This window comes from Anabrus simplex, chromosome 8, assembly GCF_040414725.1.
Source record: "Anabrus simplex isolate iqAnaSimp1 chromosome 8, ASM4041472v1, whole genome shotgun sequence".
NCBI lineage: Eukaryota > Metazoa > Arthropoda > Insecta > Orthoptera > Tettigoniidae > Anabrus > Anabrus simplex.
The window spans coordinates 44171431-44659017 of NC_090272.1; the positions used below are offsets into that span (position 1 = coordinate 44171431).

The window sequence follows — 487587 nt, forward strand, 5'->3', positions numbered from 1 at the left end:
ACCATGTAAGTTGGACCCGTGGCGTTCCTGATCCGGAATGCCTTTTTCGCCGGGATGCCTTCTGCGTTGAGCTCGGAGATGATTGTGTCTTCAAAAATAGAGGGGTCGACGCCGCGAATGACGCAACTAAGGAGGATTTAGCGTGGTGGGGGAGGTGGAGTTTTGAGAGATGGCTGTGGGAGGGGTTGAAGGGGGTTGTTGGATCCGAGACGTTGAACGCCGATGGCCGTGGTGAGAAGGTTGGCAGCAGTGTCTCCGTTGACCTGGACGATGACTCCATTTGTAGTTTTGCGGATATCAGCTACGTCTTCTCGGCGCATGTTGTAGCATAATAGGGTGGAGAAAATGGCGTGGGGTGAATGGAAGTCAGAGGAAGGACTAGTAAGTAAGAAAGAATGAGTTCCTGCTGGGGCGGGTTGGAGGAAACGGGAGCGAGTGATAGGGCGTCGAGTACCGGAAACAGCGGAGAAAGTAAGCTGGGGAAAATTGGAAGTGGGGGTGGCAGTAGTGGTTGGAGGAGGAATAGCCTGAACGGAGGTGTCCGTGGGTAGGGATGGATCAGTTCGTGCCACTGCTGATGCGTGTTGTTGGACTCGTTCCTCGGGTGCTGGAGAACTTGGTGGCAGACTCGAAAATTGAAACTGAAAGTTGGAGGCATTCCATTGTGGAGCTGGCGTCGTTGGGATGAATCCGACCTGGTAACCTGGCGCTGCAAAACTCGACATGACCGCCGAGTGGTAGGCGAATGCGGCTGATGGGCTGAGATCCGAGATGGTGGTAGTGGTGGTACTAGTAGTAGTAGTATAATTGGACAGTTCGGCCGCCTCCACCTCCACTGGCTCCCAGGGGCCCCTCCTCCACCTCCGCACGGGTGGCCTTACCAGGGGCCTCCTCCTCCACCTCCGCAAGGGGGGGCCTTCCCAGGGGCCCGTGCCTCCTCCTCCTCCCGGGAGGCCTTCCCAGGGGCCTGCTCCTCCTCCCGCGGGAAATTTGAATTGGTAAACAAAGCCACGTGCTTTTTGACAGCTATCATCTATAACAACGCATCGCTAACCTCAGTACTGCCATCTTGACGGGCCTAAACCTTAGTGGTACCAACTTAACCTAACTAGCGCGAGATTTGAATCGGTAAACAAATCCACGTGCTTTTTGACAGCCACGTGCTTTTTGACAGACAACAACGTATCGCAAACCTCAGTACTACTATCTTGACGGGCCTAAACTTTAGTGGTACCAACTTAACCTAACTAGCGCGAGATTTGAATCGGTAAACAAAGCCACGTGCAGCTGTCATCCGCCATCTTTAATCAAGAGAGCACCGTGCTGCCCTCTTGCAAGTAATTTCGTCAGCTGTCATCCGCCATCTTTAATCTACAGAGCACTGTGCCGCTCTCTTTATGGCTACTACCTTAAGCACGTAGTAGCGGGCAATTTGAAAAGTTCCGTCAGCTGTCATCAACCATCTTTAATCAAGAGAGCACAGTGCTGCACTCTACAGCTAGTTACCTTTGAAATGTGGCGGTGGCAAATTCCACGTGCTCTTGTTTGGAAACAAACCCACATGCTTTTTGGACAGCTGTCATCCGCCATCTTTAATCAGGAGAGCGCCGTGCTGCACTCTTCAGCTACTTACCTTTGAAATGTGGTGGCCACAAATTCCACGTGCTCTTGTTTGGAAACAAATCCACGTGCTTTTTTGACAGCTGTCATCCGCCATCTTTAATCAAGAGAGCACAGTGCTGCACTCTTTAGTTGAATTGTGGTGGTGGCAAATTCCACATTCTCTTGTTTGGAAACAAACTCACATGCTTTTTGTCATCTACTATCTTTATTCAAGAGAGCACCGTGCTGCCCTCTTTAGTTGGAATGTGGTGGCGGCAAATTCGAAGTGCTTTACAAACTCACGTGCTTTTTTGACAGCTACCATCAGCCATCTTTAATCAAGAGAGGACCGTGCTGCCCTCTTTAGCTACATACCTTTAACATGTGGTGGCGGCAAATTCGAAGTGCTTTACAAACTCACGTACTTTCTTGACAGCAGTCATCTTTAATCAACAGAGCACCGTGCTGCTATCATGCGAGCAATTTGGTCACCTGTCATCCGCCATCTTTAAACTACAGAACACCGTGCTTCCCTCATGTGGGCAATTTCGTAAGCTGTCATCCGCCATCTTTAATCTACAGAGCACCGTGCTGCTATCATGCGGGCAATTTCGTCAGCTGTCATCCGCCATCTTTAAACTACAGAACACCGTGCTGCCCTCATGCAGGCAATTTCGTTATCTGTCATCCGCCATCTTTAAACTAGAGAACACCGTGCTGCCCTCATGCGGACAATTTCGTCAGCTGTCATCCGCCATCTTTAATCAACAGAGCACCGTGCTGCTATCATGCGGGTAATTTCGTTAGCTGTCATCCGCCATCTTTAATCTACAGAGCACCGTGCTGCTATCATGCGGGCAATTTCGTCAGCTGTCATCCGCCATCTTTAAACTACAGAACACCATGCTGCCCTCATGCAGGCAATTTCGTTATCTGTCATCCGCCATCTTTAATCAACAGAGCGCCATGGTGCTATCATGCGGGCAATTTCGTCAGCTGTCATCCGCCATCTTTAAACTACAGAACACCGTGCTGCCCTCATGCAGGCAATTTCGTTAGCTGTCATCCGCCATCTTTAATCAACAGAGCGCCATGGTGCTATCATGCGGGCAATTTCGTCAGCTGTCATCCGCCATCTTTAAACTACAGAACACCGTGCTGCCCTCATGCAGGCAATTTCGTTAGCTGTCATCCGCCATCTTTAATCAACAGAGCGCCATGCTGCTATCATGCGAGCAATTTCGTCAGCTGTCATCCGCCATCTTTAAACTACAGAACACCGTGCTTCCCTCATGTGGGCAATTTCGTAAGCTGTCATCCGCCATCTTTAATCTTCAGAGCACCGTGCTGCTATCATGCGGGCAATTTCGTCAGCTGTCATCCGCCATCTTTAAACTACAGAACACCGTGCTGCCCTCATGCAGGCAATTTCGTTAGCTGTCATCCGCCATCTTTAAACTAGAGAACACCGTGCTGCCCTCATGCGGACAATTTCGTCAGCTGTCATCCGCCATCTTTAATCAACAGAGCACCGTGCTGCTATCATGCGGGTAATTTCGTTAGCTGTCGTCCGCCATCTTTAATCTACAGAGCACCGTGCTGCTATCATGCGGGCAATTTCGTCAGATGCCATCCGCCATCTTTAAACTACAGAACACCGTGCTGCCCTCATGCAGGCAATTTCGTTAGCTGTCATCCGCCATCTTTAATCAACAGAGCGCCATGGTGCTATCATGCGGGCAATTTCGTCAGCTGTCATCCGCCATCGTTAAACTAGTGAACACCGTGCTGCCATCATGCGGACAGTTTTGTCTGCTGTCATCCGCCATCTTTAATCAGCAGAGCACCGTGTTGCTATCATGCGGGTAATTTCGTTAGCTGTCATCCGCCATCTTTAATATACAGAGCACCGTGCCGCACTCTTGCGAGCAATTTCGTCAGCTGTCATCCGCCATCTTTAATCAAGAGAGCGCAGTCCCGCAATCTTTCGTTGAAATGCGGTGGCGGCAAATTCCACATCCGCCATCTTTAATCTACCGAGCACCGTCCTGCTCAGTCAAGGCATAGCTTTATCGAACATACAACGCGATCTTATGCATAAGACAGCGCACGTATCGCGTAACTGCAGTGATGCATGTTCAGACTTGAACACACATCCTGCTGTTAGAAAACCTATTACAACTAGAATCGCATACAATAATTCCATGGTTGAACACAGCATTGCATAACTAGAATCAAACACTGTTCAGAAAAAATTATCTTCTCAACATACAGTACTTACTGAGCTGGTCTTCCTGCTCTGTGATTGTAAAACATAACAAGACTAGAATCGAACACTGCACTCGATGTTGTTAACCTTAAGTTGTGATCAGAACATTAATTGATGTGTTCAAAACACTAGATAAGTGATCAAGACTAGAATAGAACACGATACGACATGTTTGAGAATACCATTATACATATCGCGTAACTGCAGTGATGTATGTTTAGACTTGAACACATACTGCTGTTTAAAACCTATTACAACTAGAATCGCATACTATAGTTCGATGTTGTAGAACACAGCATTGCAAGACTAGAATCAAGCACTGTTAAGAAAAACAAAAAATTCTCTTCTCAACATACTTACTGAGCTGCGCTTCCTGCTCTGTCAAGGTACATCTCTATCGAACATGCATTGCAAAAGTAAGATTGTAAAACATAACAAGACTAGAATCGAACACTGCACTCGTTGTTGTTAACTTCAACATGTGATTAGAACATTAAATCAGGTTAAAACATAGCAAGACTAGAATCGAACTCTTCCTGCTCTGTCAAGGTACATCTCTATCGAACATGCATTGCAAAAGCAAGATTGTAAAACATAACAAGACTAGAATCGAACACTGCACTCGATGTTGTTAACTTCAACATGTGATTAGAACATTAAATCAGATTAAAACATAGCAAGACTAGAATCGAACACTGCACTCGATGTTGTTAACCTTAACATGTAATCAGAACATTCATTGATGTGTTCAAAACACTAGATAAGTTTTTTTGTTTTTTTTGCTAGGGGCTTTACGTCGCACCGACACAGATAGGTCTTATGGCGACGATGGGATAGGAAAGGACTAGGAGTTGGAAGGAAGCGGCCGTGGCCTTAATTAAGGTACAGCCCCAGCATTTGCCTGGTGTGAAAATGGGAAACCACGGAAAACCATTTTCAGGGCTGCCGATAGTAGGATTCGAACCTACTATCTCCCGGATGCAAGCTCACAGCCGCGCGCCTCTACGCGCACGGCCAACTCGCCCGGTACTAGATAAGTGATCGACTAGATTCGAACACTGTACTCGATACAACATGTATTTAGAACATGTTAGGGGATACCTTTGTTCTAAGAAAATCAGATTGAAACATAACAAGACTAGAATCGAACACTGCACTCGATGTTGTTAACTTCAACATGTCATCAGAACATTAATTGATGTGTTCGGATCACTAAATAAGTGATCAAAACTAGAATCGAACACTGTACTCGATACAACATATGATTAGAACATCGATTGATGTGTTTAGAACATGTCTGGGGGTACACCTTTGTTCTAAGAAAAAAAAATAAGACTACAGTTCTGAACAGCTTGCGCAAGATAGCAACTCTTATAACTTCCTTTACCTTTACTTACTCTGCCAAGGTACATCTTTATCGAACATGCATTGCAAAAGCAAGAGTGTGCAAGTTTAGACTTGAACACATACTACCGTTCAGAAACATATATACATACTATAGTTCGATGTTGTAGAACACAGCATTGCAAGACTAGAATCAAGCACTGTTTAGAAAAAAATATCTTCTCAACATACTTACTGTGTTAGACGATAGCACACTTACGAATTTAATCAACACCTTCTTTCTTGCTCTTATTCTTCTTCGAGAGGAAGGAGTAGGAGGAGAAGGTAAAACCTAATCTAAAATAAAAGAATATGCCAATTCTACAGTATTTTTTACATCTTGTATGTACTAGTTTTATCATGAATGATTTTACTTGTAGTGATGTTTGCGTACTTTTCCCTTCTCGATGTAATTATTGTATGTACATGCTTTATCTTACAATTAATAATGCAAATCTTGTATGTATGAGTTTTAGTTGATGTTATGCTGTAGTGAACAATGTTATAACTAAAAACCGCGCGATACAAAACTTAGACTGTTTGATAGTAAATCAATTAACTAATTAAATCAATCAGTTTTTAACCTTGCGACTCGAGAGAAGGGCATTAAGTAACACCTTTATCGAATGATATCTGCAAGAGTGCTTTTACTTCGTTAGGTATGGAACATTCATCTCTCTATCTGCTTTTTTAAATTTACGACAATATCTAACTTCTATAGGTAAAAACTTGTTTTTTCCGAACTCGCGATCATGTCTGACCTGTACAGGTTAAAACTTGGTTTCTTCCGAACATCACAACTTTCGCCTAATCTCTATTGATAAATGGTTGTTCTCTTTTCAGATGTTCTACCTGCTCGCAGTGTAACGAAACGTTTGCAAGACGTGACATCCTTGCACGTCATATAAAATCTAAACATCGAGTAGCATCCGATACGTTTCCCTGCGAGCAGTGCAACGTAGCCTTTACAAGACGAGACAGACTCACGCGTCATATAAAATCAAAAACATCAGGCATCTACTATGTTATTCTACGAGCAGTGTAGTGTAACAAAGGGAAGACAGGATAGCCTCACGCGCTACATAAAATCAAAAATCATCAGGTATCTACTATGTTATTCTGCGAGCAGTGTAGTGTAACATTCGAAAGACAATATCTTAAAGCTGCTGCAATAGAACGACATTTTAACTAAAGAGTGTAAGTTAGCTAAAGTTGTTGCATTTTAACAACGGTAGGGGTATAGATGTATGTTTGTATTAAAATTGTATGTGCATATAATTAATATGTAGAAATACTTCGAAGTGCTTAGTGTAATTTATGCATTAAGTGCTTTGCAAGGTGTAACAGGTGTAGTTTCCTAATTTATTACGCATCAACAAAACTAATAACACAAAATTTGTTCCCTATTCCGCGATATATAATGCAAATAGAACGTTGATTTAGTTCTTCTATTTCTAAATCGGTTAGCACACTAAATCTATTAGGTAAAAAACTTGAAAGTCTTTGCAGACGCATAAAGTCCTTTCACCAAATTTCGTTTTTTATCTTCGTAGTGAAATCACTTTAAATTGCTCATTTAGCGGTATACTTGTCAGCGGCTTGGTAGTTAGAGTTGAAATATGACCTATCTGGTTAATCTCCTCCATGGTTTTTCTACAAAAGCGGAATACTATTTTTTAGATTTTAAAAAACAATGTAAACATATAAGATCAATTAAAAAAGAACGAAACATACCTTAAAAATATTCACGTCGTAGACTGCAAACTGTTACTCGGATAAATAAAATGTGCACGTTCAAGCCTGTAACTCGATTAAATGTCGACGATAACTCTTGATGTACCTAGAAAAGAACAATAATATATGAATGTAGCGTTAGCACTTGCATAGCACATAGTGATGATCGGATATGAAAGGGCTACAAAAGTTACTTCGTTTGTTAACAGCTAACCTAGCTATCTTTAACTCAAAGACCTTTATTGTCTATCGTAAAAGCAAATGTAATAATAGGATACCAAAAGGACAAGTCAGCTAGCGTAGAGTTGCGATGTTTAGAAGAAACCAAGTTTCAACCTATTGAGGACAGATATTGTTGTGAGTTTAAAGTTACAAGATTAACCTCTTCCTTGTCTACGCCTTCTAATCCTCCTATCCTAGAATGCTAAAAACGGAAGAAACTAAGTTTCAACCTGTAGAGGTCAGACGAAGTTATGAGATTAACCTCTTCCTTCTCTACACCTTCTAATCCTCCTATCGTAAAATGCTAAAAACAATGAAGGTTATACAAGTTACTTGGCTGCCGTGAGTTTTGAAAAGTAGACAGAGAGGGATGAATTTTCTATACCTAACAAAGTAGAAGCACTCTTGTTGTTAAAACTATAGTAACTCAATATCCTTCCCTCGAGTCGCAAAGAAAAAACGAAAATTCAATTAACAATAGTCAACCAGCATGAAAGATTGAAGAGAACAACTGTTTATCAATAGAGATTAGCCTAAAGTTGCAATGTTCGGAAGAAACCAAGTTTCAACCTATAGAGGTCAGACATTGTCGTGAGATTTGAAAAGCATACAGAGAGAGATGAATGTCCTATACCTAACAAAGTAGAAGTACTCTTGTTGTTAAAACTGTAGTAACTCAATATATTTCCTTCGAGTCGCAAAGAAAAAACGAAAATTCAATTACTAACGATCAACCAGCATGGAGGATTGAAGAGAACAACTATTTATCAATAGAGATTAGCCTAAAGTTGCAATGTTTGGAAGAAACCAAGTTTCAACCTATAGAGGTCAGACATTGTCGTGAGATTTGAAAAGCATACAGAGAGAGATGAATGTCCTATACCTAACAAAGTAGAAGTACTCTTGTTGTTAAAACTGTAGTAACTCAATATCCTTCCTTCGAGTCGCAAAGAAAAAACGAAAATTCAATTACTAACGATCAACCAGCATGGAGGATTGAAGAGAACAACTATTTATCAATAGAGATTAGCCTAAAGTTGCAATGTTCGGAAGAAACCAAGTTTCAACCTATAGAGGTCAGACATTGTCGTGAGTTTTGAAAAGCAGACACAGAGAGATGAATGTTCTATACCTAACAAAGTAGAAGCACTCTTGTTGTTAAAACTATAGTAACTCAATGTCCTTCCCTCGAGTCGCAAAGAAGAAACGAAAATTCAATTCATAACGATCAACCAGCATGAAGGGTTGAAGAGAACAACTATTTATCAATAGAGATTAGCTTAAAGTTGCAATGTTCGGATGAAACAAAGTTTCAACCTATAGAGGTCAGACATTGTCGTGAGTTTTTAGAAGCAGGCAGAGAGAGATGAATGTTCTATACCTAACAAAGTAGAAGCACTCTTGTTCTTAAGTCAGCTAGCCTAGAGTTGCGATGGTTAGAATAAACCGAGTTTCAACCTATAGAGGTCAGATATTGTTGTGAGTTTGAAGTTACAAGATTAACCTCTTCCTTGTCTACGCTTTGTAATCCTCCTATCGTAAAATGCTAAAAAGAAACCAAGTTTCAACCTATAGCGGTCAGACATTGTTGTGAGTTCGAAGTTACAAGATTAACCTCTTCCCTGTCTACGCTTTCTAGTCCTCCTATCGTAAAATGCTAAAAACAATGAAGGTTATAAAAGTTACTTGGTTTGTTAACAGCTAACCTAGCTATCTTTAACTCAAAGACCTTTATCGCCTAGCGTAAAAGCAAATGTAATAATAGGATATGAAGGGACAAGTCAGCTAGCCTAGAGTTGCGATGTTTAGAAGAAACCAAGTTTCAACCTATAGAGGTCAGGCATTGTTCTGATTTTGAAGTTAAGAGATTAACCTCTTCCTTGTCTACACCTTCTAATCCTTCTATCGTAAAATGCTAAAACAATAAAGGTTATAAAAGTTACTTCGTTTGTTAACAGCTAACCTAGCTATCTTTAACTCAAAGGCCTTTATCGCCTAGCGTAAAAGCAAATGTAATAATAGGATATAAAAGAACAAGTCAGCTAGCTTATAGATGCAATGTTTAGAAGAAAGCAAGTTTCAACCTATAGAGGTCAGACATTGAGTTTGAAGTTACAATATTAACCTCTTTCTTGTCTACGTCTTCCAATCCTCCTATCGTAAAATGCTAAAAACAATGAAGGTTGCAAAAGTTACTTGGTTTGTTAACAGCTAACCTAGCTATCTTTAACTCAAAGACCTTTATTCAAACACTGACTAACAGTTTAGGCTTACCTTAAGTTGAAGGCTGTGAACTGGAGAATAATACTTTCAGCAGACAGTGATTTTCTAAAAAAGCAAAGAAAAAAGAAATCGTAAATAATAATAATAATAATAATAATAATAATAATAATAATAATAATAATAATAATAATAATCGAGGAATTAATCTTACCTTCTGTTTTTACTACTAGACGGTAGGTGAGCAAGTAAAGGATACGCACACAATAAACACACACAGAGAACTGTGAAGAGCGCTTGACACAGGCTGCACTGAGTAAATATGCAGCTTGTTACTAAGCAGATATCGGGAATTGCAGACATCAGCAGTACAGTTAGAACGAAATGTTTATGCAACAAGAGTTCTCCCGACTCCCTTACGACGAGTTCTGCAGGCTGACGTATTTAAGCACTAAGCCGGGATCGAAACTGCTGTTGATGCCGAGGTGTCAGAATTTAAGAGTTCTGCAGCGGATCGAACCTAGGAAAGTTAGCGCGCGATCCTCGACCTCTGAACTTAAACTGGGGTACTAAGCTAAGCAAAAAGCTTCCATCTACGGTATCCCTTACCTGTAGGTAAACAGAATGAGCTAGGCTAAGAAGTGATCCTCAAGGGCACTGAGCTAAGATCACATCTACGATATCCCCTGTCTGTACTTAGCAGGATGCTCAGCTAAGCAAAAAGCCGACATCTACGGTATTCCTTACCTTAGGTACTTAAAGGTACTGAGCTAAGATCACATCTACGGTATCCCCTGCCTGTAAGGGTGCTAGCTAAGGAAAAAAGCCGACATCTACGGTATTCCATGCCTCTAGGTACTTAAAGGTATTGAGCTAAGACCGCATCCGGCTAGATCATGTAATTACACGTTGCGACGATCGCGCAGGTCCCTCGCCTAGCATTTGCTATTTTTACGGCTTCCGACAGTAGGGGTTCGAACCCGCTATCTCCCGAAGTAGCGAGAATGATTGCGGGTACAAGAGTGTTGAGGGTGATTCATCTGTCAGATGGAGGCGATCCTACTGTTGCATATTACATTCTCAGACAGTTTCGAATAACAAGAGGGTGTGCAAAAAGCCAGCATTAAATAACGGCATATAACGCTGTTGATGGGGACGTTAAACCTTGTGCAGACTCCTTCGAAAATGATAGTGAGTACAAGATGTTGATGGTGATTCATCTGTCGGATGGAGGTGATAAGCTATTTGCAGGCTTCTTCAGTAGGAGTAGGCTATGTCCCGGCACCCGGTTTTACCCTCTCCCTACTGTTGTATATTACATTCTTAGGCAGTTTCGAATAACCAGAGGGTGTCTAAAAAGCCTGCATTAAATAAGGGCATATAACGCTGTTGATGGGGACGTTAAACCTTGTGCAGGCTCCTTCGAAATTACCATTACAAGATGTTGATGGTAATTCATCTGTCGGATGGAGGCGATAAGCTATATGCAGACTTCTTCGGTAGGAGTAGGCTATGTGCCGGCACCGGGTTTTACCCTCTCCCTACTGTCGTATATTACATTCTTAGGCAGTGACCTGCCACTTCTGAATCTTAACAGACTAAAATCACGCCATCCAACTCTGCGTGATGCCTCTAACATGGATGCTAAAGATTTTAAATCTCTTGATGAGTGGAAAAGTAGATGGGAAGCAGCAACGGATGTGCGCCTTCATACCTTCTTCTCAGGTCCCAGACTTCCAAGTGGATCCCACCTACCACGCAAGACCTGGACTGCCCTGAATAGAATCAGAACAGGACATGGTCGGTGCAGAGCCGCTCTCCATAAGTGGAAAAAGCTACCTAACCCAGACTGTGACTGCGGAGCTCCACACCAGACTGTTCGTCATATCGTCAGGGAATGTAGGATTCGAGCCTATCACGGTGATGAGGATGACTTCCTGCTGCTAACTCCGGATGCTGCACGCTGGATCGAAGAATTAGACATTCAATTGTGAAGCACAAGTTGCTTTGTTTCTCAGCTGTAAATATGTATATATGTATATTACTGATTATGTCTGTATAAGCCATACGCTAAATAAATAATAATAATAATTAGGCAGTTTCGAATAACCAGAGGGTGTGCAAAAAGCCAGCATTAAGTAAGGGTATATAACGCTGTTGATGGGGACGTTAAACCTTGTACAGGCTCCTTCAACAGGAGTAGCCTATGTGCCAGCACCGTGCAGGCTCTTTCGATAGGAGCAGGCTATGTGCTGGCACAAGGTTATGCACGCAGTGTCCTCGCTGAAGGTTACTACAGCCGGAAGACTAGCGTACAATTTCAGTCAACGCATGCATTCCTCACCTCACTCTGACTGACTGCACTGACATAACTTCAAAGACAGTGTTCCAAGCAGCGGAACAAAAATCGAACAACAAATGATGTAACCCGGTGTGAGCACATAGCCTGTTCCTAAAGCTTAACACTGTAAATGTTAGGAGCTCCTGTTTTACAGCTAGATGCGGTTCCTAACGTAACAGGACCGGGATTAAAATATGTTTTACAGCCGAGTGCCCCCTCCTGACGCAAGATTTTAAATCGCAAGAATCTGTTTTACGGCTGGATGACCAGGATTTAGGCAGTTACCCTTCCTGATGTGATAAGAATAGAATTTATTTTTTACAAAAGTATGTTAGGTGCAAGTTATGCTAAGCAAACAATCAATATCCTACGCAAGCTGTTCAGAACTGTAGTCTTGTTTTCTCTTACAACGAAGGTGCACCCCAAACACATCAATCGATGTTCTGATCATATGTTGTATCGAGTACAGTGTTAGATTTTATTCTTAAATACTTCTTTTGTAATATAATCCTCAAGTATTCGATAAAGCTATACCTTGACAGAGCAGGGAAAAGGAGGTTATAACAATCGCTATCTTACGCAAGCCGTTCAGAACTGTAGTCTTATTATTTTTCTTTCTTTCTCTTAGAACAAAGGCATTCGTTGACATGTTCTTTTAAACTGTCCACCACCACAAAGAGTGCGGCACGGTGCTCTGTAGATTAAAGATGGCGGATGACAGCTAACGAAATTACCCGCATGATAGCAGCACGGTGCTCTGTTGATGAAAGATGGCGGATGACAGCTGACGAAATTGTCCGCATGAGGGCAGCACGGTGTTCTATAGTTTAAAGATGACGGATGACAGCTAACGAAATTGCCTGCATGAGGGCAGCACGGTGTTCTGTAGTTTAAAGATGGCGGATGACAACTGACGAAATTGCCCGCATGATAGCAGCACGGTGCTCTGTAGATTAAAGATGGCGGATGACAGCTGACGAAATTGCCCGCATGAGGGCAGCACGGTGTTTTGTAGTTTAAATATGGCGGATGACAGGTAACGAAATTGCTCGCATGATAGCAGCACGGTGCTCTGTTGATTAAAGATGACTGCTGTCAAAAAAGCACGTGAGTTTGTAAAGCACTTCGAATTTGCCGCCACCACATGTTAAAGGTATGTAGCTAAAGAGGGCAGCACGGTCGTCTCTTGATTAAAGATGGCGGATGGTAGCTGTCAAAAAAGCACGTGAGTTTGTAAAGCACTTCGAATTTGCCGCCACCACATTTCAACTAAAGAGTGCAGCACGGCGCTCTCTTGAATAAAGATAGTAGATGACAAAAAGCATGTGAGTTTGTTTCCAAACAAGAGAATGTGGAATTTGCCACCACCACATTTCAACTAAAGAGTGCAGCACTGTGCTCTCTTGATTAAAGATGGCGGATGACAGCTGTCGAAAAAGCACGTGGATTTGTTTCCAAACAAGAGCACGTGGAATTTGCCGCCACCACATTTCAAAGGTAAGTAGCTGAAGAGTGCAGTACGGTGCTCCCTTGATTAAAGATGGCAGATGACAGCTGTCCATAAAGCATGTGGGTTTGTTTCCAAACAAGAGCACGTGGAATTTGCCGCCACCACATTTCAAAGGTAACTAGCTGTAGAGTGCAGCACTGTGCTCTCTTGATTAAAGATGGTTGATGACAGCTAACGGAACTTTTCAAATTGCCCGCTACTACGTGCTTAAGGTAGTAGCCATAAAGAGAGCGGCACGGTGCTCTGTAGATTAAAGATGGCGGATGACAGCTGACGAAATTACTTGCAAGAGGGCAGCACTGTGCTCTCTTGATTAAAGATGGGGGATGACAGCTGCACGTGGCTTTGTTTACCGATTCAAATCTCGCGCTAGTTAGGTTAAGTTGGTACCACTAAGGTTTAGGCCCGTCAAGATGGCAGTACTGAGGTTAGCGATGCGTTGTTATCGATGATAGCTGTCAAAAAGCACGTGGCTTTGTTTACAAATCAAATTTCCCGCGGGAGGAGGAGCAGGCCCCTGGGAAGGCCTCCCGGGAGGAGGAGGAGGCACGGGCCCCTGGGAAGGCCCCCCCTTGCGGAGGTGGAGGAGGAGGCCCCTGGTAAGGCCACCCGTGCGGAGGTGGAGGAGGGGCGCCTGGGAGCCAGTGGAGGTGGAGGCGGCCGAACTGTCCAATTATACTACTAGTAGTGGCCGTTGTAGTAGTCGAACTGTGAGGAGAAAATGGAAACATGGTGTGCACGTATGTTCCAGTAGACTGGCAGGACAATGTAGGCACCCTGGGTGGTGTGGTAGTTCCTGGCGATGGGCTCGTCCTGAGGTGAAGCCTCCCCGATTTTCCTTGTCCACCTGTTCAGTTCACTTTTTCAATAGGGAATGCCCTGCGTGCCTGACTTGCGGTGATTGAAAACCGTTGGCCGGCGAAGGATCGAGCGCATGCGAGGAATGCCATTCTTGCGCAACCATCTGCTGCAACTACTAGTGTGTGCTGTCACTGCAATAAAATCTGTGCATCCAGAATCGGACTGTTCAGCCATCTGAGACGACATAATTTATATGTCCAAATGACATTGTATTTATATACTACGTATTCGTTGACGAATAAATGCCTATGATGATGATGATGATGATGATGATGATGATGATGACGCTGTAATAGAAGGCCTGGACAAGCTGACACATTTCTAGGCGAACAAAGTAGTTCAGGCAATGGCCGCTTGGATCGCGTTTATGTTCTGTTGTTCTCATGTTCTGTCTATATCCTTATATTGAAGATTCATACAATAACGCGAAATAATACATATATGCGATATAAATATATAAAACAACTTAGAACACACTACACTTCATATATTACTTTCATTTAGCACTTGATTATCACACAAGAATAAAGAATAGGGAAAAAGGCCTAAATAGAAGTACTCACACGATTTTTCCCCTATTTCTATAATTTCAACACTTTTCTGCTCAGAGGCTTGCTCTTGAATTTGTTTAATAAATCACAGTCTTTAGTCACTTTCTTTGCATTAGTATCAAGTACAGGCCTGAAAAATTTTGTAAGTATAACGTATATGATGTGTGCTTGATCACAGTCGCGGCACTGAAACGTCTCTTTAAACTTTGGAGCGGTAAGGAATTTCAGCTTCCGGACAAGGTTACGTTTTCCGAGATATCCTAACGCCCGCATTGTAAATATTAATACATTTTTAAGAAGACGAATTAGCGCCGGCACTTTGTCGGGGAGCAGAATTCCCCTCACTGTACTTACACTGTAATCTGATTTGACAAAGTGCAAGCTACATATTCCGGAGTTATCATTAGGAACCCAAAGAGATCCTTTTCTGCTGCCCTGTCGAGAAATAACAAGCCTCCATTTGTCCCCTAAACTCGGATCTTTAGGAAAAAGATGAAAATTTATATTTGTGTATATTTCTTTGCTGTGTCAGATGTGCAGATAGGCACGCAACAATAAACCACCTTAACCTACAGAATGGAAAGAGAAACTTGACGGTAATTGAACACAGGGGCTCTGAAATTTGGATCGTGGGGTGGCGACCACGGGGCCCTTAGCTGAGCCCTGGCATTTTTTCCACTTACTTGTGCCAGGCTCCTCACTTTCATCTATCCTATCCGACCTTCCTTGGTCAACTCTGGTTCTTTGCCGACACCGACACTGTTAGGTTTCCAAGGGCTAGGGAGTCTTTCATTTTCACGCCCTTTGTGGTCCTTGTATTCCTCTGGCCGATACTTTCATTTTTCGGTGTCTGGTCCTTTCCAGTTTCTCTCTCTGATTAGTGTTATATAGAGGATGGTTCCTCTTAAAACAATAATCACCACCACCACCTTCACGGTAATTTGGAACCACATAACTAAACAAATGTTAAGTGCATGTCAGCAACCATCCATATATTGCAAATCGTGAGACCAAATAAATTAGAAAACGACAAAACTCTTCATATTTCATGTTAGATAAGGCCTTTCCTTATAAAACGAAGTTTAATATGTTATTTCTTCTCATAAAACATGTTGCACTAACACGTACACATAAAATTCGCGCCAAACAACAGAACATAACCGCGAATCTAGCGGTGGAAAAGAGAAAAACTATTACCCCGTTTTTAATGCAAGAAATTGGTTCTCTGTCCAGGCCTTCTACTAGGAGTGTTTAAGAACCTTGTACTAGGAGGCTTTGCATTGAAAGAATAGATGTTGTCTAACAAGCGTCTCGGTTATAACCAAGACTACCAAGACCGACTAGCTAGAATACGAAAGAATACGATTCCTTTTGCGTTTTACTGTGAATGATTTCAGGTTTAGTTACTCAGAAAACCGAGGCAGTGTTTTTATAGTCCACGTTAATAATGATTATGGAACGATTTCAGGTTGTTATACAAAAATCAGACTGTTATTTGTCCACGTTTACAATTATAATACGTAACCTTTAGTTTGACCTAATATTGGGGCGATGATCTAGCTGTTAGGCCCCTTTAAACAACACACTTATCATCATCATAATCATCATTTCAAGCTGTGTTAGCAGATAAAATGAGGATTAGGGGTGTGGGTTTACTCATTTTTTATGAAGGATTCTATGAAAGCAATGATAATTGATTTGCATTTAGGACTGTCTATACTTAAAGGAATATATGTCGGTGCTTTCAATATTCACATTTACAATTACATAACATGTAGTTTTGTGCAAGTTATTAGACTTTTCTAGCTTGGTTAGCAGAAAGAACGAAGATTAGGGCTGTTCTTTTATGTGTTGTAATATCATTGATGAATTAGGAAGAATTCTGTCAAGTCATTGTTCATTGATCTGAACCGTTGCCTCTGCACTTAGTGCTGTAGCCCAGTTGGCCTATCATTTTACCCAGTCTTTTCTTCAATGATTTCAAAAGAACTTGCAAATCTAACAAACATTTCCTTTGATTAATTGATCCAATCCCTAATTCCTTTTTCTATAAATAAATATTTGCCCTAATTTGTCCTCTCGAATTCCAACTTTACCTTCATACTAGCTGATGTACCCGTGCTTCGCTACGGGATTCTCAGAAAGACTGACTTTGTGGGTTTCCTAACTGAAGTCAACATACGTCATTACAAATACGTCATTAGGAATGTAGCGATTAAAAGAAATGTTATCACACAAAATACTCGATCAAATGAAAAACTGCACTATTTCTCACTTTTAACGAACAGTACTACGATGCCGATCTAACAGCCCAAAGTTCCAGATCCAGAATGACCAGGTGTCAGGCAGCCGTGAAAACTTCTCTGCCATTATTCCGTTAAATACCTAAACTTCTCATTCCAATCACTGCCTCAGAGTAGGGATTGAATAGCTCGAATGCTATGATGAACCAATGTGTTACGTACCAATAGTATCAGAAAATTTATGAACCAGAGGAATGGCATGCTAAAGAAGAAAGATACCTAACTCCCCAGCTACTTCCCGCCAATATTTAGGCAGACTGTTACACTTGTACGACTGGGCGAGTTGGCCGTGTGGTTAGGGGCGTGCAGCTGTAAGCTTGCATCCGGGAGATAGTGGATTCGAACCCTGTTGTCGGCAGCCTTGAAGATGTTATTCCGTGGATTCCCATTTTCACACCAGGCAAATTCTGGGACTGTACCTTAATTAAGGGAAAACCCGCTTCCTTCACACTCATAGCCCTTTCCTATCCCATCGTCGCCATAAGACCTAACTGTGGCGGTGCGACGTAAGGCTAATTTAAAAAAATACTCAGTACGCAGCAGTAACCCTATCTATCGGAGATGAGTGGTAACAGAAGAAAAAGCACATCACAACAAACTTTGATCAATATAATGGTATTGTTGATCAATTTTATGAGCTTTCTATATTATAGTTCTTCACATTTAGTTTTTCGACTCTGTGATATTAGGAGTAGTATAATAGGCGGATTCGGCGGCCTCCTCCTCCTCCCGCGGGAAATTTGAATTTTGGCGGGAAATTTGAATTTTGGCGCGAGATTTGAATTTGTAAACAGAGCCACGTGCTTTTTGACAGCTGTCATCGACAACAACGCATCGCTAACCTCACTGCTGCCATCTTGACGGACCTAAACCTCAGTGGTACCAACTTAACCTAACTAGCGCGAGATTTGAATTGGTAAACAAAGCCACGTGTTTTTTGACAGTCACGTGCTTTTTGACAGACAACAACGCATCGCTAACCTCACTGCTGCCATCTTGACGGGCCTAAACCTCAGTAGTACCAACTTAACCTCACAAGCGCGAGATTTGAATCGGTAAACAAATCCACGTGTTTTTTGACAGCTGTCATCCGCCATCTTTAAACTACAGAGCACCGTGCTGCTCTTTTTATCGCAGTAGCTGCAAATTCGTCACCTGTCATCCGCAGTGCTGCCATCTTAACGGGCCTAAACCTTAGTGCTACCAACTTAACCTCACTAGCGTGAGATTTGAATCGGTAAACAAAGCCGCGGCAATTTAAAATTGTATCCAGCAGCCATATTTAATCAACAGATCACAGTGCTGCTATCTTAGAACAAAGGTATCCCCTGACATGTTGTATCGAGTACAGTGTTCGGTTCTACTTGTTTAGTGATCTGAACACATCAATTAATGTTCTGATCACATGTTGAGGTTAACAATATCGAGTGCAGTGTTCGATTCAAGTCTTGTTATGTTTCAATTTGATCTTCTTAGAACAAAGTTATCCCCTGACGTGTTGTATTGAGTACCGTGTTCAATTCTGGTTGTTTAGTGATCTGAACACATCAATCAATGTTCTGAATCACTTATGTAGTGTTCTGATCACATGTTAAGGTTAACGATATCGAGTGCAGTGTTCAATTCTAGTCTTGTTATGTTTCAATCTGATCTTCTTAGAACAAAGGTAACATGTTGTACAGCGTTCGATTCTAGTCTTGATCACTTATGTAGTGTTCTGAACACACCAGACAATGTTTTAATCACATGTTGAAGTTAACGACATCGAGTACAGTGTTCGATTCAAGTCTTGTTATGTTTCTTTCGTAATCCGCAAGTCTAAACATGCATAATAATGTTATTGCTGCACACTCTTGCCTTCGCGATGCGTGTTCGATAAAGCTATGCCTTGACAGATGAGGTGGAGGCGGAGGTGGTAGGGGGGGAGGAGGAGGAGAAAGAGCAGGAGGTAGAGGAGGTGTCGTATAGTCTCCTTCAAGATAGTAGATGAGAGGTTAGGTTAGCGAATGCACTAATGTTTAATGATGATAGCTAACGGAATTTCAAATTATCCGTCACCACAATTCAAAGGGATAGCAGCACGGTGCTCTGTTGATTAAAGATGGCATCTAGATAGAATTTCAAATTATCCGCCACCACATGTTAAATGTGTGTAGCTAAAGATAGCAGTACGATGCTTTGTTGATTAAAGATGGCAGATGACAGTAGACGGAATTACCTGCAAGAAACCAGCACGGTTCTCTCATGATTAAAGATGGCGGATGTCAGCTGTCAAAAAAGCATGTAGATTTTAAATTTCCCACCACCGCCACCACGATAAGGTTTAGTACCGTAAAGATAGCAGCACTGAGGTAAGCGATGCAAGATGGCAGATAACAGCTGACGGAATTTTTCAAATTATCCACTACCACATGTTAAATGTATGTACCTAAAGAGTGCAGCACGATGCTCTGTTGATTAAAGATGACAACTTGTCAAATAGAATTTTTAAAATTGCCGCCACCACATTTCAAAGGTAAGTAGGTAAAGAGGGCAGCACGATGCTCGGTAGATTAAAGATGGCAGCTTGTCAAATAGAATTGTTCAAATTGCCCTCCTCAAAGGTATGTAGCTAAAGAGGGCAGCACGGTGCTCTGTAGATTAAAGATGGCTGCTGTTTTCCCGCTACTACGATAAAGATAGCAGCACTGTGATCTGTTGATTAAAGATGGCTGCTGGATACAATTTTAAATTGCCGCCACCACATTTCAAAGGTATCTAGCTAAAGGGTGCAGCACTGTGCTCTCTTGATTGAAGAGGGCAGCACGGTGCTCTCTAGATAAAAGATGGCGGATGACAGCTGTCAAGAAAGCACGTAGCTTTGTTTCCAAACAAGAGAACGTGGAATTTGCCGCCACCACATTTCAAAGGTAAGTAGCTAAAGAGGGCAGCACTGTGCTCTCTTGATTAAAGATGGCGGATGACAGCTGTCAGAAAGAAATCACGTGAGTTTGTTTCCCAAACAAGAGCACGTAGAATTTGCCACCGCCACAAAGAGGGCAGCACGGTCCTCTCTGGATTAAAGATGGCGGATGACAGCTGTCAAAAAATTCACGTGGCTTTGTTTACCGATTCAAATCTCACGCTAGTGAGGTTAAGTTGGTAGCACTAAGGTTTAGGCCCGTTAAGATGGCAGCACTGCGGATGACAGGTGATGAATTTGCAGCTACTGCGATAAAGAGGGTAGCACGGTGCTCTGTAGTTTAAAGATGGCGGATGACAGCTGTCAAAAAACACGTGGATTTGTTTACCGATTCAAATCTCGCGCTTGTGAGGTTAAGTTGGTACTACTGAGGTTTAGGCCCGTCAAGATGGCAGCAGTGAGGTTAGCGATGCGTTGTTGTCTGTCAAAAAACACGTGGCTTTGTTTACCAATTCAAATCTCGCGCTAGTTAGGTTAAGTTGGTACCACTGAGTTTTAGGCCCGTCAAGATTGCAGTAGTGAGGTTAGCGATGCGTTGTTGTCGATGACAGCTGTCAAAAAGCAAGTGGCTTTGTTTACAAATTCAAATCTCGCGCCAAAATTCCAATTCCCGGCCAAAATTCCAATTTTCCGCGGGAGGAGGAGAAGGCCGCCGAATCCGCCTATTATACTACTATTAGGGCGTCTTATAAAATTATTTATAGCGTAGAATATAGTCCCTCATTATCCGTCTTTACATACCGATTTTCATTGAAACCTGTTTACCCATTTTCTCGTGACTCGGTGCTGATAAGGACTTAGTAACAGAAATCCAAATTCAGCGCTGATAAGGACTAAGTAACAGAAATCCAAATTCATGAATATCTCTGATCATAGCCGGCATGGTAACAATGTATGACATAAATAATCGGAAATATAATACTACACAACTTATAGTATTTATCGATACGACCACCAACAACATGATTATTTGTGATTTAAATTTTAGGCCTACCCCTAAACTACCATTTCATTCAGCGTGAATAAAATTATTTATGGTCCAGAATTTAGCGACTTATTCCCCGATTTTGCATACAGATTTTGATTAAGATAGGATAACTAATAACATAAATATTTGAAAATTCCATTGTAGGCCTTCCCTTAAACTGTCATTTTTCTCAGCGTGAATACAATTGTTTAAGGCCTAGATTGTAGTGACTTATTCCTCGACTTCTCCTACCAATTTTCATTCAGATACGACCATTAATAACAAATATTTGAGAATTACATTTTTACGCCTTCCCCTAAACCACCATTTCCGTCAGCGTGAATAAAATTATTTATGGCCTAGATTGTAGCGACTTATTACCCGACTTTGTGTACCGATTTCCATTAAATTCTCTTCAGCCGTTTTCTCGTGATGCGTGTACAGACAGACAGACAGACAGACAGACAGACAGACAGACAGACAGACAGACAGACAGACAGACAGACAGACAGACAGACAGACAGACAGACAGACAGACATTACGGAAAAGTAAAAAGTGCATTTTCTTGTTACTGTGGACATGACCGATACAGAAATACCATCCTTTTTAAATTCTGAGCAATGTACAGACGAAACTCTTATTTTATATATATATATAGATTGTAATTACCCAACCTTTAAAGGCACCACTCAAGCTTATTCGTCTACTAATGCCATTACACATCAGGATCAACCTATGGGAAGAGACTTACAGTTACGGTACAAATTTATGATAGAACATAATGGAGGTGGTTGTGCATGTGTGGTGCACGCATGCATGACATTTATACAAGTGAATTATGTTGATATTCAGATTGCAGTACATTACAGAATCTTATATTAAAATACAGAAGAACAATATGATCAAGATTAACAGTTTTACAGCGAATGGTATGTTCATTTTCCAACTTTCGAGGCTTCTTAGAAAATGGTATTCACGAGATCTGTTGGTTTATTGTCAGTTTCTGTTTATTTTCTTTTACAAAATATCCATTTAAGGGGGTTTCTACCCTCCCGGTAAACCCGAGCCCCCCTCTCACCCAGCTATGCCCATGTAAAACACTATCTGTCCTCTGACAGCTCAGAGCATCCCGCTTAGTTGAGCATCTCGTCTCCTTATTCCCAGGTCTTCTTCTTTACAACATTTTCGAAAAACAACTGCCTACTTTGTCGGAAATCACCCAGAAGAAATTATGCTGCTTTCCATTGTATCTTCTCCAGTTCTTGTATCGAGTAATCCTGGTGGGAATCTCACACACTAAAACCATCCTCTGATTGGGGGTCTTACCAGAGACTTACTGTATATGCCCTCTGGTTTATCTCCTTATAACAACCCTTAAATTCCCCACATAACAATATGAAGAGATGTGTAACCTTTAATGTACTGTCTCATTAATGAATGAAGATCTTTCCTTATATTAACACCTAGACTGTGGTCCCCATGAGGTACTATCACCTGATCAACACAGTAATTAAATCTGGGAGGACTTTCCTCTTCGTTGAAATTACAACCTGACTTTTCATCCCATTTATCATACCCTTGTCTGCTGTCCGTCTCACAACATCGTTGAACTCTGTTTGTAGTCGCTTACAATCCTGTAACTTGTTTAATATATACAGTATAACATCATTTTTTTTGCTTTAAGTCGCACCGACACAGATAGGTCTTACAGCCCCAGCATTTGCCTGGTGTAAAAATGCGAAACCACGGAAAACCATCTTCAGGGCTGCCCACAGTGGAATTCGAACCCACTATTTCCTGGATTCAAGCTCACAGGCACGCGCTACCAACCGCATGGCCAACTCGCCGGGTGGTAATTATTATTAATATTCCAGTTACATGTCTTGAAAATGCCATCAGTATATATGTATATATATCAGGTGTATCTTAACCTCTCTTGTTAGGTACCCGGTAAGTAGCGCAAAACAGTATTGGGATCTGAACACAAGGGTTTAGTCTCCGGGTAATATCAACAAAATTGTAAGCTTCTGTAAGTCTCTAGAGTCAAAATCTATAAGCTCTAAAGTTCAAATAAAAAATTGAGTGTTCCAGATATTAAAAAACGGACAGCGCGTTACGCGTCAGCACAGGCACCATCTTGTTTCAATTTCAGCTCCAAGCTCCCTTAAGTCGCTTTCGAACGTTACGCCGCCTACAAATTAAGCATATATATTAAGCCTATCTCCCTGCTCTTGTGCCGCCATCTTGCTCCGAGTTCAGCTCCAAGCCCCTGAGGGTGTCTTTCAACATGAAGCCCCTATGAATAGTAAGTCATACACCATCTCCCTAGTCCTATTCGTTCAACGTGTGGCCGCTAAGATCATGTAGGGAAGGGCTTCCGGTTAGGTTAATGTCTGGTCAGCTTAAGGTTAAGCCTGCACAGTTAGCTAGGGAGAGGGAAGGGCAACCGGTTAGGTTTACGCCTGGTCAGCGTAACGTTAAGCCTGGACTTTTTGTACGGTTAGACCTGGTATCGGAACTTAAATTCTGTTAAGGTAAGCTTGCATTGTTTTTACGGTTAGCCTGGGAGGTAGGCTCAGCTACGAGCCCCAAAGATGCCTCCTAAATGTTACATCCCCTATGAATAAAGTACATGTACTAAGCCTTAAACCATCTCCCTAGTTCCATATGCAGCCACCATCTTGTTCCTAGTTCAGTTCTGAGCCCCCGAAGTCACCTTCCGATATTACGCCCCTATGTGTAAAGCAAACGTATTGAGCCTTATAGCCGCCATCTTGTTCAAAGTTCAGCTCCAAGCTCCCTTAAGTCACTTTCCAATGGTACGCAACTATGAATTAAGTATATGCATTAAGTCTTATAGCCGCCATCTTGTTCCAAGTTCAGCTCCAAGCTCGCTTAAATCGCTTTCCAATTTTACGCCTCCTAGGAATAAAGAATATGTATTAAGTCTTATAACCGCCATCTTGTTCCAAGTTCAGCTCCAAGTTCACTTAAATCGCTTTCCAATGTTACGCCTCCTATGAAGAAAGCATACATATTAAGCATTACAGTTGCCGTCTTCTTCCAAGTTCTGCTCAAAGTCCTCGGGGGGTTAAGTTCGGTTAACACGTGGTCAGAGTAGCGTTAGGCCTGCAGTTAGCCAGGGTATCGTATTTGAAGTCTGTTAGGTTAAGCTAGCAATCTTATGCGGTTAGGATGGTTGTTGAACTTTGGGTCTCTTAGGTTAGGTAAGCTTATACTCTTAGGCTTCGAATTAAGGTCTGTAGGGTTAACGCCCTTAGGCCTGCAGTCGAACCCGAGGTCTGTAAAGTTGAGCCTGGACACGTAGCCAGCGTAAGGTCATGTGAGGTTACGAGCGCGCTGTTAGCTAGGATCCCGCATCGCGCTGCTACGTCACTCACCGGATAAGGCCTCGTCGAGTTGTCACCGGATTTCTGATGCCGCCGAACCCATGACTTACAGTATACCACACAGGGAAAAGCACTTCGAGGATGGCTGAGGTAGGAATCGAACTCTCTTCTACTTAGTTGACCTCCCGAGGCTGAGTGGAAGATGGTATGAATGATGGTGAATGAAATTGGATAAGGAGGTGGAAGGCCAGTACCAGGTCGACCAAGGGTAACCACCGCACAGCAGGACCGATATCTGGCCTTAACCGCCCGACGAAATCGGAGTGCATCTGCAAGACAATTGTCGGCGGAGCTTGCAGCCATCTCAGGGATTGCCGTTTCCCGGCAAATTGTGTATCGGAGGCTCAGAACAGCAGGGCTGTTTGCCCGACGTCCAGCGGTGTGCGACCCGCTCAGTCCAACACAGAGACGGGCCTGTTTACTGTGGAGCCATCAACATCGAAACTGGACCATGAATGAATGGAGGCATGTGCTCTTCACAGATGAATTCCGCTTCAATTTGCAGTATGATTCCCGTCGCACATTAATCTGGAGAGAACCGGCTAGCCGATAGAACCACAGGAAAATCGTGGAACGGGACCAGTATGGTGGTGGTGGCGTCATGGCGTGCAGCGACATCAATGTTGAATCGTCGTACGGACGTGCACATCCTCATGGGTGGTCCGAGGAACACTGTTAACGCTCGGAGATACAGCGATGAGGTACTGAGACCACATGCTCTACTTTTCATAGGTGCAGTTGATCCAGACTTCCTCTTAATAGACGATAATGCCCGACTGCACCACGCTGCTCTGGTGGATGAATTCCAGGCTGGGGAAGACATTCATCGTATGGACTGGCCAGCGAGGTGTGCGGATATGAATCCTATAGAACAAGCCTGAGATGCATTGAGGAGGCGAATTGTATCCCGTCAGCTCCCACCAATGACCCTCCAAGACCTTCGCATTGTCCTTTCGGAGGAATGGGGTCGACTGCCACACGAGCTCTTGGACCATCTGTGAAGCATGGTGTGAAGCATGTGTGGCCGTTAGGGGTAACCATACACCTTATTAACATCATATTTTGTTCTGGAAGACATTGCCAAGTTTTGCTAGTTGTTGTCACAGGTGTACCTTAGCTATCAGAACCTTTCTGACACTGTTTTTAGACAACTTCTGTGACATATAGTGTTTGATTCAGTTTCCGTTTGTTCTGCGATCCGTCTGACATTCCTATCAGGTGGTATGGCCTCGTTTAATGATTATGCTTAACTTTTGGACACTAGTGTACTAATTGCTCCCCTGAAAGCGAAGGCGGGTCTCCTATACGGCGATGCGGTCTCTCAGGTCGGGATATTTGTTGCAGTGAAGGAGATGCTCAGAGAAGGTGAGGCGGTTGGCGGCCGTGACCTATGCTAGGAACTGTCCCGGCATTCGCCTTAGTTCAGGAGAATGGAAAACCACGGAAAACATTCTCAGGACAGCCGACGGTAGGAACCAGCCGTAATGTCCAGCCCTTCCCCGTCTCCCGAATACAGAGGCGTAGAGCCACGGTAGAGCCGTGACCGTCCCTCCTCTGTTCGGTTGCCCGGTTGGAGTACAGAGCTGTTGGACCACGGACCATCCGTGGCCACTTGGGCCCAAGAACTAGTCTGCATCTACCGACGATCTACTAAATCCCACTGTCCGAACAGATCGCATAACCTCCACTTAGCGGTAAGGTACGTTATCAACGGGTTTATCGGAAAGTCAGCTGCTCCTTTACCTTCTAGAAAACAAATTCTGCGCTGTTTGTTGTTTATATTTTGTGTCGATCTGGAAATAGGATATTAGTGATGTCAGTAAGTCAGATAGTATGTATGCGTCCATTTCATGGTCAGTACGCCTGTTCTGTCTACCTCTGTGGTGTAGTGGTTAGTATGATTATCTGCCACCCCGGGTCTGCCACGAAATTTGAAAAGTGGTACGAGGAATGGAACGGGATCCACTCGACCTCGAGTGGTCAACTGTGTAGAGGAGGGTTCGATTCCCACCTCAGCCACCCTCGAAGTGGTTTTCTGTGGTTTCCCCATTTCTTCTCCATGCAATTACCGCTATGGTACTTAATTTAAGGCCACGGCCGCTTCCTTGCATATATCTCTTCCGATCTTCCCGTTCCCCCACAAGGCCCCTGTTCAGCAGTTGAGGCCGCTTGGGTGAAGTACTGGACCAAATGTCTCACGTTCCAGGACACTGTCCTTTACTTGGTAGCAGGGGCGGTTTCTCCATAAGGTTGCAGGTTTGCGCTACCCCCGTTAAATTTTTATGTTTATTTTAGGTAAAGTTTTATCATTTGGATTACTCAACTACTGTATTTTCATTCAACAAGACAAACCTTTCAAGAGCTTGAAATAGCAAATATTGACTACAGGGTACTTTACAAGCCGCTACTCTTAGATGTTCACTGCAGGAGCCGACAAGTTTGCAGCGGGAAGTCAACCTGAGGTAGGCTGAAACTTGGTTTGCTCGAGGGGTGCGCGGGGCTGCTAGAAGTGTGCTTTTAGGCTGCTAGAGGGGTGCGCGGGGAGAGGAAAAGATAGGCGTGGCTTCTTATACATTGCTTAAATGGAGGTTTATCAAACTGGCTCCTCCTACCACGGCCGACTGGATCCCTCGCTGCGCTAAGGAGCTACCTAGAGCGACGCATCAAATCGGCCGTGCTCCTACGTAACCAACTACTAGCGAAGTCGCTAGAGACCGTTGCTGCTCAATGTGAGATTCTGTTATAGAACAGGAGTGTCATCTAGCGACACTGGATGGAAGTTCATCTGCTGGATCACGGCCGGTTGGATCCCTCGCTGCGCTCCGTAAGGAGCTAGCTAGAGCTATTCGTCCTGGCTAGAGCGATGCATCAAGTCGGCCGTGGCTGGATATATAACTAATGTCTCTAAATTTGATAATAAACACCGCCATTTCTTTCAGTATAGTCGTGAGCTTTGTTATGTGCGTACAAACTAAGTAGCTTATTGATTTCATTGTGTAAACATTCGTGTCAGCACGTGTGTTTTTATCAGTTAGTGGTATTTTGCCAGATCATGAATTCGGTGCAGTCTTTAATGTCTAGCCCGTTTCCGCAACGGACTGCCAAGGAACAATCCGAGGTGAAACGAATGGGAAGGCCCACGCGACGTTTAATTTCGAAACCAGATACATTACAAAAGGATATTTTTTCAATACCTGAATTAGGCTACCTCAAAGTGTTTCATTTCAGTACGGTAAAAGAGTTTTTAAATGAAAAAATGTTAATGCGTTATAGTAATATTCCTGAAAATAGAAATGTAGAAATGTAAAATGTTTGTTTTATTTTTAATAATAAAAAAGTATTGTTGATGTATCTAGATTTGAAAATTAGCCTGTAATCATATTATATCATTGGTAACAATTGTGCACCACTGAACTTTTAAACCACCAGCCGCCACTGCTTGGTAGAGATGGGATCCCTCGCTGAGTTCAAGCGAAAAACCAACCCTGGAGGGTAAAAGTATTAAATGATAATAAATGGACACATGCCGATCAGTTGGATGCAGTTTTAAGCGACACATGCAGAATTATTACAAGTTATTTGAAATGCACTCCATTCGAATGTCTTTATCACCTTCCAGGAATAGTACCACCCCGTGTTCGTAGAGAAATACCTGCGAATAAGGAAAGACAAAAAGTGGAGCAGGAAAGAACCGCACCCGCAACGACTGAAGTCAAGGAAGAGTTTTCTTCAAACATTGAAGGTGCCGGTACTCAGCATCAGATCCACTGCTGAAAAAGCCGTGTTGCAACTATAGAGGAATAAGACCTCCCTCCTTCCTTGTTAAAAGCTAGTTTCTGAAATTTTACCCCCTGGTCATGCAAATAAGCTAATATCAAGTGTGGGCAGATGTAGAATTAATTATGTACGATGGCGCTACATGGTATTCAGTGTGATAGTGGAGAAGACCAGTCTGTTCAGCATATGCTTCAATGTCTACACTGCCCAGCTTCTGTACAGAAGATTATCTTTACCAGGCCATAGGAAATGCATTGGAAGTGACCTAGTTTTGGTCAAAAATTATATAAACTGTGTTAATGGTATGCTTCTGATACGAGAAAACACATATATGATCAATACTGTAAAAGTTCACCCTGATTGGTGGGCCTCAAATGTGGCGGTTTCTTCGAAGTTAGCTAGAGGCCAAATTTTGTGCGGTTGGATGTTCATTAAATAAGGGGAGTCAAATGAAAACGGGTCACCTGCCAAAATATATGGTAGTAATCGACAGAACAGTTACGATATTTATTTAGCTGGGTGACGAGATGGTCAATCTCATTCTTGAAAGAAAATTTGTGGCCAATCACACATGCCATCGTCCGATGCAACCCGATGTTCACGAATGTCCTTCTTCGGCTCGACCACTATGAAGTCATGTTGTGGAAACTTAGGTGCGCCATAAAGTCAAAACGACCAGCATTATCCCACTCTCACACTGCAAACTCTGTGAGAAATACACTTCAGGGATTTGCGTGGGAAGCTCTTTCAACAATCCCCTTGCTGCCCAGATCTCTCCCCTTGCTATTTTCACATCTTTTTTGGAGCTGAAGAAAGACATTCGGGAGGTGGATGTCGGTGTTGCTTTCGATGGCGAATGATGGACACTACAGGCTTCGCTAATGAACCTACTGTACACTTTTGAAGTATGGATGTACACAAAACTTTCAGGAACCCATGGATAGTCCACGCCACCAACGAGGGGCTTCTACAACAAGGCAAGATAGAGAAGGGAGACGTGGATGTAAGTGACAAGTAAACTCGAGTAATGAGCCCCAAACACGATCAAACAATTTACGCAACAAAGGGTTTGTGCAACGTCTTATTTGCGCAAAGTTTGGTACATACACGTTGCAATGGTTTGTGCAAACCTCAGTTCATTTTTGAGGAGGAGAGTATGTCCAACACAGAAGCTGCTTGCGCCGCGATAGTTATTCCTTGCTTGGCGGGAAAGTAAACAACAAAGCGAAAAACAAAGCAGAGAATATGGATGCAAGAATGGTTGAAGAAGACGAGTGACTTCAGTCATTACCGTTTAGCAGCAGAGGTAAAAATAAATTCCGCAGTAGACTACAAAAACTATCTTCGAATAGATGTAGATACGTTTGGTGAGCTGCTATAAATGATCACACTTTTCTTTGAAAAATGTAGTACAGTGACGAGGGAACCAATATCGGCAGAACAGAGATTACTAGCCACCTTGAGATACCGTACCTTCCTATTTTTATATACCTCACACTTTACTTTCCACAGTTCAGGCAAGTCGCGATAAATCTCGCCAGAATTCTTTATTAAGTTTTTTGTTGACGCCATACTAAACCAGATGCTTTTACGTCGCACCGACACAGATACGTCTTCTGGCGACTATGAGACAGGAAAGGGCGAAGAGTGGGAAGGAAGTGGCCGTGGCTTTAATTAGGGTACACCCTGGTGTGAACATGGGAAACCACGAAAAACCATCTTCTGGACTGCCGACAGTGGGGTTCGAACATACTATCTCCCGAATACTGGATAATGACTGCTCTTAAGTGACTTCAGCTATCCAGCTCGGTGACGCCATACTAAACAGGACTCAGGTAGATGTAGGAAAGCGTCTTCACACGGCCAACTGTCGTCAAACACTGAGAGTGTTGCGCATATTATTTCGATCTCTCGCGGTTTGTTTCAGACAGTTGTACAACTAGTCAATCAGAATGTTTGTGCAAAAAGCCTTTGTTGTGCAAACTGCTTGATCCTGTATGGGTATCTAACTCGTATTCGGAAACTGTACCAACTCGAGTAGACCAGACAGAAGAGTGAGAGACCTTCGCAACGTTCCGTGAAAGAGGTGAGTGAGGGAAGTGCAAATTCTTGTTTATTCACAGGGTTTACTCGATTTTCCTTTGAGGTATGCAAACAAAGCAATCGTATTCGCAGTATTCAAATAGCAATATGGAATTTTCTACCAGAAATCGCAACCATGACAGATTAAGATTGGCTCACACTTGCAAAAAAGTCTTAATTCTTCTCAAACTTATAACAAATAATAGTCTAACACTTTGTATTTATTATTATTTAATCAGTCTACCGCCCAGGATTGGTTTCTCCTCGGGCTCAGCGAGGGGTCCCGCCTCTACCGCCTCAAGGGCAATGTCCTGGAGCGTGAGATATTTGGTCTGGGATGCAACAGGAAAGGAGGACCAGCACATCGCCCAGGCGGCCTCACTTGCTCTGATGAAGAGGGGCTTTGTGGGGGATGGGAAAATTGGATGAGATAGAGAAGGAAGAGGGAAGGAAGTGGCCGTGACCTTAAATTGGGTACCATCCCGCAATCTGCCTGAAGAAGAAGTGGAAAACCATGGAAAACCACTTCTTGGGCGGCTGAGGTGGGAATCGAACTTCCCTCTATTCAGTCGACCTCCCGAGGCTGAGTGGATCCCGTTCCAGCCCTAGTACATCTTTTCAAATTTCGTGGCAGAGCCTGGAATCGAACATGGGCCTCCGCGGGTGGCAGCTAATCACAATAACCACTACACCTCAAAGACGGACTGAGAAGTCCCTACATTTGTAAAAAATAAAGTTAATAACTGTTCTATGTTGTGGTTAAGAATCAATCGATCCCAATCAATCATAAAGTAGGGAAGTTTTTAGAAATGACTTAAAGGTGGGAAAGATGAAGATAAAGTTGGAATTCAAGGGGAAAAATTGGAGCAAACATTCGTTTGTAGGAAGAGGATTTAGAAATTGAAATAATTTACCCAGGGAAATGTTCAATAAATTACCAAACTACTTCGAAATTATTGAAAACTACACTAGTTCCAAAAGTTAAGCATAATCACTAAACGACTAAACGAGGCCATACCGCCTGATAGCAATGTCAGACGGATTGTTGAACAAACGGCAGCTGACTCACACACCATGTCACGCTTCGCAGCGACATGGCATGCTCTCTATCAGATGGTCCAAGAGCTCTTCCTCTGAAAGGGCAATGCGAAGGTCTTGGAGGGTCCTTGGTGGTGGCTGATGGGATGCAATTCGCCTCCCCAATGCATCCCAGGCATGTTCTATAGGATTCAGATCCGCAGACCTCGCTGGCCAGTCCATGCGATGAATATCTTCCCCAGCCAGAAATTCATCCACCAGAGCAACGCGACGCAGTCGGGAATTATCGTCCATTAAGAGGAAGTCTGGACCAACCGCACCTCTGAAGGGTCCAACATGTGGTCTCAGTATCTCATCCCTGTATCTCCGAATGTTAACAGTGTTCTTCGGACCACCGATGAAGATGCGCAGGTCCGTACGTCCATTCAACATGAAGCCGCCCTACACCATGACGCCACCACCACCATACTTGTCCCGTTCCACGATGTTCCTGTGGTTCTATCGGCTACCCGGTTCTTTCCAGATTAATGTGCGACGGGAATCGTTCTGCAAACTGAAGCGGGATTCATCTGTGAAGAGCACATGCCTCCATTTACTCATGGTCCAGTTTCGATGTTGATGGCTCCACAGTAAAGGGGTCCGTCTCTGTTCTAGTGCTGGAGTGAGCGGGTCGCACACCGCTGGACGTCGGGCAAACAGCCCTGTTGTTCTGAGCCTCCGGTACACAGTCTGTCGGGAAAAAGCAACCCCTCAGACGGTTGCAAGCTCCGCCGACAATTGTCTCGCAGGCGCACTCCGATTTCGTCGGGCGGTTAAGGCCAGATATCGGTCCCGCTGTGGGGTGGTTACCCTTGGTCGACCTGGTACTGGCCTACAACTAACATCTCCTATGTCTCGAAATCATCTCCAAAGCCTGGAAATGACACTTTGTGGCACATTCAAGAATACGGCGACGTCGGTCTGTGTCTGGCCTGCTTCCAGGCAGCCGAGTATTTTGCCCTATAAAACGGGGTCCATATGGCGTCGTTGTGCCATTATGTCGTCACGTTCACCACGAGGCTACACTCCGCACACTATAACAGGGCAAACACGACTGGGGGAATATGGGCCGCAGGCACTGGCTGTGTTTACCTTGCGGTTACGCCGCTAGTCAAAGCAGGGAACACTCCTTCCCTATACGGAGCGAACAGGTAAGGTTGGTAGGTGTATATGTCGTGTGATTTTCGGTCTATTTCCTGCTGCCCTTCTTACTCGTAACTTACGCTTAACTTTTGGACACTAGTGTAGGTAATCAACAGATAGGGTTTCTGCTACTTGAGCAACTGCCGAAAATGCAGATCATGGTGATTGATTGATTGATTGATTGATTGATTGATTGATTGATTGATTGATTGATTGATTGATTGATTGATTGATTGATTGATTGATTGATTGATTGATTGATTGATTGATTGATTGATTGATTGATGAAGAACAGTAAAAACTCAACTGCACCCGGGGCTATTGTTATCTTTTACATAACTCTCAAGCGAGCAAGCGATTTCTTCACTCGAGTTTCAGTAAAATGTCACTCGAATACATGTTTGAAACGACTTAAACGAGTTGAAATATTCGACTCGTCCTATTACTACACCTTAATACATGATGGTCGCCGAACTTCTGTCAGGAGATGGTACCGGAAGAGGAAGACTCTCACCGATCCATAACTTTGTTTTACTTATTTACGGGCTGGAAAAGTTGAAAAAAGTTGAAAAATGCTATATAACTCATGCAAGATATCATATCAAATCACATTTAACTCGATAGACTCTGGCTTTTGGGCTTATGCCGTTTAAAGAAAACAAGGTGAAAATCTTTACGTTTCGCAGAGAACTTTGCTCTGCGTCTTCAGAAGAAAATCTCGACTGTTCACGAGGAAGACTTCGCCAAGGATCGTGTCTGTAAGTACGGCCCGTGAAAGCATCAATGGTAACACATTTAACTTTTATTTCCATTTCTATGTCGGTGGGGTAGAACATATCCACAGTATCCCCTGCCTGTCGTAACAGGCGACTAAGGGCTCAAATTGGGAGCGTGGCTTAGCGGCCACGGAGCTCTTAGCTGAGTCCTGACATTGATTCCACTTACCTTTTTTTTTTACAAGTTGCTTTACGTCGCACCGACCCAGGTAAGTCTTATGGCAACGATGGGACGGGAAAGGGCTAGGAGTGGGAAGGAAGCGGCCATGGCCTTAATTAAGGTACAGCCTTAATTTTTCCTGGTGTGAAAATGGGAAACGACGGAAAACCATCTTGAGGGCTGCCGACAGTCGGATTCGAACCCACTATCTCCCGAATACTGGATACTGCCACTTACTTGTGCCAGGCTCTTTACTTCCATCTATCCTATCCCACTTCCCTTGGTCAACTCTTATTCTTTTCCGACCCCGACGTTATTAGAATATTCGAAGCCTAGGGAGCGTTTCATTTTCACGCCCTTCGTGGCCCTTGTCTTTCTTTGGCCGATACCTTCATGTTGCGAAGTTTTGGACCCCTCCCATTTATTCCCTCTGATTAGTGTAAATAAGTGATGGTTGCCTAGTTATACTTCCTCTTAAAACAATAATCACCACCACCAACGTTGAGGGCTGTCGCACAGCTGGCAGAGAACTTGATAAAGAAATGTATCCAACATTTTGGTTGATAGTTGATAGTTGTTTCCAGTCCCTAATTCCTCTTCATATAAACGAATATTTGCTCCAACTTGTCCCCTTGAATTTCAGCTTTATCTTCATATTATGATGTTGGGCACTGGATACTACACCATTATGTGCAATGGAGGCCATCCTACGTCTTCCCCCCTTACATTTATATGTTAAGGAAATAGCGGGAATGAGTGCCTACCGCCTCTGGTCACTCGGAGGATGGTCCTTCAAGAATCCGAATAGAGGTCATGCCTCTATTCTCACAAGGCTTCACCAGACCTGCCCTACGACAATGCTGATCGGGGACCTGATGAAGCCTAGTTTTAATTTGAATTATAAATTCACAGTGGTGATACCCACAAGGGAGGAGTGGGCCGCGGATGCTGGGGCCCGTCTTAGGTCTGGGGGCTGTACATGGTACACAGATGGCTCGCGGACAGAGACGGGTACAGGCGCCGGGGTCTGGGGGCCTAAGACAAGGCTCCCCCTACCTATGGGTAAATACGCTATTGTTTTCCAGGCCGAAGTATATGCAATACTAGCCTGTGCTGTATATATATGGAACATGCCTGGACACAGAAGATGCATCACTATTTGCAGCGATAGCCAGGCAGCGTTAAAAGCACTATGTGCAGTTAAAACAACATCAAAAATGGTATGGGAATGCCAAAGGATGTTAGATCAGCTGTGTGAACTTAGCTCAGTTACCCTATTATGGGTCCCTGGGCACACAGGTATCAGTGGAAATGAAGAAGCTGACAAACTAGCGAAACAAGGCTCAAAAGGTCCTTTCATAGGACCATAGCCCTTCCTGGGAGTGTCACTCGGAAGCGTGAAACTGGTAATATCCCAGTGGACAAACCAGTCTCACTTAGACATTTGGAAGAGGTTAACTATAGCAAGGCAGGCACGTGAACTTATCAAAGGGCCTAGCCAAAGTTATAAAAAGGTCCTGATAAATTTGAATAGGACCAGAATGCGAATGGTAGTTGGACTGTTGACAGGCCACAATACCTTACAGAGACACCTACACATCATGAAAATCAGTCAGGATCCGATGTGTAGAAGATGCGGTAGGGAGGAGGAGACCTCCACGCATGTGTTATGTCAGTGCGAGGCTCTTGCAAGCACTAGACATCGATACCTTGGCTCACATTTCGTGAGACTGGAAGACATCATGAATGCCAACATCCGGACACTGGTATCCTTTATAGGAGTACTAGGGCTGGACTAGGCAAACCCGTTTAAGGGACACAAAGGGTCTTCACAGACCTACGTGTGGAGTCCTGCGAAGGCAGGGTTCACCCATTCTTTATCTATCTATCTATTATGAAGTTTCGTACTTATTAAAGTTCCGTTCAAGCTTATTCGGCTACTAATGTTAATCCTCGTCATCTTAGTCGAGCAACTCGTCTTCTTGTTCCCAAGTCTTCGCGGTAGAAAGTTTGCAACATTTTGTCGGACATCATCCACAACAAATCGTGCTGCTTTCTTTTCCACTTTTTCTAGTTTTCATATCATTAATCCTGGTGTATGTCCCATACACTGGAATCATACTCTAATTGGGGTCATACCAGAGACGTATACGTCCTCTCCTTTACATCCTTACTACAAGCCCTAAATACTAGTGTTGGCTACTGAATGCATGATTCGAAGCAGTGTATCGATTCATTCAAGTGTCCGATTGAATCGATTCACAGGAACGGCGAGCTCACGGCACACGATTCAACTTACTCCCAGCGGACAGTGCTGAGTGGCGCAGTCACTGGACGTTGACGGGGAGCCGAGCTTCCGCTACAGCGAGACAGTCAATCATGGCACATCGAAAGAATCGTGAACGAGCACGACTCAGTGAGACACAAGATACACACGGCTCCTTATCGGCACACTGGACACTGGCGGAGAGCCGAGCTTTCGCTGCAGCGAGACATACAGTGAACCATGGCACACCGAAAGAATCGTGAACGAGCTCGGCTCAGTGAGACACAAGATACACACGGCTCCTTATCGGCACACTGGACACGCGGAGAGCCGAGCTTCCGCTGCAGCGAGACATACAGTGAGCCATAGTACACTGAAAGAATCGTATGCTATAATGGACTCTCGAGCTCAGCTCATTTGAAAATAATACCCAATTGCATTCACTGTCCTCTTCTTACAGGGAGGTTTAAATAATAGATGGATTTATTTGCAGTGTTAGAAAGGTAGTCAAAACATAATTCTGAAGTAGCTAGTAAGTAGGTAGGCTATTAGGTTATACTATTTATCAGTTTAATGAATCTTAGTGTTATAACTTAGTTGACATTTGACAATTAAACTCGACTCTAGCCTGCCCTATGACTATAAGTCATGCTCATGACCACTCAAAATACCTGTTTTATATTGGGAAGAACGGCTCAGTGTTCTCTCAGTTCATATGTCACATCGTTGCACAAGATTTCAATCATATGTGGACATTAAGTGAGCCGACTGACGCATTAACTTAATCAACAGTATGTTGAATCAGAAAACCAGCGGGCTACTGTACATCTCGGGCAGCCTATAAAAAATATGACGATTTAAAAAAATCCTCAGCTGATAGAAAAATACATATTTTCAAAAATGACTGAGCGAGTTGGACGTGCGGTTAGTATCGCGTAGCTATGCGCTTGCATTCGGGGGATGGTGGGTTCGAATCCCACCGTCGGCAGCCGTTAAGATAGTTTTCCGTAGTTTCCCCATTTTCACACCAGAATTAAGGCCATGGCTGCTACCTTCCTAATCCTAACCTTTCCCACCCTGCGTCGCCGGAAACCTTCGATGTATTAGAGTGACTAGCATTTTTTTCTAAGAAAGGAGTTCATAGTATGAAGACCAGATGGCAACTGCGAGCACTGAATGCTGTTGCTACTGTCTTACCAGCACATACTACACAGATGCAGTAGGAGCGGTGACTAATGTGCCGTGAATCGGATCACTGTATCGATTCGGTAACGTGAACGGAATCAAATGAATCGATTCAGTAAAATGAATCGAATGTCCTATCACTACTAAATACCATCATAATCACATAAAGAGATCTGTAAACTGTATTTACAGCATCATTTAATGTGATTACTCCAATGAAAAATGAAATGCCGTATGGATTTTAGTGCCGAGGTATCCCAGGACGGGTTCGGCTCGCCAGGTGCAGGTCTTTCTATTTGACTCCTGTAGGCGACCTGCGCGTCGTGATGAGGATGAAATGATGATGAAGACAACACATACACCCAGCCCCCGTGCTATTGGAATTAACCCATTAAAGTTTAAAATCCCCGACCCGGCCAGGAATCGAACCCGGGATCCTCTGAACCGAAGGCCAGTACGCTGACCGTTCAGCCAACGAGTCGGATACTCCAATGAAGATCTTCCCTTATATCACACCACAGTAATTAAAACTGACAGGTGTTCTCCTCTTAGTGAGTTCAACATCCTAATGTTTCTCCCCGTTTACCATCACACCATTGTCAATTGTCCATCTCATAACATTTCCAGCTCAGTGATTTTCGGTTCAGAGGGCTCCGAATTCGATTCCCGACCTGATCGGATATTTTAATCTTGGCCCTTGGCTCGTAGACTGGGTGTCTGTACTGTCCCTAACATCCCTGTAAATCGAGCTCGATAGCTGCAGTCGCTTAAGTGCGACCAGTATCCAGTAATCGGGAGATAGTGGGTTCGAGCCCCACTGTCGGCAGCCCTGAAGATGGTTTTCCGTGGTTTCCCATTTTCACACCAGGCAAATACCGGGGCTGTACCTTAATTAAGGCCACGGCCGCTTCCTTCCAATTCCTAGGCCTTCCCTACCCTATCGTCGCCATAAGACATATCTGTGTCGGTGCGACGTAAAGCAAATTTAAAAAAAATCATCCCTGTATCACTTTGTAACACGATCCCTGTCTGGATTCACGTCTTTACTTCCCTCTATCTTGGGTGTAGGTCTGTGTCCTCTGTCCTCGATCATCGAGCTGGTTATCATCCTAAAAAAAGCCTTCCTCATCTCGGATTCCAGTTCTTCACTCATATCATTTGTGTACATAAGAAAACATAAAGGTCCAATAGCACTTCTTCTCCTACTCTGATTCTCTGAGTTGTATTTTCTAGAAATCTAGCCACCCATTCAACCACCCCTTTGTCTAGTCGAATAGCTCTAATTTTTCATCACTAATCCCCCATGATCCACCCTATCAAAAGACTTCGTTAGGTCAATAGCGATACAGTCCATTTTACTTCCTGAATTTAAAATAACTGCTATATCTTGCTGCATTCCTACAACTGGAATTGCTTTCTATCAAATAAGAAATAATATTTCCCAGAGCTTACAAACAACACGTGTGAAGTTGACTGGCATGTACTTATCGCGTTTATATTTATCACCCTTTCCTTTGTACACTGGGAGTATCGTATTCAGTTAAAGACTTTTATTCAAAACATCTACGGCTCACACTTGGCACCTTACATAGAAAAATTCCTTGCACGGCAAACCGACACAACTTACGGTATTAGCTATGAAGCCACGACTTGTTACCGAGAATACACCACGCTTAGATGCTATTCATCATATATTATAAACTGTTGATTACCGAAGCCGTGGCTTTCAAAAAAGTTATTTTGATATCATCAGGAAACATAAGTCTGTCTTCGCAAAAGGATATCCCCTAACTGAAGCACAAACATTTCTCAAATCAGCAGATTTAATCTTACTAATCCAGTTACCTATTTATTTCACGATCTTTCAGGACAGCCTATCAAAAGAGGATTCTACATCGGAGAGCTGCAGAAAACAAAACATCCGAATCACTATTTAATACAACGTGTTATTCGTTGCCGTGGTAATGAACTACAATTCAAATGGCTTGGTTTTAACAACACCTTCAATTCGTGGATTAATGAAGAAGGATGTACTTTAAAACGTGTGTTGAATTTTCTTATTTTTTCTAGAACCTCTACCTCTCCTGTCTACTATTGTACAAACTTGTTAGTTGACATTAATACTACCAGTTAAGATTGCGTAAACTCGTTAGGCAACATCACTACTGCTAGTTAAGTTAGACAAGGGACAAGTAAAAAATTATCAGGCAACAGAAGCACTATATTTTATAAATCTTATTTATTTCAGTGTATGTGTAAAATTTCTTCTTTCATCAAAGTAGATATTTCTCTGCTGTTATAGTCTTTTAAGACCTAAACCCAGCAACAGTTACCCTTTCATTGCACCGCAACAACAAGTGCTGCTATCTCCTCAGCAACTGTAGCATTAGGTAAAGTCACAAGCTGCATAACTTTACGAAGCAGATTTTCATCAGCTACACGTCTAAGTTCAGGTTTGGTTTGTCGATAAGCAATGTCATGCTCTTTGCAGGCAGCATCTAACATATTAATAACAGGATCACCGCGTGCCAAACGGACGTCAAGTCGAGTTCTAGGGCCACAGTACTGGTAAGTATGCAGATGAAGATCAAAAGAAAGATCATTCACCTTACTGATGGGTCCATGCCCCGCATGCTCCCTCACCTTTCTCCCAGCACATTTCTTCACCTTTTTCTGCGACAGCTTGCTTACTCTTTTCGCAACCATGTTAAATGTTTATAAGAGAGTCAATTCGTTAGTTTTAGGTCCGTGATACAGTTTAATGAATTGACATCTACGGCACTGTCTTACTAAATGTATCTTAGCTAAACTCAGTTGTTCATGGAATAAACTACACGTTTGAAGCTCTGACAAAACAGGAATTTGAGTCACGAGGCACCTTATCCCTGATCATCTTTACAGCATTCGCACCTACATTGACCAAAATCGCCTTTGGTAATGCATTCAATTCTTCCTCAGTAAAAGTGTTTAGTTCCTTTTTGCAAGCATGAAACTTTACGATTGCCTTTTCAACTGCGATACACATAGTATCAGATAGAAATGGCATGATGTCTTTACTCTACAAATGTTTCTTTCTCACTGTCAACATTTGAACACTGCACTTTACATATGTAGCTCACTTCCCGGCATGCAATTCCACACAACCAATCAAAGCTTATACACACATGACGTAAAGACTGTTTCCGCATTTCCGCACTATGCTCCTTCAGAAAAGCTTTTAATGATGGAAATCCTAATTCATGCATATCGTAAATTTCACATGTTGATGGTAGATATTCGCGCAGCCATTCCTTATTTTCATAACCCTCAACAAACACTAGATGTGCTATTGAGAAATGAGCGTTCAAGGTCATAGCTAGAAAGCGATATGGAATTCCCTTTTGTCCCACCGGTCCTAAATGATTTTTCACCCATTGAGTCTGCCTTTTATCTTCATCCGCTTGCAAGCAGTAAGGAAAGGGTGAGCTAACTAAACTCACGACTTTTGGTGCTCACAAGACAGTGCAGTCCAACACAGTACCTCTTTGAACACAATTTTGTTTCCGTTTATTTTAAAGAATTTAACATCAACCATCAATGTCCTGTCATGATAAAATACAAAGCTAGCAACGCTCTGTTACAGTATCTTATCGCCTAAGTAAAAACAATGTCCACTCATAGCATATATATAAAAACCTGAATTTACATGAGAGAGAGAGAGAGAGAGAGAGAGAGAGAGAGAGAGCAAGACAGCGAAGAAGTCTAAAAATGCATATCCATAACCACGCGATCACTGCGTGTCAAAAACAGCGTGGCCTCATTATGTTACATGCTCAGCCCAGTTAGGATAAGCTAGCACTTTCATGCGGTTTGTCCGGGTATCGAACTTAAATTCCTTTAAGTTAAGCTTACACTACTTTTTCGGTTAGCCTGGGAGTTTAGGTTCAGCTTCGAGCGCCAAGGATGCTTCCTAATTGTTACACCCCCTATGAATAAAGTACATATTGAACCCATGACCTTTGTGCCCTAAGAACATTATGCATAATGTAACAATTAAATTAAAAGTTGGATTCTTGATAGCATGGATTTGACACGTGACGAGGGGGTGATTACCTTCGGTCCCACGCTCTGGGGTATGTGACGTCAACCACACGTGTCGACGGCGGAAGAATCTCAAGTCATTTTTATGAACTATTTCAAAGCGCGTGTACACGGCGTGACCACGCCAAGACAAAAAATATATAGTGCCTATCAAAGGAGGTCAATCATCTCACAAATCGAACCCGTAAAATTTTTAAATGTCCATGAACACTACCGCCAGAAATGTAGCAAGCATGTAGTCACTTTCAAAACTCTTGAAATTACAGTTTAGGTAAGTCAGAAAATTTATAAAATTTTTCTTGGCGGCAAAGGGAGAGATCCGAAGAGAGGGGGTAACTGCTATAAATATGAAGGGACGCCATGACGAAGCTTCCTTCTCCGGCATTTGTGATACAAAGCGGACGAAAAATTGTTGAGCTGCTCTGCGAAATCAAACCAACGAAAGTAGACTGAGTTCAACTGCAGATTTTAGCCATTGCGGCTAAGTCTTGACTCCATGAGGAGATAGTTTTCTTGAGTGAAATAACTGTACCAGATAGGACGGTCAAAGTACTGAAATATTCTAATGTGATTAAGTAATTCGTGTGCGGGAATAATTATAATCCATCGTGTGCGCTCCGCAAACAAGTGAAGGGTATTTCTTTTTTTTATGCTTTATTCCAGGAAACCTGAAGAAACATAATGAGATGTACAGCCATGAATGTAAAGATGGCTAAATAAAATGCCAGGGTCACAGGTGAGCCCTAAGACGAATACTGGCGTGACGACATGAGGTAGGTGGCTTTCCATCTTACTACCTCTTATATCTCGTCTCGTGATTTCTAAAAGTGTATTTGCATGGGGATATACGACGCAGTGGTCGCCCTACTAAGTTTTGTAAATGTGAGAGTACGACTAAAAGAGTCATTTGTTTTATTTCCCACTTGGATAAAATTTTGAAGTCTTGCGAGTGTCGTATAATGTTCTAAAAGTTATTGAATAGGGTTCTGAAGTGATATCACGTCCAATGTAGATCGTCATCCGTGTGAGTGTACTGCCTATATTTTGTGATGTCAAATTAAGAAGTTCATTCGACGTAAAATTCTTCTGTCTGCAATTTGACGTTAATAATAATAATCCATGGTCACTCATTTTCAATCGAGCGGAAGCGCGCTGTCGGATGAGAACCTAGGGTGAGGAATTTGGTCACGGAGAGAAACGTTTTTATTTAATGCCCATTTTTAAACTGTGTCTGACTGACAATAAAAGATCTAGTAGAATGTTTCAGTCATTTCTCGTAAAAATCAAGTTATTAAATACGATATCATTTATGCGAAGTTATTCATGATTAATGCATTGTGCGATATTAGACGTTGGGATTTCTAGTGGGGATTTTATTCCAGTTCTTTGTCGATGATAATTGTGGAGCTGGGAAACAGAGGTTAGTTTTGTGAATCAGGTTGGACCTGTCATTGAAGCCGGGACACGGAAGCCCGAGGAATGTTTTATATGAGTTGAGATGAGATGTGCGAATCAGGTTAGAGTCCTGTCATTTGAAGCCGGGATATGATAGTCCGAGGAATATTTTATAATGTTGGGAATGGAAAGAAATTCATAGAAATCCATAGCGGTATCAATTGCCGACGCGTATAATTAGTGTGGGCATCTTGAAGCATAATCTGTGCATTTTGTTGGTTAGAATATCGTATTTGTTTAATTATGTCGGCAGAGTTTAAAGGGAGCATTTTGAGAAGTCAGTCAGGTAGAACGAACCGGGTGGTTTATGTAACTGCCAAGCGAGCATGGGGTGAGGGACCTCAGCTATGATAGCGGGAAAGGAGTGGACTTGAGATTGTACTGTAATTCTCGGCCAGGGGATACGTTAAAATGCTGGATTTAGTTGAAAATTCATAGCCGGTAATGATCTAAGTATTGTGAAATACTGTAATTGAGGACGTAATGAACATTTGAAACCATGAACTTTGAGTATAAGGAACAGAGTAACCAAATTTAGGGTTGTCCAAAATATAGAGCGATGGTCGTGATTGATCGGTTTGTCTGTGAGGGGTGTGCAAAATTCATAATGGTAATGACGAGATATGACATCGTAATTATATGGCGAGTTGTTTGGTTTGTACGTAGATTATTATGATATCCAAGTGTTAATAACGGTTAGGACTAGATTAGATTTTTAAGCATGATATCACGAGATAGGATATATGTAGCTGGACATGAATTATGTAAAATTCTTTTCCAGCCAGATAAACATCGCAATATTGAAGTCACATCACCGCTGCGTAGAAATTTGTGAAGAAACCAGAGTCCGCGGAGATAAAATTTGTTGATCTTTAACATTTCGTTAAATCATTTAAATTTATTTAATTATTAAATTCAGTGAAACCGCGTTTTGAAATAACTTTAATCAAGCGAATAACTTGGAGATGCATTCTGGAAATTTTAGTTTGTTTCTGGGGAATATTAACATGTAAAGTAACGATTAAGGGGACATATCCGAAGGAAATGGATTTTACTGCCACAAAGTTTGTGAGCATTGCTATTGTTGTAATTATTGAACTTTGATTGATTGAGCAGTGAATGTGCTGGGGATAAGTAAAGTGGAACTTTTGTCATCAACCGATGAAACTTAATTGTGTTTAGCCTTCAGCCTAGAAACTTGGATGGTCAGGGGGTCATCAACCTCTGTGACTTAGATTAGGGCCATTTGCCATTGTAGCATCATTTCCTTGCGGTCATCATCCACAATGACTTTAAAGTAACTTAGAAGAGTAGATGTCGGTCCATGACATAGACGCAGGTCACATCGATTCAATTAAGGGTCCATGCCGTAGAACCACTGTGTGGCACACACCGATTGGACGGCCTTAATTATACTCAGAGTCCAGAGTTCGTGTTACGAGGGCTGGACCATAACGAATCACTATGATGGTACATGTGGTCTCACATGGAAGCCGAATTTAAGGATTTCCAGACTTTCCTTTCTTAAATGATTAATAATTGGGACAATGGTTTCTAGTAAGAATGCCCATCAGGCAATTACGTTAAAGTCTCACACCAGTGTTCTGACATTTATGTAAAAATGATTGTGGTGTCCAGTGGACACAATTGACTTCTATGATACCATTGACATGCTTCAGAATTTTCCTGAATAAATAGGAATCTTTTAAACAGACCTTTCATTCCGGTAGATAGATTAGAATTAATGAACCCTACCTTTACCTCAGCAAGTGACGAAGAACCCGAAACGACCCAAGAGACAGATCTCATGAACTTTGCTGATAGGTAAGGAAGGTAGGTATCCCTCAATATGGACCTAAAGGGTTCAATATATTGTGACCTATCAATAATGTGGATATATATTTAGAAATCAATGTATGGGAAGAAGACATGTTTCGAGCTTCTTTGTCTGTATGGAAGAGAGGTTGCATCATACTGCGCAACATACGCGACTGGGTGGCGCCGAAGTCAAGAGTTTCATGGATTAAAAAACCCCAAAGTGAGAGCGTAAGACAAGGAAAGACAAGGAAGGAAAAAATATTCGGATAACTCCGCCCCAAAAACTAATGCCGGATCACAGTAGTGCCAACGTGAGAGTGTGATTTTCGACGATTATTTTGTAGAACGTCGCCTAAATGATATGAAGGAAAGATGTCATGTCAAAATTGAGAATATTATATAGTCAACAAAATTATAAGTATGCTTAAAACAGCATTGTGAGTGAAATTAATCCGCCAAGGATGATGTAATCGGCAGTAGCGTGCCCACGCTAGCAGAGAACCCAAACGCCCAATGGGGATTCCCAGGGATACACCTGATTTTTGATCGCGGACAATAATTAATGTGCCGCTCGATTTGGTTTCCGCATCATAGCAAATGATATTGATCGATAGGCCACACAAACAATCGCATCGCCAATAATGTAGGACTTGTAGAACGTGAGAAATAGAAATTGTAGTGGGGACCGCTCCTCAACTCATCTCTGATAGGGCAGAAATGATAAAAGGACCCGCCTGTGAGGGCAGAAAGACATTTGACGTGAAGATTTCGAGGCAGTCACATGGCCGGCGAGTGTTCTGACTTGGCCTGTGTTCGGATGTGAACTGCGCAAGTTATCGGTAATTCGGTAATAAAGATTCTATAGAAGTGCATAGATAAGTACGGAAACATTGTAAACAGTGGTGAAAGTTTGATTCACGGGACGATAGCGACGTATTGGTAATGTCATTAGACTGTGTCGTCAACTCATGCCGCGAGATTGTGACGTGACAATGCGCCGTGGTTCGGGAGAGAGAAACAGCTTTCCAGACAGTGCCATGTACTAGAGACGAAGCCCATAGTGGTGATCGCGAACAAGCTGTTGAGATAGTGTGGATAGACATGCGAATTGAGAAGGGATAAGTTCCATGTACAATTATAGTACTATAATTTGAAGTGTAAACAGTGTTCGTATCATAATGTCGAGATAGATTTTTGTCGGCAGAAATACAGAAACTGCGACAGTGTCTCGAACGTAGGAATCCACCATATTCTTTTTGGGTCGCAAAAACTGTAGCAGTGAACATACCACAGTTTGACGTTAAGTAACTTTGCGTAAATAAACTAAGTGGTAGAATTAGCTATTTCATAAATGGACCATGCAGAAACTATGCTAGTGAAAGTATGAGTCACTTACCGTGAAGGAGCATTCCATAATCTGTGAAAAGACTATTACATTTTGAGAATTGTTAGTATTGACGCGAAATTAACTGTGACGAGAGAAGGATTAACAGTGAACGTGGTGTTGTTTAGTCTCTTTCCAGTGCTTACGAACCAAAGATCATGAAGACATCCAGAGTGGACGCAAGACGATGGGAACCAACGGTCTGCAACGTCATCATGGAGTAAACAACGTAAAGAGCCCCTCGAGGCTCGAACGATAGACAAGCCAACATGACGTCAAGAACGTTAATTTGAGATATTTGTGAATGCGGGTTATTCCTCTTTTTGTAAATATGTGGATAATTATTTATACATCGAGTTGAGTCTCTTAGGTTAAGCTAATACTCTTAGGCTTCGGACTACGGTCTGTACGATTAACGCCCTTAAGCCTGAGGTTGAACCCGAGGTCTGTAAGGTTAAACCAGGACACGTAGCCAGCGTAAGGTCATGTGAGGTTACGAGCGCGCTCTTAGCTAGGATTCCGCAACACGCTGCGACGTCACTCACCGGATCACGCCTCGTCGAGTTGATACCGGATTCTGGATGTCACCGAAGCAGTGACATACTACTTCCGTGGTTTCTCTACATTTTCTCCTGGCAATTACCGAAATGGAACCTAACTTAAGGCCACGGCCGGTTCCTTCCCTCTTCCTTGTCTATCCCTTCCAATCTTCCCATCCCCTCAGAAGGCCCTTGTTCAGCACAGCAGATGACGCTTCCTGGGCAAGGTACTGGTCCTCATCCCAGATGTATCCCCTGACCCAAAGTTTCACCCTCCAGGGCACTGCCCAACAGCTGGGATCCCCGCTGTTTCTGAGGGAAAATCCACTCAATGTTGGAAGCATCCTAGGGATATAAGCTACGAATTTTAAGTAAATACATACAATCATGTATGAGAATATATTCTTTATTTACTCCTAAAAATTACCACTCTTCTCTTAATCATCGTTATCCGGTCGAATATATTAGCAGTTTGCCTTTTTCTACCACTGCGAGCGTTAATGTGAATCAATGCAGAGTTTCACTTAAGCCCTTATAACTACATTCAGTGTGGACATTTTTCAAAAATCAAAAAAACGCCTGAGGGTATTGAACCATGGAACACATTACAGAAAGAATTATGTAAATAAGTTAATTTGGCAAGGATTTGAATAAAAAAGAAAACGAGTAAAGAAACAAGCGATTTTAAGGATGTTTTTCAAGAACTGCATTTAGGCCGGAAATGATTTTCGAAATTTGTTTTTGTTAGTTTGATAGATCTCTCCAAGACTCACAATTTGAAACCTTTCCTGGCCCATTATCCCTTCAACGTTCGGTACAATTGAGGAGATTGCTTAATTTTACGTTTTCCAAGTATGAGGACCCTTACTTTGTCTGCTAAGAAATGTTATCAACATTAAATCCAACGTTGGACGGTAAACAGATTAAGAGAGTAAGACAGAAAGGAAATAGATCAGGTAAGAAGGTAAGCATACAGAGAAGGCGCATTATTTTAACATGGATATGTTTTTGGGCTGGGGGCCAATCTGGAATTAGCGGAAGGAGTTTGGCGTCGACAAAAATCCGACACCGTAACTAGGCAACTAGTCATATCGATGGAAGAACGACGCCATTTTGGTGGACGGAAGGACATGTTTTGGGAAGATGTTGATATTGGACTATTAGACCTATAAAGAGAGGCTGAAAACAAAGCAATGGCGAATAATTTTAACGGGGAAAGCATTAATAACAATTCTGAACACTGCGGAAGGAAGAAAAATTACTATTATTTCGATTTATCAGAACTTTTTATCTCCCCTGTGGGTGGAGTGAAAGGATGCATTCATTAGCTGTACCCCCTGCATGTAGTAAGAGGCAACTAACAGGGGAACATCCAAAGAATCTGTACTCGCTCTCTCGTCTTCTAAGCCCCAAACCAAATCCATGATTCTACTGCCCGGTTTCTGGAACGTGAGATATCGAAGCTATAGCAGTATCGAATGATTAACTTGTGATTTGGCGTTGCACAAACATCGGATACACCTATCAGTTCGATAAATCGCCTGCTAACTTAGAACAAGACCGACTACAATATATCAGACCGTAATATCAAAACCAAGATGGTGGACATCGTGGGCGCAGTAGCTGCCGACTGATGAAGGTTAGGGTAGCACGCAATAACTTCATTTCGACGATAAACTAACTCACGATTTTCGGAGTTGTCGGAATTTAGTGCCGCAGGAGTTGTTTTACCAGCCAGTAAATTTACCGACACGAGGCTGACGTATTTGAGCACCTTTAAATACTACCGGACTGAGCCGGGATCAAACCCATCAAGTTGGGGGCAGAAGGCCAGAGCTTCAACCGTCTGAGCCACTCAGCCCGACGTCACATTAAATTACTTGTGTCGATACCACTGAAAGAGCTACACAATATCTGGTTCAATCCGCCAGAAATTACGAAAAGATCACGTACGTATTTTGCAAACGGTGGTAATTTAACATGATGAATGTAATATCTAGGGAAAATCACTGTTGCACCTATGAAAACGCTTCGCGAACAAGTACTCATCACATATAATCAACTAGAATCACACATATTCTGCTAGAATAGATGGACAGCCCCACAGCAAAAGGGAACAACAAGATGATTATTTCGAAATTTCACTTAGTCAAATAACGTTTTCTCTTAGATTACACTTTGCCGGATAGATGGAAATACATTATAAAACTGTTAAAATGATATTTATAACATCATTTTGAATGTTTAAAAATAATTTATGCGAGATTCCTCAATTTATTCGCTCTCATAAGAACTATGAAACATAACGTGTTGCCTTAGTTTCGAAGTGGTGGACAATTTCTAATGTTCAGCACTCGATGAAAATGAAGCACACCCGAAATGATTATGCCAGCCCAATGAACATCCCGGTGATGTTAGCCTTCCTCACTGAAAACTCTTAAATCATATGTTGACATATGATATAGTAGCACTTCGAACCATGATGGAAAACTTTGCAATGAAGCGTTCAGACACTAAGGATATAATAGGATTTTCTCCATTGAAGAACATGAGTAAAACAACTCTATTGACTCTAAACAATGATGAACCTACATGGACGGGCTTCAATTTGGTGTAGACTGTTTGATAACAGATATCCACAGCAAGAATCGGAAGGTATTGGTACAATAAAACCTCTGAGTTACAAACGAAGCTAATCCCTGCAAGTCCCCCCTGTGGTTGGGGCGGTAGAATAACACCCACGGTATCCCCTGCTTGTCGTAAGAGGCGACGAAAAGGGGCCCCAGGGGCTCTGAACTTTGGAGCATGGGTTGGCGACCACGGGCCTCTCAGCTGAGTCCTGGCATTGCTTCCACTTACTTGTGCCAGGCTGCTCACTTTCATCTATCCTATCCGATCTCCCTTGGTCAACACTTGTTCTCTTTAGACCCCGACGGTATTATGTATGGAATCCTAGGGAGTCTTCCATTTTCATGCCCTTCGTGGCACTTGTCTTCCTTCGGCCGATACCTTCATTTTTCGAAGTGTCGGACCCCTTCCATTCTTTCTCTCTGATTCGTGTTATATAGAGGATGGTTCCCTAGTTGTACAAAACAATAATCACCACCACCATCATACCTGCAAGTCACTATTTCTTCTGTATAACAGTGTACAGATTGCTCCATCTGTCACACTATAAGTTTTGTTATACACCAAGATCTAGCCAAATGTTCCCGCGGGCAAGCACAGATTCTTTCAAAATACAATTGCATCTAAATCACACGATACTTTGAAGCACATAGACACTGAAGGAACATCACCATATCAATTATCATCCTTCTAAATGAATTGCTTTTTCGAGAAATACGAATAGGTCCACCATTTAGAATTAAAAAAAAAAAAGCTTTCCCTAATCTCAGACTTACTCTCAGATGACATTGCACACTATTGTTTTGTAGAAATATTCACGATGTATGTTCCTAATCCACTTCTCCCTTAATGTTTCATTCCTTAGCGAACTTAAGAATAGATGTATGAGAGGCATTGCCATAGTTCGATTTAAATCCGGTTCACAACACGATCAAAACAAACATATGCTCACATGACTGCGTATAATTGCAGATCCTAGTGATCACTGACCCATATAAATACACTCACACGCTTATATTCTACATAGAAACTAATACTTATCGTCAACTTACATGAAATTACTCCGACTGAATAAGAAAATAAAAACGAATAGGCTCACCATTATCGGTTGGAAAGAGATCTTCCCTAACCACAAATTTTGGTTACACACATAGGCTACGATAGTTTGGTCTTTGACTTCCAAATTTTCCCGGTGAATATTCCTTATCCATTTCTCCTGCAGAGATGAAGTAGCATTACGGTCTGATATATTGTAGGCGGTCATACATCCTACTATCGTTTGGAAGTAAAATGGCGCCTTCGTGGGCGAACGTTTGAGACATGAGGTTGGTTCATATCTATGTTTACATTGTGTTAAGAAGTGTTATTTTGACCCAGTCATTGAAGTATAAAGATCTATAACAGTTTATTAGTATGGTGTATTGTTAGGCATGTATATGATGGTATTTTTAGTGTATAATAGTGTTTATATTGCCGTGCTGTAACATTTGACAAAATGGGTCGGTCCTGCTGCGTTCGTGGTTGTAGATCGAATTACACCGTTGAGGATACTTCAACTTTTAAAGTCTCTAAAGGCAGATCTTTACATGGGAAATTGATAATGAATATTCATCGGGAAAATTTCAAAGTCAAAGACCAAACTGTTGGATGTATAAAACCAAACTTTGTGATTAAGGAAGATCTCTTACCAACCGAAAATGGTGAACCTATAATTTTTGTTGCTTTCTTATTCAGTCGATGTAATTTCATGAAATTTGATGATAAATACTGTATTAGTTTCTTTGTAGAATATAAGTGCGTGAGTGTATTCATATCAGCCAGTGATCCCTTAGGATCTGTAATTAAATGCAGTAATGTGAGAATGCGTTTGTTTTGATCGTGTTGTGAACCGGATTTAAATCTAACTATAGCAATGCTTCCCATGCAACTGTCCTTAAGTTTTCTAAAGAATAAAACATCAAGAGAGAAGTGGAAGAATATACATCGTGAATATTTCGACAAAACAGTAGTGTGCATATATCATCTTAGTAAAAGTCTCAGGTTAGGGAAGACATTTTTCTCATTCTAAACGGTGAACCTATTCGTATTCCTCGAAGAAACAATTCTATAATTGATATGGTGATGTTCCGTTTGTGTCTATGTGCTTCACAGTGTAGCGTGATTTAGATGCAACTGTATTTTGCAAAAATCTGTGCTTGCCTGCGGAAATGTTTGGCCGGATCTTGGAGTATAACAAAACTTATAGTGTGACAAATGGAGCAAACTGTGCACTGTTACATACAAAAAATAGTGACTTGCAGGGCTTAGCTGCGTTTGTAACGCAGGGGTCAATCAATCACTACTGCTCTGCATTTAGGACAGTCCCCGAGGTGGCAGATTCCCTATCTGTTGTTTTCCGAGTCTTTTTAAAATGATAATAACCTTCCGATTCATGCTGTGGATATCTTTTATCAAGCAGTCTACACCAAATTGAAGCTCGTCCATGTAGATTAAAGACATCAATGTTTAGAGTCAATAGAGTTTTTATACTTACGTTCTTCAATGGGGAAAATCCTGTTATATCATTAGTGTCTGAACGTTTCATTACTAAGTTTACCATCATTGTTAGAAGTGCTGCTATACCATATGTCAACATATGTTTCAAAAGTTTCCATTAAATAAGGCTTAACATCACCAGGGCCGTTCACTGGGCTGACGTAATCATTTCGGGTGTACTTCCCTTTCATTGAGTGCTGAACATTAGGAATTGTCCACCACTTCGAAACTAAGGCAACACGTTATGTTTCATAGTTCTCATGAGAGTGAATAAATTGAGGAATTTCGCACCTTAAATTAATTTTGCACATTCAAAATGATATTATTAATATCATAAGCCATACGTCGCAGCCCTCAGATGTTAACCTCGAGAAGAGGTATATTTATTTACCAACAGTTCGTTACTACAGTGAGAAATACCAGCTAGAGGAAATCGACATGGTAGGTCTGATGATTGGAGCTAGGGGAACGATTCCCGTTTTTGCCGCTATTTTCTGGAAACAGATGTCTCTGCCAGTTACAACGTTACGGGAGATTGCCATCCTAGCCTTAAGAGGTTCACTGATAATTCTAAGAAATCATTGTTACAGATAGTTATCTTCAATATTTCTCAAGTATATCTATTTCCCTTCTAAAAATAAATGTAAAAGTATACTTTGTCGCAAGACAGCCTATGCATGAGGGGAAGTATTTCATAAAATAAAATAAAATATGATTTCTATCTATCCAACAAAGTAAAATCTAAGAGAGTACGTTATTTGAACAAGTGAAATTTCTAAATAATCAGCTTCTTGTTCTTTTGGTGTGGGACTTCCCATCTATTCTAGTGGAATAGATGTGATTCTATTTTATTATAAGTTATGTGATGCGAAGTTGTTCGCAAAGCGTTTTCATAAGAGCATTATGTTACATTTATCCTGGTAAATTACCGCCGTTGACAAAATATATAAGTGATATTTTCGTAATATCTGGCGGATTGAACCAGATATTGTGCAGCACTATCAGTGGTGTCAACGAAAGTAATTTAATGTGACGCCAGGCTGAGTGGCTCAGACGGTTGAAGCTCTGGCTTTCTGTCCCCAACTTGGTGGGTTTCACCCAGGCTCAGTCCGGTGGTGTCCGACTCGTTGGATGAACGGTCAGCGTACTGGCCTTCGGTTCAGAGGGTCGCGGGTTCGATTCCCGGCTGGGTCGGGGATTTTAACCTTAATTGGTTAATTCCAATGGCACGGGGGCTGGGTGTATGTGCTGTCTCCATCATCATTTCATCCTCATCACGACGCGCAGGTCACCTACGGGTGTCGAACAGAAAGACCTGCACCTGGCGAGCCGAACTTGTCTTCAGACACTCCCGGCACTAAAAGCCATACGCCATTTCATTTCATTTCAGTCCGGTGGTATTTGAAAGTGCTCAAATACGTCAGCCTCTTGTCGGTAGATTTGCTGGCATGTAAAAGAAATCTTGCGGGACTAAATTCCGGCATTTCCGAAAACCGTGAACAGTAATTAGTGGGGCGTAAAATCATCATTATTATTATTATTATTATTATTATTATTATTATTATTATTATTATTATTATGCGACGGTTTATCGTCGATATGATGTTATTACGTGCTACCTTAACCTTCATCAGTCGGCAACTACTGCGCCCACGACGTCCGCCATTTTGGTTTCGATATTACGGTCTGATATACATTGTAGCAAGACCAACTACAATTACATCAGACCGTAATGCAGAAAAAACACGGCGGACATCGGCGTGCGATATGAGAGGTTGAGGGAAAGGTTATGCATGTTTATTCCGAGTCACCTAAAGAAAATATCACAAGTCGAACCTCATGAAATGCAACTCACTAACTCAAAATATGAATAATTAAACACCATAAGTAGCGTTATCGTGCATTGTAAGTCTAAATGAAATTTCAGAGGGGAAAAAATGAAGGGAGAATTATTGTATAAACATCAGATTGAAACAGAGTATAAAAATATTTCACATATGAATCTCCGGTCAGCAAATACGATCTATAGATGTCAACAAAGTACATTATTAACCTTACATGAAATACAATGTAACACCACCATTAAACACACCCCATTATGTAAAACACGCAAACAAATTTCCCCAACAAAATTTCAACCTACAAAATCCACCTGTATTGTTGAGTAGGTACAACTGATATTTGTATGATAAACTTGACCATCTAAAGCACTCGTCACCTTAAAACTCGTCAGAATTGATGGCATAATTGTATTTTATATAAAAAAAGAATATAGGCATAATTCTCACGTTAACTCACGGGAAATGGGGTTAGGTTTAGTTTACGCATGTTCACTGTAAAACGTTGAAAATTAATTAAGTTACATCATTCTTGCACCACCGTTTAAGATTAATTTAGTCTCTAAATCATAAATCTTGGTCATGATTTTCCGGATCTTTCTGCGACTGATTTAATTTTCTTTGTAGTAAGGTACGTTGGCTGATAGGGTAAATGCTAGGATAGGCATCATTAGTTTTAACTTCGGAAGTTTGCGCGGCACTGGAATTAGATCACCACCTTCTATAGGTATATGTCTTCCCTCAGAATACATTTGATTTCAAAAATGATAAAATCATTAATGCACACAACATTATTAGTCTTATGATTCGTTTCGAAGTTTTCCTTACGAATGCTCTTAACCCAATTTTGCCTTAATACCAGCTCTATTGGAAACGGGAACACTGAGCTCTTACTTACATCCAGGCACACAGCACATTGAACTATAAACATATTGCATAGGTAAATAAAAATAAAGAAAGTACTTTCGGAGAAGAACATGAGAATCAAAATTAACCTAATCACCACCGACATTGTTGGAATAAATAAGCTCTTTGAGAACAAACAGCTTCTTACGGCACTGAAAGAGGATCTATAATCTTCTTAAGACCATAAATAAATATCATGTACGATTAATAATATTAGAATTTCCATAAATATTTGGTAACAACACGGCTTACACAAATCAAAACAAACGCATGCTAGCACTCCAGCTGCCGCCATTATGAACAGTTTCGATAGGTCGGTTAAGGTCTGAGATATTGTAGTTGGTCTTGATTGTAGTCGTTCTTGCTTAGAGAGCCCTGAGAAGCATGCGCAGTACTTCAGTATCGGCAGCAGTTGTTCGTTAAAATTTTCTCTGGCTTTCTCATCTTCTTCCGACGAAGAAAGTTGTCGAAATGGTCAGCATTCTAGAACGACCACGATTATATCATCGTCGACCAAATGTTCTAATGAAGTATAATGAAACTCAATTCAAAGACAGATTCAGGCTAAACAAATATACTGTCATACGTTTGGTTGAGGTTATAGGAGACAATTTTCGTCCTGTGACGAATAATTTTCAACTGTCCCCTGTTGATCAAATGTTAATTACGATACCCTTTAATACTACCACAGTCTAATATACACAGTCGCGAAGCTCCTTAGTAATGAAATGGAATCCTGTTGTCAGGCGGAACGACACTAGCGCTCGTAGCGGCCAGCAAGCTCTAACTGTCCGGAACAATTCTCTACCCAACAGTTGAATGCACTTTCCCACGTAAATTATAAACTGTAACCACCTCGACAACTATATTAATCGTACATTTTAATAAAATACGTTGATACACTAGACTACAGCGTGGTAATAATACCGAAGGAAAACAACAATAGTTTATTTTCGAAGGAACAGCTTATCATACCACTGTAATTAAGGTCTTATCCATTTTCGAAATCCTATTATTGAACTGAATTTGGTAATTTCACATACATCATAAAAATAGTAATGAACTATAAAACAATTCAAATAATATTCAAACATCTCAGGAACCTAAATGGCTGGATTTTGAGCTTTTTTGTTTTATGACACTGAAAACTTTCATTGCAAAATATCACGAGGTAATCTAATCTTAGTTTCACAAATAATTTCAACACTAATGACTTAGTACCTTCACAGCATTAATGTGGAAATTCAGGTGTTAACATTAGGGAATTAATAGTATACTACATCGAAGTTAGTGAGCATGCAGCCCATGTTCTCTCGGCTCCTCTGACAAACGCGCAAGTGGCTGGGCGGCTTATCAGCTTACATTTCGGAGATAGTGGGTTCGAACTCCACTGTCGCCAGCCCTGAAGATGGGTTTCCGTGGTTTCCCATTGTCAAAACAGTCTGTACCTTAATTAAGGCCATGGTTTCTTCCTTCTCGCTCCAAGCCCTTCCCTATCCCACTGTTGCCAAAGACCTATCTGAGGCGGTGCAACGTATGACTGTGTGTTGTGCTCCTTTGAGACGGGCTAATCATCTCTTATCAATAACTTTCGGTTCGAAGAAATCTGCGGAGATTCCATACTAATTTCTTCTTCTCTGCTGACATAAACTGGCTGTCTCCAAAATGACTGGAACATAACGTGATGTTATTGTACAAATAGTTCACATTTTTCTTCAATAATTCATCCCCCCTACTATTTACAAGCAATTTTCTTGCCTTTCTTCCTTTCTTAATCCGTTTACCCTCCAGGGTTGGTTTTTCCTTCGGACTGAGTGAGGGATCCCATCTGTACCGCCTCTAGGGCAGTGGCCTGGAGCGTGAGACTTTGGTTTGGGCGATAAAACTAGGGAGGAGGGCCAGTAGCTCGCCCAGGCGGCCTCACCAGCTATGCTGAAGAAGGGCCTTGTGGGGGATGGAAAGATTGGAAGGGATAGACAAGGGAGATGGAAGGAAGCGACCGTGGCCTTAACTTACGTACCATCCCGGCATTTGTCGGGACAAGTGGGAAACCACGGAAAACGACTTCGAAGATGGCTGAGGTGGGAATCGAACTCCCTTCTACTCAGTTAACCTCTCGAGGATGAGTGGACCGCGTTCCAGCCCTCGTACCACTTTTCAAATTTCGTGGTAGAGCCGGGAATCAAACCCGTGCCTCCGGGTGGTGGTAGCTAATCACATTAACCACTACACAGAGGCGACAAGCAATTTTCTACACATTGAAAATCAAAACACCGCTACGTGTTAGAGGTTACGGTTGTATTAAAACGTTATTTAAGTTCATATCATTGGATGGATTTCACTACGAGTTACATTCCTGAATCAGTGATGAACGAAATGCCTACTTATCTGAAGTTAATTTCTGAATCTTCACAATATTGTTCTCTTATCCGAAAATTTAAACAGTAATTAAGGCTTTAATGTTCAGGATCTTTAGATAGCCTAAAGAATGATAGCTCTGGTGTCTTCTTGTAACTGAGCAATTTATTGCGCCACACACACCTCCTTTCGTACATACCATGTCAATTTAATAGTAAACCGATCATCTATAATGTAATTACCTCACGCTTACCTCGCAAAACGTATACAACTTACACATCCCAGAAGACCGGCAGCTTGCTGGCCACGTGGAGCGCTGCAGTCGCATGGATGAAAAAAATAAGCCGAGCTCCGCGACTGTGTATATTAGACTGTGATACTACTTGAGTCTTATCATATTTGTATCTGTGACTGCATTCGTCTCTATAAAAGCACTGGTACGAGGAACTGAGTATAACAAATAATTACATATTTATCATAGTACGCCTACTGAGGCCTACTTGCAGTGGCAGTGAGCATATATTTTTACAGCAGGATTGCCTTTAATTAACGATATTACGTTACAAGGAACTAAAAGGTTATGTGTGTTATTTATCCTATCTTTATCGTTATACTGTGTTCAAACAATGTTCATATTTTTAAAAAACAGGGTATAGATACAGTATATTTACACGGCACAGTGCAATCTGGATCACGCGTGACATGTGCTGCCGGTGTGCATATTTCATTAGAAATCCTCAAAAATGTCAAATTCTTCTGACTGTCCTTAATCACTGCGAAATTGACACCCACGCCTGCAAGAATTAGTCGAATATCGACTTCTCACTGCATGGTAAAGAGGTTACAAGAAGAACTGTATGGGAAGCTCAAATAGGGAGGCCTAAGAATCACCGCCATCTAGCACCACGCGTGACGTCACGCAAAGCCGAACATAGCCGACTCCGTTCCGACCCGGAACAGTCTCTTACTGTAGCTCCCGACAGGGGCCAGCGGCTTCGCGCGCACTGGGACTCATTAATGTAATAATTTCATTGGGACTCGCATAAATATAATAATTTCAAAAAATACTTAAATATGCACTTTTATTGTAGTACTCATGATGACATGAGATCATCCCCAGTTGTAATTATTAAAAGTAACTTGAAGTATATTTTAAAATTCGAAGTTCTATTTCTTTTCAGAAATATAAATACAAAGTACACAATAAATTAAATATCACTTTGTCAGGAACATAATGCTGAACTTCAGAGAGATAAGAATATACCATAAAATAATTTTATTCAGGACTGTTCTTTTAGTTCTGTGCTTTTAATCAGAATCCTTGGAAAATTCTCTGAAAATAAAGAATATTCACCGCTACAAAAAATATTTTCATGACAGCAAACGATACGTTTAAAATTCAGTGTAACTTTATGATTGAAGTAAAACGGAGATTCGTTTAGATACCAGTTCTCAATAAGTAATTCAACTGTACATAGATAATATTATACACAATTTTATTCATGAACAGCTAGTTATCTACCTAGGAATTACGTCTTTAGTTAATCTCCGTTTCAACCCGAACTTCGTAATTATCTCTGTTTTTGTTTATATCTCCATGACAAGTGAGAAGGTGGTAGTCATTGTTGTTTTAAGAGAAAATACAACTGGGCAACCACCAACGCTTAACAAACTGATTACAGGAAGAGGTCCGACACTTCGACAAATGAATGAATCGGCTAAAGAAAGACAAGGGTCACACAGGGCGTGAAAATGAAAGACTCTCTTCGCAGATCTAATACCGCAGGGGTCGGAAATGATAGGTTGGATAGGACTGAAGAAAACGTGGAGCCTGGTACAACTAAGTGGAAGCGATGCCAGGACTCGGCTAAAGACCAACCCACGCTCCCAAATTGAAAGCTCCAGGGACCTCTTTTAGTCGCCTCTTACGACAAGCAGGGGATACCGTGGATATATTCTACAGACCCCGCAACCTCAGAGGGTATCGCGCGAGTTGGCCGTGCGGTTAGGGGCGCGCAGCTGTAAGCTTGCATCCGGGAGATAGTGGGTTCGAACCCCAATGTCGGCAGCCCTGAAGATGGTTTTCCGAGGTTTCCCATTTTCACACCAGGCAAATGCTGGGGCTGTACCTTAATTAAGGCCACGGCCACTTCCTTCCCATCGTCGCCATAAGACCTATCTATGTCGGTGTGGCGTAAAGCAAGTTGTAAACAAATCTCAGAGGGCTCCATGAAAGCAGTTATATATTACGAACAATAAGCCTACACAGTACTTCAGTGAAACTTTTAAAGATTTCTAGATTAGATACTAATTCTGAATTTTTAAAATTAATGTGCATAGCTATAACAAATACAAATGTTTATTTAACACATATTACTCTACGCTGCTATTAGCTCCGTAGCTTATGGCCAGCGTGAAGACCTCCATTTCAGAGCGTCATAGGTTCGATTCCCGGCCGGGTCGCTTTTAACTGCGTCTAGTTAAATTAACTCGGGGACTGGATATTTTCTTTTTTTCCTAGTGGTTTAACGTCGCATTGACGCATTTTCAGAGCTGCCGACGGTGGGATTCAAACCCATAATTTGCCGCATGCAAGCTAACAGCTGCGCGACCCTAACCGCATGGCCAACTAACTCAGTACTTGTAATATTGAATACATCCCTCCACATATATTTGGTGTTAAGAAGGGCATCCGATTGTAAAGCAGGCTCCAACTGTGCTGCACTGTCAGCACCCGATTTCACAAGGATGTGGGAAAAACGGAAGAAGAATAGGAAAATTCCATGGCACTATTGCTTTTCTATTTCATCTGTTATAGCTGTGCACATTATTTTTAAAAATTCAGAATTGTTTGTTTGTTTGTTTGTTGGTTGTTTAAAGGGGCCTAACAGCTAGGTCATCGGCCAAATTCAGAATTAGTATCCAATTTAGAAATCTTTAATATTAAAGTTTCACTGAAGTACTGTATAGGCTTATTGTAGGTAATATATAACGGCTTTCATGGGGCCCTCTGAGGTTGCGGAGTCCGTAGAAAATAATATCCACGGTATCCCCTGCTTGCCGTAAGAGGCGGCTAAAAGGGCTCCCAGGGGCTTTCATCTTGGGAGCTTGGGTTGGCGACCACGAGGCCCTTAGCTGAGTCCTGGCATTGCTTCCACTTAGTAGTGCCAGGCTCCACACTTTCATCAGTCCTGTCCAATCTCTCTTGGACAACTGTCGTTCATTTCCGACCCCGGCGGTATTAGATCTGAGAATGCTACGGAGTCTTTCATTTTCACACTCTTTGTGACCCTTGTCTTTCTTTGGCCGATACCTTCATTTGTCGAAGTGTCGGACCTCTTTCTGTAATCAGTGTTATGCGTTGATGGTTGCCCAGTTGTATTTTCTCCTAAAGCAATACTTACTACCACCTTCTCACTGTCATGGAGATAAAAATAGAAATAGGGATAATTACGAGGTTTGGGTTGAAACGGAGATTAAATAAAGACATAATTTCTAGGGAAATAACTAGCTATTCACGAATAAAAACTGTGTATATTTTCTTTGTACAATTTTATTATTTATTGAAAACTGGTAACTAACCGAATCTTCGTTTTACTTTAATAATAAAGTTACACCGCATTTTAAACATATCGTTTGCTGTCATGAAAATATTTTTATAACAGTGAATAAATATTCTTTGTTTACAGAGAGTTTTCCAAGGATTCTGTCTGAAGACACAAATCTAACAGAACAGTTCTGAATAAAATTATTTTATGGTATATTCCTATCCCGCTGAAGTTCATCATTATGTTTCTGACAAAGTGATATTTAATTTATTGTGTACTTTGTAATTATATTTCTGAAAAGAAATGGAACTTCGAATTTTAAAATATACTTTAAGTTATTTTCAACAATTTTCAATAATTATTACTACTGGGGATGGTCTCATGTCATCATGCGTACTACAGTGAAAGTGTATATTTCAGTATTTTCTTAAATGACATTCATGCGAGTCTCATTGCGCGCGCAACCGCTGGCCTTTATCGGGTGCTGGAGTAAGATACTGTTTGGGGTCGGAGCTGAGTCGGCTATGTTCGGCTTTGCGTGACGTCACCCGTGGTGCTAGATGGCGGTGAATCTTAGGCCTCCCAATACAATAGAACAAAGCCGTGCAAGGCGTAGCATCCAGTGTGTATTTATGAAGCTTGATCAGCGAGCCAATTAGCTGCTATTACGCTGTGCAACGCAGCGAAGACTTATCGAGTGGACGACTGTAACAAATCAATCGCTATCGGACAGATATCCCACCATTCCAGAAACCGGTCATACGTCTTTCCGTGTAGAGGAGAAATGTACATTTTGTGTAATTATCTACCTACGTTTAATTAGACACATTATTTTATGGTCTAATACACAAAAAAATTGTTACAATGGCCCTGTCTTTGATTAATATAATTGAAGGCAATAGACAGATAATACGGACTGCTGCCTTCAGTAGAAGTTGCTGTACAATTTGCTTTACATTGCACCGAAAAATATGTCTTATTGCGACCATGGGATAGGAGTAGGAAGGAAGCGGCCGTGGCCTTAATTGAGGTACAGCTCCAGCATTTGCCTGGTGAGAAAATGGGAAACCAATCAAAACCATCTTCAGGGCTGCCGACAGTGGGGTTCGAGCCCACAAATTCCCGAATGTAATCTGATAGCTGCGCAATCATTTACTCGGTAGATAGAACTAATATTTACAGAGATATCTGGAAGTTTCTGATAAATGTAATAATGCCAAACAGTTCCGTTTTTATCAGTCATAAAGAGTACAGTAAAAGTGCAAAGTATGTTCTAAAACAATATGTGCTGAGTCAGCATTTTCCCACGAGGTAATTGACCCCTAGTAATGTACCTATGGGGGTTCATCCCCGAGTTCAATGACCTATTGGTGAAGTTAAGACGCGAAATAACGTCACAATCTTGCGAACGAGAGCAAGTCTAACCTCACAGGCTCCATTGGAGGGGCCTAAATGATCAGGGAATGATCTGGAATGCTTTTGACCCCTAGACGAGGTTATGACTTCATACCATTACGTACGAGGGCAATGCTAACTTCACTGGACAAACTGGAGTGTTTTCGACCGCTAGGTGAGGTTATGACGTCATACCTTCACGTACAAGGGCAATGCAAACTTCACGCGGCAGTTTGGAGGAGCCGAATCGTTGGTCCCCATTTAGAGCCGAATCGCAAAAGTCACGGATACCTATGGAGGAGACGAATAGATCGGGCGTCCATGGAGGAGCCACAAATCGGTTAGGTGACCTGCAGGTCATAATGACGTCTTAACTTAACCTTGAGCACGAACGCTAACCTAACCTCACACAGACACTTTATCGACTCCCTTTAGAGGAGTCCAATCAGTTATGTGACTGGTAGTTGAGGTTATGACGTCATCATGACTTGTTAACCTAACCTCAATACGAGGAACGCTACCTCAACCTCAGACAGGCTATTTACGGGTTCCCCTTGGAGGAGCCGAACTAGTGAGGTGACCTGCAGGTGTGGTTAACACGTATGTCAACATAGCCGTGGCCAGGAACGGTAACCTAACCTCTCACAGGCTCTTTATCGTCTTCCCTTGGAGGAGTGACGGAGTTGTGACGTAATAAGCGCGGACGATTTAAAAATGTATGCTTATCTTTGCATAATTGAACGCGCAGGCCTTCTCCTGACAGAGATGTGACGTCACACCTTGGCCACGAACGGTAACCTAACCTCACACAGGCTCTTTGCCGTCTCTCCTTGGAGGAGTCATGGAGCTGTGACTAATAAGCGCGGGCCATTTAAAAATGCATGCTTATCTTTACATAACCGAACGCACAGGTCTTCTCCTGACAGAGCTGTGACGTCACAGCGTGGATGATTTGAAATGCGGACTGCTTGCTAAGGGTGCATGATGTTATAATCTAACGAATGTTGATTCCTTGTCCCATTTCTCTACGGTGTCGGGTTTGTGGTGAGATGAATCTGTCAGGATAGATTTTTTATCAGCAAATCACAATCAACAGCGTTATAAGCCCTCACTCCAAATGAGGACTGTGTAGAGGATTGGTATTTAATTGAGGCTTTTTGGCACACAATCTAGTAATTATAAATTTTATATCACTACCTCCCTCACCCTGCCAGGCTGAGTGACTCAGACGGTTGAGCCGTTGGCTTTCCGTCGCAAACTTTGCAGGTTCGATCCTGGCTCAGTTGTGTGTGTAGGGGGGGGGGGAGGGTAGACACATCAGCGCACTCCCGTGGCGTCTTCGTTGGTTATTGACGAAATTCGTGAGTTGCTGTAAACAAATGACTATCGGATCTCGCTAGAGACATCAGTGCGCTCTCGAGGAGACTTCGTTAGCTACTGTAATCAAAGACTATCAGATCCCGCTAGAGACATAACAGTGCACTCTCGTAGCGACTTCGGGAGTTACTGGAAACAAATGACTTTTAGATCCCGCTAGAGACATAGCAGGGGGAATATCTAGTGCGGATGTGCGAATGTACATCAGGTTGAGGTACACTCTGACGGCGAGTTTGCAAGTTGCTGTAAAAGGAATATTCAGGCACTCTGTTAGCCGTGGGAAAAAGTAAGTTTTTAGGGGACGCTATCAATCTAAAGAAATGACAAGCAGTTCTCCATCCTTCGAATAGGTGTCGCATGCATGTATGCATGACGGATGACATAGGCGCTAATTTTAAACTTTTGTATGTATGTGTTTAGAAACAAGGGGATACTGTGCGGTCGACATCGAAAAGAACAAGAGATGACTAAGAGATGTTGGATAGGAGCGTGGTAAGAGACGAAATACGGTTGAGGTAAAAAGAGAACTAGAAGTTCTTCAGACTATATTTTCATAAAAATAAAATGGCAACGACTAGAAAAACTTTTGATAGGTCTGAGGAGGCAAAGGGAATGAAATAAGTAGACCATTTTAAATTTAATGGAATATTTATTGTGTAATTATTTTCAAAACTTAACAAACTACTACCGGTTATACTACAGTATTTGTTATGCTGCCGAAAAGTTTGCTGTACTCCGCAACATCTTACTGTGAGGAGGTAGCATGCTTCCCAAATTGTAATGTTCCCTGCAACATTCAAATAGAACAAAATATTCATTGTATTTACAAAATATGCTATGCATGTTATACTTCGCAATTAAGTTGATGCAGTTCTTACCTTGATATCATCCATGTGTTTAGATCCTTTCAGAATCATTATCAGGTACTGTAAAGAAGGGGAGATGTCCATGCATACACTGTCTACTGTTTACAGTCTTCGGAGTAGGTCGATCCCAATCGATATGATTTTCAACTCGATCCTTGTAATGTCGTCGACATTGTCTGCATGCAGCTAATCGATATTGTCTGCATGCAGCTAATCGATTGACATCTTACTGTGGAGAGGTAGGATGTCATGAAAAAGAATCTACGAAAGGAGCAGCGTAATAAAAAAACTGTTGGTAAACACTGAATCAGATATTTTGGCATCTGATATAAGATTCTATGTTTATAGATCATCCCAATAGCCTTATTTACTTGAGTGAGGTAAATAAGATGTAGCGTATTAGTTTCACTGGTAGGCGAACACGATGCGTATTCACAGTTTTGTTTGTTATCAGTACGATTGTCTGTAACCGTGTAGTCTATTTCTTCTTTCCGTTCCATAGTGTACGGTGTGGAAGCACACACTAATGATCATGATCAAGGACTATCCTTATATATAGTCTTGTAACAATATTCGTTAGTGGATGGTAAGTGATATCACTCATAGGAATAACAAGACAATAGGCTGCTGTGTCAGCAGGAATATTTTCAGATATTTCAAATTCTAAATGAATATCGACAGGAGATTCTTTTGTAGATTCCTCATGATAATATCAGTCTATAACTACAATCGGTGCTTTATTTTTAAATTCTTCAGGCGAACATAGCGGATGATCTTTCTGATAATACGATGATTGGAAATTACAATACATGCCATAGAGCAACCCGAATTTATTTTTCTCAAAATTAATGTCCATCCTTTCGCAGGGATACGTAATTCAGTTGAGATGTAGTCTAATATGTCTAGTGATCAGTGATCAAACTGTCAGATATATTTTTATGGTTGAATTTACGATGGGTTTGAAATCCACAAGTACAAAAGCTTTTCAGTAAATCGTGACGTTTTAACAGCCCAGCTATGCTTGTTTGTAGGTGGTAGCACAGGATACTCATGCAGCTTTCAAGTTCGAAAACGTATAGGTAATGGCGTATCATTTTCGACAATATTGAGCAATAGAAGTTTTTCTTGATCAGATAATGTCACATGTGAATTCTCCACAATATACGGTGAAGAGTAGTTTTCTAGTCTACTGGCGTTTCTGTTGCTTTAAGAGAATTGCAGTCACTGCGATCTTGCTTTGCGTTGATTATAATATGCCTGAAATCATCAGCTCAGCCGAGAATGTGTTGTAGTTATAACATATCAGAAAAAGTACCGTCCTGATTAATCATCCAGTTGTTATTAAGCCTTCGGACACCATCCTGCCATCCGTAAGAGATTACTTTCTTCATCACCATAAGAAGGGTAGAGAGTCATTGCTCTTGTAATACAAACATTCTTTGATCTATCTATTTCCACATTATTTACTTCATAACGCGCTTCAGAAGAGAGAAAGGCTAGACTATGGTTGTTCAGTTGAGATGTGCTTGGTTCACTTCCATCTGCCTTATCTAGGCGTCCTTCAATACCGAGGTAGCTTTCGTGCGGAAGGGTGGATACATCTTGCTGATTAATGATAAAGCGAATTTCATCATTATTGGGTCCAAACGTAAAAGATTGATAAGAATGAAGCTCACTTCGTACTACACCTTCATGAGTTTCTACTGTGTTCATAAAGTCTAGCATTTCTTCCATTATGTTGAAGTAGCATATAACCGAAATCTAGGAGAATCTACTTATGGTCATCTGTTAACTCGTGTCTTCGCAAACATGTAATATGTCTTCTGAATGCACACTGTGTTTATATATTTTTTCACATTGGTTTAAGATGAAGTTTGTAAGCTACGTACCTGTGTCGATTTGAATGAATAAGCTGATTATGTTTATTCTCGAGCTTAAGTGTGATATTACTAATATGTTTTACAGACACAGGATGATAAAGAACTACTGACGGTTTCTCACGAATAGTATAACCACTTTCCTTTATAGTAATAAAGTCGTGCAGGATGTGTTAAGTTTGTTCATTACTATACAAGTCTGTAATAATATTACAAGTGATGTTTACGTGATGATCATCGAAGTGTGTTATAGGTTGATCAGAGTTATAACGTACGTTCGGTATGAACTCTCTTGGTAAAAATCCAAGGAATGGTCCAATCAAATCAGGTTGTGATTTGAAGTCAATCTTAAACGATGACTCAATAACACAATTATGTGTGATGTGGCTTACAGTAATTGTATGTATGTTCAGTCTTCAGCCCTAAGGCTGGTTGGATCCTCAACAGTTCTGCCATCAGCTGTCATAGATGGCTTAGGCATCACTGAAGAGGCGTACTAGGGAAATGAGGAGTGAGGTAGTTTCCCGTTGCTTTCCTCACCGAGCCAAAAGTTGCTATTACATATCAGTCCGCCAAGCCCACTGAAATGCATGCACCAACCGACCCTATGAGCAACGTTTTCACACAATTCGTAGCAGGGACTGGTTTCACAAGGAATGGCATAACTAGCATTGCTCATACCTCAGTCACTTTCATATTGTCAAAGCCAAGGATAAGACAAAGACAGATCAGTGAAAGTAACAAAATTGCTCTTGCCCATACCAGAAGACGTAATGCACTGTAAATACTAGGTCCTGCCAGCAAAGGCATTTACAGTAATTGAGTACTTGTAATTATGATTACTAAATCTCTCTTCTCTAAACTGTTCAATTCAATTAACGTAGTTATGAATATCGTCTACTGAATAACTGCCCGATAGTAACGTAGCACATCCTCATCGTAATAGAACTTGTTTACGCCATCACGCACATTATAGATTTTATTGTAGCTTTCAAACGACACAAGTTCAAGACTATGCGGCTGATGACCAAGTTCGAACGGTGGATTAAAGGAGAGGACTGTTTCAGGTCCTTCTCCGCATGCAGCGAACGTTCTTACACCGTTGGTCATCACGTGCACACTGATGCACTTTGTCTACTGTCTGGGTTTGATACAAGAACATAAGGCATAATCGGCCGCACATGCGCGTATTGAAATTTTGCGCACGGTTTTTATTATAAACAATGTCTGCACTACTTCCTAAATAACGTATGAGCAAAAATGGAGGAGGTAAGTCTCCATACCTACCGAAATACCATACTTTAGATTTACGATTTGCGTAGGCAACATAATGAGTTCCATGTTCGCGACTGTTGTCTAAGTTAATTACAGCACTCTCGCGTTCACGTGGGAATGCTGGTAGTTGATCGCGCATATACAAACAGCGAAAATAATAAATTCCTAGTTGTTTAGTAAACGTAAATACTTCTTTGTGGGTTAGAGCTCGATGTGGCAGTGCATTCAGTAGACATTTTTTGATAATATGTAGATGCCAAGCTCTTCTATATATGGCGCTAGCTTCATGTGTACGACTTTGCCTCGTAATGCAATTGCCTCCATTGTCTTGTTATGACTTTCACTCTCTTTCCACTGTTGCTTCGATTCTTCTACAGCCTTAACAGTTCTTGCTACAGCACTAGCACTACCTATCAAATACCCTAAAGCTGCTACTCCAGCAAACAGCGCAGGAAGAAATCCTCCTCGTTTTGGTACAGGAATAATTCGTGCACGTTTACAAAACATTGCTCTACACTTTGAAGAAATTCTCGCTCTTGCTGCGCGTAGTGCGTTAATAAAGGCTACTTTCGGATTGTATTCTCCTCGAGTAGATTTTCGTGCAGCCTTTACAACTTCTTTACATCCAACAGTTTTCGTTTTCTTCTTCTTAACGTTTGGATATCGTTATTTCACCATTCCCTACATGATTTCACTCGTCAAGAGCGATTTATCGACAGTTACTTATTATTTCATTTGATGTTGTTGTGTGAGTCATCAATCCATAGGCTGGTGTAATGCAGCTCTCCATACCACCCAATCATCTGGTAACCTATTCATTTCTACGTAACTACTGCATCCTACATCTACTTTAATCTGCTTGTCATATTCATACCTTGGTCTACCCCTACCGTTCTCACCGCCTACACCTCCTTCAGAAACCAACTGAACAAGTCCTGCGGGACTTAGAATGTATCCTATCATTCTATTCTTCTCGTCAAATTTAGCCAAATCGATCTCCTCTCGCCAATTGGATTCAATATACCTTCATTCGTGTTTCAATTTATCCATCTCACCTTCAGAATTCTTCTGTAACACCACATTTCAAAATCTTCTATTCTCTTTCACTCTGAGCTAGTTATCGTCCATGTTTCACTTCCATACAAAGCCGCGCTCCAGATGGAAGTCTTCAGAAACATATTTCTAATTCCTTTATCAATGTTTGAAGTGAGCAAATTTCTTTTCTTATGAAAGCTCTTCCTTACTTGTGCTAGTCTGCATTTTATGCCCTCCATCGTTAGTTATTTTAATACCCAAGTAACGATATTCATCTACTTCCTTTAAGACTTCGTTTCCTAATCTAATATTTCCTGCATCTCCTGCCTTCATTCGACTGCACTCCAGTACTTTTGTTTTGGACTTATTTATTTTCATCTTGTACTCCTTACCCAAGAATTCGCCCATACCATTCAGCAGTTCTCGAGATCTTCTACAGTCTCAAATAGAATAACATTATCATCGGCAAATCTCGAGGTTTTGATTTCCTCTCCTTGGATTCTGATTCCCTTTCCAAATTCCTCTTTGATTTCTTTTACTGCATGTTCTATGTAAATATAGGTAAGGACGGGGACAAACTGCAGCCTTGCCTCACTCCTTTCTCGATTGCTACTTGTTTTTCAAAGCCCTCGATTCTTATCACTACAGACTGATTTTTATACAGATTGTAGATAATTCTTCGTTCCCGGTATCTGATCTCAATCACCTTCAGAATCTTAAATAGCTTGGACCAATCAACGTTATCGAATGCGTTTTCTAGATCTATGAATGCCATATACGTGGGCTTGTCCTTGTTAATTCGATCCTCTAAGATCAGACGTAAAGTCAGGATTGCTTCACGTGTTCCTACATTTTTTCTGAAGCCAAATCTTCTCCCAACTCAGCTTCAGCTAGTCTTTCCATTCTTCTGTAAAAATACGTATTAAAATTGCAGGCATAAGTGCTCTCATACGTAAGAGTATGACGTTATAACCTCACCTGGCGGTCGAAAACACTCCAGTTTGGCCACTGAGGTTAGCATTGCCCTCGTATTTATGGGTATGACATCATTTCCTCACCTAGGGGTCAAAAGCACCCCAGATCATTAACTGACCAAGTAGTCCCCTCCAATGGAGTCTGTGAGGTTAGGGTTGCTTTCGCGCGCGAGGTTATGCCGTGATTCCGCGTCTTAACCTCACCGGGAGGTCACTGAATCTGGGAACGAACATCCATAGGTACACTACTATGGGTCAAAACCCCCATAAGTACACTACTAGGGGCCAATGACCTCGTGGGGAAAGAGTGACCCGAGCACCCATTGTTTTAGACAATATTTTGCCCTTTTACTAGAAGGTAAGTGCACAAAACATAGAAGATTCGAAATTCTACAACATTTTAAAACTGTAACTTTTTCCATACGGCTAATGTTAACGGAGAACTTTCCTGTTTTGTTTTCTGTGCCACAGCACTCTCCTGATATCTCTGAACTTACATAGTTTTAAGGAATTCTGTCAAACAGTTTTCCCTCGATGTTCACATAAGCATGCAAACAGACAAACCAAAATTAAACTGAAAACACTTCCGACTTTGTGTCCCTACTCCGAGTTGATTAAAACGAAGTATGAGGCAGAAATTTTAAGTGTACAAGCAAACATGTAATTTTATTTTTATAGATGATTTAGTAACTGGGTGCTTTAGTGTTCAAGTAGATGTGAAAACACAACCCCTTGGTCCCGTTTCTTAATACGGGCTTGGGGATGGGGGAGATAATATTTTATGGCATATCTTTACGCCAGGGTGACCTTCCTGGCGCCAGCCTCAGTTGAGGAGCTAATAAACATGAAATGAATGATAGTGAATGAAACTGAGTAAGGAGGTGAATGAAATCGGTTGTGGCCTATGAACAGGAACTGTCCCCGCACTTGCCTGAAAGTGAAAATGTGAAACGACTGAAAACCATTCTCAGGACAGCCGACAGTACAGTTCGAACCCATGCTTTGCTTCATAGCCAACTCCCAGAACTTCTAGACTAGGATGGGAGAGAAGGAAAATATTTGGTGGGCAAAATAAAACTGGTCCGGAAAATATTTACAATAGGACTGACCCGGGATTGACCTTGTTAGGTTATTTATTTATTTCGTATGGCAAAACAAGAATACACTATAAATACATATTTCTTAAATATGTATGTAATTTACAGGTCAACATTCAAAACGTAATGTCCAGACTTTTCAGCCAGTCCACTGCTTCTGTAGAGGCACTATGTATTCGTGAACAGATCCATTGAATCCTCTTTTTGGGCAGTCCATAACAACGTGCTGGATAGTCTGAGGCACATTATCACAGTCGCAGAATGGGTCTTCAGATTTTCCCCACTTGTGAAACCAGAATTTACACCTTCCATGGTTTGTCCTGATTCTGTTTAGAGATGACCATTCCCTTCTCGGTAAGTTGAAACCAGAAGGAGCTCTACAAGGATGGTGGATTAAACCCAGGTGGTCAGGATTTGAAGAGGTCCATTCTTCACGCCAGATCTCATCAGCATCAAAATGTGTTTCCATGAGCTTCTCGCCCAACTTCCATGATGGGTTTCTGGACTTTAATCTCTTTGGTTTCTGAGGATTGCAGTCCTGATGTAAGGGCAGTTGAGGATTACAGCGGCATTTCTGCCATTCTCTTACCGTTCTCTTCGTATGTGAGGGGGATGGATGTTGGATAAAACAGGTAACCATTTTAGGGGTGTCGATTTGATGGTGCCTGATATTATCCTCATGGTGTCATTCAGTTGTGTATCAACTTTTGAAGTATATGCACTGTTAAACCACACAGGGCAGCAGTATTCTGCAACTGGATAGATCAAGGCAAGAGTTGATGTCCGTAGTACTGTCGCGTTTGCACCCTATCCTGTTCCACTGAGCTTGTGAAATATGTTGTTCCTTGTTTTTATCTTAGCTGCAGTGTTAGAGAGGTGTTGCTTGTATGAAAGTGTCCGATCTGTTGTGACGCCCAGATACTTTGAATATGGGTTATACTTAAGTTTTTGGCCTTTGAATTCGACTTGAGGTGCATAGTTGTCTTTTTGGTTGTCTTGGTGAAAGCAGCTCACTTCAGTTTTGTTCAAGTTAGGTTTGAGTAGCCATGTACTGAAATATTTGTTCAGGTTATGGAGATCCTTGGTGAGTGTAGTTTCTGCTGTTTTGAAGTCACTCGATTGGGCAGGCAGAGCTATGTCATGTGCATATATGATTTTCCTGGGAGTAGTTTCTCGAAGATCTGCAGTATAGATAATGAACAGTAGAGGAGCAAGAACTGAGCCTTTGGGTAAACCATCGTTTAGTATATAGGGCTTACTCTTATTGCCGTTTAAATGTATTTCGAACGCTCTATTGCATAACATGTTGTTCAGCAGTGTTGCACGGTTCTTACAAGGAATGATCTTCAAGAATTTCAAAATCACCCCTTGTCGCCATACCGTGACATAAGCTGATGTCAAGTCCACAAAAACAACGATGGTCTTCTTCTGTCTTGAAATCCGTTCTCAATGTGGCTGGTGAGTGCCAAGACCTGGTCACAGCAGCTTCGGTTAGGTCGGAATCCTGCTTGTTTAGTCGGTATATGTTGGTTGAGGTTCTGGTGTAAATCATTCTTTCCATTAACTTGTAGCAAATACTTAAGAGTGCTATTGGCCTATAATCTTTAGGACTATCTCCACTTTTCCCGGGCTTTAGAATGACAACTATTTTAGTTCTCTTAAGCAAGGATGGAAGCCTACCACTTCTTAAGATGTCATTAAAGAACATAATTAACCAGTGTAGAGTTCTAGGTCCACAATTTATCAGGAATTCTGGATATATCCCATCCACTCCTGCTGCTTTGCCTGGTTTTATTTCTTTTAGAGTTGTTGAGATTTCTGCAGTTGTGAATTCTTCTGAGAACTGGGGGCTTGATTCAGTCGAGGATATCCTAGTTTTTAGCTCTTTCTTGAGTTTTTGATTCATCTTTATTGAAATTTTCTGGTATTTTGGATAGTTTGATGATTCTTTTAGCTACATCTACTAGAGATACCTCTGAGCTCATATTAATATATTTGGGAGTACAACTTCCAAATTTTCTAAGAATAGTCCATGCTTTTCTGCTTGAGTGTTGGAAATTCATGCTTGCTGTCATTGAGTTCCATTTATCTTTTCTGGCAGAATCTAGGCATTGCAATAGTTCATCAGCGACTTCTGTTCTGTTGCTGATTTGGTATTCTTCGTAAAGCTCATCACATCTTCTATTCCATCCGGGAATATATATTATCTTCTAAATCCTCTGGGAATGTGTTTCTTTGCCATGGAGCATGTTAAACGAACAAATCGCTTATAGTTGTCCAGTTTGGGTGGAATCCACTGGATATTGTGATCCATCTCATTTGTAAACGCATCGCAGTTTGCTCTTTCAAAATTCCAGCGAGGTACAGGGGTTGATCTTATTATTGGGACTTCAATGCCAATTTTTAGAATAATTGGTCTATGCTGACTTCGGGGAAAATTGTTCAGTACTTTCCTATTGCACTGTAAAGGTCATCCGTGCTCGTCCCTTGAAACAATACAGAGGTCTGTGGTGGTGTCCTACTTCCATCTTTCTGAGTAAAAGGAGCCTCTCTCTTTTGCATCGTACACAAGAAAAACATCTTCTGTTTCAGACCATTCTAACACACCAAGAACATCTGAATTAGTATCTCCATACCCCCACGAAGTACTCCTACTGTTGAAATCTCCCATGATGGCTGCCGGATGATTTACATTCTTGATGGCTTCATTACACCAAGGTTGAGATGGTGGTTTGTAAATGTTTACGTCCGTAGGTATAACCTTAAATTACCCTACACGTGTCTCCCGGATGGTGATAAGTAAGCAACGAAACTGGCTGCTTGACCTTAAGCACTGCTTGACGGATATCCCAGCAAATAGAGGATACTTTCAACTTCGACTATAATGACGGAAAATTATTCCAATCAAAACGGCTCTTTTTAGAGCCAAACAAAGGACATAGGGCCCACTTTGAAGGTCCTACAACTGAATGTTGAGGGTATAAGCCGATCCAAAAGTGACTACCTCTTCACACTGCTTAACGACAACCATGTAGATGTCGTACCCTTGTTAATGAACAACACGGAAGATGCTGGAAATGCCTTCATCTGAAGAAATGAAAAACTGAGGATCCAAAACTCCTGACTCCACATCACTCAGAAACCAACGGCAGAACTCAACACGCGAATGTTCGTCTGTACGCTTTAACGCACACAACACACTCAGTGTCCAAAAGTCACGGGAAGGAGTGTCCCATTAGAAAATGTACCGTGTATGACCCCTGAGCGTTTCGGCTAGTCTGCGGCGTCACAGACACCATTGTCATGAGGATGCCAACACGTCGCGAGTTAACAGACTTTGAACGGCGCATTTGTCATAGCATTGCGGGCAGTACACGCGTATTCGGGTTTCCGAGATCAACAGTGTCGAGATTGGATGTTTGAACGGACATAACGTCGCCTCCACAGAACCGTACTGGACGTTCGACGGACTACTGTGAGTCAGATCACCGCCCAGTTGAATGTTGGGAGCCAGGAACCCATTTCTACCAAGACTGTAAGGAGGCAACTGCACCGCATAGACTTCACCAGCCGACGACCAACTCGTGTCCCTTTGTTAACACCTCGGCGCAGTGCTCAGCGACGTTCATGGGCCCGCGAACATCGGCAACAGACCATGGAACAGTGGCGGCGTGTGGTTTGATCCGATGAATCCCGGTTCCAGTTGTATCCAGCTGATGGGCGCGTGAGAGTGTGGCGTATGCCCCATGGAACTATGGGCCCTGGGTTTCAACACGGTTGTGTTCAAGTGGAAGGTGGCTCAGTTCTGGTCTGGGTGGCGTTCTCATGGTCGCAATTAGACCCTATTGTCCGGCTGCAGGGAACGCTGACAGGTGCACCTTATGTGGACAATCTTTACTACTATCTGCATCACTTTCTGGCCTTAGAGTACCCTGATGGAGATGCCATATTTCAGTTGGACAATGTGCCATGCCACCGGTCTGTGGTGGCACGCAGGTGGTTGGAGGAGGACTCCAGTGAAGTTAAGACCATGGATTGGCCTTCCAGATCCCCCGATATTAATCCAATCGAGCATTCATGGGATGCTGTCGATGCTAGAGTGCGCTCCATGAACCCCGCACCAACTACAAAGAACCAATTGTGGGTAGCAATGCAAGATGGGTGGATAAAGCTCCCTCCAGAATGATTCCAATACCTTGTAGAGTCGATGCGTCGCCGTATTGCTGCAGTTTTGGAGGGCTCGCGGAGGAGTAACTCGTTATTAACATGGCATTCAGTGATTTCCCATGACTTTTGGCCACTCAATGTAGTCAATTTGTTGTAAGGATAGAGATGTAGGACCTTTTTGATGTTTCTACACGACGACCTCTAAATTCTCACTTGCACAGATAAACTGCGTTGATATTTCGTCGGACTTCGTTCCAGCAATGTTTTCTGGTGTTCGAACTCTGTTCGAATCAAGATTTTTATTCACTACAGAGCCTGTTTAACGCCGTTTTGCGACTTAGTTTTGCAGTGCAGACTTTGCTGGAGGTTTTGCCAAAATACTTCGTCTTAAACTTTTGCGCAAATAGTTCCGCACAGATTTTCGACGAATCGTGTTGCGCCTAACACTCAACAATGAAGACGCGCTGTTTTGTCGTGAGCACCATTTTGTGTTGCATTCAACTGGTCACTGCACACGTCTGCTCCTCTCACTCACACGTAATGGCATAGAGACGTACTCGGGAGATGCGCACGTGAAGACATGCGACAGCAACCGATCGGTGCATCGAAATAAGGGTTTCCAGCATTTCCTGTGATAGGCAGTTCTCCTGTTCATTAACAAGGGTCTTATAAATATTTTCCGGGCCAGTCTTATTTTGCCCAGCCTGTAGAAATCTATCATAGGAATCAGAGGAAGTCAGAATGTTTCTTACCTTTTCAGAGTTCACGCCACTAGATTGGGGTCTCCGGACTGTTTCTGATTTTCGATCTCATTTGGAGCTTTAAAGTTGTTATCATTTTCTGTATACTACTAATAATAAGAGAGATACAAAGTAATGGAATTAAACTGTAATTATATTGTGCATAACTAAAGTACATGCTAAAGACGTAACTGAATCATATTAAAATCCCTAAAATTTAATGTGACAACGTTAATGTTGCCAAAACTAAAAATCTAATTTTCTAAATTAAACGAACAAGGCAATATGGTTATCATAGAAACCATGGGCAGTATATCAAACCATGAATTTACTTACGTCCTCTGGTGGAAGATATTGTACGTAATCTGTCATAATCTTCATCATCCTCCTCCTCATCATCTTCTTCTTTCTTCTCATTCTCCCGATCGTCTTCGTTATTATCAGTATCGCAGTCGCTATCATATTTGTTATATTTGTCATCTTTTCTGCTTTCTGATTTTTTGCAATGATCTCTGCGATATCTTTTACGATATCTCCTGTAGGTGATCATGTTCTTACTTCTGTTCCCAGAACCAAACATTTTACCAACGAAGTTATAAATTACATTATTACTTGCCTCTCTTCCTTTTTCAGGATCATCGCTGTGAATTAGCGAGGAGCTACTTCTGACATGGGTACTCTTACAACTCTCACTCTCCTTTAAATCCTCGAATGACGACTTCTGGTCACTCTCACAAGCACTGGTAGATCTCTTGCCATTACATGGAATACAAGTGTCCGCTTTCGGTCTGGATTGTTTCAGTTTTAACTGGCTCATTTCCGCTACTTTATTTGTAAATGCACTGAAAGCTTTATGAATAAAATTTGAATTGGGGACTTTCGCATCCATTTTCTTAGCGTTTTCTAGATCATCATCATCATCATCATCACCACCTTCCTTAAACGCTGTTTGGAATAAATGAGAAGTTTGGTATATTTCGTCCTGTTTTTCTTCCATTGTCCTAGTAGAAGAACATCTAGAATCACAGTAGGTTTCATCGTCAATGCTTTCTATAGTTGTTGAGCTGTGTTCGGATATGTTACGTTCAGATATATCCCTTATCAATTGAGAAAAAGGTTTCTGTTCTTTTCTAGGTTCACTACTGGTACACTTCATTTTGGCAACAGGCATTTCATGATTATCAAGTTGATATCGGACAGATTTTTTTAATTTTCCACTCAGATTGAGAACATTTTTTGAACTATGCATTTTCCTTAGTGGTTCATCACTGTTTACTTTACTCGCTGAAAAATCCTCATCAAGTACATCTTCAACGATAACTGATGATTCTATATCTGTATTAATTGCTAATTCACTTTCGCTGTCTATTGCTAATTTCGAATTCTGATTCTGTTCGCCAAATAATGAATTATTACTTGATTCTTTAGCTAATTTTTCTTTTCTCTCTTTTACACATTCAAAGTACATGTTCAGGAAGACAGAGAAGATTTCCGGATCGAGATATGAGTGGCTTTGCCTAGGGATGGAAACAGAAAGTGTGTAATCAGAAACAAGCATCAGTGGGGTACCTAGAATATCTTCAGGAGGGTATCAGTTTTACGGGGGAATTGAAATGCTCTAATTCACTAAATAAACAGAAAATAGAACAGCAAGTAAAACTTTATAAACAGTTGTACAGAACTTAATATTACGCTAGTATTAGAACTTTACACCGAAATTTGATACTTTTTCGAACTGTTTCTAACTTGAGGAATTTCGTATGTGAAATAATTTTTTGAAATACTCCACTGAGTGAGAGAAAAATATAATTAACCGGCTAAGATACCATTTACAATTTCTTTTCGTGAAGTACTTCTAAAAATCTTTCGCAAAACATAATAATAATAATAATAATAATAATAATAATAATAATAATAATAATAATAATGGTAATAATAAGGATGGTACTCTCGCCGAGATCTGGAAGCTCCAAGATGAAAACATCACCAAAAAATCCATAAGGTTATCACAGAGATTTGGGTCACAGAAAAAGTGCCAGAGGAATGGAAATGTGCATTAATCCATACATTATATAAAAAGGGTGATAAATCAGATCCAAATAATTACAGAGGTATTTCGCTAGTACCAGTTGCGTACAAAATTTTCTCTAAGGTGATATTAAACAGGCTAGAACCACAAGCAGACCCACAAATAGGGGAATACCAGGCAGGCTTCAGAAAAGGGAGATCATGTATCGAACAGATCTGGAACTTGAGAACACTTTTGAAAGTCAGACAAACAAGAAACACTGTAGTTACCATTGTGGGCTTTAAAAAAGCGTACGACTTTATAGACAGACACTCTTTGACGTCCTTGAAGAATATGGCATTGGCAGAAAAACCAGAGCACTTATAAAACAGACGCTTACAGCGCCACCTCCAAGATCAACTTCATAGGAGAAATTTCGGAATCCTTCCAGATACACACAGGTGTCCGACAAGGAGACAGGCTCTCACCAGTCTTGTTCAACATGGTGTTAGACAAAATTATCAAGCAGTGGGAGGAACAAGTTAAAGGGATACAGCTGGGAACAACACTTGAAACAAAAACCATCATTAAATGCCTGGCATTTGCTGATGCCATAGCCATACTCAGCAATAATACACAGGAGCAAAGGAAGCACGGGAACGCTTGCATGAACTAGCTGCCAAAACAGGTCTACAGATATCTTACGAGAAGACCCAATACATGGAACGACATAATAACAATGTGAACACCATGCATACTGTATATGAATCCGTAAAAAAGATAAAAATGTCATGATATTCCGTATTGAACTGTATCACAATTCAATTTAAATAATAAATAAGGTAGTTCAACCTATTCAACACAAATAAATAAGAAATGTATTGTTACATTCCTATTTAATTATAAGCGGAAGCGGTACCAGTTTCGACTCCAATCCGGGTCATCATCAGCCGAATAAAACGCGAAAACAATGCATAGGTAAGGAAGATATTAAAGAACGAGTCCCCACAAAAACAGTTGAAGAGGTAATATAAGACAACGGGGATAGGCACTGTAAAATCTGGAAGAAGTAGAAGGTAAGTCACTTATAAGAAGCAAGGCGGAATCTTCTGAACAGCAGCACAGCTCACGCAAAGTTCAGCACTGTCTCAAAATGTTTACGAGAAGCGGAGAACAGTTGAGTGAGCCAACTTGCATACACTATCAGGCGCGAAGTCACAACACAATCCAACAAATATGAAGAATTGTTTTTTACGTCTACTGTTCTAAAGAATCTACAAGATCCTATTTACATATTTCAATTTTGTTGAATTGTATTATATATATATATATATATATATATATATATATATATGTGTGTGTGTGTGTGTGTGTGTGTGTTTTCGCGACCGAAGCGATTATAGACTGGATCATTAAGGTATTCACTGAGTTCCGTCGGCGTTTGAAGGCACAGTGCCGGACGTTGAATATATCGCGCTGATCTTCGCGAGCTGGCAATTTACTTCAATCGAGCAACTCGTCTTCGACTCCTGTACGATTTTGTTGGATTGTGTTGTGACTTCGCACCTGTATGCAAGCTGGCTCACTCAACTGTTCTCCGCTTCTCGTAAACTTTTTGAGACAGTGCCGAAATTTGCGTGTGTTGTGCTGCTGTTCAGAAGATTGCGCCTTGCTTCTTATAAGTGACTTACCTTCTACTTCTTCTAGATTTTACAGTGCCTATCCCCGTTGTCTTATATTGCCTCTTCAACTGTTTTTGTGGGGACTCGTTCTTTAATATCTTCCTTACCTATGCATTGTTTTCGCGTTTTATTCGGCTGATGATGACCCGGATTGGAGTCGAAACTGTACCGCTTCCGCTTATAATTAAATAGGAATGTAACAATACATTTCTTATTTATTTGTGTTGAATAGGTTGAACTGCCTTATTTATTATTTCAATTTAATTCCGTAAAACGAGTCGAAAAATTTAAATATTTAGGGGAATACATACAAATAGGAGGATCAAACAAGGCGTCTAACATAGAACGAACGGAAAAACTCCAGAAAGCATACAAACACACATGGTCACATTATAATAAGAAAAGCATATCAAGACAGGCCAAACTTAGACACTACAACTCAGTCGTATTAGCGCAAGCATTGTATGCGTCGGAAATGACCACAATTGGAGCATCATGCATCATAGAGACAGAAAAAGTAGAACGTAAAATTCTCAGAAAATTATTTGGACCAATTCACAAAGATGGCATATGGATGATACGACCTACCGAAGAGCTGTACCAGCACTCTGACAGACTCACAGGCATGGTCAGGAAACGCAGACTAACTTTCTATGGGCACATACAGAGAATGGACAACAACAGACTTGCCAAGAAAATCTTTGATGCAGTAAACAGTTCAAGCAAGAAAACAAATTGGTATCAGGAAATAGAGGAAGACTTAAGGCAGGTGAGGATCAACAGGCAAACGATATGAGACAGAAAAGAAATCAGAAACAAAATTAGGAATACAAAATTTATAGTAAATGAGAAGAAGAAGACAGGAACATTGCGGACAGAACAGAGGAAACAGGAGCACAGCCAAAGGATGAAGAGATTTTGGGAAGTTATTATTACGTGTGGCCTCCGGAGAAGCCTAGTGCAGGTCTTTCGAGTTGACACCTTATGGGCGACCTGCGTGTCTGTGAGGATGGGGCCCTATTTATGATGAATTATAATGCTGAAGATAGCACACATATTCAAATCAAATCAAAATCTCTTTATTTGCAAATGAGGTGTCTACCTCGATGGCAAATGGTACACTAAAATACATTATTGTCAAGCACTAAATTTTAGATTAACAAGAGAAGAAAATTTTCCTAGAATACAATATTATTCAATTATTTACGCTAACAATGTTTTCTATTAAACACACAGCTCATCCTTAATACATTTATATTGTTTACAAAATTCTACTTATAATATCTCCTGTACTTGCAAATATAGTCAACTTATATACAGTATGTGGAATTACTTCAAATAATACTATACAACTGGTATAAGATTAAAATTTACATTGCATTTATTTACTTATTTATATTTTACCCGTTTTGGAACCTAAGTAGCATAACGACCTGCTGCGTCTTAACCAGAGCCCCCTTTTGCCACCACTTTTTAGAGTTCCTGAAGGGCCTTTACAGCTACCGTAGCGGTCCCAGGGCCCTCGAAGTCCCCACTGTACTTCACCCCTACAGGCAGTCTCTACTTTGACTGTCCAAACTCCTTAGACCAGAGGATGGAATTAATTTATTCATACACATTTTTTACTTACAATGACCCGCACTGGTCGAATGCCCTCTAATATTTCATTGCTTTTCTCTGTTGCTGGTTATTCTCTTCTTGAATATCTGTACAGATTTTGGAAAAGGATCAAACACTACCCCTGGTAAATTGTTCCATTCCTCCACGCCCTTCCCAATGAATGAAAATTTACCCCAATCGCTTCTGCTAAAATTCCTTCTAATTTTATACTTGTGATCAGTCCTGCCGACATAATTATTTTCCAACTGAAGCCTCTCACGGATATCTCCCCATATTTTTTCTCCTATATAGGCTCTATATAATCCTATAAGTCTAGTTTTGTCCCTTCTCTTACTTAAAGTTTCCCACCCAAGTTCCTTTAACATTTCTGATACACTACTCCACTACTCTTTCTCTTGAAATCTGCTGTCACAAATATTGCTGCTTTCTTCTGCGCACTGTCTATTTCTTTTATTAGGTATTCTTGGTGAGGATCCCAAACACTGTTTGCATATTCCAATAATGGACGAACTATATTTAAGTAACTTTTTTCTTTTAATTCTTTGTTGCGTCCTTTAAGTAGCCTCATTATGACATGTAACGATCTGTATGCTTTCCCAACAATGTCATCAACATGAACCTTCCAGTGCAAATTACCTTCAAATCTCACATCTAAGTATTTGCACTTGGCATCTTTAGGGATAACTACCTCATCCAAAGTATATTCAAATTCAGTTTTAACCCTTTGACCGCCAGCCTCATACGTGGTGTCCATGTCCTATACCGCCAAGGCCTAATGAGCACTTTTTACCTTACAGTAAATTATTCGTAATAACTTCTGTTCAATTCATGTAAATTGGATGGGCATTTTTTTGTTTCCTTCGTGCATTTTATTGATGTAAATTAATGCACCTTTATTTTTAAAACTTTTTTTATTTTACCGGGCGAGTTGGCCGTGCGCGTAGAGGCGCGCGGCTGTGAGCTTGCATCCGGGAGATAGTAGGTTCAAATCCCTCTATCGGCAGCCCTGAAAATGGTTTTCCGTGGTTTCCCATTTTCACGCCAGGCAAATGCTGGGGCTGTACCTTAATTAAGGCCACGGCCGCTTCCTTCCAACTCCTAGGCCTTTCCTATCCCTTCGTCGCCATAAGACCTATCTGTGTCGGTGCGACGTAAAGCCCCTAGCAAAAAAAAAACCTTTTATTTTATGAAGTGATGATTCAAATAAATATTTCCTTTCTTTGAAAAAAATATTTCATGATCAAAAACCGGTAAGAAAAAAATATTTTTACTATCAAAAGCTCCATTATTTTAGAGAGGTGGTGTTTCCTATGCTATATATAAATTGATAGAGCCTTATGTACAATATTACAGTTACAATATTTTTATTATTATTACATTAACGTGAAATTTTCTAATCTTGCATTATATGCAAATGCTGAAGTTCCTAGTTCGTTTTAAGCAAAAAATTTCTACTAATGTATATTTCACACATACGTAACGATCAAAAATTCACATTTTGCCTTAAAAATATGATATAAGAAATTATTTACTAATATTTACACATGTTTATGACGTGCTCTACCAAATGTGCTTAGGGAGGCTCAAGGGGTGTACACTCTTCTTACACTGACTACAAATGTATCTGGTCTTTATTCCATTTACCACCTTGACTAGTACTACTCTTTCTGAATACGAAACAGTTACGTTCCTTTTTTTCGGTAAAATAGTAAGGGGGTCGTTACCCGCCCGCGGGAGATGAATTGCCGCTTGGCCACCAAGCCACTCGGCAGCAAGTTCCTCAACTAAACTTGTTGTATATAGTCTTATTTAATCCAAAACTAGTCCAAAACATGTATTATACATTATTAAAACGAATAAATAACTTGGAAAGTACTTTTTTCCGGAACGTTTTTAGACTGAACCTCGAACGTCCGATCAATCGGACGTTGGCGGTCAAAGGGTTAAAGCTCCTGTTTGTAAATGTTGTAACAGTTGATTTGCCTTCAATAACCTTCATATTATTTTCTTCAACCCATTGTTGGATATTCTCAAGGTCAATTTAAATTCTGAACAATCCTGAATATTATTTATTTCCCTATAAACAATTATGTCATCTGCATACAATCGGATTTTTGATGTTATATTATTCCCTAAATCATTTGCGTGTATTAAAAAAAGTAACGGACAGATTATACTACCCTGTGCAATTCCCTTCCAAACTTTCTCTTTCCGCGATACATTATTTTCTACTTTGACTTTCTGAACCCTTGAATTTAGAAATGTTTTTATCCAACGTGTAACCCTTACGTCCAATCCTATTCCCTCCAATTTCTTTAGTATTATTCCATGTTCCACTCTATCAAAGGCTTTGGAAAGATCTATGGCTATGCAATCTAACTGGCCTCCTGAATCCAATTGGTCTGATATGTCCTGCTGAAATCCCACCAGTTGTGCCTCACAAAAAAATTCTTTCTAAATCCATACTGGCTCGTCATGAACCAATTTTTATCATCACATATCCCTCTGATGTACTCTGATCCAGTATTTTACAAACAATACTGATCAGGCTGATTGATCTGTAGTTTTCTGGTTTCCCTTTCCTTTATAAATTGGTATTATTATAGATTCCTTCCATTCCTTTAGTATTACACTATTATTTATGACATAGTCAAAGATACATTATAAATAAGGCACTATGTACCACCCCATTGTCTTTAATACCTCCCCAGTAATTTGAACACTTCCTACTGCTTTTCCTTGCTGAAGCAGCTGGATTTCTCTGAAAATATCTTCATTTGTGAATGAGAAGCTTCTTGTTTCCCTATGTGTCTCTCTGTTTCAGTTTCCAACTCCTGACATTCTTCTACTGAATGTCTGCATTCCCTACTAAATAGGTTTGCTTTCTCAGTATATGTTAAAGAGTGTTCACTCCCTTCTCCCACCATTGTAGGAATTTGGATTCCTTTCCCATTTTGATTCCTGATATATGAATACAGCCTTTTCCATTTCCCTTTGTGGTCATTACCCTCTTGAAGTATGCCATTCATATAATTCTCTTTTGCTTCCTTTTTCACTCAATTCAGTTCCCTCATTAGCCGTTTTCTAGTTTATCTACTCTCCCTACCCTCTTTGATTTTCCTGTTTACTATTCTACATTTTCTTTTTAATTTACGCATTTCCCTTGTATAATAAACAAGGTCTGAGGACATTTTACCCTTCCTAACAGGTACAAATCTCTTCTCTCCTTCCCAAATTATTCCTTTAAATGTAGCCCAAAGTGTATCCACATTACTCCCTTCACTTATCCAACAACTGAATTGTGATTTAAGATAAGTACCAAATTCATCAACTTTAGTTTTTCTGTACAATTTCTTGTCTTGTGTGACCTTCTCATTAAGCCTTATTGGTACCAGTCCTACATCCATTACTACAGCCTTATGGTCACCTATTCCTTCAATTACCTCTGTTTTATCAACAATTTCCCATGGTTTAACCAAGAATACATCTACTAAGTTATCGAGACGAGTCGGTTCTTGTGCTACTTGTGTATATCCTCCCTCCCAAATTAACTTATTTTCCAGTTTCTGTTCATGGGCTTCACTTGCAGCTCCATTCCATTCAACTCCAGGCAAGTTTAGATCTTCCCAATTATTACCATATCATTATTATTGTTTCTGTGAGTATAATCTATTATTTTCTCAAATATTTCCCTGTCCCTCTCCTCTCTTCCAGGCCTATATGTTCCTATAATTCCCACCTCCTTCATATTATCACAAACTAAGTTTATCCCTAATATTTCATCCCTTTCATCGTTAAACCATTCATGTGAACAATAACTTTCCTTCACCAGAATAAACACCTCCCCCCTCCCGTTTTATCTCCTCGGTCTCTACGATAGACTGTATACCCTTCTGGAAATACTTCTGTATTACCCACCCCTTCTCTCAACCACGATGCCACTCCTATCACATCAGTCTCATAAGATTCCATCAATGTATTGAATTTTAATTGTTTATTTACTACACTCTGACAGTTTACCAAGAGCAATCTCAGACCCCCTTCCTCCCTAAAACTTGATTGTTGCACTTGGGTAACTTGAAATTCCTTACTTTCCTGAGTTTCATTTTCTAGTTGACTGAGCCATCTTGAAGTACAGCTGGCTCTTTCTACTAGTTTTCCTGGTCAGTATTATAACTCAAGGGAGTTGTCTTTTTACAGTACATATCTTAAGATTAGTAAAATCTAGATCAATATTTGCTATCTTTCGTTTACCTGAATTGTTTAGATGAAGGCTATGCTTTGTGTAACAGTGTCTCTCGAAATTGCTGCATTCAATTACCTGGGTATTACGAAAATGTTTACAAATTTTAACCATATCTGAATTAATTTTGTCCACTGCAATGTTCACACACGAGTCTCTAATCAAGTCATGCCTGTGGGACACGTTCACTACAAAGATGTTAGGGTGAGTCAGCTTACCTAGTGTACATTTAAGTTCAGGAATGACATTCTTGGCGTCGTTGTGATCGACGTCGTTCGTCCCGCCGATGATCACTACTGCATCACGACTTCCGAGATTTCTTGCTGCCTGCTCCGTGTTTTCCAATACCTTCTTGATTGGGGCCCCAGGATAGATGACGGCCGATGCTGAAATATCTTCATTGTTCATTTTCTTCGCAATTCCCCTCGTCTGGCTATCATCAAATATAAGAATGTTCGACACTTTCGCCGGTGCACTGTGTGGGATTTTAGGCCTAATTTTGCCGCTTCCCGTAACGGAGTTTGCGCTATACGTTTGTCTGCTTCCCATACGGATAAGTCCTTGCGTATCTCTTACTTCCCTCAGGGCTGAAAATCTATTTTTGGTATCAATTACAAAGTTGTCCTTATTTACCTGTACACCTCCTAGAATCTGAAGCAACTTGACTCCACGCGCTAGAATTCACGGAGCCACTCGTGTTCTGAGTGTTTACTGGTACCGGTACTTTCGATTCCAGTAAACGTACCTTAGTAGTATAATGGGAGAGTTCGGGCGCCTCCTCCTCCTCCCGCCGCCGCCCGCGGGAAATTTGAATTTTGGCGCGAGATTTGAATTTGTAAACAAAGCCACGTGCTTTTTGACAGCTGTCATCGACAACAACGCAACGCTAACCTCACTGCTGCCATCTTGACGGGCCTAAACCTCACTAGTGCCAACTTAACCTAACTAGCATGAGGTAAACAAAGCCACGTGTTTTCTGACAGCCACGTGCTTTTTGACAGACAACAACGCATCGCTAACCTCAGTACTGCCATCTTGACGGGCCTAACCTTAGTGGTACCAACTTAACCTCACTAGCATGAGGTAAACAAAGCCACGTGCTTTTCGACAGATTTGTAAACAAAGCCACGTGCTTTTTGACAGACAACAACGCATCGCTAACCTCAGTACTGCCATCTTGACGGGCCTAAACCTTAGTGATACCAACTTAACCTCACTAGCATGAGGTAAACAAAGCCACGTGTTTTTGACAGCCACGTGCCTTTTTGACAGCTGTCATCCGCCATCTTTAATCCAGAGAGCACCGTGCTGCCCTCTTTATCGTAGTAGATGTAAATTCATCACCTGACATCGGCAGTGCCGCCATCTTGACGGGTCTAAACCTTAGTGCTACCAACTTAACCTCACTAGCGCGAGATAAACAAATCCACGTGCAGCTGTCATCCACCACCTTTGAGCATCGTGCTGCCCTCTTTAGCTACTTACCTTTGAAATGTGGTACGTCACAGCTGTCATCCGCCATCTTGCATCCGAAACCTCAGTGCTGCACTCTATGTGGTGACGGCAAATTCCACGTTCTCTTGTTTGGAAACAAAGCCACGTGCAGCTGTCATCCGCCATCTTTAATCACCGTGCTGCCCTCTTTAGCTACTTACCTTTGACAGTTGTCATCCGCCATCTTGCATCGCAAACCTCAGTGCTGCGCTCTATGTAGTGGCGGCAAATTCTACGTGCTCTTGTTTGGAAACAAATTCACGTGCTATTTTTCTGACAGCTGTCATCCGCCATCTTTAATCCATAGAGCACCGTGCTGCCCTCTTTAGCTACTTACCTTTGAAATATGGTACGTCACAGCTGTCATCCGCCATCTTTAATCCAGAGAGAACAGTGCTGCAATCTATGTGGTGGCGGTAAATTCCACGTGCTCTACAAATCAACATGCTTTTTTGACAGCTGTCAACCGCCATCTTTAATCACCGTGCTGCCATCTATGTGGTGGCGGTAAATTCCACATGCTTTACAAACTTATATGCTTTTCTGACAGCTGTCATCCGCCATCTTTAATCTAGAGAGAACAGTGCTGCCCTCTATGTGGTGGCGGTAAATTCCACGTGCTCTTGTTTGGTAAACATAGCCACGTGCTTTTTTGACAGCTGTCATCCGCCATCTTTGAGCACCGTGCTGCGGGCAATTTCATCACCTATCACCCGCCTTTTTGACAGCCGTCATCCACCATCTTTAATCAACAGAGCACAGTGCTGCACTCTATGTGGTGGCGGCAATTTGAAAAAATCTATGTGCTCTTGTTGGGAAACAAAGCCACGTGCTTTTTTGACAGCTGTCATCCGCCATCTTTAATGCAGAGAGAACAGTGCTGCACTCTATGTGGTGGCGGTAAATTCTATGCGCTTTACAAACCTATGCGCTTTTCTGACAGCTGTCATCCGCCATCTTTGAGAACAGTGCCGCCCTCTATGTGGTGACGGCAAATTCCACGTGCTCTACAAAGCCATGTGCAGCTGTCATCCGCCATCTTTAATCACCGTGCTGCCGGGTGACGGCAAATTCCACGTGCTCTTGTTTTTAGAAACAAAGCCATGTGCTTTTTTCACAGCTGTCATCCGCCATCTTGCATCACAAACCTCGGTGCTACACTCTATGTGGTGGCGGCAAATTCTACGTGCTCTTGTTTGGAAACAAAGCTTTTAATCCAGAGAGAACAGTGCTGCCCCGGTGGCGAGAACAGTGCTGCAATCTTTAGTTTGAAATGTGGTGACAGCAAATTCTACGTGCTCTTGTTTGGAAACAAAGCCATGTGCTTTTTTTGACAGCTGTCATCCACCATCTTTAATCAACAGAGCACCATGCTGCTATCATGCGGGTAATTTCGTCATCTTTAATCCGCAGAACACCGTGCTGCCCTCTTTATGGCTACTACCTTAAGCACGTAGTAGCGGGCAATTTGAAAAGTTCTGTTAGCTATCATCCGCCATCTTTGAGCACCGTGCTACCCTCTTTAGCTAGATACCTTTGAAATGTGGTGGTGAAAAATTTTACGCGCTCTTGTTTGGAAACAAACTCACGTGCTTTTTTGACAGCCATCATCCGCCATCTTTAAGCAACAGAGTACAGTGCTGCCCTCTTTGTTGTAGCGGTAAATTCCACGTGCTCTTGTTTGGAAGCAAAGCCATGTGCTTTTTGACAGGTGTCATCTGCCATCTTTAACCAACAGAGCACTATGCTGCTATCATGCAGGCAATTTCGTTAGCTGTCATCTGCCATCTTTTAATGAACAGAGCACCGTGCTGCCCTATGCGAGGCAATTTCGTCGGCTGTTATCCGCTCGCATACCCGCAGTGACACATGTTTAGACTTGAACACACACATACTACTGTTCAAAACTTATTACAACTTGAACTGCATACTAGTGTTCGATGTTGCAGAACACAGCATTGCGAGACTAGAATCAAGCACTGTTTAGAAAAACAAAAAATTCTCTTCTCAACATACTTACTGAGCTGCTCTTCCTGCTCAGTGAAGGTACATTAGAATCGAACACTGCACTTGATGTTAACTTCAACATGTGATTAGAACATTAAATCAGGTTCAAACATAGCAGGACTAGAATCGAACTCTTCCTACTCTTTCAAGGTACACCTCTATCGAACATGCATTGCAAAAAACAAGATTGTAAAACATAACAAGACTAGAATCAAACACTGCACTCGATGTTGTTAACTTCAACATGTGATTAGAATATGAAATGAGATTAAAACATAGCAAGACTAGAATCGAACATTGCACTCGATGTTGTTAACCTTAACATGTAGTCAGAACATTAATTGATGTGCTCAAAACACTAGATAAGTGATCAAGACTAGAATCGAACACTGCACTCGATGTCGTTAACCTTAACATGTGATCAGAACATTAATTGATGTGTATAACTTCCTTTACCTTTACTTACTCTGTCAAGGTACATCTTTATCGAACATGCATCGCAAAGCGAGAGTGTGCAAGTTTAGACTTGAATACATACCACTGTTCAAAAAACATATATACACATACTATAGTGCGATGTTGTAGTACACTATATTACAAGACTAGAATCAAGCATAGTTTAGGAAAAAAATCTCTTCTCAACATACTTACTGTGCTAGACGATAACATACTTACGAATTTAATCAACATCTTCTTTCTTGCTCTTATTCTTCTTCGAGAGGAAGGAGTAGGAGGAGAAGGTAATACCTAATCTAAAATAAAAGAATATGCCAATTCTACAGTATTTATTCACATCTTGTATGTACTAGTTTTATCATGAATGATTTTACTTGTAGTGATGTTTGCATACTTTTGCTTTCTCGATGTAATTCTTGTATGTACATGCTTTTACGCATCAGTAAAACTAATAATACAAGATTTGTTCTCTATGCCGTGATATATAATGAAAATAGAACGTTGATTTAGTTCTTCTATTTCTAAATCAGTTAGCACGCTAAATCTATTAGGTAAAAAAACTTGAAAGTCTTCGCAGACACATAAAATCCTTTCTCCAAATTTCGTTTTTAATCTTCGTAGTGAAATTACTTTAAATTGCTCATTTAGCGGTAGACTTGTTAACGGCTTGGTAGTTGGAGTTGAAATATGACCTAGCTGGTTAATCTTCTCCATGGTTTTTCTAAAAAGAATAAATATATAAATGTAGCGTTAGCACTTGCATCACACATAGTAATAATAGGATATAAAAGGGTAAGTGTGCTAGCCTAGAGTTACGATGTTCGGAAGAAAGCAAGTTTCAACCTATAGAGGTCAGACATGGCTGTGAGTTTGACATTATAAGATTAACCTCTTCTACAGCATGAAAGATTGAAGAGAATAACTATTTATCTATAGACTAAAGTTGCTATGTTCGGAAGAAAGCAAGTTTCAACCTATAGAGGTCAGACATGGCTGTGAGTTTGAAATTATAAGATTAACCTCTTCTACAGCATGAAAGATTGAAGAGAATAACTATTTATCTATAGACTAAAGTTGCTATGTTCGGAAGAAACCAAGTTTGAACCTGTACAGGTCAGACATTGCTGTGAGTTTGAAATTATAAGATTAACTTCATCTACAGCATGAAAGATTGAAAGAGAACAACTATTTATCAATAGACTAAAGTTGCTATGTTCGGAAGAAACCAAGTTTGAACCTGTACAGGTTAGACATTGCTGTGAGTTTGAAACTATAAGATTAACCTCTTCTACAGCATGAAAGATTGAAGAGAACAACTATTTATCATTAGACTAATGTTACGACGTTCAGGAGAAACCAAGTTTCAACCTATAGAGATTAGACATTTAAAGAAAATAACTATTTATCAATAGACTAAAGTTACAGTGTTCAGAAGAAACCAAGTTCCAACCTATAGAGGTTAGACATTGCTGTAAGTTTGAAATTATAAGATTAACCTCTTCTATGGCGTGAGGATTGAAGAGAATAACTATTTACCAATAGACTAAAGTTACGATGTTCAGAAGAAACCAAGTTTGAACCTGTACAGGTCAGACATTGCTGTGAGTTTGAAATTATAAGATTAACCTCATCTACAGCATGAAAGATTGAAAGAGAACAACTATTTATCAATAGACTAAAGTTGCTATGTTCGGAAGAAACCAAGTTTGAACCTGTACAGGTTAGACATTGCTGTGAGTTTGAAACTATAAGATTAACCTCTTCTACAGCATGAAAGATAGAAGAGAACAACTATTTATCATTAGACTAATGTTACGACGTTCAGGAGAAACCAAGTTTCAACCTATAGAGATTAGACATTGCTGTAAGATTGAAATTATAAGATTAACCTCTTCTATGGCATGAGGATTGAAGAGAATAACTACTTACCAATAGACTAAAGTTACGGTGTTCGGAAGAAACCAAGTTTCAACCTGTACAGGTCAGACATTGCTGTAAGTTTGAAATTATAAGATTAACCTCTTCTATGGCATGAGGATTGAAGAGAATAACTATTTACTAATAGACTAAAGTTACGATGTTCAGAAGAAACCAAGTTTGAACCTGTACAGGTCAGACATTGCTGTGAGTTTGAAATTATAAGATTATCCTCTTCTATGGCACGCAGATTAAAGAAAATAACTATTTATCAATAGACTAAAGTTACGGTGTTCGGAAGAAACCAAGTTCCAACCTATAGAGGTTAGACATTGCTGTAAGTTTGAAATTATAAGATTAACCTCTTCTATGGCATGAGGATTGAAGAGAATAACTGTTTACCAATAGACTAAAGTTACGATGTTCAGAAGAAACCAAGTTTGAACCTGTACAGGTTAGACATTGCTGTGAGTTTGAAATTATAAGATTATCCCCTTCTATGGCATGCAGATTAAAGAAAATAACTATTCTATCAATAGACTAAAGTTACGGTGTTCGGAAGAAACCAAGTTCTAACCTATAGAGGTTAGACATTGCTGTAAGTTTGAAATTATAAGATTAACCTCTTCTATGGCATGAGGATTGAAGAGAATAACTATTTACCAATAGACTAAACTTACGATGTTCAGAAGAAACCAAGTTTGAATCTGTACAGGTCAGACATTGCTGTGAGTTTGAAATTATAAGATTATCCCCTTCTATGGCATGCAGATTAAAGAAAATAACTATTCTATCAATAGACTAAAGTTACGGTGTTCGGAAGAAACCAAGTTCTAACCTATAGAGGTTAGACATTGCTGTAAGTTTGAAATTATAAGATTAACCTCTTCTATGGCATGAGGATTGAAGAGAATAACTATTTACCAATAGACTAAACTTACGATGTTCAGAAGAAACCAAGTTTGAATCTGTACAGGTCAGACATTGCTGTGAGTTTGAAATTATAAGATTATCCTCTTCTATGGCATGCAGATTAAAGAAAATCCACGTCTATAGTATGAGGATTGAAGAGAACAACTATTTATCAATAGACTAAAGTTACGATGTTCGGAAGAAACCAAGTTTCAACCCGTTGAGGTCAGACATAGCTATGTGTGCGTGTTTGAAATTATACCACGTCTATAGCGTGAGGATTAAAGAGAACAACTATTTATCAATACTCTAAAGTTACGGAAGAAACCAAGTTTCAGCCCGTTGAGGGTAGACATAGCTATACCTCGTCTATAGTATGCAAGAACAACTATTTATCAATAGACTAAAGTTACGATGTTCGGAAGAAACCAAGTTTCAGCCCGTTGAGGGTAGACATAGCTATATACACATGTTTGAAATTATACCACGTCTATAGCGTGAGGATTAAAGAGAACAACTATTTATCAATACTCTAAAGTTACAGAAGAAACCAAGTTTCAGCCTGTTGAGGGCAGACATAGCTATGTGTGCGCGTGTTTGAAATTATACCACGTCTATAGCACGAGGATTAAAGAGAACAACTATTTATCAATAGACTAAAGTTATGATGTTTTAGAAGAAACCAAGTATCAACCCGTTGAGGTCAGACATAGCTATGTGTACGTGTTTGAAATTATACCACGTCTATAGCATGATGATTGAAGAGAACAACTATTTATCAATAGACTAAAGTTACGATGTTCAGAAGAAACCAGCTTTCAACCCGTTGAGGTCAGACATAGCTATACCTCGTCTATAGTATGCAAGAACAACTATTTATCAATAGACTAAAGTTACAATGTTTTAGAAGAAACCAATTTTCAGCCTGTTGAGGGCAGACATAGCTATGTGCGCGTGTTTGAAATTATACCACGTCTACAGTATGCGGGTTGAAGAGAACAACTATTTATCAATACTCTAAAGTTACAGAAGAAACCAAGTTTCAGCCTGTTGAGGGCAGACATAGCTATGTGTGCGCGTGTTTGAAATTATACCACGTCTATAGCACGAGGATTAAAGAGAACAACTATTTATCAATAGACTAAAGTTATGATGTTTTAGAAGAAACCAAGTATCAACCCGTTGAGGTCAGACATAGCTATGTGTACGTGTTTGAAATTATACCACGTCTATAGCGCGAGGATTAAAGAGAACAACTATTTATCAATAGACTAAACTTATGATGTTTTAGAAGAAACCAAGTTTCAACCCGTTGAGGTCAGACATAGCTATGTGTACGTGTTTGAAATTATACCACGTCTATAGTATGCGGGTTGAAGATAACTATTTATCAATTGCTTAAAGTTATGATGTTTTAGAAGAAACCAAGTTTCAACCTGTTGAGGGCAGACATAGCTATGTACGTACCCCGCGTGAGGATTAAAGAGAACAACTATTTATCAATAGACTAAAGTTACGATGTTTTAGAAGAAACCAAGTTTCAACGAATAGAAGTCAGACGTACCTTAAAATCTTCGCGCTGCAAACTGTTACTCGGATGTATAAAATGCGTGCGTTCAAGCCTGAAACTCGAATAATAATATTCTGGTCGTACCTAAAAAAAAAGAAGAAACATATATGAATGTAGTGTAGGATGCATCATCTAACCTAATTATCTTTACAACTCAAAGTTCGAAAACATACCTTTAAAAAATGCACGTGCTGCAGACTGTTACTCGGATGAATAAAATTGTGTACTTTCGAACGGTACCTAAAAAAGAATAAACATATATGAATGTAGATGTCTAGCGTAGAAGTTGCTTTGCAAATAAAAAAAGTAACTAACAGTTCTACCTTACCTTAAGATAAAGGCTGAAGAATAATATTCACAGCAGACGGGAGATGTGTGTGTACGTAATAAACGCATACAGAGAACTGTAAGCACTTCGCGCAGACTGCAGCGGCTAAATATTCTGCTTGTTACCAAGCGGATGTGAAAAAATCGCTGACAAACTGCGGGTACAGTCGGAACGAATGCAACAAGAGCTCCCACCTATAGTCCTGCAGGCTGACGTATTCGAACCTCCTGTTGATGCCGAGGTGTCAGAATTTAAGAGTTCGAGCCTTGGAAAGTTAGCGTGTGATCCTCGACTTCTCGAGGGTACATACGTGGTATTCCTTACCTGTAGGTATTGAGCTAAAGCTAGATCATGTAATGACGATCGCGCAGGCCCCCTCGCCTAGCATTTACGGCTTCTAGTTCGAACCCGCTATCCCCGAAGTAGCGAGAATGATTGGAGAGTGTTGAGGGTGATTCATTCGTCGGATGGAGGCGTTAAGCTATGTGCAGGCTTCTTCTAGTCGGGGTACGCGATTCAAATCCTAGCAACTTATACCGTCGGGAAGGGCATCCGGCTAGATCATGCAATGACGATCGCGCAGGTCCCTCGCCTAACATTTACGGCTTCCAGTTCGAACCCGCTATCTTCCGAAGTAGCGAGAATGATTGAAGTGTGTTGAGGGTGATTCATTCGTCGGATGGAGGCGTTAAGCTATGTGCAGGCTTCTCCTAGTCGGGGTACGCGATTCAAATCCTGGCAACTTATACCGTCGGGAAGGGCATCTAGCTAGATCATGTTATGACGATCGCACAGGTCCCTCGCCTAACATTTACGGCTTCCAGTTCGAACCCGCTATCTTCCGAAGTAGCGAGAATGATTGAAGAGTGTTTGAGGGTGATTCATTTGTCGGATGGAGGTGTTAAGCTGGCTTCTTCGGTAGGAGTAGGCTATGTCGGGATATCGATTTAAAATCCTAGTCATTAGGGGCAACCGGTCGTATAAAACTATGGTGTGAGGACGTTAAACCTTGTGCAGACTCCCTCGAAAATGATTTTTTGAGTACAAGACTTGACGGTGATTCATTTGTCGGATGGAGGCAATAAGCCTTGTGCAGGCTTCTTCAGAGGGAGTAGGCTATGTGTCGGTACCGGGATATCTAGTTATAAAACCCGCTACAACAAATTTATCGCGTATACTGCGATTTAAAATCCTAGTCAGGAAGGGCAGCCGGTCGTAAAACTATGGTGTGAGGCGGGGTGTGCAAAAAAGCCAGCATTAAGTAAGGGCTGTTGATAGGAGGCGTTAAACCATGTGCAGGCTCCTTCACCAGGAGAAGCCTACATGCCGGTACCGTGCAGGTTCTTTCGATAGGAGTAGGCACTGTGTGTGTTTTAACCTCTCCGTACAATCATGATATTTTACGTTAGGAACTTACATAGGCTAAATGCTACACATTCCGTGGCAGAGCCAGGAATCGAACTCGGACCTCCGAGGGTAGCAGCTAACTACTACACCACAGAGGAGGACTATTTCAGAATATTTTACAACCTTAATTAGTACTGTGTTTTAAGAGCTTACATGGGACTCAGCTAAGAAGACGTTCGCGAGTTACAAGCACGCAGTGTCCTCGTTCAAGGTCGAGCCGGAAGATACGTGTTAATTTCAGCTAACACACGCATTCCACACAACTCGCTCAGAATGACTGTGCCGATGCTTCAAGGACTGTAGAACAAATCTATAGCCTACAGTATGCATGCCTCTCACCCGGTAGTCTCGGGTTCGATTCTCTTGGGAATAAAAATGTGTTTAAATCACATGAATTTGTTGAGTTATCCTTCCTGATGCAAAACTAGCAGTATCTAACCTCATACACTATAGTTTTCAACCGGTTGCCCCTTCCTGGCAACTCGGATTAAGAATCTGTTTTACAACGTCTAACACGGGGAATCGGGGATTTACAGCTGGATGGACTTCTTAGATTTTAAATCACGAACCATTGTTTTACGGCCGGATGCCCTTCCTGACGCAAAACTAAGATTTTTAAATCACAAGAATTTGTTTTAAGACTAGTCGCCCTTCCTGATGCAAAACTGGCAGTATCTAGCCTCTCACGTCATACACTATTGTTTCGACCGGTTGCCGTTCCTGACAACTCGGATTAAGAATCTGTTTTACAACTTCTAACACGAGAATCGGGGATTTACAGCTTAAAGATGGCAGATGACAGCTGTCAGAAAAGCATATAGGTTTGTAAAGCACGTAGAATTTGCCGCCACCACATAGAGTGTAGCACCGAGGTTTGTGATGCAAGATGGCGGATGACAGCTGTCAAAAAAGCACATGGCTTTGTTTCTAAAAACAAGAGCACGTGGAATTTGCCGTCACCCGGCAGCACGGTGATTAAAGATGGCGGATGACAGCTGCACATGGCTTTGTAGAGCACGTGGAATTTGCCGTCACCACATAGAGGGCGGCACTGTTCTCAAAGATGGCGGATGACAGCTGTCAGAAAAGCGCATAGGTTTGTAAAGCGCATAGAATTTACCGCCACCACATAGAGTGCAGCACTGTTCTCTCTGGATTAAAGATGGCGGATGACAGCTGACGAAATTGCCCGCAGCATAGTGCTCTGTTGGTTAAAGATGGCGGATGACAGCTGTCAAAAAAGCACGTGGCTTTGTTTCCCAACAAGAGCACATAGATTTTTTCAAATTGCCTCCACCACATAGAGTGCAGCACTGTGCTCTGTTGATTAAAGATGGTGGATGACGGCTGTCAAAAAGGCGGGTGATAGGTGATGAAATTGCCCGCAGCACGGTGCTCAAAGATGGCGGATGACAGCTGTCAAAAAAGCACGTGGCTATGTTTACCAAACAAGAGCACGTGGAATTTACCGCCACCACATAGAGGGCAGCACTGTTCTCTCTAGATTAAAGATGGCGGATGACAGCTGTCAGAAAAGCATATAAGTTTGTAAAGCATGTGGAATTTACCGCCACCACATAGATGGCAGCACGGTGATTAAAGATGGCGGTTGACAGCTGTCAAAAAAGCATGTTGATTTGTAGAGCACGTGGAATTTACCGCCACCACATAGATTGCAGCACTGTTCTCTCTGGATTAAAGATGGCGGATGACAGCTGTGACGTACCATATTTCAAAGGTAAGTAGCTAAAGAGGGCAGCACGGTGCTCTATGGATTAAAGATGGCGGATGACAGCTGTCAGAAAAATAGCACGTGAATTTGTTTCCAAACAAGAGCACGTAGAATTTGCCGCCACTACATAGAGCGCAGCACTGAGGTTTGCGATGCAAGATGGCGGATGACAACTGTCAAAGGTAAGTAGCTAAAGAGGGCAGCACGGTGATTAAAGATGGCGGATGACAGCTGCACGTGGCTTTGTTTCCAAACAAGAGAACGTGGAATTTGCCGTCACCACATAGAGTGCAGCACTGAGGTTTCGGATGCAAGATGGCGGATGACAGCTGTGACGTACCACATTTCAAAGGTAAGTAGCTAAAGAGGGCAGCACGATGCTCAAAGGTGGTGGATGACAGCTGCACGTGGATTTGTTTATCTCGCGCTAGTGAGGTTAAGTTGGTAGCACTAAGGTTTAGACCCGTCAAGATGGCGGCACTGCCGATGTCAGGTGATGAATTTACATCTACTACGATAAAGAGGGCAGCACGGTGCTCTCTGGATTAAAGATGGCGGATGACAGCTGTCAAAAAGGCACGTGGCTGTCAAAAACACGTGGCTTTGTTTACCTCATGCTAGTGAGGTTAAGTTGGTATCACTAAGGTTTAGGCCCGTCAAGATGGCAGTACTGAGGTTAGCGATGCGTTGTTGTCTGTCAAAAAGCACGTGGCTTTGTTTACAAATCTGTCGAAAAGCACGTGGCTGTCAAAAAGCACGTGGCTTTGTTTACCTCATGCTAGTGAGGTTAAGTTGGTACCACTAAGGTTAGGCCCGTCAAGATGGCAGTACTGAGGTTAGCGATGCGTTGTTGTCTGTCAAAAAGCACGTGGCTGTCAGAAAACACGTGGCTTTGTTTACCTCATGCTAGTTAGGTTAAGTTGGCACTAGTGAGGTTTAGGCCCGTCAAGATGGCAGCAGTGAGGTTAGCGTTGCGTTGTTGTCGATGACAGCTGTCAAAAAGCACGTGGCTTTGTTTACAAATTCAAATCTCGCGCCAAAATTCAAATTTCCCGCCAAAATTCAAATTTCCCGCGGGCGGCGGCGGAGGAGGCGGCGGGAAGAGGAGGAGGCGCCCGAACTCTCCCATTATACTACTTACCTTCTCCTTTAAAATCTCATACTCCGCTTTTAATGCTTGTAAATCCTGTTGCAACAAAGAGAGAATTACAAGTACGGTACATTATCATTACCTCCACCCTCCAAGGAATGAGATGGCAGCGATTCATTGACCGTTGTAGGCCTAGGTTTGTTACCGCTATTCAAATTGCACTCGCCACAGCTCACACAGGTCCAAGTATCTTCATTTTTAGCAAAACCAGCACTACATATACACTCAAAATGGTACCAATTAAACACTTTTCACACTGATACCATTCTTCACTCGCTTCTTCTTTACACCACACTTATTCCCGATTATTTCGCAAGAGAACCGGGAGCTTTATTCACTTACATCCTTCGCTGACGCCATCTTAACCCTCCACAATTAACCAGGGAGGGTTGAAATCTCCAACCCGACCGGGAATCGAATCCGGGACCACTTGGACCAAATGCGACTATGCTAATCAATTAATCATCGTGCTGGACATAAAAGAAATCATCATAAGTATGAATCTGACCACCTGTAGAAATCTAGAGATCAGCACTACTATATTTTAACACGGACACTGGCAGTGTACTCGGTCATTTCCCTGAATTTTAATACATTATCACACAAAAGCGAATCATAGTAAATACCTGATTTTTGTATCATTTGAAGTTATCAGCCACCCACAATGAAGATGTTAACCAGGAAGTACACATCTAAAGTGTAGAACTAGTCTTATGAAAAATATAAAACATAAAAAATGTATGGAGAAAACTTTTACATTCAAGTTATACCAATAAGCCTGTTGATACAGTAAAAATGAATAATTTAATGTGGCTGATTAAGCCACAAATAAACACAATTACATTTGAAATACAAAATTTGCCTATTTAGGAACAGTGTTTTTGGTATAGTAGCCCCGGAAACATTGGGCTATGCACAGTCCAACTTTGCACTTTTTGCAATTCCATCTACTTTCTTTTCGCAGTACAGGTGAATCATCGGCCTGCGTCTCTTCGTCTACACGAAAAAATAAACCAAAATTTCTATCGTTTGTATTCAGAGTAAAATAAAGCAGCTAAAAACTTGCATTTGAAAGTGACGTAACAAATTAAAATCATGTCCGAACTATCACTATCTTGATATGCTATATGGTTCGTAAAAAGAGTCTTCCTCATTGTCATCTTTTTCTGAACCCGCTTCTGCCCATGAAATATCCAAGATACAAATATCATTGAGCCGGTATAAGGACATGTTTGTACTGTCACACTGCTGACAGCGCTAAATATATGGCGCGCTCAGCACCCGGCGCATAGATTGCTTCGGCAGAGGTAACGCCAAAGGAAAACTACCTTTTTTATCGTTTCAGTTTGAACTTTCTGATAACTGCTGCATTCTAGTGGACACTAAATAAACTATTAACTCCAAGCAAGGGATGGGAATCGTATAGGATATGTACAGCTGCCTATAAATATGCGCGAAAATCACGCCCGTATGGTATACGGGTGCCGTCCATAACGAGGAAAGCAGTGCACCCGTATCCTGTACGGGTATAGTGTTGAAAGTGTTAAATTTATGTTTATATTTTTAGAAGTTCGCCATTTTCTCGTCAAGGAAATAGACTTGGATCTCTGTGGAAACCTAGTGTTCATTCCACTGTTTGCAGTAGGCATGTTAAGGACTCAGATTATAGTGTAGGCACAGCACTAAAAATCCTATTTCCGAACGTCATTCTATCCGTATTTCAAGATTTTCCCAGACATAAACAAACACAGTCACATACAAGAAGAACACATAAGAGGAAGGCTATGTAAGTGGGAAATGAAGCTAAACCCTACTAGAAAAATGAACTTCATGCGGAGCTAACATCATCTAGAGCCAGTGAAGAAATGACCCTCCACCTCTAACAATCAGTGAACCATTATATAAAAGCACAGGCATAGACTAGGGGCTGCTTGGCCGAGGTGGTAAAGGTGTGCTCGGTTCGCCCGGAAGGACGTGGGTTCGAATCCCCGTCAGGAAGTCATAAAATTTAAGAAACGAGATTTCCACTTCCGGAGGTGCACAAGGCCCCGAGGTTCACTCAGCCTACACCAAAAATGAGTACCAGGTTAATTCCTGGGGGAAAAGGCAGCCGGATTTAGAGCTAACCACTCTACCCCATCAAGTGCCGAGGTTACGGATAGTGGAAGCCTTTACCTTCCTTCATGGCCTGTACGGAGATGATATGCCTTTACATGCATAGACTGCAGTGTTTTGAAAAGAAAATATGAAAATCCACAGCCTGTTTCCGGTCATTCGACCGGGTCAGGAATGGAATGAATGAAGGCCCCATCTAGCGGCGAGAATAGGAACTGTGCCGGCTGCCGAAGCCTGTCGCACTCCTCTGGGGCAATGATTAATGAATGACAGATGAAATTAAAACATATTGGAGAGTGTTTCTGGAATGAAAGATGACAGGGAAAACCGGAGTACCCGGAGAAAACCTGTCCTACCTCTGCTTTGTCCAGCACAAATCTCACATGGAGTGACCGGGATTTGAACCACGGGACCCAACTGTGAGAAGCCGGCGTGCTGCCGCCTGAGCCAGGGAGACCCTTTAAACTGAAACTATATTGCACTAAAATAGGTTCTCTCAACACTAATCAGAAGGAAAATAAAGAGAGTTTCGACAATTCAAAGAATGAAGGTATCGGCAAAAGAAAGGGAAGGTCACCGAAGGACGTGAAGGCCTTGCAAGTAGGATGACCAGACGACCTCATTTATTCGGATATGTCCTCCTTTTTAGGCCATTGTCCGGGGTCCGAGTGGATTATTAAAAAAAAAAAAGAAATGTCCTTCTTTTTAATGAATCTACTTATTTTGGTGTAATCTGTCTTACTACTTCGTGTTTACAAGTATTCTTCAGTACGCTATGGCATCATTGATATCGTATCGATATATAGAAATGGAATATCCTGTACTGAGATAATAGACGCTATTTACCACTCTATATTCCGCATGCTTTTCTCTGAGTAATACCCCATCAGAATACTGGTATGTGTGACAGCTGACAACGTGACAAGAGATAGGAGATAACTGAGATATAAAGGAAGCCTGTTTTGTTGTAAATGGATGGCACTGAAAGTGAAAAATGCATTCTGTATTTGCAAGCTAAGCCTAAATCCTTTCAAATTGATGATGTGAAATATTTTGATTAGCTCTGCAATTCCAAACAATTCCTGAATGAAATTAGTAATGACCCTGACTTTAGTAAGTTACCTTGTAGTCAGAAATGGGTAAAGTACTTAAATTCATGTAAGTAGTTCAGCATTGAATCAAGGTGTAGTAAAGCTGATGCAGTGAGCTCGCAGTTGCGGTCAACAGTACCGGTATTCTGTAAGAAGAAAGTCAGCTCCCAGGCGAAACTATCTTTACATCGGTCTGTTTTCATACCAACTTTGCTTTATGGGAGCAAAGGCTTGATGGACTCAGGATATCTTATTCATAAGTTAGAAGTAACAGACATGAGAGTAGCGAGAATGATTGCTGGTAAAAACAAGTGGGAACAATGGCAGGAGGGTACTTGGAATGAGGAAATAGAGGCTAATTTAGGAATGAACTCGATGGATGAGTCTGTACGCATAAACCTGCTTTGGTGGTGGGGTCATGTGAGGCGAATGGAGGAGGATAGGTTACCTAGGGGAATAATGGACTCTGTTTTGGAGGGTAAGAGACCAAGACGACGATGGTTAGACTTAGTTTCTAATGATTTAAAGATAAAAGGTATAGAACTAAATGAGGCCACAACACTAGTTGCAAATAGAGGTTTGTGGCGATGTTTAGTAAATTCACAGAGGCTTGAAGACTGAACGCTGAAAGGCATAACAGTCTATAATGATAATGCATGCATGTATGTATGGATGGATGTATAAACTAAATGTATGTATGTATGTATGTATGTATGTATAAACTATATGGCCAACATCATTAAAAATAAGCTAAACAAATACTATGAGAACAATCTGGGAGAGGAACAATTCGGCTTTAGAAAGGATAATATTGCTGCGATGGCTATTTCAAAACGAAAATCCTTCTAGAAAAACATAGGTAATTTAATGTAGTAACATGCATTGCCTTTGTGAACTTCAAAACATATTTTGACAAAGTAAACCGCAATACCTTACTTAATATTTAAATATCTGATCACACCTCATAACAGATGGTACAGAACATAAGTACAAACCCCATGGTGCAACAGACCCAAAGGGCCATGGCCTACCAAGCGACCGCTGCTCAGCACGAAGGCCTGCATATTACGAGGTAACATGTGGTCAGCACGACAAATCCTCTCAGCCGTCACTCTTGGCTGTCTAGACCGGGGCCGCCATCTCACTGTCAGGTAGCTCCTCTACTGTAATCACGAAGGCAGAGTGGACCTCGAACCAGCCCTCAGACCCAGGTAAAAATCCCTGACCTGGCTGGGAATCAAACCCGGAGCCTCCAGGTAAGAGGCAGGCACGCTAGCCCTACACCATGAGGTCTGCAACTTTTACAAACATAACCTGATTTCCGTAAAGGTCAATAATAAATTATCAGAGTGGAAAACAATAAGCACAGGAGTAAGGCAGGGTTGCAGTCTTTCCCATCTCCTGTTCATAATCTATACGAATGCTCTCATACGTGAATTTAGAGAAATAAGACATGGTTCCATCCGCATTAACAGAAATCTGCAGCTGGACACAATATTATTTGCAGACGACTTAATGCTGGTCGCCACCTCAGAAGATGATTTACAGCAGCCCTGTCCAACGCGGCACCCGTGGGCGCCATGGCGCCCGAGGTGCCTTTTTATGGCGCCCTTCGCAATTAATTTCCAAATCAAATTTTACTTAATATGTGAAAACAATACTTTTGCATTTTAATAAATATTCTCACTCTTCTCTTAAAAATACCGTCCTCAAAGTCAGGAAATTTGTTATATCCGTACCTCCAAATTCACAAAGAGCTTTGAGTAAGCCATAAATGTGATCTAGGCCTAACTGACTCGCAATTAGTGAAGAGGTAGAAGAAAGGTTCAGAAAGAGAGCTTTTCGACATGTAAGTCGTTGCGACAAAGGGAAATCCTCCACAAAACTCTCACTGTGGGAGGGTGGGGGTGGGGGTGGGGGGGGGCTAGCGCCATGTATAAGGCCCTCTCTACTCACGGAGCCAAATATAGCCGCATATTTATTCTGCCAAACAGAACCGCTTCCTTATGATTCACTTGACTGCAATGCCATAAACTACCTACCATGACAGAGTTTCACCAGGACGACAATGGGACACCCAGTTTGCCCACAAAGTAACTTTAATCCCAACAAACTGTGCCGTAAACAATGAATAAACGATTTATGAAAGTCTTGCAATCGGAATGTTCCCAGTTCCTAGCTTTCAGGCGAACATTCAGTATTACTTGTGAGCTTATGCAGGACTTATGGAATACGTTTTGAGTGCGTTGTGTTGTGATAAGTTGTACATTCAACATGTTTCGTGTGCTTTTTTCCATTACTATTTAAACTTTAAATTATTCAGTTTATAATCAGTTACATTTCATTAAATATAACTCTTCTTAACATTGCTAAAAGGCAAAGAAATTATAACTTTAACAGTGAATGGGAAGTGAAAGACCTAAAATCTAAATTAGCATTGCAACAACGTGCGTTTAAGAAGCCAGTTCAGCAAACGCGTAACGTGACAATAGCTTCTTACAAAGTTTGTTACGTCCTAGCTAAAAGGAAAAAAAAGCTTTCAGTGATGGGGAAGTAGTGAAAGAAGCTATGCTAAATGCCGCTGAATCTCTGTTCGAATCTCACAAAGATAAATATGAATTGATATCTTTAATCAAAGGACTTCATTTGTCTCACCAAACTGTTTCTAGGCGGGTTGAACGAATTTCTAATAATATGGAATCTCAATTACATCAGGATTTGAAATCGTGTGAACATTTTTCACTCCAGTTTGATGAAAGTGCTGATATGTCTGACACTGCTGAGTTGTGTGTATTTGCTAGAATGGTTTTAATGATTTTACAGTAAATGAAGAATTTGCCAAGCTATTGCCACTTCATGGACGTACTAGGGGAGAAGACATATTTAATGCTTTCGTTAAATTCACCAAAGAGAGTAACTTACCACTGTCAAAGCTAGTCGCTATAACAACAGATGGGGCACCGTCTATGACTGGTAGAAATAATGGATTTCTTTCTCCTTGCGCTAAGGATGAATCATTTCCAAAATTTCTTTCTTATCATTGTATTATTCACCAAGAAGCTTCTATGCGCAAAGGTTTTAAAGTTCGATCATGTCATGAAAATGTTATCTCATGTCGTGAATTATATAAGATCGTCATCGATTGTTCAGAAATATTTTATGTATGTCAGATTCGGAGTATGGTGACGTCATCCTTCATGCAGACGTAAGGTGGCTTAGGAGGGGGAAAACACTCGAACGGTTCTGCTGCATGTTGGATGAGATAGGAGACTTTATGAAATCATCTCCTGGGAAATATTATCACGAACTTGATGATATATCTTGGCTAAGTGAATTAGCATACTTGACAGATATCACCTCAAAATTAAATGAGTTAAATCTCGAATTGCAAGGAAAAGATCATAATATTTCAGGTATGATAAATATTGTCAATCTCGAATTGCGAGGAAAATATCATAATATTTCAGGTATGATAAATATTGTCAATGCATTTGAAAAGAAACTTAAGGTATGGATTGTCCATTTAAATAGAAATTCCCTTTCACATTTTCCAAATTTGAAATCTATGGCAGATACAGTAAATGGCGGCAAGCGTGATTTTTCATCTCTTGCTAAACATCTTGAAACTCTTGGGTCCGAATTTGGTAGCATATTTAGCCAGTTTTCAATGCTTGAGCCAGTGATCATGTTTGTCAAAAATCCCTTCGCTTCTGTTGACGTTTGTTAGCTTGGAGGGAGGGTGTGTAAAATATTCGAAAATTATAATCCTGAAGAATTAGAAATGGAAATTTTAAGCCTTCAGTCAGACCTTTCTTTGAAATCCTCCTACGCAACATGAGGCAATTTCTGGACTCTGGTGGACGGTAAAAAATATCCCATTACCCGCAGTGTTGCCCTGAAGATGCAATCTTGTTTTACTTCAACCCATCTTTGTGAAGTCGCGTTTTCGACTATGAACATAATAAAAAAACAAATACCGATCCTGCCTGACAGACTCACACCTGAATGACGCGTTAAGAGCAGCCTGTTCCAGTTACACACCAGACTTTCCTCAACTTGCAGCGAGCATGCAGTGCCAGATTTCACATTAATTATGCAAGTAAATATATTTTCATATAATTTTTAATTCTAGATTTATTATTATTATTATTATTATTATTATTATTATTATTATTATTATTATTTAGTCGTTGTAGTACCGATAACAGTGGTCGAATTAGTGGAATCGTACCTGGCGCCCGCATACCCTTAGTTACCATGTGAATGTGCTCGCGTAGAAACGAACGTTGGACAGCCCTGATTTACAGCATTCAATGTATAACCTAAACCTATTCTTAGGATAGTATTCAATGGAAATATCCCCTGAGAAAAATAAGATAATGACTTTCTGTGGCAAGGAACCAGTAAGAAGCATTAAATAATATTTTGAAAGAGTAAAGTAAGAGTAAATGATATTAAATATCTTGGCAACAAGCTGCATTTCTTTGAAGAACTGGACATACTCGAGAAAATCTTCAAATTCAACAGATGTTTGGGAATCATCAACAAAGTGTTTAGACCTTCATTAGTGTTACGGGGTTACCCGTGGAATGGAGAGGTGAAAGAAGGTGCGGGCTGGAATGGGTCTAACTACAAAGATGAGATATTGATTAAAATTGCATTAAAGGTTATATTTTCAAAAATAGCAAAACAATTTTCACATAAAATTTCAGATTTTAACAAATAACAACAAGTCAAATCAGGTACAATACCAGGAAAGCCAAGAGTTAGAGATATTTTAACAATCTGGGCCACAAGCCCTAATTTTTACAATTTCTGATCACTCAGCTCACAACCACATATTACCAAAGGGCAGAAATCCCCTCATTACATGGAGCACTTGCTCCCACATAGCAATGTCTGGCCCCCTAGAGGCCCATATCCAAATACAAGAAAGAGCTGTCCCGCTCTCAATTTTTCAAGCCCATCAAAGGCCACAACCGACCTTACAATCAACTGCCCTCAAGACACACTTACAAAAAAACAGGGGTATCTTGTACCCAACCTAACGGGCCTTAGTAGAAAAATAATAGGTTAAGTTAATGGCCCGCAACACCAAGTAGAATGGAGACGTGTACTTGCACTCATACATGAAATCTTTCAAAACCTAAGAGGCACTAGGCCGATGAACCAGGGGCTATTCCCAAACTATGGAGGTGACTCGTATAAGAAAATTTAATACATTAATGAAGAAAAAGTTACCAAAACGTAGTCACCTCAAGGCAAAAATGAACGGGAGCTCGAAAGGGTAAAGCACTCTCTATCCCCGATTTACAGTTAAAGATATATGAAGTTTTACAAAAGTGACGACAATTTACATGTTTGAAGATAGGTTACATAATAAAGATTTCGGACCCTCCCCGCGGGTTAAACTGCTGAGCTAGCAAGAAATAAAGATGGTTAAGTGGCCATTACCTTGTTGAAGAGCTGCTGCCGGATGAAAGAGGCGCTTCCCGCCTCCTGCTACACTTCCATACACTAGGCTAGATGTTGTTCGAGTGGCGGAGAGCCAGGAAAATCAGCAGTTTTTATACTCTCGGGGAAGATTCGAGACCTATCAAGAATAATTAAGACACACCCACAGTCGTTTATTGGGTAGCTTACAATTACACATCCAAATCGAAGAAGAAAGACACGATTGGTCAAAAAATTAATTACAGAAATTATGGATTGGCTAAATTCAAAACTGGCGGAAAGAAAATATTGATATTGCCAACCCACAAATGAAAGAACGAACTTTAGTAAAGAACAAACTTATGAATACAAAATTTCTTCAAATAAAGTTCTTCCACTTCGCACCAGGGTGCATGGTCATAGTTTTTTGTAGAGACATCTATCAGAGACTGTCCACACTTCTTGATCAATAGAAAACAAAACAAGTTGAACTCCACACAGTACTGACAACTTCGTAATCACAAAATTTACGGTAGTGACATCTTCCGAGAAAACTTATGAGTTGATACAGTTGTTAAAGTTCAGAGTTTTTCCTGTAGAGTAGTACTTTAAGGCGGAAAATGTAAATGTGCGGCGTAGAGGTGTACCAGCCGGTACAGACCTCCCCTCCCCCAAATGTCCTTCCATGGGGTGACACAGAAGAAGTTTTTTTTAACAAAATTTAATCATCAGTTGAAGAAAATTTCTGCTTTCTTGCAAACAAATAGTGGGAGAATATGGAGGAGACATTAAGAATTTCCAAAGTTTTGTAGAAGAATTTTGAAGAACAAAAAATTCTTGAGAGTCTCCTTTTTTGAAGTAGATAGTTAGGAGTTAGTTGAACTCCGGCTTGAGAATGTCTTTGTGGCCTTAGAATGTCCACTACACGATGAAAATTTTGACGGCATGGTCTGCCGCCGCTGCCGGTATCCGGTCGAGGTCACCCGGACCCCTCAAGTACCCTGAGATACCTCTCTCCCGCACTATGAGAGGGGTAGTCGTGGTGAAGGACGCCGCAGATGCGAAGTTTGTTTACAGTCCCCAGATAAGGTTGCGGTTGGTGCGCCGCACTTCAGCCTGTGCCGGGAGATAGCCTCCGGCGCGCCGTACACAGAAGGACATCACGGGAGTGGAGTGGGCCCTTACCCCCACCGCGGTGGTGGTAAGGCGACGAACGGCTGCGGGGCACGGAAACAGTAAGATCTCGGCGGCAGAATTGTTGTTGGTGATTTCTTATTTTAGGGTACAATCTTGTTGGAGAGGCAGAGGGGCCAGCGGCGTGGAAAATTTTATTTGCCACTGATATGGTTTATCAGGAGACGGGAACTTGGTAATGGCCGCCAGGAAAAGGACAGCAGAATAACCAGAGGGGAGGATCGTACATCAAAGACTATTTCTATAACAATTAAAATAAATTGGGACAGAAGGCCTCTAAAACAAAATATAACCATCACACTGTTGCAAAACGTAGATAGCAAATTGACAATGACATTACACAGGTGTCACCTGAGACAGCTGTACCCTAAGGATCCTCTCGGTGGCTGGATTGCTCACTAATAATGTAACCGGAGTAAGGAAATCTAAAATGATGCACGGCCCATGAAATCTGGGGACAAGCTTGCCCGCGGGAACAAAGTTCTTGATCATTACTTGGTCTCCTACTTTTAGATTGGTGGGCCTCCGTCCATGATCATATCTTTCCCTAACCTTCTCATGAGAAATTTTAAGATTGGCCTTAGCCTTCTTCCATAGATCTCTAATATTATCAGGATCTATTGTCTCAGGCAGAATATCACTAAGAGACCAAAGGTTAGAGAGCGGCGTGTAGGGCACAAACTTAAACATCAATGACGCTGGAGTGAATTTATGATAATCATGAACCGCCGAATTCAAAGCGAAGGCCAACCAATGCAGGGATGTATCCCACCTGGAGTGATCATCATGATGACAGGCAATAAGAGCCGATCTCAGATTACGATTGACCCGTTCAGCCAGAGATGGTTAAGGATAGTACGCGGATGTTGTTACATGTGAGATGGATAGATCAAAACAGAATTTACGGAAGAGATTGGAGGTAAAGGCTTTAGCATTATCAGAAACAATATATTGACACGGACCAAAAGAAGCAAAGATGGTATTTAAACAAGAAATGCTGGACTGAGCGGTAGCCAGCTTAGTCGGAAACAACCAGGAAAATCTTGTGAAACCATCTACACACACAAGGATGAATTTGTTGGCATTCCCCTTTTATTGGGGGAAGGGTCCTACGTAGTCGATATAGAGGCGTTCCATGGGGCGCGACGCTTGATGAGAATACAATAGCCCTTGCTTAGTTGACATAGTAGGTTTACTAAGCAAACAAGATTTACAAGCCTTTACCAATTCACGAATTTCACCGTCCATACCTTTCCAAATGAACATCTCTCTGATCTTTTCTCGGGTTTTGAAGATGCCTAAATGCCCCCCCCCCCTAGTGGAGTCTCATGGTAATACTTGAAGATCATAGGTACAAGAACAGCTGGAACTACAACTTTCATTTTCTTATCATGCCGCGACGGGCAACATAAAACACCATTCCTTAATATATAAGGGACGACATGTTTCCCAGAAGAAAGGGTTTCCATAATAGGGGCCAGCGTCGGATCTTCACGTTGATATTTTTCAATATCCCTAAACAACATGGGAGCATCAGTTAGAATGGCATTTACACCAAGAGATATGGACTCGGGAAGTGAAGAACAGTCTCCCTGTTCAGAGTTCTCTACGTCATTAGAAAACATACGGCTTAGTCCGTCTGCCACAACATTTTCAGACCCTCTTATAAGCCTAACATGGAATTGGAAGGCAGAAATTCTGATGGCCCAACGGGCTATACGACCGGTACGACGAGGCCTAGCTAGGACCCAACTTAACGCTTGGTTGTCTGTTTCCAAGTCGAACTTGACGTGTTCCAGATAAAGGCGGAACTTCTCTAGCGCAAATAAGACTGCCAAACCTTCAAGTTCATAGATAGAACACTTGGCTTCCTGAGCCGATAGAGTCCTAGATGCATAGGCGATGGGTCGCCTCCCAAGTTCAGTCACTTGAAGAAGGACTGCAACCAACGCCGACGACGACGCGTCGGTTTGGACAATGAATTTCTTCGAGAAATCAGGCATAGCAAGGACAGGGGCGTTACAAAGAGCTAGTTTGAGGTCTTCGAAAGCGGCTTGTTGAGAAGGTCCTCACTTGAATTTGACGCCTTTCCTACGAAGTGAGTTCAAGGGCGCCGCTCTGTTAGCGAAGTTAGGAATAAATTTCCTGAAGAAATTCACCATACCAATGAATCTGGCAATACCTTTGATGTCCTTGGGAGGTTTGAAATCACGGATGGCCTGTGTTCTAGAATAATCCACTGCGACACCATCGGGCGACACGATATGCCCTAGAAATGACATGAATGGCTTAGCGAAAGCGACCTTAGATAGCTTCACCGTTAACCCTGCCTTACGAAGGCGATTAAGTACCTCTTTCAGATGATCTAGATGTTCTTCAAAGGTCTCTGAAAATACGACATCGTCAAGATAATGGTATAAGTATTCGAATTTGATGTTGGAGAAGACCCTATCTAGTAGTCTCGTAAGCACAGCTGCTCCCGTGGGGAGTCCGAAAGGCACGCGGTTGTACTCATACAAGTTCCAATCCGTGGCAAAAGCTGTCAGATGTTTGGATTCTTCGGCTAGAGGGATCTGATTATACGCCTGATTAAGGTCTAAGATTTTGAAGAACTTAGCTTTTCGAAACCATGAAAAACAATAGTGAAGGTCGGGAAGGGGCACAGATTGTAACACCACCTTCCGATTTAAAGCCCTATAGTCAATCATAGGCCTGAAGCCACTCTGGGGTTTCGGCACTAAGAAAATAGGCGATGAATATGCCGACTTAGAGGGCCGACTTATATCGTCTTTCAGCATCTGATCTATGATCTCCTTCAGAGCCTTCATTTTAGGTGGAAATAACCTATAAGGTGTAAATCGAACAGGAATCGAATCCGTAACTTCAATCTTGTATTCGATAAGGTCAGTAAAACCAAGAGTATCAGAGAAAACATCTGAAAACGACTGACACAGCTTACGAATACTCTCAGCCTGCTCCTCAGGTAGATCTAAGGTCTAACAACATCTCATCCTGGGTAGGCGAAATAGATGAACATGACACAGAATTACATTTTAGTAAGGGGATTTTGAAATTACTAGCAAATTTGAAAGTGCACGACTTGCTCTGAGTGTCGAGCACAAGACCGGTGTGAGACATGAAGTCCGCTCCTAATATGATGGGGCAAGACAAATGCTTAGCCACAAACAAATATACTTTCCAAGTGAATTTCGAAATGCGAATTTTGGCATGTAGCGAACCTAAAATTTCTAATGGAGAGGAGTTTGCCGAAACGCATTGAACCGAAGACGAACAATAATCAGGAAATTTACAGGCAGACTGTAATTTAGAGTACCATTCAGACGAAATAATTGAGCAAACACTGCCTGAGTCTAATAGAGCGGTGACGGGTTCATTATTTAATTCGATTTTGAGAAATGGTACAGGTGCGGGGGAATCCGCCGCAATCCTAAGACATTCTTTGGGGCATTCAAATGTGGAGTTGGAAGACTTCCTACCATGTTCCGAGCCTGAGATTTCGGATGGTTTACTTGGGGCTCAGCCTTGAAAAGATGAGTTTTCCGACTCAGCCGAAGCCACTAATCACTTTGGTTATTGGTGGAAGTTGCACCTGAAGTTGAGCAGGAGGGGGTGCTATTAGTATTAGGGCAATTCTTGGCTATGTGGGAAAACGAGCCGCATTTAAAACAGCGTTGGGATGACCCTGCTCCATTCCTTGTTCCACTTGATTTAACCAAGGGACACTTGTTCCGGAGATGATCTGCCGACCCACACGCATAACATTTGCGAGCAATGACAGTTCGGCGAGGTGGAGGCCGAAAATTACTTAAAGACGGAGGGGGCTCCTTCGCGACACGTAATGTGTCAGCATACCTAACACCTTCGGCTGAGACAGCCATAGCCTCTAACTCGGCAAAATTTTGCGGACGCGCCGCGAAACAAAAATATGACCTGTATGATGGTGAAATTCCTTCCACAATGGCCTGTACAATTTGATCTTCAGGGAAATGTAGAGCAAATACCCTAGTATAAAATTTAATGTCTTGGATGAAGTCGGCAGGATTTTCATCCAGTCGCTGTACTCTATAATAATACTTTTGAATTAGAGATGACCTAGCTCGAGCCGGAATGAAGTTAGCTAACAGGTGGGCATGGAAGTCTTCTATAGAGGATTGATCAGCTATGGCTCTTACTATTTTGTCTGAAAGGACACCGATGGCATAGGGATAAATAATCTGAAGAACTTGACATGGGGAAAGAGAAAAGACAAGGGCGTGAACCTGGAACTCGACAAAAAGTCTTAAAAATTAAATGACATCACTGGTAGAGTTAACGAAAAACTTGGAAATACCCCTAAGCAACATCGCTAATGGATGAGGCAAACTACTGAACCCGGGTGACATGGTAGGTAAAGGCGTAAGGGGCGGAGAAGCTGCTTCAGAGGGTGCATTAATCAACACAAATGGTGGTATTGAGGTACGAAGCTCACATTCATTTTCTAATGAGGCAGAACTTTGTTGAGTTGCCACGGATTTTCTACCTTCTTCACCCTTGGACGAATCCTCCTCGCTAGCTACGTTTACCACGGCGGGCTGGTCGGTTTTGGGAGTAGCGGATCCAGATAACAATTGACCAACTTCACTGGATATTTTAGAAAGATGTTCAACAAGAGCACTAGCCTCCTTACCCTGAAGTTCATTTAAGAGACAATAGATCGCTAACTCTATTGGAGAAATGGTACAATCTAGCCTGTACTCTTTTGAGTTGATTTGGAGATGGATCACTCACTTCAAAAAACTAACTACGGATGCTAGCACAGTAGTTTTGTCAGTGATAGTGCATCATCAATATCTTTCTTTCCCAATGTTGGGATACAAATTGGTAACTCTAATGACTCCTTCAGTTTGTTTGTGTCTACCGCAACCGTGCCTCCAGATTGAACATCTGTAATGGTTAATTTATAAATCAATTCCTACTTGCGCAAATAGCCGGGATGGAGACTTCGCGAGGGCCGGACATGATGACCAAAACTTGACAAATTTAGAAATTTGGAAAAGAAAATTCCAGCAACTGAGAAAATTGTTAGAGTGCAAATTCAATTCAATGTTTAGCCGTCAAAGGGGGCTTAAATGAGATCCATTCAACCACGCTCTGCTACCACTTGTTATGGGGTTACCCGTGGAATGCAGAGGTGAAAGAAGGTGCGGGCTGGAATGGGTCTAACTACCAAGATGAGATATTGATTAAAATTGCATTAAAGGTTATATTTTCAAAAATAGCAAAACAATTTTCACATAAAGTTTCAGATTTTAACAAGTAACAACAAGTCAAATCAGGTACAATACCAGGAAAGCCAAGAGTTAGAGATATTTTAACAATCTGGGCCACAAGCCCTAATTTTTACAATTTCTGAGCACTCAGCTCACAACCACATATTACCAAAGGGCAGAAATCCCCTCATTACATGGAGCACTTGCTCCCACCTAGCACTGTCAGGCCCCCTAGAGGCACATATCCAAATACAAGAAAGAGCTGACCCGCTCTCAATTTTTCAAGTCTATCAAAGGCCACAACCGACCTTACTATTAACTGCCCTCAAGGCACACTTACAAAGAAACAGGGGTATCTTGTACCCAACCTAACGGGCCTTAGTAGAAAAATAATAGGTTAAGTTAATGGCCCGCAACACCAAGTAGAATGGAGACGTGTACTTGCACTCATACATGAAATCTTTTAAAACCTAAGAGGCACTAGGCCGATGAACCAGGGGCTATTCCCAAACTATGGAGGTGACTCGTATAAGAAAATTTAATACATTAATGAAGAAAAAGTTACCAAAACGTAGCCGTATAATATGGAAATAGATAAATTTTCTTTATGTATGTGAAAATTAGAATATAGAAGTCTAAATTCAGACTCTCAAAATAGTTTCGTCCTCTTTTTGCATCTGGTCACTCTACTTGCAAGGCTAATACCGTCGGGGTCGAAAGAGAACAAGAGTTGACTAAAGGACGTCCAATGGGAAGGATGATAATGAGGAGCCCAGTACAAGTGGAAACAATGCTTAACTCAGCTAAGGATCCCATGGTTGCCAACCCACTGTCTCATTTTGAAGGTGCTTGGATTCCCTTTCAGTTTCATCTCACAGGAGATGCTGTGGATGTATTCTACCCCCCTCCACTCCACCCATAGAGAGTTAAGAAACAATACAGTATCAAATGATAATTTTTAAAAAAGAAGAAAAATATGATGTTCTACTGGCTAAGAATAGATTTTTGTTAAGAAGGAAGCCATATTTTTTCAGTTCTGACTCAGCTAATACATCTTTCAATATATTTAGTCTGTCGAAACGCTAATTATAATACATACGGTACTGTATAACACAATAACATACCTGTAAAAAATTATCACACTAATAAACAAAGAATGATATGTTTTGTTCTACATGAACATCCTCAGATTAAACTGTGCACATATACTGTACGTAGGCCTACAATATTGTTTACGTTGCATAAACTTGTCAGTCGTTGTGAACTGGTGATGTTATGAACAAGTGACACAAAATTATGAATATAGAAGCTCTCTATTGTCACCTTTCTAACTTTGAGAAAGTTTTCTGTACTTATCTTAAGCTGCTAACTGTCAATTACCTTTAGCAATTCTCTTTGAACTGAAGCCAGTTCCCTTGCTCCAGTCAAGGTTTGCTATGTAGGGAGTCGAAGGGAAGGCGGTAGGGAATAACTCTGCTCAGTGGAGAGAAGAGGGGAACTGTTACTTGGTTACACTGTGTTTGTTCTAATACGTATTAGTGAGAAAATGCATGATAATGATTTCAAATTCAAATGGGAAACTGAATTAATGTAAGACATTATTTTTAGTGATGAATAATAACCCACTAAGATGTCTTGAGTAACAAGAACACTGCCTAAATTCAAAGAATTTAGCACAGATAAAAATAACTAACATCCAAACATTTAGCATCAGATTAGTCTTTTGTGGAATTCATTAAATGCTAATGAAAACATTGTGAAAAGCTGTTCCAAGAATTAATTTAGTACTGTGAAAAGAGGGAATATTTCAAATGTGATCGCTGAGGTTGGTTTGGTTGGCTTTTTTGGAATGTGAATTTCTATTGCTTCTTAAGAGTTTAATTATTTGCTTTTATTTTCAATGTGTAAAATTTTTAGATCTGCGTTGATGTCTGTGAAATTGTGTGATCTGTCATGTACAAGGTCTCTCTTATAAAACCAGATGAAACGCACAGTGTTTGTACTCTGCGCTACTGCAGCAGCCTCAGCACAACTTACGTCGCGCGGCCGCCCTGCTTTGAATGTGTATACAATCTTGTACGAAATCTTACCATATAAAAGATGCTGGAAATGTCATCCTTCATAATGAAGGACTTCATAAACACCATTTGGATTTTCTGCACACCAACAGCGGGAGTTATGACTGTTCACATGACCGTTACAATGAAAGTAGGCCTCATCCGAAAATAACACAAGCTGTGGGTCAAATAAATGATCATTCAATGATACAAGATACCACTCACAGTATCTCACTCTTGTGGCTGGATCAGCAGGTTTTAAACAATGGGCCTGTGTGCAGAAAAAACCTAAACCCCTACTCGTTGTGCTAATTTTGTGAGTGATTTATTCAGTGACCGTTCAAGATTCACACCAATGTCATCTAGCTTTCCCTCCATTAAAACTGTCTGTGTGCACACATGTTTTTTATTGAGCACTGAGCCGGTAGTTTCAAATTTATTTACAGTTACGTGAATCTGTGCTCGTGAAGGTGGCACTTCACCAGGAAATTGCTGAACAAATGCATCGCGTCCCCATCAAGCCGCCTCGTACTTAAAATAACTTTTACGTACGAAAATACGGTGTTGCTATGTCTCACCATGTTAACAGCTGCATTTCAGATTGGCTGTTGATGATAGGTCGAACACATACAGGCTCCTTGCAAGGTCAACCACTCGGCGTGAGCCTCCGTATTGCTGCACAAGTCTCAGAGAGTAAAAATGCTGGTGTACAGTCTGGGTTTAATAGAAAGACGCTGTACATGCTCTCCAAAGTCTGAATGCAATTGTATTTAACTGCATGTTCGTATTCTTTGTACCTGGTGTAAAATTTACATTTTGTTTGGCTTATACAAGGTGTAGCAATAAGGTAGGGCCAAACTTTCAGGATATATGTTATATGGACATGGATCCGAAAATGCTTATTTTTATGTTAAAACTCATTATCTACAACTGGAGATAGCACATTAATCATGGGAAACACACAGGAATGGAATGTACCAACAAACCACATGAAACTCTTTCTTACAAACTGCAATATATCACATCAAGTAACTGTAACTACCAAACTTCTACATGCAACAGCAAGCAACCTGAAGCAATAGGCAATGTACAAAGAAACCGAAAATGACAATCTACATGTCATGTGAAAGCATTATGTACTAATAACCATAGAACTTCAGAATTCCAGTGTTGTTAAGTTTATTTTGATAAATGAGTGTATTTTCTTTACTCTTTGGTTACGACCACATTTGCTCTCTACTTGTTTGTACTACGACGATATAGCTATGCTTGGGAGGAACAGAAAGTACCTGCTAGAGAACTACACAGTTCTGGAAAGAGAAGCGGCTATTTTGGGCTTGGTCATAAGTAAGGAGAAAACAAAATATATGATCAACACCAGAAATAAAACCAGCTGAAGAGGGACAGAGCAGTTTGAAGGGTTTGAAAGAGTAAATCAGTTCAAGTATTTGGGAGGAATAATCACGGAAGATAATGTAATACCAGTAGAGATTAAGGCAAGAAGAGCGACAGGCAACAGATGCTATTATAGTTTCCGTAACTTGTTGCAAATCGTCAAACATCTCAAGGCAGCTGAAGTTGACAGTGTACAGAATGATTATAAAACCTGTAGTTATGTATGGATCGGAAATATGGACAACTACACAACAAATTAGAAATACTTTGGATGCATGGGAACGAAAAGTGTTGAGGGAGATATATGGTGTAGGGTGGCTAGAGATTTAGGACCAACAAAGAGCTGTATGAACTCTATAAGAATCCGTCAATCACTGCAGATATAAAGATTAGAAGATTATGGTGGTTGGTACATGTGCAGCGAATGGAGGAACAGCAAGTGCCAAGGAAGGTGTTAGTCACCAAGCCTGAGAGAAGGCGTTCAGTGGGAGGACCAAGATTATGACGGCTGGACGATGTAGAGGCGGACTTGAGAAGACTAGGAATACGGAACTGAAGAAGGCTGGCCGCTTCGAGAGACAACTGGAGGAGACAAGTGATCGACAAGGCCCAGGTCCTTCAAGGACTGTAGCGCTGGATAAGTAAGTAAGTAAAAGTGTTTGTGCTACACATTACTTAAAAGCACGTTATTTCAAAATATACAGGACCATTAATGAAAAGTGGGACAACAGGTGTCAGGGTTTAACGTCCCACTACCACGTCAAAGTTTTCGGCGACGTAAGGATGGAAAAGGGCTAGGACTGGAAAGAGGTCATGGTCTTAACCTTTTCACTGCCGAGTTTTGATGATCAGCTGAACCCTCTGGGATAGATATTTTTTTAAAGGAAGAAGCACCTTTACAGATAAAGCGTTATTGATACTATTAATGGAATGCATATGGTTCCCTTCGCCCCGCAGCCCAATATGGGGTCGGGGATGAAGTGAGATTATTTTTTAAGCATATTTTAATGGCCGGATGCCCTTCCTGATGTAAACCTCAGTTGAGAAGATAATGAATATGAAATGAATGATGGTGAATAAAACTGGGTACACCGAGCTCGATAGCTGCAGTCGCTTAAGTGCGGCCAGTATCCAGTATTCGGGAGATAGTAGGTTCGATCTCTACTGTCGGCAGCTCTGAAAATGGTTTTCTGTGGTTTCCCATTTTCACACCAGGCAAATGCTGGGGCTGTACCTTAATTAAGGCCACGGCCGCTTCCTTCTCACTCCTAGCCCTTTCCTGTCCCATCGTTGCCGTAAGACTTATCTGTGTCAGTGCAACGTAAAAAAACTAGCAAAAAAAAAAAAAACACCAAAAAAACCTGGGTACGGAAGTGGAAGGAATCGGCTGTGGCTTATGAATAGGAACTCTTCCGGCATTTGCCTGGGAATGCAAAAGGAAAACCAAAACGAAAACCATTCTCAGGACAGCTGACGGTGGGGTTCGAACCCACTCGCCTGCCAAGTGAAAAGCTTGGCTCCATAGCTGTAACATGTTAACACGCAAGGCTACTCCACTCAGTGATATTATTACTGAAATATAACATAAAATTGTTGATCTAAGAACTGATATTATCAAAATCATTAACATTTGGGGAAAAAAGAATTTATCCAAGGAGGGAGTGACAATTCTGCATGAGATTAATCATTACTACTTTGTCTCGCACTTTCTTGTAGATCAGTATCGCCCTCTAAATATTCTCTGTCTTCATTATCAAAATATAGCTCTCCAGAATCACTATTTATGGGGAAACATTGAACTTCTTCGTCAACAAGAGTTGAATGTATACTTCAAGACGCCATGATGGCTACATGTTAACGGGAAATATGTTCCACTCCAATGAAGCTGAAATAACATCAGATCACTTTCAAAACACGCAAAATGGAGTGGTATATCTGCCATACAGAACTTCTTTGAGCATTTACATGGAATTTCAAAGCATGACGCTATATCCCATTCATATATGAGATCAGTGAAGTACACACTGCACCAAAATGTATATATATGGGTTTGGCATTGAATGGGTTAATTAAGGTTCAGCCCCAAGCATTTGCCTGATGTGAAAATGGGAAACCACATGAAAACCACCTTCAGGGACCCCGATGGTAGGATTCAAACCCAAATGCAAGCTCACAGCTATGCCACTTTAACCACACAGCCAAGTTGCTCATCATGGAGTTATAAAAAACCCACCTCAACCAGGGAAGCAAAATAATTAACAGACAAAGACTGCCTCCTTCGATATGTGGAAAAGTCAAACCGTCAAGCTTCGTTGGAAGCCATGGCTGCAGACTTTTGACCGGCATCTGGAACTGATGCCAGTACTTGTACCACTCGTTGGGAGGTGTTTGCATTTGGATATGATGGGCAAGCTACAGCACATAAACCAAGAATCACTAAACTGAATGCTCACTGTCAATTAAACTTGTGCAAAACATGTCGTCTATGGACTCGAGAACAATGGAAGAGCATCAAGTGGGGTGGTGAATCATGGTATACGTTTTTGCAGTCTGATGGACATGTGCAACATGGTGGAAGAGGCATTACGGTGTGACACCATAGCAGGTCCAGTTAAGCCAGTATCTATGGGTGTCGGGTTATTAATGGCAATATAATGTACCTACAAAGTCAAAATAATAAAATACTGATGATTTCTGTACATAAAACTGAGTTTTAATTTTCTTTCTTTCTGTGAAATGTCTGCTTGCTAATTGTGAGGAAATCTATACCACTCTGAAATTCGGATGCCATGTAGCTGAATAGCATAGAACCAGTCTTCTTATAAGTCAACTTATATCTCAATTTGTTGCAACTATCTATGCACCTATGAATAAGCAACATAACAACTGATAACATTTTAAAGATAGGATTAGAAATGTTTGGGAACTAACTCATAATCATAAATGAGCCATAACATGCATAATAACACTTTCCTTTGGCAAACATTTTAATCCTCTCTAGGAACTGCCCAAAATAGTTATAAGTAAGATTGAGGTGTCATGTCATATGGCATAAAAGATGGAAATATTATCATGATAAATAATGAATCATCCTGAACTAATGAAGATAGAGAAATATACCTTTGTTTGGTCCACAGGCTGCTTTCCATGAATGTGGTTAATTTTTTTGGGAGAGGATAGGAAATTCCTGAGGGAGGTCCAGTCTGCCATGCCACCTCAGTTAAACAGGACTTCATACTATCAGTAAACTGGTTCGTCACAAGGGAATTGAGAGGCACTGGAGACAGCAGTAATGACTCGTCTGCAATTAAGTTACTATAGTCAGCTTTCAAAGTACATTACAAATAAATGTTTAATAAGATGAACTGCCTATCTGAATACATCTGTACATATTGCAAAGACTACAACATGATATTCCTACTGGATAGGCAAGAAGAACTGCACAATAGTTCTTCATATATAGATTATCAACAAATTTGTACATAAAGCACATGAGACGAAATGTTACTAGCACAATGAGGCAATGCTTCACAACTAGCATACCATTTTACCTGTTTTTTAAATTATAAATCGTAGAAGGTAAAAAATAAAATGTACACTTAAGTTCACCATTCCTGTCAGTGAGGTCAGCAGAATACATGCATGGTATCTCCTGTCTGTCGTAAGGGGCAACTAAAAGAGGAACCCCAGGCGTTCTCAGTCTGGGATCTGAGTCTGGCATTCTTTTCACTTTCTTATATCTGGCTCCTCACGTTCATCTTCCCTGTTGGACTTCCCTTGGTCAACTCCTGTTCTCTTCCAACTCTGACAGTATCAAGATTGTTAGGCCAACAATTTCTTCCATTTTCATGCTCTTCGTGACTCTTCACTTTTTTTTTTTGCTGAAACCTTCATTCTTCATTCATCTTTCCACAGATTAGTGTTTAAAACAGGATGGTTGTCCATTTGTACTATGAGTACTTCTTGTTTGTCCAACCCTTGTACCATTTCTCTATGGGGTCGGGTATGAGGTGAGATGAATCTGTCGCCAACCTCATCAGAGGAGTTAATGAGATGAAATGAATGACGTGATATATGATAGTAGGAAGGGAAAGGGTGGAACTCGGTGCCGGCACATAGCCTACTCCTGTCGAATAGCACCAAGTGGTCTGCTGAAGGCTTAACGTCCCATCCGATGGACAAATCACCATCAACAGTGCCATATGCCATCACTGCAATTGAGCACTGTGGAAAGGTTTGGAATTTAATGCAAGATTTTGGCAAGCAATCTAGTGATTAGAAATTGTATACCACCACCTTCCCTACCCTGCTGGCCAACATTCTAATGGTGACAATTTTTCACCCAACGGGACTCGAACTGGAAAACCATGGTGTCAGACTGTTTAGACTTCAATGCCTTAACAATCATGGCCACCAGGTGGGCTATTCATTTGTACTACTTCTAAAAACAATAACACCATCACCACCAATGTAAGTTCATTGATTTCACTGAGGACAAAGAAATTAGTTTGCTGGAGTGTCGTCTTCTACCAGGAATATGGCCATCTTTAGCAACAGTAGCTCAGTTATCATGGCCTCAACTACCAGGTTGCAGATCTTCTGAAGTGGTGCTATTTAAGCAGTCTGCATACTAACTTCAATGTTTTGATCGTACTGTACTGCCATCTAGCAGTGAAGGTGGAAGTCTTCTGGACAGCTTCTAAGACCGAGCAGTTCACTTTTTCTGGTAAAAACTGGGAATGCCACTGGATATTTGTAACGTGCGAATGATTACGGCATGAGGAACGAAATGCGACAATCTCCACCAGGATCAAACCTTGAGATCAAAAGTCGAATACCATGATCAACTGGGGCAGTACATGAAGTAATTAAATGCTCTGTACACTTTTATCATCACTACATAATGGACATAACACTCAAGAATGTAAAAGAGAATTATTATGAACTGTGAAAATAATGACACATAAAGGGAAGGTAATTAAAAAATTATTTCAAAAGGAAAATATCAAACTGTCTTGACAGCTGTAAGTGTTCTGATGTAGCAATTTTACAGTCTGAAATTTTGCTGCTGTCAAGTGAGTGATTAGAAGAAAATTCATGTGCTCCACAACACAGTGTTACCTCAGTGTATTACTTACTTTTTGACTGGCTGGATTTTATTACAATTTTCATCCTTTTTTTATTACCCACGTTTCATTTGATATAGCCTGTATATAGACATTTTTGGACATCTTATAAAGAAAACTTCAGTATCAGCTATGGAATCTTAACACAAGAACAACAACATTCAGATAGTTATTACTAAATATTGAAAAAGCATGGCCTCAGCTACCATGTGCCAATAAATGTGTCATCGGGCAGATCTCTTACTGTACGAAATGGAGTGCTGAATGAACTTACAGTATATCCGTTGTTATGTGCATGACTTCAGTTTGGCTGGTACTCTTCGGTAGTTCAGAGTACCAGGATTTTCCATACATTTTAGAGGGTGGTGGTATGTTCCAGTCAATATGGACATTATTTTGTGGTGAAATAAAATGGCCTGTGGTATTATAAAAACTTCAGTGTAGTGACTCTTTCAGACTTATTAATTTATAAAAATACACATTTAACACTAACTATATAAAAAAGACATAGACTTCACACTTTATGTCCAAAGTACATATACAGTACATAGCGATCTCAACATCTTCAGTGCACTGTCACAATATTTGAATATGCTAAGAACTGTTAACATTTTTGGTGTGGAAAACCAAACACACTGATTGGCTGTACTGATCTGCCCAGTTACCAAGTTCTACTCTTCAAAACTTTATCTATTTAGCACTGTCACCCAGGTGGCAAATTTCCTATCAGCTGTTTACCTGGTCTTTCCTTAAATGTTTTCAAAGAAGTTGGAAATTTATCGAACACCTCCCTTTGTAAATTATTCCAGTCCGTAATTCCCCTTCCTACAAATGAATATGCCCCAATTTGTCCTGCAACTTCATTCACTTGCATATAAAATTGAATATGGAAATTCTGCTTTAAAATTCCTTTCAGCAAATAAATTTGTTGCACGTTACACATGTCATCTTCATTTATTGAATACCTCAGTATGTTTGGAAGGTTTGGAAATTGCTTGGAACAATTCCTGTGCTGGGTCTTCCAACAACACATTTTTCTTCTTTTTCTCTCATCTTGGAGTTGCTCAGGTAAAGAAGAACTCTTATCACCCAGAATTAGCTTATCAACTAAATGTAATTCTCCAACTAGAGCAGTAATTCTTGGGACAACTTTGTGAGCAGTTGGATATTACCTTACCTCAAGGAAAGTAATGAGGGAGGCAGTTTGGAAAACATGTTCTTTTACAAATGCAGCTTCAAATAAAATTGCCTTCTTCTCAATCCTTGATATACTATGGAAATATCTTACAGCACTGTTGGAATTATCCAACTGTGAGAAGTACTCCACTAGTCCAGAAAATAATGCTTTGAGAAATGAACCGCAACATGTCATCACAGGAAAAAATTCAACAGATTTTGCCCCACCATTATATTTCTTCCAGAGAAAACAGATGTATCGATGCCTACGTTTCCTTGTGTTTTTAAATGCTTCTTTGTCATTGAAATGCATTTGTTGAGGCTGGACTGATAATCCGGTACTAGTTTAAAAATAAAGTCTAACTTACGAGCCTAACATAGTACACAAATAGCATGTCTGAAAACCACCCCTTCAGAGTGTTTACTTATGGGCTGTCGGTCTGTTGTGATGCCAATGATATTTTCATATGGTACAGGAAACTTACTTATAGTGTTCACCAAAGCCTGGGAATATGGCACTGGGATGAAGCAGAACTTGAGGGTAGAAGATGAAAAGGGATTATAAAAGCTGCTTCACCTTTCCTATTCGTTCTTCATCGCACTGTATAATTATCTTTCTATTTATCACAGCTTTTTTCAACTCATTTTCACACTCCTCTTTAACTGCAGGTCATCAGTTCCTTTAATACACAAACTGTCAGTAAAGTTATAACACTATATTATAATAATTGGTAAGTTGATTAGATTAAGAGAAAAATACCATTGGAGTTTCTAACTAATATGGTTTTCAACAAAAATCCAGTGAATTTTACCAAGTGCAAGAAAGGATTTAATAAATTTAATCAGACTATAATTAAAAAGTGATGGTTCTCCCTGAATTTAGATAAGGTTTATGAACTTATCTCAGCTGAAAGTAGTTTAAGATATTAACTTTCAATGTATTTGCTGATCCAGGTTCTTTTTTTTTTTTTTTTTTTTTAATAATATTTGCTTTACGTTGCACCAACATAGATAGGTCTTATAGCGACGATAGGATAGGAAAGGCAAAGAACTGGGAAGGAAGCGGCTGTGGCCATAATTAAGATACAGCCTGGTGTGAAAATGGGAAACCACAGAAGACCATCTTCAGGGCTACCGACAGTGGGGTTCGAACGTATTACCTCCCGGATGCAAGCTCACAGCTGCGCGTCCCTAACTGCACGGCCAACTCGCCCGGTGATCCAGGCTCTTGGATGGTCCAATTTTTCAAGTGCAACATTTGCCTCCATAAAAGCCTTGGTGGTATTAATTGCAAAATCCGTAAGCTCTTATTTGCAATTACTACCCAGCTTCAATATTTTAGGCACATCTATCAAATTTACATTTGATATATTTGTTGTTTTGACACCCCGTTAGGCCTGTTCATTTTCCATTTCCTTTTTTAATTATATTTTTATTTTTTTATGTACTTCGTTATGTTTCATATGTTTTTCACAGGTATCCTTCTATCAGTTGATTCCTCATATTGCAGTATTTGCATATCAATACTCTGCATCAAAAACGTAAAATCCTTTGTGTTTGTATTCTTCATATAATTATAATTATAATCGTATGGCCTCAGTTACTATGTGCAAGCATTTTAATTCGATGCCATCTGGCTGCTTGCTCGTCAATTAATATGTTCCGTTTCACCCTAGGCCTACTAGATGGCAGTCTAAACCAAATCTCTCTTGAGCGTGCATGACTGAGTTTTAATTAATTTTGTCGGGTAAACACCAAATATGTTACAAGAGAACTTTTACATATGGACATCATACAACGTGGAGCATCAAAGGACTTTCTTCCGCCCTTCAAAAATCCAACTACCTCTGCCGGGTTTGAATCCTGTATCTTGGGATCCGGAGGCCGACATTCTACCGATGATCCACAGAGGGAGCTATTCTTCATATATTTGTTATTATTTGTTGTAATTTTCATTTAAAAAATAAAACCATGAATGTCAATAACCAACGCCAGACTGCCATGCTGATGTCGCTATTCAAGCGACATGATTGTACAGTGCTCTGCTCCCATGGCATTTAAGAGAACTGGAGTCGCAAACATAAGAATGAGGAACTAGTTTTGATGGTTTTTCTATTATTTCCTTATTCTGCAGCATTTTGCATTCAACACCTCCTCAAAACTGATACTTATATAAGTTAGACCTACATAATCTTAAATACTTCTCTTATTACAAATGTCACGGATATCGTTACTACCAAAAAGTAAGGTTCAAACTCATGCATATTCTGTTGATTTTTTTCCTTTTCATTTCTTGGTTTAGTTTGTCTCAATAGTCCCAGACACACCTGTCATTTTCATTTTGTGATTTTGTTTATGCAGTATTCTTGTTTATACCAGACAGGCTTGCATGTCTCAAAAAAACACACACACGCACGCACACACACACAATTTAGATAAAGGCATCTGCAGTCAGGATTATTGCAGTGTCAATAAGCCTTCAGCTCAACAAATAAAATTGGGTTTCCTGTCAGAAATGATATTTTAGTGAAACAAGCAGCATACCTCATGTGAACACAAGTGGAAAATACTGAAATATCAAGTGATTACCAGTAGTTCATAGGTTTGTTACAACAAGAACGGGAACAGTTTGCAAACTGGCTGACGCATGCGCAGTATGGAAAGAGCGTTCCAACAAACTTCAAACTCAAACGCGGACTCAGTTGTTACAACAGGCTATGGACCGTTCCTGAACCGGTTTGCGGACTGGCAAAGCAGTTCGTGCTCCAGAACAAGTACTGTTTGTCAGAGACATGCGCAGTACACCAAAATAAGTGTGAGCTGTGCATTGTGGTCCATAGCTGTCACTTGGTGAAGCGTGAACAGCTGACCGGTATCATCTGGCGCAAGCAGACGACACGTTACACGTACAATTAAATAGAAGTACGGCGTTGTTATACAATTATACAGTAAAAGTTATACAGTTAAAAAGTCACATTTGACTACACACTAATAAAGTAAGAGGCACGAGATAAAAACGAGAATGATGCATGATGATTTTGAAGCCGGTTCCTGGAGCCACTAGCTCACTGGGAGATTCTATAACCAATAAATAAATAAATAAATAAATAAATAAATTTAAAAAAAAATTGTAATGATTATCTTATGAACTTGGAGTTCAGTAAAGATGATCTAGAGATATATTACAATATCCCAAAGGCGAAAAATGAAGATTATTTAGGCAAGTAATTATATATTTTTTTACTTGTTTGCAATTATGTATGTTTAAGTGATATTTATTTTCACTACATGTACGAGTAACTCATAATTTAGTAACCAAAATTCTCTCTCTCTCTCGCTCTCCGCCTATAGAAGAAACAGTACCTCGCTATGACAATGAAACGTTCAAGGAGCATTTTTGCGTCAGTAGGGAGATAATGGAAAATATTGCAGAACGGTATGAAGGAAGTGACCGTACAAACATCAGTCTGGTCGATATGGAAAACTTTCTACACTGAGTCAGGTTTGTCTGCAGCTGCTGTGATAATAATAATAATAATAATAATAATAATAATAATAATAATAATAATAATAATAATAATAATAATAATAATAATAATAATAATAATTGTTAAGTGGTGCTTTTCCAATAAAGGTTCAAATTTTCCTGTGGTTTATTGGGCATCAGACTGCAAGTTTCTGGTATGTTGCAGATCAGTTTGACATTTCTTTGAGCTCTCTACATAGAATTGTCAAACGATTGACTGTCTTCATTAGCAACTTATTTGCACAAGTATCACTTGGCCTACAGAAGATGAGAAAGTAAATATTGAGCAACATTTCAGGGAAAGTGGATTTCCAGGTGTCATTGGCGCCATAGGTGGCTGTCATCAAATACAGTCGAGACAATACGCGACACTTACGGATTTAGCCTTGTTAAAATGGGAGACAATTCAACGGTGGCGCTCCTAGTGACTTGACCTGAAAAGTCATGCTAAATTCAAATATCAATGGAAATGCATATACGAAAATGGATAAATAAATTACGTCTAGAAAGGAAGTATTATTAAGATATTAACTTCAAAGTTGCTAAAGCAATTCTGGATAAATGAATGAAGAATTATTTAAAAGGTTTTATTTAAAGACTGAAATTAGACATATAAACAAGATGTGAAATGCACTGCTGTGAAATGGGTTGATCTTTCAATTATGCATTACATTTTTTTTGCTTTAGCATTCCTGCCTGAACTTTTACGGTTAGATTTGTCTTTTTTTCTCATTTAAAAAACATTGTAACATCACATTAAGACACTTGTCAATACAAATATCGGCACATTCCTTACACACATGAAGCAATGAATTAACATTTAAAAGCTGGATAATTTTCCTCTTAACATGAAACCTACTAACAGAAAGAAAATCTATAACATCCCAGCTTTAATCTGAGAAGAGGGATAAAAGAAAGAAAAGTATGAAAATGTTGTCGATAGTGATGCTTTGAGGAATATTCACGTACAATTAGTGTAAAAATATAACATACCCTTGGCTGTATAGTTGAAGATTTTTAAAGTCGCTGGCCTGGAAATGATCTGAACAGATCTTATAATTCTTATATAAGCGTAACGTCCCTTCTTTCTTGTACACCTTATCCAAATCACTTCTGTGACATTTCAAAACCCACAGATCACACCTACAACACATCGGTATTGAAGGTTAACTGCTGCACTATACAAGAAAATATGCGTATTATATTTTAAGCCTGTTAAAATATGGGTCGAGCAGGTCAGAAGATTATGAAGTACTATAAAAATCTCTTTGTCACTGGAAGAATATATACGCAAACACAATATGTCTTACATTTTCTTGTCACGAGGATAGTGCAAGAAACACCGTGCATTCTTCTCTACTTCATAGTTACTGCAACCAAACACTGCACATACCTTTCCCCTCATGTTGAGAGGAGTTATCAAGGAATAATACACGCTACTATTTAATTATGTCAACTCACTGAAAACGCATAAATAACACCAAAAACTTCATACACAAATACACGTGCTCTTATGGCAGAATCAGTAGTTCTCAGGTCTACCCGCTAGAGAGAGCTCTAATAGCTGTCCCTCGATATCTCGCTGAGTGTCGCGTATTGTCTCTACTGTATTTGCTGTCATACTGAAATTGATAAGCCTGCAAATGATCCTGACTCTTACATAAATAGAAGAGGACAGTATTCCATACAAGTATATCTTATTTATCAACATACGTCTTCATAGTAAACCACTGTTATTATTAATGAATTAATGAGTTAATGAATGTTTGTGACCAAAGGTAAAAAAATTTGGATGTTTTTCTGAGTATTTTTTAAAATGCTATTTGTTCAGGGCATTGACCCATGTGGATCTTTTGCCCCTACTGGCACCATATTGTATGAACCTGCGTGTAATTGGAATGGCAATGGCGGTAGTGTGGAATGTTCTGTGTGAGGAAAGGAAGATTAAGGATGCCACAAAGGACGTCATTACAATTTAAAAACCCTGACCCGGCCGGGAATCAAACCCAGGGCTGCCGAGTGGCAGGTGGACGCGTTGCCTCCTACACCGCGGGGCCGGACTAGCAGAGTATTTAGAAGTTCACCTGTTGGCAATAATTTAGAAGACAAAAATGTGATCAGTATTTTGTTTCAGGTGACATAGTTATCCTCTGAAGAGAACCATCTACATCATCGGTTTTTACGCTGCCAGTACTTGTGGTAGAATTATAAATTCACGTAATTCTGGAATGAATTATTGTTTTGGAAACAGGTCCATTAGTCTATAATCTTATTAGTTGAATCATTTTATTGCCAATTACCTTCCATTGAGTAGGCCTAACAAGTTGTTTAGCAGAGATGTTAAAACTGAAATAATTGATAAGGAGATTCAATCTATTCAATACAAAAGAATAAGAAATGTAGTGAATTACATTCCTATTTAATAATAAGTAGAAATGGTACCGGTTTTGATCCTAGTCCAGGTCATCATCAGCCGATTAAAACATGAAAAACAATGCATAGGAAAAGGAAATGAAAGATCAAGTACAGTCCGGATCAGTAGAAGAGGCGATATAAAAATGAACGGGGCTAGACACTGTAAAACTCAGAAGAAGTAAATTTTTAACTTTAGCAGAGATGAACAAGAACAACTGTTTGTTTATCCTCAAACAGGAATCTCCCGTGTAATTGTGAACGCATGCGCATTGTAGTTTTTCTTGACCGTTCACGAACCGTTCCAACAGACTGCTGTTTCCCAATGAGTACATAGCTTGCGGATGCGCTTATATCAGTTCATGAATCAATACCAAACCGTACGCAAATTGCTTGTTGGAACAAACCTCATATTTTCCAACTAAACACCTGGTTATATACATCTGCCACTGACCCACAGAGCGAGCTACTGTTTAGTAAATTACTGTAAATATTTTTTCTTCTTTTTGGCCAGCTTTTCAAATTTGTAGAATCACAGATAGGTTTTCAATAGGGAGCTCATATTTTCAAGAATATTTTTTCACCAATTCTTATAAATTTTAGGGCAGATGCAATATACTGTAGGTAATTTTTAATGTCTGTTGCAAGATTTACAAACTTTTCAGCTGCAAAATAACACAAATTTTAGTTGTTGTACAATTTTTTCACAAATTTTTACATTATTTGCAATCTTTTTATGCATTTTTATGCATTTCACCACTCTTTTAGTGATTTTGGACAAATTCTGCAATGAAACCTGCAATATATCCCAGAACATTATCCACCAATTAATCATGCAGAAAAAATCAAAGTATTTCAATATCATTATTCAACCCTCTACCCTTCCAGCCTTCGATATTGGGCACCGGCAATAATCCCAGGGTGGCTATACGGGTGATCCCAGAGATATCTTCGAGTAGAAATAATTAAACTTAAATTACTAAACAGGGAAAAAAAAAAAGGAAACGAATGAGAACCTTTGTTGCAAACAAATTTATTGAAAAATAAGCTTCGGCAAAGTAAATAAAAGTATACCAGAAATAAATTAAAAATGAATACCACTTCACTATAAAAATTTGTCACTCATGCACTAGGTCAACTAAAACCCTTAATAATTGATTAATATTACAACATCGCTTTGATCCACTTAATCTTTGCTTCAATTAAGCACTAATGCTTTATACACTGACTGACAGAACAAATGCAACACCAAGAAGGAGTGGTTCGAAAGGGATGAAAGTTGGGGGAAAAACAGAGACGGCACGGACGAATAATTGATGTTTATTTCAAACCGATATGCAGGTTACACAATGCGCACGGCATTGACTCAGTAGGATGTAGGACCACCGCGAGCGGCGATGCACGCAGAAACACGTCGAGGTACAGAGTCAATAAGAGTGCGGATGGTGTCCTGAGGGATGGTTCTCCATTCTCTGTCAACCATTTGCCACAGTTGGTCGTCCGTACGAGGCTGGGGCAGAGTTTGCAAACGGCGTCCAATGAGATCCCACACGTGTTCGATTGGTGAGAGATCCGGAGAGTACGCTGGCCACGGAAGCATCTGTACACCTCGTAGAGCCTGTTGGGAGATGCGAGCAGTGTGTGGGCGGGCATTATCCTGCTGAAACAGAGCATTGGGCAGCTCCTGAAGGTACGGGAGTGCCACCGGCCGCAGCACATGCTGCACGTAGCGGTGGGCATTTAACGTGCCTTGAATACGCACTAGAGGTGATGTGGAATCATACGCAGTAGCGCCCCAAACCATGATGCCGCGTTGTCTAGCGGTAGGGCGCTCCACAGTTACTGCCGGATTTGACCTTTCTCCACGCCAACGCCACACTCGTCTGCGGTGACTATCACTGACAGAACAGAAGCGCGACTCATCGGAGAACACGACGTTCCGCCATTCCCTCATCCAAGTCGCTCTAGCCCGGCACCATGCCAGGCGTGCACGTCTATGCTGTGGAGTCAATGGTAGTCTTCTGAGCGGACGCCGGGAGTGCAGGCCTCCTTCAACCAATTGACGGGAAATTGTTCTGGTCGATATTGGAACAGCCAGGGTGTCTTGCACATGCTGAAGAATGGCGGTTGACGTGGCGTGCGGAGCTGCCACCGCCTGGCGGCGGATGCGCCGATCCTCGCATGCTGACGTCACTCGGGCTGCGCCTGGACCCCTCGCACGTGCCACATGTCCCTGCGCCAACCATCTTCGCCACAGGCGCTGCACCGTGGACACATCCCTATGGGTATCGGCTGCGATTTGACGAAGCGACCAACCTGCCCTTCTCAGCCCGATCACCATACCCCTCGTAAAGTCGTCTGTCTGCTGGAAATGCCTCCGTTGATGGCGGCCTGGCATTCTTAGCTATACACGTGTCCTGTGGCACACGACAACACGTTCTACAATGACTGTCAGCTGAGAAATCACGGTACGAAGTGGGCCATTCGCCAACGCCGTGTCCCATTTATCGTTCGCTACGTGCGCAGCACAGCGGCGCATTTCACATCATGAGCATACCTCAGTGACGTCAGTCTACCCTGCAATTGGCATAAAGTTCTGACCACTCCTTCTTGGTGTTGCATTTGCTCTGTCAGTCAGTGTATGTTGAATTAAACAAGTCGGCCTAATTACAAGCTAATCCAATTCCACTCATAAAATTATTAACATAAAAACAACAATCTTCTTTCATAAACTCCAAATCGAGATAAATGCATATTGAGTGGTTGAAATGATTTACAAACCTTAATAAATTTATATTGACAACTTCGTTACAACAAGATACTGTCGACGTCAACTTAATTAGTTCATTCCTTTAATTACCACCTATTGGGTTTTGTTATTATTAATTTATTAACATTTTTCCAAATATAATTGACCTGTGTTATCTACATCAACTTCATTTGAGTGTCATTTCAATCCAAAATACACTGACTGACAGAGCAAATGCAACACCAAGAAGGAGTGGTCAGAACTTTATGCCAATTGCAGGGTAGACTGACGTCACTGAGGTATGCTCATGATGTGAAATGCGCCGCTGTGCTGCGCACGTAGCGAACGATAAATGGGACACGGCGTTGGCGAATGGCCCACTTCGTACCGTGATTTCTCAGCCGACAGTCATTGTAGAACGTGCTGTCGTGTGCCACAGGACACGTGTATAGCTAAGAATGCCAGGCCGTCGTCAACGGAGGCATTTCCAGCAGACAGACGACTTTACGAGGGGTATGGTGATCGGGCTGAGAAGGGCAGGTTGGTCGCTTCGTCAAATCGCAGCCGATACCCATAGGGATGTGTCCATGGTGCAGCGCCTGTGGCGAAGATGGTTGGCGCAGGGACATGTGGCACGTGCGAGGGGTCCAGGCGCAGCCCGAGTGACGTCAGCATGCGAACGCGAGGATCGGCGCATCCGCCGCCAAGCGGTGGCAGCCCCGCACGCCACGTCAACCGCCATTCTTCAGCATGTGCAAGACACCCTGGCTGTTCCAATATCGACCAGAACAATTTCCCGTCGATTGGTTGAAGGAGGCCTGCACTCCCGGCGTCCACTCAGAAGACTACCATTGACTCCACAGCATAGACGTGCATGCCTGGCATGGTGCCGGGCTAGAGCGACTTGGATGAGGGAATGGCGGAACGTCGTGTTCTCCGATGAGTCGCGCTTCTGTTCTGTCAGTGATAGTCACCGCAGACGAGTGTGGCGTCGGCGTGGAGAAAGGTCAAATCCGGCAGTAACTGTGGAGCGCCCTACCGCTAGACAATGCGGCATCATGGTTTGGGGCACTACTGCGTATGATTCCACGTCACCTCTAGTGCGTATTCAAGGCACGTTAAATGCCCACCGCTACGTGCAGCATGTGCTGCGGCCGGTGGCACTCCCGTACCTTCAGGGGCTGCCCAATGCTCTGTTTCAGCAGGATAATGCCCGCCCACACACTGCTCGCATCTCCCAACAGGCTCTACGAGGTGTACAGATGCTTCCGTGGCCAGCGTACTCTCCGGATCTCTCACCAATCGAACACGTGTGGGATCTCATTGGACGCCGTTTGCAAACTCTGCCCCAGCCTCGTACGGACGACCAACTCTGGCAAATGGTTGACAGAGAATGGAGAACCATCCCTCAGGACACCATCTGCACTCTTATTGACTCTGTACCTCGACGTGTTTCTGCGTGCATCGCCGCTCGCGGTGGTCCTACATCCTACTGAGTCGATGCCATGCGCATTGTGTAACCTGCATATCGGTTTGAAATAAACATCAATTATTCGTCCGTGCCGTCTCTGTTTTTTCCCCAACTTTCATCCCTTTCGAACCACTCTTCCTTGGTGTTGCATTGTCACTGTCAGTCAGTGTATAATTACATTTCTTCTGTACATAAATTGTTTATTCGATATTAAATCATTATCTTTCTCTCGAGGCTTCATATCTCCCATCTACAAACAACTAACATGAAACAAATCCGGATCGACGAGTACATCAGACACAAATACTATGGAATATCACTTGATTTTAATTGAGAAATATTAACTCCACATATGCATAATCAGCTGTTTATATTTCACACAAATAAACACAAACCTGTAGTGAAGGGCCCTACAACTAACACAAAGTCCTCCAAAAGCTTACTGTATATCTACACTGAGTCTACAGCAATGGGACAGAACCCCTGCTTCAAACATGACAATCACATGAAATTAAATCCACAAATCAAAAATCATTACAACCACAAATCAGAATTTGCAATGCCAAAACTATACAGTACACAAATTCACATAAACAACAAATAAATTCATCCATCAGGAAATCCCAAGTCCATTGACCTGGTCGAGAGTCGAAGTAACGACCATCAAGATGTGACATTACAGTGACCTGAAAATCCCTACCTTTAATTAGAGTATTACAAATGATATTAAATCTTTAAATCTCTATGTGCTGTTACCTAACTAGTCAATCTGAATGAAATAATAAATGACATTTTAACTATCATTTGATGACCCTATTTCAACAGGGTTTATTCTTTAACACGAAAGGCAGTGGAGAAATCTTGGAACTTGAGTCCATTTATTTCCTTCGTGCCATCAGCAAATATATCTGTCAACACACCAATATCTTAGTGTCCTCAGCAATTCATATAATTCCTCTCAAATCGTACTCCACATAACTTAGCCTTCAATGGGCTTATAATCTCAATTGTTTCTTTGCATTCTACATTTCAAATACACAATGCCTACGTTATTCATCAAGAACACTAAATCTCTTTATCTTCAATATTCTTAATGGTATCTCGTTCCATATTACCATTGGTTCACTGCCTCTCACTAGCATTTTGAGTGTTAAAGTACCTTATCTCAACGAACCTCGAAAATAAACTACAGGGTGAAGTATATAAAAATATATAAAATAACTCACAGCACATATCATTATCTTGACAAAATCAAGTCACTTATCGATGAACAAAACTCTAAATATTCACTGTAATGTCCATAGATGGTCGCTGGTTCATATCCGCAGCACAATATCAATGAACTTTCTCAAAGACTATGAATACTCATGCAACATGCCACAATACAATTAACATGCCGCAATAACTACTAAAAAAAATGTACTCAATGCCATCTATCCTGAACACTCTCTCTCTCTCTCTCTCTCTCTCTCTCGCTCGCTTGCTCGCACAGTATCATTTCAGAAGGTCAATACCACATGCTTATATCATTTCAGAAGATCGTATAACACAACACACGCTTATGAAAATATTTTAAAGATCACAATAACATTAACACACGCAGATCAGTATACAAAATACTCACTCCCCCAAGGCATTAGTACTATAAATTAACTACCTAACTCTAACTGACCCTTGCTACATTTAAAATCAAAAATGAAACTTCATCATCACATGCAAAAATTATTATTTACAAATTTACCTTATTTGCTGATCATGCATATGTGAATCAAATAAACTCAAATGTAGTCATCTTGGTCCAGTTTCGTTCCATGTTCAGCCACACACCATTCCGACCATCAAGTCGGCCCACTGACACGGCACTCACACCATCATGACAGTGACTTTACCGTCTGTGAAAATTCTCCTCTTGAGGTCCATGTTCTTGACACACTTTATGTATGGCACAAACGTACACACATTGTCCGCACACATTTGATACACTGAATATACAAAGAAAAATACAAGTTAATTATATTACAAATTATACACAAAAATACAATCTTCTCACTCGCGTACAATTCCCGTAACAATTAATTAGAATTACATCTCGACAAGAATCCATAATTCCATGATAAGCTGCACTTCAACGCGTCCTGCTATTTCATTTATAACTACATTTGCTGCTACTTGGTGAACAGCTTTATCGCTACTCAATACTTAAAATCTATGACAATTTGAATATCTAGTCCCTTATGGGAATAACCCCTATGGATAAGGTTTTACATTAGCCAGTTCTTATTCATTAAGCCAAGAAATGCTCAGATCCATGTTTCTCTGATAACGATCACCATACACTTCCGTACCATCCCGAAGTTAAAAGAGTAGTGAGTGTCTGCTTCACCGCTTGGCGTCCTTCCGTCCGCTTCCCTGGGGAAATCCCCTGACTAATTTCATCATATCCTGCTCCCAGTATCCACATATTTAAATTAAAAGGTTTGCCAGGATATTTCAATTTCATTTTTCTACTCATGTAAAAGTCTCATTAATCTTTGATAATATCTTCTTGTGGATTTGAGGTAATATCGCAGCGCGTTCATATTGTGTCCCTGCTACTGCATCACTTCTTTTCCCGTGCACTATCTTGTGATTCACTGGTTCGAAAATCCTGCCAACTTAATTTTCGATATCTCTGTTGCCTAAGTCTCACACTTCGAGTGGAAGATTCCGTTGCCTTCTTTCTTATGCAAAATCTACCGACTTCGACACGTGCGCTATTGGACTTATAAATTTAGCAAGCTGGATTACAACATGCATCCTGCTTCCCATACAGACTTTGCCTTAGTTATGACAATTATAAGCCAATGACATGAACCAATTGGGTTCATTATATTTATATATGCCCTGTCTGCCCAGATCCATCTCTGGTGAGAGACAGTATGCAGACTGTATTGTCTTTCCTGGTATGCGGTTGATCAAGTTAATTACTTTTATTTTTCTGTCCGTCTGTCTCAGTCTCATCCTTGGCTGTGACAATATGAAAGTGACTGAGGTGTGAGCACTGCTAGTAACACCATTCTTTATATAGCCAGTCCCTGTGATAAATGGTGTGAAAGTGTTGCTTGTAGAATCAGTTGGTGTATGCATTTCAGATTGATTAGTACCAGCAACTTCTGGCCCAAGGAGGAAACTATCAAACTCATTTCCCTAGTACACCTCTTCAGTGACAGCTAGGCTACTTATGACAGCTGATGGTGGAGATGTTCTGCCCAGCTTCAGGCTAAGAACTCAACATATTAGATATGCTCTTTGCTAAAAGGGTTCATTTCTGAGTAGACTTGTTTGTGTGGAAAAGTGAATTTCCTAGAATTCTTGGGCACATCCATTAACCATTATTAGTATTGTTATCACTATAAGGCTTATTTAACAACTTTATTTATCACTTGTCTTTTACTGCTTCTTTTTAATCATTCATTCATTTCTGTACCCGGTCAGCACTTCCAAAAAACTGCAGCTGCGATTGCCTTCTTATTTCATCTAAAAACATCTTGTGATGTGCTTGGGTTGTCCAAGATGGGACAGATAAGTAGATGGCTTGTGTCTTGCTCAGCACCACATTCACACGAGGTGTGTCTGCGTTTGCTGGAAGGATACCCCATTTCCCCAGGTTGTATTGAGAGATGCCCACTCTTAAGCAATTGAGGGACTTACATACAGGGTAAGGTAAGTCAGCGCCAGGAACTAGTTCTTCCTTTGGTGACATATTTGTGGGCAGTGAGCTCCTCCATCTGTTAAGACGAGATGAGTTGTCTTTGGTGGGTTTTTTTTTAGTACCCACCAGGAATGAAGCACTTTATTCGCAACTTTCTAATGTTCTAGTTTTCAGTAGTGTTCGGGCAGTAGGCTTGGGAAGCTAGCAGCTATGGCCTTCATGAAGGTAAGGATTGGCATTTGCAAGATATGAAATTGGGAAACAAAGGGAAAACATCCTCACATTCAAACCCACCATCACCTTAATGCAAGCTCATTACATATCAGATCTGTACTGCATAGCCAATTTACTTGATTAAGTTGGTATTTTACTTAAGTTTCTTTAGGTTGAGAAGAGAAAGGTCATTAATATTTGGATTCATTTGGTCTCTCTTTAGTTTTCAACAGTAAGTAATACCTTCTTATTTGGTGATCCCACATCCATGTATATACCTTTTTTTTTGCTATTTGTTTTACATCTCACCGACACAGACAGGTCTTATGGCGACGATGGGATAGGAAAGACCTAGGAATGGAAAGGAAGTGGCCGTGGCCTTAAGGTACAGCCCCAGCATTTCATATAACTTCACATGAATTGTTTATTCCACCTATTCAATACTTTATATTATTTGCAATGCATATATTTATATTACAATGAGTCACTAGGGACTAGTTTTGATCCTACTTGGGGTCATCATCAGCCTTAATTAAGTGCACATTTTTTGTCGAATGTCCTAAAACAATTCTTCTTCTTCTTCTTCTTCGTTTTGCCTCATGACTGAGGCGTCATGACTATCATAATATTCAGCCATCTAGCCGATGAACCATACTCCGCCATTTTTCCCTATCTAAAGCTTAGAGTGTGGTTGTTCTCAGAGAACTCTGTAGGGGGCCGTTCACCATGTCAATCCATCGCGTTGGTACTCGTCCTCGTTGTCTGGTTCCCTGGACTTTGCCCTCAACAATCAGCTTTTCAGCTTTTGAAGACTACCATCTCGGAGCATTATATGTCCAAAGTAGCGTACGATCCGCTGAGAGACCTTACACGATACACAAACTTTTATCTGAAGTTGGTTCAGGATTGATGTATTCGTGCGATGAGCTGTCCAAGGAATCCTTAACATTTTCCTCCAGCACATTTCAAAGCTTTCTATCCGTTCACGATCACGTTTAAGGATGGTCCACATCTCTGCGCCATACAAGAAGACTGAGAAGACTAGAGATGCAACGAGCTTCTTTTTCGTATTGATGGTGATGTTATTATCTTTCCAGATCTTCCTCAGACGGATCAATGCTACCTTTGCTATTTCAATTCTTCGCTTTATTTCATCTTTGGAACCACCAGAATTGGATAGTAAGGAGTCTAGATATACATACTGATGTACAACTTCACACCCTCCAATCTGTTTGATATGTGGACTGTTGTTGTTCTTACGATCAACAATCATGACTTTGGTTTTCTGCCGATTTAGGCGTAATTCAATTTCTAGGCTTGCTTCCTCTTCTCTCTTGATCAACTCTGTCAACTCCTCTTCAGATGATGCTATCAAGGTGGTGTCATCAGCAAATCTCAAGTTGTTGATCTTGCATCCCCATGCAAACCCATGTCTTCCAAAATTTTCCAAAGATGGTTCCATTTGACAGTATCGAAGGCCTTTTCTATGATTTGTCTTAGGCTTAAGATCTGTTCTCGAGTGCCTTTTAAAAACTAGTAATATGAGCTATAGGGTAGGTACAGTGCAATAACATTCGTTATATGTGGTTAGATACATGAAATGTTACATGAATATTAAAATATTTTGTGACACAGATTCATTTTTTTTTTCTTTTCAGAATTTACGCCCACATTGGAGCACTTAAATCAGACTACAACAAATTTGTCTTCCTTTTCTTCTCCCAAAAAGTCTTGAGTCTGGTTGACCTGGCTGCCCTCTCCGCATCCGTTATAACATATTGTTTCCTCTGTGCAGCGGTCAGAGGAAGCCTGATGCATTTATTCTTCAAAATACTTTTCTCGCCTCTGTTTTCTATGGTTTTCATGGTAATATTCAACTCCTCCAAATCACTTTGAACTTCTTTAAACCAATTGTTTTTTAATTTACTATTCCAAAAGTAATTAAATAATTGTTTTAAAACTCTGTTATCACTTAGTCAAAATATATGACAAAAAAGGCAATTCTTCTTTTTCTCATCATGTCTGTGATGGACTCACTTTCCCGATAGATAACCTCATTCGGCAACAATCTCCACTGTCCATCCACCTGATGTTTCTTGTTTATGATCGTCCTGAGTATCCTTCGATCAACTCGTAAGCGTTCTGTTGTTGACCTAGTATTGAGTTTAAATAATGTTTCACAAGCATAAGTTGCTTCTGGTTTAATAACAGAGTTATAATGCCTAAATTTAGCATTAATCGAAAGACATTTCTTTTTGTATGTAGGCCAAGTTATCCGTTGTGCCTGCTTCAGTTTATATATTCTGCTCTCTATTGATGGTTTTTCATTGCAATTCCAAGTGAGATTTTCATCCAAATATTTAAATGTACTTACAATTTCAATTCGTTTATTATTATTTAATAATAGCTCTGAATTTAGAGTTCTGAAAGTAGGCATTATTTTTGTTTTATCATACGAAATTTGCAATCCAACTTTTTTCGCTACATTTGCAAGTTCTTTCAATTGAACTTTAGCCTCTTCGAAACCATTTGCCAGTATCGCAAGATCATCCGTGAATGCCAAGCAATTTAGTTTGATATTTTTTCCAATTTTGACTTTTGGAGGACATACCTTAGTCCACTCTCACATGACCTTTTCCAATACACAACTGAACAATAATGGCGAAAGTCCATCTCCCTGGCGGAGGCCTGTTGTAATTGCAAATGATTTAGATAACTCATTTCTGAATCTAACTTTAGATTGAGTATTCTTAAGAGTCATACCAATCAGGCTAATAAGTTTGGAATGTAGACCAAATTCCTGAAGGACATTCAACAGTGATTCACGATGTATACTATCATACGCCTTTTGAAAATCAACAAACGTAATAACTAAATTTTTGTTTCTAGATCTATGATGTTTCATAATCCATTTTAAACTGATGATTTGGTCAGGGCAGCTTCTTCCTGGACGAAATCCACCTTGATATTCCCCTAGTTCACAGTCAAGATGTCCCTGTATTCTGTTATAGATAATCTTAGATAAAATATTATATGTAATGTCCAATAATGATACTCCCCGATAATTATTTGGATCAGATCTATCGCCCTTTTTATGCAATGGTTGAATTATTGCCATATTCCACTCTTCAGGCATTGCAGCAGTATTCCAAATATCTATAAGATGTTTATGTAGATTATGAACGGTTTGGTCATTAGCATTCTTCCATACCTCTGCGACGATTTGGTTCTCTCCCGGTGCTTTATAATTTTTAAGGGAATCAATTGCTGCTCGTACTTCATTATAAACGGGCGGTGTAACCTTTTCTAAAGGTATCCTATTTTTTGGATGTGTGTCATATTACAGATATTCTGAAGGTTCCTCACTGTTAAGTAAGTTCTCAAAGTATCTAGCTAAAATTTCCTCATTATCTTGATTAGTATGTGCCTGTTTTCCATTAGTATCTCTCATTAGGAGTGTTGGGGGAGTATAATTTGTTTGGTATTGCCGAAATGTTTTATAGTAATCTCTTGTCTTATGTTGAGTAAATGCTTCGTCAATAGAGTGTAACATCTCCGTGTGATAATTTCTCTTAACCCTTCGGATGATTTTAGCCGTATATCGTCTAGCAGTAACAAGTTCTTCGCGTGACTGTTCTGTTTTCCGTTGTTGATCAATCAACCATGCCTTGTGTCGGTGTTGAATCGCTGCCTCGCACTCCTCATTCCACCAAGCATGTTTTTTCCTCTTTTTAACGGGAGCGTTTTCCTCAGCAATGGTTTTTAGCTTGTTAATTACCGTTCCCAAATCATCACTTAGATAGGTTTTAGATTGTTCATAATATAATTTATTATTAATGAGATAGCTAGGGTGATATGTTTTCTTCCTATTACATTTGGAGAGAATGCGTTTCTTTTTTGGAGTTAATTTTATTTTAATTTTGGACAAATAATGATCTGAATCTACGTCCACTCCACGGAGGACCCTCACATTGTAAATTTCCTTATGATAGTTCTTATCCATAGCTACATGATCAATTTGGAACTCCCCTAATTTAACATTAGGGCACTTCCAAGTCATCAGTTTATGTGGTCGTCGTTTGAATCGTGTGGTTTCCAAAAGTAGCCCATGATCAATACAAAGATTGATCAATCTCTGACCATTCCTGTTAGTTAGATGATGAGCTGGCCACTTACCTACATCACGAAACCTCTTCTCACGGCCTATTTTAGCATTGAAATCGCCAAGCATGATTTTAATATGGTTATCGGAAATGGATGATAATAGTTGGTCTAGTTCTTCCCGAAATTTGTCTGTGTCTTCCCTGTTGGTCCTGTTTTTTTCATTCATTGGAGCATGAACGTTTATCAATGTGTACGTTTTATTCTCTACTTTGATTGTCATCAATGTCGTTTGGGGGGAGGTGGAAGAAAAATCTTCAATTGAATCTAAGATACTAGTATGAACCAAAAAGCCGACTCCAAACTGAGGAACACTCTTTAGTACAGATTCATTATATTAAAAGTATACATTTTCATTAAAATGTCCGAGTTCAAATGTTGTCAGTGAGTTCTGTGAATTGTAGTTCAACTGTACTTTGCATCAATTTTACGACAGTGCTTGAAATATTACATGAACATTAAAATATTGCATTATGATAAAAGTACAGAATTTCGTTAACAGTCCGAGTACAATATCAAGATGTTTTTAGTAAGTTCTGTAGCTTGTTTGCACTTTGCAATAGCTGAGTGAAATTTTATTTTTACAACACTGGCGCAGAGGGTAATAGATAATTTGCTTAAAGTCCAAGTGGTAATGTAGCTTGCAGACTGGATATAAACAAGTCCTTGAAAGTCTTACAGAATTGCAAGAAAGCTCTGCATACGGTGGACACTACCAGCCAAGCTGTACACACTGCCGCGCAAGGTTCCATCTGTTTCCGCTATGGACTGAGAGTTCCATCCATTCAATCCACAATTCATGTGAAATTAAATTATATGTAATTTCAGTTCAATACAGAACCAAAAATGAAATTTATAACCCTTGATGAGCCCCAGCATTTGCCTGGTGTGAAAATGGGAAACCACAGAAAACCATCTTCAGGGCTGCCGACAGTGGGGTTCGAACCTACTATCTCCCGGATGCAAGCTCACAGCTGCGCGCTCCTAACCGCACGGCCAACTCGCCCGGTCTTCCATAATTCAGTGTCCTAGAAGTGTGATAAAAACCACTGCAAGATTTGTTTTTACAAATTATGATAATTGGTTGCACATCACTCAGAAGCTCATTAAAATTTGTGTAATTTTTACTGATATACTCTCCACACAATTTAATTGTACACAGAGGATTTTGATCCAGTTCCAGAAACCTACTCATATCAATCATTCATTTACACATTCAATAACATCTAAGTTGGATTCCATGCGTTTCCTGATGCTCAAACAAATAAATTAAGATAAATATATTTTAGAGCTTTATCAGAGAAGGGAGGCTATGAAGTAACAAACACAAAGGACAGATGACAGGGAGCTTTCTCTGATAAACGAACAAGTAAAAAAAAATTTAAACATTTCCCATCTCTGAATGCATCTCTAGTTGAGTCAATACTACATTAGTACCAAGAATATCTACATTTACCCTCAAATATGGGTGTACCAAACAACTCAATTTTTGCTTTAGTGACCACAACAGCAGTCAAAGCAATTATACTGACACCATTGTCCAAAGAATTTTCAGAACTGAGAAGCAGAAGATATGTTATTGTTGATTGCTACCTTGGAATGTGATCTTCATTCTATTTGTCACTTGTCATTTCGGGCTGAAAGCTCCCACAAAGGAGCAACAGAGAAGAGTCAAACCTGACCCAAGTCCAACTTCACATGCACTCATAGGATGGCTTAGACCAGGTATTACCATAGGTACACTATGACTTGAAACAAGATACAACCCTCCATATTTTACTTGTGTACAAAAACCAGAGTGGAGAGAGTTAAGCTCAGAATAATGACTATTCAAATCTTGGATCTTGAATAGCAGGGATTTCTCATGCTCAGCTATGAAAGCTGACAGGTTCTCTTAATATTTATCCTGTGTTCTCACATCACTTTCAGGTGCCCATACTGAGCCTTCTCCAGAAATGTCGGCGACCTTCCAATAGCATAATGACTGCTATTCATTCCCATTTAGTACTTGTCTTCATTTCTCAATTTATGTATTTTTTTCTTCATTTCTATTTTAGTATTTTTTAACATTCTTTTTGTAGCTTATATGAAATTTTCATTTGTCTGTCTGTTAGGTCATCAGGCCAGAGGCTGGTTGGATCCTCAAACAGCACCACCACCAAAGGTTATGCGATTATAAGGAAACCCCTAAATCCAATGGCAGCACCAAAATGAGGCATACTACGCAAGATGAGGAGTGATGAGGTAGTTTGTCATTGCTTTCCTTACTGGGTCAGAAAGTACTATTGCAGCATGACTGACCCTATGAGCAGCACCTTTCATAACACTCAGATGCACTAGTCATGCTCCACTACCCATACCCCAGCAACTTCCATACTGTCACAGCCATGGATGTTGACTGGGACTTCGGTGGAAGCTACACTTTACTCTGGCCTGTGCCAAGAGATGGATGCAAAAGTACTGTATCCATCAAGAAATGACAGCAGGCAGAATTTTCATTTCTGCACTGTTTATTCTGTATTGGAAGCAATTCTCTATTGTATATTATTCATTGTATTCTTTCATTATCCAATATCTCTGTGGCTTAATATGTAACATAGTGTAAATAAAAACTTCCACCCCATATCTTCACTTGTACATAGTTATTGCCGTAATTTTAATTTACCTTGGTTGTACAATGGATGTTAGTAATAGTCTTTCCACAAGAGCATGCAAGGTACGATATGCTTCAATGGTAGACCATCAGAAGTATACCCTATGAATAGCAGGGTTAAGCTGAGTTGTGGACTGGTTCCTCTGCTCTCTTAGTACGTTGTTCTCCCTGTTCCTAAAGTATCATTTTGGAGATAAGGCCGTGGAAGTATATTTATTTTGATACCAGAGCAAATAATAATCTGTTCAAAACTGCTGGCCTTCGAGTCAAAGCCAAAGTGAATATGGTATTCATATGTGAACTGCTACATACCGAAGGTGATGTCGAGTTAAGCCCTACAGAAGTTCAGCTTGAACAGGCATTGTATGTCTGTAGAGAGTTCAGTCTCTCTATCTACGTATCTACATTCAGAAAACTAATGTTATGGTGCAGAATGCTAATACATCTCCACCTATTCCCACACTCTCAATGAAATGAATAGCTTCTCTTACCTGGTATACATTCTATTGAGTATTTAATTTCCTGATCTTGAGATTACCAACAAAATTGTTAAATCAACAGGTGTTATGCCTAAAATGAAGAAGAGAGGGAGAAATATGGACTAATGACAGAGAAAATCAAACTTCAGGTCAGCCTAGGGCATAAGCAAACTTCTCTACAGCAATGAGACTTGACTTTGATACTCTTACCAGACATCAGATGAGAATGAACAATTTTCATCACCGCTGTTTAAGGAACAATTTTCATCACCGCTGTTTAAGGAGGATCTTCCAGATTTCATGGAGGCACAGAGTGCCCAATACTGAAATCTTACATACTGCATGTTTCTCAGGTATGCAGAACTTACTCAGGCACAGGTGGCTCAGAAGGCCAAGTCGTATCAGGCATGTGGATCTTTAACAAATGCCAAAAGTTCTGCTTTATGGAAAAATACTCAAGAGTCCAAGGCAGTTTGAAGACCATACCTAAGTCTTAAAGATGTCTGCAAGAAACTCTAAATGCTGGCTGGCATAAATCCTAGAAGTTTAAAGAGAATTGCTAACATCAAGGATTCCTGAGATGTGTTGTACGAAACAAGGGTTTAGACGGCTGTCACACAGGGGCGGCTTTTCAGGTGTAGTAGGTGAAGTGCCACTTCACCATTTATTCTTACCAGAATGATTTTTTTTAAACATTTAGTTTTCTTATGACATTTGTTGGTCTTACGGAAAGAAAATGCTTGTTTGTACCAAGAGCTCGCATCACTTGATGAGAACCAGGGGAACTAACGAAAGCGCCAGCTGTCGGCCACAGTACGGGGCGCGAGATTGAATGAAGACGAGAGATTCCGCAGCTGGCTCAACCTCCCAAGTGCTTCCTCGTACCGCTTGGCCTTGGCGGTTGCCATGACAACCATGACGTCACCCGCGTACTTTACTCATAGTGAAATGTGCAAGTGAAGTTGAGGGAAGATCGGAATGTTTCGTCTTCCCTGCATCATCCTGTGTGAAGTACAAGTATTTATGCATCGTGGTTCATTTGTAGTGTTGTGCTATTTCATTTAAACATGCATCCTGTTTATGACAGTGTGTATTTTATTAGAAACACCATTTTTACGTTGGAGAAACGAAGATCAGAATGAAGTTCTACATTTTGGTTGCCCTACTGAATCACTGCAAATTTGTGCTACAAAAGAAGTAAAACATTCCGGTAAATCTTACAGTCTTAGTTTCAAATGATTGTGGTTTAAGGAATTTCCATAGTTGCGCTCCTCTCCAGCTCTACAGAAGTTGTTTTGTTGGCCCTGCTTGCTTTTTAGCATATGGAATAAAGAAGGATTTTCAGCCCTTTTGAACATAACACGTTCTTTACATAAGCACTCAGACTCTCCAGAACATATAAAATGCCAGCCAGATTTGAAGACTTTGGAAAGAAACCAAAATACGATCTCTGATACCCTGAAGAAAAATGCTAGACTGTATATCGTACAGTTCAATGAAAATGTACGTTTAAATAGGCTTTTCCTTCAGTTGGTAATTGATGCAGTGCTCTATTTAAGTAAGCAAAAACTAGCTTTTAGTGGTCATGACGAAACATTAAATTCAATAAATCGTGGTAATTTTAAGGTATTGTTAACATTGCTGTTATTAAGGGGCCCTGCAGAAATACAAAAGCAGTATTCTAAGATAAAAAGTGCGTTTAGTGGTGAATCAAAGAGTATTCAAAATGAGTTAATTGAGTGCATTTCAGAATACATCGATGATTTCGTAAAAACAGAATTGACGAGTGCTGATTTTTTTCTGTTCAGGTGGACAATACGGCAGATATCACACGGGTGTCTCAGTGTTCTGTAATTGTGAGGTTTGTTAATGTTGACGGGGCTATAGTGGAACGTTTCTTAGGTTTCCATGATGTAAGTGCTGGAAGACCCTCAGATGCTTTGTTTGTTTTATTGGACAAAATTTTGGGACCATTCAATTACGAGCACAAATTAGTAGGACAGTGTTACGATGATGATACGTGATGTCTGGCCATTTGAATGGACCCCAGAGAAAGATGAAAGAGAAAGCTCCTCTTGCAGTATTTGTACACTGTTTGGTGCACCAATTAAATTTGGTCTTGTAACAGAGTTGTAAAACAATACGAAAGTGTCATATATATTTTTTTCATCAATTTCTGGAATACCATCCTTTTTCCATCACTTAGCTAAGAGAACTTACACCATTTCTGCTGTATCGGGGCCACGCATTCCAACTGTGACTCCTGTCCGCTGGAGCTCGAACTCAAAATTATTGAGTGTAATTGTAGATGACTGGGGAAAACTGAAATAAGTTTTTGAAAATATAGTTACTAGTGAAGAGTCCGGTGACAAATGTATTCTACTTGCCAGAGGCTTTCTTCAGGACATGAACAGTTTTGAATTAACTTTTCTGGCAGTAGGGTTTCATGACATTTTTTGTTTAACTGATATTCTCTATGATATTTTGCAAAAGAAGTCATTGGATGTGAGCTATTGTATATCAAAAATAAGAACAACATGTGATCTTCTGAGAAACAAGAGGACCGATGAACATTTTCTAATTATATTTGAAAAGGCCTCCCTGGCTCAGACGGCAGAGCGTCGGCCTCTCACCGCTGGATACCATGGCTCAAATCCCGGTCACTCCATGTGAGATCTGTGCTGGACAAAGTGGAGGCGGGACAGGTTTTTTTCCGGGTACTCTGGTTTTCTCTGTCATCTTTCATTCCAGCAACACTCTCCATTCTCATTTCATAGCATCTATCATTCATTAATAAATCACTTTGGGAGTGGCGACCCCATCGTACTAACAGCCTATATCTGCTTCAGTCATTACATCCCTGACCCGGTCAATGACTGGAAAACAGGTTGTAGGTTTTTTTCATTTGAAAAGGCCAGCAAAATGGTGGATATGCGCCAAACCCGTGAGTATAGCACCCTTACTCAGGACAAATGTGTTCAGATGTATCGAGTTTTATATTTTGAAATTTTGGATAACATTTTGATGGAAATTGATGAGAGATTTCACGATTGTGAAAAAATTAAATTTGTTTGCTTAGTCGATAACACAAAATTTGAAGAATACAACATGTGCTTTCCTTCTAGCGCTCTTGAAAATGTGCAAAATTTCTTTGGATCTGTGTTTCCGAAGATGCATTGCTTAAGAAACTAACTCTCTATATTGTATGCCGATGAAAATGTACAGACGTTTCTACTGAAAAGATGTTCCAAATGTTTCACGGAGATAAAGGTATTTTTACGGACGCTTATAAATTGTTCTCCCTTATTTTGTCCATCTCATCTACTACTCCATCAGTGGAAAGAAGCTTTTCTTCCCTAAAACGTATAAAAACATACCTTAGAAATGCCATTTCAGAAGAGAGACTTTCTTATTTGGGTAATATTGCTATTCAGAACGAACTACTTCTGCAGTTAAAGAACAAACAACCATTCTATGAAGACATTACTGACAAGTTTGAAGCTTTAAAGGACTGGAGGATCGACTTGATGTGCAAAAATTAGGCGAGTTCAATTATTAAAAAAACAATTTAAATATATATTTTCTTTACTACTATAACCTTTTCGATTTCTTTTTTTTTTTTGCTAGTTGTTTTTTACGTCGCACCGACACAGATAGGTCTTACGGCGACGATGGGACAGGAAAGGGCTAGGAGTGGGAAGGAAGAGGCCGTGGCCTTAATTAAGGTACAGCCCCAGCATTTGCCTGGTGTGAAAATGGGAAACCACGGAAAACCATTTTCAGGGCTGCCGACAGTGGGGTTCAAACCTACTATCTCCCGAATACTGGATACTGGCCGCACGTAAGCGACTGCAGCTATTTTCGATTTCTAGCGTCAGTAAACAGCTGTGCGTCGTAAATGAAAACATAACAAAATGTCCAGCTCTTCCAGAAGGTGCCGCACTTGCATAATTGTTAGTCTCCCAGTCAGATCTTATCTCTACTTTACATTGTAGAGCAAAGGCAGCCACAGGGTTGCCGCGCTGTGACGTTACACAGCACTCCAGTCAGTATACATTTTTGGTCACATGCTGGACCCTCCGCCAGTCACACGTACGAGTACAAAACAACCAAAAACAACACATAGTTCCTAAATCTGTCGCTCGAAACCGAACGGGTTATTCCTCTTCACCATACTTTACAGCCACGAGCCGCCACTGCTGTCACAACAAGGAGCAACAAGCCTATAGTGAAGAGATCAGAGAACTTCATGTGCCATTACTGTGCAAGGGACTGTCACTCAAGAGACAAGTCTATATGGTCCGACACTGTGGTTAGCTGGTTCGAGTCCTGTTGGTCGAAAAAATGTTCACCATCAGGGCAGGGTAGGAGAGGTGGTGGTATACATTTCTAATCACAAGATTGTGTGCCAAAAGCCTGTATTAAATTCCAAAACTCTTCGCAATGCTCATATGAAGTGAGAGCATATGACGCTGTTGATGGTGATTAATTCGTCGGACGGAGATGTAAAGCCTTGAGCACACCCCTTGGTGCTATTCGAAAGGAGCTGCCAGCACTGGGTTTCATCCTCTTCCTTCCTACTACCATCTATCACCTCATTTATTTCGTCTCAATTAACTCTTCTGTTAAAGATGACATCAGGAAGGGCATCCGGTCATAAAAAATCACTACAAATATTTTTCTTATTTCATATACAACCCCATACCAAAACAGGACAGGGGTTGGAAACACATACTGTCACTCGAGAGTGGGTCTTTTCAGCCAACGTAAGAAATGAAAAAACTGAACCAGTGTGCTACATTGTTGTCCTTTGAAGATAAATAGCTGTCTATCTATCTTATTTTCATACAATAATATTCAGATATTAGGGGGATCGAACAGAGAGACAATATAAAAATACTAAAAAAATAACTTTTATTGTACAAATGGAAATGAACATCAAATTAATTCTTAAAGTGGTACTTCATTAGAAAAATCGAGAATAGATAAAGGATTAGTTTACATTCAGGTACAAGCAAACGACAAAGAATATGAAGAATTTTTTTTGAAATGTTACCAGCGTCAATACAGATTTTCCTTCCAGAGCCAAATTTCTTCACTGAGCAAACAACATAGAATATGTGAAGAAATATTTTTGAAATATTACCAGTGTCAATACTGATTTTCCAGAGCCAAATTTCTTCACTGAAATTTATGCCAATACATTGACTCTGTTTTTAAAAATATACCTTTCCAAAAGTACAAGTCTTATGACAATGACAACCATGTTCAGGATAATTCAAACATTTCCGAGGTTGCTTAAACTTACTAAAAGTTTAAAATAATTTTTTCAATAAGAATCTGCTATGAACAATATGGTGAACATCTGTGATGTCATCAGTTAAATTCTAAAATTGCATGTTAATACATACTATCATTTCTTTCTATACAATACTTCCAACAGCAAACATTTATTATTGTTATATTTAAATAAATTAATCACAATATACTTCACAGAGAGGGATTACTATCTGATGGCACAAAACCTTAGTTGTGTACTAAATGAGTTTTGCATGCAGACAACGCTATGTGCTGCAGCGTAAATGAGAGGGGAGGATTATTCACTTAACTAGTTGCTATGAAAGTGTTCACATCAACTCCTGGTTAACTGAATGCCCTCATCTGAGCTTCTCATTCTGCTGTCCGCAGACCGGCTGGCAACTGCGTTAGTGTGATAAGTCTTCATTTTGCTCTGAGTAGCACAGCATTAGTTATCCCCTCCACTACCTTCCTTCCCCTTCTAGCTCGTGGCTTGGTCCAGGTTTGTACCATCAGCTAGTAATCGCACTCTACTGGGCAAGTAAAATGCATATTTCATCAGAATGGGGATTAGTGAAAATAAATGAGAGGAATTAGTACAAAAGTTGCCATTAATCAAGAATCCAAAATAAACATCTGTCTTTGAGAAAAATATAAGTGTGAAGTACCTCACTTAACATTTTTTTTAAAATCTCAAATTACAAAACTCCACAGCAGAAACATTACTGATGTTTTTATATAAAATGTCACACTGTCCGGATTCTGTCTCCACAAAGTAACAGGAAAAGGTATTGAAGACATAAAAAGGACTAACGAAAATGATCTTTACAACTTGTGACAAATTACAGCCCATTCTTTTGTTTATCCCCCGTTAGTGACCCCTGGTTCACTGGAATGTTTGAAACATCATCCAAAAAATTGCAGGCGCAGTACATTCACGCACCTTCTTGCAACAGCTGTGCCAACATCTGCTTTATTCATCATTCTGGAAGTTCTTAACAATTTCGGTCTAAGAGACTGTCATTAAACTGTACTGTATGCATTTGTTGTACTATTACAATTTAGCAAAGTAACATACTAAACTTAGTGTTTTTCGTGATTGGTTCTATTTTTTACTTGTTAATTAACAAGTAGAAATCAAGCAAAAGTAAGCTTGACACATTAGGATTTTTTTAATTTCTAGAATTTTTGATGTGTTACCTTTATGAACATGGCTAACAAGTCAAGATAATTTTTTTATTTTGTGTTCTAGACAGAGTATGAGAACCTGCAAATTTGTATAATTCAGTTTTCTTACATATTACCCTAAAAATTAAACAAATAAAAATGTCAGTCAGAGAGACTGGTCACCAAGGTAGAAACTAAACATCACATCACTAATGGAGGGTTAATGAAGTACAGTTCAAGTCATAATTAAACTTTTCAGTTTTGACTTCATTAATATATCATTTTGAAGTTTATCAGTCTATCAAAACTTTGAATTTATATGATGATGATGATGATAATAATAATAATAATAATAATAATAATAATAATAATAATAATAATAATAATAATAATAATAATAATAATAATAATAATAATAATAACAACAACAACAATAATCTGTGTTTTCCATTATTTAATATACAAAACACCACAGGCATGTTGTATGCAAAAAATTCACTGTGATTTCACTCTTAGTCACCATTCCAGCCAGTTCTAAAATATTATATCTACTGTCTATTAGCCCATTAACAAGCATGACATTTCACTATTAAGTTGAAAGAAGGTATACGATGGTTCAACCTTTCAATACTATTAAAATAAGAAATGTAAGTTTTACATTCCCACAAATCTTTAAGCCCATATAATGGAAGGCTTTTCATTTTGCTTAGTTAGCATAATTATTTAGAGGTAAGAATTTCGTAGTGTTCTGTAGTGAAGTGAGATCACTATTATGCTAACCAAGCAAAACGAAAAGCCTTCCATTATATGGTCTTAAAGATTAAGTAGGAATGTAAAACTTACATTTCTTATTTTAGTAGTATTGAAAGGTTGAACCATCATATATCTTCTATGAACTTAATAGTAATCTCACTTCAATACGGAGCACAACGAAATTCTTATCTTTTAATAAGCATGACATCTGCATGACAGCATAAACAAATGAGTTACACAAATTAGAGCAATGGGGCATTACATATCAATTGCTATCAATAGGAAAAACAAATTACAATTGCAATGCTGAATCAATTATAAGCTGATTAACAAAAACAATAATGTCGTGAGGTTACCATTTCTTCAACTAATATCAATTTTAAGAGACAGAAGAGTGCCAGAACTTTGCCATGAAATGAGATTCTATAATGAATAAAAAAATAATCACACATCTCTCTCATTTTAAAAGTCCTCTGAGTGCCACCCGACTGAGCTGGTAGATGATCTCATGACCATGAAAAAGAGGTGAGTATCTAACTAGCTGAACTACACAGTCAGGTTATAGATACTGGTCCTGATAAAACTCTTGAACAGAGAGGTGCCAGTGGATATTTACTCATGAAAGATACCTGAACAGTGGCATCGCATAAAGAAGTTGCCAGCTTACTTATTCTACACATGTATTACAGAATGCCTGGTGGAAAGGTATGATGAGCAAAGCATACAGGGTTAGATTCTGTGTGTGTGTGTGTGTGTATGTGCGCGTGCACGTAGAGAAACTTCTCCTTACGGGCACTCCACAAAAGACAGAGATTAAGTGCCAGTAATTTACCAACACCAGGCTAACGTATTTGAGCATGTTCAAATACCATCGGACTGAGCCAGGATCGAACCTGCCAAGTTGGGGTCAGAAGGGCAGCGCCTCAACCGCCTGAGCCACTCAGCCCGGCAAAAAAGAAAAAGATGTAATTAAAAAAAAAACACCACCTTTCTTCAGCTTATCCCAGCTGTTTCTGGATTTCCTGGAGCCACCCAGGCTCATTTAATTTTGGCTGGGTGCCAAGTGATCTTTGAGATGTAAATCTCAACCCGGTATTCAAACCTTAACCTTCAGGATGGGGGGGGGGGGGAGGGGGGGCTGTCCTAAGCCATTGAGCTAATTACGCTGACCCCCTTTTCAGACTGTAACCCCGAAAACCAAATTTAAAAAACTTACCAGGCAGGGGAGAAATTGACGAAATTTGCAATTATCGTAGTGATGCTGGAGTAAATAGTGCAAAATGCAGCTGATAAACAAGCCTGACCAACTTTTTTTTTTAATGGGAACTTCATATCGTTTTATTGTACATTAGTTGTGAGTTAAAACAGTAAACTTTAAATAATGCATAATAATGTTATTGTTTTTAAATTCTGCTAACTACTTTCGATGGTTTTCGGGGATGCCAAGGTGCTGAATATGTTATAGACGTAAAAACTGGTCATTGGAATCTCTTATTTTCTTGACATGGCATAAGCCCAAAAGTCTGTATCATGTCTATAAAGTAAACTTGTTTCTTCATCCTGAGGTGGTGCAGCTCTTTTTTTTTAGACAGGCTCCCAGTGGAAGGGAGTTGCATGTACCATTTTTACCGCAAATCAACCTTCCTGCCATTCTGGCAATACAGTACCAGGAATCGAACTCAGGCTTCCGAGAATGGCAGCTAATCGTGCTAACCATTACACTGGCGGACATTCTTAACCACAAAACACAGACACATATATGTGACTGATGCGAGCTTGCAATGCACAGGTCGGACACGAAACTATTCATCTATTTGTGCGACGTCATCAGAGCTGCAGTAGGCCTACGCTACGGAGGCGGACATTTCTTAACTATGAAATACAGATGTACCGCATGACTTGGACGTGTTTTCATTGCGTGGGTCGTACAGAGTAAACTATTCACAGATTTGTGTCTTGTCATCAGAGCTGCATAAGGCTTGTACGAACTTTGAAGCGGAATCGTTGTTCTTCTCTGACGATTTATCGTGGGGGGGTCTTGTATGCGAGATTTATTTTTTTCATTTTCTTCGTCTTGAAAAGCCAAGATGAGTAAATATGGTAAAACTGTCTTCTGTACTGGATCCAATGTCTTCCTTCCTAACAGTTTCCAGCCCTGTGAGACAAAACTGCAGTAGGTTTGGATCGACATACATATGAGAAAAATCCTTTTGTGTTATAAACATGGGGAGAAACAAGCATCGATCAGCACTCGCTGATCAGCATCTTAAAAACCTACTGCTTCTGGCACCATCATCTGCAAACCCCAACAATGAAGACCTGTTAAGCAAGACAGACATCGAAAAGCCTCTCTTAGAACTAAGCTTGTTTTGTTTCATGTCAGTGTGGCATATGTTATTTAATATGATGCAGAGGAAAGTCCACAGATGATCATGTTGGTAGATGGCACGCATTCAAGGCCATACAAAGACCAGCCACTAGAAAAGAAAGAAAAAACACATTTCTTAATAAAGCTAACAACAAAGTGCCTTCAATATCCCGAAAAACAACATAGTTCTCTCCGACAAAACATCTCCTGTATGTTATAATTACACTTCATATTAGGATCATCAGACTAAAATGAGTATGAATCACTAGGAGAATTATATGGGCCATTCATAGACATAAGAGAAACTTAAATCCTTAATTACCTTCTTTTTCTCTTTTATATTTCGAATTCTATTCATATGGATGCAATAAAAGGCCAGTTAGGGCTAGAAATATAACTTGCAATCTACTATTCTAATTAAAAATTCATGACTCAATTAACTAAAATTTAGCAGCTTATGAGATCTTATATCAGAATTTCTGTACCAAATGCCCCATAAATGGATTTTAAAATGACACAGAATAATATACATACATTAACAGGTAATCAACCTGAATACTTACCAAACAGCTGTTAATTTGATCATATTGTGATTCATTTTAGAATGTTAACAGGATAACATATAACAAAATAATTTACCATAAGAAAAAATTCAAGTTCATACACATGAATACCATTCTCTTGCTCTGGAACAAATAGCCAAAGTCCAACTATTAAAACAATGTTCCCTGAGGTGTGTTGTGGAATCACTTAAAAGTATGGTGGACAATGCTCTAAATAGACAAAGGTTTCATTTCAAAACAATATTAAGAGGTAACCATAAATATTATCAGTTACATCCTAGAACCAGTTTTCCAACACCTATTCATATCTTGACAACTGTATGGGAAATGAGTGTCAAATCATGTCATACAGAGATAATAATAATAATAATAATAATAATAATAATAATAATAATAATAATAATAATAATAATAATAATAATAATAATAATAATAATAATAATTATTATTATTATTATTATTTTGTGTGGCTATTTCTAGCCAAGTGCAGCCCTTGTAAAGGCAGACCCTCTGATGAGGGTGGGCAGCATCTACCATGTGTAGGTAAATGTGCGTTATTGTGGTGAAGGATAGTGTTGTGTGTGGTGTGTGAGTTGCAGGGATGTTGGGGACAGCACAAACACCCAGGCCCCGAGCCAAGGGACTTAACCATTTAAGTTTAAAATCTCCGACCCGGCTGGGAATCGAACTTGGGACCCCTGCGACCAAAGGCCAGCACACTAACAATTTAGCCATGGAGCCGGACATACAGAGATAGCAATGTGAAAACGAACACAATGCTCAATAACTGATCAGGGTAGGAAGAGGGAAAAACAGAAAGAGGAAACAGAAAGAAACATTAAAACACGTCATCTTCAAATAGACAGGCTCTCTCTTCATCAGTCTCAGTTGTTCTACATCCATCTCTTCTCGGGCCCTGACAAGCTCTTTTTGCTTCTCAGCGTCATCAGGAGGGTGGGCATCAACACTCACCAAGGGAAACTTTTGACAGATCTTCAGTCTTGATACAAAAAGTATCAACACCTACCAAGGGAAACTTTTGACAGATCTTCAGTCTTGATAAAAAAAAGTGTAAAGCCAGGTATCAGTCATATCATCATATAATCATACCTATTTACTAATCTTTCCGCCTTTTCTCTTTCACTGAGTGTCCATGAATACCTCAGGAGCTACTCACCATTTCTCTACTGATGAAGGCTATATCAAAAGTTTTCTTTTCCATGATTACCATCAACTATGACCATACATCGCGAAACTTCCTGGTCTCCACATAGGGCTAAATCAAATTAACAGCAGAATTTGTTCTCATCCCATAGTATTTTTGTGCTTATCTTTGTCCTGTCCTCCTTGAGTTCTTGTTTTTGAATTATATTTGAATATTTGTTTGTTCCTGTTTCAGTGCATATACAGTATACAGCCATTTGAGTTTCGTTTCTCTTTCTGTGTGATTTGTGCCTTCTATCACCTCTCATCTTCTATTCTTTCTCCCTTTTCTCTTTCGTTCTGCGTTTATAAATCTTCCATATAAAGAAACATTTCTCATAGAGCATTGGCACTGCCGGTGGTTCCAAGTAGTCTACGCAGTGACCTCCACGGTATGCACTAGCCATGCATCTTGGTAGGTGTGCTATTTATCAACTGATGAGCCCAACTTAGCACACTGAGGCGAAACACTGGCAACCAGGAATGAGTTAGCTGAAAATTTCATAATGTTCGATAACGGACCAACTACACTGGTATTTTTTCCTACATGAGTGCGGAGGCTACCCTCCAGATGAAGTTGGGAGCTGGTAAGTTTATAGGGGCTGACAAGATATAGAATTTAACACAATCCAGTCTAAGTGCGAGCATAACCTGCAACGGCAGAAATTATGTTCTGGTCTAAGTGTGAGCATAGCTAGCAGAAGGCTTTGGAAGGATAATAACATCCATTTTTGTGAAGATTTTTTTAGTCTGTCAAAACTAATGCATGATTAATTAAAATTTAAAAATACCTGAAAAAGATATTTTCAAATTCTGTTTTATTAATCCTGCATTACTTTTGATAGAGTGAAAAACTTCACAACAACAGATTAACTAAGGCGAAACAGAAAAGAACTGGCTTCCACTATTAACATGCAAGAGGTCACATCCGTTTTAGAACACGAGAGGTCGCGCAAAGGCAAAATTGCTCACGCTTAATATTTTAATGAGCTGCTATTTTCCTCTGGCGGTAAATGCTCTGATACCGGGCGAGTTGGCCGTGCGCGTAGAGGCGCGCGGCTGTGAGCTTGCATCCGGGAGATAGTAGGTTCGAATCCCACTATCGGCAGCCCTGAAAATGGTTTTCCGTGGTTTCCCATTTTCACACCAGGCAAATGCTGGGGCTGTACCTTAATTAAGGCCACGGCCGCTTCCTTCCAACTCCTTGTCCTTTCCTATCCCATCGTCGCCATAAGACCTATCTGTGTCGGTGCGACATAAAGCCCTTAGCAAAAAAAAAAAAAATGCTCTGATAAAAATATAAATATGTATCCTATTTAACTGCTTTTCAACTAGTACTAACATAATTACCCAGTAACAATATTTTCTCAATGTAAGAATATTAATTTTTTTGCAACATCTAGTAAACTTAGGTGAGTTTTTAAAGAACGCGAGAGGTCGCGCATGAACAATTTGCCTCAACGTTTGCATTTTTACATTTCAATAAATGATTCGGTCACACTTCAAGATAAAACTACAGCACCACACTTCACTGAAAGCCACCATAAACCTCATGAACTTTACTTGGAAATGCAGTCACGTAAGTATGCACTATGCAAGGGGTCGCATGAAGGCAATGTGCTGCGGCAGATGCGAGAGTGAAAGAAAACGTAAACTACTCTGGAACGCAGCAGGCAATACACTGACGATAATCAACGTCAGGCGAGAGAGAGAGGGGGAGGGGGGGGAGGGATGAAACGAGAGCCCTAAGCCCTACAGTGGCTAGCAATGAAATTATTAACAAATATTTAAAAAGGGCAGCAAACTGCTGCGGTTGCAACCTCTTGCATGTTAAAACACTGTATATGATTCCAAGAAGCTTTAGTCAAGCCAAGTCAATGTTCTGCGACATTTTCAAGGATTTCCATCTTAGGAGATTATCTCCAACATTGCTCTGACATGGCAGTACGACATGGAGATGTGTTACACAGGGGGGCATTTATGCAATGGTAGAGGTTTGATATTAAAAATAACTTGTTCTACCCTATTTATGCCAAAATTTGTTTGGTTTTTGCAACAAAAATATGTATAACACCCACTGAGTGATATTTCTGTTTTAATGAAGACACAATTATTTTTTTAAATTAGGAGAATAACCAGCGCAAGTTGTGTTTAACATTTATATACCAAATTAATAAAGAAAGGCAACCCAATCTAATGTTAAACAAGCTCACAAATAACTTTAATGGTTGCCAAAGAAAACTGCTTGAAATACATCAATAATCCCTGATCCCTAGACCACAAAGATTGGTGGATATTTTACAGTCCAGACCAGAATGTGTTAAAAGAAGAAAGCCATATTAATTCATACTGATCCATCAAATTTAAATAAACAACCAATTTCATATCCAGCTTTAGAGTAAAATAATATATTATTATTGGTCCACCTTTTCAATACAAAATGAAAATTACATAGGGACTAGTTTCGACCTAGTAATAGGTCATCAACAGCCTGAAGTAAATTAATCCAGCTTTAGATAAAGATAATACATTCCATTTGAAAACTGGTGTGTAATAGGAATACTGTTTGGAGGTAGGGGTGCTGTGCCGCTGTTGACATGGAAACATACTGTATGAAAAGCCTCAGATTGTCTTAAACTTTTCTAAATGACATCTCCTTAAATCTTATTAAGGATTCACTAAACAATCTCCACCACTATTCGTATTTCACAAGATAGCGAGTCAATCCTGAACTAAACTATGCAAAGTGATAATCAACAATGCAAGTAATTGTATTCTTGTTTCAGGACCTCCGTGGTCACTTAGGCTAATACCTCTCTTGGACAATATATCATCATCATTGTACAGTTCCAGTTTCCTGGGTACTGTTAACGAGCCTCTTCCAGTTCATATACAACTTGTCATGGAGAACATCGACTGTCCATCCTCTGGTAACTAGATCAACCTTGATCATGACCTTAAATCAGGTTTTAGGTCTTCCTGCATGTCTTTTCCCCTCCACCTGTCTTTCCAAATTTATTCTGGCTGTTCTTGTAGGCTCCATCCTAATCACATGCCCGTTCCACCGTAGTCTGGATGTGCCGATTCGGTCTAATAGCGATGTCTTTATCCCGCCTTCTTTCCTCACCTCCTCATTTCTTAATTTGTCCATCTTGGTCTTCTGGATGGTGGATCTAAAGGAATTTCATCTCTGATGCTTGCAGTCTTGATGAATCTCTCTTTATGATGATGCTCACTTCAATACCATAGGTCAATATTGGTATGAAATAGCTGTTAAACATCATCAGTTTGGCCAGTTTTGGAATCATTTCATCCCATAAAAGTGTTCTTACTTGTTGGTAGAATTCTGATCCCTACAATGTCTTTACATTATAATATTGAAGAAACATTAAAACCATACGAGTCCTTCAATATTCTATCTTAAAGATTTTAATTTTAAAATATGGAAGTACTGTAGAATCTTCAAGGTCTCGTGGATAGACCACATCACCAATGAGGTGGTACTCTGCAGAGACAGGAAATCGTGTGAAGTCTTAACACTCGCAAAACACAAGCAAGCAGCCTATTTCTGTAGTGACAAACAGATAGAAGGGAAATGATGATCTGGGCGAAAAAGATTATCCTGGATGCGGAACCTCCAATAGCGGTTCAACATCCACAACATGGTACCTCTGACATAAGAAACTCAAAATAGGAAAACTTAATCCACGATGGTCAGCAGCCTTCTGTGGGGAAAAAAATATCTTTCTTTTTTTCTTCCTATTTTGCTTTACATTGCACCAACACAGATATGTCTTGTGGCGACGATGGGAAAGGAAAAGCTAGAAGTGGGAAGGAAGCAGACGTGGCCTTAATTAAGGTATAGAACCCTGACCGCATGACACTTGCTAGGTAGAAACAACATCAGAAGAGGAGGAGAAGGAATAAGAAGAATTTAAAAATGTTATTATATATGTTTATATGAAATGTTTGCAATCTAATGGTGTCTATGTGCTACAGTTAATTGAATGGCTGCTTAGAATAATGTAAGTCACCTTCTGACAACATTTTCACTAGAAAGGTATCATATTACATGCCTTGTTCTTCATGCAAATATATCCATGCACTAGTTTGCTGTATTGCTTATATCTTGTTTTCTTATTCATCAATATGCAAGAATATAGGTATGAAATAATTTTGATGAGTGCTTCATGAAAAAAATGACTTACAATATTATTCTAGGCAGCCCTTCAATTAATATATTCTTGTTTTTGCTAGTTGCTTTACGTCGCACCGACACAGATAGGTCTTACAGCGACGATGGGATAGGAAAGGGCTAGGAGAGGGAAGGAAGCGGCCATGGCCTTAATTAAGGTACAGCCCCAGCATTTGCCTGGTGTGAAAATGGGAAACCATGGAAAACCATCTTGAGGACTGCCGACAGTGGGGTTCGAACCCACTATCTCCCAGATGCAAGCTCACAGCTGCGCGCCCCTAACCGCACAGCCAACTCGCCCGGTCAATTACTATTTAATATGTTGATTTTGGGTTAAAGATTTCGAAGAATTAAATTTTTTAAACTCTAAGTTAATTGAAGCCTGTAGCAATCGTAATAAAAGTGTTTCTATGTAATGTAGATGCTATTCGTTAAGTCATATTTTGAATTTTATAGGTCATATTTAGGTCATAAATGCATACATATTTCATACATTTTTAGGTCATAGAAATCCGCCCCCTAGTGATCACATTACGGCTTGTTCAACACACCAGTAGCTGACTTAGCCCTCTTTAGAAACTCGGAACTAAATTTTTGCTCAAAGCACTTGCCTTGCTGAACTGATTTCAAGGTTAAAAGTTTCTCCAAAGTTTGTTCAGACAGCAAGGACCTGAACTGTGTTTTTGTCTTTGTGACTCTGCTAAAAATCCTTTCATATTCTGCATTGCTATGTGGAATCGATAAAATAGCAAGCATTACCTTAGAGAGTCTGTCATATTTAAGTACACCATCAGCTGATTTCATCTGACCTACCAATGCCCATTGAACATCAATTCTTCCTTTTGCCAGGTCTGTTTCTTTGAGCTGAAAGTTACAGAACTGGGAGTGCAGAATAACAGTTTCTTTATCCAAATATTCCATTTCACTAGTCAAAATGTTTGGACACTTGTAAATGAAAAATCTAAGGCTAGAAAATGATGCCTTACTTATAGCAGAACTATTTGCAACTTCTGCATTAATTAAAACTTCAGCTTCACACGAACAGAAATACTTTTTAACGGACTTAAAGAATATGCACTTTTCCTCAGACTTCAAGGTGTTCACTAAAACAAACGCAGAGTTTGCAGAGTTCCCTATCATCAGATCACAAACATCCTTTTGATTTGCTGGAGTATGATAATCTACATTAAGGAGAGAGGAGGAGCTTTTAATAACGTGTGGTTTCACAAACCTTGCCATCACATTCTTCAACAGTTCCTCCAAAACTGATCTCAATAAGTGGATGTGCGGCATACTTAACTGAAGAGCTATGTTTGGATTCTTAAAGATCTCCATAAAACTTAACATAAAAAGGCAAACAGATATGTAAATTTGATGAAAAAAGCATGAACAGTTGTTCTTCATGTGGCAATGCATGGCTCTTAGTGTCATCAGTAGTTTCATTTTTTTTTTTGTGAAACTGATGACTGGGTTTTCCTTTAACTGAGGAGTGAGATGAAATGTTATGACAATCCTTCACCTTTTCAGACACACAAGACACATCTGCATTTAAACTGTGCTTAGGAATTTTGTAAGTCTTCAAAGTTCCCATCTGAGAATCTTCACTCACAATTTCGCTCCTGAATAAAGTAACCAAAGGGTCCCACTGCAGCAAAATCCTATCTAAACACCTTCTTAGTGATAACCATCGAGTAGGCGCATGATTCAGAATTTTCCTGATCTCTGTGTTGTGTAAAGTCTGAAATTCTTTCCTCTTTGCACTCCTTTCCAGGTAATAAAATATATCAATTATACTTTCATCTACATTTATGGCCAAGCACGCCGCACCCTTCTCTGCAGCAAGATTAATTAGGTGACAAGAGCAGCCTACGATGATTATGTTACTATTTTCCCACTTCAAACATCCTGCCACACCATTCTTTAATCCTACCATTACTGAAGCACCAAGAGCTAGGCAGTTATTTACTGGAGTGCAGAATTCCAGAAAAGTTGAGAGCAAAAGATTGGCAATGATAGCTCCAGTAGCGTCCCCTTCTAAATTAGGCACAGAGTGTAGACAACTCTGAATTTCATTGAGTTCAGGCCTATAAAAATGTTACAACAATGGGATATATCTTCAAGTCGCTTTTATTGCTACCATCAGTAGCAACAGAAAAGGCATTCACCTGCAAATGTGATACAATTTTTGCCCTTTCTTCCATGCACATTTCTGAAATGATAGTCGCTGTTTTCGTTCTAGCACACCGGTATCATTTAGCGATTTCCGAATCAGGAAACATTTTGTGAGGTCCCGCGTGATCGGCACAATTTACAGGCAGGTTATGTTCTACTATAAATAATGTAAATAACGCCTCGGCATTCGTCACAAGATTTACATCTTGGTTTTTACACGAAAAGTTCAGTTTCTGATTTCTTTCTACACACTGGACACTCTCCTTATGTTTTTTGTTTGTATATGCTTGAGTACATCGCACTTCCTGGCATGCGCAACTGAAAAATCACACCTATATATAGTAGAGGATTGTGAACGTTGGGCCCTTTCTGGATTCACTCAAACATGGGAACTCTTCCCTATGAGCACTTAAACACTGCATCATATTTCTTTTTTGACATTTTGGCCAAAACAAATATTAAGAAACACGAGCACTTCTGCAGATCTTGGCCCGGGTAGAACGACTATGCTGTGCTACTTCTGAGGTTAGGTTACTCCAAAGAGAATGTTACTCGCTTGCAAAGAGAATGACTGTATTATAGACCAAAGAGGAGCACATGACTGGCCATTGTGCCCCGTACTGCCATCTGGTATCATTATTAGAACTACTATCGACCAGCCATACTCAGCCATATATTGATAGAACGAGGAAATCCACGGGAGTTAAAAATAATAAGAAAATTACTGATACCGCTCTGAAAATCGGGAGATTGGTCCCGGCGATCGGGAGGAACGATGAAAAATCGACAGTCTCCCGCTCAAATCGGGAGACTTGGGACGTCTGAACAAGGAAGCAGAACCTGATTATATTGTCTCAGGGGAGAAAAGTGATTCGATCGTAAAAATTTCACGTAACGTAATCATGGGTGACTTGATGATATGCTGAATCGGTGATATTTTAAGGAGGACTGGTAAAATGGCAAAGTGTTATCCGGGAAAGAAAGCAGAACAGCTACCTCAGCAGGTTGAAAGAGTGGAAGATAGTGACAACGTGCAAGTGTTAGTGCTTCATGTAGGGACCAATGATCTTAGAAGAAAGGTGTCAGTAGACTATTTAATGGGAGAGGTATATGAACTGGCGAGTGCAACTAAGAAAAAGTTTAAGATTGTGAAGATCATATTTAGTGGCGCAGTGCGAAGGAAGGATGTACCTTTATGGCTGGTGAAGGCTCTGAACGACTGGATGGACTTGATGTGTCAGCAGCTGGACTTGTTGTACATGGAGATGGATTTCCGAATAGGAGACTGGGATTTTGCGCGGGACGGACTGCCGTTTTACCAGTGGACGGACGTGATTCAGATGTGAGCACTAAGACAATGCAGCGATCTCTAAAAATTCACTGTTACAACAGTTCAGCTCAGATTATTTTCAATTGTTTAAAATAGAGACTCAAAAGAATGTAGTTTACCTTCATTAATTTCATATTTACTTTATAGTAAGTGAGATTGAATCAAGGTGCAGTAAAGCTAATGCAGTGAGTTCGTAGTTGCGATCAACACTGTTCTGTAAGAAGGAAGTCAGCTCCCGGATGAAACTCGCTTGACATCGGTCTGTTTTCAGACCAACTTTGCTTTACGGGAGCGGAAGTTGGGTGGACTTAGGATATCTTATTCATAAGTTAGAAGTAATAGACATGAAAGTAGCGAGAATGATTGCTGGTACAAACTGGTGGGAACAATGGCAGGAGGGTACTCGGGATGAGGAGATAAAGGTAAGTTAGGAATGAACTTTATGGATGAAGCTGTACGCATAAACTGGCTTCAGTGGCGGGGGCATGTGAGGCGAATGGGGGAGGAGAGGTTACCTAGGAGAATATTGGACTCTGTTATGGAGGGTAAGAAATAGAGGGAGACTAATACGACGATGGTTAGACTCAGTTTCTAACGATTTAACGATAAGAGGTATAGAACTAAACGAGGCCACAGGACTAGTTGTAAATAAAGGATTGTGGCAACATTTAGTAAATTCACAGAGGCTTGCAGACTGAACGCTTAAAGGCATAACGGTCTAATGTATGTATGTATGTATGTATGTATGCATGTATGTAGACCTTCCACATTTTGTTCAGAATGAAAGTGACGTTCTAGTATTTGCTGGGTTTGTTTCACAATGCAATGAAAACTAGTTCACGACAAAAGAGAGCGTATAATAGGGTGTGTTTTGTTGTCCACTATTTGGCCGCACGCATCATGCCGTCCCATTTGTTATATTATGCGTCCACTCTCACTTTGTGCAGTTCTGTCTGGTGTAGTGCTGTTATCGTCTGATTAACTTCTCTTTAATTCAAACTGCATCGTGCCATGCTTCTGCACCACGCAATATCGTATTTGAAAGTGACAATTTACAAACTTCATCATATAGATCCGCATTGAACACAGTTTAAATAAAAACTAACACTAGTTCTTCATTTAAAAGTGACAGCGAGTCAAGTAATTAGGAGTCGTAAGAGGTTTCAAGGCGTTGAAGGAATTATAGGAATTCTCACCAGATGATGTCAATCATATCAGTGAAGAGATGGCAATTTACAATATCGATCTACAATAGGAAACATCCTGCAATGAAACATACATCCGCTAGACTGCAGCAGAAATTTAAGCCTATATGCTCTTCAGCGGAAAGTGGCCACACTTTTTCAAATACTTTAGAACAAAAAAGAAAAAAAAGAAACACGGATTTGGACAAGGAAGGCAGAGATCTTCACCTTCAGAGATATACCATTTCCATTTCGACAACTTTAAAACTTTACAAGCTATAATAAAATGAAGTGGGACCTACAAGTGTCTAAAGCACGCATGGAGGTCAGCAGCATGTGAAGAAAAGGAGGTCTATATGACGTATGGATGTTGGCATGAAGGGGATAGTGGACTGACATAGAACCCAGTGCAGATAAATTCTGGATGTTTCTACTTAAATACTGGCAAGTTTCGCAAAAAAAAAAAAAAGGATAAGCAGTTTTTGCATTTATTCAATCCAAACAAATACAGACAAAAACCTTTCAAAAATGATATATCGCTCCACAACATGTATACTATCAACCTTCTAGAAATCGCAAAAAAAAAAAAAATTCTTTTTTTGGCTAGTGGCTTTACGTTGCACCGACAGACAGGTCTTATCCCTTTCAGACCTGAAAGAAAACTGGCGGTGTGAATTTTTGTTTGTATGTCAAAAACTGACTAAAATGCTCTTAAATACATATATTTTAAGTTTATTTTACAAAATAAAAATAAAAATCTGAGAAAAAGCATCCACACAATTGTGCGTGTCAGGACTAAATTCACTACTTACAAAAATGAAAAATTACCTCAATGCATGTGAATATACATATGAACATGTTCGAATGTTCTATTTTACAGTGGGGAATAATTTAAAACAATTAAATCTTCGTTCAAACACAAGTAAATATTACATTTTCTACACTGAGGACGAGTTTTGCTTTTACTGCCCTTTTGGCAGCAGCACCCTGTCGTCGGATCTGAAAGAAAACTGTAGGTGTGAATTTTCGTTTGTACATCAAAAAATTACTAAAATGCTCTCAAATACATGTTTTTACAGTTTATTTTACAAAATGAGAACTTTCAGCTAAAAAAACAGAACCCACACAATTGTGTGTGTGTGTCACTACTTACAAAAAATAAAAAAATAAGAAAATTCAGCTCAGTACATGTGAATATACACATGTACATGATCAAATGTTCTATTTCACAGTGTGGAACAATGTATTTTAAACAATTAAAATCTTATACATTACATTTCTCACGTAGAGTACGAGTTCTGATTGCACAATCTTTTGGTGGCAGCACCCAGCACTCTTGCGTGCATTGCCTGCAGGGAAACCTAGCCCGCACACTTGTGCGTATCAACATTCAAAACCCATTGGTATCACGTACGATGTTGTAAGTTCACAATTTACGTTCGCTAAACAATTTACACACTTCATTGATTATATTCTGATATTCAGTAGAGCTTCTAGATTAATATGAATGCAATAAATAAATACTTATTTTTGGCATTACTGCTTCCCGCCATCTTGCCGATGAATTGTATTTTTAAACTCTTCTTCCTGCCCCCTGGTGGTCAAGCACTAAATAAAAACAACTGAAGTACATACTACGTGTCCCGCACAAGCACTGCAGTCTGGGCTAGCGCCAAGAAAACATCAAATAAGCTCAAAGATAAATAAAATACGAACCCACACAATTGTGCGTACACGGTCTGAAAGGGTTATGTCGACGATGGGATAGGAAAGGGCTACAAGTGGGAAGAAAGCGGCCGTGACCTTAATTAAGGTGCCTGGTGTGAAAATGGGAAACCACAGAAAACCATCTTCAGGGTTGCCGACAGTGGGATTCGAACCCACTATCTCCCGGATGCAAGCTCACAGCTGCGTGTCCCTAACAGCACGGCCAACTCGCCCGGTCAAAAAAAAAATATATATACAGACAGCTACTATATTCTTATTTTATTAATTTTATTAGTAAGATGGAGGCCCAGTTTTGTAATACATAAATCACATCATTTAGGCACCGATTTACAGATGGCAGAATATAACTCTCGATGTTCATAACTAGTTGCAAATGAATTTTTGGGGGAAAGTGACTCGTAACCCAATATGTATAACGTTGTGGTGAATCAGATTACATAATTAGATTCTGTTCTGTAAGAAGTGTCCTAATGAAGTGGGTAACACACTTGTCCAGGCAGAGGGACAAATGTTTGAGACCCTAGGAGCTGCATCAGATTTTCAGAACTTTAAACTTGTATCTGGCTTGCTTGCTCTCTCTTGAGAAATTACCAATCAAGCTTCTCACATTTATTGTTCTTCCTGGTTGTAAAGTAAGGTTCTACTCTTGTAACACTTACTGCACTATAATAATCCTTAAATTAAAAAAACCACAATGTATTGCTTATACTTACAATGCAATTCCTGACCACTTTCCACCATGTTCTGAAGGACTGATCCAAGAAAGCAATGGCACTTAATATACATCTCTGCCATACTGCTAAGTCTGGCTTCTGAAATTCCATTTACTCCCGTCATCCAAATCTCATGCAAACTCAAAGCGACACCCAGCAGCTGTAGAAAATAGTAAAAACAAATTCTAATACTAAATCCACAGCTAATTGTTGATCACTAAAGGTTAAAGAACTGCAACATAAAGGAACAGTACCTGCAGGATGGCCGACTTGATGACACTTCTTGCCAGAGGTTGCAAGCAGTGAGTGTACACCATTCGAACGTAATTGTTATGTTCTGAAAAATGTAATCAAATTCAAACAATTTAAGTACCAGTAAAATATACTATATATGAGTTTTAAATCAGAATATTTAAGCAATATCTATGCACTAAAGTAATAGCCTCCAGACTTTCACCAATATTTATAAACATCTCTTCCATGAGATTCAGACTTTCTCAACATTCCCGTTCTCAGCATAAAACATTTCTGTGATTCCTTCAAATATGTCCCCCTAACCTTCTTTACAGACAGTAATGAGAGACACAAGCTTAACATATCAGCAGGGACCTCAGAAAGTGGTGAATAAAGTGCTTCTCTATTGGGGGAAAAATACTTAAAGGGCAATTTTTTTTTAAAGACAAGAAGGTGTAAAATAATAAATAAAGCCATTAAATAAGCGAAGGTAATTTTAATTTTTAATTCATTATAAAGTAAATATAAGTTTATGTAGCAATTTAATACACTAATAACCTGTGAACTTGCATCCGGGAGAACCACACTGTCGGCAGCCCTGACAATGGTTTTCCGTGGTTCACCATTTTCACACCAGGCAAATTACCTTAATTAAGGCCACGACTGCTTCCTTCACACTCCTAGGTCTTTCCTATCCCATCGTTGGCAAAAGACCTATTAGTGTCGGTGCGACGTAAAGCAGATGTTCAGATGTTGAAATCATAGAAAAATAACGTTTGTAATACCTGAAGTAGCAGAGAGGAGAGATCCATTTTCAATGCTAGCAGGGACCCACCAATCTGCCCCTAGATGTACGTTTTCTTAAATGGAAGAATTAAAATGGAGACTGTGTAAATCAGATATTTGAGACCATTTTCTATGTTGCTACTGGCCGGCTTGGGTCAGTGTCTTTCCGACAGAACTCGCATAACACATTCCACAAGGCAGTGAAAATAAGAAAACCATGCAATTTCAAATTGTCATGGCGTGCGCCCGTGACCTTACATTTTGTCACACCTTAGCAGGACTCCAGGGGATGCTGGAGGCATGTTGGCCACCTCACCTGGAGGCTTGCACCCCCAGATCCCCTTTGCTTGCCCCCACCCCAATGGTCTTGTCACTAGCCAATGGTTTGTCCAGATTGATATTTTATAGCTGTAAACTATCTCTCATCATCTTCTGTGTTATTCAGTAGCCATGTATAAAGGTGACATCGGCTAGCCTGTGAGCTCATCAGATTCGCCACCATGTTGCATCTATAACCTATACTTCATGAACCAGGTATGAAGTTTCAGAGCTTTATCAGTGGCAACAGATTGTGTCATGCCATGGTGGATGATAAGAGTGGCCTGGTACATCATTTTCAAGATCAAAATAATAATGTTGTGTTTTGCTACTACATAATTCACCAAATCGCAGTAAAGTGTCTCCTGAGTTGTCTGATGTTACAAGTACAGTCACTCATATGGTTAATACAGTATTTTATGTGAGAGATCAGAGTCAACCTCCTCAAGGAGCTCGGGGCCATGCACACAAATCTTTTGCTTCACAACAATGTTTGCTGGCTTAGCAAAGGAAACAGGCTTTCCAGACTCTTTGAACTGAAAGAGAAAATCAGAAGTTCTCTCGACGGGTGTGATGTTCAAGACAGTGACGAGAAACGTGAATTAATCAACTTCCACAAGGAAAAAGAAACAATTCAGCAGGTTGCTTTCTTGAATGACTTTTTAACTACTTAATCTTATCACTAATTCGCAAGGATCAGGAAAATGTGTACATGAACAGCATGGTGTGGTACAACTCTTTTGAGCTAACTAGGTCTCTTTAGACATGATATAGGCTTTTGGGCTTATGTCATGTCAAGAAAATAAGGTGAAATTCTTTATGTTTCGCAGAGAACTATGCTCTGCGTCATCAGAAGAAAATCTTGACTGTCCTCGAGAGAGGCTTCTAAAACAATGAGCTTTGAATTTAGACATTACCCAATAGAAGTGGAAATGGTGCGTTCCTTCATCACCGGACGGCTCCTCAGATGCAGTACAGCGCTAGCATTCAAAGCGGTAGCTGACAGAACCATCATAATCAGTCTGAGAGGGTCACATAACATAACAGGCGTACGCACATATGAAGGTATGACATTGATACAAGTCTGGAATGATAAGGAAAGTACAAATTTGGAAAACACAGGAACGAAATAACAATAGTGAAGGGACAGGGAAGGGGACTACCTACGTAAATCTTTAATGGCTGGAAACCAGGTATTACTTAATTGATAGCCAGTGTCCCTGTCGAAATTGTTATGATTTCTACGTATTTCCATAGCTTCCCGTAAAATCCTGGACCTGTAGTGTCTTGTGTGAGTAAGAGATTGAGCATTTTGGAACATTTCATCATGACCCGATGATAGAGCGAGCTCAGCTATTGCTGATTTGTTTGGCTGGTTGAGACGAATATTACATTCATGTTCCTTCATACAAGTACCAATGGACCGGCACGTTTGGCCAATGTATACCTTACCACGAGTACAGGGAATTTTGTATATCCTAGGATGTAAAAGTGGGGACAATTTGTCCTTGGTTTTACCCAGACTGTGAGCAATTTTAGTGATGGTGCCAAACACTGTTCTTATATTGTGTTTGCGGAGGACCTTGGCAATTTGATCTGTGGTGTTATGAATGTAAGGCAGGTAGGCAGTTCCCTTCACTTCTTTGAGCTTTGCTTGGTCATTTCTCTGGGATGCAGGGCTCTATGAATCTGCAAATTACTGTAACCATTACCCTTGAACGTGACTTTGAGTGTGTCCATCTCCACCTGGATGTTTGATGATTCACAAATTCGTCCTTGTTTTTGTACTGGATGGTGGTGAGAATCTGCATGAAGATAGCGATTTGTGTGGGTAGGCTTATGATAGACGGTATGTCCCAAGGAGCCGTCCGATTTCTTTCTTACTAGAACATACAAGAAAGGAAGGCATCAGTCCGACTCCATCTCCATAGTGAATTTAATTGAAGGATATTGCTGATATAGGTGGTTTAGAAATAGATGAAGTTTCTCAGGACCTTCTGTCCAGACCACAAATCTATCATCAACATACCTCCACCATATCATGGGTTTCACGGGCGCCGAAGCAATAGCCTCCTCCTCAAAATGCTCCATAAAGAAATTAGCCACTACGGGTGAAAGTGGACTTCCCATAGCCACTTCATCCATCTGTTCATAAAAATTCCCACCCCACAAGAAATAGCTGGACGTCATGCAGTGGTATAATAGCTTAGTAGTGTCCTCAAGGAACAGGTGTTCAATGAGAGACATGACCAAGTCAATCGGCACTTTAGTGAACAAGGAGGACACATCGAAACTCACCAAAAGTGCATTAGGTTGAAGGGTTATGGTTGAAAGCTTGTTGACAAAATACTGAGAGTCCCTGACATGTGATTCAGTACGTCCTATGTGTGGCTGAAGCAATTTGCTTAGGTATTTAGCCATAGCATTCGTAGGAGAACCTATCGCACTAACAATAGGTCTGAAGGGAACATCTTTTTTATGGATCTTAGGAAGTCCATATAATCTAGGTGGCATAACGCCCCCCCCCCCCCCCGGGACAGATGGTTAGCCTCCTCTTTTGGAAGTGAAGATTGCCTTAAGAGCTTCACGGTGGCGGACACACGAGTGGTAGGGTTACATGAGCTTAGTCTGCAAACAGGCTGTGACAATATGGCCAAGATCTTATTCTTATACTCGTCAGTGTCCAAAACCACTGTCGCATTACCCTTTTTATCTAAGAACTGAAGGAGGAAAGAATTAATTTTCCCATATTTCGTTTATTATCTTGTAACAAAAACTTATTGCAAAAACTGTCACACTTCTTGTACCAACTAAAGAGAGAATGTGATGAACGATTCTCGCAGTTCAACAAATTGGAAGACTTTTTCAGGTTGTGATGAAACCCTTTTTCAGGACCCTCAGGGAGAATGGTGTACTAGAGCAACCACAATGTGGAACTTTGACAAGGCAGAATTACAGATGGAAATGCAACAGCTGAAGATGACAGAAGAAAGAGCAGAGAAAGTTGATGTGTTGTTCTGGCTCTCTCAAGAGAAAATCATACCCTAACTTGTGCAAGATTTCTAAATATGTGCTGATAATCCTACGGTCCACATGTGTTTGACAAGTGTGTGAAAGTATGATTTTCACATCCAGAATAACTCATGAATACTCGAGGGACAACTTAATCATTGCTCCACCTATTTTATTCTATAACTGTTAGACTCTTCCATCTGCCGAAACTAACTTTGAGTAAATAAATGTTTAAACCAAACTTGTATTTAAATTGTTTCTTTTGCAAAAGTAATACTGTTACAGTATGTTTTCTCTTTCAGGCAGTTTATAAATGTACTTACTCAAAGTTAGTTTTGGCAAATGGAAGAGCCTAACAGTTCTAAATTAACCCATTCCCGTGCAATGATGAAATTTCCGTCATGAGTCTTCGGTCCGCACTTATATGATGATGGAAATATCTGTCATACTGCGGAAGTTATTAATCATTGCCGTGGATGTACAATGTACCTTAGAGATGTTTATTGTTGTATGCTTCCATTCCCGCTTTTCACAGCCTGACTGACTGTTATTTCATTATCAAATAAGTTACCACAGTTTGTCATGTCACTTGGCGTAGAACATAAACAAAACATCATGGTTAACTCATACGATGTTGAACGTGATAAGATCGCACATTTTTAGAGGACAGTGACTACGTGACACATTGTCTGAGCTAAGTGATGGTGAATTATCTTCAGCGAATGCTAGTGAAAGTTCAAGTGAATTAGAGAGTGATATTAAAGAATTTGCATCAATTGGTAATGAGCTTAACCTCCAAAATTGGAACTGGTCAGTGGCGGACAATCTTATGAAAAATGGTGAACTGAATGCTTGCGTAAGATGAAGACTGGGTGAGAATCCAGGAAAGGTTGGCATTTTGGGTGAGTTTCCACCTCAAGAATTCTGGGAACTTGTTACAAACGAAACAAATGCTTATGCTGCTAAGGTACTTCATGAAATTGATAATAACCCTAAAAAAACCAAAACTTATGATGAAGAAAAGTGGTTTCCTGTTACAATTGATGAACTGAAGGCTTAAATGTCTGTGTATTTTGATGTCCCAGACTAAATAAAGCCTTCAGTTCAAGAAAATTGGACCAAGAAGCAGGTTCTTTTGCTACTGGCTTTACGTCGCACCGACACAGATATGTCTTATGGCAACGATGGGATAGGAAAGGCTTAGGAGTTGGAAGGAAGCCGGCCGTGGCCTTAAGTAAGGTACAGCCCCAGCATTTGCCTCGTGTGAAAATCGGAAACCACAAGAGGCAGGTTCAACGAACGCCATTTTTTTCTGAAGTGATGCCTCATAGTCAGTTGAGGAGCGTACCTAGATTTTTACATTTTGCTCCAGATTCTCCACAGAACACCAGTGATAAACTCAGGAAAGTCAGGCCAGTATTACAGCTATTGTTGGACAAATTTCAAAGGATGTATATATACCTGGGAAAGAAATCTGTATCGATGAAAGCCTAATGAAGTTTCGAGGGTGGTTGTCCTTTGTTCAATTCAATCCTTCAAAACGGGCACATTTTGGCTTCAAATTCTATAAGGTTTGTTGTCCTGAAACTGGATACTGCTGGAATTTCAAGATATATGTTGGAAAGGAAGGTGAGAATGTTGCTGGGGCAGGCGATGGCTGGAAATTGCCATGTAGTGAGAAAGTTGTGCTTGAACTTTGTAATGAGCTGCTTGTACATATAATTTAATTGACAAAGTTTTAATCCACCTACTCAATACTATACAATAATTGTAATGCCTATGTATACATTACAATGTATTAGGGGACTAGTTTTGACCCTGTGTGGGTCATCATCAGTCTAAATAAGGTATACTTTTTATTTGTTGATATCCAGGAACAATATTTTGTCGTAAATTGAAAAAAAGTAATCAAAAGTAAAATGTGTAATGTGATAACATGTATATAAAATGGTGAAATGCATGAAATGTTATGTGAGATAAAATTATATCGTGGTACTGATCCATAGATAGTGGAATGTTCAAGTTTACATATTGCAGTGAGACTATAAATATAGTACCACACGGATTATTTACAATAATGGTTGAAATATTGCACTTTATATACACATTAAAATTGCCTAGTAATAAGGTACAAAATGCCGGTCTGAATATAAAGTCCAGATGCTTCTAGTGAATTCTATCGTTCCATTACGTCTTCTGTCAAATACTGAATATATATTATGTACAACATTGGCGCAGAGGGTATATTTCTTGCTTACAGTCCAGTATTTATGATTCAGAAAATGTGACGCAGGCTGAATATAAGTGACTTCTTATCATACAAAGAGTTCTGCATATGATGGGCGGTGAAATTCCCAATCCAAGATGGAACCAATGGAACCTTGTGCAGCAATGTGATCGACCTGACCAGGTATGATAAGAAGTCGCTTATATTCAGCCTGCATACATTTTCTGAATCATAAATACTGGACTTTAAGCAAAATAGATACCCTCTGCACCAATGTTGTACATTACATATATTCAATATTTGACAGAAGATGTAATGGAACGATAGGACTCACTAGAAGCATCTGGACTTTATATACAGACTGGCATTTTATACCTTATTACTAGGCAATTTTAATGTATATATAAAGTTCAATATTTCAACCATTATTGTAAATAATCAGTGTGGTACTACATTTATAGTCTGACTGCGATATGTAAACTTGAACATGTCAGTATCTATTGATCAGTACCACGATATAATTTTATCTCACATAACATTTCATGCATTTCACCATTTTATATACATGTTATCACATTACACATTTTGCTTTTGATTAATGTTATCAATTTACGACAAAATATTGTTCCTGGATATCAACAAATAAAATGTGTACCTTATTTAGGCTGATGATTACTCACACAGGGTCGAAACTAGTCCCCTAATACATTGTAATGTATACATAGGCATTACAATTATTGTATAGTACTGAGTAGGTGGATTAAAACTTTGTCAGTTAAATTATATGTACTCTTAATACAATATGGAACCAATAATGAAATTCATAACCTTGGATGAGCTGCTTGGATTAGGACGTACTATTTATGTGGACAACTGGTACAGTTCTTCAATGCTTTTCAGTGAACTACTTGTGCATAACACCAATGCTGTTGGAACTGTAGGTAAAAACTGAAAATTCATGCCACCACACTTTGCAAGAACAAAACTAAAGAGAGAGGAGATGATTTTTGCTTCAGCAAAAATGAGTTGATAAAAGGTATGTCCATTTCTTGTCAAAAGAGCATGAAAAACTAGATTTTGTTGAGACCACAAACAAGAGGGAAACTTAACCTAAAACCAAATATGGCTGTGGGTTACAATTTTGGAATGGGTGGTGTTGATGCACATGATCAATGTCTTGCTTCATACCCACTAATGAGACGGTATGCCAAAGGGTATAAAAAGATATATTTCTATGTGGTTGATATGTCAATGTTGAATGCTAGTGTTATTTATCACATGCTGAATCCCAGCAAGAAGAGAAGTTTCTCAAGCTTCAGGACTGACATTGCAGAGCAACTTTTGGAACAGGTTGTTCTGCCTGATCACCAGACCAGGGGCAGGCCAAGTGCTGCAAGCGTACCCCTAATATTGCAAGCTAAACATTGGGGGCATTTCCCTGTGAAAACAGAATCCACTGCAAACAAGAAGAGCCCATCCAGAAGGTGCAAGGTTTGCTATGACAGTCACCGAAAAAATCCCCAGGGAAGGAATAGAGATGAATCCCGCAATGAATGCGTTAAGTGCAAGGTAGCTTTGCATACTGATGACTGCTTTAAGCTCTATCACACCGTGTTGAACTACTGTCATGTGTAGTTCTGTATACTGTTGAGATAATTTGTTACAAGTATAGTGATAGTTTTCAATGTAAATGAAATTGCAATGCATGGCCAGTTTATTCTCTGAAAAATTGCACCTGAATGGGTTAACTGAGTCAAACTTAAAAGAGACAGCTTCCATCTATTTTAGTTATTAGCTGGAATGGTGGGGAAAGTTCACATTTAGGATTAAGTTTGGAATCAGACATGCTGTTACAGACATTGTAGTACTTCCCCAAGCATGTGGAACAAGGTTGGCATGGGATACGTGCAATGTCTGAAGTAAATAAAGTAATTATTCCTTCAGATGGAATATTCAATACTTAAATACTGAATGGTGAAAAATATATAATATTCCATATAAAGGAATAATTATTTTATTATAATTCAATACACAACCAACACAGTATTCAGCAAATGTAATGCATGGAGTGTTTGAACGTGTCTGACAATCAAAGAGGCAGCGTGTTCAGGCATGCATTCAGACGCATGGTTGATATTTTGAGCACATCTTGTGTTAGAATGCAGCATCCTTGCTGAACACCAACATGGTGATAGATACTCAAAGTTAGATGTGCCAGGTAAGGCTATTATCCATACTATGATTGACCGTAGGGCATATGTTCATAGAGATTTTTTGAGTTTCTTTGGGGTGCACTATCCACTCCCTTATTACTTCCCGCATGTTTGGGAGCACCCTGTATAAAGAGGTAACAATATGAAAGAGAACACATAACAGGATGAACACAATGACAGGTCAGTGAGATGAGGTGGCAATAAATAATGTGTAGAATATTATATAACTTCTCACTGATCATTTATTCTCACAATCAACCAGCTGACTATTATACTCTCATTCATGTGCTCATATAATTCCTTTCACTCACTCACTCACTCACTCACTCACTCACTCACTCACACATTAAAATTTAAATAATACATCTCTTTATGCACAATTGAAATTTAGATAACCTATCCTACCTTTGCTTGGTCCAAGATAGACATTCAAATGCATAAAACAAAATCTAATTCAGGATGTAGTGACAGATGACAACTTTTATCCAATGAATAATATGAGGAAGCTCAATTATGTATGACACTGTCCCCGTGGTGGCCATGATTGTTAAGGCGTCAAGTCTATATGGTCCGACGACGTGGTTAGCCGGTTTGAGCCCCACTGGTCGAAAAAGATTTCACCATCCGAATGTTGATTGGTAGGATAGGAGAGTTATGATAGTATACAATTTCTAATCACTGGATTGCATACCAAAAGTCTGGATTCAATTCCAAACCTCCCCATAGTGTTCATACGGAATGAGGTCATATGGCATTGATGGTGATTCGTCCATCAAATGGGGATGTTAAGCCTTGAGTAGACCCTTTGGCGTTATTTGACAGGAGCAGGCCATGTGGTGACATCTGGTTTCACCCTCTCCTTATAAAATCATTTCACACCCAGATGTACAGGTCGCCCATGGGCGTAAAACAGAAAGACCTGCACCAGGAGAGCCAAACACTCCTGACTCTATAAGCTATATCATAAATTATAAAAAAGAAACCACTTCTAAATGGAATGTGAAATACAAGCACAAATAGGCTCACTGTGTTAGTCCGCAATCTCGCTGCTAACCGGGAAGAAAAACTGAACATTACCGAGGCTAATGGCTTGCTCCCCAATCTAATAAATCAAGTGATCATAAATATGTCTCTCGGTCATGGCCATCCATCAACGGTTGCTAATTTCAAATGACCACCAGCCATAAGACAGCCTGGTTGTTAGGTAACAATGTCTGGCCATCCACCCATACCTTACATCACAGCCTGCACAGTTGCTGAAGTTAGTTACACTTCCGCCAAACATTTTGTGACGCTAACTACCATAAAAGTTTCAGATGATTCCCAGCCAGAAGACATATTTATGTCACTTAGTAGAAAGAGAAACCATGACGTGCTATATGTACTGTACTGAGATAAAAATAATAATAATGCTGCAACATCTTACCTTCGACTAATGTGTCTAGATCCTTGGCTTTCTCTATGCCCCGTTCAAGTTCTAGACTCAATGAGTGAAGGACTTGACCCATAAGGTAAGTATGGACACTGCCCACAGAGTGTAGTAGCCAGAAACGTAGGAACTTCAGTAGATTAATTTTCCTTGAGAAAACAGCCTCAGAGCTGCAACTCACTCGTTCAGTCTCTAAGTCTAGGAAGATAATTAAGCAAAGAAAATGTTTGTCAAACTCGAGATGAAACAAACATGCAATTTATAAGAATTAAGAGTGCAAAGTTAGTTAAAAACAAAGCAATGAATTAAATAAAGAATTTCTTTTTGTGTTTCTTTTAGTTCAAAGTTCATTTTAAGCACTCTTACAGCTATATTTAATTAAAACATGTGCCATAGTATACGCACTGAATTAGTCGTAATTCTACAGAGTTGCTGAATGTTAGAAGGGTTTTAAAACGCTCCTGTTAACCAATCACTCGGCATTGTTAAGTTTTTAATTTTTTCTTTTTGGTGCATTGGATAAATTTGGCAAATTTGGTTATTCATAAATAACAAGTAAGCAAGATTATCGTTTTGTTACCATAATCATCACCACGGGACCTCAAGTTTATAAAGAAATCCAAACCACAAGGGTGTGACTTTTCATATTGATACTCCCCCATGCAGTGGCTAGATTCGCACAGTTTTATATTAGACTACTGCCTGGGGTAGTGGCTATCTTTCTAATGACAAAGATAGCGACTATCTGTATGTAAACACCTGGGATAGTATTAGCTGCAGTACTAGCCCTAAGTGTTTGAGGCAGGATAGTGGATATGAAGGCAGCTGTTCGCTATCCCACTGTGCAACCCCCACCACAATATTTTCACTGTGCTGCACGTTCTGTTGCATACCAGCCCAGTGTAAAAAGCAGATGGAGAGCATTATGGACAAATGGTCTGTGCCCTGATGCAGTAGTTAAATTCAGCCTTGCTTACAGCAACACCTCTGGGCCCAAATAATTTTAATAATAATGTTATTTGCTTTACGTCCCACTAACTACGCTTTAACGGTTTTCGGAGACGCCGAGGTGCCGGAATTTAGTCCCGCAGGAGTTCTTTTACGTGCCAGTAAATCTACCGACACGAGGCTGACGTATTTGACCACCTTGAAATACCACCGGACTGAGCCAGGATCGAACCTGCCAAGTTGGGGTCAGAAGGCCAGCGCCTTAACCGTCTGAGCCACTCAGCCCGGCCAAAATAATTTTGCACCCCGTTCCTTTAACTTGGTACGACAAAATTGCAATTACTATTATTTTTATATAACGAATAAACTAATACAGTAGAATGCCTCCAAGGTAAAGGTAAAATATCAAACATTAATACCATTAAATAACAATCACAATAATAATAATTCAACACAGAGAGCATACGCTTGTCAACTCTGCACAACTGGCTACCCCTATCTTAAACATTAACATGTAATCACAATGAGAGTTTAAATTCTTATTAACCGCTCATTTCCATGCTTCCAATCATTGAAGCCAGTTGTTGCCAATTGGGATGTCCCTCCAAAACGTTTACAAGGAGTATGCGGTTGTCTTTAGGTGGCGTTGATTCGCCGCCCGTTTGAATAAGTTGCAGTCAGAAGTCATCTTGATACCCGTATGCAGAACCAAGGGGGCTGTGTTACAACATTGTGGTGGTATTTATAATATTACAACAGACAGCTTTCGCATACATGGAATGGAAATTCCGTTATATTGGGAGCTTCGGCTTAAATATACTACGAAAGTGTGTGCATTCAAAAAACTTGTTTTCAAACTATTAGAGCTTTGCCACCTTGGTCCCAGGCTAAATACGGCTCTGGAATTATGGCAGGAGAAGCTAGTTGGAGCAAAAAGGATGTCCCGTTTCTCCCTGACAACTTCTAGCAAAGCTTTCTTTCCCATGATCAAAACTTTAAAACTACCGGTACCACAATTATACTGTCAAGTTCGCAGCAAAAAATAAAGCATTAAAATCATGGAGTATTATACAGTTTGCCCGTGGAATAAACTTGATCGGATCACTCATCCACAAAGACTCTTCACTTTGCAAAGAAACTGAAAAGTAACACCTAGATCACGGTGAAACAGAAAGACTTTGCACTTTGCAAAGTTGAAAAGTTGCAGAGTTCGTGGAACAGGCCCCATGGCACATCAATGGCTCCACATTCACTGTTTCATTGATGCTATGCCCTTTGTGTTTATACAGCTGCTCTCCTTTTCTTAAGATAGTGTGGTAAATGCTGTTTTTCTTCTTTTCTATTTTGCTTTACGTCGCAGCGACACAGATAGGTTTTATGGCGACGATGGGACGGGAAAGGCCTAGGAATGGGAAGGAAGCGGCCATGGCCTTAATTAACCCTCTTAGTGCCAGGCCCGGGTGCTCACAGTATGCCAAGAGTGCCAGACAGATTTAGAGAATTTTGCAGGTTCTCACTCTCTGGACTAAATAGTTCACAAATGTTATAACTATGACTTGAAATTTTTATTGAATGTTAACAACAATACACTCTTACTGCTGAACTAAATTAAAACACTAAAATGCCCTTGGGTATTTTGAAAAAAAATATTTTCCAAACAATTTTCAAACACCAAAATTTAAAAATCAGAAACAAAACAGAAAAAACAGAAAATTTAACTCAACAATATATATTGATGACTATTTTGCAATGTCCTATTTCAGATGAACAAACATGTAAAGATTCACATTTTTATCTTGAGTATTTTAAGAGTTATGTACAGTGGTATCGTAATATACAATTGGCATGGCCAACAATGGGATCGAACCTGGCACATGGGTTGTAGTCTGGATAACCAGATGTTGATAGATTATCATTGTTCACAAGATGAAAGAATCTTAAGATCAATTGAAATCTGTTACTTGAGAACATATTTCCAAACTATGGAATATAACGGGAGTATTTTTTATCCAATAAGAAAATATGCTCGGTCTTCTAGCTATACCCATTTCCAACAAAACAGGAATGAAAGCCTTCATTTCAATCAATGTAACCGGGCGCCATTGCTGTGGTCTGGCATGTGGTGACAAGACATGATTTCTCATATCGGTTTGTCTCTGTAGTTACGAGGTTCCATAACTGAGCCGTGAAAAATAAAATAAAAATATGCTATAGGTTTGCGTCTGACGAAATCACGTGAGGGTTGGTATTTTGCATCTTGACCTAATTGAATTTCACGGAAAACATGAAATTTTTGCTGTTGGTATTGTTACAGCCATCATCATCAGTAATGTCACTCAGACGATCATTACCACTTTCGATGTTTACACTTGGACAATGAGCATGTGGTTGAGTGTTTACAGAAAACTCGCCGTTATCACTCCAAATAACACTTTCACTTCCCCCTTCCTCACTTGTTGGGGGAGTGAATTCCTTATCTGAGCCTTCATCATCCCCTTCTTTACTAAAAATTATTAAGATATACAGCCAGTTCGTCATCGTTAACAAAATAACTTCTCCCGCTAGTCGCCATTTTACACACGCGGCATGGAGATCATACGTCGTAGATGAACAAAGACTTTGGAAATTCAGTGCATGATAACGAATGAATTTACGCACTATCTAGCGACGTAGTTAAAATCTAATGACAATTCTCTATGGACTGGACACATAAAATGTTGCAATCTAACGGCCCAAGTTGTACAAACTCGTATAGAATTGCGCGCTATCCAAACAACGATATATCGTGGTTGGCACTTTACGCGTAGATACGAAACAATGCTATATCGTTGTCTGGCTCTCTATGGGTTAAGGTACATCCCCAGCATTTGCCTGGTGTGAAAATGGGAAACCACGGAAAACCATCTTCAGGTGCGTGGCAAATGGACTAGCTACAACGCACAGTGCCTACCCCTAATAGGGAACTAGCTTAATATAAACCAGCCTTAACCCATTCCAATCTGGGTCTGAACATCCCTAACAAACGTGCTGGACTGGGCATTTTTAAGGATTTAAAAAAAATTATCATAGTACCTATAAGAGATATTTGCAAGATTCTTTTTCTTTATGCTTGTTTGAGCATCTAGCAATGAAAAATGTTGTTTTTGTTTCACGTCAGATATCACTTGCAATTTTAAAATTGTTTATGTATTATACCATGTTTACATTAATAAGAAATTAAAATGAAGGCCCACCTATTCAATATGATGTCAAATCACTTATACAATCATAATGAATGATATTGAACAGGTGGACTTCCATTTAAATTTCTTATTAATGTGAATGTTTGTCAATACGGATCATGATGGAGTTTATATCGTACGATTATACCATGTTTCGCGAATGAAAAAGAAGTCTGATGGATTACTAAGTAAGTATAGGCTTCTAAAATACTATTATACTAGAGGACCTGTGCTGCTCTGCAGCATTCATTATAAATAGGTCAGATAGCTCTTCTTGATATGCCTGTCGTAATCATGTTGTTTTGCCCGCCCTTTTCAATGATTTTATGAACATTTAATAAGAAGCACATTGCGGTATGCCAACAGTTCTTAGTCAGAATCAATCCATTCTGACATCATATCGTCTGCTTGGTAAAAATCTATCCATATACAGTAGTCTCGCTAATCCAAACTAACTGGGACCGGAGTCTGTTCGGATTACGAAAATTTTGGATTAACCGGAACATATTTTCTAATAATAATGTTATTGTATTTTCGTCCCGCTAACTACTTTTACGGTTTCCGGAGACGCCTAAGTGCTGGGATTTTCTCCCGCAGGAGATTTTTTACATGCCAGTAAATCTACTTACACGAGGCTGACGTATTTGAGCACCTTCAAATACCACAGGACTGAGGCAGGATCGAACCTGTCAAGTTGGGGTCAGACAGCCAGCGCCTCAACAGTCTGAGGAAAATACAGTAGTTTCTACAATACAGTAGATACTGTAATTTGAAAAGTCCATTCTTTAGCAGTTACATTAATAAAATACTGTATAAAATTACAGTAAGTTAAGTACCCGTAGAGGAGAAAACGACAATGAAAATGACATTAGCGAGTGGATGGAAGCTGACTGTCATAAATTACAAACAGATCAAGAAATTGTAGATATGGTGCAGAATGAATCTGGAGTTGATGAGGAACAGAGTGACGACAAAGATCACAATGAACAACTAGTGTCACATTCAGATGCCGAGGCAGCCTTAGAACTTGCCGTACACTACGTCGAGCAACACTCCACTGCTACGCCCACTGATGTGATGTTTATGAGACGCTGGTTTAACACTGCATCTTCGGGTAGGTTCCAATCACTACGGCAAAAGAAACTAACGGACTTTGTAAAGATAAACGACCAGTGATTGATGGTTTATGATGTGTACATTAAGTTTATATGTTTACATTAAGTTATTCTAGTAAAATATGACTAATAAAATGCAAGTAAATCTTCATTCTATAATATGTTTTTTCATTTCAATAAGGAGAATTAAAAAAAAAAAAATTAATATTTCAGTTCGGATTACCCGGACTTCCGGATTAACGGGACTCTAGTGCACTTGCTTTTTTTAATCCTGCAGTTCTTGATGTAAAGCTTGGTATAGTGTTGTAGATGGAAATGGTATTTTTATCTGGACATCTTCTATATAAAACGGTTGTCTTGTGAGCTCATACGTTAGTCACGTTTCTTGCTAGGCAGAGAACTTTTTAAAGATACATGGCCTTCGCTCTTTCTAGTGTAGCTAGGTTATCCTTCGATAGGTGTTCCCAGATAATGTCTAAGGCGTATGTCATGATGGGGTCTGTTTGTACGTAGACCTTTTCCTTTTAGCAGCATGTAAGTTATTAGGAATGCTTTGCCATCTGTTGAATATATTTGGAAACTGGGAGAGTTTAAAGAATCAAAGAGTATCTAGCAGGAATTAGTATTCTTCAGTGATCAGAGGAAGCGTACATTCCCAGGTAGTAATCAAACATGGCTGCATGCAATGACATTACTAAGGATAATAATGAAAGTGTTAGTCGCTTAGCAACGTGCTAAGTACAGAATGTATTGTGGGTTAGGGTAAGCCTTTGCCTGCAATTACTGGAGTGATCGTTTAATGATTTGATTTTATGATTACTCAAAATCAATAAGGCAACACAATTTTACCACCAGGTAAGACACCTGCTGTGGGATGAGCAAATACCCATGAAAACAAAAATGACATTGTACAAGTCCTATTATACACCAATTCTTACATACAGTCTCGAAACCACAACACTGACCAATAGAGATAATTCCAAACTTCAGGCAGCTGAAATGAAATTCCTACGCACTATGATCCAGAAAACCAGGAAAGACAAGATTAGGAATGAGAAAATTAGAGAAGAAGTAGGAATAGATGATTCTCTCCTTAATAAGATTCAGATATCAAGACTGAAGTGGTTTGGTCACATGAAGAGGATGCCAGTAAACAGAACTGCAAGGAAGGAATTTGACAGAAAGGTAGAAGGAAGACGACCCGTGGGAAGGCCACGAAGGAAATGGATAGATTTAGTTAACAGCGATGTACTGCTGAGAGGTGATGATTGGGACAAGTTGGTGGAGGAAGAATGGTACAAGGACAGGATGAGATGGAGGAGGCTCATATACCACACCCGGGAAACTGGAGATGGTTTAAGATGATGATGATGATGATGATGATGATGATTACTCAAAAGTTGGCTGAACTTGGGATATCTATCTCATGATTCACAGGCAGGAAATTCTGGAGAGAATAAAACAAAAATGCAGCATATCGGTCCAGTAGAATGGACAGACGGTTTTGCCAAAGCTGTTTTTGATGATGCTTGTTGCTTAAAGGGGCCTAACATCTAAGGTCATCGGCCCAAGCCTGTTTTTTAGTAGACTCTTAATACATAGATTTACCCTATTTTGATAATGTAAAATGTGCACTGAAATTTCAAAACAAGAACAATAATGTAAATGGGAGCTCTTATTAAATTATGTATATAAATTTTTATGTGACGATAGTGGCTCGGAAGGCGGTGTTAGTGAAGATACACAGAGCAATGATAATATTGAAGGTATGGAATTATAACTTCATGCACAAATAGAAATATTATTGACATCCAAATATACATTTGAAACAACTTATATTTCATTATGATTGGAATTTGTTTTACAGCTTACCACAGGTTCCCACGCACTTCATATTTGCGTGAATATGTATGAATGTCTACATATTAGTTAAGTTTTTTCTAGATATGAGGGATTAGGATTACATAAAATATCTAAAATATCACTTTCATGAATCATTTGTTTGCCACGAGAAGCCATGTTTTAGAGCACATTGCGTGACAACATCTACTAACGCACACTCGTCAAAAATATTGTAAATTCTCTGGCAGACGGATATTACTGCCATCTGTTGAGATGCTCTCATAACTAAATTATGAAGAAACATGATGTATCCACCAGAATGCGTGCATAGCTGGTTCTTGATTATTAGTGAATTGTCAAACCTTACTACGGGCTATGCTTGCAGTTAGACTGGAACGTGTTAAGAAGCCAGCGGCATCATTACTCGTATCATGGCTGCAAGCAAGCAAGCAAGCAAGCAAGCAAGCAAGCAACATTCTTTCTTTCTTTTTCTTGATCTGCATTATATGCAACACATTTAATATCTGAAATTTTCATAGGTTTACTTCTTGTTTCTTAGAGGTTGCTATGCTATGCACTTGTGATAAACAATGTTTTTTAATTCACTTGCAGAATCCAAATGGCACTTTTTCCCTTTATAACTATGCATATATTACATTAAACATGTAGAAACATTCATTACTGTTATGTATTATCAACTACTTTCAAGGAAAGCTTAGACCTTGACTCAGGGCTTAACTGTAAGCAGAAGCTTACAAATAAAGTAAAGAATATTTTGCCTCCTGCTATTGAATTTCAAAATTTCTTTATGATTGAGAAAACAAGAATGGCAAATTGAAATTAATAGAAGTCTGTTATAGCGAGAATTTGTAATGGTGAAAAATGTACTCACTATAGCGGATTGTCGTTGCATCAGATTTTTTTTAAATTCAGGAAAAACCCTGTACACATTAAAATAGGTACGAAACGGTACAGTTTGTTTGAAACTTAAATTTTTGTGGATGATACCCACACCACAGCTTACTTGTTTGTTATTTTTCCAAATCCAATACTACGTGAAAGTGTATGTTTAATTTAATTCTGAAAAAATTTATAGTATCAATCCAAAGGCTTCTGTGGCAAACACTTCAGTTTTCTTCTTCAAACAGCGTCATCTAACCTAACCTTATATGTATCACAAAAACATTTCAAACACATGTAGAGAAATGATAACCTCCTCGCTAAAAATTTACATGGGAATAGATTTCCAAAATTTAACTAGGTGCAAGAAAATATAAACTATCCTCTGAAATCGGTGATGCATACCTGCCAACGTTACAAAACCAAAAATCAGGAGATTTTGATATGAAAATCAGGAAAAATCAGGAGAAATCAGGAGATACAATTGATCAAAACTGCTTATTCTACATGTCTTGCACAATACAGTACTACAATATATTTATAATACTTATTATCTCAAAGCCCGATTGTAGCTATACGAGGCTACAAGGCTAAAAATTACACATCTCTATTCCCTCAAGGAAAGTATGTGAGTGAGATGATCGGTCCCTGATAAGCCTGCTGAAAATAGTATGAACGCATGTGTGAATCAGTCATGCACTTAGATGCCATTAGGCTACTTAGCAAATGCATAGATTAATATATTGCACCAAGTGCCCGTGCGATTATGCAAAGCACAATGCAATTTGGATCAAATAACTAGCTGATGAACCCATGCTTCGCTACGGAATTCTCAGAAAGACTGTCCTTATAGTTTTCCCAACTAAAGTCCACATAGGTCATTACAATGACGCCAGTATGAATGTTGCGATAAAAAGCAATGTTGTCATATGAAATATTCGATAAAATGGAAACAGCACATTTTCTCACTTTTAGCGAAATGTACTACGGTGTCGATCTAACAGTTCAAAAGTATCAGAGCTAGAATGACCAGGCTGCAGACAGCCGCGAATACTCCTGTGTAATTATTCTGTTTAAGTGTGCACACTGCTCATTCCAATCACTGCCTCAGAGTAGGGACTCACTAGCTGGAATACTATGCTGATTCAGTGTGTTACGTACCAGTAGTATCACAAAATTTATGAACCAGAGGAATGGCATGCTAAAGGAGAGAGATCTAACTCCCCACTCCCCAGCTACTTCCCACAAATATTCAGGCAGGCTCTTATACTCAATACGCAGCAGTAATCGTATCTATCGGAGATAAATGGCAGCAGAATACACAAAGCACATCACAACAAACAATGGTCAATGTAATGTTATTACTGATCAATTTTATGAGCTTTCTATATTGGAGGCCTTCACACTTAGTTTTCTTCCAAATCTGTGATTGAGAGCATCTAATGTCAAGTGAATACTCCTTTCTTTCATGACAATCTCTTGTGTTGTTTAAGCAATTGTTCTTTCATTACTTTTTTCTCATTCTTATAATTATCTTCACAATTTAATCACCATCACCACCAATATTATTGTAGTCGGTATGGTAAAACTTAATAACACATAAATAATCGGAAATTGTATTCTCTGTAACTTTTGTTACCGGTATGTAGTACTTTTCAATATGACCAGTAAGATAGGTAATTAAAAATTAAATTTTTGGCACCTTCCCCTAAACTACCATTTTGAGCGGAGTGAATAAAATTATTTATAGCGTAGACTGTAGTTCCTTATTCAGCGACTTTACATAAAATTCTGTTCACCCATTTTCACGTTCCCCGGCGCTGATATGGACTTAGCAAAAAAATCCGAATCCATGAATATCTCCATCATCATAGCCGGTACGGTAAAAATGTATAAGACGTAAATGATAAGAAATTTTATAATATATAATTTTAGTTATCTAGTATTTATCGATAGGGCCAATAATAACATAAATATTTGAGAATTAAATTTTAGGCCTTCCCCTAAACTACCATTTCACTCAGCGTGAATAAAATTATTTATGGCCTAGATTGTAGCGACTTTTTCCCCGACGTTATATACCGAATTTCATTAAATTCTCTTCAGCCGTTTTCTCGTGATGAGCGTGCGTACGCACGTACGTACAGACAGACAGACAGACAGACAGACAAATTACGGAAAATTAAAATGTGCATATCCCCTTGTTACTATGGATGGTCGCGACCGGTACACAAATATAATTCTTTTTAAATTCCGAGCAATGTACGGACAAAACTCTTGTTTTGTTTATATTGAGATAAATAAAAATGAGTCTCAATTGTCTCCAAATGGCTCGTAAAGTCTCTAGAAAAGTCACTAGTAGTTATAGTAGTTATTGAAATTCTGTCACTAAATTACTAAGAAACTCAATATCTAGCGACGAGTCTCTAGAATCGACCAAAGAGAATGGAATCGACTAGACTGATGTTAACAAACACCAACATAGAACGCGAGAACGAGAGATTGACAATCGATACACGCGTCGCGATATAAAGGTTTCAATAAACATCGTACATTCGCGAACATTTCTCGCATTCATAAACGTCGATGTTTCGTTTGAAAGTGGCCAATGAGTGAAGGACTTCCGGCCACTGGCGTAAAAAAGCTGAAACGGCGGGATTTGAAAATAAATGTTTGAAGTTCACCAAAAAATAAGCTAAATTCGGGAGAAATAATAGAATAATCGGGAGGCGGGAAAAACTGTCGAAAATCGGGAGTCTCCCGCCTAAATCGGGAAAGTTGGCAGGTATGGTGATGTTTTCTGCCATATCTTGAGGTGTATCACATTCTTCCTTAATTTCAGTATATAACATTAAAGTTAAGAAATCGTTTACTTCAGCCTTTCGAGTTAACAAGTCCTATTGGCCATGTTATTTACAAATTTATTATGAAGACGTGTTTTCCTCTTTCATTTTGAATTTACTTTAGAGAAAAGCAGTTGACGGATATTACTAATTGACTCCAACATCGCCTTCGAATGTCGACGAGAGAGCTCACAAATGCACATAGCAAGAAAATTATACCATACCTTAATCAATTGCATTTTGTGGCCAACTTTTCAGTTTTCTTATTCAAACAGCATCACCTAACCTAATTTAACCGTACTATATCTATGATGAAAACATACTTCAAGCGCCATAAATTTACGTGATATTAGCCTTTCCGAAATTTAATCAGACGTGAGAAAATATAAACTAACCTCTGATATCAATGATGCATTCTGCCATATCTTGAGGTGTATCCATTCTTACTTAACTTCAGTATTTAGCATTAAAATTAAGCAATCGTTTATTCAGCTTTTGTTTTTAATGAGTTAACAACTGTTATCGCACAAGTTATTTACACATTTATTACTAAAACACGTTCTCTTTCATTTCAAATTTTCTTTACGGAACAGATAATGGACTTACTAATAAAATTACTAATAGAATCCAACATCGCCTTTGAATATTGACGAGAGAGCTCGCTAGTGGACATAGCGAGGAAATTATTTCAAGGGTGATCGATTGCATGTAAAATAATCGCTGGAATGCATAAACATGGGTAACGGAAAAAATCGTGCACGCATAATCACTCTTAATAACGGATGCGTCAGTGATAGGGCTCTCACTGTAACCGAAGGATAATACACAGTTTAACACAGGAATTTTGAAGGGACAGACAAAAACTGTCGTTATAATGGGGTTCTTGTTATATACCGTACTCGCTATAGCGGACTTCTACTGTATACAGAGTGAACTTTAATAAAACCGACAAACTGCAGGGACTTATTCTTGACTGGAAATGGAGGGAAAAATGTCCTATGAACATGTGTCCGGAAATGCATCATTGCGACGGAAGACAGCATTGACGAAATTTTCTCTGACTACTTGCAGTGCGTTTCTTCTGTTGCACACAGCGTACTGTCGGAAGCAGAATGGTCCGGTATTCACGTCAGGAACAAGCCGAGATGGTGTTTGTGATATAGATGTTGATTTCCATAGGAAATCAGAAATATTTGTTCCGAATGAGTAAATTTATAATACCAATATAAATGGTCCGTTATTGGAGATTATAAATATTATAAATAAATATTCATTGGTATTATGGTGTTTGTGTACGGCCAAGCCAATGGAAATGGTCGAGAGGCAGCACGGCTATACCAAAACAAGTACCCACGCAGACACCAACTGCACCACAAAACGTTTAAAGCCATTTTTGGGCGTTTGCATTATAAATATTATAAATAAATGTCCAATAATGGACCATTTATATTGGTATTATAAATTTACTCATTCGGAACTAATATTTCTGATTTCCTATGGAAATCAACATCTATATCATCTGATGGCCAAGCAGGCATCAATTTTTGGTAGTGAGACAAAGTCTCTCATAGTGCATTGGCACTGCCGGTGGCTACAATTAGCCTAAGCAGTGGCCTCCATGGTATGCACTAGCCATGCGTCTTGGTAGGTGTGCTAGGTACCAACTGATGAGCCCAGCTTAGCACACGGGGGCAAAACGCTAGCAACCAGGAATGAGTTAGCTGGAATATTTATAATGTCCAATAACGGACCATTTATATTGGTATTATGGTGTTTGTGTACAGCCAAGTCAATGGAAATGGTCGAGAGGCAGCACGGCTATACCATAACAAGTATCCACGCAGACACCAACCGCCCACACAACGTTTCAAGCCATTTTTGGGCGTTTGTGTGATCATGGGTCCTTTCACACAGCCGAATGTGCAGGGAGGCAGGGGACTGTGCGTACACCAGATCTGGAGGAACAGGTTCTACAGGACACTGAGATGAACCCTAGTACAAGCTCCAGACAAGTGGCCCCCCCAACATGGTGTAAGCCAGACTACGATTATGTGAATCCTGCATGACAACCACTATTATCCCTATCACCTGCAATGAGTGCAAGGATTATCAGCAGCGGATTTCCCTCTACGGGAAGGATTTTGTCGATGGTTTTTGCACCAGGCTATTACAGTTACGGGATTTCTGTCGTCAATCATCTTTACCGATGAAGCAACCTATACCAGAAATGGCATCGTCAATCTGCATAATCGTCATCTGTGGGCTACAGAAAATCCCTGGGGAATGGTTGAAGCGTCTCACCAGTATCGTTCAGCAGCAATGTTTGGGCAGGGATTCTTGGCGACCACATACCTGGACCAGTTATTATTCCACAACGCCTCAATGGAGGAACGTACATGGACTTCCTGCAGAATACTCTGCCTGAATTGCTTGAGAATGTGCCTTTGGCTATAAGACAGGTTATGCAGTTTCTGCATGATGGAGCATCACCCCACTTCCACATTACAGTTCGCCAACACCTCGACAACATCTTCCCCAGGCGCTGGATAGGACGCGGAGGCCCTGTTGCATGGCCTCCTAGATCACCAGACTTAAACCCCCTGGATTTTAACCTCTGGGGACATCTAAAAAGCGTTGTGTATGCTGAACCAGTTCCTGATGTGCAAACCCTTCAACAGCGTGTTCACGACGCCTGTGACGCTATTCGGCGAGAGGTCGGAACGTGCGAAAGAGTGAGGCAATCCATGATACGTCTGAATGCATGCAATGCAGCCCACGGAGGCCACTTTGAACATCTGCTGCGACGTGGATGCGATTCAGCTATGTACTGTGTTCCGGGGCTATTTGTTGTCGTTGCATGCACACCGTCCATTTCCGGACACGTTCGTAGGACATTTTTTCCTTCATTTCCGGTTAGGAATCAGTCCCTGCAGTTTGTCGGTTTTATTAAAGTTCACCCTGTATATATATCTTTATAATACCGACTAGTTGACTAATTAATTAAAATTTTAATCTGAATTTAGTGAAAAGAATTCTTTTTCCCTACATTACTGCCTGCCAAGCTTAACTTAATTATAAAAATAGACTAAAAGAATTCTTTTGATTTGATAGTTCAACTTAAACCAATGACTTTATAAAAAGGAATACAATTAACTTACCTGAAAAACGTAACTGCTGAAGGGCCCACAGAGCCCACTTCACTTTAAGGAGAAACTGGAATACAGCATTATAGTACTTCATGTTCGTTGGGCTTAAAATAAGGGTTAAGGGCCATGATGCCTGGAAAATGTTATGTCATTTTAGAACAGACACCAATAACTTATAACATTTACTTCATTTTAGTACAATATTTCAAAAATTAAGTTCATGAATCGTGAGAAATACCAATCCTTTTCTGAGTTTCATGCATCTTAATGTTCACAGTTCTTCCATTTCATATTTTTACTTGTCACAAAAAAGATTATGTGAAACAATTCTGCTATAAAATCTGTAGGTTTTTTTTTGCTAGTGGCTTTACGTCGCATTAACGTTTTATGGTGACGATGGGATAGGAAAGGCCTAGGAGTTGGAAGGAAGCTGCCACGGCCTTAATTAAGGTACAGCCCCAGCATTTGCCTGGTGTAAAAATGGGAAACCACGGAAAACCATCTTCAGGGCTGCTGACAGTGGGATTCGAACCCACTATCTCCCGGATGCAAGCTCACAGTCGCGCGCCTCTAACCGCACAGACAACTCGGCCGGTAAATCTGTTAAGTACCAGTTGTCAAGCAAATCTGGACACTTTGGAATGTAAGCTGTGGGAAAAGGTGATGTTACAGACTTATCTAAGGGAGTGTATATAGTTAACCTTTACCCCTCACCTGTCAGAAGCACCCTGGCATTAATGATTTTTCCTTTCTGGTCATGTATTGGGCAAGCACTAACTTTATACTGAATCATCAAAAACTCATTTTTTGTCTCTGCCCTGACAACATATCCAATTCTATACTCTTCTGTCAGCTTTTGGTTGAGCAAGGAACTTTGTAAAATCTTAGTATTATTAGACAAGCAGTAGTAAAACTATTATTCAGTCAGCAGTGCAGTTCAGTCAGCTGCATGAACAGATCACACGTTAGTAAACAAACACAGCTGAACACTGAATTTGTTTGCATCTACAGGGTAAATGCCAGTGTGAGAAAATACCAAGACACCTTTCTCAACTGTGACCACTTGCTTGAAAGCCTTGTTGAATAATGGTGCCAGATCATAACAAGTCATTTTTTCATGGGAATGCAGTCTCAGATGTACATCACATTCTCGATTAAAGGCAGCCTTTAACACACTAAAGAAGATGACATCAAGTGGCTGGAGTTGGTGTGATGTGTGAGGAGGGATTGTTGCAATCACAATTCCGTTTTCTTTGCAGTAATTGTATGGGGCAAATGTTGTATAAATAGTACAGTTGTCCATTATAAGAAGTATTAGGTCCTATTGATTGTTTTGCAAATTTCAGGAAATAGTTAAGCCAAATAGATCTTCATTTATCCAACTACAGGGTCTCTGTTATAAACCCAGACCGAGCACACGGTATTCGTACTCTGCACTACAGCAGCTGCCTCAGCCCAACTTACGTCGCGCGTGGCTGCCCTGCTTTAAGCGTGTATACAATCTTATATGAAATCTTACCTTATAAAAGATGCTGGAAGTGTCGTCCTTCATAAACACCATTAGGATTGTCTCCACACCAACAGCGAGAGTTAGGACTGTTCACATGACCGTTAAGATGAAATTGGCCTTGTCCGTAAAGAACACAAGCTGCAGGTCGAAAAAACAATCCTTCAATGATGCAAGATACCACTCACAATATCTTATTTTTGTGGCTGGATCAGCAGGTTTTAAACAATGGGTACATGTAAACCTGTACGGTCTGATGTGTAACAGCTTTGTAGCTCTGTGTGCAGAAGAAATGGAAACCCCTACTTGTAGTATGAAGGCTTTCACGGCCGGTGTCAATATAATAAAAATCTTCTGGGCTATTATGCCGTGGTCCACTCCTCTCGTTTCTACCAAACATTTCGACTACTGCTGCGGTAGTCATCTTCTGTGGCGTCGTGTCGATACGCTCTCCTGTATCGCGCTGGCGACTGCAAAAGTTGTTTGGGAAGCAGCTGTATTTATATGTAAGTGTGCGGCCTTCAATTGGTTCGCGCCGTGCAATCCGACATATGATTGGATATCTGAAAGCACGACCTCCGATTGGGTCGCGTCGAACAGTCTGCCGTCTGATTGGATCTCGGAGTGCACGACCTCCGATTGGGTCGTGCCAGGCAATGGATCCTCTGGTTGGTTGACTGTGATGTCCCTGATCTTAGTTAGCTTCGGTCGTACGTTACATAAAGGGGTGTACCAGGACTTGGCGCGAACCAATTGGAGGCCGCACACTTGCATATAAATACAGCTGCTTCCCAAACAACTTTCGCAGTCGCCAGCGCGATACAGAAGAGCGTATCGACACGACACCACAGAAGATAACTACCGCAGCAGTAGTCGAAACGTTTAGTAGAAACGAGAGGAGTGGACCACGGCATAATAGCCCGCAAGATTTTTATTATATTGACACCGGCCGCGAAAGCCTTCATACTTTAATGACCCACCTCTACGAGGAGGATATTTATCGTTTAAGTCGTCAATTAGAAACGCTTCGCAAGAAGAAATCACATTTACTGTGCTTTCTTACATTCTTACTCCGCTGCCGCGACACCTGTGTTATTTCACAATTTCTACGACAGAAGAGACTTTTTTCAACCCCTTCGGCACACAGAATTTATAACAGAACGGAACAAGCTCTTCTTAGGGAACGTATTCATTTTACTCGTAAAGAACTGGCCCTTAATGATGAACGGCTTTTATCATTACATTTGACGACAGGCAACTCGATGCACTGGAGTGACTGGGACTGAATGGACAGGATTACTTACACCACCATGGAATGACTGGCAGAAGTGTCAATACTCGCCTGACGGAGCATAAAAGGAACTGTCGCTTGGGGCAATACGACAAATCAGCAGTAGTGGAGCATGCACTGCTTGACGGAAAGCATGAGATCCGTTACGAGGATACTGACATACTGGTCACAACATCCCATTTTCACGCACGTCTCTACAGGGAAGCAATCGAAATACACAAACATCCGGATAACTTTAATAGAAAGGAGGAAGGACTGAAACTCAGCAAGTCCTGGTACACCCCTTTATATAACGTACGACCGAAGCTAACTAAGATCAGGGACATCACAGTCAACCAACCAGAGGATCCATTGCCTGCCACGACCCAATCGGAGGTCGTGCACTCTGAGATCCAATCAGACGGCAGACTGCTCGACGCGATCCAATCGGAGGTCGTGCTTTCCGATATCCAACCAGATGTCGGATTACACGGCGCGAACGAATTGGAGGCCACACACGTACATATAAATACAGCTGCTTCCCAAACAACTTTTGCAGTCGCCAGCACGATACAGGAGAGCGTATCGACACGACGCCACAGAAGATGACTACCGCAGCAGTAGTCGAAACGTTTGGTAGAAACGAGAGGAGTGGACCACGGCATAATAGCCCGGAAGATTTTTATTATACCCCTACTTGTGCTAATTTTGTGAGTGATATATTTGGTGACCGTTCAAGACTCACATCAAAGTCATCTAGCTTTTCCTCTGTTAAAACTGTTTATGTGCGTGCATGTTTTTTATTGAGCACTGAGCCCGTAGTTTCAAATTTATTTACAATTATGTGAAGCTGTGCTCATGAAGGTGGCACTTCACCAGGAAATTGCTGAACAAATGGATCGCGTTCCCATCGAGACGACTCGTACTTACAGCTGCATGGGTCTCAGAGTAGAAACGCTGCTGGACGGTCTGGGTTTATAAGAAAGACCCCACATTCTTGCTGCAGTGATAGACACTTCCTTTCGGATTACCTCTCCCTAACACAAGTCAGTTCTGTCCCTTGGGAAATTAAAATTGGAGTTTTAAACTGCCAGTAGCACTAACTAGACAGCAAACTGTAACACTTTTTCCATGATCCCAAATTGTGGTAGCCCCAACTTATTTCTGGCCATTGGGTCCCAGGATACAACCTGGATTTTGCACTGTTTAGATACAAGTCTCACCCATATTAAATGTTCTATACCTTCAAATTTGTGCTTTTCCATTACAGCATCTACGTTAGAAAAGAACTGTTTAAATTGTTTGTTAACTGGTTTGTTAAATGTGCTGATTCGGCTGATACTAGTAGTTTCAGGAATCCTGAGGCTCAACTCAGGATTTCTATGGAGAAAAAATTAAAGTCAATCTATGCCTGCTAATTTTAAGAATTTACCAGTACTTGTTTAACTTCTGCATATTCAAATACTACCTTGCATAGTTCTAGATGAGATATTCCATAAAACATCTTTGCCATGAACAGTATGTGATTCTTTATTTCCACTTTTTGTTCCTTTGTGAAAGCAGGATTACTAGCCAGCTCAGCACATTCAGATTTCCCTGACTTAAACTGTTAGGAATGGCTGCAGGAGTAAGGAGAGACTGAAGGAACTTACTAGGAAATTGAATTTAGCAACAAAAAATAAAAGTGTACTAAGAATAACATGATGGCGGACATAACTGGCAGCCATACGATTTTTAGGAAGCAATGAAAGGATATGTATAGATACTTTAAGGCAGGAACAGGTTCCAGGAAGGACATTCCAGGGATCATTAATGAACAAGAGGATTGTGTATGTGAGAACTTGCAGTAAGCAGAATGACTCACTCATTGGTAGTAAAGGTAGTTGGATGAAGGATAATGTCGAGAGAAAGGAGGCAGCTAATACTGGCAAACTACTGAAATTTACCTATGATAATAAAGATATTTACAAAAAGATACAAAAGTTGAAAGGTAGAAAAGCAGTTGGGGTTGATAATATTTCCAAAGATATATTAAAAGCAATGGGTTGGGATATAGTGCCAAATCTGAAATACTTATTTGATGACTGTTAGCATGAAGGAGCGACACCAAATGAATGGAACATTGCAATAGTCACCCCAGTGTACAAGGGGAAAGGTGATAAACATAAAGCGGATAATTACAGGCCAGTCAGCTTAATGTGGTGTTTGTAAACAATGGGAAAGCACTATTTCTGATTATATTAGACACATTTGCATAATTTCTAACTGGTTTGATAGAAGGCAGTTCGGGTTTAGGAAAGGTTATTCCAGTGCAACTCAACTTACAGGATTCCAGCAAGATATAGCAGACATTTTACACATAGGAGATCAAATGGACTGAAATGCTACTGAGCTATCCAAGGCTTTTGAAAGGGTAGATCAAGGAAGTTTGCTGACAAAAATGAGGGTAATTGGACTAGATAAAATAATGGTTGAATGGAAGGCTAAATCTCACACACACACACACACACGCACACGCACACGCGCGCAAAGAACTGAAATCACTGATAAGGGTACTTGCGGATGATGTTATACTGTATAGAATAGTAAATAAATTACAGGATTGTGAGTGATTACAAAAGCCTAGACAATGTTGTGAAATGTACAGCAGATAATGGTATGATGGTAAACGAGATGAAAAGTCAGGTAAGTTTCACCATGAGGAAAAGTCCTCTCAGTTTTAATTACTGTGTTGATGGGGTGATAGTACCTCATGGGGATCACGATTAAATACCTAGGTAATCACATTAACAGGGTTGTAAAGCAAGGTTACAGGTCTCTTCACACGGTTTTGAGGGTACTTAAGCGTTGTAGTAAGGACGTAAAGGAGAGGGCATATAAGTCACTAGTAAAATTCCAATTAGAGTATGGTTCCAGTGTACAGAACCCACATCAAGACATGGTTCCAGTGTATGGGACCCACACCACGATTACTTGATAAGAGAACTGGAAAAGATCCAAAGATAAGCAGCACAGTTTAGTCTGGGTGATTTCCGACAAACGAGTAGTGTTAAGAACTAGTATTAGGTTTAATGGTCCACACAATCGATGTTAAAATATGTTATACATCCTTTGGTACATGTTTTGTCTAATTTAAGACTTCCTCAGCCATAACGTCTCATAACTAATTATGTTTATCCTCAATGAACACGAAATTCAGAGGATGATAAATATGAAGCCCAAGTTACCTACGGCTAGAGCGATGCCTAAAATCTATAAAGTAGGAATACCTGTCAGATCTATTATTAATTGCAAGAACAGTCCTACGTAGAAAATCTGCAAATTTATACACAAATTTCTTTCTAACAACTATAAGTTTCATAACAAATCAATAAGGAATTCAGTAGATTTTTGTAATAGTTTGGAAATTTCAAACTTTTGCCACATCATTACTTATGTTCATATGACTTAACTAATATGTATGCAAATATTCCAGCCAGTAAAACAACAGATATTAGAATGAATTTAACTAGTCAAGGTCAAGTGGGAAAATTAGAAATTGAACAATTCATGAAAATTCTGGAGTTTGTCACAAAAAACAATTATGTTACATTCAACAACACTATTTATAGGCAAGAGGGATTACCAATGGGAGCTCCAACCTCTGGTATCCTGGCCAATATTTATTTAGACCATTTAGAACACCACAAAATAACTGGACATATTCAAGGTTTGGACTTTTGGACACGATTCGTGGATGATACTTTTGTAATAATAGATAAACGTTATAAAAATAGTAACAATAGTTTACAATTTTTAAATTCATTAGATGAGAAAATCAAATTTACAGTTGAAAAAGAGAAGGATAATGCTTTAAATTTCTTGTATGTGACCGTGAAGAGGGAACCCAGTAAATTCTCTTAAAAAGTATATAGAAAGGATACATTTACTCTGGTGACCATTAAAAATGATTCTTTACATCCTGGGAGTCATAAGAGGGCTGCTTATTTTAGTATGGTTTATTGAGCCTTCAATTTGCTTTTATCTCATACGGAAAGAAATAAAGAATTATGTTTTATACAGAAGATAGCCAACAAGAATGGGTACTATTAATAAAATTACACGTAAAGTATAACGAAAGAACAACATAAGACTAAATCTTAAGAATTAAAAGTACGCTACTTTTGCGTTTACAAACCCAGGGATTTTCTAAATCACAAAATTACTGTATTTACTTGTGTACCAGACCCCCTCGCATATTAGACCTCCCTTGGCTTTTTTGGGACAAAGAAAATGAAAAATATAAATCTTGTATACAAGACCCCCCAACGTAATTCATCAGAGAAGTACAATGATTCCGCTTCGAAGTGGGGGTTTATTTTGTGTTTTGATAGACTGAAAAACTTAAATGTTAAATTTAGAGAGAGCTGTATAGAAATCTCCTCTAGTATATGGACCTTTTTCATCTTCTATATAAACACCAGTGTCAGAAAGCCTTTCATATATGGATTAAAATTAAGTTCACATAAAGAGACCACCATAGGGTCCACGGCAGTTGTTTATGATGGTACAGAGATTGGGCAGTCAAAGATAATCCCATAACATAACGTCAATGGCCATAACACCAGCAGCTCCAAGTACTGAACGCATGGTTGACCAAAAAACGGTCAGCTACTCTATTTACTAGATCAGGGCAGTGGGCAATGAAGTTTAAACATTACAATTTTAATAATAAAATAAAAATAAAAAGAAATGACTTATTACTTACCTGATACTTTAAAGATAATTCATCCATGGAATCTAGAACACTGGACAAATGACCTTCTCCTTCGCCTACAACGACAGAAAACTTGGAACTGTATTCTGGGTAGCGGAGGTCTACGCAATCTTCTAACTGAACAGTAAGAGCACTGGATTGTGCCCACAAAACTTCATGTTCGACCTAAGAGAAAACAAAATAATTGATAATTAGTACACACACCAGCCACCAATATTTGTCAAATCGCTGTCCCGTTTTTCTACGGGGTCGGGTACGAGGCGAGATGAATCTGTTGAGGCGGGTTTTTATGACCGGATGCCCTTCCTGATGTCAACCTCATCAGATGAGTTAATGTAACGAAATTAATCGACATGATATTTGTTGGTAGGAAGGGAGAGAGTGAAACCCGATGCCGGCACATAGCCTACTCCTGTTAAGGAGCACCAAGCGGCCTGCTCAAGGCTTACTGTTCCCATCTGACAGACGAATCACCCTTAACAGCGTCATAAGCCCTCACTCAATGCGCACTGTGGAGAAGTTTGGAATTTAATCAGGCTTTTGGCATGCAATCAAGTGATTAGAAATTTTATACCACCACCTCCCCTACCCTGCCGGTCAACATTCTGATGGTGAACATTTTTTCGACCAACGGGACTCGAACCAGCTAACCACAGTGTCAGACTATTTAGACTTCAACGTCTTAATGATCATGGCCATCAGGCACACACCAGCCACCAATAAACAGTTTCACCACCATATAAAGTATTTACCGAGGAAGATTGAGGTGTTTGAAATATTAATCAGTAGCCAAAGGTAGCTGAGCAATGGCAATTTTTAGTTACAGACGTCCAACGAAAAACGGCCATTCAGCACTTGCTTGGCTCACGTTGCCTAAACCATCAATAACAGATTCCAAGTATATGTGGAAGAATTGTTGAACAAAAAAGTTTTAAAAAAGGTTTGTGACAGTACATATCAATCTGTAAAAGTTAGCCCTTAAAAAGCCTTTGCTTTTTTGGGTGTATTATAGTTTGCAGTAGGAGAAATCAACCTTAAAATGAGAAAGCATATTTTGAGATTAATCTAACCCTTGTATTTTTTATTTTTATTTTTTCACTTCAGTAACCTTATTAAAGAAAAAGGCCTTCACAGTATATAATTTGGATAAATGAAGACTGCCATGCCAAAACCTTGTAAATCCCATTTTTTCACGAGAAACAAAACATTGTTTTCAACAAAACACAAATTGTAGAACATCATGAAAATCACTTCTTAACTCTTTTTTATAACACCACAATGAAATATGTTATGTTTAAAGGTTCCACCTTTTCAATACAGTACAATTCTGTTGTGCAAAACTATGTCGCAACATATTTACGGTACTGGTTTCGACACATTCTTAGTGTCATCATCAGCCAATCTGATAAAGCGAGCAAGAAAACAAATTAATACGACAATATACACACAGGTACAAGAACATATATTGAGTATTCCACTTAAAAGAAAGTTATAGATATAAAATAGGCAACAAAGTTAAAACCATGAAACTTATAGTTGTTAACAACGTAATATTCTTCATTAGTCTTGAAGTGAAGATTAAAGTCACTCATTCTAATGCAGAGTTTTTGATTAAGTGTAAGTTAAGAAATTGAATGACATCTTAAAATCTTGATGATTGTCTTGCTGTAAATTACATCTCAAAGGAGAGAAGAAACTGTATAGTGTTGTTGTTTAGTAGAGCCTTCTGAGTTTTTGTTGTTACGGCACATCAAGAGGTGGAAATATGTATACATGAAGGTCCTTTTGATATTGTATAGGACCAAGGTTTCTCAGTCCGATGCGGAGAGTGAAGCCTAAGGAAAGAAGGCCTAATTAAGTATGCAAAAAGACATAAAAAAGCAAGAAAAACAAAGGGGGAAAGAAAGTAAAGAAGGACTTTCTATGATATGAGGCTCACCTTGTTCTGCGTGCCGTGAAGCTTGAGTATGGAGAGGAAATGAAAGATGGAGTGTGTGTGGAAGCAGGGACGGAGCTAAGGCAGGAGTAGGGGGAAGAGGAGAGGGAACTAGGGAATAGTGATGAGGGAAAGAGGTTCAAGGTGGATCGGGGAGGGGGCGATGCAGTGGGGTCAAATAGAGCGAGAAGGTATTGTGTATGGCATTAAAGATTGAGCCCTGACTTGAAAACTTGATGTTTTTGAAAACCATAATGAGAACGTCAAATAGGATGTTGGATTTCTCTGATATCTCATTTAAGTTTAAATTGGGGTTAAAAAACGGATGAAGATATATATCGTCGTTGCCAGGACAAAACCTCCTATGTGATAATATTTTCTGAGATATACTGACCCGCAGCACTAGGGAATTCGATCCTGGCCCTTATTTCTAATCCCGGGATTGCGGGATTACACTCACTCAGTCCCGGGATCCCGGGATTGAACGTTACAAATAAATAATAAGAAAATCTTACAGAAATCAGCTGTTTAATCAGCAAATCAAAATTTAGACAAAATCAAACATATTTTACGGTATACACCCAGCTAATCTAATCACTCTAACGAATCAGACTTAGTTTAACCAGATTTAAGATCACTCAGTCTCTATGTTAAAATTATTCTTTTCCAAGAATCAGTGATATCTCTTTTAAACTTAGATAAATTAAAAAAACCTTATGTAACAAACTATGCAAATAAACTTTGGAAATTTACAACAATCTCTCTGAACATAGACTAAATAGACGACTTTCATGTATCATAATAAGTAGGTAGAAAGTTTCTTAGCAAAAAGTATTTAAAAATAACATTAATCAGTCACATTTCACATTTCTCATAAATATAAAGAAAACTAATTTAATAGGAACATTCTAATTTGAATTGCGAAAATATGATCTGAGAAATAACACGTCCAGTGTCTCATCACTGAGCCTGCTTCTCAATTTGTTGCACATATATGCAGCTACTGAGAAAGTGCATTTAGATTCGGTGGAAGTTGGAGGAATCGTTAGTAAATACCTATAAGCCTGCTCTAGGTTATAGCTCCGAGTAGAATTAGAAGACTCGTACAGACTCATTTCCTTCTTATCAATTCTGGAAAATTCATTTTCATTTAATGCTTGAGGAGACATAATTTTCATGCTGTTTTCATGCGTCTTTTGAAAATAAGAACCACTTTGCAAACATTTTTATTACATCCTTCATGTTCTGGTCATTCGTCAAATCCGGGCAATTTTCTCATTCTTCAAGGTCTAATCATGATTCAAGATCGTCGTCATCATCATCATCTGAGTCTACATCGTGGAGCTCAGTGGACTCATTTTCTGAATCCGGTATACAGGGTATACTTTCTTTATAAAGTATATCGCAAACGGCTAAGCGAATGCCATGAGCAAAACATATTGGTGCTCTGCATTGACAAGTTTTCCGACTTTGAGCATGACATTTGGACCGTCGGTTACAATTGCAGCGATTTCGCTGTCCAGTAAAATATCGAATTGAGAAAGGTGCTCTTTCAAAACATCAACACATGTTTCTGCCTTCAAAGATGCATCGATACGAATAAGGCCTAAACTCCAAAACTTTTCTCAGAATGAATATTTACGTTCATGTACCTTTTGTTAGCAAGTCGATGTCCATTCATCAAAGCTCAAACTAAAGCACTGACCTTCAGTTTTTAAAACAGTTAATTCAGCTTTTATATGGTTTCTAATTCTGTAGCTGTAATTGATCACACAGTTACGAACTGTTGAAGCAGCTTTCAGTAAATCTGAATATCTTTTTCATAATAATAACGCTCTCAAATCTATGGAGGTTACAAAGACACTAAAAGGAAAGCCATCTAAGGCCGTCATTCATGCTAAAACGTCGTCTACAGTAACAATGATGACAATCCCGAAAAACCTGGGATCCGGAAAACTTAATACTGAAAACCACGGGATTGTAAAGCAGTCGGGATCTCGGGATCGAATCCTCTACGCAGCACATACAATACGAAGAGCGAGAATGACTTGACAATATTCACATAATATTGCACCTTAGATGACAGAAACTTACTGGCCAAAGTTCTAAGCTAAAATATTTCACATAGAAGGTTTTGTCCCAGCAGCGATGATATAACAGTTTTCAGTGGCATTACTGGAATCAAGAAGGGGCCCTTTGCTTAAATTCTTGAGAATTTCTATGTCTTTGTCTATATTAACAAAACTATGTTTTAAATCGTGCATATGTTGCCCCACAGTTGAAAACCTATTGCACTTTATCGCGTTAACATGTTCCAAATATCTGATTTTAAAGTTACGCCCAGTCTGTCCTATGTGAGAAGAGTTACAGCTATTGCATTTAAAATCTGTAGATACCTGACCATGAAAAGACGTTAGTTTTATTCACTGAAATGGAATTATGAACCACCTCTGAATTCCTATTGTTGGTTTGAAAGGAAATCTTAGTATTATGTTTCTTGAAGATGTTAGCGGTACTATAGACGTTTTCATTACAGGTGAAAGTAGAATAATCGGCAGGGCTGGCATTTTCTCTTAATAGTGTTGTTTTTGGTTGGTGTTTAAATTTATTAATTATTCGTTCTATAAGAGAGTTATTGTAGCCATTGAATCTAGTGATGGACCAGATATTTAATTCTTTATTTAAGTCTTATTTGGACATTGGTATCTTGAAAGTGTGGATGAACGAACTGTTGTAAGTAGCACATTTATGTGTTTGTGGGTGTGATGAATCCTGGCTGATTGTGGTTGCTGTTTGTGTGGGTTTTCTATATATCTTATACGATAATGAGGTTGAAAGCATGCTTACCATTAGTTATAAAAAATTGAGTGATTTGTTGGATTCAGATTCAAGGGTGAATTTGATATGGGGATCAATATTGTTGAAATTAGTAAGGGTGGAAGGTGCATTAACGGTTCGGTCGACACGTTGGTAATTCTTGGTAATCTCTAATGACATTTTAGGACTGTGACCTGATTTATTATCCCCTTCCTTCATGACTGGAGTGTGTGTTTATTGCGAGTTACACAACATTTTATTATTGTATGCATCCGTAATATTTTATGATTTCCATCCAAAATGCTGAGACAAGGGTTCTATTCGATACTTTTTCTTACATTTTTTCCGCTAAAATATCTATAACGAATTACCGGCCCCCACTGTTAGAGGAAGATGATTTACGGGTCATGATAAACGAAATGTTGGAATTTAGTGGGGAGAATTGTGATATTAGTGAAGTAAGTTCTGCTGAAGGGGAATTCATAAGTGACAGGAAATTACTTGGAGTAAGTACTGCAGGCTCGAATATACAGGGTTTGGGCGTAGCTGATGCGAATGTTCAGCAGTCGCAAAAGACACAACACATGTTCGATTCCAGTTGAAGTAGCAATCATGACAATGACAGTTGTGACGATAATACTGATTACAATCCAACCATTGCAAGTTCTTCATCAACTTATACTAAAAATGGACAAAGAAATTCCCGCTTTGATCCAAATTTCCATCACGATGTAAAGAGAGTGTTTTTAGGGAAAACAAAACTGAGCGAAATATTTTAATTACTTTTTCATGACGAGATATGCCAGAACATAGCTGAACAGACAAAAGATGCCGAGCAGGAAATCACACATAAAACCCAGTTTAGTAAGACGAAAGGAAGGAATCGAGATCAAGACCGTTTCCGAACAAATAAAGATGAAATAAAGCTTCTTATGGCCATACTGTTGCTGCAGGGGATTGTACAGAAACCTAAATTAGGACACTATTTCTCGCAATCGCTTGTTCACTACGCTTATTTTCTATGAGCTGATGACACAGAAGAGATTTTTTCTCGCCAGATTGAGTGGTCTGGCCAACCTCCTGACCCCAACTTGGCAGGTTCGATTCTAGCTCAGACCGGTGGTATTTGAAGGTGCTCAAATACATCGGCCTCTTGTAAGCAGATTTACTGGCATGCAAAAGAACTCCTGCAGGACTAAATTCCGGCACCTCAGTGTCTCCGAAAACCGTAAAAGTTGTTAATGGGACTTGAAGCCAATTACATTATTATTATTATTATTATTATTATTATTATTATTAGATTTTCCTCCACAGCTTTATATCTCTGAGAATGAGGTGAGTAACGCACAACTTCCTCCAAAAATATTCGAGATAAATCCAGTATTTGACCACCTGTTAGCAAAATTTCCGGAAGCTTATAATCGTGATGGCAAAATGTCAACTGATGAGAACCTCTTGCTATGGAAAGGGTGGCTAGGGTGAAAAGTTTACATAACAAGAAAACGATCGCGTTTCGGAATGGAATTATATAAATTATGCGAAGGCGAGAAGGTTATATAACATGACCTACTTCCGTGTGTATCATAATGAACAGCTGTAAAAGACATAAAACTGTAAAGACTGTAAATACTGTAAATATTACCTGTATTGTAGTATAATATAGTCCATTTATGTCACTTAGTAATTGTAGGGAGGCTATATAAACTTGATCCCTCGAAAGCGCTAACCAACATAACAGAAAATTTCATGAGTATTATAATTTATTCCATTACACAATTTTTAAGTATATGTAAATTTTGTAAATCTACAATTCACATATAGAGAAACATTTATATCCAGGCAGAGATTGATAGTAAACAGCCTAAAATATTCAGGTGAAAGTTGCTGTATAAACAAAAACCAGAGCTTTGCTGTTAGGAAGAAGCAATCTCGACACCACAGTGTGAAAGCACTTCCTACGTTTTTGCACAAAGTATTGAAAAATAAAAATAATAGAAGTTTTCATGAATTAAATACATTATATTCAAGTAAATATTTCTCTTTTGGCCTTCAATAGTTCATTTTAGTCTAAGATTGTTTTTAATCAAGTAAATAAATATTTTCTTCAATCAGGGAAATTGCTCCCCACCTGAGAGTGAGCTAGTGTGAACCGAGCTCCCCGCTTAAGGGGTTAAGATTTCCTTTCGAACCAACAATAGGAATTTGGAAGTGGTACATAATTGCACTCCAGTAAATAAAACTGACGTCTTTTCAAGGTCAGCCGTCTACAGATTTAAATTCAATAGCTGTAACTCTTCTTACGTAGGACAGACTGGACGTAATTTTAAAATCAGGTATTTTGAACACGTTAATGCGAAAAAATACAATAGGTTCTCAGCTGTGGGGCACCATATGCATGATTTAAAACACAGTTTCATTAATATAGACCTAGACATAGAAATTCTCAAAAATTTAAGCAAAGACCCCCTTCTTGATGGCACTGAAAACTGTTATATACATCTTGATGAGTTTTTTAACCCCAATTTAAACTTAAATGACATATCAGGGAAATCCAACACCCTCTTTGACGTTCTCATTTTGGTTTTCAAAAACATCAATACCTTCTCGCGCTATTTGCCCCCCACCACAGCCCCCTCCCCAATCCACCTTGAACAACTTCCCTTCATCACTAATCCATAGTTCCCTCTCCCCTTCCCTCTACTCCTGCCTTAGCTCCGTCGTTGCTTCCGCACACGCTCCGACTCTCAGTTCCTCTCCATACGTCAAGCTTCGTGGCACACAGAACAAGGCGAGCCTCTTTTTTTCCTTCCTTTCCTTCTTTTCCCTTTTGTTTTTATTGCCTCTTTACGTATTTTGCATATTTAATTAGGCCTCCTTCTTTCTTTAGGCTTCACGCTCCGGATCGGACTGAGAAACCTTGGTCCTATACAATATCAAAAAGAGCTTCATGTATCTATCTTTCCACCTCTTGATGTGCCGGAACAACAAAAGCTCAGAAGGCTCTACTAAACAACAACGCTATCCAGTTTCTTCTCTCTTTTGAGATGTAATTTACAACAAGACAATCATCAAGATTTTAAAATGTTATTCAATTTTTTTAACTTACACTTAATAGAAAACTCAGCATTAGAATGAGTGACTTTAATCTTCACATCAAGATTAATCAAGAATATTATGTTGTTAACCCATTACAACTATAAGTTTCATGTTTTTAAACGTTGTTGCCTATTTTATATCTAGAACTTTCTTTTAAGTGGAATACTTGATATATGTTCTGTATATTGTCGTATTTATTTTGTTTTCTTGCTCGCTTTATTAGATTGGCTGATGATGAAACTAAGAATGTGTCGAAACCGGTACCGTAATAAATATGCTGTGACATAGTTTTGCGCAACAGAATTGTATTGAAAAGGTGGAACCTTTAAACTTACCATATTGCATTGTGATTCCCAATTCAATACGGAACAATCATGAAGTTCTTAACTTTTTATATTAAATGAAATAAGTTTCATAATGATAGATCTGTATTGAACTGTGATTACAATAGAGTAAATATTAAATTAATACATTAATTTACTCTATTGTAACTTTTTATAATACAGCAATCACAGCAAGTCCTAAAATCAGTCATTTTTGGTGATATTTGAAGCCATTTCATATCAGTGTCGACTCAGTTAATTCACAACAGTTAGGTTCTTCGGTCTGTCAAAACTAATCTATGAGTAAATAAATTTCTACCTGAAAAAGAAAACATAGGATAACAGAATTATAGCTGAAAAAGAAGAAACCAAATTAAAAACTGAATCCATTAATGAGGAAACACTGTTGGAGGACTTCATTCAGATAAGTTCCAAATTTCAATGCCAGACAATGATAAATCGCTGTTTGAACAGCGCACCTTACTATATGCATTTAGCATGATTATGAATGGCAGATGGCAATATCTTAAGTTTTGTTTCGATAGAGTAAAGAACGTAGTTTCTAATTTTATCACTATGCAGCTCATTTGTTCATTGATACTTATGCACATTAGATTTCTGAATCTCATGTGTTTCTCTGGTCATGTGATGATTGGCAGTTACGTGACAGTAATTACCTACTGAACTATCGAACAGATACTTCTTAAATTTTCCGTGTTTATTCAGTTGGATGGCTGCATTGCAGAGGGATTACCTCATTTTATATGTACTTTAATTTTGAATTATTTTATTATTTTAATGCTGTTTTTGAAACTTGACCTGTTTTCAAACTGTTCAGAAATTTTTTAAACAATATAATTTGAAACTTAACGGTATTGTAATCATTGTCAGTAAGTATAAACCATCTTCAACATTTGTTTCTTACATACCACTTAGTCGACCAGGTCATCTCGTTTCTCTCAAATCTTCCCAGCCCAAACTTTGCAACATTTTTGTAACGCTACAAATCCTGGAGAACACAATGGCCGTGGCACACCAGAAAAAGCAACGTGCCTGTCTCCACCAAGGCAGGTTGACCTACACCGGCACATTAATGCTTCAATCATTGGCCGAAGAACAGCCAATCAGCAACCATCCCTCCAGCATGGCGGACCAATAGGCGAGCAGCGCACCGTAGCCTGCACTATATAATGAGGTGGAATTATGACACCACTCCATTCCACTACAAGCTTTGCAGCTGTGGAAGTCAGTGGGCAGATGGAACCTTCGATAATGTCGAATGCAGTCCTTGGTGAAAGATCGGGACCATCAAATGCTCCTGGGCCATGGTTTACAAGCTTGAAAAATACAGACATGATTTGTAACACCGGCTGTGAAAGCTTCAACTGCTATACAAAGGTTATGCAGAAAGTTTTTAGCAGTGCGTAAACCATAATTCTGAGGACAATGGGATTATTTTCATTTGAAAGAGCGATGTTTTTTGACCTTGGAACATTTGCGCACTACCCCTCCTAGCGGTAGTTCCTCCACAGCGAGGGAAGAAAGCACAGGCAGTGCTGAGTCAGACACGGTGCAAGATGAATCTGTCGCGCTGCGATTTTCGAGTAATGATTTTTTATGATTATAAAAAGAAATTAAGTGCCGAAGAATGCCATTCTTCTTTGCTGCGCATTTTTTGTGAGACTGCCCCTTCTAGAGCCACAGTTGGAAATTGGTTTCACGAGTTTTCAAGGGGTCAGCAGTCAATTGAAGATGAACCTCATCCCGGTCGCCCAGCAACAGCTGTGACTCAAGAAAACATTGATGCTGTGAGGGAAATGATCAAAGCAGATCCACATCTTACATTCTGTGACATTGAAGGGACCTTAAATATTGGGTCAAGAGCAGTGCAGACCATTGTTCACTATCATTTAGGCCTTCCCAAGAGATGTGCCCATTGGGTGCCACATTCCCTGACAGAAAGCCAAAAGGAGGAGAGAATGGACTGGTGTCATTTCATGCTAGAATAATTCAGTGGAGGGCAGTCTGAAGACATGTACAATATCGTCACAGGTGATGAAACATGGGTCTACCATTATGACCCTGAAACGAAGAGAGAGTCTTCTGTGTGATGCTTTCCAGAGGAAGAACCACCCACAAAAGTTCGACGAAGTCGGAGTTCCAGAAAGAAGATGGTGGCAACTTTTTTTTTTACAAAAATTGGGCATCTCACCTCTGTGACCTTGGACACACGTTGTATAGTCAATGCTACATGGTATGTGAATGACCGTCTTCCCAAAGTCTTCGCCACTTGGAGGTCACAGCACCCAAAGTCCAAGAGTGGGCACCTTTGCTGCATCACGACAATGCATCTGCACACAGGGCTGCCAGAACAATGGACTTTTTAGAAAGGGAAAAAGTGCGAGTGTTACCTCATCCGCCCTATTCACCTGACCTGGCCCCATGTCACTTCTTTCTGTTCCTTAAGACCAAGGAAAAAATACGTGGGCAGCGGTTTTCGTCAGATGAAGAGGCCATTGCAGCGTACGAGAGTGCACTAAGTGACATCCCGAAAGAAGCTTGGACTGAAACGTTTTCTAAGTGGTTTCAGAGAATGGAAAAATGTATATGTGCTAATGGAGAGTATTTTGAAAAGTTGTAGTTGTTTTGCAAATAAATTTTTTTTCTCACACTCTGCTAAAAACGTTCGGCATAGCCCTCGTATGCTACTCTTTTGTTGGAAATCATCCAGAACAAATTGAGCTCCATTTCTTTGGATTTTTTCCAGTACTCGAATCAAGTAATCCTGGAGAGGGTCCCATACACTGGAACAATACTCTAGTTGGTGGGGTCTTAACCAGAGACTTACATGCCCTCTCCTTTACATCCTTACTCTAACCCCTCAATACCCTCATAACCATGTGCAGAGATATGTACCCTTTATTTACAATCCTGTTTATGTGATTACCCCAATGAAGATCTTTCCTTATGAACATTGAATTTTCACGACCGCATTGTAATCGAAACAGACTTTCAACCTATTAGGTCGTGTTACGTACATTGAGTACGTGTTGAAGAGATGTTAAGTACAGAACAAAACTGGCCAACCAGACACCAGAGGGATCCGAACCCACAACCTCCCGATTTCGCATCGGTTCGGATCCCACTGGTGTCTGGTTGGCCAGTTTTGTTCTGTACTTAACATCTCTTCAACATGTACTCAATGTACGTAACACGATCTAATAGGTTAAAGTCGGTTTCCATCTTTCCTTATATTAACACCTACGTACTTACAGCAATCCCCATAAGTAACTTCTACCCCATTACCACAGTAATTAAAACTGAGAGGACTTCTCCTATTAGTGAAACTCTCTCAACCTGACTTTCAACCCCGTTTATCATCATACCATTGCCTGATGTCCATCTCACAGCATTGTCAAGGTATCTTTGCAGTTGCTCACAATCTTGTAACTTATTTATTGCTCTATACAGTATATCATCATCTGCAAAAAGGCTTACCTCTGATTCCAATTCTTTACTCATGTAATTTATATATATAAGGAAATATAAAGGTCCAATAACACTGCCTTGAGGAATTCCCCCCTTAATGATTACAGGATCAGATAATGCTTCACCTACTCTAATTATCTGAGTTCTATTTTTGGAAATATAGCCACCCATTCAGTAACTCTCTTGTCCCATCCCACTGCACTAATTTTTGCCAGTAGTCTCCCATGATCTACCCTACCAAATGCCTTAGACAGGCCAATTGCGACACAGTCCATTTGACCTCCTGGATCTAATACAGATAAAATGTATTATTATTATTATTATTATTATTATTATTATTATTACTAGAGCCCGGAAGTTAGACAAAATACCTTCTTTTTACTGGGTTGATGTACGAAAGAGTTAAATATAAACTTCTTTTGGCGTATTTGGAAAATCGACAAACTTGACTATATCGGTCCTTAATTGGTCGCTATTGACTCGTAGTAATAATAATAATGTACAACGGGTGATTGTTTAGTCCACCCTGTTAATATAATATTAATATTTTGAATTATTTATACATACATGTTTCGGGAGCCTTAACTTCCTTCATCAGTGTATTTACATCAAAATCAACCTTATCCAAATCTCAAGATACATTATCATATCATATTAACATTAAGCATTGTCCTGTATAACATCAACTCTGGACCAACATATGTACACTTTGCCTTTTTTATAATAATGCCTATTGTAACCTAACATGTAAGACATGGAACATATTTAAAAACACTCTTGAACAGTTCACTCATTCCTCCTATCCTTTACACTCTTACAATGTGTAACATCACCCTGGATGGATCCATTAGCTGAGTCAGACACTGATAAAATGATACTTGTCACTGCTGTATTGTTGCTGCCACTAGGTATCTACCATCTGGACGCTAAGATGGTAGAAGAAAAGCCTTACATCTGATCTGTTAGTGCAAGACGAATAATTGGGCCTATTTTTTTTCCGAGACTACAGTAAATGCGGTGTGTGATTTTTACTTGTGGGGTAAACTGAAAGAAAATTTGTATCGAACAAATCCTCACACATTGGAGGAACTGAAAGAGAACATTACGAAGGCAGAACTAACTCGCATCAGCCAGAATGTGGTTACCAGATACAATGCCTGTATAACCCAGGAAGGACGACACTTCCAGCATCTTTATAAGGTAAGATTTTATATAAGATTGTATACACGCTTAAAGTAGGGCGGCTGCTACCTGAGTTCGGCTGAGACAGCTGCCATAGCGCAAAGTACAAACAACGTGAGCTCGGTCTGGGTTTAAATGAGATACATAAATCAAGTGATATATTCACAACGTGTAAATCTATTGAGAATATAATTCCCCTTAAATACAATTCTTTATCTGTTTCTATACTACTATCAAACAGGGAATGCGGCTGGACGAAGGTCAGGTTGACTCGCGCGCGCATACGGGATTAGGATCAACCAGACTCTCACTCCATTAGTCACCCAGTGGACTGCAGTTGATCAAACATTGATTTATTTTATTTGACATTTTATCTTTAAGTTTTTAATATAGGCTATAGCAATTCTACACAACATAAGAAGAAAAGTGATACCAAACAATCTATAATTTAGATATTATTTTGCATTTTTCAAAATATGAATTACTAGCAGTTACTTGCAGCTTCACTCATGTGGATTTCATAATTTGATAAAAGTAATAATTTCTCGGTACTTTACTAAGACATTATCTGAAAATCCCAAAAGTATAAAATCTCACCAAAAACCTGAGTTTCATTTACCCCAGAAGCTCTTTGTAAACCACGTTTGTGCTATTGCCTTTTGGGGCTAAGATGACCATCGACATAGAACTGTACATGTGTGAAACAGTCTTCTCTCAAGTCGAAACTAACAAAAAAAAAAATACAGGTTTTATTATTTTTAAAGGAGATTCCAAATACCAATTGTCATGTCTATAACATCTTTAGTTTGAGATATATGTATCCTAAAAAAAAATATTAAAAAAAACTCCCCTTTCACCCCCCCCCCCCATTCCCTCCCCAAAGGAGATTCCAAATACCAATTTTTCACGTCTATAACCTTCAGTTTTTGAGATATATGTATCCCCATAAAAGGAATTCCATTTTTTCACTTCCTTTCACCCCCCCCCCCCATTAAGTGAATTTTCTGAAAACAAAAATAAGAGTTTCTTTATTTATAAAGGAGCTTCCAAATACCAATAATCACAAATGTAACATCTTTAGTTTTTGAGATATATGTATCCTCATAAAAATAATTCAACTCTTTTTGCACTCCACCCCCTAAAGTTGATTTCCCTTAAAAAATGTGTGCTATATTTTTAAGGGTGATTCCAAATACCAAGAGTTTCTTTATTTATAAAGGAGCTTCCAAATACCAATAATCACAAATGTAACATCTTTAGTTTTTGAGATATATGTATCCTCATAAAAATAATTCAACTCTTTTTGCATTCCACCCCCTAAAGTTGATTTCCCTTAAAAAAATGTGTGCTATATTTTTAAGGGTGATTCCAAATACCAATTTTCATTGTTGCAACATCTTTAGTTTTTGAAATATAAGTATCCTCATACAAATAATTCAACTAATTTTTCAATACTTTCACCCCCCCAAAAGTAGATTTTCCGAAAACAAAATTATATATTTCTTTATTTTTAAAGGAGACTCCAAATACCAATTTTCACGCCTGTATCTTCAGATTTTGAGCTATCAATACTGTAATAAAAAGAATCCAACTTCCTTTACAGTCCTTTTTAACCCCTTAAGTGGATTTTCCAAAAAACAAATTTTCTGTGTTATTTACTTTTACAGGAGATTCCAAATACCAATTATCACATCTGTAACATGTTAAGTTTCTGAGATATACTGCAGATATAGTTGTTTTAAAAATCTCCTCCGCACCCCCCCCCCCCCTTTTCACTCTTGTTCACCCCCATTAATTGGATTTTCCAAAAACAAAAAATACACGTTTCTTTATTTTTACAGGAGATTCCAAATACCAATTTTTACGTCTGTAAGTTGTAAGTTTGGGATATAGATATACTCATTTAAACAATTCATTCCCCTTTTCACCTCCTTCAGCAATGGAACATCCAAAAAATCCTCCACTCTAATATAAATGTATCCCCAAAATTTCATTTCTTTATGTCCAGTAGTTTTGGCTCGGCGATGATGAATCAGTCAGTCAGTCAGTCAGTCAGTCAGTCAGTCAGTCAGTCAGTCAGGACATGTTATTTTATATCTATATATATAAAATAAGAGTTTTGTCTTACATTGCTCAAAATTTAAAAATAATGGTATTTCTGTATCGATCGTGTCCATAGTAACAAGGAAATGCACTTTTTAATTTTCCGTAATTTCTGTCTGTCTGTCTGTCTGTCTGTCTGTCTGTCTGTCTGTCTGTCTGTATGTACACGGATCTCAAGAGAACGGCTGAAGAGAATTGAATAAAAATCGGTATGTAAAGTCTGGGAATAAGTCGCTAGAATCTAGGTCATAAATAATCTTATTCACGCGGAGAGAAATGGTAGTTTAGGGGAAGGCCTAAAATTTAATTCTCAAATATATATCTTACTAGCAAGATACCCGTGCTTCGCTACGGTATTATACTGAAATTTATAATTGAATGCTTATTGTTTTATATTATAATCCGCCAAAATTAGCGATCTGACTTGTTTCCTGAGAGAATCTGCCAAAATTGACGATCTGACTCGTTTTATAATAGATTATGGCAAGTTTCCTCCCATTTTTCAATCTTTCTTTCCAGCAATCGATTTCGTACTTCCCGAGCTAGGTCCAGGTATTCCACCCAGTCAGTTAGGTCCCTAAATTTTGCCATCTTTTCCTATAAGCATTTTTAATATGGATCAAATCCTTCAGGAGATCCGGCGTGGTGTCGTCTTGGGTGCCTTGGCGGTACTGAACCCGCGGCCGGACTGCATTCTTAGTCATTACCCGTCCAGGACCGGTTTCCAGCGCGGTCCGCACATTTGACGATGGTCCAGAACATTATTATTATTATTATTATTATTATTATTATTATTATTATTATCATTATAAGATGTTCTGGACCCCACAGCAAGATTCAAGACCGTTACTTGGCGGTAAATTACATCTGCTGCCATTGTCATTGTTGACAATGTGACCAGTACCATAAAATTTTTAAAAGAGATAATTTTCAATTTTCAGGTCTGTAATATCTTCAGTTTCTGAGATATAAGTACCGGTATCCTGATTAAAGGCATTTAATCCCTTTTTCACCCTCTTTCACCCCTCCTATAGGGATTTTATGAAAACAAAAAAATACGCATTTCCTTTTTTTTTTTTTTTTAAAAGAAGATTCTAAATACCAATTTTTACATCTGTAAACTTTTAAAGTTTTGAGATATAGATACACCTTTTCAATACAAAAATGTTATAGTTTATTTATAACATATATTTGCACTTGGAACTAGTTTCGACGCTGTTTGGCGTCATCATCAGCCAAAATGTGGGAAATAGGCTAGCATGTAGGCATTTATATTACATAAGGCGTTACATTAAACAATACACATCTTACAAGGAGATAAAAACAGGGACGAATATAGAAACAAATGAATCGTTGAGAAAGCAAAAGTTATACATATTAAAAATAACCTTAACCACACATCTTGCAGTGCGAAAATATTCGTCTTGAATGATTCCTGAATACAAAACACACGCGCACACATTTCTGAAGAGCCAGCATGCAGGAAAAAGTAAAGTGAAACCTTAAGAGTTCTTCTGAGAAGAGTTCATCATTTTTTCTATGTTCCGACTAACTAATGAAGTCTCCCTTGAGTTCCTGATAAACATACACAACAGGAAATTCTCCTTCACTCTCAACAATAGCTATAAAGACCAACGGTAAATTTCATTTTAAATATTGTGCAGAGACGTGAAAGCATGATCTTGAAACATGATATAACTTCTTCATTTAACCCAATTTTTTACACAAGGTGTGACATTAAACAATACACATCATACGAGGAGATAAAAACAGGGACGAATGTAGAAACAAATGCATCGTTGAGAAAGCAAAAGTTATACATATTAAAAATAAGCTTAACCACACATCTTGCAGTGCGAAAATATTTGCCTTGAATGATTCCTGAATACAAAACGCACGCGCACACACTTCTGAAGAGCCAGCAGGCAGGAAAAAATAAGGTGAAACCTTAAGAGTTCTTCTGAGAAGAGTTCATCATTTTATGAACTCTTCTCAGAAGAACTCTTAAGGTTTCACTTTACTTTTTCCTGCATGCTGGCTCTTCAGAAATGTGTGCGCGTGTGTTTTGTATTCAGGAATCATTCAAGACGAATATTTTCGCACTGCAAGATGTGTGGTTAAGGTTATTTTTAATATGTATAACTTTTGCTTTCTCAACGATTCATTTGTTTCTATATTCGTCCCTGTTTTTATCTCCTTGTAAGATGTGTATTGTTTAATGTAACGCCTTATGTAATATAAATGCCTACATGCTAGCCTATTTCCCACATTTTGGCTGATGATGACGCCAAACAGCGTCGAAACTAGTTCCAAGTGCAAATATATGTTATAGATAAACTATAACATTTTTGTATTGAAAAGGTGGACCCTTTTAAGTTTTCCTATCTTCCATTCTCAGTTCAATACGGACAAAAATGAAATTCTTAGATTTAAATATAGATACACTCATTTTAAAATTTCACCCCCCCCCCCCATTTCACACCCTTAGCGACGGAATATCCAAAAATCCTCTCTTAACGAGCACCAACATCTAAATATGAATATATCCCCAAAATGCCATTTCTTTATGTGCAGTAGTTTGGGCTCGGCGATGATGAATCAGTCAGTCAGGACATTTTATATATATAGATAAACTAGCTGATGTACCCGTGCTTTGCTACGGGATTCTCAGAAAGACTGACTTTGTGGTTTTCCTAACTGAAATTCCATAGGTCATTAAAAAACCTAAGTATGAATGTAGCGATTAAAAGCAATGCTATCATATAAAATACTCGATCAAATGGAAAGCCGCACGTTTTATCACTTTTAACGAACAGTGCTGCGGTTAGATTGCGGTGCCAATCTAATAGTCCAAACTTACAGAGCTGGGATGACCAGGCCGCAGATTGCCATGAACACTCATCTGCCATTATTCCGCTAAATATGCACACTGTTCATTCCAATCAGTGCCTCAGAGTAGGGATTGAATAGCCCGAATGCTACGATGATCCAGTGTGTAACGTACCAGTAGTATCCGAAAATTTATAAACCAGGGGAATGGCATGCTAAAGAAGAAAGTTACCTAACTCCCCAGCTACTTCCCATCAATATTCAGGTAGGCTGTTACACTCTGTACGACTGGGCGAGTTGACCGCGTGGTTAGCGGTGCGCAGCTGTGAGCTTGCATCCGAGAGATAGTGAATTCGAACCCCATTGTCGGCAGCGCTGAAGATGGTATTCCGTGGTTTCCCACTTTCACACCAGTCAAATGCTGGGCCTGTACCTTAATTAAGGCCTAAGGCACTCCTAGCCCTTTCCTATTCCATCGTCGCCATAAAACCTATCTATGTTGGTGCGACGTAAATCAAATAAAAAATACTCTGTACGCAGCAGTAATCCTATCTACCGGAGATGAGGGGCAACAGAAGACACAAAGCACATCACGACAAACAATGGTCAATGTAATGTTATTGTTGATCAATGTTATGAGCTTTCTATATTGTAGGCCTTCACATTTAGTTTTCTTTCGACTCTGTGATTTGTAAAATATTTTATGCCGTAAACTGTAGTTTCTTATTCTCCAACTTTACATACCGATTTTCATTAAATACTGTTTACCCATTTTCTCGTAACTCGGCGCTGATATGAACTTAGTAACAAAAATCCAAATTCATGAATATCTTTGTGATCATAGCCAGTACGGTAACAATGTATAAGACATGAATAATAGGAAATTTAATACTATATAACCTTAGTAATGTAGCATTCATCGATTACACCTCTAATAAGAAATATTTGAGAATTAGATTTTAGGCCTTCCCCTAAACTACCATTTCACTCAGCGTGAATAAAATAATTTACAGCCTAGACTATAGCGACTTATTTCCTGACTTTGCATACCAATTTTCATCAAGATATGACTACTAATAACAACAATATTTGAGAATTAAATTTTAGGCCTTCCCCTAAACTACCATTTTTCTCAGCGTGAATACAATTATTGATAGCCTAGATTGTAGCAACTTATTCCCCAACTTTGCATACCCATTTTCTTTAAAATATGACCACTAATAACAAATAGTTGAGAATTCAATTTTAGGCCTTCCCCTAAACTACCATTTCACTCAGCGTGAGTAAAATGATTTATAGCCTAGATTGTAGAGGCTCATCCCCCGACTTCACATACCGATTTTCATTAAATTCTCTTCAACCGTTTTCTCGTGATGTGTGTATGTACATACATACATACAGACAGAAATTACGAAAAAGTAAAAAGTGCATTTTCTTGTTACTATGGACGTGACCGATACAGAAATACCATTATTTTCAGATTCTGAGCAATGTACAGACAAAACTCTTATTTTATATATATAGATTAGTGGGTCCCACCTTAATGAAAATCGGTATCCAAAATCGGGGAATAAGTCGCTAGAATCTAGATCATAAATAATCTTATTCGCGCTGAGAGAAATGGTAGTTTAGGGGGAGGGCTAAAATTTAATTCTCAAATATTTATGTTATTAGTCGTCCTATCTTAATGTTTAGAGAATACAACAAGATACTAACCAATCCTGATCTCCCTATCCATAAAGATGTTAACGTCAGATTCAGTCGCCTCAAATCAAGATCTCCTCCTATTCAAACAGCACAGGAACTTGTTAGGAGGGATTTCAATCCAAAAACTGATTGGCAACAAGAGTGGAACAGCGTAGCTCCGATTCAATGGCAGACACTGTTCAATTATAAGAATCTTCCAGCTGGCTTTGATTTGCCCCGCAAGACATGGGTAGCCCTCAACAGAGTATGTACTAACCACGGGAGGTGTGGGTCAATGTTGTTTAAATGGGGTATGAGATCATCTCCAGCCTGTAACTGTGGTGCAGTTAAGCAGACCATCAACCATATTGTCTCCAAATGCATTGAAATGGCATTTGCTGGATCCACCCAGGACTTTGTGTTGGCTTCTTCTGAGGCCATACAATGGCTAGAGAACTTAGATCTAACTCTTTGAACCCCTTTGCTTGCACGATTGTTTTCAATGTTATGTGTTTATCTTGTAATTATGTATATAATATTTTGAGCTGTGTATTTAATCTTTGTATTGTTTTGTGTACATTACCATACGCTAATAATAATAATAACAATAATAATAATGAAAACCGGTATGCAAGGTCAGGAAATAAGTCGCTACAATCTAGGCCATAAATAAGTTTATTCACGCTGAGTGAAATGGTAGTTTAGGGGAAGGCCTAAAATTTAATTCTCAAATATTATGTTATTAACGGTCCTATCGACAAATACTACATAACTAAAGTTATATAGTATTAAATTTCCGATCATTTATGTCTTATAAATTTTTACCGTACTGGCTATGATAGCAGAGATATTCATGAATTTGGATTTTTGTTGCTAAGCCCGTATCACAATAATCACTTGATATATCCACCTATTCAATACAATTTTAATGCTATTATTGAATTACAACATATTAAATTTTACAGGACCAGTTTCAATGCGTACTTGAGTCATCTTCAGCTGTTATCGGAAAATAGGCAACCATATATATAAGATTCATGACATATCTTAAAATGCTTGGTATGAAAACCCATTAAATCTAATTAAAAACCTTGACACATTAAAAACGATTATGACCAGTAAAAGACTTGCGAGTCAGTTATATAATAAAAAGTTCATTAGTTTGAATGATATCCTTATGAGCAAACAGTTGTAGAGTCCTTAAATTTGTGCGATTGATAAAATGTTCTGTTTCATTCCACTACAGTGTGTATACTGCAGAACCATCTTTAAAGTCGTGAAGGTTTGCCATATGGAATTTTCTGGATAAAATCTTCTATGTCCTAGGCCTATGAGGTGGAAACATTTAAGTGGCTTCTTAAGATGTTTGTAAAACCTATGTTTCTTAGTTCAATGCGGAACCTCAAACTGCCGTTGGATGATCCTATTGCTAGCACTGCACTATGAACAATGAGACAGCTCTGAACATGTGTGCATAATCGGACGGTGCTAGGGAGGGGGAGTAGGGGCGGGCCGAGACAGTGCATGAGGGCCGAGCGTGTGGAAAGAGTCTGGTAGGTGTGGACTGCGAAACGAATATTGGAAGAACTTGTTGTGTATTATACGTAAAATTAAATTCTTGTTTGGGATTTGAACATTTTTGAAAAATGTTATCAGGAAGCTGAAGAGAATTTTCGGAGTTTCAGATATATCATTAAGATTGAGATTAGCGTTAAAATATTGGTCTATATGAATGTAACATAATTCTGTAGCGTCCAGCAATGGTCCTTTGCTCAAAGTCTCTAATATTTGAATGTCATGTTGCAAGTTTGTAAAATTATGTCTTAGATCATGGATATGTTGTCTCACAGCGGAGAATCTATTGTATTTTACTGCATTAACGTGTTCAGCGTATCTGATCTTAAAGTTGCGCCCAGTTTGCTCTAGATAGGCGCTGCCACAGTCATTGCATTGGAATCTATAAACACCTGACTTAAGATAAGGGTTGGATTTATTTACAGTAGCTGCATTGTGTAAAACTTTGGTGCTCTTGTTATCAGTACGAAAAGAAATCTTAACATTATTCTTTTTGAATATATTGGTGACTCTGTGAATGTTGTTATTAAATGTAAAAGTTGAATAGGAATTATGACTTGGTTTATCTTTGGTGAGCGTGGTTTGCGGACAATGTTTAATCTTATTGATTATGCTTTCGATAAAAGAGGCCTTGTAGCCATTAGCGTAGGATATGTTGCGAATAGTATTCAACTCCTTGTTTAAATCAGCTTTAGGCATTGGGATTCTAAAAGCACCGTCTACTAGGCTGAAGTACGTAGCTCTTTTATGAGCTTGTGGGTGTGTTGAATCATGCCTTATGGTGACGCTAGTCTGTGTTGGCTTCCTGTAGCTGTTGAAAGAAAAAGTAGGAGGCTGTCTCTTAATAGTTAAATCCAAAAAGTTAATTGATTCCTCCTTTTCAGCTTCCAAGGTAAACTTGATGTGCGGGTCTATGTCATTGAGTTTACTTAAGGTGGTCTTTGCATCTATTATCTGCTCATCTAGAACTACGAATACATCGTCCACATACCTAGACCAATGGTGTATATTGCTGAACGTGTTCCCTTTATCTATCGCGGAATCCTCCAAAAAATCCAAATAAATTTTTGCAAGAATCCCCGAGGCCGGAGACCCCATGGATAGCCCATTTTGTCTGTAAATTGTATTATCAAAAATAAAGTAATTGTTAATTAACAACTTTAATAAATTCACAAAGTCCTGTATCTCTAGTTCGCTAGTGACTAAGTTTTTAAATTCTTATGAATGATCGGTATTAACTTACTGGTATTAATACTATTAATGTTGACCACATCAAACGAATGTACTGTGTGGTAGGGTCGTAGTTCGAAATCGCTCAGTTTATTAACTAATTCAATAGTATTCTTAATTGATTTATTAGCCCTAAATCTGTAATGCTGTTTGAGGAATTTCTGAATAAACTGTGCTACTTTGTACAAAGGACTTGGTCTGTAGTTTATTATTGGTCGAATGGGGACTCCGGCCTAGTGGATTTTTGGAAGTGCTTTAGCTGTTGGTAACCCCGGGTTCATGTTAATCAATTTGGTTTTTTCTTGTTCCATAAATAGAAAAAATGCTTTCTTTAATGTTTGTTATAATTGTTTTTGAAGTAGCTGTGTTGGATCTTTTTTGGACACTGTGAGGGTCTTATCATCGAAAAATATTTTGGTTTTTTGAATGTAATCGGCCTTATGCATAATTACTGTCGTATTACCTTTATCAGCTTTGGTTACGGTAAGTTCTTCATCTTTAATCTTCTTCTTAAGATCTATAAGATCTAAGATTTGTTTTCTTTCGGTAAAAGGAGCTTCTGCCGTAATGCCAGTTCTATTATTGTTTGTGATAAAAAATTTCTGTGATTGTCCTTTTACATCTGTCCTAACATCATCCTGCAAATCCTGTGGCATTTTACGAATTGCGACTTCAGATTCTGTCACTAATTTAGAGGCTATATTGGCCAAATTAACATTAGGCCAATTGTGTTTGGGCTCTTTAGACAGAATACTCTTTTCCTCGTCATTTAAATCAATTTTAGACAAGTTAACCAAAGGAGTATGGAATTGATCCATTGATCTGTCATTAGGATTATGCCTAGGGTTTTTAGAGGGGGATATGCTGGCATTTACTTCGTTATGCAACATGTTGAGTTTTTTCTCTAATGTTGTCTGTTTGATGTTAAGTAAATTGGTAAGTTTATTTTGAACTTGAGCTTGAAAAAGGTTCCATTGAGTCTACGTATGTAAACTCGTGGCCTTGAGGTGAGCCTCATATAATTTCTGGTTTAAAAAGGATTTTTTCTTATGAAGAAACTTTAATTCATTCTTTAACCATAACTTTTTAATTTTTAAATGAACATTACTTTGATGTTTAAGAACCTTATGTTTTCTGAAAAAACTCCTCAGAAATTTGGGGGTCAAATTCTGTGAAATACATTGTTTTATAAATTTTATGTCTTTGCCTATTTTTCCTACTTTGACTCTTAAGCCCACATATTGGTAGGCTGCGGTTTTTGCTTGGTAAGCTGCTTCAGTTAATGTAAGAAATGTCATTTTTCCGTATTGAACCAAGAACCGTATCAGCGCCGAGTCACGAGAAAATGGGTAAACAGAATTTAATGAAAATCGCTATGTAGAGTCGGGGAATAAGGAACTACAGTCTACTTATATTTAATTTAGTAAGACGCCCGAATATTACAGAGTCGAAAGAAAACAAAATGTGAAGGCCTACAATACAGAAAGCTCATAACATTGATCAACAATAACATTACATTGACCATTGTTTGTTGTGATGGTGCTTTGTGTCTCTGTTGCCACTTATCTCCGATAGATCGGATTACTGCTGTATAGCGATTTCTTTCTTTTTTTAAATTTGCTTTACGTCGCACCAACACACATGGAACTCATGGCGACGATGGAATAGGAAAGGGCTAAGAGTGGGAAGGAAGTGGTCCTGGCCCAAATTACAGCACAGCCCCAGCATTTGCCTGGCATGAAAATGAGAGAACACGGAAAACGATCTTCAGGGCTGTCGACAGTGGGGTTCGAACCCACTATCTCCCGGATGCAAGCTCACAACGGCACGCCCCTAACCGTACGGAGTATAACAGCCTGTCTGAATATTGGCGGGAAGTAGCTGGGGAGTCAGATAACTTTCTTCTTTAGCATGGCGTTCCTCTGGTTCATAAATTTTCTGATACTACTGTATTGGATGTAACAAACTGGTTCATCATAGCATTCGAGCTATTCAATCCCTACTCTGAAGCAATGTTTGGAATGAACAGTGTGCATATTTAACGGAATAATGGCAGAGGTGTGTTCACAGCTGTCCATGGCCTGGTCATTCCAGCTCTGAAACTTCGGACTCTTAGATTGGCACCGTAGTACTGTTCGTTAAAAGTGAGAAAATGTGCGGTTTTTCATTTCATAGAGTATTTTATATGATAAAATTGCTTTTAATTGCTACTTTCCTGCTGAAGTTTTTGTAATGGCCTAAGTTGACTTCAGTTAGCAAAACCACAATGTTAGTTTTTCTGAGAATCCCGTAGCGAAGCACGGGTACATCAGCTAGTAATGTATGTAGATTATAAATTTTGAGTTGATTCTTACCCAAAATTTGCAATTTTATATTGACTGGCATCATTAAAATGGCATGAACTAATATATACTGTATTAACTATTTTCAGATAAAATTATAAGAAGTTGTAAATTTCTCTTCCTCATCCCATCCCAACCTTTATGTAACTTAACAAAGGTCTTTAAATGGCAAAGCCCTCAATACTGGAAAAATGCAAGATTACTGGGGTTTAACCAGTGATAGAAAAGGGATGAGGGAAGTACATCAAGGCATTTCTCCAATTATAGGTCCAGCTATTATTGTCCCTCGCACCCACATTCCTGCGCCAGTATTCTAATTTCTTCTCACACCACTCCTTTTGTCTAGGCCACCATAGCTGAGCTGATAACAGCACAGCTTTTCTGACAATGCAGAGTTGGATTTTCCCAGTTTCTGAAGGAAAGAAGGTAGGACAGAAAGGGATAATCATTTCTCTGTAATAGGAGAAATAAGCATTTAGTCTGCTGCTGAAGTTGTTAAAAGTATTTTAGGTGTTAGTGTATACTGTAAGATTTCTATGATGCCAAAATTGAGTATGCCTATATCGCTAAGTATTAAACTACACAGACACCAGTGGCGAGCTTTTCGGGTAGGCTAGGTATTCGGTGCCTACTCAGCAAAGGAATAAATTGAACCTAATTAAATTTCTATGAAAAGTAACATTAATTAATAAAATCCTCAAATAATTTTTGCCAGATTCAATGGACGTTGAAATTTTAATTTTAATTTCGTTTTGGCCAGTGTTAAGTGCCAATTTTGCATGAGTGTTTTCAACTGCGCGGTCCACAAAATAAACTGTCCATGTAGACAGTTACAGAGACCCTCCCACTCGTCTATGAAGTTGTGAGCTGTGCTCCTTCCTCTTTGGTGCTGTAGGTGCCGCATTAGGACCCCGCAATGAGCATAGTGTTCCCCTCCATGGCCAGTACATTGTCTGGCGTATGCGCAAATGTATGCACTGTGATTTGCGTAGGTAGCAGCTTACCATAAGACATTCCCTGGTAGGCGCTATTGGAAGCGCTTTTGGTGGCAAACTGACTGTGGTTATATTTATTTCAACAGGGTGAAGAATAATTATGTCTATATTGCTGGATTATGACAGAATATCCTTGTAGCATATCACTGACAAATTTTTTTACAAATATTTCGGCTCTCGTTCAGTTAGTGAAAAAAGTGACATTGTAACATAAGCTGGTGCATACACCATGATTCGTGTACGTAGCAGCTTGCCGTTTGGCATTAAAAATTAAATAATTGAAGTTCAACCAATTCAATATATAAAAGAAAGAAATGTAGTAATTACATTCTTATTTAAATGGGACCGGTTTCGACCCTAGTCCAGGTCATCGTCAGCCGTAAAAACAAGTAGGTGAAATCACACAATGTTTATGAATATTGGAGAAATGGGTCAGTTTCACACTCTGTCAGGCACAAAGTCACCGCAGCGCATGACCTTGAATGTGCCGCGCTGATCACCGGGAACTGGCGGTTTGCGTCTACAAATCTATTCGTCTGCGACTTCAAGTTTATTTATAATCTTCATATATTATTTGATAGTGTTGTGACTTTGTGCCTGACAGAGTGTGAAACTGACCCATTTCTCCAATATTCATAAACATTGTGTGATTTCGCCTACTTGTTTTTACGGCTGACGATGACCTGGACTAGGGTCGAAACCGGTCCCATTTTAAATAAGAATGTAATTACTACATTTCTTTCTTTTATGTATTGAATTGGTTGAACTTCAATTATTTAATTTTTAATGTTAATAATTTCAATACGGAACAATGAAATTTTTATCTTTAAATGCCGTTTGGCAGGTGATACTGGAAGAGTCTTTGGTGGTGAAGTGACTGTGGTTATAGTGTTCATTTCAAGTGAGTGAAAAAATTAGGGTCTATATGGCTGCATTATGACAGAAAATTGTTGCATAATTGAAGACATTTAAAAAAAAAGCCTTTTGGTTCTCAATCATTTTGAGAAAAGCGTGACATTATATCAGTGGGAAGACCAGTGCCGGTGATTCCAAAATTAACATTTCTTCATAAGGAAAAGGGTAAAGAACATTTACGTCATTTTAATGTGAATCAATATGAGAAAACTAATTGGCTAGCTGGAAGTTGTCATTTTAATAAATTATTTTGCTAGCCAAGCTTATTATTTTGTAATGAACAAACTGTTTGGAACAAGGAAGGTTATGGTAATTTAAATAATCTCAGTAATGCCACTGCCAAACGCGAACGATCGCAAAGTCATTTACGTTCGTTTGTTCAACTTATGTGCTTTGGAAGTGTTCGCATTGATACCAAAATGGATCAACAATTGAAAGCTGATGTGGTGCGTCACAATGAAATGGTCAAGAAGAACAGAGAAATATTGAAGTGCCTAATCAACACAACATGCTTCTTATCCACATCGAATTGCAGCTCAGAAGACACGACGAAATTGAAGGTTCATTCAACAAAGGTAATTATGTAGAACTTTTACATTTTTTGAGCAGCTATGACACTACTCTTAGAGAACATATAGAGTCTTTATCAACTTTTAATGGCACATCGAACAGGATCCAAAATGACTTAATTGGTGCTATCAGTAGCATGTTGATGGAAACCATAAGGAATGAGATTTCCATGGCCCAGCATGTAGCAATTGTTTTAGATGAAACTTCCAATATCAACAACTAATCACAACTGTCCACAACCCTCAGATATGTTCATCACCAGACAGCCCAGGTTCAAGAAACGTTTATTTCCTTCGTTGACGTGAGTGCAGGTAGATCCGCTAATGGCTTACTTAATCAATGTAATGGACATAGTGACTTCCTATAACATCAGAGAAAAATTGGCTGCCCAGACATACGACTGTGATGGCTGGTGAACTAAATGGACTAAAAAGCTAAGTTCAAGAAATGTACCCTACAGCTCTCTTTATTTACTGTTTCAGTCACGTTCTAAATCTAGTCTTATCTCAGTTAGCTATGAGTATTAAGGAGTGCCGTATCTTTTTCCAAACTCTCAATGGACTAAGTAGTTTCTGCTCTAAGTCTACGAAACGTACTCATGCTCTTACTGAATATTCGAACTAAAAAAACCCACAAAATGCACCAACAAGATGGAGTTTCTCTTCCAGAGTCGTAAATGTTGTCAAAGAGAACCATGAATTGCTGGTGGACTTCTTTGAGAGTGTACTAGACAAATCAGACTGGGAAAATGGAACTGTAGCCCTTGCATGTGGATATTTGTCTTTTGATTCAGAATTTCAGACCAAATTCCTTCTTTATGTTTTATCAAACATCTATTCATATACTGACATTCTATATAACATTCTTTAGACAAAGCATTTGGACATTCTGTATTGTGCAGAAAAGGTGAACGAAAGTGTATTATTCAGAATGAAAGAAAGAATTTGAAGCAGTGTGGAATGTTTGTGATGGTGTCGAATACGAAGAAGTAGTGCTACAAAAGAGAAAACCCCTGGACAGTGATGAAATGATGAAATGAAATATTGAATATATTTTGAAATAATAGGCAATGAGACAAGTCACATTGCAGACAGGATTGAAAACATGCCCCAGCTGGAATTTCTTTAAGTACTTGATCCAACCGAATTTGAAGTGTACAAATTCCTGCTCTAGATGCACTGAAAATGAAACACAATTCAATGTTTGATATTGTTCGACTCAAAAATGATCGTATATTCCATGGGAGAGTTTTATGGCAAATACCCTCACGAACTTGCAACACATTAAAAATCAGAGCAACTCCACACGGTATTTGCTGAATTATATAAATTGACATTACTTATTTTGACCATACCAAGCACAACTGCATCAGCCAAAAGATCATTTTCTGCTCTTAAACGGATCAAATCATTCCTCCTAAGGACAACAAAGATTGAGCATCCTTGCACTTTTTTTTAAATTTTAAATTTTTAAAATTTTAAAATTTCGTGTGGCTAGTTCTAGCCAGGTGCAGACCCTCCGATGAAGGTGGGTGGCATCCTGCCATGTGTAGGTAACTGTGTGTTATTGTTGTGGAGGATAGTGTTACATGTGGTGGAGGATAGTGTTACATGTGGTGTGTGAGTTGCAGGGATGTTGGGGACAGCACGAACACCCAGCCCCCGAGCCAATGGAATTAACCAATGAAGGTTAAAACCCCGACCCGGCCGGGAATCGAATCCGGGACCCTCTGAACCAAAGGCCAGTACGCTGACCATTCAGGCAACGAGTTGGACATCCTTGCACTGATGTCCATTGAGAAGAAAAAGTTGGGGGAAATAAAAAATCACCAACATTCTACAGCGATGTCATTGAGAACGAAGAATGGAGTTCTCCCTCAAGTAAAGAAGGTAATTGTTTATTTCACTGATTTGCTATCAAAATCGACATGGCCCTGGTTTGATGTCAGAAGCCATATATTTTATTCAGGGCCCAGATTTTTAGGTGGCATAAACCTTCACTTTAGGTTTCTTGTATTCTTAAAATAGGTTATTTTAGGTTTTGCCTCCAGGATCAATACAGGCAGAAATAATTTTCTGTTTTTGTAGTTCTGCAAAATTTATTTATGTACTTATATCACAAAAGTTTACATTGTCATATTCACATTCATAAAAAAAAAAAATTTTTAATTTAAAAAACCCAGAGAATACACTTTACTGTTTCCTTTTGTAAGTTTTTTTTTTGGCATGCCGTAAATAACAACGTACACACCCAAATTGTCTGCGTAAATGATTTCCTTCACGTAACACATTACTGTATGACGAAAAAGTTCTTTCAACGGAAAATGACGGCATTGGAGCGTAGTACATAGATGCTAATGCAGCAGGTTGTAGGGTTAATTTTCCTGAATACTTTTCTCCCTGTAATACTGAATTGATGACTTTCATATCTTCAAAACCAGGATTGCGTTGAAGAATCTTCTGCCGCTTTGAAGAACATACCACTTCCAATGGCCCAGAAACATTGCCAATGATATCCAGGTAATCTTTGAATGCAAGGTTGCACTTTCCAACTGGAGAATAGCTTCTGGCATAAAACAAAAATGCTTCTTAATATATACTAGGGAAGCGACGAGGATCAGGCACTCGAGCGATTTCTTGGCCTTGGCAATTCAGGAAGCTTCTGTTTCGTCCAAGTCATTGACGACATTTTAAATTCCTTCTTGGTGATAAGCATAGTAAACAGCAGCAGACAGCCATGTTCCCCGGCAGGTAAGTATCAGCACAGGTGGAAGAGGTGTTGTTGGTAGTTTCTCACTGAACAAATGTATACATGTTGAGGCTTTTAAGAAAACTTTCTTGACTGAAGAAACCACGGTGCTTCTAATCTCCTCCGTGGGCCAAGCACGTAATGTGTAGTATGCTCGGGTAGAAGGACTGTAGAACTTGCCCTGCCTTCAACATGCAGGCAGCACTGTCTGTCACTAACAAAAGGAACTTACTATCTTGATTCTCTGCTGGCCACAACATGCGTAAAGCATTTCTCACTGCGCAGGCTATTGTGCTGTTGTTACTTTGTTCTATTCATCGACAGAATACCAAATATAGTGATCACCTATATCTTCTCTTATTTCATCTAATGTCTTCTGGTAAACAGGATGCAAATAATGTTCTCATGGTCAGGTTACTTAGCACGTTCCATGGGACATTTGCAGACACCAATGCTTAATACAAGAGAAAGTTAAAGTTATCTTCAGGCCTGCCAACTGTGGAAGAAATAAACATTTGCTTACTGTTGCTGCGAGACTTATTTATCCTCGTTATGCTAGCCATGTGAGCAGCTGCAGATTTATGCTTCTCAAGATGGGATTTCTGCTCACATTTAACCTGAAATGAATCCAAATCCTAAGTACTCTTCAGTAAGCGGGCTAGGGAATTGCAATGCAGGTTTTAGATCAGTTACGGGAAACTTACTTCTTTGGAACATGCCTGACAGAAGACTACTCGACCATCTGTAGTAAGTATCCACCTGTAGCAAGCCATTTTCTCAATAAGTGTGATCTAGGCATTGTTTGGCTATACAACAATTACGGTTAGAAAATACTGCAGGAACCATTCACCACACACTCTGCCAGCTGTACTCTCTGTGGACGACTGGAAGCAAAACTGTTTACATTCCTCCTGACCTTCCATCAGATGCATCAAGGAGCCACCAGATGTCACATGTGCAGTGGGAAGTATGGGACGTGCTGCATTTAACGTTAGTAACCTGAACTCTCTCCGTCCTACAGCTTGTAATCGTGGTGGAAATAATTTTATAATGCAGGGAAATAACATTCTTTATCTGAAGAAGGTAAAACAGCTATTTAGGTAATTTTAGGTGTCAACCCCTCATTTAGGTTTTCTTAGGTGCAATGACATTCACATATTCTGCTCCAGGAAGTGTGAAACGAACAAATATATTGAAATTCGTGAATTAAATAGAGAGGAAAAAAATAGGTTAAAACCTAAAAATCTAGGCCCTAATTATAATATATTACCAATGTATTCAAGATATTGTAAGGGACTGATGGAGTATTACGTAAATTTTTACAGATCAAACTTAGCCTTTTCTGTTGGCGAGTGGGAAGAAAGAACAGAGCAATGCTTATTAACGACAGACAAAACTGAAAATGTCCAATTATTAAACAAAGAATGGAAAACTGATCAACACTTTGATATAATTTTAATGGTTTTCATTTATTTTTCAATTGTGTTTACTGTTATTCTTTTAATACCTATACATTTCTACTTCCGAGTGGACTATGAAATTAAATACAATAGAAGTCCGTTATAGCGAGAATTCATAACAGCGAAAAATTTATTCGTTATAGCGGACTCTTGTTTTACCCAATTTTTTGTAAAAGTCAGGGGAAAACCCATCCACATTAAAAAATTGGTATGAAACGGCAATCGGTTTATTCAAAACTTGCATTTTCGCGGATGATATCCACGCTATCCACACTCATTTTCATTTTTTGAAATCCGAAACTGTGTGAAAGTGTATGTTTAATTTCAATCTGAAAAAACTGTAGTATCAGTCCAAAGGCCACTCTGGCAAACGTTTCAGTTTTCTTCTTCAGACAGTGTCACCTAACCTAACCGTATAAGCATCATGAAAACCTTTCAAGCGCATATAGAGAAATTATAACCACCTTGCTACGAATTTACACGGGAATATTCCAAAATTTAACTAGACGCAAGAAAATGTAAACTAACCTCTGAAATCAGTGATGCACTCTGCCATATCTTGAGGCGTGTTGCATTCTTACTTAATTTCAGCGTAGAGTATTAAAATTAAGTGATCGTTTACTTAGCATTTATTTCCAATGAGTTCACAACTGCTATCAATCACGTTATTTACGTATTTGTTATGAAAACATGTTCTCTTCTTTTTTTCTTTACAGAACAGCAGTCAGCGGGTATTACTAATAAACTCCGACATCGCCTTTGAATGTCTACGAGAGAGCTCGCAAGTACACATAGCGAGAAAACAATACCAAAGGTCGCACTTTGTGGCAAATGCTTCAGCTTACTTATTCAAACAGAGTCATCTAGCCTAACTTAACTGCGTATATACCTGAAAACATATCATACCAATATAAATGGTCCGTTATTGGACATTATAAATTTTCCAGCTAACTCATTCTTGGTTGCCAGCGCATGATATGTTTTCTATATCGTGAAAACATATCAAGCGCCAGTAGAAAAGTGATAACCTTGCAAGTGATAAACAGAACCTCATTTGGCAATCTTAAAAAACGTTGGAATATTTTTCCTAGCATTCCAATAATTATGAACTGTGGTCAAACCACACTGCAAATTACTGTGTAGTTGCCTTGTCATTACTGCAATCATCAACCAATGGCAAAAATAATATGATGCACATTGGTGCCAGACATTTTGTATCCTTTCTCCCCAAACTGCTACCTTGTAAATATGTATTATAAGCTTGTAATTTCCCAACTGTTCAATAAAATAACATCAATATTAATGTGTAGTTGCCCTGTCAGACTGTAATCGTCAACAAAAAGCAGTAATTATTGTTATGAACATTGGTCCCAGACACTTTGTACCCTTTCTCCCCAAACTGCTTCCATGTAAATATATATGTATAAGCTTTATAATTTCCTAAGATTTTCTAACAGAGTAGCGTCAATGATTCTTCGGACCACCACAGCTGGACACTGCTAAAATACCCTGTGGTTTTACGCATTGGTGCCGACTGCTGTATCTGTAAATAAGTTAATATAACCCCTTTTAACTCCATATATGAATGAACATTGTTTCTTAATGAAATTTAGTAACAGTTACCAACATTTCTGAGAATGCAACGTCAATACTTCATGTGGACCACTGCTGCTCGACACTGTCAAATACCCTGTGGTCTTACCTATTAGTGCAAGCCACTTATCTTTCCCTCAGACGGCCCCATGTTAATATGTTAAGTCATCCTTTGTAGGACATACCCTAACATTTTGACGCTGTTTTCCTTCACAACTGGTAATTTACAGCCAACAACTGATATATTGGTATCTATATAATCAATGAACATTGTTTTTCTCTTGACTATCAATACTGTAATACAATAATATCCCACTAATATGTCAATATTAAATCTTAGTATTTACAATTTAATTACAAATCAGGTACCTGATTTATGGCTTGAGGTAGTACTATGACTGATGATGCCTTCGAAGAAGGGCGAAACATGTCTCATATGGAAATAAAGATAAATTCCTAAATGTTTAAAATTTCTAACGTATTGAATAGGTGACATAATAAACTATTTAGCATCCCACAGTGATAACTTTCTCGATAAATATTTACATGGAAATAGCCTTAAGAGTATTAAAATTAAGCAATCGTTTACTTAGCCTTTATTTCTAATGGGTTAACAACTGCTATCGATCATGTTATTTACATATTTATTACGAAAACATGTTGTCCTCTTTCATTTCTAATCTTCTTTATGGAACGGCAGTCGACGGGTATTACTAATCAACTCTGACATCGCCTTCAAATTCACATAATAATAGCTTTTCCGAAATTTAATCCAACGTGAGAAAATATAAACTAACCTCTGAAATCAATGATGCACTCTGCCATATCTTGAGGTGTACCCCATTCTTACTTAACTGCAGTATTTAGCATTAAAATTAAGAGAACGTTTACTTCAGCCTTTATTTTTAACAAGTTAACAACTGCTGTCAGACATGTTATTTACACACTTATTACAAAAACATGTTCTCCTCTTTCATTTTAATTTTCTTTACAGGACAGCAGTCAACGGGTATTACGAATCAATTCCGACATCGCCTTCGAATGGCGATAAGAGCGCTTCCTAGAGGACATAGCGAGGAAACGATACTGAAGATTATCGATCGCATGCAATATCATGGCTGCGTGCATAAATATTGGTACCGGAATAAATCGTGCATGCTTAATCGCTCGTAATAACGGATGTGTCAGTGTTGAGGCTCTCGCTGTAACCAAAGGAAAATACGCAGTTTAATATGCCTTCGCTGGCAGGGCCTACTGTTTACACTGCACTATGTCTTCTGGTATGGGCTAGAGCAATTTCGTTAGTTTCATTGATCTGTCTCTGCTTTCCTTGGCTTTGACAAAATGAAAGTGGCTGAGGTATGAGTGATGCTAGTAATGTCATTCCTTATGCAGTCAGTCCCTGCTATGAATGGTGTGAAAATGTTGCTCATAGGGTTTCGTGCATGCATTTCAGTGGGCTTGGCAGACTGATATGTAATAGCAACTTCTGGCTCGGCGAGGAAAGCAACGGGAAACTACCTCACTCCTCATTTCTCTAGTACGCCTCTTCAGTGATGCATAGGCCATCTAGGGCAGCTGATGGTGGAGCTGTTGAGGATCCAACAAGCCTTCGGGCTGAGGACTAAACATACATACAATGTAGGAATTTTTAAGGGACAGAAAAAGTCTGACGTTATAACGGGGTTCTCATTATATGCCGTACTCGCTATAGCGGACTTCTACTGTATTGAAACCAGTCATTTTGGCCAGTGATGTAACGTAAAGAAATTAGACAAATCTTACGTAAGCGCAACAGGTTCAGGGGACCAAAGGCTTATTCTTGCTTACAGTACAAGGAGGGGTGGGTGAGTTTATAAAATACTACAAATATGCTTAGGTAATACTTGAATGGTCGCTAAGTAGCATGGAAACATGAAGAACCTACCCTGTTGCAGAAAGCACTGCACGCCACTGATGGATATGTCTGTTAATTCGGTTCGGACACACTTTCTACTGATGGTTCTATCCGCAAAATATGTGAAAAATCTATTAACCATGAAGAAAGGTACTTTATAATTCAACATTCTGCAACAGCCAAACATACATATGGGATTTCTAAAATTGCTGGACAGAAGACCTTTCTGATATCAACAGCGGTTACCACGTCCAGCAGACAATCTCAGTTTTCTCTGAATCTCTGCACAGGTTTCTTAGATTCGGGAATACCTTTCTGGAAACTGGAAAACCAGCCCCTCAGAATGTTTATGCAGAAGTATACTAATGAAAATGTTCTGTCAGAATCTACACTCAGAAAAACTTATTTGACTGTCTGTTGTGAAGAAACCCTGCAGAGGATTCATACTGGAATGTTGGGAAAGAAAATCTGGATCTCCATTGACAAAACTACAGATGCAATGGGACATTACATGGCCAACGCCATCATCGGAACTATGGAAGCAATGCAAATTGACCCCTCCATGTTTCTTCTGACAACGAAAGAGATGGAGAGAGGAAATGGTCCCAATGTCGCACAGCTATTTACAAATTCCTCAATGCTACTCTGCCCACAAGAAATATGACATGATGATGACCTGCTTTTTGTCACAGATGCGGCACCTTACATGAAAAAAAAAGCCGTTTAAGTATTGAAAGTCCTTTTCCTGAAAATGCTCCACCTTACATGTCTAGCGCACGGGTTGCACAGAATCGCCGAAGAAGTTTGTATCCACATAGCGACAAGTTGATTTTGAACACTAAGAAAATCTTCCTAAAATAGCCCTCTTGAATCCTAAGACACCAGACCTTAGACCCTATATTTACCATGAGATAACTGATGGAAAAACAGTGGGAATATGGAAAAGATCTGGTGCTGGTATTCTTTGATTGATCAATCAATTCCTTGATTGGAGGATACAAGGCGTAAAAGACAGCAGGATCCAGGTGAGCCAAGGAAATTGAAGACATCATAAGGGGATGTCAAGTCTTGAAAAAAGTGGTATATTTAAAACAAAAGTGTAATTAGTTAATTTTTACCTCCTCAAAGATGTGGGAGCAGAATTGGTGCATGATATCTCCAGCCTCCATAAGATATACAGCTCGTATCACTGTTAAATGTGCTGCCAAATGGTACTCTTCGAGGAGAATATTCTTGACAAGAAGACAGGCTACTTCGTGTCTCTTGTCAATGAGTTCCACCAGAACACGTTCCATCACAGGCCCAATTGGAAGATCAGTCTGGGAAAGATAGCCTGATAAACTGTGGGAAGAAAAATATATTTTATAAAGGAAATCATTTTTAACAGAAGGATATGCAAATTCTACTCCTCAGTACAAAGCTAACATACAGTCACCAGCATACTCTTTGTTCAGGATTCTATTCCAAGACAGTTCCATATATAGATAACATTTGAATTTGATAAATATGTTTAATGTGTGGAAGGATCCGCAAATGGTGATTGATGATGATTTATGTGGGAAAATTCTGGGTCATACCATATCACAAACAAATCTAGACCTATTTTCCACCACACTGTCTCTAATTTAGAAAATCTTTTTTCTCAATATAAATAAATGCATTTACAGCAGTCAATGATCAGGTACAGACATTTTACATTTTAAACACAATTCATAAATTAAAGTTTATGTACACAGTTCAGTCAAAGATATTAGTCTAGTTGGGGTGTGGTATCCGTCACAATATCAGTAAACTAACACTAATAAAAAAATTTTAGTTAACATCAAGAGACTCTCAGTTTACTTAATTTTTAATATACCGGGTGTACACACAAGTAATATCGAGTTACAAGTGGTTAGTATGGCTATTTAACCAAACTTAGCCATCTGTTTCCTAGATCGGATGAGAGATCAACTGTAAAAGATTGTATTGCATGCAGCAAATTGTGGTTTCCTCACTCTGTCGCTTGACAGCACAATGTGTAGATTACCAGTTAAAGATGACAGCTCCCAAGTGTAAAGCCTTCTGTGTACTGCAGTTTGCGAAGTGTAATTCGGTAGTTACAATTCAGTGTCAGTTTTGGCAACAGTATGGATGTGATCCTCCACCTGACAACATTCAGTGGTGGTATAAACAGTTCCAGATGATGGGATGCCTGTGTAAAGGAAAGAGCCTGAAGCAACCTCGAACATCAGCCAAGATGGTCGAACGTGTCAGAGCAACCGTCATGCGCATTCCTAGCAAATCTGTGTGACAGGCCGGTCGTGAAGTAGCATTGCCGAACATGACAATGTGGAGAGTGGTAAGAAAGCAAATAAACGTTACAGGCCCTACAGCCTGCAGACCGTGAGGCATGCGTTACCTTTTGCATGGAAATGCAGAAAGGGATGGAAGGTGATGAAAGTTTCCTTAACCATGTAATCTTCCATGATGAATCAACATTTCACCTCAGTGGTGGTGATGGTAATTTTTGTTTTAAGAGGAAGTACAACGAGGTAATCATCCTTTCCAAACAAATTAGTGGAAAAGAAATTAAAAAAAAAAAAAAAATTACTAAAGAAAGAAATTTGAAAACGCAGCACAAAATAAAACAAAAAGGTATTGAATTCGGCCAAAAAATTACTAACGAATCAAAAGGGAACCTGTGTTCCCGGAGTAAAAGTACACTTGTAATTTATATACACTTGAATAATCCACTGTCGCACATAAAGCGGATGACGAGATCAGCAGTAGTCGCATCATCAGCTAGTATGCGTTTGAGCGTTTCCTGCAGGCCGAGGGTCCGTCTTAGGCCAGAGGAATCGGTGCACTCTGTGAGGATGTAGGCCATGGTGAAGTCGGCACCACAAGAACACACTGAGGGTCTTCCCTCTTTAGGAGATAAGAGTACGTAGACCGTAAATGACCCATCCTCAGCTTACACAATACTATGGCCTCTCTCCGTGAAGGTCGGAAAGAGGACCGCCACATGGTTGTTGTCTTCCTAATTGATCTCAACTTGTTGGGAGTTCGGATAGCTAGCCACACCGAATCCCAGGACGTCAAGATGGTTCGACGTAGCTGAGAACAAATATCCTTAGCAGGTCCCTTGACAGGTCTTGGAGGTAAAAGTACCGCTTCATTTGCAGCTTGGAAGCCACACGAAAGTGATTCTGGTACCAGCATCACTTAACCTGGCTAGAATGTCACGAATCTGCTGCACCAGTGGGTGTTACAAGAAACAGGTTTCAATAGACTGCAGAGAGCTCAACGAATCGGTACGCATAAGAAAGTGGCTTTTTTCGTCACCCAGTGCAAACTGCAGAGGTTGTAAGATGGCGTAAAGCTCTGCAGTATACATGCTACATACACTAGGAAGCGAGATCCCCGTGCTCATATCATGAATGACGAAAGAGCAACCAACATTAACTCCGATTTTAGAACCATCTGTGAAGATATGTCTCGCGGCCTGATATTGGTGAACGAAGTCCTGGAAATACCTCTGATAAACGGAGGAATCCGTGTTCACCTTGGGTCCATGGAGTAGATTTAGACATATATCCGGTCGCGGAACCAACCACGGAGGTACCTCGCTAAAAGTTTGTTTAAGACAACCACAGATATCGATATTCAAATCACGACATAGGCTATCAAGAAGTTAGTATAAATAACCACCTAATCGATACTTTATTATTGCCTCAGGCAAAATTGAATATAACTTAACATTTACAGGACATGTTTCGACCACTTAGTGGTCCTCTTCAGCTGTATAAAGAAAGAATTGAGAAGAAAAAAAAAACATTAGGACAATTAGCACAAATAATAAAAGTTCTTTGGAGACTCCTTTGTTAAAAAATGGTCATCAGATCAGGACATCTTGCCTCTCGTTCTTGTTTGGAAAACATGTTTATTCTGCGCTGTCTAGAGGGTCTGTCTTTGAGCGCAACCTGGTGAAGTAATGATGTGACACAGTCTGACAGTCCATGCAAACAGACCCTCTAGACAGCGCAGAATAAACATCTTTTCCAAACAAGAACGAGAGGCAAGATGTCCTGATCTGATGACCTCCATTTTTTAACAAAGGAGTCTCCAAAGAACTTTTATTATTTGTGCTTATTGGCTTAATGTTTTTTTTTTCCTTCTCAATTCTTTCTTTATACAGCTGAAGAGGACCACTAAGTGGTCGAAACATGTCCTGTAAGTGTTAATTTAGATTCAATTTTGCCTGAGGCAATAATAAAGTATCGATTAAGTGGTTATTTATACTAACTTCTTGATTATACTCATCGATACGGTCATGAAATGGACAACTTGTAATACAGGCTATCAATTCGAAAACCAACTGGCCGTGTGGCCTGCAGTCGGATTTGGTACCTCTAGTGGTATTGGGTACAAAAGATGCATTGATAGCCTGGATGTAGCGGCATTTCACGAATTTTGGCAGCGTACGTGAGGAGTAAATGCCGCCTCCTCTCACAGATGTTTTTCTTGTATTAAAAAAAATTGTATAGCGAGAAACTTCTAATTACTCTCTGACTCAAAAGACGCTTACAGACACTTGAAGTGCACCTGCGCTATGATTTGAGTTATTGATATGTGATTTACTGTTTCTACATTGGTTGTTCCCCCTCCTGTTCCTTCCCCTTCCCTTCTCAAGCGTAGTGTTGGTGGATGGTTGTGTCCAGCATTTGTCTCTCATTATTTATTTGTCGCTCTACCAGAACATCTACTTTGGGGTTCCTTTCGAACCCAAGGCTGCTGGGCTGCGAACTTCGGAGCATAAGTCGTGAGTAAATGTTGCACGTGTATACTGAGTGAAAGGTTAATGCATGTGGCCGCGAATGGGTGTGTAACTGGGTAATAGTTGTGCTTCTGTGTGTGCTGTGCTGTGTGGATGTGCCAGGTTTGTACCCCAGGGGCCTGTGGCCAGTTGAAGGCCGTTTCTTTTTCGTAATATGTATTTCTTTAATGTTACATTCTAGTACTACCTGTATTTGTTTTGTATTACCTGTGGGTAATTGATCTTCTGTTGTATGTACGAGGCCAATAGAAGTTTATTGGTTTACTATCGAAAGGGTGCTTCAGTTATGATATTGTAAATATTTTGTTACCTTTGAATAAATGACTGGTGAATTTACGGATGGAAAACTCCCTAACCTCGGTCCGCATCGCTTCCCCTCTGGGTATGTTCCTTTTTTTCCTACGCCCTAATGCTGGCACCTTCTCAGGTGACAGCGTTATTGCACGGTTTTCATCAGTAAATTCAATCTTGTCTATTATTCTTTCATATTTAAAGGAGCAAATATGACTGATCCTAGTAAAGATGCACAAGGGTCTATTGGACCTGTTAATGATGATAAGATACGCGAATGTTTCGGTCTCAAATTGCTACGAACCGAGGAGCTGGGATATGAACCGAGTATTAGGGGAGTTTCTCCTGCTGGCACATTAGGCGATACCATTAGATTACTTCGTTCCTCGTTAAGTAACCCTGTTAGTTTATTGGGCTGTCAACCTTCCATGGTTATAGAAAGTGCGTTAGGTCGTATCAGGGTTTCTCTGTCTCAAGCAGAGTCTACGTTGGACAAGTTTAGTCAAGGTCAAGGTGATGTTACACGAAAGCAGATTTGTCGTATTAAAGCTCACCTGCTTCATTACAGGAACCGTGTGCCTGATCTCCAGGTATTATTTGGTAATAGTATGGGTGATGATGTGAAAACCTTATTAGTTTTGTGGTCTGCTAAAATTGAGTCGCTTCTGAGGATGGGATATAGTTTGTCTTCTGTCTCCATTGAAAATAAACCTGCTGAAGTTGCTGAAGTTACTGAACAGTGGATTTCGCAACCACCGCCTGTTCACCCCGTTTCATCCGGCGGTGATGATTCATATACGACAGAGAATATTTCTACAGTCGTTAATTTCACAAAGCTACCACATCCGCAGCAATTACTTATTAAAGGGATGAAATCTTATTCTATAGACTCTATCGAACAAGTTATTGAGTTCTTGCACACTTTAATTGAATTTCTCGAGCACAGTGCTGTATATGGTGTCAAAGATGATCTGATTTTTCAAATCATTTATCCGCATGCTTCTGGAAACTTAGCCAGTTGCATAGCTGTGGCTATGTCTGAATGTGATTGTCTTGGGGATTTCCATGCGAAACTATTACGTGAATGTATTCCTACCAGAGCACTATCATCTCTAGTGCAGCGACATTTCTTTTCAGTACAATGAAGTAATGAATCATTCTCAGAGTATGTTAGGGACATTAAAATGTTTTTGATAGTTTTCCGCTTGAAATATTCAGAAGGTGAGATTGTGAGTTCTATTGTTGAAGGTCTGACGCCCGAGTATAGGTCTTACTTGCCGTTTTCATCAAGGCCTAATTCTTTCCTTGAGCTAGAAAACGCTTGCATTGCTGCAGAAGGAGTGAAGTATACGGACTCCCTCCGTAATATCGATAGACCATCATCTAGTAGCGCTTGTTCCTGTTTCGCCTTCTGTAGACAAAACACAACGTTGTTTTCTGTGTAAATCGGATTATCATCTACGAAATGCTTGTCCTCGGCGGCAGCTGTCTAACGTATCTATGATCTTCGTATCCGTATTGACGAACTACACAATTAGAAATAGGAAAGGACTTCCACCTTATCAATACTCATTTATTGCACTTATGCTACAGTACCAGTTTCGACCCCCTACATAGTGTCATCTTCCGCTGAACAATACATTCACATATAGATCATGAAGCTATGATTGAGATTACATTGTCTGGGGAATGTCATGTGATAAATATTTGGTCACGTCCAAATGGGGCATGTCAAAACGGGAACAGGCGTGTATGTCACTATGTGTGACAATGCAATTACATGTCTATAATGATATGCTTTAGGTCTTAAAATTAGTTTATAAAACACTATCTCCACTTAAAACTAACTTATAAGTATATAAGATAAAACAATATATGTAAGAACACTTCATACACATGAAAGTTCGTGTCTTGCGTGTTGTTCAGTTGGTTGGTTGACTTGTGTATTCACAGATAATAGCAGCTCCTAAACACGAATACAGACAAGAGGGAGGTCGCCACCAACAACTTATATTCACCAAATTTAAAATTCAAGACACTACAATCCACTTCAAAATTCATTAAAAATACATCAACAGCTGAGCTACAACAATACTTGACCATCCTACAACTTGATTTTCACTACGAACATATATGATATATACTTAGTCAAACAGAACATCTTCGAGAATTGTTTACGAAACCAAACAACGTAAACATAGATGTACAAGAACCCGACAAGGGAACCTGAAGAAAGAACTTTGCAAAGCATGAACTTTTAAATTTAACAAGTGTTTTTTACAAACATGTTTTTAATATTTTAATGTGTTTGAACTCACCAAGCGTTTTATATACATGTTTCATGTGTTTAATATATATGTATAATTTGTTTTAAGTTTAGTTAAGCTTTTCACTGCCATATTGGTCTTAGACACACTTTTATCCCCATATAGTCATGAACAATATGTCGAATATATCTAATCCACAACCCCATTAGACATCTGGATGCTCGAATGAACAACAACATCTTTGTGACACATACCAATGCCAAATGGTTGTAAAATTGTAATGTATCAGCTGATGATGACTGTAAAGTTGAAACCGGTACTGATGTGAATCTGTTTCATAATAAATAGTCTTGATCCTCCTGTGGGTGGGGGCGGTAGAATAACACCCACGATATCCCCTGCCTGTCGTAAGAGTCGACTAAAAAGGGCCCCACGAGCCCTGAACTTTGGAGCGTGGGTTGGCGACCACGGGGCCCTTAGCTGAGTCCTGGTATTGCTTCCACTTACTTGTGCCAGGCTCCTCACTTTCATCTATCCTATCCGACCTCTCTTGGTCAACTCTTGTTCTTTTCTGACCCCTACGCTATTAGGTTTGCGAGGGCTAGGGAGTCTTTCATTTTCACGCCCTTCGTGGCCCTTGTATTCCTATGGCCGATATCTTCATTTTTCGAAGTGTCGGATCCCTTCCATTTTTTTCCACTCCACAAATTCATCATTCATCAATCCATATTTCATTAATCATCCTTCCAGATCACATCTGGAATGGTAAACCCTGACTACGGTCAGAAACATTGATCATTGATCAGATAATCAGCCAAATATGATTAGTCTTCTCATGAATAAATCCACCGGTTTGGACATACAAAATCAGCAGGTCCAAACAAAGGCACCACTCGGATACGGTGGGGTGTCACGTAGAAGATCAAGGCAAGTTGGAGCACCTGGAAGCCCAACAGATGACATGCAGACACATCAGGTTAAGAGAAGACAAATTCAATAAACCAGGACAATTTTCATTTTTTGCAATATTAAATAATTCAATCATGAAAGTTGGCAAGTTAAAACATTTAACAGATGTATTGGACCAGCATAAGATAGTAATAACAGCTCTTCAAGAATTGCATAATACAGATCAGGACCCATTAGAATCAGGAGGATGTCGCCTTTACAAAGGTCCTCCAGGAAAAAGAGTGATGAAGAATGTTCCTCAATTTGGAGTAGGATTCTTGGTCCATAAAAGCATATTAGATTCAATTGAAGTTTTTTCTTCGACCTCCCCAAGAATGGCACTCCTAACAGTTAAAGTAGAGAATAAAACACACACATTGATAAATGTCCATGCCCCAACGAAGGACAAAAATAACAAAGAAAAGGAAGAAACAGAAAAATTTTGGGAAGAATTGGACCAGTTGATATCAGGTATCTCTGACACACATATTAAAATTTTACTTGGTGACTTTAATGCTAAAATAGGAAAAGATAAACGATTTCGTACAGTAGTGGGTAAATGGCCAGTGCATAAATATACAAATAAAAATGGTAAAAGATTAACTGATCTTTGTATAGATCGTGGATTAATTTTGGAATCTACAAGGTTTAAAAGAAGACCACACAAACTAATGACTTGGAAATGCCCTAATATTAAATTGGGGGAGTTCCAGATTGACCATGTGGCCATGGACAAGAATAATCACAACAAAATTTATAATGTGAAAGTACTGTGTGGGGTAAACATAGATTCAGATCACTATATTTCCAAGATTAAAATAAAATTAACGCCAAAAAAGAACAAAATATCCAAATCCAATAGGAGGAAGAAGTATGACCCTAGTTGTTTAATTAATAATAAACTGTATTTTGAAAGGTCTAAAACTCCTCTAAGCGACAATTTGGGGACGGTAATTGAAAAATTAAAAACCATAGCTGAAGAAATTGCTCCTGTTAAAAAATGAAAGAAACATGCTTGGTGGAATGTGGAGTGTGACACAGCGATTCAAAACAGGCAAAAAGCATGGATGAATGACCAACTAAAGAGAACAGAAAAGTCCCGCGAAGAACTGAATAATGCTAGAAAACAAACAGCCAAAGACATCAGAAGGGTTAAGAGAAATTATCACAAAGAATCATTAAATGCCATAGATGAAGCATTCATACAACATAAGACGAGGGATTTTTATAAAATGTTTCGACAATACCAATCAAACTATACTCCACTAACACTTATGATGAGAAATACAAATGGAAAACTGGCACATAGTAACCAAGAGAATGCAGAAATTTTAGCTCAATACTTTCAAGAATTACTTAATAGCGAAGAACCAACACAATACCTAGAGTATGACCTTCATTCAAAAAATAAAACACCATTAGAAAAGGTTATACCACCAGATTACAAAGAAGTGTTGAAAGCCATCGATTCACTTAAAAATGACAAAGCTTCAGGGGAGAATCAACTAACTGCAGAAATATGGAAGAATGCTATTACACAAACCATTCAGAATTTACATAAATACCTCATAGTCATTTGGAATACTGAAAAAATGCCCGAAGAGTGGAATATGGCAATAATACACCCTTTACATAAAAAAGGTGATAGATCAGATCCCAACAATTATCAGGGGATATCATTGCTGGATATCACTTACAAAATTTTTTCAAAGTTATTATACATGAGAATTCAAGAACAACTTGACTGTGAACTAGGAGAATACCAAGGAGGCTTTCGTCCAGGGAGAAGTTGTCCAGATCAAATTATTAGTTTAAAGTGGATTATGCATCATAGGGTTAGAAACAAAAAGTTAGTTATCACTTTTGTTGATTTTAAAAAGGCGTATGATAGTATCCATCGTGAGTCATTATTGAATATCCTAAAAGAATTTGGTTTACATCCAAAACTTATTCGCCTAATTGGAATTACCCTTAAGAACACTAAATCTGAAGTCAGATTTAGAAATGAACTCTCAAAGCAATTTTACATTAATACTGGACTTCGGCAGGGAGATGGACTCTCACCATTATTGTTTAATTGTGTGTTGGAAAATATCATGCGGGAATGGAATAAGATGTGTCAACCTAACATCAAGATTGGCAGAAAAATAAGACAATTGTTTAGCATTCGCTGATGATCTTGCACTACTTGCTAATGATATGGAAGAAGCTAAATTGCAAATAGAAGAACTTGATAACATAGCCAGAAAAGTTGGATTGCAAATTTCATATGAAAAAACAGAAATAATGCCAACCTTCCCTGTTACAGCACCAACCTTTACCTTAGCCAATACCAAACAAATTAAAATTGTGAATAAGTTTAAATATCTTGGTGAAATTATAACTTGGAACACCAATGAAAAATCATCAATAGAAAGCAGAACATTTAAGTTTAAAAAAAAAGCACAACGAATTACATGGCCAACGTACAAGAAAAAATCTCTTTCAATAAATGCTAAACTTCAACATTACTGTTCCGTCATTAAACTTGAAGCGACTTACGCTTGAGAAACACTATTTAAATTGAACACCAAAGCAACAACTGATACACTGCAAAAGGTTGACAGAAGGATACTCAGAACAATCATTAATAAAAAACATCAGGTGGATGGACAATGGAGATTACTGCCTAATGCAGTGGTTTATAAGGAAAGTGAATCTATAACAGATACGATGAGAAAAAGAAGAATTGTCTTTTTCTGCCATCTTTCTAGATTAAATGATAATAGGATAATAAAATCTAGAATAGAACAGGCCAGGAGGCAATTTTTTAGCATGAAACAGCTATTTACAAAATCGGACCTAAGTGTGCAATTAAGAATGCGAATGATTCGGTGCTATGTATTCTCCATTTTTCTCTTTGGATGTGAAAGCTGGACCCTTGACCAAAATCTAGAAAAAAGAATTGATGCTTTTGAAATGTATGTATATCGCCGCCTACTCCGAATACCGTGGGTGCTGAAAATTTCAAATGACAAAGTCCTTCATCGCATGAAGAAACAAAAAGAACTATTACTTACTGTTAAATAAAGAAAAACCCAATATCTAGGGCACATTATGAGAGGCGAGAAGTACCAGCTATTACAACTCATCATTGAATGTAAAATACAGGGGAAAAGGTCTGTTGGCAGGAGGAAGAATTCATGGCTGAAGGACATCCGAAGATGGCACAACTGCACTTCAGAAGATGCTTTCCATGCTGCAACATCACGTCCAGAGCTGGCTATGTGGACCGCCAACCTCTGCTAGGAGAAGGCGCCTCAAGAAGAAGAAAACAAAAAATAATTGGTTTAAAGAAGTTCAGAATGATTTAGAAGAGCTGAATATTACAATGAAGCAAATTGAAAATAGAGAAGAAAAAAGGATTCTCAAGAACAAACAAATGAGACTGTCATTAAAAACTGTACAACACAAACAATATGTCATATCTGATGAAGAAAGGGCAGCCAGGTCAGCCAGAATGAAGAGGTTTTGGGAAAGGAAGAAGATTGTGCAAGCTAAATTTTCAGTTAATTCTTTGTTAACAAATGTATTTGGGTTTGATTTAAGTGCTCCAATGTGGGCATAAACTATGTAAATAAATAAATAGTATTGATAGGTGGAACACCTTTCTTTTCTATATACATGCATCCAATCAATATGGAAATGAAACTTATAAATAATGATGGTCTCCCATTCTACATCAGGTTGGTTGGATCATCTGAGACATCAGGTTGGTTGGACAGTCCGTTGCACACTCATCTCCAAGATCTAGCAGCACATAATGACGGACTTCATTCTTGCGCTAAGTTGAACGGAATATAAATGTGGTATGCTGAAGTTCATATTGACGTCTTCAATATTTCAAGTTTATTCGTGTTTTTCTATATGTCTGTTGGTAATTATGACTGCTTTCAACTACGTTACATGAAGTTTGCTACTGCTCAAATACCAGTTCTGCTTTAAATCGACAGAGAATTCAGATTATCTTTCGCTTTTCTGACGTTCTTTCTCTGTTAATCTCCTTTCTTCTTGAAATTCTCTTCTTGTATTTATTCGGCAATCTTTCGCTTCATCAGCGATCAGTATTCCGGTCCTTATCTGACCACTTGCCTTGCCTGCTAAGTCCTTCTCTCCTTATTTTAAATTGTACTACTGTTCTTTTGTTATGAATACGTAATATCTTGCTATATTTTCCTTTTTCAACAGTTATTTGCAGACTATCTTATCCGTATTTAGCCAATTTCGTTGTGATCCTCCGCAGATGATGTCTGCATCAAGCATTCAATCTTTGCAGTTAGTTGTGATAATAATATACCGGTACATATTTTATCTTGTTTTTTCCAAACATTTCAATGTTCTTATCTTCCACCGCCTTCTTGATTATGCTCTACTTCTCCGAGTTCGGCCCCCTGTGAACTTCCGAATCACAGTTTGCTTTGCATAAATACCGTCTTGCGTGGTCCATTGATCTACTCTGACACCATTTTATAATGCGGCAGAAAATGCAATGTCACAACGGTACGCAACTTACCTTTATACTGCTGTGATGAGCTTATGTTGTGCTCAGCTCGACAGCTCCAGGAAGGGTACACTAATGTGTACATTCAGTTTAAACAGTTACATTTTTAACTACAAGGTTGGGTTTTCATTTTGAAGGTTACACCTATGTATGGAAGACTGTCTTAAGGGAACCTGGATGTGAAAAATTCATCAAAAAATCATATTTTGATTTTTCACTTCTGTGTACAGACTGAGTTTTCCTGAATTCACAGATATATAGTATGTATGGGGTAGCACAACAAAAGTGTATTTAAAAAAAAATTTGGTGGAGCCCATGCGAATCCCTCTCATCTGTCATATGTTGTTACAAGTTTAACACCTAGTTCTAATCTTGTACAAAAAAAACTGTGGCCAATGGAAAGCAATATATGCACAAACAATTCCCCACCTATGAGGTTTTCTAGGCTATTAAACCAATCTCACCAAAACAAGGATGAAAGTGAATTTGGAGCTGGAAAATTTTAAAGCAGTTAAAGGTGAGTTGAACATCACGAAGTGTCTGTTTTGAGCTTCACCAAAAGTGATATTTTCCATTTTTAGGTTCAGTTTTCTCTGGAACTGTACGACCTTGTGCAACAAAACTCAGCACTCTTCTTTAAAACCCTAATGGCTACAATAAAGACTTAGGCCTATAAAAGTTATAATTTTCCCAAAAATATTAGTTACATGGTTCTCACCCTCCCCAACTTCTTGAAGGAAAATATATTTTTTGAGAACCTATTTTAATAAGGTACAATAAATATTTGGATACAATTGCAAGTCTTTATTTCAGGTAACAGTGTTATTAACATGCATAAGAAGAATTATGGCTGATAAATTAATGTCTTCTTTCAAAATTTTATCTCAAGTTGATGCAGAAATCTGAATTTCCAAATTTAAATTCTTACTCCTCTGATTCTGACTGATGAACTATGGGAGATATACTGTTCATAGTACACGTGGATATTGTCCTAAATAGTATTGAAATGTGAGCAATCTGTTGATGGCAAATTCGTGCATGTAACCTTCCTGTATTTTTATTACTACTGTAATCAACTTACTTTCCTGTACTTTGACATATTAACTACCACTTATGTCATTGTCTCATTTTAGGAGGAGAGAACACAAGAGATTTTCCAAAACAGGAAAGGATTTTTTTTTCCATGAATGTTCAGACTCTGTGTGATCCTGACTTAAAGATCACTGGACATTATTGCTCAATGGCCTGGTTCAACACATGATTCTACTATATTGAACAATTCTGTTCTAAGAGCTTGATTTTTTTTCTATTTGCTTTATGTCGCACCGACACAGATAGGTCTTATGGTGACGATGGGACAGGAAAGGCCTAGGAGTGGGAAGGAAGCGGCCATGGCCTTAATTAAGGTACAGCCCCAGCATTTGCCTGGTGTTAAAATGGGAAACCACGGAAAACCATCTTCAGGGCTGCTGACAGTGGGGTTCAAACCCAGTACCTCCCGGATGCAAGCTCACAGCTGCGCGACCCTAACCGCACGGCCAACTCACCTGGTAGAGCTCGATTTGAGAGCGGTATTATCGATGATGGTAGTCTAATCATTGCAGACAGCGGCTACCCAAATAGGCCATATTTAATAACGCCACTAGCTGCACCCGATTCACCTGAAGAACAATTGTTTAACAAATCACACATTCGAACCAGAAACTGTGTAGAAAGAAGTTACTGTATATGGAAAAAAAAATTCCCAATACTCTCTGCAGGCATACGACTTCACTATAACAAAGTTCAGAGTATAGTGGTAGCAACAGCTGTACTACACAATATATGCTGCCTTAATAATGACATGAACTTACCAGTGTTGGAGCCAGATATTGAAAATTCAGTTCATGTTGTGAATAATGTACCTAATACTATGGAAACTCAGAATTTCAATAACTCTGTAAGAAATGCAATTATTCATGACCATTTCAAAAATTTCAGATAAATTCAAGGTTAAAAATATTTTATTGTCAAGAACGTAATGTATGCATATACTTCACAAATACAAAAAATACCAGAGATTTTTAAAAATATTTTTATCTCTAATTTCAACTTCTCCTTCACTAAATTGTGTTCATCTTCATGTTGTTTCATTTTCAGTTCATGACTCTTCAGTATCAAATCATGTTGTTCATTCATTTGTTTTATTTTTAATTGGTGTTCTTTCTGAAGAAGAGTGGTTTGTAACTGGATAAGTTCCAACTTTGCTTCTGCCAGTCGATCCCATTTTTCACTGGTCATTAATCGTCCAGTAGAGTCTTTGACTTTACCTGCAAGTATAACATCACACGTTAAAAAAATACTGTTAATTTTACCAGTAGGTAATGTGCATTACTACATCATATGAGAAAATCTTGGCTGGCAAATTGTGTGGAAGCACAAACTGGAACATAGTTTTCTGTGTTTTGCATTTAATCATTAACAGTTTAAATAAATATACCTGTGTTTTTCTTAGTTGGAGTCTTGTAATTTGTCTTTTTGACATCAGGTGATGTTGTCATACCTAGAAAATAAATGTTTTTCATCATCTTTCAGAATTTACTTCAGTGCTTTACAAACATTCATTCCCACATACTTAACCCATTGAGCCCTGCATATTTGTTGGATTGAAACTGCATTGGCACTGGGATTATTTTGGAGGAAATATAGTGTCACTTGATATCATGAGAAATTTCTTACTTACAAGACCATTAAAGATTTAAATATACATGAAAACAAAAGGCTTTCATACCACAAACTACAGAACAAGGAATACTGTAAAACATATTATTTTATTAGCATCACGGGACCGTACTCAGTCCGCTTGCTGAGCTGTAACACAGTCTTCTCTTTGCACTTCCTCTTCGATTTCCCCATCTATTTGTTCTTCAGGAGCGTTGCTCACACTAGTACTAATATTACTACTAATTTCACTGCAAAAATTCATTCCTAATCATCATTACGTCCTAAAAGGGGTTATATATCGGTAAGTATCAGTTCTATACTGGCAGCCATCTTGTTTACAAGCGAATCTCAAAGCTAGAGATAGCCCACTTCAAACTAATATTACCAAGCACACTATCGATATATATTAGCAAAGAGCATATAACATTGCAAAGAAAGAGTCCCTACACAAATCACAAATGCAACTTACTCTGCCATCTCTTGAGGAAAAGTTGAATTACGTGGTAAAATGAGACAACGGAACAGTTCCGTGGTCCGGCGTTTGGTCCACAGAGACGAAGCACGGAACGGTTCCGTGGCTCGGGCCCAATGAGTTAAATATGAATTTTAAGCCAGTAAACATTATCATGTTCATTATCAGCTTATCATACATTCCCATATGCCTACCATTTTTGAAGAAATAGGTAGGAATATAAATTTAGTTTGTCATGAGGTGTGTGAATTATTACATGAAACCCAAACAAACCTAATGGTAGAAATAAGTAAGCCATTCTTAAAATCCATGGGACTTAAGAATACAGCATATTTCTGAGTAATTATTCACCTAATATGCTGTAACTATGAAAGAGTATAATATTTAACATTCATACATGTTCTTGTTTATTTAAGTGGTCATGACAAAAAACTAAAAACTGATCTTTATCTATCAGAGAAATAAGCATGCTAACAGTATGTACAGACTCACCACAAACAGTAGGTTAAGAAAATAAATCATTCCTATCATCATCATCATCATCATCATCATCATCCACTACAAATCTCAGTTCTTCTGATATTGGTTGCCTCAACATAGCTGGCACATATTTACTCCAGTCAATGCTGGGAGTTCCTAAAATAATGAATAATTATGAAAATGCATCCAACAAATTTTAAATATTTCACAGACTGCTATATGTTTCAAGTATAAATATATATATATATATTTTACATATTTCTAATAAACAATTAAAATGCATCATCTGGGTCATTGTGAACAGCACAATGATATGGGTTGCCTCAACATTGATAGCACAGTTAGAAAAAAAAAAAAGCCCTTTACAGACGTAATTCTGAAAACTGGTAAGAGTACCAGTACTACAAATTTCAAGCAATTAATTTTAATTTTTTTAAATTAAAATTTTAATAATGCATTCCTGTACAATATTACATCTCCCATTACCTATACCTTTAATATGTTCATGACAAATAAAACATTCCCTCTGTGCATTTAATTCATTTACAGAACAATTACTGACCTGATAAGCTGCTGTCTTTCCCAGTGTTACAACATTCTGCATTAACATTACCACTGGAACCTGAAATATTAATGTATGAATTAGAGCAGCACAGTGAATAACATTTAGCTTTTTAAATATTCAGACAAATTATATTTATTTACCACCATAACCCAATGAATCTCAAGTATGAACCAGAAACTATATACGAAAGACTGCCAGTCTATGAAAAAGAAGATTCAAGTAAGGTAAGATAGGGTGAAGTGAAATCACCAACTGTTTCAAAATTTTCTTTCTTTCTTAATCCGTTTACCCGCCAGGGTTGGTATTTCACTCGGACTCCGCAAGGGATCCCGCCTCTACCCCTTTAAGGGCAGTGTCCTGGAGCATGATACTTTGGGTCTGGCGATACAACTGGGGAGGAGAACCAGTGCCTTGCTCAGGCGGCCTGACCTGCTAAGCTGAACAGGGGCCTGGTAGAGGGATGGGAAGATCGGAGGGGATAGGCAAGGAAGAGAGTAGGAAGCGGCCGTAGCCATCCCGGCACTTGCCTGGAGGAGAAGTGGGAAACCACGGAAACCACTTCGAGGATGGCTGAGGTGACAGCTAATGGCGCTTCGGGACCACTACACCACAGAGGCAGACTTTTTTGAAATCATTTCAGAAAAAACTATGTAAAGAACTGACAGGGAATCTGCCACCTGGGCAACAGCCCTAACTGCAGATCAGTGGTGAATAAACGAAATTACTTCCTAGGTTGGAGTATATGATAATTGTATATTACAACAAACCAATCAGCAATGATCCAGTTAGGAAAAGACACACACCATGTAAGATGAAATACAGCTGCAGTAATTTTTGTGAAGGAATCATTAACATACAAGACAGAAAAATGGGATAAAATTATATAAATGTACAGGAAACTAGAATTTAAAAAACCATCGAAGCATATATCAGGGATTAAACTTCCCACCCATCCCTATGAAAGAAATGAATGAAGCCTCTTACACAGCAAACAGAACAAAATAAATTCCTCGCCATGAGATCTATCTGTGTCGGTGCGATGTAAAGCAAATTGTAAAAACAGAAAAACAGTTACTGACCTGACACACAGCTATCTTTCTCATTGTAGCTGCAACCAGCAATAGTAATATCACTCGAATCTGAAATTAACAGAGAAATATGGACAATATTTCAATAGTATCGAGCCACTTAATCCAATGCATTAACTTCCATTTAACATGCAATAGTCTACCCTATATAATATTTTACAAAATGAAAGAAAATGCAATATATGCCTACTTACTCTGCACTACATTAATGTTGGCACAGTCATAAACTGAAACAAACCCATCAATTTGAACCCCAATTAACTCTTTCAGTTCTTCGTCGACTGGTGTTATTAGCGATGGCTTACATGGACCACCACCTGTACCACGAAGAGCACATTTTTTTGTCCGCATACTTCTTTTTTGTAATTTTTCATGTTTTCATACTTCTTTTTTAGCACATTAGCACCTCTATGCACTGCACCACCCCTGGCATTAAATGTATCTGCAATTTTGTTACACATTTGAGCTTTCCTATTCCATAATAATTTATCTGATTGTTTGTATTCTATTATACGCTTATAATTCGTTACAATCTCAAATAAAATGCAAACTTCTTGCGAAATGAAGTTCTCTGTACGCTTATTGAAATCACATTTTTGCTCATATTTTAAAGTAAAATTTATCTTGGCTGATAAATGATGTATAACCTATAAATCAATCAAACATAGGCTACGGATGTAAACAAAGATGAGAATTGAATCATTGTGCATGCGCAACCATTACCAACTTCGGAGATGTTCAGCTTAGTAAAGCTGCACATGGTGCCCCTACTGTGAAACTTGTAGTGTTTAAGCCAAAGCGTAAGCCTTGCTTAAGCGGCATGCGTGGCTTACTAAAGCTTTGGCTTAAACTCAAACTGTGAAACCGGGCCTCAATTATGTGCCTAACCTCGTATCCAAAGTTTTCTGCTGCACTCCTGTCCCCACTTAGTTTTTCTCCTACGATGTTTAATTCTCGAATGCCATGTCTGTCCTTAAATCTCTGTAGCCAACCATTGAATGCTGGTGAGGACCCTGAGAACTCCATCTTTTCGTGAAAAATTTGTGCCTGCCCTGTTATCATAGGACCACGAATAGGTACACCTTTGCCTCTCTTTTGCTGAAACCATGTGAATAACGCAGCATCCAGTTGAGTTCTTTTAAAGATGATGCTTTCATTTTCTTTTAGCAAGTCCATGCGAACTGTCAGAACTTCCCAAAAACTGCAACACTTTGTCTTTATTCTTCATTAGGTCCCACAATATTGTTACACCCACATTGAACTCTGATGCTAAATTTGAGACTAGTTCACCATTCTTTAACTGTTCGATTATATTAACTTTATATTGTATGGTTAAAACTACACGTATTCTTTTTACAGCAGATTTCGATCTCAACATTTCTTGGCTGTTAGAACAGAAAATAAATGTTCTTCTTTATAAGTCACTCTCACATTTCCTGTCTTTGCACTACAGTACAGAATGTAGCCTACCTGTCTATTAATAGCGGAGGTTGACTATGACGGACTGCTAGGCTGGTTTCCGATTCCTGTGCAATGTGAAATATTTATGATGCAGTAGCCTGTGGTGAAAATAATCAACCTTGACAGAATGATATGAAAGATCTATGTATGGTGCTCGGAGATGTTACACGCTACCAAATAAGTTGTAGGTATCATTCTGAAGTAGAAATGACCAGCATACTGTAATCTACACTCCATGGGCTGGGAGAGGGAACATTTCAGTACATTATTCGTCAAGAATGGAATGGATAATAAAGTTTGTGACTGTTGAATTTGAATAGCATCCCTCTTCTTTTGTAACAGTTAAAAAAGTTTGATAATTTTACACAACATAAAATTACGTAGTAAAAGAATGTATGAAGTCATGTCTCCAATGTCTAAAGTAGTTACTGCACGTTATGATCGTGGACTCAGGAGTCAGAGTGTCAATGTACAGTCGCTCCAAAACAGAATACTGCATCAAAAACTGGGCTGAGTGGCTCAGACGGTTCAGGCGATGGTCTTGTGACCCCAACTTGGCAGGTTCGATCCGAGCTCAGTCTGGTGGTATTTGAAGGTGCTCAAATACATCAGCCTCGTGTCGGTAGATTTTGCTAGCACATAAAAGAACTCCTGTGAGACAAAAATTCTGGCACCTCGGCGTCTCAGAAAACCATCAAAGTTAGTGGGACGTAAAACCAATAACATTATTATTATTGTTATTATTATTGACATCAAGAGTACGCTCATTCAGTTTTGGAGCGACTGTACATTGACTGTACATTGCTTTTTTTTTTTAAATCAAGATTTTTGCGATGAATAATCCACAGAATGGTTAATCGAGGGTGAGATAATAGAGGTTTTACTGTATTTGATGTGGAGAAATGTTTGCATGTTGGTTTTTTTTTTTTTGCATTGGATCATTACTTAGTTGACGTAGTAATCTCCATGCCATATGGCTGCTTTTGCTCATGTCTAGCCCTTCTATCGTTTCTATCCACCGAGTTTTCTTACCTTCCACCACAGACTGAGTAAGTTTATAGCAGCATCTGATATTTGCTCGCTGAAAGGGTTTGCTTCGAAGAGTTTAATGTACTCTTCTAACAAACATATGTTGTCTTTACTGAGTCCCGGAATGTAGTTGGTACGGCATCCAAGTGCGATAGATTTACGAGATGACTCCTGAACGGCTACTATAAAATCATCATATGCCTCAGGACATGAATGCATTTTCAACACAAGGCTGTCTAGTGTCTCAGAAAACATATCCCAATTTGCTTTCTTGAAATTGTATCGTCTTCTGAATGGAACTATTTGTGGTCTTACGGCTGCAGTAATCTGACATACAATAGGTCTGTGTTGGGTATTTGTAATTGGGGAACCAATATTCATGTGGCATTGTGAAGCTGTTTTTTCACTGGTGAAAATCAGATCAGGATTGTATCTTCATTTCCAGCATCCACTGTTGAAAGATAGTTTTAATTTACTGTCATGAATTAAGCGTAAGTTGTTGGATTCAGCCCACTGCATTACAGCTTCTCCATTTTCATCATCCTGGCCATATCCCCAAACATTACTGTGACCACTGAAATCCCCTAAGATGACCTTATTTTTCTGATTGTGGATATTAGTTAGTTCCTTAAAGATGAATTCTGCATTATGTGGTTTGTATACCGAGGTGACTACACAGTTGTTCAGTTCAACACACAGGATTTCAATATTATCCTCCTCAGTACAAGCTGTAGAAATCACCGATAACCCATGTTTAACAAATACTGCACCACCATATTGCCGATGGGGTCTTTCAATTACAAGGTTCATGCCTTGTACCTTAGGTCATCTATTGTATGTATCCCTATGAGTCACCTGGATACACAATATATCACCCTAGTAATCTTGACACAGATTATGGAGGAGTTCCTCTTTTGGTCTAGATATTCCTTCTATATTTACTGGTATAATGTTCAAGGTTGGTCTTGAAAAAGACCTTTTGTACAAGAATTGATAATCTCTATAAATGCTTCTGGATTTGAAAGGATCTGCCGTCAGCACATTTCGTAATATAGTCTGACCTTGCCCCAGGGTATGCCCGATTGCTACTCATCGTATTGTAATTGTATAATAGCAGTCTTCGTGGAGGCTCCCTTTCGCATACTCCAGCTTACGACTTATGACCATCTGAACCTCAGCGGCACAATTCTTTTCAAAAATATCATAAGTTAGCCTAGATATTATAAAAGCTATAAAGTACATTGATAGTGAGGAGTAAATGCAATTCATGTGCTCTACTGTCAAAATTATATTTACGAGGCTGACTAATATCAGCTGAGAGCAAGTTTTTTAATTTCTTGTTAGCTCAGAAGAGTAGCTCACAAACATCTAGGTTGTATTGGATTTGGGTTTCTACCCATCTTTAAATCAATTTCTTATTTTCAATAAAAAACTATGCATGTTTTCTTGAATAGATGATTTAAATGAAAGAAAAGGAACCTTTCACACCACAAGTAAAATGTCTTATAATTTTAGCATAAACTGATCTTTATTTTAAAAGCTGCTGAACTTACTTTGTGTAAAAATGACTGTCAGAATGAGCATCCAACTTCAATTCTACGATTCCAACACTTCTTTTTCCTTGACGAAAGTTAATATATTTCTCAAAAGCATTCATCAAGTATGGGTCGTCAATCTGCTTTAATTGATCAGTAATATCTTCCTCAAGTAAGCCATCCTTTTTAAGCTTTGGTGCACCCTCTATTGCAATTAGGGTGTGTGTGTCATCATCCTTTTCATGAGGTCTAGGAGCTTGGCCAACAAACTTAGATAGCTCTCTTTCAACACTTTCAAGAAATTCCGTATATAAACAACCTGCAAGAAAATAGAGATTTCTATTATAAGAAAAATTTAAAAATAATTAGCAATATAGTAAAAATCTCAAAATATGACATCCTTTGAAGAGCAATGTTGACATTTTCAAGTTTTTCAACAGCATGAAATACACAGTTAAAATGACTATTATAATTTAGTCACCTCTAAGAAAATATCTTACAGGTAGGGACTGGAATATTTCACAACCAAAAATTTTGCATAATTAATTGTTACATGTTGAAATCACGTATGTACAACAACCTTTTCTATTTTAACTCTAAAATAAACATGAGAAAAATCATGAATATTATATGAACAGCTCTATTCATCTAACATGACTCCACCACCGGACCCGATCTCTGCACACTGCTTCATCCACAGAGTTCATTCCTAACTTGGTCTCTATCTCCTCATTCCTCCTGCCATTGTTCCCACCTGTTTGTACCAGCAATCATTCTCACTACTGTTACTTCTAACTTACAAGATATTCTGAATCCACCAAGTCTTCACTCCTTTACAGCACAGTTTGTCTGAAACCTCTTTCTTACATAATACTGTTGATTGTAACTGCAAGCTCACTGCATTAGCTTTGCTGCACCTTGATTCAATCTCACTATACTGCCGTCCTGGGAAAATTCACATCCTATATAATTCAAATGATCTACCTGTTCCAAATCTGTATTCCCAACCTGCCATTCAGTTCTCTTAGGTTTCCTCCCTACTGATATCAGTGTTGGAAATGCTAGTTTTCATATCATACCGTATTCTCTGTACCAGTACCTATTTCTAAGTTCCAAGATATTAGATTGTAGGCTTTCAGCACAGTCATTAAGACCAAGTTATTGGCACAGGCCAAACTACTTTCTACATTTCCAACTCACTGAATCCCTCTCCCCTACTTCATAACTTTCAGTAGATGATCCATGAAAACTATGAACAACAAAGGTGAAAGATTACAGCCTTATCTAACCCTGTAAGTACCTTGAACTAAGAACTCATTCCACCATCAATTCTGACTACAGCCCAATTACTATTATAAATGCCTTTGATTGCTTTTAATCTATGCTTAGTCCGATTACACTAGCCAGCGATGAAATTACTGCCTCCAAAGTTTGATTGTTTTTGGGGTATTTTTAGCATGCTGAATTCAAATTCAAAGCCAGACAGTTTATATCACAAACCATTTACTGTATATATTTTAAATTTTATTTTATTTTCCTTATAGCGTAATTTTCGTATGCCCAAAGAGTAATTATGTAAACTGTAATACTTCACCATGTGGAGTTTTATGAGGTCAGGATTTGGAAACCAAATGTATTTAGAATGTTTTTAACGTGTTTATAGTAAACACTGAGGGCACCAGATGTTTATGTGATACAGGGTGCGAGCGCCTCAGGAAGTTAGATCGAGATAAAGTGCACCCTTGTTATCTTATGTTTATTTGTGGGAGATATATAGCCACTCCTTGGTGACAGATACATTCTTATCTTTGCGGAAACTTGCACATCTTGTTTTAGTTTCTCTCATATTGCATTAGTGTGTGTCATCTGGAAAAGGTATCGGTTTCAAGCTGTATTGTGGAGTAGAATGTTGCGAGTTCAGTACAAATGTATATTTACCATGTCACATCACTCATGTAGAAATGATCCAGACCATTTTTGTTATATATGTGGGAAATATATATTGCCTAAGCAAAGGCGTAATTTTACAGATTTTGTAAAAAATCATACCTTGCCTATTTTGGAATCAAAATTGGAGACCAAAGTAAACCTTGGGCAGCCCACAAAGTATGTAGAGTATGCATTGAAGACCTTCATCATTGGGTCAACGGCAAACGACCATCGCTATGTTCTGGAATACCTATGGTTTGAAGAGAGCAGTCAAACCATAGTAATGACTGCTACTTCTGTTCGTGTGATGTGAAGGGATTCAGTTTTAAAAATATAAAGCAAATTGTGTATCCAGTTGTTCGGTCAGCTATTTTACCTGTCCCCCATGGTCCTGATGTACCAATCCCTGTGCGACCAGAAAATCTTTAACAGTTTTCATCCGAGTTTGATGTTGAAGTGATGGAAATTCCGAAGAGTGACAGTGACTACCTACCAGGATCATTGCTGCAGAACGTGGATGCTTTAACAAGAGTGAATTAAATGACTTGGTGAGGGATCTTGCCCCCTCTAAAGATTTAGCTGAGTTGATGGTTCTAGACTCCAGAAAAAATCTTATCTGTCCAAAAACATCATTCTATTGGTACAGACAACGCGAAACAGAATTTAAATCCTTTTTCTCCGAAGATGGCTACCTTGTATATTGCAATAATGTGAAAGAACTTATGCTAAAACTTGGACTTCCGAACTATGATCCAAGTGAATGGAGACTTTTCATTGATGCTTCCAAGAAGTTTAAAGGGTGTTCTCCTGTATAATGGAAACGTTTTTAGTTCAGTGCCTGTTGCCTATTCATTGATCCTCAAAGAAGCATATGCAAATTTACAACTGATGTTATTGTGAGTGAACTACAGTGAACACAACCGGCAAGTTTGTGGCGATTTAAAGTTCTTACCATGCTGCTGGGTGAACAACCTGTTTTACCGAATTTCCATGCTTTCTTTGCTTGTGGGATAGTGATGATGATGATGATGTTTGTTGTTTAAAAGGGCCTAACATCGAGGTCATCGGCCCCTAATGGTACGAAATGAGGCAAAATGGCATGACAAATAAAAAGTCCAAAATTCTCCACTGACCAGAATTCAAAACATGAGGACGAAGAATGAATGGATGGATATGAATTTAAAACAATCAGTGGATGCCACCCGCAATGCCTTACATTCATAGAAACTGACGGAAAAACAATAGGATTACTGACCAAGGGACTGCTGCAAGAACATAATACTGAATCGAGGATGCTTGCAGTCTAAAAGGGGTCCAAAATCCAAGTTATTGGCCCCTCATAACGGTACTTATCGCTAGGAAAGTAGAACCATGGTATTTGTCATGTTGCGGTACTAATCAAAAGTAGCAGAGACTCGCGGTATTCCACACATTATGGTACTACTCACAGGTTATGAAATTCGACATATAATACAGACCTATGGTGTTTCTCACATTGTGGCGCCACGTACAGGCAACACAACCTTATGGTGTTCATCACATAAGAAAACTAACCACAGGGACCTTCCCCTATCCCGTGGTGTTCCTCATATAGTGGGTACTAATCATAGGCAAGGCAGAACCATGGTAACTATCATCCCATGGTCCTGCTCATATGGTGGTACTAATCACAGGTACTGCAAAAGCCGACCGCACAGTGCTCCTGTGTGCTGCTAATCACAAACCTATTTCGTACCCAATATAGTGGTACTACGCGCAAGTAAAAGCAACCCTTGGTGTTCTCCGCGTGGTGGTACTAATCACAAGTAGTTTCATGGTTCTAATACAATCATCCCTTGGTCGCCCCTTTTAGTCGCCTTTCACAACAGGCAGGGGATACCGTGGGTGTATTATTCGTCAGCCTCCCCCACCCACAGGAGGTAGTGTGTTTGGTCCGTGAGAGGTATTTTATTTCCGTCAAGTCCGCTGGCAAGCCGGTTAGGACCCCCCTATCCGCCACCTGGGACCTGCCACGTGGGAGTATCACCTCTCCCCCTGTTATGCCTGCACAGCAGGTTCGTGGCTTGTGGGATAGCAGGGCACAAGTTGATCACTGAACTAAGAAAGATTGGCCACCTTGAGAAAGTTTGGAAGTCGGTTCTAAGAATGTTGTGCGCCAAAACCTTGTGAGTCCTTCTAAAGTTTTGGTGCCACCTCTTTACATTAAGCTTGGCTTAATGAAACAATTTGTAAAGGCTTTAAATAAGGAAGGAGACTGTTTCAAGTACATATGTGAGAATTTTCCAATACTATCTGAAGCAAAATTAAAAGAAGGTATATTTAATGGTCCTGATATAAGAAAATTGATGTCAGATGCAGCATTTAAAAGCACTATGGATGAAAAGGAGAAAGCAGCATGGATATCTTTTTGTGAAGTTGTTTCAAAATTTCTAGGTAACAACAAGGATCCCAATTACCGAAACATTGTGGCTAACATGCTCGAATCATACAAGGAACTTAGTTGTAACATGAGTACGAAAATTCATTTCCTGTTTTCTCACCTAAATTATTTCCCTGAAAATCTAGGATCTTTGAGTGAAAAACAAGGCGAACGATTTCACAAGGATGTGCTGAGTTCGAAAGGAGATACCAGGGACGCTGGAGCATCAGAATGCTTGCAGACTACTGTTGGATGTTAAAGCGTGAAATACCTGAAGACAAACATTTAAAAAAAAAAGGAACAGGAGGACTTTCTCAAGTAAGAAGCAAAGAGTGTAAAATTTGAATGAAACTTTCCAATAGTGAAGTAAACAAGACAAAATAAAGCAAAAACACTCTAGTGACATGTATTAATAGCCACACACATTAATTTCAGTGAGTTGTGTATATTAAATGTTTTGTCTTTACAATAAAAAAAGTATTATGAAAAGGTTTGTGTTGAAATTTGTGTAATTTACACAATACATGTAAAGTGATTTCGCAAGAAAACCTTATGTATAGAAGTAAACGGATTGAAAATTCGGATTCAGCACGTCGACATTACATAAAAACACATTTTTAAATTTAGACAACAAACAAAAGTTTTAAATTTGCAGGCTAGTGTTATCCCTCGGGATGGCTAACATCTATTCCATCACTACTCTATCACATGCCTTAACCAGATCTACGAAACTTTAATACTATGGTAGTCTGGCGAGAAGTCACGTGGATGCGGGATAAGGGGGGTTATGGGGGTTAAGCATGGCTGCTACACATGCGCCAATCTCTCACGTCTCAAGGCCAGACAGTAAACATTGGTTCTGTCTGCAGTGACTCTTGCGAACTAAAGATGGTGTTGTAAAGTTTCAAAGTGGTAGTGCAATTGTTCTTTAGTTACACATTTACTGAAAGTACTGCATAATGAACAGTTATTTATGAACATGAATTTGATTCAGAGAGCTCGCACTGTCTGTCACAACTAATGTTTGCAGTTTAGTGTAGTATCTGTTACTTATGCCGTACCTGACTTCTCAACAGAGGCAGATAGTACAACTGTTGATTCTTTTAATAGCACTTTTCAAATGCCTGACAAGCCTGTCTGTGGTCTGAAACCACATTGGTTTTCATCCAGGTTACACTCGACATTGATTGTACCCTCCCATCCAAAATGTCAGTGAACATCTGGTATACTAATCAACGAAATAGTTGCTGCAATCTTTCCTCTTACCTTGATTATAGACAGTTGCAATTACTGCTTTTGTCCAATCTGAAGGTACCTGACTAACATTCCATGCTAATCTTATTACTTTGTGAAGCCATTTCATCCCTGCCTTCCAACTGTACTTCTTAATTTCAAGTCAAATTTCATCTATTTCTACTGCTTTCTGACAATGGAGTTTATTTACCATCCTTTCCACCTCCTCTAACTTAATTCCTCTCACATCATTGTCTTCCTTCCCATGAGCTTGGTAGTTTCCAACATCAACAGGAAGATTTCCTATTATGCTGGCAAGATTTTCAAAATATTCCTTCCACCTGTCTAGTTATTCCCTTGTATTTACTGTGAGTTCATCTGATTTACCTACAACACTATTCATTTTCTTTTCCCCCTCCCTTTCTAAGATTATTTATTACCATCCAAACAGGCTTTCCTGCAGCTTGACCAAGCCTTTCCTCATTAACAAAATCTTCACACGACTTCTACGTGGACTCAACAATTATCTGTTTTGCTCTGTTTTTTTCATCTACATACAATTCCCCGTCTGCGTCAGTCCTTGTTTGGAGCCTTTTTTGATAAGCCTTCTCTTTACTATTTGTTTACAATTGTGATAAAAATGCCTAATCACAGAATATCTGCAAAGGATTGAGCCTTTCACTATCGTCATAGGTTTCATAGCACACATGAAAATACAGTTGTGTAAATTTTCTCACAGTCAGGTGCCTTGGAAAAGGAAGGACCCCAGAGAAAAATATTTAAAATCAGCTAAACACGTGTCTGCAACAAATTAACATGATGAAAGTGGATGAAGGCTACATTGCTCGCCAGAATATTCCACTCTTTTGTGATGAAACAACGAATGTGAAGTGTGTGCTATTATAGTACTGCACTGTTCAAAATAACAACCTGTTGCCACTATGGACAAAATCCACATTCTGCAAAGTGCAGACTATTCAATCTGTTAGAAGGCTGTGTTAAATGCACAGAAGAAATTAAGTATTGGATTTGACAATGCTGTGTCACTTCTGTCAGATTCAGAACAATATATGTCAAAATACTTCCAAGTGCTGTGCAATTTGTTTTTGGATGACCTTGTCATCAATATACGATGTTGGGCACATGAAGTAAACTAGTTCTGAATGCAGCAGGTAACAATTTGCCCGATTTATAACTTACAGTGACAAAAGTAGCATCTGAAAATACCCAGAAAAGGAAGCTTCTTTTCCATACCATTTTTAGAGGGAAGGCATCCAGAAAAAAAAATTCTGTTGTTCCCAATGCCTATATCAACAAGATGACCCTCAGGGTATGATTCTAAAACATAGCTTGCAGATAATCTTAACGATGCCGTCTTCTTCTTTGTGAATGGGTCTCCTAGGACCACATGGAGTCAACATTTTTCAGCCTTCCTTCTTGCCCAGGAGTTCTTCATTCATTCCTGCAACTATTTACCTGGTGTAGGTTCATGTTCTTCTTACTCAAATCCCCATGTTCGGAACACAAGTCAGATTTCATTCCAATCTAATAAATTTATTGATCCTAGTTCAATATGGTCTTTCTCCATTAGTTTGTAAACTTTATGGGAAAGTCTGGTAGAGTCCATTCTTTCTAAATGCCCTGTAAATTGGATTTGTTGCAGATGCATCGTATCTGTGATTTTGGAAAGAGGTTGATATATTTCACAGTTAGGTTTAGAGTAATTAATTCCATTTTCAACTCTTGATCCTAAGATTTTTCTCATACTTTGTTGTTCCGCAATCTCCAATTGTTCCTTTAATCCTTCTTGTTGCAGACTGAGGGTTTCTGAAGCATATAGTGCCTCTGGTTTAATCACTGTTATGTAATGTTGAATCTTACAGTACTGTTCCAGGAGAGGCACTGTTTGTTGTAAACTGTTACTGTTAGTTGGAAAGCAGTTTCCATCTTCTGAATTCTTGATATTAAGAGTGTTTTTTTTTTTTTCATTACCATTCTACGTAAACCAATCACCAAAGTATTTGAATTCCTTCACTTGGGAGATTCTCTTCTTATTATTTTTATTATTTTTCTGCCACTTTTCTCACACGTGTGGGATTGCGGGTGTGAACTGTGTCGCACACGTGGATTTGGCCCTACTTTACGGCCGGATGCCCTTCCTGATGCCAACCCTATATGGAGGGATGTAATCAATATTGTGTGTTTCTGTGGTGGTTGGTAGTGTAGTGTGTTGTGTGAATATGAAGTGTTGAGACAAACACAAACACCCAGTCCCCGGGCCAGAAGAATTAATCAGAGCCGATTAAAATCCCCGACCCGGCCGGAAATCAAAACTGGGACCCTCTGAACAGAAGGCCTCAACGCTGACCATTCAGTCAATGAGTCGGACACTTGGGAGATTCTATACTAACGGAAATGGAAAGTGTTACAACATGAACACCTTGACCGAATACCCCAGTATTTTCATGCCAGTGAGATATGTTGATTAAAATTTAATCCTCATATGACAATTGTTAGTACAGGAAAACGCCATTCCTAAATACTGTGGGTGGCGAGTGTAAGTGATGGCTCTTGGGTGTGTCTAACGTTACTGTCTTTTTTCAAGTAGAGATTGCAGCACAGCATGCCTATCTATAGGAGGTGCATGGGCAGCTTATCACCATTTTTCAGACTTTGTGAAAGGTCAAATCATTGGCACGAGGGATATGGGATCATCATACAAACAGATTCACAGCAATTATAATAAGAAGTATTTCTTTTCCACCTATTCAATACAAATCACCTTTTTGGTGTTTACACTTTCATGCAATTAATTTCTCTAAGGGACATGTTTCGCTCTTATAAAGAGCATCTTCAGCCTCAATCTTAATCTTAAAATGATGTTCTTGAACAGCAGTAAACATATCAAAAAATCAAGGGTCAATATTAAAATTACAGGAATCTAAAAACCAAACTGCATTACATCTAAAAAACAACATTAAAGCTCTTCTTAAAGATGTGATAACATGAACAATTAAAATTATCACAATGTTAATTTAAAACTTTGTGCCTGAAACTATTTTGAATCTTCGTTTTAAGAACAGTAGTAAATGTCTTTCTATAAAACAGCACCAAGGTGAACACCAATCTTACGGACCGTGATCTTAAGCGACACGCCTCCTCCCCACTCCACAGCCTTGCCTTCCCCAATGGTGGAGCAAGCTTCAGAGCACACAACAAGGTATGGAACCACTCTTTTGTACACTAGGTTTCCTTGTGCAGATTTAAAACATGCTATTAAAAGCTATCCTTCATTTTATTTCATTTCAGATTTCGGGGAAGCTCTTTTAATAATAGTACGACAGCAATCAGCCTCAGGGATCCTGAATTAATTGAATTCAAGAGATACTTTTATAACTCCAAGACAACTCTGGACTCTTTGCCCGGGATTAGCAATCGTTGTCCCTTGGTAAGAACAGAATCTTGACGTCAATGGATGCCATTCTGAAGTGTTGCAGTTAAGTGATCAGAGTATGAGTTCTTGTGTACTATACCAGAAAGAACAAGGGGTTATGTGATATGTTACGATCTGGTCCCTGCAAACCTTATACCTTACAGATTACAGTGGCATTTGATAAAGTGCCCTGTTTTGGTGTTTAATACAATCTTATTGGATTTGTAGGTTTTAACCAAACTTCATTGATAAAAATACTCTATAGGTGGGCCGGCGTAAGGTTGCACATGACAGCTGCACACAATGTTGGTGACACGGCAATGGCGCACGAAGCGATGTTGCCGCCGCAACAACAGCTGATTGCACGACACATGAGTTTTTAAAAACGTGGGAGAAATGTTTTTAATGTCATCACAATGATACACAATACAAATGAAATCAGCCAACAAAAATCGAACATTCAACACACCGATTATTCACCACACAAAATTATACGAGATAAATATACTACAAAGTTCTTATTATCGCAATGTTAGAAAATTTGGAAGAAATCGGCTGGCAAGGATCTCACTTTAAATACACCAATAAATGTTAGAATAATATACACCGGTGCGAACACAAAATGTTTCAAGTAAAATCTATAAAACTTACGAAAATTCAGAAACTTTATTTTCATACCTGATTCACAAAGGTAGAGGCTTGATACCGCCCAGATCGCTGCCATCACTACCGTCGCCTTCGTTGTCATTGTCATCATCGTCTAGGCAGATCATCAACTTCTGAGAGTCACTGATGATGCCATGTATTGCCACTGCCGAGTGAATGAATGCTCCACAAAGCCGCATCCATTCGAGAAATACTCTCCCGGAACAGTCCTTCCACTTCAGTAACTGTGAAGGACTTGTTATTAGTGCGTACCCCATACGGTACCAACTCAATGAGATTGAAGTGAGAGTGGTACGGCGGCAACCTAATAACCTCGTGCCCTTGTTCCTTCACTACCTCATCGACTATATATATATATATTTTTGCTATTTGCTTTACGTCGCAACGACACAGATAAGTTTTATGGCGGCGATGGGACAGGAAAGGCCTAGGGATGGGAAGGAAGCGACCGTTGCCTCAATTAAGGTACACCCCCAGCATTTGTCTGGTGTGAAAATGGGAAACCACGGAAAACCATCTTCAAGGCTGCCGACAGTGGAATTCGAACCCACTATCTCCCGGACGCAAGCTCACAGCTGCGCTTCCCTAACCGCACGGCCAACTCGCCCGGTGTTGACTAATTTAGTCATAAACATATGCGCTGGGATATTTCTTTACTGCGGACATTCCACTGACAGTTCTTTACGGGCGCTCAAAGTAGGGGTCTTGTCCATTATTACGGAGAGGTAAGGTGCATTGTCCATAACAATGACAGAAGGGACTTTGAGCTGTAATAATCATATTCGTGCCTTCGTATTGCATCAGGCTGGAAAGAATTACAGTAGAACCTCGATTATACGTTCCCGGAAACTAAGTTTTCCCGTATTATTTGTTTAAATTACGTGGACCCACGAGCATCCTAATTAAATCACGTTGTAAAAATCCCGCATAATCCGTTCCTCGAAGAAACGATTTCCCGGATCAACCGTCCAGAAATTTCAGTCCCATCAACGCTAAATCCTTGATCACGCGCTTTTTAAGAAACTGTATCTTATGAAAGGACGGCTACGGCATACTTAAGGATCGTGGTGTTGACGTCCCGTCATTACGGTAATTTGAAGAACTGGAAAAGCAATCGGCGGTGAACTTGCATAAGGGATCATCTTAGCATCGCATTCGGGTGGTATTGTTTAGAGAATCCTCGGAAATCATAAAGCAGAGAGTGCCCACGAGACAGAGCGCATTTCGACAGCTCTATTTGAATTACAGGTTATGATTCTCATATTTTGGTCCGTATTGAAATGTACAATAAAGTCAAATAAATATGAAAGTTTATTTGTTCCACCTTTTCATATTTATTTAGCTCTATTTGAAGACGGAAAATGTTCGTACTTGCAAAATGTCTACATTATGTCCAGTGTGAGATGTTTATTTTTATTTTTTATTTTTTCAGCTGTATCGCCGAACAGGTTTTCGGTATTTCCCTCAAGGGACTGTATAGTCACTGGGCTTTCAGGCAGGAATAGAAACTGCTCCTTCTTAAGGGCCATTTTCTCCAAATCGAGTTAAACCTGGTATAAATTAAACCCGTTTAACTTTAGTACCTAGTTTAAAGTTGCGTCCATTTTCTCCACCAATTTCTGACACTCGTTTAGTTTAAACGGGCGAGCTGTCGTTGGCGCTAACGTTGGCTGCACTGAAGGAATGGTCGATTGGAATTGGCCAATCAGAGCCAAGTAATTCAATGACCGACATTTTTGTAATAATATCAGCTGTTTGTGGCGAGTTAATGCTATCGTACGTAGTGAATAAAGAACAAATTCGGCGGGATATTAGCTTTACTGATAAATAAATTGTTTACATTTGTGCGAAGTGTTGTGTCATATAATTCTACCTATTGCTGTCTACAATTTATTGGAACGCACTTTTATTTCTTATTTTTCTCTGTCATGCTTTACAATAAACAAGTACCGTGGGCCTAATACGTGTCTTTTGATGTCTGTATTATCTTACGGAACACACGGGAACGTTGAAATATTAAAATCCTGGTCTTTCAGCAATAGGCCTACGGTATTCCTTTCCTCAGAAAATCAACATTTATGTGAATTTCAAGTAAACAAATTCCAAGCATGCTCGGGATCTATCTCCTACCAAAATCCATCGCCCTCGGCCGGGATCAATCTCACAAACCTTGGATCCAGCAGACAGACCACCGAGGATGTATTATTTGGAGATGTATTACTTGATTCCATATTCGTTTATAACATAACCAAGTTCGCGATATGTCGTACTGTATGCATAATACTCTTCTCCCTACAGCATTAATATTTCTATTGCTGGTATGCTGGCAATAGATACGATGAAACATTCTTAACTATAATCTATTCTATTACAAGTTTACTAGCAAGCATGAAATACTTTATTGTTTTTCTGATCCTATAAATATATAATCTAGCGATTAGAAATTGTATACCACCGCCTCTCCTACCGTGCCGGTCAACATTCTGGTGGTAAAAATATTTTCGACAAATTAGATTCGAACCGTCTTGTCACGAATTCGGACGATGCTGACTTCACGCTTTAGCGACCACAGCCACCACGTACCGCATGAAGAGCGGACATATTACACGACTTATATAGGAATATTTTTATGCTTCACATTACAGTATTCATACCACGAACAGTATTTTACAGTATATAATATTATAAGGAGACTGCAATTTAAGGTCTGTGGTCCCCGTTGTTAATGAAAAAAATGCCTGCGCATCATATCTTAAAGCAACCAGAATCATTGCTTCTAGCGAAATAGCATTATTTCGTGCAGTTGACGTTTTAAATGAATCCTTCTTCGATACTAGACAATCCTTGCTGTTCGCTTATGAATTATAAATCCATCAAAGAACTCCGTTACATCCGATTTTCCAAGATTGTAAACTTTTGTTGGAACGCGGCTTCTTAACCTCTCTTGCACATCAAAATTATTTCCTATTTAACCAAAGACTTCAATAAATTCTCCCATTTTTCTAATGCTAATACTAGGTTATAATTTTAGTACGTTTTTCATTAAAGTGCTGCAGTACTGGTAGTCAAAACTAACCCTTCTATTAGGAAAATCACAGATACGTTAATAAAATGTCAAGAAGGTTGAATATAAACAGCAGTTTAAACCAACAATATAGAAGGTTTAACTCTGAGCCAGGTTTAAACTTGATACAAAGTTTAAACCAATATGGGGAAAATGAATGTTAGTTTAAACTCAGACTTAAACCAGATCAAAATAAACCTAGTTTAAACTCATTTGGGGAAAACGGCCCTAAGTAACACAAATTTAGTATTTTAATACAGCATTATCGTATACGATTATGTTATCGAGACCAGAACAGATGTTGCACCTTACATACATAAAGCCATGGGAAGTTTTGGGATTGCCTATTAATTACTGTTTTCGTCCTAATATAAGACTGGGAATTTCATGTTTTTGTGTTAAAATGTTATAAAAGCCGCAGTCGTTTTATTTGCGCACGTTTCATCTACAAAGTTTGTATTATTTCGCACTCGTACCAACTTGTACAGTGAGCGTGCTTTCCAGCTGAGCACAAGGTCGCGAATAATCGTAATTTCAGAAGTGTTAATGATATTTTTTCTCTTTCCAATTTGATTATAATTAGTGACGAGTAGAACTAAATATTATGCATTTGAGAACTTGGGCAATGATTCTTTTGAAACCATATTTTCGAGTTCAACATAACCTTCAAAAGTCGATGTAGGCCTAATTTACGTGGTACAAGATTTTCATAAATTGACTAGGAACAGTACACCGGTGACCAAATTACAATGGAAGATTAAAACAAAAAAGGATTTTGCCATCATGTTGGACGCTTTTCTATCTAATGTGCTTTATTTTATTAGATTAGAGAATGAAAAACTACTTGTGGTCGATTGTTGTTTGGCTTGGCGTTATGGGTATTAAGAGTTTTCGAAGAGTTTGGCTGATCCAAGTTGCTGAACTGAAAGAAGTTTTCAAAGGAATATGATGAAGTTTTCAGAGGAAACTGACGAAGTTTCCCCTGTAAAACTGAATGCAAAGTTTCAAGATTTTAAAGTCGCATACCAGTAACAAACATTTGAAGTCAGCTCCGCGGTGTAACTGGCCTGCCTCTCGCTCGGAGGGCCCGGGTTCGATTACTGGCCAGGTCAGCCATTTTTACCTAGTGTGAGGGCTACTTCCAGCTTCAGGCATTCTACAATTATGGTACCTTTAATTGAGGAGCTATTTAATGGTGATATGACGACCCCAGTCTAGAGAGCCACGAATAACGGCCGAGAGGATTTGTCACACTGACCATGCGTCACCTCGTAATCTGCAGGCCTTCGGACCGAGGTCGGTCGCTTGGTAGGCGGAAGGCCCATTGGGGCTGTAGTCTGGTTTGGTTTAGGGACGTTTGTATGAATATAAGTATACATACTTAATTTTTGTGATGTTTAGCCAAATTGTTGATGGCTCATTCGTTCCCGGATATTCCGTTTTCCCGTGTTGTTCGTTTTTTTTCTGTGGTCCCCTCAAAAACGGAGAATCGAGGTTCCACTGTAATTCCTGTTACAGAAGATAGCTTAATTCGTTTCTTTCCCGGAGTGCTGTGAAACAAGTCCCTATTATCAACCCCGTTTCCGCTACTGCTATGTACCCCAGTCACTTTTTCCTTCTGTTCTTGGAGGCGAACACCACTCTGAATAACAGTACACTTTGAAAGCCCTAATGTTTGACATATGCGTTCCAAAAAATGATCTGCAGGAACAGAGAGACGGCTATACAAGTGTACGAATTTCCTCTCCCTCTCGTAAAACTCACGAGTTCTCCGCACTAATTCTAATGCCTGACTATTAAGAGACACTCCGCGGTGCAAAGGATTAACACTTCGCGCTTCATGACTACGTTGTCATTTCCGAGACATCGCACTGCAATCCTTAAAATACAATTTCACTATTTTCTCACAATGAAAACAAAACTTTCCTAAACGCGCAAATCACACCTGACCAAGTGCTAGCGGCAACACTTCAATAGGGTAGTCAACCTACTTATAGATGGCACCACTATACTACCCATATTGCCAACAACAATCAACTGAAAATTGTTCGTATTTATTTCGTGGCTCGCTTAAACCTTATAATATTTTTTTAAATGCTCATATTTGTGTATGATTCATGGTGTGGGTTACTGTAGTCACGTCCTAGTTCGTGAACCATGGGCAACGGCTGAGTGGCCTAGTAAGTGGTCCTGAGAGTCGGGATACCAGTTGCTATGGAATGGGAGTGGGCATCTCGGACATATTCTGAGTCATGGCCCTCCTTGTGCTCAGGCGACTAGGACTATACAATTCACTGGTGGTCCATAACACGTTACAGGATAGATTCTCACTTGGACTATGTGCAAGTAGGGTAGCATCCTGCTTCATGAATTTACCGAGCTCAAAACATTTTAAGCAAGCCTCGGACCTATGGGAGTAACAGAGTCCCACTCCCATTTACAGGCGAGGGACTCCTTGGAAACAACTTGGCGAACGAAATGGAATTCGGTGGTGAGCTATCAATATTAATGGGGCTTATGGAAGAAAGAAAGTAGAACTGGCTGAGTCAGTACAGAGGATGCATCTGGATGTGCTAGGAGTAAGTGATATTCGGGTAAGGGAGATACCGAGGAAGAGATAGGAGATTATAAAGTGTACTTGACGGGTGTTAGAAAGGGAAGGGAAGGGCAGAGTCTGGGGTAGGGATCTTTATCAGGAATACCATTGCACGGAACATAGTTTCTGTTAGGCGTGTAAATGAGCGAATGATGTGGGTAGATTTGTCAGTTGGAAGAATTAGGACTAGAATTGTGCCTGTGTATTCACCATGTGAGGGTGCAGACGAGGATGAAGTTGACAAGTTTTATGAAGCATTGAGTGACATTGCGGTCAGGGTCAACAGCAAGGATAGAACAGTACTAATGGGCAATTTCATGCAAGAGCTGGGAATAGAACTGAAGGATACGAAAGGGTGATTGGTAAATGTGGGGAAGAAATGGAAGCTAATGGGAATGGGAAGCGTTTGCCGGACTTTTGTGCTAGTATGGGTTTAGCTGTTACGAATACATTCTTCAAGCATAAGGCTATTCACTGCTACACATGGGAGGTTAGGGGTACCAGATCCATAATAGACTATATCTTAACCGACTTCGAATTCAGGAAATCTGTTAGGAATGTATGAGTTCCCCGGGGATTTTTCGATGATCCACACCACTATCTGATCTGTAGTGAACTAAGTATGTCTAAGCCTAGGGTAGAGAAAGTGAAATCCGTCTGCAAACGAATAAGGGTAGAAAATCTCCAGGACGAGGAAATTAAACAGAAGTACATGGATATGATTAGTGAGAAGTTTCGAACAGTAGACAGTACACAGGTTCAGGATACAGAAAGTGAATGGGTGGCATACAGGGATGCTGTAGCAGAAACAGCAAGGGAATGCCTAGGAACAAATGTGTGTAAAGATGGGAAAAGGCGAACGAACATCTTGGTGGAATGATGAAGTGAGAGCAGCTTGTAAACGTAAAAAGAAGGCTTATCCGAAATGGCTCCAAACAAGGGCCGAGGCAGACAGGGATTTGTACGTAGATGAAAGAAACAGAGCGAAACAAATAGTTGTTGAATCCAAAAAGAAGTCGTGGGAAGATTTTGGTAACAACCTGGAAAGGCTAGGTAAAAGCAGCAGGGAAACCTTTCTGGACAGTAATAAAGAATCTTAGGAACGGAGGGAACAAGGAAATGAACAGTGTTTTGAGTAATTCAGGTGAACTCATGATAGATCCCAGGGAATCACTGGAGAGGTGGAGGGAATATTTTGAACAGCTTCTCAACGTTAAAGGAAATCTTCCTGGTTGTGTTGCAAACAGCCAAGCTCATGGGGAGGAGGAAAATGGTGTTGTTGAAATTACGCTTGAGGCAGTGGAAAGGATGGTAAATAAACTCCATTGTCATAAAGCAGCAGGAATAGATGAAATTAGACCTGAAATGGTGAAGTATAGTGGGAAGGCAGGGATGAAATGGCTTCATAAAGTAGTAAGATTAGCATGGAGTGTTGGTAAGGTACCTTCAGATTGGACGAAAGCAGTAACTGCACCTATCCATAAGCAAGGGAACAGGAAGGATTGCAACAACTATCGAAGTATCTCATTGATTAGTGTACCAGGCAAGGTATTCACTGGCATCTTGGAAAGGAGGGTGCGATCAGTCGTTGAGAGGAAGTTGGATGAAAACCAGTGTGGTTTCAGACCATAGAGGAGGTGTCAGTATCAGATTTTCAGTATGCGCCAGATAACTGAAAAATGCTATGAGAGGAATAGGCAGTTGTGTTTATGTTTCATAGATCTAGAGAAAGCATATGATAGGGTACCGAAGGAAAAGATGTTCGCCATACTGGGGGACTATGGAATTAAAAGTAGATTATTAAAATCAATCAAAGGCATTTATGTTGACAATTGGGCATCAGTGAGAATTGATGGTAGAATGAGTTCTTGGTTCAGGGTACTTACAGGGGTTAGACAAGGCTGTAATCTTTCACCTTTGCTGTTCGTAGTTTACATGGATCATCTGCTGAAATGTATAAAATGGCAGGGAGGGATTCAGTTAGGTGGAAATGTAGTAAGCAGTCTGGCCTGTGCTGACGACTTGGTCTTAATGGCAGACTGTGCCGAAAGCCTGCAGTCTAATATCTTGGAACTTGAATATAGGTGCAATGAGTATGGTATGAAAATTAGCCTCTCGAAGACTAAATTGATGTCAGTAGGTAAGAAATTCAACAGATTTGAATGTCAGATTGGTGATACAAAGCTAGAAAAGGTCAATAATTTCATGTATTTAGGTTGTGTGTTTTCCCAAGATGGTAATATAGTAAGTGCGATTGAATCAAGGTGTTGTAAAGCTAATGCAGTGAGCTCGCAGTTGCGATCAACAGTATTCTGTAAGAAGGAAGTCAGCTCCCAGACGAAACTATCTTTATATCGGTCTGTTTTCAGACCAATTTTGCTTTACGGGAGCGAAAGCTGGGTGGACTCAGGATATCTTATTCATAAGTTAGAAGTAATAGACATGAAAGCAGCAAGAATTATTGCTGGTACAAACAGGTGGGAACAATGGCAGGAGGGTACTCGGAATGAGGAGATAAAGGCTAATTTAGGAATGAACTTGATGGATGAAGCTGTATGCATAAACCGGCTTCGGTGGTGGGGTCATGTGAGGCGAATGGAGGAGGATAGGTTACCTAGGAGAATTATGGACTCTGTTATGGAGGGTAAGAGAAGTAGAGGTAGACCAAGACGATGATGGTTAGACTCGGTTTCTAACGATATAAACATAAGAGGTATAGAACTAAATGAGGCCACAACACTAGTTGCAAATCGAGGATTGTGGCGACGCTTAGTCAATTCACGGAGGCTTGCAGACTGAACGCTGAAAGGCGTAACAGTCTATAATGATAATGTATGTTAGTATGTCATATTTGTGTAAGCAAATAAAAGATTATAAGCACTATACGGAATTAAATACGAATTAACATGAATAAAATGCGTAACTATATCTGACATAAAAAGTAGTAGATTGGCGATTCTGACTGATGGGCAACGTTCTTCATTTCATTTTTGTAGTCGTGCCAACATGTCTTACAACTGTCAAGTGCAACCTTGTGCCGGCCCACCTATATATCTGACTCTCCTTCTACATGAACAAACTTAAAGATTTTGCAACAGTTTTTCCGTAAGACCAGAGCAGACCTAAACCTTGAATAACCCTTCTTACTTTTCATTTCATCATTACAATAAGTTTGTCTTCCTCACAATCTTTCTTGAAATGAATGGTGACTAATTCACTACAGTTCTTATGGTAAACGAGTTACTTGTTGGGTGTACTTTCAACAGATTCATTTTTAATTTCAAAGCTTAACAGTATTGACTTTATTCAGTCTTGGTCTGGTAATCATATTTTACTATTTCGTTCATAGTGTAAGTGTGAAAGATCTAGTCCAGCTGTACTTCAGTACATTATTCTATATACGAGACCCAGGCACACTGCACCCGTGAAACTGGAGCTGGTTCAAGATGATGATGATGATGAGACTCAGGCGGAAAAAATTTCTTTTTGAGAAAATTAAATAATTTAAAATACGAATCTTTGAGAAGAGTGCATGTTCTGAAACTTCACAGCTGTTTGGTCCAGAAGATACAGTCTTCCTAAACGGCAAATCACTGCTAATGACAGACAAGTTGAAGTATCTCCGACAGACTAATTCTCATAAAGTTTACAAGACTGTTATGAAACGTGACCTCAGCTACGGCTCCACATTCTGGGCAAGGCAAAAGCAGCATGATTAGCAAACGCATGCCACAGAGATGTGAATGCTGTGATCGTCTGTGGACTTTGCTCTGACAGACCAAACGTACAATGAGCACACGTGAGAATCCTTTGGTATCATCACTATCAGTAAGGAACTGGAAGGGAAACAACTTTGCTGGTATGGGCACGTCACACGACATGATGAAGATAATCCACTACAGAATGTTCTTGCCATTGCAGAACCAAGGAGAGACCAAAGACATCCAAGAGCAAAGAATTGGCGAGCAGCTGAAACAACCCTGACGGAGGGGGGGAAAAAAAATCCCTGTACTCAAGATACAGAAGAGGAGAGAATACTCCTTACAGATCAGAAGTGGGATTACGAGAACATAAACAACCAGGGAAAAGAAGATGAAGATGAGCCTCTGAGATACTAGGAATAATAGGATCAACACAAAATATCAAAATTAGTCAAAATATCAGAGTGATTCTTTCCTCCATGATACACTGGTCTATTGAAATAGGTCTTACCATGCTGACAGCTCTGGGCTGTTAAATCACCTACACGATTGAGTTTCTGCAGAATCTCCATACTTCTCCCAGCATGTAACACTTTCTTCTCTACTGCCCTCAGTAATGGCAGAGCCTCAATCTTACTGCTTTGTAAAGAACTGACATACGGCTGAGCAACAAACTCCTCTTCGAAGGACTCATAATCACTTTCATCCTGATGCCTAAGAAATAAAAACAAAGTTATCATTCAAAAATAAGTATGAAGCAACATACAAAACTGTCAAATCATTTAAATGATCATATTACCTTTTCCTCTTTTCCATACCCATTTTAAATTGTACTGTTTAGTAAAAAAAAAGGAGATGAAGGAAATGGCCAGTCTCTTCCTCAACCAGTACCATCACTGGTATTCTAAAGTTCACCTTCAGACTGAATTCAAGAGACAACTGTGCAGATTATTTTTTACTTTTTGCTAGTGGTTTTAATGTCGCACTAACACATCACAGGTTTTCGGTGATGCAAGGATGGGAAAGGGCTAGGATTGAATAGGTAGTGTCCTACAGTACAGCCTCAGCATTTGCCTGGTGTGAAAATGGGACACCACAGAATGTGCAAATTTCTAAAATTAAACTTTATTATACTGTAATGTGATGGTCTGGCCGGTTCAGTCCACTACACTAATAGAGTAGACTGTACAGCCAGCGGCTCTGCGCCGAGTGTCAGGCGGTATAAATAACTCGACTTCCTCAGAGGACCAACGACTTCAGGAGGATGAATTCTCTTGGGTGGGGCAATGGTCCCCTCAGTGTAGGAAATGACACTGGAACCCATCAATCAGCGCCTGTCCCCTGGTTAGGGGTGGCTGCAGCAGAAGACGTCTGTACTCCACATTAGGAGCAGCCTCATCACCTGCTGGCAGCAGTTCTAAAATGCCTTTGGGAGTGGCGAGCCAATCATAATAACAGCCTAAAATTGGTTCGGATGAGAGGAGAATAAAATCAGTAATCGATTACTTTCTGGTGGAAAGGGTAAATTGCAGACAGTTGATGGATATAACAACTTTACCAGGAGAAGCATTCAATAGAGATAATAGAGTTGTGATAGCAAAAATGAGAATGGGGAAAATGGAAACATTAACTCTTTCCCACCTGTAGCGCCCAACTGTTCACTTTGCCTTCCAGTCCTTAGCGCCCGGCTGCATTATCTACACACCTCTGTGATCTATGGAATCGTTTTTTTTTGTGTTTTTTTTTTTTCGGCAGCGAAATGTGTATATGGCATTTATGAATATCCAGTACGATCTATAAGGCTTAGGAAATAAAAGAAGAGCGATAATCTGTCTTGACATTGCCTAGGCAACAGTCTTGAATTTCCGCAAGCGCGAATCACTAGTTCCGTTCGTAAACACAGCGGGACTGAATACTGCGGATACTGAAATTGAGCTGAATATAGGTGAGGAAAGTGACACAAAATCATTGAGTAGCGGTGGAGGTGAATTTTTAGTGAGTGAATAACATATCAACAAAGATCATTTTAGTGATAACTGATATAAGTGAAAAATGATATCAAGAAATCTGACCTGATGGCGATGCTGAGGCATTTCAGGACACAAACATTTCATTACCTGACCATAATTTCAAAAGGTTATTAAGAGAAATAAATTATTTTTTACATATGTTAGGAGGAGACAAACTATTCAGTGACATAGCCAACTGTATATATATATATATCAATGCAGCATTCTTACAGGCACATTCCGGTAACATAGATACGGAATGGGAAGGCACTTGCTCAGAGGAAATGGAAGCTGATATACAGTATATGGGCATCATTCCACTTCCAGAATCACGTAATTATTGGTTTAGAGGGATTCAGATAACATGAGAATGTGACAAATACAGCCTACCTCTGTGTCGAGTATCTCCAGTAAGGAGTGGAGGTTTGAACCAACAATCTTATGATTCAATGAATAGAGAAATGGATGTGATGGTATGTTCTATAATATTATTGAAAACTACCTGATGTACCCGTGCTTCGCTACGGAATTCTACACTGTATACAGAATTCTAGGTTAGGTAGTGTACACATTGCGAGCAAGGTTGTATTAAATTGTATAGCTCTTAACGTTACCCTAGAAATGCGACGGGAGGTCACGAAACATCTTTTCTCATATGAAGACTGAGGGAATTTTCACTGTAATGGTAGACCTAATTTCATACCATCAGTCACAATCAGGCAGGGATGTTTTCATTATAATGCCTTTTTATATTCTCGGAAAGACTGTCTTAGTGGTTTTCCCAACAGAAATGAACATACAATAATGTCAATAGGAATGGCGCGATTAAAAGCAATGCTTTCATATTACGATATACTCGTTCAAATGAAACACCACACATTTTCTCACTTTTAATGAACAGGACTACGCTGCCTATCTAACAGTCCAAAGTTCCAGACCTGGAATGACCCAACCGCAAACAGCCGTGATCCGTGAACACTCTTCGGCTTTCTTCAGCGGGGAGAGGGTCGAATAGTGGAGACTCCCAGGGCAAAAACTATGCCCAATTACTATTCTGTTTCCTAGGAGTACCCGATGAGTCGGAAAATATCAATTCACTACACTGGCGGCGGAAAAATCTATCTGACTTAAAGGCAAACTTTACCTCCAAGACAAAAGAGAAACCCCTCTTCACTGCTATTTTGGAATAAACTGAATGTAGAATTTAATAAAAGTGAAGTGAAAGAAGCTTTTCTTAAGAAACGGCTCTTTTCAGAGTTGAATTTTGAGTTATTTGGAAAAGGCCTAAAACCACCACCACCACCGAGAGCTCTGCCTTAAGTATGCAGACTGCTCATTGAAAATAGCACGTCAGAGTAGGGATCGAATAGCTGAAATACTACGATGATCCAGTGTGTTACGTACCAGCTGTATCAGAAAATGTACGAACCAGAGGAATGGCATGCTAAAGAAGAAAGTTTTCTAACACCCCGGATATTTCCCGCCAATATTCAGTCAGGCTATTATACTCGGTACGCAGCAGTAATCCCATTTATCGGAGTTGAGGGGCAGCATAAGAGACAAAGAACATCACAATAAACAATGGTCAATGTAATGTTATTGTTGATCAATGTTATGCACTTTCGATATTATAGGCCTTCACATTTCGTTTTCTTCCGACTCTGAAATACCATTCTTATCATAGTCGGTACTGTAAAACTGAATAAAAGATAAATGATCGGAATTGTATTCCCTGTAACTAATTTATGTAGTACTTTTCGATAGGACCAATAACATTGGTATTTAAAAATTACATTTTATGCACTTTCCCCTAAACTACAATTTCATCCAGGATGAATAAAATTGCTTATAGCTTAGACTGTAGTTTCTTATTCCCCGACTCTATAAACTGATTTTAATTAAATTCTGTTAACCCATTTTCTCGTGGCTCGACGTTGATATGGACTTAGCAGCAAAAATACAAATTCATGAATATCTGTTATCATAGCCGGTACGGTAAAAATGTATAAAACATAAATGCTCGGAAATTTAATTCTCTATAAGTTTGGTTATGTAGTATTTATCGATACGACTACAATATAAATATTTGAGAATTACATTTAGGCCTTCCCCTAAACTACCATTTCACTCAGCATAAATAAAATTACTTATAGCTTAAATTGTAGTGGTTCATTCTCCGACTTTGCATACCAATTTTCAATGAAATAGGACCACTAATAATGTAAATATTTAAAAGTTAAATTTTAGGCCTTCCCCTAAACTACCATTTCACTCAGCGTGAATAAAATTATTTATGGCCTAGATTGTAGCGACTTATTTCCCTACTTTGCATACCGATTTTCATTAAATTTTCTTTGGTTATTTTCTAGTGATGCGTATACATACATACATACACACATACATACAGACAGACAGACAGACAGACAGACAGACAGAAATTACGGAAAAGTAAAAAGTGCATTTCCTGGTTACTGTGGACATGACCAATACAGAAATACCATTCTTTTCAAATTCTGAGCAATGTACAGACAAAACTCTTATTTTATATATATAGATTTGAATACATTGTGATCAATAGTTTGTATTATATTTAACTTTTTCCGAAACAATTTGCTCTGCTTCAACTTTTCCTAAATAATAGGTTGAAACCTGGGGATAAGCGGAGTGAAAATATGTGCAGGAAAGGGTTAAAGGATATAAGAGATAGTAAAATAATTAAAAGATAAGAATGTACAGGAAGAATTTCTGGAGAGAGTGAAAAAATAAATTCCAGTTACTGAAGTGGGAAATGTGGAAGATGAATGGTCCAACCAACTTCAAAAGGGTATTTGTAAGTGGGGCAGAGTGTGCCTTAGGTAGAACACTAATGACAGTGAAGAAAAGAAGACACCATGGTGGAATGAGAAAGTGAGAGAAGCAGTGAAAGAAAAGAAGAAAGCATGGCAAGAATAGAACAGAAATTAAAAAAACACGAAAGCAAAAAGAAGTATCTTGATAATAAAAGGAAATGTAAGTTATTAGTAAAAGAAAAATTGGGAAGAATTTACACAAAAGATGGAGACAGATAGAGCTAACAGTAAAAGAATGCTGTATGGAATTACACAAAGTATTAGGAAATAATTCATACAAAGCTAATGAAAGAGGAATGTGGAGAGTTAATTACACATCCAGAAGGAATAAAGAGAAGATGGAAGGAGTATTTTGATAAACTGTTGAATGTAAGAAATTTTGCAAAGTAATATGGCATGATAACTCAACAGCAGATGATGATAGAAGTGGAATTACCAGTCTGTAAAATGAAAATGGGGAAGACACTAGGGAAGGATAAATTTAGTGTGGAAATGATAAAGGCTGCTGGACTTGGACTATAATGGGTGCAGATTGTTAAAATGCATATCGAAGCAGAAACATGTGCCAGAAGACAGGGGAAATGGAAAAAAACAGTTGTTAAGAAGGGTGACAAAAAAACTGTGTGATGACTATAGAGGAACCGCATTCTTATCACAAGTAGCAAAAATAATGGAAAGGATATTAGAGAGGGGAATGAGATGAAAGGTAGGAGAGCTGCAAGAGGAACAGTATGGCTTTAGTAGTGGAAGATCTACAATGTACCCAGTCTTCAGCATGAGGCAATTAAATGGAAAAGAAATGGGAATATGGAAAGTATTGAGCCCTTATTGAAGTGCTCATTTAATTAATCAGTCATTTATTTGAATGTACAGAGAATATTTCATTTTTATTAAGTACTTGTAACTGGCAGGATGCATCTACAGTACATTCAGCAGCACATGTCGCAATTTCTGCAGGGAGCTTGGAGCTCAGGTTTGTTTGCTCACCAGCTAAATTTTTGACATGATGCACACAAAGCCGAACAGGGAAACACTAGAATTTCAACGGACAACATTTCGGATGCCCGGGAAAGAGGCTAGGGTCGCTTGTGAGAGAAGTTTAAGTAAGCGTCAGGTACGTGATGTGTTGAGCCAATGAAACGATGGAGCCACCATCGATATGGCTAGGCATTGGTCTAGGGAAGAGATGGCCCCAATCGAGGATTCGACGGCGTCTTCAAGGATGAGTTAATAAAAACGATGACCGTGTCAGTTAGTTACCCTATTATATACAGACAACAAACGTGTTCCACCTATTAATACTTATTTATTATAAATGGATTTACATTAGTACCAGTTTCGGCCTTGCACGGCCATCATCAGCTAGTACATTATTATACTACAGCCATTAGACAATATCACAAATATGTTATTATGTTTAGATCACCTGGATGTCTAATGAGGATGAAAATAGAATATATTGTAGTAGTGTTTTGTGTATGTGGGGTTAAAATGTCTATGATCAATGTGGTAATGAAGGCTACAGTGAACTAAAACCTATTGAGTGTACACTGGACATAGAGTACATTAAACATATTAAAATACATAAAGCACAGTATAAAACACTTAGTAAGTTAAACACACTAAAATGTGGTACATATATATTAAAACCCTTGTTAAAATTTGAGAGTTCGTATTGCGTGGAGTTACTTCTTCAATCTTCTTTATAGTTCTTGTGCTTCCATATATCTATGTTAATTTAGTTGCATAAAGTGATCTTCGAGAATATTCTATGGCTGATATATGTCATATTGATTCGCGGTGAAAACCCTTGTCGTGAAAATGTTTAAGTACTGTGTAATTCAACCGTTGATATACTTCAGTAAGTTTTGTGACAGACTGCAAGTCTTGAGTTTAAATTTTGATTAAAGGAGCTGTTGGTGGCGACACCTCTCTCGTCTGTGTTCGTGTTGTAGTTATTGTTGTTGTGGAGGTCGTGTAGCATTGTGTTTGGAAGCTTGCTGTGTTCTACTACGAGTGCGCCTGGGACATTCGTGCGCTTTGTAGTATGACGTGTTCTGCAAAGCCAATAGAATCATTTCAGTAAGAAGTGGCTGTTTGTGCGGGTCATGAGTGAATTTTTCGAGTTTTATTTGTAAATATCATAATCAACAAATTTAGGGAATTATTTGCGTGTGTACGATGGATCCAGGAAGAGCAAAAAGACAAGTATTGCATTGACAGGCGAGGGAAATAGTATTTAGAGTGTATTTGTATTTTATAAGCATGCGCCAGCAGACGTTCAGAGGCGGGTTCAGAGGTGAGGAACGCCATGTTGCCACGCCTCAAAAGAAGACAGCACACGCACATGGTATCGGCCTGCAAACAGTACAGAGGATAAAACAAGCTACGGAAATAAAAATAATGCAGTGTTCAGGTCGCCAGGGAAGAACCCTAAGAGGAATAAGCCAAAGACGGACCCCGATGATTTCAATAAAAATGTTCTGCGTACAACAATATTTGATATGTATTAAAACGGTGAATATCCTACGACATTGAAACTGGCCCATCCATTTACCTTCCTTAATATCTCAAAAATTTCCCCCAACACTTTCTCAGGCTTTGGTGTTAAAAATTAATTTAGACTTTGAAGGAACTTTTAACCCCACGAAAAATATAGGTTATTATTGCTTTGGAATTCAAGATATAACTGGATGAAAAAACGAAGGCCTTCTTGCTCATTTTCATGGAAAATATATTTCATAGCAGTGATAATGTATTTTTATCATCTCAGGCAAAGCAGCTATATCCGTAAATTTACACATTCATATTTGCGTGAAGACCACGTGGACCTCGCGTTAACTCTTTCGATGGAAGGAATTTTAGTTCATTTAATTTTTTTCAAAATGAGCCTTAATAAAATGAGGGTGCGGGCATTATTCGGGTAAATACGGTACTTACTTCATAGCAAAAATCATTATGCGTAAATGATGCAGTTGTGTAATAATTATTGTGTGTTAGTAATTGTAGAATTAACCAAGATGAGTAATGTTTTTTAAAATTAAAATTACATTGAGGAGATTTGTTGGTGTTTGTACGTTGCATAGGTTAGGTTTATTTTAACTCAAATTTGGGTTTGGGAAAATAGGAAATAACATTCCCATTTCTTGTTTAAATATCTAGTAGTTTTGTTGGCATAATATTTTATAAAGACAAGTTATACAGAGTTGTACCGTACAGGCCTCGGTACTACACACAGTATTTCATATAATAGTTTAAAATCTGTTCCACCTATAATTTCTTTAACTCTTTGAGCGCCAAGGGATGATTTATCATTCATCCGTGAATTCGCCAAAAGTGCCAGGAATGATAATTCATCCCTCATGCAGACTGGTTTAGAAACCGTCGTAGTTCTTTTCCGTTAGATGGTAGCACATATCAGTATATTCTTATCAAAGAAGGTGTGAAGTCTCCAAATTTGCCACCTGGAGTCGCACAAAATGATTTGTTTTTGTGTGACGAACATTTAAAAATGTGAACGTCGTGTCCGCACAACTTGTGCCCATGTCAACAGTGATGCGGACTTATGGGACGAAGTATTTACAAATAATGATGGTCTAGCTGACTACATACATAGTTTAGGGAATGACGATGATTATGCCGAGTCAGAAAGTGAACTGGACTTCATTATAGTGTTGAAAACACTTCTAGTGAGATTATACTCAGTGTGAGCGATTCTGAAAACTATTTTGTAAACACCGCCAATTGCTGAGGTTAGAAATAATTCGGAATGCAATGAAGATTTCCATGGTAATATTGGTATTAGACTGGCCCCGCAGTATAGGGGTCAATGTGTATGCCTGTCACCCGGCGGCCCCGGGTTCGATTCCCGACCGGGTCAGGGGCTTTTAATTGCAAATTATTAATATCCCTGGCTAGGAGACTGGGGTATTTTTGTCATCCTTAATGTTAGTTTCCTCACATTCAACACTTTACACTTTGGCAATTTCCAAATACACGCATGTTCATAACATATGGTGCAAAGTAGGGGCAAAAGATCTTTCTAGGTCGATGCCCCGAATAAACAGCATTTAAAAAAAAAAAAAAAAAAAAAAAAATTGGTATTAACAATATCACACATTGCCATTATTCAGTGAAGTTACCCGTGATAGTAATTTACCATATCAACCACCTCACACTTTCCTCGAATTACCCGGACCGAAACATGTCCTTCCTCATGAGGCTGAACATGTACCTTATATTTTTAAGACACATTATCACTCCAAATAACATAATTTTATCCAAAACAACAGTCAAGAGTTGGTGCTACAAAAAATACCATCAGTTAGTGTCATACTGATTTTTTGAACTACATATTTGCCTGAATATGTGGATTTCCGTTAATTGTATTTTAAATGTTTAAACTGATGATTAATTTTAATTTTAACTATAAATAATTTTAGGTATAAACTTCCATTAATTCAAAGGAACATTCCTTCCATATAACAGAAAAAAAATTCACTGAAAATGGGTGTAAACTGCGAGAGTGATGAATTTTTTCTCAAAAAGTGGGTGGCATTCTTGGCTAGTACCTAACAAATACATGCGGCACTGAGAGGGTTAAATAAATAAAACAATAGCCTGATAAATCTAGTTAGGAATAGGAGTTAAAGAGAATGTATGATATTTCACTGACAAAATTCTTAACAGTATTTATATTATTGGTGATTATTCCTGCTCCTCCTATTCATATATACAGGGTAATTTATATAAAGAGGGTGGTTTTCAAAACAACCCTATTTATGTCTGACGGCAGGAACATCTTAATGAGGTTTTACTATTAAAATTTTAATTTTAGGAAAAGAATACATACAAATATCATTAAGGCTAACGAGCTAGAATATAATACATAGAGTGGCTATAACAGCTCGATTAGCGCTCCAGGCAGAAACAAGCAGCACTACGGCTGCCATAATATAAATGACAAGACCTGTCTGAGTAATCTGTCAATGAATGAAAACAGACAAAACTTGCTTTTTACGATTCACTGCTTGAATCCATCTTTGCCGCTTTTTCTGCCTGTTAACCTCTTAGGAAAAGAATAGAATATCACACAAGTAGTATTCCTGTTGGAACACCTTTTCCTTTCTGCATTTTCTTACACCCTACATTCATGATTCAATTTAACTATATGAAGCAGCAAGTCCACATTTAATTTATCTGGTGGCCGCCAGTGTCGTGCATGCAGCAAAAGTGATTTAGCTGTCGTGTTTCGCTATCAAGCTTCAAAATTTGTTCTACTTTATATTACATACCACTTAGTCGAGCAGCTCGTCTCCTTTCTCCCAAGTCTTCCCAGCCCAAACTTTGCAACATTTTTGTTTCGTTACTCTTTTGTCGGAAATCGCCCAGAACAAATCGAGTTGCTTTTCTTTGGATTTTTTCCAGTTCCTGAATCAAGTAATTCTGGTAAGGGTCCCATACACTGGAACCATACTCTAGTTGGGGTCTCACCAGAGACAAATATGCTCTCTCCTTTACATCCTTACTACAACCCCTAAATACTCTCATAACCATGTGCAGAGATCTGTACCCTTTATTTACAATCATATTTATGTGATTACCCTAATGAAGATCTTTCCTTATATTAATACCTAGGTATTTACAATGATACCCAAAGGGAACTTTCACCCCATCAACGCAGTAATTAAAAATGAGAGGACTTTTCCTATTTGTGAAACTCACAATCTGACTTTTATCCCTGTTTGTCATCATACCATTGCCTACTGTCCATCTCACAACATTATCGAGGTCATTTTGCAGTTGCTCACAATCTTGTAACTTATTTATTACTCTGTACAGAATAACATCATCTGCAAAAAGCCTTATCTCTGATTCCAATTCTTTACACATATCATTGATATATATGAGAAAACATAAAGGTCCAATAATACAGGCTTGAGGAATTCCCCTCTTAATTTTTACAGGGACAGATAGAGTTTCACCTACTCTAATTATCTGAGTTCTATTTTCTAGAAACAGAGCCAACCATTCAGTCACTCTTTTGTAGAGTCCAATTGCACTCATTTTTGCCAGTAGTCTCCCATGATCTACCCTATGAAATGCCTCAGATAAGTCAATCGCAATACAGTCCAATTGACCTCCTGAATCCAGGATATCTGCTATATCTTGCTGGAATCCTACAAGTTGGGCTTCAGTGGAATAACCTTTCCTAAACCCAAACTGCTTTCTGTCAAACCATTTATTAATTTCGCAAACATGTCTTATATAATCAGAAAGAATGCTTTCCCAAAGCTTACATACAATGCATGTCAAACTGACTGGCCTGTAATTTTCAGCTTTATGCCTATCACCCTTTCCTTTATATACAGGGGCTACTATAGGAACTCTCCATTCATTTGGTAAAGTTCCTTCATGCAAACAAAAATCAAACAAGTACTTCAGATATGGTACTATATCCCAACCCATTGTCTTTAGTATATCTCCCGAAACCTTATCAATTCCAGCTGCTTTTCTAGTTTTCAACTTTTGTATCTTACTGTAAATGTCATTGCTGTCATAGGTAAATTTTAATACTTCTTTATTATTAGTCACCTCCTCTATCTGGACATTATCCTTGTAACCAACAATCTCTACATACTGCTTACTGAATACTTCTGCCTTTTGAAGATCCTCGCATACACACTCCCCTTGTTCATTAATTATTCCTGGAATGTCCTTCTTGGAACCTGTTTCTGCCTTAAAGTACCTATACATACTTTTCCATTTTTCACTAAAATTAGTGTGGCCACCAATTATGCTTGCCATCATGTTATCCTTTTTTTTTTTTTTTTTTTTTTTTTTGCTAGGGGCTTTACGTCGCACCGACACAGATAGGTCTTATGGCGACGATGGGATAGGAAAGGCCTAGGAGTTGGAAGGAAGCGGCCGTGGCCTTAATTAAGGTACAGCCCCAGCATTTGCCTGGTGTGAAAATGGGAAACCACGGAAAACCATCTTCAGGGCTGCCGATAGTGGGATTCGAACCTACTATCTCCCGGATGCAAGCTCACAGCCGCCATGTTATCCTTAGCTGACTTCTTTGCTAGATTCAATTTCCTAGTAAGTTCCTTCAATTTCACCTTACTTCCACAGCCATTTCTAACTCTATTTCTTTCCAACCTGCACCTCCTCCTTAGTCTCTTTATTTCCCTGTTATAATATAGTGGATCTTCACCATTCCTTACCACCTTTAAAGGTACAAACCTATTTTCACATTCCTCAGCAATTGCTTTAAACCCATCCCAGAGTCTATTTACTTTTTTATTTACCGTTTTCCACCGATCATAGTTACTTATTAAAAACTCCCTCATGCCTGTTTTATCAGCTATATGGTACTGCCTAACAGTCCTAAATTTAATCTCTTTCTTTCTTTCACATTTATCTTTAATTCCCACAAAAACAGCTTCGTGATCACTAATACTATCTATTACTTCGGTTTCTCTATAGAGCACATCAGGTTTTACCAGCACCACATCCAGAATATTCTTCCATCTAGTTGGTTCCATCACTTTCTGAATCAGGTGCCCTTCCCATATTAACTTATTTGCCATTTGTTGCTCCTGCTTCCTGTCGTTTGCATTACCTTTCCAATTGACATTTGGTAAATTGAGATCACCCGCTACGATCACGTTCCTTTCCTTATCTTTTCCCTCAGACCTGATTATCTTATCAAATAATTCTGAATCAGCATCTGCGGTAGCCTTTCCTAGTCTGTACACTCCAAAGACATCAAGTTGCCTATTATCCATAGAAATGAGCCTTACCCCTAGAATTTCGTGCTTATCATCTTTAACTTTTCCGTAGCTTGCAAATTCTTCTTTCACAAGAATGAATACTCCCCCTCCTACCATTCCTATCCTATCTCTACGATACACCCTCCAGTTCCGCGAGAAAATTTCTGCATCCATTATATCATTTCTCAGCCATGATTCAACTCCTATTACAATATCTGGTAAGTATATATCTATTAAATTAATTCTATTCCTTTCTTTACAATATTTCTACAGTTGTGCACTAACAGTTTTATGTAATCCCTACTTGATTTCCAGTTCCCTGTTTCCTTAACCACAACACAAAGAGTTGCTTTCCAACTCGAACACAATTAGGCCTAGTCCAATTCATCTGGCAAGAAAATTCCCCTTTCCATCACATCAAGGTTGAAAGCTACAAGAACTTGCATAGCTACACACCACTGTTTCAAGTATTTACAGTAAAACCTTGTTAATCCGAATTTGTTGGGACTAAAAATTCGGACTTCGAATTACGTGATTTCGAATTAACCGCCAATTCATAATTCAGACGTGCCAACCCTTGCCGCATTACAAAATATTCTAAGGCCTGAATGCAGTTAACCTTGATTAACAGTTTAAACCTTTAATCCTTTCAAATACCATTAAAACAAAACACAAAAAACTATTTCCAAAATGTATCCAGTATTCAAATAATGCACTTGGAGAACTCGCTGACAAACGTAATCTCACGCAATGAAAAAAAAAGAAGAAAAAAGCATGATTTAAAGGCAAGGAGAAATCTATGCTGGCTGCCATATGCAAGTGTTTTATTCATTGGAATACTGTACTGTATACATTTTAGATGCCTTGTACTTACACAGAAAGTGCCCGATGCCCTTAAGACCTTAAGACTTCGTGCCTAATCAAACTTTCCTATGGCTATGGCTTTCCCGCCAAGGCACTTCTCTCATACTGTACTTCAGAAATGTAAACACTTGCTGCGTCACAAAGTATTCTAAGACCCATTAATGCATGCAATCACCTCGATTCACAGTTTAAACCTTTTAAATGCCATGGTAAAAACTATTTCCGAAATGTATACAACACGGTGCATTTACAATTTTCAAATAATACACTTGGATAAATCACTGACAAACCACCTCACGCAACGAAAGAAAAAGAAATCGCACAATTCAAAGACAAGGATAAATTATGCTGGTTCCCCTGTGTAAACACATTATTTTTTGGATTACTGTACTGTTTGTATTTTTAGATGCATCACACTTGCACGGAAAGTGCCCGATGCCCTTAAAACATTGTGGCTCATCGAACTTTTCTATGACGGCGGAATAAAGTTTCTCGCTTCCGTGTGCATTGCAACAGAGTAGGCCTACAATGACCGCCACCCTTGAACGATTCCCCGGCTGGCACTTTCTTCTTTAAAACCATAAGACCGTTTGAGCTCGGCATTAAAAGAAAGCAATACAGTTTCATCGGCAATGACAATATTGTTCGGTGCCTATGAATTGATTATATGAGCCACGCTTTTTCGTCAACTGTCGGCATCGCCAGTGTTTGCGGATTCTGTCTTCCTGCACACTGCCTGATGCGTGATATTACGGCGTTCCATAAAAGGATGAATACTAAAGAATTCTGATTTCATTCAACTTAGCAATTATGAAGCACACTGTAGACACACCGAAGTGAGTGTAAGTGCGGAAAGTTACCCCTCCACGTTCCAGAACGTGTTCTATCATGACGCGGATAAAATTTTAATTTTAATTACTCTAAGATACTATTGTTCTAAAATGTAAAGGCACTTTCGAATTAAAAGTCAATTTCGGTAATGGGGCCGACATTGTACTTGGAATTACGAATTATCCGTATTTCGAATTAAACAATTTAAATAACAAGCAAAACCGTATCTCATGTTTCCGGGAACGAGAACTTCTTCAAATTAGGCGGGATTTTGAATTGTCGAGGTTCTACTGTATTAAGAAATTTTTTAAGACCCCTTATTTTAGGACAGTTTTTAAGTGGTATTTCATGAACACATCTTTTACATCAAGAGGTGCCAAACAGTGACAACGAAGAGAAAAACAATCACTCTTTAGACATTTAAACTTTTTACTTAGTCAAAGACAAATTGTTTTTAATATAGTGTTTTACCTATGTTACTTGTGTTTTTGTGTTTATTTTAACTATCATTCAAGATCATAGCTGAAGATGTTTTCCATGGAAAATGAAACACGGTACCAAAACAAAAAACAGTTTAAAAATAAATGTTATTGCAATCTAAGAGTAAGATTTGAAAGTGGTGGAAAGGTGGAACTTCCTGAACGTACAAGTAGGAATTTGTTATATATTTATTTATTGAAGCGTCAATATGCCTACATTCTGTTTTGCATGGTTTTTTTTTTCAAGAAAAATAAACAGTGAATCTTATTTCAGGTAACTTCATTTCTTTTCTATTATAAGGCAGCTACACATATTAAAAGATCCTCATTTTCTCCACTGTAAAGCATGAATTCCCATCAAAAGTTCTCATTAAAAGACAAATAGCTGACTAGGCAGTAGATGAATAATATGAAAAGAGACAAGTGGTATTCCAAGCAGCAAAGTTCTCTGTTCAGAACAATCTGAATAGCAGAGAGAGAGAGAGAGAAAGAGAGAGAGAGAGAGAGAGAGTGAGTGTGAGTGTCCAACCCTTGCACTGTTTCTCTACGGGGTCGAATGTTTAATGACAGGAGATGTACAAGATGGCTGCTAGTCGCAAACAAAACTTTCTCTCGCAAAAATTGTAAATCGCAGGTGATATAGTGCTTGAAGTGAGAAATACGTTATTAGATTTGTGCTGAAGTTAAACATGCTTGAAGTGATAAAGATGTTATTACATTCTGGCTGAAATTCAATGTGTGCAGTTAACTTAAGTAAACTATCAATGTTCTACTACTAAGTTGTCATAATGGCACCTAATAAGCTTCCCCAAACCAGCCTGCCGCATGGCGCCAGCATACAGGAATCTTGATTTATTAGTTTCATTATTTCCCGTATTGACAGTTATCATATATCATAGAAGAGAAGTCCGACTCGTTGGCTGAACAGTCAGCGTACTTGCCTTCGGTTCAGAGGGTCCCGGGTTTGATTCCCGGCCGGGTCGGTGATTTTAACCTTAATTGGTTAATTCCAATGGCACAGGGGCTGGGTGTAGGTGTTGTCTTCATCATCATTTCATCCTCATCATGACGCGCAGGTCGCCTAGAGGTGTCAAATAGAAAGACCTGCACTTGGCGAGCCGAACCCGTTCTGGGATATCCCGGCACTAAAAGCCATATGACATTTCATTTCATAGAAGAGAAAAGAAAGGATCCACCTAATCAATACAAGTTTATTGTAAGTTCCTATATTACAGTACCGGTTTCGACTCTTTTTTTAAAGTCATCTTCAGCTGTACATTACCTTTACATTAGTCAAAGTTGGTACTGTGCCTTGCTAAGTAAAAAGAGGGATGTAATAAGCATTAAAATTTTTAGGCATATTCCAAAGTAAAAGCCGGCTATATATGAGGCGGTCCGTTCCAAAACTCGTCTTATCCATTTTTAAAAAAAAATGAGTTAGAGATGGCGTTGCCTTCTTGGTGATGTTTGTGATAGTTCTATCACAAAATTAAGCTCCAAAACTCGCCTTTTCCCATATAAATCTGTCACCAAACTTAGGCTGTTGTTCCATAACTCGCCTTATCCACGGCGCTTGTCGTTCCAAAACTCGCCTTATACAATCAACCAATAGGAAGGGATAATTTCAGCACGTGACTCACGCTACAACTTACCCGCGTTTTATGCCATTCTTTCCACTCTTTGAGTTGTTCTTGAAACGTGTTAGTCTTTCATGCAGTTTTGTGCTGTGAATAGAGTGTATTAAGATGACGGAAAATATTGCTCCGGTTGCGGAAGGTAAAGGGAGAAGAAGGAAGAGTGATCCTGATTCATGGAGAAAAACTAAGGAAAAAAAAAGACAGGTTTGCTATGAATGTTACATCCTAATAGTTTAGTTGAGAGCTGCTACTTTTAAAATACAGTGAAACCTCATAACATGTTTCCTCAGGGAACAATCTTGTCTACTGGAAGTATTTTAATTTTGTCTTCATTAGTTAACGATATAACAATTTATCTTCTACATCTCAACTTTCTTGTCAGAACACTGAATACACAAACCCATAGGAACAAGGTGTTATAGTATTCACAAACTCGACGAGCTTCAAGGTCAAGCTACCTGCTTGTTATCTCGCGAACTTCGTCCGTCCTGTGGCTTAGACAAGAGATCAAGGGAGGTTCACATTCTACAAGGGATGGACAAAGAATGCTTTCAGGGCTGCGTAAAATGTTTATCACACTAAGCAATAAAACGTATGAGGAAGGAACGAGGTTTCACTGTAATGAGAAGTTGCATATTGTTGTATTATGAAATCTTAAACATCAGCAATTTTGCGATATACAGTACCTTGATGAGAAATCATTCATTTTCATTGCAGGCATGGGCCTACTAGTCCTCCAGACTACCCACAATGTAGTCACAATGGTCCAACCTTCAAATGTCGTAAATTGCGGATGATTGACATTCAGCAGTTTCATGGAAACTTTTATGAATGTAACTGTACCGGGCGGTACACCTCCACACCATTTATTTAAAAGTTGCGCCAGTTGAAACTCCTCTTCTGGAGGAAGTCTGAACTTTATCTACGGTCTTAATTTCCAAATTTCTCAGAAGATGTCACTACCTGGAAAATTTTGAGTTTGTGAACTGTGTCATTTTCGACGTACTTTTGTCTTGCTTGTATTAAGAAGTGTGAACTTTCTCTTCTAGAGGACACTACTGAAGATCAACAATAGTGCACCCTAGTGCGGAGTCAAAGAACTATTTTGTTGGAGAAAATTTAATTTCAGGAGTTTGTTCTTTGTTAAATTTCTTTCTGTCATTGTTTAAGTTGGCAATATTTACCCCTTTCTTCCCCTTGTTTTGAATGTATCCAATCACGAATTTTTTCAATTAATTTCTGACCAATCTGGTGTATCTTTCCCCAACTTGAATCTGTTGCGGGGTCCTACCCAATAAAATCTTTGTGGGAGGGTGTTTTCTTTCCCCTAACGCCTAGAACTTTCTGCGAGAGTATTTAAACTGCTGATTTTAGGGTCTCCGGGCCACTTCTGTTCCATCTTTCAGTGTATTCAGTACATAGCAGGAGGCGGGAAGCGCCTCTTTCCTCGGCAGCGGTCAACAATAAGGTAATGGCCGATTAATAAATTTTTTCTTTGCCAGCTCAGCAGTTTAACTTTCGGGGCAGGTTCTAAGCGTTCCCCTATGTAACCTTTTCCTAAAATGTAACTTCTCTTTTCTTCTATTCTCTTGTAAAGCGACATACTGGGATAGAGAGTGTTAACCCTCTCGAACTCCCACTCACATTGTTTGAGGTGAACTTATTTTTTGCAACCTATTCTTCAGTAATGTAAGTTAGTAGTTTCTTAAGTCACCTCTGTAGTATGGGATTAGCCCTTGCATCAGTGGCCTTAGAGCCAAAATAGGTCTTAAAGACAAAGTGTATTAGGAGTGCAAGTTCGCCTCCTCTCAAATTGTGATTTTAGAGGTCATGTATTAACTTTCTTGTCATTTAACAGACCTCAGTAGATTGGGTATTTTGCCCCTGTGTATATGTCCTTTGAGGACGGCTTAAAGGTGGAGTTCGGAGTGGCCTATGATAGGCTTGTATTTTAAGGGGAAGTTGCCCTTTTTGAAAATTGTGTTTCTGCCTCAAGGAGGCTTTTGGATGTAATTGGAAGCCGGTGTTTCTGGCATGTTTGGGGGTTTTCGGCCCCTTTGTTGTATGGTGTTCATTGTAAGGTTGGGCTCATGGCTCAAGAATTATGTTTCTGACCTTTTGAAGCCCCAAATGGGGTACCTGTGTAAATGTATTTGTCAATCGTGTTTCGGCTACTAAGTACCTGTTCTATTTGTTGTTCCCTAATTTTGAAAAGAAAATATAACCTTGTTAAATTTTAAAATTAATTTCACTTTAGTAGCTTGAGACCCCTTCACCACCCAGCACCTTCTTTCATGCATAACTACCACCAAAACACGGTAACAAGTGGTAGCAGAGCGTGGTTGAATGGGTCTCAATTTAGCCCCTTTTGACGGCTAAACTCTGTTTTGATCTGAACTCTAACCATTTTCTCAGTTGCTGGAAATTTTTTATTGAGGTTTTTCAAAATTTTTCTGTTATCATGCCCGGCCCTCGCGATGTTCTCCTCCTTAACTACTTGCGCAAAGAGGAGTTGATCTACGAATTAACTATTAGAAACGTGCAATCTGGAGGCACGGTTGCTATCGACACTAACAAGCTTAGAGACTCCCTTGATTTGCCCATTTCCATCCCCAATTTGGGAGAGAAAGAAATTGATGACTCTCTTTCCACGATCGTCGAGAACATTACTGGGCTAGCATCGGTCGTTAGTTTTTTTGATGAAAATGATCCGTCTCCTAATCAAATTAAGCGTGTGCAAGGCAGGCTATATCATTTTTCAAATAGAGTTAATGATCTGTTGTCTCTAAAGGTGAATGACGTTCAGAGGAAGGAAGCTAATACGCTCCTTGAAACTATTTCTGAATTGTCTAGTAAAGTCACTCAATTGTTAACTGGGGAAATTCCTCCCAAATCTGATCAACCCACCATAGTGAATGTAGGTAGTGAGGAAGAGTCTCCTAAGGGAGAAGTAAATAGGAAAACCCCCACTGCTCAAACTATTTCTGCCCCATTGGACAACGAGTCTGAACGCCGTGCATCGTTGAGTAACATCCGTTCTGAATTAACTTCTTTGCCCCTGAAACCTCTACCTACTATGTCACCCGGGTTTAGCAGCTTGCCTCATCCATTGGCAATGTTGCTAAGAGGTATCTCTAAGTTTTCTGTCAACACCACCAGTGAAGTTATTTCATTTTTAAGATTTTTAGTTGAATTTCAGGATCACGCCCTTGTGTTTTCTCTTTCCCCTTGTCAAATTTTACAAATAATCTATCCTTATGCTATTGGGGTTCTCTCAGATAAAATAGTAAGAGCTATTGCTGAACAGTCATCTATTGAAGATTTTCACGCACACTTGCTTGCAAATTTCATTCCTGCCCGCGCGAGGTCATCTCTGATTCAGAAATACTATTATCGGGTACAGCGCTTGGATGAAAACTTGGCTGATTTCATACAGGACATTAAGTTTTATACTAGGGTGTTTGCCCTTCATTTTCCTGAAGATCAGATTGTGCAGGCTATTGTAGAGGGAATTTCACCTCCCTATAGGTCATATTTGTGTTTCGCGGCGTGCCCGCAAACCTTCTTGGAACTTGAAGCGTTGGCCGTCTCGGCGGAAGGAGTTAGATACGCCGATTCTTTGCGTGTCGCGAAAGAACCCCCGCCTTCCTTTAGTAACACTCGGCCTCCACCTCGCCGACCAGTCAATCCCCGTAAATGTTATGCGTGCGGGGCGCCTGACCATCTGCGCAATAAGTGTCCTCTGATCAAGTCTAGTAGGGCAAATAATGGAGCTGGTTCATCACAAGGCTGTTTTAAATGTGGGACTTTCTCACATATCGCCAAGAATTGTCCCAATTCGAATAGCACCCCCTCCTGCTCAACTTCTGGGGTAACTTCCAACAACAATCAAAAGTGACTAGTGGCTTCGGCTGAGTCAACTAATTCATCTTCCCGAGGCTCAGCCCCTGGTAAGCAGATCGAAAATCCTGGGAACGTTCAATCTGCTAATCTGTCCTTTGAATGCCCCAAAGAGTGTCTTAAGATTGCGGCGGATACCCCCGCACCTGTTCCTTTCCTTAAGATTGAGGTAAATAACGAACCTATAACAGCTCTATTAGATTCAGGCAGTGTTTGTTCCATTATTTCGGCTGAATGGTACTCGAAATTGAAGTCTGTTTGTAACCTACCTGTCTATGACTCTTCTCCTGTGAAATGTGTTTCAGCTAATACATCTCCATTAGAAATTCTAGGTTCCTTACTGGTCAAAATTCGTATTTTTAAATTTACATGGAAAATTAAATTGTTTGTGGCCAAGCAATTGTCTTGCCCCATTATATTGGGAGCTGACTTTATTTCTCACACTGGTCTTGTGCTCGATCTCCAGTCTAGGTCGTGCACATTCAAATTTGCTTCTAGTTGTAAAATTCCACTATTAAAGTGTAATTCTGTGTCATGTTCTTCTATTTCGCCTACCCAGGATGAGATGTTGTTAGACCTTAGACATCTACCTGAGGAGCAGGCTGATAGTATTCGCAAACTGTGTCAGTCGTTTCCCGAGGTATTCTCTGATACTCTTGGCGTTACTGACCTGATCGAATACAAAATTGAGGTCACGGATTCGATTCCTGTCCGTTTTCCACCGTATAGGCTATCTCCACCTAAAATGAAGGCTCTGAAAGAAATCATCGATCAGATGTTGAAGGATGGTATTATTAGGCCCTCTAAGTCAGCGTATTCTTCGCCTATTTTTCTAGTCCCGAAACCCCAAGGGGGCTTCAGGCCTGTAATTGACTACAGGGCTCTCAATCGGAAGGTGGTGTTACAATCTGTGCCCCTTCCCGACCTTCATTCTTGCTTTTCATGGTTTCGTAAGGCCAAGTTCTTTACTATCTTGGACTTGAATCAGGCCTATAATCAAATTCCCCTTGCTGAAGAGTCTAAACACCTTACAGCGTTTGCCACGGACTGGAATTTATACGAATACAACCGCGTGCCTTTCGGGCTCCCCACGGGGGCAGCTGTGCTCACTAGGCTACTAGATAGGGTCTTCTCCGACATCAAATTCGAGTACTTATATCACTACTTGGATGATGTCGTCGTGTTTTCGGAGACCTTCGAAGAACATCTAGATCATCTGCGAGAAGTTCTGAATCGCCTTCGTAAGGCTGGGTTAACTGTCAAGTTGTCCAAGGTCGCTTTTGCTAAGCCCTCTATGTCATTCCTAGGGCATATTGTGTCACCTGATGGTGTAGCAGTCGATCATTCTAGAACACAGGCCATCCGTGATTTTAAACCTCCCAAGGACATTAAAGGTATCGCCAGGTTCATTGGTATGGTGAATTTCTTCAGAAAGTTCATTCCTAACTTTGCTAATAGAGCGGCGCCATTGAACCTTCTTCGTAGGAAAGGCATCAAATTCGAGTGGGGACCTTCTCAACAAGCCGCTTTTGAAGATCTGAAATTAGCTCTCTGTAATGCCCCTGTCCTTGCCATGCCTGATTTCTCAAAGAAATTCATCGTCCAAACGGACGCGTCGTCGTCGGCGGTAGCGGCAGTCCTTCTTCAAGAGACCGAACTAGGGAGGCGACCCATCGCCTATGCATCTAGGACTCTATCGGCTCAAGAAGCCAAGTATTCCATCTATGAGCTCGAAGGGTTGGCAGTCTTATTTGCCTTAGAAAAGTTCCGTCTCTATCTGGAACATGTCAAATTCGACCTGGAGACAGATAATCAAGCATTAAGCTGGGTCTTAGGTAGGCCGCGTCGTACTGGTCGTATGGCCCGTTGGGCCATCCGTATTTCTGCCTTCCAATTCAATGTCAGGCATATCCGAGGTACCGAAAATGTTGTCGCTGATGGACTCAGCCGTATGTTTTCAGACGACGTTGAGAAGCATGAACAGGTCGACAGTCCATCACCTCCCGAGTCCATGCTATCTGAGGTTAATGCCATCCTAACAGATGTTCCCATGCTGTTTAGGGATATCGAGAAATACCAACGTGAAGATCCGACGCTGGCTCCGATAATGGAAACCCTTTCTTCTGGGGAACATGTTGTCCCTTATGTTCTGAGGAATGGAGTTCTATGTTGCCCTTCGAGGCATGATAAGATGATGAAAGTTGTTGTTCCAGCGGTTCTTGTACCTATGATCTTCAAGTATTATCATGAGACCCCATTAGGAGGGCATCTTGGTATCTTTAAAACTCGTGAAAAGATTCGTGATATGTTCATCTGGAAAGGTATGGACGGTGAAATTCGTGAATTAGTAAAGGCATGTAAATCCTGTTTGCTTAGTAAACCGACCATGTCCACTAAGGTAGGTCTTTTGTCTTCTCATCAAGCGTCGCGCCCCATGGAGCGCCTGTATATTGATTATGTGGGACCCTTCCCCCAGTCAAAGGGGAATGCCAACAAGTTCATCTTTGTATGTGTAGATGGTTTTACTAGATTTTCCTGGTTATTTCCGACTAAGCTGGCTACCGCTCAGTCCACCATTTCTTGTCTTAATACTATCTTTGCTTCTTTTGGTCCTTGTCAATACATAGTTTCCGATAATGCTAAGGCTTTTACATCTAATTTATTTCGTAAATTCTGTTTTGACTTATCCATCTCTCATGTAACTACTTCTGCTTATTACCCTCAACCATCTCTGGCTGAACGGGTTAACCGTAATCTCAGGTCCGCACTCATTGCCTATCATCATGAAGATCCTTCCAGGTGGGACACGTCCCTGCATTGGATAGCTTTTGCTTTGAATTCAGCGGTTCATGAATCTCACAAGTTCACTCCAGCTTCTTTAATGTTCAAGTTTGTTCCCAACTCGCCGCTCTCTAACCTCTGGTCTCTGAATGACATTCTACCCGAGATAATAGATCCGGATAACATTAAAGATCTTTGGAAGAAGGCTAAAGCCAATCTTAAAGTGTCTCATGAAAAGGTTAGGGAAAGGTATGATCGTGGACGGAGACCCACCCCTTTGAAGGTAGGTGACCAGGTTATGGTCAAAAATTTTGTTCCCGCGGGCAAGCTTGCCCCCAGATTTCATGGGCCTTGTATCATTCTCGATTTTCTTACGCCGGTTACCTTATTGTTAAGTAATCCAGCCACCGAGAGGATATTTAGGGTTCACCTGTCCCAGGTGAAACCGGTGTAATTTTGTGTTAACTTGCTTCATATTATTTTGAAAGGATATGAAGGTTATATTTTTTTTTGAGTTTCACTTTTATGGCATTCTGCCCCTTCTATAATATTTTGGTTTTAGATGTAAGCCTTTTGTAAAACCCGCCCCGATCCGTTAAACTGCCATCCTGTTCTTGCCACGGCCATTACCACGCTCCCGTCTCCTGCTCCACCTTACACTGTGGCTTCATAAGATTAAATGCAATGGATATCTACACGCCGCTGGCCCCTCAACCTCTCCATAATGCCTGTGCCTTCAAAAAGACGATGGTCCAACACAATTCTGCCGCCTAGCCTTAATGTTTCAGTGCCCCCGCAGCCGCGCAGCGCCGTGCAGCAACTGGGGAGGGGGATGGGCCCCCTCCTCTCCAGCGAGGACGACATGTGCACGGCGAGCCGGAGCTCTCCTCCCGGCCAAGGCTGATGTGCGGCGCACGACCTGCTACTGGCCCGCAACCTGTATATGTTCACCGCGGGCGCGGCATGTTTCAACACTCTGCTCCCCTCATAGTGCGGGCGAGCGGTATCTCAGGGTACTTAAGGGGTCCGAGCGGCCTCCTTTTGGATGCAAGCTGCAACGGCCGGTCCGGCCATCCAACTTCATCAACATCAACTACATGGACAGTTACTATAAGAGATAACTACATTTGGGAATTCAACAGCAATATCTGATGGACATTGCAAATTTTTCCTTCACTTTTAAGTAGTAAAAGCTTATCTTCAGACATTCAACTTCTATAAACCTAAAGACTTCACTTCACCTCCAACAACAAAATTTTGGAACCGAATTAAGAAATTTCTCAAATACTTCTGGAAGTTATCTTAATATCAACATCAAACTTGGAACTTATTTTCAAATAAAAGTTTATGTTCTTCTGTGTTACCCCGTGGAGGAACTTTTGGGGGGGGAGGTCTGTACCGGGCGGTACACCTCCACACCGTTTATTTAAAAGTTGCGCCAGTTGAAACTCCTCTTCTGGAGGAAGTCTGAACTTTATCTACGGTCTTAATTTCCAAATTTCTCAGAAGATGTCACTACCTGGAAAATTTTGAGTTTGTGAACTGTGTCATTTTCGACGTACTTTTGTCTTGCTTGTATTAAGAAGTGTGAACTTTCTCTTCTAGAGGACACTACTGAAGATCAACAATAGTGCACCCTAGTGCGGAGTCAAAGAACTATTTTGTTGGAGAAAATTTAATTTCAGGAGTTTGTTCTTTGTTAAATTTCTTTCTGTCATTGTTTAAGTTGGCAATATTTACCCCTTTCTTCCCCTTGTTTTGAATGTATCCAATCACGAATTTTTTCAATTAATTTCTGACCAATCTGGTGTATCTTTCCCCAACTTGAATCTGTTGCGGGGTCCTACCCAATAAAATCTTTGTGGGAGGGTGTTTTCTTTCCCCTAACGCCTAGAACTTTCTGCGAGAGTATTTAAACTGCTGATTTTAGGGTCTCCGGGCCACTTCTGTTCCATCTTTCAGTGTATTAAGTACATAGCAGGAGGCGGGAAGCGCCTCTTTCCTCGGCAGCGGTCAACAATAAGGTAATGGCCGATTAATAAATTTTTTCTTTGCCAGCTCAGCAGTTTAACTTTCGGGGCAGGTTCTAAGCGTTCCCCTATGTAACCTTTTCCTAAAATGTAACTTCTCTTTTCTTCTATTCTCTTGTAAAGCGACATACTGGGATAGAGAGTGTTAACCCTCTCGAACTCCCACTCACATTGTTTGAGGTGAACTTATTTTTCGCAACCTATTCTTCAGTAATGTAAGTTAGTAGTTTCTTAAGTCACCTCTGTAGTATGGGATTAGCCCTTGCATCAGTGGCCTTAGAGCCAAAATAGGTCTTAAAGACAAAGTGTATTAGGAGTGCAAGTTCGCCTCCTCTCAAATTGTGATTTTAGAGGTCATGTATTAACTTTCTTGTCATTTAACAGACCTCAGTAGATTGGGTATTTTGCCCCTGTGTATATGTCCTTTGAGGACGGCTTAAAGGTGGAGTTCGGAGTGGCCTATGATAGGCTTGTATTTTAAGGGGAAGTTGCCCTTTTTGAAAATTGTGTTTCTGCCTCAAGGAGGCTTTTGGATGTAATTGGAAGCCGGTGTTTCTGGCATGTTTGGGGGTTTTCGGCCCCTTTGTTGTATGGTGTTCATTGTAAGGTTGGGCTCATGGCTCAAGAATTATGTTTCTGACCTTTTGAAGCCCCAAATGGGGTACCTGTGTAAATGTATTTGTCAATCGTGTTTCGGCTACTAAGTACCTGTTCTATTTGTTGTTCCCTAATTTTGAAAAGAAAATATAACCTTGTTAAATTTTAAAATTAATTTCACTTTAGTAGCTTGAGACCCCTTCACCACCCAGCACCTTCTTTCATGCATAACTACCACCAAAACACGGTAACAGTAACAATAAGATTCAACAAGATATATTCATTTTAAAGTATCTGAGTATAGAGAAGCCCAAAAGGGAAAGAACTGTCAAGGAGGGAAGTTCAAGAAAAGGTGTCAGTGTTCAGTACTATATAAAACTTGCTAATACAGAACAATTTCACATTCAGGTCTGCCAAAAGACATTCTTGAATGTATTGCATGTCAGCAAAGATCGGATTCAGAGGATTGCCAGAAATCACTTCACGACAGGGAAACTTCCAACAGAAAAGAGGGGAGGGGCTAGGATCAAACCAGAGTACACTGAAAAGAGGCACTCCGTGAAACGTTTCATTGAAAGTTTGCAGTGTTGTGAAAGTCACTATTGCCGCGGAAAGTCACCGGTCAGACAGTATCTACCCGGAAATTTAAGCATCGCTAAGCTTTACAAAATGTATAACAACAAATCGCCTGAAGAACTCAGGGTGAAGCGGTGGTTCTTCCGTGAAATTTTTACGCGTTGCTACAACATAGGATTCGGAACACCAGTTACTGACGCTTGCTCAAAGTGCATAGAGCTCAAGGAAAAAATTAAACTTGAAAGTTCGAACGTAGCACTGAAGAATGATTTAATCTTGGAACTTAGAGTGCACAAACTAAGGGCTGCAGCTTTCTTCAAAAAGCTCCAAGAAGAAAGGGACAGCATGGCAATATTTTCATTTGACTGCCAAAAGAATCTTGTGAATCCAAAAGTTCCAGATCAAATTGCATATTACAGTCGTCAATTGTACACCTATAATTTTACCATTGTGAGGGGTACCTCACATGCCAAGTTGACAAAGGAGAATGTTTTTACATACACATGGATGGAGCATGAATTCAAGAAGGGGTCTAATGAAACGTCATCTGCAGTTTACCATCGGTTATCACAAACTGATTTGTCAAACTTCACAACTATATGACTTTGTGCGGATGGCTGCGGAGGACAGAACCGCAATTCTACAATGATTGCAATGTGCTCATATTTTTTGACACACACAGCTCCGCCTAATATAGAAAGTGTTGAATTGGTCTTTCCTATGACAGGCCACTCATTTCTGCCCTCTGACAGGGTATTTGCTCAAGTCGAGAGAGAGATACGAAAATGCCCTATAATCTGTAATCCAGCAGAATATGAAGACATTTTTAGCAAACATGCTGAAGTCTTCAAGTTTGGCAGAGACTGCTCGGTGAACAATTGGAAAATGTTTGCTGAAAATATGATGAAAAAACCTGCATCTTGGCACTTTAAATTTTCTTCAGTGAAACGATTTGTTATTAGCAAAGACTCACTGGGAAATGTCACCCTTAGAGGAGAACCTCATTACAACTCAGACATCGGTTTAGGAAAATCGGTAATGAAAAAGGGAAAACGCCTGCGAGATATGCTAATGCCACCTGAATTATTGCCAGGAGTAAACTTGAATCCCGCCAAAGTAAAGGACGTAAAAAGTTTGCTTGAAAAGCATTTTGGAATGGATTGGGAAAGGAATGAGTTGCTTTCTTTTTATAAGAATCTGTTCACCTCAATTTCTGTAGACGAAAACAATCTTGTTGAAGAAGCAGAAGTTCTTTGTGATGGATCTCAAGAGGAGGGAACAGATTTGAGAGTTTGATTAACAACAAAGTGATGTTTTATTGTTCAAGTTACTTCTATTGTGAGTGCAGTGTAGCCTATAAAGGAAGAATTCTCTCCAAATACTATGGATAGGATGTAAATATGATAAATCATACTGTTGTGTTTAATTTATTAGTGAATATCATTATACTGGTAGCAAACAAGTGGAATAGTGTACTGGTGAGTTTTATTACAACATTGTATTCCCAATTCTTTCATTGTCCTTGTTTTAAAATAAGTTATGTGAGGTAATATATTTTGATTTTTTTTGGATGCTCCAAAACTCGTCTTATCCAAAATACAAATGTAATTTATTGACGTTCTACTAATTATATTTATAATTCTTCTGTAAGGCGACCCTATGACATTGGACTTGAACGCGTCGTAATACATTTAAGCAAGTGAGACTTATATTACAAAAATTACAGGTTTTTCGCTTTTCCTGAAAAATCACTTATGGTGGATAAGACGAGTTTTGGAACGGACCGCCTCATATAGATCTATTATTGTGTCTGAGGGCCTAAAAATCGTGTTGACTCTTTTGTCTAGTCCAATTGCACTCACTTTTGCCAGTAGTCTCCCATGATCCACCCTATGAAATGCTTTAGACAGGTCAATCGCGATACAGTCCACTGGACCTCCTGAATCCAAGATATCTGCTATATCTTGCTGGAATCCTACAAGTTGAGCTTCAGTGGAATAACCTTTCCTAAAACCGAACTGCCTTCTATCGAACCAGTTATTAATTTCACAAACATGTCTAATATAATCAGAAAGAATGCCTTCCCAAAGCTTACATACAATGCATGTCAAACTTACTGGCCTGTAATTTTCAGCTTCATGTCTATCACCCTTTCCTTTATACACAGGCACTACTATAGCAACTCTCCACTCATCTGGTATAGCTCCTCCGACCAAACAATAATCAAATAAGTACTTCAGATATGGTACTATATCCCAACCCATTGTCTTGAGTATATCCCCAGAAATCTTATCAATTCCAGCCGGTTTTCTAGTTTTCAACTTTTGTATCTTACTGTAAACGTCATAGTTATCATATGTAAATTTTAATGCTTCTTTAGCCTTAGTCTCCTCCTCTATCTGGACATTATCCTTGTAACCAACAATCTTTACATACTGCTGACTGAATACTTCTGTCTTTTGAAGATCCTTGCATACACACTCCCCTTGTTCATTAATTATTCCTGGAATGTCCTTGGAACCTGTTTCTGCCCTTAAATACCTATACATACCCTTCCATCTTTTTCACTAAAATTTGTATGACTGCCAATTATGCTTGCCATCATGTTATCCTTAGCTGCCTTCTTTGCTAGATTCAATTTTCTAGTAAGTTCCTTCAATTTCTCCTTACTTCCACAGCCATTTTTACCTCTTTCTTTCCAGTTTGCACCTCCTTCTTAGTCTTTTTATTTCTCTATTATAATAAAGTGGGTCTTTACCAATTCAATGAGTAATGTATTGTATTGAGTAGGTGGTTGTTAATAAAAGGATTTTATAATTTTAATATATTGTCCTCAATACGGTTCTATTATGAGATTAATTACATGTAACACACTCCAGTACCGTGAGAAAATTTCTGCATCCATTATATCATTTCTCAGCCATGATGCAACTCCTATTACATTATCTGGTAAATATGTATCTATTAAATTACTCAATTCTATTCCTTTCTTTACAACACTTCTACAGTTCAACACTAACAATTTTATGTCATCCCTACTTGATTTCCCGTTCCCTGTTCCCTTATCACCGCTCTCTAATTTTAGGTAGGTTTATTTTGAAAAAAAAAAAAAAAATGCCAACTTTGACGAAGAAAAAATAACGCATCCCAATTTCGTGGCTCAATTTTTTTTAAATGTGAGGGTATTATTAGCGTAAGCATGGGTATTTACGCGAATAATCCCCGCCACCATATTTACGCGAATAATACCCGCCACCGAATAATCCCACATCCTAAATTTAGAAAGGGTGATTTTGAAAAGAAAAAAAAAAGCCAACATTGAAGCAAATAAAACCTGCACCCCAATTTCGTGCCTCAAATTTTTTAAAAAATGTGCAGGTATTATTTGCATAAATACGGTAGTTTTAAGAATTTATCCTTTTATTACATCTGATTTATTTCATCTTAATTTAATCTTAATTTATTTCATCTTAATGTAATCTCACCATCCTTGTATTATTATTAATTTACTTTGTATTAGATCAAGTTGTTGTAAGTAATACAATGTAATATATGTATATTTCAGTTCCTGATTAGATGGAAGAGAAGGCCTGAAGGCCTTAATCTTGCCAGGTAAAATAGAACATTACTAAACTAAACATTTGCTGCCCAAGGCATTACCGACAATCTCATCCATACGTAGAGGTGGGAACAGAAATAATCCCAATGAAGAGCAATTCCGATCAGTATGAGTGAGGCAAGGCTGCAGTTTGTCCCCCTCTTCTTTTCAATGTTTACATAGAACAGGCAGTAAAGGAAATCAAAGAGAGATTTGGAAAGCGAATCACAGTCCAAGGAGAGGAAATCAAAACCTTGAGATTTGCCGATGATATTGTTATTTTATCTGAGACTGCAGAAGATCTCGAGAAGTTGCTGAATGGTATGAACGAAGTCTTGGGTAAGGAGTCATCATCATCATCATCATCATCATTTCCCTTTATCCAGCTGTAGCCGGGTAGGGGCAAATATGGTTCCTCTCCACTTTCTTCGGTCTTTCCACCACTCCTCCTCCAACACTGTGTCCCAGTCCAGGTTTCTTTCTATACTGCTGCGTTGGATGGTATCCTTCCATCTCAATCGTGGTCGTCCACGGCCTCTCCTTCCTTGGAGTACAAGATGAAAATAAATAAGTCCAAAACAAAAGTAGTGGAGTGCAGTCGAACAAAGGCAGGTGATGTAGGAAATATTAGATTAGGAAATGAAGAAAGGAAGTAGATGAATATTGTTACTTGGGTAGTAAAATAACTAACGATGGCAGAAGTAAGGAGGACATAAAATGCAGACTAGCACAAGCAAGGCAGAGCTTTCTTAAGAAAAGAAATTTGCTCACTTCAAACATTGATATCGGAATTAGAAAGATGTTTTTGAAGACTTTTGTGTGGAGCGTGGCATTGTATGGAAGTGAAACATGGACGATAACTAGCTCAGAAAGAAAGAGAATAGAAGCTTTTGAAATGTGGTGTTACAGAAGAATGCTGAAGGTGAGATGGATAGATCGAATCACGAATGAAGAGATACTGAATCGAATTGGTGAGAGGAGATCGATTTGGCTAAATTTACATGTAATAAATATCATTTTTGGTCCATATTGATGATATTTGATTGAAATAATAACATTAAGTTCTCCACCAGATACACCGAGCATTACAATGCACAAAGACACAACAAATTCTCCGCAATGGCCAACCACGAGGGACACAGGGCATAAATTCACCACAATAGAACAAGACCTCCATATCCTAAAAAGAGTCGATAAAAGTAAACTCATGACAGAATATGAAAACTTATTTATTTTCCTCAACCAACATTTTAATAAAGATAAGAACCTAAATGACACTACTGATAAAAAAAGCCCCTTGTATGAACAGATTCTTATTTTATTACGAGAATCAACTCCCCTCACCAACATATTCTTAAAAATCTTCAACCTCACATCAATTAGCGTTCCCACCTCCCCTACAGCTAATATACCCCCCTCCCTTCCCCCTGCTGCTAGTACCTCTAATTCAAATACAACCAATAAACCCATAGCCACACCCACCGTAACATCGCTCCCTCCAATAGCCTTACACCGATACAACACGCGCAGTAATACACTCTCTTCCTTCCGTCCCACCAATAGCAGCCCCCCTCCAATAGTTACGTCAACGCAAACAGATCCCCCTCCAGCACAAACCTTCAGCTATAACACACGTAGCAAGAAGTCTACTGTTGCAAATACTTCTAACTCATAACGTTACAAGCTATCTTTGTCACCGTCAAATGGTAAGTGCACACGATTCTACTTCAATATTTTCAAATATCTTTTCACACAATTAACTCTACGTTTCTTGCTTCCTTTTACAGATTCCACTATTATATGCTTTTTCAACTAGAATATCTACAAACTCACAATTTACAACATTTGAGCATTACTTCAAATTTTGAGATGGTCCACAGAGATCCTATTTGAAACTGTTCTTCAACTTCTATTCTACAACTTCATATCCTCAACGTGTTCTACAACTTCACCATATGCCTCTGACTTTCGTCTTTTATCTTCAAGATCATGATTAACTTCGGATCTCTCGACTAACTTTGACTTTTATTCTCTCTTCTTTACTTTGATTATATACGATATTTCGCCATCGTCTAATTATAACCGCCAGACTATCAACTTTATTTTTATGCAATCTTACTTCTTGTTGTATAACAATCTGTTGTTTTATCCATTGCACTTATTTTAGCAGCCTTCTAATGTTAATTTTGTTAATACTACCACTATTATATCTCATCACATTGTATTTTTTAAACCATCATTGTTATTTTTAATGTTATTTTACTTCAAATCTCTTCAAGATTTTAAAATTCATTTCATTATTACATGTTATTTATTTTTAATTTAAGGTTAAGACTATGGCTGATGATGCCTTCAGGGAAGGCGAAACATATACCACTATTAGTTAACAAATTTATGTAAATCATCCAAGACGATTTTGTATTGATTAGGTGGTCTAATAAGTAACTTAATGTTATTATTTCAATTGGCTAAATTTGACGAGAAGAAGAGATAGAATGATAGGACACATCTTAAGACACCCAGGACTTGTTCAGTTGGTTTTTGAAGGAAGTGTAGGTGGTAAGAACGGTAGGGGTAGACCAAGGTATGAATATGACAAGCAGATTAGAGCAGATGTAGGATGCAATAGTTACGTAGAAATGAAAAGGTTAGAACAGGACAGGGTGGCATGGAGAGCTGCATCAAACCAGTCTATGGACTGATGACTCAAACAACAACATACAGGAAATGTTTACTGGGACAGATTGATTCATCGACCATCAGGAAGTGGTGTGCTTCTCTCATCTGTATATTATGGTTCCTTCTGAAGACAGCATCTCTACTGATCACTATCACTGTGCTACAAATTATGAGTCACTCACCAAATACTCTGAAAATATTGATATCATAGCGAGAAATGTCATCCGTGAGGTGGGGAAGAAAATTAAATACCACAACTGTCTGAAGGTTCTGTTTGTTCAGCATTCCCAAGAAAAGAAAGGACTTGCCTAGAAAAATGTAAAATACATTATCTTTATCCAGCTCGTGATGTTATGAAATTGGCACGTGGTTGGAAAAGCATTCAGGAAAAAAGTCACCGTCATGAAGTTGTAACATAAACTTTACGTTAAAGTTACAGACTGAAGTTGTCTCGTCAGTTGCAGGGCAGTTGTTTTACAGAATCTATCATTTATTTACTGCTATCGAGTTCAGTGAGGAATCCCATTACGCCACAATGACAAAACTTCTCTTAAAACAGTATTTTAAATTAGATTGCACAATAGATACAGAACTATTAAGCAAGAACTGAAAATGGAAACCATGAGGCAGATGACTTTTCATGGGACAATGGAACAGAGCTAGACAATATGGATTGTTACGTGCCAGCCTCGTGGCAGCCCCTTTCGGTACTTCCAGGGAGGGGCTGGTGACTCACACGACCTCGATCTCCCAACCGGGTTGTAGGGTGAAGCCGGCCTTTCCGTGTATTGTTCTCGTCAGCCAGCTTACCTGTGAGTTTCTTGGAGATTCAATGGGAATGTTCTGCCTCTAGTGACATCGTGAAATTTCTGGCTCAAATCATGCAAGCTATAAAAAGCTGTGGACAGTTAGTCAGTGTTGGACTCCGTGGGAGACTCAGTGTGTTGGGGTTCGGTGGCTGGGCTGAGTGCGACAGGTGTTGGCTGTTGTTAGTGACCCATTGAGATCTGAACAAGGAGCTGTTGTTGTGGTGTCGGAGAGTCCAGTGAGTGGGGTGGAGACGACAGAACGGAAGACTGTACTGTGCGTTCGTGTAATTCTGTGGGCTGAGAATCACCGTTAGCCAGCGAGGAAACCCTCTATCGTGAGTGTGAGGATAAATGGACCTGTGTTAATGTTCGCTGTTGTATCGTAATGCTGTTGATTACTGTTGAGTTGTTTAGATTTTCACTGCATGTGACTCTGAATTACTGGACTGTCTGTGGAATCAAACCAACGAACAGTCATCGCGTGTTGTGTAGCCAGTGACACCGTGTTCCAATCCAGCAGTCTACACACAGCTGCTGTACGAGGTGACTGGACTTGGGAAAGTGAGAGTAAGGATTATAGCAATCCCCAGGTAAATTCAAACCGGCCGGGACTCCCTGGTGTGTGTACAGAAGAGAGATTTGTAAATAGACAGTAATTAGTAAGTATGGCCATTCACAGCTGGTTAGAATTGTGTGTTTATGATACTGAGTGTGCATTTATTAGGTCAGACTGAAATAAATTAGAGCAATGAATCAGATGGAGTTTTATTCGTTAACGAATGGTGTCAGAAGTGGGATCGACCCCATGTGTGATACATCATTGTAATCAGCGTGAATCAGCAGACCAGATACTTGAGGTTTCGACCGCCACTGGAAACATTCCAGAACGTGTGTGTATAGTGAATGCACACTCATATAAATTGTTTTTTAATCTTTTGTTAATTAGTGCATGCCAATTGCGACTACAGGCCACTAAAAAATGGAGGCACAGTTGAATGCGCTCTTCGATATGATGAAGAAGATGAAGGAGAAGATGGAAGAAAATCAAAAGGAGATGAAAGACGGGCAAAAGAAGACAGAAGGAGGACAGAAAATGACGCAGAAGTTGGAAGAAGGCTATAAGAAGATGGAAGAAAGCCAGGAGAGGAGAGTTGAAAGCCAGAAGAGGATGATAAAGGAAATTAAAGATGGTCAGAAGAAGCTGAAAGACAACGACAGAGACGGAAGAAGTCTATATGATGATGGACAGCCAAAAGAAGACTGATGATGACCAGAATAAGATGGAGGATGACCAGAAGAATACAGGGGATGGCCAGAAGAAGATGGGTGACAGACAGAGAACTGACAAGGATCCAGCGAGATAAAGCATGTTTCGCAGGTCGACGCTCTGGCCCACAGACCTTGTCCAGAAGAGTGCGAGTTCTGTTCCACAAGGGAGGTCGAGCAGCACAAAGTTTCCTGCTGAGTGATCACCGTGGGGTTCGAAGAAAACTGGAGCTGTGACGTCTGGGTGGTAATGTAGAGGGACGGGGATCATCACCTTTCCCTGGTCCCGCTGGCTTACCAGTCCGGAGTGCACAAGGCCACAACATATATGCCAGCGAGGACGCCGTGTGAAAGAGAGCAGCGCCTTCTGGCGGATCTACGGTTCGGCCTATCTGAGGACCATTCTGCCCAGACTGATAGGTACTGCCTGGATCTGATAAGGAGACCAGAGGATATACACGCCGCTGTCCGAGAAAGTACACGCACAGGGAGCAACCGAGTGAATGCACGGTACGACCGACGAGGGGAGACCATCGGAAATCATGAGAACGGCCTAGGTTGGCTACATAACCCCACAAGGAAGAAAGGCTTGTCTCTCAAGCTCTTCAGAGGACATGGAAAGACGCTTACAGTGTTCTGAGGGAATTAAATGACATCAGGTATCGAGTTCGACGGAGACCAATGCAAGATGAAAGTGGTATATCTAGACCGACGGGAGCCATACCGAAGAACAGCTGAGAAGGTTATTGATCAGGACGATCAGCTCTCGAAGGGAGGCAATGGTCCGTCCCAGCCCCGTGGCAGCCCCTTTCAGTACTTCCAGGGAGGGGCTGGTGACTCACATGACCTGGGATCTCCCAGCCGGCTTGTAGGGTGGGGCCGGCCTCTCCGTGTATTGTTCTCGTCGACTGGCTTACCTGTGAGTTTCTTGGGGATTCAGTGGGTATATTCTGCCTCTGCTAAATTTCTAGCTTGAATCAAGTGAGCTATAAAAAGGGAGGCTAGCTGCAGACCGTCAGTCAGTGTTGGACTCCGTGTGACACTCAGTGTGTTGGGGCTCAGTGGCTGGACTGAGGGCAACAGAGGTGTTGGCTATCGCCAGTATCCCACTGAGGTCTGAACGAGGAGCTGTTGTTGTGGTGTCAGAGTTCAGTGAGTGGGGTGGAGACGACAAAACGGAAGATTGTACTGTGCGTTCATGTAATTCTGTGGACTGAGATTCGCCGTTAGTCAGCGAGGAAACCCGCTATCATGAGTGCAAGGATAAATGGACCTGTGTTTATGTTCGCTGTTCAATCGTCCTGCTGCTGAATACTGTTGAGTTGTTTAGATGTCCACTGCATGTGACTGAATTACTGGACTGCCTGTGGAATCGAACCAACAAATAGTCATCGTGTGTTGCGTAGCCAGTGGCACTGTGTTCAAATCCAGCGGTCAACACACAGCTACTGTACGAGCTGACTGGACTTGGCAAAGTGAGAATAAGGATTATATCCATCCCCAGGTAATTCCAACCGGCCGGGACACCCTGGTGTGTGTAGGGAAGAGAGATTTGTAAACGGACAGTAATTAGTAATTGTGGCCTTTCACAGCTGGTTAGAATTGTGTGTTTATTATATGTGAGTGTGCATTTATACGGTCATACTGAAATAAATTAGAGTAATGAAACAGATGGAGTTTTATTTGTGACAGTATCGATTCATGTTTCAAATCATGAAATGTAACTATTAACAGATCAATATGATTATGATTGTTGTTTAAAGGGGCCTAACAGCTAGGTCATCGGCCCCTAATGGTACGAGGTGTAACAAAATGCAAATTAAAACTTTAAAATGTATCCACTGACTAGAATCTAAAATGAATGGTGATGAGAAAATGATCGTGAAACAAAAACAATCAGTGGATCCAATTCACAATGTCTTCATCATTGGGATGATGCTTATTATCTAAAGGCGTCCAAAATCCAGGTCAACGGCCGCTCTCAATGGTACTAATCACTAGTAAAGCAGAACAATGGTGTTCCTCCTACAGCGGTACTAATCAAAGTAACATAGACTCCTGGTGTTTCTCGCATGGTGGTACTAATCACAGGTAATGTAGACCCATGATTTAATTGCACCACTCGTAGTTAACACAAACCCATGGTGTTTCACACATAGGGTCACAATTCACAAGCAACACAAACCCATGGTGCTCCTGCCATAGTGGGACTAATCACGGGAGCTGGTATTCCTGTGGCGTTCCTCACTTGGTGAAACTAATCACAGGCCACATATACTCTAGGCGTTGCTCATGTAGTGGTACTAATCATAAGTAATACAGACCCACGGTGTATCACACATTATGGTAACGCCCACGGGAAACACAAGCCCATGGTGTTCCTCACACAATGGTGCTACTCTCAGGTGACGCAGACCAATGGTTTTCCTCACAGTGGTACTAATCACGGGGGTCAGCCAAACCCGTGGTGTTTCTCACATAGTACTACTAACATAAGGCAACGTAAACCCATAGTGTTCCTCATAAAGTGGTACTACTCACAAGTAACACAGACCCATTCTAAACACAGTGGAACCAACCAGTGGAATACAATGATGACCTCTATCATAAACAACACTCAGATCCATAGGTTCCTCACATAATGGTACTGCTCCTATATAACGTAGACCCATGGTTTTCTTCGCACGGTGGTACGGTGGTACTAGTCGCAAGTAACGTTAACCCATGGTGTTCCGCATGTAATGGTACTAATCACAATTATTCTCATGGTTCTAATTTCATCATCCCTTGGTCGCCCCTTTTAGTCGCCTCTTATGACAGGCAGGGGATACTATGGATGTAGTCTTCATCTGTGTCCCCCACCCATAGGGGGTAGGGATCATACAAAATTCAACTTGTTTACCGTAAAAAAAATTTCCGTCTATGTTATAAAAATGTTTAACTCGTTCCGGTCTAACTGCGAGCATAGCTCGCAGCGGCCGAAATTACGTTCAGGCCGCGCTGCGGGCATAGCCCGTAGTAAGGTTTGACAATTCACTAAAAATCGAGAACGAGCTATGCAAGCATTCTGGTGGTTACATCATTTTTCTTCATGTATTAGTCATGAGAGTATTTAAGCAGATGGCAGTATTATATGTCTAGTCAGAGAATTTACGATATTTTTGAACAGCATGCATCAGTAGATGTTGTCACTCAGTGAGCTCTAAGACATGGCTTCTCGCAGCAAACATGTGCTTACAAGTAACAACTCTCATTATTGTTCCGTATTGAAGATGACGTTAGGCATAGATATCAAGGATAATTTAATAAAAAAACCACCAAGTATTGAATAGGTGGTTTTTTATTAAATTATCCTTGATATCTATGCCTAAACATGTGCTTGACGAAAGTGATATTTTCGATATTTTATGATATATTATAAGTTTATGCGGAAATTAACATTTTACTGACATATGAATTCGAAACAACTTCTTACATTTCATTATGATTGGAGGTCGTTTTACGGCCTAGCGCATGTTCCCGCGTATTTCATATTTGCGTGAATACGTAAGATTGTCCACATATTAGTAAAGTTGTCTGTTTAGAAAACTGTATTTTCTCTGTCTCAGAAGTCTTTTGTGGTAAATGGAACAACAATTTTACATTTGAGTAACTTTTAACAAAATTTATCAATTAAAATAAAATTTCATAAGAGCTCCTTTTCATTATTGTAATTATTACTATTATTATTGAAAAATTATTTTTATATCGTACTCATTGTTGTTTTGTAATTGCAATGCACATTTTATATTAGCGAAATAGGGTAAATATAACTGTATTTCAGAAAACTGTACTGGCTTAGTTATCCGTCAGACCTTTCCTCCATTCGCAAAACAGGGTATAATATATAAACAATTTTAAAATCTCAAGTGATAGTTGACATAATACAAGCAGTGTTTTTCAAAATTAGATGCTCAAACAAGCACAAAGAAAAAAGAATCATGCCAATATCTCCTACAGGTACAGAGATATAATGTTTTAAAGATCCGAAATATATCCAGTCCAGAACGTTTGTTAGGGATATTAAGGCCAAGACTGGAGTGGGTTAAATAGAAAGGTTGTCTTTGAAATGTATAATAATTCATTAATGTGTGTTTAATTTTCTTGGCGCACTTCAGATATGCATCCTAATCCACGTGTCCTAATCTGCAATCTTTTACTGCAGGATTACACTTTTCTGCATGTTGATAAATATTAGAGATGTATCAATATCTCAACAACTTTGCGATTAAACAATAATTGATTTTATCATTTTCAACGTTATATTGCTTCAAGAAAAATAGTACATTATGCAACAAGCCTATAACGGCAATAATTAAGACACGAGTACAAGTATTTTAATTTCCATACGAGTGTCTTAATTATCACTGGAGGCGAATTGCATACGACTGTTTTTGCTCGACGATAATTATAACTCTATTTTTTAAATATTCATAAATTTCTGTTGAGATGTTACTTGACAGTTGAGTTTACTGAACAGAGCACAGAGTGAGTGGATCAGAGACCTTGACAATGTCATATGTTTTCAAAGCTTTGATAGAATGTTATCATAACCTAGCTTTATTTCAAATACAAATTGTTTATTGTACAGTTGGTGAAGTGAATTTGCGGAAATGTGCCGAGTGGTTGTGGAATATTGGAAGTAGAAGGTGCATTGATGTTAATACGTGTGTCCGACATGTTTGATATTGCTATCCTTACCTACGGGATGCACTAGTCATGCGTCTTGGTAGGTCGTGCTATTTACTAAATGATGAGCCCAACTTAGCACACTGGAGCGAAACAATGGCGACCAGGAATGAGTTAGCTGGAAAATGTATAATGTCCAATAACGGACTAACTACCCGGTATTTTAAATTTACTCATTCGGGACAAATATTTCAGGTTCCCTATGGGATTCAACATCTTTTATCATCTGATGGCCGGGCAGGCATCAATTTTTGAAAATGAGACAAACCCCAAACCCCATGGCACTACAGCCCTTGAGGGGCCTAGCCTACCAAGCGACCGCTGCTCAGCCTGAAGGCCTGCAGATTACGAGGTGTCGTGTGGTCAGCATGACGATCCCTCTCGGCCATTATTCTTGGCTTTCTAGACCGGCGCCGCTATCTCACTGTCAGATAGCTCCTCAATTCTAATCACGTAGGCTGAATGGATCTCGAACCAGCCCCTAGGTCCAGGCAAAAATCCCTGGCCTGGCCGAGAATCGAACCCAGGGCCTCCGGGGAAAATGGGACCAAGTCTCTCATAATGCATCGGCACTACCGGTGACTCCAAGTAGCCTGTGCAGTGGCCTGGCGGTATGCACTAGCCATGCGCCTTGGTAGGTGTGCTATTTACCAACTGATGAGCCCAACTTAGCACACTGGGGTGAAACGCTGGCAACCAGGAATGAGTTAGCTGGAAAGTTTATAATGTCCAACAACGGGCCAACTATATTCGTATTTAAGGAAAACTTATAAGCATCAAATAGTTACACTTTTCATCCAATATTTTCATCAAATCAAATAATCCCTGTTTTACCTAACAAATAAGATCTGAGTGAAAATGTCTCGTTTTCCCCCCACTGTTCCACACTCACTTGCACAGAGCTTCGCCTAATGAGGTACATTTAAGACATGGCGGTCACCAGTTCAACTTTCTTCAAAGATGGCAGCATGGCAGCCACTCAGTATATTCTAGCTCGTTGATTAAGGCATATCAAAATACACCGCTGTATCGTCTGCACTGCCAATCTGTCCAATCAAATTACAAGTATCTTTTGGAACTTTACAATGAATGATTAGAACCTAACTAATGTTTCTTCGTATGTTTCTGGCAGACACTGTGCAATGCTGCAGGACTAGCTAATTATGATGCACATTCTCACGCACTATCCTTAGCTTCTTTCAAACTCCCAGGAATTCCTCTTTGCTGCACCACCTGCAAGCCATCCTTCTCGTGTGATGGTGCTATTCCCTCCTTGAGTTTTTCCACTCATATAGTTCACACTTGTGTCTTCAATTCTTCAAAGCATCCTTGTTGTGGGCCACTGAATGCTCTTCTTAGAAAGCATGCATTTTTAAGCAATCTTTGTCTTAACACCAGCGCCAAACATTGACTCCAGTTAATAAATTCTCCTTCCGGGTTGAACCGTACTGTTTTATGTACCTTACGTACAGTCTGCCAACGTTTCAAATACTTTCCAGTACTTTTTATCAAGACGACTGATGTACCACCACTCAATTCAAGGTAATCAGTCTCATCAGGCAGCTTAAGTCAACTAATATCAATTGTCTTCAGTTATGTTTCTCAAGACTACATAATTATCTGTGATTTCCGGGCATTTAACCCTTTCCGGGTCACGGCGCAATATACTGCGTCTCACGGGAAGTGCCCCAACAGTAACGGCGCAATATATTGCGCGTCGAACTTCCGAGCATCATATCTTCGCTTCTCTTTGACTTTCAGCAATGATTGAAGAATTTGTCGTATTTGCCATCTATCGGCTACATTACGGAAGCTTGCGCTAATTTGTATTCTCTTTGGGAGCACTGGTAACTTAAATTTTTCATGTGAATGTCTACCACACTTGCTAGTCAATGCCATCTGATAAACATGGCTGCTTGCAGGCATGCGGAAGTTTTGAAAGGTGATGAAACAGTGTTTGAAATATTAATGAATGATGAATGTGAGGGTTCACATTTGTGTTAAAATTATTTAGAATGTGTTGACGATATTGTACCCGAAGTTTCAACTGTTGACGTTGAAGGTGTAAGTGACGATGAAGAATTATAACAAGCTACCTCGGAGATGCAGAAACGAAATGTATCAAATGATCACCGGGTCTGGGAAAAAGAAACGGGTAATAATAAAATTTTTACCTACTGATTTTGGCTATAAGCCTGATCTTACCGGAATCCAGGACCAATATTTGACTGAAAAATCTCCAGAACTAGACATTTTCAAATTTTTTCCGCATACTTTATTGAAAAAAATAGTCATAGAAACGAACTTGTATCACTCGCAATATGTACAGAAAAATTAGGTCATTTCTGCCATATTCCGAGCGTCAAAATGGACTGATGTTACTGTCGAAGAAATGTATTTATTTTTCGCAATATGTATTAATGGGTCATGTAAACAAACATAGCTTAGAAGAATATTGGTTAGTACCCAGCCCCTTGCTTTGAGGAATATCACACACAAAAAAATTTTAAGCAGGCAAATTGTGTGATATTGTTGTTTTTAATTTCGTTCATCTCTATTTTATCTATTTTTGTGACTATAATTTCCAATGAGTGTGTTTTGCTATTTATAGAGGGATTTATTTATGTGCCTGTAAAAACCTAAATTGTGGGGTATGTGAGCGTTTAGAAAACCTGACCTTGAAAGGGTTAATAACCATTAACTTAAAACTGACATTGTAATGCCGATGAGAAGCCATTGAAAACTTGCTGATATTACTTGCTCCACACCTCTCCATAAAACAATGAACCATAACAAAAATATTCCTGCTCTCAATGCCAGATATTACGCCTACTACACATCAGGTACAGTAAGTACAAGCACATCTCTCTTGCCAGCTTCGGCGGCTTGCGATGAATAGCAAAAATGCAAACGTTGAAGGTCAATGAGTTTTGTAGATGAGGGAGAAGTGAAACAGCGTGGTTTCTGTAATAGCTGCCAGTGGTGTTCATTACTGTTATGTCACAATTGCAAGACGATCCTCGATATTTTTATGCAAAATTCTGAGGGGGGAAAAAAAGTCTTGGTTTCAGAAAAATACAGTAAATTACATTACTACAGAAGCAAAACTTGGTGAATCATTAATTACATGAGCAAAATTAGTAACCTTCAGGAAAAAATCTACCATAAAAATATGGTTTGTGTTTTCTGAAATAAAAGAAACTTCCAGAGTTTAGCTTCTGGATACCTCTTTTCAAGGATTATTATAAGTACAAGCTAAAGATTTACTGGACAAGCACAGTCCCAAAACTTTCGAAGTATTGAATTCTAGTTCATTTTTGTTTGTATTAAGTTTTAAACTGTGTAGGGGCCAACGCGTCCGCCTGTCACCCGGCGGCCCTGGGTTCGATTCCCGGCCGGGTGAGGGTTTTTTAATTGTAATGATTAACCTTCTCAGTGCCGCATGTATTTGTTAGGTACTAGCCAAGAGTGCCACCGATGTTTTGTCTGATTTGCAACCCTCTAGAAAAAAATTCATCACTCTCTCAATTTACACCCATTCTCAGTGAAACTTTTTTCTATTATATAAAATGAATGTTCCTTTGAATCAATGGTACTTTATACCTAAAATCATTTATAGTTAAAATTAAAATAAATCATGAATTTAAAAATTTAAAATACAATTAATGAAAATCCACATTTTAAAGCAAATATGTAGTTCTAAAAATCAGTATGACACACTAACTGATGGTATTTTGTGTAGCACAGGCTCTTGACTGTCGTTTTGAGTAAAAATTATGTTATTTTGAGTGATGATATGTTTTAAAAGTAAAAAATATAAGGTACAGGTACAGCATCATGAGGAAGGGCATGTTTCGGTCCGGGTAACTCGAAAGAGTGAGGTGGTTGGTATGGTAAATCACTATCACGGATAACTTCACTGAATAATGGCAATGTGTGATATTGTTAATACCAATATTACCGTGGAAATCTTCGTTACATTCTGAATTATTTCTAACCTCGGCAATTGGCAGTGTTTACAAAATCATTTTCAGAATCACTCTCACTGGCTATAACCTCACTAGAAGTGTTTTGAACACTATTATGAAGTCCAGTTCACTATCTGACTCAGCATAATCGTCATTCCCTAAACTATGTATGTAGTCAGCTAGATCATCATTATTTGTAAATACGTCGTCCCATAATTCCGCCATCACTGCTGACATGTGCACAAGATGTGCGGACACAGCCTTCATATTTTCAAATGTTCGTCACATGAAGACAAATAACTTTAAATGGCTCCTAAAGCTCTTTTCTACTCTGATGGCGGGCGGCCTACATGCTGTCAGGGGAAGCGGGAAGCGTGGGGCCGACCAATCCAGCACGAAGCGAGAGGCCGTTGAGGGAAAGCGACAGAGGCCACAACTACGACGTTGCCAGGAGCGCCCGTGCGCGTTAAAGTTGTGTTGAAATCCACATAACAATGAAATACAGAGCTTCGTATGTTATAGTTCGATTATGGCCCGTGGATGAGTTTTATTATTTTTATTTATTATTTATTTCTATTATTTCTTATATCTTCAATGTAGTATGATACGAGTTAATTAATAATGCATATAACAAGTGCATTGACAACAGACCGAAAAACAATTCGTTCTAAAGTACAGAGTTACACAACACATTTTCTTATTTTAGCTTACATTATTCCAGCTGAAGGATCTGTGTTACAGCACCCCGACACTCGCCATCGTCACCAGAGCTGTCACCGGAAATATCCTCGTCACTCGACTCCTCACTGTGGCTGTCGTCTCGCAAATTTATGATGATATCGTCCATGACTGTGTCCAATACCACGTCCCTTTTGTAATCGTCCTCTTGAAATTTTTCAGCATGTGACACACAAGCCTTCCACTCCTGTTCGGTTACTTTATCCAGCTCCTCTTCCATTAAAGATTGGACGTCAGTTAGTTTGAAGGTTTTATTCCTTTTCCCTACAGCAGTTTCAACGTTTCCCCAAACCAGCTCTATGGGGTTATATTGACAGTGATAGGGTGGCAGGCGAACAACAGTATGACCCTTTCTGTTAGCAAGTGTATCAATTTCGTACATTTTTGCCTTTGGTTTGAATTGTTTCACAAGAGACAACAGTTCGAGTCTGGTGTGATTAATATATAAGTAATAATAATAACAACGTAAACGTTTCCACCTTTTCAATACTAAAATATTCCTAGCAGATAACCACGATATAATATCAGCTTTTCGTGTGTTCGTTGTAGGAATTCGTTCTAGCTGTACTGAATGGTAGCTGGCATTGTCCATTACAATCACTGCGTCTTTGATATTCGTTTCGTCAAGAGCGTCTAAAACCTTCAAAAACCACTTTTTAAAAACCATAGCGTTCATATCAGTGTGGTAGTCATCACTGGTCGATTTCACCTTTGGCCTGAAAACCAATTTACACTCCTGTAGAAAACCAGTGCAACTGGAACCTACGTGACAAACAATAATTCGTCCACCTTTCCCCACAGGAACTTTTAAACCTCCTGTACCCTCTTTATCTTGCCAGATTTTCATTGGAGCATAATTCTGATGAATGTAAGTCTCATTAAAATATATGGGGCGATGGGTCCTTATTCCTCAGGAGATGCATTTTTCTCAAAAACGTTACTCTGGCTGTTACTATATCAGCTCTCTCCATTAAAAATCTCCTCCCGTCCTTGCTTTTTTAAATACTTGAACCCCATAGACTTTAGTATCCTCCACAATGAAGTAACTCCCCATTTAAATTGTATATCTCTTTTTAAATCACCACATAATTTATTCAGTGTTGGGTATTCACCCTTTACGTAATAACTGAGGAGAGTTCTTCTAATTACATCTTTATGGAATCCGTCGATTGCCTTTGTTACACAGTTCGTTTTGATTCGTTTGCGCGGTGATTGAAATGAGATGGAACCAGATGACTGGGTACTGTCTTTACCTTCCTTTACTATACACTGAACGGTTCGCGTACTAACTTGACAAGTTTCCGACACACTCTGCTGCACTTTATACACACTCACTAAAGGGCCATTATTTTCTGCTTCCTTTTGAAAATATTCATGAACATTGCTGATCAGTTTTCTACCCTGGCTCCTTATCTCCTTCCTCTTCGCCATTGTAAGATATATAGTGCAATTATTATATAAAAAACAACACAGAGCAACACAAATAGAAACAATAGAAAAAACTAACGTCACTTCACATCACATACCAAGAAAACGTTAATCGAAGAATGCAGTAAAGGATGCGGCAAGAATTACTCACAAAACAAACTAGTCAAACAAACTCTTTGTAATACCCAATGCACACAGTAAGAATACTCGGCAACACAGCAGTTCGTGGAGCGAAGTGAGCGCGGCAAAGTCTCCGGGCGACTGAATAGTTCTCAGCGCCACCGCTAGGCGATCTTTTGTCTGATTGGGCAGTGACATACTGCCCGCACCCCACTTCCCTTGACAGCATGTAGGCCGCCCGCCATCAGAGTAGAAAAGCACTATTGTGGTAAATTTGGAGTCTAGACACATTCCTTGATAAGAATATACCGATATGTGCTACCATCTAATGAAAAAGGAAGAACTACGATGGTTTCTAAAGGAGTCTGCATGAGGGATGAAATATCATTCCTGGCACTTTCGGAGAGTTCTCCGAGAAATGAAAAATCATCCCTTGGCGCTCAAAGAGTTAATATCCCTGGCCTGGGGACTGGGTATTTGTGACGTTCTTAATCTTCCTTTCCTCACACACAACATTCCACACTACCGCCATTCCAATTACACGCAGGTTCGTACAATATGATGCCAGTAGGGGCAAAGATCCACATGGGTTAACACCCCGAACAAATAGCATTTTCAAAAAAAGTTTTAAACTGTATTTTAGAATTACACTGTTAAGCAGAATTCACCATTTGATGATTCACATCAACATTATCTTAAAAATAACATGAAATGAATTGTAAACACTCACTCACTTGGTGATGATGAATTCATCAGTCCAATCTTCAAGTCTTCCTGTGGACAACCATGTGCTAATAATGTCTAGGTATGGTTTGAAACTCTTCAGAAATATTTTCAACATGAGAGCTGGTTCACCATCCCTGGTTGAGGCCAAGGCTCCAGAGTAGAGAACTGACAATAACCTGTCAATATAAAATAAAAGTCTCACAGAGGTACAATACTAATTCTCAATGCCATAACAAACAAGCAAGCTCTTCACTCAAAATATCAGGTTGTTCCAACAAGAACAGACCCTGGAAGCCAGATGTGCACCTGGCTGAGACAACACAGAGGGGTAGTGAGTGATGCGGGGAGCGTGTGCCATACTTTTTAATTGACTAAACATTGGGGGAAAAAAAAAAAAAAAAACCTGCGAGATTACCCGTCTATTAAGACAAACAAAGCTTTTCAGATTGTTTAAAATTATTTCATAATTCATAGGACAAATTCCAAGAAGCTTCAATGATAGCACAATGTGGATGTTTTTCTTCATCGAAATCAACAGAAACTATATCAAAGATGAGATTGTAAAGAATGTTCATAAAAAATAAAAATAAAATTTTGTATTTCATATTATTGTTTGTGTGTGGTGTTTAGTTTTTAACTATATTTACATTTATAATTGAAGATGGTCACATGGTGACCAAAACTGGTGCTATTTCGTATGAGCTAGGATATGATTTTGTGTACAGTGTTATTGTAGTGCTGATTAGGTGGATTCCTAATAAAAGTCCTTTTCTACTGTGAATATGCCTACAACTTGCTAAGTCCCAGGTTGCAAACCGAGTTATGATGAACAGTCGAATGTAAAAAATACTTTCTTTTTCATCTGCAAAAGATCCAGCTCTGTTCTCCAAGTGGTCAAAGACTATCCCAAGACAATATCTATGTCTGAGTGATGAAAGTCTTATCTGTGATCTGCATTTTATGGCTGAACTCATCGAAGATTGTGACAGTTTCATTATTAATGGTGAAAAAGTGGAAATTCTAAGATAGAGATGCAAACTGGATCCCACAGCAGTCCCCCACATTTTTCCTAATCTTCTGAAATATTTATCATGAAACATCATAGTAAGAAGATCTCTATATCAACTTCAGTTTCCACATTATATGTTCCTTCCACTCATGATTATTCCATACTAGACACCTCTAGTATTAGCTCTGTATGCTCTAGTGCTGGTGATAAATCAAAGGTTAGTGCAGATAATCAGAGGGAACTTATCTTTTTTTTTTTTTTAAAGGAAATTAAAAAAGAAGGAAAGAAATGCAAGCTTGTACAACCACAGAACATACCCAGAAAATGTTCAAGGTGCCCAGTTGACAGACTGCAGGGATGAAGTGCTAGTAAGATTCATTATGCTGAGCACGTTAACATATAAATTATAGAAATATATGTAAAAATGATTTTATGTACATTATTCTGTAAATTGTATAAAGCTGTTGTATAATATGGTTTGGCATAATAGCAGGCTTCATAGCCTGAGCCCCGCCATATAAGAAAGGCAATAAACTTCTTTCTTTATTCGTGTCAGAAGTATCAACTTTACTTATAGATATTTAACAAAAAGCAACAAGATATCTACATTCCTACTAAACAAATATACAAGTCTATTATACAATCACAGATAGAGCAACAATATTCGAGAGCTAGATGATGCTTGCCCAGTATTGGGCGACGTCAATAGCGTTGGGGGAGGCTGCAATCAAGTCTTTCATAGTGCACATTGAAGGACATAAAACACACTGACATAGATGTTGGATCGTCTGCTGCTCTCCGCAATCACAAAGTGATGAATCACTTGAGAAGCCCCACTTCCGCAAGTTTACTTTGGTTCTGCCGACTTCTGTACGGAGTCTGTTAAGGGCTTTCCATACTGTCCACTTCTCCTGGTGTCCACATGGAAGACTTTCCTTTGGCTCTATCCAGTTGGAAAGGTGGTGGCTTCTTTCTTTCCACATTGTGACTCTAGCATTCTCTGCTTTCCCCTCAAGGTTAACTGATGTGCGGAGAAAACTTTTCCTAGATTTTAGTCTCTGTGTGGCTGGTTGGTATCCATAGAGAGGATGTGCTTCTGAAGAAGATGCCTGGAGCCGTTCTTTGTTAGCTGCTACCTCCCTACGAATCTCACCGGGAGCAATACCAGCTAAAAGTTGGACCTTCTCAATGGGTGTAGGTTTCAAACATCCAGTGATGATCCTGCAGCTTTCGTTTAAAGCGATGTCGACCTGCTTCGTATGAGCTGACCTGTACCAAACCGGGGAGGCATATTCTCCTGCAGAATAGCATAGAGCTAGAGCTGATGTTCTAATTGTTTGTGGTTGTGTTCCCCAACTTGTTCCTGATAACTTTCGTAGAATGTTGTTTCTGGCAGCTATCTTTTGTTTCAGGTCTTGGCAATGTTTCTTATATGTTAATGTGCGATCCAGCATAACTCCCAGGTACTTTGGTGTAAGGCAGTGTTCCAGTAAGTTCCCCTTCCATAGTACTTTGAGTTTCTGAGAGGCCTGCGCATGCCGCAGATGGAACGCACAGATTTGAGTCTTAGCTGGATTTGGTTTGAGTTGGTTTTTCTCATAATAGGTACCTAGCTCTTCTAATGCAGCAGTTAAAGAGATCTCTGCTTCATCAAAGGTATCAGTTTGAGTAGTAAGTGCAAGGTCATCGGCATATATAAAGCTTTTAGTATTTTCTGGTAATGGCTGGTCATTGGTGTAGATGTTGAAAAGAATAGGAGCCAGTACACTGCCTTGAGGTAGTCCATTCCTTTGATTCCTCCATCTGCTTCGGCGTCCTTGGAATTCGACAAAAAAGCGACGATTTTCCAGGAGAGTAGCTATCATCTTGGTTACCTTGATGTCTGTAATCATTCTATCAAGTTTGTGTAATAATATCCTGTGATTTACTGTATCGTAGGCAGCTGAGAGGTCCACAAAAGCCACACCAGTAATCTTCTTCATTTCAAACCCGTCCTCGATATGCTGGGTTAGATGTAAAACCTGTGCTGTGCAACTCTTTCCTGGGCGGAAGCCACATTGCTGAGGGTCTACTACTCCCATTAAGCGATTGAGCAACATTCTTTCCATTATTTTGTATAGGTGGCAGAGTAAGGCAATAAACTAAACTAAACTAAACCAAATTTGGTAGTTATTGTAGGAATTACATGTGTATGACATGTATTTATAAAAACCATGTAGCAGCCTGTAGAGATTTTGTGTGTTCATTACAATATATTGTGTAGCATGTACGCTAAACAGTTGACATTTTTCTTTTTTCATTTTTAATATAACTGTTAATTGCAACTGAGTTTGATATGAATTACTGGCAGATCACTTACCTCAACTAGACAAATACACGTTTGAGATATTCATTAAGATATGGACGAAGCGATTTCTGAAGTAATGTCCTTAAATCATCATTACATGTAAAATATTTCCTACATATTATCTCAGATTCCTTTCAAAACAAGGAACACTATATCTTAAGGAATGTAGGTTTCGTGGCTCTTTTATTGTAAATAAACAAATAAATAAATAAATAAATAAATAAATAAATAAATAAATAAATAAATAAATAAATAAATAAATAAATAAATAAATAAATAAATAAATAAATAAATAAATAAATAAATAAATGGTTCATGTTTGTGGGTTACTATAGTCACGTCCTAGTTCGTGAACCATGGGCAACGGCTGAGTGGCCTAGTAAGTGGTCCTGAGAGTCGGGATACCAGTTGCTATGGAATGGGAGTGGGCATCTCGGACATATTCTGAGTCATGGCCCTCCTTGTGCTCAGGCGGCTAGGACTATACAATTCACCGGTGGTCCATAACCCGTTAGAGGAGAGATCCTCACTTGGACTACGTGCAAGTAGGGTAGCATCATGCTTCATGAATTTACCAAGCTCAGAACATTTTAAGCAAGCCTCGGACCTATGGGAGTAATGGAGTCCCACTCCCATTTGACAGGCGAGGGACTCCTTGGAAACAACTTGGCAAACTAAATGGAATTCGATGGTGAGCTATCAATATTAATGGGGCTTATGGAAGAAAGAAAGTAGAACTGGCTGAGTCAGCAAAGAGGATGCATCTGGATGTGCTAGGAGTAAGTGATATTCGGGTAAGGGGAGATAACGAGGAAGAGATAGGAGATTATAAAGTGTACTTGACGGGTGTTAGAAAGGGAAGGGCAGAGTCTGGGGTAGGGCTCTTTATTAGGAATACCATTGCACGCAACATTGTTTCTGTTAGGCACGTAAATGAGCGAATGATGTGGGTAGATTTGTCAGTTGGAGGAATTAGGACTAGAATTGTGTCCGTGTATTCACCATGTGAGGGTCCAGATAAGGATGAAGTTGACAAGTTTTATGAAGCATTGAGTGACATCGTGGTCAGGGTCAGCAGCAAGGATAGAATAGTGCTAATGGGCGATTTCAATGCGAAAGTTGGAAATAGAACTGAAGGATACGAAAGGGTGACTGGTAAATGTGGGGAAGATATGGAAGCTAATGGGAATGGGAAGCGTTTGCTGGACTTCTGTGCTAGTATGGGTTTAGCTGTTACGAATACATTCTTCAAGCATAAGGCTATTCACCGCTACACATGGGAGGCTAGGGATACCAGATCCATAATAGACTATATCTTAACAGACTTTGAATTCAGGAAATCTGTTAGGAATGTTTACTGTCAGGTCAGGAGTGATCCTGATACCGTATCCGACAGTAGACGGTACTACCTGCGACTGTCTGGCCGAGGGTTGGGCAGCCGACACCAAACCCGACAAACTAGGGGAAGACCAACAGCTACGGGTGGAGGAGTTTTCCCCTAGAAGGTTTGATGAGACCCTTGTGTAGGAAATGACACATAAATTCATCAGCTGCTGCCTTGCAGTGAGGTAGGGGACTGCCAAAGGCTAAGGGAGAATACCCCTGACAGAAAATCCCCAGCAGTGTTAGGCTTAGCAAGTCAACTGAAGGGTTATATCGATTGCTTTCAACTACAAAACGAGCCTCGGAACGCAAATAAAATACCGGATAGACACGTCTTCTCAAACATCTGCAACGTATGATGACTGTAAGGCTGATGTTCAAGTACGATGTTCTGAGAAGAAGCCCAAAAGAAAGAGTCCTAAACACAGAATTGGAACATTAAATATCCTGACCCTGACTGGCAGAAGCGAGGAGCTGATAGATATGATGGAAAGGAGGAACCTCTGTATTCTTGGCCTGAGTGAGGCAAAGTGGAAGGGAAGAGGAACAAAAAAGCTAAGAAAAGGATACAAACTACATTGGAATGGAAATAAAACAGAAGCCAAAAATGGTGTAGGTTTTATATTAAGAGAGGACATTGATGTCATCAGTGGGGTAATATATGTTAATGAAAGAGTTATTAAGTTCAACATCTCTCTTAACAAGAGTGTGCTGACAGTAGTCCAGGTGTATGCCCCACAGACTGGCTGTAACAAAGAGGAAAAAGAACAATTCCGAACTGATTTAGAAGAAGCTATAGAAAGAGAGGAAAATATCATAATAATGGGAGATCTAAATGCTCAAGTTGGATCAGACAGGCGTGGATATGAAAATGTACTAGGTCCACATGGTTATGGAGACAGGAACCCAGAAGGAGAAAGTCATCTAGATCTATGTGTAAGGAATGGCTTGAGAATAAACAACAGTTGGTTTCAGAAGCAGCTAAGTCATAAACTAACAAGATACAGTTGGAATGGAGATACTAAAACTCTGATAGATTATTTTATATCCGACAATGAAGCAGGAAAGACCATATGTGATGTCAGAGTTATACCAAGTGAAAGCCTGGACAGTGACCACAGACTTCTCCTCGCAACAATAAAGCACATTGAAATTTATAGACCTCAGAAATACAGGAAACCGAAAAATTAAGACATGGGAGCTAAAGAAGACAGAGAAACAAGTTGAATACACAAAAAAGTGACCAATAAATTACCATCAGATGCATTACAAGAAGGCAACATCGAGTGGACTAGATTCAAAGAAAGCATTGTCGGAGCTGCATTAGAAGTTTGTGGTAAAACTAATAGCAAAATGAAGGGAAAAGAAACTCCTTGGTGGAACGATTGGGTGAAGATTGCTGTGAAAGTGAAAAATGAAACCAGGAAAGCCAGAGACAAAGAAAGGCAAAAAGGAAGTCAAAGGAACGAATCTAGAGTAAACGAACTGCAGCAGAAATACAGAGATCAGAAGTTACAAGTAAAGAAAATTGTGGCCGAAGAAAAACAGAAAGCTTGGACTGATTTCACAGATAAACTAGAGCAAGACAGCAAAGCTAATTCAAAACTACTTTACCGAACAATACGAAATATAAGAAGAAACAATGAATACATAACAGCAATAGAGGAACCAGATGGTAACATAGTTAGGGAGGAGACAGAAATAAGGAAGATCATGAAATCCTGTTTTGATAATTTATACAACAGTACTGGGAAAGACTCCAATGATGTAACCACGCAGGTCAGTTTAAGCTGCAATGATGAGCCTGACCAAGAGAGTCCGCCAACATGGAAGGAAGTAGAGACGGCCCTTAATAGTATGCCCAAAGAAAGATCTACAGGATTTGATGAAGTCAGTGCAGATATGATCAAAGCAACTGGTGCAATAGGAATACAGTGGCTTCATAGAGTAATTAATGCAATATGGAAGGATAGGAAAGTCCCAGATGATTGGAAAAAGGGAATAATAATACCTCTCTTCAAAAAAGGAAGCCGGAAGAAATGTAGCAATTATAGAGGGATCTCTTTATTGTCTCATGGTTTGAAAATATTTGATAAAATACTTGAAAAAAAGGCTAAGGAAAATAATAGAACCACAACTACAGGAAGAACAATATGGATTCAGAGAACACCGATCAACTACCGATCTCATATTTGCACTTAGAATACTGTTAGAAAAGCATTGGGAGAAGGGCAAAGACTTAACACTAGTGTTTTTGGATCTCGAAAAAGCATTTGATAGTGTTCCAAGGAAGACTATATGGGAATGTTTAAGAAAGAAGAATGTACCCAAAGGGCTTATCCAGAAAGTTAAAACGCTTTACGAAGACTGCTGCAGTTGCGTATAGATAGGAAACGGTAATTCTGATTGGTTCCAAACCACTAAAGGAGTGCAACAAGGCAGTACCCTTTCACCATTACTTTTTATCACTGTCATGGATGAAGTCATGAAAGAAATTAAGCAGAAGAACAATATGGACATCAATGCATTTGCATTTGCAGATGATATAGTAATTTGGGGAAATACAGAGAAGGAAGTCCAAGAGAGGCTGAACACCTGGAATGAACATTTGAAAGCACACGGATTAACAATAAATAAATCGAAAACTGTTACTATGTCTGTCAACAGGCAGAAGAAGAAAGGAAAAATAATGCTGGAAGGTACACAACTGGAAACAGTAGACCAATATAAATATATTGGGTGCATCATTTCAAGTGATAACAGAATACAGCATGAGATTAACAACCGCATTCAAAAATCAGCTCAGTTTTACCATCAAGTTCTGAACCTCCTCTGGAACGAACAAGTTCCCTTAAGATCAAAGCAGATTCTATTCCAATCATACTTCACCCCCATAATAACAAATGGCCTAGAAACCTGCACAACAACCCAACAAGTGGACAGCAAACTACAAGCCGCAGAAATGAAGTTCCTACGAACTATGGTACAGAAGACAAAAAGGGACAGGGTAAGGAATGAAAGAATAAGGAAGCAAGCTGGTGTGTAACCATCCCTGAATGAAAAAGTGACAAGGGCCCGTTTGAAATGGTTTGGCCATGTCAAACGAATGGACGATGGAAGGACAGCAAAACAATGGCTATACACAGTCGTGGCCGGAAAACGACCGGTAGGAAGACCTAGGAAGAGGTGGCTGGACCAAGTGAAAGAGGACATAGGAACAAGAGGAATCAGCTGGGATGTCGTCTTGAGAGAAGAGTGGTACATGGACAGACAGAAGTGGAGAGTGCTCGTAAACCACACCCGGGCAACTGGAGTGGAAAACTGATGATGATGATGTTAGGAATGTACGAGTTTTTCGCGGATTTTTCGATGATACAGACCACTATCTGATCTGTAGTGAACTAAGTATCTCTAGGCCTAGGGTAGAGAAAGTGAAATCTGTCTGCAAACGAATAAGGGTAGACAATCTCCAGGACGAGGAAATTAGACAGAAGTACATGGATATGATTAGTGAGAAGTTTCGAACAGTAGACAGTAAGCAGGTTCAGGATATAGAAAGTGAATGGGTGGCATACAGGGATGCTGTAGTAGAAACAGCAAGGGAATGCCTAGGAACAAATGTGTGTAAAGATGGGAAAAGGCGAACGAACATCTTGGTGGAATGATGAAGTGAGAGCAGCTTGTAAACGTAAAAAGAAGGCTTATCAGAAATGGCTCCAAACAAGGGCCGAGGCAGACAGGGATTGGTACGTAGATGAAAGGAACAGAGCGAAACCAATAGTTGTTGAATCCAAAAAAGAAGTCATGGGAAGATTTTGGCAATAACCTGGAAAGGCTAGGTCAAGCAGCAGGGAAACCTTTCTGGACAGTAATAAAAAATCTTAGGAAGGGTGGGAAAAAGGAAATGAACAGTGTTTTGAGCAATTCAGGTGAACTCATAATAGATCCCAGGGAATCACTGGAGAGGTGGAGGGAATATTTTGAACATCTTCTCAATGTAAAAGGAAATCATCCTGGTGGTGTTGCAAACAGCCAAGCTCATGGGGAGGAGGAAAATGATGTTGGTGAAATTATGCTTGAGGAAGTGGAAAGGATGGTAAATGAACTCCATTGTCATAAGGCAGCAGGAACAGATGAAATTAGACCTGAAATGGTGAAGTATAGTGGGAAGGCAGGGATGAAATGGCTTCATAGAGTAGTAAAATTAGCGTGGAGTGTTGGTAAGGTACCTTCAGATAGGACAAAAGCAGTAATTGCACCTATCTATAAGCAAGGGAACAGGAAGGATTGCAACAATTATCGAGGTATCTCATTGATTAGTATACCAGGCAAAGTATTCACGGACATCTTGGAAGGGAGGGTGCAATCAGTCGTTGAGAGGAAGTTGGATGAAAACCAATGTGGTTTCAGACCACAGAGAGGCTGTTAGGATCAGATTTTCAGTATGCGCCAGGTAATTAAAAAATGCTACGAGAGGAATAGGCCATTGTGTTTATGTTTCGTAGATCTAGAGAAAGCATATGACAGGGTACCAAGGGAAAAGATGTTCACTACACTGGGGGACTATGGAATTAAAGGTAGATTATTAAAATCAATCAAAGGCATTTATTTTGAAAATTGGGCTTCAGCGAGAATTGATGGTAGAATGAGTTCTTGATTCAGGGTACTTTCAGGGGTTAGACACGGCTGTAATCTTTCACCTTTGCTGTTCGTAGTTTACATGGATCATCTGCTGAAAGGTATAAAATGGCAGGGAGGGATTCAGTTAGGTGGAAATGGAGTAAGCAGTCTGGCCTATGCTGACGACTTAGTCTTAATGGCAGACTGTGCGGAAAGCCTGCAGTCTAATGTTTTGGAACTTGAAAATAGGTGCAATGAGTATGGTATGAAAATTAGCCTCTCGAAGACTAAATTGATGTCAGTAGGTAAGAAATTCAACAGAATTGAATGTCAGATTGGTGATACAAAGCTAGAACAGGTCGATAATTTCAAGTATTTAGGTTGTGTGTTCTCCCAGGATGGTAATATAGTAAGTGAGATTGAATCAAGGTGTAGTAAAGCTAATGCAGTGAGCTCGCAGTTGCGATCAGCAGTATTCTGTAAGAAGGAAGTCGGCTCTCAGACGAAACTATTTTACATCGGTCTGTTTTCAGACCAACTTTGCTTTACGGGAGCGAAAGCTGGGTGGACTCAGGATATCTTATTCATAAGTTAGAAGTAACAGACATGAAAGTAGCAAGAATGATTGCTGGTACAAACAGGTGGGAACAATGGCAGGAGGGTACTCGGAATGAGGAGATAAAGGCTAATTTAAGGATGAACTCGATGGATGAAGCTGTATGCATAAACCGGCTTCGGTGGTGGGATCATGTGAGGCGAATGGAGGAGGACAGGTTACCTAGGAGAATAATGGACTCTGCTATGGAGGTTTAAGAGAAGCAGAGGGAGACCAAGACGACGATGGTTAGACTCGGTTTCTAACGATTTAAAGATAAGAGGTATAGAACTAAATGAGGCCACAACACCAGCTGCAAATCGAGGATTGTGGCGACGTTTAGTAAATTCACAGTGGCTTGCAGACTGAACGCTGAACGGCATAACAAATAAATAAATAAATAAATAAATAAATAAATAAATAAATAAATAAATAAATAAATAAATAAATAAATAAATAAAAAATAATAAATAAATAAATAATTTTTTTGGATTAAAGCCACTTTTAATTAACAAGTCCAACGAAATACTTCTAGCTTTCTGCCAAGTTTAATTGGCTTTCCTGGAGCATGTGAAGGTCTGCTGCTGACAGTGAGCATAGAAATTCTTCAAGGAACATGGAAGTCGCAACCACATTATACACGGCCCCCTAGTAACTGGACTCTGGGATCGTCGCACTGTGCTGTGGTGGTTGAGCGGTAAACCCCCATATACAATTAAAATCGATATGAAACAGCAATCAGTTTGTTCAAAACTTGAGTTTTCGTGGATGAGGCCACACTACGGCTTACATATTTGTTATATTTCAAAATCCGATACCACGTGAAAGTGTATGTTTGATTTCATTCTGAAAAAAATATAATACCTTATTTCTCCGAATCCAAGATGACCCCCACTTTTTGCTTTAAAAATTTATATCAGGCTTAGAAAGTCCTTTGTAAAATCATATGAATGCCTTTGTTGTACAGTACGCATTTTTAGACTCCGAACTTTGGCTTTCCTTATGCCGTATTTCTTTGCGGCTGCACAATTATTCTTCATTTCCGCAGGTTTAATGACCGTTAACCGAAAATAACCCGTTGAAACTTTGCCGGAAGTACCTATTCCATATGTCTCTACAATACGACCATCCATCAGGAAAATATTCTTGCTGTAACTTTTACTCAGCATCAGATACAACCGGCTACTTCTACATGCACATCTCGCTTGCCGGTTAGGCCAGCTTCTGTGGCTAATTATGTTAGGCCTAATTGCGGATGCTGAAGGTCAAGGAACGAGTTTCTTGCGCCGTGGTATGCCCATTCCACCCTTGCGTTTTTCGTGCACATACATCAGAGTTTCATCTTTGATTTCTTTAAAATGTCCTTGTTGCAGATTACTGAATGCATTTCTTGTATAGTACGCATTTTTTAGCTATCTTTATCTTCACGCTAACACCGAATTTTGGCTTTAGTTAGGCCTATGCCGTATTTTCTTGCGGCTGTACTATTATTCTACATTTCTGAGTGTTTAATAACCATTAACTTAAAATTGGCATCATAATATCGACGAGAACTTGTTGAAAATTTGCCGGCTATACCTGTTCCACGTATCTTCACAATACGACTATCCATCACGAAAATATTCCTATCATCCTGCTGTCTATAAAACTTAATTTTACTAAGCGTCAGGTACAGTAGACATGTTATAACTCTACCAATGAGTAGCCGGTTTTTCTAAGAATTCGAAGGCTTGTATGTTTTGATGCCATGCTGCAGATTTGAGAAAAGTTTTTGTAGAGGCTAATAGAACGTCATTCTCTCTTCACTATTTCTCAAGATCCAGTGATGTTTCACAGAGGCACTGTACAAACAGTTACCGTGGCTAGTGATGTATAATAAGGATTACAAGTTGACCATTTCATGGCCTTATCGATGAATATAATCAAGAAGTTAGTAAAATAACCACCTAATCGATACTTTATTATTGCCTCAGGCAAAATTAAATATAAAATTAGCACTTACAGCTGAAGAGGACCACTAAGTGGTCGAAACATGTCCTGAAAGTGCTAATTTTATATTTAATTTTGCTTGAGGCAATAATAAAGTATCGATTAGGTGGTTATTTTACTAACTTCTTGGGTATAATACGGAGGCGGTCGTTTATTGTCGACGAGTTCTGTGTCTGTGCGGGGGTACGGCGGTGGGGTGAAAAGAAGCAGCGTGGTTACCGCGGTAGTTGCCAGTGGTGTTCATTAATGTTAGGCCGCGAATGCATGGCAACCCTAGATTTTCCGCATGCGATAATGAGAAAAAAAGTCGTTTTGGATTTGGAGAAATACAGTATCACTCCTGAGGCTTCTGTGGCAAACATTTCAGTTTTCTTCTTCAAATGGCGTCACCTAACCTAACTGTATATGTATCGTGAAAATATATTTCAAATTATAACCTCCTCGCTAAAAATTTACATGGGGAATAGTCTTTCCAAAATTTAACTAGACGCGAAAAAGTATGAACTATTCTCAGAAATCAATGATGTACTCTGCCATATCTTGAGGTGTATCACATTCTTGAATTTCAGTGTATAACATTAAAATTAAGAGATCGTTTACTTCTGCCTTTATTTTTAACGAGTTATCAACTGCTATCGGCCACGTTATTTACGCATTTATTACGAAAGTGTGTTATTCTCTTTCATTTAGAATTTTCTTTAGAGAACAGCAGTCGACTGACATAACTAATAGACTCTAATATTGCTTTTGAATGTCGACAAGAGAGCTCGCAAATGCACACCGAAGATGATCGATCGCATTTTGAAGTAAATTTTTCAGTTTTCTTATTCAGTCACCTATCATAACTTAACCGTACAATACGTATGATGAAAACATACTTCAAGCGCCAGTAGAGAAATAATCTTCTTGCTATAAATTTACACGATAATAGCCTTTCCGTAATTTAACCAGACGCGAGAAAATATAAACTAACCTCTGAAATCAATTACGCACTCTCCCATATCTAAAGTGTATCCCATTCTTACTAAATTGCAGTATTTAAAATTAAAATTGAGCGATCGTTTATACAGCCTTTATTTTTAACGTGTTAAAAACTGTTTTTGGACATGTTATTTACGCATTTATTAAGAATTTTCTTTATGGAATGGCAGTCGACAGGTATTACTAATCTACTCCGACGTTGCCTTCAAATGTCAACGAGAGAACTTGCTAGTGGACATAGCGAGGAAACGATACCAAAGGTAATCGATCATATGCAATATACTAGCTGGGGTGCATAAATATCGTTAATGGAAAAATCGCGTGCGCTTAATCACTCGTAATAACGGATGCGTCAGTGATAGGACTCTCGCTGTAACCGAAGGATAATACACAGCTTAATATAGGAATTTTGAAGGGAGAGACAACAAGTGTCGTTATAGTGCAGTTCTCGTTATAGCAGACTACTTCTGTATTTGATAACTTGAAGCCGCCTTCCCTCTTGAAGTTAACTGGGCACAGCTCTATCTCTATGGCTTCCCTCACAAGTCAAGCATAGATATCTTTTACAGGCGTGATGACCCTTGGCTGCTCAAAGAGGATTTGATGGTCTGTACTGTGGAAGTGTTCCGCTACGGCAGACTGGCTTATAGCATTTTCTGTGGAAGATGAAAGAGTGACAATCTTCACTGACCTGATGTGTACCTTCACCCTGGGGCTAACAAGCCTTTTTATCATGCCAATATACAAACGACCACAACCACATGGAACTTCAAAAACGCCCAGTGTTTCAAGAGGTGATGATTCTTTGACTGGTCAAAACAGAAAATTCAGCTTCCAGTCTGTTGTGAAAACTGGAATTATATTGTACTTCCTAAGAATGCGACCTATTCTGTCAGTTATACCTGCCAGGTAAGGAAGGAATCCTTTTTTCTTTGTTCTGTAGTCCTGGTTGTATCATCAATGTTAGGCTCCTTGATCTTAATGTCTTTATGTAAGAAATCACACAAAATGGAGTAGAATCTTTTTCTTTGCAAACTTTGCTATCATTCCAGTCCCGTGCAAGAAAGAATGTCAGTGATTTCCTTAAAACTGGTGTTGTGTGAAAGTAATTATAATTTTACTGATTACTTGTTGAAAAAGTAATTTGTAACTGTATCTGAGTAAAATATTTATCACTAAACTGTAATTCAGCCCAATTACTTTTTTCTTGTACTAATCAATCAATCAATCAATCAATCAATCAATCAATCAATCAATCAATCAATCAATCAATCAATCAATCAATCAATCAATCAATCAATCAATCAATCAATCACTACTGATCTGCATTTAGGGCAGTCGCCCAGGTGGCAGATTCCCTATCTCTTGTTTTCCTAGACTTTTCTTAAATCAATGCAAAGAAATTGGAAATATATTGAACATCTCCCTTGGTAAGTTATTCCAATCTCTCACTCCCCTTCCTATAAATGAATATTTGCCCCAATCTGATCTCTTGAATTCCAGCTTTATCTTCATATTGTGATCTTTCCTACTTCTAAAGACACCACTTAAACTTATTTGTCTACTGATTTCATTCCACGCCATCTCTCTACTGAGAGCTCGGAACACACCACTTATTCTTGCAAGAAATCAGCTTCATTTCCTGTATCAAATCCTATTTACAATGAATCAATAACAGAAAATTTCCACCTTTTTGATACTTATATTTGCATTGAGCAAATCAATCAATCAATCAATCAATCAATCAATCAATCAATCAATCAATCAATCAATCCCATACAGAACATGTTTAATTCCATTTGGAACATCTTCAGCTGTATTACAACGCTTAGGTGAAATTACAAAGTATTTACATAAAAATTGAAATAAATTAACCCTCTCGTGCACGTATTTTCAGTTTGAAGTAAAAAAAAAAATATTGCCTTGATTTTTTATTCATTGGAAGGTTACAAAATACAATCATGTTAAAGAAAAAGAAATAATAGTTCATTTTCTTTGAAAATTCCACGGACCTCATATGAGGCCTATGTGCATGAAGGGAGTCCACACACATCACAACAAAACTGAACTGAGGAATAATTTTCTTGGGAGATACTGTGCGCTGGATGTCAGTTTTACGTGCACGTTTTACCAAACTAAATTTTGCATTAAGGAGTGGCTGTTGTTGTTATTTCCTGCTATGGAATTTCTCAAAACACTGTGGACAAAGGGCATATTAGCAGCGAAGGCAGACATACCTGGTTTTCCTTGAACAACCGTGAAGGTGGCACTTTTATCCTTTCCCAGTTTGTAGGTAGCCTTCACTTTCAACCATTTTTCGGTTGCTGGTGGCATCTGTGAAGCGCGTCTTCCTTTTTTGGGTTCATGATTGCTTCCCATGTAAATGAGAGAAGTAGTTACTGAGGACTTGAATTCTAACAGATCCAGCTTCTCACAACCTGGGTTCATTCTCCAGAGGATCCAACAGTTTACAATGGTCACATTCAGTAGATAATGGAATACTCTGAAGTACTCCCCTTTGTGCCTTATGGTGTGCCGATAAAGACCTACGAGCGAGTCCATTAGATGCACGCCATCCATGTGGGAATTGTAAATGCTGATGGAATATGGTTGTGGAATTTCAATGATTGCGCGCAGTTTTCGACACCATCTCTTAGCAACACCTACAGGTTCTGCTCCAGCAAATGTAGATGCTACGTGTAAAAATAAATTATCATGCCAGCAGGTTATTGTGATGTTGGACTGCGACGTAACAGAGTACAACTCTCTCGATTCCTTCTTCAAGGTTTTCACAGACCACAGCTTGAGGTCAGCACCACAAAGCCTGTTAGCTCTGATAATCCTGGAAGCATAAATGCCATCTTCAAGAAGTTCTAGAGAAGATTAATCGACGTAAACAGATTATCAAAAGCTTATGGCTTTTGAACTTCACGTCTTCACACAGCCTAAGAACATCATCACCAACTGCTCCAAATTCAGAATGATCTTCACCATTTTGCACTTTTCCTTGATAGATCTCAAAGCTATGGATGTATCCTGAGGAACTGGTTGAGACCCAAATTTTGAAGCCCCATTTTTAGGGTTCACTCTTCATACATTGTTTCAGCTTTGATCGGCCTTTGAAAGGGACCATCTCATTACCTGATGAAAATTCTTCTGGCTGGGAAGAACATCTAAAGATGTGCTTGAAATGGTCAATCATAGGACGTAAATGTATAAGCCGATCATTGATGTCTGCTGGAATGTTCTGATAGTCAATGAAGTGCAAATACTTCCGTATCTCGCAAAAGCGATTGTATATCATATTGTCAGGTATTACTGACAGGGCGCAGAGTATATTGTGACATTTGTTGTGAAAACTACATTTTCAACAGACAGCCCTGGTTCTTCATCCATTTTGTTCTAAATGCATAGAAATGAGAATATATGACAAATGTGCCATGAAACATCAGTAGTCTGTCTTGGTTTGCATAAAAAATTCCACCAAAACACTACAATATGGTGTAGTTCTAATTGAGGTTATGACTGTGAACCATAACCTCTCGTACATTTAGACCTCATATGAGGCCCCTATATTATTACACAAAATAATGGTACTAAATTGCATGTACAATAAAAATACTAATACCATTGGAAAGAGCATGCTTTTCTGCTATATAAAACATTTTTACTTATCAGTTGCATATATTTGTAAAGAACGTATCAATCTCAATAATTTAGTCTCCATATGAAACACACAAATAACAAGAGCGCCACAACTGCCTACAACTTCGCAGCTGCAAGGAAGTGCTGTCATCTCATAGATATAGTTGTAACTAATATCACACCTCACATGAGGTCTAAAGTAAAGAACAGAGTCATAATTTTCCACAAATACATAACAATATTAAATGAACGGCGCACTAAACGAAACACAATTTTGGGACCTCATATGAGGCTTGTGTGCACGAGAGGGTTAAAATCAATGTGGATGGTTGAATGAGGTGTTGAAATGGGAGGGAAATGGATTAACTTATTTTAGCCTATTTTAAATATATATATCTATTCACTGGAACATATGTTATAAAAACTGTTTTGTTTCCAACACTTTTCACTATGATATTCAGCCTGCCTACTAATAAAATGTTTTTGAAAAATAATTTTCCTTTGCAACTGTTCTATATTTTATAAGGATGTTCTAATTATTTGCTCCTTCCAAGGCAAATGTTGTTTGTTTTAATTTTTATAAAAGTGTCTCTTGAATTCAATTAATTCAGGATACCTGAAGCTAATTGCTGTCTTACTATTAATAAAAGAGCTTCCCCGAAATATGAAATGAAATACGAAGGTTGGAACTTAAATAGTGGCAAGTATTTATTTGCAACAGATACAAAAGAGTTACATGTTAGCAACCTTTACTGTCCTTCAATGTAGACTCCAGCGTTGTGTATAACCCGCTGCCAGCGATGTGGAAGTCGTAGTATACCTTTAGCAGAGCCTGTTCTGGTGATGGTGCGAATGGAGCGGTCTACTACCCGTCGAATCTCTGCAACAGTTCTGAAGCGAATGCCACGAAGTGGTTCCTTCATCTTTGGAATCAAATCGAAGTTGCAAGGACTTAAGGCCGGGGAGTATGGTGGATGGTACAGTACTTCCCAGTCCCATCGACCGAACAAATCAGCCACAGCTTGTGCTGTATGCGCCCAAGCATTGTTGTAAAAAATGATGGATGGATTCTGCAGAAAGTGTTGCCGCTTCTTTCTCAAAGCTGGTCGCAGGTAGTGCTCCAAAAACGAACAGTAATACTGTGCATTGATGGTCTACCGTGGAGGAATGTAATGCATTAGGATAACACCATCACAGTCATACACGAGGATCACCATAACATCTGGAACAAATGCTCATGACCTAAATCCAACCTGAAAATGAAGGGATTCGACCTTCCAAGAAAACTATGGTGTCGCCTCAACAGACTGAGAACTGGGCATGGACACTGCAATTTCTTACGCCATAAGTGGGGTTGGATGGATTCTCCAATGCGTGAATGCAATGAAGAGGAGCAGACCATGGACCATGTCATCCTGTGCTGCCCTCTTCATGCCTACTCCGGAAGCCCCAGTGACCTGTTTAATCTTTCAGAAAGTGCTGTAGAGTGGCTGAAACACTTGGACCTGGACTTATAAATTTGTAGTTATAATCACCATACGATTAAATAAATAAATAAAATAAATAAAACCATAACTTTCACTGTACTGGGGCTCTAACAAATTTTCGACTTTCGTGGTGACCCATAATGACGCCATTCGTTCGATTGGCGTTTCAGTTTTGGCTCGTACAATTTGGCCCATGTCTCATCCAGGGTTATGATACGTCATAATAAACTCTCTCCTCCACGCTCATAGCGCTCCAAGTGCGTCTGAGCAGCGTCGTAACGCAACCATTTGTGCATTTCCGTCAAATCATGCAGAACCCATTGTGATGCAATTTTTTGTATGCCCAGGCGTTCCTTCAGGATGTGAAGCACAGTCGTATGCGCTAATCCGGTTTCTTGAACGAGTTCACGAATCGTCTGGTTTCGATCACTGTCCAGTAACGCGGCAAGACCACGCACTTCTTCTTCGCTGACGCTCGTAGGACGACCTGCCCGATGAATGTCCGCCACAGTTTGCCGACTATCGTCAAGGCTTTTATCCAACGTGCTACTGTTCTGTAAGGCAATGCAGATTCTCCGCAAGCCCTTTGAAGACCTTGATGACACTGTCGTGCTGTACGACCAATGGCTCATTCAATCTTGATTCAACTCCGTTGTTCCTGTTCTGGAAAACATAGTGACAACGTTACGTTAGACCGCTAGCTCATAAGTGACTGTGTTTCCCTCACTTGTGCGCACGCAGGTGATGTGGGAAAGGCGAGTCCATTTGCTTTGAGGTAAGGTAGGTATGTAATCAACGCGTGCTATCAGCGACAATATTAGATTCCGTTGCATAGCGTCTCCACAGCAGTGTTGCCACTATTTAAGTTCCAACCCTCGTAAAATGGGGAATTTCTTTTTAAAAACGTGTTTTAACTCTGCACAAGGAAATCAGTATATAAAAGAGTGGTTTCATACCTTGTTGTTGACTAAATCTACTGTGTCCTTGGAGGAGCTACGGCAGATGCAGCCTTCCGTCTTGTGAAGTAATGATGTGTGTGTTCCGAAGCTTGCTCCACCTTTGGGAGAGACAAGGCTGTGGAGTGGGGAGGAGGCGTGTCGCTTACGATCACGGTTTCGGCTTTAGAAGAAGGGGTAGGAGGAATAGATATACGGGAGGATGGAAGTTTGTACATTTTCTTTCTCTGAATGTCTGTATGGTTTTTAATGCCTAATGCTTTCAGATATGATAATATCCCTTCGTATACAGGGTCATGTTATCAATTATATAATTCAGGCTATTATCCTGATTACTTCGTTGATCTAAATAAATGTCTATATTTTCTAGTGCATTTAGAAGACTACCATTAATTGTTTTATGTAATGTTGTCAAATCTTGCTCTACAGTGGTGAACTGATGACCGGTTGCACTCATGTTGGTCCATCAGGGGAAATTTTTTATGCCTCTCGGCACTGACATGCTCTAAGTATCTTACCATAAAACTGTGACCAGTTTGCCCAATATAAGATTTTTCACATTGATGATATTTTAATTTGTAAACCCCTGAATCTAAATGTTTGTCTTTCCCTAGGGAATTAATGCTGTTTTAGTTTTTAAAAAATTTTGCTTAGTATTATTACTGGTTGAGTACGCAATCTTCTAGTTATGTTTTCTGAACAAATTTGTTACTTTACTTACTCTTCTCTGCTATAACATAGTGGATCTTTACCATTCCTTACCACCTCTAAAGGTACCAACTTTTTTAACATTCCTTAACAACTGCTTTAAACCCATCCCAGAGTCTGTTTACATTTCTATTTACTGTTTTCCACCGATAATAATTACTTTTTAAAGACTCCCTCATGCCTGTTTTATCAGTCATATGGTACTGCCTAACAGTCCTATGTTTAATACCTTCCTTTCTTTCACATTTATTTTTAACCACGACAAAAACAGCACAGTGATCACTAATACCATCTATTACTTTGGTTTCTCTATAGAGCTCATCTGGTTTCACCAGCACCACATCCATAATATTCTACCCTCTAGTTCGTTCCATTACTTTCTGAGCCAGCTACCCTTCACATATTAACTTATTTGCCATTTGTTTGTCATGCTTCCTGTCATTCGCATTACCTTCCCAATTGACATCTGGCAAACTGAGATCACTCGCTATTAACACATTCCTTTCCATATCGTTTCGCCACATAAATGATTTTCTTATCAAATAATTCTGAATCAGCGTTAGCGCTACCCTTTCCCGGTCTGTACACTCCAAAGACATCAAGTTGCCTATTATCTTTAGAAATGAGCCTTACACCTAGAATTTTATGTTTTTGTAGCTTACAAGTTCTTCTTTCACGAGAATGAATACTCTCCCTCCTACCATTCCTATCCTACATCTACAAAACACACTCCAGGTCCGTGAGAATATTTCTGCATCCATTATATCATTTCTCAGCCACGATTCAACTCCTATTACAATATCTGGTAAGTATATGTCTATTAATTAACTTAATTCTAATTCTTTCTTTACAATACTTCTACAGTTCAGCACTGACATTTTTATGTCATCCCTACTTGACTTCCAGTTCCCCGTACCCTTAACACCGCTCCCTAGTCCACCTCGTTTCCCTGAATGTACCTCCCTATAACCCTTCTAAACAAATTTCCTAACTTATATTCCACTGCGGTTTAAGTGAAGGCCATCTGAGCGTAGATCCCTATCTCCTACCCACCCATTAGGATCTAGAAATCTCACTCCCAGTTTTCCACATACCCACTCCATTGCCTCTTTTAAATCCCCAATCACCTTCCAGTCACTATCCCTCCTACAGTGTTCCACTGATAATAATCTCCACTTCCTTAAATTTCACCCATGCTGCATTTACCAGATCCCACACATCCCCAACTATGTTGGTACTTATACCTGCTTGTCTTACGTTGTTAGTACCCTCCTCCTTTTCTTCTACTTTCCTCAACATCTGCTTCAACCTAATTCCTGGATAACACTACCCTTATCCCTTCACAGCAAACAATGTTTACAGTAAGTGTGTTTTATCACATTATTAATAATGGAAATGGCACAAATGTGCAACATTTATACACCTTTAAACATTGTTCCTCTTAACACAAAATTTTATATATTGGTTAATTGCTTTTGTTCACTATTTGACACAACGTAATATGGTAACGTCCACATTTTTCCTCCTCCTCCTCCTCCTCCTCCTCCTCCTCCTTCTCATCAATGCCCCACTCCAGTAGCCCGGGTGTGGTTAACAAGCCTCCTCCACTCTTTTCTGTCCTTCCACTTTTCCTGCTCCATTATCCGCCACATCCAATCCAGCTTCTCTAATGTCCTTCCAAATCTGATCCATCCATCTTCTTCTCGGGCTTCCAACTGATCTCTTTCCTTTAACTTCTCTTTCCAATTCCCTTCTTGCTACCCGTTCATTTCCCATTCTTTTTACATGTATGTCCGAACCATCTCAGTCTTGCTTTCTGTATCTTCTGTACTAACGGTTCTATATTTAGCTCTTCTCTGATTTTAATATTTTGAATTCTGTCTCTTCTAGTCTTTTTAACCGATGTTCCTAAAAATTTCATTTCTACTGCTTGGATCTTACTATCTTGTCTCTTATTAGTAGGGACCTGAAAAATTGGCATCTATTTGTTTCAAAATTAGCATCTATTTTGTAGCATCTATTTACAAAGTTAAAATAATCGCATGGTATTGTTAATATTAACGATTCCAAGTTTATGAAGTGCAATTACTGTCCTTGGTTCATACACAATACAAATTCATTGTTCAAACGAAAGCATTGTCAGTACTTCGGCATTTTTTCTTTTTTTTTTCTTTTCAAATTGCACTCTCTCTCTCTGTAACCACTGTGAGACAACACGCGCTCGCTATCTACATTGTTCGTTGGGGTCCACAACAACTCAAGACAGTATTTAGCAAATATGCTGAACTCTGTCTGAACTGCAGTTAATACAAGGATGGCATCACATTTTTCACTTTCTTTCATCTGGGTTTGAATTGCATGTTTCAGAAAACAAGAACCAGACCAGATATCATTTCTTGAGAGATCTTTTACAGTGGAACCTCGATTATCCGTTCCCGGAAAATACGTTTTCCCGGAATATGCGTTCAAATTACGTGGTCCCGCGAGCATCGTAATTAAATCACGTTGTAAAAGTCCCGCATTATCCGTTCCTCGAAGAAACGATTTCCCGGATCAACCGTCCAGAAATCCCAGTCCCATCAACGCTAAATCCTCGAACAATCGTTTTTTAATAAACTGTATCTCACGAAAGGACGGCTATGGCATATTTATGGATCTTGGCGTTAACGCCCCTTCATTGCGATAATTAAAGCAAGGACTGTACCGGTACTGGAAAAGCGAACGGCGGTGAACTTGCATAAGGGACCATCTTAGCATCGCATTCGGGTGGTATTGCTTAGAGAATCTCGGAAAATCATAAAGCAGAGAGTGGCCGACAGCTCTGCTCGAAGACGGAACGAGTCTTGGGATTGCCTATTACTGTTTAGGTCCTAATGTAAGACTGGGAATTTTACGTTTTCGTGTTAAAATACCAAAACCCGCAGTCGTTTTATTTGCGCACGTCACATTTAAATAGTTGGTATCATTTCCAACTCGTACTGACATGTGCAGCGAGCGCGCTTACCGGTACCAGGTGACCTCAATGTCACGAATAACCGTAATTTCTGAAGTTCTGATGATATTTCTTTTATCTTTCCAATTTGATTGGATTTGTGACGGGCAGAATTTAATATAATGCATTCGAGAACTTTTAAGAATCGATACTTACATTCGAAACCGTGTTTTCGAGTTCAACATAACCTTTAAAAGTCGATGTAGGCCGAATTTGCGCGGTACGAGATTTCCAGAAACTGACTACGTACGAACAGTATACCGGAGACCAAATTACAATGAAAGATTAAGAAATGAAGGGATTTCGCCATCATTTTGGGTGCTTTTGTATCTAATGTGCTTTATTTTATTAGATGAGAGCATTAAAAACTACTTGTGGTCGATTGTCGTTTGACTTGGCGTTATTAGATTTTTCGAAGAGTTTGGCTAGCCTAATCAAAGTTTCTGAACTGAAAGAAGTTTTCACGGGAAACTGACGAAGATTCCCCTATAAAACTGAATATAAAGTATCGAGATTTTGAACTCGCGTAGGCCTACCGGTAATTAATACGGTTTCGCGGTCTAACATGCCTGCCTCTCATCCAGAGGGCCCGGGTTCGATTGCGACCAGTTCAGACAATTTTACCTGGATATAAGTCTGGTTCCAGGTCCACTCAGCCTATGTGATTACCTTTAATTGTGGAGCTATCTAATGGTGAGATGGCGATCCCGATCTAGTGAGCCAGGAATATCGGCCGAGAGGATTCGTCGCACTGACCATGCGCACCTCGTAATCTGCAGGCCTTCGGGCTGATCAGCGGTCGCTTGGCAGGCAGTCCCACTGGGGCTGTATTTTGGTTTGGTTTAGGAGTTTTTGTAAGATTATAATTATACATATTTCATTTTTGTGATGTTTAGCCAAATTGTTGATGGTTTTCATTCATTCCCGAATTTTCCGTTTTCCCGTGTTGTACGTTTTATTTTCATGGTCCCTTGAAAAACGGAGAATCGAGGTTTCACTGTACTCCAAACAATTTTTCAAGCTCATATAGTTTATCAGTATTATTCAAAATTATATTTTTTGGATACAAAGCTTGAGAAATTGACACAAAATGCTTATGGTTGGGGTCTGTAGCTTTCAATGTGGCTATCTTGCACTGTGAAGAATAAGCAGCTTTGACAAATGCGTCTCTACATGCAGCCTGCTGTAGAGCAGTGAGCTTAATCAAAGCATCATTAGTTGCCTCAGAAAAATTCCCCTCACAAATTAAGGTAAAACTGGCATCAAGATTATGCAGTTTGGAGTAAAGGAGATGAGAGGTGGGATACAGAGACCCTTCAAGTTTAGTAAGGAGGTCAACAAATCCAGCTGCATGATCTGTGACAAAAACCGTGTGGTCGCTCAGATCAGTCAGGTACTTAATACCACAGTTGTTGATGACTTTCATGTCAGACATCTTGAAAAATGTAACATCAGTAAAGTAAGCACTCAAATAGAAGACAGCGTGAAACCAGGTATTCCATCAGGTTATGACAGGTGCAGGAAAAAGCTTCGCTTCCTTTGAAGCACCATACTTCGATTTTAAGACTTGTAAATAATTATATTTTCGCTTTCTTGTGTTGAAAAATGTAGACTTTACCATAGCAGCCACATGATTTAAATCTGTCATCACTGCGGCCCAACTATTGCCAACCAAGGTGCTCTTATGTGCCCAGCACTGTACTGTCCCCGTTAAAATTGGCGATATTGTGAATATTTTCAACAAGTGGAAATTAAAAGTTTTATTGTCTGCTTGGAACTGCAGCATGTCATTTGGGGAGTAGTGGCGAGCTAAGAACGAGTTTTTTTTCGTCGTTCAGAGGGGTGATACACGGCCTGGACTGTGCCAAGGTCAGAGCAAACCACGTGACTACTGCCGCACGCGCGCAACTCACATCTGGAATAGTCTGAGCCAATTAAATGAGACCATCAGCCAATTACCGTTCTCGTTGAAGATCACACCTCCCAGGCTGATAAGATAAAAAAGCCTTGTTACGAGTAAATCGCTCTCTCTGAATATCCTTCTCTTACCCTGAATATTCTTCGCTGTGCTGCTGTGTGGAAACTACGTTATCGGACCACGTGGAGAAGTAATTTCCAGTTCAAGTCAACGCCCGTTCTGCCAGAATTTAGCGAGAATTAGTGAATTCCTATGGAATAAAAACGCCTTAAGAACCAAGTTAAGTGTGACTGTGTAGACGAGCTATTAATATTCGACGTGTGCTTGTGCAAAATACTTAATCTTGTCATCTCAGTTACAGCTTGTGACCGGCATTCTACGGAAGTCGTCTTAGAAGTTGAACACCTCAAGATGGACAATTCCACAACCACCGACAACACAACTTCATCGAGGGACACCTGCTACAGAGCCTCCATGGAGCTGTAAAATGTGAGGCGTATCTGGTAATTGGAAGGAGACTGACCGGAGGAAAATGCTGGAATAATTGACTGTCGACGGGAATCGAACTCCATCTAAAATTTGAGTACCCTTTTAATTTAATTTATCTGTCTTACCTTTTGTACAACTAGAGGTCTTTCTTCTTTAAGTCGTAGATCTATTAGTTTGTTGTAGTTAGAAATATTTCATTTTTCCACTTCTTAAGGTGTCGTGGTAGACTAGGTACGTGTGAATGAATTTTTTGAATCTATTAGAGTAGACATGTAGGTTGTCATTGAATGATTTCCCATGCTTAGGAGCTTTATATTTAATAATCACTGACCACACGATAAATCTACTTTCCTTGTAATGTTGAAAGTTACTGGACTGAAATTTACGTGTACATTTTGAGTGAATAGGGTCGAACCTAGTGTCTTTCAAGATCACTTGTTGTATTCATGACGAAGTCATCTAATTTTACGATATTCCACGAGGATCAGTAGATGTAATAAGCACTTAAATAATAATAATATTGACTAAAGATTGGGTAAAACAGAATTAAACGCTCGTGAGCCATAAATTTACTGTAGAGTCCTTATATGTGAGACTGAATGTGCTCTGTTCATGAAGGGTCTGGAATATGACCAATCCTGAGGGATATTCGTTGTATAATTGAGCAATTGATGATTTAATGGTGATATTTGACTTATTCTTGTGTATTGGGAGCGCAAGATAGATTATAATTATTGGAGCACGTGTTGCGAGTGTATTTCACAGGTAGGGAATAAAAATAATACGATAAAGGCTCACGCTCACGATAGTTTCAACCTGTAGCCCAAACGATGGTAGTGCTTATGGATTTTACTAGAATCTTCCATTATAATTTCAAGAGTTAGATGAACTTACGTTGATATGTGAAATGTGTTTCTACCAAGTGATACCCATGACTTCGATCACTACCCACCATTAATGAAGGATAATTTCAGTACACAGATTATTTCTGCTAGATATTACGCGTCCTGACCACTCGTAAAAATCATGAATAAACTTGCCAAAACAGGATTCGATGTAAATAATGTACATAAAAGACGTGTTTCCTAGTGTGAATGTGTGTGTGTGTGTGTAAATATATATATTTCTCTTGTATCATGTTGGTCCCATTTAATATGATCTGGTCGTGCACTTGCTGCGACGCAGATTACACTCATCGTTGTGTGTTGCCTTAAGAAGTAATTTTCATGCCCTTAAGGGAAAGTTTGGTCAACTTAAGTTGAGGAAGACTAGAAAAGGGATTTATTTTCTTCATTAGCGAGATTTAAAAGGAAAGATCATCTCGTTATTTTACGAAGGCACTCGATTTGTAAATAAAATTTATTTAACTAGCTCACACGTGGATAATGTAAATTTCTGACTCATTTATAGTTGAACTTTGAAATATTTTAAGATTAATTTGAATGGAAATGAAATACAAAGATCAGAAGTAGAAGTTCGTTAGCCGCATGATTACTTTGAGTTATGGTGAAACCAAGTCGTTAATAATTAATTAAAAATAATTATTCTGAAATGCTAATAACGATCATTAGGTAAATGATGCAGTGGAAAATTAATGAGAACATGATCGTGTGACAGTGAAACATAGGTTAATTAAATGATGGGAAATTAATAATAATAATAATAATAATAATAATCAAAATAATAATTAATTAATTTTGAGAATTCTGGAATCAATTTTCATTTTCTACTGAAGTTCATGTTGGTGTCATTGACTAATATTAAATACTGTAAATGATAAATTTAGTTGAGTACATCTTAAAACCACGTGTTGAGACTACTCTGAATTGGTAAAGCTTTGAACACATTTATTGTAAAACCCTCATTAGCAAGACAGTTGTTAATGATTTTATGAACTTCTGTGTTAATTTTTTTTAAATTCTTTCAATCAACTCTTTTGATTTGGAAAGGCAAGAGGCCTAATTTTTCTTTGGTTTTCATTACAGCACAGTAAGGCTGGAGATTAAGAACACGTGTCACTCTAAATAAGGAGGAAGAAAATCAATATTATGGAAGTTCTATGTAAAAAAACAAAATATCAGTTAGAATATTTTCATTTATTGTTTGCTTATGTGAATAAATGTCAGAGTGTTGTTTTAACATTTCTTCTTATCCTGCTTGGTCATCAATCCTTAACATCCCTTAAATGCCTCTAGAAAGTGATAGCCAACGATCGAACGGTCCACCTTGGGATCTCTCGCTCGCTGGCTGGGCTTAGCTCGGGAAAAATGGGGGCAGTACATGCATTAAATGAAACCATATGAGCACACTTAACCCTTGAACCGGTAGTTGAAATAGCTCTAACCGGTGGGTGTGCACCGCGCATTTGCAGTACCTGATGTACGTCACTATGACAGACTTATTATTCACAGAATATGCACATATAATACACCAAAACATTCAGCATGAACTGGACTATCTGAAAAGTGGTTTGTATTTACCCTCAATGTAATATTTTTAAAAGGTTTTCTACTCCTTTAAATGCCCCCTCAAAAAATGAATCATATTTTTTACTTACACATCAAATATAAATGAGTAATCAGTTTTTCTGAATTTTTTTCAAATATACATTTTGTAGAGAAATTAATTTTAATGATAAGCATGCAAATTTTAAGCGAATAGTGTTAATACTTTAGGAATTATTTGATAAAAAGGACGGTAGTTAATGGAGTTCTAACCAGTGGGTTTTCATAACCTGCCTAAGGTGGCACAACACTTAACCATTCTGCTGCAGTGGACCTTGAATTTACAGATGCATTTACTTCTATTACAATGTCTTCATCATTTAAATCCGAAAATGTAGCCATAGTGTGAGCATAACACACAGTAAACAATGAAATCAAGTCACAACAAAATCAACATATGTTTCAATGCTGTACGAATTGTGACCTTCATTGTTTCAAAGGATCACACGTAAACTGATGTATTTAACACCGAAATATTCCACATTCCAGGGAGAAAACATGCCTGATGAATGCTGCCATCTAACGGAAATATTCACAACTTCTTCTAGCTGCATTTACTGGTAAAGTAGACCTGACGATCTATCGTCAGCGGCGGTTGAGATAGGCGCACACCTGCCGATCTATCGTCAGCTACCGGTTTGAGGGTTAAGGTTTCATAACACTGGGTCAAGTACGGGGCACTGTCACTAACAAACACTTTAACTGCATCATATGGTACACTATAACTGCGCAGAACTTCTGAAAAAGCACGAAAGCAGTTTGTAGCATTTCCTGCATCAAGATAGTTCACAGAAACAATGTGCAACTCTCTTTTCGATCCGGCTGGAACTTAGAATATGATGATAAAAACACAACGGCCCATTCTATCTGTAGTTTGATCACGAGTATGTTGATGTTCTTCCCCACTAGAGCCTCTGCTGTTTTTTTCTGGTGGTCAGAGGCAACTTCTAGAAAGGAAGAAGGACCTCAAGTTATAATGAAATAATTTAACATTACTGGATCAATTGGGTAAGGGTAAGATAGTTTGATATGGAAATCGCACTCTAATTCAGTATCCTTCAATTTTGCGCGTGGTTTCGATGTCGTAATACCTAAACCATACCCGATCAATGAAATCGAAACTTACCCGGTAAATATGCTTCATGTTGAGTTCTCACACATGGCAGCTCTTAATCTGAAAACTCAGTAATCCAGGCTCTTAGCTTTCCAGTTTTTCCAGAGGTATATTTGCTTTGGCAAATACCTCAACTGTGCGTTTCGAGAAGTTATCTCTGGAAATTTTTCGTCTTTTACAACTATCTAACTGTGTAAGCACAGAAGATTGCTTTCTTTGAGACATACTAGCAGCAGGGATTGAACGTTCATTATCACGTCGCTTACCCACGTGTTTTTCAGATTTAACATGTTTCACAATGGTATCCTTTTTTTTCCCATCCAACTCGGCAATTACAATACTTGAAAAACACTGTCGCTGAATCTGTGACATATAAACCATCCTTTGCATATTGCTGAGCCCTTCCGTGCACAGTTTTGTCGTGCGCCCCATAACCTAAACAATCGCTCGACTTTCTACTCTTCACTAGTTTCAATTTTGAACAACAGGAAAACAACGCTGCGCCTATCTCATTTCCGTGACACTCGATTTACATTTCGATAATCGATACAGATCTTATTCCCCTTGCTATTCCCATTGTAAACATCGATTAAAGTCAGCAAGCAAGAATCGATCGGCAACTTTTCTTCATCGATCGGAACGGTCGAAAGATTTATGCATCATATTTTGAGTATTTCTGACGATTTTGCCGAAATATGTTGTTTTCGCCAGTAAAATAGCACAGTTTCGCAGAATTTGCACCAAAATCACATATTCATACTAATTTTGCATTTTGGGTCACAATTCGCATTTTGTCGCACTTCTATTTATGCGTAAAAATTATTTTATTCCACATTAGAATTACCGTAGGCTTGGATTCAATACAAGATTCAATAATTCGCATTTATCACAAATGCGATTTTTACAGGTCCCTACTTATTAGTTTCCAGCGTTTCTATTATTATTATTATTATTATTATTATTATTATTAAAGCGTCTTTATTGTGGTGAAGTTAGGGCTCCCGGCCCTTTGTTACACTTAACCACTTAATGTATATGCAATATAATTTTTACATAAAATTTAAACATATGAAATCAACTAAAGCAACTAAAGTATCACTAACTAAACTAACTAAAGTGAATAAAGTATAACTAAAGTATAAACAGGAACACATTACAATAAACAATCATATTCACTCTCATTCATGCATCCCATTCACACTCAAGAAAGACTGGAAGCGCTTATAAGATGATGCTGGCAAAGGATTTTAAATTTTGTCTTAGATTTACATTCCCTGATGTCATTGGGGAGTTCATTCCACCAGCTCATGGCGGTGATCGTGAACGGTCTGTTGTAGGTTGCGGTTCAATGCACAGGAATTTCTAGCCTACAGCCTGACCAGGTATTGAACAGGTGTAGGGAACTAAGGTAGCGAAATCTGGTGGATAGGTAAGGAGGAGTGTTTTCAGAAAGCACTTGATACACCAAAGTAGTTGCATGGAGTCTACAACTGTCATTCAGTCGTAACCAAGATAATTGACTATAGTATGGGGATACGTGGGCATATGGTCGTATGTCGAATGCATACATGATGCATGCATTTTGGGCACGTTGCAGTCTCATGCCTTGCTCGTTATTGATATCAAAAGAACTGTATCACAGTATTTGAGAATTGGAAACAAAAGTGATTGAATGAGCTTTATTTTCAGGGACCAAGGAAATATATTTTTAAACCGCTTCAGGGAATGCAGGCTTTGATATATCTTTTGGCACTCTTTCGTCACATGTTGCGACCAGTTCAATGTTTAGCTTATAGCCACACCCACGAACTGAAAAAAGTTTATTGCCATCTTGCTGAAATTTAATGAATCCAATTTTGAAAGTAGCAGTTGAGGAACAACAGTATCAAAAGCACTAGAAAAATCAAGTAGAACCAGTATAGTTACTTGTCGAGTGTCCACTGCGTGTCGGATAGCATCAGTTACTTTCAGTAGGGCAGTCGTAGTGCTGTGTCCTTTCTTGAAACCAGATTGGTAAGGGTTAAGCATAGTCAAGTAAGTGAGGACTTGTTCGTGTACCAAGCATTCTAGTACTTTGGAAAGGGATGGGAGAATGGATGTAGGACGATAATCCGATGGTAAACTAGGAGAATTCTTCTTAGGAATGGGAATGACGATACCATACTTCCACACAGTTGGGAATACTCCCTGTACGAGGCAATGATTAAATATATGCGTCAGAATAGGTAATATTGCACCGATAATAACTTTTATCAAGGATAATGGTATGTCATTACCTGGAGCATCTGACTTGAGGGAGTAAATTACACGTTTCACATCGTTCGCACCAACATTTTTGAATGTGAATTTTACTTGATTTACTCGGGAATGAGCATTTATGGCATTAATATCATCATCAGTTAGGTCATCAACTGCTAGATTATTATTATTATTATTATTATTATTATTATTATTATTATTATTATTATCATTATTAAGATAGTTATTATCATAGTCATTATTGTTAGTAATATCATTATTAGTGTATGCTGCTTTCGTAAAATGAGAATTTAGATCATCAAGTGGTATGCTGGGTGCCTGCTTGGTCAGGCTGCGACCTATAGCCATCTGATGCAAATGTTTCCATATTGGTGCCGAATGTCGTCTGTTTGTTATCTCTTTAATATATTTATACTTGCTGTTACGAATTAATATCTTAACTTGATTTCGAAGAATACGGTCATTTTCAAAATCACTACTGCTTTCAGTTCGCCTAATCGCCTATACCATGCATCACGATTTGCCATGACCGACTTAATTTCATTTGTTAGCCAAGGAGACGAAGGGTGAGAAACTCGAATTTGCTTCTTCGGAGCGTGTTTGTCATACAGTCCTAATATTAAAGAGTTCAGTCTGTCAACCTTATCATCAATGTCATTAGTCAGTAGAATGTCATTCCACAGCATCTGATATGCTTCATTTCGTATTATCTCAGTATTAAAAAGCTTGAAGTCCCTTCGCATTATGTACCTGGTTTTGTACTTTGGTACCTTGAGAGAGTAACATAAGTATATGAAATCGTGGGTCAAAATACCTGGCACAGCAAGCTGTCCATGTTTTACCACTTTCTGCAGATTGTTTGTTATAATAAGGTCAATCAGGGTGTGAGACGTGTGGTTTATTTTGTGAACGTGGTTAGTCGCGTCTAGTGTCAGTATACTGTAATCGATGCCATGGAATAAGTTTTGTAAGTATGTTGATTCGTTACTTGTAACTAGGAGATTAGTATTGAAGTCACCAAGAATGATTATGTTTTCGTACAGCGGAGTTAACTTCGATAATGCCACTTCTAGGTCAAGTATGTGTCGTATGTCCGGCGCCTTGTATACTACTCCGATCAGTAGTTTTTTATTATTAACCAAGAGTTCAACAAACATGAATTCAGGTCAAAATGGAATCTTAGGATCTGAGGTATAATTATTTTACTTTTTAAGTCGCTACAGCAATGTGGTTATGAATTTCATGTTTTTGGTCCGTATTGAACTGAGAATAATATATAAGTAATAATAATAACAACGTAAACGTTTCCACCTTTTCAATACTAAAATATATTCACAAAATTATAAATTACACGGTACTAGTTTCAACCCATCTAGGGGTCATCATCAGCCGTATTGGAGCAAAGATCACTTTTGGCGAAATCCTAAGAAAATGTTATTTTAAAGAATAACAAGTGAAATGAGATGTTATTATGGTAATAGTTACTAATACAAGGAATATTCATACTAAGAGGTTTTTAACAAAGAATAAAGTATAAATGGGGTGTTGTAAAAATTATAATCATGGAAATCAGTAAGTTCTTGTATTGAAATGAAATATGGCTTAGGAAGAGGGCTTAAGGTGGGGCTGAAGGGTGCGGGAGAAAGTGTAATTGTCTTGGAAAAGTACCTTTGATTAAATTTAGGATTGAGTTTAGGTTGGCTGCATTATTGTTTCTGAGGAAAGTGATAAATAGATCGAAGAGTATGTTGGGTTTCTCTAGAGATTTCATTGAGATTGTGACTGGCATTAAAGTATTGGTCTACGTGTATGTAGTAATTTTCCATTATGTTGAGTAAAGGGCCCTTGTTTGCTAATACGAGGATGTCCATGTCTTGTTCAATATTGGTGAAATTATGGTTATAATCTTGCATGTGTTGGCCGATGGCTGAAAACCTGTTGTATTTTATTGCGTTAGTGTGCTCGTGGTATCTGATAATGAAGTTTCTCCCGGTTTGCCCGATGTAGGTGGTACATTTGATCCTATAAACTCCTGATTTTAAAAACTGCTGGTCTTGTTGATGTGTGAAGTATTGTATAAAACGTTCATGTTCTTATTGTTGGTTTTGAAGGCTATTTTAACGCCTTGTTTCTTAAAGATGTTGGTTAACTTGTAGATATCATTGTTGAACGTGAAGGTGGAAAATGTTAGAGGTTTGGTTATTTCTTTTTTGAGGGTAGTTTTTGGGCGATGTTTGTGTTTATCGATTATCCTTTCTATAAAATGATTGCTGAAGCCGTTGAATTTTGCGATTCCGCGGATTGCGTTGAGTTCGTTTTTTAGATCTTTATTGGACATAGGTATGCTGAAGGCTCGGTGTTGTATGTGGCTCGTTTGTGGGACTGGGGGTGCACTGAATCTTGGCGAATGGTGGAGGCTGTTTGAGTGGGTTTTCTGAAAATTTTATAACTGAAAGAATCTGAGTTTCTAGTGATGGTTAAATCTAGAAAGTTGATTTTTTTATTTGATTCGGATTCTAGTGTGAATTTGATATGAGGATCAATATTGTTGAGTCTTAAGAGGGTGGTGGGTGCATTAATCGATTTCTCATTCATGATTACAAAGACATCGTCGACATATCTGGCCCAAAAGAGAATGTTTTCGAATTCGTTGTCAATTTTGGTGTATTCGAGGAAGTCCAGGTATATTTCTGCTAAGATACCTGAGGCTGGTGACCCCATTGCCAAACCATTTTGTTGATATATGACATTGTCAAAAGTGAAGAAGTTATTGTCGATGATAAGTTTTAATATTGTGATAAAGTCTTGTATCTCTAGTTTGCTTAAGTGACTGTTTTTGTTAAAATTGTTTATAATTATCCGAATTAATTTTGATACTTGTATGCTTGGGTACATGTTTACAATATCAAAAGAGTGGATGGAGTGACCCGGTTGCAAATTGAACTTGTTTAGTTTTTCTACTAGCTCAGATGTGTTTTTAATAGACTTTTTGGATAAGAATTGATAATTTTTTCTTAAGAAACATTGGATGAATTGTGATATTTTGTATAAGGGGCTCGGTCTATAGTTGATAATTGGTCGGATGGGAATTCCGGTTTTGTGAATTTTGGGAAGAGCTTTAGCAGTGGGGAGTCCTGGGTTCATATACGTCAACTTCAATACGGAACCAAAATGAGAATAGTTACTTGTAATATATAGCGCAACGGCCCCCTACATGATTTAAATGATCTAGGCGATGTAACGTCATGTTATTGAGTTTAACGAGAATCAGATTTCAGTGACTGCTGTAACCAATGTCTCTGTTACACAAATACAATGCAAGTTACTGTTTCTAAACAGAGCCTGTATTTCGTCAAAGTGACAAAGAAGTGATTGTGCATTGATGTGACAACACTGAAAATATTGTTGGTGGGGAGCTAACCATTCCTTAAGAATGTCTCCTGCCACAGCTGGTGAAGGGGAAGGTAAGGGCGAAGGCGGTCGACAATGAAGAGGGATAGGGTCAATGACATCACGGACATGCTGTTCGGTATAAATAATTGACTCATTTACGTTAGCCATTGTCAACGGAAAAATTCAAACTACTCACCCTAGTTGTTTCATAAGAACCTCCAGAAATATTTACACAATCACTCGCACACACTATCACTTTCACATATACAAACATTATACGCTATTATATCACTCATTGTTATTTTCCTAGTCAATCTCGTCGCTCACATAAGGCTTATTAATTGTGCCATGCTGCTAACAAACATGTTCTGTCCATTGTCTTTCAAAACAACAATGCAGCTGACCTGTGTCCACACCCGTCGGAGCCTGAAGTGATCACGTGCCCTGTTTAAAATAGTTTTTCTGATACCTGTCAGGGATTCTGTCAGTAGAAGGCCAGTTCCTTTTAACATCCGCTTAGCCCTCCAAACTCTGTCCCGGTCATGACGACGCATGAACTTTACGATTATAGGGCGCTTACCCTTTGCAACAACCTGAGCTGTGGTTCGTTTTAGCACCCCTAATCGATGGCAACGATCTATATCATAGTTATATCTACATTTAATTTGCCCTTCATAGTGCCGATAACATTATCGTAAACATTCTCTCCCGGCTCCTCTGGAATACCATGCAGCACTAAGCAGTTCCGCCGGCTGTATTGTTCAGCTTCATCAAGCAGTTCAGCCTGTTGTTTGAGGCGCTGTTCAGTATATTCCAGGTTTTTTTTTTTTTTTTTGTTATGTCTTTCAGCTCACTAGACACCCTTTCTTGGCTGTTAATCTTGCTAATTGACGAGATTTACTGCAGGGGCGTTTCAAACAACAGCAGCAGTTGGCGCCGTATGTTATAACTGGTATGAAATACAGTTTATATAATGTTCATTTTGTTCTCTTGGGTACTTTGTCATCCCGGAAAAGCTCTCTGAACCGAGCTCGAGAGCTGCAGTCACTTAAGTGCGGCCAGTATCCAGTATTCGGGAGATAGTAGGTTCGAACCCCACTGTCGGCAGCCCTGAAAATGGTTTTCCGTGGTTTCCCATTTTCACACCAGCCAAATGCTGGGGCTGTACCTTTATTAAGGCCACGGTCGCTTCCTTCCCACTCCCAGCTCTTTCCTGTCCCATCATCGCCATAAGACCTATCTTCTGTGTCGGTGTGACGTAAAGCAACTAGCAAAAAAGAAGCTCTCTGACTTGATGATAAAATGTTGTACCTTTACTTAGTCTGTTATTAATTTCAGGGTTGATTTCATTACTTCCATTAATAATGCTACACAGATATGTAAACTGTTCTACATTCTCTAACCGTTCTCCGTCTATGTTACTTGGCTTCTCTTTTTCTCTTTTCCACTGCATGATTACACTTTTCGTTTTAACAATTACCATTCCAAACTTCTTCAGATTTTCATTCCAAACGTTCAGTCTCCTTTGTACTTCCTTTTCTCCCTTTCCCCAAATCACCACATCATCTGCAAATACCAAAGCATTCACTTCATCACTACTGATACTCTGTTTTACACGTTTCATGATTTCATCCATCAATATAATAAACAATAATGGTGACAGTGCACTTACTTGCGTGAGACCATTTCTTGTATAAAATGTTTCAGATTCACCACTCCCCACTTGTACACTGTTTTTACTCTTATAATACAACATTTTTATCTTGTTAATTATTATTAATAATATTAATAATAATGATGATGATAATAATAATAATAATAATAATAATAATAATAATAATAATAATAATAATTTCTATGGCCATATCTACAGAATGAACAGCGACAGACTAACTAAAAGATTATTCAAAGTAATTAACTCAAAGAAGGTCAAAATAAAATGGCTAGAAGAAACTAAGGCGGACCTCCAAGAAATAAATATCACAGACGACATCATGGAAAATCGTGGAGCTTTTAGAATAAAAGTAGCCAATCATAAATTTAGGTAGAAACCAAAAAAGACAACTGGTAGGAAGTGGTCGACAGAACGCAAGATGCAACACAGTGCATTCATGAAGAGATTTTGGGAGGATAAGAAGGCACAAACCATCAAACCAACTAACAAAATCAAACGCGCTCTATGAATGGGCATAACGAAGAAAGAATAATAATAATAATAATAGTAATAATAATAATAATAATAATAATACCCGTGTGGGGATTTACCGGTTACGTCCATCGGGCGCGTCCCATTGGAATTGGGGAAGCTCGCTGGCTCTGCCGCCAGCAGAGTCAGACGGTAGTAGGGAAATAAAACACCACCGTGGAAAAAAAAACTGGTCCCTTGCCAGGGTTACGGCGAAGACTGGTAAATGACCAGAAGCCAAAAAACATCTTGAGGCAACCTCTAGGGCTAACAACCTTAGTTGTAAAAGGATGGGTACCCGTCCAAAGCAAAGTCAAGTCAAAAAGCATGATGGCACAACATTTCAATAAACATACCCCAGGGGGTAAATCTTCGGATAAATCCCTCGTCGTGAACGCCACGGCGTACGAGTCTCGTTCGGATTCTGGGGGAGACTCGACATCATGCAAGAGACGAGTCGGAACGTCTCGATGTACCCCGAAGAGTCAAAAACTCAGGCCAAAATCTAAAACCTTTCTAGCAACTTTCAACATAAATTCACTTACACAAACTGGCAAGCTGAAAACCCTCCCCAAAAGCTCTTCACGAAAATCAGATATCCATAATGGCCCTACAGGAAACAAGGTACCCAGATGAAGAGATTTTTGAATCGGAAGGCTACCGATTTTTCAAGAGCAAAGCGCAAAGAGGAATCCTCAATGGAGCTGTGATGCTTGGAACCGTGTTTGCTGTTAGAAACAAGATCCTTAAATCGGTTGCAAATTTCGAACCTGTGAATGACCAATTGTCTATACTCACAATTAAATGCGCGAACAAAACCTACGCCCTAGTTAACGCACATGCTCCTACAAACGATAAGAACAAGTCTGATCCAGAAAAAGTTGATAATTCCTGGGACCTACTGGATGAAAAATTAAATAAAATCCCCAAACACCATGTCAAGCTTCTTTTGGGTGACTTCAATGCCCAACTAGGTCGTGAACAGAAGTACAAGAAAGTTATAGGAAATTACCCTGCTCACAAAAGAACCAATCCCAACGGCAAAAGACTGGTGTCCATTTGCGAAAATCACAACCTGCAGGTCATGTCAACCTACTTTTGCCATCTACCCAGAAAGCAAATGACTTGGCGTTCTCCCGTCCAAACTCTCGGAGAGTTCCAAATTGATCATGTTGCAATCTCCAGGAGAAACAGCCCTGAGATAATGAATGTCAAGGTAAAGAAAGGCATCAATGTGGCCTCAGATCATTATATGTCTCTTATCAAATTCAAACCAATTCCCGCAAACACAAGGAAGACAACCAAACAGATCACACGCTTCGACAATGATAAACTTCGGCAAAGGGTCGAGGAGTTCCAGGAGAAGGCTAGACCAAATGACTGTGACTTTAACAACGCCAAAAGTCTCCTTGTTGAGGCCGCCAAAGACGTTGCAGAAATCAAGAGAAGCAAAAAGTATGCCTGGTGGAATAGTACCTGCGAATCAGTCCTCCAAGAAAGACTCAATGCGTGGAAACAGTACTACTCTACGAAATCAGAAAATGATTGGGAAACCTACAAAACCCAACATGCCCAAGCAGCTAGGGTGTTCAGAACTGAGAAACGTAAATACAAAAAATCTCTCATTGAAAAGATAGAACAAAACTTTACGAAGAATGAAAGCAGAGAGTACTACAGAGCCTTCAAACGCAAACGCACTGGCTATAAACCACCATCTCTATGCTTTGAGCGAAAGGACAGCACACTGGCGATGTCAAATGAGGAAAATTGTAGCATTCTGGCAGATTACTTCAAGAATTTACTTAATTGCTCTAAACCACAAAGCGCCATTGAGACCAAGGAACCCTTACTCAGGTACCCAGATTCCGGACCACCCGACAGAGATGAAATCAAGCGCCACATTGCCCGTCTCAAAAATAACAAAGCGCCGGGGGAAGACTCAGTAGTAGCAGAACTATGGAAATATGCCCCAGAGGAATCACTTGATATCTTGCAAAAGCAAATAGAAGAAATTTGGAACAAGGGGACCCTACCCGAAGATTGGAAAATAGCTTTGATACATCCATTACACAAAAAAGGCAGCATGAAGAACATCAACAACTACAGAGGAATATCTTTGCTACCCGTGACTTACAAAATTCTATCACTTGCCATCCTGGAGCATTTGGAAGAACAAGTCGAACATCAAATAGGTGAATACCAAGGAGGGTTCAGAAAAGGTCGCTCAACAGCTGAACAGATCCAAAATCTCAAAACGATCATCCGATATTGTACTCTAAGGTCCAAGCAGTATGTGTCTGTCTTTGTGGACTTTAAGAAAGCGTACGACTCCATTGACCGGGAAGTCCTGCTAAACATCTTAACCCTCTTGGAGCCAAGAGCCGATCTAGTCGGCCGCTCCCCATCAGCTGGAAGAGGCCAGAGCTCCGCCTCCACTCTACTACTGTAAAGTGCCAGGCCGTTTTCAGTGGAAATACATGTATTTTAAAATTCGCATATATCTATCGGTGTATAGCAAATACCGGCATGAAATTTTCTACATATCGACTACATAGAATAAGAAACTGGTTTGGAGTGATATAAAGAGTCAAGAACCTTTTATTGTTGATTTATAGTTGTCAAAAACGTTTATTTTTAGGAGGAGAAAAATATTTTCGCAATTTCTCTCTCAATATCTACTTTGAAAAAATAATTTACGATACAAAAGAATATACGTAATTATGTATAATGTATTTCTAAATACAATTCTATAGAATAACTAATTTGAACGAGAAAAATAAAAACGTAAAAAATAAAAATTCAAACATATGTCACTAATAAAAACAAGACAATTTTACTCACCGATAAATTTCGCGTGTATGTATCGATGTTTGACAAATACTGACAACAAATTTTCTACGTGCGGACAACACAGTATTAAAATAATTCTGAATGATTAAATAAGTAAAAATAGTAGTTGATATTATAGTTTTTGTTTTCAGAAAAAATAGTTTCTCGTTTATGGTTGTAGTATACATTAGAGAAATAATTTTACAATACAACAGAATATACGAAATTAAGAAATATATGGCACTAAAGCCGTGATTTGCTTTGACCTACTAAGCGACCGCTGCTCAGTTTGGTACCTGCACTTTACGAGGTGAATCATGGTCAGTGAGACAGATCCTCTCAGTAATTATTCTCGGTTTTCCAGACCGGGGTCCTCTCACCCTCAGATATCTCCTTAATTGCAATCTGTTAGGGTCACTTAGATTCAGTGAACCTCGAACCAACCCTCAGGACCAGGCGAAAATTCTTTACCTGGGCGGGAATCGAACCCATGACCTCTGGGTGAGAGGCAGGCATGCTACACTTGGCCCGCGGAGACCGGCATTTAGGTAATAATAGAGGACTATATGTGACTATAAGGTTTAGCAAAGAGTAAGTGAAAAGTAAATTGAAGTGTGATATGGGCGGAGAATCAGACGGTAGGGCATGTTTAGGTCCAAGAACTTCCTTGAAGGAGACAGGAGGTTGCGGAATGTTGTCGGGTTCATTGGGACAAATTTCCACAAAATGTTCTCCAGAGACATTATCATCATCATCATATTCGTTATCACTAGTTTCATCTACCACCATATTCAGAGTAGCTTTAGTGCTGTTATACACAATTAAACGTCTCTTCTTTAGCTGCGGTGATTCCGCGGACGTGTCCGGTATAATTTCGTCGCTACTCTCTGAACTAAATTCCCTATCGCTATCCGATAAATCATCAGCGTTAACTTCGCACTGTTCTAAATACTGCATTAATTTATTGTCATCAATACCTGCTGAAAAATTATCACGTGAATAACATGCCATTTTCCTGTCACAAATCCACCTTCTTAGAACTGCCAAAGCAAGGCCAGGCACACAATAACGTGTAGCCCCTTTACTACAGGTTGTAACAAAAGTATGCACTTCACTATAGGTTGCCTCAAAATTACGTATATCACAGAATTTTAAGCTGGCCGCTGTAATCGGCTCTGGCAACTTCCGACTGGATTGTTAACGGCCGACCAGATCGGCTCTGGCAATTTAAAGGGCGGATGGTCGCACTACCGCCTGGCACCAAGAGAGTTAAATGAATTTGGAGTTGATTTGAAACTGCTGGCATTAATTAGAACCACCCTGACCGATACAAAATCCAAGGTGAAGTTGCACGGATGTCTCTCGCATTCCTTTGACATCAAAACAGGAGTCCGACAAGGTGATGGGCTATCCTCGATACTCTTCAACTGTGTTCTTTAAAAGATAATCAGAACCTGGCGGGTGAGATTACAGGAAACCAACTACAGTCCATTGAGAATAGGAACCAAATCCAAGGGGATCGCAACAGACTGCTTAGCATTTGCCGATGTTATTGCTGTTCTCTCAAACGACATAGAAACCGCTAGAGCTCAAGTTGAAATTTTAAAGGAAATTGCCGAACAAACTGGTTTGCAGATATCGTTTGAGAAAACAGAGATAATAACTAACATCAAAGAGGCTGCACCAAAACTCCACACAAAATACGGGGACATAACCCGAGTAGACAAATTCAAATACCTGGGCGAGATCATCATGAAAAATGGACTGGACAAAGAAGCACTTCAGGAGCGAGTACGCAAACTGGAAATAGCCTACCAAACATCCCGCACAATCTACAACAGAAAATGCCTTTCCCAAAACACCAAGATACGTCACTATGAAACAGTTCAGAAACCAGTAGTTCTATATGCAGCCGAAACCCTGTCTCTAAATGCCAACAAAGGACTCCTTGAAGAACTGGAGAAAAGAGAACGCAAAATTGTGAGAGGAATCTTGGGATCAAAGTACAGAAATGGAATCCATCAAAAGAGATCCAATAAGGAAGTCTACAGCAAAATAGAGAAAATTACCGACACAATCAGAAAAAGACTGGCACGATTTTACGGTCATCTGAAAAGAATGGACGGAAGAAAGTTTACTAAAGAAATCTTTCACTTTTTTGATTCAAACCCCAAAACCACAATTCCCTGGTTTAGAAATAGCAAAGAAGACCTGCAAATGCTACATATCTCAGCTGAAGACGCCCTTAACAGAGATCTCTTCCGCAAGAAAATATTGACGAACGGGCTAAACCGAGACGAGCGACCGAAGAGAAGACACGGTGCCCCTTGGACAGAGGAGCGTAAGCAGGCCCACTCACAAAGAATGAGGGAAATTTGGGCTCTAAAGAAGGCCAAGTTCAGTGTCAAATGCAACAAGACTTAACGTGGTCCTTGATGGCCCCAGTGAATTATATATAATAATAATAATAATAATAATAATAATAATAATAATTGTATGACATTTCGATTTGATGCCATCTGGCTGCTCGTCAATTTCGACGTTCTGTTTTATTCTAGGCCCACTAGATGGCAGACTGAGTAAACCGGATCTCTCTTGGGCGTCTATGGCTGAGATTTAATTAATTTTGTCGGGTAAACACCAAATGTATCACCAGAGATCTTTTACATGCGGACATCGTACGACATGGAGTATTGAATGGACTTTTTTCCGCCCTTCAAAAATCCGACCACCTCTGCCGGGTTTGAACCCGCTATCTTGGGATTCGGAGGCCGACACTCTACATTCCTTTTCAGTAGGCATTCCCATACATGTTTTCTCTTAACTGTAACATAAGCCTTTTCCAAATCTAAAAATGTGGAAATGATTTCCTTGTTCCTTTCCAGATGTTTTTCCATTATCGTTCACATTGTATATATCAAGTCTATTGTTGATCTATTCGGTCTAAAGCCATATTGTTGTTCTTCTAACTGCGTTTCTATTATATCCCTCAGTCTTTTGTCTATGACTTTCTCCATTATCTTTATCCCATGCACCGAGCTAGAATGACATAGAGAGGCGGAAGCGCTGCCTGGGTGAAGCTAATAGAAGGGACGTCCGCCGTGTTTCCTGTGGTCATACAAGCAAGGGGGCATGGCCCTTGAATGATGAAAAGCATACAAAATACGCATTTTAGAATCACTGGGGGAGAATTAAAGATCATTGCCGAAATATTAAAACATTAAAAATCATAGACTGTGAACACCACCACTTCATTATATTGCGGCACAAGGCCAACATCACGATCAGTTGATTGTAGTGTAGTTCGAAATAATCGCACAGTGACATATGAATAGGCCTCGAAAATGGAACGAGAGCGTTATCCTGCTTGGCTGTTGTGGTTAAGCGTAAATTACAATAAATACTGTGGACATAAATATTTATGACATAAAGCCTTAAAATATTAGGGACCTGCAATAGGTTACAACCTCATTCTGACCATACCTTTTTAAAAGCATTGCATCCTTGTGAGTACTGTCTTTCTTTCTTAATCTGTTTACCCTCAAGAGTTGGTTTTTCCCACGGACTCAACGAGGGATCCTACCTTGCCACCTGGGCAGTGTTCTGCAGCGTGAAACTTTGGATCATGGGATACAACTGGGAAGGAGGGCCAGTACCTCGCCCAGGCGGCGGCACCTGCTATGCTGAACAGGACTTTGTGGGGGGATTGGAAGATTGGAAGGGATAGACAAGGAAGTGGGAAGGAAGCGGCCGTGGCCTTAAGTTAGATGACATCCTGGCATTTGCCTAGAGGAGAAGTGCGAAACCACGGAAAACCACTTAGAGGATTTACCATACTTGGTGTACGTTTGACCAAAATATATGATTTTTTGTGGTTACGTTTCTTTGGTGGTGAGCACTCCATTGTCTTTGTAAATGTGAATGAAAAATAAATAGGGTTGAAACGGCATTTGCCAGTAATCGCCGTTGGTTATTTGTTTCATACATGCACTTATCTTCGAAATGTACAAAGCATAAGCGACTGTATTGAGTGGGATCCATTTATCTTGTTTTGTCCTCACTACGCATTATTTCGTTAACTCCTTGTTCTTTAAAGAAAACGCGAAACATAACCCGACAAATAATTACCGTGGCTATCTGTACTTTCGCTGTGTAAACAATAAAATGGGTTTAATCACAAACAGAAATTACAAAAAGGAATCTCGACTATCATTAATATTTACTTAAAATACGATAAATCCTTCGTTTTATTACTCTTATTAGTAGAACCATATGCTGAGCAAATGGCTGGCATTCTTGAAAGCGAGATTCTCTCTTTTCATTTCTTAAAACTTAAGAAAACTTCGGAAATTAAACTGGCATGCACGATCTCCCTGCAATCTCATCATATGTTCTCGCGCCAATTCGCTTTGTTCTGACAGCCATTAACATGGCTGCCCCATATCAACTTGCTTCCGTAGGGAGTGCTGATGACAGGCATACAGCCCCTCTATGTTATTCTAGCTCGTTGATCCCATGTGACAATAGGGTTATACCTCTATAATTTTCACATTTCTTCCTATTTCCTTTTTAGAACAGTGGTACAATGTTACCTTGTTGCAAATCCTCAGGTATCCTTTCATCCTTCCATTTGGCATTGAGGGCTCTGTATAACCACTGTAGTCCCATACTTCCTGCTGCCTTAATCATATCAGCATTGAATTTGTCTTTTCCACTTGCTTTTCATTGCTTTTGCTGCCCTTTCAAGTTCCAACCATGTTATTGGGTTCTCTTCTTTTTCTCCATCTATTATTTCCATTTTCTTATCTCCTTCTTCATCCGAGCAGTCATCCTCATTATAAAGTTTTTCAAAATACTTTGCCATCACCTTCTGAAGACCCTTTTCGTCATGTACTATGGATCCATCTTCTCTCTCTAATGCCGTGATTTTTTCTTGATTTATTCTTTTCAATTTTATTACTCTGTATAATAGTTTCCAATTTCCTTGACTATCTTGCTCAATTTTGTTGGTAAACTCTTCCCAATATTTCTCCTTTTCTTCCTTGATACTCCTCATTACTTGCAGTTTCATCATCATCATCATCATCATCATCATTTCCCAACTGCAGTTTCCCCAGGTGTGGTGTACAAGTGCTCGCCATCTCCTTCTGTCTTCATACATCTTCTAATCCAGTACATCCTCCCATCTGTATCCTCTCTCCTTCACATCTGATCTTACAGTCTCTATCCAACGTTTTCTTGGTCTTCCCTGTGGTCTTCTTCCTACGAGATTAAGGTCGAAATATTTTCTGGCAGGTCTTTCCCTGTTCATTCTCATTATGTGCCCATACCACTGAAGTCTGCGTTTCTTTATGACACTGATAATAGGAACCTCAATACCAACTACTTTCCTATTCACTTCATTTCTGATCTTGTCCTTTCTGGTTGTTTGGTTCATGGTTCTAATGAATCTCATTTCAGTTGCTTGGATTCTACTGAAGTCTTTGTTTAGTAGGGTACATGTCTCTAAACCGTACGTGAGGATTGGTACAAAGTAAGTGTGGTACATGATTGTTTGCGCTTTCTGTGGTATTTTGCAGTCCCAGAGAAGATTCCTGACTTGACTGTAGAAGTTTGATGCTTTCTGTGTCCTGCTGAGTATTTCCTGCCTAACAGTGTTGTCTTTCGATATTGTGCTTCCGAGGTACTTGAAGTGAGAAGCTGATTCTATTTTTGCTCTTCCAGAAATATATTTGAGCTTGCTCCTTCCCTGTTGATGGTCATTTCCACTGTCTTTGTTTTGTTCATCTTCAGTCCAAAATTTTTGAATGTGTTGTTCCATTCATTAAGTTTCTTCTGAACTTCAGCTTCTGTCTCTCCCCATAAAAGCACATCATCAGCAAATACCAGGGCGTTTGGTTCACTGTCCATTTTCTTGATAGATTTTATGACCTTGTCCATTACTATTACGAACAGGAGTGGTGACAGAGCACTTCCTTGTTAGTCACCTCTCTATGTTTCAAACCATTTTGATCGTCCGTTGCCTTCCTGGACACAGCTGTAGCACTTCTGGTATAGCATCTTGACATTGTCAATTAAGTACTTGGCACCTTGAGGTCTTCCAGACATTCCCGTATCTTGTTTCGAGGAACACCATCATATGCTTTTTCAATGTCCACAAATGCAATCACAAGATTTCTTCTGTATTCCCAGTACTTTTCTGTCAGCATCTTTACTGCAAAGATAAGATCCACAGTACTCCGACCTTTCCTGAACCCGTGTTGTTCTTCCTCAAGCAAAGGTTCCACTATCTTCCTAAGTCTTGTTTCTATGATCTTTTCCAGCAGCTTCAGTGAGTGTGACAACAGCGTGATGCCTCTGTAATTTCCACATTTCTGTCTGTTGCTCTTTTTGAACAGCGGGATGATGACTCCTTTACTCCAATCTTCTGGAATTTTGTTACTTTCCCAAATCACTGATAACACTCTATTTAGCCAATTCACGCCTGGTATTCCAGCTGCCTTTATCATGTCTGAGCTGAGATCATCAAAGCCTGGGAACTTCCCATTTCGCATGCTCTTTAGTGCTGTTTCTACCTCAAGCCATGTTAATGGGTACTTGTTGCTTTTGGCTTCATCTACGCTACAATCATTGGTGGTGGTGTTGCCCCCATCTCCATTTTAACAGCATATTGAAGTACTTCATTTCATCCCCGATCCCTTCCTCTGTTTGTATTAAGCTACCATCATCTGTTTCCAGAGCAAGGATTTTTATATTTTCAATCTTTTGTATTCCACATGTAATCTTTCTATCTTATTCTCATTCCTCTGATACATTTTTTGCTTTTCCTTATCCATTTCTTTCTTCACCATGTTCCTTTCTTTTATTTCTTTTTTTATTTTGTCTGTCCACCACTGTCTCTCCTTTCCCGTAACCTTTGCTTTTATTTTTCCACATACCTCAATTGCTGTTTCCACAAATGTCTGTCTTAAATTGTCCCACTCTTCTTCTCCACTTCATATTTCCATGTTGGGCAACTTCCTTTTTATACAATCTTGGAATGCCATTCTTTTATCCTCCTCCTCCAATTCCCAAATCCTGATCTTTGGTTTCTTCTTCAATACAAATTTTGGGATTTTTACTTGTTTCAATTCTCTCACATAGTTTTTCTCACATCGTTCATATGTACATTAATCCGTGGGGTTCAGCATGACTTGTTTTTACATAGATGATGAGGAAAACGCTGTACTAACAGTCTCGTCGGAACAAATCTCCGGTTGAAGTTCGCTGCTGTCCAGGTTCTGTCTGTCATAACTCTAGTGCTGTAGAACTCCAGCCAGATTTTTAAGCGACGATCTTTTAAGCTTTGTAGTCCTTGTTCTACTACCTCAATATATATCGCATTATAGCACAGTAGTTACTGACTGGCGACTGGAGTGGGACATTGATGATGATGATGATGAGTTACTGACAGGAGGTGAAACGTGAAGGAAAGCAATGCAAAACTTCTTATAATACTTGTTAATTTTCTTGTAGATTTGTGCAGTATTATGTGATGTCCTTAAATAATGAAATTTTAGAATAAAAGAAAACACGCTACAAGAGCTTCCTTTTATCTTTTCCAGTCCCTAGTTATTACCAATACTTCCCATACAAAGTTGTAAAGTCTGTAACTCGTAAACGATTGAACATAGGGCATATATTCATATGGACTTTCGTTGTTTTGGGGGTGTACCATTCCCCCCCACTTCCTGACCTGACTTGCTTTCCACATGTTTGGGAATACTCTCATGTGCAATAAAATATGAAACTCTTTTTTTTTTTTTTTTTTTTTTGGTAGTTGCTTTACGTCGCACCGACACAGATAGGTCTTATGGCGACGATAAACTCAATAATTGAATGCTTCCTTGCCACTATTCACTTTACAGACCTTGAGAAAAAGGCTGTATGATTGTGTAGATAAGGAGACAATATGGATAAGCTGTTACAAGTGAAATGTATCAACTGAAAGCTCTAGCCATGGATTTCAAAGCCAGCGGTGCTAGCTATCAAGATCTTTAAATCACAATGAATTTGGCTTCCAGAGAAGAACCAGCAACGGACAAAGGCTTCCAGCTGTTTCTGAAGGAAAGGTAATGAATTTTCATTTGTACATGATAAGTTTGCACCGAGAACATTCATACAATCTATCACAAATTGATAACACTGGTCCAATGTCTGTCTATTTTGGAACACAGCTGGACAACATTGTCAACAGGAAGGAGGAATCCGGCATAATGGTAAGAATTGGCGGCAATGAAAAAACGAAATTGTATAATTGGTGATGAATGAATGCTACTACCTTACACGATATTTAAAAGAAAAAGCATTTCAAAAGTATCAATGAAAGACTTTAAAGGCGTACTGGTGATAGCAAATCCAGAAGGGTGGATAGACAGTGACTTTGTGGTTGACTGGGTGACGCATGTTTAGCAACATTGCTGAGGTATGCTGCTAAATTTAGGTAAAGTGTCGATCCTGGACAGCTTCTACAGACGCAAATCAAAAAGTGCAACGGAAGTTGCAACAAGGGAAAACTGATTTGATTGTTACCCCTGGAGGTCTGACATCTCTCCTCCAACCACTACATGTGTGTATAAACCAATCATTCAAAGTAACACTGAAATGGTAATAAAAGGAATTGATGACTAATGAAAAACACAAATTTGCCCTGATTGAAAAAATCCAGTGGCCCTATGTGACTCGGATTTAAGTGTGTAAAATGTACGTGTGACTTGTGTTTCGATACCTCTGGTGGAAAAGGTCCTCTAAAAAATGCAATATAGCAAATTCACTTGATGGAACTGAGAATGACCCTCAATGGAAAGATGGCGTTTATGATTCTTCCGCTAGTGATGATGAAAGTGATTGATAACTTTGTTTTTTTTAAGCCACAAAATGCCTGGTAATTACTATTTCTTTTCTTGAAGTTGCATTTTGTTTTCCCGCCAGTCACAAATACAACATTCTCTGACACCGTACTTTCTTCCTGGTGTTTGGTTTTCAATATTCTCTGCATCTTCAATAATGCTAAGCTTTTCTTTAGTTGTGAACGAGCGATAACGAAAACTTGTAGCCATACTTAACATGTGGTTAACAGTTCTTTCTAACATGCTACTGACGAGACACAGACTGAGGGTGGACAATGCTATAGTTTAAAAGGATCCATTGTTTGAGGTGAAGCGTCACCATCCATGTTTTAAATACGGCACACACCCAAGTTTCTCTTCGATAAACAATGAAAAATATATGTGTGTGGAGTATATGCATATATGTGGTAAATACAAAAGACTTCATAGCATCTACCTTACCGACTACAAACTCACATGCTATATAAACATTAAGAGAAGTTTCCCAGACCTGTAAGCTGTAGTTCAAGAGATTTTTGAAGCTCCTGATGTTTCATCAGATATTTCCCCTGGGAGTAGGTCAGTCCACTACCGACCTTTTGAGACAGGGGGCCGTGAAAATGTCAGGTGCAATATCAGAAATAATACTGAAAGCTTCAAACCTAACTGGACTATGGCCAATACATCAAGGAAACATCTATTATCACTGCAAAAAATTTTACTTGAGATAATTTTCAATTTTATACTAACCGACAAGCAGCTAGCCAGTTGTCGTTGTCCTTCCAACCTTGCACTGCCACCAAATGAACACTGTACATGGTCCGCAGCTTCACTAACCTGGGTTCTAATTCCATACTCAGGGTATACAGAGTATAGACGTCTTCTAAAATCAACAGAAAGATATTCTTAATACAGAGTTCTCATACAATATCTTAATTTAAAACCTTCTGATCACTTTTCCAAACTCATTGCAATGCATATAATATTGGATATGTACCAAGCAGAATATGCATATAAATAGGAAACAGAAAGACAGCAGCAATCTACCGAATGCACTGATAAAACAGAAAGATATTTATTAAATAAAGACCAAGCACTAGTATCTTTTACACATCTGCTGTTGGTAATATTGCAAATGCCCAATGATTTCCAGCATTTCTATCACTCAGATAGGCACTGCTTATAGCCATATTGACAGTGTGTGCACTTTGTACTCTGGAACTTAAATGTTTAAAGCAGGGCCTCTCAAACGCCCAAAGTCTCACAAGTGCAAACTGAGGTGCAGAGTTCCTGTGCACTGTGCATCGGTCCCACTCGGCTCAGCTCGGACCAACGCTTCGTCTCTGGGCTACTCGACTAAACTCAGCTTGGATTTGGAGCACTACAGAGCAAGTGAGGGAGAGGGAGACAGCGGAGAGAGTGAGACAGGCATGGGGAATGAGAGAGACAGTGCTATTGCTCCAAATCGATGAGTGGGGGATCTGCACACTGGTAAACCAAGGGAAGTCGTCTTCTGCACCGTGCACAGCACAATGCACTGGTGCATGCACCTTGAGAGGCCCTGGTTTTAAGGATTAAGCAACCAACCGTATGTGAAATAAAGTCAGTTATCTGGTTCTCGACAGCAAGAAAGTAATATAGGAGTAGATTCTAAATATGGTCTTTGAAAATAATGGTACAGTCCCGATCTATGAGTGATGATCAGTTCGTGAGTATCAGTAAGCGAGATTATTCAAGTGGTTGGGGGAATGGGTATGACGACTCGTGCTCAGACCAGCTGTCTGTAATAATCAACAATGCTGTACGAACATCAGACATAAAATTTGTTAAAATAGATGTTTCAAAACTTCTACACTATTCATTGTATTTTCAACAAGTTATGAAGTTCATTTCTCTATAAAACTGTTTCAGAAAACATGGACTTCAGGAAGTTGTGCTCTTGATGAACGCCACAGAGTTTCTCGAGGAACACAACCTAAAACAAATGTGCCAGTGCTTTGACAGTTTTGACCCAAAACAATGAGGAAAGAGATAAATTAATGGACCATATCATCAAGAGGGACGATACAAAGATGTCTAACATGACCCCTGAACTCGGGCAGCAACTGATGGAATGGTGACACACATCCTTGTCAAAGAAAGTGAATATCAAACTAGCATTCTCACCTTTCAAGATTGTCACAACCCCATCTATCAAGTAGTGGCACATGAAATGTTGGATTTAGTAGTGAAATTCCAAACAGAAGAAGTCTGTGACAAATTTCCATTTATCAAAACAGGTATCATTAGATGCAACATGCAAGACCCATTCAGAAAATAACTTCAAAAGTAACTCTTTAGCAAGCTTACCTGCAGCCTCATTAGCTTTGTCTCCTTTGAAGTATACCGCCCCTCTATTATTACAGCGTTGCCAACACTGTTACCACTTATGGCAATTTGGGGGAGCGCATGCAGTTCTGCCAATGATTTCAGTTTGATCTTTTCAAATGACCAGAGTGTTCACAGAAATTTTACTGACTGTCCCTGACCTGCTTACAGAAATGCTGCACTTGCAGTTCTGCCTGTGATTTCAGTTTGATCTCTTCGAATGACCTGACCTGACCTCCTCCTCCTTCTTCTGTGGCGCAACAGTCCAGGGTGAACCTTGGCCTTTCCAAAGAGCTTCTTCCATTCGTCACGGTCACATGCTGCCCTCCTCCAATTTCTGCATCCCAGCTCCCGTAGATCATCTTCCACTCTGTCCAACCATTTTGTTCGAGGTCTACCCCATCCTCTTTGTCCTTCTGGGTTTCCAAAGAGAATCTTCTTTGTCATCTAAGACTCCTCCATTCTTGCCACATGACCTGCCCATTCTATCCTTCCTGATTGTATGATTTTTGTTACTGGAGCATCGCTGTATATAGTGTACAATTCTACATTGTACCTTGTTCACCATCGTTCTTTATCGTACAGGGACCAGTTACCCTCCTCAGAACTTTCCTCTCGAATCCATCAAGCAGCTTTGCGTCGGTTTCCATCAGGAGCCATGTTTCTGAGGGGTAAGTGAGAACTGGTCTAACAAGGGCTTTATAAATAGTAAGTTCTGTTGGGCGGCTGAGGAGTCTTGACAGAATAAGTTGCTCAAGGTAAAGTATGCCTTATTTGCTGAGATCAGCATGATCTAAATTTCAGTTGAGACATCATTAAAGCAAGTTACTGTAGAACCAAGATACTTGAAACTACCTACTCTTTCAAATGTATATCCATCCACACTGAAAGTCGTCGACATATTAGGTTGATAGACTTTCCCACTGGCCATATGTTTTGTTTTGTCTTCATTTATCACTACGCACATCTTCCTGCTTGCTTAGTTCAAGGCTGTGAAGGCTTCCTTCAATGCTGGTATTGTTCGTGCTACAATGTCTAAGTCATCTGCATATGCCAAGATCTGCACAGACTTGTAGAAGATGGTGCCTCTAGTCTGTAGGCCTGCGTCTCTGATCACCTTCTCAAGTGCTATATTAAATAATAAGCATGCCAACACATCTCCTTGACATAGCCCATCTTTTATTTCCAGAGGGTCTGAACAATTTCCTGCAACTCGAATGCAGCTTCTTACAACGGAGGATCAAATACAAATGGGATTTTATTTTTTATTTAAATTAATTTATTGAAAAACACAAGGCAATTACAATTTATTTCTCCACATACCGTATAATCCCGGATACCATCCGCACAATTTTCCTCAAAATATTGAGTTCTAAATCTTGGATGCGGGTCGTATTCAAGCCGTTCATTCTCGTAAATATTTACTACATTTAAATGGAGTATTGAAATAGATTTGAATACGGTTACCGTACTCAATATACCACATGTAAATGGGCATTCAGGTCTTATTGTGTTTTAGTTGTGTTCTAGAAAACACGATCGATTTTTTCTCAATACGGTTACAGTGGCATGTAAACGCGAAATGTAAGGCAATGAAAAACGTTGAATCAAATATGGGTAAATATGTGGTAAATATGAAAGCCGCTGCTGCGGATGCTCGATCGTCATTTGTTTCACAAGTGTTGCTGGCATGCTGGGTGCGCGAATAGCTGATCTTGCGGGATATCGTACTTTGCGAGAGTCGAGACTGTTGGTTACGGAAGTCTAACTCGCTCACATTCAAGTTCCGCATCTGTCCCATGAAAGTGCTGTCTCGATAGTAAACGATGGATTCAAAACGGCATCTGCGGTCATTTACTGTGCATGAGAAACTTAAAGTTGTAAGCGAAGCTGAAATATACAGATATCGTGCCGTCGGCAGAAAGTACGATACTGATGAATTGTGTATTCATGATTGGCGGAAGAAGAAAGAAAAACTTCTAAAAAGTAACGGTGATCGCAGAGCGTTTCGTGAGCGGAGTGCAGTGTTTCCGGAAACTGAAGAACGACTCCACAAATCTGTGATAGAAAAACGTGAGTTAGGATATGGTGTTTCTAGTGAATTGTGTCAACTGAAAGCACTAGAGATCTCAAAAGAACTCAAAACACAGGGTTTTACTGCAAGCCGCGAATGCGATCTGTTCGTACAAAGGACCTTTTTTATCAATGACATCATTTAAGTTCCTATCTTTGTTGAACTGCTGGTCAAGAAATATGAATATGTTTTCATACTCTGTCATGAGTTTACCTTTCTCGATTCTTTTTAAGATATATAAATCCTGTTCTATGGTAGTAAATTTATGCCCTGTGTCCCTCGTGTGGTTGGCCACTGCAGAAAATTTATTGTGTTTCTGAGCATTGTAATGTTCAGCATATCTGGTTGAAAAACTGAGGTCAGTTTGGCCAACATAAGAAAAATTGCATGTAAAGCATTTTAATCTGTATATACCTGATCCAGAATAATGGTTATCTGTAGCGTTAATTGAATTATGATCACGAAATAAATTACGATTGGTATTTTTTGTTGTGTATGCTATTTTTACATCGTGTTTTTTAGGGAATTGGTAATTGGATGAATGAGATGAGTTTTCAATTTTGTATTTACCATTCACTGTCCAAGATACATACCATGTTGTCGTCTGTTAATTCGTCCAGCTTCTGCTCTTTGGATTTTTATAACTTAGGACCAGGATATCACTCTTAGTCTGGTTCATCACTTTAGACCTGTCTGACTTGGGTGGCCCTACCATGAGCATAGTGTTCCCGCCGGCATAGTTCTAAGGATCATTTGAACACGCAAGCCTCCCAAACACCTGGCAAAATGTATTTGGCCTTCGTCAAGGTGGTGATACCATCGGGAGGAATGACCTGGCCTGCTTATAGAAATTTCCCACACTAGTGAAAACTGTGTGATATGCCAATTCATCACACATATTTCACAAGGGCCTTTCTTAAAAAAGTAATTTACAATAGGGTTGGACAGACCAGAACAGTCAGCTGTTCCAAAACATTAGGAGCTCGAGGTGGAGTGCTACCGTACACTGTGCCGGCACACGGAACTGTAACTTCGTGGAGCAACATGGCATGCTCCAAGTCAGCGGTAAAGTGCCTCTACTGGGAACACTTACATTCGCGCCCAATAATCACGTTTAAAGGCTGCTTTCAAGTAAGATTTTTCAGTCAATATGAAATACTCGACAGTAGATGTGCTTACAAATATCACAAACAGAACTCCGGTGAGACATTTTGCAAAGTTTTTCCGTATTTTGTACAGCATACATTGTTACTAGGCTTCAATAAAAACACTCTTCACAGAACAGTTGAAAAGAAAACAGAACACATTAAATGATTCACATGGACCGAAGACCAGCGGCCAATACAACGGGACTCACAGAACAAAGAGGCTATGGCAGAACACAGAACACTCCAGCACGTGGTGGCTAGTAGACGAAGGGCAGTGAGTGTATAGTGGTGCTCCTGATGGGACAGCGAGTCAATGTCTCGGTCTTGCGTGGGAATATTTCTAAACAACTGACACTCAGTGTTCCGGAACAACGGAACATAATTGTACAATGGCACAGTGTGCCAGAACAGGCACACGGTACCCAACCCTAATCTACAACAGTCAACATCCACCACTAACGATTCAGGTCCTAGAAGATGCTGCCATTGAGGAGTGGGACAGTTTGCCTCAAGAAATGCTGAATGATTTGGTACTGAGCATGTCCCATCACAATCAAGATTGCCTCAAGGTTCGTGGAAGACCAACACATTAGTGAATCATGTGACTGCATCGAAAGCAGTCTTTAATTTGTGATGTTCAAACTAAGGAGGTTCTTTAATTTGTTTGGTTTAGCCCCCTACTGATTGTTTTTCTTTTCATGCTGGGTCCAAAGTACAGTATTACTCTGCATTTACATACCCGGCTTTTACGTTTACCCGTCTTTTACAACATTTTTTGATGGTCCCCTGAGATTTCCTATGCTCACAATGTATTAAAATTCTCAAATTTATGTTTGCGACATTTTATGCTTCCCGCCATTTACATCTCGACAGGCTGTTCGAAAGGAAAAAAATTGAGGTAAAAAGGTGTTGCAACTAACCTAAAACACTTTGAGTAACCACGGCATGACGACCAAATCAAACAACCATGGTCTATAATAACTCTTACAACTCTCAGTATTGAACTTCCGCTTAACCAAAACAGCACATTCTTTGATATCAGATGTTTTCCACAACGTCCTAAACCTTATTTTCAAATCCGACGAGTTGAATTAACTCTCTAAATCTCATGTACACACAAACTTTCCACCATAATCCTATGACTTTTGAATGCAAGTAAACAAACACCCAATAGAAATCAAAAACATGTATAATACTGCACATACAGTATCTGGATAATGGCAAAATGCAGAGCCCAACAAAACCGCAAAGGAGGAGGAGGAGGAGGAGGAGAAGATATCAAGAATATATCAAGTGTTTGCTTTACTGCTAAGTACAGTGTAAGCCACAAGAAGATGACGTTATCAAGTGCTTCAATGTTTGTCGTGTCTGAGTTCATTATTTCACGGTTATTGTTTTACACTTGCGTTTGTTGTTGGAGTTGTAAAGTTATTGTTACCAATTCGTCACATTTATTTTTGTATTTGTTACGTTTTTTATGTGAGTCGAGCGGTCAAACTGAATTGCCGTGATCTTCCTATCCCATCGTGTGTATTTGTTAATCCTTCTTTGTTATTGCTTTATTGTTCCTGGTAATAATGGAAAACAAAGAAGGAAAGAAAAACTTTTACTAAGGAATGGAAAGTTCAAATATTAGAAAAGGTTGATTCGTACCACGGAACACGTGTTTTATTGGCACGTGAATTGCAGCATCCTGAATCCACGCTGAATACAACTGTGAAAAAGAGAGGAAGCATTACATCAAGTGCTTCAGAAGATTGAAAAACTCCAAGAAAAGAAAGTATGCGTCATACTGCAAATACGAGAAAACGGAAAAAATTATAAAAAGCTGGTTTGAAACTTCAAGCGCTGCAGGCATTCCAATTGATGGTCTGCTCTTAAGGGAAAAGGCGCTTGAAGTGGCAAACATTCTTGGCATTGAAAATTTCAGCACGTCCAATGGCTGCATCGACTGATTTAGGAAAAGGTATAACCTAACCTATAAAATTGTTTGTGGGGAATCTAATGCAGTTAGTGATGAAACTGTGGAAGAATGGATCGATAGAAGATTGCAGGAGCTGACCAAGGATTACGAACCCAGGAACATTTTTAACCTAGATGAAACTGGACTGTTTCTCAGTGTGTTGCCCAGCAAGGCTTTTGCATTCAAAGGAGATAAATGCCATGGTGAGAAACGCAGCAAGATGAGGCTCACAGTGATGTTGGGAGCCAACGCTGATGGCTCTGAGAAGCTCCACCCCCATGTGATACGGAAATCTAAAAAGCCTCATTGCTTCAAGAATGTGCGATCGTTACCTACTGCCTACGATGCCAACCATAAAGCTTGGATGACCTCAGATCATTTCTGACAGCAGTTAATTGCTCTGGATTCAAAAATGAGTGCGCAAAATAGGAAGATCCTTCTTTTCATCGACCCTTGTCCTGCACATTCCGTGGATGTTACTTTGAGGAATGTGCAGTTAGAAATTCTGCCTGCTAAATGCACAAGCAAGCTACAACCTATGGATTTAGGGGTTATTCACTCCTTTTTAAATCACATTATAGGAAGAACCTGGTGCAGCAAATTTTATTCCATATGGATGCTGGAAAGAATCCTTCACCATTTAAGATTTCAATCCTGGAAGTGCATCACTTCACTGCAAAGTCTTGGAAAGCCGTGAAGCAGACTACCAACTCAAAGTGTTTCTTAAAAGCAGGATTTTTCAAGAATCATCCCGAATCTCAGCTGCTAGAAGAAGAAGAAGAAGAAGAAGAAGAAGGAGGAGGCCTGCTACCTGATATACGGAGAATGTTGCAGTCAGACTGCACTACTGAAGATTTTCTTCAGGTACGGTACATGATTTTGTGATCACTGCAGAGGAAAGAAGTGTGAAGGAGTTGGTTGCTGAGCAAATAACAGCCGAGTCTCCCACCAGTGACAGTGATGAAGCAGAGGAAGACAGTGAAGTGATGCCTACCAGTGCTGATGCAAGTGCAGCAGTGGATGTTTTACGCAGGTCATCTGTACGTTACGAGGGCAGGTATCAATACTCATTGAGAGGGCATCTTACAGAACTTCAATCTTGATGCGAGAAGTGTACGAAGAGAACAAAGCAAAAGGGAAGATAACAGGCAATAAAAGACAAGGAACGTAGGACGAACATAGGAAAAAATTATCCCAGCTAATTAATATAATTAGAAAGGACTTTTTATTTTTAAAATCATTATCATCATTACGAACCATCTCCAGTTACCCGGGTGTGATTTGTGAGCCTCCTCCATCTCTGCTGGTCTACATAAATTTTTTTTAGTACTCAATTTGAAAACAGTAATTACAGTGTTCATAACAATCTTAAGCACAACTTTGTCCAACTTTGGAGTACTGAGAAACCAATTCCTTAAAGTAACAATGACAGAAATCTGCAAGTTTGGAAACTTGTTAAGAACACTTATGGCTATGAAATATTAAAGCATTTATTATTCAGAATTTTAAGGTTGAGTTTCATCTGTAGAATGCCGGGAAACAGGAACATTTTAAGTTTTGTTTAAGGAACTGAACATGCAATACACCATCTTTAAACGCAGCAATAATATGGCATGATTAGGTTGGAAATAGCTCGCCTCGTGGCCACGATCATTAAGGAGTCAAGCCTTACTGGTCTGATACAGTGGTTAACTGTTGGAGAAAAACATTTTTACCAACACAACACTGGCCAGCAGGGTAGGTGGTACGCAATTCTTAAACAACAGATTGTGTGCCAAAAGCCCGAGTTCAATTCCAAACCTCTTTGCACTGCTCTTACGGAGTGGTGGCAGATGACATTGTTTATGGTAATTTGTCTTGTTTTTCGACAGGAGTAGGCTACACCGACACCAGATTTCAACCTCTCCCTACCTCATTATCATCACCATCACACACTGTACATCATACTGGACACAGAAAAACACATACTTGTGTGATCGTCTCTAAAACAAAGAGTAACCGACTCCTAGACTTAAGATTGTGCATAAAAAACAAATGAAGATCGCATCACCACAGCCAATCATTCAAGTACTTGGGCATTAGAAAACACATACAAGCTTGATATTAGTCAACCTGTATGTTTTTATTGAATTTTAACCCTTACCCCTCATATGTTGGGTGAGGCCGGACATTACAATATTCCCTTTCAGGTCGCCTTGCCCGACATGATATTGTATCGCCCACCACTCGTCTGCCATCTCTTAGCCAACAAAATACATGATCCTATACTATACTGCCATCATTGGGTTCAGCGAGTAACTTTGTAAAATACAGATACTATTTGACAGTCAGCGAAAAGTCCATTATTTAGATGGCAGTATAGCTGTCAGTTGTGTCCAGTCCACTCATTCATGCAAAGGCTCGAGCGATAGTAAACAAACACGGCTGCCATGTGCTCTCCTAGTCACATATAGTGTACTGCTCGTTGTGTATGTCAGGTAACATAAGAAACCCCAGTATTTTCGCACCTCTACTCCTTCCTTGTCATCATCATCATCATCTGCGTATCCTTCCAGTGAGCTGGGTAGAATTTTTGTGGACAATATGCCTCCATTGATTCCTGTCATTATAGAGTTCCTATTCTTTCACATCCTGCAGTGTTGTTCCTTTCTTGATAAGGTCTGCATTTATTTGGTCCAGCCACCTTTTTCCGAGACGTCCAACAGGTCTCCTTCCAGGCACCCTAATGAGTGTATCTAATAGCATTTGACAATACTTCTAAGTGAACTGGCGATGGTCAACTTCTGTACCGTAACCCAACATGTGCCTGATGCTGACGGCTGGCATAAATATAAATCAACAAATCCCGATTTCAAGAAACCGCAGTTTACAGCGGTTTAAGACTACAAACCACTGCGAGGTATGAAATCAGGGACTGAATTAGATTTTTTCAATTGCTAATTTGTTCAGTAAAATTACTAACGAAACCAATTGGTATGCAATAACGATAATAATAAAAATGTAAAATAATATGTTTAAATTGCATATATAGCTTTTATTTGCTCCAGTCTAACTTGCTGTAAACGTTTATAGCCTAAACACATCATTTAAGAGCAAGTGCTATCTCCAAAATCATGAAAGATGAATACAGGTCATATAAGATACAAATTCACATTTAAAATATGAGTAGAAGAGACAACACAGAGAACTTTAATTCGAGGTGTAAGGGTTAAACCCGAGTATCCATACTTCTGAATCTGATAGCAAGTGACAGGAATATGGAGTGGAACATACCCAATTACAGTATTTATAGTGAAACTTATAAGATGTATTTTGGTACACAATTCAAAGATATTTTTAAATTTAAGAATGAATTATCTACAACCAAAAAGTGAATACAGTATGTCAGTATGGAGAGACAAACCTTGTTTTCTAACAGCTCGCTCAATGCTGATCGATACTTCTTCTAGCTCTCTGAGGAACTCGTTTACAGCAATCACATAGGCTTGAAATGTAGCTGGTACAGATCTTTCTAGGCAGTCATTATGAGGATACAACTCTGTACGGAACTTCCTCAAATCACTAATCATTGTCAGATAGGTGCACATATGATTAAGATAATTCTTCATTGCTCCCTGTGGATGCACAAACAGATAAAACTGTAATAGTGTTTGGTGAATTTATCTTTTTCAAATGTTTAATAATTGGGTTTATGTACCTGTTTTTAATTCACTTTCAGTTCATTAAATGCAATAGATAAGTTTTACTGTGAACTTCTCTGAACAAGATAATTCACTTCAGCATTTAACAAAAGAAACAGGAATAAACTCAAATTTTACACACAATCCTCATGTTTTTCTTATATATGTTGTCAGTTAATTGCAACACTGTTTTTGTATTCACATCTATTATCTATATGTTTTTATCCACGTATGTCATCTATTGATCTTACATGAACATTATTAACCCTAGAACAGTAGCACTACTCGCAATATAGTTATCGGTAGCGCTTCTTAGGGGTGATGACTCAAACAGTTCTGCTATACCCTATCTCAATTACCTGGGAGATAAGAATAACAAGTCCAGCCACGTGTACGTTGGAGTACTAGTCATATAAAAAATCAGTCAAGAAACCGTGAGGCTGATAACTAGTTCAAATAATCTGTAAACTAACATGTTATAAGAAGAATACAACATTTATACAATCACCAGAATGAATCAAGATGATATTCAATACAATTCTGAAGGTTAATGTACTAGACACCACATGGATATACGGCCTGAGCACAAAACCAAGATGGCTGACAACAGAGGCAATCATCATAATGTCACTATGGCATCTTAACATACGTTTTAATTGATCTGGCTACTTAACAGTCAAAATAATGACCCCAAACCCTCATTCTTCCATATATATAAGTAACTTACACCTTCAAAAACCTATTTCTGAAAAAAAATCACGGATAGTTGATACACAAGGTTTCTAAATAATGCTGAAACTCAAGTGAGGTTCAGGAATTAAGGGAATGGCAGAATACCAAAAATCATAATAAATGTTTTATTTCATCCCCCACCCACAAAAAAGAATTGAAAGCAACACCCTTATTTACCTAAATGCAGATTTGCATGAAATTCAGTTCTGTTGACAAATCACATGTTTCTTCCTCATCAACACATTCGTTGACATGGAGCTTTTTTTTCTTACAATAATTATTCAAAAATGTTTGTTGATGTCCATACCAGCTTTCTACAAACACATTCTGATGTATGTATGTCTGTTATTACACATATCTGTCTGCCACAGAAGTTCTTTATCATGAATAACTTTCATTGTAGTCTCATATGCAACCTCCCTATGATCATTTACTAAAAGAAACTCTGTTTCAAAATCCATACATAATTTTGTTACCACTAGATAATTACGTATCATTACATTGATAAACATTTCAGGGAACAAAAAGCCTATCCCTACTCTTATTTCTAATTAGATTATATGCCTCATCATCAGCATCAATGAAGTCCTCAGTAACAAGAATTCCTTTACAGTATTCACAATTCAAATATTTTGAGACACTATAGCAACAATATCCTGCTAAATAGACTAAAATTGGCATGTCATTGTTACAGTTTTCAATATCCTGTAAATTTACATGTACATCTATGCTCTTACACAATGAATTATCAAAATCAAAAAAGGCAGAGGATTCAGGAGGCGGCTCAGTGAACTCATCTACTTCAATCTCCCCAAATGCATTTGATCTTATCTTTAGAGCCAGAGATGACAGTAACCTTAACTTCTTTTCAACTTCAAACAACTGCCTCACAGATATACACTGACTGACAGAGCAAATGCAACACCAAGAAGGAGTGGTCAGAACGTTATGCCAATTGCAGGGTAGACTGACGTCACTGAGGTATGCTCATGATGTGAAATGCGCCGCTGTGCTGCGCACGTAGCGAACGATAAATGGGACACGGCGTTGGCGAATGGCCCACTTCGTACCGTGATTTCTCAGCCGACAGTCATTGTAGAACGTGTTGTCGTGTGACACAGGACACGTGTATAGCTAAGAATGCCAGGCCGCCGTCAACGGAGGCATTTCCAGCAGACAGACGACTTTACGAGGGGTATGGTGATCGGGCTGAGAAGGGCAGGTTGGTCGCTTCGTCAAATCGCAGCCGATACCCATAGGGATGTGTCCACGGTGCAGCGCCTGTGGCGAAGATGGTTGGCGCAGGGACATGTGGCACGTGCGAGGGGTCCAGGCGCAGCCCGAGTGACGTCAGCACGCGAGGATCGGCGCATCCGCCGCCAAGCGGTGGCAGCCCCGCACGCCACGTCAAACGCCATTCTTCAGCATGTGCAAGACACCCTGGCTGTTCCAATATCGACCAGAACAATTTCCCGTCGATTGGTTGAAGGAGGCCTGCACTCCCGGCGCCTGCTCAGAAGACTACCATTGACTCCACATCATAGACGTGCACGCCTGGCATGGTGCCGGGCTAGAGCGACTTGGATGAGGGAATGGCGGAACGTCGTGTTCTCCGATGAGTCACGCTTCTGTTCTGTCAGTGATAGTCACCGCAGACGAGTGTGGCGTCGGCGTGGAGAAAGGTCAAATCCGGCAGTAACTGTGGAGCGCTCTACCGCTAGACAACGCGGCATCATGGTTTGGGGCGCTATTGCGTATGATTCCACGTCACCTCTAGTGCGTATTCAAGGCACGTTAAATGCCCACCGCTACGTGCAGCATGTGCTGCGGCCTGTGGCACTCCCGTACCTTCAGGGGCTGCCCAATGCTCTGTTTCAGCAGGATAATGCCCGCCCACACACTGCTCGCATCTCCCAACAGGCTCTACGAGGTGTACAGATGCTTCCGTGGCCAGCGTACTCTCCGGATCTCTCACCAATCGAACACGTGTGGGATCTCATCGGACGCCGTTTGCAAACTCTGCCCCAGCCTCGTACGGACGACCAACGGTGGCAAATGGTTGACAGAGAATGGAGAACCATCCCTCAGGACACCATCCGCACTCTTATTGACTCTGTACCTCGACGTGTTTCTGCGTGCATCGCCGCTCGCGGTGGTCCTACATCCTACTGAGTCGATGCCGTGCGCATTGTGTAACCTGCATATCGGTTTGAAATAAACATCAATTATTCTTCCGTGCCGACTCTGTTTTTTCCCCAGCTTTCATCCCTTTCGAACCACTCCTCCTTGGTGTTGCATTTGCTCTGTCATTCAGTGTATTATACTGCCCTCCTGCAAGCTGCCTATATTTCCCAAACCTGTCCTCTAATATGTCTGTTTGAAATTTTCGTAATAGGACATATGGAAAATTAAGTTTTGACAAACAATATTCTATCAACATTAACAATCCTTCAGTTGTCAATATCAAAGCAGCCATTGTTTCAGATGATAATGAACCCTTTACAACTAGATCTCTCCACTTTACTAGCCATTATAGGAATTTCTTCAAATATTGAAGCCCTTCCCCTGAATTTGAAGAGACTGGAGACATTAAGTTGTTGTTGAGCCTTACCTCTTTACCTGGTGTTTTGAGTTTGACAACAGCCCACCAATCTATTATTATTATTATTATTATTATTATTATTATTATTATTATTATTATTATTATTATTATTATTATTATTCTGATATATGAGGCTGTTTCTTTATAATATGGTAGCTTACACTTTTCACCTAATACTTTCAGCCCTTCTATAATGTTGTCATTGAAAACTTGTAGAGCTAATTTTACATTCTGCCTTTCAAATGATGAAGGACTTAAAGCTTTGAGAGACAGACCATAACCATATTTTATGAACTTTTCATGCTAAGGATCATATAATTTCTTAATTGTAACTTTTCGTGCTCAGGATCATATAATTTCTTAATTGTAAGAAAAGAAGCACACTGCACTGCAATGTTATCTTCAAAATCAGGGACGTTCATGCACATATTCTCATCCTTTCAATTTAACCGGTTATTGTGATTAAATTTCAGCAAGTGAACACTATCAAACACAAAGAAAAGTGGTCTGCTCTCATCAACAGGATGTGGATAAACACATTTCAATTCACTTTCAGGTGCAAATAATTGCATGCATTTTCTGTTTACAGAACTGTTATCACTAACAACACAAACAACTTTAAACCCTGTTTCCTCTAATCCTACAATGACTTTTCTTAGTACACCATGCAAATATTTTCCAGTAATTGATTTTACAGGTAATATGTGAGCTACTTCCCTAAAATCAGACAAACTTGAAACCATAAAACAATAAGCACGAGTTGTTAACTGCTCATCAATGAATGCTTTTCCAACAACATTACCACCTTTATTGTCCATTAATGGTTTAACATGAATTTCATCTATCATAAGCACAATGAACTTGTCACTATCATTGCCAGAAAATTTGTCCCTTATGTACTTCAGGAAATTGTTATCATGCCGTTCTATTCTAGGATCTACTTTTAAAGAAGAAGAAAGCCTCCTGATGGTACATGGATGAGGCAGATATAATAAATTGAGATGTCTGAGGTATGCATAGCAATGGGGTAAAATGGACTCCAATATTGAAGATAAAATCAGAAAGGAAGGACTATAACTCCTACTCTCGTGTGACCAAAGTGCATTCTGTTCAAATATGAATTCAAATGGTCCTTTTAGTCTCGGTTCTAACATGATGACTTGTCTCAAAACGTATGCTGCTCAACCTAAAATATCATTAGTGTTGTTTGCACTGTGAACCTCAGAACTTAACACGTCAACTTTTTCAAGAAGCACTGAAATTTCATCCAGGTCCTTTACAGACTATGGGAAATGAAAGTTACCAATACAATGAAAGTTACCAATACTGTGTAATTTGATGTTCTTATAGCACACACTTAACTCCAAAGTTTCATTGATAGCTATATAACTAATTATATCAGGTTCAGGGCTCAACACAATTTTAACCATTACTATATTTACACCTTTGTGAAGTATGTCCCATGATTATTTAACTTTTCTTTCAGGTAAGTGAAATTAGAAAATGTTATTCTATTCTTGTGTAAATTATATTCTACTTCACTCTCCTCGATTGCTGTCTGGATATTTTCATTTTCTCTTCTTCTTCTCTTCACTTCAGGACCTTCTCGATACGTTTTTAAATTACTCAAATATGCTGGGCAATTTGGTAAAAGTGAAGGAACAGCACTGGGGATAAGTCGTGGAACCTTCAGTGGTAGAGTTATAAGCTATCCATTCTAACAGTGAAACTCTGTATGTTTCCTTATTTTGGATGGATTAAAATGTAATTCACAAACCTGCAATTACAGACAATCACTTAATCTAACCTGAACGCATTTCACCATGCATGTTGGAGGTTAGATGCCGTCTAACCTAACAGCGGCCCTTTTTTTTTTTTTTTTTTTTTTTAAGGTATCTTATACTACCATCTCTTGATTATATTAGATCTTCATCTTTCGGAAATCTAAAAATCTGTACTTTGCTATTAGCACTGTAGTTTCCCCTATGATTAGGCACACAACATTTGTAGACCATTATTGTATTTTGTAAGACAGAATTAAGGATCACTTTCACAAGGCATTGCCTCAAAAGTCCGCCATTTTCTTTGTAATCTCGACACCATGGACAGGCCTTATATCTAGGTGGTATTGATGTACTCACCAATGTCGCCTGCGGAAGAAAGAGGGGTTACTCAATCCCCTCCAAATCGTCGTCATCATGGTCGGAGTCGTTCACATTTATCACTATCCATTCAATTGCATCATCTATCAAATGGTCGATATCCCACATTCGTTTTTCTTCCGTCTCACTTTGTTTTATACACATTTCCCAACGTTGAGGGGTCACTAGTTCAATCTCTTCCAGTAGCAGTTTTCTTATTTCTGCAAGGGTGAAAGTTTTGTTGTTCCTAGCCACATGGCCCTTGAATTGGCTCCACACACTTCCAATTGGATTTAAAGAACAATGGCACGGAGGTAACCTTAAAACTTGCCTTCCCGATTGCAATGCGATATGATCTACTCTATATGCGCCACATGAGTCCTTAATATGCTGTGGGATGACATTAAGAAGTTCCAACTTGACACTGTTCAGTTCGTAATGGATTCCGTTCCCGTCCAGAAACTTAATTATATCTCCCTTTCTCCACAATTGATTGGGTAGTTTCTCAATTCAAACCAAACGGTAAGACGCATTGCCCACAACAATTACCTCATTGGCTTCAAGATGAGTAAGAACATTCACAAACCATTCTCTGAATACGTCCCCATTCACTTCCTCACGATAGTCTTTCGTGGAGTAAGATTCAAAATACAGTAACCCTCCTTCCACAAAACCTTTCTTGTTGCTGATATGCATAATTATGAAGCGTTTCCCTTTCCCCGAAGGATTCTTTAAGCCATTTGATAATCCCTTCAAGAATGCGTCCTTACTGGGTTTTATAGTTTTATCGCTCCATACTTTCACACAGGTATGTTTGTCTTGGTGACGAAAGTATTAGTAAACGTTTATATGTAGCGCTTCATATCAGCGATGACTATGATTTTAGAAATGAAATAGCGTATGGCTTTTAGTACCGGGAGTGTCCGAGGACATGTTCGGCTCGCCAGGTACAGGTCTTTGGATTTGACGCCCGTAGGCGACCTGCGCGTCGTGATGAGAATGAAATGATGATGAAGACTACACATACACCCAGCCCCCGTGCCAGAGAAATTAACCGATGCTGGTTAAAATTCCCGACCCTGCCGGGAATCGAACCCGGGACCCTCTGAACCGAAGGCCAGTACGCTGACCATTCAGCCAATGAGTCGGACTATGATTTTAGAAACTGATCCTAAACAATACTTACCTCAACTTTCCGTCCGCTCTCTCGGCTAACAGAAGGAGGGATAGAATAAAAGGGAGAAGTGGGGGAAGCTTAAGTGTAGCACGTGTTCATCGCAGAGGCGAGCGCTACCATTCTAGGGTTAAGGATAACAATGCCATTGTTCCTTGGCATGTTTTATATGATTTCATTGAAAATACTAGCCTAGATACTCAATGTATTATTTTTAAGTTGAATTGTTGATACCACTTTATTTTAACCTTAGGGGAGAGAGGGGCAAGGGGACGCATCGGGTAATGGGATGCACCCCTCTAAATCCCCTCCCCTAGTAGCAACCGTTCTGTAATCTGCTTCAATCTAATTGCGAGTCACCATAACGTTGATCCGAGCCGAGTGTCAGCCTGAGTTTCGTATGTTTCTTGTGCTGTGCAGAAATATCTGTTTTGTTATATCATTTTACATCAGAAGAGTTGAATTTATATTAAGGTACGTATTAAACTGTCCACTTTTTTTCTCGGAAGCTTTTTGTTTTTTTAATGTGAAATGCAATATCTTCAATTTTTTCTTCATTGGTTATAAAATGGCAATACAGGAGGTGTGAAGGTGTCTAGAGAGGTAATAGCACGTGCTCTGCATCTCATTACCCCTTCAGTGTGTACAATTACCCCCTCTAAACAAAATGGGTTTCGTGTCTTACTAGAGATTTATGTGAATGATACATCTACACTCTATTAGCGAAATAAGTATATGTGCATATAATTATAACTAAGAATTGTAATTTCAAATCATTCGGAACCATAAGAGGGCTACATATAAGGCTTCTTGGTCTGAAGAAACATTAGTTGCTGCAGTTAGAACTGGACGTAAAGTGCGTGAGGTTGGGAGTCAGTTTGATATTCATGAGGCAACCTAAAGGAAGTGTTTGAAATGTGGTTTAATGGGAGGACCGAAGATGGGAAGGAATACTGTCTTTACTGAACATCAAGGTAAGGGACTCTGTTCTCACCTTCTTCAGTTGGCTAGGCTATATTATGGCATGACGATGATTGAAGTACATCGTGTTGCCTATGAATTTACAGACAGTAACAATATTTCTAATAATTCAAACAAAACTACTAAATTAGCTGGCAAGGACTGGGCGTAAGGCTTCTTGAGAAGAAACCCAGAACTCAGCCTGCGGAAAACCAAAGCAACTAGCAGAAGCAAAATTTTATCATTTAATAAAGCAGAAGTTGACAAACTTTATCATAATCTCTTGACTCAGTGAAAAACATAAGTTTCCTCCTTCACGTATTTATAACGTTGCTGAAACCAGCATTTCCACCGTCCAGAAGCAACGTCCAATAATTGCCTGCAAAGGTCAAAAGCAAGTAGGAACAGCGGCCACAGCGGCCAACTTAAAACGAGGACAAAATATTACTGTATATTGTGCCACAAGTCCTATGGGTGATTATATACCACCCGTTTATACTGTACATCCTGGTGTGAGGATGTCAACTACAATAACACGTGGGGGCCTGCCAGGAAGCATTTACATGTGCTCCAAGTCAGGATGGATTAATGAGGACATGTTCCTGATGTGGCTCAAGTATTTCGTTGCACACACGCAGTTATCAGTGAAGAATCCAACTCTTCTTTTAATGGACAACTATTTGAGTCACACAACAATTTCCTCCTTTAATTTCTGCAAGGAAAACGGAATTGTTGTTGTATCAATTCCTCTCCTTTCCCCTTCAGTGCATCAGCATCTTATGAGAAAACACAAAGGTCTAGGCCTAGGCACCACTCTGAACTTTTGACAGCCACACCCAGAAAATCAATATTAGAGGAACTGGAACAGAAGAAAGAGAAACGAGTACACAATGGTCAAAAAGACTCAAGTTGCAAATTCAAGAAAATGAAGAAGACAAAGAAAGTACTTTTTCAAGACAACAACAGTTCGCAGATGAAATATGTGATGATGAACTTTATCAAGATGATGATAATGATGATTACACGGAAGAAGTGGTGTCTAGATTGCCACAGAGGAATACCACCAACGATGTTTGTCTCTTCTGTGGTGAATGAAGTACATGCATGCCACTGCCCCATGTGGGCGGCTAATGGTATGCAAAACCAATTTCTAATTTTGACAGAATACTCGGGAACGTTACTACTTGTGTACTGGTATTCCTCACTCTGTATTCCTAAATATATCCCCTATCATGCTGAAGTACTGTAGAAATTTTGGATCCAACATAGTACCTTATAAAGGTGTTTTGCCTTAGATGCGTGCAATTGCCCCTCTCTCCCCTAAACCTCAATATCTCAAGCTAACATATACTGGTAATAACATTATGGACACCATACTCAACCTTATAATAATTCTCGCGCAATATTTACCATGCTAAATTTGACAGTGGATGTACTGGTCTCAGCCCCTGTTATAATGTTGTACCAGTCAAAAGCCATACTGGCAATTGTGCGGCATCTCTTTGTTGTTATATAATTACCTCTCTAATAATAGTTTCAATGGCTATAATATGTTACCAGGTCTTTTAAAAATGTTGTCTGAAATTTTTTTGCAAAACAACTGCACCTCCTATTTTGGGACCTTAAAATCTATGGAATATTACTGTATTGTTATTCCACCAATTCAATAATATTCCATTAAAGGAATAAAAAATTTGTTTACTTATAATTCATTTAAGGAACAAAGAATGAAATTTTTAACTGATGGATGAAGGCATTCAAAATAGTAATGTTCAGAAGGTGAAAAAACAGTTCCTCAGCAGACTTCCATGTTCGGCGGAAAATACTGTAACTCCTGGACATACAATACCAATATAGTTGGTCCGTTATTGGGCATTATAAATTTTCCAGCTAACTCATTCCTGGTCACAACGACCTTCAAAACTCCCCCTCTTCAAACCCACACAGCGACAGACGGCAAGATTTTACACGATTTTAATCTCCATAAAGCAACATTCAGAGAACGGATCATACAATATTTTACGAAAACACTAAACAATTTTATTCCCAAGGTGACACTCAAGTCCATGAAGATTCCAGTGAAAGCACGCAGATTGGATATTACAGACTAAATAACCCAAACCAACCAATGTCAACACAATTTTTTAAAGCATATCAATAATATTTTTATCAAATTGTACAGTAATTATAAACTTACCCTTTTTTAGACATAGCAATTGCATGCAAGCTAAATGTCGTTATACACAGGACATGAAAACACAATTCACTAGTCATAACAATTCACATCAGCCGGATGTTTCTATAGAATATATAACATCATACATACATCATCATTACAGACCGTTATGCCTTTCAGCGTTCAGTCTGCAAGCCTCTGTGAATTTACTAAAAGTCACCACAACCTTCTATTTGCAACTAGTGCTGTGGCCTCATTTAGTTCTATACCTCTTATCTTTAAATCGTTAAAAACTGAGTCTAACCATCGTCGTCTTAGTCTCCCTCTACTTCTCTTACCCCCCATAACAGATTCCATTATTCTCCTAGATAACCTATCCTCCTCCATTTGCACAAATAAAATTATTTTAAAATTAAAACAATTAATGTCAGCTTAACCATTTTAAGTATTTTATTATTAAACAAAAATCCACGAACCTGGCTATTTTGATCTTAAAAAGTAGGAACAATAGACGAAGATGCCTAAAAAATAGGTGAAATATGTCCGCTTAAGACATAATAATGTAAAAATATTTTTGTAAATCAATAAAAAAAAAACATTGTAATGAAAAGGTGAACTCTCAAAAATCATTCTTTTAGAAAGATGTTTTAGTTTTAGCGGTAAATGAAATCTTCAAATTTTTCTGTTCACATTTTTTGACACATTCATCAGTAACGGAATGAGTAGATCCATTTCATAAGCCAGAATTCACGGTGATATATCAACCGCTCATCCATTTAAACGAGTAAAACTATGGTTAATAAATCATCCACAAGTCCTGGCTGACTATCTAACCTATTGGTTGATATATCAACCACAAGTACTCTAAAGGTTAACTATGCTATGGAAGAGAAGCACCCAGCTTCCGCGGTACATTTTACTACATTACGGACAGAAGAGAGTTAAACTAGTGTAACAAAACAGCCATAAAAATTCTGAAAGGCAGACTGTTACCATTATATCATCTTCAATGATAACAGTTCACTCTAGAAGAGAATGCTTACCACTGTTAGGCTGGGAATGGACACATCAAGCCGTAGTTTGAATTTTTCATTTTCTTCAATAAAGATGTATGTTGGTGTAGAAGCCTGTATTACCCACAGAATCTCACGTATTACCTTGTACTCACTCACAGTTGCTGTGTCACCTTCCACACCTTGGACAGCTTTGAAAGTGTCCCTTAAACAAATTAGAGATCAAAATTAAAAGAAAGTAATGTAATACTTAATCTTCAATAAAGTAAAGGGAGGTAAAAATACAACAAACTTAACAGGATATAAAAAGATACAGGCTAGAACAGGGCCTCTCAGAGTGCATGTATCGGTGCACTGCGCGGTGCAAGGTGCGTAAGACTACTTGCTCGAGTTTGAGCAACAGCACTGTCTTTTTCCTTCACTATGCCTGTCTCGCTTGCTCCGCCTGATCCCCCTTCCTCAATCGTTCTGCAGAGCTCACCATCCGAGCCGAGTTGAGCCAAGCTAAGCAGAGCCGCCCCAAGACAGAATGCTGGTCCAAACCTAGCCAAGTAGGACCGATGCACGGTGCACAGAACCTCTGCACCTCATTTTGCATGCATGAGATTTTGGACATTTGAGAGGCCCTGGCCTAGAAGATCTTCAATAAAACAGTAATTTACTATTATTATTATTATTATTATTATTATTATTATTATTATTATTATTGACCAGCATATTCTGGTAGCTAAAGTAGAACTACAATGAACATTTTCCAAGTATGAGTAGTTAATTTTGTTAAATGAACATGTGCCAGGAGAGGTCTTTACAATGCCAATAATTACGACAATATGACTTACATTTTTGCAAAAACTTTATTATCCACCTCATCATCATCATCATTTCCCTTTATCCAGCTGTAGCCGGGTAGGGGCAAATATAGTTCCTCTCCACTTCGGTCTTTCCACCACTCCTCCTCCAACACTGTGTCCCAGTCCAGGTTTCTTTCTATAATGCTGCGTTGGATGGTATCCTTCCATCTCAATAGTGGTCGTCCACGGCCTCTCCTTCCTTGGATTTGCATTTCCATCACCTTTTTTGGCATTCTTTCGTCGCTCATTCGCTTTATGTGCCCAAACCATCTTAGTCAGCTCTTCCCTATTCTATCATTCATTTTTTCCACTCCAATTTCTTCCCGGATTTTCTCATTCCTTATTTTGTCTCTTCTACTCTTCTGTATCACACTCCTCAAGAATTTCATTTCGGCTGCCTGTATTCGACTCTCATCCTTCTTTGTCATGCCCAAGTTTCTGCTCCGTAAGTTCTTATGGGTACGTAATACATCTTGTACATAGTATCCTTTGCTTCCATTGGCACATCTTTGTCCCATAACATATTTCTTACACTATGATAGAAACAACTTCCAGCTTGAATCCTTTTACTAATCTCAGCATCCAGTCGAGCATTCTCCATTAATTCACTCCCCAGGTATTTAAACGTTTCCACTACTTCCAGGGGCTTGTCTGCAAGTCTAATCTGACCTTTCCCTTCTCTCTCCCCTCTAGTCATAACAAGAGTTTTACTCTTTTCTACACTTATTTTCAATCCACATTCTTCAATCTTCCCATTCACCACATTCAACTGTTCTTGAACCTTCCTTTCGTCTTCTCCCCAAATCACAATATCATCTGCAAATAACATCATGTTCATTTCTCTTCCTCCATATGCTGCTTTTGCTGTTCTCATGATGTCATTCATTACTATTGTAAACAGGATTGGTGATAGAACACTTCCCTGTCTCAGCCCACTAGTTATTTTGAACCAACTTGTCCTGCCAACTTGTGTTTGCACGCAACTACGACATTCCTTATACAATGCCATGATCATTTTTATTAATCCCTGTCCAATTCCTTTTTGCACCAGACTGTCCCAAACTTTCGTCCTAGGGACACTGTCATATGCCTTTTCAATATCAATGAATGTCATCACCATATCATTCCCGTACTCCCAATGCTTTTCCATTAGTTGTCTCATAATGAAAATGGGCTCTATTGTTGACCTTCCACTTCTGAAACCAAACTGATTTTCCTGTAACTGCTTCTCAACCCTCAACCTTATTCTACTTTCCAGTATCCTTTCCATTATCTTAGCAACATGGGATATTAGAGTAATTCCCCTGTAGTTCTTCAAAACTTTCTTATCACCTTTCTTGAAAATTGGGATGATTATTCCTTTTTGCCAATCCTCAGGGACCTCCTTATTCTCCCAGACATTCCTGAGAACCCGATATGTCCACTGCAGGCCTACAGCTCCAGCTGCCTTTATCATCTCCACTGAAATTTCATCTATTCCAGCAGTTTTTCCATTCTTCATCTTTCTTACTGCCATTTCAATTTCATTAATTGTAATTTCTTTATCCATTTCTTCGTCAACTAATTGCCTTTCCTGGTCGTCCATTGAATGACTGTCATCCGTTCTTATGTTCAGCAGCTTCTGAAAATACTCTCTCCATCTATTTCTTATTTCTTCTGGCTTTGTTAAAATTATGCCACCTTCATCCTTCACAAATCTGGTGTTTACTTCATCTCTCTTTTTGTTTCTTAAGATACCATACAGTAATTTCTTGCTGCCCTGCGTATCATCTCTCTATGTCTGTGTGAATAAGGCCCAGCTTTTCCTCTTTTCTTCCTCCACTACTTTCTTGGCCAAATTCTTTGCCTCCACATATTTTCTTCTACTTTCTTCAGTCTTAGATGTTTTCCATGCTTTCCATGCCATTTTCTTTTCCTTCACTTTAATCTTTACCCTATCATTCCATCAGAGTGTTCCTTTGTCTTTCACATTTCCTGATGTTCTACCACACACCTTTTCTGCACATCCAACCAGTGCTTCCTTAAATCTTTTCCATTCCTCTTCAACATTTCCCACCTCTGTCCTGGGTACCAAGGGTATTATTTCCCTTTGAAATTCTTCTTGTATGCTTTTCTCCTTCAACTTCCATACTTTAATTCTTTTCTCTCTTCTTAATTGGGGTTTTTCAATCTTTCCAACTTTCAGTTTTCCTATCACAACACTATGATCTCCACCAAAGGCTTCTTCAGGCATGGCTGTTACATGTACAAGGTTCTTCCGGTGTTCTTTCTCTATGATTATATAATCAATCATGGTCTTTGTCCGTCTGTCTCCCCAGCCATACCTTGTAATCTTCTGACTGTTCTTCTTCCTAAACCAGGTGTTTCCAACAATCATTTGATTCCTCATGCAAAAATCCACCAACAACTCGCCTTCTGGATTTACACTTCCATATCCAAAGGGCCCTACAACATCTTCCTTTCCTTGTCTTTCCATTCCAACTTGTGCATTTAGATCTCCCATCAATAGTACTTCCTTATCTTCTATCTGTCTCTCCACTTCCTCTAAGAAGTCCTCTAGATGTTCATCTATGCAACCAGTTTGTGGGGCATACAACTGAAATAGATCTTTCACGCCATTTTCAAACTGGAGTCTCATCATCATCATCCTATCACTGACGTACTTTGTATATTCCAGATACTCTTGGATTTCTCTTCTAAGTATGATGGCCACTCCATTTTTTGCTTCAGGTCCTCCGCTGTAATACAGCCTGTATCCTTCTCTCAGAGGGATCTCCCCTGTACCCCTCTTCTTGGTCTCGCACAGTCCAAGTATGGCTATATCTTTTTCTATCATGAAGTCAACCAGTTCTTCTGTCTTTCCCGTCAGTGTCAGTACATTAACTGTTGCAATTTTGATGTAGTTTGGTGCTGGTTGCCCATTTTTCACAGTTCCCCCAGCACCTGAAGAGCTGCGCATCGCTTTTAGCAGGGGACGCCCTAACCTTTTCCGAGGCACCATATCTGCTTTGTCCTTATAGGCTATTGTTACGATGGACTCGCCACACCCAAAGGCATTTTATACCTACTGCCAGGTTCAAAATTAGGCCGCCCCTAACATGGAGACAGACGCCTTTCGTAGCCGCTCCTCTGGAGTACAGACGCTAAGGGTATGCCCCTTCCGCCATCTCCGCCGTACCGAAGTCCACCTTCTCCGCCGTAGATGCCGTTGAGGTCTTCACTCGTAACCCTGAGCTGGGACCCATACCAGATGTTACACACCGGGTCAGTGTGCTCTGGGACTCACATAGGCAGGGGCGCCACTCCCTGGGTAGGGCTGCCTCCGAAGAGGGTCCCTACCTGTCACCTAATCAATACAATTTATTCTCAGCACTACCAGTTTCAACCATACATAGCAGTCATCCTCAGCTATTAATCATAAAATTAGCATTAGGACATAGTGACATCATAAACGGAATGGGGTTAAACCTCTCCCGAGTTGAGACTACAAATACAAGCACATAAAATACGCTTTAGTGCACATTAAAATTCACACATTAGACATTTGATAAATGGTTAAGTGGGTTTGAATAAAAACAGTAGGTCACAAGATTAATGACACTTAAAATTATGCAATGAGAAGAAGGCTTCCACCTAATCAATACTTATTTTTGTTACCCTGTTTTTGTGGAGCAGAAAGATGTGAAAGAAGGTGCTGGGTGGAATGGGTCTATCTACTATATCAAAGATTAACTTAAAACTTTAAAATTAAAAGTTATATTTCTTTTCAAATTTCAAACTTAACAAGCTTCTTCACTAGGTGAAGAAAAGAAAGATCAGGTACAATAACAATCTTGATACAAGAATTGGAAAACCAAGAATAGGGAATTTAACCGATTAGGGCTTCAAGCCCTTAATTTCCAACTTTACAATATCACCAATTAGTGTTTACATAGACAAGGAGAAATCTTCCAAAACAAGAGCACCTTGCTCCAAAGGTTACAAATACGGCCTTCCAAAGGCACCCCTCGATATTACAGCAATCTCAGAAAAGAGCTTACATGCTCTCCAACATTAACCAAGCAGAATGCGCTCTCAATTCCTTACAAAATCTTATAAATTTCAGGCCTCTCTAGGACCAACTTGCAATTTTACAATTTAGTACACAGGGGTCACTAGTACCCAAACTACTGGGCCTTCGAGGAACAGAAAAACAGGTTAAATTACTGGCCTAGAACACAAAATGAATGGAGGCGTACACTTGCGCTCCTAGAAAATTACATATAAAACCCTAATTGGGCTCTCGGCCCGATGATGCAGAGGCTAACCCCAAACTACTGAGGTGACTAGAATGAAACGCTTTACAGAAAAGAGAAACAGTTACAAAATCGTAGTCACGTCAAACTAAGTTGAAGGGAAACTCAAAAGGGTAACGGACTCTCTATCCTCGATTTACAGTTTAAGACTTTATGAAATTTTACATTAGCCGAAAGAAAATACACATTTTAGAAAACAGGTGGTTACATAGTTAGAAATTCGAACCTTCCCCTCGTGTGAGCCTGCAGAGGTAGCTACAGAGAGATATGACTGGTGGCCATTACCTTAACTATTGAACTGCCTGGTGAAGAATGAGGCGCACGCCTCCTGTCTTAACACACACACTCTCAGAAATACGGCGATCAAAAGACAAGGTAGTCTGAAAAGACCGCAGCTTATACACCCGAGGGGTGACTAATGTTGATCTTCCGTTGTCTGCAATTGGAATTGGCTTATATTGATATCAACATTTCAATCAATCAATCAGTACTGATCTGCATTTAGGGCAGTCGCCCAGATGACAGTTTCCCTATCTGTTGTTTTCCTAGCCGTTTCTTAAATGATCGCAAAGAAATTGGAAATTTATTGAACATCTCCCTTGGTAAGTTATTCCAATCCTAACTCCCCTCCCCATAAACAAATATTTCCCCCAATTTGTCCTCTTGAATTCCAGCTTGCTTGTGTAATGAACGCCACGAAAGAAATGGAAAAGCTTAAGAAAAGATCGAGAGCTCTTAATTGGGATAGTACGGAAAAAGTAGGCAATTGTAATTGAATCGGTAAGTTGAAAAGGGTACACACTCCAAAATCCTTACATTTCAGGAGAAAGGAAAAACTATTTTGTAGCTAAAAGAAAGGTTTGATCAAAAGTCTATTAGGCATTTATACATCATAGATCTGCATATTCAACTACAAAGTATGGAAATCATATTACGTACATTTCTTAAGTTATACCATTTTTTATGTAAATGAATATGTTCCTTTTTATATTCAAATTTGAGAAAAATCTTTGTAGAGGCAAATAATATATAATAAACTCGCAATTTCATAAGTCTGTTAAGCAATAACACACTATTACACAAAAATACGCCCAACTATCATTTCTTTTATAGTTTTTCATTGTCATTACGTCTCTTTAAAGTGTTTTACTTTACGAAGCCTCCATAACCTCTAAATGGGTGTATGTCTTCTATGTTTGAAATATCGTGAAAATCATCATCGTAATTGTCCATTCATTCAATGTGTGTTCAATGTTAAATGGATAAGTCGAATATTTCACCACGATTTTATTACTGCAGACAGTAAATACCACGGAAATAAACAGTTCACTCGTTTCTTTTTCCGCTACTTGCTGCTATACAATGCTTATACCAGGATCCTGGTTTGTATAAGCAATTCAATGAATAACTATAACAGATGTATACACAGGAGGCTTATACACTGTTTTAGTAACGAATTTCACATAAATGGTGTATAAACCTTGTATAAAAGTTATACACCGTTCATTAGTAGGACGGTTTGTCATGCCTGAGTTCGTTATTTCACGGTTATTGGTTTACACTTGCGTTTGTTCTTGGAGTTGTTAAAGTTATTGTCGCTGATTTGTCACGTTTATTGTATTTTGTTATTTGTTGCGTTTTTTATTCTTGTTATGTGAGTCGAGCGGTCAAGAATAATAATAATGTCATTCTGAATAATATCTTGCGTGAATTGCCGTGATCTTCCTTTCCTGTCGTGTGTATTTGTGAATCCTTCTTTGTTACTACTTTATTGTTTTCCTGCTAATAATGGAAAAAAAGGAGGAAAGAAAAACTTTCACTATGGCTGAGAAAGTTTGAATATTAGAAAAGGTACAGCGAACACGTATTTCACTGGCAGGCGAATTGCAGCTTCCTGTATCCACGCTGAATACAAGTGTGAAAAGCAGAGGAAACATTACATCAAGTGCTTCAGAAGATTGAAAAACTCTAAGAAAAGGAAGTATGCGTCATACTGCAAATATGAGAAAATGGACAAAATTGTAAAAAGTTGGTTTGAAAACTTAAGAGCCACAGGCATTCCAATTGATGGTGTGCTCTTACGGGAAAAGGCGCTTAAAATGGCAAACATTCTTGGCATTGAAAATTTCAGTGCATCCAATGGCTGGATCGACCGATTTAGGAAAAGGTATAACCTAACCTATAAAACTGTTTGTGGGGAATCTAATGCAGTTAGTGATGAAATTGTGAAAGAATGGATCGATAGAAGATTGCAGGAGCTGACCAAGGATTATGAACCCAGGAACATTTTTAACCTAGATGAAACTGGACTGTTTCTCAGTGTGTTGCCCAGCAAGACTTTTGCATTCAAAGGAGATAAATACCATGGTGGGAAACGCAGCAAGATGAGGCTCACAGTAATGTTGGGAGCTAATGCTGATGTCTCTGAGAAGATCCACCCATATGTGATAGGGAAATCTAAAAAGCCTCGTTGCTTCAAGAATGTGCGATCATTACCTACTGCCTACAATGCCAAGCATAAAGCTTGGATGACCTCAGATCTTTTCCAACAGCAGTTAATTGCTCTGGATTAAAAAATGGGTGCGCAAAATAGGAAGATCCTTCTTTTCATCGACCGTTGTCCGGCACATCCTCTGGATGTTAATTTGAGGAATGTACAGTTAGAATTTCTGCTTGCTAACTGCACAAGCAAGCTATAACCTATGGATTGAGGGGCTATTCACTCCTTTAAGTCACTTTATAGGAAGAACCTGGTGCAGCGAATTTTATTCCTTATGGATCCTGGAAAGGATCCATCATCATTTAAAGTTTCAATCCTATATGCGCTTCACTTCATTGCAAAGTCTTGGAAAGCCATGAAGCAGACTACCATCTCAAATTGTTTCTTGAAAGCAGGATTTTTCAAGAATCATGCCAAATCTCAGCTGCCAGAAGAAGAAGGCCTGTTACCTGATGTATGGAGAAAGTTGCAGTCAGACTGCACTACTGAAGATTTTCTCTGGGTAGATGATTCTGTGATCACCGCAGAGGAAAGAAGTGTGGAGGAGTTGGTTGCTGAGCAAACAGCAGCCGAGTCTCCCACCACTGACAGTGATGAAGCAGAGGATGACAGTGAAGTGATGCCTACCAGTGCTGATGCAAGTGCAGCAGTGGATGTTTTACGCAGGTCATCTGTACAAGGAAGTGAAAATAATTTTCCTAACCTTTATGAGCTTGAAAAACAAATAGAGGTCATAATAAGAAGTGTAAAACGAAATCCGATTCTGGACTATTTTGGTAGGAAGCAGTGATTGTGTAGTTTTCCATCTGGAATAAATTTGTGTTAATGTTGTAAATACAGGTACAACAGTAGTAATTAAAATGTTTCATTTGGAGAAAATATTTCATCTTAGATAATTCTATAGCCATTCTAAGAAAGTAACTACTGTATATTAAAAGAATATATTACACAAATTTTTAACCACCTACCAGTAACCTTCTCCTGGGCAAAGGATGAGCAGAATTACAAAGGCAGTGTATCAACAGTTAATACAGTACAGTAATTAACTTACATGGACCTTTATTTGAGGTACGTACACTAAATCGATTGAGATTGAAATACTCTATAAATTAATAATAAGCATTTGTGAAACATTTACCTCCTTTTCCAGAGCATTTTTATATATACCTGTACAAGTTCTTTCCCACGATTTATACTTTCCCCCCTTTTACACCATTATTCCTTGGTCCCTTGAAAAGTGTAAAAGAGGGGTAATACTGTATTGTTTTTAGCCATACATACTTATAAATCAGCTTTAAGATAGTGGTGTACAAACCAAATTTAAGCTAAAAGTGTGTTATCATAGACACATACTTGCAGTGTCACACATAGTGACGCACATATCAGTTCCCAATTTGACATGCCCCACTTGGACGTGTTCAAACATTTATCATATGGCATTCCCCAGACAAAGTAATATCAATCGTTTGATGTACTATATGTGAGTGTATTGTTCAGCTGAGGATGACTCGAAATTGGGGGTTGAAACCGGTACTGTAGTATAATAAGTATAATATACAAGTATTGATAAGGTGGAATTCCTTTCCTATTTGTAATTGGGAGATATCCCAGTCGAACCGCGCGACTGCTACGATTTGAGCCACACCGCGCATGCACTTTCATAGAATCCTGCTCACCGTGCATAATATATCATAAACTAAAAATGGAGGCCCAGATCGTGACTGGGAAAGGCCACAAGCTACAAGCCTTGAGTTGGAGATGAGCCTCTCAGATGAAAAATACCAAGACTCTAATTTTCAAATCAAAAATATAATGAAATTCGGCAAATAACAAGGAGAAATTTATTGAAATAATAAATTGAAAATTAGGTGAAAACAGATGGATTAAAAAACAGGGAAAGATAATTGATATGAAAACATACATACGTAATCACCCTTCTACAGAGCTGCAGCAACAATGTCACTGTGATGGCATACCATCCTACAGAATCACATTATAATACAGTCAGTTGAACAATTTATCAGCATGCGATTGCATTTGGATTATCTCCATCACAAACACGACACAATCCACACAGTTCATTAAAAGGTGATTTAACTTTCAAACAGCTATTAATTTCACCAACTCAACTTATCTCCACTCCCACATAACACACACCTCTTTTTCTTATACTCACAACAATCCTTCCCCCGCCAAAAAACTATACTCCTACGCATAGACTAAAGGAAATAATTATTCCCAGAACTCCCGGGGTAGATTAAAAAGGAGCACGAACATGAACTACCAAAACAAAAAAGTATGATGATAAGAGCCAAAAGCATGCGCAGTGCATACATGAAAGAAAGATAAAACATGTCGGCCGGAAATGATACAAGAGGCTAAGATAGGTTCAAAGGCCGAAAGGAAAATGCACCAACAACCAGGCAGAGAAATAAAATTAAAAACAAGAACAAAATAAAATTCAAACAAAGATATTCCTTCTTGATACTCCTCCCATTTACACTCACGCCCGTACCAGACATACAGTCAGGCAACAAAACAAATAGGGCAAAGAGCGGTCCTGAGTGTCCACCAAGGATTCAAATCCTTAAATAACACAACACCAAGGTCGGTGTAACCAATAATTAGGATCACCTGTATTGAACCCGAGTGACTTAGGCCCAAAGTCAATCATGATTTGATTTATGAAGGGGAATAGTACATTTATTGAAATACACAAGTGTAGTTGAAAATATTTCATCTGTGTAGTGTTGAAATATGAGCTAAGGAACACGACAGACTGGAGCCTGACGGATTAGCTCGACACAACAGAATTTAGCTGCTTCACAGCAGAGGAGCCCATTAGTTGGCGACCAGGAAAAATACAAGTCCACAAATAAGCCATGGTCAGAAAGAGAAGGGGGTAGTTTGACACAAAGGAAGCTTGCAACATGAGTAGTGCGCTGGGATATTTTTGGCGGACGGAAATTTCCGTGACGTCATGGAAAAGTACAGTGGTTGCGAGGACATTCGCTAGCCTAGGTTATCGCAGGTGGAAACTTATCACGTGACCACTTGCAGGCCAATCACGAAAATTTAGATGGAGACTCAGGGATACCATCTTGAGGAATGATGGATGAGATATTCTCGTAACTTCAAAAGTAATCAGTAATAAATTATTGTGAGTACATGGAGCGACGTACTGGACTTATTACATGTCACGCGTGGAAAAATAATCGATAATTATTGGCAAATTAAATAAATTGAAGGCTGGATTTCTTGGAAACCAGACAGCTTTAACGTCATTGGCTGGACGAAAACCACGTTGTAAGGGACGCTTACAAAGGCGCGAAATGTGAGGAGCTAAATCCACCCGTATCTCCTAAATCTATGATCGTCAGGAGTTCATATTTAATCCAGCAAATATGCTAGCGGAGTGGATTAATTTGATATAAATTTTAACGTCCAATTCGGAGTGCAAGTGCCGATATTAAAAATCCACCCCCTCCCTCATGGGTATGACGTCAATGAATCCGCGAGGGAAAGCTTCATCCATATATACGGGCGCAAGGGATACTCGCAACCACACTTGAAATGAATCTCTGAAGCTGAACCGTCGTTCGCAGCTGACTTCAAATCCGTCGGGCGTACAGTAACTCAACATTTAATGGCGCGAGCATCCGCCAGTACTTATAAAATGTGATCGCGCTCAAGCAACATGAACTGGAAGTAGTTAACTTAGGACAGTGTTTGCCAGTTATAAATATCATAGTGAAGTCAATTAATTGCATTGTAAGAGTGAGTAATATAAATTGCACCGCAATAAGTACGTAAATAACATACTGTGTGACGAACAGTACTTTGAGGGAATAATAGCCTGTACTTAGGAGGACCGAACCGCTATCATGAACACTTCAAGAGGGCCGTATGAAACAGGCGTATCGCGTCGGACGACATAAATCGCGACGGGCGTAAAATTCGACACACCGTCGTACGTGTCCATGTCCATGTGTGCGGTAATTGGACGAAGCTTAAAACAGTGTAAAATATTAAATTTTGGGGTTTAGGGTATTAATTTGTTTTATAAAAGTAAATTTTTCAGTGTTAACATTGTCAATGGTGAAATATTGTGATAATTAAGGTATTAGTGTAAAAATGGTAATGTGCCAGGAAATCATTTGTGGAACTACGCCATCAAGAATGGAGGAGTAGTACGGCAGATAGGGGCCGAAAGGAGCCTCTCATCTGCCAAGCTGCAATGGATTACCAATAACTAAGATGAGTACTAAAATGTAGATAATATTTGGGAAATGTTAGCGTGATTGGAAAAATGGGGATAATTTGATTAGACTTGGTTACCTTCTGTAACGAGATGAGTCGCTTAACGACCCCATCCTAAATTTGTAGCATGGACAGTATTAAGTAATAACAAGGTAAATAATCGGGTCTTTTTATGTATTCAGTTTGTTGTAGATGTAAATTTTGTAGATATAGGGTAGTACGTTAAGTCATGCATGCATTCATATTTTCTTTGTAGTCAAGAATAATTTTTTACATTTGATTTTGTTATCATAGTCAGATAGACCCGATCTGTGCTTTTCTGTTAGTCATTTTGACGAGTTATGTAATGACATGGAAGGAAAGTCCAGCTTTGTCATGCCAGCTGTGTTTTGTTGTTGAACAGTGTGTTCATATTTTCAAAGTGAAGTTAAATTTGTGAGGAGCAATATTAATAATAATAATAATTCATGAGATATTGGAATTTTAGTGAGCCGTGCGTAATAATAAAATTTAAGTGATAAGGTGTTGAGTTTGTCGGAAATCATTTAATGACGGGATGTCATTTTTTAATTCGGAATTAAAGTGTGTGGTAATTTAACTTGATAAATTAATAATATTGAAATATAATATCAGTGCTAATAATCCGTACATGTTAATGAACGTGTGGTTTAAATTACGGTCCAATATTTTTTTTACGAATAAATGTCGTGTCTTAAATATGCAATTCAGTAGCCGGAACACGTAGGACTAATATTGCGAAACCATGATTGTCAAATTTTGGTAAATATAATTTCAAGATGTTACGATTATTTGTGGAGAACGAACTAAGGCGTAGATCAAAATGAGATAGAAAAATGTTAAAGAATCTACAGTCAGATAATAAAAGGTCGTACGATGTCAGAAGTAAATAAATAAGTCAGTTGATAATTCTGTGACAAATAAATGAATCAAGGAATATTGAGATAGAAAGGGATATAAATTCCGTACGAGAGACACTTAGGATATTGAAATGAGTGTAAAATGTACGGGCAGTGTCACACAGAAATACTGAGTTACGTAGCGGGTAGAATTCGAACCCATGACAGCATGTACAAAATAAATAGACTGCACCGCTATTCGTCGAGATACTACGGATCTAAGGATAATGAGAGTTCAGGTTCCACATATATGATCGGATATTGTAATCATTGTAATGACGAGTGATGACAATCATGATGACGTGGTGACAATAATAAATATTGCAGATAAAGGATTGGACCGCCTTAATTAAATGAGCATTGATAAAGATGTTAAACGGGAATCTAAATGAGAATATGCAACCGATAATAATAGTATCAATGTTAGGACGATGTCAAATCGTCGCGGTCAGATTAATAATAATTGTCATAATAATAACAGTAATGATGTCGTTGGTTGATCAGTGAAATAATTGTAATTGCGACCGATATCCTAATGCATTTTTGGCGGAAGTGACCGGTTCATTAATAATAATAATAATAATAATAATAATAATAATAATAATAATAATAATAATAATAACATCTTGAGTGACGTTAATAATAATAAAATCTGGAGTCACCTATTCATTAATAATAATAATAACCACAAGAGGGATATACTAATAATAATAACAACAGTAAAAATCATTTGTGTTTGCGTCCCGCATAATAATGACGATATTAATCAAACGTGACAGTGCCAGGAACCGTTGAGTATAATAATAATAATAATAATAATAATAATAATAATAATAATAATAATAATAATAATAACAACAATAATAACAGAACGCAAGATGCAACACAGTGCATTCATGAAGAGATTTTGGGAGGATAAGAAGGCACAAACCATCAAACCAACTATCAAGTTCAAACGCGCTCTATGAATGGGCATAACGAAGGAAGAATAATAATAATAATAATAATAATAATAATAATAATTTCAAGGATGATAATTTCGTGGATAAATGAATATTCTGACGATAGTGAATTAATTAATTGGTGACAACATCCCTCTATTCGTATGTTTGAATAATATAAATAAATATTATAGTCATTTGTTACCTCGTTATCGTACGGTTTCCGCACGGGACGAGTTACAGTTATACTTAGTGTGTTTGTTTACTTCGCTTGTGATGCGAGGGGAGGTCTTCGGCACGGTATTTCCCACCGCTTCTCGTTATCTCATCTGTAGCAGTAGTCTACTGAGGCTACTTTGTAACATTTCAGATCATGTGTAAATAAAATATAAATGCTAATTCAGTGGTATGGCATCAGCTGGACATCGTAAGATAGGAACTGTCCGTGTAATCCATTTTTCGTAATTCATGAGAAACATTACCCAGTCCGAGTACCGGTCTCGGAAAAATGTATATAGCCGGGGTACGTCATGTTAGTTAAATCGAGAAGCCGACCGTAACATGAGTTATGCTCGGGCTCCCGATAGAAGGAAGCTATATCCTTGAACAACGGTTCGATTCAAATGGAATTGATCCATAAGTTATACTCCAATTGTAATTTCTTTCAGAAGCAACCCAGCAACATATTGATACCACTTGCGGTATAGCAAGTGATTTATTTATGTAACATGTGTGGAAATTTAAATATCATTGCCAAATGTATCAAAGTTTCGTACGTCGGATGGCGTAATAAACTGCTCCTTCTGGCAATTATTTCAAAGGAAACCATTCTCATAATCTTTTTATTGTAGTTAGATGATACCCTTTTTAAAGTTAACTGCAACTTTTTAGTCCTATCATGGAGTCCTTAAATTCAAGTTTACAATCGAGCTTTCCCCATTTTAATTTTAATTGCTCCGTTCATTCCCGTGTTCTATTATGCCTCTATATTTATATATTCGTGGACTTAAAATAATGAACTGACACCCCTGAGATAAATGCTAGTCTGGGACTCGGGAGGTAGACGGGTGCAGTATACATAATCATAAATTTAGCAATGGGATCAGGAAGTCCCACGTTCACATCAAAAACCATCAAGATTGCGATTCGTACAGAGCAAGTGAAGCCTCGCGTTGACACAAATAGCAATACAGAGTAGATGGGAGGTAGATGCAAAAGAATACACGCACGTAGTAATTTGAGGAACATTACATTGAGAATAAACATAAACACACCAAGCACAGAGAATCACGTTTCATTCATACTGTGGGGTAAACAAGGGATATCAACAACCATGATAACATAAAGAAAAAGGCTTTTAAATGATATCGTTACCTGAAGTAATCTCAAAATGCAATGAAAGGAGGGCAAATGATGGTAGAAAATACATTTGAAACGTTTAAAAATGTTTCAGTACATTAAAAATGTTGCATCTAGATGCATGGAGTTCATCAAATATCTTATTAAAACCCAACACATGTTCCTCAAGTCAGAGAGATAAGAGAAATACATTCCAGTGGAAAGTTAAGACCATTCGTGACAGGGAAGACAAAGGCTGCTATCTTTCCTACTATCAAGGAAGTTACAGGATCGTCTCACGTGAAGCAGTAACAATAGTATTTAAATAATATATATTATTCAGGTCCACCTTTTCAATACAAATTGTACACTGTTTTAAATTACATATACGTTCAGGGACTAGTTTTGACCTAACAGTAGGTTGTCATCAGCCTAAAGCAAATCAAACACAAATGTATCGAAGAAATTAAACAATGTAAAGACACAAAGGTCTTAAAAATGTACATACCTAATTCATCCCTAATTCTGGCCATCATTTTGATGATTTATTTCTTTGCCTGAGGTCCTAAGTGAACTTAAAGACATCATGACAAGAAGATCACAACCATAAATTTTCTTATTATATGTAACTTAATGTTATAATTATTCCTGCAACATTGTCTTTATCTGTTATATGTATGTTTTAGTTATCACATAATCTGTTTAATTTTTATTTGGCTGAAGATGGCCACTAAGTGGCTGAAACTACTGTAGTCCCAGGACTGATGTAACATCACTTACTTGATATATTGTATTGAAAAGGTGGACCCTCTTGTCAATTTATTTCTTATAACAGTTGTCAACTTGTTAGAAATGAAGGCTAAGTAAACGATCGGTAAATTTTAATACTATGCTCTGAAATTAAGTAAGAGTGTGATACACCTCAAGGTATGGCAGAGTGAATCACTGATTTCAGAGATTAGTTTATATTTTCTCGTGTCTGGTTAACTTTCGGAAAGGCTATTCCCACATAAATTCATAGCGAGAAGGTTATCATTTCCCTACTGGCACTTGAAATATGTTTTCATCATATTCACAGTATGGTTAAGTTAGGTTAAGTGGCGTTGTCTGAATAAGAAAACTGAAACATTTGCCACAAAATGCCATCAAACAAATTCGGTATCGTTTCTCGCTATGTACACTTGCAAGCTCTATCGTAGACATTTTGGAAAGCATAGAAATTTATTTATCTTGCACAAAAAAATTATTTTGAATCGAGTTTATTTAAGGAACAAAAAGAAGAAGAAAAACATGAAGATCTTAAATGTATCTAGGTATTCTAATTCAGTTCAACAAAATTTTATGTATTGATCATTTTCATAATATTTCATTAGTTTTCTTTATTCACTGATATGGTGAATTAGTACATAATACTTCTTTAAATTGTAAAATAAAGGAGTGTTATATTGTTTTATTCTTTGAAATGACATCACTGATGAAGGGAATGGATGATTTCCCAAAACATGTATTGTAAAATAAATAGCTTTATATCATTGTAAGGTGTATTGACAAGGCGGACTCAAGTAAAACTATTTTAAATAGCTCTGCAATAGATTAGAAAGCGATGTTGGAGATTATTAGTAATTCCCATCGACTGCTGTTCTCTAAAGAAAATTTGAAATACAAGAGGATAGAACGTTTTCGTAATAAACATGTAAATAGCGTGGCCGATAACAGATAACTCGTCAGAAATAAAGGCTGAAGCAAACAATTACTTCATTTTAATGTTATATACTAAAATTAACTAAGAATGTGATATACCTCAAGATATGGCAGAGTGATTCACTGATTTCAGAGATTAGTTTATATTTTCTCGTGTCTGGTTAAATTTAGGAAAAGCTATTCCCACGTAAATTCATAGCGAGGAGGTTATCATTCCCCTATATGCGCTTCAAATATGTTTCCATGATCTACATATATGGTTAGGTTAGGTGATGCCGCCTGAAGAAGAAAACAAACATTTTCTACAGAAGCCTCTGGAGTGATAATACTATATTTGTTCCAGAATGAAATTAAACATACACTTTCACGCAATATCGGATTTTGAAAAATAACAAACAAGTAAGCTGAAATGTGAATATCATCCGGGAAGACCCAAGTTTTGAACAAACTGATTGCCATTTCATACCGATTTTAATCTGTATGGGGTTTTTCCCCGACTTTTACATTAAAAAAAAAAAAAAAAAAAGACATAACGACAATCCGCTATAGCGAGTAAATATTTTGCTGTTGTGAATTCTCGCTATTACGAACTTCTACTGTGTTATAGTCTGTCATGGTGAATTATGAGCTACACCTTTGACCACATCACTAATGTCAGATCATCTCTAGATCACCAGATATGCCAATTGGAGTGGAGACGAATGAATCACAGCCATTTGGTGGTGATTTACTTAAGAGACCATCTCGCAGCGGGCAGAATGTTCTACAGCCAGGGTTCAAGGAAAACACATGTTTGGCCATGTCACGTGTCTACAGATATGTTTTCTTTTTTTTTTTTTTTTTGCAGGAGTCATGTGAAGCTTAATCGAATGAACGCAAAAAAAAAAAAAAAAAAGAAGAAGATTGAAAAAACAGTTTGTTTTTTGAGATATTCTGAGTCCTCAGATTTAAGTCTACGGAAAGTGCAAAAACTTGCGGAGGTTGATGAGAATGCAGTGTGTTAAAAGATAAACAGTCGTAAAGTATTCCGTGTGTAAAGCAGAGACAGAACTGATTTGCAGTGGCCCAATACTTGTGACGTGCAGATGATTATTGGTTCGAGTCCCAAGGCAAACCCAGGATTTCTTTGTCACACACAGTTTTCCTTGAAATACAGCCATATTAAAGTTTTGTCAGCAGATATTTTTTGTTTTGTTTGCTGACGTGTGGTAAGTTTTTGGCATGTTTTGAATGTGGGTTTTGTCCTATTGAACTTGTTGATGCTTTGTGTGATGCGGATTCCAATTCCGGACCAAGCATTTTCGTTTGTGTTGTCAATTGTGTTCTTGTTCGAGTGTTTTCATCTTATTTCGTGTCATTTAATAGATCTAATATTAGATAGGGAACCACTCAGAGTTGTCTTCAATATTTGAAAATATAGAGTCATTTCTTCCAATGTAGGAAAATAAGCTAATTATAAATCATCGCATTTACAAACAATACCGTGTATTAGGGAGAATTCAAAATTTATATTCAAAGAACAGGTGTGCTCATCATATAGAAAGAAACACCATTCATCAAACTTGTATGTGAAAATTGAGCGGAGCTATACCTCCGATTTTTTGGTACTTCGACCAACCTGCATTATATTATTATGTTCAAGGTTTCTATTATTGTGTGTTTTACCAAGATTGATAACAACCCATAACACAATAATACTAAAAATGGTACATTATTGTTGTTGTTGTTGTTGTTGTTATTATTGTATTATTATTACTATTATAAAATTTATTGCAGGCATTATCAGGAAATAAATTTCTTGCTGAAGTTTAATATACAGTGAAAAATTTGTACAGGAAACAGCCAATCAAACACTAAGAAAAGAAGATTATTTAACTTAATAACGTGCAATCATAAAATAACTTACCACCGCTGTGCCATGTTAAGAGACGGAAACTTTGTTGATGATTCGTGTTTAAAATCATCATCATTCCACCACGAATGCTGAACATTCTCCTTCAGCCATTCCTCAGCATATAACCCCTTTGAAATGAACTCCTTACATCTTTGTCGAGAGACAGATTTCGAAGTGGATTTATCATCACATAAGGGCAAGTCCATAATGGCAGACAGTTCTCTCTTCTCTGGTTCAGGAGAATCTTGTATGTCCGAAAAGTCATCCATATCCTTTTTAAGAGAATTTCAAAACATGAATTATATTAAACAAGTTTAAAATATGAACCAATACTTGCACTACACTAATTTCTTACATTTCCTATCCAACTCCTACTCTCTTCTAATCTGACCGAACAGTAACAGTACAGTACAGTGCTTCATCTCTACCTTTTATGGTCCTTCACTTAATGTATCCTGACATTATCTCTCATGAAAATATACTCACCAGCAAAAAAAACGGAACTCTACGTGTTTCAGACAAAATTTAATGTTGGTCCATTTGAAACATGGTAAAAATCAAATATTATGACATGACATCAATATGGCAATGTATCATAAGTTAATTAGCCCATTTGAGAAGTTTCAGCAAAATAATTGTGACAATCACAACAGTCCAACAACATTAATTTCAAAGTGTCAAAACCTGGAGCTCTGCACAGTTTCGTATGCAGTCCATTTGTAAACATGTTTTCAACAAATTTCCATTGCCTCAGCAATGGGTATTACCACCTGTAGCCGCAGTTACAGCTGATATATTTTACGGGTGTTAATTGAAAGCGTGTTTATTACAAAACTAGCTGATCGTGATTTTTTATTACGCCTCGTGAACATACAATATAATAATCTACTGTCAACTGTTTTGTCATTATCTATATCAACTGTCAACATACAACAGTAAAATTCTCTAATTTGTACATGGTCATAATCTTCAACATCCTCCTTACCCTGGTCGGTCGATTTCTAAGGGAACGACCAGCTGCACTGGTCTTGTGACCATGGAGCGATCCGGGAGCTGAAGAATGACTGTTCGGATTCTGTCATCTCGTCCTCCGTGCAGTTCACAAATTCGGCCTCGTTTCCACGCCAGTCTGGGCTTCAGATCCTCTTGTAAAAGTATTACATCACCTATCCGTAGTTTTTTTTTTTGATCTGCTTCACTTTGTGGTAACTTCTTAATTGAAGGAGGTATTCCCTTTTCCATCTTTGCTCAAAGTGTAAGATTAGCTTTTGTCTCTGTCTGTACACCTTAGTCAAATCTTGATAGATGGAAGTATCTGGTGTACTTGGAAGAGATATCAGCCTTTCTCCTATGAGGAAGTGTGAAGGTGTCAGGATATCAGAGTTACTGTCATCTACAGTAATAGGGCGCGAGTTTAGAGTGGCCTCGATCCCCACCAAAATAGTATTTAGCCCTTCCTCATCTACTTGAGCTCGTCCGAGTATCTTCTTGAGGCACATCTTAGTGGACCCTACCATCCTTTCCCAGAAGCCTCCCCACCATGCGGCTCTTGGTACTATAAATTTCCATGTAACATGGTGGTGTGACAAGTGAGTTTGTACTCTTGAATTTTCTAATAAATTCCTGGAGTTCGGATATTTCTTTGTTGGCGGCTTGAAACGTTTGAGCATTGTCTGAATACATGGTGTTCGGAAGTCCACGTCTTCCTACGAAGCGCTGAAAGGCAAGTAGGAATTTATCGGTTGACAAGTCAGTTGTAAGCTCGATATGAAAGGCTCTTGTCGTTGCGCAGGTAAACAACACGATGTAGCATCTCTTCTCTGCAGCTCCAGCCTTCATGAACAACGGGCCTGCAAAATCTACACCACAAACGGTGAATGGCCGTTGAAACTTCACACGGTCCATTGGCAAAGGAGCTTCTATCTGTTCACATCTCTTGGCATGTGTTATTTTGCAGGGAAGGCATGAGTAAATGACCTTCTTGATTACTTGCCTAGCCTTCAAAATCCAGAATTCACGACGTAATTCTGATAACACAACACGAACTCCCATGTGATGAAGTCTTATGTGCGTTTCTTTTATCAATAATTTAGTGAAATGATGAGAGCCATCAAGAAGTAGGGGGTTTCGCTCATTCTTGGAAAAATCTGCAAACTGGAGCCTACCACCAAGTCGAATCAGGTTGTCTTCTAGAAGTGGATGGAATCGTGCAATCTTGGATGTAGCCGGTACCGGTTCCTTTCGTGTCAGGGCAGTAAACTCTGTACAGAAACATTCCTCCTGAACTCGACGTATCCAGTAGAGCCTTGCAGCTTCTAATTCTGTGGTTGTCAAATGCCGTGCATACTGCACTCTTCTCCGTGTCACCTCCACGAAACGTAAAATCCAACAGGTGATATGTATTACCTTCCAATACGAACTATATCGTAAAATATCTATCAGTGATTCACTGGCACTGATTACAAGGACTTGAGGGTTTGCCTCCTTGGATTCGGGTAGTGATACTTTCTGACGTGAGATTTCCTGTGGCCAAGAAGTGGGAGCCTCAGCAAGCCACTGTGGTCCATTCCACCATAATGAAGAGGAATTTAGATCTGTCGCTAACATTCCACGTGTCAGAAGGTTTGCGGGGTTGTCTTCACTGGGACAATATTGACACTGAATCGGCGATAGATAGTCTTGAATTTCTGTCACGCGGTTGCATACGAATGTCTTCCAGCGATTTGGGTCACTCCGTATCCAATCGAGGGCCACCATAGAGTGTAATAGACAAGAAAAATGTTCCACCGATCAATACATTTATTGTGAATGAATTATTGCACTAGTACTGGTTTCGACCTATCTTGGCCATCATCAGCTAGCACACAAATTTACAGTCATAGGACAAAATTACAAAGATGTTACGTAAGAGCATCTGGATGTCTAATGAAAAATGGAAGTAAAATATATTGCAGTATGTTGCGTTAAAATATCTCTGATTAAAAGTGGTGATGGTTAGAATAAACTAAAACCTATTGATTGAGCATGGACATGAGTACATAAACACATTAAAATATATATGCCACATCATAAGACACTAAAACATAAACACATTAAAACATGGTATATTTTAAAAACGCCTATTATATTATAACCAAAGATTTCTATATTTCTTTGGATCAATACGCTAACCCCAATCATAAAATTAACGACATTACAGAGAAAACCAGTATCATCTTTGACAAAGTCATTCCTGCAATAAAAAATGATTATCTCAAATTAGTAAACACACGTCATAACAAACCGACGAATCACAAACCTAACCCCGCCCCTACCTTCACAATAGCCACTCCTCCATCCCCTCCACCAACATCCCTCCACACAGCTCACATGAGCCCCAGACGTACTCGCAGCAGAACACAACAAATCTCCAAACATATCGGTACACAACCTCCACAGCAACAACAGTAAGTACTTTTTTCATTTCACACATACATCCAGGCATTCCTTCATACATACGCTATACTCATATTAGCTTTTCTTTACAGATAACAACCATATAACGTGCATAGACGAGAGAAGTGCCACCACCAACTGCTCTAAAATTAAACCCTATCTTGCTGTATATATAAATCTTACCTGACTACATCAACAGTTGAATTGCTCAGTACTCAATTTTCAAATTTTAATGACAAGAGTTCTTATAACATACCAATACAAAGTATAGCAGCCATAGAACATTCTCGATATTCAACTTAATCAACACAAGAACTACAAGAGGATTGAAGAATGAATGCAACGCAACATGAATTCAAATTTTAATAGACGTTTTTAAAATATACCATGTTTTAATGTGTTTAATATGCTATATTTTTTAGTGTCTTATGATGTGGCATATATATTTTAATGTGTTTATGTACTCATGTCCATGCTCAATCAATAGGTTTTAGTTTATTCTAACCATCACCACTTTTAATCAGAGATATTTTAACGCAACATACTGCAATATATTTTACTTCCATTTTTCATTAGACATCTGAATGCTCTTACGTAACATCTTTGTAATTTTGTCCTATGACTGTAAATTTGTGTATTAGCTGATGATGGCAAAGATAGGTCGAAACCGGTACTAGTGCAATAATTCATTCACAATAAATGTATTGATCGGTGGAACATTTTTCTTGTCTATTACATTGAATCCAATCAATACGGAATATGAAACTTATAAATAATAAAGGCCACCATAGAGTCCGACCATAGTGTAGCTCGCGTGCTGTCAAATCCTGTTGACCGGCAAAAATATTTCAAGAGGCGGGAACCTATCAAAGTAGCCAGAAGTTCTAGTCGTGGGAGTGTAATTCTTTTAACTGGAGACAATCTGCTATTACTGCAGGCCAAGTGTATTGATATATTATCGTCTGTTACCGTTCTAGTGTACAATGCGGCTCCATATGCTCTCTCACAAGCGTCACAAAACACATGGACATGCGTAGCATTTGGCATCTGTTTACACATTCCAATCCACCTCAGGACGTTTATAAGTGACAGCTGTTTGATGCTAGAGATCCAAAGTTGCCATTTTAAGGCTATATCCTGTGGAAGAAACTCATCCCACTCTATGCCTCGACACCAAGTATCTTGGAAGATTAACTTTCCAACAATTGAGACGGGTGAGAATAACCCCAGTGGATCGTAAAATCTTGCTGTTCCTTGTAAGAGCTGACGTTTCGTGGTAGGATTGTGAGCTAGCTTTTCAGTAGTTTCTTGATGATCGAAAAGGATACAGTCCAATTCTATGTTCCACCTGATACCTAATACTCCAGTTTCTTGTTTGATATCTCGTCTCTCAGACTGCCATACGCTCTTAAGTGTTTCTGAGTTCGTTGCCCATTTATCCATTGGTAGTCGTATGTGCCTGAGCATGGAGCTTACTTCGTAATATAAGCTTATGACCCCATTGTCGTCGTCAGCACCAGCAACGAAGTCGTCCATAAATGTGCTCTGATCTAAGAGTTCTGCTGCTGTGGGGTATGTGTTACTGCACCTTGAAGCCAGTTCACGTAGAGTCGCAGATAGAAGGAAAGGACTGCACGTAAGACCAAACGGTAGCCGCATGAACCTGTACGTGATAATTTTATCTGCTGTTTGCCAGTTATCATCTTCCCCCTTCTGGACGTGATACCAGAAAAATCTGGTTAAGTCTCTGTCCTTTTCATCTAGGCACAGTTGCAAAAAAGCTTGAGTTCCATCCCCGACTATTGCTTTTCGATATGTACGAAAGCGGATTAGCGTTGACATAATTTCAGGAAGGAGGTTTGGTCCTGCTTCCAGAGCGTCGTTAAGAGATGGCAAGTCTCTTCTCGTGTGACGAAGCGTCGAAAACAATCCTCCATTTGATTGCTCCATTCCTCTCTTTCTTGACAGCGTGGTGTGGAAGGTAGAAAACATCGCTTAGATTATCTTCTGCAGCAGTCATTTCAACATGACCTTTCTCAATATAGTCAATCATTTGTGAACAGTACATTTCTCGAAACTCAGCATTGTCGTGAAGTTTCCTTTCAAGTGATCTAAAGCGATTCTTGGCGTTGACGCGGTTTGATGGCAAGATAACTTCCTGTTTTCTGGGTAGAGACACTACTCTCCGCCCCTCTTTCATACGAAACGAATCGTGAAACTGTTGAAGAATGGTAGCGTCCTTCCTAGAAAGTGTTCTACCTTGCTGCTCTCTTATTCCCATGGTCTCTAAATCCCAGAATTGTCGCATGCTGTCGTCTTTAGGTTCAAATTCTTGACTTGTGTGAACATGATTTATAGCGACATGATGGACTGTGATTCCTGGCTTGTTTCCGTTAAGAACCCAACCCAAGTTAGACGGGAGAAGTACTATGGACTCAGAAAGGCGTATTGGTTGGCCATCTCGGATCACCTTCCAGTAGTGATCACCACCTATGAGAAGTTCAATAGGGAGGTCGCTTTCATTGTCCTTGGGGTCTGCTAATTGTAACGTTTGGGCGCATGATAAAGAATAGACATCATGTGGAACAGCAGGATGCGGGGAATACTTGTTTTCGCTCTCGAAAGCTGTTATCATATTAGTTTTCGACCACACGCCACTGATGTTAAACTGGACAACCCTACGTGTTGTAACCGTGTAGAGGAAGTGTCCTCTAAAGCATTACTTTGGCAATTTTATATATTTTTCATCTAAACAGTGTTATGTGGCTGAAGATGTTGATAATATACGAAACATGTACCACTTTTGACCATTAAAAATTGCCTTAAGCAATCATTGTATCGACTAGGTGGAAAATAAATAAATACTTAATTGTGAATCTATTGAAGTGTGATACGGACCATGAAGCTGATTTTATGTAATTGTAACCGTGTGTCGATCACACTCAAATGCCGAAACAGACAGTTTCCTTTTTTCAACAACAGTAAGCTTGAGCTGATCCACGAGGCTTGTTTCGATCAAACTGGACTGACTTCCAGCATCTAAAATACACCGTGTAAGTTTGGTCAGTCCAGTTGGGCCAGTTATCCAAACCCGAGCAGTTTGAAGATACGTGAAGTTGGAGGGCGTGTTTACATCTATCTTGCCCACTGCTACAGCATCTCTCTCATCTCCTCCACAAATTGACATGTGGTGTGTCTTCTTGCATATGGAGCATGATACCTTATTCTTCTTCGCACAGTCTTTAGAGTGATGGCCTCGTCTAAGACAAAGGAAGCATCTGTTCGCTTTCTTCAGTTTTTCAGTTCTCTCCTGGTTGTTCGTTATTGTTTGACAATCTTGACCCCAGTGACCTCGATTCTCACAAAAAACGCAATACAGTTCTGTGACTTGTTTGATATTCTTTCTCTTCGGCTTGTTAGGTCTGGTGTTAACATGCAGAGCCGCTGCCGTCGGAGAATAAGTAGTCGAAAATGGCCGGTCGCAACGTATCTTCTGCGTAGTCAAAGCACACTCCACCTCCTCGTTCAAAAACTGCATTAGACGTGAGATACTGCTTTCTGGTATTTCCAACCTCTTGGCGTTAAGTAGCCATCGGCGACAAAGATCGTCAGGAAATGCGCGAAGAATTTTAGGGGCTAACAGTTTTCCATAGACGTCTACATCTTCACCTAGTGTTGTCAGCGCTTGAATCCGTCGGTGGCACTCAATATACGTGGCATTGAGAATCTCAGGACTGTCGGAATGTGCAGGTTGCAGATGCTCCAAAAAATCCAGGTGGGATTGAATAATTCTGTTTTTATCCCCATAACGGGACTCCTCACCTGTTCGTAAGTATCAGCCGTTACTGATATTCCATCCACCAGATATATGGGTTCACCGTCGAGATATCCTCCAAGGAATACATGTTTGTTTATCCCCGATACCGCTGAGTTCTTGTCCACCGAAGCCTGAAATTGCTCCCAGAACCGTGGCCATGATTCTATGTCTCCTGAAAAGGTCTCTATTCTAATAATAGGAAGCTTAACTTCGGAAGTAGCTATGGGTGACGTAGTAGTAGCTGAGCAAGCATGTGCGTCTTGTGAATTCTTTGCCTTTATAAGTTTATTAGCCTTCCGCATTGCACGTTTAGCACTGTCTATGTAATTTTCACAGACTTGTATATCCCCGTCATAGTCGTCGTTCTCAATCAGATCGTGTATAGCATCATCTAGAACGATTAAGCTCTCAAAAGTGTCTTTAAGGCGTTCCAAGCAGTGTTCTACATCGTCCAGCGCCGCAGTATCGCTGAAATCATTTATCTGTTTAGTAAAACGTGTAACGTTGGAACGGTGAGTAATGTGTTTCCTTTTCAGCTTGTCAAGCGAGGACTGAGACATTCTTTCTTGTTAGTCGGTTAGTGTAATAATGTTCCGTGAATTTTCTCGTGACGTGTCTGACCATCGCCCTCTACCTATGACTACGATAATACGCCTTCCCAAAACAGCAATATGAGCGATACGGGTCTAGTTCCCATTTTCACCACCGAGCGCTGGTTCGCTGGCATTGAAACACAATTGCTCATTACAGCACACGTTAAGTGTTTTGCATATTTCTCTTCAAATATATAGCCAATCACTCAATCAACATATTCAAATCACACCTTACACCTTAATAAAGAAATTCAGTGAAGAATATACCCCTCCGCAGCGGAAAAAACGTACAAAATAACGTTAACCCGACAGTACTCGCGGCCGCATGTATAACGCCGTTACTCGCGGGTGAGCGCGGCGCTCACCTCGTGTACGTTCGTTTTCCTAACGATTTCTTTTGCCAACGTTCATTCAGAGAAGGAGATTTATTCACTATAATTGCAGTTTTGAAATAATAGTATACATGCTTGGGTTTAACTCACTTAATATAGGTTTGAATGCATGATTCATAGATATTTAGGTTAATCTTACTGGAATTGGGGTTCGCTCACTTTATTCAGGTTAGAATGTATTAATTTATTGAAATATGGATAGTAGCGTGACATATAACCATGTTCTGCACAAACAAAATAAAAAATAAAACAATAAAAGCCGAACAAACGTCAATAAATCAATGTTTCTGCTGATAGAACTGTCACTGTTGAACCTGTTCGTAAATTAGGCAACAGTACATCTTCTTGTGGAACACATGTTTCAATATACTCAACACTGCTGTCACCTTTATTCCGTTTCCAAGTATCTTTGATCTGGATGTGGAAAATGGCATGGTTCACAAACAGTTACTATGTGGTCTCCGCAAATTGGTGCACTGCATTTCACACATCTGGCTGCTGTTTTCCTGTTGTTCTTTCTTGGACAGTATGCACACTTTTGCCTTCCCGACGATGTCTCTCGTGGAGGATCGGGCTTTTTCCCCAGAACTTTCAGAATTTTCAGACGCAGATCTGAGTGAATTCCAGATTTTGCAACTCTTTCTTCAAGATGGAATTTTGTAAGGTCCAGGGCGAGTGTTTTCAGGTACTTCCTCCGGGGTAACTCTTCAGATGTGTTCGAACGATAAATAATCTGGCTGTTGATACCGGCAATATCCAACATTGTGAAAAATATTCTTAGAGGCCATCTGCAGCACACTCTAGATACAGAGTACAAAGACTTCATTTCATCAACAACATCGACCCCTCCTTTCGTCAAATTATAAAACGTAAGTCCTTCTGGTTTCATAAGGTCCCCTGTTGTTTCATCAATTACTGGAAATTCTTGCATACTTGATATGAGAATTACGTTTCTATTCTTTTTAGGCACATACGAAATCAGCATGCAATGCTCCCCAAAAGCAAAAATGCTGCTATTTACTGGCCTGGATCTAGTGTTGACTAGTTCTGGCGGAATCTCCCGCTTATTTTTTTTCAGTGTTCCGACCATTGTTAGATTCTTCTCCCGTACAAGCTCATTCACAATCCCAACGGAAGAAAACCAATTGTCGACAGTCACGTTCCTGCCGGTGTTTTCTATTGGCTGAACCATTCTTCTGACGACACTACTAGGACTACTGTCTAATACAAAGGGACCTTCAGGCTGTCTTCCCGCATATATCTCCATCTTTACAGTATAAAACATCCGAGAACAAACCAAGGCAAAAATTTTGATTCCGTGTTTGGATGGTTTGTTTGGAATGTACTGCCTGAAGCTGCACCTGCCACGAAATGCTTCCAGCATTTCGTCTAGTGTGACGTATTCCCCGACACTGTAATTATCTTCACATCGCTGAACAAAACCATGAAATATTTCTCTGATTGGCGCCAACTTATCCAGAGCTTTCCTTTGCTGCCTAATGCGAATATCATCAAACCTCAGGGAAACTTGGGAGGAGCATCTGCGCAAGGTCATCTGCTCGAAGGAAACCAGGCCTCAGTTCAGACAGTCAGAGGTCGTCATGAGCCCCAGCCTTTGACAACAGAAGAAGTAAGTTGGGCCATCAGTAAAGCTAAGCACAACAGGGCTCCAGGTACAGATGGTATTAGGAATGAGCATATCCAAAAGACAGTGACAGAAACTATATCTAAATGGACTGCACTGCTTAATAAGTGTCTAGAACTAGGCAGAATACCAACACAATGGAAGAAATCCACAATAAAGCCTTTATACAAAGGTAAAGGAGACACAGACGACCCTAACTCCTACAGAGGAGTAGCCTTAGAGTCCACAGGCCTAAAATTGCTAACAAGAGTCCTGACCAAGCGAATAGAGGGAATGATAGATCCATTGCTACCCGACGAACAGTTCGGGTTCAGAAAAGGAAGGTCCACTATCATGGCTATGGAAAATCTGCTAGGACACATCAAATCTACGTTGGAAACACCAGGAGGAAAACTCTACGTGATATTTGTAGACTACTCGAAGGCTTTCGATTTAGTGAACAGGGAGATCCTAGTCAAGAAGCTGGAGAAATTGACCGGAAGATCTAATATGACGACGCTTATATCAAATATACTAGTGGAAAATTATGTGCAAATGGACGATGGGATAGGCGTATCAGAGTGGATACCACAGAAAATAGGGGTCCTCCAAGGAGATCCACTGAGTCCAATCTTGTTTAACGCCTTCACATGCGATGTAGGGGTAAAGATAAAAGAAAGTACCAATGCGGAAATGTATATCTACGCGGATGACATGGCGATCGCTTCAGAGAACATCGATGAACTGCAACGAGCTATGGACCTACTCGTGGAATGGGCAGAAGAAAATGAAATCTGGATAAACGAGGACAAAACAGAAATGATGATTTTCAGGAAGGGCGGTAAATTCGCGGAGGCTGACCAAATAATGTGTAGAGGATCGCGTCTAAGAAGAGTAAATCATTTCAAATATCTAGGGCTAACTCTGCAAACAAGTGGGCATTGCTTCCAAATACACATCAGATCCAGGATGGTTGCTGCGATCAGAGCAATGAACGACATAGGGAATATTACCCTTATTGCAGTAGAGACAGCTATGCAGCTATTTAAGGCAAAGGTAATACTGGTGCTGACATATGGTCTCGAACTCATAGGAGAGTACCTTACTTATAAACAACTGGAGGAACTGGAGAAAATCAAAGCTCGCTACCTCAAAAGGGTCCTGGGAGTATCAAAGTCAACCCGATCGCGGTTGGTATATGAGCTAACGAGGGAAACGTACCTGATAGAGGACCTTCGGAACGAGCTGATACTGCCAGTTATTGTGGCATACGAGAAACTTCTACAAGATCTGAAAGCCAAGAAAATGGAAATTTGGGATTCCTTCTACACTACCGAAGCCATGATGGACAGAAGGTGGATGGGCACAAATTACCAGCTGCGCCACATCGCTACAAGAATGGCGGTCCATGGTTTCCATTTTAAGTTGTGCTCAGAGAAGAAATTCCATGACCCAAGTGATCAGTGTGTGTGCAAGCTCTGTGGTCAAATCTGCGGGCGATATCATATACATGAATGCTCCGAGAGAAAGTGCTCAATTAGTGAATTTGTGAAAGCCTGATAGTGATAGTGATTTCCGCCCGAACTAAGCAGGTATTGGATGTATATATATGATTGTATTCTTGTTTTATGGCCAGTGGCTGCATTAAAACATTATTATTAAATAAAATCTATTGTAACTCATTACCAGGTGAAAATACTCTGGTGCTGTCATATCAGTTGCCCATAAGTCTCGAATATTTTGATGTGATGATTTCAGAACTCCCGCTAAGTACAACAAACCAATCAGAGCCTTTATTTCGTTCACATTTGTGTCCAATACGTCACGCTCACGAGTATAATTTTGTCTGAACTTCCGCAAACGAACGTTTGTGTAGTTCACTATTTCAGCAATCACATCGTTAGGAAAGAAGTCCCACGACTGGAGAACTGTCACTGCGTGCTGAGCATGTGTTTTCACACCTGGCGGATAAATGACAATATTCTTCTTGCTCCTTCGCCTGTTGTGTGGAGGGGGATGAATGTTCCACACCGTGACATTGTCCTTACCAACATAATGAGGACCAATGTGCTCATCAAAATCAGAATCGTCAGCGGCTGCTTCAGTGCAAGTGTCATGATCACTGTTTTCAATCTCTCCCTCCGAATCTTCACTATCATTGTCTACTATCAGAGGAGAGCCTGAAATTTCATCCTCAGATTCCTCTAACAACCATTTCCGAATGTGTTCTTCACGTTCCATAGTCAATATGTTAATAAAACATCACTCGGCCCTCAGACTCGCACTACTTCGCACATGCACGAAAAGTTACACGGATCCTCGCGGGTGAGCGCTGCGCTCACTTCCGTTCACGCCTGCGCCAAAATTGAAATCATTGCGTCTGGGAAGCACTCACGTTTCCGGTTTCCTGTATACGTCAAAGGGGATACTCAGAAAGGAAGGTAGACGAGAGCTTTGCTTGCCAATTTCCACTAGGTTAGAGTTACAAGCTGTTAAAAATTAAAGTGAGCGCAGCGCTCACCCGCGAGTACTGGCGGGTTAACGGTAGATAGTAAATGCTGTAGAAAATAAATAATTTTACACGCTTTCCTGTTTAAGTGTTTCGCGTTCTCGCGTTCAAATTTTTCAAAGATCTCTGTTATTTATGTGGCTATGTTATTTGAGAAGGGCTGCCTGGCCAAGGTGGTAAAGGCGTACTCAGTTCGCCCGGAAGAACGTGGGTTCGAATCCCCGTCAGAAAGTCGTAACATTTAAGAAATGAGATTTCCACTTCCGGAGGTGCATATGGCCCTGAGGTTCACTCAGCCTACACCAAAAATGAGTACCAGGTTAATTCCTGGGGGCAAAGGTGGCCGGGCGTAGAGCTAACCACTCTACCCCATCAAGTGCCGAGGTTACGAATAGTGGAATAGTGTACACGAATAGTGTACGGAGATGACTAAAAAAAAATATTATTTAAGAATACACGAATAGCACACTCGCAAATAACTTCACTCAATAACTATGAATGTCCGATTTCAGGACAACTGACGTGAGGAAAATCACGCAACACAGACACTAAATAGTCACTCATAGACGCAACAGGATTTTTATGAACAAATGGTTGTGCTTTCAATACAAAATCATTCATAAATTTCAAAATCCACAGTGGCAAATCAGATGGACACTGCAGCCTGCTGTTTTAACCTCTTTTATAAATCAAGTCCATTAGCACTGTTGCACACTTTGCTCTTGCCAAAAGAATCAAGCATCTTGTCCGACTGCAATGTTGCTACATTTGTGCTACTGACACGTATGTCGAATCAATTTTTTTATCTATAACTTGTATTTGACAGTGGTACCTGCATTAAAAATCGTGCATATCTGTATACGAATGGTCTTTTAAATATTCTAGGGCTGTTATTACTTCAGTCGCGAAATTATCTCTCGCAGGCCGCACATTCATTTTCTTAAGCTTAGACGGCCCGATGTTTTTGCATGTAAAAAAAATGAACCGGTTTCACAGTTTCATTTGATTGCATCTGATACAGTTTCTTGATAGAATCACCATTTATATCCCTGGAACAATCAAATATATATATATATATATATATATATATTTTTTGCTAGTTGCTTTACGTCGCACCGATACAGATAGGTCTTATGGCGTCGACGGGACAGGAAAGGGCTAGAAGTGGGAAGGAAGCGGCCGTGGCCTTAATTAAGGTACAGCCCCAGCATTTGCCTGGTGTGAAAATGGGAAACCACGGAAAAACATCTTCAGGGCTGCCGACAGTGGGGTTCGAACCTGCTGTCTCCCGAATACTGGATACTGACCGCACTTAAGCGACTGCAGCTAATAGATATTTTTAGTAAAGAATTTCTTACTTTTTAGAATGTGCCATTTGTCAAAAGCAAGAAGAGGCATTTCACTATCAACAGGACGACAGATATTCGGCTTAATGTGTTTTGAAGAACACATTCTTCTTATCCTGCTAACATTAGTCTTATGATTGTCACTCACAGTGCGCAACACAAAAAACCCGCAAGCTTCGACTTCCTTTATTGTTTTGAGTGTTAACGTATGTAGCTCTGTACCTAAAAGCTTCTTAAAGAAGAAAAATACTGCTGTAACCTTTATTTTGCAGTCACAGCAGAAATTATAAAACAGAAAAGGTTATTGACTAGGGTAATTCGATTCCTATTTTCGCTTGCATGACAGTCATCTTGAGTAGTTTTTATTCGCTCATCGTGGAATGAAGCATCTTTCTGTTGAAAGAAGGTGTCGAGTTTCTTGTCATATAACATCTGGTGTTCGATGGACTACCAACAGTCACAATCTCTCTGCTTCATTTAGGCACAGACTTTCTGCTAAGAGGCGCTCCTTCACTAAGAGTGTTATTCCAGTCTCGCAGTTCATATCTCCTACGTAGCGTGAAAGTGTGGATTTATTCGGTGTGGCAAACGTATAGTTTCGATGATCTTGAATTGAAATTCGGCGAGAAAGGTTCTTGAAATAACATTTAGCCATTTATGACGTTGTTGCTCATTGAGAGGAAATTCATGAAACGAAATCCCACTTCCCGATCTGCTTTTCATCTTACATTAAGGCACACGGCAGTAAACAATATTATGCACATAAACATTAAAACGGTTCACGAAAAAGAAGCAAGCTAAATAAGGTAAACACAGGCTCAAATTACACCAACACTACTAGCAATGATTATAGAGCGTGTCTCGTCAAGCAGACCAATGCCAGCTTCTCAGCGCTCCAAGCGCCTGAACTGGTAACTACGCCGTGTTCGCTCGTTTACATGTGTGACCGGGCGAATGAGAAGGCGTATTAGCAGTCATAGTAGAGGGCGATGGTCTGACAATGTGTTTTCTTTTGTAGTTACAGAAATGCTCAGGAGATAGCGCTAGTTGTCACCCTGTCATTGTTAGAGTCTCCTAGAGATTATGACCACTTTGCAGGTTATATGACAACAACATGGTGGCTAAAATATATTGCAATCAAATATAGTATTTTGAGATGATTGAAAATCAAGGAGCACTCAAGCGTGTATAAAAACAAGTTTTTAGTGCTCTAACAACATTCAAAATAGTATTAATGCCGTGTAAGTACTTATCTGTTCCCTTGTCGTGGTGAAACGTATGTTGACGAAGGGGCCGATAGGTACAGTTTCACAAGTTTTTCAATCAACACCTTATTACGTATTACACAAGATTAAAGATTGCTGTATGTTATTTTCTCCTGTATTCCGTGTTCCCGGGGTTTCGGCACCATGATATATTTTACGGATGTTAATTGTAAGCGTGTTTATTACAAAACTAGCTGATCGTGATTTTTTATTACGTCTCGTGAACATACAATATAATAATCTACTGTCAACTGTTTCGTCATTATCTATATCAACTGTCAACATACAACAGTAAAATTCTCTAATTTGTACATGGTCATAATCTTCAACAACAGCTGTGATTCAGGCATGCTTAGGATTCAATTTCAAATGTTCTCTTGTGGTATGAGCTCCTATTTTGCCTGGAGCGCAGCACGTCTCCCAGGCATATCCCATACATCTTCTATCGGGTTTAGGTCGGGACTAGAAGCAGGCCACACCATGCGCTCAACTGCGACATCATCCAGGTACCCACATACACAAGCAGCAATTTGTACTTGTGTCTAGCACCTGACAATGTGCAGCCACTCGGCTACGCTCGGGTGAAGTCATTAGGCTGTTCTGCTAGCGCACCTTCAAATAGTAGCTCTAGGTGCATATTAGTGTTGAGCCCTGCATGGAGGCGATGACAATAAGCGCAATTAGTCACCGTCCGTTCGTAGTTAGCCTCAAAGTACTCGCCAAATTCCTTGGTGTCGGGATCACCTTTCAGGTCAGCTGTAAAGTTGACAAGCATCCTAGAAAAGGCGACTTCGTCTCTTTCCTCCAGTAGTACTCTAAGCTCTTTGTAGATCTCGACTTGTTTCTCACGTTGATGGTTATGAATTTCATGTTTTTGGTCCGTATTGAACAATATATAATAATAATAATAATAACTTAAATGTTTCCACCTTTTCAATACAATATATTCACAAAATTACAAAATTATACGGTACTAGTTTCGACCCATCTAGGGGTCATCATCAGCCGTATTGGAGCAAAGATCATTTGTGGCGAAATCCTAAGACAATATTATTTTAAAGAATAACAAGTGAATTGAGATGTTATGGTAATAGTTAATAATACAAGGAATATACATAATCAGAGGTTTTTAACAAAGAATAAAGTATAAATGGGGTGTTGTAAAAATTATAATCATGGAAATCAGTAAGTTCTTGTATTGAAATGAAATATGGCTTAGGAAGAGGGCTTAAGGTGGGGCTGAAGGGTGCGGGAGAAAGTGTAATTGTCTTGGAAAAGTACTTTTGATTAAATTTAGGATTGAGTTTAGGTTGGCTGCATTATTGTTTCTGAGGAAAGTGATAAATAGATCGAAGAGTATGTTGGGTTTCTCAGAGATTTCATTGAGATTGTGACTGGCATTAAAGTATTGGTCTAGGTGTATGTAGTAATTTTCCATTATGTTCAGTAAAGGGCCCTTGTTTGCTAATACGAGGATGTCCATGTCTTGTTCAATATTGGTGAAATTATGGTTATAATCTTGCATGTGTTGGCCGATGGCTGAAAACTTGTTGTATTTTATTGCGTTAGTGTGCTCGTGGTATCTGATAATGAAGTTTCTCCCGGTTTGCCCGATGTAGGTTTTTTTACAGGTGGTACATTTGATCCTATAAACTCCTGATTTTAAAAAACTGCTGGTCTTGTTGATGTGTGAAGTATTGTATAAAACATTCATGTTCTTATTGTTGGTTTTGAAGGCTATTTTAACGCCTTGTTTCTTAAAGATGTTGGTTAACTTGTAGATATCATTGTTGAACGTGAAGGTGGAAAATGTTAGAGGTTTGGTTATTTCTTTTTTGAGGGTAGTTTTTGGGCGATGTTTGTGTTTATTGATTATCCTTTCTATAAAATGATTGCTGAAGCCGTTGAATTTTGCGATTCCGCGGATTGTGTTGAGTTCGTTTTTTAGATCTTTATTGGACATAGGTATGCTGAAGGCTCGGTGAACTAGGCTGTTGTATGTGGCTCGTTTGTGGGACTGGGGGTGCACTGAATCTTGGCGAATGGTGGAGGCTGTTTGAGTGGGTTTTCTGAAAATTTTATAACTGAAAGAATCTGAGTTTCTAGTGATGGTTAAATCTAGAAAGTTGATTTTTTGATTTGAGCTAGTAGAAAAACTAAACAAGTTCAATTTGCAACCGGATCACTCCATCCACTCTTTCGATATTGTAAACATGTACCCAAGCATACAAGTATCAAAATTAATTCCGATAATTATAAACAATTTAAACAAAAACAGCCACTTAAGCAAACTAGAGATACAAGACTTTATCACAATATTAAAACTTATCATCAACAATAACTTCTTCACTTTTGACAATGTCATATATCAACAAAATGGTTTGGCAATGGGGTCACCGGCCTCAGGTATCTTAGCAGAAATATACCTGGACTTCCTCGAATACACCAAAATTGACAACGAATTCGAAAACATTCTCTTTTGGGCCAGATATGTCAACGATGTCTTTGTAATCATGAATGAGAAATCAATTAACGCACCCACCACCCTCTTAAGACTCAACAATATTGATCCTCATATCAAATTCACACTAGAATCCGAATCAAATCAAAAAATCAACTTTCTAGATTTAACCATCACTAGAAACTCAGATTCTTTCAGTTATAACATTTTCAGAAAACCCACTCAAACAGCCTCCACCATTCGCCAAGATTCAGTGCACCCCCAGTCCCACAAACGAGCCACATACAACAGCCTAGTTCACCGAGCCTTCAGCATACCTATGTCCAATAAAGATCTAAAAAACGAACTCAACACAATCCGCGGAATCGCAAAATTCAACGGCTTCAGCAATCATTTTATAGAAAGGATAATCAATAAACACAAACATCGCCCAAAAACTACCCTCAAAAAAGAAATAACCAAACCTCTAACATTTTCCACCTTCACGTTCAACAATGATATCTACAAGTTAACCAACATCTTTAAGAAACAAGGCGTTAAAATAGCCTTCAAAACCAACAATAAGAACATGAATGTTTTATACAATACTTCACACATCAACAAGACCAGCAGTTTTTTAAAATCAGGAGTTTATAGGATCAAATGTACCACCTGTAAAAAAACCTACATCGGGCAAACCGGGAGAAACTTCATTATCAGATACCACGAGCACACTAACGCAATAAAATACAACAAGTTTTCAGCCATCGGCCAACACATGCAAGATTATAACCATAATTTCACCAATATTGAACAAGACATGGACATCCTCGTATTAGCAAACAAGGGCCCTTTACTGAACATAATGGAAAATTACTACATACACCTAGACCAATACTTTAATGCCAGTCACAATCTCAATGAAATCTCTGAGAAACCCAACATACTCTTCGATCTATTTATCACTTTCCTCAGAAACAATAATGCAGCCAACCTAAACTCAATCCTAAATTTAATCAAAAGTACTTTTCCAAGACAATTACACTTTCTCCCGCACCCTTCAGCCCCACCTTAAGCCCTCTTCCTAAGCCATATTTCATTTCAATACAAGAACTTACTGATTTCCATGATTATAATTTTTACAACACCCCATTTATACTTTATTCTTTGTTAAAAACCTCTGATTATGTATATTCCTTGTATTATTAACTATTACCATAACATCTCAATTCACTTGTTATTCTTTAAAATAATATTGTCTTAGGATTTCGCCGCAAATGATCTTTGCTCCAATACGGCTGATGATGACCCCTAGATGGGTCGAAACTAGTACCGTATAATTTTGTAATTTTGTGAATATATTGTATTGAAAAGGTGGAAACATTTAAGTTATTATTATTATTATTACTTTTTGTTTCTCACGCCCTTTGATTTTGCAGAGGTTTTTCCCCCATGCCTGATCTACATGCCACGAACAAAATAAACCAAACTTGGGGGGCATCATGACTGCAAGCAATGCATTATAAAATGTTTCAGCCATGTCCGACATGAACACTTTAGGGTTCAACGCGTCTGGAAGAGCATTTCTAATCATCGTAAATAAAATTTCAAATACTGCTGTGTCGGACCTATTTGATAGCATAAAAGCGCAAGGGAAACCCTGACATTTATCATCTATCACTAAGAGGATAGTCAGTTCGAAAGCGTACTTAGACCATGTGTACCATCAATACAAACAATGTTCCTTCCAAAACGTTCAAGTATTTCTTTCTGCGCTTCATTCATAATAATGAGGACAAAATCTTCCTCTTTTAGCTCAGGATTTGCTTCAGAAGGTATTCCCTGACCTTTGTAGAAACGAACTACACCACCGATTTCCTGCATCTCTTGGATCCACGATTCAACACTCGTACAATTGTTACCATGGCGTACAACTTCAGACTTTAAATTGTACTGCTGCTCAATGTTTAAAAGATCCTTCCTAGTGAGTAAGTGCACATGCTCTATGTCAGTACCGCAGACAGAATCCCTAATATCATCCAATATATTATCGAATGGAATTTTCATGGCAATTTTTGTTGCCAGCTCCTTTCTGTCTGATTCAGAGAGTCTCAACTGACCTAACTCGCCCTGGTGACCGACATGAGATTTACAGTACGACACTGATACTTTTCCTGATACATGAAATGTAACATCAATTGAAGCTGGATAGTGTCCATTTATTTTATTGCTACCAAGCATTTTTTGATGGCGCAGTTCATTTCCTTTACATTTCAAATTATTGTCTCTGTGGCATCGATAGGAACATTTCACTGAGCCATCAATCTTCGAATGTAATTTGACCGCCATGTAACAAAATCTCACAAAACATCCTTTTCTACTTCGATTTTCCCGTCTTGAACTCTTGTTCGTTTGAAAATTCTAAAAGTTCAGTCTTAACTGGAATGTCATGATCACTGATAAAAAGTTGAACAATTTCATCTCTAGTTCCACGATCTTCTACACAAAGGGGGAATTTCACTTTCGAATGAGTTTCAGAAATCTGGTTCCTATGCTTTAAATTTTTATGGCGAATGAAAGTGAATTTATTATTCGTACTAAAGGAGCACAAATCACACAAACTCGGGAGAGGAATTCAAATGTTTCGATCTAACGTGATTGTTTACGTTTTTCCTATAATTAAAATCCTTACTGCACACATCACACCTGAATTTCTCCATTCTAAGAATGCTGCGAAACTGGTTTGTCACCTCCAGTTAATAATTAGAAGACTCTAGATCGTTCTCTCTATATATTGTACTTCACTCATCAATAATTCTCAACACTACACAATAACGCCTCAGCGGGAAACTGTGCCTATAAAACCAGCTGTAGGTGCCAGTTCATGTGAAAAGATGCACCAGACAGAATGCCAAAGTTCTCTCTATACACGATCACTCACCAATTCTCAACACCAAACAACAACGCTTCAGCAGGAAACTGTACCTATAAAACCAGCTGTAGGCATCAGTTCATGTGAAAATATGCGTGAGACAGAATGCCAAACGAAGCAGGACCGAACATAGCCGAGCTGCTCCGAGTGGCTGCACACTGCAAGCAGAACGGAACTTAGCCGAGTTGCTCCGAGTGGCTGCACACTGTCAGGCACTAGACACAAGTGCAATGTGTGGACAAGCATAGTCACTCATCAGGATAAAGTTCTCGTCGATGACAGGTGCAAAAGGCACCACGTGATCCACTAAAATATCCTCGATGTATTGGTGGGCTGTCAGACCTACGTTCTTGACGAACACCTCGTGCACACATTGGTAGTAATCCCAGACCATCACAAAGCCTCCACTGAATGGTGTCCTTGCAGAGAAAGTACAGGGTGAATAACTTTCCCCGGACCTTCTTCATACTCTCTTCCTTCTGTCCAGTGCCCTCAAACAAAATCTGGATTCATACGTGAACGGCATTGAGCTCCCAATGCTCCATAGTCAAGATTCAATGGGCATTGGCGAATTGCATCCGAGAAGTGCGGTTTTCACATGTAAGCAGAGATCCTGTTCTTCCGCTGATGTTTGTGCTCCATACTTGCTGCAAATGATTTCTAGCCTCCACAGCTGTTTTGTGTCGATCACGAACTTGCATGACGAGAAAGCGATCATCGCGCTCAGTAGTGCTCCTCCTACAAACAGAACCGGGCACCCTGGTGTAAATATTGTCCTCTCTGTATCCTATAACAGTTCTGTACATGTTAGAACAAGGCGCCCCTATAACGCCTGTTACATAATGTATACTGCACCCATCGTCCACTAATGCTATAGCTCTTGCTGTATTTTAAGGTGAAGGAACCATTATGACCTGACTTAGAAGCGAGACTGTTGTAGACAAGCCGTAATGGCCACAAATATAAGCGGCACGAGAATTTACAACAATAAACCTTAAGACAGCCGTTTGTTGTTATTTTCGTCAAAAGGCGGGAATGGGCAGTATTGGTGTTGTGACTGTCATGATAAGTAATGTTTATCAATTATTGTGTTGATGATGGCGCTTTTTGTTTACAGGGGCCTAACATCTAGGTCATCAGCCCCCTAATGGTACGAAATGAGACGAAATGGAATGACAAATTAAAAATCCTCCACTGACCAGAATTCAAAACGTGAGGACGAAGAATGAATGGATGGATATCAATTTAAAACAATCAGTGGACCCAACCCGCAATGTCTCGCATTCACAGAAACTGATGTGAAATAATAGTATTACTGACCACAATAGTATTACTGCATATATAGCATAATACTGCATAGATGATGCTTTTAGTCTAAAGGGGTCCAAAATCCAAGTCATCAGCCCCTCATCATGGTACAAATCGCTAGGAAAGTAGAACCGTGGTATTTATCACGGTGCGGTACTAATCACAAGTAGCATAGACTCGCGCTATTCCACACAGTATGGTGGTACTACTCACAGGTAATGAAATTCACACATGTAATACAGACCTATGGTGTTTCGCACACTGCGGCGCCATTTACAGGCAACGCAAACCTATGGTGTTACAAGATTCTAACCACAGGGACTCGTGCTATCCCGTGGTGTCCCTCATATAGTGGGTACTAATCATAGGCAAGCCAGAACCATGGTGTCGCTCATATGAGGCGTTCAGAAGCCAAGCCGACTAACTCCAAAATTTTTACAAGTGCAAGTAATAACATGGTTAGGTAGCATCACTGAATATTTGTCAGTGCCCAAAACAACTAACTCCACAGTTAAATATTTTGCTGCCAGAATGTGCTATCTGCTCTGGCAACAAAACATTTTACCAGTGGGTTCAGTGGCCAAAGTGATTAACTCCACAGCTTTTTCTTTCATTTAAAAAAGAGCAAAAACTTGTAGCCACATCTATTCTCCAAGGGATTGGTATGATATTATTCTTGGCTGCAGGAAAACAAACAAATAAATAAAAAAATTCAATGTCTCTGTCCCCCCTAAAGAAGCCACTTTCTATGGAGTTAGTCACATTGCCAACTGAAAGTTTTGACACAGTATTCTGAGTGGTTTGTATACAAGTCATTTTCTTCTTCTTTTATGACCACATAGGATCACTTTAGTCAGTCTGTCGTTTAGGTCTCTTTGAAGGGATTGTTTGGGCTTTGCGGTTCTCCCAGTACTTCTTCAGACACTCCGATCTTCGTGCCCTTTCCTCAGTTGAAAATATGCATGTTGTCTGTTTGTTTTGTGCAAGGGTAAAGTGGAGGTTTGTATTCTTGAGTTATGTATTCAATTTTATCTTATTTGTGGTGTCTTCTGTTGTAAGGCCTATTTCCTTCAGATCCTCTCTTATTTCTCTGATCCATTTACATCCTGTTGTGGTTTTTTTTGAGACGAGATTGTGTTGTACTAGTTGTTTCAGAAGTCTCGAATCCTGCATCCTCATGATATGTCCAAAGAATCCCAGTCTCCTCTTACGCATAGTATCTGTAATGGGTTCTAGCTCTTTGTACATGACTTTGTTAGGTATTAACCGCCACTGTCCATCTTTCTGGTATTTTTTGTTGATGCAGGTTCTTCCGATCCTCCTTTCAATTTTCTGAAGTCTGTCAGTCTTTGATTGTTTATTCAGGTAAAAAAGTGTTTCTGCTGCATATGTAGCTTCTGGTTTTATAACTGTGTTGTAGTGTTTTATTTTTGTATTTATTCATAGACATTTCTTTTTGTAGATATCCCATGTTAATTTTTGTGCTTTAGCTAATCTAAGTTACTTGTTCTTGTTTGGATTGAGATTTTTTCATTTCAGTTATGTGTTATTACTTCTCCAAGATATTTAAATTGAGTTACTATTTTGATTTTATTACCATTTATGGTAACTTCTTTTAGTTGTGTCGGTTTTTGGGGCATAATTTCTGTTTTTTCAAATGATATTTTGAGGCCAATTTTATTTTCAATGTTTTGAAGTTCTGATATTTGGGTTTTTGCTTCTTTTATGCTAAATCGTCAGCGAAACCCCGGCAATTTGTTTTGATTTTTCGGCCAATCTTTATTTTTGGGGGACATTTCCTAAACCATTCCCTCATTACCATTTCCAGAGCACAAATAATAGTGGTGAGAGCCCATCTCCCTGCTGTAGTCCAGTTTTAATTTCAAATGTCTCTGATGTTTCACCCCTAAACTTCACTTTTGATTTGGTGTCGGTGAGAGTCAATTTTATCATGTTTATTAATTTGGGGTGTAGTCCAAGGTGCCTTAAAATTTTAAACAGAGATTCTCTATGGATGCAATCATAAGCTTTCTTGAAATCTACAAATGTTATCAACATATCTCTGTTTCTTCTCCTGTTATAGTCCATCATCAACTTAAGACTCATGATCTGATCAGGACAGTTTCTCCAGGGTCTGAAACCTCCTTGATATTCTCCTAGTTCTTTCTCAAGTTGTAAACTTATCCTATTAAGGATGATTATTGAAAATATTTTGTATGTTATGTCTAGGAGCGAGATTCCCCTGTAGTTATTAGGGTCGGTTTTGTCTCCTTTTTTGTGAAGTGGGTGAATGAGGGCTGTTGTCCAGTTCTTCTTTAATCCAGATAGAGACAAGCTGTTGATGGAGGGCAACTTTTGCTGATGTTCCTGCACATTTCCAGATTTCCGCAAAAGTCTGATCTCCTGGCGCTTTGTAGTTTTTTAATTTATTCAGAGCTTGGTGGACTTCCTTTATTGTGGGGGGATTGATGTTCTCTGGTGGTGTTTTTATCAGGGTGTTGGTGTCCAAATCTGAGTTCTGTAGGTTCCTCACAATTTAAAAGCTTGTTGAAATATTTAGCCAGAATTTCTGCATTGTCTTTATTGTTATGAGCCAGCTTACCATTTTCATCCTTCATCAGTAGGGTCGGGGGTTCATATTTTTGGAGCTGCTTTCTGAAGGTTTTGTAGTAGTCCCTTGATTGAGTTTTATTGAATTGTTCTTCAATTAACTGCAGTGTGTCCTTATGAGTTGTCTTTTTGTTCTTCTTAAGACTTGGGTAGTTTCTTTTCTCTGTTTTACTAGATTTTGATAGGATATTTCTGTTTTTTGGGACTGATGTAATAGCCATGCTTGATGTCTTTTCTCCACTGTTTTATCACATTCACTGTTCCGCCATTGGTGTTTTTTATGTGGTTTAATTGGAGCCAGGTCTTCTGCAATTTGTTTAAGGTTGTGTACTAAGTCTTCAAGTTTATCTGTGATTTTCATTTTTTCAGTTGCTTTCTGGTAATTTTTGTTGTTGATTAGCTGGGTAGGATCTATTTTTCTTTTAGTTTTAAGGGCTTGCTTTTGTTGTCTCCTCTGGGGAGTGAGTTTAATTTTAATTTTAACTACGTTGTGATCTGAGCCTGTGTCTATTCCTCGGAGGACTTTGACGTTATAGATCTCTTTGTGGTGGTATTTGTCCATGCAGATGTGATCCAGTTGCCATTCTCCTTTAGTGCAGTCAGGGTGTTTCCATGTTTTGAGTTTTTGAGGTTTCCTCTTAAAACATGCAGATTTTGAGATTAAATTATCGTTTCTACACAGGTCAACTAGTCTCTCTCTATTTTTATTTGTTTTCTTGTGTGCTGGCCATTTTCCGATGATGTCACGGTATTTTCTTTCTCTGCCTAGTTGAGCGCTGAAGTCGCCTATTAATAATTTTACATGGTGTTTGGGGATGTTATCTATGGTCTGGTCCAATAGGTCCCAAAATTCTTCTGTTTCCTCATGGTCTTTTGAGGAGTTGTTTTTAACATTAGTCATTTTATTAAACAAATATGCACAAACAAAACTTTCAGTTGGCAATGTGACTAACTCCATAGAAAGTGGCTTCTTTAGGGGGGGACAGAGACATTGAAATTTTTTATTTATAAAGTGCTGAATACGTAACCTTAATTGTAAAAATATAAATGAGTGTATTGTAAATATGCTGAAAACTGAACTGAGATTTTTACAGATCAATAACTTCAACTGTTTGTACTGAACATTTGTATTTGATGGCGTTAGCTTGGCTTCTGAACGCCTCATATAGTGTTACTAATCACAGGTACTGTAAAAGCCTGCATCGTACTCTTTTGCTACTAATCACAAAGCTATTTCTCTACCTAACATAGTGGTACTACGTGCAAGAACACGCAACGCATGGTGTTCCCCGCATGGTGGTACTAATCACAAGTAGTTCCATGGTTCTAATTCAATCATCCCTTGGTTGCCCCTTTTAGTCACCTCTTATGACAGGCAGGGGATACTGTGGGTGTATTCTTCGTCTGCATCCCCCACCCACAGGGTGTTGTGTGTTTGGTCCGCGAGAGGTATTTTATTTCCCTGAAGTCCGCCAGCAAGCCGTTTAGGACCACCGTATCCGCCACCTGGGAGTATCACTTCTCCCCCTGCTACACCACAGTAGTAGGTTCGTGGAATTATTGTGCTGAAACATCTCAAATGGGCTTATTACCTTATGATACATTGCCATATTGTTGTAATATAACATTTAATTTATACACGGTTTCAAATGGACTAACATTAAATTTTGTCTCAAATAAATAGGGTTTCGCTTTTTCTTTTGTCGGTGAGTGTATATATACACAGAATACCCAGATGCATCCGAGAGGTGCGGTTTTCACATGTAAGCAGAGATCCTGTGGCGGGGCTCTTGAACTTCAAATCAGCTGTAGTCCAGTACGGATTGACAGTACCCACACAGAGAAGATTGACACTCGACTGAATTATTATAAACTATAAATTTCATAAATACTGAATTTTCACAACCGCACTGTAATCGAAACTGACTTTCAACCTATTAGGTCGTGTTACGTACATTTAGTACGTGTTGAAAAGGTGCTAAGTACAGAACAAAAATGGCCAACCAAACACCAGTGGGATCCGAACCCACAACCTCCCGATTTTGCGTCGGTTGCTCTACCAATTGAGCTATGGTGGCCTAGGCCATCTTTGTTCTGTTGGAAAGGATCTAAGCTACATGTCTGGCACTACTGCCATCACACTGTAGAGTGCGTTTAAGTCGGTTTTGATTATACATTTCATTACAATACAATATATGAAGTAAATACTATTACATCAGTCTTGGGCCTAGTTTCAGCCACTTAGTGGCCATCCTCAGCCAAAATAAAATTAAACAGATTATGTGATAACTAAAACAAATGTATACAAGAAAAAGACAATGTTGCAGGAATAATATTAACATTAAAATACACATAAAACAAAAATTATGGTTGTGATCTTGTCCTAATATGATGTCTTTAGGTAGAGTTAACTACTCGGGCAATGAAGTAAATCTAGAAATGATAGCCAGAATTAGGAATGAATAAACAAACATAAAATTAAAAAGGAGATAATTATTATTCATGAGACTCACCTCTATAGTAAAAGGTACAGTCTGATGTGGAACAGACAATGATATGCTACAGGAAGCAGGCAAGTCATGTATACAAGCACTGTCCTGTTTTAGGAAGCAGGCAATGGAAACAAAGGAGATAGGGAGAGGAGGGGAGAGGGATAAAGAAAGGAGAGAGAAGGGAAGGGGGAGAGCTGGTGGCAAAGGGCAGGAGGGGAGCGGGAGATGAGGGTTTTCTAAGGTGGGGCTGAAGGATGTTGAAATAAAGACTGCTGCTGAGAGGGAAATTTAAAGAGATTATAAAAGAAAGAATTCTTTTTATCTGAGACATGATTACTAAAGATAGGAATTAAAAGGTGAAATAAAATGTTTGACTTCTCTGAAATTTCATTTAGATTGAAGTTACAATTGAAAAACTGTTCCACAGATGAATAAAACAATTTTCCGTAGAATTGAGCAAAGGCCTTTTTGTATAACTTTGAGAATTTTCATGTCTTGGTTGATATTAGTGAACTTATGGTTAATATCACCCACATGCATGGCCAAAAAACTGTTGTATTTCAGGGTGTTAACATGCTCTAAGTATCTTCTATGGAAGCTCCTACCTGTTTGACCGACATAAGATGTGTCACAATTATTGCAATTGAGTCCACCATAAACACCTGAGTTAGTGAACTTGTTGCTATGGTTAATAGAATTGGTATTGTGTAAAAAATCTGTGTTTCTGTTACAAGTTTTGAAGGCTATTTTGACATCATGCTTTTTACATGTGTTTGTGATTTGGCAGACTACTTTATTACTAAATGTAAAAGTAAATAAAAAATTGTTATGAGCTTATTCTTTTGTTAAGATGGTTGAAGGTTGGTGTTTCTGTTCATTAATTATTTTCTCTATAAAGGTGCTGTTGTAGCCATTAAATTTAGCTATACTGCGAATGGTGTTTAATTTGTTTTTAAGTTCTTCTTTAGACAGTGAGATAGTAAAAGCATGGTGTTCCATACTATGGTATGCTGCACATTTATGAGCAAATGGGTGTATGGAATCTTGATGTATTGTGTTAGCGGTTTGCGTTGGTTTTCTAAAAATCTTGTAGCTCAATGAACCAGGTTGTCTGATGATCGTTAGATCTGAATAATTGAGTTTCTTATCGTTCTCTGATTCTGATACGTGGGTCAATGTGATTGAGACTGGATAGAGTGTCGATGGCATCAGATGCACTTTCGTTCATGATCACAAGAGTTTCATCCACATATCTTGTCCAAAAAATAATATTACTAAAGATGTTGTTCTTATTAATTTTGGTGTGTTCTAAATGATCCAGATAGATTTCACCTAGGATGCCTGGTGCTGGCGATCCCATAGTTAACCCACCTTGCTAATAAATGGTATTGTCAGATGTGAAATAATTGTTAATCAAAACCATTTTTAGAATAGAGATGAAATCTTGAATTTCTAGTGGCTCAGGCCACTGTTTATTTAAATTGTTGTTAATAATGGGACAAATATTTGAAATCGGGATGCTTGGGTACATCTTAACAATATCGAAGGAATGGAGATAATAGTTGGGTTGAATAGTAAGATGATTTAGATTTTCAACCAATTCTAGGGTGTTCTTAATGGAATTCCCAAATAAAAAATGGTAATTTATTTTGAGGAAGTGTTAGATGAACTGTGAAACTTTATATAAAGTCTGTAATTAATGATGGGTCGGATAGGAATATCAGTTTTATGTATACTGGGAGTTCTTTGGGAGTTGGCAGGCCTGGATTCATACTAAGTAACTTATTTCTTTCTTTGTTAACAGACATGATGCATTTATGAGTGTGTGTTTAAGCTGATGCTGAATCTTTAGTGTAGGGTGCCTTTTTATTATAGAAAATGAGCTGTCTGAAGAATTGTTTAGTTTTTTCTACGTAATCTGACTTATTCGTAATAACAGTGGAGTTGCCTTTATCGGCTTTTGTTATGATAAGATCATTGTCAGAGATTTTCTTCTGAAAATCTAATATCTTTTTGTTTGTTAGGAGTTCAGTTTGGCATATATTAATACTAGTGGCATTGATTATTGGGATGGAAGGTTTTCTGTTATATATAGATTTGAAGATGTTATTCAGTTTCTTTTTAGCTTCGAATCTCATTTCTTCTTGTTGATCTACTGGCATTTTACTAATGGCTAACTCTGATTCCACCGTAATGGTGATGACGTCATTGAGAAAGCTGGAAGAGGGCCAGTTGTGTTTCGGACCCTAGCTCAATATGGATGTCTCAATATTATTCAATGTCACTTTGGAGAGATTAATAACAGGGGAGTGAAACTGAGCAAGTCTGTCAGAGGGAGTTTGTGTTCTTTTGGCTTAAATGGTGGTGGATTTAGAGTCTTTGAAGAATTTTAACTTTTTCTCTAGAACCAATGTTTTTTGATAACATGGTTATAGTCTATAATTGATGTAAGATTGAAAAATATTCCAATGAGCTTAAGAATGAAGGTTATTTATCGAGATGATTTCATCTTGTAACCGGATTTTTAGTTCTGGTTTGAGTTTTCATAGTTTGGAAAGAGGATCTGTGTTTCTTAGCATTACCTTCGAGAAAATTAAGTGTCAAATCATAGGTTATACATTGTTTTAGAAAATCAATATCGTTCCTTAATTTGGCTATTAAAACTTTTAAGCCTAAAAATAAGAATGCTTTCTTCTTTGCCTGGTCGGCAGCATAATTATAAGTTGTTGTTGTTTGAGTCATCAGTCCATAGACTGGTTTGATGCAGCCCTCCATGCCACCCTATCCTGTGCTAACCTTTTCATTTCTACGTAGCTATTGCATCCTACATCTGCTCTAATCTGTTTGTCATATTCATACCTTGGTCTACCCCTACCGTTCTTGCCACCTACACTTCCTTCAAAAACCAACTGAACAAGTCCTGGGTGTCTTAAGATGTGTCCTATCATTCTATCTCTTCTTCTCGTCAAATTTAGCCAAATCGATCTCCTCTCACCAATTCGATTCAGTATCTCTTCATTCGTGATTCGATCTATCCATCTCACCTTCAGCATTCTTCTGTAACACCACATTTCAAAAGCTTCTATTCTCTTTCTTTCTGAGCTAGTTATAGTCCATGTTTCACTTCCATACAATGCCACGCTCCACACAAAAGTCTTCAAAAACATCTTTCTAATTCCGATATCAATGTTTGAAGTGAGCAAATTTCTTTTCTTAAGAAAGCTCTTCCTTGCTTGTGCTAGTCTGCATTTTATGTCCTCCTTACTTCTGCCATCGTTGGTTATTTTACTACCCAAGTAACAATATTCATCTACTTCCTTTAAGACTTCGTTTCCTAATCTAATATTCCCTACATCACCTGCCTTCGTTCGACTGCACTCCATTACTTTTGTTTTGGACTTATTTATTTTCATCTTGTACTCCTTACCTAAGACTTCATCCATACCATTCAGCGCAGTCTCAGATAAAATAACAATATCATCGGCAAATCTCAAGGTTTTGATTTCCTCTCCTTGGACTGTGATTCCCTTTCCAAATTTCTCTTTGATTTCCTTTACTGCCTGTTCTATGTAAACATTGAAAAGGAGAGGGGACAAACTGCAGCCTTGCCTCACTCCTTTCTGGATTGCTGCTTCTTTTTCAAAGCCCTCGATTCTTATCACTGCAGACTGATTTTTATACAGGTTGTAGAGAATTCTTCGTCCTCGGTATCTGATCCCTATCATCTTCAGAATCATAAATAGCCTGGTCCAATCAACATTATCGAATGCCTTTTCTAGATCTACGAATGCCATGTACGTGGGCTTGTCCTTCTTGATTCGATCCTCTAAGATCAGACGTAAAGTCAGAATTGCTTCACGTGTTCCTACATTTCAATATAAATGGTCCGCCATTGGACATCACAAATTTTCCAGCCAACCCATTCCTGGCCGCCAGCGCCTCGCCCTCGCGCGCCAGGCCGGGCTCACCAGTTGGCACCTAGCACACCTACCAAGACGCCAGCTAGTGCACACCATGGAGGCCACTGCACAGGCCAACTGCAGCCACCAGCAGTGCCAACGCACCACGAGAGACTTTGTCTCATTATCAAAAATTGATGCCCGCCTGGCCATCACATATATAGATGTTGATTCCCATAGGGAATCTGAAATATTTGCTCCGAATGAGCAAATTTATAATACCAATATAAATGGTCCGCCATTGGACATCACAAATTTTCCAGCCAACCCATTCCTGGCCGCCAGCGCCTCGCCCTCGCGCGCAAGGCCGGGCTCACCAGTTGGCACCTAGCACACCTACCAAGACGCCAGCTAGTGCACACCATGGAGGCCACTGCACAGGCCAACTGCAGCCACCAGCAGTGCCAACGCACCACGAGAGACTTTGTCTCATTATCAAAAATTGATGCCCGCCTGGCCATCACATATATAGATGTTGATTCCCATAGGGAATCTGAAATATTTGCTCCGAATGAGCAAATTTATAATACCAATATAAATGGTCCGCCATTGGACATCACAAATTTTCCAGCCAACCCATTCCTGGCCGCCAGCGCCTCGCCCTCGCGCGCCAGGCCGGGCTCACCAGTTGGCACCTAGCACACCTACCAAGACGCCAGCTAGTGCACACCATGGAGGCCACTGCACAGGCCAACTGCAGCCACCAGCAGTGCCAACGCACCACGAGAGACTTTGTCTCATTATCAAAAATTGATGCCCGCCTGGCCATCACATATATAGATGTTGATTCCCATAGGGAATCTGAAATATTTGCTCCGAATGAGCAAATTTATAATACCAATATAAATGGTCCGCCATTGGACATCACAAATTTTCCAGCCAACCCATTCCTGGCCGCCAGCGCCTCGCCCTCGCGCGCCAGGCCGGGCTCACCAGTTGGCACCTAGCACACCTACCAAGACGCCAGCTAGTGCACACCACGGAGGCCACTGCACAGGCCAACTGCAGCCACCAGCAGTGCCAACGCACCACGAGAGACTTTGTCTCATTATCAAAAATTGATGCCCGCCTGGCCATCACATATATAGATGTTGATTCCCATAGGGAATCTGAAATATTTGCTCCGAATGAGCAAATTTATAATACCAATATAAATGGTCCGCCATTGGACATCACAAATTTTCCAGCCAACCCATTCCTGGCCGCCAGCGCCTCGCCCTCGCGCGCCAGGCCGGGCTCACCAGTTGGCACCTAGCACACCTACCAAGACGCCAGCTAGTGCACACCATGGAGGCCACTGCACAGGCCAACTGCAGCCACCAGCAGTGCCAACGCACCACGAGAGACTTTGTCTCATTATCAAAAATTGATGCCCGCCTGGCCATCACATATATAGATGTTGATTCCCATAGGGAATCTGAAATATTTGCTCCGAATGAGCAAATTTATAATACCAATATAAATGGTCCGCCATTGGACATCACAAATTTTCCAGCCAACCCATTCCTGGCCGCCACTAGCTGGCGTCTTGGTAGGTGTGCTAGGTGCCAACTGGTGAGCCCGGCCTGGCGCGCGAGGGCGAGGCGCTGGCGGCCAGGAATGGGTTGGCTGGAAAATTTGTGATGTCCAATGGCGGACCATTTATATTGGTATTATAAATTTGCTCATTCGGAGCAAATATTTCAGATTCCCTATGGGAATCAACATCTATATATGTGATGGCCATGCGGGCATCAATTTTTGATAATGAGACAAAGTCTCTCGTGGTGCGTTGGCACTGCTGGTGGCTGCAGTTGGCCTGTGCAGTGGCCTCCATGGTGTGCACTAGCTGGCGTCTTGGTAGGTGTGCTAGGTGCCAACTGGTGAGCCCGGCCTGGCGCGCGAGGGCGAGGCGCTGGCGGCCAGGAATGGGTTGGCTGGAAAATTTGTGATGTCCAATGGCGGACCATTTATATTGGTATTATAAATTTGCTCATTCGGAGCAAATATTTCAGATTCCCTATGGGAATCAACATCTATATATGTGATGGCCAGGCGGGCATCAATTTTTGATAATGAGACAAAGTCTCTCGTGGTGCGTTGGCACTGCTGGTGGCTGCAGTTGGCCTGTGCAGTGGCCTCCATGGTGTGCACTAGCTGGCGTCTTGGTAGGTGTGCTAGGTGCCAACTGGTGAGCCCGGCCTGGCGCGCGAGGGCGAGGCGCTGGCGGCCAGGAATGGGTTGGCTGGAAAATTTGTGATGTCCAATGGCGGACCATTTATATTGGTATTATAAATTTGCTCATTCGGAGCAAATATTTCAGATTCCCTATGGGAATCAACATCTATATATGTGATGGCCAGGCGGGCATCAATTTTTGATAATGAGACAAAGTCTCTCGTGGTGCGTTGGCACTGCTGGTGGCTGCAGTTGGCCTGTGCAGTGGCCTCCATGGTGTGCACTAGCTGGCGTCTTGGTAGGTGTGCTAGGTGCCAACTGGTGAGCCCGGCCTGGCGCGCGAGGGCGAGGCGCTGGCGGCCAGGAATGGGTTGGCTGGAAAATTTGTGATGTCCAATGGCGGACCATTTATATTGGTATTATAAATTTGCTCATTCGGAGCAAATATTTCAGATTCCCTATGGGAATCAACATCTATATATGTGATGGCCAGGCGGGCATCAATTTTTGATAATGAGACAAAGTCTCTCGTGGTGCGTTGGCACTGCTGGTGGCTGCAGTTGGCCTGTGCAGTGGCCTCCATGGTGTGCACTAGCTGGCGTCTTGGTAGGTGTGCTAGGTGCCAACTGGTGAGCCCGGCCTGGCGCGCGAGGGCGAGGCGCTGGCGGCCAGGAATGGGTTGGCTGGAAAATTTGTGATGTCCAATGGCGGACCATTTATATTGGTATTATAAATTTGCTCATTCGGAGCAAATATTTCAGATTCCCTATGGGAATCAACATCTATATATGTGATGGCCAGGCGGGCATCAATTTTTGATAATGAGACAAAGTCTCTCGTGGTGCGTTGGCACTGCTGGTGGCTGCAGTTGGCCTGTGCAGTGGCCTCCATGGTGTGCACTAGCTGGCGTCTTGGTAGGTGTGCTAGGTGCCAACTGGTGAGCCCGGCCTGGCGCTCGAGGGCGAGGCGCTGGCGGCCAGGAATGGGTTGGCTGGAAAATTTGTGATGTCCAATGGCGGACCATTTATATTGGTATTATAAATTTGCTCATTCGGAGCAAATATTTCAGATTCCCTATGGGAATCAACATCTATATATGTGATGGCCAGGCGGGCATCAATTTTTGATAATGAGACAAAGTCTCTCGTGGTACGTTGGCACTGCTGGTGGCTGCAGTTGGCCTGTGCAGTGGCCTCCATGGTGTGCACTAGCTGGCGTCTTGGTAGGTGTGCTAGGTGCCAACTGGTGAGCCCGGCCTGGCGCGCGAGGGCGAGGCGCTGGCGGCCAGGAATGGGTTGGCTGGAAAATTTGTGATGTCCAATGGCGGACCATTTATATTGGTATTATAAATTTGCTCATTCGGAGCAAATATTTCAGATTCCCTATGGGAATCAACATCTATATATATTCCTACATTTCTTCTGAAGCCAAATTGATCATCCCCCAACTCAGCTTCAACTTGTTTTTCCATTCTTCTGTAAATAATACGTGTTAAAATTTTGCAGGCACGAGATACTAAACTAATAGTGCGGTAGTTTTCACACCTGTCAGCACCGGCTTTCTTGGGAATAGGTATAACAACATTCTGCTGAAAATCGGATGGGACTTCTCCTGTCTCCTACATCTTGCACACTAAATGAAATAACCTTACCATGCTGGTTTCTCCTAAGGCAGTCAGTAATTCAGCAGGAATATCATCAATTCCAGGTGCCTTGTTCCTATTTAGGTCACTCACAGCTCTGTCAAACTCTGACCTCAAAAGTGGGTCTCCCATTTCATCAGCATCAACAGCCTCTTCATGTTCCAAAACGAAATTATCTACATCGTTACCTTGATACAACTGTTGGATATGCTCCTGCCATCTTTCTGCTTTGTCTTCTTTCCCTAGAAGTGGCTTTCCATCTGAGCTCTTAATATTCATGCACCTAGATTTCCTTTCTCCAAAGGTTTCCTTGATTTTCCTGTATGCAGCATCTACCTTTCCCAGGACCATACAGCCTTCGACATCCTTGCACTTCTCCTTCAGCCATTCTTCCTTAGCTACCTTGCAATTTCTATCCACTTCATTCTTTAATCGCCTGTATTCTTTTCTGCCCTCTTCATTTCTAGCATTCTTGTATTTTCGTCGTTCATCAATCAGGTCTAGTATCTCCTGAGTTATCCACTGATTCTTAGTTGATCTTTTCTTCCTTCCTAACATTTCTTCAGCAGCCCTACTGACTTCATTTTTCATGACTCCCCACTCTTCCTCTACTGTGTTTCCTTCGGTCTTTTCATTTAGTCCTTGTGCAACATGTTCCTTGAAACAATCCATCACACTCTTTTCTTTCAACTTGTCTAGATCCCATCTTTTTGCATTCTTTCCTTTCTTCAATTTCTTCAATTTCAGATGGCATTTCATGACCAACAAGTTGTGGTCAGAGTCCACGTCTGCTCCTGGGAAAGTTTTGCTATCCAACACCTGGTTTCTGAATCTCTGCCTAATCATAATGAAGTCTATTTGATACCTTCCAGTGTCTCCAGGTCTCGTCCACGTATACAGCCGTCGTTTGTGGTGTTTGAACCAAGTATTGGCGAGGACTAAATTATGGTCAGTGCAGAATTCAACCAGTCGACTTCCTCTTTCGTTCCTTTGTCCCAATCCAAATTCTCCTACTGTGCTACCTTCTCTTCCTTGGCCTACTACTGCGTTCCAGTCTCCCATCACAATTAGATTCTCGTCACCTTTGACATATTGTATTAAATCTTCTATCTCCTCATATATTCTTTCAATTTCTTCATCATCCGCTGAACTAGTAGGCATATAGACATGCACTATTGTGGTGGGCATTGGTTTGGTGTCTATCTTGGCGACAATAATTCTTTCACTATGCTGGTCGTAGTAGCTTATCCGCTGCCCTATTTTCTTATTCATTATTAAACTAACTCCTGCATTACCCCTGTTTGATTTCGTGTTGATAATTCGGTAGTCGCCTGACCAAAAATCCTGTTCTTCCTGCCAACGTACTTCACTTATACCAACTACATCTAACTTTAGCCTATCCGTCTTCCTTTTCAGATTCTCTAACCTACCACAACGATTCAAACTTCTAACATTCCACGCTCCGACTCGCAGAATGTCAGTATCCATCTTCCTGATGATCGCCCCCTCTCGTGTAGTCCCCACCCGGAGATCCGAATGGGGGACTAGTTTACCTCCGGAATATTTTACCCGGGAGGAAGCCATCATCAGTACATCATTCATACAGAGAGAGCTGCATGTCCTCGGGAGGTGGTTACGGCTGTAGTTTCCCGTTGCTTTCAGCCGTGTAGCAGTATCAACTCAGCTAAGCCATGTTGAGTATTATTACAAGGCCGTATCAGTCAATCATCTAGACTGCCGCCCTTGCAACTACCGAAAGGCTGCTACCCCCCTTTCGATGAACCATTCGTTAGTCTGGTCTCTCAACAGATACCCATCCGATATGGTTGCACCTGCGGTTCGGCTATCTGCATCATTGGGACACGCAAGCCTCCCCACCGCGGCAAGGTCTGTTCCGTACTGAACTGCAATTATAAGAAATAAATTGACAAGAGGACCTTTCCATTACAATATATCAAGTGAATAATGTTACATCAGTCTTGGGACTAGTTTCAGCCTCTTAGTGGCCATCTCCAGCCAAAATAAATTTGAACAGATTATGTGATAACTAAAACACAGGTATACAAGACAAAGACAATGTTGCAAGAATAATTATGATATACATATAAAACAAAAATTATGGTTGTGATTATCTTGTCATAATATGATGTCTTTAAGTAGAGTTAGGACCTCAGCCAATGAAGTAAATCTAGAAATGATGGCCAGAATTAGGACTGAATAAACAAACAGAAAAGAAATTAAAAAGGAGATAAATATTATTTATGAGACTAACCTCTATAGCAAAAGATACAGTCTGATGTGGAACACATACTGACATGTTAGAAGAAGCAGGCAGATCACGGAAACAAGCACTAACCTGTTGTAGGAAGCAGGCAATGGAAACAGAGGAGATTGGGAGAGGAGGGGAGGGAGATAAAGAGAGAGGGAGGGGAAGGAAGGGGAGGAGGGAAGGGAGATAAAGGAAGCGGGAGGGGAAGGGAGGGGAGGAGGGGAGGGAGATAAAGGGAGAGGTGTCTAAGGTGGGGCTGAAGGATGTGGAAAGAAATACCGCTGCTAAGAGGAAAATTTAGAGATGTTAAAAGAAAGAATTATTTTTATCTGAGACATGATTACCAATTACAGGAATTAAAAGATGAAATAAAAAGTTTGATTTCTCTGAAATTTCATTTAGATTGAAGTTACGATTGAAAAACTGTTCCAGATGGATAAAACAATTTTCCATAAAATTGAGCAGGGGGCCTTTTCTATAAATTTGTCTTGGCTGATATTAGTGAACTTATGGTTAGTATTGCCCATGTAATGTCCCATGGCCGAAAATCTGTTGTATTTCAGAGTGTTAACATGCTCTAAGTATGTTGTATAGAAGATCCTACCTGTTTGACCGACATAAGATATGTCATAATTATTGCAATTGAGTCTATAAACACCTGAGTTAGTGAACTTGTTGCTATGATTAATAGAATTGGTATTGTGTAAAATATCTGTGTTTCTGTTACAGGTTTTGAAGCCTATTTTTACATCATGCTTTTTAAATATGTTTGTGATTTGGTAGACTTGTTTGTTACTTAACGTAAAAGTTGATAAAAAGTTGTGATTTTTTCTTTTGTTAAGGTGGTTGAAGGTTGGTGTTTATGTTTATTAATGATTTTCTCTATAAAGGAGCTGCTGTAGCCATTAAATTTAGCTATACTGCGAATGGTGTTTAATTTATTTATTTTTTACGTTCTTCTTTAGACAGAGGGATGCTAAAAGCATTTTATCTTTTAATTCCTATCTTTAGTAATCATGTCTCAGATAAAAATAATTCTTTCTTTTATAATCTTTAAATTCCCCTCTCAGCAGCAGTCTTTCTTTTCGCATCCTTCAGCCTCACCTTAGACACCCCTGCTCTGTTATGGAGGTATTAGATTTCTTCCTTGAAGGGTTTGTGAAACGAGTGTGTAGTTTCTGGCACACCAAAATTCTGAGTCGGCTGATATGAAGTCTATGATCCGTCCAACAGTCATCAATGTTTCTAGCTGTCTTTGTGATGAGGACGTCTTTCTTGTCACGTTGTTGGGTTATGACGTAATCAATGAGGTGCCAGTGTTTTGAATGTGGGTGCATCCATGTAGTCTTGCATCTGGTTGGTAAACCGAATTGTGTTGGTGACGAGTTCATGCTCAATACCAAGAAGAAGTAATCCATTTGCATTGCAGTTTCCTATGCCTTGATTGCCTATGACATTACCCACCGGGTCAGTGTGCTCTGGGACTCACACAAGCAGGGGCGCCACTCCCTGGGCAAGGCTGCCTCTAAGAGGGTCCCTACCTGTTACCTACAAGTTTTCCGAACATAGGATATAAACCTCATGGTTTTGATCCGTAATGAATTGTGATCACAATAATAATTGTTAAATTAATGCTGTAATGGTCCACTTTTTTTCAATACTATAATATGCAATATTATTGAATTACATTACTAAACCAGGGATTAGTTTCGGCCTTGGCTGGCCATCTTCAGCCTTAATGTAATACATCTAATAACTAAACAAATGTACTAACACACAATTGACATAAGAACTAATGTACAAACACACAATTAACATTAAAATCTGGGATGAACTATGTGTAAAATCTGAAAAATAGTTCATCCCAGATTTTAATGTTAATTGTGTGTTTGTACATTAGTTCTTATGTCAATTGTGTGTTAGTACATTTGTTTAGTTATTAGATGTATTACATTATGGCTGAAGATGGCCAGCCAAGGCCGAAACTAGTCCTTAGTTTAGTAATGTAATTCAATAATATTGCATATTTTAGTATTGAAAAAGGTGACCATTATGGCATTAACTTAATAATTATTATTGTTATTCCCAAGAAGTGTGGTGGAGTAATTCTGCCCAAAAATGCTCCATGAATGACTAGAGTAGGGTTCCCAGAGTTATCTAACTATTGTATTGGGCCTAATATGCCATAAAATAAATCTAATAAAAAAGGTTTTATAGTGGGCTCTCTTTAGTTTTATTATGTAATTCTGATAGTGTAATCTGCTGGCAGGCATTGCACAATAGTAGTCCGATGTAAGTACAGTCCCAAACATCGCACCATTTGTTTACACCACCCAGGCTTGCCTTAAATTCAGTTAGGCTACAGCTAGACAGGCGGTTTTAAACCTAACGTTTTATTCCATTCACTCCGACTAGACCATGTTAAATAATGCAGTTATCTGGGCATAAAATGATAAAGGTTTCCAAACGTACCAACTACACGATGTATTTTTAATTGTTTACACCACCCAGGCTTGCCTTAAATTCAGTTAGGCTACAGCTAGACAGGCGGTTTTAAACCTAACGTTTTATTCCATTCACTCCAACTAGACCATGTTAAATAATGCAGTTATCTGGGCATAAAATGATAACAGTTGCCAAGTGTACCAGCTACACGATGTATTTTTAATGTAATTGCCTTTACTGTTGGGCCTAAGTATAGACTGTTTTGGAAGAAACTGTTTTAAAAGTAATATCAGAATTAAGCACATAATCAAAAGCAACTGTTTTGTAATTGTTGTTAGACGACGCCATAAGCAGAAACAACAGAGGACGGACATAAGACAATCAGAGTCGATGGACATCAGCAACCTGACTTCGAACATTGCTATCAACAATTATAGCCACCCTTTGGTGTTTGATGTTCTGTAGTAGACGGGTTTGTGTCCATCTGAAATGTTCTGCTTCCTCATAACCACTCTGAGGTATGTAGGCTGAGAAGATACTAGTTGCGATGTCTACCATGTCTGGCAAAATGCCTTCTCCATCATCACTTATGTTAAAGTAATCCTATCTGATCATGTGGCTCTGCGGTGTTAGTTACTGTTGCTGACATGAAGATTTGGAAGTACAGGAAAAGCCTTGGTCTGACTGGGCCTGAAAAGATCAAGTGGTAGAAATTATGGGACCAAAAATCTGCCCTTGCCACTGAAAGCTCATTTTCTCTCATAAATACTGCCGACTGTATGCTACTGTGTGCAGATCTATCACCAGTATTGCTAAGGCAACTTCGTGTTACAAAATCTGGCCACCCTTTTATAGAAAAGCAGGCGTGGCTCTGGACAAGCAAGGTTCATCAGAAGAAAGAGTTCTTTGCTGGATAATTTGGTGCTAAATCAACTTCAAAAATGTTAATATATACCAGTAAGTTAATAATTACATGTAATGTGCACAAAAAACATACTTACGCTAAGTGTGTCATCTTTGCAGACAAGTTGGAAAGCATCACTTCCCTCGTGCAATACAGCACACATCTCTGTATATAATTTCCAATCAAACTCATCTTTATGGGTCTGATCCGTTAAGTCAGTTTTAAGTCTTAAATGAGGACTGGAAGTAGGATTGTTGGACAAATTCAGCAGTAATGACAGGAGGGCCCACTGAATATCATACTGAAATTTAACAAGAACAGTTAATAGTCAAGAGAACATCATATTAACTTTCATTCAAACTACGCAAGACAGCATAATGAATGCAAAGTATGTGCACCAACTAATTTGTTTATTTTTTTGCAATTGTATGACTAACTGAAAGTATTATAATTATCATATAACTATTATGTTCAGAACTTTAACGTCAGTTACCATTCTATGTTACGTCAGGTACCACGAAATCATTTTTTTCCTAAGCATGTTGAAACTTTTGTTTCTTGTATATTATCCTTCAAGTCTGTTAAGTCAAAATAAAAATTTGTGCTGTTATTGGATTCATAACTTCAGAGATTTTGCAAGTTTTCTTCATCGTGCATATATTCTAGTCTTCGGTGTTATGTCAGTTACCCAGAGAAATGTTCTTTTCTTTAGACAATTATACATAATTTGTTCATTTAAGTACCAATTCATTCAGCCCTTTTTTTTTTTTTTTAAAGTAAAACTTTACTTAGTTTGCAAAAGACAGGTAAAGAATCCAACATGGCGCGTTTCACACTATGTCACAGCAAGGAACTCAGGGCTGCCAAGTTATGACCTTAGGTCCGGCTGATGACAAGAACATGACAAAATTTTGAGATCTCTTAAGCTAGTGACAAGACCATTAGTCAGGATTGGTTAGATCCAGACCACTGGGCTTGATTAGTTTAGAACTGGCCAGTGATAAGATCACTGAGCTGGACTGGTTAGGTCTAGCTATTGAAGAGATCACTGGGCTGGAGCAAGCAAAGGGGGACCAGGTTAGAGCCCCAAAGCATCCCACAGTCCTCTAATGTCTCCTGTGACAGTACTGACTAGTTACAAGACCATTGGCTACTAACAAGAACGCAATATAATACGATGCCATGATAGGGCCTACGTCAATTTTAAACTCCACAGTTTTATTATTTTCGCGGAATGTGGTAGCAGTGGGCGACACGACGCAAGACAATAGAAACCGCCCTGAAGGCCAATAGGAAATAATGTAAAACAAAAGCTAAAGGTTTCCACCTATTCAATACTATTTATTGTAACCTTAAAAAGTTACTAGTTTCAGTCTTGCTAGAGACTATCTGCCAAAAATCAATAAAGTTAAGGTAAAGCATGAATTATAGACAAAATTTATGAAACAAGTGTGTGTTGTTGAAATTCATTGCAAACCAAGTAAAGATTTGGATGTAAAACACTCATCAGAATCACATGTCTTGTGTAAGTTCTCAAGTTCCTTCCAATTTGAAGAATGCACTTCACAGAAGACCAAGTAAAACACTTAAAATACTAGCACTTGAAGAATCTTCTAGAATTCAGTTCAGCTGAAACAAGTGTGAACAGAATAATGTTGATCGGAAAGTGTTGAGATATTCATTTGTTTCCAATATGGATCAATGAAAGGTTTGAAAGAGCAAAAGCAAAGAAATAGAATAGAGCCGAGTTGTAGATACTTTCCGTGTATAGTGTATAAACTAAGGTGGGGCTGAGGGTGGAATGGTGGGCGATTGTTGGAGGGAATTTGAAGAAAAATAAAGAAGGGGGTTTAGAGTATTTAATTTATTTTTATTGAAAATAAGAATTAATAGATCAAATAAAGGGTTTGGTTTTATCTGATATCTCATTAAGGTTGAAATTGTGATTAGAAATTGATCCAGGTGGATGAAACAATTTTCAAAGATGTTGAGCAGAGAGCCCTTACTAACTATTTTTGAGATTTTTAGATCTTGAACAATATTCGTGAATTTATGGTTTGAGTCCATCATGTTTTCCCATAGCTGAAAATTTACATGTTCTAAGTACCCCGCGTCAAAGTTTCTACATGTTTGGCCAATATAGGCGGACGGACAGCTACTACATTAAAACATTTAACACCTGATCTATAGAATTTACTACTCCTATTATTAATTAACAGCATGGTTCATCATGCAATCAATATCCCAATGTTAAAAAAAAGATCTTATACATGAATTTAACACCATCAGAAACATAGCCAAGGCCAATGGATATAATAAACATTTTATTGAAGGAATAATAAATAAAGTCAGACATCGACTTTCCACTACCCTCACTAAAGAAGAAACTAACAAAACCTCATTTTCCACTTTCACTTTTAATAATCCACAGATACACCAGATTTCTAACGTTTAAAAAAAAGATATAAAAATAACTTTTAAAACAGAATAATAACGCATCAATTCTACACAACACAAACTCAATTAATAATAATAGTAGTAATAATAAATTCTATAGATCATGGAAACCTCTGTGGCTCAGACGGCACCACGCCGGCCTCTCACCACTGGATACCGTGGTTCAAATCCCGGTCACTCCACGTGAGATTTGTGCTGGACAAAGCGGAGGCGGGACAGGTTTTTCTCCGGGTACTCCGGTTTTCCCTGTCATATTTCATTCCAGCGACATTCTCCATTAAAATTTCATTTCATCTATGTCATTTATCATTGCCCCAGGAGTGCGTCAGGCTTCGGCAGCCAACACATTTCCTATCCTCGCCGCTAGATGGGGGCTTCATTCATTTCATTCCTGACCTGGTCGAATGACTGGAAACAGGCTGTGGATTTTCATTTCGTTTTCTATAGATAAGGTGTTTATAGCTTATGCTTTAATGTAGTAGCTGTCCGTCCACATATATCGACCAAAAAGGTGGAAACTTCGACATGAGGTAGTTAGAACATGTAAATTCATGTAAATATTATAGATATTCAGCTATGGGAAAACATATGATGAACTCAAGCCATAAATTCATGAATATTGATCAAGAGCTAAAAATCTTAAAAATGGTTAATAAGGGGGCTCAGCCCAATATCTTTGGAAATTGTTTCATCCACCTAGTTCAATTCGTTAATCCCAATTTCAACCTTAATGAGAAATCAGAAAAATCGAACCCTATTTAATCTTAATATTTTCAATTTAAAAAAATAAAATTAACTACTCTAAACCCCCTTCTTTAATTTTCTCCAAATTCCCTCCAACAATCACCCACCATTCCACTTCCCCCAGCCCCACCTTAGGCTACACTATACCTCCCATCTACAACTCGGCTCTATTCTATTTCTTTGCTTTTGTTCTTTCAACTTTTTCAATGATCCATATTGTAAACAAATGAACAACACTTTTTCCCCCTGTGCGTGGGGGCAGTAGAATAACACCTACAGCATCCCCTGCGTGTCATAAGAGGCAACTAAAAGGGGTCCCAGAGGCTCTCAACTTTGGGACACGGACTGGAAACCATGGGGCACTTAGCTGATTCCTAGCATTGCTTCCACTTATTTGTGCCAGGCTCCTCACTTTCATATATCCTATCCGACCTCCCTTGGTCAACTTTTGTTCTTTTCCGACCCCAGCGGTATTAGAGCACTCGAGGCCTAGGAAGACTTTCATTTTCACGTCCTTCGTGGCCCTTGTCTTTCTTTGGACGATACCTTTATTTTTCGAAGTTCTGGACCCCTTCTATTTTTTATTTTTTCCTCTCTGATTAGTGTTACATAGAGGATGGTTGCCTAGCTGTACTTCTTAAAACAATCACCAGCACCACCACCACCACCACCACCACTCTCAACACTTTCCCATCAACATCATTCTGTTCACACTTGTTTCAGATGAACTGAATTTTAGAAGATTCTTCAAGTGCTAGTATTTTAAGTGTTACACCTGGTCTTCTGTGATGTGCATTCTCCAAATTGGAAGAAAAAATGTCAAGGGGATGCCCAATATATAAAGCCAGAAATAATTCAGATGTACAAAATTACAGACCCATTTCCATAATATCTGCCTTCGTAAAAGTTTTCGAAACAATTATTTATTTTCGGATTTTTAATCATGTTAAAAGCTACATTTCGATGGCCTAGATTGAATACCTCGTATCTCACAAAGTTCTTCCTGTCCAGCCACATTTGGATATGCAGTCCACCAGAACAATGTTCGTTGGGTTCATTTTCCTATGCTGACGCATAAAGGAAAATTAACCTTTTAAAAATTATACTCTAGGAGTTAGTAAATACGTCACACAGACATACTTTCCTATAGTACGGTACTGTAAGGTTCATTTTCCTTCACACATCGCCATAGTAATAAAGAACACAATGAACATTGTTCTGATGGACTGCATATTCATGTGTGGCTGGGAGGCGTGACCAGTCTTAAGGGAAATAACGGATAGGAAGAACTTTGTGAGATACAAGGTTTTCATTCTAGGCCATCGATTTCACCCTATCAGCATGGATTCTATCCTGGTAGGTCAACTATCACAAACCTATCAAATCTAGTTCAGGATGTGGCTAATGTTTTAAACAGTCATAAATCCGTTGATGTGATTTATATGGACTTTGAGAAAGCGTTTGACAAGATTGATCACACTGTGCTTTTGAGAAAACTATCGGGATTTGAATTTAACAATCCTATGCTAAAACTTATATCCTCCTATTTACAAAACAGATATCAATTTGTCACCTATCATCAGACCAAATCTTTTGTGTTCAATGTTAATTCAGGTGTACCTCAAGGTTCAAATTCAGGAACTCTTGAGTTCATGTTAAGTATAAATGATTTGCCAGATGTTGTTGTAAATTCCAAATGCCTCATGTTTGCTGACAATCTTAAGTTGTACAAGGAAGTATCATATGTTAGTGACTGCATTTCTCTACGCAGGGACATTGAGAATATCTACATGTGCAGCATCATGAATAAAATCACATTTAATATCAGCAAATGCTTCGTGATGACTTATTCTACGATGAATGATCCTTTTCAGTGTGAATACTTGATGAACAGACAGAATCTAAAACGAGTCGAGTCCGTAAATAACTTAGGAGTTACAATGAGTAGTAACTTATCATTCAGTGCACACATTGAAATAATAGTAAATACAGCACTCAAACAACTAGGTTTTATCATACAAAACGGGAAGGACATAAAAACATGTTTTTTCTATAACTCATTCATGAGGTCAAAATTAGAATATGCATCCGTTATATGGATGCCAAATTACAAATCATATATAATTATAACTGAAAAGGTTCGAAAGAGATTCTTATGGTTTATTTATTACAAGAAGCATAATCAGTCAGCATATAAGTTGAGAATATCATATAGTCACTTATTAGAAGAATTTAGCTACAATTCATTAAGCACTCGCCAAGAATTGTACCAACAACTGTCTCTACACAAAATTATAAATCAAACTTGCGTAACGGGATGTACTTTTACAATCCCTTATCCAACATATTAATTCATAAAAATTCACCATTAGTAAGGATGTGTGGTACGTTTAATGACTTATTCAGAAACCATGACATGGATCTCTCAATGTCCCTAACAGACTTCAAAAAATGTCTAATGATTTTCTTTTCTTAAACAATCTTCAAAAATGGCATCTCATAAAAAGAAAATAGCACTCATTACACTATCTCTTTGTCAATAATCCAAATGGAATTAAATTGTCTATAAACTTCGAGATATTTTTACACTGGTAATCATGCACCTGACCTGTTTGCATATGTATGTGCCTGGACATAAAGTTTTAGTTCTTCCTACTTATGTATTCAGGAGCCAGTAATTGCAGCACTATCTAATCCTGATCTGTATACAACCTATTGTTGTTTTTGTCATTTTTCTTCTAAATTTGTTTATTATAATTTTTCAAAATCTGTTGTTAATTTTTCGTGATCTTTTTCTGTTTTGCAATATATATCATTGTACTATATTTTGTAATGCCTGTTGTAATTGGAGTGCAACTCCGTTACAGACATGTCTCATAAGTAAATAAATAATCAGCTGATGCAATTACAAAAATACAACAACCAAAATGAGCTTCATACATCTGACGATAGACAACTCATCAACGGAAAGAGAGAAATTGCTGAAAATCAGTCTGCAACCCCGTATATTAGCATCTAGCTCCAGGTAGCTACCTAGGGTTTATGCAGAGGTGGACACATGCCAAAGTACCAGGTGGTTTACACTCCCAGGTAGTTTACGTCCCGTGTAGCTGCCATCTAATTTACCAGCAGATGGCTGAACCACCTGTAAGTAAGAATACTTCTAGGGATGGGTTGGTTCGTCCTTGGTAGGCATAAAGGAAGGACCTCTACTCTCATCTACTTAACCCCTTGGGTATGACGTCCATAGATGTTTTCACGCTAGGCTTCTACAGTGGGTATGACGGCGTTAGTCGATCGTAAAATTTATCGCGTATTTATCTTGAGGGTGAAGGCATATGGATTTTCCATGGAATCTATCGCATTAGTTGATTATGTTTTCTACGAGAACACGCTGTGTATTGTATTTTAGAGCTGTTACAGCTTCGTGAAATGTATTTGTTTTGGCGCCTTGCACAAAGTTCCCGTGCAGTCATTTATGTCGCGAAGCATGGCTTCCAAACGTAAAGTAATCGGCTTAATTGTGCGGGTATTTCAACAGTTTCAGAAGTGGGGGGTGATGATGAGGTATCTTCTTTATCTGATGACGAGTGATTCATACTGATGAAGAGGACAGTGAAAGTGATCCTGAAAATGAAAGTGAAGTTGTTCCAGATGAACCAAGTGACGTGGACGACGTTCAAAATGTAACTCAGCTGGCTCACTTCGTTGCAAATGGTGCCCCGAGACTAAGCTTTGCTTTTAAGGATGTAAATAAGATAAATACAGACTTTAGTGACGTGCACAATGTCGCAGAATACTTCACTGCGTTAGTAGGTGATGATATATTTCAGTTATTAGCTGAACAGACTAACTTGTATGCTAGCCAATTTTTAGCTGCTAACCCTAACCTAAAACCACGATCCCGAGCGAGAAGCTGGAAAGACATAAATACTGATGAAATGAAAACTCTCCTTGGACTTCTTCTACAGGGTGTCATTCACAAACCAGAAAACAGTCTCTACTTCACAAAACGTGAAACAAATTTTCCTCCATCTATACTCCTCTGGAGAGGAAGCACAGCAGATTTGGCATGAAACTCTACGAATTGTGAGAGTGTAGTTCTGGATGTTTGGAAATTTGCTGTGTATACTGGTAAGGATACTCTATATGGTCAGAACCGTCCAGGAGCGAGTACAACCGCAAGAATAGTTCTTGAACTCAGTGATGAGTTACTAGACAAGGGATATTGTTTGTACCTTGATAACTGGTATACTAGCCCGACATTGGTAGATAAGCTTTGTGAAAGGAAAACTGATGTTGCAGGGACCATGAGGACTAATAAAAAGGAGTTTCCAGACTTCGTGAAGAAGGCAAAATTACAGAAGGGTGAAAGAGTTTCAGGTTATCGAAAGAAACAGATGATAATGAAGTGGAAAGATAAGCGTGATGTCACTCTTGTAAGCACTTTCCATGATGATTCCATAGAGGAGATGAACTCGAGAAAGGGAGTTATTGAGAAACCAGTGGTAGCCCTGGACTATAATAAGAATATGGGAGGGGTGGATAAGAACGACAGTCAACTTCACAGCTATAAAGTGCTCGAGAACGTCTCAAGAAGTATTACCAAAAGATGTTCCGATACTTGATTGATATGGTTTGCCTAAATGCCTACGTCCTCTACAAGAAACAAGGCAGGAAACTTCACAGACTCGATTTCCAATTGAAACTTGGTGAGATATTGTCATTGCCTTGAGGGATGGTGCAGCCAACAATGGGTCGACCTTCTAAATCACCAAGGCCATCTTGTCACCTCAGCCGCTGCTTCCCGGAAGATATTCCCACCCCAGCATCAAGAAAAAAACCTCTCTGAAGGTGTGTTGTGTGTTGGTCCCAAGGGAAGATGAAGGAAACATCATACTGGTGTCCTGACTGTGAAAAGACTTTGTGCGTAACACCTTGTTTCCACCTATATCACACAGATAACAATCCACAAAATCTATAATCATCTGGATTCAGAACAATGTAAATAATGTTAGTAACCTATCTGGATTCATAACAATGTACATAATGTTAGTATCCCATCATTGAAGAATAATAATTACTAATTGTGTACACATTTATGAAGGAAATATTTAAATATCACAAAGTGGGGAAAAAGTACTCAGGACAGGTTACGCATGTGGAGAATTTGGTACCCAGTTAAGGGGTTAAGGTATCGTTTCACATCATTTTTGCATTATTTTCACCTGGTAACATGAAGGAATAGTAACCATCGAATTTCATGACTATTTCTGACTTAAATGGAAGATAATATTTATCTTAGGGTAAATCAGGAGTCAAATTAGGTGACACTCAATAAACATTATTATTAAAACAGATATATATATATATATATATATATATATATATATATATATATATATACATACAACTATTTTGCTGCAGACATGAACTTCTTCTGTGGTACTGAGCTCATTTGTGTCGTCTTTTGTTATCCGTTTTTATAGGGCCCAGGGCTGACACCACAAAATGTCAAGTGCTACATCTGTGAATTCTGAATATCTCCATCCATCATGACTAGCACAGAAGGGCAAAAAATGGAGGTGAAAAGCGTTAATAATAATAATAATAATAATCGTATGGCCTCAGCTACCGTGTGCAGACATTTCAATTTGACGCCATCTGGCTGTCTGCTCGTCAATTTCGACGTTCCGTTTTACTCTAGGCCCCCACTAGATGGCAGACCGACCAAACCGAAACTCTCTTGGGCGTCTAAGGCTGAGATTTAATGAATTTTGTCGGGTAAACACCAAATGTGTCACCAGAGATCTTTTACATGCCGACATCGTACGACATGGAGTGTCGAATGGACTTTTTTCCGCCCTTCAAAAACCCGACTACCTCTGCCGGATTTGAACCCGCTATCTTGGGATCCGGAGGCCGACACTCTACCGCTGATCCACAGAGCGTTGATGATAATATAACCTTCTTTACCAAGGAAAATTAGAGTATTCTTATTATAACTGCAAGATCTAAGGCTAAACGATGTATTTCACCAAAAACATGACCCCTGGACCAATAATATTATTAATTAATGAATTATTGGCAAAAGTCAACAGAGTGGCAAGGATCAGCGAAACTTCACAAAATAATAATCAAGCAAAGCAAAGAACTGTGGAAAGACTTCACATGCACAAAAAAGAAGACATACTAAAGCTCAGTGATGTAGTAAATTGAAAGAGATCAGTGGCACACATACCACTAGGGGTATGCAGGGTCGTCTCAAGAGGTGAGCAAATTTATCAAAGCCTTTTAACTGTTTGCAGTGAGCAGTTCAAAAAAAAAGAGCTGAGTCTGCTCATTTTCAGTAAAATCTTGTTTTAATTTAACGTTTTTGTCTACCACTACACAGTCCCCTTTCCTAACTATTCATTCCATTGTACCTTCCATTGATTAGGTAGGTTTATGTAAAAATGCTTATTTATGCTGCATTGCTCTTTTTTCAATTTTTTACCAGGTGCGTAGCTGTGAGCTTGTATCTGGGAGATAGTGCGTTTGAGCCCCCACTCCAGCAGCCCTGAAGATGGTTTTCCATAATTTCAGATTTCACACCAGACAAAAGATGGGGCTGTACCTTAATTAAAGCCATGGCTGCTTCCTTCCCATTCCTAGGCCTTTCCTATCCAATCGTCGCCATAAGACTATCTGTGTCAGTGAGACTTAAAGCACCTTGTAAAAAAAAATTCACTTTTTTGTTTTGAAATTTCAATTTATTTTCAGTAGCAGTGTATACAGTACAATATTAATGGTTGCATTTATAATTATACGTGTGTGCGCGCGCACGCGTGAAAAAAATTGTTGCTAGGCAATAAAAACCTCGTAATTCCACTCAGAGAAAAGTACGGTTCTTCATTTGCATTGTGAAGGCTTGCCACACTGCCTGAGAAGGGAACAAAAGACTCCAACTGTCCAATAACTTGACTACAGTTGAACAATAAAAATGACAGGAACAGTTCTCCGGCCATTGCCAACTGCTCAGTTTTGGGCTTCTTCCTTAAACTTTACTCCGAAGGAATTACAAGGTTTCCTTTGCCCAGTGATGATATACAATACATTATTGTTATTATGGGGGAATAGTGGTGTAGCGGCGACCATGCGGTTTGATTCCTGATGTTGCTGGGGTGGGATATTGAGTTGAAAATCCCGTGGTGTCAGGAAGGGCATGCAACCTTAAATCCCCAGCCATGAGTCTTTCATGGCTCAGTGTGTTGAGCAAGCGGGATAAGCTGTGTGAGATGATTATTACGATTAAGTTTATAGTTAATATTATTTGGCATCCAGCAATGATTATTTAATATTTCTGATATAATCGCAATATACTCGTACTTCAGGGGTACGAAGGTAAAACAATTGGATTTTGGGGGTACGCCAACCAAAAAGTTTGAATACCACTGCAATAGATACTCCTAATGTACAGTATATAATTATTTATGCTTTAATAATAATATTTATAAGTGTCACCAAATTTTACTCTTGATTTACCCTAAAAAATTACCTTCCATTTAAGGACCGGTTCTACCACCTAAGGGTAAAGTAGAGCGTAACTTGCCCTCTGTGTAAAAGGATATTTCCGTTCGAACACTCCCAGGTAGCGCTATCCGCAGTATAAATCATAGTTACCTGGTGCGTAATTTATTAGTCACTTCGAGGGCCCGATAAGACTTTACCTGCCAGGCAATTTTTGAGAGCTGAATATTATCAGCTGCATTTCTGGTGACATACAGCTTAAATTAGCTTAGTATACCAATAAAAGCAAGATACCGTAACAGTGATCGATATTGTATTGCAGGATTTTGAACATTAATGCTTCCCTTGATTTGCAACCGTCGCACCAGCCACGGCCAACTCAAAGTTCCAGCCTGCTACACATGACAGTTCCAGAGTGATGACGTCAGCCATTTAGTGCATTGGTATAAAGGTACGAGTAGGGTTGCCATAAGGTTCAGGATGAAATTCAGGACACCAACATCGACAAGTTCCAACCATACGTGCAGTCACCACGGGAGCACTTGCCCCCATACATATACTGGTACGGGGACGCAATCGTGTTTTTTCTCCCGTAAGAATATTTGATATTTTCATCCAGGTCCTCATGTTCAAGACCAAAAGTCGGCACCTATGGTTCCAACAAGTATATTTGGGTAATTCCATATGAACTGTCCCATCCGTTACCAAAAGACATACTTGTTATATGATGTTAATGTTAAAAATCAAATTGAGAAATAATAAGAAATCTTTTTTTTTTGCTAGGGGCTTTACGTCGCACCGACACAGATAGGTCTTATGGCGACGATGGGATAGGAAAGGCCTAGGAGTTGGAAGGAAGCGACCGTGGCCTTAATTAAGGTACAGCCCCAGCATTTGCCTGGTGTGAAAATGGGAAACCACGGAAAACCATTTTCAGGGCTGCCGATAGTGGGATTCGAACCTACTATCTCCCGGATGCAAGCTCAAATAAGAAATCATACTTTATGTAAAGCACCTACTTTACAGACCACTCCAAAATTATATAATATTCAACGTTATTTGCATAGATTTTTAAGTAACAGATGAGACAGCTCATGTGGAATTACTAATTTCTCAATAACAAGGATAAGTGAAAACTAAAAACAGCATTTATGTACCTTTGCTTAACCCTTTCACACCCACTCCCAAGTTAACTCGGGAACCTGTGTGTCTTTTGCTGTCCCAACCACGAGTTAACTCGTATTTTAAATTTCACGCTCTCTCCCAGTCACGTGTTTAGTCTCTTCTTCTTGCCTTATTCTTTGACAGCTGCCTTTAGTCGAGCAAGATGGCTACATCCACTAGTAAACAAAGTTAAATGGAAGATGATGTTTTAGGTACTGATGATGATTCTGACTATTACGAGGATAGTAAAGGTTATATCTTAGTAAATGATTCTGTGGAAAGTTATAGTAGGAGTGATTTATCTGGAGGTGAGGAGGAGGAAGAGGAAGCGAACAATCAGCCTGCTCATATGGTGTACACCCATGCATGGAAATTTATCACACAGTCGTAAAATTTTGATGAAAATGTGAAGAAATAATGTTTTAATGTCATATTTTCGTAAAACTTCGTAAATGTTGTAAACATCAGCCTATTTCATCTAGTATCGAAATATCCAAAATAACCTGGGATGGAACATACATAAGCAGGGAAGATACCTGGGAGTGAAAAGGTTAAAGATAATTACGACACAGAAGTGCCCTGATGCTGATACCAATCGTACTTTTCCGTAATTGACACACTTTTTAGCAACTCATCACTTTTTAAATGTAATCATGAAATTCCTGCCAAGATATTTCTTTAAAATTGTATTGCAGCAATAATATTGATTTAACAGATTCTGCTTTCAGTCTATTTCTGTCACCTGTCCATTGTGAATTCATTAAAGAAAAGCTTCTTTCCACACATGCATTATGGCCAGGTAAACAGAAATAGAACTGAGCCAGTTTAAGCAATTCAGAATATTGCTCGCAGGATTTACATTGCTTTAAAAACTGAACCCATTTGTTACTTGCTTACATGGATACAAAATAATTTTCATCATTATTCAACATGCTGCTCCCAGGCAGAAGTAGATAGCGTCAGCGTAGGTCAAGTCTATTACCATGATGTCAGGTAATGACGTCAGACTCTGCCTCAGTATGACCAACCAAAATAATTCCATTCCCTTTCAAAAACATTTGAGCAAAATTTAAAATAATTTATGCTGATTTCTAAAATTTACGACATTTTTGGATTTTAAAAATATTCAGTCACGACTTCGGGACATGTGCTCAAATTCAGGACAATCCCACTTTTTCAAGACATATGGCAACCAGAGGCACACGTCTTGATTTTCGTGGTAGTTTGGTAGCACGTTTATGACCGTACTAACACAAATAAGCTCTTCTCATGAACATTTTGGACCTGGATTTTATTCCCATAGAAATTCATTTTCGCATACATTTCTTCAAGATGTGGACTAACGTTATCTGTGATGTGATTTATATCATGCACTACTCACATTTTCGACGTTTGAGTATGTGATTCTGCTCATTTGAATTTTACGTACGTGCCAACTACCACGTGTGCTTTGGCTGTGAGCACTGTTTGCTGCTGCCCTCTACTGAAGGAAGTTTGTATTTCCTTGCCTCGCCCTAACCAATTGCGCAGCTTGTTTGGCGCACCTCTAGGCGTGACTTGCCAGCCTGTTGTTGCTGAAGCGAGTGAACTGGGAGTCTACTGCCAACATGGAGGGCGAACAAACTCTTGTCTCTCGCTTCGCTGTAAACCCAGCCGACCCAATGGATCCGGGCTGATTTCGAGGATACGTGGGGGTTAATTTCCCCTGAATGGCTTTCATCACTGTTTGATTTATTTCTGGAGCACCTTTGTTTTGGTATTTTTTGGATTATTTTATGTCTACTAGCCTCATCGTCGTAAGTATGGCGAGCGCCTTGCATCTTCGAATGGAACCTCAAGACTGTAAGTTTTAAATAATTTTCTTCGGCTTCACATCTATTGAAATTGAAATAATAACATTAAGTTATTTATTAGACCACCTAATCAATACAAAATCGTCTTGGATGATTTACATAAATTTGTTAGCTAATGGTGGGACATGTTTCGCCTTCCCTGAAGGCATCATCAGCCATAGTCTTAACCTTAAATTAAAAATAAGCGTCTAAATAACATGTGGTGATGAAATGAATTTTAAAATCTTGAAGAGATCTGAAGTAAAATAACATTAAAAATAACAATGATGGTTTGAAAATACAATGTGATGAGATACAATAGTGGAAGTATTAGCAAAATTAACATTGGAAGGCTGCTAAAATAAGTACAATGGATAAAATAACAGATTGTTATACAACCAGTAGTAAGATTGCATAAAAGTAAAGTTGATAGTCATGGCGGTTATAATTAGACGATGGCGAAAAATCTTATATAATTAAAGTAAAGAGGAGAGAATAAAAGTCAAAGTTAGTCGTGAGATCAGAAGTTCATCATGATCTTGAAGATAAAAGACGAAAGTCAGATGCATATGGTGAAGTTGTAGAACACGTTGAGGATATGAAGTTGGTGAATAGAAGTTGAAGAACAGTTTCAAATAGGATCACTATGGACCATCTCAAAATTTGAAGTGATGTTCAAATGTTGTAAATTGTGAGTTTGTAGATATTCTAGTTGAAAAAGCATATACGAGTGGAATCTGTAAATGGAAGCAAGAAACGTAGAGTTAATTGTGTGAAAAGATATTTGAAAAATATTGAAGTAGAATCGTATGCACTTACCATTTGACGGTGACAAAGATAGCTTGTAATATTATGAGTTAGAAGTATTTGCAACAGTAGACTTCTTGCTACGTGTGTTGTAACTGAAGTTTTGTGCTGGAGGGGGATCTGTTTGCGTTGACGTAACTATTGGAGGGGGGCTGCTATTGGTGGGAGGGAAGGAAGAGAGTGTATTACTGCGCGTGTTGTAACGGTGTGAGGCTATTGGAGGGAGCGATGTTCCGGTGGGTGTGGCTATGGGTTTATTGGTTGTATTTGAATTAGAGGTACTAGCGGCGGGGGGAAGGGAGGGGGGTATATTAGCTGTAGGGGAGGTGGGAACTCTAATTGATGTGAGGTTGAAGATTTTTAAGAATTTGTTGGTGAGGGAAGTTGATTCTCGTAATAAAATAAGAATCTGTTCATACAAGGGGCTTTTATCAATAGTGTCATTTAGATTTTTACCTTTATTAAAATGTTGGTCGAGGAAAATAAATAAGTTTTCATATTCTGTCATGAGTTTGCTTTTATCGACTCTTTTTAGGATATGGAGGTCTTGTTCTATTGTGGTGAATTTATGCCCGGTGTCCCTCATATGGTTGGCCATTGCGGAGAATTTGTTGTGTCTTTGGGCATTGTAATGCTCGGCGTATCTGGTAAAGAAACTGCGGCCAGTTTGGCCAACATAAGAAAAATTACATGTAGAGCATTTCAATCTGTATATTCCTGATCCAGAGTAACTATTGTCTGTGATGTTGATAGAGTTGTGATTGAAGAATAAATTACGATTAGTGTTTTTTGTTGTGTAGGCTATTTTTATTTCGTGCTTCATTAATGAATTGGTTATTGGGTAAATGCTATGGTTAGTGAACGTGAATTTAGCGTATTTAGGTTTGACGGGTTTTAATGGAGTTAAATTGGTAGCTAGTTTCAGTTTGGTTTTATTGATGATTTTATCAATCATATTCGTGTTAAATCCATTGAATTTAGCTATTTCCTTGATGAATAGTAATTCTTTCTTTAAATTAGTAGAGGACATAGGGATCTTTAATGCTCTATATATTAAACTGTGATAAGTGGCTTTTTTATGTGAGTTGGGATGTAAAGAATCATTTTTTATGGTTGTTGGAGAAAAGGTGGGTTTTCTGTATATTTGGAAGTCGAATTTGTTCAATGCTCGTGTGATTTTGATATCTAAGAAGTTCAAAGAGTTATTAAACTCATCTTCTTTAGTGAATTTAATATTATTATCTAAGTTGTTGAGGAATGATAGTATGTTATTGCTGTTGTTGATTTGTTTATCAATGATAGCTATGGTGTCATCAACATAGCGATGCCAAAGACAGAGTCCGTTGATGTTATTAATAATCTTACTATGTTCGAGATTATCTAAGTATATATCGGCTAGTATTCCAGATAACGGGTCTCCCATCGCTAGACCTTCTTGTTTGTAAATTTTCTTATTGAAGGTAAAATAGTTGTTGTCTAAAACGAAATTAAGTAATTTTAACCATTCATCAATTTCGATTTTACTCAATGTGCTATGTTTCAACAGATTGTTTTTTATGATGTTAATAGTATTGTTGATAGGGATATTAGTATACATGTTGGTGATGTCAAAAGAACATAAAACGTGGTTTGGTTGTAGACTGAACTTATTTAGGGAATTACAAAGTTCGATCGAGTTCTTTATGGGGTTGGAGTTGTGAAATTTGAAGTGTTTTTTTAGGAATTTGTGTAGGAATTGAGAGGTTTTATAGGTAGGACTATTGATACTATTAATTATAGGCCGAATGGGGACATCATTTTTATGAATTTTGGGCAGTGATCTCACTGTAGGTAATTTTGGGTTCATTACAGTTAATTTCTGATAATCTTGATCATTTAAAATGAAGTTAGAATTTTTAAGAAGGTTCTTTAAGTTACGCTGTATTTTGTTTGTTGGATCTTTGTTAATTAAGGTATAGGTATTGTCTGAAAAAAAGGTTTCAGTTTTATTGATGTAATCTTGTTTGTTCATTATTACTATGGTGTTGCCCTTATCTGCTTTTGTAATTACTACGTTGTTGTTATGGATTTTGGATTTTAGGTTTAGAATTTGTTTCGAGACATTGAAGTTATTATTAGATGTTATCTCATCCAAGACGATTTTGTATTGATTAGGTGGTCTAATAAATAACTTAATGTTATTATTTCAATCTAATATCATCAATACGGACCAGAAATGATATTTATTACATGTAATTCACATCTATTGGCGCTTCAGTGAAGAATTTTAAAAAGTGTATTATGTGTCGTGTGGAACATATTTCCTCAATCTTAATACGGTAAAAGAAATTGTTTGACAACTTCTATTCACGAATGATTATTATTCTTTCTTGCGAACCGGCCAAACTTAGGACCACGCCAATACCACTTCACTTCCTTCTTATCATCCCTTCTTCCTTCCTCTTTCTCCACAGTACCTTCATTCTTTCAGAACATTGCGCTCTTCTCTCTTCAGTCCATCTTCCCCCTCTGTGCTCTTTCTTTTCTTCAACAAGAACTTTTATGTTGGAAAGTCTTTTCCTGAATTGGTCTCCATCACGACATTCTTCATCTGCAATTCCTAACCTCTTGAGTTCTTCCTTCATCTGTTTGACATATCCCCCCCTGGCTCTTCAAGTAGTATATTTTACTAAAAATTTGTTTATTTAACCTTGCTGGATCCATTCTGACCATGTGTCCATAGAATCGCAGCCATCTTTTCCTTATTGTTGTTTCCAGATCTTCTGTTCTTTTGTATATCTCCTTATTTGATTGTAATCTGTAGTTTCCCTCTACCACTCTTGGGCCGTAAATCCTCCTTAATATTCTCCTTTCCATCTTTAGTAGTTTTTCCAGGTTCGTTAGTGTTGCTGTTTCCACCCCATACAGAATCACTGGTTTTACCACAACGTCATAATGTCTTAGTTTGGCATTGATGGAAAGATTCTTTTTGTTGTAAATGGCTTTGGTGGCAGTGTTTAGCCTTTCCAACTTAAGTCTTCTATCTTCCATGGCCTCTTTATCCATCCCGTTGCTGCTGATAATCTCTCCCAGGTATTTAAACTGCTTTGCGACCTTCACTTCGCCATATTCCATCTTCATTGTTCTCTTCACATAATTCCTGTCCGTGCTCATCTCTGTTTTTGTGAAGGAGATTTTTAAACCTGTTTTCTCGGCTATCTCCTGTAGTTCATTTATCTGTGTTATTGCTTCCTGTTCTGTCTCAGCAGAGAGTGCCAAATCATCAGCAAAGGCCAAACACTTGGGTTTGACATGTTTATTTTTACTACCTATTATAGCACCTGAGTCATTATGTTTCCACAGTGTTTTCATGACCTTATCTAGAACCACGTTGAAGAGTGTTGGGGATAAGCTGCCACCCTGTCTCAGACCTGTTTTTATCTGGAAGGGTTTGCTGATCTCTCCTCGAAATTTCACTTTGGATATGGTGTTAGTGTTAACCTAAGTAAGTTGAGTGTTTTTTGATCGATGCCATATTCTCTCAAAATTTCCATCAATGTGTCTATCTATTGCATCGTATGCTTTTTGAAAGTCAACGAAAGAGATAAAGATGTTCTTTAGTCACGCACTGTAATATATGATTATCATTTTTAGGCTCAAGATATGATCCTGACAAGAGCGCCCTCTCCTGAAGCCACCCTGATACTCTCCCAACTTGTGGTCAATTTGCAGTGTCAGTCTGTTCAATAGGAGTTTAGAAAAAATCTTATACGTGACAGATAAAAGTGGTATTCCTCAGTAGTTGTTGACGTCTGTTTTCGGTCCTTTTTTACGTAGCGGGTGAATTAATGCCACTAGCAAGTCTTCTGGTATTTTTTCATCTCTCCAAATATTCCGAAACAGTTCTGTCACTTCAGTGATAAAGGCGTCATTGGCTATTTTCCATAGTTCTGCTATTACTCCATTTTCACCAGATGCTTCGTTGTTCTTTAGGGAGTTTATTACATCCCTTACTTCCTCCTCATCTGGTGGTTCGGAATCTGGGTTCTGGATTGTGTCCTTCTCAATCTTCAATTTTTCCTGTGGCGATTCTCAGTTAAGGGGGTCTTCAAAGTATGTACTTTGCAAGGATCTCACAGTTATCTTTATTGTTCAGGGCAAGAGTTCCGTCCGTTTTCTTGCAATGCAGGCTCGGTGCTATATAGCCTTTGATTCTATTTTTAAAGGCCCTATGGAATAACCTGGTATTGTTTTTCTTGGAGTTTTCATCCATTTCTGTGACTTCTGCCCTAAGTTAAGGTGTTCTCTTCTGACTCTTCTCAGTGTTTGGTGGGTTTGTTTCCTTATTTCTTGTGATTTTTCCAAATTTGTCACAGTCTTATTCTCATTCCACGATTTCCATACCTCAAATCTTTCTTTGATTGCATTTTCACATTCTGCATTCCACCATGCATGCTTGCTTCGACGTTTCGTAGATGCTAATTCAACTACTGGCTCCTGCAGATTTTTTGTCAACTCATTCCAATTTTTTTGGCACCTGTAGCTTTTTCCTGTATTCTTCCCTCTTTTCTTGGATGAGTAATTCACGGTCAATTTTTGGCACTCTATTGCCACAGATATGTGTTTTTCGTCCAGGTATGAAATTCATCTTAATCTGTGATAAGTAATGGTCTGATGTTACATTAACTGCTTTTCTAACTTTGATGTTATGAATTTCCTTGTAATTGTTCTTGGATATCGCTACATGGTCCAGTTGAAATTCGCCTAGCAAGGGGTTTGGTGATACTCATGTTTTCTTTTTTCCTGGGGCGTGCCTTGAAATGGGTAGACATGAGTTTCAAGTTGTTCATATAGCATAAATTGATCAGTCTTTCTCCATTTTTATTCGTCCTGTTGTGTGCCAGATATTGTCCAACTATTTCATTGTACTTCCTTTGCCGCCCCACTTGTGCATTGTAGTCCCCCAGGAGAATTTTGATGTTATTTTTTGGGATCTTGAGTATTTCATCCCCCAGTTTGTCCCAAAACTCTTCAACCATATCGGGGTTCTTTTTATTATCCTCATTCATTGGTGCATGAGCATTTATCAGCGTGTATTTCTTATTCGCTGATTTGACTGTCATGAGCGATAGTCTTGAGTTGAAGTCGACTACAGTGTTTAGAAACTTTTTGTTTACTACAAAGGCTGTTCCCAGTTGCGGGACGTTTTTCATTATCTTTTTTCCGGCCTTTCCTTTGAAGTTTCTGAACCCATCTGATTCAAAAGGTTCTTCATCCATGTACCGCGTTTCCTGGAGGGCCAATATCAAGATGTCGAGTCTATGTAGCTCCGCTGTTAACTGTTTCAGTTTTCCAACCTGAATAAGGGAGTTGATGTTGAATGTTCCAAAATAGTATTTTCTCTTATTCTTGAATTTAGCAATGTTCTTGTGGTGCTCCGATTCACTCACGAACTTCAAAATGTCAGGCATCCTGGAATCCGAAAGCCTGATTTTGTCTTCAGGTTAATTTAACTCGTAAAAAGCTTGTTCCATGATATTAATATTCTTTAGGGGTTGGACATAGTCCAACATTGTACAACTAAGATTGTTAGCCTTAGAAGGCCTCATGATGTTTTCTGGCGAAAGGCAGGCATTTCCTCCTACCTTAAATAGGTATGGTTTTCCCGCCAATATTCGGGTGGCTAACTGCAGTGGTTACCCACTGGGCGATGGGATCGCCACATCCCTATGCCCATTTTTTTTTCTTTTTTTTTTTTCGTGTAACTGTTATGAATCAGTTCCCATAAGCTAAAGCTGTTGTGCTGTTAGGGACATTTCAATTTTGTATTTTAAACCAAAAGTTTAAGTAATATTGCAAAAATCATTACTACTGTATTTTTTCTTTAATAAGTAAAACCTAGTGCCCTTCTCAGAGGGGCAGTGTTGTATAACTTAGTCAAAGGATGCTAAGCGAGACAGTGTTCACAAGATTTTTCTGTTCGTTGTTTCCCCCATTTTGATTGTTTCTGTTTATGTTTTCTTGGTTCTTTTCTTAAAATTTAATTGGGTCTTGCTTTTCTGTTTTTTCTTTTGTTCCCTTACTATTTGCATTGTTGCATCCCCACTTGAGATTGGCTGATCCCGTTCTTGCTGGGTGTGTGTTGTTGGTGTTACTATAGTGACAGTTGTTGATTTTAGTTGGTGGTGTTAAGAAATGTTGATTGCTGTTCTTGGTGATGCTTTTTCTTGAAGATTATTTGAGTGCATTTGTGTTAATATCCCCCCTATCACTTTCGATTCTCAGGATATTATTTTTCTGATTTACGCACGATTCATTTGGGGATTGTAAATTTATTTTTGCCCCATCCCATTAGTGTGTGCATTGTAAAATTTCTTGTGGGAGCTCCTCGCCTAGTACCCTATCTAGGTATTAAACCTGTTCAAAGAATTTCATCTGGACATGGAATTATTATCTGCATAAAATTTTTGCAAACTGAAAGACTGGAAATGGTGAAATGTGCAAATTAAATCAAAGACACCAAGATTGTTAATTATTATTATTATTATTATTATTCTTAAATTTTCTAAGTGTTATTAAATGAGGTTAGTTGTTGAACTAGTTATATTGTAGATATTGGGTCCCAATTTGTTATTTATAATTCATCAATCTTTAAGCAAAGTTGTTCGTTTATTTAAAATTTTATTTTTACTTTAATCAATTTTGAGGGTGTTCCTTTACCGTTTTCTTTTTTTTTTTTCAATTCACTGTGCAAGTATACTTTCATTAAAACAACCTATTTATCATTAAATGGTGTTCTTTCTTGTCAAGAATTTAAAAACCTTAGTGACAAGTCGTTTTTTTTCTTTCCATGGTTTTTGGGGTCACCAGTTATGTCTAGAGTAAGTAATTTCTGTTTTCCTTGTTTGTAATGGTGACATCGGCTTCCACTTGTTTCTTTTCTTGTAAGTTAATTTTGTTATTGCTGCCACTGTGGGCATTTGGGGATGGTGTCCGACTGGGTCTCGTTCTTATTTCAACATTATTAGGTCTGTTCGTTTGTGTTTCCAAGTGATAACTGTATGAAAACGTGTCACTAAAAGATGTATTTTCACCAATAGTAGGTCTTGAATACTATAGCATTTTAATTTCAGCAGCCTGGTATTAGGAAGTATTGCTAGGTTATGTGATAGATTAGGTGAACTCACTGAGCTATTATGAATTGTCTAAAGTACTCTAAAGTTTATTATTTAGTTATGATTATCATAATGTATTAGACCCTCCATGGCTTAGATGGCAGCGCGTCGGCCTCTCACCGCTGGATACCGTAGTTCAAATTCCGGTCATTCCATGTGAGATTTGTGCTGGACAAAGCGGAGGCGGAACAGGTTTTTCTCCGGGTACTCCGGCTTTCCCTGTCATCTTTCATTCCAGCAACACTCTCCATTATCATTTCATAGCATTTAGTAGTCATTAATAATCACCTTGGGAGTGGTGACCCCATTGTACTAATAACCTATATCTGTTTCATTCATTACATCCCTGACCTAGTCAAAGACTGGAAAACAGGCTATAGGTTTCCATTTTCATCATAATGTATAGTGTAATGTATGCTCCGTTTTGCAAAATGGGACGAACGTGTAGCAAGCCTGGATGTACATCCAATTACCGCTCAAATAAGATGGTGGCTACCTCAACAGTTGTGTTTCCTAGCAATAAGGAGAAGCCAGCTAAATGGATTCATGCTATACACCGAGCTAATTTTGATCCCAGTAAATATGCCTGTGTTTATATTAGAAACATTTTTCCGAAAATCACAAAATTGGAGTTGACACTGCAAAAAGACCAAACGGTTCCATTTTAACTGTGCCTAGGGTAAAGCCAAAATTAACTGACGATGCTGCGACAACTACATTTCCTGGGCAGCAGTCATATGTCTCAACCAACACCTGCCAAACGAAAATCGCCAGAAGAAAGAAGAGAGAATATTTTGCAGAATAACAAACTAACCTTCAAACCTATGTGCTCAAATAAGTGTAATATAATGGCATTTTAGACACAGCAACAGTATGCCTAGTGACCATTATACTATTTTTCAAATTGTTGTGGAGAGCTACACATTAACTGAGACTTTGATACCTAATTCAAAGATGCATTTTTAAACAGTAGAAATCGTAGGGCCGTTTCTTTCAATGTATTGATAATGAAAAATGAATAACCTGGTAATTTCTGACAAATGTGGGTGTGTGCAGTAGAGTTAATGAGTGTTGTGGCCAATATCACATCATAAATAATTTTTTTAAACTGTTATTCATAAATAAATAATTAATACCACTATGTGCTCAAATAAGTGTAATATAATTACATTTTAGAGACAGCAACAGTCATACTACCTTTCAAATTGTAGAAAGCTACACATTAACTCAGACCTTGATATAAGATGCATTTTTAAACTGTGGAAATCGTAGAGATGTTTCTATCAATATTTTGATAATGAAAGGTGAAAAACCTGTGACCAATAGTGAGTATGTGTTGCTGAGTTAATGAGTGTTGTGACCAAGATCTGTCATATTTTGGGAAATACTTTTTTTTTAACAGTTATTCATAAATAATTAACAAAATCATGTGCTCAAACAATCTGCCTAGTCACCATCAGCGTACAGTCCAGGTCGAACATTTTAAGATATGTAATATACTACTCAAGTGCATATATTTGTGTATTCGCATGTATTCTTTTGATAGTGTTTCTTCGATGTTATGTGTTTATAGGCTTATCATTGCACATCCTTTGTCACACTGTGAGAAAAAGTATCGTAAAAGCAATATAGGAATTTCACGCGACAACTGAGACTGAGCACTATACGCGTGACGCCACAGCTTCTATATATAAAGATGGTTGTGCATCAGCCTCTCACATCGACAGCGTCGGGAACACATTTTACACATCAAGCTTTCGCAAAGGAACTTTACAAGGATATAACATCAAAACCGATTTGGAAATCATCTCAAATGGGCTTTAATCTTCCAATTTTCAGTTTTCAGACACCAGGTATAAGTTAGTATATGCATCTCAATTACACCAAGCGTTTTCGTAGCATTATGGCTAACGCGCTCGCTTCATAATGTAAGATGTCCAGGTTCGAGTCTTCATTATGCCGAATATATTTTTTATTTTTATTATTAGTGCTGTATTCATCTGTATGTCCTTTTTCATATGTTCTTTTGTTAATAATATATTTCATTGAAATATTTAATCACAATATTACGTCTACTAGGAAAATGCTTTATATGTGTGCTACTAACAGAAAGTGATGTTATGATTAATTCCAATCATCATTATAGTAGTAAAGCTTATAGCATAGGGCCTTTAGGACTGTCACAAAAATGGCAGATTCATATAAGTTGTTTACCTAGTCTTCTCGTAACGGTAAATAATTTCAAAGAAATTGGAAACTATTCCATTCCAGAAATCCTCTTCCTATGAATGGATATTTACCCCAATTAGTTTTTTACATTTACAGTATCTTCCAACCGTATCTTCATAAAGTTAAACATTAGAATGGAATGCATTATAAGTAAATGGAAGCATGTGGAACCAAATGCAGTAGAGATAATACGCGACACTCGGCAAGATATCGAGGGACAGCTATTAGAGCTCTCTCTAGCGGATTGACCTGAGAACTACTGATTCTGTCATAAGAGCACGTGTATTTGTGTGTTAAATTTTTGGTGTTATTTATGCATTTTCAGTGAGTTGAATAATTAAATAGTAGCGTGTGTCATTCCTTGATATCTCCTCTCAACATGAGGGGAAAGGTATGTGCAGTGTTTGGCTGCAGTAACAATGAAATAGAGAAGAATGCGCGGTCTTTCTTCCATTCCCTCGTGACAAGAAAATGTAAGTAATATTGTGTTTGCAAATATATTCTTGTCCGCCTCTGTGGTGTAGTGGTTAACGTGATTAGCTGCCACCCCCGGAGGCCCGGGTTCAATTCCCGGCTCTGCCACGAAATTTGAAAAGTGGTACGAGGGCTGGAACGGGGTCCACTCAGACTCGGAAGGTCAACTGAGTAGAGGTGGGTTCGATTCCCACCTCAGCCATCCTGGAAGTGGTTTTCCGTGGTTTCCCACTTCTCCTCCAGGCGAATGCCAGGATGGTACCTAACTTAAGGCCACGGCCGCTTCCTTCCCTCTTCCTTGCCTATCCCTTCCAATCTTCCCATCCCTCCACAAGGCCCCTGTTCAGCATAGCAGGTGAGGCTGCCTGGGCGAGGTACTGGTCATACTCCCCAGTTGTATCCCCCGACCAAGAGTCTGGAGCTCCAGGACACTGCCCTTGAGGCGGTAGAGGTGGGATCCCTCGATAAGTCCGAAGGAAAAACCAAACCTGGAGGGTAAACAGATGATGATGATGATGAATATATTCTTCCAGTGACAAAGATATTTTTATAGCACTTCATAATCTTCTCACCTGCTCGACCCAAATTTTAACTGGCTTAAAATTTAATAGGCCCCATGCATATTTTATTGTATAGTGCAGCAGTTAACCTTCAATACCGATGTGGTGTTGTAGGTGTGATATGTGGGTTTGATTTAATTCCGGAAAATACATTTGCATATGAGTGTGGCTGGTTGTGTTCCAAGTTACCCCATTTGGAATGCCGTAATGCACTGTCAAGCACTGAAGAAAATATGGGTGATTTAAGAAATGTACATACTTTGTTGAAACAATATGATGAAAATTTGCTTCACGCTAATGTAATGGCATTATGGCAAGTATTGCTTATAGGGAAAGTTTGAATGTTGAGGCTAAATTTGAAGATTTTCTTTCTGTTAGTAGGCTTCAAGTTAAAAGGAAAATTGTCCAGCTATTAAATGTGAATTCATTGAATCATATGTATAAGGAATGTGCCAAAATTTTTGTTGACAAGTGTTTTAATATGATGATACAATGCTTTTAAATGAGAAAAAAGAAAAATCTAGCCGTGAACGTTCGAGTAGGAATTCTAAAGCTAAAAAAATTAATGTACAAATGAAAGATCAAGCCCTTTCACAGCAGTCCATTTCACATCTTGATTATATGTATAATTTCAGTCTTTAAATAATAACCTGTTAATACTTCATTCATTTATCCAGAATAGGGATGTATAGAACTAGCACCAATAGAGCGCACTGCTGTTGTACTGGGTAAGCGCAATGCGCTCTTCATATGTCTCCTGTGTACTCATGCCGCTAAATATCCACGAATTTAAGTTGTTTAAGTTGTTATTTTTGTAACGATGCCGAGCTATTGCAGTGTTCCTCTTTGCAAAAATTAGGGAAGCCCATTTTCTTTTCACCAGTTTTCACAAAATAAAGGAATGAGGTAGAAATGGTTACATGCTATTAGAAGTAAAAATTTTGGTGAGAAGAATCTGACCGAAAATATTGAAGTGTTCCCATTATTTTCAACCTGGTGACTTCACGAAAACTTTGTTGGGTAAGTGCGATTTATGAAAGGAAATAATTCCTATTTTCTAACCTATACACTGATTAGGCATTTCGATAATAACCACCGAATTTATGCGTTTGTATTTAAAGGTGAGAGAGCAAGATTAAAATCGGGCGCTGTTCCATAGCTTTTTTCCGTGGACCACGAACACAACAAAAACAAGGAAAAGGCCATACACCAGAAAATTGCCGGATTACCACGATAAGCCTACAATATCGAAATATGCAGAATCACCTCCTTTGAAATACAGGAAAAAAATCATGAATATACCCGAAGAAGTAAATGTAAAATTTGTGACTCCCATTTTCGAAGACATCAGCACTCAAACAAATACTACAGGTAATTTGGTTGTTGACCAAACAATGCGTAATTCTGATTCCTTATTGCTTTATACAGGGTTTGTAGACGTCCAACATTGTAATTTGGTGTTTGCTGTTCTGGGAGAAAACAGATACAATTTACAGATATTTCCTCTTGAACCCAGACTGTGTTTCTTCTTGACAGTTATGAAGCTATGGACCCACAAATCTGACAAGGAACTAGGCCTTAATTTCGAAAACCATAAAACTACTGTTGGGAGAATATTTAATGTTTGGATTAATTTCATGTACCGTACTGCCAATTTAAAGAGTTGAACATTTGGCCTGATAGATACAATGTCCTTGAAAACAGCCCCCTTGCTTTTAGACAGAAATATCCCTCGACTATAGTTATAAATGGTGCAACTAAGATTATAATAGCAAAACTTGTTCCAAGGGCAAACATTCCACTTTCAGAGGGCTAACTGGCCTCAACCGTTTGGTGGGAGGATGCTAGAAAGTTTATACATTTTGGCTGCATGTTTCTGAACACTGAATAATACCAGTCTTGGGGATGTGTTCTAAGCATAGCTTACAGCTGTTATATGCTTACGACATGCCTTGGGATCTGCTCCAGCAAAACATTCACATTCCCCTCCTATAATGTCACCAGGTAATCCTAAAATAAGCATCACATTATAGGTCTTATGTTTTGTGTACTCGGATTTCACAGCACTACATTTTAGAATTTCACCCTATTGAAATTAACCCTTTATAAACAAAACAAACTTTTCACTGAAAAGTCTGTATCCAGCATAACACAATGATTTGTAGTTGGAAACAGGTGTTTCATCTATTTCCGATTTTCTAAAATACGAAATAATCCATCGAATGCAAATTTGTGATAGTGATCTTCACCTTATGGCTGATGGTCAAATCTTCAAAGGAACCAGCACCGGGAAACTCAAGAAATTTTCACTTGCCTTTGGTGGTGGACAAGGCTGTATCTGAAGTTTCATGTAAGCCATCAACCTTAAAAAAATACATGAATCGAAGTCTATAAGCAAGGAGAGCAAGTGTGTATTTAAATCTATATTTATGACTTAAGTCTTGCGGAAATATATTTATATATTTATCAATGTAAAATACTCGAGTAATTGCAATCTTTAGGAAAATACTCCTATTCGTTATTTGAATAATAAAAGCGTGTTAGAATTTTCTTATTACCGCTGTACTAATTCTTCCTTCCTCCTGCTAGTTTTAGTGTCTCTGGTCCGTAGCTTATTTTGGAGCCCTTTAAGGCTTAAACGCTGAAAATTGTGCGCAATATACTAGGGGATATACCTATACAATAAATTAATAGTCTTGAAGTGAAATTAGAGAAGATACAATCGGCTTTAGCTCAGAAAACTCGGTCACATTCTATACATTACTCACAGCTGACTGGGAGAAACATAAGACGATCGCCTTGCGCTTACCCAGTACTACACGAGCTCTATCTGGCGCGAACTTTCTCTGCCTACATCCCTATTGCTTTAGCAACTTTGAAGTTAATATCTTAGTAACACTTTCTTTCTAGACGTAATTTATTTATCCATTTCCGTATATACATATCCACTGATATTTGAATTTAGCGCGAATTTCCAGGTCAAGCCACTAGGAGAGCCACTTGCGACTTGTCTCCCATTTTAACAAGGCTAAATCCGGAAGTGTCGCGTATTGTCTCTATTGTATTTGGTGAAACTAAACGAGGTCCTAGAGCTACCTGCAAATAGAGGATCGTGCAGATAATTAATCAATTCACAGAAGCCTGCAGATGGAATGCTCAATGGCAATAAGTCCATAAGGAAAATATTTTTGCTAAGGGCTTTACGTCGCACCGACACAGATAGGTCTTATGGCGACGATGGGATAGGAAAGGCCTAGGAGTTGGAAGGAAGCGGCCGTGGCCTTAATTAAGGTACAGCCCCAGCATTTGCCTGGTGTGAAAATGGGAAACCACGGAAAACCATCTTCAGGGCTGCCGATAGTGGGATTCGAACCTATCTCCCGGATGCAAGCTAACAGCCGCGCGCCTCTACGCGCACGGCCAACTCGCCCGGTCCATAAGGAAAATGTGTGTCTATATGCATATATGGAAGCGTATAAAAAGAGGGTTAAGAACAACGGCAGGGAACAAAAATAAATTTTTAAATGTAAATTAGAAAGACAAAGAAAACCTGTGTACCTTCTCTTACAAAGCGAGTGACTTAACCAATCTACTACAAAAATAGTTTCCAAAACGCTGCCTTACATGACAGGTTATAACTGGCGTAAGGAAATGTAATCTTGAGATTTTAATCCCAATTAGGTAATGATTTTGAAGCACACAGATTAAAATCATGCAAGCTTGATATAAATTGTTGTCCATAACTCTTAAGACTCGCCTTATCCGGATTTTCGGTGATAATCAGCACATGCAAGCACAGGAAAATAAGACAATCAAAATGAACTTCATAACATCTAACGATAGATAGCACCTCACTTGAAAGGGAGAAGGCGCTGAAAATCAGTCTAGCCAACCCCGTATATCGGTGTCTACCTCCGGGTAGCTACCTAACACTTGTGCAGAGCTGACTGCATGCAAGCCAAAGTACCAACCAATTTGCACCCCCAGGTAGTTTACCTCCCGTGCAGCTGGCAGCAAGTTTACCAGCAGATGGTCAAACCAATAATCATGAAATTTGATGAATACTATTTGTTCATGTAACCTTTTCACCTTCCTAAAAACGCAAACTACCTGGTAAAAATTAAATCTATCAAAGCACCAACTTCAATTTTGGACAGGTTTTATTAATCTCCCAAGAGAAAGAAATAACTTACAAAAATTATCAGTTACCATGGAATTGTCCGACACTGGGCATGTCATGAATAAGAAAGATGAAGACCACCAAATCCTTCCGAGATCCTGGCTCAATCCTGGGTCGCTGGAACAGATGCTTCTGAAAGATCAGCAACTAAGAGTAACCCAACCCTCCAGTTCAAAGTGTGGAGTATCTCCCGGGACTGGCTCCAGTGATCACTACGGAAAAGATCCAAAAGACAATCAACAAAGTGAAGAAGTGGAAAGTAACTAACCCTGATGACATACCAGCAGAAACATGGAAGATACCTGGCCAGTGTGGCACCATAATTCTGACATCCTTGCTCAACTCAATTCTGAAAGAAGACACAATGCCCCAAATCTGGACCTCCAGAACCACAGTTTCCATTTGGAAAGGAAAGAGCATCATCAGGAAGTGTGCCAATTACAGACCAATCTGCCAATTATGCTGCACTATGAAAATCTTTGAGCGCAGTGACAGCCACCTCCATGACAGTATCGGTATCACATGCAATCAGTGTGGCTCTGTGAGGGAAGTGGAACAATTGATGACATACATGCTACCAGACTGCTCCTAAGAAAAACAAGGTGAGAAGAACAAACCTACCCACCATAGCCTTCTTGGACAAGGAAAAGATGGTTGATCAAGTTCTTCACAAACTGATTTGGCATTCACTCCAAATGCATGGTGTTTCTGAGGTGAAAATGTGAAATGTAAATGTAGCAGCATACTGTGATGTCCAGCAAAAATCTTTCCTTCTTTTCCCATTCGGGATGGCATCCAGTGTGGCTCAGATCTCTCAACCCTGCTGTCAGTTAATCAAACCAATAGCCTTCAGAGCTATAAATAAAGACAGAAAATGTTTAAGCCTTAAGGTAACAGGCCACATCCATTAAGACTCTCACATACAAAGCAACAGATCCTGCAGCAAAGCAGGATAAGCGCTAAGAAGAAGAGAATTACAAACAACTTTTACAAACTGATAAATGCCAAACCATACTTCTTGTTTCCAATCCTGCATGGACCCTCCTGATATTTTCACTTGACCCTGCTCCTTAGTATCTGAGCCAACACACATTTCAATTAAATTAATACAGAAAGTTAGGGCCTAGTAAATTGCTTTACAAAGTGGGGCTATTGTTATTTAAATACCAGGAGGATAAAGAAACGTAATACAGAATTATTTAATTTTACAAGACACTTTTTTTTTTTTGTCCTGGACAAAGATAAGTTAGTTGGTAGAAAACTAGTCTGGTAATGGACCAAGAAGAATTTGGGCACATGCAAGTAACAGATATGCACTTTCTGCGAATAACTGTGAAGCAGATGAGAAATAAAATAGTAGGAAACTAACTCTGGAAGTGAGTCGTGTGAAGAAATAGTAGAGAAAGAGGAAATGAAATGCACCAATGTGAAAAGAATAGGAAAAGGAATGTTATCAAGGAGACCAGTGATAAGACCAGGTAAAGGAAAGTCCTGGAACAGAAAGGAGTCAAAGTAGGAAGAAGTAAGGGGTAAAAGTAGGGAGTACGTCCTCTGTATAAATTTCATGTTTACAGACGGTAAATTATAGAAAGAATATCTTGCGTTACATGGAGGAGAGAGAATCACTTTCAATGTCGTGGACACACCAACCTGCCCCCAGAAATTGTGGAACATTTTCAATACCTCCGACACCAGCCACAGCCCATTGGCTGAAATTTATTAAATATGGCATCACTCCCAGAATTCAACACAGGCAGATGTCATTACCAACTGCCAACAATAAAAACTCCTAAACAATGCCTTAATGTTAGGTGAATGGTCTGTCATAAAACAGTGCCACTTCCTTCGAGAGGCTCTGTGCTCCGCAACCCTAATGTGTTAGACCAATGCAGTGTTCTCCCAAGAAATTTTCGTCAGCCGGGTGGCAGGAATAAGTAGCCAGGCGGGGAATACTACGTAAAAAATTTTAAAAAACCAACATTTTAGTTTATTCCCCTAAGGCCATAAACAGTAATAGGTAAATGTTAACTGCAAAATTGAACTATTTTAGTATTATTATCACGAACAGGACACAACAGTGTATTTTGAACTTCTAGTGTTCTGCTCATTCATTATCTTGTAACACCGGAGCTTACTACTTTTGATTGCTATGGAGTGCCATATGGGTTTGTGACGCCATGCGGAATAGAGTGCTTGCATGTGATTCCACGATAATCCAGACACTGCTCACGCACGACACTACGTGATAGTAAAGCTTAACATTTAAACTTTGATGTAACTGATGCAATTATGCTGACAATAAATAAGATTTATCATTTAAATAAACAATTTTACAGTATTTACATTTTAATTTGGAGCAACCAATGACTCAAATATGTATTAATACTATGTAACTAGCATATATCTAGGTTACGTTCGCCACGTGGTCTGTTAAAACGGCAGGGCGGTGCGCCTATTAAAAAGGTCCTAGGGGGAACACTGCAATGGGTTTTGCAACTAACCAGGACATGCACAGATCAATAAGGAAAGTGTTCTTCAATTACAATTGGTAAGGTTCTGTGAGCCACTAAATAACGCAATAAGTTAGCAATTAATAATAAATAACTGACAGCTAAAACACTGTGTCCTGGAGTGGGAGTGACGTGGATTCAGGAAAAGAAAGCAACCCACAGCGCAAAGATGAAAGAATACTGAGCTAAGAAGAAAGCTCACCAGATTTAGGAACCACGTGGCCCAAGGAAACTCAATGAAACAAGAAGAAATAACAAATAATAAATAATCTTCCATGCTACATGCATACTGTCCTAGCAGTTTATGCTGAGGCCCTATTTTGTAGTTCTACTTAAGCACAGACCAAAAGACAGTGGGGAAACTAAACAGGATTGGAGAAGACTCTGACCAACCTGTACCAAGCAGGAATGAACAAGATCATCATTACCAGTAAGAATTTTAAGATATTAAATTATTTCGGTCTAACATACAGCAGCACAGATGTAGGGAGGCCTATAGCAAAGAGACCCTGCCCATTATTTGGGAGGGGAATTTTTTCCTAGATTGTCCTTTATTGCATATCCATATACAGATGTAGGGAGGCCTATAGCAGAGAGACCCTGCCCATTATTTGGGAGGGGAATTTTTTCCTAGATTGTCCTTTATTGCATATCCATATCCATATTTCTCAACAAAATGTACAGCAGTGCACCTCCTAAGTAAAATGCTTGCAAGTAGCTGTCACACTTCTTTGGCCTTATGGCTGGGGGCGAAACTATAGAAAGAGGTACTCACAGTTTAGTAATACGAGCAACTCCTAGGTGGCGCATGCCAGTTCAGTGTCACACTAGTAGCGCTGAGAGGGAGCGCCAAGAGGAAAGACAATGCTGCCAACTGTTGGTTTGATATGGCTATACTTTTTTTCTTGCCGTGCGGACAGTATGCGCCGCGGCGATAGAAAAGAGCCTCTCAAAGGGAGTGTGGCAATGGTTGATAAATTCTCGGCCTCATCCTAGGTGTCAGTGACGTCATCCTCTTTGTTACGTGAACCAATCACCGTTATAAGCAATGGAGTATGGCGTCTAAAACAGTATTTCATGTTATAAAAGTAAATGTACTTCTAGGGGCGGGGGTTGGTCCCTGGCAAGCGTATTGAACACATCTCTCCTCCTCGATCATTACAAGGTACACTTGGAAGCACTTCAAGTAACATTCTATGTAATAATCCTTGAGTATTCGTTTCTATATTTTTACCTTAGAGAAAGAAAGGTTGAAATTATTCAGATATGTATAACTGAAACTCTAAATCAATCATTTTCTTCCTTATCCCATATATTTCAGGAGTTTGATGATGATCCTTGTTGTTTAAAGGGGCCTAAAATCTTAAGGTCATCGGCCCATTTCAGGAGTTTGCATCTACAAGACGCCTCTCATATTAGGGTTATGGCTACAAGTTTCAGGCCAGATGCCCTTCATACTACCATGTAATTTTTCAGGGTAAGCATCCAACAACAGAGATTTGAACCTTGACCATCCCACACAAAATGACTACTGTAAATCTGCACATAAAATTAATGAACACATTGCTTACAGTCTCTTCAAGAAAAAAATATTGCTCAGCCAGTTACCTCTCGACAACCATTTCTGAACAAGCAATGGGCTACACATCTATTTTTTATTTTCTGCATTGTTGATAACTAGTTTGTAACATTTGATCAAAACAAAAAGTCTATCACAAAACCCATAAACTGTCTTTATACATCTATGAAAGTACTGCTAATTCAACACATTCCTGAATTTTCCTGGGAGAATATTACTGAAAAACATTGAATGTCTCTCCAACAAGTATGACTTCAATTTCATCAGTAATGATATAATAACCTAATATTTTAAATAAGAGGCATCACCGAAAATGCTGATACTTCCAACCAAGTGCACATTTGCCAGTAGGTAATCTATTCACCAGTCATATAACCTCAACATGAACAATTTAGGCTAACTTACCTGAGTGTGCCTAGTAAAGACTTCGGCACTTGAAAACTTGTTCACCAATTCATCTAACCTTCTTGATATATCCAAATGGCCATGTATCATGAATTTTGTAATAACTCCTGATATCGAGCGTCGAACAGCATGAGCATCCACAGACAGATACCGATGATATACAAGATTTGAAATGGCGTAATCTTCACAAAGGTGAAAATTTTCTTCATCTTCCTAAAATAAAAATTCTATTAAAATACTTTAAATAAATTGAAAGTAATTTAAATTAATTTTCCTCTGGCATAAATTAAAGAGGAAAATGAGAACTGTCATTCGTGTGTATTACAATCCGATTTCTTGAATGAATACGGATCACTGATACTGCTCGCAATTAACGCGAATATGAAATAATTTGCATTCATTTCTCTATTCGTCTTTTACTTACATTAAACCCTGTGAGTTCTCTAATAAGATTTCGAACGTCCGGTGTTATTAATTCTTTGACCCTACCCGCCATGTTGAGGACGTGCCAAAGAATATTTATGCTACGCCCCACCAAAGAATAAAAATAGTGCAAAATGTCTAAAACATGGCCCATCAAGACCGACTCCAAACCTCATGGCGGCCGAAGTAGCCGGATTGCTAGGATGGGCTAACGCGAAAATATCACGTACATTGGCGGTAATTTAACACGATAAATGTAACATCATAGGGAAAAATCACTTTCTCAAATATGAAAACGCTTCGCCAACAAGTACGCATCACATATAACCAACTACAATAACATACATTCTACTAGAAAAGAGAACAACAAGCGGATTATTTATAAATTCATTTAGTCAAATAACGTTTTCTCTTAGATTTCACTTCGCCGGATAGATGAAAATATATGATAAAGCTGTTAAAATGACATTCATAACATCATTTTGAATGTTTCAAAATAAATTAAGGTGCGATATTCCTCAATTTATTCACTTTCATGAGAACTATGAAACAAAATGTGTTGCCTTAGTTTTGAGGTCGTGGACAATTTCTTATATTCGGCACCCAATGAAAGGGAAGTACACCCGAAATAATACTTTTATTGGCTTTATGTCTCATTAACTATTTTTACGGTTTTTTGGAGACGCTGAAGTGCCGCAATATAGTCCTGCAGTAGTTCTTATATGTGCCAGTTAATCTACCGACATGACGCTGATGTATTTGAGCACCTTCAAATACCACCGGACTGAGCCAGGATCAAACCTGCCAACTCGGGGTCAGAAGGCCAGCGCCTTAACCTTCGGAGCCACTCAGCCCAAGTACATCCAAAATGATTATGTTAACCCAATAAACGGCCCTGGTAATGCTAACATAAAGTTGACATATGGCATAGCAACACTTCACATAATTATGGTAACCTTAGTAATGAACGTTCAGACACTAAAGATAGAATAGGCTTTTACCCATTAAAGAACACGAGTGCAAAATCTCTATTGACCCTAAACATTGATATTTAACCACAGGGACGAACTCAGTTCGGTGTAGTCTTGCTCGATAACAGGTAACCACAGCATGAATCGGAAGGTATTGGCTGTGTTAAACCCTGCGTTACAAACCCAGCTAAGCCCTCCAAGTCACTACCGTATTTCTTCTGTGTAACAGTATAGAGATTGCTCCATTGACCTCTACTATGACTGCGCTAATAAAACCAAAACAAAAACCGAACCCTATGGCACTACATCCCTTGAAGGGCTCTGGCCTACCAAGCGACCGCTGTTCAGCCCGAAGGCCTGCAGATTACGAGGTGTCGTATGGTCAGCACGATGAATCCTCTCGACCGCTATTCTTGGTTTTCGAGACCGGGGCCGCTATCTCACCGTCGGATTGCTTCTCAATTCTAATCACATAGGCTGAGTGGACCTCGAATCAGTCCTCAGGTACAAGTAAAAATCCCTGACATGGCCTGGAATAGAACCCGGGCCTCCGGGTAAGAGACAAGGACGCTACCCTTACACCACGGGGCCGGCATGACTGGGCTAATACGCCTTCCCAATACAACAATATGAGCGATATGGGCCTAGTTCCCATTTTTTCCACCGAGCGCTGTTTCGCTGGCACTGAAACACGATTGTGCATGTTAAGGCCGGTCTCCACTGATTAACATTTAACAACAACAAACTATTCAATAACATCTATGAGGGAGTAAGTACCCGAAGGAATGGGAAATAGGAATTGTATATCCAATATATAAAGGTAAGGGTAGTAGGAACAGTTTAAACAATTATAGAGGAATATCTCTGTTAGACTCCTTAAGTAAAATATACACTGGGGTGTTGGCGAACAGGTTAAGCGAGTGGGCTGAAGAAAATGAAATATTGACAGATTTCCAAGGAGGATATAGGAAAAAGAAAAGAACGGTGGGTAATATAATGATAGTAAAGACTGTTTTAGAAAAGTATAAGAGCCTGGCTAGAAGTACGGTTTATGTGGCAGCAATAGATTTTGAGAAAGCGTTTGATAAGGTGAATAGAGAGGCTTTATCAGAGAAATTAGGCAGGATGGTGATTTCAGAAAAGATGTTGAGGGCAGTGGAGGGAATATATAGGGTTGTCAGGTTTTGTGTAAAATTTGGAGACGAGAGACGGAGTAGACACTTAGAGTCCAAGGTGGGTTTAAAGCAAGGGTGCAAGTTATTGCCAATATTGTTTATTTTATTTATTAACGATATTTTGGAGGGGCACGGGGAAAACAATTGGGCCGTGCCGGTAATTAATGGCCTGGAGGTACCGGGACTGATATTTGCTGATGACGTGATCTTGATGACTCTAACTTCAGGGGGGATGAAGAGAGCGTTAAATGCAGTGTCGCTGTTTGCGAGGAAATGGGGCTTGAGAATTAATGGCAATAAATCTAAAATGTTAGTAGCCCAGGTAAACAAAGGAAGAAAGTTGGAAGGGAAATGGGTACTTCAGGAAGAAAGGTTGGAACAAGTAAGGAATTTGGAATATTTAGGAGTTATTATTAACAGTAAAGGAACCTGGAACGATCAGATTAGAAGGGTGAAAAACAGAGGATTCGCAGCCCTAGCCTCCGTCAGAAACTTGCTAGCTAAATACCCGGGTATTAGTTATAAAGCCTTGAGGCTAGTGTTAAGATCGGTTATTTTCGGGAGGGTATTATTTGGCGCAGAAGTTCGAGGGCTGGATGATAAAAGAGGGGAATTAAGAAGTATTATTAGTAATTTTGGTAAGATAGTAATGGGTTTTCCGAGATGCACAGCAAATGCAGGGGCGGAATGAATGTGTGGGGAGGATTTGGAATCGGAGGGTGTGAAAAGAATAGTTAAATACTGGATGAATTTAAAAAGACAGGAAGGTGGGAGGGTTTTACAGGCAGCGTATGAACAGCAACGTAAGAGCATGTATAAGGGAGGATGGCTAGATAAAATTAAGGGATATTTGGAGATGATAGGATTAGGGCATCTGTGGGGGAAGGTTTGGACGAAGACAGAAGTTAGAGGGATGAGGATGCTGTATCAGATGCATTAAAATGAAAGTGTGAAACCGGTTCATTTTTCATACATGCATAAACATCGAGTCGTCTAAGTTTAAGAAAATGAATTTATATCCTGGAAACCATCAAACATAGATTTTTAGTAAAGAATTTCTTCCTTTTCAGAATGTGCCATTGGCGAAAGCAAGAAAAGGCATTTCACTATCAAAAGGATGACAGATCTTCGGTTTAATGTGTTTTGAAGAAAACAATGCGCAACACGAAAGAAACGCAAGCTTCGACTTAATTTATTGTTTTGAGTGTTCAAGTATTTAGCTCTGTACCTAAAAGCCTTTTAAAGAAGAAAAATGTTTGTGTAACCTTTATTCCGTAGTCACAGCAGAAATTATAAAACAGAAAAGGTTATTGGCCAGGGTAATTCGATTTCTACTTTAGCTTGCATGGCAGTCATCTTGAGTAGTTTTTATTCGCTCAACATGGAATGAAGCGTCTCTCTGTTGAAAGAAGGTGTCGAGTTTCTTGTCATATAACATCTACCAACAATCACAATATCTCTGCTTGATTTAAGCACTGACTTTCTGCTAAGAGGCGCTCCTTTACTAAGAGTGTTATTCCAGTCTCGCAGTTCATATCTCCTACGTAGAGTGAAAGTGTGGATTATTCGGTGTGGCAAACATATCGTTTCGATGACCTCGAATTAAAATTCGACGAGAAATCCTTTCTTGAAATAACATTCAGCCATTTATGACGTTGTTGCTCGTTCAAGGCAACAGACGTAATGTGTATGTCAACTCATTGAGGGTCAAATTCTCCAGTTTCTTTGTAATTCTTGTGTGCGAAGTCTGGCTAAAATTTTAGCCGTCTCGACTATGACTTCATTATCAAATGGCATCGCGCTCAACCACTGTAAGAAAGAATGACAATTATTTTCATCAATATAGGCCTGTTAAATAATATAATAATAATAATAATAATAATAATAATAATAATAATAATAATAATAATAATAATAATAATAATAATAATTTTATCCTCATAAACCAAAAGTAAAAATAACCTGGCATCAAATAATTATCATTATCAGAGG

General features: G+C 39.3%; 1 protein-coding gene and 1 non-coding gene across 2 annotated transcripts; both read right to left on the minus strand.

The window, feature by feature from the left end:
- Positions 1-148775: 148775 nt before the first annotated feature.
- On the minus strand, positions 148776-483522 carry Grip128 (gamma-tubulin complex component 5). The gene is made up of 17 exons (XM_067152174.2): positions 483451-483522; positions 483027-483239; positions 449520-449723; positions 409296-409555; positions 390617-390791; positions 379512-379722; positions 369307-369439; positions 320295-320462; positions 274410-274612; positions 254876-255176; positions 233778-234000; positions 197865-198038; positions 190353-190473; positions 176323-176523; positions 166361-166443; positions 166107-166266; positions 148776-153127 (listed from the first exon to the last, which is right to left on the minus strand). Exons 1-17 carry the CDS (start codon positions 483520-483522, stop codon positions 153081-153083), a joined length of 2949 nt encoding a protein of 982 aa, XP_067008275.2. The 3' UTR covers positions 148776-153080.
- On the minus strand, positions 435556-435632 carry TRNAL-CAA (transfer RNA leucine (anticodon CAA)). The gene has a single exon. It is a non-coding gene; the product is annotated as a tRNA-Leu (tRNA).
- Positions 483523-487587: the final 4065 nt, after the last annotated feature.

Coding starts and splice junctions, on each gene's coding strand:
- Grip128 (XM_067152174.2), bottom strand. CDS start 483,522: ATGGCGGGTAGGGTCAAAGAATTAATAACACCGGACGTTCGAAATCTT. Junction 255,177..274,409: donor AGCCCAGAGCTGTCAGCATG/GTAAGACCTATT, acceptor ATTTTCTTGCAG/GTTGTTTATATACGGAATTT. Junction 234,001..254,875: donor GACAGTCATTTTTACACAAA/GTAAGTTCAGCA, acceptor TTCTTCCCACAG/TTTATCAGGCTATCTTTCCC.